At 33.1% G+C, this 475,065-nt stretch overlaps 36 protein-coding genes and 1 pseudogene across 63 annotated transcripts; 18 read left to right on the top strand and 19 right to left on the bottom strand.

The window, feature by feature from the left end:
- Positions 1 to 3,903: 3,903 nt before the first annotated feature.
- LOC144852517 (DNA replication complex GINS protein PSF1-like) lies at positions 3,904 to 9,413 on the bottom strand. The gene is made up of 8 exons (XM_078710366.1): positions 9,283 to 9,413; positions 8,493 to 8,557; positions 6,922 to 7,017; positions 5,594 to 5,684; positions 5,236 to 5,316; positions 4,837 to 4,869; positions 4,574 to 4,648; positions 3,904 to 4,275 (listed from the first exon to the last, which is right to left on the bottom strand). The coding sequence occupies exons 1-8, from the start codon at positions 9,355 to 9,357 to the stop codon at positions 4,207 to 4,209; spliced, it is 585 nt and encodes a 194-aa protein (XP_078566492.1). The 5' UTR covers positions 9,358 to 9,413; the 3' UTR covers positions 3,904 to 4,206.
- Positions 9,414 to 16,027: 6,614 nt separating this feature from the next.
- On the top strand, positions 16,028 to 29,020 carry LOC144852877 (centrosomal protein CCDC61-like). Its single transcript, XM_078710915.1, has 16 exons — positions 16,028 to 16,142; positions 16,784 to 16,950; positions 17,521 to 17,603; positions 17,975 to 18,135; positions 20,199 to 20,304; positions 23,587 to 23,633; positions 24,315 to 24,531; positions 24,967 to 25,049; positions 25,135 to 25,358; positions 25,991 to 26,069; positions 26,225 to 26,301; positions 26,955 to 27,063; positions 27,340 to 27,397; positions 27,501 to 27,545; positions 28,032 to 28,119; positions 28,596 to 29,020. The coding sequence occupies exons 2-16, from the start codon at positions 16,809 to 16,811 to the stop codon at positions 28,682 to 28,684; spliced, it is 1,608 nt and encodes a 535-aa protein (XP_078567041.1). The 5' UTR covers positions 16,028 to 16,142; positions 16,784 to 16,808; the 3' UTR covers positions 28,685 to 29,020.
- A 1,675-nt stretch (positions 29,021 to 30,695) lies between these two features.
- On the bottom strand, positions 30,696 to 32,331 carry LOC144851821 (optic atrophy 3 protein homolog). Its single transcript, XM_078709451.1, has 2 exons — positions 32,173 to 32,331; positions 30,696 to 31,774 (listed from the first exon to the last, which is right to left on the bottom strand). Exons 1-2 carry the CDS (start codon positions 32,306 to 32,308, stop codon positions 31,440 to 31,442), a joined length of 471 nt encoding a protein of 156 aa, XP_078565577.1. The 5' UTR covers positions 32,309 to 32,331; the 3' UTR covers positions 30,696 to 31,439.
- Positions 32,332 to 32,591: 260 nt separating this feature from the next.
- On the top strand, positions 32,592 to 61,181 carry LOC144851500 (synaptotagmin-14-like). Of its 7 annotated transcripts, none has more exons than XM_078708998.1 (8): positions 32,592 to 32,765; positions 37,321 to 37,488; positions 37,863 to 38,027; positions 38,502 to 38,558; positions 55,364 to 55,485; positions 56,710 to 57,123; positions 58,086 to 58,281; positions 58,916 to 61,181. In XM_078708998.1, the coding sequence occupies exons 1-8, from the start codon at positions 32,726 to 32,728 to the stop codon at positions 59,227 to 59,229; spliced, it is 1,476 nt and encodes a 491-aa protein (XP_078565124.1). In that variant the 5' UTR covers positions 32,592 to 32,725; the 3' UTR covers positions 59,230 to 61,181. The 7 variants fall into 7 exon arrangements, with proteins under 7 accessions (XP_078565124.1, XP_078565127.1, XP_078565125.1 ...); XM_078708999.1 differs by lacking the exon at positions 32,592 to 32,765 and adding an exon at positions 34,339 to 34,483; XM_078709000.1 differs by lacking the exon at positions 32,592 to 32,765 and adding an exon at positions 35,302 to 35,348.
- A 3,692-nt stretch (positions 61,182 to 64,873) lies between these two features.
- On the bottom strand, positions 64,874 to 68,289 carry LOC144852081 (uncharacterized). Its single transcript, XM_078709776.1, has 4 exons — positions 67,907 to 68,289; positions 66,210 to 66,295; positions 65,695 to 66,093; positions 64,874 to 65,348 (listed from the first exon to the last, which is right to left on the bottom strand). The coding sequence occupies exons 1-4, from the start codon at positions 68,217 to 68,219 to the stop codon at positions 65,160 to 65,162; spliced, it is 987 nt and encodes a 328-aa protein (XP_078565902.1). The 5' UTR covers positions 68,220 to 68,289; the 3' UTR covers positions 64,874 to 65,159.
- Positions 68,290 to 69,974: 1,685 nt separating this feature from the next.
- On the top strand, positions 69,975 to 93,502 carry LOC144852873 (E3 ubiquitin-protein ligase synoviolin A-like). 2 transcript variants are annotated; one of them, XM_078710909.1, is made up of 14 exons: positions 69,975 to 70,102; positions 86,735 to 86,827; positions 86,951 to 87,103; positions 87,248 to 87,296; positions 87,471 to 87,574; positions 88,068 to 88,194; positions 88,943 to 89,042; positions 89,812 to 89,877; positions 90,139 to 90,386; positions 90,701 to 90,862; positions 91,260 to 91,373; positions 91,595 to 91,778; positions 92,069 to 92,235; positions 92,712 to 93,502. In XM_078710909.1, exons 1-14 carry the CDS (start codon positions 69,989 to 69,991, stop codon positions 92,906 to 92,908), a joined length of 1,878 nt encoding a protein of 625 aa, XP_078567035.1. In that variant the 5' UTR covers positions 69,975 to 69,988; the 3' UTR covers positions 92,909 to 93,502. The 2 variants fall into 2 exon arrangements, with proteins under 2 accessions (XP_078567035.1, XP_078567034.1); XM_078710908.1 differs by lacking the exon at positions 69,975 to 70,102 and adding an exon at positions 86,155 to 86,344.
- LOC144851799 (uncharacterized) lies at positions 70,791 to 74,158 on the top strand. Its single transcript, XM_078709422.1, has 3 exons — positions 70,791 to 71,096; positions 71,880 to 73,045; positions 73,242 to 74,158. Exons 1-3 carry the CDS (start codon positions 70,925 to 70,927, stop codon positions 73,629 to 73,631), a joined length of 1,728 nt encoding a protein of 575 aa, XP_078565548.1. The 5' UTR covers positions 70,791 to 70,924; the 3' UTR covers positions 73,632 to 74,158.
- Positions 74,225 to 79,114, bottom strand: LOC144851800 (transmembrane protein 26-like). Its single transcript, XM_078709423.1, has 3 exons — positions 78,480 to 79,114; positions 77,220 to 77,376; positions 74,225 to 76,807 (listed from the first exon to the last, which is right to left on the bottom strand). The coding sequence occupies exons 1-3, from the start codon at positions 78,728 to 78,730 to the stop codon at positions 76,157 to 76,159; spliced, it is 1,059 nt and encodes a 352-aa protein (XP_078565549.1). The 5' UTR covers positions 78,731 to 79,114; the 3' UTR covers positions 74,225 to 76,156.
- LOC144852883 (speedy protein A-like) lies at positions 82,557 to 160,814 on the bottom strand. Its single transcript, XM_078710921.1, has 7 exons — positions 160,803 to 160,814; positions 85,103 to 85,454; positions 84,941 to 84,999; positions 84,687 to 84,772; positions 84,280 to 84,451; positions 83,658 to 83,934; positions 82,557 to 83,172 (listed from the first exon to the last, which is right to left on the bottom strand). The coding sequence occupies exons 2-7, from the start codon at positions 85,371 to 85,373 to the stop codon at positions 83,105 to 83,107; spliced, it is 933 nt and encodes a 310-aa protein (XP_078567047.1). The 5' UTR covers positions 85,374 to 85,454; positions 160,803 to 160,814; the 3' UTR covers positions 82,557 to 83,104.
- LOC144852885 (GPI ethanolamine phosphate transferase, stabilizing subunit-like) lies at positions 93,642 to 95,753 on the top strand. 2 transcript variants are annotated; one of them, XM_078710924.1, is made up of 6 exons: positions 93,650 to 93,708; positions 93,836 to 93,942; positions 94,467 to 94,582; positions 94,889 to 95,002; positions 95,377 to 95,485; positions 95,613 to 95,753. In XM_078710924.1, exons 2-6 carry the CDS (start codon positions 93,859 to 93,861, stop codon positions 95,736 to 95,738), a joined length of 549 nt encoding a protein of 182 aa, XP_078567050.1. In that variant the 5' UTR covers positions 93,650 to 93,708; positions 93,836 to 93,858; the 3' UTR covers positions 95,739 to 95,753. The 2 variants fall into 2 exon arrangements, with proteins under 2 accessions (XP_078567049.1, XP_078567050.1); XM_078710923.1 differs by having other exon boundaries at positions 93,642 to 93,942.
- LOC144852880 (seipin-like) lies at positions 95,521 to 99,045 on the bottom strand. Its single transcript, XM_078710918.1, has 8 exons — positions 98,668 to 99,045; positions 98,335 to 98,416; positions 98,154 to 98,229; positions 97,979 to 98,046; positions 97,710 to 97,844; positions 97,387 to 97,484; positions 97,049 to 97,278; positions 95,521 to 96,736 (listed from the first exon to the last, which is right to left on the bottom strand). The coding sequence occupies exons 1-8, from the start codon at positions 98,886 to 98,888 to the stop codon at positions 96,354 to 96,356; spliced, it is 1,293 nt and encodes a 430-aa protein (XP_078567044.1). The 5' UTR covers positions 98,889 to 99,045; the 3' UTR covers positions 95,521 to 96,353.
- LOC144852869 (poly(A) polymerase beta-like) lies at positions 99,225 to 113,982 on the top strand. Its single transcript, XM_078710900.1, has 23 exons — positions 99,225 to 99,407; positions 100,035 to 100,175; positions 100,484 to 100,632; positions 101,156 to 101,265; positions 101,963 to 102,016; positions 102,451 to 102,562; positions 102,688 to 102,777; positions 103,317 to 103,455; positions 103,898 to 103,973; positions 104,556 to 104,676; positions 105,078 to 105,162; positions 105,486 to 105,539; positions 106,013 to 106,129; positions 106,627 to 106,803; positions 107,015 to 107,300; positions 107,489 to 107,554; positions 108,058 to 108,159; positions 108,832 to 108,936; positions 109,088 to 109,186; positions 109,267 to 109,386; positions 110,380 to 110,442; positions 110,766 to 110,807; positions 111,330 to 113,982. The coding sequence occupies exons 1-23, from the start codon at positions 99,400 to 99,402 to the stop codon at positions 111,423 to 111,425; spliced, it is 2,412 nt and encodes an 803-aa protein (XP_078567026.1). The 5' UTR covers positions 99,225 to 99,399; the 3' UTR covers positions 111,426 to 113,982.
- On the top strand, positions 114,759 to 116,797 carry LOC144851940 (uncharacterized). The gene is made up of 2 exons (XM_078709608.1): positions 114,759 to 114,871; positions 115,485 to 116,797. The coding sequence occupies exon 2, from the start codon at positions 115,517 to 115,519 to the stop codon at positions 116,111 to 116,113; it is 597 nt and encodes a 198-aa protein (XP_078565734.1). The 5' UTR covers positions 114,759 to 114,871; positions 115,485 to 115,516; the 3' UTR covers positions 116,114 to 116,797.
- LOC144851572 (legumain-like) lies at positions 119,289 to 128,451 on the bottom strand. The gene is made up of 12 exons (XM_078709097.1): positions 128,193 to 128,451; positions 126,184 to 126,281; positions 125,972 to 126,053; positions 124,566 to 124,651; positions 123,428 to 123,503; positions 122,797 to 122,859; positions 122,385 to 122,570; positions 121,750 to 121,914; positions 121,187 to 121,303; positions 120,483 to 120,650; positions 119,960 to 120,027; positions 119,289 to 119,455 (listed from the first exon to the last, which is right to left on the bottom strand). The coding sequence occupies exons 1-12, from the start codon at positions 128,331 to 128,333 to the stop codon at positions 119,404 to 119,406; spliced, it is 1,302 nt and encodes a 433-aa protein (XP_078565223.1). The 5' UTR covers positions 128,334 to 128,451; the 3' UTR covers positions 119,289 to 119,403.
- LOC144851478 (legumain-like) lies at positions 130,296 to 136,051 on the bottom strand. The gene is made up of 11 exons (XM_078708971.1): positions 135,911 to 136,051; positions 134,503 to 134,600; positions 134,327 to 134,408; positions 133,561 to 133,646; positions 133,234 to 133,309; positions 132,795 to 132,857; positions 132,193 to 132,378; positions 131,632 to 131,796; positions 131,134 to 131,250; positions 130,559 to 130,726; positions 130,296 to 130,367 (listed from the first exon to the last, which is right to left on the bottom strand). The coding sequence occupies exons 1-11, from the start codon at positions 136,049 to 136,051 to the stop codon at positions 130,296 to 130,298; spliced, it is 1,254 nt and encodes a 417-aa protein (XP_078565097.1).
- LOC144852864 (zinc finger FYVE domain-containing protein 26-like) lies at positions 136,559 to 164,685 on the top strand. Its single transcript, XM_078710892.1, has 40 exons — positions 136,559 to 137,116; positions 137,318 to 137,402; positions 137,950 to 138,033; positions 138,543 to 139,163; positions 139,668 to 139,832; positions 140,014 to 140,096; positions 140,341 to 140,489; positions 140,812 to 141,636; positions 142,025 to 142,194; positions 142,572 to 143,499; positions 143,909 to 144,008; positions 144,451 to 144,668; positions 144,841 to 145,064; positions 145,547 to 145,719; positions 145,995 to 146,080; positions 146,592 to 146,692; positions 147,405 to 147,497; positions 147,804 to 147,999; positions 148,321 to 149,219; positions 149,537 to 149,764; positions 149,968 to 150,033; positions 150,460 to 150,639; positions 151,043 to 151,138; positions 151,795 to 151,942; positions 152,194 to 152,384; positions 152,922 to 153,064; positions 153,204 to 153,244; positions 153,500 to 153,666; positions 153,916 to 154,076; positions 154,761 to 154,937; positions 157,623 to 157,788; positions 158,135 to 158,227; positions 158,505 to 158,567; positions 158,807 to 158,953; positions 159,484 to 159,681; positions 160,589 to 160,770; positions 161,113 to 161,266; positions 161,574 to 161,633; positions 162,952 to 163,185; positions 163,747 to 164,685. Exons 1-40 carry the CDS (start codon positions 136,719 to 136,721, stop codon positions 163,912 to 163,914), a joined length of 8,661 nt encoding a protein of 2,886 aa, XP_078567018.1. The 5' UTR covers positions 136,559 to 136,718; the 3' UTR covers positions 163,915 to 164,685.
- Positions 164,686 to 166,688: 2,003 nt separating this feature from the next.
- LOC144852970 (photoreceptor outer segment membrane glycoprotein 2-like) lies at positions 166,689 to 169,891 on the bottom strand. The gene is made up of 5 exons (XM_078711025.1): positions 169,748 to 169,891; positions 169,235 to 169,516; positions 168,880 to 169,019; positions 167,783 to 168,017; positions 166,689 to 167,507 (listed from the first exon to the last, which is right to left on the bottom strand). The coding sequence occupies exons 1-5, from the start codon at positions 169,889 to 169,891 to the stop codon at positions 166,689 to 166,691; spliced, it is 1,620 nt and encodes a 539-aa protein (XP_078567151.1).
- Positions 169,892 to 172,530: 2,639 nt separating this feature from the next.
- Positions 172,531 to 178,910, bottom strand: LOC144851712 (UPF0764 protein C16orf89-like). Of its 3 annotated transcripts, none has more exons than XM_078709305.1 (7): positions 178,874 to 178,910; positions 178,139 to 178,393; positions 177,377 to 177,543; positions 175,893 to 176,055; positions 174,716 to 174,959; positions 174,388 to 174,467; positions 172,531 to 174,167 (listed from the first exon to the last, which is right to left on the bottom strand). In XM_078709305.1, the coding sequence occupies exons 2-7, from the start codon at positions 178,326 to 178,328 to the stop codon at positions 173,815 to 173,817; spliced, it is 1,197 nt and encodes a 398-aa protein (XP_078565431.1). In that variant the 5' UTR covers positions 178,329 to 178,393; positions 178,874 to 178,910; the 3' UTR covers positions 172,531 to 173,814. The 3 variants fall into 3 exon arrangements, with proteins under 3 accessions (XP_078565431.1, XP_078565429.1, XP_078565430.1); XM_078709303.1 differs by having other exon boundaries at positions 178,695 to 178,904; XM_078709304.1 differs by having other exon boundaries at positions 177,377 to 177,540; positions 178,695 to 178,904.
- A 1,023-nt stretch (positions 178,911 to 179,933) lies between these two features.
- Positions 179,934 to 209,497, top strand: LOC144852814 (N-alpha-acetyltransferase 80-like). 2 transcript variants are annotated; one of them, XM_078710794.1, is made up of 6 exons: positions 179,934 to 180,375; positions 183,859 to 183,913; positions 186,382 to 186,827; positions 187,934 to 187,996; positions 194,693 to 194,824; positions 207,424 to 207,513. In XM_078710794.1, exons 1-5 carry the CDS (start codon positions 180,301 to 180,303, stop codon positions 194,822 to 194,824), a joined length of 771 nt encoding a protein of 256 aa, XP_078566920.1. In that variant the 5' UTR covers positions 179,934 to 180,300; the 3' UTR covers positions 207,424 to 207,513. The 2 variants fall into 2 exon arrangements, with proteins under 2 accessions (XP_078566920.1, XP_078566921.1); XM_078710795.1 differs by lacking the exons at positions 179,934 to 180,375; positions 183,859 to 183,913; positions 186,382 to 186,827; positions 187,934 to 187,996; positions 194,693 to 194,824 and adding exons at positions 206,832 to 207,087; positions 207,760 to 207,941; positions 208,337 to 209,497 and having other exon boundaries at positions 207,424 to 207,572.
- Positions 198,919 to 206,518, bottom strand: LOC144851889 (uncharacterized). The gene is made up of 12 exons (XM_078709540.1): positions 206,386 to 206,518; positions 206,001 to 206,279; positions 205,530 to 205,591; positions 205,090 to 205,241; positions 204,855 to 204,928; positions 204,538 to 204,646; positions 204,047 to 204,171; positions 203,325 to 203,486; positions 201,513 to 201,545; positions 200,739 to 201,313; positions 199,835 to 200,008; positions 198,919 to 199,131 (listed from the first exon to the last, which is right to left on the bottom strand). Exons 1-12 carry the CDS (start codon positions 206,419 to 206,421, stop codon positions 198,924 to 198,926), a joined length of 1,989 nt encoding a protein of 662 aa, XP_078565666.1. The 5' UTR covers positions 206,422 to 206,518; the 3' UTR covers positions 198,919 to 198,923.
- Positions 209,498 to 209,634: 137 nt separating the features above from the next.
- Positions 209,635 to 212,075, bottom strand: LOC144852815 (uncharacterized). The gene is made up of 4 exons (XM_078710796.1): positions 212,011 to 212,075; positions 211,486 to 211,579; positions 210,428 to 210,543; positions 209,635 to 210,053 (listed from the first exon to the last, which is right to left on the bottom strand). Exons 1-4 carry the CDS (start codon positions 212,069 to 212,071, stop codon positions 209,668 to 209,670), a joined length of 657 nt encoding a protein of 218 aa, XP_078566922.1. The 5' UTR covers positions 212,072 to 212,075; the 3' UTR covers positions 209,635 to 209,667.
- Positions 212,076 to 212,709: 634 nt separating this feature from the next.
- Positions 212,710 to 215,116, top strand: LOC144852888 (N-alpha-acetyltransferase 80-like). 2 transcript variants are annotated; one of them, XM_078710930.1, is made up of 4 exons: positions 212,710 to 212,932; positions 213,159 to 213,307; positions 214,140 to 214,321; positions 214,924 to 215,115. In XM_078710930.1, exons 1-4 carry the CDS (start codon positions 212,778 to 212,780, stop codon positions 215,080 to 215,082), a joined length of 645 nt encoding a protein of 214 aa, XP_078567056.1. In that variant the 5' UTR covers positions 212,710 to 212,777; the 3' UTR covers positions 215,083 to 215,115. The 2 variants fall into 2 exon arrangements, with proteins under 2 accessions (XP_078567056.1, XP_078567057.1); XM_078710931.1 differs by having other exon boundaries at positions 212,721 to 212,845; positions 214,924 to 215,116.
- Positions 215,117 to 215,935: 819 nt separating this feature from the next.
- On the top strand, positions 215,936 to 223,451 carry LOC144852884 (3-hydroxyanthranilate 3,4-dioxygenase-like). The gene is made up of 9 exons (XM_078710922.1): positions 215,936 to 216,444; positions 216,859 to 216,940; positions 217,840 to 217,923; positions 218,293 to 218,399; positions 218,859 to 218,992; positions 219,105 to 219,253; positions 221,151 to 221,219; positions 221,567 to 221,658; positions 222,111 to 223,451. The coding sequence occupies exons 1-9, from the start codon at positions 216,365 to 216,367 to the stop codon at positions 222,190 to 222,192; spliced, it is 879 nt and encodes a 292-aa protein (XP_078567048.1). The 5' UTR covers positions 215,936 to 216,364; the 3' UTR covers positions 222,193 to 223,451.
- A 1,204-nt stretch (positions 223,452 to 224,655) lies between these two features.
- LOC144852889 (homeobox protein Nkx-2.2a-like) lies at positions 224,656 to 255,139 on the top strand. 3 transcript variants are annotated; one of them, XM_078710933.1, is made up of 4 exons: positions 224,656 to 224,952; positions 239,774 to 239,884; positions 253,754 to 253,891; positions 254,182 to 255,139. In XM_078710933.1, the coding sequence occupies exons 3-4, from the start codon at positions 253,798 to 253,800 to the stop codon at positions 254,661 to 254,663; spliced, it is 576 nt and encodes a 191-aa protein (XP_078567059.1). In that variant the 5' UTR covers positions 224,656 to 224,952; positions 239,774 to 239,884; positions 253,754 to 253,797; the 3' UTR covers positions 254,664 to 255,139. The 3 variants fall into 3 exon arrangements, with proteins under 3 accessions (XP_078567059.1, XP_078567058.1, XP_078567060.1); XM_078710932.1 differs by lacking the exon at positions 239,774 to 239,884; XM_078710934.1 differs by lacking the exons at positions 224,656 to 224,952; positions 239,774 to 239,884 and adding an exon at positions 226,229 to 226,244.
- On the bottom strand, positions 228,270 to 237,221 carry LOC144852871 (LON peptidase N-terminal domain and RING finger protein 1-like). Its single transcript, XM_078710905.1, has 11 exons — positions 236,297 to 237,221; positions 235,764 to 235,882; positions 235,280 to 235,402; positions 232,647 to 232,880; positions 231,953 to 232,031; positions 230,478 to 230,573; positions 229,825 to 230,021; positions 229,614 to 229,735; positions 229,213 to 229,386; positions 228,855 to 229,024; positions 228,270 to 228,637 (listed from the first exon to the last, which is right to left on the bottom strand). The coding sequence occupies exons 1-11, from the start codon at positions 236,892 to 236,894 to the stop codon at positions 228,342 to 228,344; spliced, it is 2,208 nt and encodes a 735-aa protein (XP_078567031.1). The 5' UTR covers positions 236,895 to 237,221; the 3' UTR covers positions 228,270 to 228,341.
- A 573-nt stretch (positions 255,140 to 255,712) lies between the features above and the next one.
- Positions 255,713 to 259,354, top strand: LOC144852969 (uncharacterized). The gene is made up of 5 exons (XM_078711024.1): positions 255,713 to 255,782; positions 256,232 to 256,372; positions 256,465 to 256,664; positions 258,095 to 258,106; positions 259,202 to 259,354. Exons 2-5 carry the CDS (start codon positions 256,276 to 256,278, stop codon positions 259,352 to 259,354), a joined length of 462 nt encoding a protein of 153 aa, XP_078567150.1. The 5' UTR covers positions 255,713 to 255,782; positions 256,232 to 256,275.
- Positions 259,185 to 267,466, top strand: LOC144852879 (fibroblast growth factor receptor-like). Its single transcript, XM_078710917.1, has 11 exons — positions 259,185 to 259,318; positions 259,753 to 259,885; positions 260,122 to 260,342; positions 260,612 to 260,715; positions 261,528 to 261,679; positions 263,016 to 263,126; positions 263,584 to 263,771; positions 263,886 to 264,008; positions 265,549 to 265,757; positions 266,306 to 266,411; positions 266,707 to 267,466. Exons 2-11 carry the CDS (start codon positions 259,828 to 259,830, stop codon positions 266,833 to 266,835), a joined length of 1,401 nt encoding a protein of 466 aa, XP_078567043.1. The 5' UTR covers positions 259,185 to 259,318; positions 259,753 to 259,827; the 3' UTR covers positions 266,836 to 267,466.
- An 85-nt stretch (positions 267,467 to 267,551) lies between these two features.
- Positions 267,552 to 302,154, top strand: LOC144852887 (dnaJ homolog subfamily C member 4-like). Of its 3 annotated transcripts, none has more exons than XM_078710929.1 (8): positions 267,552 to 267,570; positions 268,806 to 268,903; positions 269,557 to 269,656; positions 269,783 to 269,973; positions 270,682 to 270,840; positions 271,329 to 271,415; positions 275,696 to 275,796; positions 301,807 to 302,154. In XM_078710929.1, the coding sequence occupies exons 2-7, from the start codon at positions 268,818 to 268,820 to the stop codon at positions 275,787 to 275,789; spliced, it is 717 nt and encodes a 238-aa protein (XP_078567055.1). In that variant the 5' UTR covers positions 267,552 to 267,570; positions 268,806 to 268,817; the 3' UTR covers positions 275,790 to 275,796; positions 301,807 to 302,154. The 3 variants fall into 3 exon arrangements, with proteins under 3 accessions (XP_078567055.1, XP_078567053.1, XP_078567054.1); XM_078710927.1 differs by lacking the exon at positions 267,552 to 267,570 and adding an exon at positions 267,588 to 267,744; XM_078710928.1 differs by lacking the exons at positions 267,552 to 267,570; positions 301,807 to 302,154 and adding exons at positions 267,588 to 267,744; positions 277,641 to 277,982.
- On the bottom strand, positions 278,180 to 310,340 carry LOC144852875 (SPARC-related modular calcium-binding protein 2-like). 2 transcript variants are annotated; one of them, XM_078710910.1, is made up of 13 exons: positions 310,010 to 310,340; positions 304,140 to 304,308; positions 302,108 to 302,335; positions 297,275 to 297,319; positions 293,302 to 293,625; positions 292,212 to 292,292; positions 291,060 to 291,113; positions 287,398 to 287,445; positions 284,805 to 285,095; positions 282,947 to 283,049; positions 282,404 to 282,639; positions 281,318 to 281,368; positions 278,180 to 279,011 (listed from the first exon to the last, which is right to left on the bottom strand). In XM_078710910.1, exons 1-13 carry the CDS (start codon positions 310,100 to 310,102, stop codon positions 278,998 to 279,000), a joined length of 1,737 nt encoding a protein of 578 aa, XP_078567036.1. In that variant the 5' UTR covers positions 310,103 to 310,340; the 3' UTR covers positions 278,180 to 278,997. The 2 variants fall into 2 exon arrangements, with proteins under 2 accessions (XP_078567036.1, XP_078567037.1); XM_078710911.1 differs by lacking the exon at positions 297,275 to 297,319 and having other exon boundaries at positions 278,184 to 279,011.
- LOC144852872 (L-asparaginase-like) lies at positions 309,825 to 321,304 on the top strand. 2 transcript variants are annotated; one of them, XM_078710906.1, is made up of 13 exons: positions 309,825 to 309,920; positions 313,021 to 313,205; positions 313,999 to 314,122; positions 314,414 to 314,735; positions 314,989 to 315,115; positions 315,421 to 315,533; positions 316,572 to 316,757; positions 317,170 to 317,409; positions 317,893 to 317,988; positions 319,409 to 319,572; positions 319,812 to 319,898; positions 320,268 to 320,367; positions 320,525 to 321,304. In XM_078710906.1, exons 1-13 carry the CDS (start codon positions 309,850 to 309,852, stop codon positions 320,675 to 320,677), a joined length of 1,968 nt encoding a protein of 655 aa, XP_078567032.1. In that variant the 5' UTR covers positions 309,825 to 309,849; the 3' UTR covers positions 320,678 to 321,304. The 2 variants fall into 2 exon arrangements, with proteins under 2 accessions (XP_078567032.1, XP_078567033.1); XM_078710907.1 differs by lacking the exon at positions 317,893 to 317,988 and having other exon boundaries at positions 320,525 to 321,303.
- Positions 321,305 to 332,420: 11,116 nt separating this feature from the next.
- On the bottom strand, positions 332,421 to 342,415 carry LOC144851558 (asparagine synthetase [glutamine-hydrolyzing]-like; annotated as a pseudogene). Its single transcript, XR_013614194.1, has 11 exons — positions 342,352 to 342,415; positions 341,953 to 342,088; positions 341,298 to 341,349; positions 339,505 to 339,762; positions 338,512 to 338,658; positions 336,642 to 336,912; positions 335,876 to 335,968; positions 334,874 to 335,213; positions 334,068 to 334,156; positions 333,316 to 333,553; positions 332,421 to 332,655 (listed from the first exon to the last, which is right to left on the bottom strand). The product of XR_013614194.1 is annotated as an asparagine synthetase [glutamine-hydrolyzing]-like (transcript).
- Positions 342,416 to 344,786: 2,371 nt separating this feature from the next.
- On the bottom strand, positions 344,787 to 372,863 carry LOC144852876 (asparagine--tRNA ligase, cytoplasmic-like). Of its 2 annotated transcripts, XM_078710912.1 has the most exons (21): positions 372,797 to 372,858; positions 354,375 to 354,461; positions 351,713 to 351,801; positions 351,525 to 351,587; positions 351,234 to 351,326; positions 350,818 to 350,907; positions 350,398 to 350,476; positions 349,957 to 350,027; positions 349,290 to 349,376; positions 349,112 to 349,198; positions 348,929 to 348,985; positions 348,740 to 348,780; positions 348,472 to 348,508; positions 348,074 to 348,151; positions 347,773 to 347,894; positions 347,403 to 347,538; positions 347,189 to 347,302; positions 346,833 to 346,880; positions 346,585 to 346,668; positions 345,920 to 346,051; positions 344,787 to 345,763 (listed from the first exon to the last, which is right to left on the bottom strand). In XM_078710912.1, exons 2-21 carry the CDS (start codon positions 354,382 to 354,384, stop codon positions 345,632 to 345,634), a joined length of 1,650 nt encoding a protein of 549 aa, XP_078567038.1. In that variant the 5' UTR covers positions 354,385 to 354,461; positions 372,797 to 372,858; the 3' UTR covers positions 344,787 to 345,631. The 2 variants fall into 2 exon arrangements, with proteins under 2 accessions (XP_078567038.1, XP_078567040.1); XM_078710914.1 differs by lacking the exon at positions 354,375 to 354,461 and having other exon boundaries at positions 372,797 to 372,863.
- LOC144852968 (L-asparaginase-like) lies at positions 364,398 to 367,622 on the top strand (the record flags this gene model as incomplete). Its single annotated transcript, XM_078711023.1, has 6 exons — positions 364,398 to 364,540; positions 364,798 to 365,116; positions 365,500 to 365,626; positions 366,427 to 366,536; positions 366,964 to 367,149; positions 367,452 to 367,622. Coding segments are annotated over exons 1-6 (1,056 nt in total), but the record flags the coding sequence as incomplete, so codon positions are not given.
- Positions 372,864 to 378,108: 5,245 nt separating the features above from the next.
- LOC144852865 (methionine synthase-like) lies at positions 378,109 to 396,234 on the bottom strand. Of its 2 annotated transcripts, XM_078710893.1 has the most exons (26): positions 396,101 to 396,234; positions 395,723 to 395,793; positions 395,119 to 395,349; positions 394,319 to 394,408; positions 393,754 to 393,916; positions 392,683 to 392,849; positions 390,591 to 390,786; positions 389,332 to 389,541; positions 389,066 to 389,178; positions 388,678 to 388,818; positions 388,022 to 388,207; positions 387,643 to 387,822; positions 387,060 to 387,176; positions 386,352 to 386,492; positions 385,811 to 385,900; positions 385,315 to 385,413; positions 384,567 to 384,737; positions 384,128 to 384,296; positions 383,583 to 383,785; positions 383,062 to 383,239; positions 382,393 to 382,548; positions 381,851 to 382,047; positions 381,272 to 381,466; positions 380,595 to 380,696; positions 379,867 to 380,070; positions 378,109 to 379,117 (listed from the first exon to the last, which is right to left on the bottom strand). In XM_078710893.1, exons 3-26 carry the CDS (start codon positions 395,320 to 395,322, stop codon positions 379,034 to 379,036), a joined length of 3,756 nt encoding a protein of 1,251 aa, XP_078567019.1. In that variant the 5' UTR covers positions 395,323 to 395,349; positions 395,723 to 395,793; positions 396,101 to 396,234; the 3' UTR covers positions 378,109 to 379,033. The 2 variants fall into 2 exon arrangements, with proteins under 2 accessions (XP_078567019.1, XP_078567020.1); XM_078710894.1 differs by lacking the exon at positions 395,723 to 395,793 and having other exon boundaries at positions 396,101 to 396,221.
- Positions 396,235 to 398,398: 2,164 nt separating this feature from the next.
- LOC144852870 (striatin-3-like) lies at positions 398,399 to 423,034 on the bottom strand. Of its 4 annotated transcripts, none has more exons than XM_078710901.1 (17): positions 422,687 to 423,034; positions 419,287 to 419,390; positions 417,163 to 417,233; positions 416,410 to 416,488; positions 415,557 to 415,751; positions 411,778 to 411,967; positions 409,485 to 409,632; positions 407,685 to 407,798; positions 404,467 to 404,583; positions 404,213 to 404,349; positions 403,941 to 404,122; positions 403,609 to 403,656; positions 402,837 to 402,958; positions 402,520 to 402,687; positions 400,717 to 400,965; positions 400,310 to 400,396; positions 398,399 to 399,898 (listed from the first exon to the last, which is right to left on the bottom strand). In XM_078710901.1, the coding sequence occupies exons 1-17, from the start codon at positions 422,903 to 422,905 to the stop codon at positions 399,729 to 399,731; spliced, it is 2,400 nt and encodes a 799-aa protein (XP_078567027.1). In that variant the 5' UTR covers positions 422,906 to 423,034; the 3' UTR covers positions 398,399 to 399,728. The 4 variants fall into 4 exon arrangements, with proteins under 4 accessions (XP_078567027.1, XP_078567028.1, XP_078567029.1 ...); XM_078710902.1 differs by having other exon boundaries at positions 409,500 to 409,632; XM_078710903.1 differs by lacking the exon at positions 407,685 to 407,798 and having other exon boundaries at positions 422,687 to 423,030.
- A 1,273-nt stretch (positions 423,035 to 424,307) lies between these two features.
- On the top strand, positions 424,308 to 426,699 carry LOC144852886 (tubulin-folding cofactor B-like). The gene is made up of 6 exons (XM_078710926.1): positions 424,308 to 424,457; positions 424,656 to 424,799; positions 424,933 to 425,032; positions 425,454 to 425,657; positions 426,025 to 426,097; positions 426,378 to 426,699. Exons 1-6 carry the CDS (start codon positions 424,344 to 424,346, stop codon positions 426,484 to 426,486), a joined length of 744 nt encoding a protein of 247 aa, XP_078567052.1. The 5' UTR covers positions 424,308 to 424,343; the 3' UTR covers positions 426,487 to 426,699.
- A 1,448-nt stretch (positions 426,700 to 428,147) lies between these two features.
- On the bottom strand, positions 428,148 to 470,181 carry LOC144852703 (protein PALS1-like). Of its 4 annotated transcripts, XM_078710653.1 has the most exons (18): positions 470,051 to 470,181; positions 465,613 to 465,778; positions 465,080 to 465,197; positions 460,729 to 460,838; positions 458,417 to 458,477; positions 451,945 to 452,573; positions 451,470 to 451,593; positions 449,819 to 450,102; positions 448,408 to 448,551; positions 447,105 to 447,266; positions 445,823 to 445,897; positions 443,395 to 443,594; positions 441,662 to 441,786; positions 439,913 to 440,077; positions 439,305 to 439,507; positions 437,324 to 437,371; positions 433,918 to 434,028; positions 428,148 to 433,148 (listed from the first exon to the last, which is right to left on the bottom strand). In XM_078710653.1, exons 2-18 carry the CDS (start codon positions 465,742 to 465,744, stop codon positions 432,972 to 432,974), a joined length of 2,868 nt encoding a protein of 955 aa, XP_078566779.1. In that variant the 5' UTR covers positions 465,745 to 465,778; positions 470,051 to 470,181; the 3' UTR covers positions 428,148 to 432,971. The 4 variants fall into 4 exon arrangements, with proteins under 4 accessions (XP_078566779.1, XP_078566780.1, XP_078566781.1 ...); XM_078710654.1 differs by lacking the exon at positions 437,324 to 437,371; XM_078710655.1 differs by lacking the exons at positions 458,417 to 458,477; positions 460,729 to 460,838; positions 465,080 to 465,197; positions 465,613 to 465,778; positions 470,051 to 470,181 and adding an exon at positions 455,426 to 455,895.
- Positions 470,182 to 475,065: the final 4,884 nt, after the last annotated feature.

Here is a 475,065-nt window from a genome sequence, read left to right as displayed (position 1 = left end):
CTCAACGCAAAAACTATTCTCAACGTTATATATAAAAATGATTTTTAAAAATAACTTCATCGGCAGATTTTGACAGTATGCATACTTGCCCACAGTCTGCCAAAACTAGGGTAATTTGTGGTGATGTAATACAGCTAGAAATGGCACAGACAGAATTAGTTATTTGGTGTTCGAACACCAAAACTTTTGGTTTTGAATGTCTTAAATAATACAATTAAACAGGGTCAGTGGCCTGGTTATTTGGCTTTTTGGTCTTTACAAAATGATTTTTTAAAGACCTACTACAATGATTTCAGACACATGGTATATGTTAAGCCCTAGAGTACATGGGCCCACAAGTCGAGCGACTGAGAATCATCTAACCATAACCAGCATACCACATTTATTTTAAATCTGTGAACCAACAGCAGAATGGCTCATCTAAAGGATGAGTCAAACATTAAAGCACTGGAAATCATAGTCAACACAGTCTTTTATAAAAGGAAAACTGGTATCCAATTTAAAGCATTTCATTTTTTTAATGCTATTAGTAAATTTAAATGTATATATAAATTACACACAGACATTTATACAAAACGTATTCATGGCATATTGCAATGAAACTAGTGCTCTTTCTTGAGTAATATAGTTATTATTATGCATTGATTTTGCAAATTAATATTTCAAAAAGAAAGTTGAAATACTAAACTGAGAAACCATTTTCATTAAAACAGTTTCTCTTCCATTTATTACAAAATTTTACATGTATAATCTGGGAGCGAAAATAATTAAAATTTTGTACATCTCCTTTGGTTAAATACCATGCCTGAAAGCCCAGGTTCAGACACTGAACATAGAAATGGTGACCCTGGACTGTTCTAGCTCTACGCCACTGGAGTGATGATTGTTGGTAAACCACATAGGATTATTAGTTAAAATGCATTAATATTTTGTGTGTGATATTATTTACAATAGTGTTAATATAACACTATCAAGTTTTGTTACAGGTTCAAGTCATAGGGTGCATTTTTGTGACATGACCTACAGAGGACCAAGGACTCTTCCACGAGGAAATGTGCTATATTTAGAAACATTACATTAACTAGGAGCAGCAGCAGTAGTAGTACTTAACCAAAATGACAGAGTGTGTAATATGTTTAATAGGATGTTAATAAAAACAATAATAGTGTGAACATACAGTAGCTTATTATTTATATCGGGTACTAAATATTTAGTAAATAGTCGGGACTACTGAATATTGTATTTGAAATGGACGATACTGACGATAAGTCGGAAAAAAATATATGAATACTATTATGGTATTTGAATATTCATGTGTGGTAATGAATATTCATTAAATTACTGTTCTAAAGAATATTGATGTATGATAATGAATATTCATTACATTTACTGTTTTATTTTGAATATTCATATATTATAATGATAATGATTATTCATTGAATTATTTTTATCTTATTTGAATATTCATTTTTAATTTCTTAAAACATTTTTGTGTATTATCTGGATGATTTAAATATTTGAGCATGTGTTTTTATTTTAATACTTTCTCAAATTGTAGATCATCAATATGATAAATTTATTCAGCAATTTTTAGAATAATGAATATGAATTGTGAGCATTGCATTAGGGCAAAGACCAAGCCATTATATTTACTCGATATAGATGACCCATTTCAGTAATGGCGGCGGAGGTGCTCAGAGTAAAAAAAAGGTGTGTTAAATGAATTATTGCAGGCAATCAGACTTAAGGCCAATTTGCACAGACCAGAGGTAACAAAAAATATAGAATGTATGTTATTCTGTATGACAACGCGGAGTGAACGGGTGGTTTCCGCTCAAGATAGATACAGATTCTATGTGGGACAAGCTACACGGTTTTATGCTTACCGTTACCACTCGTCTGTGTAAATTGGCTTTAAGGATAAAATGGTAAAGGTTTTAAAGATCATTATGAAAGGTCATTTTTGATCGTAAAATAGCATTTGATTTTTTTTTTTCTGGACAATTACATCTACGATACCTGTTTTTTTTCTCAAGTGGTCCCCAATTATTACCGCCATTGCAAGGTAGAAATTCTAGGCTTCAGCCAAATCAAACATTGTTTAATTATATATATTTGTGGATTTTAGATACTAGTTTAAAGTGTAATAATATGATATTCAAATTATATTGAAATGATATTGGTCAGTAGAAAACAGAGCACTGTATTAAAATTATGTAAAATAAGATAGCCATAAATGAATTGAAAATTATCTAGGGTACAATTTGTATTAGCAATTGTTTTACTGCGTAGTTTGTTGACCTAAGAAAATAATACTGTTGTATGTACAGTCAGCTGCCTTCAATGATTTTGAGCAAAAAAAAAATTGTAAAGTATTGTTGATTTTAGATAGGTGAACTTAAAGTCTTTCAAGCGATGTTAAACACAGAGTGTCCAAATAGTGAAGTAGAATACAGTATTTGCATTCATTGTATCATAGCCGATTGTAAGGTATACATACTTTTTTATGATTATTATATAACCAGTGAATTTTTAGATTCTACAAAAATACTTCAATTTCTGGTGCTTCTTCTGCCTTTTATATTTATCAGAAAACTTTGTTTTTAACTACAATTTTAAAAAGATTCATTCCAGAAATTGGACCCTAATTCTTGTTTCGGGAATAATTTCTATAAATTTCAACTGCTTTTAAAAAGATTTTCTATATGTTTTGTTTTGCAAAATATGTACTAGTTTCCTTTTTTTAATGCTTTACCAGTTGTTAAAAGATATATGTGAATTAGTTGTACTAGATTAAACGTTCATAAAATAGAAAGTACAATTTAAATATTGTTTAACATGTTTGCTGAAGACACAGAATATATTCAAGGGGTTTGAGAGATCTATGTGAAATTATCATGTGAAAATTATTCTACTGCAATTACTGCAGTAACTACATTTTTTACTTCAATAATGTATGATTTTTTAAAGTTTATGAGGCAGTCACTGCAATAAACTGTGTAAAGAGTAAACAAAATACAGTGACTGCGGTACCAGCAGTAGAACAATTTTTACTCTGTTCCTAAACATGGTTCCCACTAGTAATGCAACGCAAGGACGTAAGCGTAAGGAATTTGACAGATCAGGACGCGATAGATCATCAAGCGCTTTGTGTGATTGATCAAATTACTTGCATTGCGCTTAGGTCCTTGCATTGCGTACTAGTAGGAACCAAACTTAACATTAGTTTCATCTATTACAATGTGGTGCTCAGATTAGATAAAGTCCACACATCTTTTAAATTTTTTTTATTGTATGACAACAAACAGGATTAGTTTAACCTTTGAACCCCTTTATGTGGATATAGCATTGATATTTATATTTTACTTTCTATTTAGAAATTAAATGGTGGTTGTGTCTCCCACATCAACAGAGGAAGAAGTTGATTATTCAGCAAACATGATATGTATTGTAATTTTTTATGAAAACATTTCATGAAATGTATTTAAAACATGCCTTGCTTTTTAGCATTCATTTAATATCTAGCACAATTATAGAATAAGGTTGCTATATTTCAATGTACGTCATCTATTTTAATCTAGTCTTGGCAATATATGCTATTTTCGTATTTATGTTTTACCCTTTCCTTGTATCTTGCCATCTTTGATAGTTCACTTTCTTTAAATTAATTGTTTATAAACATGTTCTTTTAAAAACACCATGTGTTGTCCTCCCATGTGTACATTTTTAAATAGTAAAGTTAGAATTTGCAAATAGAGACGAAAAAGAAAAAACTTTCAATTGTAGTATATACCTCAAGAACGTTACTTCTCGGACGCGTAATCAGTAGACGCATTTTTAGACTGTGATAAAATGACGTTTGGTTGTTGCGTTGCATTTTAAGAATGTGGGTCGTTAGTCGTATCTGGATGTTGTTACACCCTCCCCTCTCCCACCATTTTTTACAAGTAAAAAGAAAAATAATGGTACTGTAGTTGAGGATTCATAATTTGTGTAGAGGCTTTTAGTCAGACCTTGAGTGGTATTGTTCAATTATGGTGGTGACATTTATATCACTATGGTGATAATAAACAAAAACAAAACAATTCAGTTGCACATATTTTTATTACTAGATAATTTTTGTTACCATTTTTTTTTATGTGATTTGTTTATGTTTTTTGGTGTTGCATCAGGCAGATGCAAGGCCTTAGATATTCCATACCAGTTTCATGAAAGAATATGTTCCAGAATTCCTTGTCTCACAAGATGCTCGCACTGTGAACGTAATAGGAAATGCTGTGAAGTAAAAAAAAATTACGGTTATAAATAAACTTTCACTTAAGCTCTATAAAAAAAAATGTGATGTGCCTAAATATGGTAGTAATGACATCATCATGTCCATGGGCACAACACATTTTTTTTGTCGCATAAAGTTTGGTAGTGTAAACAGATCTTTATACTTGCTTAAAATCATGGAGGAAGCTTAAATAAAGCATTGTAATTTTTACATAAATATGTAACACCTTCAAATAAATACCTGTCTCATCCACTAATAGTTTACATATGCACCTGTTCAAATCAAATAAAAACCCACCTGACAATTTTTCTTTAAAACAATGATTGTCCCATCTTCTGTTTCAAATTCGCCATGGTCTACTAAGCACCGTACCTGCAGTATACAATATACTCAGTAGTCAATACAGACATGATTTTTCAACAATTGACATGTCAAGTTATTACTGTGGGTCATATAGTCCCAAAGAAAAGGTTTAAATCATTGCACACACACCTATTCTTGTTTAAAATTACAATTGTTCTATGCCATTAACCAGTCACTACTATTATCATTTTACTTACTTCAATATATAAACTTTTTGGCGGCTTCATGTCCTGAAATTAATTAACAAAATGCTGATTAGTACTTCGTCATTTATATTGCTTTATGGTCATTATAGTAATCTACATCTACAGTCAGCAATCTAACAACAGGACACTGAGCTCGCCTTGCCAAGACTTTGATCTTATGTCTGGCTGCTACAAATACCAACAGTAATGTACTATGTACATATTCTCAATGGAGCGTGGTGTCTGTTAAGGGGTGCGGAACTGATATGTGTCGCAGCCACAGATAAACCTTTTGATCTCCAAAGCTCAACATCCTGTTGTTAGATTGCCTTGGTCATACCATGTTGAAATATGAATTTATAGTAGAATTGTAGATTGTACCCCATGGGTTTGCCTCCCTGTTTCACATACCTGTGTTAAATCTAATCCATCACTACCCAAGGATCTCATGTATTTAGCTAAAGACTTGTTGTAACGACCAAACCAGTGCATCTAAAAGATAAATGTAATGTAATGCAAGTTGTCATAATAAGATTTGATTTACATTTTTTATCTTAAAAATTAAATATTGCCATACATTAATGTGTTTAGTTCATTCAAGGAATTTAAAGCTTTGTCTACACTATTAAACTTTATGTGACAACAAAATGTGATGTGCCATATATGGACATAATGATGTCATATCACTACCATATTTAATCGGGCACATCACACTAGTTTGATAGTGTAGACAGAGCTTTAATGTATTAAATTATAAACATAGGCCTACCTCATTTTCGGATAGATTTTGTTTTACATCAACTGGTAAAACACTACCAAATTCCCAGCGCATTTGTCTGATAACTTGTAAGCGGTTGTATCTAAAATAAAAAAATATATTAAGTTGTTTATTTCTGCATACATCCAAGTGATACAGTATTATTCTAGTATAATTGAAATGATGACTGAATCTCACATAACAACCTGGAATGTTACAACCATTGGCAGCGCATAATCTACTTTATTTTGTGTCCGTTGCTTCTAATCTTTCAATATAATATACAGTATGTGGCTGTGGAATTGAAACTGTTATAGCACCCTCTATTTTGTGTGGCAAAATAACCTTTCCTTTAAACCGACACACCTTAATTTTGAAAGTAAAATGAATACTAAATGTTATACTGTAGTACAGTATTATCTATCATGTTAGCCTGGGAGTATATTCCTTATCCTCTGTCTACACTATAAACCTTTATGTGACAAAAAAATTTGATGTGCCCATATATGGACATGATGATGTCATACCACTACCATATTTGGGCACATCACACTTTTTTTTATCAAACTAGTTTGATTGTGTAGACAGAGTTCTTTCTTAAAATTATATATAAACACTATTTAAATTTCCTTGTATTATTTTATATTTATTTTAATATAAAGGTGGCAGGTAAAACTTAATAGGGCATCTTATCTTTATTTATATGGGCGTTTTCTGTCATCTTGTTGGTACTGAGGTTAGCTTGTTTTTTAAATGCACTTGATATAATTGTGTACATTACACCAATCATGCATATAGTTTGTAGCCCTTGGTGGTTATGCTGCTTGGCTACCAATCCAAGGGTCCTGGGTTCAAGTCCTGTCATGTCAGTATTTTTTCTAAAATGACAAATTACAACTCCACTCCCAAAAACAATAAGACTTTGTTTATGTAGATCATCTTGTGTGTGTATATGTTTGTTTGTGAACAGGATTGCCACCTTTAAGAAGGATAGGGAATGAATTCGCTTATGTAATGGTTATCCTTGGCAATTTGCCTAAATATATAAACAAAACAAACCCTACCCCACCCTCAATATTCTCTCCTTTACTACAACATAGAGATAATATTATAGTGAATGACTGGGCTCACTTTGTTGGTACTAATGCACTTGATAGAATTATATACATTGCATCAATCATGCATACAGTTTTTAGACGTACATGCACCACACCACACCACACCACCCCCCTCCCCTCCTCCTTTAAATGTTGAAAATACTCAATATCCTCTCCTTTCTCATTAGAGATAATTTTATACAGTTGTGAACTCTCTATGACTGGATAATATAGTATACTCACAAGTATGCAAGGAGTAATCTTTTGTTCCGGTTGAGGCAAGCATGTCGGAATTGAACTCCTGCTAGCATCCCAGTTTCACCTGCTGCTGTAGACGATCTAAAAGAATCAATACATAATACAATAAATTCTCTCATTCAAAATATTATGGTACTCACTTGTTCTGTCGTTTCTTGTTGAACTTATTTTTATCTGCCTGGATATTGCACTGATGAGGGCTAGTGTTGCCTGAAAGCTCTGCTAATTTTTCTGGCTGTTTTACTTTATCGTTTTGATTTAGCTTTTTGCTTATTTTATTTTGTATCTCCATTGAGATCCAGCCACTGATACCCACAGCATTGTCATTATTTTCAGTAATTTGCCTTTGGATTTATATATATATATAGCATATAAATTTCCTTTATTTTTTTAATCTTCTTCAGTACTTTTTTGACTCTTATTGTTTTGATGCTGTGTTCTAGGTAATTTCAATTTGAGTCTCATGCTGTTTACTTCATTCAATGTCATTTAACTAAGTGAGCTGATTACAAATTATAAATGGTTCAATTTGAAAACATTAATTATGTCCTTACGCTGCTAATTAGCTTTTAAACTTAGTAAGTCTGTATTTTACAATATTGTTTTTAAAGGCTTGCATGGCGAATAAACACTAGTAAAGTTAGGTTTGCAGTACACAATGTATAACAAATATTTCTTTTTGTAAAAACCAAAAAATACACAATGTGTTTACAAAAGGATATAAAGTATGGTTTTGAGAATGTCTCAACTGGCTTCTGGAGAATAGAAACGTACGGTGTACCACAGACTTTTCTATTATCATTTTTTTTCACTATTATTTACTTTTAACCAGAAGCTCCATTTATATATATATATATGATAATGCACTTGTCAATAAGCGACTTCGATAACTCCAGAGGGCGCCCTATTTACAAGGTCAATCGGGACAAAAATTTCCATCTAGGCCCTAGTGCGGTGATGTAAATTGACATCATCGTGCTAGCCTCGCACCCATGGAACTTTTTTTGTCCCGATTTACATGATTTACACTATACGACCCCCGGGAGAGGTGGGTCATGGATGCATCATTTACAAATAATTACTGACGCAGGAGTGCATCAAGAAACCTAAATGGTACGTCACTTTACCACCCACCTTATTATGAACAACATGGTCACAATGCATCACTGTTCTTCAAAATGGGTGTGTCATGGTTACCTAAAGATAAGTCACTTTTTTTGACGCAGGGGTGTGTCATGGTATTCAATAAGGTATGACGCACATGGGACAAATGGCGCACCTCTCCCGGAGGTCGTATAGTAGTGTGTCATACAATTGACAAGTGCATAATATTTAACAAACTTTGTTATAGGCCTAAAGCTCTGTCTAGACTATCAAACTTTATGTGACAAAAAAATGTGATTTGCCCATATATAGACATGATGATGTCATATCACTACCATGTTTGGGCATATCACTACCATATTTGGGCACATCACACTTTTTGAAAGTGTAGACAGAGCTTAAAGTTTATATTCTTTGGATTTGTTAGTTGTGATACAAAATGGTCGACATACACATCTGCTTGGTTTTGATCATAAAGCGTCCTCATTTCTTCCAGAACCTGTCGTATACTGTCATCCTGTAGGTGAAAAAAAAGTTTCAAAATATATTTGTTGTTTTTTAAAATTTATCTGCATAAATTAGCCCTATAATCTACTATCTATATCATCAATATTATGCTTTTTGTTGTCATTAGACACTAATAAGTTGAAAATTATATCAGTAAAAATATCTACATATTATAGTAGAAAATGGGAATTATTAATTTATAATTAATTACAGTAATCTATTTGAATTAGGCACTCACTAAGTATGAGATCCCAACTGTAGTAATAATTATATATATATATATAGAATATTTGACAGGAATTTAAGAAAATCTAAAGTTAAATGCTAAAAATTAATACATTTTTAAACGTTAAAGAAGATTTATGAGATTGATAAAAAGTGGCCCAATAAAATTACTGGAGAGCAGAACCAGAACCTTTGACTTACTGTTTATGTCATGTCATGTGCATACGTCCAACCATTTAATTAGACCACTCACTGGGCTAATACAGTTGCATTTATTGTATACTAATATCAATATTTAATAATATTCTAATGAGACAAAATAATCAGACCGAGATCTAGGCCTAGCTAGCTAGTAAACCGGCAAGCGTAGTAGTAGACTCTCTTCCGCTGGCATGTTTAGAATCTTCATTGTTTTGGTTTTTCCGGTCGGCCTAGAGATACCACCCACTATCATTAACTAACCCTGATCCCGTTATCGATTTAGCTTATTTATTGAATTCACAAACTTACATTAAATGGTAGGAGGGAACCATCAAGTGATCGTTGGAGATCTCTAATTAATTCGAGAGCTATTTCACCATACATTTCAAAATATGTCTTGCTTATCGATCGATAATATTTTTGGACAGTTCGCGCGTAAAAAATCAAAACATTGACAAGTTACGCATGCGCACATACATTTCCGGCTTGTTATGTAATAATTCGCGAGAGAAGATCGGAAGGAAAAGAAATGGAATGATAATGAATGATGTTGTTGATGGATATTTAAAAAAATGATGAAAACAGTTAATTCTTGGTCTCTGCTTTTTTCTGCGTCTCTGTTATTTAGTTTACTATAAACTAATAATATCACATCAGGCTTTTTAAAAATATATTTGTTGAACATTCTCTGTTTCACCATGGTTTCAGTAAATAACATATATAGTCCTACAAATCTTACACGCGGTTTTCCCTTAAAAATATTGTTTTCAATTTTTTTTTTTTTATGACCTACCACACACTGAGGCCCTATCTTTATTATGCATTTATTATTCATATAGGCCGCAGTGTGTGTGATAAACAAATACAACAAACATGCAAGTCAAGATGTTATGATCAAAATGATATGTTTTGTTGTTGTTTTGTTTTGTTGTTGTTGTGCCAGTGTTGGATGCAATGATGGATGAAAATGATCATGAAGATGGTCACGAGGACGAAGGAGCATGACGATTACGAATCATTATTAATGTCATCTATTCAAAAATGATTGATGATTTAAAAAAAGGAAGGAAAAGATGCTTATCGGCAAACATTACAATGACTGAAAATTAAACCGATCCATTAGAAGAATGTTGGATTAAATTCGTAGGCACGGTGGCGAGAAGAGCTTTGTAATACACGCGCATGCATATTGCTGTAGATTGCGGTATATCGATCACAGAAAAATAATAATGCCTGTTAATAGTATAATGAGCATGTTACCATGGTGATAGGTATCATTTCGAAAAATGCTTGATAATTTAGTATGTTAGTGCATACATTTTATGCGTCATGGGCATGCATCGTCGTGTTCTTTTAACTAATGCGTGTCCACGATTAACTTATACTATTGAAATATTTACACGCCGAGCTATTATTGGCACGAGGGAAATGCTATATCTTAAGATAATGATATTAATGAAATATACGGTTATATTGTAATTATTAGACATATTCATTTCCTGTGTTTAATATCGTTCGTCTAAAAACTCATTTCCAAAGACTTGTATAATTAGACTTTTCTTTTTATAGAACACCTTGGTGTAGGCCTATGTTTGTCTACATGTACAAGATTGAACTTTGATTGGGCACATCGAATGAAATCATATATTTATTACGGATTTTCTTGGAAATATAGGCCTACCTAATAAATAAATTGAGATTAACAATATTTTAAAAGCTCAGTTTTCACTCCTCCCCTTACTTTTCACTGTCGCTATAGTATCCTCTTATTTTCCGCATCAACATTACTGGGCATGTTCTCCTCAGTTGTTCTCTCTTCTCCATATTCGGCTTTCTCCTTCACCACTTCCTTCTTCATTATATCCTGGTCCTCCTTTATCAGCTTTACCACTGTGGCATCATCATCATCATGTCATCCGTCATGAAATCATCATCATCATCATGTCATCCGTCATGGCATCATCATCATCATATGGCATCATCATCATCATGTCATCCGTCATGGATCATCATCATCATCATGATGTCATCCGTCATGGCATCATCATCATATGGCATCATCATCATGTCATCCGTCATGAAATCATCATCATCATGTCATCCGTCATGGCATCATCAATATATGGCATCATCATCATCATCATCATGACATCATCATCATGGCATCATCATTATCATCATCATGATGGCATTATTATCACCATGGCATCATCATCATCATCATCATGGTATCATCGTCATCATCATGGCATTATCATTATAATCATCATATGGCATCACCATCATCATCATGGCATCATCATCATCATGGCATCGTCATCATCATCATCATCATCACCACCATCCAAAGCATCTGTGTTTTTAATCATTTGTTGTATTCTTTCTGCCGTCTATAATGCATGCATACTAAAGAAATAATAGTGTATTGTTCGTTTCATTTTGTTACCATTATTAATATCGTTATTATATCCAAGCTGTATTTCATTTCTCCTGCCTATGCACGTGACTCGCATAAAAAGACAAATAATATTTTATAATTTCCGATATTTTTTATTATAATTGCCTTTAGCCATTTTATATTAATTTATCAAATTTATGTTTTATGTTTTATAACCTTGGCAACCGAATATACAAGCTTTTAAAAAATCGTCTATAATTTATAAAACGAATTGTATTTATTATCATTTTTATTCATATATCTAATTGGCTACTTATGAATCAGTATACGAAATGTAAATTCTGCTATAGGTATATACAGTTAATAATTAAAACAATACAATATAAATATAACAATTAATAATTAATAAAAAAAAGATATTTATAGTTTAATAATTAAAAGGTTAATATAATTCACCCGATCATGTTATAGCTGTCACTAGACTCTATCTGACAGACTATTGCAAGTCATCTAGAAAAGAGTCTATCTGAAGTACTTTTAATACACAATATCTATATGTCATTGGTTCATATCTACAAACAATGTATAAACAATGTATACAATACTAAGCCATCATGCTAATGAAAATATATGGTTTTATGGAAACTTTTTGAAAAATAATATTTCTATTATTATAAAAAATTAACATTGATTTAACTTAATTTATTATAATTTAATTCAAAACATTAAACATATTATTATAATGATATGAAATGATACGTCATCTCGGTTGTTCAATAATGCTAATAAAATGAATTTTGTAATAAATGTGTGTGTTTATCTAAAACTAATGTCTAGTACTGGATTTTATACCACCATTTTGGCTTAATTAGACAGATAAGATAGAAAGTTTAAACATTGAAAAACATTTACGTTATTTAAGATGCTCTAATAAACTATTATCTGCATGGTCTCGCGTACAACACGAAACCCTAACCTATCTTTTGCATTGTAATTTCCAAATTTAGTGTGCCATTTGGATCAGCCTGGCGAATTAGCCTATGTAATATATACCCACACACAATAAGTTTTAAGTTTCAAGTCTATAATAAAGTCACTATGATATCTATGATTTGATTTCATATAATGTATATCTTGCTTTGCGAACTACATCATCATTATAAGCTGACCGATTTCCCGAGTTTTTTTGTCTTTATATGTTTTCTCATAACACGAACATCATGCACTTCTAAATTTATTTTCGGCAACTTAGCGGTTCTTCTGCCGATCGTCTTTTTAGTAGCCGATTGTATGACAGAATTCTCCATTACAACGGTGATATTTTTGGACTCTTTTTTGTGAATTTTGGTTTCACGAGTGGCGTTAGTGTCTTTGTCTTTGTTTGTCGCATCTTTATTGTCAGTTGATTGACCTGGTGGTGAGGAGGCAGGTGATGACGGCGGTGAATCCTTAAGAGGTGCAGTCACATCCAACGGAACGTTGTCAAAATCACCGTACGGAGATACAACATTGTCATTGTCTTCTTTTTCTAATTTATCAATTTCGTCAGGAAACGAGACAACATATGGTGACTTTCTGGCACTTGATGGAGACCTACTAGGGAAAACCATGTAGTTAGTTTTATGCACAAATGGCGAATCACAATCGTTGGACGTGTTGTCTTCGAATTGTCCCTCATACGGCACCGTCTTTTCTTCACCGTCAGTTGAAGGTGTTTTATCTGAAAATGGCGTCGTTAAATTGGAAATCATTGTTGCATTGCCGGTTCGACGTTTAAAATGTAGATTATTCCTTTTTCGTAAGATTGCAGATTTTGAAAAGTACACTGATGATGCTTTTCCGTTTTCGATCTCGCCGTCCGGTGAGTATCGTCCGAAATGATTACTAATTTCAAGATCTAAGAACGATTCTCCGAGATAGTCCGAAAGCTTACCGAACAGTTTGGCAACACAAGAATCGTGGAACTTGGAGACGTACTTCATCGAAGATAAATAGCACGTTTTAACAACGTCAGCTAGCAGACAACATTCCGAACGATTTGGCTCACCAGATTCTGAATATTTGGTTTGGCTACAAGCCGAATGGAACCCGCTAGATCTCGATGACGTTAGTCTATGTTCTCGTGATTCGTTCCTTACGTTAAGACCCAAGCTTAAATTGTGATCTGTAAGAATTTCTGTTTGGTAGAAAGACTGTGGTAAACAATCCGACAGTTCAAAACTTGAATCCCTAATTGTAATGATAGGTATGTTGTGCGTCACTGCTCCTGCTAGTCGGTATAAAGAAAACCAACAGTTTAACGTATCGTCGTTCAGTAATAATATAAAAACTTCCGAAGATTTTATCTCTTCCAATGCGTCTTGAACGTTCTCCTCTTGTGGTGGGGGATCCGGGTGGGTTTGTACCCGGCAGTAACAAGAAAGTGAAGCTATGATTCTGTCCTTGGCAGTAACACCCTCACCAACATATTCTGAACGTCCACAGACATACACAACTTTACGTAGGCCTGCTAGTGGTGCAACCTCCTCTTCGATCTCAGACGGCTGAGTTTGATTTAGAAGGGGCTTGATGAGTTTCGAGAGTGAGTTTGCAATATCCGATCGTATCAATTTCGGGTAAATGTGAAGCAACTGTAACGCTGTAATAATATCCGAATTATGAGATTGCATCCATTCAAAAGCGTGGTTGTACGAGGACGGCAATTGTTGTACCGTTTCACAAGACTGCTCATCGCCTAAATCGATAGAAATTGCACCAAAGTGACGAAGAATGTTACTCGATTGCTGTCTGTCTTTTCTAAACACGTTCTTTGGCGCTTCTTCTTCTGTGCTTTCCTTACTTTGTCCAGTTGTCATAACGACTCTACAGCTCGGTCATTAAAGGCTCAATATATACAATATTAACGTGCGTTTACGAACAACATTTGAATTATGTCATTCTAAAGTCCTATTTCTTTATCGATGTTGCTCGAAGATTGCTGAATAACAAAATGATTAAATCAATATAACATGCTAAGTCATTTACATGACAGAAGTTAATAACCGGAGATCGCTTTTACATTTTTAGATAGACGATAGTCTCGCTTTCTTTCACCACCTGCCTATACTTCAGTACTATAATAAGATAACACGTGAATGTATATTTAATATGCTAATACACACATCCAGGATCCTTTATGAATTATTATCAAACAACAAAAAAGGCCTACTTGTTTCAGCGTGCTTCAGAGTATTATTGTGAAGTACTCAACTCTATAGTGTAAATGCTAGGATAAGCGTCTTCACAATCACGTCACGCGATCGAGTAAGTCGTATATGTATGGTTAGCGAGCGTATTATTCTAGCCTTCTCCTCCTCTTCTCCTTCAAATTATCATCACCGTTAGATAGCCTGAATGAGAGAATCGTGAAATAGCAATTAATATGCAAGATGAATAGATACATCGATACCAACCTAGCAACACTAACGAAACACTCACGTGACCTATTGATACGCACGAAACGAATCATATGTATCCGTTATATTATGGCGGACCGCGGTCCATGGTTATTAACTCGGTAGTATTATTCATAACACAGCCGTAGTAAACTAAATGCTTACATTACATAAATACAAAACAATAAACAATACATACAAATACCCAACAAAAAATAAATGTAATAGGCATAAATATAAAATTAATTAAATTTCAGTATAGAATTAGAATATAATTAATGTTCTATGCCTAATGTGTTTATAATAAATATAAATATTTAGAAAATGAAATACTTTGAAAATTATACAGAAAATGCTACTGTAAAGTTTAAATGAGATAGATATCATCTCCTAATTTTGAACCGTGGTTTTAGAGGCGTTCGACATACTATTACTCGGAATTTTCAGAATAATTATATATTATTCTATACAAAATTGCACATATCAGCCAAAAGCATGCTGAATTAAGACAATTGTACAGTTCATAAAAATAAGTAAAAAACCATCATCCTAAATTCATACAAGAAAACAAAATATAGCTAAAAATTTGAAGTGGGATTTGCTTTTATGTAATTAGTCAGGCCTATAGATTTTTGTTATTATCAATAATACTACTTTCTATGGACCAGAGTTTTCGAATTATAATGTTGTCAATTTGAGTATAAGCCTTTATAGATGCATGAATACACACAGGAGAGACGGTGTAAAATGTATGTGAAAGTTTGTGGGAAGAATTTAAAGAAAGTGGGCATGATTTAAAAAGACATTTGAGTACACACAGAGAGACATTGTGGGAAAACATTTTAAGATACCGGTAGTAAGCATTCGAAATGTCAATTGAGAATTTACACGACAGGAGAGAAACATTTAAAAATGTGTATAAATTGGTCCCTTTTATTCAAAATCTTTGATACCACACTACGCTAATATGACAATAATTAAGTGGCTATTTAAGGCCTTCCTGGTTAATATGTTACAAATGTTACATATCAGTGAGTAAAATGAAACAAAAATTGGTGCTTTATTTTGACCTGCCTAAAATTGTGAATATATTCTAATCTATAAAAAATAAATGTTTTGATATCGGAATAGGTTAAAACATGAAAACGGTGAAATTATTTTTTATCACCAAAAAATAAGTACGGGTTATGTGATGCGTTGAGGGCGCCTTTAGGCGGCAGTTCAAAAATAGAAGTTATGAAAGAAGCTGACAAAATTAAAATTGACGTGCATTTAATAATGAATACTTTACCTAGGCCTAGTCTAATTAAACAAGTATTTTAATCATTTAATTTTATGTAAGTGTGTGTATATATTATGTCGGTTGCTAGCCTACTTAATTAGCTAGGCATAGATAGAGGGCCGGGGCTAGGCCTGAGCGAGAGGTTAGGCCGGGGCCCGCGTGTACGGGGTGTAGCCTGTTATGTAGGCAGGCACCTATCTATTCATCTAGGCCGCGTAGGGCAGGGAGGGTCAGGACAGGGGCAGCCAAGTCCTACCTAGGCTAGGCTTAGGTCATAACAAGCCTAGACTGAGTGGTATACCTAGTCTATAGTCTAGCTTTGTACTAAGCCTACTGTGTAGTAGATAATAGGCCTATAATACTTAATAGTAGTATGTTATATTCAAAATACCTTTGATGTTGTCATAATATAGACCTACCTAGGCCTATAAAGTATATATTTCTCAGTTCACTGCTGATATTAGGCTAGGTAAGCTGTGTTATATTTTGGCCGACGGGGGATATTTTTACCATGTAGGCCTAGTGTAAGTTCTATTTATTTGTTGTTAGCCAAAACCGTTCAATTCATTTCAATGTAAATGTTTTTTATATATTTACAAATGTCATGAAAATAAATTGACTTACTTATCATCCATGACATTTGTTTGTGTTTAAAATTCACTTTAATAAATCTCTTATTTATTTCATATACTGTAGACACGCAATAGTACTGTAAGTAAAGATGGACAACAATAGTTGTGTGTTTATGTTCCGTGGCATGGAGTATGTTGTCACAGCAACTGTGCAAAATGATGACCAGCTCATGGTAGAGGTCGAGGATCGTCTTTCAGCGGACCAATGGCGTAATACCTTTGATGCAACTTGTAAGTGAAGTCTGAGCCTATCTTGGAGTGTGGGAGAAGCGTTGAGTTGCTTGTTGAATGTATTTACTAGGCCTACTACTGTAAATAAGGAGATAAGAATAACTCCTTCTTTCAAGAAATCTCATACAGTAATATCTTTTGTATAGTATAGTCAAATTGATTATTCACTTTATTTAATCTATCACACTCTTGAATGTTGGGGTCCTCCTGAAGACCAAGTCCTATCAATAGTAATCAAGCCCTACCAGTATAAAGTGTAAATTATACAAAATAGGATATATTTATTATATTTATATTTTCATTATTTTAAAATCATACTTTTTGGGTGATTTTGGAGTACAAAATCTTAAATAATCGATCAGTCTAAAAATGTACAATGCATCAATAATGTCTGTATTGTGTCACCTTGTAAGTTTGTGTCAAGACATATACAATTTTGACGCAATTATTAATACATAGATTTTGAGCATTTTCTTATGACAAAATCGCTCTCATCGAGTAAATTAATCACAAATTTGATAACAATCATTTTATTCTAGCATAACTTTTTGGAAACATATTTATTTTTAGATATAGAAGATTTGACCCACAAAACAGGAAATTTTAAACAGTTTTCAATTTTTGTCAATATGTTAAAATCAGCAATTTCCAAGGTAGGTAAGATATGTCAGCTGTTGACCAAGTCCGACTGACCAAAACCAAAAGTATCATACCAACCGACCCATGTTTTTCAATTTAAATGCAGCAACAACATTTTTTTTTTTGGATAATTGAATTTTTTAGTTAATATAATATTGTATTCCTATATATCCTGTACGGTATATAAAATATTTGTTTAAAGATATATTGTCCCCCTAAAAAATATATTTATTTTTCAATTTTTTTTTAATATGCCATTTTTATTTTTCACCTAATAGTTATTCGCTTTGACCAAAACTGGATTGAAAAAAAAAAATTTACCTAAAAGAGTGTAATTTAAAGCAAAAAAATAACTTAAATTATGTTTCTTTTGTCCTTTTATAAGACTAGTGAATCTGTCAACCTCGACCTGCTAACGTATGCTGATCTTGAATCGTTACGGAATTCAAAAGCAGGTGTCGCCAGTCGAACTATTCCAAGTTCACAAAAGGTTGCACTCAACTCAAAACGTTATTTGATCGTTACTTACACTGTTGAGTTTGATAGGTATGCATATTTGTTCATGAAAATGTCATAACCCAAAGGCTACTGACTTTGTAATCATTTAAAACTTAGCTACAGGCATGAATTTTCAGATATATTTTGTTAAATGTATAAAATATATATAATTTATGGTATAATAATAATATAACTTTATTGAACAGACGCTTTTAGAACAGCGGCACACGTTTTATGACGGTGCGTTCATAAGTTTAAAGAAAAAAGAAAAGGAAATGAATTATACAATAGTGAAAAAGTACAACACTTAACTTTGATGGAGTATAGGCCTACTGTATATAAGTATATTTATTCATTATTATTATTATTTATGTTCTTGTTAATACTGTATTATTATGAACGTTAATTGTAATTTATTTACAGTGGTACTATTTTTATTATTATTTATGTTTTCCTAATTATTTTTATACTTTAGTCTTATTTTTAGTATTTTATTAACATTTTTATCTTAGAAAAATCATGATTTATGTTTTGAGAGTTAAAATGAATATAAATTTTTAAGAAGAAACCTCCATGTAACAGTTAAGTGTTGTTTACAGTGATAAAATAATTAATAATATGAAAGGCCTAAAATAAACCAAACTTAGCATTTGTAAAAATTAACAAATTAAAGTATGAAGTTAAACATAAGAAAATAAACATTTAAAATCAACGACTACAGTAAACACAAATAGTAATTTTAAAAAGAGATTTACAGAGATGTACACCAGTCTTTCTCTGTAACATTAAATACAATAATAGCGAAAATTAATAAACAAAATTATAAAGCAACAATGCAAATTAGCTATTTTTTAACTCGGATCTTTTTTTCCAGGCAACTTTAAGAAAATTCTTACAGTACTTGTCAAATGCTGTCAAGACAGCTTTACTAGGATCCAAGTTAATATCCCCCCCTAAAACTATAGTAGTTTTTCCATTAACATCAGCATTTATAAAATGTTCCCATGTTGCAGACTCATCCAAATTTTCAAGGTCATTATTTAGCTTCACTAATTGGATCTCCCTTATAGCATTAAAAGCTTGGCAATTAAATAAAAAGTGTTGTACATTTTCTATTTCACCACTCTGACATAAAGTGCAGTGGCCAGATATTTCTTTAGACCATTTACAGGTTCGTCCATCTAGAGGTAAAGTGTTGGATCTTAATTTAAATTTTAAGCTTGCACCTGTGAAATTCGTTTTATCAAGAAGATAACTCTCAAGGCTAGGACTTTCTTTTAGTTTAGAGTAATCTTCAAGGGATGACTTTTGGTTTATATTATTTAACCAATCCAAAGTGTATGCATCTGCAACATGATCATCTATGGTTTTAACAGAGAATGAATTAAAAGTATAATTTTCAGTATCAAAAACTTGTTCAAACATATTTAAGTCCTGGCATTTATCTAAAGTTTCTTTACATAAAGCTAAAAAGTTGTATTTTAAAGAATCAAAATCACTGTTAAGTTGAAACATGCAATGGAGTGAAATATTAGGCCATCTATTTACATTCATATTTATAACACGTTTGAGGTATTTGATTTTAGTAATTTCATGTGTTTTTGATAATGGACTCCATCCTAAATCACCATATAGTGCTTGTTGCGGTGTGCATCTCGGAGCTTTTAGCAGGAATCTGGCCATTTGTAGCTGTAATTTTTCTAAATTGTAAATATCGCTTTTTGGTATCATCATTTGAATCATCCAGGCTCCATAACAAAATGATGGAGATCCTGAAATGATCTGATTTTTGTGTCTGCCTTTTTCATTTAAACTTATTTATACAATTGATTTTGTCCGTTTCCGAAATTAAAGTAAAATGAATGAATGATAATCCAAAAAAAAACGCAAACATTTCTCTTAAAATGGCAACATTCAGATTTTTGTTAATAGTTTAAGCTGAAGATCATGTCATACTGTATTATATCTGGTGACTCCTACCAAACACAAATTTCAAGTTACACTGTACAAACATTTACTGACATTTAAATTCAATACCCCGTATATAAATAATAAAAAAGAATGTACTTGGTACAGTTTCAATTGGTAAATTGATCTTTTTTGTGCTTTAGAATCCACTACCCGCTCCCGTTAACATACCAAGGAAAACCAGATCCTGTGCTTTTACAGAACACAGTACGTGACTTAAAATTGGAGATTAAGCATTTGAAGAAACAGGTAATGTATTATCACAAATTATTAAATAACATTCTGTAATCAAAATCATGTTATGTTTGGGCCAGTAAACAATTTTGTTACTGGCCCGAATTCAAAAGTAATAACATTTTGTAAATAGAATCATGTTTATGTTATATTTGGGCCAGTAAACAATTTTGTTACTGGCCCAAATTCAATTTTGCAAGCCATCAATAAACTTTAACACAAAGCAAAGCACTGACATTTGTTTTATCTTATCTAATAATCTTTCTTTCTTTCTCTAAATTAAAAAAATGGGTTCAAGTCCTGTCATATCTCAGGATTTTGACCACTCCACTCCCAAAGACTTGTAATAAGTCTTTGTTTATGTAGAGCATCTTGTGTATATGTTTGTCTTGTGAACAGGATTGCCACCTTTGAGAAGGATAATGAATGAATTCACTTGTGGTTATTCTTGGCAATTTGCATAAAATGAGAATTAAAAAAAAAAAATTGATATACAGTATATATATATATAAACTAAAAATCCAACAATAATATTATTACTTAACCGAGCCAAATGTTATGACCATCCAGGCTAAAGAAAAGTGGTGTATAATTGGAGGCAACTTTAAATAAAGTGGTCCTCAATTGAATGAAAGACCTTACATTGCAGTAGTTATTATTTTAGACTCAATATCAAATTAGTCGTACGTGACTAACTTTAATTTAAATTAAGACATTTTTTTTTATTGAGATTATAAAAGTGAATGTGTTTGATGCTCATTCATATTTATTATATATAATTGCTGTTTATATTACAATAGAAAACAGCCACTAATTGAGGTCTTATTGTAATTCATCCTTGAATACAAGAATTATACTGACATTCATAATTATCCCCATGGTCGCTCAATTGTTCTTTTACAAGTCAATTTTTATTCATGATATTGAAACCTATTGTTGAAAAATGAATTATCATATAAAGACTAGCAATTATAACTCAGTGAGGTTGCACTTAGTTCTCAGTGTTTATGTACTATAACTGCTAGTGTACTTATTCAATTTGTGAAAATTATATTGTTTTAAAGATGTATTGTCCCCCAAAAACATGAAAAATGAAGATTAATTAAATCAGACTTTGAATAGGTTATTTTGTAGTTAATTGCACTTCCGTAGAAAAAAAAACGGGGAAAAAATGTTTTCACTTATAAAATAACATAATAAATAGTTAAATTCAACCAAAATTCCATTGGCTGGCAGCCAATTTGACCCTTTTTTGCTTTAAATCACAGTTTTTAAGGTAAATAAATTTTGTTTAGATCCAATTTTTGGTCAAAGTGGATAACTATTATGTGGGATTAAAATGGCATATTCAACAACAAAAAATGTGAAAAATTATTTTTCAAGGGGACAATTTTTTTATTTGAGATGCTTCACATTTGGGATAGTAGCATACCATCTATGAGCGCTCACAAGAGGCCCCAGAGCATGAGCAGCTCAGTGTTGGAGGGTCCCTTTGGAATAGTGGTATTGGTACCTAATACCAAATGTGCTAAGCTGCCAAGAAACATGAGTAGAGTATAAGTAAAAAGCGACTATACAATGTTACAATACAATAATAAAAAAAGCAACTTAAACAACTATTAAAATATATAGAAAAAAATACATAAATTAACTTAATTACCCTGACCTCCCTTTTTTTCTTCAGAAAGAATATTTAAATTAGGATTAGATTTTATTAAAATTATTTATTAATAAATGTACAGTAGAAAATTCAGTAATTTAAAAAAATTTACCATATGAGTAAAATGTATCTACACTTAATTTCCCTCTCTGCTATTATGTTCTCTACTTCCTAGAAGGAGCAACATTTTTAGAACATTTTCTTTTGATTGAAAAAAAATAAATTTCTGAATTTCAGAGACGAATTTGCATAAGTTAATTATAAGTAAAACCATCACACTTCACAATTTATTCATTACATTATTGTAATTAAAGATGTTTTGCTCTTGTTTAATGAAATAATATTCATTAGATTTTGTTGACAATGACTTATTAAATTTAAATTGTAAAGAGAGAGTTTACCAGGACTGGGGATGATTTTTAACTACATTAAATTTGAACCCCGTCCTAGGACAGGTATCTTTGCTAGTACAGTATGGTATATGATTTAAAGATGTATTGTCCCCCAAAAACATGAAAAATGAAGATTAATTAAATCAGACTTTGAATAGGTTAATTTGTAGTTTTAATAAAGTTAATCACTTCCGTAGAAAACAAAACGAAAAAATAATGTTTTCACTTATAAAATAACATAATAAATGGTTAAATTCAACCAAAAATCCATTGGCTGGCAGCCAATTTGACCATTTTTTTGCTTTAATTTCCAGTTTTTTTCAGGTAAATAAATTTTTTTTTTATCCAATTTTTGGTCAAAGTCAATAACTATTATGTGACATTAAAATGGCATATTCAAAAAAAAAAATTTTTTTAATTATTTTTCAGGGGGACAATACATCTTTAAGCAAAATTTGGACACAATTAATTATTGAAAATCTTTATCAATGCAGTCTCAGTTTAATCTCACCACCTAATTTTTGCGAAATTTCGTACCCAGGCCATCCTTCCTGGACTATACTCATAGGTAAATCTTGCTGGCTTAACCTGCTTCGGGTGAACACTGGTCACTACCATACATCAAGCATGCAATGGTCTTCAATTGCAGTAGTTAGAACGCTTAAAGTTATATTTGGTTCATTTTTAGTTTTTCAATCTCTTTTAGTTTTTTCTTTGATTTATTTTTAATTTAACAAATTGAATCAAGATTTTGGTATAATGCGCTATATTAAATGTAACTACAATAACTTACTTTGAAAATAATTACGAGATTGAGATTTCTGCCCCCTCAAGGAATCAGCAAAGATTGGCTAATTATTTTAATCTGTTGTTTGTTAGATGTAGCATTTATACTGGTCTAATCCATGTAAGTTTTTCATTAACTAAAGTGGATTTTTAATCAGCCGTGTATACATTAAATCATCATCTCGTTAGCAAACATGTCAACGAGACTAAATTAATTAATAATTTAATAATGAAAGCACTGACAATATTAAAGAAAGTAGCAATTAATTTTGAACGTTTGATTAAATTATAGAAAAGAAAATATATCCTATTTTGGGACTTCTAATTTTTAGAAAGGTTTCTAATTAATTTTTAAAAATCAACTTACAACATACCGTACTTATATTTTATACTAGTTAGTAGTTATCTTTATTAAACAAAAATTCTGGATAAAAAAACACATTTTGTTTTCATTTTTAGCTCCAGCCAGAATTCAGGAATGTGGAGCTTCACAGATTACAAAAGGAGTAAGTACTCTTCCCTACTTTACAATATATTAATATGTGTTCAAGACCTGTCATTGCCATCCTTCAGATGGGACATTACGCTGTTGGCTTATTATGATAGATACTGCTCTATGTGGCTACTATGGACCTAATGCTGTGTCTTCATTTGCCGACAGTCATTTGTTTATATAATTCTATTCATATTTTTAGTTCGTAAGATCTCTTTAGATTCATTGGTTAAACGCTTTTTTTGTATTCATTCTGTAAATTGTATGTAAACCAACCAACCAAATTTCATTTGTACTCCATTGTTAAAATGACAATAAATAATATCGTATCAGTATATTTATTGGGAATAAATGATATTGGAGCTTACTAAAGTATTCACTTACTAATTGTCTATTGTATTCACCACTTACAGTAGAACTTCTGAATTGAGGTTGGCCAATAGAAGGGGTTTTACTGTGTATTGAACACTTTCAATGTGCTGTGACGAATTCATTTATGAAGTTTAAGAAAGAAAACAGTTGGTTGATGAGAATTGCATAATGACATCCAGTCACAGTCATACAGTTACTACTTTTCACTCGTTCTATAAATTGTTATTGAATAAAATGTATTGCGCAGTGAGCTATAATTCCAACCAATCATCATCCTTCTACTGGCTTGTTATGTCATTATAATGAGTTATTTATTCTCTAGTTATGAAATCCTTTTACGAGAGAAGCAAGAAATAGAAGCGTCATTTCTCCAGTTTAGGCGAGAATTGAAAACAACAACAAAAGGATCATCGGTAAAAGAAATACGCTTTCTCAAAAATGCTATAAAAAATTCAGAAGAAGAATTAATGAATGAGAGACGAAAGTTTCAACGATCAACTGCCAAAAGAAATCAAGAGTTTAAAGATTTAGTCGAAGAGGTAAAGAAACTTAAAGGAAAATATATGTAGTGATACCTTCTGCAACTACCCCAATTTCACAGATAATGTGTTGTAGTACTGCATCATGCAATAACATACCTAGACTATTATACTTTATATTTTAGTAGTTATTTTAAAAATTTATTTGATATTATGTTGATGAGGTGTATTTTATACAAAACTTGTGGCCAACATAAGATACTAAAATAAATTGTGAAACCTTACCAACCAACAATATTATAGAGGGCGCTGGACCTTTTTAAATTCTTTCCTGTCTATATTGAACCAATTAAAAAATTCATATGGTTGTCACTTTAATTGTAAATTACTTAATTACCCTTGCTTACTTATGAAGGGACTTTAATTTCCTTAAGTATGTACTTATTGCCTATTTATATGGAGTTTAAAAACTAACGTTTATTTTTTATATCCTAGGTAGAGGAACTTCGGGCCAGCGAAAGAAATTTAAGAGTCCGAGTAAAAAGCCTTACAAATGAACTAGCTGTCTATAAACGAAGGTAGTACAATTTTATTTATTCTTTTCAAGTACCCCTTTGTACTACCTTCCAAACATATTTACATTCCTATCTCTGTCTATCTTAGAAATGGAAGAGCTACCAGATCGCCTATTCTACCTCCCTCTCGGTCATCTCATCGCAAACCAGCACGTCAGCCGTTAAGCACGCAAGATAGGGCGCGTGAAGCTTCCAGACAAAGGTCATTATCCCGTGAAAGAGCTTTCACACGAGAACCAAGGCGTAGATCTACCTCACGAGGACGTACTCCATCCGTGTCTTCTATAGGTAGTCGGTCTCCTTCACCAGCAGGTAAAATTGATTGCATGTCATAGGTGGATCCATGGTGTGCCTGTGCCATGCCCTCCCCCTCTAAATTGTAAAAAATAAAATAGGTGCAGTACTACATTTTTAGTCTATATACTTTACAGCAGAGCCTTACTAAGGGGACACCTTCAGGACCCAACAAAGTGTCCCCTTAATAGTCAAAGTCAGCAAAAATAATCACTAAAAAAAGAAAGTATAATTCGGCTACAGAGACACTTGAAGAACTCAAATGGAATCATTTTGAATGTAAACTTACCTACAATGAAAAAGTCTTAAAAGATTGTTGTGATAATATATTTGTATTTCTTTCATATGGCCTCGTGGAAAAACACATTTTGTAAACGAGCCTCCGTTTTAAAATAAAGATTTTATTATTATTATTATTATATAAGAATGAGTTCTTCTGTTACCTCTTTATTGATATGTAAGTATCTTGTGTCAGGCCACAAAGTTAATTGTTTTGCTCTACTCAGTACATTGAGAATGCTTCTCGAAAAATTAAGCAAATAATTTTTGGATGAGCTCCTGGCATTTATATCTCAAGACAATACTATACAGTAATATAATTCAAAACAAAATTACAGTTTTTTCTTCCTTAAATGTTGTTTTTACTGCAGGTGCTCGTGTTCCTCGCTTTAATCCAACAGCTTACATTGAGGACAAAAAGAAACGGCAACAAGAAGCCAAGTCTAAAGTGTAAGTACTTATAACTTATACATTTTGTTAAAGATATCCTGAATTTGTCATCCGTACCAATTGATATGAAAAAAAATGAAAAAAAAAATAAACCAGAACACTCAATAAATAACATATATTCATTGTATTAAAATCCATTTTGTTTTCTTGTTTAGAGAAAGACACAAAAGGTTTAATATGTCTGGTATAGGTTCACAGGAAAGAGGAAGGTCAAGGTCACGGACAAAGTCAGGTAATATGTCAAAAGTTGAAGCTAGACCGTGCCAAAAGATAGAAATTGAGGTTTCACTAGTAAGGGCGTGTGGCGCAGTGTGTTGGATCTTCGACTACTGATCGTGAGATCGAGGTTCGAATCCAACTCCCGCCGCATTGCTTGTATCCTTAGGCAAGATACTTTACCTACATTTGCCTCTCTCCATCCAGGTGTATAAATGGGAACCTGGTTAGATGAAGACACAACTTTGCGCTGATTACTAGCTGCATTATGGGAGTATGTTTCCATACGTGTTTGATAAAAAAAAAATGACTGGGGTAATAATGTTCAGCGCTTAGAGGTTTCACAACATTAGGCGCTATATAAATCCAGGATATTATTATTATTATTATTAACCCAACCTCATTTTCATTTTATCGGCACCATTTAATGGCCCAAAAGTTGCAACCATCTCCCAAACACCTGGAAGAAGAAAAATACAATTATTTGCAAAAAAAGTTTGATTGTATTTTGCACACTAAAGAATGCATGCGTAGGTTACAGCAGTATCTTTATGAAATTAAAATGTTGTATTAATGACAAATTAAAATTATTTGTATAATAAATTTAGAAAACATTTAAGTATTTAAACATTATGGAATGAAATGAATATTGTCGTATTTATCCAACAGGTAGCAGGAATTACAGACCGTCTTCAATTGAGAGTCGAGGTAGTCGTCGGTCTTCTGCTGGTTTAAGTGATATCGACTACTTTTCAGATGCATCTCAGGGTAAGAATAGGTATGTATGATTTGGACATGTGTTTTTAGGCTTTCATGTCACAACTGTAAAGGCCAATTTACACAGACAAGCGGAAACGGTAATAAAAATATAGGATCTATGTCATTCCTTATGACCATTTACACACAACGCGGAGTGGACAATGATTTCCACTTGGGATAGATACAGATTCTACTTAGGACAAGCTACATGATTTTCCGCTTACCGTTATCGCTCATCTGTGTAACACCACTTGTTTCAGTACTTTCTAATTATCAATCTTTCTTATTATGATAGGAAAAGGCCTGGTGTTTCAAAACCTAGTAGGACATCGTATTGGGACAGCCCAAACATGGTATGTAAAATATGCATTTTAGGTAATTAAATATTTTGTTGTAATAAAAATGTATTGTTACAATACAGTACTTTAAAAACAATGTATTTTCTTTTATTTTAAGGTATACCAAAGGAAGAAAAATAACAGTGTTTCGAAGCCAAGGAGATATCCTTTAATACTTTATAAAAGCACATTTAAAATGTGTTGAGTTAGGGGGTGCTTCAAATAGGGTGATTTCACCAGGTATAGTATACCTGCAATATTTTATGCAAAAAATATTGAACTTTGAACTTCAGGTTTTATTTTTTAAGTACAAAAAAATTGAAGAAAATATTTAGATCACATTCTATGGAGAGCAAAGCTCTTTTTCTTTGAAACAAAAACATGATACCTGACAAATATAGAAATATATTTATAATAGCGCTAACCCGCATTTAAAAAAACAGTTTAACTCCCTTTTTGATAGATCACTGCCATTTTTTCTATGTCACAATCAAGTCACAGAGAGTTCATGACCCCAAGCATGGTATGTACTGTGCTACCATATTTAACTTATAGTTATCATAAATTTGCTAGATAGTGCCCATCCATTAGATGGGTAACGATTACGTACAACAGTATACATATGGAAGAAGCTTAACATAGTAATACAGTAATGAGTACACCAAACCCAGAGAGTGATCACGTAAGGTTACGTAAGCCACTTGCTGATACAAGCAATACTCGCAAAAGTTATCATGGTAAGTCTACACTTTTACGCTTTTAAGACAGATACTAAAGAATAATATTTCTGTCTTTTTTAGGTTATTTTGTTCTGTTTAAGATGATTTGTTAGGTTTAAAGTTGTGATTCCGCATCTGGTTGTAATTGTAATATTTATTGCCATCCATATAAAAAAAAGTAGACAGATCAAACAATTAGGTTTACAGCTCTGTGTACACTATCAAACTAGTTTGACAAAAATAAGTGTGATGTGCCCAAATATGGTAGTGATATGCCCAAATATGGTAGTGATATAACATCATCATGTCCATATATGTTCACATTACATTTTTTTGTCACATAAAATTTGATAGTGTAGAGAGAGGTTAATATATATATATATTTCCCTTTGTTGATGTTCTTGTCTCGTATTTCTATATGTAGTCCATTCTTTAAGTGGTTGTAAAGTGTGAATTGAAATAAAAATGAGAAAAATAAATAAATTTATTTACAGATGACTATTACGACAGAACGGCTGAGATGTCTGACATTGATGCAAGGTTGGTAGCTCTGCAAGAATTCATGAAAACCAACATTGATTGACAAACCGAAACATAGTCAAGTCTCTCTGATTGAAGACCACGCAAAACAAACACTACGTTTCTCATACAGCTATTGGCGCAGAGTGGAAAGTGCATGGACATGCTTCGCAACTTTTCATTCTTTCAAGTTGGCAAATAATTCTGGAAACTTTGTACAGTATTTCATATATGAAACCATAATGCAAGACTTGTACATAATTTCTTCTGTCACAACTGTAAACTATTTTGAATTTTATCAGTTTGTAGAAATTGTAAATATATTTTTCTGACATTTGACAAAGTTGTAATACAATGTAGTGCGGTAACAATGTGTAAATATATTTTTAATTAACAGGTATTTTTTTGCAGATATATTTCTTACCATTTTATGTGTTATCAGAGACTATTAATGTTTGTGGTGTGCAGTTTCACCAAAACTAAAGTATTATTTTCCAACCTAATATATATCTGGATTTCATTTCTTGGGTTGCATGAAACCTTTTTTTTATTCCCCATCTTTTAAAACATTTTTTATAACTTATGCTAATTTTTTATTTTATTTTTTTTATTTATTCAACTTCTCACTAACACTGTTAGTGAGGGATCGGGACCAACAGGTGGTAAACACCTCTAAAAACGGTCCAGTCTCAATTGCACAGTGGCTGTGTGTGACAGTGGCTGTGTTTTAATAACCTCCATCCATGCATAAAGCCCTGTCTACACTATCAAACTAGTTTGACAAAAAAGTGTGATGTGCCCAAATATGGTATTGATATGATCAAATATGGTAGTGATATGACATCTCCATGTCCATATATGGGCACATCACATTTTTTTGTCACATAAAGATTGATAGTAACATTCATATATCTTTTCTTTTTGTACTTCGTAAAATGTATTTTTTCACTTGGTCTCATGTGGAATCTTCTGTTTAAAGATCTTGACATCTGCCCCTTTTTTCTAGCTCCACCTAATTTGACCTCAAATGAGGTCATATTTTTTTAGACTTTTTTTTCTGCAGCTCTTTACACCAAGTAGAAATAAAAAATGTTTAAACCTTATGTTCCATCTACTACTTTGCATACCCACATGTAAGCTATCTTAAAGACCCATTCCCTATGTTTTTTTAATTTAAGATCACAAACTACATTTAATGTAAAAATACATACTATATGGTCCTATTGAGATAACTTTTTCGTCTTTAAATGGTTAAAATTGTGAAAAATAAGTCGATTTGAATATTTTTAGTGGCTCGCTATAAATCCCAACATGCATTGCGCGCGGATTGATAAGACAAGGAATGACCTGGTTTAATGTTTTTAAAGTAATATATATGCATTATTTTAACAAAACGTTATTTTATTTTAACAAATTGTAGGGAATGGGTCTTTAAGAATACTTTGCTTTTAGATGACCTTAAAGTTACTTTTTGAATGTAAATGCAACCACATTTGCATATTATGTCTGTATACAATAAATGTCAAATGGGCCTTGCAATAGATTCTGGTTTATTAGCTTGAATTGACTTAAGGCCAATGCCCTCTACATAAACCACCATATACTACTGTATATCCAATAAATAGCTCCCTCAATTAGTGAGACATTGATTTTGGGTAAAATCAATAAAATTCCAATGAATTCAAACGTAACTAATAGTTGTGTGGGAAAATGACAGAACTTGTTGAAGCTATTGTCTGCATATATATTTATTACTTAGTGTCAATGTGGAGCCCTTGATTGGGTTTTATAGTTTTACTCATATCATTAGATAGGTTTAGGGCGGTGGTCAGTACATGTTTCAAAGGTACTCTCACTATTTCCATGTTTTCAGAGCAAGCCCTATCCTATACACATCCCCAAATGTTGAAAGAAACATTTTTAATATTGTAATTTTAAGTATTATTTAGTGTAACAATAATAGTAATTTATGGGGAAAATATTATTTTATCAAGGATCAAAATGAAATTTTGTAATGTCATACTTCCAAACATACCATTATTTATTAGTTTAAACAAACCATTGACAAGGCTGCAGTATATCCCAAAAAATTGTCACTTTGACACCTCTGTCACGTAATGCTGACCTGGATATTGCACACACAAAGCTGCATTAAACACTGACCTGGTCAATATTACCTGATGGATTATTATAGTGAAATCGGTCATGCACGAATCATAAAATCAGTATAAAAAAGCATGGTTATTTAATAATTTTCTATAAATAGATGAAAGTCTAAACTTTTTATTAAATACAGATACAAAGTAGGAATAAAAATAAATTTTAAGTGACATGGTAGAAATGTAAAACACATGATGTATGCAGACAACATTTACAAAATTGTATATTATAAATATTTTATTACTTAAAATAGTCCCTATACAGCACATCAACAATTCTGTATTGCAATTGTTAAATATTATTGCCAACTGCACTACTGTATATTGTCTGCAATATACTGTACCCACCATCTAAACGTTTTCAGTAACTTTAATTTCCCTATTTCATGGTTGTTCCTTTTGTTATAAATTTATATTTTATTATCCTATTTTTAAATTAAAACTTATATTTCTATGATTCATTTTCATATTTGAGATTTACATTTTCTAACTGTTTAGAATGAGATGTTAATATGTTTTTGTGTTTCTTCCAAATTGCTCAGTTTTGTAATCAATGCTACAGTATATATAACATTATCTGTCAATTGGTGCAAACACGTCACGCATACGATTTATACGCTAGTCTGAACACAGCCTTAGGTTTTGTTTAAATCTTTCACTTCACTTTTTGGATGATGAGGACGGTAACGTAACAACTATTCTGTTCATTTCTCGTAACCTCGCATCTTGTTGTTCTAATAATATTTCCAATTCTGAAACTCGTTCATTTAATGATCTAATTCCTTCTGTTTGCACGTCCTCTTTTTGCTCCTCTTTCCTCGACTGCCGCCAATATTCAAAGACAATTGTTCCAACAGCCACGGAAAAGACGATGCCCTCACCGAGCATCTCGGCTCCAAGTTCTACAGCAGCTTCTTCTGGTAAAGGCTTTACATTCTTTGGGTTTCCAAGGCCTAGAGATCTCATCTTTAAGTTTACTTCTAACCAATGGTGTACTAGAAAAAGAAACAGCTCAAAAATGACAGTACTGTACTTTCTAAATACAGTATAAAAACACAAAATCACTGTAAACATTTCGACTTTTCATGACAAGGTTGGACCCGGTTGGAATCAATAGTCATATATAAAATGCTATTATTTTTAATTAAAAATGTAAAAACTTTGTCCTAAAATTAATTTTTTTCAATGATCTTAAAAGAGGGCAAACCCTCTAAATAAACTTTAAACCAATGGAAAGGAATCGGCCTACATGAAATTGAAAACAAATAAGGTGGTACGAATTGACTTTGATTCGCTGATAAAACCTGCCGATGGTCTTGGATGGTGTAACAATAGAAAACAAACATGATATTAAGCCTAGGTCGCGATAGCCTGACAACATGAAATGGCTTACATTGAGCTGGTGGCATACATATATATCGTCTTAAAAAACTATTGTTCTTTGCTGAAATCTGAATACGTTTAGCAAGAGGTTTACTAATTTGTTTCATAGCCAAAGAGACTAATTTTATCATCGGAAATGCAACCATTTTTAAAAAACCAGTGGGTCCGTTTTTGTTGTTTTTTTGTGTGATGAGGTCGAGGATGATGAAATTGTTTTTAATATTAATGCATTATTCGTTACGTTCATAAATAATATGTTTAATATATAACAATAACTAACAATAAGGAAAAACACATATTTTAATAATAATTCCATATTTTATTTGTATTAAATATTTTATTTAATGCAAAAAAAATTATACTTTTGATGACCTTGCCATGTCTCTGTCATGAAAAGAAACAACGTGCGAGGGAAATTTGCATGACAGGAGAAAATCGTGTGAAGATGTTCGATCGTTTTAAAATTCGATTTTGTGGGTATTCAGTAGTACCTGTTTTTGGTTTGGGTACCATAAGCATTGTATATCGTAGTAGAAAAGTGGGATTGAAAAGAGAAAAACAAAATGGCTGATGTAGCACCAACAACAGGAGACGTAGCAAACGGTAAGTGACTGGATAGTTAATAGTAGGGGCCTAGGCCTACCTAGAAAATTGTCGTCTGCTAGTTGGAAGTGAGTGAAGGGGTATCGAGTGAAGCCTAGGGTAGTGCAATACGATTAGGTCCACCCACCCAGTAGGACCTACAAGGCCTAGCAGTATTGCAAACGATTTTAAAATGAATGAATGTAGCATAGACTGTCTGTGAAAAGGCCTACTAGTACTAGGCCTACTTAGAAAAAGTGATATTTTAACAGTTTAGCTTTAGGCCTAGGCCTAGCTAAACATATTTGAATTTTATTATTTATGAATTTTGTTGATAATTTTAATATTAATAATTAATTAAAAAATTTTGTTTCAATATATTTTTTTCAGCAGCATACATAATTAAATTTATAAATAAAAAAAAACAAACATCAAATTACATCCAACACAGAAAGGTAAAACTGTAAATTTGACATAACATAACAACTTAGCCTATATATTGTGCCTTTTTATTTGGATTGTAGGCCCCTAACTGTAAGTCAGTACGTAATAAATGAAAATTAGTGAAGTACCCCAACAATTTTATGGGTATAATTTGTTTTCCAAAAAAAAATCAGGGGTTACTATTAGTATTAAAGTCACAAAAACTATTGACAAAATGACATTATGAAGACTGGTCATTTATGATGCAGCCGTATTTTGAAAATAAGGAGATAATCAATTGTCGAGTGGACCGTTGAGTAGTTTTTCCGTTGAGTACTTTTTAACGGACTATTTTGAGCGTTGAGATTGTTCTTAACGAAAAAGCTTTCGTTGTCAACGTTTTCTATTCGAATGACTTTCTGTTGAGCACAAATTTACAATTCGAATACAAAAAGTACTCAACGAATCTTTACGTTGACAATGAAAGTTCCCAATCGAATACGACAATTATCTCCTTATGCATTATGCATGTTGATCTCTGGAGTGGGGAAGGATTGAGTGTTTTTGAGTTTATAAAATAAAGTACTGTACTGTTTTATTATTTTGCTATGAGTTGCTGACTGGAAAGTTGAGGTGGGTTACTATTTTAAGGTAATAGTAACCCACTACTCTAATAGTAACCCCCCTTCTAATAGTAACCCACCCTAAACAACAATCAAAGAATAATAACCGAGGGTTACAAATTAGAAGATTTATGGTACTATTATACAGATGCCCATCTATCCACATGCCAACCATCACTCAAGTGCCAATAACCAACTTACCATCCATCCATCTTGTCTACACTTTTTACTCACATATATATTAAACTATACTCACCTCTTATCTTATCCATGCTTGTATTATATATTCAACTGTCCATGTTAAAAATTTTTAAAAATGTACATATAGAATCCTAGGTCGCATTCAGCTTACACTGAGCATTGCATGGAACATAAAAATATGGCGATGAACAAGACTTAAAAACAATTGAAATACAGAAAAAGTACCTTCTACAGTATTACCTTTATTTTTATATTATTTTATCCCATTTACAATTTCTTTATGAACACCTATTATAAAATGGAAGATTCCTATGTTTGCCTTTCACTTGTTGAATTCAAAAGAATGAACAAAATAATAACACAGTGTTATGTTTATGTTTATTGAACCACCAAAAACTAATGGTGGTATTCAATATTATTACATAGTACTTTATGAAATACCTTCATAGGGATTTTTTTTAGGAATTATGGTAACCATAGAAAATAGTGATTGTGAGTACTCTAGATATTATTTAATATTAGTTTTTAAATGTTAAATGGGATTATGTGAAGGAGTGCCAACCATATGGTAGTGCAACCGTACCTCTGCTAGGATTGCATGCACTAAAGTGGTTCCTTTGTGGTCATTGATAGTATAGGCAGGGAGTTATAGGCCTATGCATTCAGCATTTAGTTACTGAAAAGTAGAATATACTTTTCAGCAACTAAATGCTCTACGATTTTTTTCCTAGTTCTTTCTAATGCTTTTTTATTTTCTATTATTTTTTTTTATATTGTGACAATTATATTTTTTTTGTGAAGATCAGAGCACTTTTTAGATTAATTTTAAATAAAATCTAGACTCTGAATTCTTTGAATGTAATAATAATAATTGAAGTTAATTTCAACCCAGTCTTGTACAATATGCCATTAGTATTATTATTAGAATACCATAGACAGAAAAGGGCCTTTTGCCATCCATCCCAGATTCTTTTTCCCAGAGTTTTTGTGAACCCATTAGAGAAATGTTTTATTGCTGATTGATAATAGCAAGAACTTTATTCACAAACTACATTTTTTTAAAGTTAATTTTAATGAATAAACACAGCTAAACATTATGATTTTACAATTAAATTAAACTTTACAGCCTATAAATTTCCTTTGTTTATATTGTGTACAAGCATAGTATTGTACAAGTATCTGTAGGAATAATTGCATATTTATTACTACTACTTATAATATGATGGGCCTGTAATGAGAGTAAAAGTATAAGTCCATCTAGATAATATGCATCACTGGTGTCTAATAATAAAAATGTCCCGTGTATCGTTTAAAATTACACTATAGCAAGCATATGCTAGTCAAATGTATCAAAAAGGTAGGATGTTTTCACTGTTTTTGTATCAAACAAATCTCTTTTTTAAAATAATTTTTAGTATGCAGTATTTGCTTGGTTACTGTAGTTCAATATTGTTGGTTTGAGGGGTAAAATATAAGTCTAAAACTAGAAGATACCTTACTACTGTATCACCATTCATAAAAAATCCATCAATTAATACTATTTATTATAACCTAGTGGTGTATTTCCAATTCTAAATTTATTTATTATATTTCAGGCCTTTTCTTTTGAGGTGAGCGAGTGCGATCACTCACCTAACACACTCCTAAACTGCCCTAGAGGAGTGTGATTTACAACAAATTACATTTAAATTTGGTAAACTTCTACACACCAAAATACAAACAGTACACCTACAGCACCACTGAATGTATTGAGGAGTGCAATTTGTAGCACACCTACAATTTTATTTTTTTTAAAAGGCCTTATTTTTACTTTAAATTTTAGAAATAAACATGCATACAATACTGAAACCAATTTATTTTTGCCATCTGTTTGATTGTAAAAAAAATATTTAATGCTACACACTGTACATCAGATGTTAAAATCAAAGTAATTATCAACATTAGTAAATTGCTAGGCTTTTTGCAGTGTTGAATGATGAATAAAGTATACTGTATGTAATTATGGAGGATGGCTGACACAGCCAGACTTTCTTCCATTCTGACAGACTATAAAATATTCAATGCCTGCTCTGCTTAAATTTAGTAACAGGTCAGTCCTTTTTCCAATTTGTCTAATATTCAAACGTGTAACCACTCCTGTATTATACTGAAAGAAAGAATATAAAAATTTGTTTTTTCATTTCCGCATTCAAAAATATAGATTTTTCACGTAAGTATTTTAGAATGGATTTTCTTGATATTTTACTACATGTACAGTACTTTTCAGTGTTGTTATCCAATTTTTATTTTTTGACATAATTTTTTTCTTGGTGTTTTTTGTTCTTGTTATGCTACAGAGATTCTGCATCATTTAAGTGAAATAAATAAATACATGTTGTGATTATAAATATAACTAACAGTATTGTTTTTTTGACCAAATGTTAAGATTCATTGTTTAGTTCAGTCATTTCCTAATACTGTAGAACACTATTTATTATTAATGTGCTGTAATGTACAACTTAGTCATTTGATATTCATATTTCTTTTATAATGTAAGCTATCCTGTACGTAGTTAATGTTGGTGGTATGTAGTTAGGAAATATGTATACTGTTTTGTTGTTCAATGTCTTTACCTAGTTGGTCCATTTTATTTTTTGTATAATATCAATCCCTTTTTCCCTTTGAAATTATATCGGTATGTTATATATTTTCTGATAGAGAAGGCCTACCAAACAGAGAAATTCTGCCCCATTTCATAACCCATGTTATACTGTACCCCTAAAAACATGTACTGTAGTACTAGTAGTAATTTAAACAGTCATTGTAGGGGAATTACAGTAAATCTGTAATTTTAATTATCAAATTCATGTCAATGAGGTTATTACTACCTTCCCACTTTTATCCCTCCTCTCTCCCTCCCCCTCCTCTCTTCCTCCTCCTTCTCTCTTCTTCCTCCTCCTCTTTTCCTCCTCTCTTCCTCCTCTCTCCCTCCCTTCCCCACCTCTCTCCTTCCCTTCCCCACCTCTCTCCTTCCCTTCCCCACCTCTCTCCTTCCCTTCCCCACCTCTCTCCTTCCCTTCCCCACCTCTCTCCCTCCCTTCCCCACCTCTCTCCCTCCCTTCCCCACCTCTCTCCCTCCCTTCCCCACCTCTCTCCCTCCCTTCCCCACCTCTCTCCCTCCCTTCCCCACCTCTCTCCCTCCCTTCCCCACCTCTCTCCCTCCCTTCCCCACCTCTCTCCCTCCCCTCACCTTCATGTTACATTCAAAGGTACATTCTTGTCAATAGCTTTGATCTACTGCAATGAAACCTCTATTTTCCTCAATTAAAAAAATTCTTATTTATTTTCAGTTCCTGACCAGGCTATTGTGTTCCTCACTGTAGTGGTCGTCCTTCTATTCATGGTCATCTTGTTCTTCTTGTACCTAAGTAAGTCACTATGTTTTGCCAATTGCGGAGGATGTCCATGCATGGAGGAAGGGAAAAAGGAGAAAGAGAAAAAACAAAAACAAGGCTTAGGTATGATAATTATAGTAACTTTATTTTCAATTTTCAATCATACACAACTGTTTATTGCAGTGATTGACCGATAAACCTCTAACTACATAATATTAATTAATAAAGCAAATTAAATCATACAGTATTGCTATTTAATAAGTTTAGTACTGCAGTAACTAAAATAGAATGCTTAGTAGAACTGTTTTTTGGAGCTGTGAAGAATCTCAAGATTTGGACCCAGCACACTAAAACAAAAAGCACAAACAGTTGCATACTATGTACACTAGATTCCAAGGACATTTATCGTTTATCTTCTCATTTAATTCTTCATTTAATGCTTTATTTAATTCTTCATTCATTTTGTTCTTCATTTAATTCTTCATTTTATTTTTTAGAAGGAAGCTATGGCTATGATGAAGATGAATCATCATCAGATAGTGATGATGAGATGTTACTGAAGTACCAGCAGTCTCTCAGCTTTGGTCGCCTTTCTCGTCAGCCTAGCATAAGTGGTTATAAGAAAAAGTCTGTAGCAGCTGCATCAAGAGCGCCCTTAGAAAGTAAGTCCATAGCATACGGATATTCTTATTGATTCAATAAGACATTCCCATTTTTGTTGATTTTATTGGGATAAGTACAAACATTGACTCGCTGCTTTTCATAAAGTTGGCGTGTTATATTTACTTACATTACATCTGGATCATTTAATTCGCCATACTGTATCTAAATTTGTCCCATATCATTTTCATCATTTTTTTTTTTGGAAAGTTGTCCTCATTAATAATTTATTTGTACATTCAAATGGTAAAGTTTGCCGCCTTGGCTCATGGACTATACCACTGTGTTACAGAGGTGTTCAAAGTTGTTGGTACTTTTCGGGAAGTTATGTTCTCCCTTTTGTGAGGAAACGGCATATGTTGGTTTATCCAGATAAACAGCAGGTATAGACCGCCCAGCACCAGCACCACTCTGGTTTGTGTTGTCTATCCATTATGTTTATTGTTTATACCATTATAAAAATGCAATCATTTCAGGATCAAGTTTTTATAACCTTCTTAAAAAAACCACTGAGTCCAAAGTTTACACTGCAGGTAACATCAAAATAATTAATATTATAAGAGGTTTAAAGGAATACTAATCAAAATGAAAGCTTGCAGTGATAACAACTAGAACCATACTAACTAAATTATAGGGTCATGCTCCACGACCTCTACGATACCAATTATCGGGGTCAAGTTTGGTTTATGATGAAGGGGGATGTGGCTCATGGTAACCTTATAGTTGAATCAGTATGGTAATGCACAAAATATCTAAAATACTAATAATATTATTAGGAGTCGCATTGGATAGTAGTACTGTATTTTTTTTAAATTGTTCAAAATAATAGTGTATTGGACGATAATAAAACATAATAATAATAAATGGGCTTATATAGCGCACAATGCAAAGCATTGCACTTAACAAAATAAATTAAAATCGAAAAAATAAGAGAAAGGGTGAGTTTTCAGAGCAGGTTTAAACTAAGCAATTGAGGTAACCTGACGAATAAAGATGGGTAAACCGTTCCAAAGGATGACAGAGGCCTAAGAAAATCGATAGCATCAACGAGTTGTAGTACAGTAGCATCAACTGACCCATTGGAAGCCCAAGTTGTAGATGACTCTAGTGGTGAAACAAGTCTTATGGTTGAGGCCTGCTATTATTAGTACTACTGTATATAAAACTTGTGATTTGTAGGTTTATATTATGTTACAGGTACTGTGTATACTGTAAAAAGTCTCCCTGTGTACCTGTTTCAGCCCTTCAGACCTTTCTTTGACACCGACATAGTATTCAATGCAATATGCACTGGGTACAAGGCTCATCATTTTAGAGAAAGTGAAAATACAGTGATACAAAAACAAGTCATTAAAATAATAGTATCGAAATAAAAGCTTCATATTAATATTTATGTTTGCTTTTATTATATTAATGTCATGTGACATTATCTTCATCTTTTGCACAAATACTATATACTTGCATTGCTGTGTGTTATTATTTATATGTCATATTAACCACTTATCACACCCTTTGACTTTAAGTAAATTCAGGCTTATTGTAGGCCTACTTTAGTTATTTGTACCAGAGTAAGTTGGTTTCTACCTACCAAAATCAGCTACACAGTAACTGTGCATATGAAACCAACTTACCTGGGTAAATAACTTAAGTCTGAACAGGCCCTTATTTGCTCTGATAAATGCACGGATACTTTATTATACAGTATATCAAATACTAATTTTTTCTATATTTCTAATCCAACTTAAACTATTCTTTTTTTCAAATATTCTTTATATATAACAGATGTATTTACATGTGAGTTTTTCTTTATATTAAATAATCAAATTACTTCTTTTTATTCAAATAGGTGATTTTTATAACCTTTCTCAAATTCATTTTGTCAATTTGAACAAAACTGTATACTTTGTGAAATGTACAAATGAATGTAAAATGGTATTATCCGCTATAATTTATATAGTGGATCATTTCATAAAATTTTTTTCAAACTCTAAATAGTTTTTAAAAGACATCAAGATTATAAACAAATTTAGTTGTTTAAAATACAAACATTTTACTCTCTTTTGCATCTTTTTCCGCACATTGTGATACCGCGTGGATTGCATGCATGCGTTTTTTTGGATGAAGATTTTACAACTTTTTTGTAGCATTTTGTAGAGCACCACCATCCATCATCACTATCATAATGCATATCAACCTTTTTTGCATGCCAATTTGTGTAAGTATCCATTTGCTTGGTTCTTTTTTTTTTTTTTTTGCTTTTTGCACCTTTTTACGATTGGTTGTTTAGAATTTGTGAAATAGCATTTATTTTATAACATATGTTAGCATTTTAATGGTCTCTACTATGGCTCATAATAACAACCAACTGCATAATTTTTACATATATTAATATTTTTATACATATTCAAAAAAAGTCATTAGAAAGGGGATTTTTTTTATTTTTCTTTACTGCATATTTTACTTGTTGAGTTTTTTGACAATGTACGTTTAGTTAATAATATTAAATTGCATATTAAATTAATACTACAATAGTTATTATCCTTTATTGAGGAAAGAATATTCATGTAATGTTAGGTATGGCATTAATTATATATACAGTATATACAATTATATTATTACTCAAAATGTATCAATAAAGTAATTTGAATATGTACAGTTATGTACAGTTATATTACAGTTATGTACAGTTATATTACAGTTATGTACAGTTATATTACAGTTATGTACAGTTATATTACAGTTATGTACAGTTATATTACAGTTATGTACAGTTATATTACAGTTATGTACAGTTATATTACAGTTATGTACAGTTATATTAATTACATCTGTAGTAAATGGTTAAAGATACTTATACAGTATATTTTATATTATTATATTACCTTAAGTAGAAATTAATTTTATCATATACAGTGTTATAAATGTTTTTTGTTTTTTTGCAGATTAATTGAAACAAAAAATCAAGTACCTGTAATCCTGTTGGAGAAAAAATTGAGAAGAATACAAGAAAAAAGAAAGTGTTTATACAGTAAATTTAACAAACTATAAAGTCTCCTACCTATTAAGAAAAAAAACTAATTCTGAATAGTTTATTTAAAAAGATCTGTTGTTATATTATTATTACTATTATTAAGCTTTTATATGACGCCTTTCCAAGAACATAACGATAAAAAAAAGTCTTAAAGATGATGTATAAAAGGTGCCGAATTTTCAAATTACTAAAATCGTGTATTACCAATCATTCCATCTTTAGGCTAAGTAGGGGATCAGTAGTAACAATTTGTTATACAAATTATTTGTGTCAATTCATATTAATAGATATTAATCATATAAAAAAGTAATTTTTTGAATGACACGGGTAAACACAAAATTATATTATAAATTATAGTGCAATTCTTTTTATTTGACTATGCATAAACTGTAAACTGTTAATTCCACTTATTTATCATAATTATGTATACTTAAGGTATTAGTTTAATATTAAATATTAAATCTTTTGTTAAATATTATGGTACTTATTTATTATAAAATATAATTTCATTTTTAGAGATTTTTTTTATTTGATTTAATATTTAAAAACCAAAACAAGAATGTACATAGTTAATAAGTTATTTCTTAATATATATTGTTACAAGGATTTTAGATATTATATAATACATTTTTGTTTTAAATTTTGCTTTCAACTTATCCTGAATAAGTAAATTTAAGTTTTGCAACTCCTTTTAATCACTTTCATCAATGTTGATTGCCGTTGTAAGAATCAGTCGCTATATTGAATGTGAGCTCAAATAGTTTGAAAATATAGCTCAAGCTCGTAACCAGTTGCCTTTTTGCCTGAAATGCCCTTTTCAAACAAAAGACCAGTAGCAAAAGTGATGGAAAATAGGTCTTTAGCATGGCTTGCCACGATTTTTGCCACTTTTGCGGAGAAAAACCTCCTGCCTACAGGATTTTGCTGAAAATAGTTGAGCGACAGCTTTTAGATTAACTACACTGTCAATTATTTTATTAATCTTTCTTAAATTCTACAAGTTGAAAAATGTATCGATAAAACATTGAAAATAAAAGACAAAAATTTGGTTAACATTTTGTTTCGGTGTGTTTACGGCATTGTATCATTTGTGATATACTAGATTGCAAATCAATATGTATATTGATTGTGACGCTTTGTAATTGTTAAACTTAAAATGTATACAATAATAGGTACATGTAGTGGATATTAGGGAGGGAGGGAAAATCAATCAAGTCAATAAATGATTTTATAAGCCAATTGTGAATTGCGTTAAATATGAAATATGGTACTCCCACCATTAGGCCTCTTGAGGCCCTTTCGTTTCAATACATAAGTAAATTTATTTTAAGTTATCCTGTTGGTGCAGTACCTGCTGCTTCCTTGGGCTTGAATCTATCAGCGAAAGATTGGTGGTCTAGGTAGGAACACCAGGCTAGTGAACGTCATGGGTTTATGTTATGCCCGTGAATTACCTGACATTTTTTTATACTGTAGTAAAATTATATCGGAGTACAGCAAATTAAATGACTTTTTTAACATGACCAATTGCCATCTTCTTTGAATTAAAGTTCTCCACTCTTTATTATATATATATATATATATATATATGCATACTTTACACCAGCCGATCCAACTTAGATCACGTCACACGGCTCAACAACCAACACAAACACCCCTTCAATGATTCACACATTATGTAAACTTACAACTTGTTTTGCTTTCAAGTTCAGCAAAGAACTATATAAACGGTTTGTTTTCCAAACTAATATTGATTCTCTGTCCTTATTTATTTGTTGTGTTTTATGCTTTATCATTGATTGGCTGTTTTGTTCTCTGCACGCCTTTCGAGAACAAACATGAATACACGTTGTCTCGGTTTCTAATCTACATGTGATATATAATTTCAAGAAGTTGGTGTTAATAAGTACTGAACCATCAACCATATTTTACAGTTCTATCTTTGTTTGAATGTTACATTTATTACAAACCTTTATTGGGAGTATAATTTTCAAAAATTGAAGACATTCTGTGAATTTATGAAACTTGCAAATATCCTCAATTGGAACCATTGCACCTTGGATTATGCGATTCTAGTTTATTTGTTTAAAAAACAGTATACTATCTACAAACATTCTGAAAAAGCTTTTGATTCCAACTGGAATTGTTACTTGTGTACTGGTGAAATTGCATCTTTAAAACATTTTGTGCCAACTTGTTCCAGTACAGTTTGGTGTTTAACACTTCATCTTGTGACTCATTCCAGTACTGTGTTTTATCACTCCTTTTATTTAACTTGTTCCAGTACACTTTGGTGTTTTCCATGCTTGAGTTTTCTGATACATTGACTGATCACTATAAGGATAATTTAAAGAAAAACAATTGAAGGAACTTTTGAGTATTTGAAAATTAGTTTTCTGTTTAGTATAGTTTAAATCATACATTTTAAAGTTAGGAAAAATAGAATAACACTACCTGACCTAATTTTTATTTTTATTCAAAATATCTGATAATTTAAATTATTGTATATGCATTTTATGACATTCAAAAATCTGATAATTTAAATTATTGTATATGCATTTTATGACATCCAAAAATCTAATAATGTAAATTATTGTATGTGCATTTTATGAAATTCAAAAAAAATTTGATAATTGAAATTATTGTATATGCATTTTATGACATTCAAAAGATCTGATAATTTAAATAATTGCATATACAGTATATTCATTGATCCGTCATATCTGAATAATTTGACATTTTTGATGTATCATTAATCATTCACCTTTTAAATTTCCATTTTTCTGTAACCTGAAACAATACATTTTATTTATATCTAAATGCTTCAACAAACTAAAAACGTTAAAAAAATAATACATTTTAAAATTATATATTCTTTTTTTTTATGTGATGGTACTACCCCCAATGTTTTTTTTATCATTATCTAACTATTTATTTATCCATGATTACGTCATGGTCCATGGTCATATTAATATTCTAGTTAATTGATTGCAGGTATTATATGCATGTAGATAGGAGAGCTTCAGGTATTATTGTCTGTAGTCTTCTTGGGAATGAACATCTGTTGGAGAAAAGTGCAGAACCTGTATTTACCTTTTGGAACAGATTCAGTTAAACTTTATAGATTTTTCACACCTCTGTCGATGTTAAATTTCTGTTCATATGGAATTTTGTTGCCGATTTGTTGGAAGCATACTGACGCATCATTATCTGTTGGAACTATGATAGTCTTAGTTATTGTTTTGAGTAGAACAGTTGTGTTTTATTAAATGTTTTTAACTTTGTGATCATCATTATGCCGCTGGATGATCTTTTTTCTACTGTTGGTGGAAAGTTTAGTTCCATTGGCGACAGTGTTTCTTCAACGGTCACTTCAATAGGAGATTCTGTCGGAGATTCTTTCACATCTGTGACAACATTCTTTGGTTTGGAAAAGAAAGAGCAAAAACCAGAAGAAAATGGAGAGAATAATAACAACAATGATGAACAAGATGGATTAGTAGAAATAAAGAATGATCCAAATAATGAGGGAGAATACCTTATTGACGATGAGCTTGTTATCAGGGGAGCAACCAGTGAGTTTGCACAACCTGGGGATTTAGATTATCGGAAAGGGTCATTAGCTGACTTTCCTTACGATGCACAAGACATTCCAGATGAAGAGATCCGACGTTCAAGATCTCCAAGCGTGAGAGACTATGAGCATTCTAGAAGGCCCTCATCAGTTAAAAGTGCAGGTACAGAGGAGTTCTACCCAACAAATCTGAAAGGTGAACAAAACGTTGAACCAGAAAGAGCAGGTAAAACATTCTCTACAAATTTAATCTATTTTAGGTCTAAAATGTTAATCAACTTCAACATTTAATAAAACATAACAAAATTACATCTTCCTTATTTCACCAACAGTTACCTGTACTATAATCTAGAATAAAGAGATTAATGTTATCTACTACTGAATGGATGTCATTAAACTAAGTTTTTATTATGTTGTAATGCATTTAGAATAATAGAGATTATTTGCACACATATTCCTATAAAATATCTATTTGCACTCGTATTCCTATAAATAAAATATATATTTGTACACATATTCCTATAAATCTATTTCTATTTGCTATAGACCTTTGTTCCGTTGAAAAAACTAATACGGTAGAATATCACATTTTGATCCATGATATATTTAGAATATATGCACTTATTTTCTCTACAGTAGTTTAAAAAGAAGCCTTTTTCAGTGAGTTTATAATTGAACATAGTGGCTTTTATTTTAGCAATTATGCCTAGCAATATCTGATTGTTTTAAAGCGAATACATCTCGGCTTGTATTTAACACTATTTTTAGAAGAACAATGAATAAGATTATCTGAATGATCACAGCTCTTTTGAAGTACACAAGTAAGACCATACTGTATACTTTTTGGCATTTGTGTGTACATTTTTTTATGGGGTATGTATGGTTTTCTATGTGCTTGTGAGGAACCAAACTTATCCAGTATTCTAGAAGGACAGTTTTAATTGTATATTTCTGTCCTGTAATACATTTTCACTATTAGATGCTAAAAGTAGTAAAGTGCATCAATAACTTTTTTATTGTATCTTGGTGCAATATACCAAAGGTAAATTGATACCAGCGTTGTTAGGAGTTGATTTCTAAATGGACAGTTTAAAGATTTTATGATCCTTCCAGATGTTCATAATATCGTTGCAGCTACCAGTATAATCTCTGTGATTTTGCTTGTAACATTGGACTCTTAGATGTTTGTATATGGTACTGTGGTAGTACAGTACTTTCCTCCTATGGAATATACTGTATAAAAGATTTGTTTCCAATTTGGACTTTAAAGATATATTGACTGTATAAGTCAAGATTATACTACAGATGTTTTGCTGCAAGTTTGGACTTTATTTAAATATACTCTTTTTAAGTCAAGATTATAAATTTCAATATTGAGGCTTTGTGCGTTGTTATCAGATATATAATAACATTAATTTTTGATTATTTACCATTGAGATTGGTATAATTAAATTGTCATCAAACACAATTATGGTGTGTTATGTGCTAAAATGTTGTTGTTCAGAACAGTTGGATTCTGAAGATGAATGCTTGGAAAATAGCCAGTTACTACTAAAAGCAAAAGAACAAAAATCATCAAAGTTAAATTCTTCAGAATGTTCATCAACATCAACGAGTTACTCCAATGGATCTACTTGCACTCCGGCTAAAAAGATTCCAAGTTTTACTTATACAGTTGACAGTAGTTATTGCTCTGGTGGTAAGTCTTTAAAGTGTTGTTCAGTTCAGTACTTACACATTTTTAAGTGGAAGTTAAGTAGTTGCCTTTTCTCTCCTTCCCTTTTGTCCATATTTCATTCTAATATATTGATGTGTTATTTGCTTTTTACTACTGTAACTTTATTACATGTTTATTGCAGTTTAGGCTAGCCACAACTCACTAGCAATGGATATTTGAAACTCTCCTACCAACTCCCTAGAAAGATCATGGCCACACCCATCGGTAGCAAAAGTTATAGGCTCATACCACATTAAACAACTTATCAGAATAAATAGATAATAATTTGATTTCTATGTGAATGATTCTTTTTATCATATTTTGATTATTCATTAGTTGCATCATTCTCCAGAAGATGATTTTTGTAGCCCAACATTCTCAACCTTACACTATTTCGATTTTTTGAATCACATGGTGTAACCCAATCTTAACTTTACTAGTGTTCATTTCTCATTCGAACTTGTCTTCTTACATAATAGAATTTGTCTGTAGTAATTCTACTAAACCAGACTTGAGATTATGGTCACCAACTGGCTGCTTACAAATAATAAGCCAACTTGAACTAATGACCTTTCTTCTTCTGCACCATCATACAATTCATTGTACAATTTGTATAAACTAATACTAAAAATAATAGTGTTGATATGATTGTACATTTTTAAACTATTGATGCATTTAAAATTGGTCCAATTCAAGGTTGTTATTATGAACTCATTGTAAGGTGGAAAAAATTCCATTTGTGGTTCACTTTTTAGAGATTCCATTAAAACTGCAAGAACAATTGACACCTGCTGTTTTCAGTATTATTTCACTAGAATTTGTGTTTTAGTCGGATTGATTATTGTCTAAACTATAAGTATTACTGCTTATTATTCTAATTATATGCAGTATTGTTGTTCTAGCAAACTGTTTTGATTAAAAGTTATTTTATTTGGAAACATCTGAAGTTTATGCAGTCACCAAATGGACTTGGAAAATGTCTACAACTTGATGCAGTAGCTATAGTTTTTATTTTGCTATTCTATTCTTCATTATAGTATACTACACATATGCTTCTAAATTGTTTTTCTAAAGTTGAAATGTATTTTTGAAAATATTCTATAAAGAAATAATTGCTCACTTCAACAATTTGGAAGTTTTTACTTTTGTAATAGTCAATCTGGAAACTTCTGACATTTTAAGAGATTAAAATTCAGGTTTCACAAATCATTCTGGAATATCTGTTTCAGGAAGGAACCTTGCCATTGACTTTTAGGATGTGAATTTAAAACTAGAATATTACCTGATAACAATTTTTAGCTACGAGAGTTGCCTCATGGTATTGGTGACTGCATTGAATTGCTGTTTACTTAATCAGTACTTTGACCGAAGAAACTTTTTCTTTAAAGTCTTCCATTGGATTCTGTCTTGAAGTCGTACTCCCAAGTACTTTTTACTTTTTTTTAAGCAAGAAGAGTTTCCTCATGGTAATGTTGGTGACTGAATTTGAATTGCTCCTTTTATATACAGTACTTTGACCAATTACATCCAAGAAACTGTTTTTCCCAAGTATTATCAATGGAGTGGTTGTTCCATTTTTGTTGTAAATGTACACCAAAATATGATGAAGAATCAGTGGAAATCAATAAATTGATAAACAGCAATAGCAGCAAGTCTTTAGCAAAAAGCTATGAAAGTACACATTCTTTAAGCAGTAGTTCAGAAGAATCCACTTCACCACCACCTACCAAACAAGCACCAAAAAGCTTCTTCAATGCATTTTCTCCTGTGTCTTTTTTTGTTAATGATTCAGAATCTGGTATGTATTATTGATAAATGAATTATTAGTTTAATCATAGAGGTATTCACTATATAATATTTCTATGGTTAAATGTTTTCAAATCTAAAAGAGATGATGATAATTTGTTTAAATTGTTATTTTGTCACCATACACGATGGTGTGTTATGTGCTAAAGTGTTTGTAATTGTTTGTCAAATTTACTTTACCGCAGCAGTACTAGAAAGCAATGTAACAATGTTACTTTTAGTCTAGCAAATGTACTTTATATGTGATCTGCCAATATCTGAGCTATAGATTCCAACCTCTGCTCTTAAAGAGGTCTTCAGGAAAATTAGTCTATCCTGTAATTTTCGGTATTAGTTAAATCAATCAATCAAAATAACATTTATTTCCAAATAATGGTGGCTTGATCAAGAAAGTAAATGCTTGGTCAGGGATGCCAAAATAAAACAGACTAAAGCAAAAATAACAATAAAAACAATCCTAAAGATGTCAAGCGGTACATTCCAATTGCAGTATAAATCATATTAATACATTCTATTGGTAAAGGTAAATATATATGGCCACTAATTCAGAATTTTACCATTATTTTTGGGTGTATACTAATAATAAGATCTCATCCGTAACCACACCAAAGCAGCCCAGGCGGAGTGGTCAGAAGACTACTCAGTGTAAAGGCATTAAACTAAACAATTCACAATCAGAAATAGAAAAATTCTAATTTTAAATACTTAGATTAATTAAAATAGCAAAGGTTAAAAAATGGGCTATTCCAAAGGGAAGTGTCAATGGTAAAGGGAAGTGTCAATGGTAATACAAAGCCTATTATATTAAACTAAGTTTAGATACACTCTTAATACAAATGTAGATTAGTATAGTTTTGTTAATATGAACTTGGTCTACTGATCCGAGACCTAAAATTTGTCAAACAAAGTTAACTATTTAGCCATACAGTTAGTGTATTTGTCGATGTTCTTCAGTTTGTAGACATAGAATTATTTTTTAAGAAGTTTTTATACAATGTAGGGCCATACACATTGTTGTAACATTTTATTGCCAACATTGTGTTGTTTGTATACCTGGAGACATTCCATATTCTCAATTATTTTGCTGTTTTTTATACTACTTTGTCTTTTATTTCATGGTGACATTAAGTTTACAAGGTACAGTATATGTTGGAGTTGTTGGTAAAAGTACCAGTAACAAAAATGATTTATTGGATTTTAAGATGCTGCGGTTTTTTGCATCACGTACCAGAAGATGACAAAATGGAAATGAGCAATTTAGTAACTGATTCAAAAAAGAAGAAAAATAAGTGGAAAAGTCTAGAAAAATCGGCATTACATAGGTTAAAAGGCAACAAAGACTCTTCAGCTGAGTTTAATGATGGCACGGAAGCTGCTCCAGATTTTTCGCATCATAACCCGGAAGATAACAAAATGGAAACAAGCAACTTGGTAACTGATTCAAAAATGAAGGAAAATATGTGGAAAAGTTTAGCAAAATCTGCATTACTTAGCCCAAAAGTAGACAAGGATTCTTCAGCTGAATTGAATGGTGGTGCAGTACCCACTTTTGGATTTTTGCACAGAATTGTAAACTTTCAAACAAGTTCTGAAGATAGTAAGTAGTTATTGGTGAAGCATATGTTAAACATTTAAGAAATGTTCTAAAAAAAATTCATCTGGTTTCAAATGATTTATGTTTGTATTTTTTTCTTTGGTAAACCAAATAGACTATTATTCTATGTAGCAAATGCTGCTTAGGTGCATAAAAATGGGAGCTTTCACTCGCTTTTTTTTATATTCTCGTTCTTTTATTACCCATGACAAAAACATTGAATATACAAACAAAAAACAGAATTAGATGATAGTCAGCGGACACAAAACTGAAACAAATCCGTAACATAAAATATGTGAACCTTAACTCAAATTATATAAACTATTTATAGTAAAAAAAGAAATCAAAATTAGCAGTGTAAAAGGTAGAATTTAAGATTGTTAATAAGTCTGTTAACATAGTCTTTGAAAGAAGTTTAGGAAAGTTTCACAAAGTTGCAGGAATTCATAGATAGCAGATAGATGAAGACAGTTTGTTCTAGCTTTTAGGTGTTGGTGCTTTATGCTGTTCACTGGCCCATATCACTTGCTGTTGTAGTGTAGTTCTATTCAGCGGTCTCTTATATGTCTCCGTATATAAGTCTCTTTAATCCATTGTACATGTACAAATAAAGAGGTTTAAACTTGTGCACATGCATTTGTTATCAGTGGGCATTCTATGCATACAGTTGTGACAATGGTTTTTAAGACCTTGCATTGCCTTGATTTTTAAAAATCGCGTAATTCTTAAATAAAAGAAGTTATTTTTTACGGAAAAATTAGATAATGGTTGGTTTTGAACTTTGAAAGTAGAAGGTCAAAGTTGCTTGCATCATTTGGATAATTCTTCAATGTTAATACATTAGCAATGACTTGAGTACAATTGCCTTACCTTGAACAGGCAGGCTTACAATTGGGTTTAGGATGTAGAATTTGAGTTGACATATAATTATAGTAAATCATAGGGTGAAATATCAGAGGGTAGGATGGAGATTCAGTGTACACATGTGGCCATCATATCGCGCCGGATTCGTTCCGGCGCCCTGAGAAAAATATCGCGAGCGTTGAGCGTGCTTTTACATTAAGCACAAATTTGGTTATTTGTTGTCAAGCAAGGTCATTCATGCTCACTGCTAATTGGACAAAAGAAAAAAAATGTATGATTTCAGAAGACAAAGCTTCTTGATCCATTGCTATGAATTTGATTCTATGATTCAAATCATACAAATTTGGTGAGAATGATCTTATGCTTCACCACTTCATGAACCCATTTTCCACGATATTTTATGATTTTTTTTTTCCAATCCGGGCACGGTGTGAAAGCAGCTTTACCCCAGTGAACTAACATGGTACATCTGAGCTGTGTCAAAAAGATAGCTGAATGATTGGTGATTCATTACAACCAATGACAAGATAATGAGATCCTCTTGGATAAATCCAGTTGATAATGTAATGATTATGCCATACAATATACATTAGAATATTAACATTGTGTGCTTGATTGTGTTCACATGATAAACATATAAATTGCCTTTTCAACTAATTAGGTGTTCATAATTCTCAATTAATATTCATGGTTTGTGAACCATTTCTCTATTATTTTTCTGGTCTTTATAAGCATATAATTATCATATATTATATTATAGTCAAAGGTTTTTAGAAAATCTTTTGTTTGTCATTTTATTTAATTTAAACACATGCACAGTAGGCCTTATACAGTTTTTGGTTTTATACATATGGATATGTAGTCTGAAATAAAAACAATTAAAGAGAAATGAAATGAATAGTATAAACTGTATTTGGACAAAACAAATTTGATATTTTGAAGAAAATTTAAATGCAATTCAACCTTATATTTACTTTTTAATTGTTTTTTAATGAACAAATGAAATGTTTTAGAATGTTTTCCAAATGAAATCATTTCAATTTCTAAAAATGTTTTATCAAATATTAATGTTAAAAGAAATGGAAAACAGTGTCATGGTTAGATTTTTTTTAACCCTACAACCATGCCAAACATATTTCTACTTTGGTCCTTATGAAACACCTTAAAAATAATTAACAGAATAATATATTTGATTAAGAAAAGAAAGATTTTTATATAATTAAAAAACACCAGATTTGTTTAAATCATAGACCTCATTTGTCAATAATTTTCAGTTCATATTTATAATGGTTGAAATGAAGAGATTGAAATGTTAAATCATGACTTCCTTCTTATGAGTTTTATTATTATTTATATTGATATCAATAAATGAGTCTGTTATGTATACAGACATTATCAGATAGTGTTTATGAATTGAGTTTCTAGGCTTAGAAAATCTAGTTTTATGTTAATTGGAACATAATCTCAAATTTAAGCTCGTTTCTGTACATTTGATAAACCCATATTCTCTCAGTTAAAAGCGATATATACTACAGGCTTTTAGTTTTCTCAACTTTACAATGGTTGAAATCATTCAAGGTCAATTTATGTGACCTGCTATTATTTGCATAGTGACTTTAACTCGATTCACTGATTCTTTCATTTGTGTGTGAATAGTTAGCTTAAAAGCATGGGTTGCTTGAGTTGTTGTGCAAATTTTAGTTTTGGACAGCCTGGTTTTGGAATTTTCACCTTTTGGAAATCAAATGAAACGAAGGCAAATGGTTCTGTTAACGTGAATACCGCAGAAGAGGTAAATAACATTTTGGACGAGCAACAGGACGAGTATATAATTGCCAGTAGTAAGAAAGGACTACAAAAGAATCCGTCATTTGTTCAAAATCACGCAGGACTAGCTGGCTTTGCTTTTAATTATTCTGATGATTCGTCAGTTTGTAGTAGTACGTGGACAAGTTCGGAGAGGTCAGGATATGTATACAGAGGTAAAATAAACCTACCCAATATATCTGGATTGTTTATTGATTTATTACATAATTTTTAGTATAAATGATGTTCTATAAAAAAATTGGCCGTCAGTTTGTTGCTGAGTAAAGTATATTCAGATTGAAGTTTCTCTTTTGTATCGTCAACCAGTTCACGTATTAGTATCGTAACCGAAAAGTGTTCGACTTGAGTAATATTTATTTTTACAAAACTGTTGTGTCGCAGATCAGTAGTTGCGGGAGGGGGGGTGAGGTGATTAAAATCGTTGGTGCATGACTTTCATATCGTAAGCAATATACATTAATTTTGTACCCATAGATTTTGTAACAAACGAAAAGTCAGTGTCGTAAATGGTGGCTTCCACTAATATGTTCCTAGTTCAGTTGTATGTTGTGTAGGATACAAAACCTTAACTCGGTAGGCCTGAACTTTGCGTGGGAATACAGAATGAACAAAATCTATTGATGTATGTCATTTTCAATATGTTTTTGTTATGTGATTATGAGTCACTCATCATTGAGGGTTTTAATGTGTTATACTTGTTTTAGCATATTGGCTTAGCCTACCAGTACACTTAGTATTCATTAACGCTAGTACAGCATGGTCATCGCTGTCAATCACCTTTATTATTACCATATTTGAAATATAAATATATGATTGTTTATTATGCATATTGACATAACAAAAAATACAGTAAACTAGCCTAAAGGGTAAAACTACTTCTTAACTTTTTACATTCTACATGAACCAAGATTAGCATCTCATTCTTTGTTGTGGCTGAATCAAGTTCTTTTTATTTATTCAAAATATACAAAGTTAATACCAAGGTTTCATGAACTACTACAGGTCACTTTCGTGACGTAAGCTTGTATCGTAGCCACAATTTATAACTTTATATAACGTTATGCTGCTGGCATCTAGTTTGAAAAGGAGGGATTCTTTTGAAGTTTCAATGATTGGACAGCGACTGGTATTAGTATTGATGGATTAAATGATTGTGTCTGGCAAGATTACCAACTGTCGACTTTTATGGGGAAAAATCAGACTTTGACACCATACACGGCTTGTGGTTCCTTCCAGTTCATGGCCAGCAGCCTATTTAAGTGGTAAAATTAATACCACAATCTTTATATACTTTTCAAATCATACTTTTATCTAGTTTTTCTGGATAATTATGCCATTGTTAATTTGACCCTGTCAAATATGAAGTGGTTTATTTTATTAAATTGTTGATTATTTCTTTAGATAGTCATTCTTTCTAATCAGCAAATAGACTCGGCTTTTATTATATCTCCATCTTCAACTAAAGTAGATCAGCAATAAAAAAAACATGGTGTTTTTCATGGTGACCACTAAGAATAATTGCTTTGTATCTATCATAATTTTAAAGTTCCCAGATAATATGTGTATTCAAAAAGAACCTAGTACATCTTTCAAGACAAGTAAAGAGTTACCTCGGGGTGTAGTTCACACAGCCACTGTCTTGGACAAGGAAGAAGCATGTAGTTGAAATGTGCTGTAAAATCTAAATCCATTGCATTGATTGTTGTAATGGAAATTATTATTTTCATATTATTTTGTAGTTTGTTTTTTTTCAAATGATGTATTGGATTGTTTTACGATGGTTTCTAAGTTTTTTTAGGAAGGAAAATGATTATTTTATTTTGTAAATTGTTTTGTAAGGCCTATGGTTTCGTGGTTAGGAACATGTCAGCAACCCCATTTGAGATGCACTATTTAATATCTGAACTATAAATGGCAATTATATACTAACAACAACAATAATAATGTTTAATTAACAGTATTGTTATTCTCTGAAATAGGTTATTTATACACAATGCATACTATTATTATATTGCCTTGTTATACCATATGCATATAATTACAATTAGCATAATTTACTGTTGCTGGTATAAACAAATATTTCGTTGATACATGTGCTTTTAAAGTAAATTTGAGTTCGGGAAAAGATCAATTCAACACTTACAGGTAGATTGAACAAATATTTCAGTGAATAAATTGTTTTCCTCCACAGCATTTTCAACAAATAATGAATGATTCTGAGTTAAATAGGAGGAACGTTTTTTTTCTTTATAACACACCAAATCCTGTTCTAAGCCTTATTTACACTATCATCAAACTTTATATGATGTGATGTGCCCATATATGGACATGATGATGTTATATCACTACCATATTTGAGCATATCACTACCATATTTGGGCACATCACACTTTTTTCTCAAACTAGTTTGATAGTGTAGACCGAGCTTTAAAGTAAACTTATATTCAGTTAATCTGCTCCTTCTATCTTAAATTATAGTGGAGTATGTCGGGGGATATTCTCCGTTTTTTCAGCCCTAACAGACTCCACTATCAATATCAAATGCTTATACCATTCAAAAGGTAGTGTTCATATTGTGTACACAGAATAGAACAGTAGTAGTTCTCACAAAATTCTCAAAATCATCATACAATAGTACCATTAAATATCATCATTGAACATCACTTTTCCGTATAATAGTAGTACTGTACTGAATGGCAAGGATGCACTCGGGTCTGTTATACTTTTGCGCCGATCAGTTTGAATAAATATTTCAAAAACTTATTCTTCTGGTGCGGAGAACGAGGAGGAGAGAGATGGATTTCTGTTAAATATTGTTCAGCTGAATTTTTAAATGGAAATTTTATTTACTTGTTTTTTTTTAAATCTTCATTGTTGTGTTGTGTCCTTTATTTTAAATGTTTTATTTTTTAATATTTTTCATAGTACACACTGAAGATCTTGGTGATGTAGAACAAGGCACTGTAGGCAGTGGAAGTTTTGGTTCTTCTGGTGGACTCTTTGACCAGGACGATGAAAACGATACAATTGGTTTAGAGGGAGGAGAGGTAAATTTTTCAAAGATTGAGAGAGATACATACATGTATGGAACCATCAACTTTTAAGTTGTTTTAAAGGGTAACTAGATGGTGATAAAGTGAGGGGGAAAGTTAAGTGTAATACAGTGGCGTAACAGCTACTGTATGAGCACTCACTTGCTAAACCCAGGGGCCCCGGAGCAAGCCCAGATATATGTTGAAAAGGGCTAAAATGCCAAAGGCCTCCAGCAATGGAAGACCACTTGTGTCTCTGCGTTACACCACTGGTGTTATACCATTTACATAGCTGTATATGAGACCATCAACTTTCAAAGTTGTTACTATGGTTATGTAGATTGTAGCGAGGACGAGTGTATGCATATTTTAAAACTGGAAATATAGTATTCGAAGTATAGATACATAATGGAAAGGCAAAGTACTATGGAAAAGGCATTTGATCTTACCCTAAAAACCATAGTACTATAGAATACATATTCAAACCGTGGCCACAAGTATTGTTATATTTAATAGCTAGGATTATCTATACAAAAAGAACTTCTTTTTGGCATGTTTACACTGATACAATATTTAATGAACCTTACAGTTAGTAGTAGTATTATGACCTTTATGAATATGAAGGTATCTCTATCATTTAATCTGAGGTATTTGTGGTGTATCTACGATAATATCAAGAAGTATAATTAATATAATAACTGCCTGGTATTGTGGTAATGAATAAAAACTGTCAATGCTAATTATAGCTATAACATTAAAGAACATGATAAATGCTATTTTTAAACCTTGATTTGGGGAAAACCCAACAGGATCCCTGTAGAGTACAATAGAGTAGATTCCAGTACAATATTATATTTGGGAAATCCTTTTCAGGTAACACCCCTAAGGAAATACATTCCTGTGAAAGAAGTGAAGGCTATATATTTTGTTAACACTACTATTTAAGGGGACACTTTGTAGGGTCCTCAGGGAGTTTTTCATGAGGACCAAAGATCAATAGAGCACAAAAAACACTCCAGATCCATATAAAGGTGTTTGTATCTCAAAATGAGTTTATACCAATATCATTATGGTTAAGGACTAAAGCTTAACCCAATTTAAAGCAACCACCAAAATATGGCATGATACTGTATGATAATTATGATTATAACATACAAAAATGAGAGTGAGTTTCACTTTTTTGCTATTAGGAGATGTAAAACATGGAATAATTAATGACTTGTATATAATTTTTGACAGGTAAAACCTCGAGAACCCCCACCAACAGTCGGCAAATTGGAAGTTGCATTCTCATACAGCGGAGAGGCACGCAGGATGAATATCACAGTCGTTAAAGTTTCTGACGTACCCTCCAAAGATCGAGGAGGCCCGGGAAGCTGTCGTGTTCGTTTGGCACTCATGCCCAGTAAGAGACAAAGGGCAAAGACAAGGATTCGCGAGGGTGAGAATCCAGAATTTAAAGAACTATTTCGCTTCACACGGCTCTTCCCGCACGAATTAGCAAGCACATCAATGAGGTTTCGTTTATTCGGGACCGAGAAAATGCGAAAGGAACAGTTAATTGGCGAATGTGTGACAAAGTTCTCGTCTCTGAATACAAATACAACAACGACGCAGACAATTACGATACCAATCCTGGCCAGGAGTGATACTGTAAGTAAAAACAAGGCGAACATTATAGCAGTTAGTTAATACAGTGTATACCAAATTCACATACAAAATTCTTTTATTTTACAAACCTTGGTACAAATGTGTGAAAGCTTTTCTGCGTTACCTCTATGTAAAATCTCGGAACAAGCTATTCGAGGTAGCTCAGTCACATCTGCGCATATGTACATATTGTTCTAATGTACGTTTTTTAACAGTGTTTACATTTTACTGAATTGTGTATATGTTGTAACTTGATAAGATTAGGAAAAATCTATGTAACAGTTACATTTTTTGTTGTGTGTGTTAATCTATATATAAATTATGGTTAATTCTGACATAGGCGAGCACAATGCAAAAACTTCGGTACAAATCTCCGCCATGGATACCTACCTTATCTATCTCAGATGTACCGCGAAACGTAGATTTGATAACATTAGTTTTCACATCGACGCTATTGTTCCATATTTCTATCTTAGGAAGATATTATAAAGGGTTTTATAAGAAATTTTCTGATTTCAATCGGTAAATTTTAACTCTACACGCGGTAGAAGTTATTTCCGGGTTCAGGGTAAGGTGTGTCAATCACCTTGCAAGTTCCCTGCATTGTTGGTTTCAACCAGGGAGTTGTAAAACAACTCCCTGTTTCAACTAAGTTGGCCGTTGGTGTTTGGTGGCGATAGCCATTTTGGTTTTTTGTTTGTTTTCGGACCGCGCGTGTGAAGGTATAGTAATTACATAAAGATCAAATTAAATATATTCATAAAACATATGAGTAAATTGTGGGAAATAATTATATAAAATGACATCGCGAGAATTGATGTCTTTTGTTTGAAATCGAACCATCGTCTACACGTCCTAGAGGGGGAGCGAGCGAAGCGAGCTCACCCTCTAGTCAAGTATAATTGACTTTGTTATTTCATATTCTATTTTCCTTCTGTAAAATTTAACATTTTCTTCTTATACAGAGCGGTTCATCATCACCATATTCTAGTTCATCAGATCTATCGCACAGTGAAAGCAACTCGTCATTGCAGTCGTTGCAACATGGCGGTATGCCAGAACTTCTAGTCGGACTTTCTTATAACTCAACGACTGGCCGTTTATCCGTTGAAATTCTCAAAGGCAGCCATTTCAAGAATTTGGCTGCAGGCCGTGCACCAGGTAAATATTTTTTAAATTTTGGCAACAATGTTTTTAATTTTTGTATGTTTTTTGTTTTTTTATTTTAATTATTTAGTTTTTATTTCATACTCATCCAACAGCGAGCACAAATTCGCCAATTAAAGGATGGATAAACTATTTTATAGTTTATCGTGGTTATAAACCAAGTCTAATTTTGAGGCTTAGGAGTGGAGTTGAAAGAGCGCTAGGTCAGGATTGAACCCTGGACCTTGGGATTGGAAGGCAAGCATGTTAACCACAAAGCTACCTCTACACTACTTTTATGCATAAATGCCTGATTCATATTGTCAGTTAATTTGTGTAACTATTATTGCCATCTCATAATGCTATTAAATAACTGCATTATTTACTTCTCGTCGTCTGACTTCCTTTATCGTCATCGAACAATGTTTGATGGTTTAATAATCTTCAATAACTAAAATAGTATGACATATTTAATTTAAGTATGTGTTGTACTTTTGTACTTGAAGTTTGGTAGTGAGATATAGGCGTTTTAAGTCACAATGTGATATTTTAAGTGATTATTAAATGAAATATGCTGGGCAGAAGGGTAGAAGTTCCAATCCAACCAATTTTATATACAATTAAACTGTAAACTGTTTATTATATTAAGATTCGTATGTGCGTGTGTCACTGATGTCGTCGAGTGGGTTTGAGATGACCAAGAGCAAGACGTCGATACGACGAGGCCAGCCTAACCCGACGTTCAAAGAGACGTTCATCTTTCAAGTGGCTCAATTTCAGCTTCCTGACGTCACGTTACTCTACACAGTCTTCAACAAACGTGCAATGAAGCGTAAAGAGACTTTAGGCTGGTTCTCAATGGGTCTGCAGAATAGCAGCGAGGAAGAGTTGGCACATTGGAATGAGATGAGAGACTCTAAAGGTCATCAAGTATGCAGATGGCATGCCCTTCTTGAACCATAAGGTCAAAGGTCATAAAGTATGCAGTTGACATGTCCTTGAACCATAAGTTCAAAGGCCATGTGCTACAACCAAAAAAGTGCTTTAAAATATCCATAACATACTTTACCCTTTGATGGTGAAGGTCATAGTTCATACCCAATAACTGTTACTTAACACTTGAGGTCAAAGGTGAAAGTTTATAAAATCAATGTCCTATTCCCACCCTTCTTCATATAGACAGTATTTTGTTTTTGTTTTGTAGTATAAGAATTGGGTAATGTTGGTATTTGTTTGTGTACCAATATTTTAACAAATTTGAGATGGAGTAATTGAGGAATAAGTTGAGAACTCTACTGCTACATGCACAGCAAGTAGTAAGTTTATGAGAACACACAACATAACATAATAAACATAGCCAGGTTGTGCATGTCGGTTCAATAATGTTATGATATATTTTTTCAAATCTTCAATCGTATAAATTGACGAATACGTAAACGCGCACATTGCCAGCGTTCTGAAAAAATCAAAAATTGTCATCGTGTCAAATTGTACATGCAAAGGATCGGTCGGATCGAATAATTTTGTGTCCATTTTCTCTGACACGTTAAAATCGCGGTCAATTGTTAATGCGGAAATTTTCGACAATCCGAAACTAGTCAACTGTCATCGTTGTGTTATAGCAACTGCAGCTTTACAGTAGGTTTGTTTTGAGGACATCTAGCTCATCGGACTCTTCGCTGTTTCTATACGAGCAGTGCGAGTAGGTATATCTTTAACGAGCGGTTTGAAGAGCTTGTAAGCAACTAATCATATACGTCTATTACCATCATGCGAAGATGTGTGTTTAGTTGTTGCAGACACATTTTGTGTATTCACAGAATTCAGTGGAGTAATTACGTTTGGTTAATACCATGGATAAAGGAATTTTTAAAAATGTATTTATAAATGTGTACAAATATATTTATTGATTAATATAATAAAGTAGAAAGATATAATGGTTTTAAAATATTTTACCCGGAACTTATAGAATTATTGTTTTCTAAATACCTCGTAGAAATTTATTTACATATTTAAACTTATTTTTATTACTTGTATTTATGTTTATTCTATACCAAAAATTGTTTTATACATATTCATTATATTTTACATTCATTTAGTTTTGTAAAAATGTTATCATAGTTCGAGTTTTATCAGTCAATTCAAAGTCAATATTTGGGTTAGATAATATTTTGGTTAAAAAGATTTTAAGGTATAGATTTTAAAATTAGAATTTGTTTTTTTGTTTACATAAATTCAACGAGTTACAATCAAAACTTTTAATATTTATTTACCTATTTTTTACTCACTATCCTATTAAAGGTGGCAAATTACAAGATGAAAGGAAATCTTAAATAGGTCTTTGGAGGTGAAGTTGGACAAACAGTTCTGACGTCTGACAAGAGTTGGACCCAGGACTTTGTGTTTGGTAGCCGAGCATCTCAACCACCAAGCATAGACAGGCTTCTATCAAACTAGTTAAGAAATATTCAAGTCAATTTGGCTTAGGGAATTTTGTAATATTCTATTGATAACTATTTTAAGGGTGAACCTTCCAGTTACTGTACTTCCTATAACGCTCTGTCTACACTATCAAACTAGTTTGACAAAAAAAAGTGTGATGTGCCCAAATATGGTAGTGATATACCCAAATATGGTAGTGATATACCCAAATATGGTAGTAATATGACATCATCATGTCTATGTATGGGCACATCACATAAAGTTTTGATAGTGTAGACATTACAATAGGGTAGTTAATTCAAAGCCCACAATTCCTTTTTATTCTGGTGCCCCATACATACAGCTTCACCGTGTACAGTAAGATATTATGTATCATTAATGACTGTATTAATAATAATATAATACACTGAATATGTATATGCAGTTTCTAACTTGTAATATGTGGCGATTGATTAAATTATTATAACTACATACGTACGGTATTATGGATTCTTATGAGGATGCGATGTTTGATCTGAAATTACGGCGGAGTAAATTTTTAATTTTTTTTTTCATTTCATAACATTTATTTACAAACTCTGACAAAAAAGGTTCGGAAAAATTTAACAAAAATAAAGTGAAGATAAAGTCTAAATTATCATCGCGTCGTGATTGGTCAAATTACTAGGGAATCAAGCTTAAAACTAAATTCCCAAAATTGGACACGACGTAAGCGCGCCGACCAATCACGACGCGTGGGTCATCCGAACTGTTGCTTGTGATTGGTCAACTCACTTGCGTTGCATCTAAGTGGAAACCAAGCTTTACGTAGCCTAAACGGTCGTCTATACTGAATGCACATTCAAATCATGTCACGAATCGTCATTTCGAACGTACTACGTTTATTTCCATTCAATTTGATAATCATAATTACCATAACCCGTATTCATATTTGAATGTCTACTGAGTATGTTAATCTTCAAAAATAAATATTATTTGTCGATAATAATCTCAAACGGTTGCCATTGCTATCAAATTACATTGTTTTTCTTCAATATATACATTAATAATTGTCTGCGGTTGTATCGATTGATGATAATGATGTTTATATTTCAGATCATCATACTAATGAATACAGTACATAGTATTAAATACATACGTCAATATGGTTGAGAATGTTCGAAATTGTATACTGTATTGCGCAAATGGTGTATGATGGAAAAACCCGCGTTCGAATCCCGGGTTTCGTTTTTTTTACCTACACGTACATCATAAAATATTAGCATTGCTACCTCTGTTCTGCAAGTAAGTGCGGTTACTGTTTTACTTGTATTTACATTATCAAAAAATACAGTATATATACAATAGTAAATTGCAATACATTTATAGGTGATTCATCTCATCTTTTATTTCATTTGGAGTGTAATGAGCACCAACTAATCTTAACAGTGTTACCGGAATAATCTTAAAACAGTAATACTGTTGCTTTCCTTTTTTTCAACCGGCGATGTGCATTTCCAGCAGTCGCCGTGGTTCTTATGCCAAGGGTAGGTCTATACTACGTCACTAGGGTAGGTCTATACTACGTCACTTGGTCATTCGGTCTTTTGGTTAAGTTATGTATGTCATTTTGTCAACAAATAAGCATTGATTTTGATGGTTACATGTAGGCCTACTGTGCCCATGTACTAATGGAAGTTCGATTTCCGATGATGGTATAAAAATTGGAGGTATGCGGCCTAGTTCCATGCACCAAGGAAGAAAATCTGTCGGTTTCCATTGAATTTAGACTCTCCAGGAATATGAATGTCACAAATGATTGAAAAGTTATTAATTAGATGAGATCACTATATAGTATCGTCATCCACTAAACATGGATTCGATCTCCGCAAGTGGTGGTGTCGTGGCGGACATGATTCTAAAACTCTGTCTACACTATCACACTTATGTGACAAACAAATGTGATGTGCCCATATATGGACATGATGATGGCACATCACTCTTTTTTTGTCAAACTAGTTTGATAGTGTAGACAGAGCTTTAGAGTCTTGAGAAAGGGACAGACTGACGCGCTCGAATACCATCATTTTGTTCATAACTTTTATTGTGTAATATAACTGTCTTTGTTTGCATTATGTGTATTTTAATTGTTAATGTGAATAAATGTTTGAACCGATATAGTTTCTACGTTGGGAACGAGCTTTGTATCCCTTTTATTCAAATTCAATTGCGGTCATTATTTTGATCCTCCTCTAAACGGAGCGCGGTTTTCCATACAATGTCCCTTTAGGCACCGAATTCAAATTGCTAACAACAAGCTTAATATGGGTGTAGTTCTTCAATTATCGATTGGCCAGCCGACAACAAGCTAAAACCTAACTAAAATAAAGTCGAATAAATACATTGATTTTTAACACAGTTTAAAGGGATTATCGGTAACGCATTGATTGTGTAAATCGTTCGAATCATACTGGAGGCCTACTTCCCATTTTCTCGATGTGTGAATGAATCACGTAGCAAAAGCAAAGATGTTTGCTATAATATAGTACATATTGGAGGAATGCGATGTTAATTTCGTCATTATATACTCTAATGCTCGGTTGAAAAAAAATAGTTCCCTAAAGGCTTCAACGCCGCAGCCGTGTTTTATCGATATAGCAAAGCCGAGAAAAAGTTGTGACGCGTAAGTTGTTGGTGTGAGGGCGTTTATCACTATATCAGTGATCGGAGTGAGATTTCACTCTTCATTGATTATATTGAAGAGTGAAGTTAATCATTTAATGTAATAATATTATAATTGTCAAGATTAATAAATTAATTTAACAATTTCTTCAAGAAAAACATTCATATATCAATGTAACTTTTACCATCCGGGTTTTTATTTTATTCCGATTGGTTTGTTAACAAATTTGCAAATTCAACCTTGTTATGTACAATATATATTTCTGCATATATTCGACTTATCAAAAGTAAAATACAAAATAAATTGAAACTTTATCATTATCATTTAATTGATATCACAACCAAATAGTATAACCAGAATTTATCGATACAAGTTTCCTTCCAATTAAATACCATCTTTGAAATCGTGGTTTTTAATTTGGTGGGACACCGTATAACATAATAAATACAATACGTTTATACTATTTTAAAATGTTAAATACTGTTATGTCGCCCCTCCTTTTAGTATATTTTAAAAATCTTGTTATTTTTGTGTTCCTGTCGAATTACCAGCTACGGTAAATTATATGAACATATTTATAATCTAATAATTCTATAAACATTTATAAGATAATGCCATAATGTAAAGTACATAACACATAACAAAAACAGGGCAAGTTTGAGAATAATGTCTGGATAATATAAATAAAAATATTTCCGCTATAATTCGCAATTTAGATATTTCCTTTTCTTATAATAATATATACAATTTATAATTTTATTCTAGCTCGCCATTATAAAATCACACTTAGATCATGAAATAGCTATACTATGACAAATTTGAAGATCATATCAGTTATTATATACATATCAAAGATGTCAATCTCCAACTCCACTCCTCTCCCCCATCCCCCCTCACCCACCATTAACACCAGATCGGTAAACAATTCAAGATCGTTCGCGCGCTATCTCTGAATTTAGCCATCTTGATCATCATATGATCTGGCAACCCCCCACCCCCTACTCAAATACTTAAATTATAGCTCTACCTCTTTCATTCACCAACCCCTCAGAGTTTTATAGGCCAACTGTTTTGCTGCAAAAAATTGAAAAAGAACAGTTTTCTTCGAAACCGTTTTCATAAAAAGATCGCGTTGCAGTTTAACATTGTGAGGTTTTAAATCCTTATTTAAAATCGGTTGTTTTTATGTAGACCCGTTTCTGCTGGCTTATAAAAACGACTACATGTGTGTGACGTATCCGTTTTCGTATTCGTAGCGTTGCGAAACCTCCCCATTTAAAAAATTTTTTTTTTATATATATTTTTTAAAATACGGTATCTTAAATCCGTATTCTCTTGCTAATTTGTTGTACTATTAAATTGATGCACTTTGATTGTCTTTTGAATATTCGACATTGCCATTCCTGGTCATGTACTTAAATAATATCATTCATATAATTTTTATATTGAATTATTAACGTTGATAGGGTGCATACTAATAACCAATACATTATTGTATTTGATAGCGAACTATGTACAGTAGGTCTATATTCAATAGTTAGTACACAATAATAAGTTTTCTACCGTTCAATATGCAGGTATGGCAATCTCACCATGAGAAAAACAACTGATTTCTCCATGATCTGACAAATTAAAACTCATTAGTAAGATATCATCCAAGATTATGATTCACCGTATTGTTTATAATTTGCCTATTGGTATATAATATCATATATATTCTATATAACCAGTATAGTATGATGTGGTGATACAGTTGCATGCTCCACATTACGTCATCGGAATGCTGTTCTTATAACACACCCTTTCCGAAATTATTGCCCACCAAACTTGCTACTTGACCGGTTGTTTTAATCGTCTCTGTACTCAACTTGCGCGCCTTTCGTGGATCTTTATTGATCTTCAACGATGAGTTATCGTGATCTAACGAACCTGTTCTCTTCTTAAAGAAGGATCTTCTCGATGGATGAACTGGTTCAGACTGTAAAAGAGAAAATAAGGACGACAATGACGTAGACGCAACGCAAGAGAGTTGACCAATGACGAGTGACTCTTCGAATAATCCATCGCTTGTGATTGGTCAAATCACTTACGTTGCGTTGCTTCTCTAGTGGGAACCAAGCTTTAAACGTATAATAGCATAAGGGATTACGCGCAAGAAGTGAGTTCACCAATAACAAGCGACAGTCCAGATGATCCATCGTGTCGTGATTGGTAAAATCAAGTCAAATGTCTTGCGTTGCGCTTACGTTGCTTGTACCATGGGAACCAAGCTTATACAATTGATTTATAAGATAAAGATGCGGCAGACTGAAATATATACTTACAATAGCACTCTTTGCATTTAATTTCAAACACATTAGCTGTGAGGCCAAATCTTTGTCTATGCAAGATAAATTAAAAACCTTCTCTCCAATGACCCTAAGCTGCTGACGGGATTTGTCTTTTCCGAACAACCTAAACCGTAACGCGTACGTCTGCAACATCGCCGGCGTCAAGTTAGTGAAGCGGAACACTTCGTTGAATAACACGTCTTGTCCCAGGCGTATCCTTGTCTTTCCTCGCTGTAGTTTATCTGGTAGGAGAGCTATCTGGATCCTCACACCCAGTGCACCTCCATGTTCTTTTGCTGGCAAACCAGTGGCCTTTATTATTGCAACACTTAAGCGTTTCTTCTTCTCTTTATACGCCAGTTTGATTTCCAAGTCTCCAACAATTTCTGGTTCCTGTATTAAAAGGTGAAACTTCATTAGAGGATGCAAAGTTCATTATCAGTTTTATGAACGAATGACTTGTAAAAAAAAGTACATTTTAGTGTCAAATGGCGATTAGAGGTCCTTACCGGTGGCGTATGGGTAATTTCAGAACTGGGCGTACTGGTGCTAATGGTTTCACTTCGAGGTCTTGGTTGTGGTTCTATTTCAGTCGCTGTGGTACAAACAAAAACAAAATTACCAACAAGATTGTATGAGAAAAAAGACACAGTATAATTTGTATTGATGACATATAGTAGATTGGTGAAATTTACAAATTTGTGACATTTAAAGTTTGGTGATATAGTTTGGTGACATTTAGAGTTTGGTGATATAGTTTGGTGACATTTAGAGTTTGGTGATATAGTTTGGTGACATTTAGAGTTTGGTGATATAGTTTGGTGACATTTAGAGTTTGGTGACATTTACAGTTTGGTGATATAGTTTGGTGACATTTATAGTTTGGTGACATTTAGAGTTTGGTGATATAGTTTGGTGACATTTACAGTTTGGTGATATAGTTTGGTGACATTTACAGTTTAGTGACATTTACAGTTTGGTGACATTTACAGTTTGGTGATATAGTTTGGTGACATTTACAGTTTGGTGATATAGTTTGGTGACATTTACAGTTTGGTGATATAGTTTGGTGACATTTACCGTTTGGTGATATATTTTGGTGACATTTACAGTTTAGTGATATAGTTTAGTGACATTTACCGTTTGGTGATATAGTTTGGTGACATTTACAGTTTGGTGATATTTACGCGAAAGGTGGTCGTTTATTTGCTTTGATATGCTTAATGTTTTTTTAACGATTCCTAAAACTGATAAATCGAACGAAAATATTGTTGTTTTTATTTATAAGTAAACGTCTTTTCATTTATTCACGTTAGTATAGTTAATTAGACAATTCTGCGCCAACTCAGCATGTATTACTTAAGTTTGGTTATTGTGTTCAAAGTGACTTTTGGATTTGAAATAGTAACAACAATGCGGGATATGAACCGCAGAAGCTCTGGAATTTACGGTTATTATTTCAACTCTTATTGAGCCGAACCGTCTTCCAACTAGACAAATAGTTTTTATTTAATAGAAAGTGCCATGGCCTTGCAAATGAATTCAGTTCAAATATTTCTTTTTGTAGATACAATAATGCGAACTGTTTATCCATTAATAGTTCAATATAATATACTTAATACCATATTTAAGGATATTACTATAGATATTTTTATAGGATTAATGAAAACAGATCTCTATAGGTATAATACAGTATTGGAAAGATGCCTTCGCTGTCACTGACAAGTTTTGTTGAGAACAAACAAAATATAACTTTCTCTTAAATATTTAGTACGAATGCCTATCGTGTCTCATCGCACGTGATTGTTGTTCATTTCTAGGACTGCAAAACGTACTATTGTCTTAAAGATTTATTGAAAAGTTAGGCCTAAGAAGGTGGTTTTGTTTTTATAAGAAACAATAGACTCAGCACAATGTGGTTAAAACTATTTTAGCCTTAAGTTGAAAGTATTGTAGCCCCGTGCGTAATACACGGGGCGGATCCAGGGTTTTTAAACGGGAGCTCTACAATTTAATATTGATAGTCAGACAAAGATAGGTTTATATCTATATCTAACATACTAATTTTATTTTAGCTGTCAAAAGGGGTTGTACGCGCGCCCCTAGCCTAAGGTATAGGCCGTCTTTCTTTCTGAATAAAACGAAAGTATTATTTGTACCGTCTAAAATATCAAATGTCTTTAAAAAAGTTAAAAATTACGATTACCTGTCGCGTCCTCTGCAAAGGATGTGGTAGCCTCTGTAACCGGGTCTACCGTGCCTTCAAAATGACCTGAGTCTTTACTGGTAGCGATTGATACCTTCTCCTCCTCGTCTTCATCTTTTAACAATGCCGGATTATCAAGCTCAAACGGTGGTTCCACTATCCAACTTTCCAAGTTAATTTCGCTGCCATCTGAGTCAGAATCATCAGATCTAGGCCTAGCAGCTCGTTTACGCACCGTTGTTGATTTCTTACCAAATATAGACAGGCCATCGAAACCTAGTGGGAAGTGCTTACAACAAGTGAGACATGCCATGCTGTAGGCCTACGAATGTTCTGCTGAATAAAAGTTGTATCGAATCTCAACAACCACTACTTATACGAAACTATTTAAGTAAATCTCAATTCATATGTCTCATTGACCCCGTCATCGAACGTTGTGCGATTGTTAAATCTCTTTATTCTTTACGACATGGTTTCTACTGCCTAATACTTTCTTTACAATTTAAACAATGGCTCATGCAAATTTCTCTACAAAATTACCGAAGCACTGCACAATCGTGATTATGGTTCGGTTACTGGGTTTTTATTCATAGTTGCATTCTCAACTTGTCACTATTTAAAAGTCAAGGACTACTTTTTAAGTCATAACCCCTGACATTAACTTGAAGTTGACTATAATCTCTTTCCTTTTTTTTATGCCAAAGTACAAACATTCTGGTATTTATATATTTCAATTCACATTCAATAGCGAGGAGCCAGCTACTAACAAAATAAAAAAAAACGACCAAAGCAAGATAAATCTTTAATCTACTATTAAACGAAAAAAAAAACATTCAAGATCAATTTAATACACTAACTTTGCTCCAAACATGTCTTGATATTAGATTTAGATACGGACAATTATTAAATTTATTAATAAATTAGGACATAAATTAATTAATTCCATAACATTTAACTTCCAGTTTTATGTTTTGTTGCTATTATTATTAATTGTAATTGTATAAGTATTTCAATTTGTATCCGTTTTTGTCGACAGGACCACAATGCAAAACAAGTATATCTCTACTTGATTGTGTATAATCCTGTATAAATAATTATGTTGTTAAATAAATAAATAAAAAAAACTAGAAGGGCACTCGGAGCGCGCAAACTTCCGCCTATGAACATTTAATAACTTGTTCCCATTAAACCATCCTTTAAAATCTTTAAAAATCGGGCAAATAACTCTTTGAGCAACCCTGCTATTAACAGATATAGAAAGAAACACTCGAGATCGACCACATAATCTCTCGCCATTCTGGCGGAAGTATCTGCAAATTAATTTGTGTTCTTTTTTCCTCTTGTGGTAAACAACCTAACAACATTAACAGCATTAACTTCTGTATTTAACATTTAAAAAAAAGATATATTTTGCAATCAATATGATGTAAAAAAGTAATTACAGTACCGTACATTGCATTCCATTAAAAGATGCTTTCCATTTATTACTTGCTTTATTATAGCCATTTAAAGTTTCAATGATAACATTAATTAACACGTATGGAAAAAAAGTGATATTTAAACAGTAAAAACGTTTGTACACATATACATATTGTGTTTGAAGGATATAATGTGTTACAGTGTGCTTATAAAATTATATTGTCATGATATCAATTGTATCCGAGTTGAAACACATCGTTTTGTAGACATAGTCATAGTGTCACGGTTGATCGAACAAGCACAAATGCGTTTATATGGTAAGAAGTTAACTCTGTAACTTAACTTTCAAACCAACTTGGTGGCGCAAGTCCACATTTTACTTTTAAAAAATCATTTGTTATTGTATTGATCGAAAATAAAAAATATATGGAATACACATAAACTCACAGGTCACGTTCTGCTTACACTGAATATTTCAGAAACACATAATACATGAAGATGAACAAGAAGACATACAAATGTAGAAAAGCGATTAAAAATACAAACTTCTAATATAAAAGTACACGCAACAATCGCAGGAATCTATTATTTCTCGAGTAAACACCGGGCCGACTTTAAAATTCAAAACACGAATACTTCACGTGCAAATTGCCACGTTAGAATATGCCAGTAAGCCTATGTACTACAGATGAAAGCTGGTTGTATTCCGTCCCAAATAAAGTAAAACGGGCAGAATTGGGATTCTCTCCGTCAATATACATCATTCAGAATCAGTTGGTAAGATATAGGCAACCTAACAACAGGACACTGAGCCCGCCTTGGCAAGATAGGAACTCGTAATAGGCCTATAGGATCTTGTATGGCTGCGACAAATACCAACAGTACTGTACCATGTACATATTCTCTGCGGTGCGCGGTGTCTGTTAAGGGTTGTGGAACTGTCGCAGTCACAGATAAACCCTTTGATCTCCGGCCCTCAACATCCTGTTGTTAGATTGCCTTGGTAAGATATACATATACGATCATATGCCATTAATAACGGATTCGTCAACGACGGGATAATATCATACTTGATGTATAATGTCCCTGCATAAAAAATAATTGATCAGTGACGTGTGTTGCTGTCCGGCAAGACCGAACATCATTCTCTCTGTTCAATATTCTAGGCTAGAAGTGTCGTATTGGTTTATTTCTTTGATGCTCTATATAGCCTAAAACACAAGTGTCATTTCAATCCACGCGCGGTGTGAAAACATTTAGGGCATGCACAATGATTTCGAACCGAGCATTATAGTATACATCAGGTCAAATAATGTCAAATTTAAAGTATGCGCGCGATTGGGATAGGTATTAATACGAAATACAGATTAAATTAATAGAATCAATTGTCACTATAATATTGTTGAAGTAGGCTTAGATATAAAGGACCAAAAGACTAGACAATAGTCGTCAAACGTGATGAGCTTTCGTCCGTGTCCAACCTCGCCTCGAAAACACAATTGCATTCCAAATTTATTATAGTCGCGCTACCAAATAATACAAGTGACAAGATCATGGTTTAGTTTATTGGAATAATTTCGACAGGTAGTTGGTGTAAATATGAGCCTCGTCTGTTTTAAAAATTGTCGAGAGTCGGCGATGCTCCTCGATATACCGGCCGATCAACTTCTACAGAAGAAGGTCTTTGACGAAAAGAAGCAGACGACAAAAGACAAACCGCTAAAAGACAACTCAGAAAATGAAGAAGATCCACCATATTTACCTTGGAATGGTAAGTATAGTCAATGAACTGTTTGTTTGTTAGCAAAAACCAATTATTTTTTATACAAAAGAGGCATGGCCCGACAGAAACGGAAGGCATATACTATAATACTGTAGTATCAGAATTGTTTCCGATGAAAAATAGACATTGAATACTATTAGTATATATAGTAGACAACTTGTGGTGTAAAAGCCTATGGTATTAATAATAATATTAATAAATAATGTCTTTATACAATTAGAATGGAACCTTAAACAAATCAATTTGTCGGCAGCTCTAGGCTGCTATTTTACAGCACATAAGCAGTAAATTAAAACTTGTTATGATAATTAGATACGTGTAAAAATAGTCGTCACGACTTTTAAGTAACTACAGTATAGAGATCAGTTAATAATAGCTATGAGATATCTCTTTTGTTATCTCTGCTAACTTGTGTTTAAGAAAAGCGTACTGTACAAAGGAACAGCAATAGACCATAATACGTTGTTTAGTATGCCTTTTAAAACTAATCCAACAGTCTAAAATAGAGTAGTGAATATAATATCATGTACAGTCTGTTATTGCAAAAATAACTTCCGTCATAAAAACATGGTTATGAGATTTTATAGACAAATTAGATATATCAACATTTAATTTTTTTTAACATAACTCAATTCTGAAAGGGTAATAATGACTGAAGTATCTAAATTAAACGAAATGTAATGTAGTACTAAAATACAGGTTACATGTAGTGTGAAGAAAAATAAAATAAAATATAAACTTTAATGTTAACTTTACTATTCTTTCATTAAGGTGTAGAGGACCACAGATCACATGGTACAAAGAGTGACGCAGTAGCAAGATCACAGGTATCAAAAGAAAACATTCAACCAACTAGTAGTTGGGGGCGAGTAGAAAGGTCGAATGATGGCACCAGGCCTATTTCTCAGACGTCTTACGATTCTGATGAATTTTTACACGTTAATTTATACTCTAAGAAGGTTATACCTGTAGTCAAGAAAGACGAAGAAGTTAAAGCGTTTAAAAGTAAAGATGGAACGGTTAAAAAGGAGGAGAAGAAGAATGAAAAGGGACTACTTACGAAGTTTGGAAAGAGCTTATCACGGCTATTTAAACTAAGTGATTCAAAGGAGTCTAAGGATCCGATACCCGAAAATGGTTACGAAGCAGGAGAATCGGCATCAGAGAGTAATTTCAGTATTTTAAGCGAGTCAAAACTATGGTCATTGCCTTACGATAGAAGATCGTACGAAGAACGTAGTCAGTCACAAACACCAACGTTCCAATCACATCAAGATTTCAGTAGTCTTAACAGCTTTGATTCTGGTGTCGTGGATTACAGGGGAACATCCTTGGACGGACGACGGCTCAGTAGCATAAGTTACCAAAGCGGTGTTCCAATATATCCGTGGACTGGAACACCGATCGAGTATGCCACAGGCGGATCATATGACGGAAACAGCAAGAAGACTGGCGGACTGTACTCATATGGCGGAGAAGATTCTGCCATCGATACTCCTGCCAGAATGACCAGGAATGGCGGCAGTCGAGCTGATACAGAACGTACGCACTGGTCTATTCCGTCAGATGGAAGTCTAGAGAGGTCTTCAATGAGGCACTGGAGTACGAGAGAACCAAGGTCATCAACAAGACCACGAGGATTATCTGGTGCCGATCGGAATGGAAGGAAGTACGCAAGTACAGGGAACTTGTCAAGTTATTCGTCATCGGCAGAGTCCAATAGAGGATCGGGGTCTTTTACAAGGTACAGGTCGTCACAAGCCGTCAACAGATCCAGTACACTTGGATCGTCAACAAGCTCACTAAATTCAATGTCAAATTTACCCAGTAGAATGGAATCTTCCAGAAGTTTATCGAGAAGAAACTGGCCTACTATAACAAGCAACGAAAAAACGCACGAGTCTGAAACGATGGAATTTGGCAATGGGAGTTATAACGTGAGTATTTGTACTTATTACCATACACTTTCACTTCAAGCAACATTAATAATCTGTATATCAATATGAATTTTGTTTTGTATAAAGGAATATACATATTAATTTGAAATCTCCCAAAATGATGCGATTGAAGGATTTCAGAGGATTTTGTGTTGAATATGTCTGTCTAATTATTTTACATATTTGTCTGTTTCAGGATAACATGTCAAGCGTTAAGTTAAATTTAGACTTCGATTATAAGTCTGAATCTTCAAGGCTATACGTGATTTTAAAATCGATGCACGGATTGACGACAAGAGATAGGAGAACAGGGGGGAAATCTAACGTACGTGTTCATCTTGTGGTGATGCCAGAAAGGAACCAGCGGGCCTACACCCGACGAAAGATCGAGGGATGGACTGTGCGATTTATGGAGAAGTTTCGTTTTTCTGATATTAATACGTTGAACTCGATTGCGTTTAAGGTGGTTTTAAATGATGGTTCGGCGAAGGAGAGACTTATAGGATCGAAGGCTATTAACCTGAAAGACCTAATTCTTTCAAAAGAAAAACAAAGTTTAACACTGGAAATAAATCAATATAATTAGATTTGAAAAATGAGACGAAGTGCTGTACAACAAATCATGTTTTATTACAATGGGTTTATTATATAAGTTATAATATTACATTATTAAAAACATAATGTTGCTTATTGTAAAAAGGTAATAGGCCTAGCTAGCTCGTTCTATATATTACAAATAGGGTATATGCCTAAGAGACTTTCTCTTTTCAGGAGACCAAAGGCTAGGCCTACTAATCAACATCGTAACGACCAAACTGCGCATGCAGTTTTCTTCAAAACATATCACTTGCACCAAAAGCGAAAAATACTTACACTTAATATAATATTTCCATTCTATTTCCATATTAAATTGAATATGGAAGAAAACTTGGCATTATATGTATATAAATAGTTTGTCGAAAAATGTAATCACCTTACGGGTAGACCTACATTTGGTATTGGTACCGTAATATTCCATAAATATGCACTAGGCCCATATTATTTAAAATTGTCACAATATTGAAATTAGTACACTGTTGGCAAGTATTAAAAACATTTTATCATGCCTAATAATTATTATGATTGTTTTGTGAGTTTGGTGTTTGCAACTACAGTACCCCCTTTGGTCACCCCCATTCAGGGGACACACAATAAGGCACATGTTCCCATCATACACTTAACACAAGCCCATGTCCATGGGACACCCTTATTAAACAGAAACTTGCTCATTGTACAAAATGAAGGGATATGTTTTAAAACTATACCAACTCCTGTTCAGTTGGGGAAACCCCTATTAAAGGGCACTTACTTTATACAGATGAGGGGTATACAATAAAGAAACAAAGCGTCTAAACATGTAAACAAAATCTGTACAATTATCTAATAAAAAACATATTACAAGCTGTTAAAAATACAAGTATAAATATATAATATACAACTGGGAAGACTCTTCCTTGATATGTGTTGTCAATAAGTTGTATTAATAATTGATTTAATCAATTAAAGTTGTAGTATCTATTACAAAACGATCATTACCTCCGCCAAGGAGGTTATATTTTCACCCCTGTATGTTTGTGTGTCTGTCTGTCTGTCTGTGAACAGTCTGGAGGCCACAGTTTTTATCCGATTCTCACCAAATTTGGTCACAATGATCTATGCCCCAAAAGCTCGGACGAGTTCGACTTTGAGGGAAAAAAGTTAATAGGTCAAGATCACAACTAACAAAAAACTATTTTACTGCCTAGAGACCACAGTTTTTATCCGATTCTCAGCAAACTTAGCCACAATGATCAATGACTCATCATATAATTGTGGTTAAATTTTGAAGGGTCAGGGTCAAAGATCAAGGTCCACAAAAAAAAAAAAATTAAAAAAAAAAAAAAAAAACTCAGCAGGACTTGAACCAGCGATCTCAACTGTGAGAGGCTGGATACATAACCATTACACCAAACTCTCATCCACAACTTTGTAGTGTGCATTTAGCCTATTTACACTTAGAAATAATTTAAAAAAATGTAAAAAAAATATATTTATTTTCCGGGGACATTTTATGTTGGGGAATTTTACAGTAGGCAGAGGTTTGTACTCTCGGATTACCCTCTAGTTATTATTATTATTATTAGGAACACTAAATTAATATTTGTTTTAAATTAGGGTAGTTGTCCTATATACAAAAGTATATCTCTGAGCAGAGTTGAACTTGACCTTGAAAAAATGTGAAAAATCGTAATAGCGATTTTAAAATCCAAATTTAATGTTAAATTTCCTGTTACTCTACTACAGTATTACTGTATTATGAAAGGTATTTCCTTGTTCCTTGCTACGAATAAATAGATCAAAAGCAATATTACAAAAGGATTTTACAAAAATGATTGTCGAATTGATCAATTGATTCATTAAAAAAGAGAACAATACATTTCCTCTTTCATTTTTGATGTGTTCTAATGTTAGTATCTAATCCATGTATTGCTGGATTCGTTATAGTATATCATAATTTATTTTGTCCTGTTCTGGTGTTATAAAACAACACACAAAAGTTAAAGATTTAGCAAGTAAGATATAACAATAGCAGACTTTAATCAAAATTAAGCAATATATCTATTATATGTAGGTAATAAAATTAATTAGAATTTAATATTATTTATTATTTCCCGCAGTTAAATTCAATTTATTTTCCACAATTTAATCATTTCTCCCAATTCAGTTAATTTCTCAAAATTCAGTAATATAATTTATATGGCCAAACACCGGTCAGCTTTTATTCATTTCAAAAACTTTATTTAATTATTTTATTTATGTTATTGATATTGTATCAATTTGTGTGCTTTTTATTAGAGCGTACTACTGATTTAAGGTGAAGTTTCAATAAATTATTATATTACAATCCAAATAATTCCCACATTTCAAATTATTTCCCAAAATTCAAATAATTTCCCACAGTTCACATGATCTCACACAATTTAAATAATTTCCCACAATTCAAATGATTTCCCACAATTCAAATGATTTCCCACAATTCAAATGATTTCCCACAATTCAAATAATTTACCACAATTTAAATAGTCGCATAGATTATACTTTTGTATCCATAAAGCCAGGTTGCAGCGTTCCCATTCTTGAATCTAAAGTACCAACATCGCCCGCCTCATGTCTAACTTTCACCAGCTTCACAGCAATACGCTGAGAACGCCTCATGTTTAGCCTCCTATTCAACAACACCCATAATCTATAGCACTGCAGGAGTAGCACAAGTATATTTTTCAACATAAAAAAGATTAGAAGTTGGTTTTGAGTTTCTTGAATCGAGATGAGATAGATGCGGACTAGTAAAAATGGGCCGTCTTGAAGACTAGAAGTCACAATGATACTCCAGACTTCTGTCGCACAGCACATACCAGCAAAGGATTTAAACTTTTGAAAACCCTTATCATTTGCCCGTGGTTTTCGTCTCTTACGAACTGTCAAACACAACGTGAACTGGAATAAGCTGGCAGTCCACACCGCAAGAATAACGTACACAACGCTACTTTGGGCCTCTACTTCTGGCAGTCGTAACCCCTCAGTTGAGAACTCGAGGATGTCAGCTCCTATGCCGATCTGGATTAGAAGCAGTTGCGATATTTGGTCACTTGTGACTGGTCCTCGCGGTAGGATCCATCGTCCAATTATTAGCACGAAAAGAAGAATTTGTTGAAGGGTCACAGACCACTCTTGGTGCGTCATCTTAAAAAAAAAAGTTTACATTTGTATGCAAGTCCATTAAAGGATTGCATATTTACAGTTGTAAGAATCTGTTACAGTTACCTAACTTGCAACAGTTTATTTGGAAGCAGTCTAACCCACTCCGACAAAAATTACTGTAAAAATAACAATGCTGTGGGTATCAATGACTGGATCTCAATGGCGATACAAAATAAAATAAGCAAAAAGCTAAATCAAAACGATAAAGTAAAACAGCCAGAAATATTTGTAGAGCTTTAGGGCAACACTATCACTTCATCAGTGTATATACAAATCCAAAGGCAAATTACTGAAAATAATGACAATGCTCTGGGTATCAGTGGCTGGATCTCAATGGAGATACAACATAAAAAAAGCATATAAATTATAAATATACATATATCAAAATATATACCTGCAATCCCAAAATGGTTGAGTTTTCGGTAGAGGTCTTGCTATCATCGCCACAAGTGTTATTCATACCATCCACCAAAATTTTGAGTGAACGAATTTCCAATATCCACAGTGTTGGAACTACAGCCAGTAGATAACACAGAATCGAGAGCAAAAACCTACAAAATATGAAACATAATTAGTTTATATATCATAAAGAATTCTCACTTTAATATAAATTATTAAAGATGTATTGTCCCCCAAACAACATAACAAATAAAGATGAATAAAAAGGCCATTTTGAATAAAATTATTCACTTATGTCAAAAAAACAACAAAAAAACAAACCCCAAAACAACAATAGATAATGATAATTTTTCTTATAAAAAAACCCAACAAAATAAAAATACAGTGGGACGAATCCACACGTCAAGACAGTTGAAATTGCTCATAGAAAAAAAAATCAACTTTTAAATCAGTTTTAATATTTACTAGTGTTATAATTTTCTGGCCAGGTGTTGGTTTGATTGCAAAAAATGCAAAAGAATCTTAACATGCTGGTTGGTGAGCATATCGAATGCATGAAACAATATCCCATGGAGTCATCATATCAACATTGCATTGCAATTTAAAGCAACCAGTTTTGTCAGGCTTTATAATGCAACCACTCTATGTTATAATGATATGTCTGCTTCCATAGTTAATATTTCTGGTGGTGGTTTAAGTGTAAATAGAGTAGTCATGGCGTATCAGTCGGTAGTCAATCAATCCATTGATCACTGATATATTAAATGTATATTCTTTCCGACCATTATTTTAATTTAAAATTCCTGAATTGTTGAATATAATTAAGGCCAAAAGATATGTCATAAATTAAAGATGTATTGTCCCCCAAAAACATGAAAAATAAAGATTAATTAAATCAGACTTTGAATATGTTATTTTGTAGTTTTAATAAAGTTTTTAAAAAAATGAAAAAAAAAATGTTTTCACTTATAAAATGACAAAATAAATGGTTAAATTCAACCAAAAACTCATTGGCTGGCAGCCAATTTGACCATTTTGTTGCTTTGAATTACAGTTTTTTCAGGTAAATACATTTTTTTTCGATCTAATTTTTGGTCAAAGTGGATAACTATTATGTTACATTAAAATGGCATATTCAACAACAATTTTGTTAAGAATTATTTTTTCAGGGGAACAATACACCTTTAAAGAAATGTTATTTCCTCTACCCAGTGGTATAGACGTGACCCATTTACCTCTCCTCATACCAACTTACCATTTCCATTCCTTTCCCCGACGAAGAACAATAAGAAGTATAAACTCAGCGTATATAACAGCTAACAAAATCAACATAAACCAGGCTTTGGTATCACAAATAACTTGAGAATATTGCTTTGCACAGATAACAACATGCCCCGTAAACAACAGTCTTGCTACCAGGCCTCTTAACATGTTTACCCAGTCATGTTTCCGCATAGGACGGCCCGTCCCAAACAAGGCAAGCACCTCCTCCTGGTCAGGAATCATATTTAAGCCTCCAGTTACACGTCTGTACTTTCAGTCTCAGACCAGACTATTGTACTCAAAAGTCTTGCTTTTCCACAGTGTACCGCACAGGGGGTGGTGGTCTTTAGCACAGGTGTATGAACTGTCTGTACAGCTATTACACGTATTCAGAAAAAAGTCACCCCAAAAACCGGGCTGACAAATCAATCATATACCACCAGTCTTACATCTAATCTCCCAATATTATGGAGACCCGATAATTGTTTTCCGTGCTCTTAATAACAGCTCAAACGACTGTCATCATATCCGGTATCATTCCCAAACATATAAAACGGAAATGTATTAGGACTATATTCCTTGAAGAATAGAAATGATAGACTGACTGTTAAATTGAGATATCCGGAACAGGCCTACGACACATACTAAGATGAAAGGGGAATCTCCGAAATAGAAATTGTAGTCAAAGGTGTGCACGTGACCACTAGACAGAAGGTCCCTGGAAACTGCGGTTTCCATGAGTTGATATCGATGATTACCTTTAAACAGAACAGAAGAATCACTATTGTAATAAGACTGGCTGGTTGTATGAACAGAACTCTAATTATTATAAATAAGAATGGGAAAAACAAAAATTTTGAACACGTTCATCAACCACACAGTTTCGACACCCATTCAATCCACAATCCCGTCCACAACAGATGAACTTATCGACAACATTAAAGCATCTTTAACCAATAGTAACTGTATTCAATTTGACCAAAATTGAATTTAAACAATTACCGTATACTACCGGTACTTTTTGTTAAATTGAACTGTAATTGTCTTTTCTTTATACTAGGTATATATAAGCGAAATCATCATTTGTTATCCCATTTATGGTAATTTTAAATTACTTTCGCAGAAATAAAAAGACAAAATAAACGGTTAAAATACCCAAACCCTTCATAAATTATTATTTTGTTTTGCACGTTTTTCGATTCAGTTTTTTTTGTCAAAGTCACAGGTCCTAGTTATGACAAAAATAGTATTTTAACAAAATTGTTTCAAGAGGGCATATATCGTTTAAGGCAAAATTCTGGCGATTAAATGGGGAATTAATTAAATTGAATCTCAATCTTTTCTACTCTTAAGAAAAAGATAACTGCTAAAAGAAGGGTATCATTGATGCGGTGTTGACAGTGACATCAACCGCTACTTCCGTTATTTCGTCATGATAATTTCGTTGATCACAACTTTTCTAAGAAAGGGTTTACTTCCACGAAAACAACCTAAAAACGGTATGAAAAACTTCCTTTTGCGGTTTATTGGTTACCCTATCCCCTATGTCCAAAATGTTGGCCCAAATGTTTCAATTATGTTGTACTCTCAACCATATGGCATTTTGCGCCGCGCCTTTAGGCAGTTATATTCAAGAGGACGAAAGCTTGGAACTGTATTACATGCGGGAGCTTATTACAATACTACGACTGAAAAGATGGATATTTGGAAACTCGGACTGAGCATGCTCAAACCTGGGGAAAGATAGTCTATGCGATCAGACAGGTAATCTGGCTGTTAACGTAGGCATTTATCATTGAATAACGCCGGGTCAAATCCTTCCTCTATGGTAAATAGTTTTGTATATATCAGGGAAGCTTCCCTGGTGTGTGCCGCTAGATGAATTGTTTGATTTGATTTGATTTGAATTTATTAGGAAAATCATCATAAAAAATACATATACAAAGTGATAACATAAATTACGGACATTACAAATAATACATTTATAAAAGATTTTCCAGGATAGCCCAAAAAGCTTATTAGCTTATTTCCATTGGGATCCTTAATTGATTGGAATGTTGGAGGTATGTGGGTCATTCGACCTTTGGGAGTAACGTCCCTACGCCGGAATATGAACAGTACTACTATAGTTAGTTTTATATTTTTGTTCTCAGTACATCGATAGGCCACGGACTTTATTCTGCAATAAAAATTGATTGTCCGATTGCGAATTTAATTAATTGATTGATAAGCTAAATCCAATTATAATAATACATCCTAAAAAAAGTTAGGTATTTAATACCCGATATGTGCTTTATGATTAAATAGAGCATTTCAGATAATAAATCATTATTTCTTAAATTATTAAATAGAATATAAATTTTTGAAAAAAGCATCATTTGATGAAGAAAAAACAATTAAACTGTTACGTCAAAAAGTCGAGCGGTGGTTTTTTGTAAGAAATATTTCTTGTTCTGATCTGATCTTAACTTTTTTAGTATGAGCGCCCTCTATAATAAAGATAGTTTTGCTTAAACGCTACACGTGCGTTTGTTTTGAAAACATGCAGCCGAGTAAATAAATCTCAGTACAGTAGTAGTAGTGAGGTTTGTTTGTTTTTGCTTCAAAAAGTGATATGTATTGCTGTTCAAATATTGTTTATGTATAAATAAACACATTCATGTATTAAGACCAGACTCAGATTTCTGAGCTTTGTCAACACATCAGGAGGATCAATTTTCATTACACGATTGGAATCCATGGTTGAATTAAGAATTATTTGTCACATAATTAAGCAATAGATTGGCCCTAGGCCTAGCCTAGAGATATTTAAAAGCTGATAAATGCAAACGATCAGAGATTGAGTTGAGATATAAAAACATCTTTTTGGCAACTGATTTGGCTTTCAAAAGATTCTTTAAAAAAATAGTGTTTTCCAATTGGCCCAATTGCGGTTTTTCTAGACGGTGTTTCAATCAACGTCATCATGAATAAGGTGTTGTTGTTTGTTTAAATTGATAATACTTAATAGCTAAGCAGCCTTAGAATCTTCAAAGAAGAGAAACACACCAATCATTCATCAACAAAAGACTTTGATTTTGAAGGCAATTTCAGATTTTGGAGAATGATTAAGATGATACTAACTAGTAACCTCTGTCTACACTATCAAACTTTATGTGACAAAAAATGATGTCATATCACTACCATATTTGGGCACATCACACTTTTTTTTGTCAAACTAGCTTGATAGTGTAGGCAAAAATTCTAAATTGGACCCCATCAACATATACCGTTTTGTAAATAAATGTTTAAACCTGCAAAATAAATAACAACTATAACTTTATTGTCTTTTTTTATACAATCACATAAATATGATTCAATCACATTAAAGTATAACCATGTAATATTTACCATACAAACAAATCATTTACTGATATTTATTATTATGGTACATCTACTATGATAAATAGAATACATTAACTTGTCTATGTACTTTTTTTCTATAAGAAAAAAAGGTTAATAAATATGGTCAGCACGTCACTAATTAAAAACATTTTAAAGGTCATCTAGTCAACAGAACATCGGTCTCTGATTGAACAGATATATTTTGTTATATAAAATATCAGTTTTATCAACCCATTGCTCCTTGCACACAATAGGCCTATCAGGGAGTTATAAATACCTCCCTGATAGGGACAGGCCTATAGGTACAGTACATCTTTTTAAAAATATTTTCCATACCAGGGAAGAGTAAAATTACAATTTCACTCTTCCGTGGTTATACTACAGTAATAGTACAATAAATAAATAAATAGGTTTTTTATATATAATCTGTACTTCTTCTAAAGTAAAAATCTTTTCTATTTATGTATAATTTATTAAGTTCTAAACATTAAAAATAAGTTTTAATTTTATTTATTTCTATTTTGCCTAAACATAAAAGAAGTCATCACTTTGAATTATTAGAAAGTAAACAAATATTTTGACTAAATAAACTCTATTCTTTACTCTTTTAAACAAAAACTATTGTTTAATGTATGAAGACGTGTTCATTTTACTATTTGTTAAGAAACCTAAATACTGCACTCCCCCATTTGAAAAGGTCATGGTCATATTTGCACCCCAGTCCTCTACCCACAAAGAGGGACAAAAAGAGCTGGACCTTTTTTGCTTGGTATTTTTTTTTTACATGTACTATACATTCTACATGTATACCTCTAAACATAATACAATACTATTTTAGCAGAAAAAAAATATTGTTTTAAATATTATTATATAAATCCCCACTCTTCTTTAAAAAGTTAACTGTTAACTTATTCAACAAAATTGTAACTTAATTTTTTTCGTAATTGAAAGATTCGTATTCCTCTTCCATATGTTATTTATTGCTGTATTACAGTAGATTCCAGTCATTTCTTAGTATTAAATTTGTCCAGTATCAAGGCAAATTCTGTGATGTGATTCATAAGTGATGCCTGTATCATACACCCTAGCCTAACCCTTTACCTAACCTTCCATGATAGAGGCACCACATGTGATGCTTTATTGTGGAAGTTGCTTATGATACTAAACACATTGCTGTATGTGGAGATACAGCAACAAGAATTGGTGAAGAATGCACCACTTTATTATAATATATTACTCATCTTTATCAGCCCAAAAGTAGGAGTAGGAGTCATCACTGGTTTGTAATGTGTTCTGAAGACCTGTAAAAATACAACAAATATTGGTAAACAGGCAAAGTGTGGTAACTGGTTTGCTGGTGAAAGAATAACTTAAATGTGGGCGCATTCAACACTTAGTTTACCCAAGTAAGTTGGTGAACTACCTACTTGAAAGTTAACAATAATTGGTCTGAAGAGCCAACTTAGCCTGGTAAAGAATTAAGTCTGAACAAGCCCTTTAAGAACCTGACAATTCTATAACTAAATGACTTGTAAAAGTGTATTAAAAAAAGAGCCAAAAGGTAGATAGTTCAATGTCCTTCACAATTTGAATAAAGCCCTGTCTACACTATCAAACTAGTGTGACAAAAAAAGTGTGTGCCTAAATATGGTAGTGATATGCCCAAATATGGTAGTGATATGATATCATCGTGTCTATATATGGGCACATCACATTTTTTGTCACATAAAATTTGATAGTGTAGACAGAGCTTTAGATAATTGGAAAATGTTAAAAAAAACATTACCTCTCATATCAAAACTCTTTGGTACTGCTTGGTCAGTCTCCTCATCTGAGGTATCAGTGCAAGAATACAGAAGTAAGCAGCCATCATCTGTCTCTTCAGAACTTGATGGTGTATATACGCAAGTTCCTTTCTTGGCACAAGCCTCACAGAGGACCGGTGAAGCACCAGGCCCACGGGGCAGAAATTCGTCGTCTGTGTCATAGTTCCTGTAAGCTCCACCATGGTGGTCGGCTCTATTGCGTTGCCAAATCCCATGATATGGGGCAATTGCCATTATCTGAAAACAAGTAGTATTATATAGAATATCAAGCATAAATGTGCAATGTTATCATTAGGGTAACCTTTACCAGTTTATAGTAATAGATATTTGTAATGTTCTTTTGTGCCATCAATATGGCAACCTTTACAAAAGTTAATACTTAGCAGTTAGGGCATATTATGTTATTGAAATTAGCTGTGAAAATCATTGGCACATTCTTAGTGTCACATATATAACAACATAATACAGGCATCACATGTGATACAAATGTGGTGATGCAGTACAGAGAATCAAGGGTTTTTTTTGTACTGAATACACATTTTGTGTGTCCTAAATAATGGCTGTAATATATTAAAAGCCTACCTCTTCACAACATCGTCTACTAACTGCAGCTCTGAAGTTAATCGACTTCCAGAAAAGGTCCTTTTTGCGTAAAAACCTAGTATATTTATGTCTCCAATCTCTGCCAAGAGCCCATGGAAAGATCTCATATTTAAAATCCTCTTCATCCTCTTCCATATCATTTGCAAGGTACCTAATAATTATAATAATACAATTCAGAACTTGTAAGTAAAATCTTATTAACATATTCATATCGTTATTACATTTAACTTTCAAGGTACAAAATACACACTCTACAATTTATATAAATAAAAAACAAAATCTAAACACAATTTTTTATTTAACATTTGTTTAAAGCAAGGATTTTTTTTTAAACTTACAATGCAATAAACATTTATTTAAAGCAATAATAGGATTTTTAAACTTACAATGCAATAAAGAAATTCATTTTGGTGAACTGTTTGATCTTAAATTCTGCTCTCTTAAAATAAGCAAAGACCATTGCTAAAAGGTACTGGAAGAAAGAAAAACATTAAACACTAACTTATTGTTGAAAAACTTAATTATCACTTTATTTACTTTTCTTCTTACTATAATTACAATTTAAACATAAAAATAAAAATGTTTTAATACATACTCCAAGTAGTTGAAAAAGTTGAAAGGGATTGGTAATATACCGTACCTTGTCGGCTATTTTTGCACATTTGTCCATCCATAGAAAATCCTGAATTATTTCATTTTCTGTTGAAATAATAATACTTTATAACACATATTCAAAAATTTGAAAGACTGATCAATACAATAGCAAGATCTGTGTAATCATTAATAATTTAAAATATCATACCAAAAAGTTTAAAATAAGCATTCATCTCTTTGCTTTTTACTGTCATTGATGAGTTCTTTAATCTTTTAATGGGTGCTAGAGAACCAATCATGTCCGAATCGATCCCTTGCCAGTCGTGTCTTCTCTTCCATCCATTAGCATCTGGTACACTAGTTACTAAGACACGTTCTACAATCTTTTGATGACCACTTTCGATGCCATCATTTGATGATGGTGGGGTTACAATAAATGTTTTCAATGGCTCAAAGATGCGTTCGTCGTTATCCTCCATTTTTCAAGTCTGGTGCTTAAATCGTATTTAGGTCACATAGACAGATGGTTATGATTGTTCCTTGTTGTATATGGGCCTAGGCTAGACTACTTTTTTGACAGACAGTGAGTAGGCCCTATTAAACTTTTTAAACAAAGAAATACATTAAAATATATCAAACTTTAAACAGAAATACTCAATTCTGTAAACGTATGTGGAATAAGTATACGATATTTATACAACGACTAAAATAAAATTGTATTTCAATTGCAAACAAAAAACATAATACAAAGTAAAAGAATAACGATGTCATTTCTAGGCGCTATAGTATTATGTTTATACATATCGGCTGCTTTTTTACGCGCATATGAACCGCAGCATGTCCAGCCTAGCACGTACGTCTGCTCTCGCACGTCTGCTCTCGCCCGCCCGAGTCAGCAGCAGATATATAAAAGAGATAAAAAATAGGCTAGCATGCATTCAACTTTGCAATGCTTCATATATAACAGTAATGACTGTCGGGTGTCGAATTTAATAACATAAATAGTAATAACTTACATAATGTTGAAATGATTTCCCAACTTTTTGGGCTGTGCTGCTGTTTTTTTTCAGCTGGTTCTCTGCTGCTGCGTAACTACTCATCCGGAACAAGTGTGTACTTTTCAACCAATCATAAACGCAATAGACTTTATTGTTTATAAAAGGCAAATGAATCACCATATAAGGCATATGTAAATTAGAAAGTTAAACGACGTGTAATAAATATGAACTTTGAACTTTCTCAAATAAACCGTGTCAACTCGATGTTTTTCGCTAGAAGAATTTACACGACGACGAGCCTAGCCTAAACTGCCTACAAGAAAATGAGAGGTGCAATTGTTACATCTTTAAGCTTTGTGCTTACTTTTGCAGTCGTTGGACATGCATATTTTCAAAAGAAACAATTTTACCCGTCAATGGTGTATATTACAAAATCAAATGCAAGCATGGCGGTAAGTTTGTGAAGATGAAAAGGGATGATGATAATACAGTATAAATAAGCCTAGCCTAGGCCTAGCTAGAGTAAAGCACTATTCTTCCTTGTCCGCCTTCCTCCTGGCTGCCTCGCGAAGTTGTCTCGGGTTGTAAGAGCAGGCCTAGAATAGTCGAGTAGGCTAGAGAAATAAATGTATGAATATATTATGTTATCAGTCAGTCAGATTGCTTGTCTTTTTTCTATATTATGGTTAATATTAATATTTTATTATTATTGTTTATTTGATTTATCATACTCTACCATCTATCTAGTGCTAGGTAGGCTAGGCTAATACTTGTACATCACATCTTGTTTTTCTACATACTACTGTACTATTATTAAATAAATGTTTTATTTTATGTTATAGGTACTATACTCGCAAGCCTTGGTGTTTGTTGTCCTAATGGGAAAACTTTTCAAGAAAGTGTTTTTCGGTCAATTACGGGATGCAGAAATGGAAGTACGTAATCGAGAAGCGTAATGAAATATTCAACCATATACGCCAGTCACTAAATGCCAATCATTTCAAATATAGTGTTCTATATGTACCTTAAATTATATACTGTATTTGTTTTTTTTAAAGCACATGATAGAGCGGTCTTGGTATGCAGTGACAGAAACCTGCCTTGCTTTCACCGTGTTTCGTGATGATTTCAGTCCGCGATTTGTTGCCATGTTTACTCTTCTTTTGTTCCTCAAGTGTTTCCATTGGCTGGCAGAAGACAGAGTAGATTATGTAATTACCATTTTAAATTAAAAAAAATTTAATATGATAAATTTATTTCTAATTGAATGATTAAACATTTGTTTTGTTTTTGTTTTGTGTAACAAATTTATAAAATAACATTTAAATAATGCAATTTTCAAAAAAAATTTTTAGATGGAAAGAAGCCCAATAATATCGTGGATATTCCATCTTCGAGCCATTAGTAAGTATTCTCATTTTTACCAAGTACATCATTCATTTAATTTTAATTAAATCATTCAATGTTTATTATAATCATATCAATGTTTACATGGATGCAGTGAGTCTATTGAATTTTCAGTTGTTGCTAGGTACTAGTATAAAGTATTCAATGTGTGATTATTTGGTTTTTTTTCAGTGATAATGGTTGTTTTGTGTTGTCTTGATATGTTGTTTATTCACAATGCTTACCACTATACGCTGACTAAGGGCGCCTCAGTTCAGCTTGTTTTTGGCTTTGAGGTAAGGCTTTATTTTTAACATCTGACGTAAGTGTTTGAGTGATCATTTGACTCTCTTATACCTCTAGATAAAAATGTTCCTCTGATATAAATGAAACTAATAAAATAAATGAAACGTGTGGATGGAACACAGATTTTAAGAATTTAGGTAGAAGCTTGGCTGCATAATGTGACCAACAGACATGCACTACTACTATGCTCTTATGAGTTTGCACATTAAAGGACTCTAATATGTTTGCACATTAAAGAAAGAAGAAGGGGGTGGGTGGACATCATCCTATCTTTCTTATTGTAATTCCCAAAATGTGTGTGAGAATAGGGGGTGAGGTGGGATTTGGGGTTAGATGGTGTTTGACTGCAGGAATCCTGAGTCCGCCTATGCCACACACAGGAGTTAAACCAACTAACTGTATGTAACTCAGCCTTAGATACCATTTATTTGTTTGTATTTTTTAATTTTTAATAATATAATAATAAATTTTTCTTTGGTACAGTATGCTATTTTATTGAGTGTTGTAGTTAATGTCTTCTTGAAGTACGGCTTGCATTCAATTGACTTACAAAGTGAGAATCCATGGGAGAATAAGGCTGTTTATCTACTCTATACAGAGCTTGTCATGGGTAAGTTTCAGATTCAGATTTATTTGGTCCTTGTGGAAATTCATGACAGCCACAATCACTCACATAACATTACAATAACATACAAAATATATATAAGTAAAATAAATATAACAAGTAAAGAGAAAGATATACACTATACAAAATAAACTACAAGGTGATTCAACAGTATTTGTCATTGAAAGCACGGATGGAAAAAGGTACGAGTGAATTAAGATATCTGTTAGTTCTATATAGTGTGCTACGTAGTCGCTTTCGTGACCTTAACCATACATAATCTTGGTGTAATGGATGTTTATCATTTAGTATTCATATTGATATTTAAGAATACAGAGGCTCCTTGCAAATCACAGTTTTAGTAATGATAGCAAAGAGTGTATTATCAGGAAAACGAAAATACTAAAACACTGAAAATGCCCAGTATCGAATGTACGGTTGAATAAGCTGTTTTTAAAATCATAAAATCAAACACTGTTTTTGTCAACCACAGGTTTTAGTGGTTTCTTAATTACATATGATAATAGCAGATCTAATTTTATTTTTATCTTACAAGTATAGTGTTAGTAAAACCATGCTATATATATGTATAATAATCATGTGATGTGCCCAAATATGGTAGTGTTATGCCCAAATATTTGAGTCAAAAGATAATTCTTTAGTTTGCCACCACGTTAATTTTCATTTGATAGTTTAGCTTTATACAAATATTTATATATTTAACAATAATTTTTGTATGGAACTTTTTTGTCAGGCTTCATAAAGGTGATATTATACACAGCGTTTATGGCTATTATGATTAAAGTGCACACTTTCCCATTGTTTGCGATCAGGCCAATGTATCTTGCAATGAGGTTAGTACAATACATTCTTTTTATAATTTCACATCAAAATTTAACAAGGCAATATGAAATTGGTTGATTTGTAAAACTTGATACAATAAATAATATCAACTTTTATCTATATAATGAAACAAAATGTAAATAATATACGGACCTGTCATTATTAGATAAATGAACATTGAAAGGGAACATTATGATGTAATGTAATAATATATTATCATATTTTGTAGAAATTAAGTAAGTGCGAAAATAAATAGGTTCCAATATTATTATATATATTATTACAATATACTCATCTTTACTATGTTTCAATGTGTAACAAACCCGGAAATTTAATTTCATAAAATGTTAGGGTGGGGAAAAATAAATGACTTACTATTAATGGTAGTTTTATTTATTATGCTCATTTTTAATTAGGTTCCAATGTATAACAAAACCGGACCAGATTTATTTCTGTAAAATTTAAGGGAGTGCGAAAATAAATTATTGACTATGTTAGTGTGATTAATTGCTTCCGTAGACTTATTTTTTTACAATTTTACAAACGGGAAGTAAATATATATCATGTTAATTTTTCGTCTTTCGTTATAAGTAATAAGTTAAGTAAAAGGGTTTTGCATATTGATTTAAACATAAAATTGTAGATTATTAATATGGTATTGATAATAAATTGAACAGTCACTTTAATTAGAAATTACTTAGCAGTGTATCCTTGAGTATATGAAACATTTAATAAATTATGATTTTATTTTTATTAATATGCATATTGCTTTTATACTAGGTCATTTAAAAAAGCACTCAATGATGTTGTTTTGTCTAGAAGAGCTATCAGAAATATGAATACACTGTAAGTAGAACATTTGTATCCATTGGATATTGGAGAAATTATAGTAGAACCTCTATTAAAGAGACACTTTTGGGACCCAACAAAATGTCCCTTTAAGGGGTGTCCTCTGTATAGCTGTAGTTTTCAAATTTATATTGCCCCTGTGTCCCCTTAATAGAGGTGTCACTGAATATCAATGTCCAAAGGGAGAGTTCTACTACAATAATGTGTGATTGGTTTTCAGCTCTTTAATGGCTCATGTCATTATGTTTTCCTCTGTAGTTATCCAGATGCCACGCCAGAAGAGCTGGCAGCTGGGGATAACGTCTGCATCATCTGCCGTGAAGAGATGGTCACCAACTGTAAGAAGCTACCATGCAACCACATCTTTCACACCAGCTGCCTTCGATCATGGTTCCAAAGACAACAGTCTTGTCCAACATGCCGTATGGATGTATTGCGCATGCCCACAACACCAACACAGCAGCAAGCACAGGCACCGCAGCAACAGCAAAATGCTAATCAAAATGGTAAGACAAGGCCTGACCTCGTGACCTTGTGTGCAATCATGTGTGCAAAAATTCACATGAGTCTCTGTACTGTACCTCCACATATGACATTATACATATGTCCAATATCATATGCAAATTTTGTAATACAATGTCACATATATATTACATTATCACATGTGGCACTTGTACCAATAAGGTTTGTATAATAAGTATGAAAATGTGTCACATATGATACCTATGTGACTCTGTATCAAAGAATTTGCCTGTGATACTGTACAAATTATAGATACAGAGCAAAGAATCAGCTAAAATTCTGTTTATTTTCTTTGCAGTTCCTGGCATGATGCCACCATTTCCTGGCTTCCCGTTTTTTCCAATGCAGCCTGGCCAATTCCCACAGTTTCCGCAGCCTGGTCAATTCCCACAGCCTGGAATGGCTTTTCCACAACCACCTCAGCCTGCACAAACTCAAGCTAATGCAGATGCCACACAAGGTAACTGGAACTTTCAAATAAATTTGCTTCCTAAACTATATGAATTTGCTGTATCCGAATATTGATTATACATAAGACATTATTTTGCATACTCAGGGCCGTAGCCACCAGTACGGTTGGTAAGGTTTCAACCTGACCACAGAGGCCTTTGGCAACCCAGTGGCTTGAACAGAGATTGTTCCCTTTTCTTGCAAAAACACTTTATTTCTTGTAGGTAATCTCTGATACTTTAATTTCCATAACGCAAACTTGCAATTCAATCTTCGCCTTTTGAAATAAAATAGTTTACCTTTTGTTTCCTACCGCCCAAAAAGTAATAACACTGACTGACTTCATTAAATTTACTGTAGTTGATCACCAGTTTTTACCTTTGTTTAAATGTTTTATTTATATTTAGGCACTACCAGTACATCAGAAGCAGATAGTACAACAACTGCACCACCCCCACTGTTCCAGGGAATGATGCCCCCTCCATTTATGATGCCTCCACCTTTTATGATTCCACCATTTAGTAAGTAATGGCACTTTCTGCTTTTATTTTCCACATTTTTGTAGTAGATAGGTCAGACTTAATTATTCATTTCATTTATTTTGTCTCCATAAAAATACAATATTAAAAAACGTGGACAAAGAACAAGAAAAACATCACACAAAACCATTCATTATAATATGTAGCTATCCACGGTTTTTCGATTAAAAAAAAATGTGTTTGTGTTTGATTTCTCTTGTCAGGTATTCCACCACCTAGACCTCCTCCAGATTTCCAAGGCTTGAATGATGAAGAATTACGAGCTATGGAGGGTACGGAAAGATCTCATATGGAGGCGAGGATCGAATGCCTTCGTAGTATACACACATTCCTAGATGCAGCTATGATACAAATACAACAGTATACAACAGTAATGCAAAACCTGGGGTACGTATTCATACACTTGCTTCAAATAATCTTTAGACTGCCTTGTTTGTAGTACAGTAACACCTCTATTAAGGGGACACCTTCAGGACCTAATAAAGTTGAGGAATTTTACTCTATTAGACTTGAGCGCTCTCTGGCTAAACCCCTGAGCAGTGCCAAGAAGAAATTCATTAAAATTTGTTGAAAAGGGCTAAAAATGCCTGAGGCCTCCAGTATTGGAGTGACCAGGGCCCTAGTTCTCTGCATTACGCCACTATGTGCATCACTGAATTTCTTTGTATTTTTGATAGAATAAATGTACCAGCTAGTAGCAGTACGGCTTCTACTGTTACGGTATCCGCCACTAGTACAGTGACAACACCAGTAGCCTCGGCAACTTCAGATTTAGATTCTCAACCAAGTACAAGTAAAACTACAGCAGCTGCAGATAGTTCCACCGAAGGAACTGAAATTGATTGTATGTATTATTCTTTTGTATAGGTTAATTAATTATAAACAATACGATAATATGCACATTCCATTTGCCAACTATAGGAAATACCCTATTATTCAGCTGGCCAGTAGAACCCATATCCCTTGAGACTCACCTAATTGTCCACCTAATAAGGGTGTCCCCAAATTAGAGGCGTTCCTTGAATATTGATTGGCTGGGGTGTTAAAACATATATTTCTCTTTGTTCTTTTCACAGGAAAGTGTCCTCTTAAATGTCCCTTGATTAGGGGTTGGCCATAGTGCTAAATCTATATTTCCCCTTGTTCTTTTCACAGGAAAGTGTCCTCTTAATTGTTTTTCCCTTGATTAGGGGTATCCCAAAGGAGGGGTAGATGTACTGTAATTCTTTTTTATAAAAATCTGGCTTTGGTAGACTGTCAAAATTCGAAAAGGTCCAGATTTGACTGTTCACAAACTTTACTTTGTAATTCTATTTTCAGCAACAGTATTAGGAGCAACTGGCGGACAAGATGAGCCGGTGCCAGAGATTATTTCCGATGATTATGAACCCGAATTTGAAATGACTCCTGGGGAGCATGATCACCAAGAAATTAGACGACGTAGAATACAAAGGTTATCTAGTGAACAATTAGAAAAAAGTGAAAACAATCAAGAGGAGGATTCATCGTTACAATGATCAGTTTTTAGATCATAGATTATATTAAATTATCTTTTATCTTCGTTTTCTTTTATTCATAATCATAAATTAAAATTCATAAAATAAATATTATATGTTGTAAAGTTTAGAGTACACCCTGCCCAACACTCGTGAGGAGGGATTTTTTCGTTTGTAAATTTTTAGTAATTAAATCACATATTTTCCACCCCTTTTTTAAGTTTTAAGGATAATTCTTTTTTTGACTTGATATGTGCAATTATTTTTTTATTGTAAAGTTATGCATATCTTATTAGGCTTGTTTCTACAGTACTGATACTGACTACTGATTTTCTTTATCCGACAAGGTGAAAAACAATTTATTTTACTGTACTGTATAAATGTATGCTTATGTAGGCCTAGTGGCCTAGTATTATTATGATTTATTTATGAAGTATATATGTATGTGCAAATTATTGGAGGTTGGGGAGGTTTTAAAAATAACAAACTGGTAAACATTTTTAACATAGACCTGTCTTTGAAACTAAATTTTGAATTATTTTCTCTCTGCCTTTTTAAATAACTTATTGATTAACCTATTAATGGAAAAATAAATTTTATTTTTCCGTTGTCAAATTTTGTCTTTTTCCTTTCCTTTCTTTATTATGCAAATTTTCTTTGTCTGTTCAAACACAAATATAATATAAAAATTGTCGCATGCAACCAATGAGTACGCCAAAACTTTTTTTAACGTAAGAGGGCGCTCGCTCGTAAACAAGATGGCAGCCACCAGTGGAAGTGTTGAGGGCAGAATTAATGATGGAAAAACCGGCTCATATTCCGTAACTAATACTTTTGCTTTACTCGCTGCAATCACATCTGTATTTTGTATCATTGTTGCATTAGTTTCCCTACAAATTCAGGATATTGGGGAAGTATATACTCCTATTTTTCTTCTAAAAACCCTAGCATGTTCGTGGGCCGTGTTTCAGATGTTGCTGTTTGTTTTGGTCAAGTTGGCAGGCGTGGGCAAGGCAGCTAGCCATCGCAGTAGTACGGGTGTATTGATTTACAAGGTTTGTGTTTTTTGGGCCTACAAATGGCAATGTGCGACACCTTACCTCTAGTCTTATTTTTTAATCAATTACATTTACAAATATTTTCTCCGCTGTAACAGTATGTTTGTCATACTTTACAGTAATTATTAAATTATAAATATGAATAATTCATTTTTTAAATAAATATATATTTATTAATAATAATATTATTAATAAATATATATTTATTAATAATAATATTATTATTAGGCTTCTATTGTTTTTAAAATATTGAATGAGAGTCATTTATTTCTACCCATAGAGATATTATAATAGTGAACCTTTTATGATCTACCGTAGTAAAACACCATACCTATGCAGTATGGTTTAACTACAGTACGCATATTTGAGTTTTTTGCCAAAAAAATGTTCACATATATTGGGAATTTTTCACATTAATTTAAATCAGTTAAATATTACATATAAAGCAAAAGTATATTTTAATGTACCTTACGTGACTCCTTGTAAAATAAAGCATTATTAATTAATTTATATTTTATCAGACGAGAAGCTCTTATTGGATCAAGTTTAGAAATGTAGTTTTATTATTCTTCTTGTACGTTGCCAGTTGTATTGCTTTCCATGTCATTTCAGTGCTGTATGGTGCTTATATATTTGAGTAAGTATTAACAAAAATTAAATGTTAAAAATGTACCATTGTTTTCTTACTTACTAGTTTGTCTGCTCAATCACTCACCAAAGAATATTGTATTACAAAATCTTTATTCAACAGAATCACCTAAACCTAATATGATATGAGTATCTGGAGTGCTCAGAAGTTGACCATGATACACACTGCGCACCCCTGAGCACTTCGGAGGTAACAATACCCGACTGGCACATATTTCACACAACCACATGTTATGCAAATTTTTCATAACCTTCAACAAATGTATAACAAACCATGGATTGTTTATTCTTGCAGAAATATAGAAGAGACATTTGTTTTCTCTGTGTTAATGTCAACATTAGTTTCTTTACCATGTTTATTAATTAATGAACTTAATCAAGATGCCTGGAATAGACTAATTGTGGGAAGGTGAGTACAGTGTATTAAAGATACATGATTCATTATTTGCCTTTTAAAAAACTCTGTTTGCTGCCACCTATATTTTTAATAAAGATACAGTACACATTCTATTTGCCTTTAAAAAAACCTGTTTGCTGCCACCTATAATTTTCCAAAGATAACACTTTTCCAAACCAACCTGTTTAATGAAATTTAAACCATGTAAAGAATAAAAGGTTATGCAAATTTATTTAGTAAAGTATAAGGCTTTAAAAAGAAAAATGAAAGCTGTCCATGTAAGTGACTTTTAAATAAAGTATTACTGTATTTCAATGTTTAACTTAAAAATTACCTTTATCATCTAACATGTCAGGTGACCGCCTAATTGTGTGCTTTATTTGCAGTACTTTACCAGGAGTGGAAAGCTATGTATTAACAGTTGCCTGTTGTAGCCTGTTAGGGGCGTGGCTAGGAGCTTTACCGATACCACTGGACTGGGATAGGCCTTGGCAGGTAAATCCTAATCACAATTTTATTCCGAATAATAGTTTCTTTATTTGCTTGAATTCCAACCCTTGTCATGAGAAATGAGAACTTTCTAATGGTTTTATGTATGTTATGTGTTTTTTTGGTAATGTAGGTGTGGCCCATATCGTGTTCAATTGGTGTTGTGATTGGCCACGGGGCAGGACTACTTCTCTGTACTGCACATGCTGGATTAAGGCAGCTTCGACAATACCAAAGAGGAAAGACAAAACTTTTCTAACATCTTAAATCTCTCTTCTGCTGAACATTCACTCTTGATCTATATTCTTTCCACATAACAAGCTAGTATTTTGGGGTGACCCTGGTCTTGGAACTGACTTGTTTTAGCACTATCTAGTTAGTTAGTAGATGAACAAGATATCAACGGAGTCTTGTATTCTACCAGTTCATACTTCGATACTCAAATAATAAAAACATACTTTTATTATTTTTTTAAAGCTTAATTATTGATTCAGCTGCTTTCATCATTTTTATCACCAATAACAAATGTATTAGCCATGTTAACTTATTTTTTCATTATTTAGTTTTGTTTTGCATATTACAATAAAATGAAGACTTCCTTTAAGATTTAAGTAAAAGTGTTGGAAACTTAAATAATATCAGTAATATAATTTTCCTAATAACATATTTAACAAATAAATATTGCCTACCATAACAAATTAACTTCATCAATAGTTACAGTTTTAGTTAAACATAAAAATGTATAAAACAATAATTGATACAATTACTTATATATGATTTAATATTGCAAATTCATTTTACTGCAAAAATATAAAACTTATATGCACACTTAGATTTTCTAGAATACAATAATGGCAAAAAATGAATGTGTGGTTTATTGGTCAAAAGGTTTTCGACGTCTGACTGTTACTTCTTCGTCTTCTTCTGGTTCGATCAGATGTTCATTATTTATACCATTGACATCCGCCATAACCTCTTCCCCCATTCTTACGAGACTGTCACTACTACCACTGCTATCACTTGCTGAGAGATGAACTGGTGTGTCTTCTGAAACATCTGGTCGTCTTGATCCTTGATGGAGTGTTTGCACATTACTTTTAGGTCTGATAGAAGCAGCTAAAGTGCCATCTTCCTCTCCGTCTTCCATGTGAGTCTGTCTTGATGCCTTTGGTTGTCCAGACACTCTACCAACTGGTGGTGCAACGCTTGATGCGGTGTCCAGAACAGTGACATGAGCTGGTCTAGTTCGTATCTCGGCTGTATTGAAAATAAGAAATACTTGTCTTGTACCAAATGGAAAACAAAGAAGAGGAACGTAGCTTACATAGTTAAGTTGAGTGGTTAATGCGAGGAGCATGGTTCAGGTGGTAGTACATATAGACTTAAAAATGGAGGTCCGGTGTACACATATGGCTTGTTTTGTATGTGTCTTTCACACCTGTGTGCAATTCAGCCCAGTTAGGCTGCAAGACACGAGTTATTCCCACACATTTATACACATTGATTCTATTTTGCACTGAAACTAATTCCACCATGCTATTCATATATCACATCTATAATGTCACTTACCTAATCTTTCCTGTTCCACCATCCTCTGTACCTGCTGCAGCCTTTCACCATACCTATTCTGTACTGGGCCACCACCACCATGCCCGGAGGCCTGAATCAGTGATTGTGTATGCTTTGATATCAACCCTATGCATCTGTACCAGGACAATGCTGTGACAAAACAAAGTAGGGTGAAGAACCCCACAATGCCAAAGAACGCAGAGCTCACTGGCCAGAAGAACATGAAATACCTGAGGACAAAGATAGTTTTTACAAATTTACACAATATCAGACCACATGGTATAAATGGACGCTCAAAAATGGCGTCCAAATACGTTGAGTAAAACACTGAATGTTACCTGAGACCACTGAAGCGAGCGTAAACTTCCAATGAAGAAGAGTACATTTCAATCCGACGCGCTTGTACCATTAGATTTGCTCCAATAATTGGGTGATACTACAATAACAAAGAAAATTGATATAAATTACCGATTTACAGTATGTGTTACACTGACATCACACAGGACAAAACCATATGTATTTACAATTTCTGTCTGCTTATATTATAATATAAACTTTGACTGTACATATGGCTGACCAGAACACTGTTGGCTAACTAGTCTCAATACTTTCTGCAGGTCCCAGCCCCAATGGGACCAAAACTTCATTTTTCAATACTTACCACATTGTCTATAAAATTATCGTAAAGTTCAACCGTTAAACTCTCTTTTTCATGTTTGTAGCCCGTCATCAAGAACGGCGAAAAAATCATAACCTCCAAGTACTTCAGTAATGCAGACCTATACTTGATTAAAGCCTGAAAAATAAATTGTTCAATTGAAACGATTCAATTGTAACATGCAATTGGATATCAAAATACAGGAAGCTAGGGATGTACTGTAAATAGTCAGGAAGCTAGGGATGTAAATGGTGAGGACATAGATCACTTACAGGTCGAGATGATTTGTCAACAATTTTTCCACCCTTGGCAAACAATTCCAGGTTAATCATAAACATGCCTACAAGAAAGGAAAAATGAAATGGTATTAAAAAGCGAGATAATATTCAATGAAGTATAATAATAAAGATTTTTCAATATTTTTGCTTTTGATTTAACAATACTTACCAAGATTTTCATTAGTTGGGGACTGGGGGACGTCCATTTGTAAAAAGATGTTGTAACTTTGGCCTCGCATTAGAAACTAGAAAAGAAATTTAAAATTAAGAAAGCCATTGAATTGAATGATTGAATAAATAAATTAAAAATATCAATGAAGTGGATGATTGATGTTTTGAAGTAGGCCTACCTGTGTTTTTGATTGTGTTACAAATGTAAGGTTTGCATATGGAAAATGACATTTTTTGGATCCAGAATAGACTTCACAAGGGCTGAAAATAAAAACAATTCAAAAGAAATTATTATTTTAATGAACATTTTTTTATTTCCTTTAGAATAATGCCTACGGTAGATAAAATGATTTTAAAATAAAACATATTTTTCATTGTACAATGAATATTTAGTCGACATCTTTGAACAATGTACTGTAAAGTGTACTACTGTACTACTAACTAAGTCTTTAAACAAATATTCTGACTCTTTTCATCAAGAAACTGCAAATCAGGGAGTGTTTCCTTATTACCTGAAAGTCAAATATACAGGCCTTGAATGTATTGCAGTAGGCATGTAGGCATAATAAAAACTACCATACAAAAATGTTGAAATCCAAAACAATAATGCTAAAATTGAGACAACAAATGTTATTTTCACAACTGTGTCACGAAGCCAGAAATACCACAGGTATGTTTCATCCAACATCCACTGTGTGGTTAAATTTACGGATTGTTTAAGAGAATCCAACATGTTTCTTATCTCGTTTAATAACTATACAAAACGACAGAAACGTGTAGAATTGCTGATTTTGTTGTAGAACATGAAAGTTAGTTAGGCTAGTCCAAAATCAGAGACAACTTTTCTGCAATACACCACGGGTCGAAACTGTGTGATAAAAAAACAAACCAGGAGGTTTGGAGATTGGGTCAAAGTTCAATGCTTATGATAGCTTTTATGTAATTTGAATTGTTTGATCTGTAGAAACAAGTGTGGTTTAATTTTCCAATACTATAAAAGCTTATAATATTTAGACTAATGTCGCCCTCAATTGTCCGTTTTTAACCATCTAAAATTCTCGCTCGCGGACCACACAACCTGTGAACCAAAAATTGGACAAAGGATTTGGATCCGAAAGACATGAATTTTCGTTTTGATTTTATGTTACGAGGATAAGATCCTCATATATGCACATTTTACAAAGCTTTTCTTTAGAAAAATGTAGAGATTTAGATTGTTTTTGCCTAGAAAAAGAAGCATAAACATGTCTAGGTAAGTAGGGTAATGGCGACTGCTTAGTTAGTGCTATGGTAGGCCTAAAAATCTGTGTCAGACAGGCATCAGAGGCCAGTTTTAGTGGGCAGGCGGCTGTTGTGGAGGAAAGACTTGATTGATGTAGTCGGGCTAGACATCGGCCTAGTTCATTGTGGCATGTTTACAGTGCACTTAAACCAGAGTGATATGGTAGTCTGTGTGTCAAATGTTATGTTAAATAAAATAAGTAAATAATACAAAAATATAAACGAAAATGTTTTCCAAATAATAATACAAAATAAATAAGTTCCTGTAATTTGTATTTTTAATTCCTCGATTTATTAATTAAATTTAATTAATATTTAAATTGGTATTATTATTTTGTAAATTTGAAGTAGTGAGTCAATTTAACTACAATATAGGCCTATATATTATTTTTACTGCATGAATGAGTAGAGATAGGTACCATGTCACAGAAATGTCAACACATATAAAAACCCAAGAAGGCTAACAGAAAATTAACCATTCAAGCTGTTCAGAAATGGTGTCCAATAATGTAATGAAAATAAACTTGACATTACAAAAAAGGGAAATTCATCTGAAAAATTATTTTTTTTTACTTAACCACATTTGTTTTTTTTATAGTCAAGAGACAAAAGTATATGGGATAACATCCCCGATAAGCTTGGCCGAGCCAAGACCAGAGGATCTAAAACTGACCTCGGACTTGGTGGAGGCCATGAAACCTCATGGGGTCTTTGAAGACGATACAGAGTTGGCACACAGGTAAAGAATAGTGATGTGATGTACTCTTGGGCTGTAAATAGTCCCATTATCGCAGGGATACGCACCGCTGCATTTGCAGTAAAGTAATGTAGATGCGGAATGTGATACTACCTACCTACCTTGTGATACTGTAGAACTTAATTGTTGAGACATCACTGTTTTAAAGCACCGAAAACTTATCCAGTTTTAATTTAGGTGTCTCTGGACCACTCAGTGTGGTGGAAATATTGCTTTAGAGTGTTTTTAATAGCAATATTAAATACTGTATGTACAGTATATTAACTGTTATCATCAAAAATCTTTTATAGGGTGGATGTACTACTAAAATTGGATACAATGGTTAAGCAGTGGATTAAAGATATAAGTCTGAAAAAGAATATGCCTCCCAGTTTAGCTGAACATGTTGGTGGAAAAATCTACACTTTTGGATCTTACCGGCTTGGTGTTCACACTAAAGGTACATTCTAAATAAATTGGTTTTTATTCAGAATCTGATTTTCTTCTATGTTTAATAATTACAGTAATAATATTTATTTAGAAAAAAATTGCAGAATTGAACTTTTAAATAACCAAGTTCATGTTGAAAGTTGCAATTGTTTTAATACTTCTATTTTATAATTTACATTTAATAATTTCTATAAAAAAAACTTAATTTACAAATTTATGTTTCACATATGTACATCTTTATGAACACAAAGAAAATGCATAGTGACTGTAGACAGTCACTATCAAAAATGTGATGTGCCCATATATGGACATGATGATGTCATACCAATACCATATCTGGGTGTATCACTACCATATTTAGGTACATCACACTTTTTTTGTCAAAATTGTTTGATAGTGTAGACAGAGCTTTAAAGTTAAATTATGTGATTGTATGATCCTGATAAAATTGAATCATTACTTCCTTTTATTTATAGATTTGCATATCTTGTTTATTATTATTTTGATAATTATAATTTTTTTTTTAATTTCAGGTGGTGATATTGATGCCCTCTGTGTTTCACCTCGACATATAGATAGAGAAGATTTCTTTAATTCATTCCTTGAAATCATCAAGAATAGTCCTGAGGCTAAGGATATAAGGGTTCGTTTGCATTAATAATATTTTTGTTTTTAAGCTTGCTCAAGATTACTACTTTCAATGTAAATGTAAATCATTCACAAAACTGTAAGAGTGTCATTTAATTAACCTATACGTTTCGTTAATTTTCACATTCAATTCAACATCACTGGTTATAGTATATTTTATTACCTCTGCTTGTCTTATGGCGAGAGGTTATGAGGTCAATCGTGTGTATCAATTGTGTTTCCAGGGCTGTAAAAAGTAGAAAAAAATGTGCTAGACCATGGTCTAGTTGGGCTAAAATATTTACTAGCCTGGACTCAATTCTTTACTACACATATTATTTTTATATAGTAAAAAAATAGCTCAGGTTTTTAAAGAATAGGCCTACATTTCGTAATGTTGACAAATGATAGTAAAAAAAAACTAAAACAACCTTTGTTTATAGGAAGTTGCAATACAAATACAGTTTTTACAGCCCTCGTTTCTTTCTATATTTGCAGGATTACTCAAAAAGTTAATTGCTCAATTTTCATAAGATTTTAAAGGATGGTTCCATAGCTGTATGGGAACATTTGCCCTTCTAGTTTGTTTTTTACGTTGATATTTCACTCCCTGGCTGCTAGCTTATAACTTTCGAATACATTTCTTAATGTTCTGCAATCAGCAAATTCTCTAGATATTAAAATAATAAATTATACTCATTTCATTTGTTTAGGCTGTCGAAGAAGCTTTTGTACCTGTAATAAAATTGATATTTGATGGTATTGAGGTCTGTATTTTAATACTAACTATATTTTTATACAAAATTAAACAATTTAGAATTTACTGTTTTTTTTATACTACATTTTATTTATATACTGATAATAATAGTAAGTCAACTTTTATTCGTACATTATACCCTATTTATTGAGATGGATATCTAAATTACAAATTTTGCTTTTCCAATAATCCCCGATTATCTGATGTGGATTAAGATCAATGAATCAGTATTATTAATACTATTTATACATGCCGTGGATACAGATATCTTGTTTGCAATCCCAGATTATCTTGATCTGATGTGGATTAAGATCAATATGAATATTATTAATCATACTATTTATACATGCCATTGATGGATATCTTGTATGCAATCCCAGATTATATTGATCTGATGGGGATTATGATCAATCAATTAACATGAATTTTAATATTATTATATAGATGGATATCTTGTTTGCAAGGCTTGCTCTGCCAGTAATCCCAGATGATCTGGATTTGACTGATGATAATCTCCTAAAGAATCTGGATCAAAGATGTGTACGCAGTCTCAATGGTAGGTTTATCCTGACCTTTGTGTTTTTTTTTGTCATTTAAAAAATCCATTCTAGTTATCTAGTTAAAAAAATAACATAATACCCAAAATTATATTATAAAACATTTTTTTAACATTTTTTCTAGGTTCTCGTGTCACAGATGAAATACTAAATTTGGTTCCAAACAAGAACAGTTTTAAAATAGCACTAAGAGCTATCAAGCTTTGGGCAAAACGTAAGATTCTTAGTAATTATTTTATAGATTAGACTGTTTGTCTGTAAAATTTTAAAATTGTGAACTGAAGACTAGTTATGTAATGTTAATTCATTGTGGACACATGCAGGGACATTGGGATGTGTTTCGCCACTTGATTCCTTACCTTACCCTCTTACCTCGGCTCCATCATCCCCTGTCGAATCCCCTCCTCAAGCATTTGCCATTCCTTGCTGTTCTGTGCTGTCCATGCCCATGTTGTTCCTGTATAAGTTATGATGTCGTCACTCCATCTGCGTTATCGTCTCCCTGTCTTTTTTTGCCAATTCTCGGCTGCCATTCTGTTAATTTTTTTTCCATCTGTTGTCTTCTGTTCTTGTTATGTGATGACCTCCCATTGCCATTTTACTTGTTTTACTTTGTCCCTTATCTCTTTGACGTTGGTGAACTTTCTTATCACAGTGTTTTAAATTTGTTCTCTTGTAATTGAAAACTCAAAATACCTAATGATAGATATGTTACGCCATTATATCAACAACACTTTTTGTGTTAATCTATAGGTCATGGAGTATACTCAAACGCTCTAGGCTTTTTAGGAGGTGTCTCATGGGCTATGTTGGTAGCCAGGACGTGTCAACTATACCCCAATGCTGCTGCGGCAACAATTGTACATAAATTTTTTCTTGTGTTTACAAAATGGTACGTAGATTTACTATTGAATTCATTGATGATAGTTCTTAAAATTATGTTTCTTCTTTTGTACTTAATTTATTTCTAGTAAAAAGCCCACAGTGCTAAAATTGGTTTTTAATTTATTAAGTATAATCAAATTTCCATTGATAATAAATGAAACATTTTCAAATTAATATATATCTTTTTATTAGATTATAACGATTCATTTTGAGTGTTATTAAAGCTCTGTCTACACTATCAATCTTTATGTGTCAAAAAAATGTGATGTGCCTAAATATGGTGGTGATATGCTTAAATATGGTAGTAATATGACATGTCCATACATGGGCACATTACATTTTGTTGTCACATAAAGTTTGATAGCTTAAGTGTGAACTAAACAAATTTTCTGTTACTCAGCCCAATCATATATTTATTATTTTGATCGGAAAATTTAATCTTTTTGTAGGAAGTGGCCTCAACCAGTTTTTTTAAAACAACCATCACAGGAGAATGAACTCGCTTTTCAAGTTTGGGATCCTAGGGTGAGTATAGGCTGATAACACTATTATTATTTGTATTGCCTACTTTTCGCATGTTGTACCATGGAATACTTGTCTTGTGGACAAAGTAATATGAATGAATTATCTCAATCGGGAGCTTGATTTGCAACGACCAAACTATGTCATGTTATTTCTGTGTGTGCATGCGGAAATATTGAGACATGTTTCCTCGCTCCCCACTTGGACACAGTTTTGATGATTTCTAGGTCCAGCCAATGACCGATGACACATCAATTGACCTGAGGTTGGTTGTTGTTCGTTTCAGATCGAAAACTTCCTAATATTGACAGTGAAAGACATTAATAAATCATGGTCACGTAATAGAGGGTGCTGTATCTTCTTAAAATGCATCTATAGAGGATGCTATCTTAAAGTGTTTTCATATTAAACAATAGGTATTCCAGATGACTTCCAGGTGCTGCAAAAGCAGTAGACCCAAAATAACATATGTATGCATTAGCGAGATGTTAGTAATTCTCCATATTCTAAAGAATTTGCCGAAAAGGCATTTTACAAATAGCTGTTTTGCCACCATCATTATTAATGTGTTGTGCTCTTCAACAGATAAATGTAACCGATCGGTTTCACCTGATGCCCATCATAACACCAGCTTACCCACAACAGAATTCCACTTATAACGTCACTCAGTCTACCAAGACTGTCATGGAACAGGAACTTAAAAAAAGTAAGTACTGAAATAATGTAGATCCATCGTTTGATTTGGGCTTTCAATATGTTTTTATTGTAATACATTCGATACATATATACCTATATATACATCAAAACCAAATCTTTTAAAACATTACATTCATTTAAATGTCAATTGCTGGTTTAAAATTTTGTTGGATGGAGGTTTGTAGATTCGACTACTACTTCCTAATCTTATACAATACTAAAGATCTGTCTACACTATCTAACTAATTTGACAAAAAAAGTGTGATGTGCCCAAATATGGTAGTGATATGCCCAAATTTGGTAGTGATATGCCCAAATTTGGTAGTGATATGACATCATGTCCATATAATGGGCACATCACATGTTTTTGTCACATAGTTTGATAGAGCTTTATGTTATGATATTTTTCAGGCTTAGAGATAACAGAGGAGATTGTGAAGAACAAAATACCCTGGGAAAAATTATTTGAGCCAACTAATTTTTTTCATCAGTACAAGTAAGTGTTCATTTTTGAAATATTTTAATATATATTTTGGTATAATTATAGTATAATAATAATTATATTATGATAATAATTTTATTATATAAAATTTAAATTTTTATTTCTAAGCACACAGTAGAACGGGGAAACCTCCAGGATCCAAAAGTCTCCCATTTTAAGGAGAGTCCCTTGAATAGGGATTGACTGTTAACTGTTAAAACAGTTTGTTTCATGGGAAAATGTCCCCTTTTTAATGTCACCTGTGTCACGAAAGAGGGGTTTTACTGTTTCAATATAATTGTTAGTAATAATTAATGCTGTATTTGCTTTTTATGCAGGCATTACATTGTATTGAGTGCTAGTGCAGGCTCAGAGAAGGATCACTTAAAGTGGTAAGTATGATTTAGATTGACAAATAAAAAGACCATTTTTCGAATTGTATGCTAAGCTCAAAGTTCTGTACACTGAGCAGAGATCTGAGATGTACTTAAACTGCTAATTCCGCTGACAAATTTAGCAATTACTGCATAGTTAAAGCTCTGTCTACACTATCAAACTAGTTTGACAAAACAAGTGTGATGTGCCCAAATATGGTAGTGATGTGCTCAAATAAGGTAGTGATATGACATCATGATGTTCATTTATAGACATCACATTTTGTTGTCACATAAAGTTTAATAGTGTAGACAGAGCTTTAGGCTACTGTATGAACATGAGAAACATAATGAACTTGTGAAAAAATACATATTTAGGCCTAAAGAATATTGAAGAACACAAATAAAAAACATTTTATTTGTCTTGTAGAATAAACATTTTGTGCTTATTTTTCATGTTTCTGATTTAATTTAATTTATCGTTATTGTAGGGTTGGCCTTGTTGAGTCAAAGATCAGGATATTGATTGGTAACCTAGAGAGAAATCCAGTAATAAAACTTGCCCATGTTAACCCTAAATCATACGTACCTCAAAACACAGATGAAAAGTAAGTTAAAAGTTGTTTATTAAACCGCTGCTAATTTTGCTGAAGTGAGTGAGTGGCCGAAGGTTAAGACAGTGGAACCGTAATTACGTAGCCATAACATCGGCAATGGTTCGAGGCTCACTTGCTCCATGGTTCTGGTGGTAGTCTTCTCGGATAAGGACTAAAAACCATAGGTCCAGTGTACACTTCTGGCTCATGTGCACTTTAAAGAACCTAGTACATCTTTCAAGACGAGTAGGGGGTGACCCGGGTGTACTAGTACATCACATCCACTGATCATAACTGGGCCCTCAGGGAGACCAGTCTTTGACTGAAGACGTCACCCAGTATGAATAAATAATAACAAATAACTCGACCTAGAATTTGTTGCAGAAAGGGATTAGGAAGATCGAAATGTGCATGGGCATAAACTAATGCTATTTTGCCTAGTGGAAAACAGTTTTTAAAGTGACCAATCACTTCTCTCTCTCACTCCATTTCTACTTCTCCTTTCACAGATCTGACCTTTTTGTGTCCATGTGGTTCATTGGGCTAGAGTTTGCCCAGATTGACCCAAGCACTAATGTCAACTTGACCTTTGACATTCAAAACTTTGTTGACACGGTTCATAGGCAAGCGCTTAACATTAAGTTATTTGAGGAAGGAATGAAGATCGAAGCAAAACATGTTAAAAGGTTGGTGTGGCTTGTAGTTTGTGTAAGTCAATTAGGATAGCTTTTGGGACCCAAATAATTGTCCCTTTAAAAGTGTCCCCCGAGTAGGGGTTAGCCGTAGTGTTAAAACATACGCTTGGTCACGTTTCTTTCATAAGAAAGTGTCCCTTTAATAGAAAAGGGGTTCCACTTTGTGTGACTTCAAATTCTTAAACTTGTTTATTCTTTTCAGAAAACAATTAAGCCAGTATTTACCTCCAGAACTAGTGAGAAGTAAAAAGAAATTGTCCCAAGGCAATGACAATATTAAACCGATTTTAATACTGGAATCTAAAGATGCTCCCAAAATTCCTGATGCGGCTAAGAAACCTCCAAACATGTCCGATGAAGAGTTTTTGTACGGAAAAGAACCTGAGAAGAACCAGAGTACGGATGCTGTATCGAGTAGCTCATCGCTGGAGGTTGAAGGTGAAGACAAAGTCTCTGATGCGAAGATTCCAAATCACGACCAAAATGAGGTAAGTTTTATTTATTATCTTAAATTTTTTTTTAAATTTCATTGCTCATAATGAAGGGTTTACATAAAACTATAGTTTAGGTTCCAGTATACATAAGATACTACTATTTGTATTACTTAGTTGTATGATAATTGAACTGAATATTTGAGATGATATTAATTTAAATGTTTACAAATTTATGTTTGTAGCAACCCTCATCTGAAATCTCAAGTACTACAACTGATGAAGTGTCCAACACTGCAGAAAATACACAGGTAGAGCATTAGATCTTTATTTAAATATAAGTTTAAACATCCAAAGGCAATTTATTGAAAAGATGATAATGCTATGGGTATCAGTGGCTGAATCTCAATGGAGATACAACTAAAATATACAAACAGTTAAATCAAAATGAGAAAGTAAAACAGGCACTACTCTATATAAAAAAAGAAACTGAAGAGATGTTATACGGCTGGTCACTCTGTATATCCTTTTGTATAATGCCACTTTGGGTCTAATCCCACCCACTACTTTAAACAGGCATATCAACGAGTGTAGTCTCAGTATTGACGTTTGGTCTGGATGCAAGTCTCTCTAGCCAGTTCAGTTTTTACCAGAAATGCTAGTAAAACATTTTTTTCCTGAACCAGGATTTCCCTGGGTATAATCCCACCAGTTTCGTGCTCTAGGAGGTGAGATTATACCAGAGGATATACGGTCCATGAGTTTGAGTGTATTTGTGCAACAGTTTCAACAATTACAAAAATTGTCTTTTTAGAGTGCATCTAAACGATCTTCTTCTGAATCGCCAACTCCCTCCGATCCCAAGAAATCCAAACGAGATGATAAAACAGAAAACTCGGAAGAGAACAATTCAAAGGTATTTTTATTTTAAAATGATTTCAGTGTTGTAGAGACATCGCTATCTTTCAACCATGATTGCCATTTGCCTTATGCAGACCATGGTGGAGCTTTAGCCTGGTGCTTGCATTCCAATTTCGAGGTCCGGGATTAAATCCTGTTATCAAGAGCAGAATGCGGGCTTAGCAGCCTATAATTCGTGACGTAGCAAGTAGTCTTTATTATAGAACATTGCTATACCGCACTCTAACCTGTAAACGGTCTTTAAAATTAAAGCCTACTCGAAGGAGTCTTAAAACAGTCTTAAAACTCTCTTATACATATTATTTATCATAAAAGACAGCCAATTGAACGAGTTGATCTTATTCTTATATTGAAATGTACTTACTGTAACAATTGTGAATTGAGCAAGCATGATGAACATTACCTTATTTGGTATTCTACTTGTAAAGTACACTCTCAACTTGTTACTGTACACAGTCTTAGCTAAGAAGTCTTTCTAGGAATGGTCTAAAAGGGGTGGCTTTAGTAAGACCGTCTATCTGATTCAGCTTTGATCGGGGAGTTAAGACCATCAGCTAAGACTGTTTTATAACAATCTGCCCCAAGGTTGTAACTCAATAGACAATATTAAAAATAAATAATTGTTAGTTAATTGGAAACTATTATGCTATATGAATTGTCTTTTTAGAGTGCATCTAAACGATCTTCTTCTGAATCTCCGACTCCCTCCGATCTCAAGAAAAAAAAGTTGGAAGATAATATACCAGAAAATTCACAAGAGAATGATTTAAAGGTGTGTTTAGTTTTTTGGAATTTGCCCTGAATGTTTCAGATTTTGTAAACTGTGAGCTGCATCTATAACAATAAAGTTTATTATAAATTATTTAATGTTATTCGTAAACAATTCTATATAGTTTTATTTATTTAATATTCATTTTTTAAAGAGTGCATCTAAGCGAACGTCTTCTGATTCAACAACTCCATCAGATCCAAAGAAATCGAAACTAGACGACAATAATCCAGGGAGCTCACAAGATTCAAATGTATGTAATAATGCATCTATACTTTATAGTTAATTTTTTTAAATTGCAGAGCATTTTTAATGAATTGTATTTGAATGTAGGTTGCTACTAAACGTACTGCCACAGCTTCACCGAGTCTTTTACCTACCAAGAAATCTAAAACACACCAAGATCTAGCAGGAAGCTCACAGGATAGTGTAACAAATTCAACAGAAAGTCAGGTAGGTTGTATATACAAATATCAAGACATATTTCCATGCTATAATGTTATGGTATTCCATTTTTTTACATTTTTTAAATTTAATATGGTATATAAATGTACAAAACGATAGCACACAGCTAAAAATGTTGCATTACATTAAAACTATATGTTACAATACTTAACTTGTATCAGTATAGCCATTATAATGTTATTTCACTCCAGTTGAAAACCGACGGTTTTCCGACGGCATTATTATGTGCGACATGTGGTATAGATTTTTTACTTACACACATTTATTTATTAGAATATTGTTATGTGTTATGATATGGACTTTGTTCTGAAATAAAAGTGAATTGAAATTGAAATTGAATACAAATTTGGAAAATACAATTACAATGTTACATTACATAAGTTACGTTAATATTTAGTTTAGACAGAAATTAATCTTTCTAAATCTAGAGAAACATTTAAAAAAAATGTAATATAATATTCCTTAAAGCTTTGTCTACACTATCAAACTAGTTTGACAAAAAAAGTGTGATGTGCCCAAATATCGTAGTGATCTTTCCAAATATGGTAGTGACATGATGCCATCATGTTGATATATGGGCACATCACATTTTTTGTCACATAAAGTTCGATAGTGGAGACAGAGCTTTAGTTAACTTTCAGTCATTGAAACAAGACAATAGACTCACCAAAGCCATGTAATACAATGTCATAATATTTCAGTCTTACTACAGTATTAAAGTACCTGACAGGACTGTGTTACTGAATACTAAAGAGATGCATTTTTTTTTTGTATTTTTTGCTTTAAATTACATTTTTTTCAGGTACATAATTGTTTGGTTAACGTGAATAACTATTATGTGACAATAAAATGACACATTAAAAAACAAATTTGAAATAAAAAATATTTTTCTGTTATGACTGTTATGTCAACAAGCGAGCAGCGTTTTTTGTAAGAAATATTTCTTGTTTTATGTTAAGATAGTGATTTTTTTAATTTCAGAATGGTGAAAATCACAATGCAGATGAAACGGAAAAGAATGGTTCTCAGTCTCTTGAACAAGTGGTTAGATGATCTTTTTCATTTTTCCGTTCTACTTGTAATTCAACAAAAACTGCAAACCAATTGATAATCAATACTAATGTGTACTATTATTATTGGAAAATTAATGATTAATTATTGCGATCAAAAACTGATACTAGTTTGATTGGAATATTAATAGATAATTAATACTTATTTTTTACTTCTGTGAACAGAAAATGATATTTTTTTGGTCAAATTTAATAGATTATTGATACCTAACAATTGCAAAAATTAATAAAACAATTTTTTGACACTAGATGGATAATATTTCTAAGAAATACTAAACATGTTGTGTTGCATTTCAGCCTACCTCTACTCCAGAAAAACCCAAAGTTGATATTTCCAAGGTAAGATTGAGAAATCATTAATGTGCCCAAATATGGTAGTGATATGCCCAAATATGGTAGTAATATGACATCATCAGGTCCATATATGCTCACATCACTTTTTTGTTGTCACATAAAGTTTGATAGTGTAGACAAAGCTTTAGTCTGACCCCTACAGGTCAATGATAAGCTGCATCACCAACAGATAAAATTAAAAAATACGCATAGACATGTATTACCATTTAAATTTTAAAAAGCGTGAATAATTGCCAAATAAGTACATATTAAGTGTGAAAGGCACAGGCATTGCTAGTTCACGTAGGCTAGCCAGTCGAGCATGGTCTGAGCTTTGATGCGCGTATTTGGGAACCGGATTGATTGACACTAGTAAATGTGCCTCAGCTTTAAGTACCCAATGGAAGCTCATACATGTTGTGGCCCAAGCCATTTTGTCTGTCCGAGAACATCACTACAATACTGTAAAAATGTCAAATTAACTGGTTTATACCAAATGCCTGCTTTTGCTTTGTTTGTGTTTTGCAGAGAGTTCCTAGCAATGAACTGAGTGATATTATGTCTCCAGTACCTCAAGCTATTCCTGTTGTGAAGAACTCGATACGACTTAAACTCTCAAAATGAGGGCAAATAACCAATTCAAAAATTGTACATCTTTGTAAGTAGAAAAATTTTTCATGGAAGAGTTCGACAGAGGGATAGATATATTAGGGATATTTATGTAGTGTGTTTTTTTAAGGAGGATGAGAGGGGAATTTAAAAACAATAAACTTTGTTTTTTTAGTAGTGTTATTGCAACAGTAATCTATCAAATAAATGTATTTTTAAACAGTTACTGTTAGTTAAACTACAGTAAATGGACTAGTCAGTGGCGTAACAAGCAGATTACTTAGTTGTTCGGCTTTATAAAGCATGGAAGAGTTTTGGAAAGTGGGGTGGGGGAATAAAAATGGTTTTATGTCATCCATAATGTTACAGTAAATTTCATACCACTGAAATATAAATATGCATATTACAATTTTATTTTCTAAGCCTAGGTGTACTCCTATCTGTAAAAGTAAATTAAAATGTATGCAACACGATTTTGTGGATTGGATATAAGGTAATTAAAAGCAATAACTTTGTCTTGTTTGCCTATAAGTGAAGTGGCACCTGTAGTTTGGTGGTTTATTTCCAAGGTCATGGGTTGAAAACACTGCCTATTTCGTAAAATAGGGATCTTACGATTTGTGACGACCAACAACAACCTAGTACCTAGGTCAGGTCAGTATTTGTCAGTCATTCGGACATAGAAATCGTCAAACTGTGTCCAAGTGGAGATTGAGGATACATGTCCTAATATCTCTGCATGCCTACAATGAATTGACATGACATGACTTTGGTTGTCGGTTGTTGTAAATCGAAAAAATAAAACTCCCTAATCAGAAAGCATAGCATGGCGATTTAATTTACAGTTGGCTGCATACTGACATACCAAAATCAGTATGAGTGAGCTTCATGAAAGAAATTAGAAAACATATGGGCATGTGTCTATATGAAATTAATAAATTATACATAATATTTGTAATAAACAGGTATGCGCATATATAAACCCTCTTGTAGGATATTTAATTATACAGTCAACTCTCCCAATACCTCTGGGCTGACCAAATATGTTTTTTTTTTCGGAAAGTCTGGTATTCAGAATGTGTTTTTAATGGTAAAAATGAATTTGGGACCTTTTGAACCTTGAGAAAAGTCAGGTATTGGGTTTCTGGTTTTCAGAGAGACCAGTATTGGGAGAGTCGACTGGCCTGTTTAAAAGTCAGCTATTTGTCTTGTATACAGCTTGGTTTCCACTAGGATGCAACGCAATCGCGTAAACGCACTGCAAGTAATTTGACCAATCACGACGCATTGGATCATCCAAATTGTCGCTTGTGATTGGTCAACTCATTTGCGTTGTGCCAAGTTGTTGTATAGCATCCAAGAGCAAGCTTAAAGGAAAGTCGTCAGTTTCACTGCGATCCAATTTTAGGGTCTTCACCTTTAACCTCAATTCACCCAAATGTTACGCCATTGCAACTAGTTACAAGATTTAACAATTATAAAAAAAAATATTTTTCATTAAGATCTTTGTATACATTATTGTAAAACTCATTTTTAAAAAAATGATTTATAAAAAAAAAATAATTTTGCTTTGTAACTCTGATAAAAGGAAGTATGACATGTGTACTATATTTGATTAGCACAGAATTTGTTAATAAAGATAACTGAAATAGTTTTGGTTTTTGACTTTATGTTGTCAAATGAGTCATAATATTCAAACATTCTGAAAATGAATAGAAAACATTTAACATGACACTTGAAGAAGGAAATTGTAGAGGAGCAAGCTTGTAGAATAATGAAGGAAAAATGTAAAATAAAAAATGTTTACAATTTTCAGGACAGGTTCAATTTGCATCAAAGGTAAAATAAAACTGTGTAACCATACAAAAAGTTGTCATCTTTTAGGTTTAGTATAAAAAATAGTACAAATATTAAAGATAGAATTTTAGAAATTTATAGATTTAAACATTAAGTAAAGGCAATTTTTACATATTTAATCATTTTTGTTGTTAATCTTTTAAAAATTGTAATTGCGTTATTCAAATGTTACCTACTCAATATAATTCTACACCTGTCCGGCATGATGCTACATCATGAGTAAGTTGATCATGACCATGTGTGAACGGCTAAAGACTCATCATTTTTAACTTAATGTTTTACATAGAACATTGATCCTGGTGGCTTAATCGTAAACTATTTATTTTGTTTCATACATTTATTTGTATCTTATTAATAAATTGTACAATGGATTGGTTGGTGATACTTTTGGGGTATATGGAAATAAATGTTTATATAATTATATATATAGGAAATAAATAATAATACAGATGAGTTTTCTTCCGTGATATAGCCTACAGTTACATTATTTATTCTTCAATCTTTTCTACAAATAACCCACCTTCAGCTTTGCCAAGGAAAGATTAATTAATTAAAATAGACACTAAAATCGTTTTATTTTTTTCCATCCTACAGATAATTTCATATTCCTAAAATTAAAAAACAATGGTGTTTTGTTATGTTGCCTAAATGTTTAAACTGTATGTTGTAGATAATTGTTTTTAGTAGTGTAGATTGGCTTTAAAACAACTTGTACCTTGTAGATCATTTTGTTTGCATACTAAAGAAATAAAGGTTATTGCATTATAATTGTATTGTCTTGTGTCCTCATTGTTTTATAAATTGCTTTAAAGATATGTTGCCCCCCCCCCCCCCCCACCTGAAAAAAATATTTGTAGGTGTTTGAATATGCCATTTTAATCACATTTGATCACATTATTCATTTTGATAAAAATTAAAAAATATACTAAATATAGTATTAATAATTATTTACCTAAAAACCATAAAAGAGAAAAAGTCAATGGTTTTTATTTCGTGTTTTTTTTCCTGTGGAATTGAGTAACAAAATGGCCTATTCAAAGTTTAATTTCATTTTTCTTTTTAATAAGTTTATCTTAATGTTTTTATCTAAAAAAATAATGGATGATGATAAAGGATATGATTATATTATTATGATAAGTTATATAAATTATGATGAGTGCATCAAAGATGATGATGATAATAGTGATATCATAATCAATGACAATACACAAAAAATAACTTCAAACAATTTGATTACATGTTTAAAAATCAGATACTTTTGTTCATCAATACTTTTGGTGTTTATCATAGTCTTTTCATTCCTATGCAACAAGATAAAGATATTGGATAGAAAAATAGTGCGAAACAAAGTATTGTATTGTGCGGTGCAGTCAGCTGCTTATTATCAGTATATGAAGAATTATCAACAATTTGATTGGTTAAAAGTATAAATATCTTGCTCCACGCGCGGCGGATGACTTCACAAATTTGCATATTATGTAAATAAGGCGCGGCAGATTCAGAAAGACGACGACGAGACGAGGCAAAACCTAGGCCTTTCAACATACTTTACATTGTGTACTGTGTTTTCTTCGAGGTTGAGGCATCGGACAGTTAATTTGGATGTAAGTTTATCACCTTATAATACATAATTTAAGTGTTCTCTTGGTTTTATATTGTCATATACTAGGCTATAAAACAATATGTAAATACTAAACTGACTTGGTGTCGACGTTGGCGCGGCCGCCGATCACGGACGGCGTTTTTTTCCAAAGTGCAAATGCCTGTTCATCATACTAGGCCTAGGCCCCCTCTAGGCCAAAGTCTACAGCCTCTGGAGGTAGGCCTAGTCCAATAAACAGGCTAGGCCTCTCATTACTTGAAAGAAAGATCGACACTAATTTAAATTTTGCATGGGATGGTTTACGTTTTTCTACTTTTTATTATTATTATTATTAATATTATTAATACTTTCGCATCGGCATGCAACACACTTCGAGTTGTCGCCTACACACTTTAAAAAATGACCTACCTACTGTACTACTACTACCACCTACTAAGGCCTAGATTATAATAATCCTAGGCCTAGGTATACCCACCCTTTATTCAAAGCATTGTAACGTAGTGTACCTGGCTGCATTCATTTGATGACAACACTCGATACTTTGTAACACATTTTTGTTCATTCAATAAGTAGTTCACTTCCCGTTTTGCCAAAAGTCATGGTTTTTTTTATAGTTTTTTCTGGGCATTTGTGAGGCAGATCAAGTATGTTTGCTTTTGTACCAGCAGTATCTCAATCTGTTGACCTCACCTGCTTTGAGTCTTTACTACCAGATGATGATGATGAAAGAATTGCCAACCAAAAGACAGGAAGATACTATGTTGAGGAATACATAAATGATGATTGTTTGGTTCCAAATCTGCAAGTAACCCATGAATCCATACCGGTGGTCACTTCTATCTATGATGGTTCGTTACAAGATCTGTTTAACGATGAAAGTGAGGAAGAGTTGGAGACGCTTCAGAAATGCAATAAATCATCTAGTATGGTAGTGAAATCCCCACCACGAAGCCCACAGCTACGACATCAACTTAATGCTGCAACAACAACCATTCACACAAACCACCAATCTGGTTGTTATAAGGATTTGGATGACCCCACCAGTGAACATTCATTTTTTAGAACAAACTATGCCACAAGTTCAAATGCTCTTTTATTGGATAATCTTAGAGGAAATTTTGCAGCTGTCAATGTTAGTGATGATGAAAGGGAAGTCCCTGGAATGGAGGTTGAACGTCGTAGATGTACAGCAAGAGAGGAGGAGGAACAGTTAGTGCCAAACTGGTATCAAAGCGAAGAGTGAACTATGCAATAATTGTCACACTGTGATAATATAATGAAATTAAAAGTATTTTGTACCTGCAGTGCAATTGTTTTGAAATATTTGTGCTAAATATGTATTATTAATACTATAACAATTCTTTCAGGTCTAAGATTTACATACAGCATTTGTGAAAACTGTTAAAAATTAAATATAAAAGGATATAAATTAAATAATCGGTATCAAGGAGATCTCCCTGAATAAATGATGTATGTTGGTGGTTACTTTGCTGCACCAAAAAGCAAAACTTTGCCTATACACACAAATTTGGACATTTTGATTTCAATAACTCTTAAAGCTATCGCAATTTAGACAAGTTTGTGAGCATTTAAAGTCTATCGTGAACCTATTCCTTCCGTTGTCTTGGTGCTATGTATACAATGGAATAACATTTTTGGGATTGGTGGAATTTCATATTTGTTGCAAAAGGCACATGTCCATTTTTCAAACCCAACTCACTGTACTGAAAATAATGTTGTTTCCAAGTTTAGTATTTAAAGTAAGTTGATGTTAGATATTTATTGTCAATATGAAGTATATATTTATAGAAGTTTGGAAAAGAAATTATTGCTAAAAACAAAAAAAAAGTTATATTTATTAAAGTTCTCTATGTAAAACATTTCAAACATTGTGGTTGGTTAATAAAATTATAAATTTGCAATTGAATTGTTATTACAGTTACATTTTTATTTTATTTATGAACGCAGTTTAAAATATTTCTATAGTAGGCCTACTATTTTACAACATTTGCTTGGAAATAAAAACAGTTGTACTGATGATGATCAACTGAGCTAGTTAGAAGTGTTTATTCACCTGTTGATGTTAGCTTCCCTTCCCTTAGCCTCTGTTTTTTTTCTTGTATGTATAAATTGTGCTTATTTCTGGAATAGGTAGACACAATGTAAACGCTTGTCACCAACTCTGTTGGTTACTCACCCAAGCTTCTCTGTGTGTACCGCGATAGGTATTCTACAACAGTTTAGCAGATGTTGTTCAAACGATACTTTAGTGGCCATATTTACCTCTACCAATTGAAAATGTATTAATATGATTTATACTGCAACTGAAATGTACCGCTTTACGTCTTTAGTTTAGTTTTGTTTTTGTCCCTGACACAAGCATTTGCTTTCTTGGTGACGCCACCATTTTTGGAAATAAATGTTATTTTGATTAATTGATGTATTTATCACTAACCTTAGCAGAGTTTTTCATCTAACTGACGCCGTACAGACTAACCAAGTTCGTTTTTAAATTTGTATCTAATTAAAATAAACTAATAATAACATGATATTGAAATCTATAACTATTTATTTTACTAATTAATATCATTCAAAAAGTTATAAATATAAAAAATACCAAGTATTATTAGTATTACTATTATTTATATTATATTATTTTTTATATAATTAATTAAAAATTACAGTGCTAGGCATTTTGTGATGAAGTGAGGAACAAAGACTGTAAACTTACTTTTCATGATTTGCTATTATCATACATCATCACAACAATCTGTTCATCGGGATCCCATTACGATGTAGTATCTGGTAGGCATGGCAGATGTTGGCCTAATAATTAAATTTGTTAAAAAGTACCATTTCTTTCTTTAAAGACACTAGGCTAGAAATACAATTTTTGACGTTTTGTAAAAATAATGCATATATTACTTTAAAAACATTAAACCAAGTCATTCCTTGTCTTATGGTAAATTAGGATAAAAATGCACGGTTTGAGTAAGCCCTACTGTTAGATATACTGTATAAACGCACAATATACAAATAAACTTTATTACTAACAGTTGCTTCTCAACGTTTGTATTAATTAATAATTACAAAAATATAAACGTTGTAGTGGTGTATCGTTACATGTACTATGCTACAAACAGATTTGGTTTCCCGCTGTATATAGTAAGCATGGTTCTCACTGATGCAACATAAATGCAGCACAAGGGCGCAACGTAAGCAATTTGATTCACAAGCAATTATTTGAACTGTCGCTTGTCATTGGTCAACTTGCTTGCGTTGCGTCTACATCTTTGCGTTGCTTCTCTTGTGGGAACCAAGTTAATTGTGTTTGTCCTCGCCTCTGCGTATGTGAAATCAAACCTGCCTGGTTTGCTCGTCAATGTTAGTTGCCGTAGATTCTTGCTTTGCATTGTTGCATGAAATCAAACTGCCCGTGTAACAAAGTTTGCAGCACTGTTGCGTCGTCGCTTTCCACTTGTGATCACGCAATACAACACTTTGCGTCGAGACGTTGTTGGTTTAAATTTCTAAGTTGATAAAATTGCGATTTGGCCGTTCATTGCGCCCCTGAAAACTGTATTTAGGTAATCCATCTCTTTGCCAAGCCAAGTAAGCTGTTAACACTAGTGTATGAGTGAAATACAGATTATTCCCCATAACCACCAAGCCACAACTCCACTTCACTTCAGATTCTAATAAACTGATTGAAAAACTCATGTGACCAGCAACTGTGACCTAATTTGTGAATACGTAGCCAGCTATTTCGGCCAATGTGTCCAATAAGGACAATTAATTAGCATACTACACAGGGTTAGTGAACGTAGATCTTGTGGACGAAGGTTGCGACTCATTTTTATCATTACCAAACACAATATGAAAATAATATATAATATTCTACAACCTATTGCTATTGGAATATTAAATATTTAATAATATACGAAAACAGTACTTAACATAAAAACAGGCAATTTAATAGATGACATTATTTTATTGCTATAAAATTTATAAACACTGAGTAAAATTTACATTATCGCATTTACATATATTAAAATAATTTAATAATGATGCTATAATATTATAATTATATACTAATTTTATGCTTATTAACACTGTGATTGCAGGTTATTTGTCTGGAAAAAACTGAATTATTTTTTCAAAATGATTGATAATTAAAAATCACTACTTTCCATTTTTAGAAGCACATATTTTGGCATAACAAAAAACTTATAAAAATTCTATAAACAATTAATAATACAGCAAGTATTAAATTTCATTAAAATATGTTTTAATTACAAATATTTGGCTGATTTAAGGTACTAATTGCCCCAGTGTATGTTTTTGATAATTAAAAAATGTTTTATGAAAATTTTTTCAGTAACAAAACCAAAAAAAGTACTGTTGAATTATTTCATTAAAATAAAGTTTTAAAATGAATGTCTGTGTATAAATATCTTTAAAACCTTCAATATAAAATGCTATGTTTATAATAGTCATCGTAATTTCTTGTCCAGAAAACATTGAATGTCCAGTTTAAACTTTGTTTGTCTCAAGTTTACAAACGTTGTCAATTGTCTGTAGAACACTAGAAATAAAACAAGGAAAAGCAATAATAATATTAATACAGTACGGTATTTATTATTTTAAAAATCTATACTAAAAGTGTTATTATAGTTGATTTTTTGTTGTTTTTTTTTTATTTGTGGGTTTCTCCCTACTTTTAATATCTCTTAAAAAGTATTTTTAAAACATGTACAGTATATTATACAAATAATGAATGTTTATGAGTGTAATGGTGCAAATAATGGCACGAGGTGAAGCCGTGTTGATATATAACCTTTCATCATTCACCAAATGCCATTATTTGTACCATTACACGAATATAAAACATTCATTATTTGTTTTTATAACATCTAAATAGATTCCTGTCATTTGAATCAAATAGTGCATACAATTGCACGCCATGTGACCCACAATCGTCCAATCAAATGACAGGAATTTATTTAGGTGTTATATAATAAATAGATAGTGAATGGTAATTTGAATTTTAAAAAATCAGTTGTATAAAACAGTTGTATAAAGTACTTACATGCTGGTTTCGATTGGCTCTTCACACAAATTAACCAACACGCCCATCAGTGTCATGGCATAGTCATGCTAAAGAATAAAACAAATTTTACATTTATGTTTTTTTTCAGGTCTACATGTACAGTATCATTGTCATCAGTGGCCTGTTTTCCAGTCTTTTTTATAAGAAAAGGGGTACAAATAAATGCATCATTATCATTATTTATTTTCAAATATAACGATTTGAAAAAAGCATTATGTCGACTGGAAAACAGGCTTAACATCTCGCTACAAATTAATTTATAGGTATTTTGATTTTTACTAGTAATATATTTAAATTAATATTTTGAATGTACTGTATATTACACTACTATAATATTAATACAGATAAATAATATCAATTTTATCAATTACTTTACTTATTTGAGCTAGATGTTTTCAGGGATGGAAGAAATTATGAGAGATCAAAGAAAGAGTGGAAACATAACGTAGGAGAAACAAGGAGAGGAAAGAATTAGTAATTAAGGTCCTTGATTAACAATTACCTGTCCCAGTGTATAACACTGTTTAGAGAATTTGGTAGTAGCCTGCTTGTAACAGTTCCAATCAGTTATATCTTTAGTGTCCGCTTTCATAATTCTGTCTGCATCCTCCTCACTCTTAACAGACTGACTTACAATTGTCTCAATCGTTTCATGGATATTGCTGTATAGCTACAGTAGCAAGAGAAAAGGTAATTGTAAATGCAGTGTACTAGAAGTATAGCATGACCTGGTTGACAGTTAGTACAATTTAACTGCTTAAAGGGTCTTTCACACCTGTTTCTGGCACGGTTCTGGTGCGGCGGCGGAAAATCCAATCGAACGTCAATGTCTCATTGTTACACAGCTACACGCATATTGATTTGCACATAGCTGCGTCGAGCGTCGTGAAAACGAAACATTGATGTTCGATTCACCGGACCGGAACCGTGCCGGAACAGGTGTGAAAGACCCTTTAGTACAGTGCAGTATTGTAGTACAGTATATTATAACATCATTTTAAGATACTGTGTCTTTTATCAGTGGGCAAATCAAGGATCTGTTGGGGTTACATGCACACAGGCTCATAGTAATAACCAATTCAGTGATTATACTGTATTAAACTCTTTGGGTTTATAGATTTTGATGGCACAGGCTGGTGCCATGAGGATGAGTGCCTTTTTGCCAGACGTTGAATCTCCTACAGTAGTCATATTGTTTTTTCGTACCCGTTTCATGTCTTCAATCTTGTGCCTGATTTTCTGCATTTCCTCCACAGAGCTTGCTTTTTCCAACTTGTGATAGAGGATTGCCATAGGTACTTCAGGAGATGGTATGGCATTCAGCTGAAAGAGAACAAAAAAAACCCCATTAAACAATCTTCATTGCTTTTTCAGTTTTCTATATCTTTAACTATAGATTCAGTATTATACCACATACCACAACTAGTTTATGCTGTTAATAATAAATAATTCCAGGGGTCAACGCTGAAAAAATAAAGGGGGGTGGGGTGGGGCAGGTGGAATGTCAAGGTCAGGTGGTTAAGATCCGGCCTGTGGGACATGTTTGGTTGAACACCTATTCCATCCCCTCTAAATAAAATTTGCTATTATTGGTATTCTATAGAATGATATTCATGTTTGATATTTTCATAATTAATTTGTGATTGGAAGATTATTCAGGTTGAAATCTGAACAACCGTACTGGTAGCTGTACGGGTTATAAATGGAGTCTATGACATTCAAGATTGTCTTTAAAGAAGAACTTTAGAAGAGTGGTTAGTTTCACTTACAGGAGCAAAAGGTAACGGATTTAGTGGCTTAGCCTCGTCTCCTTGGAAATCTCCAACTTTACACTTGCTCATGCTCATATCACCAAACTCTTGTACATGGCTAAGGTTCGTTTCTGTTCGCACGATCTTATACTGTTTGTGTAAAGATTCTTTGCCAAGGTTTTCCTACAAAAAGGATAACAGCATAAATAATTAGAACACTTAGAACATTAACTCATTCATATGTTTTCTAATAATGTCTTGAACTGTGAACTATTCATTGTTTGCATACCCCTTTCAGTTTCAGAAAAACCCTGGAGCCAATACTGGCGTTTTGTTTGCTGTAAATTAAAAAACAGTTCAATACATTCAAACTTGCACCAAGAACATACCAGGGATGCAATGTGAAAGGTACTGACTCTAAACGCCGGTGTTGTTACATGGTCAGATGTTCACTCTCTCAGCTAAACATTTATTTATTTGTATTTAATTTAAATAACAAATACAATTCTGGTATTCCATTGATTTGAATGAGGTATTTCTGGAGTTTCTACTAGGCAATGTGAATGGTACTGGACTCTGAGTACATGAGTGTACCTCCAAAGTTTATTCACAGTTTTTAATGTGAAAAGGCTATTATTCATTCATTTGCTAACCGTATCTGAATCTTCCATCCACTTGACGCTGTACAGATCACCCAAGTACACCTCCAGGGTTTTGTCAAAGTAACAGGCATATGAAGACTCCTTGCCGTTGGCAGCAGAAGTGGCATAGATGTTGATTGTAGATGAAAGGTCTTTAAACATTGAACCAGATTCGCACGCTTCCAGATAAAATACCAGCTGAAGGAACAACAAATAATAATTATAGTATAATCGTTAAGGAAAAAATGTTGTTTTGTTAATTTCTTATAATTCTTCATACCAACAAGTCGTGTTTTTTTTAAAACATTTTTAGAATTATATAATAATATATCATTTTCCATTTGAATAATAATAAGTTTTGTTGTACTGAGGGTCTTTGAATGGTAGCTTCTGTGTTACTGAAAATAATATAATGTTGTTGTACCTTTGCATACTGCTTCGCATTGTACATAGAATTCAATGCTGTGATTAGGTCTTTTGCATGTAGCTAAAAAGAAAAACACAAAAAACAATATTAACTGTCCTTGCAGTTGCAATTGCAGTATATCTAAAGCCTTGTCTACACTATCAAACTTTATGTGACAAAAAAATGTGATGTACCCATATATGGACATGATGATATCACTACCATATTTGAAATATCACTACCATATTTGGGCACATCACACTAGTTTGATAGTGTGGACAAAGCTTAAAAAACATTTTCTATACAGACATATATGGATACCCTGCATGCCCTTCTATAAATGTGACTTTTGGTTTTACCATCAAATCTGATTTTATTATTGTATGAACCCCTATTAAGGGTATACTTTGTTGGGTACCATGGTGTCCCCTTAATACTAAAAGAGATGTTCCCAGAATAGATGTGCCCATAGTGTTAAAACATGTATTGCCCTTCATTCAGGAAAGTGCCCCTTTAATAGGGGTGTCTCAACAAAGAAGGGGTTCTACTGTATTACACCATCCTCCTCTCCGCCCCCAGAAAAATAGTGTCTACTTTTATACATAAACTATTATATAACGTATAATTTATTTTACTTGTCATGACTCACCTCTTCAGATGGAAAGGCAATGAGGCCAGGTGCGCCATGGTCCGTAAAATACACAAACACATTATCATTGGGTCCACTAAACAGAATAATAAAAACTCACATAAATAAAAACATTAATTTAAATTAATTTGAAACTGAAACGTGCCTGATTAATTTACATTATGTGGGAATTCTTGCACAATGTTCAGTAGTTTTTCGCATAAACTGAAGTTTAGGAATGGTAGTGTGATTACAAAAAAAACCACAAAAAGAAAATGCACTTGAGCCTAACCAATAGACCAAAATGTTAATTTTCTTGTGCGTTGGCCAAAGGTCATTTATCCAACATTCATTTCAATAGTTTTTCGCATAAACTGAAGTTTCGTTATGTTAATATATTTACCACAAAAAACTACAAAAAGAAAATGCACTTGTTATTAAATTATTGTAATATATAATTCCTCAATTATTATGCATGTCCGCATTGAGCCCAACCAATAGACCAAAATGTTAATTTTTTTGTGCGTTGACCAAGGTTATTTAATATCCAACATTCATTTCAATTATATAATGTCATGGTGAGACAAGTTTTTTACTTCTAATCATGACCCCAATGATGGCATTCCTTTCTCGTATTTACCTTTTCTTGTTTTTGTATTGTATTACTGTTTCTTTTGTTTATTATTCTTGTATTATTTGTCTTACCATTATTGAATAAATGTTATTGAATTGAATTGAATTTAAAAAGATAAACGTATATGTCAATTAATTTTAATATATCATCATAATTAATTTCTTTTGACTTTTTTTTCCAAAACCATTTTAAAATAATAATACAGTAGCACAATTATTCTGCAACAATCATAATTACTAACTTTTTGCATTTACTACCTTTTACTGATGTAATTTTTAGAGGATACTAAAACATGTGATGTGCCCATATATGGACATGATGTCATATCACTACCATATTTGTGCATATCACTTCCATATTTGGGCACATCACATGTTTTTGTCATATAAATTTTGATAGTGCAGACAGAGATTAATGCCTGAGGAGTTTATGTTTCCTGCTTTATTCTGAAAAATCAAATGCTTCCTAAATTGTTTTAATTCCCTTTGTTCTTCACAACAATCTCAATTTAAAAATTGTGTTCACCTTTCTATAACTTTGCCACTCCCTATACCAGCCATTGCTGATTTTTTCCCTTGAAGAATATTCAGAAAATTTTTTGGAGTCACGTCCTAAACAAAAAAAAAGAAACCACAAATGTATATTACTATTTAAACACTACAGAAAGTTTTTATATAATCAAGACCTGATAAGTTGGCATATAATTATTGCTTTGTATCTTTAAAACAAGATGCATTCATTGCCTCATCCTTTGGATGTAATGTAAAGCTGTGTACATTGCACGAAAAGTACACTATAAAGAAACCATACATGCAACATCTGAAGCAGGAGAAGCAAAAACAGGAGGTGCTCCTTTTTTCGGTCAACAGCGCCCTCTATATATTATCGAGGGGTGTGTGACGTCACAAGTGGAGATGAGTTTAAAATATGGCCAAAATGGGAGTGTTGGCATGTATGAAAAATTGGTACAGGGCTAGCGTGGATTCAGAATTTTGAAATTGGGGGTGGCGGGTGGGAGAGACACTAACTATTTGAGCCACAGGCCCCCATGGTGGGACCTGTGGTAAAGCAAATTTAGGTGGTGACAGGTGACACCTGATTAAAGCTGAAGAGCCCCTTCTCTCACCCTGATTTTCACACATTTTCTTTCAAATCGAAAGCTTATAATTATTTTTTTGTCAACCAGCACTATAGGATAGTCTGTTTACAGCAATATTTTTATTGCTTTTTGACTATCTGCCAGAATGGTGTCCTGGGTTTTTGTATTGTTATCCATCATGTATACTTTTGGTGTTAATTATGTTTTCTGGAAAACAAATGAATATGAAAGGCTTTATTTTTTATGCAGGATGGTTTAAAACGTAATCTTTTTTATAAAGATATCTTGTTCAGACACAAAGCAATATCCAACAGTAATCTTCAAACAATATCAAAGAATTGTCTTTTAGTAGACACTTGTGTGTTCAGTCATGTGAACTTTACTGATCTATATCATAGGTCTTTGTTTACTTGCTGGAACACACAATAGATTTTATACTACTGTATAACTTCAAAAATTATGAGACTTTCAATTTCTAGTGGCAGTTATTTCCTTCTGGTTTAGGAATTATTTTTATTTTAAAGACAAGGAAACAACCTTCTATAACTTATGTTGCCCACGCACATCAGTAAATAAAAAACAGATAACTTTATTTGATTTTTTGTCATGACATCATTATGAATTTTTGCCAAAACAAATTGAAAAAAATATAAAATAAATATAGAGGGTGCAGTGCTTACATTAAAAAAAAAACTTCACAATACCGTATATCCTCTGGTATAATCCCACCCTCCTAGATTATACCAGAGGATATACGGTAATAATTATATTTAATAAATCATATTTGGTAGTGTAGACAGAGCTTAAGTAAATTATGGAAATGTAATTATACCTCTCCATTGTAATCTTTAGGAACACCATGGTAAACGTCATCACCAGCTGGATGATTGATGATCACGCCCGGCCTTTTATTTCTTTAAAAAAAAACAATACACGATTATACATTACAATATTTTAAAATGGTAATAAAATTTAAAATTAACGTAAATGAATAACTTATAATAATCTGCTTTAGCGTGGCTAAACAAAAGACTGTAAACCTACTCTTCATTATTTGCTATATCATCATACATCATCACAACAATTTGTTCATCAGGGATTCCGTTACGATGCAGTATCTGGTAGGCATGGCAAACGTCGGCCTATTTAGAAAATAAAAACACGATTTAATAAATAAAAATAAAACTTATAATTCATTCATTGATTATTGTGGATAGTGACAGACTTTTTATTGAATATTTAATCATATATAATAATACAGTTATAATTTAGGTTGCCAAAACGTACACCTGAAATAAAAAATGCCAGACTTAGAATAAAAATACCAGGAAACAAGGCCGTACTAAACCTAAATTTGTCTGCAAAATTTATCCAAAACTAAAAATAACTACTGAAAAGATAAATGTATGAGTCATCATAGGTCTTAATTGCATCATAAAACTAACTGAATGTCACATGGTTTTAAATAAAGACCAATATTTAGGATCTTGTGACATGGTTTTATTTCTATACACAAAAACTAATTTATTTTGTATGTGGAAATCAGATGTATGTCTTTACTTAAGGTAATCCCGGACTCAACTGCACACAAAATTTGAAGTCGGAAAACTTAAAAAGTCAGAAAAGCACCAAAATAAACAAAATGGTGAAATGTGGATACCATATGTCATGTGGTATACTTATTGTTTGAGCCTGCCTTTGTATACCAAAGTCACGAGTATAAGGTCAGAAATAAGCAAACATATTTGCTGCTTGAACTGAACAAATGTAGCGATTCATTTCATAATAACAATGAAAGTACACTATTACTCATTCCTGGTACTATAAAATGCCAGTTAGTATAGTTTAATAAACTGATAAAAAATGCATTCGGTTATCTTATGTTACCTTATGTACATACTTTATGGTTTTATAATGCTTAACTATCTATTTACACAAGATATAATAGGATACTTAACAATCTAATCGAGTCAAATACATGTGATTTCTATTAGTGACAATTAATGGCGATGACTGAGCAAAATTGATGATTTTAATACCATGGAGCTTATATGTTATTTAGGCTCTATCTATACTATAAAAGTTTATGTGACAAAAAAATGTGATGTGCCCATATATTCATTCATTTTATTGTTCCACATAAAATAAAAGATATGACAAAGACAAGACAAAGAAAAATAAAAAACCTGGTTAATTATTTGTTTATGTGTGGAAACTCAAATAATGATGATGTCATACCACTACCATATTTGGGTACACCACTACCATATTTGGGTACATCACACTTTTTTTTGTCAAACTGGTTTGATAGTGTAGACAGAGCTTAAGATCCATGATTTTACCAAGGTATACTTTAAGTATACTTGCTAATATATTTTTGGCCTCAATGCTAAAATCTGATGTGTTTTTATACAATACAATCTAAATACTATAACATTAACAGGGCCATTATTAATTTTGGAGAAGGTCCGCTGAAAAAAAACACATCGTTTTGTTGGTAATATATTTTTTTTTTAATGACTTATGCTCGTGTTTGGTACAGTATGTAAAATGAATCTCAAAACAGTTTAAAATAAATGTTTAAAAAAAACCAGTAATATAAAAATGTTTACAAAAACATAAACTCAAGCGTAATGTCTGTGACGTAAAAATTAGGATCGAGTCATTGCATTGCAAATTTATATAGGCCTAGGCCTATATATTGTATTTTGTAACCAAAATAAGAATTTTAAGAGTCCAGTCAACTTTTACATGCATCTGAATGCTTGCGACAACTGCATTTTGATCTTACTGATTCTGACAAAAAAAAATAGCAAACATTAAAAAAAGTCTTTGTGATGGGGAGGATGGATCATGAAAATATAATTTGTATCCATTTCGAATTTAAAATGACATTGACACAAATTATAAACGAATTGTTCCACCACAAAGCATGGGTCACGTTAATTAACATTTAAAACTGACCATTAGTATTTCTACTGTATCTAGCCTTGAACTATAATTAGGCTAATTGTGCCTGAGGCCGGCTAATTCGGTTACAAGGTTCATCGTACCTGATGCCGATAGTTGTCCCATCCGTTCGATCCTGCTACGATGAGAGCCCAATTCTTGCCTTCAAAATCGTCCTGGATTTCTGGAAATATTCGGCAGTTTACTGACGCTAAAGAAACAAGCAGGAGAGAAACAAACAGCATCTTTGTTTGAGTGATTTGTTTTATTACAATATAATAATTTACACACTTTCAGAGCAGTGGAGCGAGTGGTCAGTGTGTGGTCAGGTCAAGATCATGCACCAACAATATATTATTAATATTATCAGCAGCGACTCGATTTGTTTGTAAACAATGATTTACACGTGACCCGGATATGCGGAATTTAATAACGGCGGCGCTATTCATATTCAATATGAAAAAAAAATGCTTTTATCCTCGCGGAAAGTTTTTAAAGTACAGAGGGCTCACTACAAAAAACAAATATTATTACCAAAGATAGTGTACACTATCTTTGATACGGCACGTGCGGCCACTTGCCATCATACTCGCAATTATGCAGACTGAGAAATTAGGAAGAAAAAAGACCTAAAATTATCATTATGTAAATATGAGCATATATCGATCAATGAAGCTGATATCTCTCGGAAAATGAGCTTACACGATCCCAGGGTTGTCGCACACTTTTATTTTCTAGATCCGTTTTCTCTTTACCCCTGGCGCTCTGATTGCTAGTTATTGTTTGTCATGGCTATATGATGAAAGTGGTTTCACTTTCAAATTCACTAAAGCTTGGTTCGCACTAGGACGCAACGCAAGGACGTAAACGCAACGCAAGCGTGTGGAACAATGACAACCGACAGTTCAAATAATCAATCGCTTGTAAAGCGTGGTTCCCACTAGCGACGCAACACAAAGACGTAACGCAACGTAAGGTAGTTGACCAATCACAAGCGATGAATTATTCGAACTGTCGATTGTCATTGGTTACCACGCTTGCGTTACGTTTACGTCCTTGCGTTGCGTCGTAGTGGGAACCAAGCTTTATTGGTCAACTCACTTACGTTTCGTTACGTCCTTGTGTTGCGTCTCTAGTGAGAACCAAACATTACAGTAGAAACAAAACAGCTGTATCGGTACACAACATAAAACGGAGGCTATGTAATGGATGAGATTATTTTATTGATTTATAATCCATATAAAATTAACAGTAAAATCTATACATTGTCACTGTATCACATTTACATATATTAAAATAATTTTAATAATGATATATATTATTTAATTATAATTAATATTATAATCATTTTATTTGCACACCATGACTCAGTTTGTCGGAAAAAATAATTTTTACAAAATAATTATAAATCACGACTTTCACAAAGAATTTATAATATCATAAGCAGCTGCTAATTAAAATTAAAAATTATTTGGCTGATTTAAAACACTAATAATGCCCAAATGTATATTTTGAAAATTTAAAATGTTTCAATGAAACTGTTTCAGTAAGAAAAAACCAAATTAATTAAATCCAATAATATAAGTATCGTAGTATAATTTCTTTAGTAAATAACGTTTTAATCATGTGTAAAAAATCCTGTTTTTATAATAGTCATCGTGATTTCTTTCCCGGAAAACATTTACAGTATATTGTCCAATTTAAACTTTGTTTGTATCAAGTTTACAAACGTTGTCAATTGTCTGTAGAATGCTGAAAATAAACAAGACGAACTATAATTACAGATACGGTATTAAAATATTCAAATATGCATGCTAAAAGTAACTGTTTATTTACATTTGCAGAAATACAACAGTAAATAGAAATATCGGTAGAAGGAAGTTTACTCTAAACGTAGAGTGCATTTTACTGTACTTTGTTTCCTCGCCTTTTTTAAAACCAAAAATAACTGTATGCCTTGTTTACTATTACTGAGTTTAAAGTCTTTCAAAGAAAGAAATCTCTAGGTTGTAGACAATGGCGTAACGCAGAGGCCTGATGCCCCTGGTTTAGGAAACCTAAGTGGCCCTTGCGCCCTTTCCGACGTATTTTAATGCCTGTTTTTTCCTGTGGAAACTTCCCATAAGTTCCGGGGCCCGTGGGTTTAGCCAGTGAGCGCTCATAGCCCGTTACGCCACTGGCTGTAGGCCTATTATAGAACAATGTACTTACATTTTGGTTTCGATTGGCTCTTCGCACAAATTAACCAACACGCCCATCAGGGTCAAAGCATAATCATGCTAAATAATAAGACACATGCATTAATGGCTACAAGATTTGCCAACAGTATAAATACCGATAAAATACTTTTATCAGTTGAGCTAGAGAGGTAGACGTTTTCAGAGAAAAAAGAAAGAAAGATTATGGCGCAGAGGAAAGAATAGAAACTCATTGTGAAAAAAAAAACAAAGGAAAGGAAATCAATTATTACCTGTCCCAGTGTATAACACTGTTTAGAGAATTTGGAAGTAGCCTGCTTGTAACAGTTCCAATCAGTTATATCTTTAGTGTCCGCTTTCATAATTCTATCTGCATCCTCCTCACTCTTAACAGACTGACTTACAATCGTCTCAATCGTTTTGTGGATATTACTGTTTAACTACACAAGAGAAAAACAATGTATGATGACAAATATAGTTTGTTGTGGGAGGGGGAGGGGGAGGGATGTCTGAGACAGCACGTCTGAGACAGCACCTGGAAATTGTAAATTCGAAATGTTTAACATTATTGCAAACAAAGTAGTTAATGGTTGGGCCTCTTTGGATCTATCTATGTATACAGTATTTTGCGTATGGTTGTAGTATACGCTGCAATTTAATTGAAATACTATGTAATAGTACATCATGCATTAGACCCAATAATAACAAGTTCAACTTTGAGGTTTAATTGTGGTTATAATTCTTTGAGTTTATACGGGCGGGAGAAGAAGTACCAGTGGCCTTTATGATGCCTGATGTTGAATCTGATCCTGGCTATTTCCTGTCCTATTGGTGTATGATGACGTACCCGTTCCATGTCTTCAATCTTGTGCCTGATTTTCTGCATTTCCTCCAGAGAGCTTGCTTTTTCCAACTTGTGATAGAGGATTGCCATAGGTACTTCAGGAGACGGTATGGCATTCAGCTGAAAGAGAAAAATTGAACATTCATGGCAAAATAATATTCTTTACAAGAAATAGTATTAATATGTAGCATACAATAACCAATGCCACTACTGTATGCTTTTGACATTAATGTATACTGTCAGAGCTCTGCTTAAAAAAATATTATCACAGGGACATAAGAGAGGAACGGGCCCGGCCCACAACATAATCAATACGAATCCATCAACTTTAACAACTTGCTATTATTATCTAATGATAATCTTCTTAGATATAAGTGGGTGTGTCCTATTCAGTTACGGGTGTGTTATGATAATAATTTGAGACTAGTAGGCCTAACAATGATAGCTACGAGCATTTTGAGGAAACTTTAAAACTTTAGAAGAGTGGTTAGTTTCACTTACAGGAGCAAAAGGTAACGGATCTAGTGGCATAGCCTCGTCTCCTTGGAAATCTCCAACTTTACAGCTGCTCATGTTCATATCACCAAACTCTTGTACGTGGCTAAGGTTCGTCTCTGTTCGCACAATCTCAAACTGTTTTTGTAAAGATTCTTGGCTAAGAATCTCCTACAAAAAAAGATAACAGCAATAATTAAAACAGTTAAACATTGTTTTTTTATTAATTTATTAATTAAAACCGAAGCTTGTTTGTGAGCATGTTGCCCATCTCCATTTAATTTAGCGGTAGTATTTCCAGACTTCACTGAATTCCTTTCTTACAGGCGAGTTTTGGAGGACTCAACAACACTGCGGTGACCGGACCAGAATCCCACAACCTGAGATTGCGAGTACAATGCTGCTCTAACCATTGTACCATGCTTACTCATCTTTCGCATTGCCTAGCAAAATGTTTGCACACACCCGCAGTGTTTTTAGAGCGAAAGAAATTACGGTATTGCATGATTGGAGTTTTTCCGAAGTTTTTAATATGAAAAGGAGGCTATTATTCATTTATTTGCTAACCTTATCAGAGTCTTCCATCCATTTGACGCTGTACACATCACCCAGGTACGTGTTCAGGGTAAAGTCGTGGTAACAAGCATATGAAGGCTCTTTGCCATTGGCAGCAGAAGTGGCATAGATGTTGATTGTAGATGAAAGGTCTTTGAACATTGAACCAGACTCGCACGCTTCCATATAAAATACCAGCTGAAGGAGGAGCAATTACAAGTGGCCGGGTTTATTATAGTATTATTGTTGAACTCTGTAAAGATTTAAATTTATTTTCCCAAATTGCATAAGATGTTGTAACATGCGTTACAGGAACATGTATGATCTTTTCTTTTCAGAATTAGAAATTTTATTTAAAAGTAATAGCACTACCACTAAGTTACATTCATACTTGTCAAGTTTCACGGAACGGAAGACGGCGCCGTTCAATTGAATAAAATATGATTAATCAATAACACGGCGTCGTCTTCCGTTCCTTGAAACGGAGCAATAATGTTTGAAAGGTAGCTCTAATATAGAACATTTCCGTTTAAATTATTTTTTGCCATAGTTGTGTCGGTGTCTTGATGGTTGTTGCTATACGTTACTGAACATGTAAATGGTATACACTGTACCTTTGCATACTTCTTCGCCTCGTACATAGCATTCAATGCTTTGATTAGGTCACGTGCATGTAGCTAAAAAGGAAAACACAAAAAAAAACCAATATTTAAAATTAAAACTGTAATAATTGGTTTGATAAATCAATTCATTTAATCTAAGAACAATTTCTTTTCGGATAAGGACTTAGGAGGTCCAGTGTAAACACGGCTCGTGTGTACCTTAAAGAACCCAGTGTATCTTTCGGAAGAGGAGGGTTACCCCGTACTGGCCCATCATCTCAGCCCCGTTGTTTATGATAGGTGCTGCACTATGGCTGACGTTGGTCAAATTGAGAAAGATATAGCCGGACAAGATACAAATCTGGGAAACAAATGTTCTCCCCATCCCACTAACTCCCTACAATTTTGTTATTTTTTTCGTCTGACAATAAAATAGGATATGAATACTCACCTCTCCATATGGAAAGGAAACGAATCCACGTCCGCCATGGTCTGCAAAATACACAAACACGTTATCGTTGGGCCCACTAAAGAGAATAAAAACAATTTATCAAACTCGCATAAATACAACAATGATTTTAATTAACTCGAAAGGTGTACGATTTACCAGTGCTTACTCGCTTTCACGTTCTCACTCCTGAACAAAGTATCGAGAAATTTAACATTTCTTTTCAGAACTAGGCCTAGCCTATGTGTACCACAAACTTTATATCAACATATTTATTTCTTCGCCATGCAAACCTTTGAACAATAATTTTTATGTAAACATTGTGTTCACCTTTCTATAACTTTGCCACTCCCTTTCCCTGCCATTGCTGATTTTTCCCCTTGAAGAATTTTCAGAAAATTTCTTGGATTCACGTGCTGAAAAAGAAGCAAACCTGTAACTCAACAGTTTGTTAAGCTCTGTCTACACTATTAAACTATAGTTTGACAAAAGTGTGATGTGCCCAAAAACGGCAGTGATATGCTTAAATATGGTAGTGATGACATTATCATGTCCATATATGGGCACATTTTTTTCACATCAAGTTTGAGAGTGTAGACAGAGCTTTACATTTCTGTTGTGTAATGTACCTTATCGTTTGCTTTTATCTTATTTTAAAGACAAGGAAATATCCTTCCTTAAAACTATAACTTGTAAGTAAGACCAAATAAAAAAAGTCTAATCCCTCATCAACATATTGGAGCCGCTTATTACTTTGAACTTTTTGCTATTTATTATCTGTTTATTTATCCCTCTTTGTCTCTGTCCATGAACATTGATCCATTGATTATACTTTTTTCCTGGTGGAACCTGCTCCCTGAGCTTATTTGATTTCTCCAGATACAACGCATTAACTGTTTGATTCATATTATGTTATCACATTTTTTAATGTTGCCTTGTGTAAATGGATATTTAAGGATATTGTAGCTTATTCTGTAAACAAAATTTAAAAATTTCATTTTTAAAAATACAATTGCATGATCGCAATCATTATATAAATGATAATTATAAAAAAAAATCTTCAATAAATCAATTATGGAAAATAACTAAATTGTACCAAGCCATTGTAATCTTTAGGAACACCTTTGTAAACGTCATCACCAGCTGGATGGTTGATAATCACGCCCGGTCTTTTATTTCTAAAAAAGCCCAAAAACAAAAAATACATTATGATTACCAATATAAAAAAAATAAGTAAAATAGGCCTAACGTAACAAAATAGTGTAAACTTACTGTTTATTATTTGCTATATCATCATACATCATCACAACAATTTGTTCATCAGGGATGCCATTACGATGTAGTATCTGGTAGGCATGGCAGACGTCGGCCTAAAAACATGAAAATACAAATTGTATTAAATGTAGGCCTATACACAATGTTTCCTTAAGATTCATTGTAATACTAATTCCAAATGGTAATTCTACACTAATTTTCCCAGCGACATAGTTTTCTGCAAAATTGTAAACGTTTAGGAGTTTTCCCAAAATAATAAATCATAATTGTATAATAATAAACAGAAAAATGGTCTTTATTGCATCCTGATTGAATTAATGAATGAAACTGAATGTCACATGGTTTGAAAAGACCAATTAGCAATTATTTCTGTCCACAAAAGCTTGTGGATGTACATGTATTAAAGAACCTAGTACATCTTTCGAGACGAGTAGGGGGTTACCCCAGTGTACTAGTTAACACACACACTGTCGTGGACAGACGTAATGGCGCCGTAGTTAGCTGCCGATGACACGATGTGACCCTTAAGGGAGAAGAATGTTGTTGGAAAGGTGTAACATCTAAGTCCACAGCGCTCTGATCTTCATGAAATAGCGCTATATAAATGTCGCATTACATTACATATTATATGCTTTACGTAACTGGTGTAATCCCGGATTTACATCAAAGTCATGAGTATATAAAGGTCAAGAGTAAACAAATGAAACAACTATGAACTAACGTATGTGGAAACCATTATGTCACGTGGTATACACTCGTGGACATAACTTATAAGAGTGATCCTGACTTTGTATATCAAAGTACCTGACGAGTATAAAAGGTCAGAAATAAGCAAACAAAATTCTCTGCTTGATCAGTACACAAGCGATCCATTTCCTGAACAATGAAGTTATAGGTACTAGCATAATATGTTATATTTATGTTTACCTTTATATACTCTACCTACTTATGGTTATGGTTTGATATTTCAATCTATTAAATTGAGATACTATATTTTATATTTTTTTGCTACTCGGTAAAGGGGAACAAAATGGATGTTAGCTATAAGTATGTAGTTCCTTTTTGTGTTTCCTATATTTTTGTGTGTTTTTATTGTTATGAATTATATAATGTTTCATGGCAAAGATAATATGTCTGCTTGCGCGCAAAAAATATGATAGGTAAAATATAATAAACAATCTAAAGATTTTTTTTCATATTATAAGACATTACAAAGGAAAACATAATAACATTAAAATAAAAAACAACATAGATATCTATCCATCAATCTAAAGATGTTTAGTTTTTATCAAAGGTACGTCATCGTACTTGCTAATATCGGACATTTGCTTTTAATGCATTTCTATGCAATTAAAATGTATTAACTACCTAACTCACTCAACAATGTTACACGGAAGTACAGTACCTGATGCCGATAGTTGTCCCATCCGTTCGATCCTGCTACGATGAGAGCCCAATTCTTGCCTTCAAAATCGTTCTGAATTTCTGGAAAGATTAGGCAGTTTACTGACGCTAAAGAAACAAGCAGGAGAGAAACAAACAGCATCTTTGTGATTTGTTTTATTACTGTATTACTGTATGGTGCTGTCGGTATCTTGAACTTACACTGAGCAGTAGTGAATAGACAATATAAACAAAATATTATCAGTTCGATTTTGTTTGACAAAGCTCGAGCAAAGTCTATCGAATACATTGATGTTAGGAACCAATTTTTATCAATTGAAAAATAGGTCAAAAATTAATGTTCTTGCTTCAACCGTGTTTATATACTTATTCTTACAGATTATTGCATTTTGATTTGAGAGAAACGAAAATATGAAAATTATTAGTTATATAATCCTGTATTACTTTTTGTATTACTTTTACATTTCTTGTAAATAGCCTATTGTTAAATTTAATTTTTTATTTTGATTACTAATTCTACTGATTCAAAAGTGTAGCTTCCAATAACGATTTTACGCGTGACCCATAAATGTAGAATCTTGCTAGAATTTAATAACGGCGGCGCTATTCATATTCAATATAAAAAATCTTTTTTTTAATCCAATATCCGCGAAAAGTTTTTCGACTACAGAGGGCGCACTATAAAAACATGCATCAGCTGAGAAATTGTCATCAGAAATGCGGCAGACTGAGGAATTAGGAACGAAAAAAAGACCCAAAATTATCATGATAATATAATAATTGGAAATCGGAGCATATAGAGGTCAATAATGACTACTGTACTATCAGAATCAACCTCAAGAGAAGCTAATCTTATCGCAGAAAATGAGCTGACGCCATATAATGCTAGGCCTAGGCCAGCATCCATTTGTCGCAGTAGTCGCAGCGTTTTACTTAGGGACTCAATGCTGTCGTTCAGGAAGTATTTTCAACTTGGGCAGTGGGAGCTAGCTAGGGCATGCGCTTTGAATTTTTGGAATCTAGGAGGTGGAGAAGAGAATTCCTGCTGTGGTAAAGTCGAATTTCAAGAGGGTGACGTGCATGAAAATCCAAATCTAGGGCTTGATGAATTAGTTGATGGCTATGCATTTGAGAATTTTGATAACGAAGAGAGGTTGATGATTGAAAAAATGATGTTTTGGGCAATACAAAATCCAGAAAAATACAGGTATGTCTAAGTACTAAGCTAACTTTTATTGGCTAGAAAAAATAATTACCTTTTAGTTGTTCACAAACTATCACTCACTATACTTTTTTATTCTTTGTTGATAAAATATAACAAATTATACAGCGTTAACTATTTGTGCTTTTTGTTTCGTATTTAAAGAATTAAATATTAACATATTTATTTATATTTATTTCTTTACAGTTTTGGTTCACAGAGCGTTATGTCACCAGAGCATCTTTCCTTACTATGTTGCCAATTTCTACAGGACAAAAGTGTTCGCACTCAAGTAAGCGTTTGACATATACCCTTTTTACACTGCCGAGCTTATAACAAACATGTGGCGTGTCCGGATAAATTTTCTTTTCACACCTGATTCATTAACCTGGGAATTTACACTGCAATATACCAACCATGTAAATGTTATAGATCAATCGAAATATCACCCTCTCATGCATAAAGAGACACCCTAGTAACGGTCTGCTCATTATAGCTCCTACAATTTTGTTTTATGGCAATACACACAAAAATTGAGTCTACTCGTGAAGAATAATATCTTGAAATAAAAATGAATAACAAATAACCTCAAGTTTTATTTATTAAATAAGCGAATAAACAAAATCAATCTTATCTTAATTGTATGTAAATTAAATACTATAGTGAGGGAGGATAGTAAACAAACAGGTAAAGATACGCTGAGCGTTTTACACCGCAAACACGGGTTCATCCCGGGTGCGTCCCGGGTTGACTTGACGCTGAATACATTCCGCATCACTTACCCGGGTGGTTCGCCACACACTGTTCAATTAAATATAAACTTTTTTTTTCTTTTCTAGACATCCAGCTTTTCATATCACCTTCAATTTAGCATACTTCTGTTAATGTGCAAGAATATCGGTTTTAACAAATCCACCTTAAAGGTAATTACAATAAGCCTCGTAGTCATATTATTTAAACAGTGGTCAATCAGGCATATCATTTTCTAACACAAACTACTGTAGGATTACAAAACTTCATGATTTTTACTACCTAGCCCTACCGTACATATTGTCTTCTAGTGAGCTTGGTTCTAGGGGCCAAGAATAATTTAGCCCACTGGACACACAACAAAGCAATGGTCATACAGTAGAACCTCTATTAAGGGGACACCTTCATAACTCAACAAAGCAGGCCTGGTCTTTAAAAAATTATAGGTGTGCTACAAATTGCACTCAATACATTCAGGGATGCTGTAGGTGCTGTGTGTATTTTGGTGTGTAGAAGTTTACCAAAATTAAGCGTGTTGTAAATCGCACTCCTCAAGGGCAGTTTAGGAGTGTGTTAGGTGAGTGATCGCAATCGCTCACTTTAAAAGACAAGGCCTGACAAAGTGTCCCTTAAGTAGGGTGTCCTGAATATGAATTGAATTTTTATTTGATTAATTCTTCAGGAACTCTATCAGTACTTCTACTCCTTGGAGAAAAAGGAAGAATCATCAACAAAGAGTCAAAATTCACAGATGTCTAAAAGTTGTCAACGACTCCTTCAGGATATTCTTATAAAAGATCCCATTCTAGGATGTACAATCATCAACTTTCTGAATAGCTTTTCGTCCAAGACTATCTCTAAAACCATTGTCCTTTCAACAATAACCACACTTATAAATATGGTAAAGAGTTCTAAAGCTATCGATAAGTCACTGTGCCTTAAGATATACGATCTAATCGCAAAAACTCAGTGGCCGCTAGATGATGCAACAGAGAGCGTGAAGAACATGGGTAGAGAACTTTTAAATATCGCAGTTAGCCAGCCTTGTCTTGAGCTACACACACTGTATTCATGTATCGTGTACAAGGAGGACAAGTTTGTAGAACTATGCTCCAGAATTAACAATGACTTCATGATGGAATACAGAAGAAGATTGATACCAAAAGACAAGTTGGAATCTGGAGAGGATATTGCCAATGGGTACGCCATGTTGGGAATGAACAGTATGAATCGTGAATCCGTTTGGAAACGACTTTACTTCCAGTCATGGAATAACAAGCAGCATGTGCTTGAACAAATTGTGGTAAGATGCATTGATGTATTAATATATAACTAGAGAGTCAACTAGGAGACATCAAGGACTCCTCAAAATGGCCACAGCCATATTATAGTCCCATCCAATGGGTTAGGGTTAACGCTTTCTGAGCTAAGATTTGATTTAGTTTAGTACCCTCTAGTGGTAATTACTGTATAATAACTCTTGGTATATTAACTTTTAAATTTGCTCTTGTTTTTAGGTTCTCTCTTTTAATAACACTTTGCTTTCTCGAAATGTTGCCACCAAAGACTTTAATTAAGGCATTAAGACACTCTTCTGAAAAAGGTGCCAATGGCGGAAGTCAATGTTAAGAAGTCATTTATTAAAAGCTCTGGCTACACTATCAAACTTTGTGTGACAAAATATGTGATGTGCCCATATATGGACATGATAAAGTCATCGCTACAGTACTGTACCATATTTGGGCACATCACACTTTTGTCAAACTAGTTTGATAGGGTAGACAGCTTTATATGTATTCCTCCTCAGCTATCAAGTTTATCATTTATCAAAGAAGAAATGTTTGGGGAATTAGCTGATCTGCTAGCCCCACAAGAGCTGTCAAATCTCAGGGTATTGGTTGTCTTGCTTGGTCTGGGTATTGTCACAACATCTTCATCTGCTAGCAGTCTTCTACAAGCTGTTGATTTTAAGGTAAAAGTGCCACTGTACCTTGGTTCTTTCTTACAAATCACAGGGTGATGGTTCAAATCTGCGACTTGGTTTAGAAAGAATTTATTTTAGTTAATTTAATTACCAATTATACTGACTGTTGAATGCCTTCCACGATAACTGATTTTCCATTAAATTTACTGTACTGTTTTTTTGTTGACAGAGCAACGATTCTCTAATGAGTGGAGCATGTCAAAGGTTATCACAGAGCATTGAACTAATCAAGTGGTGTATGGATAAAACAAGGTATAGGAATGTTACAATCACTGTTACAGCTCTGTCTACACTATCAAACTTTATGTGCTGGTTTGATAGTTTAGAGAGAGCTTTTTACTTGTAAAAACCAACTTCTTAACATTCCATCTAAAGGTTATACAATGAGACTGATGAATCTTGTTTATAAGACTATGATTCCAAAAAGTATGCCAAATAGTTCAATGTTTGTAATTGAGAGGATTGTACATAATCATGGTCTTTATGTTACTTCTAGTACTGTAGATGAAGATGGTGATAGGAGAGATGTTGAGGTTAACCTTCTAAGTGGCCAGTCAGCATTGAGTGTCATTCATCACTGTGGCTGCTGCTTCAGTCTAGAGCCTGCAGATGTGATTGATGCACTTAGTGGAATTTTTACAAAAGGTTAGCCAGTCTATACATTATACACCATTCCAAACTCTGTCATAGCAGAATTATATTAAGCTCTTTCTACACTATCAAACTTGTTTGCCAAAAAAAGTAATATGACATCATGTCCATATATGGGCACATCACATTTTTTTGTCACATAAAGTTTGATAATATAGACGGAGCTTTAGACTCTTGCCAAAATACTACCATTCAAACAAATACTAAATCCTGGTACAAGACTTGTTTTCATTGGCAAAAAAGTGCCAGTACCATTGCCTCACATAACAAGGCTTAATTGAAGATTGTATGGTTTAAGTTAGTTTTTTTTTCTCAGATGAAATGATATCAATTGCGAAGAATAAACAAACTGCAGATAAAGTACTGTCCATTGAACAAGCAAGGGACTTGTCAGTGTACATGAGTTTTATTGCAACGATGGAATTCGCTAAAGCAGTTGCTAGACCGAATATAACACCCACCTTTACTCAACAAACTACTGTGTTCCAGAGATCTTTGATATATGCAAAAGAAAACCTCCGCAAGATTTACCCTCTGACCTTTCGTGTGGAAACCCTGGAGAACATTTTCTCGCTCTTGTTTGTAAGGTTTGACGATCAGAGGTCTTCAAGATCTGGAAGTGATTGCGACGAATCTTTAGGAGAGAGCAGCTTTGGGTTTGTGCGACAAGGACGTAAGAATACCAGTAGCTCTGATCTGTACAATTCAGAAAAGCTTGAATCTGGTGGTTCCAGCAGCAGCCTATCGGGTCTGTCAAACCAGATGACCTCTCATGGATTTTTAGCGTCACCAGCGGTCATTGATATCTTTCTGAAGGTTTTTAAAGAATGTCTTAATGACTTGAGTGACACATGTCTTCAGAAGTCAGATGGAAGCAGCCTTGGAGAAAGCAAAGAGCTTCACAAACATCTGAAGTGTTCAATCTCTCCATCTGAATTAAAACAAAGAATTGCCAGACTTGAGAAATGCACAAATGAAGCTCTCTGGCGTTTCCAATTAGTATCTGAAAAGGTCAAAGGGCAGGAGAGTTACAGCAGTCATGTAGATGATGAACTTGGAAGGCTAATTGATGAGGAGGTACAGAAAGAAAAGGAAGAACTGAACAGGCAGAAGAAGAATGTTCAACCTGGCAGTCCATATAGTAGGATTTTTAAATTAGTTTTTTCAACAAGTTTTCAAAATTAATTATATATATATTTGTCTTGACTTCTTAGTACAAGACTACTGTACTTCAAAGATCAAATTCCCCTATTCTTTTGTGTAGAGTGCCAAGTTCTTTATTGTGAACATGTGCTGTGAACATGTGCAGTGGGACTAACAGCTTTACGTCTACTCTCAACCCAAGAATACAAGAAAGATGTCACAGATCTAACATGCTAGTCTAACACACTTACCATTATTATGTCATTCCACTTTCTTATTATTTAGAGTGACCTATTTTTTATTTTATACCAATGTACTACTGTAGATCCTCTGCTACTTCTACTAGTTACTGTAAACTAACATATGATTTCACAAACTCTCTTAAGGTTTATCAACCAGCAGTGATAGACGTAAAAGAAAGATTAGCCACTATGCAAAATCATCTGCTGTATCCAAACCAGCTACTTCTGATGGAATAATTTCATACATGCTTTCAACTCAGGAGATGTTAGTTAGAATTTGCATGGTAAACGGAAAGTTTCGAAAAGCCAAACAGGTATGGAATTTTATGATTATTATTTTTAACATATGGTTTCAAAATGAGCAGACATTATGTATTATCTTTACGATAAGAACAATGAATGGAAAATGTGTCTGAAGCGGTTGTCAATGCCTAGTCCATAAATGACACATTTTTGGTCATCAGAACAATCTGGTGTCCTGTAAATTCTCATTAAAATAGTTTTGAAATTTTCCCATCCAGGTAAGCATCGGGTGAAAAATATAGAGAGCTCCAACTCGACTTTCCAGTACTGTGTTGCTTGTCAGAGAGGTTAACAGGCAAAAATGACATTCAACTGAAACTTTCTATAAATGTGTAAAAATGGGTAGAAACTATGTTCTTTGGATTAACAAATTGTTACATTTTTTTAGGTGATTGACATGTTTGGAATGGACAACGGTTGCGAAGTTTCAGAAGTGCATTTTTCACAACACTGGAATTCCGCAATCGAACAAGTTCAAAGTTTAGATGTCACTGCAATAAAGAGGTCATCGGCACCCACGTCGCAATCTTCCCGGTTAGGGGTCATTGCCAACATCGCAAACTCTGCCGTCTCAGCAATGTCTGCAGGCAATGTCGTTGACGAAACTCTTGCAAGACTGCCGTCAAATTTATATAAACCACTGGAACTTAATCCATACGTGAGAGATAAACTAGGTCTTGTTGAACTGTACAATCATTTACAGGGTAGAAATATTTCATGTATGGTTGCACTAGACTTGGCATGTACGGCTAGTAAATTCTACGAAACATCACTAAGTTTATTAGATAGAGCTGAGAGTTCTACCGTCTCTAACACTGCCATTGCAAAAGGAAGTGATTTGAGTATGCTCGGTGTTGGTGAATTTGTCCAACTTTTGTACGGAGCCTTGAGAGTTCAAAAAGATGCTATGCATTCTGACTTCTTAAAACAAAGTGTTCAGGAACTCCTTCTGTGTGGCAGCAGACCTCTCCAATCTACAAATCTTGATAGGAATGTCAGATGGCACAGAGAACTTTTTAATTCAGTTATGGATTTTAAGCAATCCCTGTCGCCAGAAAAGTCTTCTAAATCGCCCAAGAAATCTCCTTTGAAACGAATGCACCAAAAGGACGGAGTAACTACAGCCTCCGTCCAAAAGTGCTCCAGTAAACTCATGCAAGTATTGGATGATGATGTCACTAAAGAGCTCAAGGTATCAAAGTACTACAGTCACGGAGAGGAACACTCGCAGAAGCAGGTGAATTATTTGAAGACAATTTGCGACCATGTAAACACCTTGGCAAGTGTGCTTCTAGAATCTCCAGATTGTCAATCTGGTAAGAAATATATTCAGTATTAGTCAAAGATGCACTTTGAATCTGGTAAATAATTAGTGTTATTTACAAACGAAAATATTTTATACTACTTATATTAAAAATAAACTTCAGTTACCAAAACTTTGAAAAAAAAGAAAAAAAGATTTGTTTATTTTAAAAACCAATACTACCACTGCTGCTTGCCATTTCAAGAATACAGTCATGAAAAAAATTAAAATAATATAAAATTTACAAGTAAACCAATAAAACCTCTTACAGGGACACCTTCAAGACTAAACAAAGAGATGTCCCCTGTGTTGGTGTTGTTATTCCTTTCTGCACATTTTTCGATTCATAGGAAAGTGTCCCCTAAATGTCCTCTGGATAGGAGTGTCCTGAAGTTTTGAACTGTATTTTTATTTATTTTTAGGTACACAACCCAAGCCATCAAACCCATTTTCAGTGCTCAGCAAAGGCCCTCATTTTGAACTTGGTAAACTTATGTTCCATGATAACATTTCACCATCCAGGTAATTTATTTTATTTTTCAGTATCCAACAACAATGAACTGACAAACAATGAATGTTTATAAGTGGAATGGTACAAATAATGATATGAGGTGAATGATGAAAGGTTATATTTCACTGAATAGCATTATTTGTACCATTCCATAAACATTCATTTCACGTTCAGAATCACAGTATGGTCTTGCAAATTTTTTTTCGAAAAAAACACTATTGAACGATCGTTAAATAGTGCGTACTATTGCACATCATACAGCAATGGTGTTATAGATGTTATATAATATTTAATACTATCATCAAATAAAGTAATAAATACTATATCAATACTATACATAATTGAGCTAAGTATTGATACTTTAGAATTGGATTCTTTTCTATAGCAAAAATTAATTGTTCTCACAAAGCATACATTTTCAAAACATCAAAATACCTGAATTTCTTGATATAGATTGGAAACTATTGCGAAAAGCTTGAAACTTGATCTTGTGGACGTAATGGTAAAAAGTTGCTGTCCAACTATTTCGCTATATTTGCCACCAGTGATCAAATCACAAATGCCTGATGGGCAGTTGGTATTAAATGGTGGAGAGGAGTGGATAGAAAAAGCTCGACATCCAGCTACTGTCGTTAAGGATCTACTATCTCGATTGATCCGGCTGATGAAAAGTAAGAGATTTGTTTTAAAAACAATTTTTTGCTTAAATCAAGGTAGATGTGCTTAAGTAGAAAAATAGTTTATGCCAGCACCAGGAACTTTTTCCTGGGCTTTCTTGTGTAATCTCGTAAATCACATTTCCAATTAAAAGAAATGAACATGATTTTTTCTTACTTATTGTAGATCACATTGGAAGCTCCAATGCTGAGGGCATCTTTGACATGGGTGGCGCATTTCTTGCAAGTGGTATGCCAGAGTGGTTTGACATTATCACAGCAACTTGTGAACTCCAGTCCATTGACCTTGATCTTTTGATTACTAATGAGGAGAAGATCTGTTTCTTTACAAATCTTTTGAATCTTTTACTAGCCCACGCTGCTATTGGTTATATACATGGACAAATCAAGGTATCACAGCCTACACCATTAAATATATGTCACTTGTCAGTCCAAATTATTGGTATAACATTAATTTAATTAATTGCTTAATATGTATTCGATTTGACTTTTGATTGACTTGATTTGGTAACATTTATTTAACTAATAGAACATGATAAAAACAATTTGAATAAAATATGTGATCTACATTTGAAGATGATATATAAAGGAAATAAGAATATTTGATAATAAAAATTCTTTTCCCCCGCGCTCCATATCGACGACCTCTAAGGAGAGCAATTAGTCGCGCTTCTTAAATCAGCAATCAGTTTCGCCAAAAAGAGGATTCCCCTGTCTGCTTTGAAGTGCGAATTTACTTCCATTACCTCACAGCATAATCATTTTTTAAAAGAGCAAAATGCTCTTCTCGGAAACACAAAGAGAGCAATTTAGTGCTCTCCTGCCTTTTCCTTACATAATGGACTGTAAATGTGTATGTTATATATCTATAGGTAAACATGGAACAGAATCCACTGAGCCACACACGGCATGGTTCGTTAGGTTGTAAGTCGGGTCTTCGAGATTGGAACGTCAAAGAACCAGCATGTTGCTCATCGTCAACATTAGATCGCCTTTTGTACTACTCAAACATTTCGTACAAAGTCGGACAGCTTGGAGTTATTAGGTAACTTTTACTATCATATTTTATATTTTATTTACATTGCTGAAGAATTCTGACCTTTGTAGGTGAGGGAGTGTTTGTTGGTTACACAGATTACCAAAGGACATTAATTAAGTATGTGGACATTATGGGATCCTAATCTATACTAATCTATACAAGATACTTTTTTTAAAAAGCAGCTGTACTTTTCCAAATTCATGGTGCTCAGTGATGTTTTTAAAAAAGAATATTTGTTTGTATCGTTGAGAGTACAATATTATTTTTCTGGTTGTTTACAGTGCATTTCATTTACGATTTTCAATTCTCCACAATGAGCTTCCAGCGCCAGCTTCGCTTGGACCAATACTAAAGAAACTGGATGCCGGTTAGTTCTTTCATTATATTTCTACTGACGGATACGAAAGTGTTTGAAAAACAAACAAAAAACCATTATATATATATTGTTCCTTAAAAAAATAATTTTTTTGTTGAATATGCCATTTTAATGTTACATAATAGTTATTCACTTTGACCAAAAACTGGACCGAAAAAAAATGTCCTGAAAAATTGTAATTTAAAGCAAATAAAGCAAAAAATACCTAAATTGTCTGTCAGACACTGGTTTTTGGTTAACATTAACCGTTTCTGTCTTTTTATAAGTGTAATAATTATATTTGTTGATTTTTTTTTTCTACAGAAGTGATTAACTATATTAAAACTGCAATCTGATTTTATTCCTTATTTTTCATGTTTTTGATGGACAGTACATCTTTAAATCCTCCATTCTTTATAGCCAGTGAAAATAGATATTGAAAAAAATAAAAATTGATAGAAATACATCTTTTTAACTAAATTCTATTCACTTTTAATACACAATATTTTTATATATATTTAAGGCCTCGAAAGATCATCAAAGTGGAAGAAATATTTACCTGGATCTGAAAGCAGATTGTTGTTTGTGGTTGCCGATAGCTGTATCTCATCGCCTATTTTACAGGTTTGTTTAAGGGAATCTTCTTTTATAGTCCATCGAGTCTGATGATGACTAGGTGAGTAACTGTAGGTGTTTCAGCCGTACATGCAGATCCCTTTCTGTTGTGGAAGAATCTTTTGCAATGAGTATAGCGATGACAAAAATTGTCTTTAAGGGGAAGGGCCCAATGGAAACCTAAAAGATGCCAGAAACGCATGTTTTCACCAGCTTTCCATTCTTCAGGAATAACCATCTTCTAAAGACATTTTGTGGACACGATCTGTACTAATTTTGTATTTCGTTGAGTGTTAATAAATACATACTGTATCATATATATATGATAACAAACACTTAAAAAATTTAAAAAACAAATTTTCCGTATATGTATGTGATGCGTTTATATTTTTATATTAGTTTTTATGTATTAAATAAATGATATTTAAAACCAATTTTACACCCAGAATCCCCCTTTAAATTATTAATGACTATAATAACTTATGTTACATGCTTATATTTGTATTTATTTATTTAATCACACACTTGTTTACAGACCAGCTAATTCTGGCTTAGGAGTGAACAAATATATAAAATAGCAATTAAAATAAACAAAGATAAAACATCAAACAAAATAACTTTAAACAGTCTTAAACACCGAAAAAAATAAAAAAGAACGATAAAGTAAGCAAAGGACTAAACATTCTTTTTTTAAATATATATATATGTTGACTGTCTACAGGTTTTAGAGGAAGACCAATTACATGTACAGTTGTCAGATGCCATGAGATCATATCTTGATAGCCATGTCTTAGTGAACAAAGAGTTGATGCAGGTAAAAGGCATTATTGTTTGTCAATCCATATGCCACGAAAGTTTCACTGAAAACTCTGTAAAAAGGTTCTGGTGGAACTCCAACTTCTTGTCTAAATGTCACTGAATTTACAATAATAAAGATCAGACTTTATTACCTATATTTCCAAACATTGATTGATATTAGCTCGATCTACGCTATCAAACTAGTTTAACAAAAAAAGTGTTATGTGCCCAAATATGGTAGTGATAAGACATCACATCAAGTTTGATAGTGTAGACAGAGCTGTTGTTTACTAAAAGTTGATCAAACTCTATGCTTCCATAGGTAACAATTCCCCAACAAGTTGCCTGGTTCCGCAAGGACTTCACAGGCAAGAACCTGCAAGAGAACATTGAATCTGGTAGAATCTTTGAAGGATTGATTCACTTTTTGATAGCGCATGTGTCAGAAGAACTTGGAACCAGTTTAGATTCACTCATCTTAAGTTGCTCCCCCAAAAGAATTGAGGCCTTTACAAGAGGTATTTGTTGATACTTTACTGATTACCGCATGTTTTTTTCTATTTCTTATTGTACCTGTTAATATGATTATGTCAGAAATATTGGATAACTTGTTTATAAGCTTTGGCAGAAAGAACTAGCACAGCCATCATCATTTTTAGATTTTCTATCTCATTCAATGCTACAGCTACAGTATCTGCTTTCTTTCTTGCTTTATCATTTGATCCAATTTGATTACTTAAACATATCTTGTCATGTTGTCTTCATTTGACATTGTTGACATAATTTTTCACTCTTCATAAGCACATTGGTCTCTACCATTTATGATTTATGTTTTTTAGAAGATTTTCCAGATGAACCAACTAGCAAGATCAACGGATTAAAGATTAAGATAAATACGATGGACTTCAATTTCGGTTACACCTTCAGTTATGCATCTGGACATGGCCAACGGATGCAAAGACGATCTTCTGCACCTGATCTCAGCCAACTTGCTGAATACGAGCATGAACAAGTCCATCAAAAACCAGTGTTCTCACCAAACAAGGAAACTCTACAGTACATGGAAGCAAGGAATCGTTTCATATGGACAATATCAAAGGTGGTTGGTGTCTTTGATGGTGGGTGTGGTTGGAAGTTGTATGTATCACCAGAAGCCATCAATGATGTCACCGAAGCTCTGATAAGTGGTGATACATCTTCTGAAGAATTGGAAGATTTTCCAGTTTTGCAGAAATATCTACAATATTTTGCAGGAGTTTTTCTTAGTTTTCATAATGAGAATCATAAAACTGGTGAAGCAAAATCTTTATTGGATGCTTGTGGTAACAGTTACTCTTACATCTTTGGAAGAGTAGACAGTGACACTTTTCAGGAGACTGTTAAAGAAGATCTGAACAAAGTATTAGAGAATGGAAAATGGCAGCAAACTCTGGATATACTAGACCTTCTGATACACTTTCAAAACATTGACTCTAGTGATTTGGTGACATTACGCGACTATGTCTTAATAGGTCTTCATGTCGACTCTCGCAGCTTGGATGTTACGGCATCAAAGAGGTACTTGATGCAGGTTCAGAATCATGATCTTCTAGTGAACTCGGTGCTTACTTCTCTTTCATACTATTCCTCTGGTGACTGTCTGGAGTTGCTAGAACACTGCTTTTTTCAGTTGTCTCCAGACTCTCCACATGTGCAATTAGTTCAGCAGAAATATAAAGAGATGCAATTGTATAGTAAGGTATGAAACATCTTCCTCTGTCTACACTATCAAACTTTATGTTAATAAAAAATGTGATGTGCCTATATATGGACATGATGATGTCATATCACTACCGTATTTGGCCACATCACACTTTTTTTTGTCAAACTAGTTTGATAGTGTAGACAGAGCTTAACTAATTATTAATTTGAATGATAGGCAGCATATATGTTGTGATAGCTTAATAGCAACTATGCACATTTTCAAAATATTCATAGTTTCATTTTAGTTGTGTGGATTTTATCGGTAAAGTTCAAGCATGCTCACATGTCTGAATATTTTCTACTCTGTTTCAGATTTCAGAATATGCAAAGTCCTTCAATCCACGGTCATGTGACATAGTCACAAAAGAAGAAAGCGAAGATTTATGGAATGATTTGGTTAGCTACAAGCGATGGCAGTATATAGCGGAGCAATCATATGCAAAGCCAAAACAAGTCTTGGCAGTTATTTTGTCATGTCACGAATATGAAACTGCTCTCACTTGGGCTGATCTTCACAACTCAAGTGTAATATTAAAACAGGTTGGAATAGAATAATATTTTGTTTAAAAGGAGATATTAAAAATAATAATATTAATTTCCTATGAACTTATTTAGAATTTGAGGTTATTTAACAAGACAGAATGAAAAGATTCCAAGGCGTGAATAAAAGTCACAGATGCCTGCTTTAAATCCTGATTACATAAGTGGTTTACATTTATCGTAAATTATTATTTCTTTTATAGTTGATTGAGAAGAAATACTTAGTATCACTGCTTAAGGAAAGTCATCCAAATATCAAAATATACCAGGTAAATGATGTTATCATTGTATATAAATAATATGATAATACAGTATTATCCTAATATTTAGTAATTCAATAATATTGGATCCATGGTGAAAAGCTTTTTTGCAACATTTCATGTTTGTAAACCATTGTAAAATAGACACCACTGTGATCTAATTTCTTTGTGATTTTTTTTTTTATAAATATGATATTTATAAATTCTATTTTATATTGGCTCCATGGCTTTTATGCAACATTTTCATGTTAATTGTTTGAAGGTTTGCATGGCGATATCAAATGTTGATATAAGATATAAAGTTCTGAAAAGAACTGTTGAGTTTCTTGACGTTTCGATCAATATGCTTTGATCGTCCATTTCATGTTTTTACAAATTTTAAAATAGACACACTGGAATCTAATTTCTTTGTAATTTATTTTATCACTTGACCAGATTCTTGAGAGCACCAATGACAAACAGTACTGCTTTTCTCTGTGCAAATCTCTTCTGGAGACATCTGGTGTTAGCTTACATGGAATCCTATCTATTGTACAGTTTGTTACAACACACCTTGCAGACCACATTCCATCCAAACAGCTTCAAGAATTCAACGCAACAACGATTGGTGTTAATGTAAGAGAAAGATCTATAAAATCTTCCCTAATCTATAATTTCTTATAATTAAATGTATCCTACAAAAAAATCAAGGTTTAATGCACAATTCTCAACAACTTCACAAAAGACTCGGAAACCACAATATATGATTCAAATGACACTTTACAAATCTGTACAGTAAACTATGTGGAATTAGCATTAAATTTCTCTTTCTTTGGTTTGCCAAATCATTGTAGACAATATTATAATTTAATATCTTTGCTATACACTTAGTTGAAAGCTTAGGGTCAAAGGTCACAAAATTCATTTGATTTGATGTTCTTTGGAACATGGAAATTTAGTTAATTAATTGTGACACTATTTTTGCAATGGCTCAGCTGCAGTGAGTCTATTACTTATGCATTTGTCTTTTGTACTGTAGATGTTACTTTGTATGCCATCCGTAACACAGGCTGGATATGAACATCTGATGAGCAAGCCACTGTTAATACTGGAGCAGTTGATTATGAATTCCAATGTAAGACTGCACCTGACAGGTCGTGGGCGACCCATATTGATTTTTATTATTTTTTCATTATGTACATATTTTATTTCAATTTGTTTTTGTTCATGAATGTTGTCTGGTGTGCGTGTTCATATGTATATGGTATTCAAACTTTGGTACTATTAAACATTGTAATTGTGAATGAATAAAGATGTTGTGCTGTTCCAACCGATTTACCATTGGTTATTTCAAAAGTCCCAACATGGAAAGGGGATTCTTTCCAAACCATTGAGAAAACTATGCGACTATTTTGCCTATAGTTTGCAGAACCTATTTTTTAATTTTTCAATTATTATTTATTTATACTGGGTGATTTCTTCAGTTGATGAATGAGCTCCCAGAGGGCCCAGTTATGATGAGTGGCTGTGATGTACTAGTACACCGGGGTAACCCCCTACTCTTCTCGAAAGATGTACTATGAAGTGGATGTGTACACTGGACCTACGGTTTATAGTCCTTATCCGAGATGACTCGTTCCACTCTCTTAACCGCTCGGCCACTCATTAAATAGAAAGTGAAGCACGGTTGCAAGGGTTTTTTTGTGTACTCAAAACATTAGAAACTCACACGATTATTCAAAGAGATGGCGAGTAATTTTTTTTTTTTTTTATGTGCATTCATCTTTATAGCTTGTAGTTGCTAGCAATGTAATGTCTGTTTTGACTGGACATCTTGATAGTCAACCAGATATGACCTGTTGGAAGAACGAGATTGATCAGCTAGTCTCAAAATATGCCAGAGAGGCACTTGTTATCAATACAATTGCACAAACATGGGGTAATTAAAAATTTATTTTACCCAATTCTCACTGTTCCCCTAAATTTGTTCAGTAGTGTGTAAGCTGTTTGTTTTTTCCACAAAAGAGGCAAATACAATGAGATAAGAAGGCTCATTTACCATCATTGCCATTGCTGGCTTTAGTTTGAAAAGGGCACCCATACTGCAGCTACGCGCTAGTGACCAGTGCTATACAAATTACAACATTGACTACATTATGAGAATCAGCTTATTTATATATATTTCTATAGATGACTGCTATATGGAAGATGAACCTGTACAATGTACAATACCCGATGATCCAGAGACAAGCTCTATGATGGATGAAATGAAAGACGACTTGATTCACCAACTACCCTCTTCACCACCAAAGAAAGAAGACTGGGTTAAAGACATGGATGTAACGTTTTGCATGGTTTGCAAAACTGAGAAATTTAGTATGGTAAGTTTTAACTCTAAAAGTCTTGATAGGATAATTAATTTTTTTCTACGCACGAACAATGAGTAGAGAAGGCAAACTGTAATGCTTGTTTCCCACTGGGGTGCAACGTAAGAACGTAATTGTAGCACAAGTGATTTTACCAATCACAAGTGATGGATTATTCAAACTCGCTTTACATCCTTAGTGGGAACCGAGCTTTAGTATGAATCCTCATGATTATAAATTGTGAGCATTGTGTTCTTGTAGGAAGAATGGAAGTTTTTTTATGACCATAATATATAATATGGAATTTGTATATCCACATAGTTATAGCAAGGCAATCAGACATCAGGACACTGAGCTTGCCTTGCCAATATAGGACTCGTAACAGTCCTTTGATCTTATGTCTGGCTGCGACAAATACCAACAGTTAGTGTACTGTGTACATATTCTCTGCAGTGCATGGTGTCTGTTAAGTGGTAGATAAACTGTTTGAACGCCAGATCAGCATCGTGATTGCCTTGGTTATAGCCCATTAAATTATGTATTATCTTATAGTTCAATAGAAGACATCATTGTCGCCGTTGTGGACGAGTAGTCTGCTGGCGCTGTTCACAGCTTCAAGCAATTGTCAAAGGTTACGGTGAAGTTCCTGTGCGAATATGCGACGATTGTTATCGTCATTTCATTATGCCAAGAAGGTAATATTTGGACCATAGACTTAGCAGTTGGTTAATACTATTATGTAAAATGTGCTTTGAAAACCCCTTCAGCTCAATTCAATCTATTTGTTCATAATTGTGATTTTAGAATTGATATTTTAAATAAATGTTTTTTTAGAATCTCTGTCAGACCAGACATGTCTCCACGAAGGATGTCAGGTATAGTATATTTTATTACAAATATTGTACAGATATTTTTGTTAGATTATTATTAAAGTTTCTAAGATATTTTATCAGGTGACCTCTACTGTGACCTGTGAACTTTTTGTAGACCCTGGATGTTATCTAATATCCTCAAACATTAGTTAAATGTTAATTAAGGATTTTTACTGACCATCAATATATCAATATTAGTAATTTATTTTAGAGCCTACATTTTATTTTTTAAATCTCCATTTTAACATCTATTCGTAGGTTCCAGTTTAAGGCCAGGTAGTGATCGCAGAACAAGTCGTACACCATCCCCTAGTCCTAGAAGCACTACCCCACTGCTGTTACCTCGTGCTGGAGCAACGCATTTCAAGCTAAAGCACGATTCAGCTTATAACAAGACAGTCCGCGACGAGTTCTGCTACGACCAGGTTAATAATTAGTGATTTATATTGGATTTTTTTATTTATTTTTTTTTTGCCATTATTGCTATGTTATTTTACCATTGTTATTATTTAAGTATAAGATGCTTGTTTTTTTTCTGTCTTTGGATATAAAAATGAAAAAAGGTTAATACTTAGATGTTGAAATAGATCACTTTTATACTGTATATATCTCTTTGATATTATCGATTTACAGTGTTTGAGCAAAATACATAAATATTTGATTTCCTATTTCAGGCACCAAGTACATCACTTTGTATTTCCATACTTGACCTACATACTGACCCCAGTGAATGCGGAGTCTTGGTTCTTGAACTATGTCAAAGTTTGTCCGAGAATTTACGACCGTTGAAACCTGGCGTACCAAACCCAGAGATTGACTACAACTTACTAATAAGGTAATAAATCTACAAATAATTGATTATGATGTTTCAAATAGTAAGATTTAAAGCTCTGTCTACACTATCAAATGCACAAATATGGTAGTGATATCCAATCATCATGTCCATATATGGGCACATCACATTTTTTTGATAGTGTAGACAGAGCTTTACACCTAAATGCTATATTTCTAAATTGTTGCCATACAGTGTAAAACATGTTAAAAGTTCTCCATATGATCAGATGCCTATGGCTAACACTGTTTACATGTTTTATACCTTATTTGAAAAATACCTTACATGCTTCATTCCTTATATGGTTCATTCCTTGTATGGTTCATACCATATATGGTGCACTCCTTATATGGTTCATACCATATATGGTTCATGCATTGGTTCATACCATATATGATTCATACCTTATATGGTTCATACCATATATGGTTCATACCTTATATGGTTCATCTTAGTTCATACCTTATATGGTTCATACCTTATATGGTTCATACCTTAGTTCATACCATATATGGTTCATACCTTATATGGTTCATACCTTAGTTCATACCTTATATGGTTCATACCTTGTATGGTTCATACCTTATATGGTTCATACCTTTATGGTTCATACCTTAGTTCATACCTTGTATGGTTCTAAATACCACACTTAGTATGCATGTTTAAAATCTTTCATTTTTATTGCAGCATGATTAAAACCCTTTTATTTGATGCCAAGTTAAAGTTCATGAAGGCAGAAGCTATCCACAAGATCGAGCAGTGTGATACATATATCAGTCTGGTTGATCTGCTGTCCAACTTTGTCACTGCCAACTGTCTAGACATTCCAAGTATTCAACAGTTAACAAAGCCTGATACTGCAAGGTTAGGCACAGAAATGTGATATATAATGATCTATAAATTCTATAAATGCAGGTTCAAATTTTTGTAAACATTTTGAGAATTTTTCCCATACAAAGTTTCCCATTCGAAAATCAAACTGTAGTGCATGCCGTTTATAACTGTTCTAGCTACTCCATGTTCAAATTTTAAAACATTTTTTGAATGGCCTAGCTTCCAGGCCTTCAGCTTCATTCGCCAATGATTTTGGGTATATAAATTTAAAAAATATTTATTTGAGAACAGTAAATGTATTATAAACATAATGAATGAATTTGTTGCATATAGGGAATATTTTGTTTGATTTACTGCTCTATTTAACTTACCTTGTAGTCCAGGAGTATTAGACTTTGAGGTAGAAATAAATATGCTAAAGCTGAATTTTTCAGGATAGGTCCCTAATGTTGTCTGAAACAACATACTAAAAGTCCCCGGGTTTCCCCGTTGTGCTTCTACCCGATTGGGCCATTTTTCAAAATGGCGGCCATCTTAAAATTATTTACCATATGTTGACAACCAGTAGGTGTAAGTAAACAATCTTGGTGTCAAAATACTCAGAAGACCCATATTTATATTCACTGTAATGGAAAAGTTTAACAAAAAATGGTCAGAAATGCCTGTTTTGACCTTTGACCCTAAATTTGGATTATCTCAATATCTCATCAACGACTGGCCGTAGAGACGTCAAAGTTGTCCCAAATTATTCAGAATGCCCAACTTTCTATTCACTTTAATGAAAGAAAAATACCAAATTCCTTTAGAAACCTTCTATTTTGACCTTTGAACTATTGACCTAGACATATTTTAATTTTATAGACATCTTGGTGATCGATAGGAGTACACAAGCGAAATTGGTGTCAAAATACTCAGAAGACCCACATTTATATTCACTGTAATGGAAAAGTTTAACAAAAAATGGTCGGAAATGCCTGTTTTGACCTTTGACCATAAATTTGGATTATCTCAATATCTCATCAACGACTGGCCGTAGGGACTTCAAAGTTGTCCCAAATTATTCAGAATGCCCAACTTTCTATTCACTTTAATGAAAGAAAAATACCAAATTCCTTTAGAAACCTTCTATTTTGACCTTTGAACCATTGATCTGGTCATATTTTATACCAAAATTGTATAGAAATCTTGGTGATCGATAGGAATAGGAATTTGGTGTCAAAATACTCCAAAACACCCATGTTTCTGTTTACTCTTATAGAAATAATGTACTGAATGCGATTGAAAGTGTTTTGACATTTGACCCTAATAATTACATTTTAATGAGAATTAGTCTATTTCGTGCCTAGCTTACCTGTATAAACCGACAATAGCCCGTGCTCTCCAGAGGGAGGGCTTAGATGCAAAAAGTTAAATTTAAGTTGACATAAAGATAGACAGAATCTAACAATTCATCAGTATGGCCATTGCCATGAGAGGTAAAATTCATTCCAAATTGCTCAGATGCTAAACAGACAAACCAAGCCCCAATTTTAAACTATATATATATGATACATTTTACTGTCTGTTTGGGCTTTAGCCTGTTTTCACTTCTTTTATTCATTAGTAACCAAACAAATTTTATTATTTATTTATTATTTAAGGTTAGAAATTAGTCCTCCAAAAAATGCCACGCCTTCTCTATATGGCTAATGTCCATGTTTAAACTTTGGAGCTACACCAATTCTGAAATGTTTCCTCTTCGGCAGTGTCATTTAATATATAGCAGAGACCACTACTGGTTGATTTTACACACACTTATTGGTAAAATTGGTTTTTTTTTTCAATTGAGCTGCACTATTACATTTCTTTGTGTATATAGGTCTGGAGTACATAATTCATCTTATAACATTTTTTAAATTGTCTAAAACTGCACACTGTACATAGTCACCCACCCAACCATTTAAGTTGGGCATTCTGAATAATTTGGGACAACTTTGAAGTCTCTACGGCCAGTCGTTGATGAGATATTGAGATAATCCAAATTTAGGGTCAAAGTTCAAAACATGCATTTCCGGTCATTTTTTAAAAAACTTTTCCATTATAGTGAATATAAATATGGGTCTTCTGAGTATTTTGACACCAATTTCGCTTATGCAGTCCTATCGATCACCAAGATGTCTATAAAATTAAAATATGCTTAGGTCAATAGTTCAAAGGTCAGAATAGAAGGTTTTTAAAGGAATTTAGTGTTTTTCTTTCATTAGAGTGAATAGAAAGTTGGGCATTCTGAATAATTTGGGACAATTTTGAACTCTCTACGGCCAGTCGTTGATAAGATATTGAGATAATCCAAATTGATGGTCAAAGGTCAAAACAGGCATTTCCGGTCATTTTTTTAAAAACTTCTCCATTACAGTGAATATAAATATTGGTCTTCTGAGTATTTTGACACCAAAATTGTTTACTTACACCTACTGGTTGTCAAAATATGGTAAATAATTGTTAAGATGGCCGCCATTTTGAAAAATGGCCCAATCAGGTTGAAGCACAACAGGGAAACCCGGGGACTTTTGGTATGTTGTTCCAGACAACATTGGGGACCTATCCTGAAAAATTCAGCTTTAGCATATTTATTTCTACCTTTGGCCCTTTTTTTGTCTAATACTCCTGGACTATTGCTCTAACTTTTATATGTAGTGACTGACAATAAATATTTTTAAACATTTAAATTTTCAGGCTGATCCGTGACAGATTGTTAGAGAGTGAGAGGTTGAATCTTGCCATGGAAGTGTCAACAAAGTGCAGGCTAGACACTGGGGCTGTGTGGGCCTCTTGGGGCATGAGCTGTCTGAGGTCTGGCGATTATGAAGGAGCTAAAGAGAAGTTTAAAAGAGTTTTAAAAGTAACAAAAATGAGATTAAACCTACCTATGTTAGAGCTATAATGATAATATATAATAGTTCATTCTTATATGGAGCATAATATAATGAAATCTCTCAATGCACTGCACATTATTACCACGGTTATTTTTTGGGTCAAACACGTATGGAAACATACTCCCATAATAATGCAGCTAGTAATCAGCGCAAAGTTGTGTCTTGATCTAACCAGTTTATACTGTACAATGTGTGTAGATTTGTTTTCCATTCTGTTGTTTCTACCGAGATAGGTATCTTTCCAAACTACTGCCATTATGGTTGGTTCTTTTTGTCTAGCAAATAGGTTTGAGAGTTACGTTTTCATTTCAGACCATCGATGACAAGAATAGCCTCCATCCTCCGTCTAAACTGCTTTCAGATATTCTTCAATTCCTGCAGTCTGTCAACACTGAGGCTGTTTCGGTGAGTTTGATCTATTATGTCTTTGAAATTTACTATCTACTGTTGTCACATGCAGGAGGAATACTGTATACCGATATTTGATAGCTCCATATGTAACTACATACACATGCCTATATATGGACAATGATGTCATCACTACCATATTTGAGCACATCACACTTGTTTTGTCAAATTTATTTGATAGTGCAGACAGAGCTTTACTCATTTGATATTTGACCCATTTATCTGCCGTACCCCGGTATTGTGAAAATAAAATCTTTCTTTCTTATTCATTCAGGTTCAGGAAATCAGCAAGTCATCTCCAAGCTATATTAGAGAGTATTTTGCTGATCCGAAACAGGTAAATACAATATGTTATATAAAAATAAAAAAATAAAATATATTACATTAGGGCTTGGTCATAGTGTTGCATCTATATTTCGCCTTGTTCGTTTCATAACGTTTCACTTTAATAGGGGTGTCCCAAAGGAGGGTTCTACCGTATATGAATAGCACATTACATGCTTACAATGTCATGATTAAGGATCTTATTCTTATTGTGTAACAAAAATGGTGTTCTTTTTCGATTTGTTTTTCTAGATAACATCTATTGTTGAGCAGATGTACCGTGCACCAACTGAGCAGTGCAAATGGTATATAGAGACTTTTGGTACACATCTACTGATGGTGGAGTTCTATATGAAGCATGATTACCTACCCAAAGCACTACTTTATATCATTGCTAAAGTAAGGTCATAAGGATGTATCTGGGTTCATGCAGTCATTGAAAACCGGGAGTTAAAATATTTCCCAAGCCGGGAAAGTTATTGAAAATTTGGACCTACGGTTTAAAGTCCTTATCCGTGAAGACTCGTTCTAACACAAGAACCATGGAGCAAGTGAGACTTGAACCCTTGCCGATGTTATGGCTACGTAATTACGGTTCCACTGTCTTAACGGCTAGGCCACTCACTCAAATTAACTCTTGAGAAACTGTATGCACCCTGTGTATTCCATTTTGGTTCTTTTACTTGTTCATCTATTTTTTTTTTCCAATTTTGGATAAACAGAAAATTTAAAGTATTTCAAACATAAAACATATTTGAATAGTATCATAATGAAATAGATGATAAACATTTAAAAGAACATGAAATTAATATTAATTTAATTATGTTAAAGAAAAGTTAAAAGTTCAGTGTTATTACTTAAAGGGCAAACTTAATCATATGACAGATAAGACAACAATTTTATGAAGTTTAATATACTATAATTTACAGAAATGTGATCCATCCGTATTCATAGAGGGTATCATCATTACATGCGTTAAAGAGGGCGGTATTTATAAACTCCACGAGCAGATGATGTTGGTTGACTCGAGTCTTAATATGTGGTCCAAGTACCTGACAGCAACATGCCGATATTTGTCCAGCAAACGATATATGCATGTACTGTATCAATTCCAGGTTTTTATGAAGGTAAAGTGAATGCCTCTGAATCTGGTTAATGCATTGAAATGATACTTTTACACAGATCCTTCTGAGTAATACACGTTTTGTTGTATTTGCCATCAAATGTATCAATTCACTGTTCCCCAAAGCTTCACTACCAGAGCATCTGAATCTGCTTAATGCATTGAAATAATACTTTTACACAGATCCTTCTGAGTAATACACATTTTGTTGTATTCGCCATCAAATGTATATCAATTCACTGTTCCTTAAAGCTCCACTACCAGAGCCTCTAAATCTGCTTAAGTACATTGAAATTATACTTTCACACAGATCCTTCTGAGTAATACACGTTTTGTTGTATTTTCCGTCAAATGTATATCAATTCATTGTTCCCCAATGCTCCACTACCAGAGCATCTGAATCCGCTTAAGTACATTGAAATGATACTTTTTTACAGATCCTTCTGAGTAATACACGTTTTTTTGTATTCGCCATCAAATGTGTATCAATTCACTGTTCCCCAAAGCTCCACTACCAGAGCCTCTAAATCTCCTTATAAAGTACATTGAAATGATACTTTTACGCAGATCCTTCTGAGTAATACACGTTTTGTTGTATTCGCCATCAAATGTATATCAATTCAATTTGGGCATGACCACCATATTTGCGCACATTACACTAATTCGATAGTGTAGACAGAGCTTTACATTTGCACAGTGCATTGAAATGATCCTTTGGAGTAAAATCTTTTTTTCCCCGTATATATCATGACCACCATACAATTTGCAAGAGCTATATACTTTAGACTTAATAAGCATGTCGTCAAAATTTTGTTGTTAGATGTGGGCAAATGGGGTAGTAAAATAGAAAATAAAATCAACAAATAACTACTAGCCCGAATGAATAATGACAGAAATAACTTGCACTTCAGGATTATGTTCGGGCATCGATGACTTGTATTCGGTTTTTCCAAGACCATGTGAAATCATATGCTGATTTATTTGAACGACTACACTATCTGGACACAGCAAAACACCATTTGAAGATGGTCAGTGATTCAAGAGGGTCATCACCTGGACATCAGATGTCCCTGTCAGCGTCAGATGTTGCAAAGTAAGTCAGTGGTGTGTAGATGAATGACACACCTACTTTTATTCAAATAGTAAATCATGGACGGATGCTAGGCCGGGAAGCTAGGCTATTAAAAAAGCAGTGCTCCAACTTTAGATGTGGAGTAGAACAGTTATAGATGCCTCGCATAACAAGTTGATTTCCGAACACTACAAGTCAACAACATTGTATGGCAGAAATTCAGAGAGAAAGCTGAACGTGCATTAGAGCGTGTTTTTTGTTAGATAGAGCTAATTCCAAATGACACGTGATGTGTAATTGACCAATCAAATTACAAGAATACAATCGGGTGCATTATAATAGTTCATATAATTTTTTTTCCAGGCACATAAAAACAATTGAGATGCAACTAGAAGTCACGAAGTGTCTCCATCAAGTGGAACAATCTGAAATCTCAAATATGCTCTCAAATGCCTCTAAACAAACCGTTGCTACACTGTTTGGAGGCAAGAAGGAAAAAGAACAAGTAGCATATATGGTGTGTATCTTAAGGGGTAGATAGCATTTTTGGGGTGGAAAAAAGGAGCCATTTAGGGGTTGGTGATTTGCCTAGGGTGTCATTAGGAGCTATACAGTAGATATATAAGGAATGTTGTAAATTATTTAAAATGTATTAATTGAAAATGTTCCAGTAGTTTGTCATGAGAGAAGATATCAGGCAAAAATTCTAGACCCAGATAACCATAAATAATGGTGACCCTTTCAAACACTATTTCTCTCTTGCTGGAAACAATGGTCGGTGATGATAGTAATAATGATGATATTCATTTCTTATTCCAACACAGATGTTAATGATAGGACTTGATATGGATCGAAGCTTTAACCTTGGCTACAAGATTATTCAGGTAATAGTTGTAGTAGTTGCCAAAGACCGCTTTTGGTATGATTCTAGGAGTTTATTATACGTATTATTTTAATATCACTTCTTACAAAATACAAATTTAACAGCACGATATCATGATCGCAAACTTTGACGTAATGAATTCATATTGTAAATCATTTGAAGTTCTATAACTGATACAGTACTGATCAGCCATGACTGTCCCTCAGTTGATTTTATGATAAACCTAAAAATCAGAATAGTGACATAAAAAGGTTAGTTAGCTATATTACTATTTACCTTGAATTTCGGTAGTTAGAGTAGTTAGTTACAGTAGTTAAAGTAGGTACAGTAGTTAGCTACAATTAGTTAGTTAAAGTAGGTAGTTACAGTAGGTAGTTACAGTATTAGTTAGAGTAGTTAGTTACAGTTAGTTAGTTTACAGTTAGTTACAGTAGGTAGTTAGTTACAGTTAAAGTAGGTAGTTTTAGAGTAGTTAGTTAGTTACAAAGGTAGGTAGTTAGTTGCAGTTAAATTAGGTAGTTTTAGAGTAGGTAGTTAGTTACAGTAGTTAAGGTAGTTAGTTAGTTACAGTTAAAGTAGGTAGTTTTAGAGTAGTTAGTTACAGTAGTTAAAGTAGGTAGTTAGAGTAGTTGTTACAGTTAGTTGTTACAACTTACAACAGTTAAAGTAAGGAGTTAGTTACAGAAGCTAAAGTAGGTAGAGTTAGTTTTAGAGTAGTAGTAACTACAGTAGTTAGATAGTCAGATATATTAGTTAGGTAGTTACAGTAGTTACAGTAGTTAGTTAGGTAGTTACAGTAGTTAGTTAGATAGTTACAGTAGTTAGTCAGACAGATTAGTTAGATAGTTACAGTAGTTAGATAGTTAGTTAGTTAGGTAGTTACAGTAGTTAGATAGTTACAGTAGTTAGATAGTCAAATAGATTAGTTAGGTAGTTACAGTAGTTAGATAGTAAGTTAGGTAGTTACAGTAGTTAAATAGTTACAGTAGTTAGATAGTCAAATAGATTAGTTAGGTAGTTACAGTAGTTAGATAGTTAGTTAGGTAGTTACAGTAGCTAGATAGTTAGTTAGATAGTTACAGTAGTTAGATAGTCAGATAGATTAGTTGGGTAGTTACAGTAGTTAGTTAGGTAGTTACAGTAGTTAGTTAGGTAGTTACAATAGTTAGTTAGATAGTTACAGTAGTTAGATAGTCAGATAGATTAGTTAGATAGTTACAGTAGTTAGATAGTTACTTAGATAGTTACAGTAGTTAGTTCAGACATTGTGTTACCATTCCTACTGCTAATTGATTTTCTATACAATGTAAATCCCATAGATTTATCGTCTCTCCGCCTTACTCGTGTTCACCCGTGTTGGTCAAGCTCTGTCAGAGAAGCGCAAGGTGAAAGAGACAGGGGCATTTATGGAGAAGCTTCGTAACAATAAATACTGTGATGCAGACACTGGCGATAGTGTTCTCAGTGCTTGCGTCAAGATTGTTGTATCTGATCCACAGTTTGTTAAGGAAACGGAATACCTTGTAAAACTGATGAAGAAGTATACAAACCAGGTATGTGGTGGTTGTGAATAGAATGAAATTTAACTTTATTTGTACTGTAGCTTCCTATCCTATCATTCAGGTCTATTGATTGCCAAGTGTCCACTCAATCAAAACAGATCATTGATCCTATACACAAAGGATTTTTTTTCACACCTGCTCCAATCCGGCTCTAGTCCGGCTCCAGTTTGTTTGCATGAAGCGGGTATGTGCATATCAAGTACAAAGATTGAAGCATTGCCACATGGAGCATTGTGCCACAGTGGAAATAATTTTGACCATTGGTCTTGTCTTGGTCTTGCTACCCTGAATGCATTCCATACGGTTTTTTAATGTTATTTTGTTTTGAATTCGAATAAAATGAAATGAAACGAACAATCTTATTTGCCTGATCAGTGTAGGTGTGAATTATGCTTAATACCATATTTATGAGTATGTCCTATCCAGTTTTAATGAAGGCCATTTATTTACGATCCTATGGAATCTTACCTTGTTCCCTTACATAACATTAAACTGATACCTGATCTATTATAAATTTTTATTTATAATTTTTATTTTTATTGCTCTCTATAGATAAGTGCTTATATATTATGTGGCAAACTCAAGTCAGCGTATTTAATAGCTGTAAAGTCGGAAAGTGTGGATGACGTCAAACGCATTGCAGCTGCAGCACATGAAACGAATCAGGCCGCTGTTAAATCTATTTGCGATAAGTGGCTCGCATCAAAGGGAATAAAATGATAAATATAAATCATAATACATATGACAGTACTACTTTTTTTACTATTATTATAATTGTGTTCATAAATTTGATTTAATTTTTTTATTGTAGCTTGAATGAGCTTTGAACTTACAAAATCAGAATGTCACTTACAAAATCAAAATGTCACTTACAAAATTAGAATGTCACTTGCAAAATTAGAATGTCATTTGCAAAATCAAAATGTCACTTACAACATTAGAATGTCACTTGCAAAATCAGAATGTCACTTGCAAAATCAGAATGTCACTTGCAAAATCAGAATGTCACTTGCAAAATCAGAATGTCACTTACAACATTAGAATGTCACTTACAACATTAGAATGTCACTTACAAAATCAGAATGTCATTTACAACATTAGAATGTTACTTGCAAAATCAGAATGTCACTTTCAAAATCAGAATGTCACTTACAAAATCAGAATTTCACTTACAACATTAGAATGTCATTTGCAAAATCAGAATGTCACTTGCAAAATCAAAATGTAACTTGCAAAATCAGAATGTCACTTACAAAATCAGAATGTCACTTACAACATTAGAATGTCACTTGCAAAATCAGAATGTCACTGGCAAAATCAGAATGTCACTTACAAAATCAGAATGTCACTTACAACATTAGAATGTCACTTGCGTAATCAGAATGTCACTTGCAAAATCAGAATGTAACTTATAAAATTAGAATGTCACTTACAAAATCAGAATGTCACTTGCGTAATCAGAATGTCACTTGCGTAATCAGAATGTCACTTGCGTAATCAGAATGTCACTTGCGTAATCAGAATGTCACTTGCGTAATCAGAATGTCACTTGCGTAATCAGAATGTCACTTACGTAATCAGAATGTCACTTACAACATTAGAATGTCACTTGCGTAATCAGAATGTCACTTGCGTAATCAGAATATCACTTGCGTAATCATAATGTCACTTACGTAAGCATAATGTCACTTGCAAAATCACAATGTCACTTGCGTAATCATAATGGCATGAAATCATAATGGCACGAAATCATAATGGCACTTAGGAATTCACAATATGCTACTTACAAAATCAGAATATCACGAAATCAGAATTTCACTTCAAAACCGAATTTAATATATAAAACGGAATTTCACTACAGTACAAAACATATTCATGTTATCTTTCAAACTAAAGCCACACAATAGGTTGAAATGACATTTAAACAATGAACTAATTAAGATGATGTACTAAACAACTGTTAAATTAGTATATTGAATATTGCCAAGATTATTTTGTATTATATATAATAAATAAATTAATATATATTATTCACCAAAAGTGTTTTTGAAACAAATCTATGAAATATACATTGTCATACATGTCATCTCTGGATATGAGGTGCTTTCGATTTCACGACGACCTAGTACTTATGACATCATATGGCGGTAGTATTCCCATACGTTTGTTTTATTCGGTACAACCAACATACCAAGGATTACCCATAAAGCTAAAAAAAGTTTATTTCTAGTGGTAGGCCTACGTTGAGTTTGGTTTGGCAATTTGGTCGATTTTGTATACTTTTTTTGGATTACGGTCATCGCTAAAAAGAACCCAAATCGATTATTTGGACAAATTCGGACCTAATGTGTAATTTACATGAGTCTTAGGTCGTAGAAAATCGAAAGCGAAGTCGAAATATTGATTCCTCGGGTGAATCGGAGAATTGGAATTTGGTATAAAGTGTTGAGTTGACTTCGAATTCGGCAAACTGGATCGATGGGCACCGACTTGGTTGAGTCTAATTGTAGTGTCTCGCGCTATTATAAAAACAAACAAACAATATCATCATCATAAAATTCTTTCTATGATGTTAACCCAGTTTGTTCGTCGCCACAACCAGCTACCGAATTCGTCGCCACAACCAGCTACCGAATTCGTCGCCACCGCCAGCTACCGAATTCGTCGTCACAACCAGCTACAAGCAAAAAATACCCGCATGCTGGTAGCCGGATAGAACATCGTGATATTTGAGAAATTGGTGTAGTATTTAAAACTCTGTCTAGTACAATATCAAACAAGTGTGATGTGCCGAAATATGGTAGTAATATGACATCATCGTGGACACGATTTTTTGTTACATAAAGTTTGATAATGAAACGTACACTATAAAAGTAGTTTGAAAAAAAATGTGATATGCCCAAATCATGGAGGTCCCCAAATATTGTAGTGATATGACGTCATCATGTCCATATGGACACGTCACACTTTTGTTGTCAATACTGTAGGCAGAGCTTAAATCTAAAACCCGTCAACACTAACTCCGGATTCAGTACAAAACGTATTCATTTGCAATTTGGGTTTCCATCATAAATGGAGTCAAAATTCCATTTAGCTTTTTTTTTATTGTATTAGTAGTGACCGCATAACCTCTATTCAAATTGTATGCAAATAACACATAGCATATGTATGTTAATTTGTCTGCTTGCTGGTCGTAAACAATACAAGCTCGACACTTCATGGATAGAATGGGAATTATATAAACGGATTCTAAAATGTATTTCAAGAAAAAATAGTAAATTCTGACGATGAACTGTTGCATTCGTTTGAAGAATTCGGAATATTTGTATTCGTAATGGAAATTATCTTATCGAAACTCGACAGATTTCTAGCCAATGGCTCAGCCCTATGGATATACCTGAAAGAATGTGGATTTTATCGAGAGACCATCGAGTATCGAGGAACCAAATAAGATCAAGTAAGTAGGCCTAATACATATTTTTGTTTAGATTTACTCAAAAGGTTTCGTTAATGTAATATACGCCTGGTTCAAATTCGTCATCGCTTGTATAACAGCTACTACTCGTTGTCCACGAGAGGTAACCGCAATTATTGTGTCGGTTTTTGTTCATTTTTTTACCTTTACCCATTTTCTTTCCAGGCATTTTTCCCTTTCCTTTACCACCAACCTTCTTTGACCCTGTTTTACCAGAAGAGGGTTTTTTCATTGACTTATTTTTCGTACTAGACATTGGAGACTTAGGGGACTTTTTTGTAGAAGACGGTGACTTATTTTTCTTTGACCCTGAATGTTGATCTTTCTTCGATGGTGAGGACTTATTTTTTTTCGAAGACGGTGACTTGTTTTTGGAACTTTCCGTTTTGTTTTTCTTTGGAGACGATGGTTCCTTTTTCTTCGTCTTTTGCGACTCTTTCTGCTTTTTTGATGATTTATCTTTTTTTGACTTTTGTTTATCTTGCTGGGGCATGTCGCCACCAAGCAAAGGTAAATTCTCATATATAGGGTCAAATCCTCCGCCTCCTCCTCTGCCGCCGCCAACGATGTCGCCGACGATACCGCCAACACCACCACCACCACCAAAGTCGTCATCATCAGATGAAAATTGATCGCTAGTAAAATCGTCGCTATACGACGAGTCTTGCTGCTGTTGATGTTGGGCTTGTAGAAGTGCCGCGTCGTCTCCGGTTGTGTCGTCGTTTTTACCAGCGTCTTTGTCGAATAGAAAACCCCATGCGTCTGCTTTCGGATTACCCGTCTTGCTAGCATTGGCTATTGATGTTTGTAAATACCGCAAACAGAAGACAATAATAAACTATAAAATAATTAATTACAGTAATATTTTAAAATGTTACGAATGTTATAATACACTAGGCCTAAAAAAGCTCAGTTACTACGTTATCGACAGAAAACTTTTATGGAACTGGATTGGGCTAATTTAAAATTGCAAGAGGTTAAAGAAAAGCAATGATTTAAATGTAACAGTTAACGGTAAGAGAGTGTAAAGAATGTGCATATATGACTTAATTTGCTTAGGTAAACGTCTGGGGTTTTGCTGTGTCCTAACTACGTCAGTTGTACGTTCCTTACCTGCAGTCCAAAAACAGATAATCCCACTGTTCCGATATTCTTCAATTTTATGCTGAAATAGTCAATCAATTTATCTCTGCAACCTACTGGATAAATTGTAATATCTGCGGGAAATCGATAATTGAAGTGCAAGTCGCTTTTCGTCACGTGATGATGTATACATGCGCGTGTCATCTTCGCTACGCAGCAGCTAAATGGCACGTCATCATTTAGGTAGTATCCCGTTGTCATTTTGCTATTCAATTTGACAGAAAAGTAGAAACCAAAAGATTAAGTGATATCACGATATTCAAATGGTATTTGTTTGCAAACTGTGAATTTAGCATGAAAAGTTTTCCAAACTGCAGAAAACATAGTCATTTACAGAAGTTAGGCCATGCACCAGTCTTGACAAACTAGATTGCAGAAGTTAGGCCATGCACCAGTCTTGACAAACTAGTTTACAAGAGACCATGTACCAGTCTTGACAAACTATAGTTTGTAGAAGTTAGACCATGTACCAGTCTTGACAAACTAGTTTGCAGAAGTTAGGCCATGTACCAGTCTTGACAAACTAGTTTGCAGAAGTTAAGCCATGTACTGTACCAGTCTTGACAAACTAGTTTGCAGAAGTTAGGCCATGTACCAGTCTTGACAAACTAGATTGCAGAAGTTAGGCCATGCACCAGTCTTGACAAACTAGTTTGCAGAAGTTAGGCCATGCACCAGTCATGACAAACTAGATTGTAGAAGTTAGGTCATGTACCAGTCTTGACAAACTAGTTTGCATAAGTTAGGCCATCACCAGTCTTGACAAACTAGTTTGCAGAAGTTAGGCCATCGCCAGTCTTGGCAAACTAGTTTGCATAAGTTAGGCCATCACCAGTCTTGACAAACTAGTTTCCAAGAGACTATGTACCAGTCTTGACAAACTATAGTTTGTAGAAGTTAGACCATGTATCGGTTTTGAAAAACTGGTTTGCTGAGGTTTTGGAACAACATTACAGTCACGAAAGTTGGATAGCATTATTAGGTTAAAATTTGTATTTTAATTTAAGGAGTAAGTAAAGTAGATAAAGTTAAAACTTGTATTAGTCACCACCGGTGCTGATCTTTACCTTTGTATCTCCTTGTCATCTATATCTAAAAACTGCGTACTAATCCATTGCGTACTAAACCAATCTTCATATCCATTATTTCCACAACATTCAAACTCCATTTGTAAACCATCGATTTCATATTTGAAAGTGATGTTGTCCTAAAACGTAAACACATGATTAATCAACATACATAGTATTTGTACCGTTTACTAATCCTAAAGTTTCGGTTCAATCATCAATGTTAAATTGGCATCTGCGTATAGTGATTATTATTGTTATCAGTGGATCGTCATCATCCTTATCGATTCATTGACAATCAAAATAGCTATTCATATTAATTTTCAGTTAGTTCTAGGCCTAGGCTAGTTCTTACCTTGTATTTCATCATACCGTTCCACAATCCATCGTTAATCGAGTGCGAGAGTTTGGCCCGGTGTGAGAAACACATACACCCGGCTGTTAACACGCAAATATCAAGTACAAACAATATTATCACCAGAGGAAATAGCAACATTTCGTATCTGTGCAGTCGCCGATGATCTGAGATATCTTGACAAATCTTACCGCACACCAGATCAAGTAGTACAACGAGAGAACCGACGATTATTAGAACTTTGGGAAGCATGGAGCTGTCGTATCCTTCTATTAGATTTATCTGTTGTAGTAACAATAGCATTTGATATTACGTTATGTAGGCCTAGGCATATATTTAAATAACAAAAATAAATGGGTCTAGGCCTAGGCCTAATGGAATGGAATTAAATAAAAGCGAGGAAAAAGCGTACTTTACAAACGTGTCATGCACTGCTTTTGTCAAATTAATGCTCACGGCACCTTAGGAAAATAGCCTAAAATCTATTTTGATTAGCTTTATAATCCGACTTACCTTTGCTTGAACGTGCAAGCTAATAAATGTACCGAGAGAAACTAAAACAATACCACATATGACACAAGCCCACGATACAAACTGAAGAATTGTTGCGAGTTTTTGACGACGATCTACACTAAAATATATAGCCAAAAATGCCATTTTAAAAAGTATTTATTAATGTTTAATAACATAAATGAAATTTTTCTAGCCTAGCCGCGCTTAGGCCTATTGCAAACATCGTGTGTGCTACTTCATTTGAATTTAGCGCGTAAATTTCGAACGCGTTTTATTAAAGCGCGTGCGATTAAAAACATGCGCAATTCCTTCCTATATAAGGCCGTGTTTCCGCAGGCAAAATAAAATTATCGGTTAATTTTTTAACCAATAAAGTGCGCATGATCAGTTATTACCAAACAAGCTGATGCCCAATGACAACCTTCAGTTCAGGTCAAATGTTAAAAGTTATCGCATTTATCCGATAATTATCTGATTTGAATGAGGGAATTATCGGTTAATTTTTCTCGAGTGGAATCGGTTAAACCCCGTTTACACGGGAAGTTTATTGGTTAGTTTTCATCGGTTAATTAGACACGGCCTAAGATAATGTCATCTGAAATTGTTTTCACACAATGATGTTAAACCGTTTGCCTCTGATGTTCTTTATACAAAACATTTATATGATTAATACATAAAGAAGAAAAACGTATTGATTTTGAATGTAACCGTTTAATATTATCGAAATATTTGACTATATTGTATTATACGAAAAATTACGGTATTATGGAAATTGTAAAATAGTCTACATCTTCTCATACATAATAACAATAGACTTTTAATAATTATATTTATTTAAAATGTTTTCGGTGGTGTATTCAGCAGTATAAAATATATCATAGCCTAACAATCTACATTGCACAATCATATAATTATTTAACAGTATCTTTAAGTTTGATGCTCAACATTTAACATTGTATCGTTTGACTGGGGTTAGAACTATCTTCTTCGTATTTAATTGCGGATAAAATGATTGCCAAAAAGAGTATTTTCCTCCTTTCATCAACCACAAGAAAATGGATGGAAATGGACTACCTTTCAAACTTGTCCCGAAAAATATCCCTTTATCCGATTAATTTTCTTGCCCAAGCAACTATAGGCCTAAAGGCAATTCTACAGCATAAATTGGTGTTTGAACCTATTTCTATAACTAGAATCATATAAATATATTTGTATTAGTACAAAACATGATCTTTTGCCAAGTTAATAAATCTCGAAATCGTCATGGCCTTTTCGCTATAATTGGTAAAAAGTCCTTTTGTGAAAACGACACACTTTTACTAGGCCTATTCTTATGGCCTAAATTATTCGACGTTTTACCCCTAATCATTGGAAACCGTATACTGCCGTTTGGAACCATCTCTGGCATACGAGTAGTTGAATTTCTTTTAGAACCCAATAAAGGCATTCCTGAGGTATTTGTACGCCTAGCGAATGCTTGCTTATTTGGTAAAGTTCTTTCTCTTATAACTCCAAGGTTCGTAGCTTCAATTACTCTGTTCTCTTCTGCTACCTTATCTATGGCGGCATCGGCTGGTTCACGATTTTTGATGGCAACTCCGTTAGCTAACATAAGTTTATGATGTTTTTTGTTCTTCTTATTTTTGTCATTCGCTCCCGTTATATTTCCTAAAAAGCTACGTAATTCCAAGATATCCAATCTATGTTTCCTCATCAAGTTAGTGTACGAACGATTTAGTTGGCAAACTTTGTGTTTTAACTCCGTTTGTTGCGTCACTTTGTTGCAATTCACAAGAACTTCGGCCTCCTTCGACGATTTCTTGTTCCGTTTACGTAATTGTTGTCTATACGGTAACATCCATGAATCGTCTGCCATTTTGATGACTCGTTGGTGTAGCCGCTCTTTTTGGGCCGAACTTCTATTTATAAATGTGTGTAGCCATAGTCTTTTCTCCACTTCCATGCTGTTATTTCAACCATGTTAGTTTCTTTCACGGTCAGTTTACGGAAGATTATTCATTTTCTAAGTAATGGCTAATCATTGCAGCCCCTATTTCCAAAGGGCTAATAAATACTAAATAATTCAACAAACTTCAACCTTGATTTAAAGCTATTGTTTTGCAAGTTTCTGTGAGCAGTGTAATTACTGGTTTTCTTTCACATAATGGGTATAATGTATGTATTCGGCTGCATTTTAAACTAAGTTATTGTAAACTTTAGTTGTTTAAAGACACAGGTCGATTAGAAGTACAACTAATACAGTGGAAAATCGATAGACAAAAAAACAATAGGTCTTTGAAAGGGGATTTAATGTGTCGCTTCACCTATAACCAAGCAACGGATAAAGATCGATTAGGTTGTTACGTAGGCCTACAACACGACGGAAGTCGGACGATAGAGAATTACGGAGATGTTGATGAAAATACGTCTAAACGATGTTGCTAGCTGTTACTTTTAGCTTTGAAAGCGTGCAGCTAAATAGATATGAAATACTGTATAAAACTGAGACAACAATATTGTAATAGTTGTCTCATTATATACACACGACAATGGTTTTTAGATCATGAATTCTGACCATTTTTTTTGTTCGCCGCGATAGCCATATCCAGGATTGGCTTCACTGTGTTCTTTTACCTACACATTATTTATTACACGGCTGCGGTGGTCTATTATTCAAGTAGAATCATAACCCGTCGCCGGCGATCATCAAGTGATGGATTCTGCTCTTGTTTGGTGTGATGCGTTTCTACGATTTTACAGAGACACCCATTGACAACTTGTAATAACATAAAACATTTTTATTGCTTTTCTACGTAAAACAATTAAAATAACATAAAAACGTCCAATATAAACATCCAAATATACTAATCGGTGATCAAATCAATATGTACATACTCATTTTGTTTTAAAAAATTATTCTTTCTGAACATAACTTTCATGGTAGTCCTATACGTAAATAACATTAACATACTTAGAATACAGAATAAAAGGCCTCTTTGTTAACCTAGTCAACTATAGGTTGACTGGGTTAACCGTTACTATATGTAGTAACGTTGTGGGCGGACATGATAAGCAAGTAGCAGATAGTTTGGCATTTATCTATACTGGCACAGCTATAGCACACACTTGGCAGTAACCATTGTGGATATTCCTATTTCAATGAATACTGTAAAATAATTACAGTGGTATTGTACAGAGTTTTGTAGAATCTGTAATTTTCTGTGTTTTTGGCTTTTGGTGTCTTGATTTCAACTGATTGTATTTAATAATATAGCTGTAATTGACATACATTTTACAACATGGTCCAATTAAGGAGTTGAAAGACAATAGGCTTTGGATTCACACACTGTCAGCACACTGTCAGGTTATTGTTTTCTCTCAACCAATCAAATTATACAATATACCTTGATCAAGAAATAGTATTTATAAATGAAAGAAATAGCATGTTAGGGCTGTTTTAACTCTAAATTTAACCTTGAAAATCAGTTTTAACCGCACTTTTTGGCCCAATAGTGGTGAATTGTTTAGTAAAAGTTAGTAAGTAGTATTATTAAGTATTTATTTATCAACAATTTGGCAAATAGTCCCAGTAGTATTATTAGTTAGTATCATCTGAGTTTATACTTATACCATTTGATTGGTTAATTACTGTTACACATGCCGTTCAATATTAGTTCCACTCAATTTAAAAGTGATATGTAATGGTGATATACAATGGTACTATTGCACGTTTAGCATTTTGTAAACATTTTGAGAAGTCTGTGCACAACTCAAGGCTGTGACTGATTTGGTTTAAAATACCAACAGGTAATAATGTGTGCCAATTACAGTATAACTGTTTTACTAAGCGGCCAAAAGCTGAGCACTGCATTTTTTAATCAGCGGATTAAATGAATAAAAGTTGACTTTAGAACAGTAGGTTTTTCTATTTGCTAAATGGTGAGAATATTTCATGAGTTGAAAAGTTTACTATTCTGCATTTAATAGAACAGTCAATCTTTCAAGTCATGCAATATTCTCACCATTCAACTCTTAAACAATCGTTATTTGTATACTATCGTCTCTCTTCAGAAACGCCTCTTTATCCAAGTTCTAATATTCCCCCTTCTCATACTTTTCACGAAGCATATCATCAAACAGACGCAGATGAAAATCATGATCATACCCTGCACGGATACATTGTCAATTATTGATACAGATCGATCTTTGGCATGGAAAACTTGATCTAACGTAATGTCTTTAAAGTGATCAATGTTTTCTAGATCATTTGCGTGCACACGAATAACCCTTCCTTCTAAATCTACTCCGATATTTCCATCCCTCGACAAAAATTCCATGTATTTATCCACCGACAAGAAGTAACGGAAAAACATGGTAAGGCAAGCGGCTGCTATTCCAGACATGTGAGATAAACAACCACCTGTAAATTTAAATATTTATATGAGTTATGAATATTTATGTAAACTTATGTATATGTTGAATATGCAATAGCCAATATAACATTCTGTAATTCTTGCCCATTTTCAGGCCATCTCCATCAATGTAAAAGCAAATTCATTATTAGGTAAACATCTAGTATAGGATGGGCAAATAATATTTTTCTTGAATGCATATCAGTAGATCTAATTTCAGAAATTTACCTGTATTTGGTAGAACTATTTCTTTCAATAATTTTCTTCCTGTGAATTTTGAAGTAATTTCAGCTGGTTTAACCCCTCTTCTGTAAAAAAAACAAAAATGTAATAGTCATAGCCATTTATATTTAGAAACCTAGGATATTCATTCTTATTAAGACTATCAAATCAAATAATTGAATAAGCATCGCTAGAAATTACTAGCAGAGTTCTCAACTTGATATAATTAATATTAGTAGTCTTAATAAAAAATTGAAGAAGTTTGTTGTGTGTCACTTGGTGGTTCATGAAAGTCTGACCTGTTCTGTAGTATTTGTGAACCTTGTACACTTACCTAATATCTCCATTGTCAAATTCTTGTACAATGATATCCTGATGTTCATTTTGGATGCTCTGTTCTTTATTGTCACCTCCAAACATCTCGCGTTGAACATGCTCATCCTTATCACTGTCTTCTTCATCTTCTTCACTTTCATCATTTATCTTATAGCAACCGCTTTCAGATTGCCATGATAAAACTAGCTGTAGCCATTTTGGGTTCAGAAACTGATAAAATCCTGCATGGCCACATATGGCAACTGAAACATATACATAATGGTAATATGAAAATGGAATGAAACAGGAGGTTGCACTATTAAGTGGCTCATCACAATCGCACCATTTATCCATTGGAGCACCTGTCAGTAAAGCCAACCACACAAGCTCCAGTCAACAGTATAATCTGCAGCCACCCAAGCCCCAGCCAACCACATAAGCTGCAGCCACCCACCGCTGTAGACACCTATCCAAGCCTCTAGCCAACCACATAAGCTACAGCCAAACAACCGAAGGTGCAACCACCCAAGCCAACCACACAAGCTCCAGTCAACAGTATCATCTGCAGCCACCCAAGCCCCAGCCAACCACATAAGCTGCAGACACCCACCGCTGCAGACACCCATCCAAGCCTCTAGCCAACCACATAAGCTACAGCCAAACAACCGAAGGTGCAACCACCCAAGCCAACCACACAAGCTCCAGTCAACAGTATCATCTGCAGCCACCCAAGCCCCAGCCAACCACATAAGCTGCAGCCACCCACCGCTGCAGACACCCATCCAAGCCTCTAGCCAACCACATAAGCTACAGCCAAACAACTGAAGGTGCAACCACCCAAGCCAACCACATAAGCTCCAGTCAACAATATAATCTGCAGCCACCCAAGCCCCAGCCAACCACATAAGCTGCAGCCACCCACCGCTGCAGACACCCATCCAAGCCTCTAGCCAACCACATAAGCTACAGCCAAACAACTGAAGGTGCAACCACCGAAGCCAACCACATAAGCTGCAGCCAAACAACTGAGGGTGCAACTACCCAAGCCAACCACATAAGCTGCAGCCACACCACCCAAGCCCCAGCCAACCACCCAAGGCACAGCTAAACACCTTTTTACTCCTGTGTTTTATGTGATAAAGCTTTCCTACAAACACTCCCAAAAACCCTTTTGTCAAACTATGCGAATATCTTACTTTGTTCCATGAATAAATCTTTGTCATCGTCCGGAAATGTATCCATTTCTGCTAGTTGCTTAGCTTCGTGGTATATTAATGTACATATTCTTTCATAAAGCCTGTCAATACTATACAACCCAACTTCTGCTGCTTTATCTGCTATTTTATACATACAGTTGGCCTGTAAACAAATGTAATCACACTCTAATGCACAGTTCTCAACTATGTGCCCAAAAGCTTTAAAAATATTGGATATGGATTGAAATAACATTGCAAAATGCACTTATGCATATTACCCTTTCCCATTCAATCTTTGTCCCAAGGGATACAACCACCGACATAATTGTTAAGAAATAAATTGTAAATTGCTGGAAATCACAATATTTTTAATTGTCAATGGCTGACTTCTGTCGTAAACGACAATGTCAATTAGTCTTACATTTATCTGAATGATGACTAAAGCACCTTTGGCTGATCCCAACATTGACCAAGGGCTTCTCTCGTCCAGTGCCCACCTTAACCAGAGGAGAGGCATAATCCAATATGTCTGAGGCAGATACTAGATGCAGGGGCTGCCATAAGAGTCAGCAGTGCTGATTTCAAATGCCTAATGGGACCCCAGCTCCATATACAGCACCCTGTATTCCCAGATGGTCTCCCATCCAAGCTCTAACCTGGCCCAACGTTGCTTAACTTTGGTGATCTGACAAGAACTGGTGTTTCAACGTGGTAAGGCCACGTTTTAATAGTATTAAAAGTATATTAATCATTTTCATTATGGATTGCTGGAAGGTTTCATTAGCGAGGCAAAGATTATTTACCTCCGCCAAAGAGGTATATGTAATCGATCGCGTGTGTCTGTTTGCAGGATTACTCAAAAAGTTATTCTTGTCTGAAAAATAAATAAATCTGAAAATACAGATAGATATGTGGTCAAGGACCACTCCATTAAATTTTGGAGGCAATCCTGACCACGGTCCCAATTCTGAACCCCTTTTTAGTATTATTTTCAGACATGCTAGTTAAAAGATAGGAAAGAATTTCCAAAAGCCGGAGAGCAGTCTTGAAGTAACAAGTAAACTGAAATTGCATTTTCTCAAACTACTTAAAAAAAACTTCATTTTTGTACAAGAGGCAAGAGTTATAATTTGTGATTTGTAATTTGAAAACATAATTTGATTTAATGTACAGGTTTTTTGATATGAGTAGTTTCAAAAAACCTATTTAGTTTGTTTTTGGCGTTCCTGTTCTATTGTTAGTCAACTGGTTACATAACCTTTACACCAAACTCTCATACACATGCTTGTAGTGAAATTAGCCTACATCACACACATCATTAAGACACACGAATATATATATATACACTTTTCCGGAGAAATCTTATATAGGAGAATTATACATTAGGTGGAGGTATGCACTCTCGGAGTTATTTATTTATGTGTTTGTAAAATTCATTACATTTTATGTAGTCATTATATAACGAGTAACTGAACAGAAATTACCTTTTCTGCAATCAGTAAAAACAGGGCTTGGTGAGTAGTAGTATAGCCTGATGTATCTGGCATTGTGAGAAAGTGCCAACACTCATTAGTGAAAGTACAAGGTTCAAACATTTCTGATCCAAGGAGATTTGATACACATTTATCACTTAGTTCTTCTGTAAAATCTGCTGGGAATTCAAATTATTTAATACTTGAAAATTATTACCCATTATTAGTAAACAAATTATTTATTTACAGGTGTGCAGATCAATTTCTGAATGGCTAAGCCTAGATTTGTGTGCTTAAAAATGTAAGATTGTTCTGAGTTAAATTATGAAGAATTTTTTATATAAAATACCTGTATACTGTAAGACAAAAATTGTAATAAAATTCATGTTCTTTTAAATTTAAAGATGTATTGTCTCCAAAAACATTAACAAAATTAATTTTAAATAAGCTTGTTTTAATAAAGTTAATCACTTCTGCACAAAAAATATGTTTTCACTTATAAAAAGACAAAACAAACAGTTCAATTCAACCAAAAACCGATTCTAATTTGACGATTTCTTGCTTTAAATTATAAATTTTTCAGGTAAATATATATTTTTTTTCAATCCAATTTTTGGGTATAATAATCAACTATTATAGAACATCCAAATGGCATACAGTATTCAACAAAACAATTATTTTTTAAGGGGGACAATATATTTTTAAAATGATCCTTCATATCCAATATAAATGCTGCATGCAGATGATGTTACTGTTATACTGTATGATACCTACCATCAATACCTCTTTCCTTTTTTGGTGAAAAACCAGGCTGAATTTCTCTAAACATATACTTGATTTGAAATGGTGTATCGATCACACGTAGAAACGATTTTGTATAAGCTGGATCTCGGCCCAACGTGTATCCCAGAGCCTTTCTGTTGATGAGGCCAGTCTTCTTTCGTAAATTGTTGAGGGAGTTCATAATTGTATTATGTACGTGTGGTAGATTTCCTTCTGCGTATGAATCTTGTACCGATGCAAGCTGACCTTTAAAAGTAAAAAATAAAATGTATGTTTATAAAATATAACTGTACTCCTCTCTGCTGGGATTAATATTTTAACACAGGTTTTTCCAAAACTCTTGTTGTCATTTTTAGTTAGTGATTTTGCTGTAAGTGCCTATCACTTTTTTCAGTTATTTGTTTGACACAAGCGGTCAATTAGTAGAACTTTTAAAAGCATATCATTGTTCATGCGCATGTATGTAAACATGTTAGCTAGGCCCAGACAAGGCGTAATTGAGGCTGCCCTGGCAGGCAGCCAAGCTGCAGTTTGTGAGGCGCTCTACCTTCAACCATCCTGAGGCTAAAAATACAGTCTACGTTTATCATCCGATGCTGATCGTCAAGGAAGTATAAAAGCCGTGTTAGAGCAGCATTAACATCTTGAATACCAGCAGAATTATCTGCAGCATTGAATTTGGTCAAGAATGATAAAATAATCGCCATAAAATGAAGTAAAAAATACCGCGACATCTTTTTCATGATGCGTCGTGCTGCTCGCTGCCACAAAAACGATCGTAAAATCATTGGAGCGAAACCATCATCAAAACAAGGTCAAGAAGTGTCATGTTTTTGAAGCACCCATGCGTAACGATCAAAACAAAAGTTTCTTGACACTGCCTATCGCTGGCTGGACGGTACTCAGCATGTATTTTGCTACTAGTACTACTGTAATACTATATACTAGTTGTATAATAAATTCCAAAATAATGATATTTCATTACTGTATAAATAGTTCGATGTCCTAAAAAATTTGTAAGAACTCTTAATTAAATTTCGTCTGGCTGCATTTACAAAAGAAAAAAATACAGTGTAAAATTAAATATGCAGTGATATTTTATATATACGCAAACCTACTGCAATTATAATATTTATTATTATTAATGATTAATTAATATTTAAATATTAATTAAAATTTTCGCTTCATTTCATTATCTTGATTCAAATAATTGAGTAGGCATTTTTGTATAATATAACAATATAACATATAAATTATAATAATGACATTACTCAGATCGGTTGCATAAATAAAATTTTAAAAGGACGTTTTAGAAGATAAATGTATACAACGATATTGTATTATTATTGCTATTATTAGTATTGGAAGGAAGTCAGTTTTATTTAATACAAATTGACTAGAAGAAAGCATGATTATGTTGATGATATAAGATAAGATATTAATAATGATTGTTAATAAAACATTTTTCCCTCTTCCCGTATTCCTCAAAATGAGTATTACACTTTATATTTATACCTCCATCATTACAGTATTGTAAAATGTGACATTTTTTAACAATGTAAAGTCTTACGAGTACCCACGTGATTACTTCTCTTTCTTGTAGTAGTAACTATTTCACAAAACCTGCTGTGGTTGACAATCACTCTAGTAGATGTTAATGCAATGCAGAAAGTCTATGTTCAGCACAAAGCAAAATATTTTTTTATTAGATCCTTTAAAGAGGTCAAAAATTGTCCAATCAGGAAGCGTATATCATGACTGACCCCTATAAAACTGTACGCTTTGCACGGAATCGCACGTAGTGTCAACCTACTCCAAGAGAAGGCGTACGTTAGTGACAAAATACTATTGTTGTAGAATGTCTTTTGTTGGCAAAATTGTCTAGAAATCTGTTGTTTGTAAGCCAAATGGCTGTATGACTTGTTCATTAAGTATTTTCGACTTTACAGATGTCGTGACCCGTTTGTTTTAGGCGGTGTAGTTCATTGACAGTGAAGGTTTTGTTTGTGAGTATTTTCTGTCGACGACGATGGTACAAGTGAACAAGGGCAGAGGAGAGATACAGAAAGGCCAGATCCAACTCCAAGAATTGGCCAATTATTTTCACAAAAACAAAGACAATTTCAGTGGTTTAACCTTCAACATTCACTGAAATGTTGAAATTTATTACACAGAGACTTCGTGCTCAATCTCTAAATGAAATACAGCCATTTGTCTTAAATGTGAAGGTAAGATTTGGCAAAAGTCAAATAGTTTACTGTACTACCAAATAAATAGGCCTATCAGTATTTTACTATAAATAAAATATTGAATTCAACACCTTCAATATTTTATAGTAATATGTATGATCCATGCTTTAATAATATTATATAAATATTATAATAATGGGCCTAGGCCCTGGCTGGCCTAGATTGACTAGAATGATAGGCATTAACATTCAATTAAAAAAAGGTGATTATTTCATTAAATCCTTAAAATGTATAGCCTTACTAACTCCGTGCTGCAACTACTTATTTCACTCCATCATATCACATAATAATATTTAATATGACAGTTTCCTGAAAGTTCGGTATTTACATATTATATTAATACAGAAAAATATTTTTCTTTTTTCATGTTGCATCATCTCAAATACATTACATATTATTAACGACACATATATTCACCAACCAGTAACCCGTACACCAACACACTAAAAAAACAAGGTATGCTATCCAATTATAGAGCTGCACGGCTAACTGCGTGCCAAGTTTACCTAGATAAACCGACATACACCTTTACTCTCTGTTAAAGAGAATTACAACTTTAGTATTTGGATCGAAACACCCCTGCAACCCTGGTGAAGTGTTATATTTTGTAGGTCTCCTTGGCATTAATTTTATTCAGCAATCTGTTTCTTTTCTAGCAATTCTCTAGAAACTAGATTGGAAGTGTTGACATACGGTAACAAACGGATGACATTCACCTCTTAAAAATATTGTGTGTTCCCCTCAAAATTATATTATTTAACAGAACAATATGTGGTTATATACTAATTCGCATGGGATGAGTAAGTATAATAAAAGCGCACTCTTCCCTGATAAAAGTTATCAAATTACTTTAAAAAAAAACAGAATTGTAAAGAATAAAATTTGGAACTATTTACACCCATACACAAAGTATTCCTCCCTTTTTTTGTGTTTATCCTTAAAATTCTTGAAAGTGTTTTGCTTATCGTGTGCCAAATGTGAGCATGTATCATTCAGGGGTTTCGGATGAGATACGTAAAATTATGGTATCAATTTAGTAGCATTAATAACTGTATAGATAGTGTCTATTCCATGTTGCAATCCAAAGATTATTTATGTAATTCTATACCTACTGTGCCAACGGATAGGCCTGATCAAACTTTGGGGTTATTCAGAACAAAAGTGTTTGTTGTGTATTTAAATATAATGAACTTTACATTTATCTCTTTGTTAATCAAATAGACAGGTATAGACTTGTCTTTGAACTTGTTTTCTTCGTTTAGTAGATTTCCGATTCCATGTATATACACTAATGTACATAGTACCAATTAACTTAGCACATTTTAATGACCATATTTTGTATATTGGATTATTGTAATAGGAAAAAAAATAAGAATTTTAGACCTGTTTGGCAAGTTGTTTACCTACTATAAGGGGGCGTAGGAGGCAGCGAGGGTTGGTTGTTTCGACGTTACAATCAATCATGCATTCCTGGAGCCTTGATGCACGCCTCAAGTTGTTACTTGAAATTCTCCAAATCAAGACGACTTCTGGTGGCAAAACTGATATCTTATTATCTATTTAAGTAGAAGGCTTTGGGCACCATACTACTAAATTTAGTTTAAATACTACTAACTAACGTGTTATCAGGCTACAGTAATTTTAAAGTTTTTCCGGAATCCATTATTGATTATCAGATAAGGGTGTTTTGTTTTCAAAAATGGAATTAGTGATTGGACAGTAACAGCTGAATGGTCCTAAAATTGGACAAAGAAGGCAATTATAAATATTTATATCTATTTAAATTAAAATTAAGGTAGTTGCTAATTTAGAGTAGTTTGACAAATTTAAAAAAAAAAGAAAAAATGACCTGAAATAAGCTTTGATTATGATTACAATCAAAGCTGTTATAAATTATAACAGCTTTGGTGCCATATCCTTAAAACTTTGATGTATAAATTCATGGTTCAAAAAAGAGACATTTAATTTAAACCACTGCAGCAGTACAGGAAAATGCTGCATTTATAATGATAGTATCTTATTCTTTGATTGAGTAACAGAAGAAATCTTCTTTGTCCAAAATTAATTCCATTGTGTTTCATGATAGCAGAACCAGTGTATTTAAGAAATGATGTGTTTTCAGTTCTAGTCTAATTTGATACATTATACCACCAGTGAGCCTTTCTCCAAGCTGACTATGCAATGCATTCAGGCAGCAAATTAAATATTGAATGTAAGGTCATGGTAAATTTAGATTTTTGATATATAATTGATTACATAAGGTCACAGAGTTTACAGTAGGCCTACTGTACTTTCTGCTACTTTCCACTATTCTAACCGGCACAATATTCCACTGTTATTAGGGCATTATATTCCACTGTTAATAGGGCATTATATTCCACTGTTTATTAAGATCACGATTATCCACTGTTTATATTAGGTCCTCACGATATTTTCTTTTGTTAACAGTAGATCATGATATTTCACTATTAGGTCATATTCCACTGTTTATGATATTCCACTGTTAGAGGTCATTATATTTCACTTTATCAAATTAAATCTTTATTCGTTCCATATATAAAAAGTGTACATGGAAAAATTGTTTCCTCGACAGAAAATATGGTACAACATTCACAATTACATCATACTTGAACAAAATTACAATTAAAAGATAAATTAACTGTAAGTCATTATATTGCAGTCTTTAATTGGTCATGATATTCCACTATTATTAGAACCGTCGTTATATTCCACTGTTTATTAGGTCAATATATTCTATTGTTTATTAGGTCATTATATTCCACTGTTTACTATAGGTCATTATATTCCACTGTTTACTATAGGTCATTATATTCCAATGTTTATTACAGTAGATCATTATATAATATTCCACTCTGTGATTCTGTTGTTTATTAGGCCATTATTATATTCCATTGTTTATTGGGTCCTTATATATATTCCACTGTTTATTAGGCCACAGTATTCCACTGTTTATTACTGTGGGTCATAATTTTACACTATTCAACAGCCCATGACTATTTAATAGGCCACAATATTCCAAATATAACGGGCTACAATATTCCAACTATTTAACACTAACAGGCCGTGCAATATTCCAACTATTTAACAGCAACAGACTAACAGCTCAACAGATACCATTATTACCAATTTAATATTGTAGCAAAACTGCTCAATACAGTAACGGTTATGGTCAATAAATTAGATTAAATGAATCAATCACAAAAGCCCCGCCCATCCCGATTTAAATTCTGGATCAACCAGTAAACAAAATGAAGCATACTTAAAATAATTATATATTTAACCTTAAAATAAAGCAAGGCTCATGTTATATTTTTATGAAATAATACAGTAACTTTATGTATATCATTTTTAACTGGTATTGTTTACACATTAATTTGATGTATTTTCAAAATATGGAAAGCTGATACTATAGTGCGAAAATAATTTTACATTCTCTTTCAGGAAGTGAATTCTGATTCTGAAGATGAGAATAAAGAAGTTGAGTTACTATTCAAAGGTAATGTTACTTAGTTTGATCATCGATTATCTACACATTTTTCCAATCATCTTCACATTTTTAAATATTACTGATAGTAATAGTATTGATTATTTTAAAGTAATACATCAGTTATTTTTAGCCTGTCTTAATAAAAAAAAAAAGAATTAAAAATTGTTACTACAGTAAATTGATGATAAATTCTGATATAAAAAAAATGTAAAAGAATTCTAAATTAAATTGATAAACTAACGACATTACCGCCAGTAAATAAATGTAATATTTTTTCTTTCTTCTTTCTTTATTTGGCCCATATTACATAATAACATGAATCCATATTTGGGCGGTCGTTTCTTAAACTAAAGCATTTTCTAAAACATTATAATAAAAATATTTCTCTTGATTTGGATATTCCTTAAGTTAAAACTTTTTGAATGTAAAAATTGATACTCTCACTACATTTCAAAGTAGCAGTACAGTATATTTGTTTAGTCATTTCTTTTTGGGTTTTTCCTACTTTACAGTAGATTGCATCACTTGGTATTTTCCAGCTGTACTGAGAAATAATAAATTTAAAACCAGTTGGAGAATATCTACAGAACAAGCTTTTTAGTTTTAAAGGAATAAATAAATTATGTGCGAGATTAGTGTTCGTGTAGAATGACAAAAATGCAAGGAAGAAGGACCTTGAATCACGAATGACTTCACATATATCACAGAGACGAATCTCAGCACTGCTTGCTTGCAGACAGTTATCTGTGCTTTATAATTTAAATTTATATTGACTATCTGTATGTTGAAACTTAAGGTCTTTTTAATGAAGAAATTCACTTTTAAAATAAAATAGCAGTAAGAAGTCACTGCATAATGCATGAATACTCATGTAAACCGCCACTACTCCCCCCCCCCCCACCCCCCAATCTCTTATTAGATTGATTTCATCTCAGATAGCTTTTTATTTATTTCACCTTATTTATAGAGGGTGATCCTAAACAACATATTATGCTGACAATCAAGAGGCCCTCTTGATTAGTTATGATAAGTGTCTGTGTGTGACAGTGGCTGTGTGTATTAGTATACTAGTACACCGGGTAACCCCCTACTCGTCTAGAAAGATGTACTAGTGCACATGAGCTAGATGTGTACACTTGACCTACGGTTTATAGTCCTTATCCGAGAAGACTCATTCTACCACTAGAACCATGGAGCGAGTGAGGCTTGAACCCTTGCCAATGTTATTATGGCAAGCTGTTACGGTTCCACTTTCTTAACCGCTTGGCCACTCACTCGCTCACTATACTATAGGTGCTATAGGTGCATTCAAACTGTTTACAAACAGTGACACAAAAGTTGTGTTACACTAAAATGTCATTATTTTTTTTAATTTAATATTGTGCCAATTATCCTTAAGCTTGGTTCCCACTAGAACGCAATGCATGGACGTATTAAAGCCACAATGCAAGCGAATTGTCCAATCAAAAGTAATGGATTATTCCAACCGTCGCTTGTGATTGGTTAATTTGCTTTCCCTGCGGTGTACATCCTTGTGTTGTGTCCTAGCGGGAACCAAGCTTTTACACAGAGCTGCCTCCATTTTAGAGTATCAATTGAGTACTATTTTAAACTAAATGGATTCAAGATTACAAAAGTATTCTGTATTTGATCTCTATTTTCTTTACTGTCAATGCAAATACATGTTAAATTTTATAGTCTATCAATTTGCCATTTTCCACAATGACCTCATATTCTTTGAATGATTTTGTTTGATTTTCATACAATATGTTGAGCATACATAAATTACTTTAGATTCAGATTTTTAAATATATTGACATTTACGAGCTCTTTTGAATATTTTTTTTATTTTGTTGTTCGGTTTACTGAATATATTGAATGTTCGAGAGTTTCATCACTATTTTGTTAGTATAAATAGAGTAGTTTAGTAATTGTGGAAAGTACCAGATTAAAAAAATGAATTAAACGTAATACTGGTTTTCCCCACTTGTACTGTACTGTATTAACTGTACATTTCTTAATTTTTATTTATTTTAGTGTAGTAGTACAGTAGTTAATTTTTAAGTTCTCTATGCTTGACATGAGAATTTAACAATAATTAAACATTTATTAAGTGCTGCAATTTTTTTCCCAACGCAAATTATTACTACGTGCACCTTATTAATATTTGAGAATTATTGATTATTCCTGGTAAAAATAGAATTTTGAAAATACCGTAATAGTTACAGTATGGTGAATCATTGCTATTAATAATTACTACTGCTCTACACTATATATGTGTCTATTTTCCAAACGTTTTTGTTATTTTAAAGATCTGCATAATGGGTATGTATATATAATGTTGAATTTAATTATTGATTTTAAAAATATATAATAATAATATTTTACCTTTGACCTATCTTTTTTTTTTATTCACATGAGTAGAGGATGATTATTAAGAAACAAACAAGCATTTGATGTATTGCCTTTTCTTACAGATCGGAAAGTAACATCAAATAGTAACTGGCCTAGTGGAGCTGCGTTGCAGGCCAAGCAGCAGCTTCGTGTAGAAAATAGGTCGACGGAGAACATTCAAAATGAACTAGAATGCAATAGCTCTGAAGAAGAACTCTTAAACATTGAGAAATTACAAACAAACACTCACATAAATGCAAAACGAAAATGGTCACGGGTCAGCCGATGGAGCGCGAGTGGCGATAGCAGTTCAGGAGAGGAAGAGATTAAAGACTTGATAATGCCAGTTCCGCTTAAATTCAGCTCGTTGCCTCCTCAACAGATTCAGAGGATAAGATTACCCGAAAATAAAACAGCTATTTTTCTTGCAAATGTTGGACCTGCGATTGATTCTGTGTCGCCTAGGAAACGGTATAGGTCAGATGGATGCAAGCAGCGACCTAGTTTAGATTTCGAAAAGATGCAGCAGGTATTGTATGAGTAGAGTCATCTTTGATTACAACAATCATTCTTAAATAGATAATTAGTATTTCAAATGACAGTACAGTTAAAGACACACATTTTTACAGGGTACCAGGTCAAAAGCTATGTACATAAAACATGAGATCCGTATAACCTAGAATGACCTTAAATTGACCTCTAGTAGATCCTATAGCTAATGTTGCAGGATGTTTTGTTTTCCTTAATACAGCTACAGTAGCCTTTAGAAAACATTGAATGAATTCTCAATATACAGTATAAACAACATACTAATATGTAACACAAAAAATGACGATCAATTTAAGAGTAGGCCTACATAAAAATCCAGTCCTAAATCTATTACCATTTTGTGTTTACTACTACAAGTGGTTTTATGATTAACTTTCTGTTTGTGTTTGCACTGAAATGATAAATTATTGGGATGTAGCCAAAACAAATTATCAATCAATATAGTTTTTTTCCGACAAACAACCATAATTTTTACAATGCTACACATTTTTCGTTACAGTAAACAATGCCATTGTGTGGTTTTTGGGTTTAACCACCGCATTAGTATATGAATGCTATGTTTAAAGTACATACAGTTGGACCCCTCCTTTAGAACACCCCTATTAAGGGGACACTTTCTTATGAAACAAACCAGTGGCATTGTTTACATTACAGCCTACCCTATTAAAGGGTCACTTTGTTTAGGTCTGGAAGACATTCTCTTAGTAATAATAATAGTTCATTCTTATATAGCGCATATAAAAAAAACTCTCAATGCGCTGCACATTATTACTCTGGTCATCTTTTGTTGTTGATCAAACAAATGGAAATAAACTCCCATAATGTAGCTAGTAATCGGCGCAAAGTTGTGTCTTGATCTAAGAATACAAACAACGTAGAGAGAGTTTGATTTGAACCAAAATCTTACGATCAGTAATCCAACATCCAACACACTGCGCCACACGCTCTTAATAGCAGTTCTACTGTTATTAAGTCTCCATGCTTTTATTGAAATATGGTAATCCATTTGGCTCCAGATTATTTTTGCATATGAATATTATTATCTTTATTGATTATTATTTTAATTTCATTTTATTACTTCAATAGAAAACCATTGTAAGGAAGAAATGTCCTTACGGCATCAGGGCGGCAAAGACTGTACGGATTAGGGTAAGTTTATTCAGTAATATTTTAAAGATTGTGCTGTATTGATTTTACTGTGAATAACAATACTATAGTTGTTGCTTTTATATAGCAATACCAAATCTGGATATTCCTTTGTATACACTATTAAACACTACTTTACAGGGCCCCTCTCCTTTCCCATAAGTTTTACAATGGAATATGAAAGGTTTTGTTCAGCACTTCATTGGATACCATTTGTAGGCCCATCCTCCCTTCAGGCCTTGTCTTTTAAGGCGAGTGAGTGCTCACCTAACACACTCTTAAACTGCCCTTGAGGAGTGCGATTTACAACACGCCTAAATTTGGTAAACTTCTACACACGAAAATACAAACAGCACACCTACAGCACCCCTGAATGTATTGAGGAGTGCAATTTGTAGCACACCTATGATTTTCAAAAGACAAGGCCTGTCCCTTATTTCAAAATCCTGTGACATCATTTCAACCAGTATAATACTCTTCTGCTGGTGAAATATGTTTATTTTAATGATATTGTTTTCATTAAAAACTTTGTTTACAAGCTACGTGCATTTTAATCACCAAGTTTATGAGTATCGCATGGTAATAATAAGAAACTCTATATGGCTATTGTTATACACAAATTATATCCTGTACACTTTAGTTGTAACATGCCTTTAAATCAATTTAAATTCAAGGGCACATCACAACCATTCTTAAATTTCCAAAATGTATTACTGTACTACAGTAAGTCTACTAGTCCATGGATAAAATGGATTTTAATTTACGATACAGACTGGTATATCTATTGTATTCATGTTATTTGCTGTTAAATATTTGTTGTTCTTACTGGCCATTGTTCAAGTTCCATTGACAATTACAAGCGCACTTACTGTACTGAAAGAACGAAAGCATGGATTTTCTCTGAAGCGTATAACTAATTCATTTGCATTCATAAAAAGATAGCGATACAAATTTACATACAATGTTATATCGCTGGCAACTAATGGATTTACAATTTAATATGTAAATAAAGCTAGCTATAGAAAGAACTTAGTCAACGATGAGGCATAGATAGGAGGTGCCATTGTCTCGCAGATTAGCGGAAAACTTCAAATAGCGCAAGTGTGCATGAATGTTGTCAATTATACGGAAAGTAAAGATAACTAGGGTCATAGATAAAAATGATTATTGTCATTAGACTATGTAAACAATTACTATCTATCTCAAGTGTTTCTAGCACGCAACAGTACTATAGTTACGATACCATGTCAAAAGTGATTAGTATAGTAAAATCAGTAATTACCATAATATATGGTATTACAGTATATGACTTATTGAGTATAATCCCCATGTGCTACTGTAGTTTAAAATTGGGACACACACAAGAATAAATTCAACTGTTAATGCAATATAAGTATAGTCCCACCCCCTAATTTTTCCCATACCCAACATGCCCCTTCGGTTACACAATACTCAAAGCGTCAAATGTAGTAAAACAATCACAATTTTATTTTAAACTTTGTTTGCAATTCTCTTTAGGACTTTATGAAAAAAGGGTGTTTATTCAAACCTTAACAAACCTCCCCAGCTAAATAAAGCACATTAATCAGTCTCTTCAGTATTACGCCCAAGGTAAGATACTGGGCAAAGGAACTAATCTCAAATTACCCGATAGCAACTTTGAACCAGAATTGTCATATTACTGACCTTATTTTATAAAACTAAATAGATTGTTTAATTTGACTGAGAAAAGAGATGTGCTTGGGTAAATATTTAACTTTCTAGTGCTCACGGAGTGTATACATTGAATTAGTATACTACTACACAGTGTAATTGCATTCGTTTGTTGATGCATGGAGGTTATACAGTACTTCAATGGTTGATGTATGCACCTGATGTTAAAGCAATCTAAATTTGAATCCTGGCAAATGTAACTAAATTATTCCCAGGTCAATAGTGTACTTTACTAGGATCCAAGCATACAGTATTGTAGTATAGTATTACATTTTAATACGCTTACTGTATGTGCTAATGTACTGAAACTGTACTAAAATTCCTATTACATTACCATACCAATTACCAACCAAATTAAAAATGCTATATTTTAGTACAGTACTGTACGTTGAGTTTTTTCCCCATAAAAAAAAATGGGACTATAAAAGCCTAGATAGGATTAGCTAAATAGACTGGAGTTAAGCATATTTTCTAGAACTTTTGCCGCTTTGAACCATTCAACTCTTCTCTCAGGCTTGGTAATGTTACTTTATTCATTGATGTTAGCAAATACAGTAGACAGAATTATTACACTTTCTGCAATCATTTAATACAGTTTAGAGTATCCATTGAGAAATAGGTAACTGTATTTTCAAGGCATTATTCCTTTGGACTACATGAACATTAGATCAATTCCTATACTGTACTGAGGTGTGAACAGCATGAGAAGTGAGACAGATATATGCAAGGAAAATAAGTTGTCTAGCCCTGTAAAACTGTTTTGACATACATTAATACACAGTGATAAATCCTGCCATTTGAATTTAACCAAAACTTTACGTAACAATAAACAGGTAAACAAGCCTCACTATGGTAACATTTCATTCATAGAATGGCGATCAAAAGTCATACTGTACAAATTGTTATAAAGGAACTGTAGCTACAAATCCCATATGATCTACATCTGATAACATTTGCAGCCCCTGGATGAATATGCTTATGTATTATCAAACATTTAGTTTTAGTTTGTGTTAAATTGGGTCAATATATGCAGTTTGATGTTAGTTTTCTTGTAGGCCATGTGTTTGATAATGTAATGCCATTTGTATCACCAACGAACGGCATAGGATTAAACTTTGTCTATACATACCTATTCGGTATGTTTGTTAATGATATTTGTTTTAATCTGCACATCGTACAGTAATACCCACAGCCAAGGTTTTTGGAAAGAGATATACTGTAATTTGACAATATTTCTGTTATTTTACACACTTTACTGCCATTATCACCCTCAACCTAGGCCTATTTTTTTTAAACAATTTTTTTTTACTGTGCACACTGTGTGGGTAATATCATTCAACGGCCTCAGTCAAATTTTTTTAGGAAGGTATATTAGGCCTAAACCTGTATGTTAATGATATTTGTTTTACCCTGCACATTGTACGGTAATATACTGTACCATTATCACCCACAGCCAAGGTTTTTGGAAAGATATAATTTGACCAGACTTCCGTATGTTAAAGGCCAGATGCGGGCAAAAAATTTCTATTGATCATACATTCCAATAATTATCGATCTATAGTTTCCCCTATGTTTCATAATTTTTGGGATTTTATTTGTGTTACATGAGTTTGTTGAAAATAAGCACTTTCTTATCAGTGGGGGGATACAGTAGTTCAAATTACACAGTAAAATCTCTATTCTTTTGTACACACATTTTGTAAATAGAGAGGCATTTAAAAAAGCTATGAAAAATAAATCGTGTGGTAAACAATGTTATCAGATGACTAAATATAGGTAATATAACTTGAATTTTACATTTCTGGTATTTTTATTCAACTTCAGATTTTTATTTTCATGCTATAGCAAAAATTATCCACCGTATATCCACCATCTTTTTTCACCTTCTAGGGAGTCACCAGACATGTTATTACATTAGGTTAAACTACCTAACTACTGAAAAAAAGTCTTCCTGGTTTTTATGGCAGAATTTTGCCAAATGTTGTATTTGACCATATTAAGGGAAATTCATGTTTTTTCGTCTTGATTTCTGTTACAAATATTTGATTTATGTACAATTAACCAGATATTATATTTAAAATTCATGCCTGTACCTGAGCTTTAACAATATTTGTGTTACTCTACACACAATAACTGCCATTTTCACCCTGAACCTAGGCCTTTTATTTTTACTCTGCACAATGTACAGGTAATATCATTCAATGGCCAAAGTCAAATTTTTTTAGGAAGGTAGTTTACTAGGCCTAAACGTGTATGTTAATGATATTTGTTTTACCCTGCACATTGTACGATACTAATATACTGTACCATTATCACCCACAGCCAAGGTTTTTGGAAAGATATAATTAACACCCACAGACTACGTGTAGGCCTATTTTTGTTTTTCTGTGCACACTGTTTTTTTAGGAAGGTATTTTACTAACGTGTATGTTAATTATATTGGTTTTTTTACTCTGCATTATGGTATGTTGTTAACAAGATCAATGGAAACAAGCAAGACTTGGCATAAATCAATAGCTTTTATTCACATGCTATCAATTTGAAAGGCGTTAAACTTTTAACTAAAGGGATCTCATCGGCTGCAAATCCCATGCTAATCTTGAATAAATTTGCAGCCTACTGGATTGAATAGATTTTCATTTAAAATTCAGATATGTTGTAATGTTAATTCTCTTATCTGTGGAGATCAAATCGTCATCATATGGATATTAAGCATAGTATTTTAAATGCATGAAACATTAACTAAAGGGATTTTGGCTACTTGCTAGTACTAACTACTAACTTGATACATTTCAAGTCCCTAGATACAATTTGATTGAGTTCCATTGTTATCATGTATTGCATGATATTTTTTCTAAAATTCAGGACAGGTTTTGCAGTTTGTTATTCTCCACTGTTTTCTCGTTATTTAGTAATAATTTTTGGCATACCATATACAGTATTACAGTACTGTACTGTAAGATACATCCATACAGTATTTTAACCACTTACCATACAGTATGGACCATTATACAGTACAGTACATGGGACAATACATACTGTATAGAGTAGGGACCATTTACCATTAGGTATCCCAATGTAATATGGCCCTTCAAAATTGGTATTAGGGATTTTGCGAGCGTCTAAAAAATGCCCAAAAAGTTCCCGTCTTTAAATGATTCGTAACTTTTGAAATCCGCTTCATTGGGATACGTATTACCATACAGTATATAGGGACGATTTACCATACAGTATATAGAGTATAGAAACCAATTACCAGAGACTATATACAATACAGTGTATAGTATAGGGACCATTTACCATACAGTTTACAGATAGGGACCATACCATACTGTATAGAGTAGAGACCATACCATACTGTATAGAGTAGGGACCATTTACCATAAAGTACACTACAGTGCATAGGGACAATTTACCATACAGTATATAGGGACATTTTACCATACAGTATGGACCATTTACTGTACCATACAGTACATGTACTGTAGGAACCGTTTACCATGTGCAGTATGGACCATTTACCATACAAATTTGCCATACACAGTTGGGACCATTTACCATACAGTACAGTATATAGGGACCGTTTGCCATACAGAAGGAACATTTATCATACAGTACATTAAACGATGGCCTTAAATAAATTGACATTGGTTATATTTACCATTTATTTTCTTTTTTACCTATCTTTTTGTATGTCTACTTTGCCACCCTTAAACTGGAATTCATTCGCTGGATTCTTTATGCCTTGACTACAAATAAAGTTGACTGTTATGATTTACAATGAATTGTTGTGTGAATAAATAATAACAATTTAAAGCCAAGCATACAGTATACTATCCTCGAATAACAGGAATTAACTTTTTCCAACATTGTTTTTAAAAAAAATTAATTTTTAGGTGTGTTACTGTATGTGGGTGTTATTTCTCTATAGATCTATTATACACAGTCTCATTTATTATCTTTCTTATAAGATTTCAGTAAGATAGTTTCAGATCATGTAATTTCATTAAGTGAGTGTGGTTTTACTTGTTTCTCCATGATGCATTATGAGCGTGGGTTATATTTGATAGAACATTATTAACATAGGTCCCTGGATGAAAATCTTAACCATCAAGGCACCTAATCTCAATTAACTTGCCTGGATGGCATATCATGCTGTTACGGTAGACCTTATGCTTGCTTGCTTTCTATCTATCAAGCCTTGATATTTATTAAAGACTATTCTATTCTAAAACTGCAGTCTTAGCATCTTCTACATTGATTTTAATTGCTCTGTTTATGACCTCCAAACAAAATATATCTGTGTTAATATTATAAAAGATGATGCTATATTTGTATTTCACCTGTGTCGGGCAATGATGACCCTATTAGTTAATTAGTGTAATAGGTAATTAGTACTTTTACTAATTGATAATTAATTTGCTAATGACAGCCATGAGTCATAAATATTACTATTAATAGATTTTTTCCAATATTTATAATTAACATGAATTTGAAAGGTGCATTTTTTTTAAATAGATTTCTTCAATATTTGTGATTAATATTAATTTGAAAGTTGCATTTACATTAAAAATGTACAGCTATTCTCTGACACCCGACCAGGGTGCATTATTTTTTCTCCTATGAGGCTAAGGCAGAAATCATGAATAATTCATGACCTTTATAAATGTTGAAAGATAGAATAGTTATTTCAGTACATTTTTAGTCGCGTGCAAACATGACTCTACAGCTAACTATGTCGATCGGTTGGTCGGTAAACACTAACTAAAATTTGAGCATGCGACTGCAGCCATGTATATGGCCTTGTTACAATTGTTAGGCCCCACCCAATTTCAACGTGTATCTGGCACTGTAATATGTACATGATAGTGGGTATACCAGGTGTTTATGTAAACTGGGTATAGTGAGAATGTTCAGGAAAATTCAAACTCAAATAAAAAGTAAATTTCTTGTCTTCTAAATTTCTTTCTCTTTTTTTCCCCTCAGAGTGTGTCGAACTGCAACAGTCGCATTCCTCCAAGACTTCTGTGTGATCCAGCTATCTTCTCATTCAGACCTCTGAACACCATCAACTCCATGACACCAGTTGAGGACTCCACTTCACTCACCGCCTGTTAGGTATACCATCTGGCCCCCCGACAAATAAATTAGTAATGACACAAAGAAATTAGTGTGTCATGAATATATAAATTAATAGTATACAAAATGAATTAGGTGTCGCAATAATACGTTGTACTACCACAGTATATATAATTTTGTTTGTTTTTTTTGTCACAAATATATTGATGCTTCGAAAATATAGATTCACAGTAAATATTTGTGTACCACAAATTTAAAAATGTTTACTCTACATGAATTTTTGTGTTGCAGTATAATATGTGGTCTTGATAAATAGGTGCGCCACACACGTATATTTGACAACATTTTCTGTAGTACAATGATGTATTTGTCAAGGTTCCAAAGTGAGATATCTTTTTGGTTTAATATTTTGGAAAGAATGTGTGTGACTTTAATCATATGGGATGGAGATGATAGCCGCTGTGTAAAGAGTGTGTGAAATTTGCTAAAGATCTATATAAATTTTTACGAATGAAATGCCTGAATTTTTTTATTTGAGATGTGATGACATAAATCTACCTCTTTTTGAGATTGTAATAGTGAAAAGTTGTATTCCTAGATATATTTTTTATGTTCTATAAACTTGGTATAAACGTCACATTCCGGTACTACTATTTCCATAATGAACACTAATAGGCCAACAGTATTTGATAGTCATGTCACAAGTACCATCAATCCTCGCATATAAGGTGACTGTTTGAATCACTAACTTTGATTGTGAATTACATGTCATCTATATGACCTACATTTACCATTCTAAATTTGTGAAATAATATAATTAGGTTTCTGATATTTCAGAATGCCCTCGACAGCCATTCAACTAAAACTAAACTGTGAATATTAAAATATATGAATTTTTCTTTTAATGGAAATAGCTTAAAGTACCTTAACATTTTTTAGTAATGATTAAAACCCATCAAAAGTTATTATATACTGTACATTAATTGATGGTAAACAATCTTTATATTCCTGAACATCAACTTAATTATAAATTTCTCCTGGATAAAAATGTTATCTTATTTGCCTTATATGAGAATTTACTGTATTTCTTTTACAGTTTGTTTTGTATGACATTCATTGATTTGGCGTCTGCATTATTAAGGCTCTTGTTTTTACTTTTTGGTTGATAATAGTATTAACAGTTTCTGTCCCTAGAATTCCATTAGTATGTACAATTGGTACTAATCCTCCATAGATATTAACATGTTCTTTAACTAGAGGGATTCTATATAGAAGACTTCATTTAAACAAGATACAGTATAATTTGTCTTCTATTTAAACAGTATAATTTGACGTATTGGTGTCGCCGGTAAGAATAGGGATTTCAGCACCAACGACTCCAAAGCAAAAGAGCATAATAAACACTTGAATGTGCTTGCTAACCAATCAGCAGTGAGATAGGTTCTGTTTGGTGGAGTAGTCGTGTTAAGCTATCTTGCTACTGGTGATTGGTAAAGCTCCCTATGTTAACCTATGGAAATTGCTATGAAATGGTTTTTACGCACAGTCTTAATCCCTTGAATAAAACTGGCTTAATCAGATTGACAGTGTAAACCTAGTTCAATGTGAAAAAATGTTGTCAAAATTCGAAAAGGAGCACTTTTCATGTAATGATTAAAAGATATGCATTGTCTGACAATATTGCTACTCTATTTCCATTGGAAATTGTAATGTCATAGCACCGTCCCAGTTCTTGCTTTGTAGTCTTGGTTCTATGTCACAACATCAAAAGGCCCTATTCCTTTGTTATACTTGGCGCTACCAATGATTTTAGATACTGTGCACAAATCCATAGTTATCCTCTTTTTAACGTACTCCCTCACAATAGAATTGTTATTTTGTACATTAACTATTACAAAAATGTCCTATTACATGTTATAGGCATTTGCTTAATATGAGATAACCAGGGATGTATATGAAAACTGTACCCATAATACAATTTGTAAACTTTTTATTCAAGCGTGCATGAAAAAAAAAATGAAAAAGAAAAAATCTTTCTGTATAGAAAGTCTAGATTAAAAGTAGTCTGAATTTAAGGGGTAGATTGAATGACATGTTAGAAATTTATATAACAAGATTTAATTGATTTGAAATGAAGACTGTAGTCCTGTCTTCAGTGTACCCATCTCCCTCAAGTTTAAATAAAATCTAAACACATTATGTACAGTATGCATTGATTCTTTCAATCATATTGAGTCAATCAGATTGATTCATTCAATCAAATTGATTGATTCAATCAGATTGAATGATTGATTCAATCATATTGAATGATTGATTCAATCATATTGAATGATTGATTCAATCATATTGAATGATTCAATCAGATTGAATGATTCAATCAGATTGAATGATTGATTCAATCAGATTGAATGATTGATTCAATCAGATTGAATGATTGATTCAATCAGATTGAATGATTGATTCAATCAGATTGAATGATTGATTCAATCAGATTGAATGATTCAATCAATCAGATTGGTTTATTCATTCAATCAGATTGATTCATTCAATCAGATTGATTCAATCAGATTGATTCAATGTATCAATAAGATTGATTAAAATATCTTGTTTGGGTACAGATTCTTTGGTACCATCATTGTGTGCGCGGGGCTTTAACTTTTACAAATGTATTCTTGTCTACCCTTTATGAAAAAATGACCTAAATACAGTATTCAGTATTGATGTATTATAACTAGTAAAATAAAATTGCAGTAAAATATTTTAATAATACTAAATAATGAAAGAGATCAGTACAGAACAAAGGCATTTTTGGTCGATAAGAAACACTCAATCTTTGTTGTTGGCTCTTTTACGAGTTTTGTATATTATACTATAGTCTTCTATATATATTATTGTATAATTTAGTGAATAAAAATGAAATATTCAGGTAATTTTTTTTGCAAAATCATTGATTGCACAGAGCTATACATTTAAATATTAAATAGCTTTCTAAACTAAGAACAAGTGGTTTTTTGACTGTTGTGTTTTAGCTGATTTTGTAGAAACTCCTGGCTCCGGAAAGAGGGACTGGATTTTGTAGAAACCTAGCCCAATAGTTTGGGAGAAGATGTGTAGAAACATTAATCGGGATGGCAGGGAGAAGATTTGTAGTAACCCTGAATCAGGATGCGGAGAGAAGATTAGTAGAAACCTGAATCAGGAGGCAGAGAGAAGATTTGTAGAAACCTGACCGAGGAGGCAGAGAGAAGATTTGTAGAAACATTGCAGACAGAGAGAAAATTTGTAGAAACCTGACTGAGGAGGAAGAGGGACGATTTGTAAGAAAACCTGGCCGAGGAGATAGAGAGAAGATTTGTAGAAACTTGACCGAGGAGGCAGAGAGAAGATTTGTGGAGACCCTGACTCAGGAGGTAGAGAGAAGATTTTTAGAAACCTGACCGAGGAGGAAGATAGACGATTTGTAGAAACTTGACAGAGGAGGAAGAGAGAAAATTTGTAGAAACTTGACCGAGGATGCAGAGAGAAGATTTGTAGAAACTTGACCAAGGAGGAAGAGGAACGATTTGTAGAAACCTGACCGAGGAGGAAGAGGAATGATTTGTAGAAACTTGACCGAGGAGGAAGAGGAAGGATTTGTAGAAACTTGACCGAGGAGGAAGAGGAAGGATTTGTAGAAACTTGACCGAGGAGGAGGAGGAAGAGGAAGGATTTGTAGAAACGTGACCGAGGAGGAAGAGGAACGATTTGTAGAAAATTAACTGAGGATGCAGAGAGAAGATTTGTAAAAACCTTGCAGACAGGGAGAAAATGTGTAGAATCCTTTCAGGTAGGCAGAAGATGCCCTATCTACTCTCTTCCAATAGTTACCGAATCAATTTTTCCTGTTCGAAGGACGAAACAAATGATCTTACCTTACCTAGAAATAAATGTCCAATTCGTTGACATCTCGCCCTTGAGTAATTGACTGAAAATTGGTCAATCATTTATAAAGAACAAAAGGAATTAATCATGTCATTTTTAAAATTAATTTATTCTTTCTCAAAATATATCATTTTAAAGATATATTGAAGGCATACATTATATGTTGTAAATTTGTGAGTTTACTAAAAAATACAACTATCTTCCACAATATATGTTATTAAATTTTTGCCAGAGCGGAAATTCCACCCCGGATGAATTGATGCAGTCTGTCGACCTTGCCCGGTGAGCCTGACTGCGGTTGGAGGAGATTAGAGCCTTCTGGTAGGAATCTCTTTCCCTTCGAAGCACTGTCCATGCTGCAGATCCAGAACATCATCTCTCGGCCGTCTTGGGCTTGAAACAAATACTGGATTCCATTTGCAAACCTGAAATGAAAGCAATATATGATCAACAGCTCTAAGAAAGCAACGCTGTTGAAACGACATCAATGAAAAGCAGTACTGGTGAAAAGGAGGCTTTTACCAATTCACACTACAGAAATACAAAATGTAACAACAGGGTTCCTAGCCTGTGTTCCAAAATCCAATCAGGTCGAACATCCAGGTCTGTAAAGATTACATCGATGTACATAATAACAATAGTATTTCTAACGAGTTCTTACACGGCACTTGCATACATTACACCGTGACAAAATAACGTGTGAAAGCGTTGTAACTCGGAAAATTATCCTGGGAGATATGCATGTTACATTAGCACGTCTGAAACTGGTATTATCTTTGTAGTTAATTACGTTTATTGTTACAATTATATAAACGCAGAAGCAAGTGAAACAAAATACAGCAAATTAACGTTCATATTTTAATGGAAATATGCTTGATGAGGAAAGAAACAAAATCTTCATCCATTGGTTTTGATTCAATTTTTAATCGATTTAAAAGCTTCTTAATGATAGAGTTTTCCCAAAGATATAAATCATCGTGCATTATCGCGCCTTACAGGAGACTAGAACAAACGACGTGCGTAGCAAATGACGTCATTGGTTGACGCGTTCGATATCACTGAATGTCATCGGTATATAATCAATTATCAATGTTACTAATAGCTACAAATAACACTGAGGCTTCTTACCTAACTCTGAATACGTGTTTTCTCTTTGAATAATCCACAGCTTGGGTCACAATCGCATTTCGAAGGTCCTGCACTGCGCAGGCGTCTTTCACAATTTCTTTCTGCTCTTGTTTCTTATTCTCATAAAATGTTAAGCACCCGTCTCGTTGGACCACGTAAACATATTGCCAGGACCTTTCACAATGCAAACAATAAACACGATGACAATTCAGCAGAAATGTTATTTTAATCCCCACTCCCCCGATATTTTGGCTTACTTTTGAGTATTGTGTTTCTTTGCAATAGCCCTGCCAACTAGGTTATCTAGTGAACTCTCTGTGAATCGGCCATTCAACGCAAACTACTTATTTTTATATTTATTATTATTTATGTATTTAAACATCATGAAATTATATGTAATTACGTAAACAATTATTTATTATATTTTAAATATTTTTTGGCTTAAATAACCTAATGATGTATGATAATTTTAGAAATTTATTTATGTACAGTATCTAGTAATTTAACCGTGTACGTTATGTAATTCAATGCGTAAGATGCATTATTCAATTTTATTGGGTTTCCGTAACTTTATATTTACCTGTGTAAATATACAAATACTCGAAACACTATATCTATAATGGTGAGTAAAACGATGGGAATTAACTGCGAAATAATTAGGTCAGTAGCTGCATGTATGTTACGTCAAGTATGTAATTAAACGGTAATGAAATTTGATATAATTGGAATCGGTTCCGTGACTTTCTAATTACGGGCTCGTGTGCCGGCTTAAGTATTCAAGGAATACGCAAGTATTAGGCGTTGCGCGCTACAGCGGCACTACAACGATAGCCAGACTGTCGCCTAGAATTACTTGCAAATAATTAAGTTATTTGCAAACGGTGTTGATGCCACGCTCACTTACCTATCTCTTGCTTTCATGAAATGGTTATCTAATTCTTGCTTTCGTAACAATAGACCCTCTGCTAAATCATTTGTACCATTCGGTGACCCACTTAAATCATAGGAGACAAGTTCCTTAAACAAGGACGACGCCTCTACTGCATCTGATTGTAAAAAAGTTAAAGGCCCACTAAGAAGACTGCTATGCTCACTGAAAATTCCCTGTTGTTCCGGATTTTCATCTATAGACAGGTGATCTTGTTTGATGTTCTCGTCACGGAATAACTTTTCTTTGTTTTCTAAACTGTTATCTAAACTGTCTTCAGTTACTTGTTTTCGTTGACGACTACCACTAGATCTGCTTCGTGTGTGTGACTTTCGTCTTTCTGTTGGAGTGTTGCTTTTAGATTTGTGAAGACTACTATTCTGCCCATCTCGACTGCCTTGAATTGAATGTCTTCTGGAGTAGTTTTGTTCAGGTGTGCGCTCCTCACTGACCACTGCGTGCTCGTGCAACGCAGATCCAGATTGGTCAGTCACATCACATGGTTCTGGCGATACCACATGTTTCAACGTATCAAGAAGAATTTTGTGAGCCTAGAAACATCCAACGGAATTATTGAAAATGATTAACAATACATAAATGGTCGACGTGTGACGATAATGGCTCCTTAATTTGGGGTTTCATTTTTCATTTCATTTTAACCAGTTTTCAGATCATCGCGTTTACATTTCGTTTTGCCCACACTAGAAAATAATGTAATATTTTAAACTAAACTGATAAATGGTTACTTACGAGTAGTTTGTTTTCCGTGTAATTTATTCGATTCTTCGGTAAAAAATATTCGAAGAAAATGAAAAATAAAATAGAAAAACAATTTTTTTATATATTTTAATAGTAATGTTTATCCATACATAGGACTACAAAGGAAAAAAATGTGTTGTTTCATACGTAGAAAATAGAGGAAAAACCACATCAATTTGTCTACAAATTGGAAAAAAGTAATTTCCACTGTTGAAACACGGGTACAAAATGATACGAGTTATAGTTGCAAGAGATTCGACAAATTTCAAACTTACAATGTTTAATGGAATTGTATAGGCTGACAATTATTTGTTGTTTATTTTAATTGTTTATCATTACAATTTGTTTTGTTTTTTTGGCCTATTTAATTTTAGTGCATTGGGTTCTTATTAGTTGATCTCTATCTGCTCCCTAATACAGTGGTGGTTAATGAACCATGTTGGGTCGTCCCACTTTGCTAGGAGGTAACTTTCAGACAGTTAACACAAGTTTTTAATACAAGAAAACAAAGCAATACAATAGGTACAAAAGAACAATGTTAGAGTGTTAAGAACTATTTATTAGGAGACTATTCCCCTTAAAATAACTATGGTACATTAACAATAAGTATTGTATAGAAAAAAATCCCAAAAGGGCGGAGGCTGATACAGAAGGTAATAATAGAACATCAGATGTGTCATACTGAACTACGCCCAATAGGCAATCTGTTCCATAGGCATAGTGCGTACACTTAATCTGTTAAATATATTATATTTAAATTATTTCTATTTTTATAGCAATCTTCAAATATTGCACAAACAAATAAAAGTAATAATAATTTTAGTAGAACTAAGGGTATACCAACTCCCTGTGTTGAAAAATCATCAAAACAAAGTGCAGTATAACAGTATGTAGATGCTAACTAGTACAATATGAATATATAATATATTACATAGAGATACTAATAATATAATATTAATTTTACATTAGAAAACAGAAATGGAAACCACATAGGTCAAATTCAACGTTTTATATGTGCTACAATCCTTGTCCTATTAGTAAAATGGACGAGTCCGCCAATACGGCAAAACCACGCTGGTGGTTTTCAAATAAACCAAGTGTTTTAAAACTATTTATGTAAAAAATCCTGTACCCTAATCTTAAATATATTTACATATTACAAATAAGGGATAATAACTCTTAACTTTCGTGAAAAAATTAAGCGTTTTGGATAAGTAGTTTTTCAGCAACTGTAATTTTAGTTTTAACGTTACGTTCTGATTGTTAAGGAAAGCTTTGTCGACTTCGAAAATTTTCGCATATCCTTTAACACTAGCCGGTCACTGACAAACTAAAACACTGCTTCAAAAAGGGGCTGTGCCGACGAAGTATCTGAACCAATCAAATTTTACTTTAGGTTATTAGAAAGCTTGATTAATTAGCTTTTGCATGGTGGAACAGCCAATATCATTGGATAAATAGGTCAAACGTTATGAACGTTTTTGTAAAGATCTCAACAAATTTGCAAAACAAGCCTATTCTTTAACACAGGGCAATTTTCAAATCGTCTAACTTTAAAAATCAATGCCGACGACGTTTTAAGTTTTTTTAAATTAAAAAAAAAATGACATTGTAGGTACTTAATTAGGCATTACAATGTCGAAACAGCCATAAAAATCGGTCAATTAATAACAAAGTTACATTGAAAAAACTTTCAAAAAATAGCTGTTTTTCGGTGATTTCGTGCCGTTTAGCGGAAATCGCCCGGATTTTTGGGTACATAAAACAAATTGTAATGTATCTTTTCTGTTGTTCTAAACTAACCTCTTTTCCTTTAAGCAAATCTTTTAATTTATTTATCTTCTGACGAAGTTTTTTTCGGTCTTCCTTCATATTGTTTATTTTGTCATGTAACGGTGCCACGCTGCTTTCGACCAGTTTGTTCTGCGTTGCACACAGCTCTTGGTAGTCCTTCTTCAGCTTATCCTAATACCATACAAAATGTTTATATCTACTTATTTTACTTATCATGCCTCCTTTTAAGATCAAGCATTTATTTGGTAAGCGGTAAACTCCAGGACATTTGATCGCGCAAGCGCATTCAATAGAGGTGTATGCTATACTTTTTTGAAAAGAGTTTATAGCAGCTTATGAAGGCGCGGTTATAGAATAACGTAGATGGGAATTTGGTCCAATTTGCATAATATACATGCAAGACTCGGATCTTTTATTAATCACTGGTGAAACTTTAGGACATAAGGCCGGCTCTAAAGCTCTGTGTACACTATCAAACTAATTTGACGAAAAAAAGTGGGACGTGCCCAAATATGGTAGTGATATATCTATATATGGGCATATCGCATTTTGTTGTCATAAAGTGTGATAGTGTAGACACATTTATTGAGGCAATGAGTTACAACGAATGAAGCTTTAGGAGGTAAACTAATCCATGAAAACTATAGAAATGGATGAGATACAATGTATTAGCAATTGAATGTAATAGCGGGAACAGGGTTTGGTGGAAATGACCTGAAGGAAAACATTACTCTTTTTCTTGTTATTTCATACAGATCTTTCTGCGTCATCCTCAGGTTCTTTTCAGTCGCTATAAGTCTTCGTTCTTTTTCATGCTGATCACTGGAAAGTCTCTCTACAGTTGATTGCATTATTGCTTCAAATGATAAACACAATTATTAATTTTTAAAGCTTTTTAAAGGTGAAATAAACGTGTTTTAAGAAAACAAAAATGTTAAGGAAATAATAGAAAGAGAGATGAATCACAAAAGATTCACTGAATGAATAATTTCAAACTGTAAACAATCCCGTCGTCGAATCTAGAATCGATAAAATTGATCATGATGTTTGTAAGGCAGAAAAGAAAGATACATCAACTAAAAAGGAGAAATTGAATCAGTGCAGAGTTTTAGAAATGTTTTGTCAAATGTAATCAGAAAGAACAACGTACTAGGCCTATTGACTGATATCCAACCCCTACCCCATAAGACGTAGCCCCATGACCTTTCTTAATCATTCTTACTTCTTTCATGTTCTAGTTTCGTATTTCTGACCATACTCTTGCATAGTTGTTCCGTCATCTTTTTCATATGGAATTCCTTTTCCTGGCATTGCTGCTGAAGTTCGCGTAACTGGAACAGCAACAAAGAAATCAATCAACCGTTAAAAAGACGTGAAAACTGGATTCACACAAGATCCAAAAGTCTTTGGAATCTTTAGATTGATAATTAGATCCGGTGCGCTCACACGGGCCTATAATTTAATTCACTGGGGCAATACCTCGCTTGTATTGGTTAGGGTTAAATAAAAAATAAATTTATATTTACAGTTTATACTTACTTGCTCCTGTAGTGTCGTTTGATTTTTCTGGTAATCATCAATAAGCAGCATTATCTCTTCTTTTTCTAAAATACCTATCCAAAAAAAAATTAAATTCATTGTCTCAAGTTATTATTACATTATTGTCGTTACTGCAACCAAGAGTGCCTTTCTGCAACTGAATACCATTGAAATCTATGCGTTACTTTTTTTTAAACTTCTGTTACGATTTACCGAGTCTTGTTGTTGGACCTACCACGATATTTCACAGGACGACTGTACATTTTCGGCCGAGTTGCAAAGGTACTGATATCAGGAGGCACTAGTGTAGGTGTTGTTGTTTGAGTTGAGCTGCTATCAGACTCTCTACGTTCTTGATCCACACGAGGCATTCGTAAATCTCCAAAACTAAATTGGAACAAGAAATAATCATTACGCATGCAAAGCAGTAATGTATGTTGGTGAACTTTGGTGTTCAGCAACTCTTCCCACATCGAACTTACATTGATAACATAGTGAGAAATAATGATAATGATGGTAGGAATGATCATAATAATGATAATGATGGTAGGAATGATGATAAATAATGATAATGATGGTAGGAATGATCATAATAATGATAATGATGGTAGGAATGATGAGAAATAATGATAATGGTGGTAGGAATGATCATAATAGTGAAGGTAACATTCTTACTTTTTATTGCAATTATCGGCAGCTTTTACCTGTTCCAATTTTGGACAACTTGATTCTTTTAACTAAAATTGTAAAAGAATATAAAATAAATTGTATAAAAGCTGTTGGTCACATTTTGTTGAACTTGATTTTCTTAATGCAAGACCTGGGTTTAAATCTCCCGAACACTAATACAGGACCACTTTTTGCAATTACACATTACGTAATAGTGTAGTAAGACTGATGTGTATGTTGTGGAAAAGTTTCTTCGCATTTCAATTAAAATTCAAGTAATGATTTACTTCAAATGATTGTTTAATTATCAAATTAACACGCATTTATTACGTGAGAGAGCTTGATGTGTTGCTGTTCATCGCATATTATAACTAGCCTAGGCATAGCATATTTAATATGCATGTCCTATTTAATTTCCCTTATAACAATCTAAGTAGCCTTATAGCTTATAGATAGAAATAATATTGTAAGACATACTACTATGAAATCACGGAGCTGGCCGTTTGATTTGCGTTTGAGTAACCCATTTACTTCTGGCAGGCTTCCAGTTCGTGTGACTGCAGATGGGTTGCCCTTGACAGGTGCGTCGCCATCATCGCTTTGATCTTCGTCTTTGATGTTTACCGACGAAGTGCTTTTTGAACGTCGTCGACGGTGTGTAAGGAAAGTTCGTATAGTCCTAGAGTCTGATCCTCCACCTTCATCGTGATATTTAAAAGCCGATTCGTTTACCGCTGATAATTTGATTTGGTTACCCTAAAAGTAAGAATGATCAATAATTCTAAATTATTGAAGCTAACCCTAGCCTAGACCCTAGGTCCATTAAAATAAGGCCAAATTACTCATTCTTTGGCTGTCTCACCTGAGGAAGCTCTTGATCACCACCTGCTGCTGTCATTTTAAAGACAAAATAGGTTTAAAAGTTGTATGCGTAACCTGTTCAATATTATTTTGGTCTGGTAGTGTTTGTTTTTGTTTCTCAATTAAATCGGATGGGCGTAACAATAAATAATTCCTTTTTTATTCGAATGCCGCTGCTAACGTGACGCTTACGCGACGCCGCGGCCGCATGGACCGGACACAACGAGACGTCAAACACAGCCGACGTTCAAACATATTATACGTACGTGTACTATTACAGTATACGCATAATAAATAATGTTCTGCAAAAGTTCACATTCACTTTTTTTTCTGAAGATTTAATTTTTATTTTGTTTACAAATATTCATTACGTAATATTTTAAAGGGCGCACTCTATACTGTTGCGACCCTGGATGATTCGTCGTGTGACCTTGTAAATATTTGCTGTTGACATGTGCGATATGCTGCTGTGTTTACAAAGTTAACCTTAGTGTTTATTTGTTTTATGACATGATTTTAGCACGAAAATATTTATTTATAAACAGTATTTGATAGTTAAGACGATGATTAAAAAATGCAGTTATGTAAAAATAGCAAATAATCGGCGGTATGATCTTGTTGCTCTCCATGATGCAGGCCTAAGCCTAGTTGAATCGTGTGTAGAACTACTGAATAGTGAGTGGCCGCGCAGTCACTCCGCAAGGTGAGAATTTTGTTTAGAAACGCCTAGGGCCTAGGCCTAAACTTTTGTCGGACAGTAATTTGTATAAACTATATTATAATTGCATATATTATGGCCATTCCTTTAAATTAGCCCTATTTTAGTGGACTTCCACTGAGATGGATGACATTAATAAAACCGCAAATTAATAATAAATTAATATAATTATAATACCGTACCTACCATGCTTTTTCATAATATTAATATTTTGTGCCCTGTATTTTTAGTGTAAATAATGTCAAGGACATCTAATTTACGGTTCCTGTTTATGGAGAATGTATTATTGCCATATTACTAAACAAATTAACCTTTTTTCAGATTACATTCATTAAAAAAGTCCAACGACTCCCTACCAGTATGTTTCGCATTGGTTGAAGTAGATGTCTGTACCCAGTCCTCGAGCACAGTTGGACATAGCCGAATAATAAAGGTCGTGGGTCAGCCAGATAGTGTTCTTATTGAATCTGGTAGGTAAGCCTAGGCCTATAATCATTGAGATATCATAGTGAACAATATAATCTCTTTAATTTATACTAACAATTACAAGATTATATAGGTGTAATAGTTCATGATCAAGAACTAATGTATATTTTTTAGATATTGCTTATAGATTTTCATAGATAATTATTTATGGTTTCAAATTATTCTGTATAGTTGTCGTGCCAAAGTGTAGACGAGGTGAAGGCATTGGAAGGATCCTAATGGAATTGACTGAAACTTGTTGTAAGAAGTTAGGATTTACTACAATATATCTATCAACAAAAGACAAGGAGAGGTTCTATAGTCACCTTGGTTACAGTGTCTGTAACCCAGTAGTTAATACTATTGGAGCACAGGTAATTCATAAAATTAACTCACTAACATTTGAAGGGGGTACTGAATCAGCCAATGCCAAAATTGTATGATCATGGAGGATGTAACTGTAAACACATTGTCTTTTTGTTGGGGCTTTAGCTGTAATTTCCCAGCAGTGTCAGATAGATCCAGACTTTTGAGAAAAGAAGGCCAACCTCCCCTCCCAAGCACCACTTTAAGTCAGTGCTTTGTATTTTGTTTTCAAAATTCTGGATCTGACTACTACAGAATACCAATAGCACAGTAGTGGGTTGGGGTAGGCAATTCTGTCTTTAGGGAAGAGGTGTGGATCTTTGGATCCACTTATCCCAGGAAAAGATGTTACATCATGAACTACACAAGTACCTTTTCATAATTGTTTATATTTTCTTATCAGATGCAAAGCAACTTAGGCACAGATGATAATGGTGTATCTTATCAAAACTCACTGATTTCAAATTCCATAACAAATTGTGAAAATTCTGAAGTTCAAAAACCACTACCAACATCTGTACCAACACCACCACCTTCGGCACCAACACCACCAGTGCCTCCACCGCCACCACCAACGATAAACCAATCACCAATAACTTTTCAGGTTTGGATGAAAAAGGATGTTTGAAATTTTCTATAAAACTTGCCAAAGAAATGCAATAATTTACTAAGCAAACAACATATTTAATTTATATCAACAGATTTTATTATTAGTACATTTTGATAAGATTTTATAGTAGTTTGTGGTGTTTATACAGACACTCAAAGAAGAATGTAGTGTAGATTTTGCAAAGTACCTTATACTAGAAAATATAACCATCATTTTGCAGGCCCAGGACCTTTAATAAGATCATAAGATTTATAAAGCGCACATATCCACAAAGTGCTGAAGGCGCTTGTGAAAACCATAAAAAATATAACAAAAATAAACCTTTATAGCCCAATGTACACTAGAAAACAGTACAAAACTTTGTTTCCACTAGTCAGAGAAGCTCTTAAAACTATACAGTAGTCTCTGATATCACTTGGTAAATTATTCCATATTATTGGTGCCTTGACAATTGAGGAATGAGATGAAGTATTGGGTTTAATGGGTCTGGTGTTTTTAGGGTGCTGGTTAGTCTGGGTTCCAGACAGAGTTTTGACTTAATATTGGTAAAAAGATTAGTATTTTGGCACATATGGCGTTTCATACGTATACTACTTGAGCTTGTAAACTTTCAGACAAAATCGAAACGTCGACTGGTGGACTAACAATAACATAAAAAAGATAATAAATAGAGACTTGAGGCAAGTCTAGGTGCTGGTGTGGTTATTAATATAAAGTTTATGATGTGGTAATCTACAGATTCTAATCAACAATAACAAATACTTTTATTTTTTGTATAGAAAATTTTAAGTACATTTTACAGATCTATTTACATTTCTTAAAATACTAATTTTACCTAAACTTGAGCTAAGTTCAAATGAAATAAAAGTGGGTTGCCTCCAGAAAAGAAAAAAATTAGAAAGACCTTAAACATATTTTAAGACATAATATTAGTATAACTCTGATATTATAAACATCTTAAATAGCTTAAGCGAAGGCACAGAGAGTGACTCTGAATCCAGAAAACGTAACAACGAATACAAGAAATAGGTTTGCTATTGGCTAAAAAATCGTCCTTCTGCAAGGATTAAGATTACCATTGTCTTGTTGGTTCTGTGAATGTCCTCTTTATTTTGTAAAGAGCCCTAAGTCGACACTGCCGGTGGACCAGGACCATTAGGTGTGTTTGAACTTGGTTGAGGAGATGGTGAACAAGAGAAAACTGGCGATGGGGAGCCGTAAGACGGGGTTGCAGGTTGTCCATTCGATGGTGGTACAAGTAGTCCATAGGAAGGCTGTAGTTGACCATAAGAAGGCTGTACAGGCTGACCATAGCATTGGTAGCCTGGTGACATCGGTCCAAGTGAAAGCGAGTTGTATGCTGGTGGGGAAAGATGTAATGTCATCGCCGCGTGGTTGTGTTGGTATGGCAGATGTGATGAAACTGTCGAAATCGGGTGACCATGTGTCGAAAAGGTGTGACCATGTGGTGCTGGATGGATGACAGATAGTCCGATGTGAGTTTGTGTACCTGAAGAACCAAATACAAATATTATGTATCATGAAATGTCACCGTATGTTAAAATTGTCTCAAAATGTGTTATTTTGTCACATGATCGACCGGTATCTTGTCTAATGACAATAAACATCATGCAGTATCGTGTCTTCTGATTGTTTAAAGTTTCAACTTTCCATTTCGGTATAGACTTCGGTTCGAACCACAGCAACCACATTGCAAAGGTCTGCATTAGAGGAATACTTTCCATTATTCCATATTTTTTTTCTTCGTAGTGATATTATTTAGAGGTTTATATTACATGTAGGTTAGGTTAATCTGATATTGTCACGCTGCTGCAGTACAAGAAAATAACTGCAGTAATATGCTTAACGGTTACTTATACTCACTGCTATGTGGTGCTTGATGATTCTGCTTGTAGCATACACAACAAACCACAATTAAAATAACTACAACGGTTGTAAAGGCGAAGGCACCAATTAGTAGGCTGACGAAAAGTCCAAACCTATGTCAGATAAAAGTTGTAAAGCTATGAATTCAAAAACAAGAAATACAGTACCTACGTTAAAAAGGTAGTTGATAAAAAATAAAATTAGTGACAGTTTCGAATAATCAATCGCTTGTGATTTGTGAAATCACAATTACAAATTGTTGAGTAAAGTTTTAATGCGAGTACTGTACCATTCTTCTGTCATTTGTATCAGTTCGGTAGGTCAGAGAAGAGTGAAATTAAGCAATTTACACTCTTTCCTGGGGAATTTATACTCTTTCCCGGGGTAAAAACACTGTATAAAGATAAGATTGCTAATCGACAAACCGGTAACTCGGACTTTGAAGCGGTTAAAAAAAATAAAACTGTTGGTCGGATGTTGGATTTTTTTACGATGGAAATAAGTATTGTAAGTATTTTATGGTGGAACAAATAATGATATACAAAAATTGACTAAGCGCACACAATAAGTCGATTTACAGACGCACTGACGAAGATTCAGACATACGGTAGTGGTGAGACAATCATCGAAATAAATACATGTGTCAAGTTGATTACAATTGTGGTATGGTAGGATCCGCTAATGAGAGATAATTCTTGGTGGTTCCCACTAGTGACGGAACGTAAGAGATTTGACCAATCACAAGCGATGGATTATTCTGTCACTTGGCATTGGTCATGCGTTGCGTCTATAGTGGGAACCAAGCTTAACATAAACACGCCAAACTATCTCAAGACGACTCACGTCGGGATTCAACTCAGACAGCACCGACGAGTCAACGCGTTTCGTCGGGTCTCGTCGAACGATGCTGTCTGAGTTGGCCTTTCGTAACTTGACCAATGACAAGCGATGGATTGTTCGAACTATCGCTTGTCATTGGTCAATTTCTCTTGCGTTGCGCCTACGTCCTAGTGGGAGCCAAGCTTACGAATGGTATTCATACAAGGTAAACATACCCTCTGTCAACTTCTGTGTCCCAATCATTCCAACAGTCATCGTAATCGCCATCAGATATACTTGGAAACGACTCATCACAAGAAGCAGTCGTATCTGAAATATTAATTAGTTTTAGTCACGCTTTCTTCCTTATCGCTTAAAGATAGTTTCACACATAGCCCGGATTCCGGTCCTGTGGCCGGATAAATAATCGTAATAAGTGGCTGTAGTCAGCCTGCTGTAGTGTTTAAAAATAGAACCGTTCACTAACTATCGGATTCAGTATTACCTGTACACAAAAAAAATGTGTGAATGTATAACGTAGCCCGCAGTGTAGTCTGGACACAACTGTAGGCTACCTGATCGAATCCGTGTGAACGTTCTTTTCCTATCCTTACTTACTGTTGTTGTCTACATAATATGGCGTACCACTTTTTCGTCGTCGTTTTCAAATACGTCTCTACTTTGTCTTGACCTATACTGAACATAATTGAAAATACATATAAACATACAAACTTACAAACTTACTAAAATTAAAAACTTACAATCTAAGTAAATGTTAAAAATTAACGCAATATATCCAACAAAATTTCTTGTCAAACTCATATTGTGTTGTTGTGTATGTTGAATGGTGTTTGCCTTTGGATTCTGTTTTCCAATAATTACGCATAATTTAATTGTATAACGCATCGATAATGAATCAATTATCTTATTTATTACGCGTTACCGTGGCTAAGCAACTATAATGAGTGTTTATTATGTCACACCTCCCAAATCTATAATCGCTGGAGGTTCCCGATATTTCGAATTTTCGGCGTCTAAGTCGTAGCAACTGATAATTTGTTTTCAATATGGGTACTATGGGCCTACTACAGGCTCTAGTTTATAATGTGTTTCTCACGACATATTTTCCGGAAAAATAAAAATATTGTCTGGAAATTGTTTACTATAATATTATTATTGTATCTTGTAAAAATTGGTTTTAATAGCTCCCTCTATAGGTTGGTGTGTTTTTATGTTTTTTTGTAGCGCCCTTTCTTGTTCGGTTATGCTTTCATAAATTCTGAACCTTTATATATATTTGATGAGGATATTTATCAGTGAAGGTTGAGGAAGAGACACATAATAATAATGGAGCTTCCCTACCCGTTTCACTAGGGCACCATACGTTAGGCCTATTAGTCTTTATATACACGCCTAAACATTTGGGAAAATGACGTCATACAAGGAACGTTCATTATGACGTCATTTCCCTGATCTGTCTGCGAAGAACTCGCCCATTGAAAATAAACACACTCGATTAAGACTAAAAATGCCCATCGAAAAGTGTACGTATGAAGAAAATCCGTACCACTGGTTCAATCTTGAAGCATTGCAAAGGTCTGCATTAGAGGAATACTTTCCATTATTCCATAAAGATTGTGTATCGCTATTGCAGAGCGAATGGCCTGACTGCGATATTACAAGGTAAAGTACAGATGCTTTTATTATGCAATACCGGATTGAGTTCAGGTTTGAGGTCACACTAAGTTTCGAACGATGTAAACGAACTATTTTGTGGAGACTTTGAGTTTCGAAAGAGTTTTACCATGATAACAGGGTGTGGCTTAAGTAGGGGGTGGAGGAATATCGAGATATTATTATATTAATAATATTAATACAACATTAAAAGTCCCTGATAACTAATTTTTAGGCTGTGTCCACACGATGATGATTCAGAAGACTTACCAGTTTCTCTGATTCTGAATGAGTTAAGTTCATGTAGGCAATCGTGCTATACCATTGGTCACAGTCGGTTAGTGAAGGTTAACGATTTATCGGATAGTATTCTGGTTGAATCGGGTGAGTATAATGTATAGGCAGGTGTTAGTGTTTTGAGCGGTAAGGGGACACTAATTCTCCTGCTTAATGCTAAGTTGGTTTCCATAGAGAAGCAACACACGAACGTGACGTAGGCCTAACGCAACGTAAATGTTGACCAATCACAAGCGATGGATTATTCGAACTGTTGCTTGTCATTGGTCAACACGCTTGCGTTGCGTTTACGGCCTAGCGTCGCGTCCTATAGTGGGAACCAAGCTTTAAGCGTGGTTCCCACTAGCGACGCAACACAAGGACGTAACGCAACGCAATCGAATTGACCAATCACAAGCGATGGCTTATTCGCTTGTGATATTGCTAACTGTCTATAACTTCGCTTGTCATTGGTTAAAACGCTTGCGTTGCGTTTACGTCCTTGCGTTACGTTCTAGTGGGAACCAAGCTTTATATGCAATATACGTCCTTGCGTTGCCTCCTAGTGGTAACAAAGTTTTATATGCGATATACGTCCTTGCGTTACGTCCTAGTGGGAACCAAGCTTTACGTTGCGCTTACGTCGTTGCGTTACGTCCTAGTGGGAACCAAGCTTTTTATACGTCCTTGCGTTGCGCCCAAGTGGCATACTCACACTCACTCCACTGCTGTTCTTGACGACGTTATCACCACTTCTTTAACCATTGTTTCCTCTCACGTCTGACGTCATCACCATGCTCCCTCACATTGTCGTCCGTCAAATCAATCACATTTTATTAAAAAATCAATATAAGTATTTTTGTCTGCTTTTTTGGACTATGCAATTTAAAAAAATAAATTTGTATTTTCCTAATTTTCATGTGAAACACATATAATATAGTGTTAGTGAGAGAAGACTATAGAGGCTGTGGAATTGGGAAACTATTGATGGATCTAACTGAGCAATGTTGCAAGAAATTGGGGTACAAGACAGTGTATGTAGTGGCAACGAATAACGCCGAAGAGTTCTATAAGCACATTGGATATACTGGGTGTAGTTCTGTACCGACCACAGGAGCACAGGTATACCTAAAATACGTGTTACCGTTAAGTTTGAATAATGAAAATTGAGTGGTGGTTCGGGTACAGAAACGTGCTAAAATGCAACAAATCATCGAATAGTTGAATAATGTAAAACCATTACAGTTAAGTTACGTTCACAAACACTGATCCCAGATTCCGGTCTAGATGTAACTGGCAGCTGGCAGGCTATAAAAAATAATCTCTGTGTAACTCTCCTATACTAAAAAAGGTTGTGGAATATTATGACACGTTAGCTGAATCATGGTTTAATCCATGGCTGAAGTCAGACATCGTCACTTTTTCTTTTGCACAGAGTCTTACAATAATTATCACTCTACCGTATGGCGTGCGCTTCTTCAACTGTAAATTATTCTGCTGCCTTTCCTTGTATAAAATCATGCTTTAAAATATTATGATTAATAAAATATTTTTCTCAGGACACCGGACCGAATATGGGGCGCGATGAAAAAGCAGCTTGAGTATGCATTTTATATTAATTTAATTCGTGCGCCGCCCGTACCTTTTTTGTGTAGGCCTACAATAATTTACGCGAAATTTATTCACATAAGAGTCTTTTAACGATGATTATTTCGGTTTTTCAGATGCTATGTACTTGTAAAATGAAGATGGACGGTGGATCGTGTTCAGACACCTCGAATTGTGCTGGTCCAACAGAATGTAAAAAAGCAAAACAAGAATTAACGAATGATATGCCTCAGAATGAAACCACATGTGCAATATGGATGAAAAAGGACATCTGAAGATGAACTCAAAAACAAATTGGGGGAGGGGGGGGGGGGGTGTGAAAAAGAGAGCACATGTAGAACCCCACTCGAGACACCCCTATTCAGAGAGGGGACGGTCCTATTAAAGGGACACTTTTCCTGTTTTACAAGCGAGAGGCAATTGATGGGAAACAACTTTAACGTACGTACGTATGACGGCCCAGGAATGATGGTACCCACCCACTCCGAAACACAGCACTAGACATTTCTGTAGTAATGAAAATATAATATAATATAATAATATATAATATGATATAAAATAATAACAATACATGCTCGTAGCTAGCTAGCCAGGATTTTTCGGACCGTAGGTCTACTCCAGGCCGTAGATTTTTATGAAGGGTTTGAATTTGGAAGCCTTTTATGGACGGGGGACCAACTAAAGTGAAAAGATTAAACGATTAATGTAAAATACACCGGGGAGTATTTATAGCTACAAAATAAAAAAAATAACATGAGACACTAGACATCGGAAACCCCCATCTGGCCACTCAAGTTTATGAATTCATTCATTGACAGTACGCCCCTCCATTCACAATATAAAACAATACTGTAGGCCTACTATATGTGTGTTACAGTTTATTAAAGTCTATATTTTAGCCTATTATTTGAAAAAGGTAGGCATACGATAAATGGTACACTCCAGTACATGGAGGTTTTATACCTCCATGCTCCAAGTACAGGCCCGCCAGAATGCATCAGAGTGGGGTTTTCTTGACACCAATTATTTGGCGAGCGCAGCAAGCAACTGTAGGCTGGTGGGGCCGCCAGGAATCGAGGGAAGCTTTTTGGCTCTCAGAGCAATTTCGGTTGTTTTAATCAGCTTACAGAGACATTTTTTATCTACTAAAATCTGAGTTATGCAGAGAAATTATATAGTACACTACAGTATTCTATAATTGATAATTAATTGCACGATTTTGGAAGTGGGGCCTTTGTTTTTCAAGGGGGATTCGCTGGTAAAAGGGGGTTTGCGCAAAAACGGGGGAGTGGGAGGGGGGTTTCACCCGAACCCCAAAAACCCCCCTGGCTACGGGCCTGCAGTACCTAAAATACACTCCGGCGTTTTTTGGGTTTTTTTTCATGGAGGGAATTCCTCTACAGTTTTTGTACACATGCGGGATGTTTAATCAAGCGTGAAGTCTTGACACGCTTGAATTATTCACGTGTCAACAGACTTTCATTTCATAGAAATGCAGCGGTAATAAAAGTTGTTGGTAGGCCTATTTAGTATATTACACGTACGTGGGTGTTAAATATGGCAACAGTAATTAATATCTCATCATGGATTGAGGAAAATAAACAATTCTTTTTGCCTCCTGTGTGTAACAAAATGATGTGAGTATAACTAAACATTACTAACTAGGCCTATATAATATGATGACTGGACTAGGCCTATCATGTTTACTGCAATGTTGCACCAGACCATGCATACTCCTAATTTCCCTGACCTTGGCCCACTTGCTTGGCCAGTGCATTTGGCTTTGCGTACATGTAGTTTGTACTTATAGGCCTGGTAGTAGGCCTAGATAGACCTATTTAATAAACACATTTCTTTGTTGCTGTATGCACCATCTGTAAACAATTTTCACCGATTACGAGTTTTTATATATATGATTTGCCATAATTGATATTTTGCCAAAACTAGCTAGTCTGCTCATAATAAATTTATATGTTAACTCTATTACTTAGAATAGACACTAGGTTGCAATTAAAGTAAAATGTCCATGTTAACCTTTTAAATTTTCTCAGGCATCAGAAGGGACAACTGAAATTGTTCTTTGTTGGTGGGCCTAACCAACGTAAAGATTACCACATTGAAGAAGGCGAGGAGGTACAATTTATAATTGTTATGAATGATTTTAAAAATTTAAATGGTCAGATGCTTTTGCTGTCTGGCAAAAATTGTACTTAAGAACAAATTTACAAGTAAGTAATATAATTGGTTGTGACTAGAACCCACGACCTTCAAATCATTGTCAATAACTGTCATCCATACCTCTAGATCACCTAGCTTGTATTGCTAAGCCAGACATCGGAAACCCCCATCTGGCCACTCAAGTTTATGAATTCATTCATTGACAGTGCGCCCCTCCATTCACAATATAAAACAATACTGTAGGCCTACTACTGATGTGTGTTACAGTTTATTAAAGTGTCTATATTTTAGCCTATTATTATTTGAAAAAGGTAGGCATACGATAAATGGTACACTCCAGTACATGGAGGTTTTATACCTCCATGCTCCAAGTACAGGCCCGTAGCCAGAATGCATCAGAGTGAGGTTTTCTTGACACTCAATTATTTGGCGAGCGCAGCAACTTCCAAGCAAAAGGGGGATTCGCTGGTAAAAGGGGGTTGCGCAAAACCGGGGGGGGGGGGGTGTTTCGCCCGAACCCCAAAAAAAACCATGCAGTACCTAAAATACACTCCGGCGTTTTTTGTTTTTTGTCATGGAGGGAATTCCTCTACAGTTTTTGTACACATGCGGGATGTTTAATCAAGCGTGAAGTCTTGACACGCTTGAATTATTCACGTGTCAACAGACTTTCATTCATTCAGAACCCACGACCTCCAAATCATTGTCAATAACTGTCATCCATACCTCTAGATCACCTAGCTTGTATTGATAAGCCAGCTGGTTAAATTTAAATCCAATAATTTAAATATAATATATATTTTTTGTAGAGCATAAACTTTTTACATTATTTAATTTGGTGTTTTTATATACAGTTTTTCTATATGAGAAAAGGTGATATGTGTCTGAAGGTGGTGGAAAAGAACCAGCACAGGGACATACACATAAAAGAGGGAGAGGTAGGTGTAAATTGCTTAGAAAAAAACATTTTTGTTTTGCTTGCATTGAGGTTGATAAATGTACTGTATATCATAATAAGCATTAATGTGAAATAATTTAACCAACTTGAGGCAAAAATAAGCCTGTAGAAAAGCCTCTATAAAATACAAAAATTATTTACCTTAATAATAATAATACATTCATTCATTCATATTCATATATATTTTCCATACTTTTTTTCTGAAAAATAATAAAAATATACACAAATTAAAGATCAAAAGGTTCCACAGAAATCCGCAAGGGCTTGTAATGTGGAAACCTTGTCATATGGCATAAAATATTGAAATATATGAAAATTAATGAAATATTATTAATTACCTTTCACACAGGTGTTCTTGTTACCAGCATTTATTCCTCATTCACCTCAGCGTGAAAAAGACACAGTAGGTCTGGTAGTGGAACGAGAGAGAGCAGACGACGAAAAAGATGGTTTGAGGTCAGGTCATGGTTTAATAAATAGCATACAATTTATGTTAATGATTTGTTTATATTATACTGTATTGTAATAATTTTTGTATGGATGTTTAGTGAAGTATGGCACATTCTAATCTAATAATGTTGACTCAATAGATATTTATTTATTTTGGTATATATAAAAAACATACAAAACACTTTTTTAAAGGCTGAAAACGTTTGTTAAAAAAACATATATAAGAAACACATACAATATTGCAAGTTATTACAGTAGAACCTTAGTGTCACCTCTATTCAGGAACACCCATATGTAAGGTACACCTCTAATAAGGGGACACTTTCCTGTGAATGGAACAAGTGGCAATAATATGGTCAACCCATTTTCAGAGAACACCCTTATTAAGGGGAAACCTTGTGAGGTTGTGAAGGTCCCCTAATGGAGGTTCAATTGTTATTAGATCAATCAATTGTAATTTAACAGATATTTTGTGGATGGCACAACCGAGTCTTTATATGAGGAGTGGTTCCATTGCGCTGATCTTGGAAGTCAGATAGCGCCAGTAATCAAACGCTTTTTCGCATCTGAGCAGTTTAAGACTGGGAAGCCAATACCAGGTTTGTATACAATATACGAATACAGTAGAAACCCCTATTAAGGGGTCACCTTAAATAACCATCAAAGCATTTCATTTCATCTACCACGTCCACTTACTGTTGTCTTTTTCAGGCACTATTCCTGAAAACCCACCTGTGAAAATAGACACAAAACGTGAACTGCCGTCACCATTTAACTTAAAAGAATGGATTGCGGAAAATTTGACAGAGATCAAAAAATGGGGTTACAAGTCTTTGTGGGATGAAGAAAATCAAGTCAGTGTAAGTGAAATAAGCTGACTATGAGCCCGTTAGGACGGAACAAATTTACACGTGCAATGGTCGCGTGTGGTGTAAATTTTGAGATAAGCTTGCTGTTTCAAAAATCTGCCTCATGAGGTGGATTTTTCAATTACACCTTAAACCGCAAGCTGATTAACCGCAAGATAAGGAGCAATTTGACCTTAATAGTGTAAAGAGATGCATGAAATATGACCCTGCTGGGTATTTTTTTGTTAGTTTACACGTGTAAATTGTTCATCGTCCGAACGATCACTGATTACACATGTGAAGTTACTCATGTAACTGATTTTACGTCCGAACACAGCCATAGAGGCGTACTCCTTTATAAGTGGATCCAAGGGCCCCACTTCAGTTTTGAAGAAATAAAAATGGAACATTAGTTCGGCACTTAATTTTACAACTTTTAAGCCTACTGTAATCAGAGGATCAACTTTGCTGCAATACTTCCAATTTGTAATTACCATAAGAGAGAGTATTATATCGTGTTTCTTTTTATTGTTTAATGGTTACGTTACCTTTATCTATTAATTGGTTATCCGCACTTGGCGGATAACCCCTTGTTATTGTCAGGATCTTTTTTTTTCTTTTTTTTTTTTTTTTTCTATATTCTTCTTTCTTTCCCAGAATTTTGTTGGCAGCATATCTCTAATTCTTGCTAACATAAGATTATATAACTTTGTCAGAAGATTGACCTCTAACTGTAGATGTGCAAGACACTTTGTTTTATGATTTTAGAGTTGCGCAACGTGACTTACGCGCGATTTTATGAATTTCAATGATTGATCATAGATTAAAAACCAAAAGTCATTTTGTATTGACACTAGGTGAAAATTTAAGTCATGTCAAGGGCAAACTTTCTATGGATTAAAAATGGCATGTTTTATAGAAAGTTACGTGCGCACGCGCGTTTAAAATTTCAAAATGCGAAAAATCAATTTCTAATCAACTTTCTACGCGTTTCATGTCATTTTAAGCATGTCAAATATTCCCACGTGCGCGCAAAAATTACGCGCGCGGTGCGCACGTAGCGTTAACAACAGATTTTTTTGCGTGATTTTTGTTTTTACAGCCTTTTCTAGTAATTTTACCAACTTTTAAACAATTCCGACATAATTTAACGTCATACGAGCACGTCGAATTGGACAATTTGCGCGCGTTTTTGATGAAAATGTTCAAAAATTCGTCAAAATTATGCCTTTTTTTAAACAGTCATAGATTTTAAACTACTTGGTGAACTTTTTTTTAAATTACATATTCTGGAAGTAGATGAGTTGTAAATATCGAATCATGCATCCATTTGGCTAACCGGACATTGTGACGTCATCGTATGGCCACTCCAATATCAAATATAGGATTTTTGTCTCTTTCGTCATAGCTCATCACATTTAAAAGAGCGCATCTCTACTTATCCATATTCCATTTTTCTCAATTTTGTAATATTGTCTAGGTCAATCAATTATCTTTTACATGATTTACCATTTTTAAAAGTGTGATGACGTCATCATGTTCAAAAGCGTCAATAACTTTGGTCACTTATTTTCACCTATTCTGCACTGTATGTAGTACGTATACAGTATATAGTGTATACCGTATATACTTAGACGTGAAGCAAAATAGAGGGCGCACTAACACTTTTTCAATGGCATAATCGTTTTTCTGTGCGCAATATTCTAACTTATGTCGTGCGCGTTGCTTTTGCGCTGCGGATAACCTAACTCGTCCGTAGTGACGAGTTCAAATCTAGTTTTGTATTATGTATGTGTTAAAATGAAAAGAAAAAAGAATGATGAATGGATGAATAAATGATATCGGTTAGTGGGTAATCTTTAAAAAAATAAAAATTACCATAAATTACTTTTTATTAATTATATTTTAGGTTAGAGTTTATGGTGCAGGAGAAGCGTTAATCACATCCGAAGTTGCTGAAACATGGTGTTGGCAATTGGTAATTTATAGTTCAAATTTTCAAATATGTTTTCATCTGATTTTTATATTAACTATCTGTATATAATTCTTTACGTTAAAACATTCATGAATAGACCTTATTCTGCGATTTGCCGAATAGGTGGTGCTGCTCTACAACTAGGAAAGCTAAAGTAGTCCTAGCAACCACTGTAATGTGCCCAAATATGCTAGTGATATGCCCAAATTTGGAAGTTATATGACATCATCATGTCCATATATGGGCACATCACACATTTTGTTGTCATGAAGTTTGATAGTGTAGACAGAGCTTTCAAGATGCATTATACTTGGAAATTAAGGGTAAATTTACATTTGTTCAAATTGCAGGAAGGAAAATGTGATGCCTCTGTCGGAAAGGAAAAACTAAAGAAACTTGAGCTGAACAAAGACGATAGTGTACTGGTACCAGTTGGCGAAAAGTAAGATAATGTTTGAGAATGTCTTGTTTTCATTTTCTAAAAACTTGGCAAAAACTTTCGTTTCATACATTAATATATAAGTGCAATTTCCGGTGACCTAGCAGCTCTATTTTTCAACATTTTCTTGGCTCAGACCCAAGGATGATGGGGCAGAGGTACTGGAGACAATTGTTTCATATTTGAAAATATAAGAGCTATTCCCAGGAATCTAATAGCAGCTTAAGGGTGGGAGGGTGGGTGTGAGTAGTTCCGCATTTACAATTTTCATCATTTTCCTTTATTGTGCATAAACCTCATTTGAGTATAGTGTCTCATGATCATTCTGATCCATGCTCTGATTGCCATTGAAATTGTTTAAGGATTTGAGCCCATGACCTTGATGGCCATTTTTAACAACCAACTCCACTCGTACGACTGTATGGTGATATGCCATATTTATCTTGTATTTACAGATGTACTTTGAAACTGGAAGAGGATTCTCTGTGTCTTGTTTGTGTCCAGGATCCAACAAAGAAAAAGAAACCAGAGAACTAGAAAATGGCTCCTGCCGTTCTTAAAGCTCTGTCTACACTATTTGACAAAGAAAAGTGTACCCAAATTGGTAGTGATATGACATCATCGTGTCTACATATATATTTTTTGTCACATAAAGTTTGATAGTGTAGACAGAACTTTATTCTCAAAACCAAGATGATTTTCATGTCCAAGTGTAATAGAAAACCTCACCACAAGCTGAGAGAGAATCTTTTTTGTTTTCCACAACCTTATGCGACAACCTAGTTTAAACCAGTGCAGGTTATCCATAGATTTCTTCTTTTTTTTGTTATTATTATTTCATTTCCAAAAACAAACAAAAAATGGTTCTCAACAAGAAACTAAAAAAAAACAAAAAAAACATAACATTTCTATTGGTTCACAGCCCGCTAGATCCCTGATTCTTTATCATCTTCCATTATCTCATTTGAGTATAGTCGCACATGGGTTGATTACACTTATGTAGCTGAGCTTCGTAATTCTTTCTTAAATTGTTGTGTTCTTGGTGTTAAAACAAGTATTCTACTAGGAATAAAGAATGTATTCCCAGTGTACATAATTCGGTCGTGTACAATTGGAAACCATTAAGTATATCTTTTAATTTTGTATCGTTTTTTTAAATGTAATTAGGGTATTACAGCACTGTTGTCATTTGAAGAGCACACATAGAGGCTGTATGGACATGACAGATAGGAACTGTAATTTGAACGTGCAAAATCTAGTTTAGTCTACTGAAATACTTTTTTAACAAAAGAAAATTACCCAGACATACTAAAGAAGTAAGAATTGAAAATTTGTATTATTTCTGGCGCCTTACGACAATAATATGATTGTGTAAGTAAAAACTACAGATTGCTGTACTGTACGGAGCTAAAAAGTTAACATTTATACACTGTATGTTTTTTAAACAAACTGTAGATAGACTGAAATACCATTTCTATTAAAAGGCTAACGTTTATATATGCGTTACAATATATTTTGTAATCGGAATAATCAATGTTGTAAACATTTTAATATATTTGAATAACATTGTATATTTAAAATTTACAATTTTAATAAGATTGCGGTAAACCGTTATTTGAAGCAGTTTTAATATAATAATAATGATGTTTGGTATGTATCGATTATCGATTGGTATCGATCATTGGTACTAGTTAATGTTGATAGGACATATAGAAAATCTTGATTGTGAAGACTGTCGCCGTGACAATAGCCAATTCTTAACTTATGTTTTAACTACAGTAATAAAGGTACGTCAGTTATAACGTATGCTGTGTCTGTGTTGTTGATGTTCTATTTTTAGAATTGACTAATGGTGGCTAATGTACTAACATAGAAATTTATTTTTATGTTTTAAAATATTTGGTATATAAAAAAACATTACAACAATCCTATGATTTACAATACAAAAAACAACGATGAAAAAGCAAGTAAACTTAAGTAAATAAAATTACAGGACCCATTGCTTTTCACAACATCTTTTGAGTACAGTAGTAATTACTTAATATTATTTAAAAAATACATTTATGTAACAGACATTAAACATTAAAATGTAAATAAATAGTTTATAACATTCTAAATGTAAGGCTTGTGTGACGCAGTGTGTTGGACGTTGGATTACTGATCTTGAGATCGCGGTTCGAATCCAACTCTGCCGCATTGCTTGTATGCTTGCCTCTCTCCACCCAGGTGTATAAATTGGTACCCGGTTAGATCAAGACACAACTTTGCGCTGATTACTATTATGGGAGTATGTTTCCATACGTGTTTGATGCAAAAAATGATTGGGGTAATAATGTTCAGCGCTTAGAGATATCACAAGAATTAGGCGCCATATAAATCCAGGATATTATTATTAAATTTTGAATATTGTATTTTTTTACGTACACGTACAGTACCTGATACAATCTAAACGCACATATTATATTTGTATGTCATATTGATTGCCATATTCTGACCCTGAAGATTTAATTGTTTGGTGAAAAGTGAATAACCTATTCAATAAACATTTTGTTTATATACAGTACTAGCCTATATACTCTCTCACTCTTTTGGTCAAAGTGAATAACCTATTCAATAAATATTATTTATATAGTAGCCTATCCTTTAATCAGTGTACCTTATTTATTCGAAATAACGTCCCGCTTTGAATAAACGCCTCGAACACCCCACCCCACCAACACACCCCGACACATGCATATATACACAATATTGTATTACAACACATTTCTATTTGTAGTTGAATTCATTGATGATCTACAAATTTTACTGTATTTTATCCCTTCTTTATATAATTTATACATGTTACCATATTACGTCGAAAAAATAAACGCCTCCCCCTAATAACTCCCTCAAATAAACTCCCTCAAATAAACTCCCCCTGAAAAATAAACAACTGGGGAGTTCGCGTAGGGATACACTTGTAAATTTAGGTGGTGGGTGACGTAATTTCCAGGTGTATTATTACGTACAAATAAACTAATTGGCGTAGGGATACACTTGTACATTTAGGTGGTGTGTGACGTAATTTCCAGGTGTATTATTACGTAATCAACATTTTTTCGATCTTACCAGTCGTGAAGGAATCATTGTTGTTACCAGTGCTCTGAACTTACGAATTTACTCTTCCTACTAAATCGTACCATTCATGCGTTTTTTGTCGATTCTATTTGGATATGAGGAAATATATATATTGGAATGTTTTGCAATGAAGAAGAGTTTTTCTTGGGAAGTCGGACATACGCTCAGAACACAAGAATGGTAAGTCATGTCTTTTCAAAATATTTAAAATGACCGCGGTGCTATTCGACTCGGTGTTCAATCAGTGATACATTAGTGAAGGCATGGGCTTAAAATGTAAATGTAGGCCCCCCTATATGCCTCAAAATTACAATAAAATAGGCGCGTATGTTTCTCTCTGTCCGTATCTAAAAGTTCATATTGTAATTATTTGTTAATTAAACTTAGATTATTACTATAATTTGAAAGAAATTAAGAAACACAACATACAAAAATAATGTTTATCTAGTAGGTCTATAATGAGGGAGTTAGGATAATACAATAGATTAGTCCCCCACATCGCAATTCGATCAGTTACTTGATTGATTACTTGCTTAATGATGTTGTCGTTGAAAAGCTTCACATATCATTTGCAATTTCTGCTGACTGACGTTTGGCGGGAAGTTGGCTTGTCTGCCTCTGCCAAAAACATAAGTGTATTCACATTATTTGCTGCAGGCCTACTATATTATACTTTATTAACCCAGTGTCGTAGGCCTATTATAGGCCCTTTGAGGTAAAAAAAATGTCTCCCTTCAATCAAGCAACATTTAGATTAGTTTGAATTTTTGTCTTTCCATTTCTTTAACGCATAATTTACTTCAATTTATATGATAAATTTAGGCTTACTATGCAACCGAAATGAAAACGGTACCACCTTATTAATATTGAATCATGTAGAACTATGTTTCTGTTTATGCAATTCGAACGTATCTATTTACGTATACTTTTAACAGTAACAATTACAAATATCATGGAAACCCAGTGGCGTATCATAGGCCTCCCGATGTGAAAAGAAAAGTCCCCCTCCAAGCCAGTATCGATTAGTTGCCTGTCTGTCTGTCCCGGGACTTACCTGGTCTGTTATACAGTAGGTATATATGACATCACTGTGTTTCAATGTTTTAACCTTACAATACATAGGGATAATTAAGAAAAAATCCGCCCTATCGAGGTAAGTCCCTCAAGCAAGTTTGGATTAGTTTAATTTCAGTCCATTTCGCATACGGGGAACAATTTGAATGTGGTTAGACTCAGTAGTATACACTATCAAACTTTATTTGACAAAAAATGTGATGTGCCCATAATAGGGATAATTTTGCATATCACTACCATATTTATACATCACACTTATTTTGTCAAACTAGTTTATAGTGTAGACAGAGCGCAAGTCTTTATCACAAACGAGAGTTATCCATCGCTTGTGATTGGTCAAATCTTCCGTGCGTCTCTAGTAGTTGCAACCAAACTTACCGAACAGAAATCACGTTGACGTAAGTAGGGTTACGCTATAAATCACGCTCATGAAAATATGATTTAGGTTTTATATTTATCTTATTTAAGTTAAACAGATGAAGAATATAGATTTTTTAACTTGTTGATTTATTTATCAGAATACTAAAACCATAAATATAAAATTAAGAAAACATTAATCTGTTACCATATACATTATGTATATACAGATAAGCATTAAGCTCTATTAAACTAGTTCAACAAAATTTTCACCAATCAAAATAATTAGACCGAAATATACCTCCAAACAAGCTTTGTCTACTGCGATATCAAACAAATTGTGATGTGCCCAAATATGATATCGATAAGCCCAAATATGGCAGTGAAATGACATGTCTTCATGTCCATATATGGGCACATCACATTTTGTTTGATATCGCAGTAGACAAAGCTTGTTTGGAGGTATATTTCGGTCTAATTATTTTGATTGGTGAAAATGTCTATAGGACTAAATTATTCAATACACATTTTGTCCATAATCATCAAACTATCATTTAAATTGAGGCGACACTTGGAAAATGAAAAACTATTAAGTATTTAAAAAGTACTATATATTTATTGAAAAAAAACAATATTTTACACACTATAATTATCTATTCTCTTATGCCTTTCCGCCTATGGTAGTCATCTAATAAATAATAAAATATATTAATCTTTATATTACGTGGAAGATTGATTGACCGTACCAACTATGTGACGTAACATTAATATAACTTACGTATTCACGTATTTAATGTTTATTTTTGGAAAAAAAGAAATAATTGTACCTAATACACATGTATTGTACTTATTATAATTATTATTATTATTTATAAATTATGTCTAGGTTGGTGCCTTAATATTGATTGTTTGTTAGACAATGCTCGTCCTGTAAGTCAGAGGTAGTGGGTTCGAATCTAACCAACGAATATGTTATCAAACGGCTTAATAAATATAACTTTTTCAGAAATATCTAAAGTGAAATTGAATCTGCTAAAATTTATACAGCATTATTATTTTCAATATTGATTATTGATTATCCATTATTGAATAATTAGTAATAAACACGACCAAGGATTAAATTATTAATTAATGTATTATAAATAATAATCTGTATTGATTGATTATAATAATAAATAATATTAGTATCAATTATATTAATAAAGAGGAATAAATAGTACCTTTGTTTTCTAACTAAAGTACATGCTATTTTGTATTCTAATTCTAAAACATACTGTATAGTTATTTCTATCTTTGGTTTGTTAAAAAAAAATCTCTCAATATTATTTACATAAAGACAATAATATTAAAAATGCATTGATATTGACAATAATATAAAATTATAAAGTATGGATACCTATAGGAAAGTCTTGTAAGATACCTATATGAAAGTCTTGTAGGATACCTATGTCATAGGAAAGTCTTGTAGGATACCTATATTCTAGGAAAGTCTTGTAGGATACCTATATCTTTGGAAAGTCTTGTAGGATACATATATCCTTGGAAAGTATTGTAGCATACATATATTCTAGGAAAGTTTTGTAGGATACATATAGCCTAGGAAAATCTTGTAGGATACCTATATCCTAGAAAAGTCCTATGATAAATATATACAGTAATACAGTATATTTCTACTAGCTATATCCTAAAGTCATATGACACCCACATCCTGTAGGAAAGTACTATTTTAATGTCATGAATGATTAAATCTACTTTCACATCGCGCCTGGATTCGGTCCGAAATCGCAAGAGTTGAACATGCTTTCAAATCACAAACTTGGTTATCTATTGTCATGCTCACTGCTGATTGGATGAAAGAAAAAAATCATATAATTTCAGAAAACAAATATCTTCTTGATCCATCGCTACGGATTAAAATCTTACGAATTTGGTGTGAATGATCGTATGCTTTACCACTGAAACCATTTTCCATATTTTTCTCAGGGCACCGGACCAAATCCGAGCGCGATGTGAAAGCAGCTTAAATATGGGCACCATGGACATCGTTATAGTCTGATTTCCAACTATCAGTTTCAATGTTATTATTAATGTTAAACAAGGCAAACCATAAATGAAAACCCATAACTAATCTCGCTACCTTAAGAAATCGTATACGCGCCATGTAAACATGTTTGTAAAAACAGTAGTCTTTCTTTAATCGTTGTTAACGCCATACAATGTAACTGCGCTCGTTGCGAGACCGGCAAGATAACCAAGATCCACCAAATCCAATCTGGTCCATTAGCCGATTCCTGTAGGTCTTCCGGTAACGCCGGCATAGCTCCGTAATATTGGATAACCTTTAAATGGAATCCTTCGTCTTGTGCGTTAAACCAAGCAAATGCTTCTGCATATACGGACCCATGTAATTCTTTTATTCTTTTAAAATCGCTGTCTATTATAGAAAAAAAAACAACCATTAACAATATATATATATAAACTTTATTTATTCACAAGACTGATGTACAGTACAACTCGTTCAATCAACATTGATTGTTTTTACACAAGTTTGTGATATTACAAAATAATCCAACACCATATATTATATATGAAAAAAAAGAAAGAAAAACATTTTGAAATTGAAAAGAAAAATATAATTGTAAAGAACTCACCTTGGATTGGCTCATCCTTCAGAAACCTGACATACGCTGTATTGTAACCATCGCGCATATTTCTGCTTATCACCTTAAATCTTCGTGACCCGACCGTCTTTATTGCTGATCGCCCGTTCGGTAATGTTTCCACCTCTAGAACCTTCAACATGCAGCCAATATCGGAAAACCTAGCCAAGAAAAATTCAATATTGGAGATTAAGCCCATTGTGCTGGTCGTCTTTCCCAAAAAAGTTTAAGAGATAGAGGGCGGAGACAAGAAAGAATCTCTGCCTCAATATACTTGCAATTATATCCCAAAATTCCATTGTAATGTTTTGGTTGAGCATTTAATAAAAAAATAAACTTTTATACTTACGCATTTTCTTCAGATGGGACGCACATACCAAACTGTTTTGTCCCGCATTCCATGCACTGACGAATCATTAATTTGTAGCGTGGTTCAAATATGTACAGCGGACAAAACACTGAGGGAAATGCCATCGTACAGATAAACACTGGTATCACTGCACAATTGGGGTCATCACTACATCTGCAGAAAATGTAAATCAATAGTGTTTAATAAAATAAAGGGACACCCCTGTTACGAGGACACCATCAAGGGGTATGTTTTATCACAGCCACCAACTCCTTTTCAGGGGACAATTGGGTCCTTTTATCCTCTTATTAATAGAGGTTCTATGTACTCTATATATGACCACTCATATAATTATACAGTATTACTGTATTTTTGTGAAAAACTAGCTATATCTTTCTTACCCCCTTAATTCTTGCATTTCTTTCGCATGTACTTCTGATCTTTCTTGAAAATCCCTTTCAAAGTATTCCATTAAAATGTTTTTTACCAAGATATTCACCTTAAGTTTCTTGTTGGCTAAAAACTGCAAAAACAAAAGGAATATCAGTAGAACAATGTATAGCCAATGAATTTTATATTTTACTTTAAACAGATGAGAAGACAAATATTTACCTCCATTAAAGGGTCCTTACACAACGGGCATTCAGGCTTGTGATCTAAGCATCTATTCAGACAGCCAGCACAGAATGTGTGTCCACATGGTGTTGTTGTTGGTTCGTAAAAGAATCGTAAACAAAGGCAACACTCATAGTCACTGCGATCCAGTAGGTCTTCCGGAATGATTCTTAGTGCTTGTTCGATATCTGTATCTGGTGGCAAAAGTTTGAATTTATGAGTTTTTGATGAACCTTGAAGTGGTGGGTTATCCAATTAATGGAATGTAGCAAAAGACAGTAAGCTTGGGTGTTACAAAGCGAGAGTGGGTGTTAATAGCATCAAAAACAGTACTTTTAGGCAACCAGAGCTTTCATGGGTGGGGGGTAGGTGCCGGGTGCCATAGCCACCATGAGGCAGACAAGGTTTTCACCAACCACCCCTAATTATATTAATAATTGTATTTAAAGCATCTTTGCCTCGTCTGTTTTCAACCTCTCGCTTTTGGTACTGAATTACAATTAGACTGGGTGAAAGACCTTAAAATTAGTTTGAGAATTAGTTTTGGGTCGACCACCTTTGCTCAGTGAAATTATATTCGCACGATACAATGTTCTCTGCCTGGATTTGAACCCAAGAGCTTAACCACTTAGACAAGAGTAGATACTTACGCATGTATTTATTGTCAGGCGATGGTGGAGGTGACTCATTTTGCTGATAATGTTTACGTTTCTTTTGTCCATAAGAACTGTCAACTGACTTTTCGTCTAAAAACAAATAATTTTATCAATTTTTTTATTCTGTCAGAATTGATGTGCTTATGCACATGTTTACATGCACTAGAATTAACTTTGTACATTCTAAGTATGCACATATAGTTTCTGGCCAGTTCACATTTCACAATTGTGTCTAGACACATGATCTCTGTTTGGCCAGTCTACACCCAGCTTCGAGACAATGCTATTGTTTTTTTGCTTTTCACACCTACTGTATCTGAAACAATTCTCTTCTATAGCTAGTTTCCATTCACTATTGTTCATGAGAAACAATGCTCTTCTATAGCTAGTCTCAATCCCTCCCACTGTGTGAACTTGCTATTGTTTCTAGCTTTCACAACAGTTCCACCCTATTCTACTTATATTCCCAGTTTCCTGGACTTTCTGCATTCTCACTCCTGAGGACGATCAAAGCATATTGATCTAAACGTCTAGAAACTCAACAGTTCTAATATACGTGGTGTACCGCAAACTTTATACCAACATATTACTTATTGCTGATTTGAATTAGTGTAGAGTCAACCAGGGTATTGTAACTAATTGTGTTATCAGTTGACTCTTTATAACATTGTGATTTTAAAATTGTAATATTAATAGTCTAGGTTCCAGGTGCCAATTCAACCTAATATCGCTAAAAAGATAAATATTTTGGCACACATGGTGTTTCATACGTAGAGTACTAATAACTAGAGCATAACTTGGTGCAAGTCTAACATCGATATAATAACTTAAATACAGTAAAATTCATTCAGAGATTATCTAATGAATAGAGTACACACCAAACCGCAATATAATTCTGATAGACCTAGATAAACTTTTATTACATGTTGTGTATTGTGTATTATATAAATAGATAATCTAAAAATAAACCACTGAAAACCAGACGGTAATAAAAACAATAGTGTAACCATACTGTACAAGCATTAATAACCAAATAGAATTGGCAGACATGAAACAAGTCTACAGTATGTATTATTTATGAGAATACCAAACAAACGAACCTCAAAATTTGAACTTTTCTCGTGTTACTTTTTATCGATATAAGAAGAATTTTATTTTGTTGTGTCTAATGCTCTGTCTACACTATCAAACTTTATGTGACAACAAATGTGATGTGCCCATATATGGACATGATGATGTCATATCACTACTATAGTTGGGCATATCTCTACCATGATTGGCCACATCACACTAGTTTGATAGTGTAGACAGAGCTTTTAAGACACATAAAACTAATGCAAAATTATCTCTACAGTTCTTTCACATGAATATGATTCTACATCTTACTGTATAAATGAATGGACACAATTTTAAACAATAATTAGCCAATGGATGAACAATGGTGTTTGTCAAGAAAATTATCTTCAAACCTTGTAAGGAGGTAGAACCGACTTCTTCAAATTTTTTTGTTTCAATTCTTAGTACTGGTGATTGCTTACTAGAAATTGTCTATAAAGAAGAAAAAAAGATTAAAATGTGTAAACATTGGCTCTGTGGCAAGTTGGCTAACATGCTTGCCTTCAATTCACAAAGTACTGTACTCAGTTCAATTCATGGCTGTACCAATGTTACATTATTTTTTATGAGTAATTAAATTACTGCAAAAGTACTGTAGTTACTAAAGATACACAGTACATTCACACATTTTTCATTGTTAAATAAAGGAAAATCATCACAAAGGATTGAATGGTACACCCTTTTTTCACAAGTGTGAATGCATCTTTAGTTGCATACAGTACGCGGTCACTGAATAAATTAGAATTAGATTAAATTAGATTTAGAATAAACTGGAAAATGGCCTGACAAAACTTATAATATACTGCAGAATGTTTAGTTTATATCATTCCATTTTTGGAGAGGGGTGTTCAATGAATTTTCTACTTTTTGTGTAAATATATTGCTCTTCAAGAAGAACAGGCTATTGTCGGTTTATCCGGGTAAGCGGCACTCATAGACTACAAAGATCAATGTTGGTATTTCAATCCATTGTATATTTTAAGAGCCTTTAGGGCATAAAGTAGTTTGCATTATAGTAGAATAAAGTGAAATTTTGATTGAAGTTACCTTTGATGCGATGTCATTGGAAGAACCAGATGTCTTACTGCTTTTGGTCTTTTTACCAATACGCCTTTTGTCTTGAAATTTGTCAAACCCCCTTGATATAGCCGAGGCCAAGTTGTCCCAGCCCGTCGAGAAGATGCTTATTGGATTCGCTATTTTGGTGGTTCCACCAAGACTTCGTATTTCTGTATGTTTCAAATTTTCTGTAGCTAGAGGCGATAGCATTTTCTGCAGTACCTGAAAGTATAATAAGAATATCATGATTTTCAATATGAATGCTAATGTGCACAGTTTGCTGCCTATTTTCATTTAATTTTTTTCATTTATTTATTCGATTATTTAAGCGATCAATGCGCCATAACATGTGAGTGTCCACAACCCCTAAAATACAGATAAGTTTTTTTGTTTTTGTCTTATTGTATCATTATAATATTAGTAGTATATAAATTCTTTTAATTATTGTATTTTATATTATGCTCGTACTCTCCATAAGGTTTAGTACATTTTTATTGAATAACAACAAATCACAAACTAATAGGCTATACAATGGCCATATTCACTATTTACAATTAGGATAAGAAAATACTTTACAATTATGTAACTGCTTTCATTCACAAACTAATATGCTACAGTGGCCATATTCACTACTCACAATTAGTCTAAGAAAATACTTTACAATTATGTAATTGCTTTCATTCACAAACTATAGGCTATACAGTGGCCATATTCACTATTTACAATTAGGATAAGAAAATACTTTACAATTAAAACATCTTTTAAGTGAATAATAGTATTTAAGGGCGAATTCCTAAAATATTATTGACTTTTAAGTGTATTTAATGGCAATAACTCCCAATTGATTGATAAATAACTGCCACTCACTGGCTGCTCCCATTCAAGGTATGGATGACTCACAGTACTCTTATCTACTGCTAGCCAATCACAGTTTCCAAAAATTATATTATATAAGCTCTAATATCTAAATTACATAACTGAACTATACAATTCCCTGAACACCCATTTTAAAACCATTGTCAATCATTCAATAATTAGTTTATACATAGATATTATAATATCTATTATGGTTTATAGGGGATTAATAAGTAAAAATGATGATTTACAAATGTATTACATAGAATATACATGTGTTAGGCATGAGGGAAAGGGTCCATATTGAAGATTATGTAATCCTACTGCCTTTTAAATTATGTAAATATTCAGGCTACGTTGTATTATGATGAATTTTGCAATAAAAAAGGACAATATACAGGTATATTAAAATTCTACAGATTTGATTAATTTTCTAATTGATTTCTCGAACAAACTACGACTGAACATGGAGGAAATATATATCTATATATTTCCTCCATGAACTGAACAATTCAAGCACAGACCCTACCCAGCATTTTATGTTTTTTATTGTTGTATTGCAATTATGCTGGTCGAATAAATAAACAAAATAAAGTACTACTACTACAGTACTATTTGTGTATGTTAAAGCTCAGGTACAGGCATGAATTTTAAATATAATATCTGGTTAATTGTACATAAATCAAATATTTGTAACAGAAATGAATTTCCCTTAATATGGTCAAATGTGAACTCTGTCTCTCTTTTTAAGAAACTGTTAACTGCTAATTTCATGTAGCTTTATTTAAATGTAGTGTATTATTTAATTTTATAGTTAGTAAGTGTATCCTTGTTTTATTTTATTGTAATTGTTTTATTATCTGCTTTTGTTTTTTTGCTTCTGTAATTGTTTTATTATTTGATTTGATATTTGCTTTTTACATTTATTTTTGTTGGTGTTTTCCTTTGAGCACGGTCTTACTGAAAAACAACTTTTAGTTGAGTTAAGTATCCGTGATTAAATAAAGCTTATTATTATTATTATTATAAATACAAAATTTGGCAATATTCTGCCATAAAAACCAGGAAGTAAGACTTTTTTCAGTAGTTAGGTAGTTAACCTAAAATAATAACATGTCTGGTGACTCCCTAGAAGTGAAAAAAGATGGTGGATATACGGTGGATAATCTTTGCTATAGCATGAAAATAAAAATCTGAAGTTGAATAAAAATACCAGAAATGTAAAATTCAAATTATATCACCTAAAATGATAACATTTTTTACCAAACAGTTTAGTTTTCATAGATTTTTAAAATGCCTCTCTATTTACAAAATTTGTGTACAAAAGAATAGAGATTTTACTGTGTAACTTGAACTATCTAACTACTACTGATAAGAAAGTGCTTATTTTCAACAAGCTCGTGTAACAGAAATAAAATCCCAAAAATTATGAAACATAGAGGAAACTATAGATCGATAATTATTGGATTGTATTATCAATAGAAATTTTTTGCCCATACCTTGCCTTTAAAAGATTCAGATTCTTATATAACAGCAATTTAGTTATCAGCAATTGAAAGATTAATATAAGATAGGCCACACTGAAAAGGCATGTGATTGTATGTATGCGTAATACTTATATAACTATTATATAAATTAATTATATAACATTACATAACCTACAGTATTTTTGCTACTTGTCAATTATTGAAAATGAAGAAATACAATTATATTATACTATTTTGTGTTGGTCTTTTCATTAAAAAGTGTGTACCACTTTTTCTTACCTTAGCTAATGTAACTCTAGCAGATGTGGCTGTGGAGTCTAGGGATAGGCACTGAAGCAAACACGTCAAAGCTTCTTCGTATCGCCTTGCAGCCATCAAGGCAGAGCCCTTCCTGAAATATCCCTTTATAGAAACAAAGAATAGTATTTGAAGTAGTTACAGTGTGAACATACCACTTATAGGGTCACAAGGGGAAATACTACTACTAATTGCTGAGGCAGGCCTGGGCCTCCCTAAATTTCCAATGCAAAATATGGGATACAATAGTAGATTTTGTTTCCTTTATTTTACTATTTTTAAGACCCTGCCCCTGTCACAAGTGAATTCTTGAATTTTTATTCTTTTGTAGTTGTGAGGGAGTCATTAATGCGTGGCTGCCTCTGATTGGACAGCAGGTTGGCTTATAAAGTATGTGCGGGGACAGCGCGAGGTTGAAACCAACTCCTCGTCACCTTAAGAAGAGTTTTAATATATTATAATATACCATTGGCCAATGAGGTTGTAGGTCGCATGTCCGATTTGCTTCACTTATGCCTTCTGAAACTTTTTCCTGAGCTAAGAAAACAAGCGACTTGTTGCTTGCTATAAGATGATCAGATGGTGCTAAAAAAGAAACAAATAAATGACATTAATAAAATAGAAAAGATAAAGTATAGAAGGTTGGTTAAAATGTTGAAATGAATACAATCCTAAACTCATACACATATGGCACACTAACAGACCAAAACATTACAAAGTTATCAAACCCTATATGAAAGAGACGTGCATAGTAGATTCAAGAATGTGTTCACGGTCAGAAAAAGGGGACTCAATAATAGTGAACTCAACCAACATCAATGAGATACTATACTTTTAAGTTATAAGATCGGGGGAGGATCCAAAGGGTAGCTTAGGGGCATGCTCCTCCTTTTGAAACTAATGACAGTTAACATGAAATTTAGCGATTCCCTGTTGAAAAAAAAACATGAAGATTGGACAGTGATCCTGAATTTCGGGTAAACATGCCAATTGTCTTACCAAATTCGGCTGCTTCTGTATATAATTTCATGGCTTCTGCATATTTTCCCTCATTGTACATCAAAAACCCTTCAGTTCTTAATTTAGCAGCTTTATAAGTAGCAGCAAAATATTTCTTAAATTGTCCACTTAACAGAACATCCGATTTTACTTGTTCTTGGCTTTCATTACAAAGTTTACATTTTTTAGTAGAATCTTGCTCAACACAAACTCTACAAAACGTATGACCACAACTCAAAGTTGCAGGCTCGTAAATGATTCCATAACAAAATGTGCAAGTAAACATATCCAACGGTTCATGTAAATGTTCTTGTACGACGGCAGAAGAAGAGCCATCTTTGGTACACAGTTTGTCAACTAAAGAATCAACTAAAGATTTCAAATCTTCAGGCCTAACTTCTCCCAAACGACAGGCTTGAGCGTAGGCATCCAACGCCTCCGACAGCCTGCCAGCTTTAGCAAAACATTCACCTTTACCGACCAGAATTGCAATCGTCGGCCTAGATTCTTTCAACAATCTATCGTAAATTTCGTTTGCTAAGTCATAATTACTGTTGTCCACCGCTTCACGTGCAAGTTGTAATGTACTAAAAGACATGATAAAGACATAATAATATATGAAAAACAGCTTCCTATGCCTATAAAACGTTGGCCTTTTTGTCGAGTGTAGGCTCTAGGCTATGATGTTGTTTATCATCACATGATGTCCGACCCAGTCTCTATCCCACGAGAAACCGTGCAGTCCACACTCCGCGATCCGTTTCACAGACACAATAGGCCTAGGTCGATTGACTAATTTTACCGAAAAATCAATTGTCTACAAATAATTAACTTTTGTTATCATAACTGAAAATATTTGGTATTTGATTGATACTTCTTACGCACTACCCAATGCCTAATAGGCCTATATTTTAATCAAAAACACCATCAAATGCGGTCGATCGTTTTGACTCCGTGTAAACTTATGTAATAAACTGATCAACAATTATGTAATGTTTACTGTATGGAGAGCCGAAAGTGCCTTCCACTTCTTCCATTAGATATAATATTATTATGCGCAAATTAATTTGTCTTAGGAGCTTCAACTACAGTATTGAAGTGGAACAGATTTTCGGCATTTCTTGCAAATCTTAGGCCTACACCAATAGAGCTTAGAAAAAAAGAAAAAATCTAACGTCTGTATTACTGAGTAGTTGGTATTAATGTGTTTTCTTTTTATTGTCATTATTGTGTCTGTTTATTGTAGGCATATGTGTATTAGAGTAGGCCTATACATGTAATTAAGTATATTTCTGTACATATATGTTCTTGAGTCCCACCGATTTAAAGAAATAGTGAAGCACAGGAAAAAGCAAGGCAAATCAATTTGAACCTTCCGTAAGCGGCCACCCTCGATACTGGGAAAAGTGCACGATATGTTTCGCAACGGGCCTCCAGATTCTCCAGCTAATTGTCTATTATTGTTTATCATTAGGTGCTTCAGTATTTATGATTTTCAGACAAATTTTAAAAGCTTGTATGCATGCAAATGGTCTGTGTAGTTTTCTCATCTTATCTAAAAAACACCGGAATGTTCTTCACAGAAATGTTTTTAAACCCGCGGCCAATCTATCAATAAATGACAAAATCATTACAGAAGGAAGTCGCAACAATTTTTTCTATTTGAAGAGTCTGAACCCTGCCGTTATTGTGAACCCCTTAAACAGTACAATAATACTAGGCCTACTCGTATATTTATCTATTTATTTACTTTCAAGTAATGGATATGTGCAAGCACGATCAAATAATCATATAATTAATTCAATCAAACGCCTAATAAATCAAATAAAAGATTTTTCACACAAGCTTCGAAATAAAGCTAAAGTAACAATAATTATCAAAATTGTATATACGTCCCAAATTTTTCGGGTGGCCACTTACGAGAGGTAAATTTACCATACAAACAATATAATTTTTAGTAAAAAAGGTGGCCGCGGCCGCTCACGAGAGGTGACCGCTCACGAGGAGGTTCAATTGTAAATTTAATATTAATTGAAAGGTGTTCAATTTAATGTCTGGTGCGCAATATTGATAACTACACTCTTCGCCGTACACCACGCCAAGAGGCCGTCAATGAAAGCCCCAGTGGTCTAATGGTTAGGACATGTTCATAGCAGAAGGTTCCGGGTTCGAATCTCGGTTGCGGCTTTTCCACATTCTCATAGATTTCTTCATCTTTTATCGTTTCAAAATTAATTTTTTTCAGTATATCACCAGGCGGTTTCGAATTTATTTTGTGCCTGTTTGCTGATTTGATATATTTATAGATACATATCATTATGTTTTTATTTATAAAGTCTATCTATATGAAGTAGGCTACTTTTATGATTGGTTGCAATGACTGATTTATTAAGCTCTCCGTGGATCCTTGTGCGGGTGGGTAGTAATCGATTTTCTTCCGTAATAAAATAATAATGACAACTTTTAAGCTTGTCATTAGGCCTAAAATAGAGTTCAGAAATAATTACCCAAATCGAATGATCCACCTTAAAGGGCCTTTCACTGTGTCGGCACGGTTCCGCGTGAAAACGAAACATTGACGTTCGATTGGATTTGCCGGCGCCGGACCGAACCGTGCCGTAACAGGTGTGAAAGACCCTTAAGCTCTGTCCACACTATCAAACTAATTTGAAAAAAAAGTGTGATGTGCCCAAATATGGTAGTGATATGCCCAATAGTAGTGATGACATAATCATGTCCATGGGCACATCACATGTTTTTGTCACGTAGAGTTTAGTAGTGTAGCTCTATGTAATTCTATTTTCTATAGACAGACTGAATTGAACGTCCATGTTTCGTTTTCACGACGCTCCACGTGGCTATGCACCAATCGATCGAGTGAAAACGAAACATTGGCGTTCGATTTACCGGCGTCGGATCGGAACCGTGCCGAAAGACGTGTGTGACACCTAAAACAGACCCAAATGTTGACTCGCCGGGATGTTCAATCAAAATGTTCTCAATGTTTACGTTGTTAACTTAATGCTCTGTCTACCAAACTTTATGTGACAAAAAATGTGATATATTTAGGCATATCGCTACCATATTTGGGCACATCACACTTTTTTTGTCGAACTAGTTTGATAGTGTGGACAGAGCTTAATATAGGCTTCGAATTCCTTGCGTATAGGCTACTACTATATTTATGGCCGCGGAAGTTGATTTTGATAAGGTAAAGAAACAACAGAAACATCGGATCTCTTTTTTTTACTTTAGTAGGTAAACAAGACATCTCATATTAAGTTTTCAGTTAATTGAAATAATGTATTCAGATCATTTTTTTGGATCTCATTGGCGCCTAAGAATAAATAATGATTAGTTAGGCCTATAAAATTGTTACGAGTCAAGCTATAGCTTGATAAGTTTATGAGGTCTATAAATCATCGATTTTCTGTATGTTTTTATATAAATTGTATAACTAAAATCATGTTTTAATAGATATAATGGTACGTTAAAATAACATAAAGACTGCTAACTTACTTACATTCCGAAGTTCATTGAGAGCAGTACTATTTATTTTCCTTGGTTTTGGTTGAATGATAATATCAGGTAGGTTAGGTGTTATTTTTGTAGTAAGTACGTCTTTACGTCTTGTATTCAGTTGTTATAAAGGTGTTTTTGTTTACCCTATAGAAAACAGAAATTATTTTGTTTAGAAACAACCCCATATTAATAATAATGCTTTACCTTACGCGCTTTGTTAATGAGAAATACTAGTAAAATTTATGCACAAATAAATCAATGATAACATTGTTTAAACGTTTTTTGTTTATAATTCAGTGGTTTAGATGATCAATCTAAGTTATTATTTGTATCATGTATGCATAATTTGGACTTTGGCTGCAGTTTTATTACTGAATAAAATGACATGAAATTGATAGAATATATATAACCACACATTCAGTGGCTAGCTCAGATCTTTGTTTATTTACCTCCGCCAAGGAGGTATATGTAATTTCGATATGCACACTAATACTTTCTGTTTTCATTTATAAAGAAAAAAAGTGTGATGTGCCCAAATATGGTAGTGATTTTCCCAAATATGGTAGTGATATGACATCATCATGTCCATATATAGGCACATTTTTTTGTCACATAAATGTGATAGTAGGGAGGTTTCGCAACCTTACGAATACGATAACGAAAACGGATACGTCATACATTTGTGAAACTTTTGAGCTGATCCCCATTTCATATTCGTAAAGCGTATTCGTGTTGACGAATATCGCCAGTCATATTCGTAACTACAAAACGAGTATAGTTTTTGATCTATTTTGCACATTTTGCATTTGAATTAGGAATGATTCATGATTATAATATAATTATAGATTTATTGAAAGTAATTTACTAAAGTAATTTACTAAAATGCCAGGTCAATTTTGATAAATAGCAGTTTTTAAAGTCCTCACTCGCTTTGATGTTACTCTAGGCCTAGGCAGCCACCCAGCAAACAATTTTACGTTTTGGTAACGTTATAATTACGTTATTTTTTGGTTATAAAAACGTTTTCTAATAACGTTGCACGAACGCAAAAATGTCGACCTTTTTATACGACTTTTTAACGTTCAAAATAACGTTCAAAATAACGCGTTTATAACGTTTTTTGAACGTCCTCAATAATGTTCAGAAATAACGTGTTAAATACGTATTTATAACTTCTACAATAACGTTGCACGAACGAGAAAATGTCGACCTTTTTATACGACTTTATAACGTCCAAAATAACATTCAAAATAACGTGTTTATAACGTCTTTTGAACGTCCTCAATAATGTTCATAAATAACGTATTCAAAACGTATTTACAACTTTTGCAATAACGTTGATAAAAAACGTGTCCGAGACGTTTTTTTAACGTTTTATGTAATGTTTGTAAATGACGTATTCGCAACATGTTTTTAACGTCCAAAATAACATTCAAACATAACGTATGCAACGCGTTTTTATAACGTCCTAAAAAATGTTCACAAATAACGTGTTAGGAACGTGCCTTCTACGTTAACAGCAACGTTTGTAAATGACGTATTTGCCACGTGTTTTTAACGTTCTCAATGATGTTTTTAAATAACGTATGTAAAGCGTAATTATGACTTTCGCACATACGAATTAGTAACGTTCATTATAACGTACCAGATACATTTTCAAATCGTAGTTTGATAATGTTACATCATAAACTTTTTACCACTGACGAATTTATAACGTCCATATTTGACGTCTTGAAAAGTTAATACTTAGTTACATACAACGATTTGGGTAACGTTACCACATATTATATGTGTTCTGCAGATATACGCGTTACATAGCTCATTATTCGTTAAAACATGTAGTTAGTATAAGACATATAAAAACAAGCAATTTAAAATGAAATATTGTTTTTGATTTATTCTATTATCTGATTAAAAAAAGACATACACTATTGCAATTAGCTTAAGAGGAAAGAACTTGATTATTATTAGAGAGCTTTCGCTATTTTGATCAGGAACGAGAACCAGCAGTAATTACCCATTCTTGATAATACGGAGATCGATAATGAGAAACATTGTTCTTTTAAACGAGAATGAGCAAATTTGCCTATAAGTCGTCCTCATCTCTGCTGTCTGGCACATCCCGTTCCTGAAAAGAGAAAAAAAATGTAAAACTAGGTAAAAAAAATGATCTCTTAGCAGTAAATCTTAAATAAATTTTTTTAAGTGTTATTAGTTTACAAAATTAAATTATTGTCATTTTAATCGGATTTTTTTTTCTACATGATTTTGGCTATTGACTATTTGGTGTTTTTTATGTGGTTGCCCATTCCCTATTAAATTTACATTACAGTATGTAGTTGTTATGTTTATTTCGTATTGGATAGTGTTGTTGGGTCTAAATACTAAGCCCTATCAGTACCAGACGTTAGTTGTAATTTACTTTATTCCAACATTTGTATCCCGTAACTTTACATTAATTATTCGTTTGAGTGCGATTGTACGAATGTGTTTTATTGCTTTATTTACCACTTGGTGAAACTGTACAACAATGACTAGTATCTTTTAGTGTGTAAACTATTTAGTCTTAAACTGATGCGGACTATAGTAAACTTCATCATTACAATATGAGTGATACGTAAAAGCATGGATGATTAAGTTATTTCGCCATGGTAAAAAATAAATGATAAATCAAATTTAATTTATTCTTACCTTGTATCTTGAGCCACCTAGTCTGTTGGGAGCGTGCTTCAGTGTTTCAGCAATATCTATCTCCACAACACATTGCTTCGTTTTTGGGTGAGCTCGCATACACGATTCTAAAGATGAACAATTTGAATGAGAGTTTTTAGTCACAATGTACACATTTAAAACTTCAAAATCCTGTATTAGCAGTAAACATTAATGCCATTATGTTTTTTTTTTGTTTTTAGTAAATAAACGACTTAGGCCTATAATTTAGAAAGTTCAGTACTTTACATTATGCGCGCGCCAAACACATAAGTACTAATGTGCATGAGCACATTTGGTTTTAAGCCTCTAGTAACATTTAGTACAACCATAAAAACTGCTATGAAATTTCAACAAGACTAGTAATCAACATGTAGCCAATGACTAAGCCTATTAGGCTAATACTAGACTTACTTATTATTACACTGCACAGCTGCGTCTTGCAAAATGCAGCTTTGCCTTTTCGGCCCTTATAACTGTAAGTGACAGCACCTTGTTGGTGGCCACCTTCCTCATAATACGACGAACAGTATCACCTGCCCTGTGTCCCGTCAAGGCGCTTAAATAGTTTACCTTTTTGGAGTATAAATAATAAATAATGATTATTAATATGTATATAACACACATTGTAAAGGAATACTAAAGAACATAGTACAAAAAAGTCTCAAGTACATCACATAATAATAGATGAATTATGTAACACGAAATATTAAGCCTAATTAGATTTGGTTTTGTAAAAAGGTAGTACAGTATAAATGTAACATCGCAACATTTTATTATTATACACAATTATAATACGTACAGTACAATAATATTAATACATTTATTTGTATTAAATGAAACTAAATTCAAACTTGATAATGTATTCCAAACAATAAATAAACCATGTTATGTTAAATAAATATTCACGGCTTTTTTTAATATCTAGTAACAATTACTGTACTAATTACATAAGCAACCTACATTGCATTGTTTTCTGTAGGAAAAGATACAAAGCATCGATTAACAAAAAATTAAAAAACTTCAATATATAAGGATTAATGAAACAATAACTCACCGCAAATATATTGGCTTGATAGAAGTTGTTGTTGATAATAATTAGGATACTTTACTTGACTTTTTGAACGAGCTTCTCTTTTTCCGCAGCAGAACGCAAGTGACACTATATATGTATTTAAATCCCGCGCCGTGTCGAATTTATTATTCTGAGCTCCGCCTGTGATTGGTTGCCGATGACTCAAGCAAGCTTTTTAAATGGCGACCGTTTCACCTCCACGAATACAATTATTTATTTTGAACGAATAATGTTTGCAGCTCTAAAACAAATTTCATAGTTTGATCATAAACCTATAGGCCTACTTTATAGATCCATGGTTTGATCAACCCAGTATTATTGTAGACTATTATTGTAGCCCTATTTAGCATGATTCCCTATATAGCATTATTGCGCTTCATTTATGACTATCATATACAACCCTTTGTTAGTAGATTTTATATGTGAAACTTTAGTCTATACTCTATATGTAGCTCTTCACAAAATAATAACAATAATAACTTAAACCCAGGTTCTCAATTTCAGCTACAAAATCGATGAAACACAGAATTCCAATAGAAAATGCTTTTATTAATTATAACACAGAACTGCTTACTTTTAAAACTCAATACTAACTACACAGATCTGACTCATCTATCCAATTTCACAATATTCCTAGATAACACCACGGATGAATTTTTCCTCCATGATAACACAGGCTATAAAACTTTCTTATTCCCCACCACAAAACCCACAAAATGGACCAGTTGTTATGGAAACCTAGATAAAGGAGGTACAGTCTTAATTAATTCAGAGTGTGGAATGTGTAAAATCAAACTAAGATATGATCATTGAGGATATACAAGCTACTAGTAAATATGAACTTAAATACAACTAGAATTTAATTCGTCACTTTGACGAATTATAGGTGATCATTTTTATCATTTTACTGAAATTAATTTTTTTTTAAACATGCACGTACGTTAACATACGATCGGAAAATGTTGATGTATGCCATCCTATTATATGCTTATAGTGCTGAGATGTGCCTATATGCCATATACAATATGTACAGTATATACTGTATATCTATATACAGTGTAGCATAGGTGAAATTGCGGGACACATGTTCTAATTTTTTGGCATGATGACGTTATCAAACTAAACTTTAAGATGACAATTTCGAAAGATAATTAATTGAGCAAAAAAATATAAGATTTGGAAAAAAATTTGGCACGTAGAAGCGCTGTGCGCGCTCTTTGAATTGTGTATAACTTTGACGAAAAATATGAAAAAACTACTTTTTCACTTCAACTGGCCATATGTTAACGTCACAACATCCGATAGGCTTAATTTTTATATGAATTAATATCTACATTTCATCAGCTTTCATAATAAATTATAATCATCAAGGTAACCTTCAATTCTGAAGAGCTGTAAGATATTCAAATTTACTGCGAAGGTGAAATTACACGGCCTACATTATTCAAGTTTTTACGCGTGATGACGTCATTAAAATGAAGATAGTGTCAACTCATGATAAAGATAATTAATTAAGCAAGCACATACTGAAAGTTGTGCGAAATTCGAGCACACATAACCAAGATGCGCTCTGTTGAATGTGATAATCTACACAAAAAGATAACAAATCCTAATTTTTAAATTCAAGTGGCCATTTGATGACGTCAAGACATTTTGTACGTAAAATGTGTACATGAATTCATATCTACAACTCAATGGCTTCCAGAATAAGTTAAAAAAATCGGGGGTCATCTGGCATTCTGAAGAATTATTTTCATTTTAAAAAAGACCTATTTTTCACCATTTTCAGAACTTTTGTAAAATAAATGTGCGCATTTTGTCATTTTTAACGTGCTCGTATAGCGTTATTTTAAGTCGGAACTGACTCAAATTTGGTGAATGTACTAAGGATGGTGAGTAGAATGAGATTTGTAAAAAAAATTCATATTTTTTACGCTTTTTAAGTATCGCGCACGCAAAAACGCATTTTTGCGCAGTAATTTTTTGAAACACGCAAATGGCCTAATTCATGCTCTAAATTGATCAAAACTTAATTTTGAGCGTTTTAAATTTTTAACGCGCGATATCACGCGCATGAACCTACGTGCGCGTGCGTTTTTATTTGCTAATATTTTTACCCTTGATCTGAAGTTTACGTGTAGTGAATTTCATTAATATGTGATAATGAATTATGGAGATATGATTGATAATGTGATTTCGCAAAATGGCGTATAAATGTCGTCACGGATGAGTGATCACGCTGGAAAGCTTATTAGGATTAAGTTGTATTATTTGAAAGATATTCTGAAATTTGTGTAATCATTGACATTAAACTTTTTGAGATAATTGTTACACAAAATAGTGTACAGAAACAATAAAAAGAAAAAAAATAATAAAAAAAACTAGAATTTAATTCGTCACTTTGACGAATTATAGGTGATCATTTTTATCATTTTACTGAAATTAATTTTTTTTAAACATGCACGTACGTTAACATACGATCGGAAAATGTTGATGTATGCCATCCTATTATATGCTTATAGTGCTGAGTTGTGCCTATATGCCATATACAATATGTACAGTATATACTGTATATCTATATACAGTGTAGCATAGGTGAAATTACGGGACACACATGTTCTAATTTTTTGGCATGATGACGTTATCAAACTAAACTTTAAGATGACAATTTCGAAAGATAATTAATTGAGCAAAAAAATATAAGATTTGGAAAAAAATTTGGCACGTAGAAGCGCTGTGCGCGCTCTTTGAATTGTGTATAACTTTGACGAAAAATATGAAAAAACTACTTTTTCACTTCAACTGGCCATATGTTAACGTCACAACATCCGATAGGCTTAACTTTTATATGAATTAATATCTACATTTCATCAGCTTTCATAATAAATTATAATCATGAAGGTAACCTTCAATTCTGAAGAGCTGTAAGATATTCAAATTTACTGCGAAGGTGAAATTACACGGCCTACGTTATTCAAGTTTTTACGCGTGATGACGTCATTAAAATGAAGATAGTGTCAACTCATGATAAAGCTAATTAATTAAGCAAGCACATACTGAAAGTTGTGCGAAATTCGAGCACACATAACCAAGATGCGCTCTGTTGAATGTGATAATCTACACAAAAAGATAACAAATCCTAATTTTTAAATTCAAGTGGCCATTTGATGACGTCAAAACATTTTGTACGTAAAATGTGTACATGAATTCATATCTACAACTCAATGGCTTCCAGAATAAGTTAAAAAAATCGGGGGTCATCTTGCATTCTGAAGAATTATTTTCATTTTAAAAAAGACCTATTTTTCACCATTTTCAGAACTTTTGTAAAATTAATGTGCGCATTTTGTCATTTTTAACGTGCTCGTATAGCGTTATTTTAAGTCAGAACTGACTCAAATTTGGTGAATGTACTAAGGATGGTGAGTAGAATGAGATTTGTAAAAAAAATTCATATTTTTTACGCTTTTTAAGTATCGCGCGCGCAAAAACGCATTTTTGCGCAGTAATTTTTTGAAACACGCAAATGGCCTAATTCATGCTCTAAATTGATCAAAACTTAATTTTGAGCGTTTTAAATTTTTAACGCGCGATATCACGCGCATGAACCTACGTGCGCGTGCGTTTTTATTTGCTAATATTTTTACCCTTGATCTGAAGTTTACGTGTAGTGAATTTCATTAATATGTGATAATGAATTATGGAGATATGATTGATAATGTGATTTCGCAAAATGGCGTATAAATGTCGTCACGGATAAGTGATCACGCTGGAAAGCTTATTAGGATTAAGTTATATTATTTGAAAGATATTCTGAAATTTTTGTAATCATTGACATTAAACTTTTTGAGATAATTGTTACACAAAATAGTGTACAGAAACAATAAAAAGAAAAAAAATAAAGATTTCATACAATAACAATAGGTGATCATTTAGAATTCTAAATGATCACCTAAAAATAATAATAAAGATTTTATACAATAACAATAGGTGATCATTTTATTCTAAATGATCACCTAATAAGATAATAATACTGCTTTGAGATTCCTAAAGCCTAATAATTGAATTTCTTTTTATTCGTAAATTTAAATTTATTTATTTATTGGATAGAACATCACATAAAGAGATTTTACCTTTAGATTTACTTGTACAAGTTAATAACGTTGACCATATACTTTATTCTGTAATTGTTGGTTTTAGACCAGTTACCCTGGAAATTAACGACCTTACATTCTTGTAATGTATGATCAAGTTACAGACATTAGCAATAAGCTAATCAACAGGTTAACTATACATTATTCAACAGTATGTAAGGGCACTCATGGCCCAAGTACAAAAATAGAAAATAATAGGCCTACATAAAATTAAATTTAAGTAGCAGTAAAAGCATAATAATTAGTTCTCTTTTTATATGCGAAAAAGGCAAATTATACCAGGTTATTGATTACTTTTTTATTTTTGTTATTCATTAATAAAAATATAAACTTTTTTCATTTTTCAAAAAGGAGTGACTAATTTCTTTGTAGTTTGGACATACTCAAACAAAGTGATATTCATTTCAACCTCGTTACATTTGCAAACTTTTTATCTAAAGAACGGAATTAAATTTGATATGTGACATATGTGTCATACAAGTCACATTATAAGGTGAAATACAAAATATGAATGAATAAATGTAGCTATATTATAAAAACACAGTTAAGCAGAAAAGTATGATAGTTGGTGAATAAAAATGTAATCAGAAAGAAAAAAAACAAACATATATATCGGTCAATACTGTTTTAAATGGTATTTTAAGATCTGTTCGCCAATGCGTTAATGTTGACCTATATCTTAAACTCCATTCTACAACAAGGTTGATTTATATAAGTTACCATGGTAATTAACGACGTACCCTCTTGTAATAGGATATAGTACAAGTTTCAGAGTAGAACTCGGGTTAAATATTATAATGACAATGTACTTCGGCCGTATACTTTTTAAATGTTAACATTCAAATTTTTAAATACAATACAATCGTTTGTGTTTAATAACGCTCTTTAATGAGTGTATGACTATGACTATGTTTTATTTTATAATTATACTTATTTTGAATACACAATTTAATGAAAAAGTAAAAATACACTGTAAGAACCAACGTTGGTTAAAGGAAATGAGCTACACTGATGACAAATTATGTAATTGTATTTATCCTAATTTAGATAAACAATTTTGCTTTATAGAATCCGATTGTTTATTGAGTGTAGATTTAAATACTTTGATCAATATTATTTCCTTCATTAGACATTAGATAAGATTTTAAAGTAAATATCCAATGATATGTTGTTTCCTGTTGTTGTATTCATTAATGCGAATTGCCAAAGGCATGGGGGAATTACAATTAATTCCTTTAATCTTTGATCTGCTTTGATCTCACTCTCCCCTAATATACCAAAATGAACAATAATTGATCTCTTGATTAAGAGAATTTAATTAGCAGCCAACGTTTCTCCAATGAAAATTACTGTCAAACCCAAGAAAATATCATAGGCGCGCCTACTTTTTTTAATTTGTATTTACTACACAAATGTTATAATGTAAAAGAAAAATACTAGTGTCAAGTTTTTTTTTAAATTTATTTAGGCGCACTTTTAGTAAAAAAGTGTTGTAATTGTATTCTAGAACCATAGGCATCATATTTTGAAAAATTAAAAATGTCCAAATCATCTAAAATTCTAGTAAATTACCCAATTTTTATACTAAAGATAAATAAATACATATACAATTATTGTACCAAATTTGAACAAAATTGAAGTTGGTTAAGTATTTTTCCGCGATGGTTTTTGAATGATGTTTTTACAGTTTTATTTTATCCAAATCATACTAAATTTCTATTACTAACTTTCCGATATACTGTATTACAATTTTGGAATTAAATACTTTTTTATGAGTGGAACACACTTACGATATTAAATATTAAATGTAATGTAATTATTAGTCATAAATTAGATATTATTTGACTTTTTTCCCCGTTATTTGAAACCTACGCGAAATAATATGAGAGGACGCTGTTTTACTGGTAATAGATATGGTTATTGTGTGTTCTATTCTTCCGCTCGAGTATTCTTTAACCTTACAGACTACATCGCCCAGATAGCGAGATCCTAAATATTTTTGTATTCTTATACTATAGGAAAGGTGATTCCATTTTGCTAAAGAAACCTTTAGAAATACAATAGCTTTATTTATTTGCAGTTTATTCAACAAGAAACGGAAATTAAATATCTAAATAAATAAAGTATAGACATCATGAATTAAATTAATAAGTACTTTTAGTACGAGAAAATGTATTATCAATGGGCAAAATATGTAGCATTGATGCCATAAAAAATAAATTGACGAGTCTCGGTAAATATGTAGGCTAACTCGTGGTTCAGTGTAGCGGAGGAAATTCACTTTAGCTGCGTATCTTTATTACCACTCCGCGAGAGAAGTTGGCCTAACGGGTAGGCCTAGGACTTGTAGTGTGGGGGGCCTAGCAAGTCAAGCAGAGTGCCTCGGCCAACCTATGTTCCCTAGTAGGTAGAAGGTTAAGTTAGACCAGTCCATTTAGGCCTACTATACCGGAAAAAGTTCTGGTGGTTCTACTTTTTTTATTTGTATTAAATGATTTATCAAATGGATATAGTATGTACATTATTCTATGGATTATGATGCGGATTATCGGGTAGCACATTCTTTCAAATGGATAGCATGGATTGGGTAGCACAATCAAATGGATAGCACATTGGGTAGCACATTATTTCCGGTAGCACATTATTTGAAATGGATAGCACATTGGGTAGCACAATCAAATGGATAGTAACTGTACATTATTCTATATGGATTATGATGCGGATTATCGGATAGCACATTCTTTCAAATGAATCGCACATTATTTCAAATGGATAGCATGGATATTGTCAGCACAATCAAATTGAGCACATTGGGTAACACATTGCATTAAATGGGAGCCTTGTGCAGTTATTCTATGCGGATCATTATCGGGTATAGCACATTAAAATTGGGAGGACATAACAATAATTTAGTATTAATTATCCGACTAACTTCATGATCTTTCAATAAATATATGCGTGTTATCTGAAAAAGGACATATCTTGCCAGATACAGAACAGCCGTTTCTTGTTGTTAGACATGAACCGTACAAGAGAATCGGGTGGAATTACCGTGTACCGTATCGGATTTTCCATGGACAGTTGCCCCTACTACATTCCGGCCAACGACCACAATAATATTGTCATATATACATTATAATTAGACAGAATGATAATTTGTGTTTATATGTTAATAATCAGTGATCAAAATAATGAATATAATTCACTTTTTTAACTGCGATAACATTGAGCTACAGTACTGTACGTTGAAAATATAAAATAATTGTGACTGTATGTAATGAACCATTATTTTAAAACGACACCAGCCTTTAAATATTTTCATTATTTTTGAACGTTTTTAAATGTTACGTACGTCATCAAAACATAATATGTTACGTTACTAAATAACATAAACACTATGTGATAATAATATTATACATTTGCATTAGGCTACATCTAAAATTATCTGAACGTTTGTCTTGAACGTTTTATAAATGTTACATTGGTACGTTATCAAGACGTTAAAATGTTACATTAATAAATAACATAAAAACTAAGTTATTAAAAAACGTTTCTATAACATTATTATTACATCTTAAATTAACGTTAGTTTATAGTTTGTATTTTACGTTTGTATAACGTATTTCTGAACGTTTGTCTTGAACGTTGTATAAATGTTATATTGGTACGTTATCAAGACGTCAAAATGTTACATTAATGAATCACATATAAAATACGTTATTATAATACGTTTTTATAACATTATTATTACATCTTAAATTAACGTTAGTTTATAGTTTGTATTTTACGTTTGTATAACGTATTTCTGAAAGATTGTCTTGAACGTTGTATAAATGTTATATTGGTACGTTATCAAGACGTCAAAATGTTACATTAATGAATAACACATAAACTACGTTATTATAATACGTTTTTATAACATTGTTATTACATCTTAAATTAACGTTAGTTTATAGTTTGTATTTTGCGTTTGTATAACGTATTTCTGAACGTTTGTCTTGAACGTTGTATAAATGTTATATTGGTACGTTATCAAGACGTCAAAATATTACGTTAATGAATAACATATAAACTACATTATTATAATACGTTTTTATAACATTATTATTACATCTTAAATTAACGTTAGTTTATAGTTTGTATTTTACGTTTGTATAAAGTATTTCTGAACGTTTGTCTTGAACGTTGTATAAATGTTATATTGGTACGTTATCAGACGTCAAAATGTTACTTTAATGAATAACATATAAACTACGTTATTATAATACGTTTTTATAACATTATCATTACATCTTAAATTAACGTTAGTTTATAGTTTGTATTTTACGTTTGTATAACGTATTTCTGAACGTTTGTCTTGAACGTTGTATAAATGTTATATTGGTACGTTGTCAAGACGTCAGAATGTTACGTAAATGAATAACATAAAAACTACGTTATTATAATACGTTTTTATAACATTATTATTACATCTTAAATTAACGTTATTTTATAGTTTGTATTTTACGTTTGTATAACGTATTTCTGAACGTTTGTCTTGAACGTTGTATAAATGTTATATTGGTACGTTGTCAAGACGTCAGAATGTTATGTAAATGAATAACATAAAAACTACGTTATTATAATACGTTTTTATAACATTATTATTACATCTTAAATTAACGTTATTTTATAGTTTGTATTTTACGTTTTTATAACGTATTTTTCAAACGTTAGGTCTGAACGTAATATAATTGTCACATGTAAACGTTATTAAAACGTTAATATGTTACGTTACTATACAACAATAATCAAACGTTTCTCAATTACGTAAATAAAACGTTGTGAAAACGTTTTTGTATTAACGTAATTTTATTCACATTATGTAACGTTTTAATGACGTTGTGACAATGTACTTTTGTAACGTTATTATCGGAAACCAAACTATAACGTTCGCGAATGTTGTCATAACGTTATGTGTTTGCTGGGCAAGCACCAAGCAACATGTACCTGCGCTTCGCTCAAATTTACCGCAGTCCTATTTTGGACGCGCCTCAATATTTCGTTGCCATGCGAAACAGATTTTTTTATGGCTTACGAAAACGAATACGTGTGCGTGACGTATCCGTTTTCGTTATCGTATTCGTAAGATTGCGAAACCTCTCTATTGTAGACAGAGCTTTACACAACTATCGGAATCCTCCTGCTAAGTATCTCGTAATACGTGTTAGAATATAACAAAGTTTCATTTCGTAATTTATTTACAGTAATAAACATAAACACAATACTATTCAAGTTCAAAGTTATTTTGATATTTATTTGGACCTTTCAACTAACAGTATTATTTTATGCCACATTGTATTGTACTTGATTTTGTATTTGAACAGATACAAATTATAAATTTAAACATCACTGTTAAAAAGTCCAATAACATTTAAAAATAGTCTAAATGTTGTGCATAAATATTTATAGTTTTTTTACGGCTAATAATAATACATATTGATAATTTTACTAATATTAATTCGAAACACAGTCTTATTCCTAGACTACAGATGAATTTATATTGAATTATTTAGGGCCTAACAAAGAAATCGCATGCATGAAACTTGGTGTAAGATTTGAATTAAAAAAAAAACACAGTATGGTTTCTTTTTTTTGTTTTAAGCTTATGATTTCTTTTTCTTCTGATCCGTTAATTATTGAGGTGAAATTATCGAATAATTTGTGAACACTTAGTAGGCGTGAAAAAACTACGAATGACAATATAATATTCGTACAACTCTATTAGGACCAAATTTACCAAATGTTTACTTGCAAACTCGACTAAGTGTAGGCAAACTTGTTTTCTGCAGTTTGCCGAAGTTTGGCAACTAGTGACACAAACATTAGAACACCGAGTTTGCTCGAGTTTGAAAACAAAAGAATGTCAGTGTAGGCCTAGACTGGTGCCAATATGTGAACATTTTGACAGATTCTGTTTTTGTTTTTAAGTTGAGCAAATAATCATGTTATTTATAGGCTTATACACGTTCGTTTCTGGATAATTTTAATCTGAGAAGAGTATGACCAAACACATTACCTTTTCTATGAGTGATATATTAAAACCTGAGAAGAATAGGAGTGTTGTTATTGAAGATTACGGTCAGGTGATCAAAGGTAAGTTACCGAATGCCAAAATGATTGGACAGTTACTATCACGTGAAATAAAGCACTTTAAAAACGTATGAATTTATAAGATTACCCTATACAATCTCTACTAGAATAATGTATACAAATTATGGAAGCGAGATAATATAGCACGCTCTATACAGTAAATATTTCAAATATTAGATTGCAAATGATCTTTAAAAAGAATACGTCTCCTAATTCCTCTGTACATGCTTAAGTCTACTTGTCTACATGTTTAAGATGTACAGCATGTCTAGAAATTTACTTGTGTTTTTCAGAAAAAGAAGAATTGAAAACTCACGCACCTGATATCGAGTCTGCGTGTAGCAGTAGTTCTTTGGCAAGTCCTACTAAAAGTAGGCCTAAATTAGTAACTAAACGTAAACTACGAATAGTTTTTACAAAAGCACAGACTGACGAACTGGAGAGGCGATTTTATCAGCAAAAATATCTGTCGACACGTGAGCGTTACTGTCTGGCAAATCTCATCAAATTGACTCCAACACAAGTCAAAATCTGGTTTCAGAATCATCGCTACAAGTTAAAGAAATCTAGAGGAGAAGACGGCCTGAAATCAATCGCACCCCGACGGGTCGCAGTGTCTGTGCTGGTTCGAGATGGTATACCATGTGGCCCTACAAATGCAGCAGCAAGAATGATAGATTCTCAGGCAAATGCGATTTTTGCGCCACCACCACCAACAATGTGTTATATCGGTAATCCTTCATATTTCAATCTGTATTACTATAGGAAGAAATAATTCATCGTGAGATATTAATATTAATAATTCTACAATGTTTATGTATTAATATTAAGTAATATAATAACTTCTTTCAATCGTTCTTGCATTGTTTGTAATTGTTTCTGTAGGCCTATACTTTGAATATTAATTTATATTTTTCCATGCTGTTGGTAATAAAAAGTCAATTGCTTCTTCCCATATAAATGAGCCGAATGATGAATATGAACGCACGATAAATTTATATTGCTTCCTATTGGACGGCGATCTAACGTAAGCCTAATCTTCTATATTACAAGGACACCATTCTTCAAAGAATATGTTTGCTTCATATTAATGATTATAAATTAGATGATTGATAATAATGAAGTGAATTTGATTCAATTCTATATCGTTATAAAATTACTAATGTTATAACATTTTCAATAACTAATTATTTTCATATTATTTCTATAGGCCTATCAATAGGCCTATTATTGGAATGTTATTAAACGATACTCCAGGTATCAGCAGACTTCGGTGTTTTTTTTCGTAAGATAATTTACAATTCAAATACTTTCTTTAACAACAATAATTAAACACCATCTATTTGAGTGTTTCTGGTAAAAAAAATGGTTATTATTATTTTCTGTTTAGGCCTACCCACAGAAAAACTAGTTACCAAAACGCGTCCGCTAATACATTGGATATGCCTACATTTTCTCCCCATGTTTGCCTTTAGCACAACAAAAATTGCAAGCATGCGCATTGATTGTTTATACATTTTTTTTTAATGTCTATGTTCAAGCACCATTATTTTCTAATTCGTTGAGTAGAGTCATCATTTTGTTTCTATTTTTTTCTTACACTCGTGTGTGTAGTGAGCAAAGTAATGTCAACCACCCGCTAAATTGTTCTTGATTGATGCTTAACTCGGGTCGTTATTCAATCATGTATTGCATGGTCACGCATGCGCACTAAACATATATAACTGGCTGGCTAATAGTATGCTATGCCACCTTATTCGACGGGTCGGTTTCATAAAAGTTTTAGAAAGTATGACAGACAGAGAGTGCGCTGTCGTGCAGAAACACGCCATCTAACCGGTAAGTCGTCACTCGGAAGATTCCACACTTCAAACGAGCTTTGCAACATAGTCAGGTCAGTAGAAGTTTTTCTTTTTCAATATTTTTTAATCAATTAATTAATTATTAATTATGTAATTAATTTTTCATCATGTCTATATTATTATTCATGGAATCATCAATAAAGGTTTCAAGTTTAGTTTAATTAATAGAAATTGAAGAAGTATCGCCATTATCTGAAACGATCCAGTATAGGCTTGCTTCCTACTTGGACGCAACTTACATTGCGTAGGCGCAACGCAAATGAGTTGACCAATCACAAGTGAAAGTTCGGATGGTCCATGCCATCGCGTTGTGGTTACTTGCGTTGTGGTTACGTCATTGTGTTGCGTGCAAAAGTGGAAACTTTCAATTATGAAAGTGAGTGAAGTAGGCCTATAGTGCGCTAATGTAGATATAGGCCTACGTTTAATATAATACAGCATACAAAGTGACGCATATTCAAAAGTAAGATTTCTTTTACAGTTAGAGAATGGTCAAATAAGTCATAAAGCAGTTTGCCATTTGAAATGAAGATGCAGGAATTGAAACAGTTTACCGTGGCATTGCTCTGCATTACAGGAATACATTTGTACGCCTTGGCAGACGATCTACGTCTTCCTGCAGGTGAGCATGACTGAGAATGAAATAAATAGTTGTTTTTTTATTCTTTACGATAAATATGTTTACACATTTTTTTAAAACTATTATTTACGAAGATTTGGGCACGAGTAACCTACCACACATAAGGCACATTAAACCTAAGATGAATCAGACGGTTTTCAAGGGCAGCTCAGTAACCTTTCAATGTTCTGTAGTTATTGACCTGTATCCGTACGTAGTCTGGCTTAAGTGGAAAGAAGGAAATTCAAGCGAAATTACAGAATCTGAACGCAATGAAACTCTCGAAAAATTTGGAGTAAGTCTATTGAAAATCTTTATTTTTCTTAAATTTCAATTTTAAAAACTTCTCTTTGAACAATTTGACATAATTAAATTAGTTAGTCTATTATTCTTCTTTCCAAATTATTATTCTCGGACAGTTTTTCTTTTTTTCATAAAATTTGGCTATAATATGGATTTTAAAGAGAAAAAAGACATCTTTATCTTGCATATATTTAGATCTAGGCATGCATCAAGTCATATGGAAAGAATTTCTATATAACGGATTCAACCAGCACATTAGCAGGCATTTTATAAGAAAATGATAATAAATGTCTGTAAACCTAGAAAATTGTTTCTCAATTTGGATAACTTATGTTGTTTGCTTAAAACAACAAAAGCATCATAAATGATATTGCGCAGTTTAACGTATTCAACTGTGAATTTTCCAGAATTAATAATGTTGGGACCACTGTAGACTAAAAATAATGAAGTAACAACGTCATTCTTTGTAAAACTGTGTTTCTGAGCATGCGCAAAGGTGACCTTTTTTTCTCAATATCTACTTGGCCGAGCGTAACATCTAAATCTCTAGTAATAAGATTGCGTTTAAGCTTTTTGTACTTTTCTTTCTTATTCTTAAATCATTTCTACTTTTATACCAGAAACAATCAATAAAATATGTTCATGCGGCAGACAGCTTTTTGAACAAATTACAATATCCACATGGAATTTTTATAGCAAAATGAAAATGCAAACGACTGTATTTTATCATTAAAAGCGGTATCATAAATTTTCATTACCGCATCCAAACATTTTTTTAACCTCTATTATATTTTACTTTCAACTTGTGTCAATGTATACGACTCAAATTTTGCCTTTCCATTTCGAAAAATATTTTATTCTTAATTTACATATATTAATTAAAAATAAATATTTTTTTGTAGTAAATATGCCATTTCAATGTCACATAATAATTATTTACTTTGACCAAAAAGCAAAAAATACCTAAATTGTTGTCTGTCAAGACAATGTTTTTTTGGTCAAAATTTTGTCTTTTTATAAGTGAAATAGGCCTAATTATTTTTTTTTCTACAGAATTAAACAATTAAAACTGCAAAATGGCCTGATTTTATTAATCTTTATTTTTCAGTTTTTTTTTGGGAGGACAATACATATCTAACGATAACCATGAGATTATTTTATTGGCTATCACAAACCATTGACTTTGTATTTTGTTTGTTGTCGTCATAAGCGGCTCTGTTATGTACGCATGCGATTTTCAATGAGACAGTCTTATCCGGTTCAAGGAAACATCATAAGAAGGAAATATATATAAAGGAAACATATAAAAAGAAAACATATAAAAAGAAACATATAAAAGTGTTATTTGTATTTAATCATGTTACTGAATGTTTTCTAATTCTTAATTACACATGTTTACACGGATACTACTGTTTGTCTTAGGAATTTTACCAGGTAAGATTAAGGAATAATTTGCATGTGGTGCTTATTATTATTTGGTGAATAAATTTAAAAAAACATGCGCACAGTCAAGAAAAAACTCTTGTGACATTAGCGTCACTCATTTGTATTTAATATGCCGGAAGCGACGCAACGTAACGCAATCTACGCAACGTAACAAAATGCCCTTCCAATAATTGTCTTTGCCCCCGCCCGCGTGAAATCAAACCTGTTTGCTATTGCGTCGTCGGTTCCCACTTGGGATTACGCAATACATTACTTTGCGTCAATACGTCTCTGCGTTGCGTTCTAGTGGGAACCACGCTTAACTTATTATCACGACATGGTTTGGATATTTAATTACATTGTTATTTATTCCATTTAATTAACGATTTATTTACAAAATAAAAAACAAAAATCAATTCAAAATCAGATACAATTTACACAAATTATAAGGACATAAGAATACATGTGTTATATAGTTAATTGCATGGTTATTAGTTAACATTTTAAATCAATTGCTTATACAATAGGCCTACGATTATATACAAGTATATAATACGATAACTTGCATATAAGATGACAACTGCATCTTGCATCCAAATAAACCGGCTAGTACACATTTAATCAGTTGTGTTTTGGTGGTATAGTGGTGCATCAGAAACAATGGGTGTCCTTCATATCTGACCCTATATCTCATGGGAATGTTGAAGGATATTCACTGACAATCTATTTATATCAATGGAAATGTTGAAGAGTACCCATTTAGATGATTTTATACCATATAACGTCTCTTACACATCCCTTTAACTTAACTGTAAGCATTTTTAGCGAATTTATTTATAAAAAGAAGAAAAAGAAAAAACTGTAAATGTAAAATTAACTGTAACATAGCGAGAGCCTGAAACACAATGAACAAAAGACCCGCTCTGCTTTTCCGACGCCCAATTGTTCCAAATATATTGTTTTACATTTTATTAGATTTTTTGTAGATGTAGAAGATATGCTCTCTTCTCAGTTAAAGTCTACAATTTCCATTAACCAATCACTCACTAATGGTTGAAGATGTTTCTTTTTGCATAAATTAAAACATTCTTATTATTTCATTAGCAACATTGGCTTCTGAATCCACATTGGAACTGCACTTATGCTGCAAGTGTGGTCTTCAAAGCGCGAGAAGATGTGCCGTTTACGTGCCTTTTTAGCAAAACCAGATACGAAGAAGAGGTAAAATATCTTATTGCTGTGGTTATAACTAAATAACTTCTTCTACGTGCACATTCTTGGAAAGTGAAGTAGAAACACTGTCCAGTATAAGGAAGTCCGGATTTGTCAAAAACGTGGAAATTTTGTTTAAGAATATTTTACGAGGCTTAATGCAAAATATATAATTATGTGGTTGTTCGCGTAAACCACAGTAATCTGGCTCTTATTTTAAAAACCATATCGGCCAAAAAGAGGCCAACAATATGAGAGACCTAACCTGTTTTCAATTAGATTTCCCGAAAAAGCGCAAAGATTTCCGTTGATGAAAGTAGAACACAAATCAAAAATGTATTATTAGGCCTATATAAACAAAATTAATTAACAAAGAGTGCGGATAACTAAAAACAAATTTAAATGTTGTGTTTGCTAATGATGAAGGTATCTTATCAATTTAGGACAAGTATAGTCTTTCGGTGAATGATCTTCAGATACAAAACGCCCAGTTTAACGACAGTGGTCATTTTACTTGTATGGCTACCAATACATTTGGTGTATCACACGAACATGCCTATTTGAACGTCATACCAGGTAAGCTCCACAGCATTTACTTGCTGGTATTCTTCTTGCCTAGCCCCTGTACCCGATGAGAAGCCTATGCCTAGCGATGCTGTGTGCCAACCAACGGTTTCAATAGTCATAATCACAGTTTTGGCATCCATGTCATCCTTTTGCAGCCTTCCTCAATCTTTTGGAATCCACACCAAAATGGCTGAAATGCTAGTATAGCCCTCGTTGCTATCCATACATATTGTAATACCTTTTAGTTCCAGAGTCGACCACGAAAATGAATAATTCGTCCGAAGAAGTGACGTCATTACAGGAAGCGAAGTCTGACACGAAACAGATTGGTGCCATCGTAGTGTCTGTTGTATTATTCTTCGTTATTTTGTCTTGTATTGCGGTAAAGATGTTCTGTCGACTTACAAAACGATGTTACCAAAGGAACCTCCACCGCGTACATCACAATATGATTTCCAATGGTCAGGTAAATGTACACTCTTGTGCGAGCATGCGTGGTTCCTACTAGGACGTAACGCAAGAACATAGGTCGCAACGCAAGCGAAGACCAATCACAAGCGATGGATTATTCTAACTGTCACTTGTCATTGGTCAATTTGATTTTGCGGCTTACGTCATTACGTTGCGTCCTAGTGGGGAAAGCATAAATTAAGAACCTCGACCCCCGCAAAGATCTGGTTAACTTATATACCTAAATTAACAAAACTCATAATATTATAATTTTTTCGTATCTAGTATTCATCTGATCCATCGTCAAATCTGATTACATCCATGCACAGATACCCAGTATCTTCGTCGTCGACAACCGCCGACTCTGAATTTGAATTTCCACGTGAACGGTAAGAGTCTGTAATGAAACTATTTAAGCAAAGAACACGAACCAGTTTAATATGGGTTTATTCATAAATAATAATTTATTTAGCACTTAAAAAGATTCCAGATTTTCTTTACTATGCTATAGTGTGATTTTATTATTATTATTCAATAGTTACTATTTAAGTTTACAGGCGACGAAAAAGTACTTGAATAGAATAATGTCGATGTAGGCGAACTACCGTTATTTTAAAAACAATGGAGCATACTTTATTTAAAAAAAAAAGAATTGAAGAGACTTGCGTGCGAACGTTTAATTTTTATTATTCTTACTAAGCGTCACCGATTATTATGACCGAAGTTACATTAAATAATTTATTTCTAAACTAGTTACAATGGTTTTTTTTTCAACAAGATATACAAGTCTGTCTATTATACAGAAACGTCAATAAACAATATCGAATATGTCTAATATGAATGTCATTCACACAAATTCACACTCTGCACGAATGAGACACATTGGTACAACATAATAATTGTGTCGTTTAGGCTGGTTTCCACTTGAAACGCGAGTTGACCAATCACAAGCGACAGTTAGGATGATTTACCGCGTCGTAATTGGTCAATTTACTTACGCGTACGTCATTTCGTAGCATCGAAAGTGGAAATTTTAAGCTAGGTTATGAGCAGGCTCACAGAACTCTCTGGTTTTCTTCAAACTTAGGTATTACCCGCTTCGCTGGGTTGGTAAGTTCGCTCGGTTAGTAGGTCACCCGGGAAAATAAATTAAGCCTGAAGAGTTACATTTTCTTTTCTGTTTAAAATTGGTTTGTCGTAGCTTAATATTAAGTGGTAGTATTCTTGGTGAAGGAGCGTTCGGGCAAGTAGTGCTTGGTGTTGCGTCGGGGCTAAACAGTTCCAACAGTTGCGAGGCTTCTGGGCGTATTACAAGTAATGGACAACATACGGTTGCTGTCAAGATGTTAAAGGGTACGTTGTAACGTTTTATTATATATTATACAAAGAATGATTTTATTTAATGATATATTTCATGAGTCATGGAAAGGTTAACTGTTCTATATAATAATATAGAACAGTAAATCATTTTTGTTGTCTTTTGTTTTAGATTCACTCACCTTCTTATTTTTCATTTGAGTATATTATTGTTGCATATCGTTTGAATAAAAAACCTTTTCTTTGAAACTGAAATTGCTGCTTTTTTTAAATAATAATAACTGTCATTTGTTTGAACATTTTAGAACAGATTTTACAATTATTATGTTTTTTTTCATTAAGATGTGGAAACAAAATCAAAAAACAATATCATGCAAATATTAGCAAACTAAAATATGTCTTAAACATGCTGGTATTATAAATTACATATTCACATTGCCGAATGTCACAGAAGAAATACTTATTGAAGCATAAATTCTTATGGTTTTGAAAGAATGAATGTTGAAGAGAGGAGCCAACACACGGTTGAGACATTCAACTCTAGGCCTACTTAGAACAGCCACAGTTAGAACAACCAACCATGATGCGAAACCACTCCCGCACCATGGTTTGTAAAGCTTGGTTCCCACTATGCTATGGCGTAACGCAACGCAACCTACACAACGTAAGAAAATGCCCTTCCAATAATTGTGTTTTCCCCCGTCTGCGTGAAATCAAACCTGCGATGTTTGCAGCACTGTTGCGTCGTCGGTTCCCGCTTGTGATCACGCAATACAACACTTTGCGTCAAAACGTCGTTGCGTTACGTTGCTAGCAACGCAAAACACGTAACGCAACGTAAGTGATTTGACCAATCACAAGCCATGAATTATTCGAACAGTGGCTTGTCATTAAGCGTGGTTCCCACTAGCGACGCAACGCAAGGACGTAACGCAACACAAGTGAATTGACCAATCACAAGCGATGGCTTATTCGCTTGTGATTGCTAACTGTCTATAACTTCGCTTGTCATTGGTTAAAACGCTTGCGTTGCGTTTACGTCCTTGCGTTACGTTCTAGTGGGAACCAAGCTTTAGTCAACTCGCTTGCGTTGCGTCCTAGTGTGAACCACGCTTTAGAACCACATACTGTTCGCACAAAGCCCTAAAACAGAAAAGATTTCTGTGCTCTATTTTCACATATGGTATGTTTGTCCAGTATCATAGCCAATTACGTAATACAGCATCTTATGTGTATCATGGAAAGCTACGTTAAAGGTTAGCACATGTGATGCTAATGTGATGCTGTATCACGGAATTTGCCTATGAAGAATACACAATACAAATACAGTAACACGAAAATCGACTAAATAAAGTGCCTTTACCCTCCTCAGTCAATTCAACTGATTATGAGCGAAATGCTTTATTATCCGAGATAAGAATGATGAAGAATATTGGGAAGCATGAGAATATTATCAACATGCTAGGTTGCTGTACACAAGATGGTGAGTGCACATACAGTATCACATTTCTGCATAATATAAATTATTCTTTTCCCTCGCCGTAAAAGTAATAGGCCTACATTTTACCTCTACTGTGCGATTTCTACAGTATATAAGCCTAAGTATACTACTTCAAAGCAAAAATGAATTACTTTCAAGTGTGGGTTTCAAATATGATTCCATTTGTACACTTTTACAAGATTCAAGATTACCTTATTGTCAAAAATATATATAATTTGAAATGTTGTCTTCCTCAAGGCAACAAACAGCATAAACATTTAGAATAAGTTAAAAAGGTTACCTCATACCGAAATCTCACCTCGTACCTAAAGCTTGAGAGTCCAAACCTAGAAACATTTTATAAAATTGGTTTGAAGTATACAGTATGAACTAACATTGTGCGTGGCCTACAACTATATCCTTGCGTTTACAGAGACAACTTGTTTATTTGAATTCACAGGACCGTTGTTTGTTTTAGTTGAATACGCCCAAAACGGAAATTTACGTGAATTCTTGCGCAGTCGCAGGCCACCTGATACATCACAACAGGTTGCGTTATTGGCAGACTTTCCAAACCTAACCAATAGAGATATCATTACCATGGCTTACCAGGTCGCAAAAGGAATGGAATTTTTGTGTTCTAAAAAGGTAATATTAAGCCATTGATTTCAAGCGAACGTTTTGTTTTATTAGAAATAAAAAAATCTTTCCACTGCTTTGTCTTGTTGTTGTTTTTAATTTCAATTTTTAATATTCTTTAAGTGTATTCATCGAGATTTAGCTGCAAGAAATGTATTGGTGACTGAAGATTTAGTAATGAAAATAGCTGATTTTGGATTAGCAAGAGATATCCATTACGCAGACTACTACAAGAAAGCAACAAATGTAAGTCGGTTTTGAAACGTATCTAAGTCACATTACAATTTGTTTTGTTTTTTGGGCCTATTTAATTTTAGTGCGTCGGGCTCTTATCAGTTGATCTCAATCTGCTCCCTAACACAGTGGTGTTTAATGAACCATGTTGGGTCGTTCCACTTTACTAGGAGGTAACTTTCAGACAGTTAACAAAAGCTTTTAATAAAAGAAAACAAAACAATACAATAGGTACAAAAGAACAATGTTAGAGTGCTAAGAACTATTTATTAGGAGACTACTCCCCTTAAATCATTAACAATAAGTATTGTGTAGAAAAAAAGCCCAAAAGGGCGGAGGCTGATACAGAAGGTAATAATAGAATATCATACTGAACTACGCCCGATAGGTAATCTGTTCCATAGGCATAGTGCGTACACTTAATCTGTTAAATATATTATATTTAAATTATTTCTATTTTTGTAGCAATCTTCAAATATTGCACAAACAAATAAAAGTAATAATGATTTTAGTAGAACCAATGGTATACCAACCACCTGTGTATACAATTCATTGAAAAATCACCAAAACAAATTTAAAGTGCAGTATAACGGTATGTAGATGCTAACTAGTACAATATGAATATATTATATATTACATAGAGATACTAATAATATAATATTAATTTGACATTAGAAAACAGAAATGGAAACCATATAGGTCAAATTCAACGTTTTGTGCTATAATCCTTTTCCTATTAGTAAAATGGACGAGTCCGCCAATACGGCAAAACCACGCTGGTGGTTTTCAAATAAACCAAGTGTTTTAAAACTACTTATATAAAAAATCCTGTTCCCTTATCTTAAATACATTTACATATTACAAATAAGGGATAATAACTCTTAACTTTCGTGAAAAAATAAAGCGTTTTGGATAAGTAGTTTTTCAGCAACTGTAATTTTAGTTTTAACGTTACGTTCTGACTGCTCAGGACGACTTCGAAAATGTTCGCCTATCCTTTACCACTAGCCGGTCACTGACAAACCAAAACACTGCTTCAAAAAAGGGGCTGTGCCGACGAAGTATCTGAACCAATCACATTTTAATTTAGGTCATTAGAAAGCTTGATTGATTAGCTTTTACATGGTGGAACAGCCAATATCATTGGATAACTAGGTCAAACGTTATGAACGTTTTTGTAAAGATCTCAACAAATTGGCAAAACAAGCCTATTCTTTAACACAGGGCAATTTTCAAATCGTCTAACTTTAAAAATCAATGCCGACGACGTTTTAAGTTTTTTTAAATTAAAAATAACATGACATCGTAGGTACTTAATTAGGCATTACAATGTCGAAACAGCCATAAAAATCGGTCAATTAATAACAAAGTTACATTGAAAAAACCTAAAAAAAATAGCTGTTTTTCGGTGATTTCGTGCCGTTTAGCGGAAATCGCCCGGATTTTTGGGTACATAAAACAAATTGTAATGAGTTATACAACTTAAGCAATCCGGTTTGGTGACTGATCTATCACTACTCGCGATCCCCGATATGTTTCTATTTTATCTCAGGCACCTTTACCTGTAAAGTGGATGGCTCCCGAAGCTTTATTTGACCGTTTCTTTACCACGAAGAGTGACGTCTGGTCTTACGGTGTTCTTTTGTGGGAGATTATGACGCTTGGAGGGACACCTTATCCCAGTGTTCCGGTAGAAAATATATTTGAACACCTAAAAAAGGGCAAAAGAATGGAAAAGCCACACAATTGTTTATTAGAAGTGTAAGTATGTTTTACAATCATTTAATTCTGTTTGATTGAATGGTCATTACTGATAGTAGAGTTTCCAAAACTGAGAGCAGAATTTTCAGAACTCTGACACCAGTTTTTCTAAAACTGTGGTAGGAAGATTTTCCAGAACCGTAGAAAGAGATTTTCCAAAACTGTGATAGCAGATTTGTTTAAACTGTAAAAGTAGATATTCTAAAACTGTGACAGAGGATTTTTCAAAATTGAAACAACACATTTTCCAAAAATTCTTATCTATTTTGGCCGCACACTCATTAATAATATAAGTGCATTGCGTAATAATAGTGTCTGGTTCTCGTGGTTTTATACTTTAATAGGGCCTATATAAATATTATTTCTGAATTAGTAACTAAAATGTAAGTTACTATTGAATAAAGTAAAAAATTTAAATGACTTATCCCGATTTATTTATCCTTTTTATTTTGGATCGTCCCGATCTATCCTCACGTTACCAGATACTTATATTTTAATTGATCCGTTTAATATTATCTTATTATAAAAATCTGTCTTTTCTAAATTAGATATGAGATCATGAAGGAAACCTGGCAAACAAATCCAGCAACCCGTCCAAACTTTACAGAATTAACGGAAAGTTTTACACAAATCACAGAAATGCCAAAAAACCAGGTACGCAACATGGAGCTACAAATAACATTATTGTTATTCTCTTGAGGCACTTTGTACTAAAAAAAACTAACTTTATTGATCTCTTAAAAGAGAAATGTATTTGCTTGAACAAACATTAAAATTAACATTAAGAACTGCGTAAAAATACACGCATCGGTGAAAACATACCATATCTAAAAAGTGTAAAACGTACACAATATTACACTATTCTAGCAATACTACTTAAGCTCAGTTAATTTTGTGTTTCTATTTTTTTGTATCTGTATCAAAACATTTTTTTCTTCGTTCATTTCAGGTTTATTTGGATATGAACGCATTGGGAGATCACCCACTTGCCACCTTTCATGATAGAAAAGTATTTTACAATCAACTGCGAACTTCTCATTCAAATCTAAAAGACAGTTTTGATGAATCCGTTAATTAAATTAAGCGATCAGATTTGACTGAATGAACCACTAAAAAGTATTGTTGAAATGGAAAAAATAATAGTAATAATAGTGAAATACTTTGAAAACAGTTTAGCGACAGGGCGCGCTATTTACTATTTTTGGCCATATTAGAGATATCGGCTGCTGTATCTGTACAATAACAACTGGGCGTTATCGATCGTTTAAACAAAATAATATGCATAGCAATTAATACATCAGTTAGCATTTTGTCAAGTAAAAATTATGTCTATACGATATTGCAGATTGAACTGTAAATTGTAAAAGAGCGTGATTCATTGAACCATGCTGCAACAGACAGAATGGTGTGAGTTTCGGAGCAGAATAATACTCACCTTGGCATATACAGTAGAAGAACAATAGTATACATTTTTGTAGTAGCATTTTGGAACTTTTTTTTTATCATGTGTAGGCCTATATAGGTCGTATATTGTATTTCGGGCAATAACAAAAACGGGAACGGAAATCACATATTATTTATTTTTTTTCTTTGTTTTGAGTCGAGTAAGAAAGAGAGAGAAGTGGATATCAGGTTCTCTTCTCCCATCATGGGAAAGGTTGCTCCAGTCAATTTGGCTCATTTAATATTCGCATTGTCACTTCGAAAATGGTCCCGTCTTCCAGTTAAAGTCCCTTTTAGCGTTCCATAATGTTTTTAGAAAAGATTGACGATAGAGGGCAGGTTGGAAAAACGGCGATAAAAACAATTACACGTACGTCCGTCCGTTGCCGTTCGCGGTGTGTTAAGTTAATAGCTAGAAAAGAGGCTAGCCTAGGCTTAGGCCTACCTGAAATTATAATAATGTCAGAAAAGAGTAGTAATAAATAAAACAGCTGACTAAAACAGCAATAAGTGTGAGCGTGTTAAAAAGGGTCTTGTGCCTGAGGTAACAAATATTCTGACGTTAAACTAGCTAGGCCTAACTAACTAGGGCCTAGGCCCTAGCTAGGCCTAGCTAGCCTAACTAAAGTCTTGTGAACGTGAGTAGTACTACTAGCCTAGGCCTAGTAGTAGGGGCCTAATGATTTATTTATACTAGGCTGCGGCTTACCCTACTCTAGGTAGGCATAAAGGACTAGCCTAAGTAATGGGGGCGAGTAGGTGGCCTATCCTGCCGGGTCCTCCTAAATACCAAGAACTACCAAGACCTGTCAATTTAAAGTGATAATTTAACGAAATATGATATATATAGACTTCTAATAGCATTTCCAACAATAAAACCTCAATTTTGCGCGATATAGACACCAAAAATGTTAAATAAACGACAAGCTTCGCGTTCGCGAAACGAACTGAGTTGATGCATACATTGCGTCACAAATGTCCGTATTGCGTCAACTAGATGATCTACCAAGAACTACCAAGACCTACCACTTGGAAATGCTAATAGAAGTCTATATATATCATATTTCGTTAAATTAACACTTTAAATTGACAGGTCTAAGTGGTAGGTCTACGACACAGTAGGCCTATACTACGACTAGCTGCGTCGAGTGTCAGTGAGCCATACTAGTTGACGCAATACGGACATTTGTGACGCAATGTATGCATCAACTCGAAGCGAAGCTTGTCGATTATTTAACATTGCCTGCCTCATGACCAGCCGAGCGTTAAAAAAACAAAAAAATCAGCATTTTCACATCTCAGGACACCATGTTAATTAAAAAATCGTTAAAAAAAATTATGTAAATGTGAGATTGGCCTACATAACTGTCTGATTATAAAATTTTTTCACCGCTTAAAATCTCTGCAAGATGGCTTCAGTAGCACGAAAACCGTCTATTCTTATTGGCACAGTAAACTGTGTCAGTGACAATGTGTGCAAATAAGTACTTATTCATAGGCCCATATTTTTAATATTTGATGCGGAGGCTCACATTTTTTATAATATATAATAGAAATTAATGTAGAAGCCTACAATACAACATTGTATTTTTCTTCTCAATCAAGCAATGTTTTAGGATGGAAGGACTAACAGTAATGTGTGCTCGATGTACAAAATACTATAACTACTACACGATTTGCAGTAGGACATTTTCAGTTTCAAGGTACAGTAGTGTATTTAGGATATTTTTCTTACAATAGAGTATCACGGTGCTGACGTCACAACGGTAGGTGGCGCTGCATGGTTGCTAGCCAACCAAAAAATGCGTTCAACCTGCCTGAGTGATTCTCAGGTCACCAATGGTTTGGAATAGGCTTATTGAAGTAGTCATTTTAAAACTTAATAATTTTTAATAAAAACAAACTAAAATTTCAAAAGATCACTAAGTATTTGTTTTTAATAATCTATTTATTCTTCAACTACAGTTTAAGTTAAAAAAAATCAAGTTAAGATACATAATTTGATAGAAATACAGATCTATACAGTTTATCAACATAGTAGCGTTGAACGCATTTTTAGTTGCGCTAGCAACCATGCAGCGCCCTCTCTCGTTGTGACGTCACACCGTGATACTCTATACAAGTAACTGTAATATTTAATGTATTTTTACTTTTCTGTTACCATTTTAAGGCCACTCCAGTAAAGTTAAAATGTGTGTAGCCAATGAATGAAGCCCCTAAGCAGGTACCTCTCTCCTACTCCAGTACAACTTCCGGTTATTACTCCCATCCCCTCCATGCCAGTTTTTAAATGTAGTTTAAAACCTCCCACTAGTACAATTCTGGTCATGTTGATATTTTCTTTTTGTTCATGCAGCTTATATCTTGGCTCATCTAGTTTGTATGATGTTTTGAATGTTACAAAAACGGCCAGTACTAAGGAGATTAAGGATGCTTACTTTTCACTATCAAAAGAGGTAAGGATACAAGATGTATCAAATGTTTGCCCTACTCTGACATAATTTATGCATTTGAGAATACTTACAGTAACTCCGGTCTGACATAAAGTTAACTAGTTGTATTTTATCACATTCTTATTTCAGCTTCATCCAGATCGAAATCCTTTAGATCCTAAAAAGCATAGAAAGTTTGTTGAACTAAACGATGCTTATAGCATACTTAGCAAACCACTCACCAGACGTCAGTATGATGAACGATTTAATACAATGCAACAGAGAAATAATAGATCTACAGGCAGTGCATACAACAGTCAATATTCCAACCACTATAATTGGTAAGTTTGGAAGGAGGGTTCATCATTACAGTAGATTTAGTCCAAATCTTCCTCTTCCCCCTCCCCCAACACACCACCCTACTGTACCAAATATGCTTAGAATTTTGTTTCTTGATCAATATACATCCTCTATAATATATTTTGCGGTTTCATGGCATATATTGATTTAAATCCTGGTTGTTTTCTTGACATTAGCAATCTTGCAATAAACACAGTATGTACTGTATGTTAGATTTGACCCTCTAGACCACCAAGCATGCAGAAATGTAGCTAAAGCATTGTTAGGGTGGGTGGTAAAAAAACATGAAAAATGGTACTCACAATACTACCCATGTTTCTTCTTCGGTGAGTGCTGTGTTGTAATTATACTGGTTGAAAGGTTTTAAAATAAATGTTAGGGTGGAAGACTTTTGGTGTAAGTCCACCCTTATCCTCCTAGCAAGATTCCATTCATGCCCTTGACGTGCGTAAGGTTCAAGCCCATTCAACTTTATTTCTTCATTACATATTTTAACATTTGATGTATGTACTGCATGTCATTTCCTTAAACTCTGTCTACACTATCAAACTTTATGTGGGAAAAAAATGTGATGTACCCATATAATATACAGTATGGTGGTGATATGCCCAAATATGGTAGTGATATGACATCAGCATGTCCATATATGGGCACATATATATATACATATGAGCTTTATATTTCGTCAGGTATCAAGAAGTGGACTACTCAAAGTATTCAAAAGAAAGAGATGCCTCTAGGAACTACTACGGCATAAGAGGAATAAGCAGACTGAGTAATAATGCTATATTATACGGTGTCCTCATCTACCTTGCATTTGGCGTTTTTTTCCATTTCGTTATTTATCAGTAAGTTTTTACTTATTATTTTATATCGACACAGCGAGTCAAATGTCCTAGCGGTTAAGGCAGGGGTGACGTTTACCGTAAATAACCAGCAATATCAGCAAGGGTTCGAGGCCAAATCGCTTCAATATTCTACACATTTTTTTTACAATTTTCGTATCATGTGAGATATTTACAATATGAAATATTTTATTAGCTGATTTATAGCTTAAAATGGTATATTATTACATGTATTTATTCGTCTTTATCATTTGACAATTAGAATAGATAATGATAAATTCAAGGAATTTAAACTAGTAAAGTATGGGAGGCTGAATAATGACATGAATACTTCTATTGGGGGGGGGGGGGGGGCACTTGATTGTCAGCATATGCTATTTAGGGTCCCCATCACTAAATAAGGTTTAATAAAAATAAATTAAATAAAAAAAATGGTACGAGGGTGCCATACAACTTTTTTTTTTTCATTAAATCACATTTTTTTTTTCAAGACAAAGCAGTGAATATGCACAACAGCAAATGAATGAAAAAGACAAGAAAATAGCTGCATTATATAATACAGCTAAAGAAAAGGCATTGTAAGTATAAATAATTTCTTTTTTACTCATTGGTCATTGCAAGAAAAAGTTATAGCGCCCTCATTTGCTCATAATAGTAACACCTACAATAACGAATACTATTACACAACAGTATAGGGTGTTCTTTCTCCTACTTCATAATAATTCACATAAAACTGGGGTACTTACACACTGATCCCCAGTTGATGGTGTATCCCCATACTCCGATTTGGGTGCTAGCTTGGTGTTTTTGTCTTTTTGTTCTCTTCCTTTTGTTTTGCACTCTTTCTCTTTATTGTCGAGTACATAGAGACATCGTTTATTTGCACTATATAAATCTATCTATTATTATAGAAATGAAAACAAAATATGAATATATCAGCTTAAAATTAAACATGACATCACTTTAGAAGATAGATCTGTACAGACTATTAATCAGTAACTGATTAAAATCACAAATAAAATATGTATAAAGTTATAGTATAACTCTATAATATTTGACAATAAACATTAATGACAAAATATAGAGGAATTTTAACTTTGTGACGCCGGGGAAATATTATTTAACAATAAGGTACTATTTGTAACAAATCTTATGTTTTTGTCATTAAATTTTGTTGTGTATTTAACGTTATATATAGTATTGTATCTTACATAAATAAGTGTGGAGTTATGGTTGTTTTTTTAGCAATTATGCTACCGCCCACGTTTTGAAGACTGTCAGAATGAATGATATTAGTGATACTAATATATGGCATTACAGAGTATTAAATTTACTGTTTAATTTATATATTGATTAAATAGCAATCAAACAGAGATTATATTCAAAATAAACAATTTAAAGCTCTGTCTACACTATCAAACTAGTTTGACAAAAAATGTTTTATGTGCCTAAATATGGTAGTGATATGACATCATGTCCATATATGGGCTTTAGAGTTTGTAAACGACAACAGCATTTCTTGGAACTTTGAATTTAGAATTAAATTAAGTATAATTTGTTCTGGGAAGTATTGTGTATAATGGAAAGTTTAGACATTTGTTGTAACCGTAGGCGTGTTTGGCGACAGACAGGCGGGCTCTAGAAGTAGGACTACAATTTTGCATATCTCTAATGAATGGCGAATAATCATTAGCTTTGTGGTTATGCTCTTGGCTACTGAGTCCACAGTACAGGGTCGTGGGTGCACATCCTACTCACTCTGTCATGAAAGCACACAACATACACAGCAGATTCTTAGTACTGTATCTATTTCCAAAGTATCATAGGAATATATGGTATTACAACATAACATGTGTTTCACATGTATCTAATAGTAACATAATTCTTAACCTAACCTTACTTGATACAGGCACCACATGTGATGCTGTATTACCAAATATTTCTATGATACCTCTGAAATAGATAGTACAGTATGTGGAGATACTGCACTGGGAATTGGGTGACATTCGGCTGTTTTAGGCACAAGGAATGTAAATTGGAAATTTCCACTATATGATAATAAGGTGGCAATCCATTCACTAATGCTCTGTATAATAAATGGTATAGAAAGAAAAAAAAAATTGTTTTGTCAATAAAGTAAAATTCCTGACGTGTGACATATTTGAACCAAGGATTTGAAGCCTACTCATCAATTATACCCCTTTCACACCAAAACTCCAGAGTGATCTCCGGAGACACCCCTGTGTTTATGACCATTCAAAACATCGAGAAACTCCACAGATACCCCTTTCACACCAACCTAGCAACACCGAGGTTTATAAAATAAAATTGTAAATGTCACCCTCTATTTTGTTTGTTTACATACCGACGATCATTAGAATCATTTTAATTGAAAATATTTTTTAATTATTATTTTCAAAAGTCTCAGAAGTCATATAATGTTTTATTGATGCTACTTATTATTTTTTAGACCCGCTATATATTTTGTACAAATATTTAAATAAAGTATTTTGAAATAAAACAAAAGCAATGAGTGATCGTGTGAGGGTGACCTTTTGACCTAAAAACGCTGGAGTTTGTTGTTGGTACCTTTCACACCAAAACACCAGTGTGTCCCCGCAGTTCGCCCTCCGGAGAATGTTCAGCTGTTCAACCCTGCTGTTTTGAACTCCAGAGTTGTTTGATTTTACCTTTCACATGAAAACGGCGGGGCGTCAACTCCCGAGTGTCTCCGGAGTTTTGCTTCTCCCACTCTCCTGAATACGCCACTGTTGGACTGTGTCTTGTCTACTAGCATATCGAGGCAACTTCAAGGTGGAGGTGAGGGAGTAGTAGCCGCCCCTCCACGAATCCTCTCCCAACCCACCTTTCTATTTCAAAATCACTCTCGGATACTTCTTAGCCCCAACCCTGTGGGTGTGGTTTCAATCATTAATATACCTCCAAGCCTTTCACAAATCTTAAATATAATATCGAGGCAGATCCAAGGTAGGGGAGGGGTAGCTGCCACTGGTAGGTCACTCTCTGATGCTTCTTAGCCCCAACCTTGTTGGTGTTGCTTCAATCATTAATATACCCCGAAGCCTTTCACAAATCTTAAATATAATATCGAGGCAGATCCAAGGTAGGGGAGTGGGAGCTGCTATTGGTACGTCAATCTCTGATGCTTCTTAGCCCTAAACTTGTTCAATCATTAATATACCCCAAAGCCTTTCACAAATCCTAAATATGTCACTGTTGTACTGTAACTTTTGCACAAGCATACTTATCGATTACATTCCTATTACCTGTGCATGACTCACAGTAATAATATTTGATTTATATTTTTTGAAAATTAAACTTCACATTGACATTTAAAACCCTAGACAAAACCAACACTTGCCCAGACTTGTCAATAATATTCTATCGCATTAGGTTCAATAGTGTAATTACCAGGTTTTATATAGGATAGATTAGCACCGCACTTGCTTGTCAAATTTCATACACGCTTTTAATATTAATACAATTTTTTTATTTGACGATTTTTAAAAATAGTATTAATGTGCGTGCTCACTGGTGAATTATTGATTAATTTTAATCTATTTGATCTTGTCAATAAGTTATTAATAAGAAAGTTTTTAATGTATAATTTGAGACGGTGAAGTATTTTGGCTGTGGCTTTAAACGCCCACGGGCAGTGCGTGGGCTGTGATTAATTACCCAGAGAAATATGAAAAATTCTAATGTCAGTTGTTAAATAATTTTAATACGAGCGATTGACGTTAACCATATTTAATTTTATCGCATTGCCTCATTGTAAAGAAAGTTAACATATTAAAATTTGAACGTGAGAAATTAATTATTTTCAGCTTAATTGCTCTCAAAATTAAAAGAAATTTGATATCATCCGAATATTCCATATTAAAGCATTATTAAAATTCCAAAAATATCATAATATATTATCATTTTTTTTCAAATCACAATAATTTTGTTTTAAAACTTTAATCCGAAACATTGAATACAAATCGATGAAAAGGTCAAATATATGGTACATTTCATTTCAAACCTGAGCTGCACATTTGCCATAGAACATAAATTCTAAACCGCCCTGTGATATACTGAAATTTTAATTAATTAATTTGAAATGATAAGATGAGGAAATCTGTGAGAATGAGAAAAAGTCACCCCAATCGAGATTCGAACCCGGACCTTCTGCAACATTTATATAGCGCTATTTCATGATCAGAGCGCTGTGGACTCCCATCGTGTCACCGGCAGCCAATTACGGCTCTATTACATCTGTCCATGAAGTGGCTCAATGCGTCAACTAGTCCACTGGGGTTAACCCGTACTCATCTCGTCTTTACCACCATTGTCAATGTGAAAATTGTCACAATTTGGGGATGTCCAATGTCACTCAACTATGGGATATTTCATGTTATGAAAATCTTTATTGTCGACTTGACTAATGTCTAATCTCGATTGTGACGCTTGTATCAATTAAGAGTGGCTCACGATCCAGGACCAAAAGTACAGCAATGCATGTAGAATGTGGAATTGAAAACTAGTGGAGCTGTAGCTTAGTGGTTAACTAGCTTACCTTCCAATCCCAGGGTTCAATCTTTTCCTTGTGTCAGCGAGGTTGTAACTCTCTACTCCACTCAAAGAGACTAGATATATAAGCACGATAAATTAGTTTTATCCATTCTGTAATTGGCAAGTTTCTTGTTTTTGGATGCGTATGAAATTAAACAAAATATTAAACATACTTTTGGATGTCCATGAAATTAAAATTAAATATTAAATACTTCTGCCAAATACCAATGAAAATTTGTGTCTGTTAAATGTACGATGACTGTGAATTTTTGTTTTATTCCAGGAAAAATGGAAATAAAAGACAGATGCAGATAATACGCAAGAAACATGAAGATTCTCAAGCCAAACGGTTACAGTACGTAAAGGATGATGACTAATTGACAGGTAATTGATTGACATGTTTTCAGTTATCAACGTTGTCGCAATATGAATGATGTGGGTAGGTCGTCTTTATTGTAAATCCCAATGTGCATCAATGCCATAAAAATTGTGATGACATAAATTTCTTGATTGAATTGTTGGAAGCGTGCCACTATAGAGTTAATATTGAATTTTCCGCAATTTGTAGATAAAATATAAATATATTTTTATGAGACTAATACCGGTTTTTATTGCGGATATCATCTGATGATAAACTATTTTAATTAGCTACGTTTGGAAGTAGAAATGAACAATTCAAAGATGAATGAACAGTTTTGGGTTCAACTCAAAACATATTTATTATTAATATTTCAATTAATATTTTAATTCATCATTAAAATTCTGCTGTGTATTTGTGCCAATGGCATTAACTAGTTGCGGAGGTGGAGTAACCAATAGCGAAAACAAATGTACTTTGTTCATTATACTAACTCGCTTTACGTTTCTGATAGAAGAATAAGTCCAAAACTTGGATAATCGATTGCATCATTTAGTAAGTTGTTTGTATGGATTTTGAAAAGAACTAGTAATATACAGTACATCTAGTTGAGACGAGTGTTATTTTTTTGTGATTGGAATTGAAACTCTGATTTGATAAATCTCCACTATGTGTCGAAAATACTTCTTTTGTTATAGAATTGAAAATTCTATAAAAAAGAGTAACAGCAGCAGACGAAACAATTGGCCAGATTAGCTTCATGTTTCTCAGTGTGTACGTCGTTTGTGTGGATTTTAAAAACCAGTAATGTATATCAACAAGCATTACGTTATGAGAACTGAGACTGCAAACATCAATCACTTGGAAAACAGGTCTTTTGGTATAGATTTGAATCAAAACTATTAAATATCAGTATTCTACCTCAAAAGAACTCTTGTATCCTGTGTACAAAACAGTGATAAAACATTTAGTTTGTTGAAAACTATGACTCCAAACATTGATCTTACTCCAAATGGAAAAGCATGTCTTTTGCTATAGACTTCAATAAAAAGTATTAAATATGTATTATACAAACATATTTTGGTATAGTTTCTGAACGAAATTATATCTATTTTTTTTTTCTGATTAGACCCCAGACCTTGGATACTTCAATGATAACAATGTTATCACAAACTTCACTTGAAGTTGAAAAAAAAAAATATAATTTCTGACATTTGACTGTAAAATATTGATTATGTCAATGTCAGTGACGATGATTTATTTATTATTAAAAGCAAGGGCATTAAGTGCAAACATAGAAGTCACGATTCCACCCATTTCAGTGTCTCCTGATGTCTTTAACATCAAAATCCTTGTCGCATAAAACTTGACAGTCCAAAAAAAAATTTATATTAGTAATGCTTAATGTAACACGTATAACTTTATTAATGAATAATATTGAGATAAGTTTTATGTATAGTAGTTGTGTATACACAAATAAGCACGAGAAGCAAATATTTTATTTTCGGATTAAAGGATTTGATTTTGAAGGCATGTAGTGACGACGTCTGTAATATGCATTAGTAATGCTATATCTATTTTAAATATTAAAAAGAAAATTATTGTAAAGCGAAAAAAAGTCTTTCATTATACATTTTTAGTGTACCCACCACTAATCCTCACCCCCACTCCATGCATGATACAGTCCAAGTTAAAATGAATGAATTGTAAAAGCAGTGATAGACTGGTACACTTGTGTTTACATAATTTGGTCATGAACCACGTATTTTGACGAAGACATCTGTTGCTCTTCAAATGTGGAATTCACAATGCATGAGGTAAACTACTTTGGGATGCATTGGTGAATTTTTTATATTTTTTTTTTATTCAGTTCACAACCAACAGCGATGAAACCGCCACTAACGGGTTGAGATTGACCAATGAATAGGCACAACCGTGATCACAACCATTGATGAAAGAACTTTAGGCATCATTTAGAAAATTAACAGATCTTGCTTTAGATAAGAAACCATGACACTTCTAGTCTGAACATGTGCATCAGTAACACTAACACTTTACATTGATTTTCTGTAAATCCATTTGTTCAGTGTTTTTTTCATGGTGAAAAATAATTTATTTACTGTTCTGGCCAATTCCTTACATTTCGTAAAGATAAGAAAAAGGATCCCCTAGAGGTAGATTTTCTATCCTTTCCAGACTATAGCATTCTATTATTTTGATCCATTGATCAGTTTACAAGCATTTATGGCAAAAATGTTTTGAACACCAAGCTTTATAATATGATACAGTAGTTATAACAAAAAGTGGACAACAAGACTGTATTTTCATTTGCATTTTATATATCTGTTTGTTTCATTTACAATTGACAACTGACCTTTGATCCAATTATTTTTTAAATGAGTGTTTGATTATAAATATACCATTGTAAAGATTCTTGTACAGTAATGTATCCTTTTAAAGGCTAGCAATGTATTGTTCCATAATCTCAACAAGAAAACAAGAACCAGTAATATTTTAAATATATTTTTATAATAATTAAAAAAGCACAGCATCCAATTTATGCTAGGCCTATTATGTTAATCTTTTAAGCAGATCCTGTGGTACAATTAGCACACCCCACATAGGAGTAATGTAATATGATTGTAAAGTTGTAAAATGATCATATAATTTGCTCCCCCACCCCATTATGTTATGTTTAACGCCAAATCCATTTTCTCCTTTTCTCCTTATGAGTTTGACTATAGTTAAAAAAACATATATTGCCCATCATTTGTTCACAGAAAGGTGTCCCCAAAGAATAGGTTACCATTCATAGACTACCAAACACTATCAATAAATTTGATTTTAATTCAGTGGTATTGCTTTTCCTAATTAAATAGTCAATTATCGTCATTTTTTTACATGGAAACTAAATTTCTATAATAAGCATTCATTTTTAAAATTATTTATTCACAATTATTAACATTTTTTCTGTGCTCATCCCTCACAAATTTTCACTTTCAACGCAACAATTACATTGATTTACATTACATTGATTCTCAAGTAAAGCATACCAAAGCCATATAAAATTAATAATTATGGAATGCCTATAGTAAATGACTTTGTCCCTTTCGAGGCTCAACATTTCATTTTATATACTTTAAAAGCGATAGTTGACATTTTACACATTATTTTAAATGTCTTTTATTCTGGAGCCTACGTCGATCCTGCAACAGCTCGTTCGTTCGTTATGACAAGATGCCTGTAAAATATTTAATAAAGACGTTATCTAATACAGTTTATGATAGTGGAATATAGCAACACAACATATAGTACAGTGTTACATGTATTACATGGTTCAGTGCATATTTATTATACAGGTGTTTCATATGCAAATTAGCCATTATCTAAATACTACAGTATGACAACACAACACATTGTTTATACGACGTTCATTATACTCATTAATTAGTGTGATTGTAATATATTGTGAATATAATAGTGCAATTATTTTATAACAAGTGCAGTATAATACTAATAGTGTTTAGTGCATATTTCAATATATACAGGTGGTTCCTCACTATATGCAAATAAAGCCAATAATTGACAGAATCGTGCAATTGTTCCATCATTTCTAACCACAAATAACTATTTATGTAAATTTGTGTGATATAATCATTGCTACTAGAATATACCATGCAAAAGTACTAATAATGTAGTTTACAAAAAGACATGACAAAGCGCATTTACAATAAATAATGTAAATTCCATTTCATGGTCCAGTTAGGTCAGTTTTTAATTTGATTTCCATTTTCATGTACTGTGATTAACAATTCAACAGGTGGCTTTTATGGTTTTCTAAGAAATAGTAAATTGTTTTCAGTGAATTTTGCTCAAAGACCTCTTTAACCCCTCCTAGATTAATACAGTTTAATAAGTTTTGTAGGTCCTGGAGGTGGACTAGCCCAGAAATGATATAATTAATTTTATCTTGAAGATGAAAAACATTATGCAATGCCTTTTTGTAATCATTCGATAACATACCATAATGTCCCCGTACAGAGTAAGACTTATTCCAAATAATAGGCAGCTTTTGATTTGCAACGACAGTCAACCAACCTATAGTAGGTGAGGTCTATCGATGTGTCGTCGGTCATTGCCTGGATGTAGAAACCACCAAACCTGTGTCGAGGTGGGGAGCGAGAACACATGTCTCAATATTCCCGCATGCGCACAATGAACTAACATGACTTTTCGTGGGTCATCGCAATTCAAAAGCTCCCTAGTGATGGGAGAGGGAGGTGGTGGAGACTTATATAATCACTTTGTCAGAGAAATAGAAACTAAACTACATAATAAATAATGTTAAACATCGCAAACATAAAAAACCATTAATACATTTATTGACCAAGTATATTAACTGTAATACACTGTAAAAGACTTTGGTTAAATATTGTGAAAACAGGGGTTCAATTCTCACACTCCATTATTATGTTCTTAAACTCTGTCCACTTTTATCTTTCTAAATTTAGTCCAGAATTCTTGAGTTTCCGAATCGGTTATAAATCAATTAAATTTCAATTTCATGTTCTTATAAGATTCTTCCACATTGCAATGAAATTGTAATATTTAGGTCACTTATATTGATTTGATTTTTTTTAGGACTTGATTTTAATATCATCTGGTTCCATGCGTGGCGTGGTCCGTTTAGGTCAGACTTACATAATTTGATTTCCATTTTGTATGTGGAACAAGTACACACAGATGTTTTTTTATGGATTTCTAAGAAGCTTTATTTTATTTTCAATTAATTTTGTTATTGAATTTGTATTTATATAATTTGTAAAGGTTATGTTTTATAGCAGTTATATCAGGGAGTTGTTATTTTACAACTCCCTGGTTATACATCCTCATGATTTTAGTTGGTTTTAGAGTTTTTGAACATTTTTTATTAATTTTTGTTTTCAATAATGTAAATGTTGTTCATAATGTTCTAAAGAAATTATAATTTTTATTGCTGCAAATTTAAAATTTGTTATACAGTCAATACAAGCTTTGAAATTTCCAGTGTTATTTATTATTTTACTCACAAGCAAACTTCTTTTATATAGCTATACTACAAAACATGGCAAAGCATAACATAAAATACCCCAGCAGCTACAGTTATTAGGTTTAATAGCAGTTTTTATATTACCATAATATAACATTGATTATGAAACTAAATATTTTGATAATATAACTTGATTCAAAGAATGGATGTTTAGTCTACCTTAAAATATCATCAATAATAAATAAATTAATAAATAACTTAATAAATTATTCTATACTTGATATTTAATAATAATATATTAATTTGATTAGAATGTTGTTTATGTGATATTTTTTTTGGTGCATCTTTAGTTTCATATTCAAGCTATTGCATCTGTAATACCAACAAGCATGTGTTATGCTATGAACCAATAAATAATATCCATGAATGCTGGTTATAGTGTTATGTGCAAGATTCGGAGAGGTAGGCAACAGATGGCTGGGTGCAGTGTCATAGAAAAAACGGAGGTACAGACTCACTGAAAGGATTCTTGCCCCGTCGAGTCACCGAAGTTGGTGTTGGAGTTAAAGCTGAAAAGAAAAAAAAAGTTCTTAATTTAAATAGATTGAAAAATAAAGAATAACAATTCATTTCAACTGAGTTGTTAACACGTTTATTCAAGAAAAAAATTTGTTGAAATTTTTTTTCACAATTCGGTATGGATAGCTTCACATATGTTGAACCATTTTTTTACCTATCATCTTAGACAGTAGACTGCATGACTTTATATCCTTTACTTGCTAGCATTATGATTAATCTAATCTGAATTTGTGAACCTATCTAACACAAGGGGTTCATAGGGCTCTAAAGAACCCCACTTTTTCCTGTCCCTTTTCAAACTAGAGACCTAAACAGTGAAAGTGCTGGTTAGATCTAACTTATGACAATGTTATTCTACCTAGCCAGCAAGAAACTTATTTTCATCTTCTAGGTAGGCCTAAATCTATCTTTTCTTCAGTTGCTTAGGCTCGCACTTGCCCCCTTTATGGGCAATACGACCTAGCCAGCAGTCAAATTATTTTCATCTACTAGGTAGGCCTAAATCTATCTTTTCTTCAGTTGCTTAGACTTGCACTTGCCCCCTTTATGGCCATTTCTATCTAGTCAGTAGACAAATTACTTTCATCTACTGTACTAGGTAGCCCTAAATCTATCTTTTCTTCAGTTGCTTAGGCTCGCACTTGCCCCCTTTATGGGAAATTCGACCTAGCCAGCAGTCAAATTATTTTCATCTACTAGGTAGGCCTAAATCTATCTTTTCTTCAGTTGCTTAGGCTCGCACTTGCCCCCTTTATGGGAAATTCGACCTAGCCAGCAGTCAAATTATTTTCATCTACTAGGTAGGCCTAAATCTATCTTTTCTTCAGCTGCTTAGGCTTGCACTTGCCCCCTTTATGGCCACTTCTACCTAGCCAGCAGTCAAATTATTTTCATCTACTAGGTAGGCCTAAATCTATCTTTCCTTTAGTTGCTTGAAAAAACGAACCCCCTGTAAAATCCTGGCTACGGGTCTGATATTGTAAATTTAAAAAAAAGAAAATGAAGTTTAAAGTGAAAATGCTTACTGTTTTTGATTCCCAAACAGCTCAACCATTCATCCATTGTTAATCGAGAGTCATTGTTATTGTCACAGTAGGGGATGAAGTTCTTCTTGCACTTTTTTCTGGCACTCAGATCATCCAATTGAGATTTAAAATCTTTTTGTTCTCGCTTATCAATGGCATTATTACTATTTGCATCCATATGTAGAAACTTCCATCTAGCTACTCGTTCAGTAACTGATTTACTCGCATCTGTGAAGCTATACAACAAATAGTTTTTCAAATTTAATAAATAATAATAATTTTAATAATTTATAATTATCATACCTATTTGCTATTTACAAAAAGTTAAAGCTTGGTTGCCACAACGTAGGAGCAACACAAGTGAGTTGACCAATCACAAGCCACAGTTCAGATGATCCACCTCTTTGTATATTGTGATTTTATAAATAGAGCCCTCGAAAGCGACCAATGGTAATACCACAATTTTAACTTCTGTATTGGTATTTTTTAATGTAAATTTGTGTTTTCTTGTTGTTTTGTTTGTTGCTGTATTTTTCAACTTACCTATCTTTTTGAGTCACTGATGAAGCTGGTTCACCCATCATCTCAGTTATTAACATGTCCATGACACTATTCAAAAACTTTGCTTGCTTGTTCCCTGTGCACCCTATCAGATACAAATTTGTGATAAATTATTCATAATACAGTTTATATTCATAAATTTTCTTTCTGTCAGGGAATTGAGGGTAATTAATTGACCCTTACTTTGTCATTCTGTTGATGAGAGAACTAAAAATAGCAAACGATTTGAATTGTTTAAGCTCATCAAAATTGACAATAATTTTGATTTTGTCATTTGTATTCATATATTAAAATTATATTAGTGGACATTCAGTTAGTCACGGTAGTCAATCCATAATGTCATCCAATCTTTAGTCCAAGTCTGTTAGTGAAGATTCTAATAATTAGTAAAGATAGTATCAATTGTCAATCTAAAAGTCAGTTCATTTAGTCAATCCACAATGTCATTCAATCTATTATAGTTTTTTAGTCAATCAAGTCTGTTTAGTGGAAATTCTGTTGATTAGATCAATTGTCAATCTAAAAGTCAGTCCATAGACAATCCATAATGTCATTCAATCTATTATAGTTTTTTAGTCAATCAAGTCTGTTTAGTGGAAATTCATAATTAGTAAAGATAGTATCAATTGTCAATCTAAAAGTCAGTTCATTTAGTCAATCCACAATGTCATTCAATCTATTATATTTTTTAGTCCAAGTCTGTTTAGTGGAAATTCTGTTGATTAGATCAATTGTCAATCTAAAAGTCAGTCCATAGTCAATCCATAATGTCATTCAATCTATTATAGTTTTTTTAGTCCATCAAATTCTGTTAGTGGAAATTCATAATTAGTAAAGATAGTATCAATTGTCATTCTAAAAGTCAGTCCATTCAGTCAATCCATAATGTCATTTAATCTATTAGTTTTTAGTCCATCAAGTCTGTAAGGGGAAATTCAGTTAATTAGTAATGGTAATGGTGTATCAATATTGTCAATCTAAAAATCAGTCCAAAGTCAATCCATAAATTCGTTCAATCTAGTATTAGTCAACAATCATTCAGAATTCAGTCAGTATGGTCAGTCAATGCTACAAACAAGTCAATATTTCAGACAGTATATATGGGAAATCTGTCGGTAATCTGTTAGAATGATCAACGCTTTAAAGTCTATCAGTTAGTCAGCAAGATGCTTTATCATTTTCAGACGGATTAAACATAGATTTCACAGTCTACTATTACTATACAGTATTTCTTTTTATGTTTACTTAATTTGTATTTATTTTATTCCTTTCATCATTGACAGAATACTATAAAAATATATGGCTATGACTTAAAAGTATTCAACCTGTATTTATTATCGACGATGGGAATGGAATCTGAATGTGAATCTATTTAACAGGCCATTTAGAATGCATTTTCGCACACATCTTAAGTGAAATCTAATTCCATAACTTATCGATGACCTTTTAAAATAACCATTATCCAAAATGCCATGACCATTATATAAGTAATTAATATATTATTTTTCAGATCTATATATAAATCTGTTAAACATGTTATGAAGTCTGCTTTACCAAATTTCCAAAGTTCAGTAAAATGTTAAAAAGTTCTAGTATGGGAGATATAGTACAGTAGCTTTGTGTTTAAAATAGTATTTGCTATTATTTACCATCACCCTTCGGGGAGCAAGATAACCATTCTGACGTTTAAATTTCCCGCTAAATAGTGTAATTGAAAGACCACTTCTAGTGGCGTTCTTTAGTTAGAGGGATTCTAGAGACCAAAGCTACTAAAGATCAATAAAACCTGGGTCACATAAATAATCTTTAATTACAGAAAGAGTGTATTAACAAGCTTTACCTTTAAAAACAGCAGGCGCTGGTGTAGAATCAACTTTGTTTGTACTCGTTTCAACATTTTGGTTACAGTTCAGTGTAGACTCAAAACCAGGAATAGATACGTCAACTTTCAGAGACGTTCCACTGATAGGGCGTCCAGTTGTAACATTAACACACCAGCAGTATTTAGCTTCTTTGTGGCATTGTACCGGATCGTAGTTGATGCCTATACACCGTGGAATGAACACGCCTCTCTCGGGTGCTTGCTTTTCCTTCGCTAAAGCCTCATCACGTTCTACATTACATGGGTAGTCTAATAATAAATTGATAATTGTCAGTAGAAAACGTATACAATAATATTACTGTTTCAATCTTAAGAACAGAAAGTTCCAATCGAAAGTCTGTGGAATCAAAGCAAGGACCTCTTATACACAGAAGCTTCTAAACTAGGTCACATATGTTGTGATGATGTAACAGACAGACAAATATATACCTATTATGTAGTGTAGATATAGATACTTTTCTTGACAACCCCTGTGTTATACCTACAGCAACTTTTTAATTTACCTTTTTTATTCTGGTTGTACTGTCTAAGATTGATAAGCAAGTCTGACACAGACAGCGATGTTAATTCTTTTTGTCTCTTTAGATTTCTTTAGATTATCTACTTTGCCAGTTTTGTATAATATGTATTTTGTAAGACTAAATTAATTTAAAGGCTACAGCATACTGCATGTAGGCTATTTATCCATTGATGCCTAGATCAACACATTGTTGTTCTGCCCCAGGGCTGTATTTACAATGGGTTTTAATTAATACATGGACAACTCTAAGATTCAAATTTCTCCAGCACTTTTCGTCTCTGTCAACAATTTAATGTTGATACATTATATCCCTTTGGTGCACTTGTCCTTTTGAGGCATATTATGAAGTGGGATATATTTTGAGGCACCTTTATGTCTCGATTCAGCAGCCAGAATAACTTAAAGGCGCTCGATAAAGTTTCAGATTTTCTAATAAATGAAATGTGAACTTGTTTAGCAAGATATAGAATTTAATTATTTGAAATTTAAGTAAAATTTTTCAGTAACAGTTCACTGAATAATTGGTTACAGTTTTAGGTACTTAATTGTTTATGTCTGTTTTGATAGTAAAACAATAGTCACATTCATAGAAGAAATATTATCTGGCTAATGGTGTTTGAACGTTAAAATTACCAAAATTTTCAATTTAATACAGTTAAAAATATGTGTGTTGAAACACAATTTAACATGTTTTTTTATTAGCTAATTTTAATCTATTTTTAAAGTCCTGTCAGAAAATCTTGTTTTAGTAAAATTCTGAAAAAAAAGCTTAAACAAAATTGAAATTAGTTTTTTTTCTTTTTGTTACCGTTTTAGAAATGTCTAATCTAAGAATCTGAGTACAGGATTTTGTAAAAAAAAACAGGACAAAAAAGGTCTATATTTTGAATGCTTCTCCTTTAATTTTTAAGGTCTACACTTTTTTCATGTTAATGGTTAAAAAATGGGCATCATTCAACCAAAACATTTTTTTTGCTACTGTTTTAGAAAAGTTTAGTCTTAGGAAATCTCCTTTAATTGGATCACCTTAAGTCCTACACTTTTGCATGTCACAGAAGGGTAAAAAAATCGAAACATAGTTTTTAGAAATGTCTAATCTGACAAGATCTAGTGTTTTAGTAAGATTTTAAATGGTTCTACTACTTCAACAGGATTTACTTAAAGGCCTACATTTCTGCATGTCACGAAAAGGTTAAAAAGTTAAAATGCATGTAAAAGAATCGCAAATAACTCAATTACTGAAATGAAATGTTTCATTCATTCAATCTAAATTCGAGAGAGTAAAATTTACAGTTCCATCAAAAGTATGGAATGGAAGCCACTCAGAGGTGAGGTAATTTTGACAGCTGATAGCTGTCAGATGCCATTAGAACATTATCAGGATTATATGAAAATGAAATGTTGAGGGAAACTTTCTATTTCATATCCTTGTATGCACTTTAAAATTGGTTTGTTTTGTATACTCACTTAATGTGTGTTAGTAACCGGATGAATGTGCAGAAGTACTTTTGCATTTTAGCTAACAGTGACATGGAGCAATATGTTTTTAAAATAAGGCCAACTCATATTCAGCGGACATCATTAACGTTTGTTTAAAGGGCTTTGAAGGTGTTCCTTTAATTTAGGGTGCTGAAGGTGTCCATTTAATTGAGAGACCTGAAGGTGTCCCTTTAATTAAAGGTGCTGAAGGTGTCCCTTTAATTTAAGGTGCTGAAGGTGTCCATTTAATTTAGGGTGCTGAAGGTGTCCATTTAATTTAGGGTGCTGAAGGTGTCCATTTAATTTAGGGTGCTGAAGGTATCCATTTAATTTAGGGTGCTGAAGGTGTCCCTTTAATTTAGGGTACTAAAGGTGTTCATTTAATTTAGGGTGCTGAAGGTGTCCCTTTAATTTAGGGTGCTAGAGTGTCCCTTTAATTAAGAGACCTGAAGCTGTCCCTTTAATTTAAGGTTCTGAAGTGGTCCCTTCAATTTAAGCTGCTGAAGTGGTCCCTTTCATTTAAGGTGCTGAATTACAATCTTACTGACTTACCATCAGGAGGAGATGTAGTCTTTTCAGGTTTTTCAGGCAGTGTATCATCTATAGAAAAAAAAATGTGATTTAAAACAACATTCTGATATACTTTGTTATATTTCATCTTTTAGGTAACTTTAAAGTTATTTACTTTTGCCAAATTTAACCAAACACTCATTAACTTCCAGACAATGGCCTTCCAGTTGACATTTCTTAAATAATTGTACATTATAGTTCTATCCGGTAAAAAATTGTTCAGAAGAAATTAAAATGGCTTATTCAACAACAAAATATTGAAATTATTTTTATTTGGAACAATATGCTATATGTATATATTTATCTTACATCATTAACTGTATGTTTATTGTTTGTTTGAGATACCCACAACTGAAGTAAATATGTTTTATTACAATATTTCAATTTTATTTGACAGCACAATATGGTCTATGTTTAAATAAAGTTTTATATTGCATCAGGCTTAGCTAATAATAATTTAGGTCTTTATTGTGATAAGATCTGGTATGATAAAACTTGCAAGAATCTATTTTATAAAATTGTTCCCAAAACCAAATTTTCTAAAATTCTCAGATAAATTCAATTTTTAACAAAATAGCAAAGAAATAAGTCAATTTTCAAAACAACCTAAATCCAAATATTTGTACATACTTTTTTTTCCTAAAATTATTTTTAGTCCATTCAGAAGATAACCAATTATCAGATTTTACTTCTAAACTTAAGTAAAAAGAATGATAAATGCCAACATAAAACCAGATTTTTTTTTTTTTTTAAATTCAAAATACATTTAGACTTGGCTAAGGGAAACACTTAACCATAAAGTAACAAATCTTAAGTGAACACAATTTAAGGGAAATATTTATTGAGTTAAATTAAATATTTAATAATGTTTGCATTGACTAAATACACAAGAAGCAATACAATATTAATAGAATATCATAAACTTGCTATGTTTCACTTTAATAGGACATGCATCTGAAATTCTATCATGCAAGTTAGTTGATAATTAATGAATATGATAATCAATTGTTATGCTATATTAGTATTATTTACTTGATATTGCAAACATTTGTTTAATATCCCTTATTCTTCAAAATGCAAACTTTTAGATTTAAAATATATGACAATTTTACCACAAATATTATGTATATTTCCTGTGTAGGAAACAGTTAAACATTCTGGTGATGAAGATGACGTTATGACCTCTATGACCCTTTTAGACAAAATAACATTTTTAATTTAGTATAATAAAGTTTTTAAAAAAAATTCTGGAAAAAAAATGTAATCCAGTTGAAATTTAGGAAGCATTTAATATTGACACATAATCTAAATCACAAGAGTGTTACCCAATCGTTACTCAAGTTTAATACAACAATTGCAAATCTTTTATTCGTCCTCGTTGAAGGAAACCACTGTTTGATCAGTCGATACAACCCACTGAGTCGTAAAAGTGAATATGTAAAAGAGGTAGGTGGCAAGTGAAATTGATACGAAGAAAACCAGGCCAGAAAAAGACGTTGTGCTCGCCATGAAGTCAGGTTAAGTGAAGTCAATAACTATTTATTCAGGCTCGATTTAGTCTGTTAATTTCTTTATTCAGCTGATCGATGTCAAGTCTTATTAAAACTTTCTGATTTGTTGCTATTTAAGGTTTTATATCGACGCATTTCATTAAAAAAAAATATTATTATATTATTATATTTTATTAATCATAAGACTGTTAGACCACCTATGAGATGGATAACCTGTAATCCTTTTTTTAATTTTTGCTTTTGTTCACCTTTCTTGCATGTTGTTGTTTTCTGACTAGGCTACAGTAGTAGTAGTGTCTTTTTGTTCTCTTCTTTTTGGTTTCCACTCTTTCTCTTTATTGTCAAGCACATAGAGACATCGTTTATTTGCGCTATATGAATCTATCTATTATTATTATTATAATACTGTGATCAATAGCTATTTAGGTTTTGAGTAATTTTGATATGAAATTGTTCTAATTACAGACGCTTAATATTTCATATTCCAAATTCACAATAACTAAATTAAATAGGATTAAACACTATTGGTAATGTATTTTATTATTAGTAAAAACTGCTAGACCACCTATCTATAGATCATTTGCATAATAGTGTGACCTGTAGATAGTTACTTAAGATGTCAACTGTCTGAACTGCATGGGCTACCAACGGATCCTCTATATCATACTGTGCACTGTATACTTCCATCTATTGTTTCTTTACATACATAATACTGTAATGATGAGAATTTTCAGAATTATGGATGCCACCCTGCCTTTTATATTCAATATAAATATTTATTCATAATTTACATACAACCATGGTAGGTACAGCATAACATTGTTTTAGGCCTACACAAGACCAACGGACTGTAACTGCTGTATTATACATCAAGCGCACAACTAAGTTTTAGCAAAGTTTCTTGTTTTTGCCCGACTAATTATTTTCACTAGAATCAAATGATTGCAAAAGTATGATTATCTTATTTATTTTATGATAAAAAGAAATTTTGTTATGTGAAACTGAAAGGACCTATTGCCACAGCTCCTCAACAGGATCTGTATGCAAGTGTCATTTTAATCCATTGTATGGTATCAGAGCCATTTGTAAAAGCAATGCTTCTGAAGTGCAAAAGCAGCTGTAAAATTGCATGCAATATGAGAAAGATTTTGTGTCTATTGCAATACATCACCATTGGTTTAATAGCCAACTATATGATGCCAATCAAAATACCTTGTAGCACATAGCCGCAATCCTTAAGTGAAATGTATAGTATGTGTAGTATGACCGACTTTTGATTTACATGAAATCCAAACCAGGTGTACCCAACAGCATTTGTATACATGTGTGATTTCAATCCATTATGGTTTATTAAAGGCTAAGAGAAACAAAGATTTTGAGTGGTCTTCGTATGACAGCGATTTTGTGTCGATCTCAATATGTCATCAGCAGTTTAATAACTGGTTATATGACCCCAATCAAAATACCTTGTTGCACCTAACATCTCAATATGAAATGTTTCCGTAGTGTCGAATTACGAAATCTTATCCAATGTAAATTCTATATAGGATACGGGTTTAGACCCAGACAAGAAATTTATCTTCTGTGTGGCCAGAGTGTAATATATCTTTTATGATTATTAAAGTCCACAAGATTTATTGATATAACCTGGGAACAAACTTCTTCTGTTTCTGTACATGCATTTAGCAGTTCTTTTTGAGAAAAAATGTTAATATTTTGAATTTATTTTTTAAGTTGGGGTGGGTCATCATGAAAGATTTTTTGATATTGAAACTAAATAAATTGAAACAACATTTTAATGATGATTTGGACAATTGCCGTTAAAAATAGAATATTTGAAATGGCTTAGCGATAAATTTGATTTTTAAAATCTACCAACTACAGTAACATTAAAAGAAGAAAAAAGAAAAAAAAAAAAGAACACAACTAGAGTACTCTGTACTATATTCTAAACAAACAAATCAAACTACAAAATATTAATAACTCAATTATTTAATATCTATATACAACTACAACTACAGTCAAATACAACAAATGAATGCTTTGCAATATTACTAAATCTCTAGACTACTGTCTAATACTACAACAAGAAAGTGAAAACAGAAAACAAAAATCAAAGAATGAAAAACGTACCGGCCCGTGAATTTACTTCTTCCAAAAGAGGGCGCTTGCAACACTCCTCCTCATCTGGGTTCGGATTAAATGAATAACGAAAACAAACATAAATAAATTTGATATAAAAGGTTTGTTATAAATATATAAAAAATATATAATTTTAACAGAAGAATAAAATTTAAGGGAAAGTTTAAGAGGAACTTCACTAGGATTTGGACCCATGACCTCTTGCATATTAGGCAAGTGCCATACCATTAAACCCACAAAAGCTCTCATTCATATACAATTCCAGGTGTTTAATAACTTTCTAACATCTATAATTTGTTTAATTGGAATAACTTTAAATCTCAACCAAGTTCAGAAAATGGGTAGTCCTTATTTTGCTATTAAAAATTGACCTTATTTTGGTAGACCACACATACAAAGCAAGGCCTTTAATAATTTTTAATCTTAAGTTCTCTGGAAGAAATGTTTTCGGTAATGTGCAACTTGTGTAAAAATAATGTGTTCTTGGCATAAAACGTGATTTGCGAAATCTGTCTCACAGTCTGTGCTAAAAGGTTATGTGGAGATAATGTTAGAGCACATATCCATTAAGTCAACTTAACCCAACCAAAGAATGAAGGACACTTTTAAGAGCTTAAAGATGTAGTTACAGATTAAGGTATATTTTAAGAATTTAGGGTGCAGTGATGAAATATTATAATGGGGAACAAAAAAAAAAAAACGGTTTCTATTAACCTAGTTTTTTTTTCCTTATAACAGCAACATATGTAATATGTTACAATTGAGGATGAATCCGTCTAAAATACAGATATCTCTTTTAGTCTTCTATAATTTGTTTTTCTTGGCGTTCCATACAGTAGTATCCCTATTAAGGGGAGAGGGGGTCGGGGGCGTACCTTCAGGATCCAACAAAGTGACCTCGTAAATGGGGAGTACCCTGAGAAGGGGTTGGCTGTGTTAAAATGTATATTTCCCCTTGTTTGTTCAACAGGAATGTGTTCCCTACTATAGGGATGCCCCAAAGGAAGGCAGAACCCAAAGAAAAGTTACTAATGTATGATTGTGTGGTAAACATGTTCTTAGAAGCTAGGGAGGACATCCCAACACCCGATATGTATCTATATTTGGACTTGTTTCCACAATAAAAGAAAGAAACTTTGATACCTGATGTATCTTTTGGCTCGGCTACAGCTTTTGACCCTGATGGGGAGGGAGAAAGCATCCAAAAGGCCTTTTCAATCATACCTAGGAGTGAACTGAAAATTATTAATGAAACATCCAACTGGTATTGCCAAAAATAGTACATAGCAAAAAAAAAATACAAACTAGTAATTCAAAATTGAAAAATGTTACTTTCGGATGCAAGGGCTAGTGGTCAAGATTATTCTACTGCAGTAAACTTCCTTTTTAGTTTCTACATATGATTTAGTATTGAATAAACAAACAGTTACTGCAGTACCTGCGGTAGAATAAATTTGACACTATCCCTAAATGTAAAATTAACTTAAGGTTTTTGAAATGGCTACAAATATTCCATACTTCACTAATGATTATCTTTTGTTTGTAATTAGTTTTCAAATTTGTAGTTGTAATTTTAAGTTATTAAATTTTCCCCGTTGTGGAGTGTTAATGTTATTTCTCCGCACAGAACCATATCAACAAATGTTCTTTGACGTGCTTGTCATCATTTCACAAACCAATCAACCTCACAGCGTGAGAACCACACTTTTAATCAAACTGTAGTTGCCTCTATAAACACTTTAGAAATTGAGAATCGCAAATGCTGTTTTTAAATTGTTGGCGTGACTGCAAAGCTCGGAAACGAGAGTCCAGTCAACTTAAATGAGTTTTTGCAGCGAGAATGATTAATTAGTCGAAATTTTGATTTTGAAGTTAGTTTTCATCTTGTGGGTGACTGGATTGATAATGATGAGTTTCAATTCCAACATGCATTACAATACAGTGCTCTAAAGTGCAATTATTCTCATCAATATAATGTGTTTGTGCTCTAACCCTTTGACATTGATTAAGACGACCAAAGGTTGTTAATTTTCCAATTATGTGAAAATCAAAAAAAAAAATAACCATTAATTAGAAAGAAAATTAAAATTTAGGGAATTCCCTACCAAATTGTTTCAAATTGTAGTACTTATGATTGTGCGTTGACCATTTTTTAGATATTGTATGCAGTGCAAATAATCTTGCTATATAACCTCACATTCTCATGCATTTCTACTCTAAATAAAGGACTTACTCGTCGCCAGGCCTAAGCACTGTGACCACGCCTTCCTTGTAATCTGGCCGTTATGCGCAGAAGAGCAATGCACAAAAAACGTTTTTGCACATTTTTTTGGCTTCACAAACTTTTTTAACATCCTCTGAAGTGATTTGATCTCGCTTAGTTTGATCTCATCGTTTTTGTCCAAATCAAGCTGATTGAATTTCCACTGAATGACGCGCATTTCAACGTCACCGATGTGGTTGGACGTCTCCAACGCTGGCAGACGATTGTATTCTTCTTGGAATTTAGCTCGTAGATTCGTGTTGAATTCGGCACGATCAGTTTGGCTACAAGAACCTTCAATGGAAGAAATTATACTATACTGCCTATACAGACAAATTTACACGTTAAAATTATGCTAATAGATATTTTATTATGGTATACATTTAGGCATGATCATGACAGACTGGCGTTAAAGTAGAACCCCTATATTAAGGGGACACTATAAAAGTGTCCTCTTAATAGGGGTGTCCCTCACAGGAGTTAACCATAGGCCCTTGAAACATTCAGTGTTCCCCTTAGAATAGTTGTTCCCAATTATAGGTTAACTTATACCGTAATATACTATATAGATATACTAATATAGATATGCTAGATATACTCTATTACATACACTATATAGATCGTTGGTAATCCACCTTTAAGAAATCATAATTTTGACATGAAAATTCTCTTCATATTATTCTTTAAATCGGAAGGAAATAAAACATACCAATTTTACATTCCAATTATCATTAAATTAATTTATTTACTGATTCGTGAATGTGATCACCTTTTAGTATCTATGGCAAACATACGCATACCATCTGCTGGTGTGTGTAACTAGCAACGAATGGTTTACATCATATAACTGACATAAGGTGTGGAAAGCCCATATAAAAATATCATTTTTGTAATACTATTACATGCAAAAAAAAAAACACTAATATAAATCCCCTAGCAATACATAGGAAATGTCCAATATCAACACTGTGTATAATACTTAAACAATATTAATATATACTATACATATCTATATATTGATTTAAAACAATTTTGAAGGTGTGTGGGTTGTGTGTCTATTTTATTTAATTTAATGTATTTAATTTGCTTCTTTTCCATTTATTCTTACTTATTAATTCTGTCATTTGCATCAGCGACAGAGCATAGAGTCATTTTAGTTAAACTAGGCTTGGACAGAAAATAGTATCTGTCAATACCGTTAAGCATGTATACTAATTTAAGAAATTTCTTTAATCAAGTATGGTAATCTAAAACAAAAAAATTAGTGGATTGTAGAACGTACTACATTAATAAAAACAGTCCCATGATTTTTTGCTTTGATTTGCTTGTAGTCTAATTTTATGTGGACATAAATTAATGCCATCCCAATTTTTAGCTACTCAATTTTCTTGGTTGCTGTCTCAAAACATTTTTTTCTTAATTTCAAATGTACAAACTATATCTGCCATTTCAGACATTTTTTTAAATGTTCACTTTTTTTCCCCTGCATTTTTTCAAGCTATAAAATTTGATGAAAACATGAATACACATATGCATTAGTTCAACCAGCAATAAATTTGCCTAGTGGTAAACCGTTTTCAGGAAGACTTTGACAAAAGCTATGAACCAGACCTAGGATGTGGTTTTGTGGACATTTAACTTCCAAAAACAGCAAATGTAATTAGCGTTCCATACTTTCTAAATTAGTCACATGAACAGTTAGCACTGAATGTTCTGAACATTGTCATCTTCTTGCCTCTTTTGGTCATGATAGATGTTTTGTATAAAACATTGCCAAAAGTAAAGCAATACTATAAAATAATGTATAAAAATGTGAAAGAAGTGATTACTTTTTTTCTCCCATTTCCCATCGTCTGGAATCATATACAACTGTCTGTCCAAATATATTCTCAAAATTATCAGAATATATATGTAAAATAGAGGGTTCAACTTTCTAAATACATTTTAAATATCATCGATGTTTCTAGTTTAGTTTTAGTGTTTTTTTTTTACTTTTCCTTGCTACATAATTTATATCATACCTTTTGTTTCATTATCATTTTTTAATTTTAAGATTTAGATTCTTTATTTGTTTTTTTTTTATCCCTTATAAAGTAATTTCCTTTGACTCTGTAAGTTCACCTGTTTTGTAACATTTCCTTTATTATACTAATATCTAATAAGCTATATCATTGATACTTCCACCTGCTTGTATACATTTCTCTATGATAAATTATTTTCTTAAATGTATCTATACATTTATTATAAAAACTATGCCCAGGTACAGAAAATTAAGAGTGGGTAAGTATTATCATGAAGGTGTTTTAATATCAGTAGAGTGGAAAGCCTTGCAATTATTAAGTGAACTATTTTACTTTGTGGTGACCCAAGCCTAGCTCCCAAATGCATGATAAAGCTGAGTGTAGGTGTACGGAGAGCATTTAGCTGGCCCATGGGAGCCACTGACAACAGGGCCTTCCATGATCCCCCATTGTTTTTTTTTATGTGTGTACAAAGGTCATTTTGTACCTTTTTGAAACAAGTGATGCAGAACATATTAACATTCAAAAGAACTTCAACAGTTTCTAACAATAACAATTATTCTAACGAATTATATTGAATAATTTCTTATGAGAGACACTTTTAAGCAACTCGTAGTAATTTCATCTGAGAAGGGATAGAATTAGTGTTTGTTTTCAGACACCTGGGTACATTTTCAGGGACTTTTTAACACCTGACGGGTATTTGCAAACCACTTAGGTTCTACTAAAAGGCTTATCTTAACAATTGTTTTTGGATTGAGCTGTTTAGCTAGGAATTACACAATTATATACAGTATGTACATAATGTTGTTTATGGAACAACAAGGTATAATCAAGCACTTTCTGCAGCTTTTATGATTTTCACAGTTGCAACCATTAATTCCATGAAAAGTTTGATTTATTTACCATTCTATTTATTTTCAAATCTAAAATTGTATGACAAAAATTTCTCAGTATATTGTTTTCCAACCCTTTTTTGAAGCAAAAACAAAACATCCTAAATTCACTGTATGTAGGTACTAGGCCAGATAGGTTTTACTATTCAGCCAGGTGTTTTCTGCAACTTTATAATGTTAATATTAATAGCAATTTAGTAAATCCAAAGATAATTACTGAAAAACTGACAATGCTGTGGGTACCAGTTGCTGGATCTTAATTGACATAGCCCTTCATCAGTGCAAGAGATATTATACAGTAGTTTATTATGTCTTTAGACAACAAAAAGTGGAAAATATTTCTTGAGAAAAAATTCCCTATATTGTATAATATACGTTCTGTTATAGGTATCATAAAACACTAGTAGTAGTAGTAACAAGAAATATTTGTTGTGAAAAAAATTATATCAAATTTCAAAGGCAAAACAAGTATGTCAAATGAAACCAGACAATTACCAATCTGATGTTCTCAATATGAGGACGGTTAACAAAACAAGTAACAAGCAAGAAAGAACATTTTATTTATTGAATTCAACTGAAAAAAAAAATCTCATCTTAAAAAAAAGAGTTTCATCTTAACCTCATCATAGCCTTTTGACCCTAATTTAAAACTTGAACCATTATACTGTGATTTAATGGAAACAATTAATTCAATATTCAGCCAATTTAATTCCATCAGTCAAAGTGTAAAATACAAAATGTGCTTTTTAACTTGGACATTTATCCTTGTAATTGAGATTTATGGATAAAAATAACCGCAGCTGAAAATGAATCTTTTCAGGTTTATTGAAAGGTCTAATTCCGTCAAATGTTATATTAGTGAACCGAGCTTGTGATAAAGTGAAAAACAACGAAACATTGTGTAAAAAAATATTAAACAAATAGTTTAAATAAATCACAAATAAATATAAACAAAATATATAAATTCAACAAAATTACTACAAATATTTAAAAGAATTTTATAAAGGAATAAAGAAGGAACTTTACCTGGACTTTGTTGTACTGGTAGAGGTGTTATTAAAATAGGCACATCTGTGTATATAGGTAGGAATCAAAATACAAAAAAAACAACAAATTAACTACAAATGGTTGGCCCAAAATTATAAATTGAAATACAAACATTGTTTACGATAATAACTATAACATAATGTTTGTAGTAACAAAAATAAAAATAATATGTAAAAATGATAAATTTGAGTTAGAAACTTGTTATTTTTCCAGTAATTGAGTCTTTCTGTAAACTATTTATCTGTTTATTATTGATCTGGTTTGGCCAATAAATGTATACACTGTATGTTTGTTATGAATTTCTATCCAATACATCATCATTATGAGAGAAAAGTCAACAATGGCACAAAAGTTTGCACGTCATTGGACGTATAGAGTACAGTAGTACATCACTAAAAATTAATTCAAGATTTTACAACACAAAATTACAAGTTGCTTGTACAAATTTAACGTTAGTAAATTTTCCACATAGTATGGATTTCAAGCCATGACCACCTCGAATCTAATTGGAAAGGTTTTTCTGTTGCGGTATGGACGTTGAGGGCGCATGACTTACAAAACGGAAATTTTGTACTGCGTCATCAACATTTTATATCTAAATTGTGGTTTTTAACAGATGAAAAGGAAATAGATGAAAGAATTTGCAGAAACATTTAAACATTCATGTCAAGGTTATTTGTGTTACGTTTTGCCAAAAAAATAATAAATCAAATTGAAGAAGAAATTTCTTGAATATAAAATGAGTTAAATATTAACAGAGATCCTTAATAATACTAATAGCAGCAATGAAAACCAAAAACATCATCTATACAATGAAAAAAAAAACATCTTTCAAGATGATCTTACAGTAAAACCTTCAGGATCAAACAAATTGTCCCATAGTGTGTCAAGCTCATACTAGGATGTCCCCTGAATAGGGGTATTGCGCCTTGTTCGTTTTTAATAATAGTCCTATGACCGTACAGGGGTTTTTACATGAATTGGCCGTAGTGTTAAAATATTATTATATTTTACACCTTTCACATAAAAGTTTCTTTAAACATGGTTTTCCCACATGAGAGGTTCTACTGTTAAAATAATAAATGCAGCAGATAGGCCCAACATTTTAAAGGTTTAATAGGACATTTACATCTAGACAGATATTCTTATCCATAGATAAGAACTAAGTCATTAATTGACAACTAATACATGCACTACAGAAGCTTAGCTTCTCAAAAGTCAGGTATTTTACCATCTAAACTTTATAAAGTAAATCAAAATCTTTGAAATTTGTAGAATTTCCCAGTTATTGTGTAATATTCACTGCTCGAGAACGCGGATTTAACGGTACAAAAATGAGAGCGCCCTCATTGGCTTACAAACTGATGTTTGTGTAAAGTTTCGAAAGACACATTTTGTACATATAGCCATATATAGTACAAACCATGATAAAAAAAAATGTTGAAACCAAAAATTTCAATGTCAAATTGTACATTGTTTTCCATAATATTTATAATTCAATTATGGTTGAAAGTATGTGTTAAATTTCAAATTTTATTGATCTTTCTATTAATATACATAAAATTAAATTCAAAACATACATATTTCCTTGAAAATTACTGTTCAGTTATGTCCATTCAAGTATAAGGTTGATAAATATGGTTTAAAGTTTTTCTATGACAATTAATCAATTACTCTAAAATATAGATATTAAAACCCGCACAGAACATTAATTCTAAACTGCCCAGTGATATACTGGAAATGAATTAATTTGAAGAATGAAGATGAGAAATGTATCATGTCAGGGTGTAGGGATTTACTACCTGATTGAGTTTGAACTAGGAAAAGCCTAAAGCTCTGTCTACACTATCAAACTTTATGTGACAACAAAATGTGATGTGCCCATATATGGACACGATGATGTCATATCACTACCATGTTTGGTCACATCACAACACTTTTTTTGTCAAACTAGTTTGATAGTGTAGGCAGAGCTTAATGGTAGGATACATTATCTGCATCTGAAGCTGACGATTCTTGGTTTGAATCACGGTTGAGGCAGCATTTTCTCACTTTCACATATTTCCTCATTTTCAATTAATTCATTTCCAGTACATCACTGGGCTGTTTATAGTTTCTCTATACTTTTATATATTATATTGAAGGATTAAATAAAAAGATTAAATCTATTTCTTCAAAAATTTAAAAGGTTAGACATTTTGGCATTTATATTTCAGGTAATTTTCACTGAGACTACTTGACAATTATTGGTTTTTTACCTTACCATGTTATGAGTCACAGGTTTAATGACTACGAACTTTACTAAATGACGTAAATCACAACCGCACTTATTTTGTGTATATGCTACGAAACTACATACTCGATATCCAATCAGGCTTACAAACTTTAATGTAATGCTAGTCATTTCCATCTGTCTATTATTAATTTAGTTGGAAAGAACGATTTTACTGTGGGTCTGTTTCTGCTGCGTAACGTCGAATAAACCGTTAAATAAAAAAAGATTTAAATATAATGTTTATATTATATTAAAAATAGATTTAAATATAATGTTTATATCAACTGCATTTCTGCTCAAGTTTTGCTCATAAATAACCGTTTAAAGCATTACCCAAAATGCAATGGGCTCTGGCGGTAAATTCAAACGTTTACTGGACTAGGTGACTCAAGGTCAGCAGCTGTCAATCATCATCACTACTATAATCATCATTTTTTAATATATCTTTATTTCTTTCTTTCCTCTTTTTTTGCCTATTATATCATAGGTCTTGTTCTCATTAATTTTACAATAAAAAAAAATATTACTCTTTTTATAATCTGAGTCTCTCTGTAAACAGTTTTGCTTATTTTGAGTTCCCTGTCAATTACATATGGTGGTATTGTATAAATAATAAATGGATATAGTTGACTTGATCTGCCATCCCTAGTGTAGATAAATTTGTAAAATTGTTTATTTTATTAGGATTTCTTCTTGTTATAACCGGGCCATTTTGGCCTTACTAGAAATAGTTAACAGAAATAATAAATATATAAATATATATGTGTTTATATGTATTTATATATAAACGATAATGTACAGTAGGAGAGTGCAATAAAGAACTTTGAAATGTAGACGTCATTTCGGTAGTAGAAATAGAAACTTTTGATTTATTTTATAATTTAAAACCGTAGAGTTTAAATTGAAAAAGTATGTCATGTCAATATGGACAGGCAACTACACAAAATCGATAAAAATAATTTATTTTTAATTTTTTAACATTAAAATTATGATAGCTTTCAAATGATTTCAGAATATACATCATTTAGGAAACTTCCTACAAAAGTCATAACAAAAATAATTATAGTAAAATAAATAACTTCAGATAAATAAGGTATTTTGGTAGGTATACACTGTGTGGTTCCTAAAAAGAGGTTTAAAAAATGTGTTAAAAAACAAATATACAACCATGTTAAATTTAGGGTCTTTTTTTCATATTCACATTCTTTTATTTAATTAACATAGACTGAACTAATTATTAAAGTTTGCATGTTGAAGAAAAACTAGGTATTTTGGTAGGCATACTGTCTTGTTCCTAAAAAAAGGTTTAAAAAGTCAGGAAAATCTCAATGTTTTTTGGAACCGTGTTCTAAAATGATATTTTTTTGTTAACTTACATATTGAAGACTTTAGTTAAGTTTATATAACATAGACTGAACTTATAAATCATTATCCAATGTGAGTCACAAAACTAAACTTTTACTTTAAAATAATTTGGAAGGTCAATGCGGCTATTTTTAGGGCAAATTGATTAATGAGTGGGTGTAGATGGTTAGGATTGAAAATTATGAATAATTATAAGGTAAAATTACGAGAGCAACATTGCTCAAAAACATGTTGACCTGCTTTATTAACATTATTAAAATTTTATTATATCACAAAATGTTTTATTATTGTTTAGTATCCTTTTTTATTGTATATAATATCAATAATTACTAATAAATGTTTTAAATTGCTTGTAGGCTGCAGAGAAATTACTTAATGTGGTTTGACACCTGTTTACTGCGTTTTAATTTGGTTTATAGAATATATAATTGTAACAGCATGGATTTCACTTTTAATGAATTGCCCCCATATTAGAGGTGTCTTTCGAATCAAACATAAATGTTTCATCTTTACGACGCTCCACACGGCTATGGGCCAATCGATATGCACGTAGCCGTGTTAAAACAAAATATTGACATTTGATTGTATTTGTCCCAAGTCTGTAGTTATTTCGAGGCTTTTCGATGTTTGTCTGAAATACAAGCTCAAGTAGTATACATATGAAACGCCATATGTGCCAAAATATTTATATTTTGACTAATCAGTCTCCATAATAGGGGTGTCCCACAACAAGGGTTCTACTATTACAGATGTGGTATTGACATAGTATCAAGTAGTATTGATTACAATTGAATATTGTCATTGTCATACTGTGGTTCCAATAATTGAAATAAAAACTATAATACTATTAACATTAATAATATTTTCACAGATATGGTAGTATGTTTGACCAAAATGCACTAAATGCATATGTGTGTAAACAACATGTGTGTGAAAATGTGGTTCTCAGAGATGGATTGAACACAGAACACAGATTTAAAGGATGTTGATCATGCTCTAGTAAATATAATAGGTTGATTTATTTTTGAAAAATCAAGCAATATAAAAATATAATAATAAAACAGTAATAATAATATATAGGAAATATGATTAGATTATGCATGATCATGAAAGTGAGCGAGCCCCACAACTGACAACAAAAATATGTACAGTACTGTAAATAAAGTCCATACCTGGAGAAGATTCGCCGTCGCAAGTTGGACGTCTATATTGTACCGATGTACCAGGAATCGGTTTACCCAGGTCATCCACGCACCAACAGTAATTGAATGAACTATGACATTGCGTTGATGAGTATGTTCCATCTAGATTGCATTGTGGGATGAACACACCATTAGTCGATGAACTGCCAGCCGCAACACTAATAGAAGATTCTCTCTCAGCTTGACATTTTGTTTTTTCTGTGAGATTTGAGAATGACAGTTGCAATCAATTATTCGATTCAATTAAACCAAATCAATCAAACTAAATCAATATTCCAATCAATCAATAATCTATCAATTTAGTCAATTAATTAAGCCATACCAATATTCTAATAAATTATTCAATGCAATTAATAAAACCAAATCAATTATCAAACCAAATAGATATTCCAATACTTTTTTCAATCTAGTAATCAAACCAAATCAATATTCAAATGGATTATTTAATACAAAAGTCAAACCACATCAATTTATTATGCCAAATCCATATTCCAATCAATCAATCCAGTTAATCAATTAATCAAACCATATCAATATTCTAATCAATTATTCAATGCAATTAATCAATATTCCAATCAATTCATCATTATAGTAATCAAACCAAATCAATTTATCAAACCAAATCAATTTATCAAGCCAAATCGAAATTCCCATAAATTATTCAATGCAATTTATCAATACAAATCAATTTATCAAACTAAATCAATATCCCAATTAATCAATCTAGTAATTAAACCAAATCGATTTTATCTAGCCAAATCAATATCCCAATCGATCAATCTAGTTATAAAACCAAATCGATTTTATCTAGCCAAATCAATATCCCAATCAATTAATCAATCTAGTAATTAAACCAAATCGATTTTATCTACCAAATCAATATCCCAAGCAATCAATCTAGTAATTAAACCAAATCGATTTTATTTAGCTAAATCAATATCCCAATCAATCAATCTAGTAATTAAACCAAATCGATTTTATCTAGCCAAATCAATATCCCAATAAATCAATCTAGTAATTAAACCAAATCAATTTTATTTAGCCAAATCAATATCCCAATCAATCAGTCTAGTAATTAAACCAAATCGATTTTATTTAGCCAATTCAATATCCCAATCAATCAATCTAGTAATTAAACCAAATCGATTTTACTTAGCCAAATCGATTTTATTTAGCCAAATCAATATCCCAATCAATCAATCTAGTAATTAAACCAAATCGATTTTATCTAGCCAAATCAATATCCCAATCAATCTAGTAATTAAACCAAATCGATTTTATTTAGCCAAATCAATATCCCAATTAATCAATCTAGCAATTAAACCAAATCGATTATATCTAGCCAAATCAATATTCCAATTAATCAATCTATCAATTAAACCAAATCGATTTTATCTAGCCAAATCAATATTCCAATTATTCAATACAATTTATCAATACAAATCAGTATTCAAATCAAATATCCCAAATGCAATTAATCAATACAAATCGATTTACCAAATCAATATCCCAACCAACTATTTAATGCAATTAATCAATACAAATCAATAAAACCAAGTAAATATTCCAAGAAATCATTTAATGCAATTAATCATTCCAAATCGATTTATCAAACCAAATCAATTTTCAACCAACGATTCAATCCAATTAAACAAATCAATCTATTAATCTATTGAATTAATCATTACTTAAATCAATGAGTGGAGTTGTGGCTTGGTGGTTATGATGCTTGGCTACCACTCCAAGGGTCCTGGGTTCAAGTCCCGTCACATGTCAGGAGTTGTTCTAAGGACAAAAATTACAACTCCACTCCCAAAGACTTGTAATAGACTTTGTTTATGTAGAGCATCTTCTGTATATGTTTGCCTTGTGAACCTCTGAGGGTCCCTAATGATCAGCAATTGCTGGATGGATCACCCTCATTAAATATGGTAAAAAAAATGACTACATTTATCAAACAAATATGAAATGGTCAATCGAACAACTCAACAGATGACCTTACCTACACATTTTCCTTTTTTGATGATTGCAATTTGCTTTCCTATACACTTAGCGTACTGTAGTTCACACCGCGAGTTGTAGGTCAACCCATCACTGCCGCATAATAACTTTTTTGGTGCATCTGTACAATCTGAATTACAACTTGGGTTTGTTACTCTGTCAATTGGAAACTGCAAAAACAAACAGTGCACTACTATATTATAAATATTGATTTACTTGTTGTTGCAAATATGCGTATAATAATTTACTGACGTTAAAGTTTATTTTTTGACATACAGTATATGTATTATAAGTTGTACTTTTATAATTTCCTAAACATCATAGAAGTGTGTAGATATTGAACATTCAGCCAATTCAGGTACGGTATCACGTCTAGCGACGTTAAACATACAGTGGTATCGCGTCACTAGACGTGATAGTCTTGTGTATCGGGTAGAACATCCCCACCCCACTTTTATTTCATAGTATATATTATTTAAAGGGTAGGTCCGGGAAAAATATTGTTACAACATATTGCCCTGCGTTCGATTTAAGGGGAAAGTGTAAGGGTGGCGAAAAGGAGGAGTAGGGGCCTACTAACTTTGCTCTATAATTTAGAAGGGGAAGGGGAAGAAAACTCCTTAATAAATATATTATTCAGTTTTATATATCCTGATATATAAAGTACTGTATATAATATAGCCTAACGTTGCATTAACAATTAGTTAAATTTAATGTACAGTGAAAGAAAAATCCTATCGGAGGCCTTGAAAAAATGATGAATGTACTGTATAATTATGCTGCTTATGCACCAGTGTGCAATCTGCTTTAAAAAGTAAGTTATCCGTCAATGTCACGTGCGGAACCAGTCGGCTTTTAAATGACCTCTACCGACGATGATAAATAACGCAAATGTATCATAAGCAACAAATCAATATTAAATACCAAGACTAGATAACTAGAACATTTGGTAAGAATGCGAATATTATTGTTACCTATTGGATAATGTTGAATTTAGTATGTGAATTGAGAATTAGTAATAGAAGTCATCGCAGTCGATTCTAGAAGTATCTGATGGCGCTAGTTACAATCCGTTATGCTTGATTAATTTTTGTTTTCATACTCACGCATTAAGTACGAATGAATTTAGCTTGTTATTACCTCTTTAATAATGAACCCCGAAGATGTTCCTTTCAAATTAATAGGGGTTCTACTGTATTGTGTGATCGCCTATAGTTTTTCTTTAGAAACACGCAAGCGATTACATCAGCGCTCTTAATATATTTAGGATCCCAGTGGTAGCAGGCCTGCTGTTCCAATCGAACTCATAAACTTTACTTGTTATGTAAACATCCGATTTATTCTAAATATAACCAAAAATTGTTAAAAACAGGATTCTTAAATTGGGCTAATCTATATGAGATGATGGGCCCGGTAACCTATTAGCCTATAATTTAAACATATAGTTTCTTAAACCGTGGAGGAATGTTTACCAACGTAAACCAACAAGGTTCTATGGAAATATTAACGTCACCGCCTAAAGGTCAATTTACAACGGTAACGGTAATAAAAATATAGAATCTTGTTCCCTATGACCATTTACACACAACGCGGAGCGGACGGGCTGTTTCCGCTCAGGTAGATACAGATACAGATACAGATTCTACGTTATGCTACGCGGTTTCCGCTTACCGTTACCGCTCGTCTGTGTAAATTGGCCTTAATCACTTATACGGTAATCGTCAATGTAAAGACATTATCGAGTGTTTTCCTTGGCAAGAAAATATACTTCTATATACTCCCAAAATCAAACATTAAAATTGTATAGGCCTATGCATTTACATTATATTACATTATGTTAGACAGGAGCCATTTAATTGTGTGTACAGTTGATTGTCTACAGACTTTTACGTTATGTATCGCGGATCATCTAACTTGTCTTGGCGACGAGTTCAGATCTAGTTTATTAATATTATCATTTAATTTTAACATTCCTTTTCGAACCGAAACTAATTTTGAAAGAAGAACCTTCAATGGCTAAATGACTTATTACGGTAGGCCTACTCGGCATTTTGGGTAAACAAATTCACCTGGTTTTTAGTTTTGACAGCAGCAGGCGAGAATTGTTTCACAGGCGCCTGAACGAATGAAATATTACGAGAGAAATAAACGTGAACCGAAAGACTATGTACCATTAAAGTCAATGAAATAGCAAATAATCAGTTAATCTGGATTGTAAAAGTTCAATCGGGTCATGATAAGTCGGACCAGGAATTAAACTCGGCTAAAGGTAGAGATCTCTTTGAGTGAACACGTAAATTACGATTGAGCTCATGTACTTATCCATCAATTCCGAACAATGTTATTGAAAATAAACCCAAACCACGTGTGATGTAGTTTATTTATTGTTTCCAGACGTGTAGAATACTACGTAATACAATTGGCAAAAAAAATGTGGTCAAATTATTTCTAAAACAAGTAAAATTGCAATACGATAAAATTGGAACGCTAATTGAATGGCGAAACGAATTTGTCATGTTGAGTGGTTTTAAACAACACAAGAATGCGAACATATGTTATTTTCAAATCGGAATATTTCTACTGTAAATTATGTTTACAAACCGCGAAGAAATGTGTAGACCCACAAGTGGCGTTTAGTGGGGTAAAAGTTGTGTACTCAAGTGCAATACGCTAATAGGCCTACTTTAATTTTTGGAGGATAAACTTCCGACCACACAGTACATTTTTACTGCATGATGTTTCCTGATCTGCATACCATGGATCATACCATTTTATACCTCCATGATCATACTTTACGTACGCACTGTTTGTTTCAGAAGCTCTGGCCACAAATGCTTTCGTGATGTTAAATTGACAGTGTATCGGTATTCCGTTCTGTGAACTTCCGTTTCTAGTCAAATTCGGTAACGGTTAATTGTTATATACTAACAGTAACTGATTTCTATCAGTCGACGCCGAATGCGATCGCCGCCGTCATATATACACCACACAAGGAATTTCCCACCTTATTTATTTTCAATAATGTCTTTTAGTCTATTTAATAAATCATACAAATCTAGGTCAATAAATAGAATGTTTATATGAAAATAGAAAAAGATGGATCTTCTTTCTTGGAAGATCCCAGAAACATTTACAGTATTATAATAATATGTCCTTTGGTCCAAATAATATACAATGCACCGTAATCGTTAAATAAATAACATTAGAGTGCGATTAAAAATTCGGTTTTAATTTGATTTGAAAAAAAACCCACAAATATTTTCCAAGCTTAGTTTAATTGTATGTACAACACTGTAAAATAAGCTTTTACACGTAGTTACATGTTTAGCGTGTTTGTAGCTACATGTTGTTTTCCTCCACTCGTTTAGCAGTCAACGTGTCACTATTATGTTTAATTTCTCCGCATGTTTAGCAGTCAACATGTTTAGGTACGTTAGCGTTGCGTGCATACGGTTTTACTGTGGCGGAAAGAAGCTCCACACATGGCAAATTAAACACGTTTAAAATCTATATATTGCTCGACATGTTTAACAATCAACACGTCCTGATGTGTTTAGTTGAGTACAGACTAAATGTTTAGAATGTGTGTAGAACCTAAACATGTTTCATATCTAAACATGTTTAAGGCTACATGTGTGGGAAAGTGTGTACAAAATACATGTTTAAGATCTAAACACTATTTTAACAGTGTATATTGCAGAAAATAATAAACTCACTGGATCGATCACATGGTCCAGATACTCCGTTTTTAGTTGGAACTACTTGACTTTCTATGTTCGATAACACATGTTGACCAACATATCAGTTGAGATAAGATATTAAAAATTATTTTAACCGCAATAAACATCTTGTAACTACTTAAACTATAAAGATTACTTAATGAAAAATCGTGTTGATGTACCGATAACCTAGTTAGAAACTCTCAGACAAAACTAAATTTAGAAATTATGTAGTCGGGTGATGGGATTTGACCGATGGATTATACTGTTATTATGACGTAAAGCACAGACTGGGACGATATTGAATATGAAATCGTATATAATCCATTGTATTAAATTTTAGTTGAATTTCATAAACACATTTTTAAACGCATATTTAATCCAAAAAAATAAATAAATCCCCTTCTTGGTTTGCAAGAGTAAAATCAATCTAAAAACGACCCATTTTCAACATAATTTCATGGTTTGATGATAAAAAAAATGTAAAAGAAGCTCATCTCTAAAAGAAGCCATTCAAAGTGCTCTTAGTTAATAAAGAATCCCATGTGCTTCTTTTTGAGGTTTGACAATTCACTTTGCCAATTGTTGTTATAGTTCTATTTACGTGATGTGGCTAATGTCCCCCATCAACATGCCTGCTTGTCATTAAAAATAGTTTGGTGTTCGTTAACACGCAATCATGAAGTCCTATATAGGCCTACTTATAGTGTTATTTACACCATGGAAAAAATATAGTTATAAAAAAAGCTTTGGGAAACTATCTAGCAAATCGAAAAAAAGGGAATCAATAATTCTAGTTCTTTTTTTAAATGGATTTTAGAAAAGGCCTCAAAAGAACGGTTTTCTCATACAATATTGGCACTTGTATACACAAAGCAACCGGATGTAATGTGATAATTGATTTATTGGCCACATTATAACACTATTAATAGTGATCCTGTAAAGTTATTGTCTAGTCGATCGATGTGTGACCAAAACAGTGTGGCCTACAAAACGTAACGTCACATGCTTAGTGGCGTATTGTGTATTAATTGGCATTGATTGTGGTAACTGTAATAAAGCACATTATTTTACTTCACTTCAAAGAGTTGGGTCACACAGAGAGACATGGGTTCAATTCCCGACAACTCCCAGTCTACTCAGCTGTAAATGAAAACACTATAGGGAGGATAAGGCGGCGTGGAAAGGAACTGGCCACCCTACCACATAATACCGAGGTTTGTCAAATGAGCTCCTAACAGCTCATACCCTATGTTTAGAATTGAATATGGGACCGTTACCTTTTTTTTTTGCGTCAAAAGCAAAACTTATTGTCTGATCACGCCCAACACTCACACTATTAAAGTATCCTACTCATTTGTAGTCTTTTAAAAACAGGGCCGTGTGGAGAAGTTTTCCTAATGTTCAGACCGACCCGTCGACGGGCCCGTCGATGATACTGGGTTTTAGTAGAAGATATACTTTCTGTTGTTATTTCGCTGGTTATACACTAACGGTAGGAATGTAGCTTTTAAATAACCCGTAAACGGTAAAACAATAATAGCACCACCCTTCCCATTGGCGACAGGAAAATCTAGCCCTCTTGCGTAGACCGTCTTGGCGCCATGGTTTCAGTCCATGAAACCGGTCTCACGTATTTTATGAAAATGTAGGCCTAAAAGGACGCCGATGGGCCTATATCATTTGAACCGATATTAATCAATTCATTATTATTTATTTGGAATCGACAAGTATCATAACTCACGTCTATTATTAGATATTTTGATGCTACTTCTGATTTATATTAAGGGCATTTAGGTTACTTTACCAAGAAGAAACTGTACTTCAAGGGGGAAATTATTCGTTATCAAATTTCATTGTATGTTTGAGTGGCAGATGATCAGAAAATGGACTTATCGATGAACAAATATCATACGACTTACTTTATACAAATACCGACAGGAGGCTCGTTTCATACGGCCGAGGGATTCAGAAAATCTATGCTGGTGAAATATGCTTGAAGAGAGGACATGCAGCAGTAGTCACTTTTGCCAGGGAAAGACGGACATCCCCCTTTACACAAGGTATATACAGACCTGCTTTTTGTCGCACGCCTGATTTTAAATTCAATCGGATACCGTACTTAAATGACTTGTAATTATAATTATCTTACCTTAGCAAGCCTCGCCTCGCAAGCATGTTCCATATATAATATGCTAAAGATGATTGCCGTCAGAGGCAGACAGTGGCGAAATAAAATGTCCATATCTGAAGTTTATGAAGTCAAAACAATTTAATATAACCCTAAATAAGTCCTTCAAATTAAGTGTGATTTAAACCCCGGTGTGTTCTGCACAAACAATTCCCGCGTCGTGTTACCTGGCCGACGGTCGAAAAATATTTTGACAATTTTGCGATACCTGAGGCGGTAAAATAAAAACATAAATGTGATGTTGATATCTTCGGCGGCGGCACACGCAAGAAGATCTTGAAGCTCACCACTCGCGAGGCAACGACAGATAAGTACCTTTCAAAATATTCTCGTTTCAAATCAAACACACTTGTGAAACGAGGAGGCGGGGCTTTTCGGGTGATAATTTCTATTGGATTAAACTTGTTACAAGTTAAATACCTCTTTAGGTAAGAATGGGTGGTACTATACGAGATGATGGATCTGACCATTTGCTAAACCAGAAAACAGTTGATTGATAATGATTGATAATGTGCTTTTTATATTGAATGACGTCACACTGCTTTAATTTTATCTCGACTACTGTTTTCGTTATTGACCGTAATTTCCAGATCTTATAGCGTTATTAACTGTGTACGAATAACGCTGAGGTCGATCTATTCATTTAAATACATGTTTTCCATTCCCCCAATGATAGGATCCGATTGAGAAATTCCAATATAGGATGCTAGCAGGGAATATGTCTTCCACAGGGAATATGTCTTCCACAGGGAATATGTCTTCCACAGGGAATATGTCTTCCACATGGAATATGTCTTCCACATGGAATATGTCTTCCACAGGGAATATGTCTTCCACAGGGAATATGTCTTCCACAGGGAATATGTCTTCCACAGGGAATATGTCTTCCACATGGAATATGTCTTCCACAGGGAATATGTCTTCCACATGGAATATGTCTTCCACATGGAATATATCTTCCACAGGGAATATGTCTTCCACAGGGAATATGTCTTCCACATGGAATATGTCTTCCACAGGGAATAATATGTCTTCCACAGGGAATATGTCTTCCACATGGAATATGTCTTCCACAGGGAATAATATGTCTTCTATAGTTTATATGCATATTTTTTTTTTCTCTTTCGTGGGTTTAGCCCACTTGTATTCATTATTCTATTCATGACAAAAATATACAAAGATTACATATTTAAAAAATGTGTTTATAACATGTATGTATGTACAGTTATAAGGTTAAAAAGATATCGGATATCTTTTTTAAAACATAACATAATTGGATATCTTTTAAAACCTAACATAATTGGTTATATTGGCACATACCCTCTTATAAAATTTGGCTAACGTATTGAAGCGTTGTTTTTCTTTCTATATTTCTTTCCTTCCTTTTCATCTTTCTGTTTTATAGTAAAATACAATAAGTGTATTAAAAAAAAGTTACTTTTGTATTTTTGTAATCATAGTTTTCTTCTACAGGTGACCCGACATCCCTGAGGCTCTCATTGGTTCGCGATTTTTCGCTTCGCAAAAAAAAAAAAGAAGTTAAAATATTAATACGCATGCGCATAAGAACGCTAGTAGATTCGAGCGAATAAATTGGAAAAAAAAATGCTTTAGACATCGAAGTTAAAATGCAGCACATTATTTTCGTAGTGTCTGTTTCTCGTAAGGTTAAAGATCTTTTACTAAACAAAATAACGTTTTGGTTCTGATATTTTCGTTTCGTTTTAATTTAGAACCATTGTTTGTTGTTCCTTTTAAATAAAAATAACAATAGACCACCTGTATAGACAATTAACGATCGAGATAATACGATTATAAATGCCTAAAGAATTTTAAAGGCTGGTATGATTATAGACAACGGTATATAATTAGAATTGTTGAAAACCACTGCATCCAAAGAGCAGTAAAGGAATAGTTACATGTTCTACAAATAGTAATATCCTTTTACATTTTGCTTGCCAATCAAAATAAACGATGGTAACATTTTTTTATGTTTTGTTTTGGGGAAAGCCGATATCGGGTTAAATCTTGGTTCCACTCTAGGAAGTTGGAACAATCATACGCACTTTTTAGGCACTGGTCATGATGCGCCACTGGTTATTCACGCAAAATCTATCGATGTCGATAGAAGTCATTTCAACAATTTATTGATTTTGCTGTTGAAAAGTGAAGGAGACAATGCCCCCCACCCCTCCCGTACCCCTAGATCATCCGATGCCGCTTGTCGTCATTGGTCAACTCGCTTGCGTTGCGCTTACATCGTCCTTGCGGAAACAAAACTTTATTCGTGGTTATCGCTAGATGAAAAACTTTTTTAGCGTTTAATTGTTGTTTTTCACACTCGTAATTCAGCAGCCAAGATCCGATTAAAGTTCGCACTTAAATCAATATACCACTTCACGCCTCTTTATCTTAAATACTTTGCTTAATTCTTTAATGGGAGAATCAAGCGAAAATGGCGGCTTTTAACACTGACGTAGCAAATACAGCATCAGCATTATCAACTTATTTCTCCATTATTATGTTTTAACATTAAAATAAACGTACCCTATACATTGTAGCCCAAAACATTTTTAGTTTTTCGTACGGTAACTTATGTACTAGAATACATATCATCATTTTTAATTTGTTAAAAAAAATAACTATTTCTTATTTTTCCCATTTCTGAGTTTTATTATATTTTTAAATAAAAGTATTCAAATTACTATTTAGTATTATGAGAGAATTCTATGAAATAGTTTAACGCCCTCTCTCGGGATCAAACTGGAGGTGTGTTGGAGGTGTGTCATTATACTGAATTTCCATTCGTCAAACAATCAAGGAGCTTTTTATAATCAATGCATACGTCATGACACGTGAGCAAACAAATCGTAGCCATTCCCACGCACCAGATTGAAGATGTTTAATCGTACCGACCGCTTCCATGTTGTTACTACGTATTAATTGATAAAAAAAACAATCATGTCTTGTAGGCCTATTCGACGGTGTAGTGCAGATATATCAATGAAGTTGAATCCAAGTTTACAACCCTTATTGGATCCGAAGCTAAGTGATAAGCTGAGAAAAATCAGTTCGCAGGATAGCATCGAATCATCTGAATCCAGAATACTTGTCATGTTTACCGGTGGTACACTAGGGATGGCCAGGGTTGATGGAGGTAAGCTTGTTTCGTCTAGGCCTAGAGTTGTATAGATAGTAGGCCTAATATTAATAATAGCATGTCATGTTTCTCACACTGTTGGGTTTCATGAGTTTATGTTCAGTTGCATCACCACTGTTAAGTGGAAAGGACTTACTTAAGCCTAATCACTAGGATGAAAAGGATTTATTTTTGTCAAAATAAAATTAGCTTCTTGCATTTTGTATGGAAGGCCACTATTTGCTTTTGATCATAATTGAAATTTACAACAAAAATGTACCTAGTGCGCCATTTTAAATTCTACCGATGTAATGCACTAGTCAATTGTATGACCCACCATACAACATATGTCATTTTTCTGATGTGCGTCATACCTTACAATATGAATACTAGTCTATGACTCACTGAATTACCTTTAGGTGACCATGACGCACCCATTTTGATGCACTGTGACCATGGTGGGTGGTAAATTGACGGACATTGACACACTATTGTTCATCGATGTGACATACCATCTATGTTTTTTGACGCACCATCTAGGTTACCGTTTGTAAATGACGCACCTTACCAGGGAGTCATATAGTTGGTCATACAATTGACAAGTGCATAAATTAACCATACAAGCATATTAACACTTCATACAAAATACCAGAAGTTCATTTCATCACGACCTACTGTAAGTAAAAAGCAACCGATTTCAAATGCTTCACTTTCAAATCCATTGTAAACCGACAAAATGTCTTCTTAAGTAAACAATTTTATAGCTGGAAACATGAGTTGATTTTAACAATGAGGTTAATTCTTTTTTCAGTATACAAACCACAGAAAGACTATTTCAGCCAGGCAGTGCGAAGAAACCCTAATTTGCATGATGCGGAATACGCCAATAAACTCAAAGAATACGACGAGGCCCTGGGAGAAACTTTTGTTCTGCCGTATGTTATACAATATTGTTCTCTGTGTATTTGAAATATATAACAAAAATTGTTTTGAAATTTAAGTATCTTAATCTTTTTCAATTGTTTAATAAAATAATATTCAACAACAGTAAATAGTCAATAATTTAGAGAATACTGCAAAACCAGAGACATAATTTCACTGCAGTTATCTGCCAGCAGGTATAGCCAGCAGATTTAGCCATACGCCAGTTGTATTAATATTGTTTTATTGATTTCCTAATACCACCTGCCCTTGAAGCTGTTTAGCAATTCAAATCTCTATTTCAGATTGTGTAGCCATAATAGACGTATATTGTACTGTATATTTGAATATCCGGAACCTAAAGATTCGTGCAACATCAGTATTGAGGATTGGAGAACTTTGGCCGAGGACATAAAAGAGAATTACGAGAAATTTGATGGCTTTGTGATCATTCACGGTACTGACACGATGGCATACACATCTTCTGCTCTGTCATTCATGTGTGAGAATCTTGGCAAACCAGTCATCTTTACTGGTTCCCAAGTGCCATTGGAAGAAATCCGTAGTGACGGAAGGGAGAACTTGCTTGGGGCGCTGTATCTTGCTGGACATTATGTGATTCCAGAAGTTAGTGTGAATTTGAAATCTCAGATAATATGAGATAAATTGTTTTGCATTGAGGAGGTTGCCTTCCTGCAGATATATGGGCTTGGAAAATACAATGTCAAACCAAGAAGTACCTTCAACACTTTTTTGTTAGACCAAGGGCTTCCTCCTCCTCATCCCTCCTAGATACACTATTGTTTATTGTAATCCAACTCTATGCATTATCAAAGTAATGTATTGCAGTTATTATTTATTATATTTTTGTATTTTTTAGGTGTCATTATTTTTTGACAAGAAATTGTTTAGAGGGAATCGAGTAACGAAGCTAGTCAACAACCAATTTGATGCATTTGATTCGCCGAACCTTGACCCCCTTGCCAGGATGGAAGTTGACGTAATAGGTAGGTGTTCTGAATGTTTCTTGTCTTGTTTCTTGAATGTATAATAGCGTACCGTGAGATTTGTGTGTTGCTTAGAAGAAGTTTTATGGAGAGTCTACACGTTTATTTCGCAAACTAGAGCAAGTTTGTTGAAAAAGGTTTGCTAAGTTTTCTGGCTACTACCCTGTAAGGTCAGAGTTCACATGGACTTTATATTTTATAACCACACACACATTTTAGAGGTGCGCATTAACAGGTGCCTTCTATACATTTTGAGACATTTGTGTGATCTGGAGAGGTAAAATTCTTTTATGTTTTCTTTTCAGTTGACTGGGATAGTATATTTCGCAGTAAGTCTACAGAGAAATTTACCGTTCATACCCACTTAAACTGTAATGTTGGCCTCCTCAGGCTGTTTCCAGGTATAACAATACAAACAGTGAGTTACACACTAATTAATATTTAATCTATTATTTATTATTATTATATTCATAAAACCATCTGTTTTGAATAAATTATTGTGTATAATTCAAAACTGAAAACCAAGAGTCGAACTTAGGTCTTGTACTTTATCTGATGTCGCCCTATCATTGGACCACTTTTATATCATCCAATTAAATTACATTGAAAGAATGACTTAACAGAGATGATATGTTAAGGGCCTTGTATCTAGGTTCCATATAATTTATGTATTTATTATAATTTTTTCCAACAGACAAATTTAACTTAAACTTAAACACTAGTTTTGTTACCCTTCAATTTTTATAATAACCTAGATAATATTCATAATATGTTGGTTTGCATGTTAATAAAATGTAACTATTAGGTATAAATCCTTAAAGTCATAGCATTAATTTTAATATACAAATAGCCCTGTTTACAGTATAGCAGTCTTGAAATGACTTGTTGAAAGGGAAAATAATATATATTGTACAAATACAAATTTGTAACTATAATAAAGAACTGTAATTTCAAGGTTTCATAAAGTATAATATAATTTATTTTTAGACTTTGTTTCAAAAGACATTCCAACAACTTCATCTCAAACAGTAATCCAATAATCCACTAACATATGAAGACAAAGGGGTTCCTTTCAAAAGTGAAATAAAAAAACAGGTCAATATTGAAAAGACTTCATTCATCAGTTAAAATGGGTCAAAATATTTAAAATGGGTATTCTAGTATTTTTACAGTAAAAGCCTATATTAAGGGGAAACTTTCAAAACCCAACCCTTTAATAGTGATGCTCAGTAGTGTAATGGCTATGAGCTCTCACTGGCTAACCCCCTGAGCAGTGCCTAGGGGAAAAAACAGGCATTAGAACATGTCAAAAAGGGCTAAAAACATCCGAGGGGGTGGGGCCTTTGCGCTACGCCACTGGTGATGCCTCCTAATTAGCAGTTGCCAGTAGTGTTAAACATATATTAGTATCTAATATTCTTTTCATATAAATTTAAATATTGTATTCACACTACAGGTCAGATCATTCCTACAGCATCCGATGCAGGGCGTGGTTCTGCAAACCTACGGAGCCGGTAATGGACCTAGTGATCGAAAGGACCTCATGACAGAATTCAAAGAGGCAGCAGACAGAGGCGTGTTGATTTTGAATTGCACGCAGTGTATAAAAGGAGTTGTTTCCAATTCATATGAAACTGGAAAGGTATGTTTTATTAGAATATAGTAGAACACCTTAGGGACTCTGTATAGGGTTCTACTGTATAATTACTTAAGCTCTGTTTACACTATCAAACTTTTTTGACAAAAAAGGGGTGATGTGCCCAAACATGGTAGTGATATGCCTAAATATGGTATTGATATGACATCATCGTATCCATATATGGGCAGATCACATTTTTTTGTGAAGGGGAAATATATTCAATAACACTACAGCCAACCCTATTCTATTCAGTGAACACCTCTATTAAGGGGACACTTTTTTTTTTATTCCTGAAAGTGTGACCATATATAATGGTTCTATGAAACTGTAGTATCTGGAAGCACAATTTATTTGATAAAGCTCTATCGAAAGTACTCATATTTCTGTGTCTTGTGTCTTCCTTTACAATCTTTAGGCTCTGATGGATGCTGGAGTTATACCAGGCGCTGACATCAACCCTGAAGCAGCCCTGGCTAAGCTTGGCTACGTTTTAGGGAAGCCTGATTTGACACGGCGGCAGCAGTTGCAGATGCTACAAAGCAACTTACGAGGTGAGATTCGAGTGTTTGCCGAGGAAGAGGTAAAGAAATTCTCCCTTGAAGACTCCAAGTTCATCCAAGCCATTGTTCAAACTCTCAACATTTCAAACAGTCAGGTAAATTTATAAATTTAAAGATATATTATCTCCTTGAAAAATTATTTAAAAAAAAATCTTGTTGAATATGCCATTTTAATAAAAACTTTGATAAAATAAATAAAATATTTACCTAAAAAATCATTTAAATCAAAGAATAATTAAATTGTCTGTCAAACAATGAGTTTTCGATAAATTCAGCTGTTTTTATCATCTTATTATAATTGAAGTTTGTTTTCTATGGAAGTAAGTAACTTTATTAAAACTACAAAATTGCCTATTCAAAGTCTGATTTTATTAATATTCATTTATCATGTTTTTGAGAGAGAACAATACATCTTTATGACCATAGTTTAAAATTGAAGAAAAATAAACTATTTTTATTATTATGATATTATAAAACAAATTTAATTATCATAGATTCTGTTTTATTATACAGTAATTTCTAGTTTGCACTTTTTTTGTACAGTATTTCTAATTTCTTATTTTATTTTTTTCACTCAGGAAGTAAAGTCTGTTAGCACTACCTTGTTGCCATTGTTGATGTGTGCCTCTGCTAAGAATGGTGATCTTAACTCTCTGAAATATTATAAATCAATGGTGTGTATGAGGAATATTTCTATTAAACAATATGATAGAACCCCCTATTAAGGTGACACCTTCAATAAGGTATCCCCTTTAATAAGGGTGTTTCTCTGAATAGAGGATGGATGTAGTGGTAAAAATTGTCCCCTTAAAGCTAACATAACCTATGCAAAGTAAGGACATGCCCTTCCAATAATTGTGTTTGCCCCCGCCTGCATGAAATCAAAACGATGTTTGCAGCACGGTTGCGTTGTCTGTTCCTACTTGTGATATGCAATACAGCACTTTGTGTTGTTGCGTTGAGGGTGCTGCTGTACTGTATTACTGTTATTGTTCAGTATAAAGCAAATACCATTTGTAAGATTTAAATTTTCTGTTTCAAAATTATGTGACAAAATAAAAATGAGAATGAAAGTTTGTGGGTGTTTGTTAATAAACATTTTCAGTAACTGATTAATCTTGTCTGACAAAACAGAGATTGAGCTTCTCATATAAAGAACTTAATTTTCTACAATTATCCATGTTTTCATTTTGACGTCACAGACTGCTAGCCAAATGATGTTTGGAATAATAATTAATATGGAATTCCCAACTCGTACTAAGATATTGATCAAAGCTCAGCTGATAGACGCAATTCAATCTTCAAATCCTAAAGCATAATATATTAATTTACATTTAATGGAATTACAGAAGTTGAGCACTTTAGAACTCAATGATCTGTAAAGCTCTGTCTACACTATCAAAGACAAAAAAATGTGATGTGCCCATATATGGACACGACGATGTCATATCACTACCATATTTGGGCTTTTTGTCAAACTAGTTTGATAGTGTAGACAGAGCTTTTTTTTATTTGGTGACGAATGAATGAATAATATACCAAAGTCTGTTAATAGCGAAGAATACTATTATACTATTGCAGTCATGAAAAATAAATGTATTTCCATAATCAGTATTATATAGTAAAAAAGAATTATATAATAGAACCAGTAGAACACTATTAAGGGACACCTTTGGTACTAAACAGGGATGTCCTTGGCTTTAAAACATATATTTTCATTCACTATCCTTCTCAAAGGTGGCAATCTTGTTCACAAGACAAACATATACACAAGATCTTTTGGAGTGGAGAAAAAATACTCACATATGACAGAACTTGAACCCAGGACCCTTGGATTGGTAGCCAAACATCATAACCACCAAGCCACAACTCCACTCCGTATATAGCTTGTTTGTTTCACCCCTTACAGAAGGTGTTGTCTTTGAAGAGGGGTGTCACAAACGAGGGGTTACTGTAGTCATACATTAAATATCATCATTACTTTACACACTAAAACATGGAAGGTGTATTCAAACACCTCAAAAGATGTGCGTCCTCAATCCACTTTGATCAAGTGTATGTATGAAAAGTCTTCATAATCATTGCTTCTTTTAGGGTGGCAATTTAAGTCTCTGTGATTATGACCAGAGGTCACCATTACACCTAGCAGCGGCTGAAGGTCACTTAGATGTTGTGAGATATCTGTTGGAAAATGGAACGTCAATTTATGATAGAGATCGTTATGGTAACACACCATTTATGGAAAGCATTAGATGCAGGTAAAGAAATGATAAAGTAATACATGGAATTGGAGAAGATCTCCTTTTTTGAGATATCATATATACATTTGTTATTTTTGTTCATACTGTATCTAACCTAACCCTAACCTAACAAAATAAAGGCTCCTCTTGTTATATACAGTATATGTGACACTGTATTACACAGTTTGCCTATAATACTGCACAGATCTATATGTGGAGATATATTAATTAATAATAATAATTATGTTTTTTTACAGACATTTCGAAGTCATTAAACTAATCAAAAAGACAGGAGGTCACTTCATACGAGAAACAACTAAGGAACTTGCATCTTTATTGTGCAGGTAAAGTTTCTTTCACACTAATAGAAATTGCCACAGTGACAATTTTGATCACAGATATTTTATATTATAACACACCTGAATAGATTCTGGGCCGTTTGATTGGATGATTGTTGGCAACAACCATGCGCAACAAGAGGTTAGTCTGCTGACTGATTGTAGTGTGCACATCACAAATTGGAACATTGCCTTTACAAACGGTTTAGGCCTCTCGTTTAAAGTAGGTGTGTTAAAACAAATAATGAATGTTTTATAATTGTGCAATGGAACAAATAATTTCATTTTATGATATTTTCATGTTATGAATTTATTTTTACCATTGCATTCATATAAATATATGTATGATAATGTAATTTCTATTTTACTCTCTAGTGCTGTAGAACTTGGAGATGTTGCTGGCCTAGAGGCGTTTGCTCTGGCTGAAGTGGACTTCAAATGTAGTGATTACACCGGGAGGACTGCCCTTCACGTGGTATGAATATTTTTCATTTACTTAGGAACAATTCCCAATTGAATGCATTTGTTTTGCATAAATCAAGAGAGTTATATAGAATAATTATATTTGAATAAATACGATAATTAGTTTTCAATGTTAGGGTATCTTGACGTAAAATCTTTCCTTTTTGCAGGCGGTCACATTAAAGAAAATGAAATGTATTGAGTACTTGTTAGAACGGGGTGCTGACATTAAGGCTAAAGACCGAAATGGACACTCGCCTTTATCTCTTGCTGTAGCTGCTGACAACAAGCAGATTTTAGAGCTCTTTGAAGCATATCAATGAAAAAGATTGTGATGTTTGATGAATTCAACTAACCAGACCAGTAGGCCCTCTATAGCTTATTGATATCAAGTAAGGATGAACTATTATTCTTATAGCTATACTATGTTTAAACACTATTTAAATAGTGGTTTATCGGAGTTTTAGTCTTCATTGTACGTTGGGAGTTATAATTATTAGGAGTTTAGAAGTTATATTGGAAAGTCACATCATGTGATGTCAGATGTACTACTTGGATAACTGAGGTATTCTTTGGATCAGCTTAACTTTGTTCTATGAACGCTCAGCTCTAGTTCTTGGAAACACAGCTTGGCGATCATTCAAAAAAATCTTTAAAATTTCATTAACAAATGTTATGAAATGAATTGACGGATTCCTGTGAGAGATGGTCATTCATTTACAGCAATATATGCACTTATCAAAATTCAATATTATGAGATAATTTTTCCATATTTGTACGTTGTTCCTCTTATAGTGCAATAGTAATGAGTTATATGTCAAAAAATAAAAGAAATTTTAAAATATTTTCTTATAATAATATATTGTTTTACCGTATGTAGATTCTTCCATTGTTCTTATTTTGTTGTTGTGAAGGAGAAATCGTATATATTATATAACACCTAAATATATTCCTGTCATTTGATTGGACAATTGTGGCTCACATGATAAAAAAATAAAAAATAAATAAGTGCCCTATCAGTACTATTCTTCTCATAGCGTGGTGAATTCCTACTTTTATCGTCAGAACCCTTTAAAAATAAACAGCATAACAATGAGGTGAAAGATGCATCCAGTGGTGCGAAACTAATAAAATGATCAGTAATACTTGGTTCCGACAACACCCAAGAAGAGTATGGACATGGCGCAGCCCAGATTACAAAACGAAGAATTCCATAACGCTTTAACCAGCTGCAGAAAAAAATTGTACCTTAAGATGTGAAGAGAGAATTTAAGCAACGATGGATGACTAAAGATATCTTAAAACTCAGGAAATAGAAGAAAAGTTTAAAAACAACAGATAGACGGTTGCACGTAAAGCTAAAAACAATTGCATTAAAGTAGCCATTATGAACTAATGTAGCATTAAAAGTAAAACAGCAGAACTTGAAGTATTTATCGAAACCGAAAAACCAGATCAGAAAGTTAACTTCGCGACTAGGAAAGACCCAACTAGTGGAACGAAGAACATTTTGGACCTTCTTTTTACAACTCGATCAAATTTGATTCAAAAAGTCCAAGCATGCTCTGGAATTAGTGACCACTCCACGGTCCTGGCTGAGATTAGAAATAGAACATCGCGCTCTATTATTAAAGAACCTAGAACTATTCTCCGAGTTCATCGAATCTGTTGGAAAATTAAATCACGAGGTCATGCGTTCCTCACCCTCATCCAGATCTGTGGAACCATTTTAAAGAAGGACTGACTAAAATAATTTAAAGTGCTATACCTAAAAAAGTTATTAGAAGACATCCGAGACCACCGTGGCTATCTACGGACCTCATTAGACGCTGCCGGAAACTTAGGAGAGAAGCTATGTTAAAGCGAAGAAAAGTGACTTTCCATCCGATTGAGAAAAGTTTAAAGAAGACAGTGAAAAATGAAGTTCGTCGGGCCAAACGTGTTCAAATGACGAAAACCGAAAACCTAAACTATTTTGGCGATTTTTTAATTCAAACCGAAAGGATAGTACCGGAATACAAGTACCGGAATACAAGTATTATAAGTAGATGATAAAAACATAACTTCAGATCAAGAAAAACCCAGATATTAGCAGATAAATTTAGTAGTGTTTTGCCATGGATAACCCAACAGATAGCAGACCAAGACTCCCTCCTAAGCCTATAATTCTAGTATGCCTAACATCACGGTGACTGTGGATGGCATTGCCAAGCTTTTGCAAAACCTGAACGTCAACAAAGCGATGGAGCCTGATTACATACCAAACAAGGCACTAAAATTAGCGGCTGAGGCCATTGCCCCAATACTGAAAATAATTTTTCACCAATCTATAGTCACAGGGACTCTACCATCCGATTGGAAGAAAGCTAACGTGACACCGCTTTTCAAGAAGGGAACACGATCGGACCCAGCCAATTACAGACCTGTCTCATTAACATCAGTTAGTTGCAAATTATTAGAGCATATCGTGGATAGTCAACTTATGCACCATCTCGATAATCATCATATCCTGAATGAAAACCAGCACGCCTTCCGTAAAGGTCTGTCGTGCGAAACCCAACTAGTTATGACGATAATCAGATTACAACAGACATAGCTGTGCTTGATTTCTCAAAAGCCTTCTACCTAGTATCGCACCAAAAGTTAATCCAGAAGCTTGAATACTATGGAGTCAGAGGAAATGTCCAAAGCTGGATCAAGTCATTCTTGACAGGTAGACTCCAAATGGTAGTAATTAACGGTAAACAATCTGTTTGGCACAACGTTGAAAGCGGAGCACCACATGGCACTGTCCTTGGACCACATTCCTTTTATTTATCAACGATATTAACCAAGCAGTTGGCGGAACAACGCGCCTTTTCGCTGATGATTGCCTACTCTGTACAGGAAAATCCAGTCATAGGTAGATGAACAGTTACTCCAAAAGGACCTAGACACCCTTGCAAGTTGGGCTAAAACTTGGGGAATGAAATTTAACCCTGCCAAGTGCACCACTATGCGCGTTTCTAGAAAAAGAAACCCTGGTAAAATAAATGACACCATGTTAGGTGTCAACCTCGAAGAGAAGACTGAAATCACCTACCTCGGCATTGATGTTGCCAATGCGAAAGGACGAAGGAAAGAAATCTGTAGTATAATCTGGTTATATCACGTATAAAACCTATTACTACTTCTGATATTATAGTTGATGGAACGAGTATGAGATACCTTGGAAACATTATCACAGAAGACGGAAAGTGAGTAGAAATTACGGCCTGAATTGCGATTGCAAAGAACACATTATGTGCGTCTGCGCATGCCAACCAGTTATGAAATATAAAAGTGTCGATATCTGGCGATTTTTTTTTTGAAAAATGGTCAAATATCGACATGTATATGATATTGAGGCAACATGCGCAGAACATGTTATTCGAATCTGCGCATGTTAATTATGATATATTAAAGATGTATTGTCCCTTTGACTAATTCCAAAAAAATAAAAAAATAAAGATTTCGATTTCATTTTGAAGTATCATAATAGTTATTAACTTTCACCAAAAATTAGTCGAAAAAAAAAAATTACATGCGTTTTATTGTTAAAAAAAATAACTTTGACTTCCAGTCAAAGTTTTCGATCAAAACATATCTCATAATGCAATGCCCTTGTTTGGCTACTCTGTATGCATAATCATAAAACTTCCTCGCGATCTGTGTTAAAACACCTTCTCAACCGTGACGAGTTGTAACAATCCTAATTAGCATAACTAAATTGGCCAATTTTTGAACTTTTTATTTTTCGATGAAACTGGTTACTATAGAACAATTGACATGCGCAAAACCCACTATTCGACTCTGCGCATGTTTATTATGCTATAGTAACCATTTATGTCAAAAATTGAAATGGTCGAAAATTGGCCATTTTTCGAAAATTTTCCTGTACTACAATAGTACAGGGATTTTTTCCAAAAATGGCCAATTTTTGACCTTTATATTTTCGATAAAACTGGTTACTATAGCACAATTGACATGCGCAGAACCCATTATTCGACTTTGCGCATGTTTATTATGCTATAGTAACCATTTATGTCAAAAATAAAAGGGTCGAAAATTGGCCATTTTTTGAAAATTTCCCTGTACTATATTACAGGGATTTTTCCAAAAATGGCCAATTTTCGACCTTTTTATTTTTCGATAAAACTGGTTACTATACCACAATTGACATGCGCAGAACCCATTATTCGGCTCTGCGCATGTTTATTATGCTATAGCAACTATTTATGTCAGAAAATAAAAAGGTCGAAAATTGGCCATTTTTCAAAAATTTCCCTGTACTATAGTACAGGGATTTTTTCCAAAAATGGCCAGATTTTGACCTTTATATTTTCGATAAAACTGGTTACTATAGCACAATTGACATGCGCAGAACCCATTATTAGACTCTGCGCATGTTTATTATGCTATAGCAACTATTTATGTCAGAAAATAAAAAGGTCGAAAATGGGCCATTTTTCGAAAATTTCCCTGTACTATAGTACAGAGATTTTTCCAAAAATGGCCAATTTTCGACCTTTTTATTTTTCGATAAAACTGGTTACTATAGCACAATTGACATGCGCAGAACCCATTATTAGACTCTGCGCATGTTTATTATGCTATAGCAACTATTTATGTCAGAAAATAAAAGGGTCGAAAATTGGCCATTTTTCGAAAATTTTCCTGTACTATAGTACAGGGATTTTTCCAAAAATGGCCAATTTTCGACCTTTTTATTTTTCGATAAAACTGGTTACTATAGCACAATTGACATGCGCAGAACCCATTATTAGACTCTGCGCATGTTTATTATGCTATAGCAACTATTTATGTCAGAAAATAAAAAGGTCGAAAATGGGCCATTTTTCGAAAATTTCCCTGTACTATAGTACAGGGATTTTTTCCAAAAATGGCCAATTTTTTACCTTTATATTTTCGATAAAACTGGTTACTATAGCACAATTGACATGCGCAGAACCCATTATTCGACTCTGCGCATGTTTATTATGCTATAGTAACCATTTATGTCAAAAAATAAAAGGGTCGAAAATTGGCCATTTTTCGAAAATTTCCCTGTACTATAGTACAGGGATTTTTCCAAAAATGGCCAATTTGCGACCTTTTTATTTTTCGATAAAACTGGTTACTATAGCACAATTGACATGCGCAGAACCCATTATTCGACTCTGCGCATGTTTATTATGCTATAGTAACCATTTATGTCAGAAACTAAAAAGGTGGAAAATTGGCCATTTTTCGTAAATTTCCCTGTACTATAGTACATGGATTTTTCCAAAAATGGCCAATTTTTTACCCTTTTATTTTTCGATAAAACTGGTTACTATAGCACAATTGACATGCGCAGAACCCATTATTCGACTTTGCGCATGTTTATTATGCTATAGTAACCATTTATGTCAAAAATAAAAGGGTCGAAAATTGGCCATTTTTCGAAAATTTCCCTGTACTATAGTACAGGGATTTTTTCCAAAAATGGCCAATTTTTTACCTTTATATTTTCGATAAAACTGGTTACTATAGCACAATTGACATGCGCAGAACCCATTATTCGACTTTGCGCATGTTTATTATGCTATAGTAACCATTTATGTCAAAAACTAAAAAGGTGGAAAATTGGCCATTTTTCGTAAATTTCCCTGTACTATAGTACAGGGATTTTTCCAAAAATGGCCAATTTGCGACCTTTTTATTTTTCGATAAAACTGGTTACTATAGCACAATTGACATGCGCAGAACCCATTATTCGACTCTGCGCATGTTTATTATGCTATAGTAACCATTTATGTCAGAAACTAAAAAGGTGGAAAATTGGCCATTTTTCGTAAATTTCCCTGTACTATAGTACATGGATTTTTCCAAAAATGGCCAATTTTCGACCTTTATATTTTCGATAACACTGGTTACTATGGCACAATTTACATGCGCAGAACCCATTATTCGACTCTGCGCATGTTTATTATGCTATAGTAACCATTTATGTCATAAAATAAAAGGGTCGAAAATTGGCCATTTTTCTAAAATTTCCCTGTACTATAGTACAGGGATTTTTCCAAAAATGGCCAATTTTTTACCCTTTTATTTTTCGATAAAACTGGTTACTATAGCACAATTGACATGCGCAGAACCCATTATTCGACTTTGCGCATGTTTATTATGCTATAGTAACCATTTATGTCAAAAATAAAAGGGTCGAAAATTGGCCATTTTTCGAAAATTTCCCTGTACTATAGTACAGGGATTTTTTCCAAAAATGGCCAATTTTTTACCTTTATATTTTCGATAAAACTGGTTACTAAAGCACAATTGACATGCGCAGAACCCATTATTCGACTTTGCGCATGTTTATTATGCTATAGTAACCATTTATGTCAAAAATAAAAGGGTCGAAAATTGGCCATTTTTCGAAAATTTTCCTGTACTATAGTACAGGGATTTTTCCAAAAATGGCCAATTTTCGACCTTTTTATTTTTCGATAAAACTGGTTACTATAGCACAATTGACATGCGCAGAACCCATTATTAGACTCTGCGCATGTTTATTATGCTATAGCAACTATTTATGTCAGAAAATAAAAAGGTCGAAAATGGGCCATTTTTCGAAAATTTCCCTGTACTATAGTACAGGGATTTTTTCCAAAAATGGCCAATTTTTTACCTTTATATTTTCGATAAAACTGGTTACTATAGCACAATTGACATGCGCAGAACCCATTATTCGACTCTGCGCATGTTTATTATGCTATAGTAACCATTTATGTCAAAAAATAAAAGGGTCGAAAATTGGCCATTTTTCGAAAATTTCCCTGTACTATAGTACAGGGATTTTTCCAAAAATGGCCAATTTGCGACCTTTTTATTTTTCGATAAAACTGGTTACTATAGCACAATTGACATGCGCAGAACCCATTATTCGACTCTGCGCATGTTTATTATGCTATAGTAACCATTTATGTCAGAAACTAAAAAGGTGGAAAATTGGCCATTTTTCGTAAATTTCCCTGTACTATAGTACATGGATTTTTCCAAAAATGGCCAATTTTTTACCCTTTTATTTTTCGATAAAACTGGTTACTATAGCACAATTGACATGCGCAGAACCCATTATTCGACTTTGCGCATGTTTATTATGCTATAGTAACCATTTATGTCAAAAATAAAAGGGTCGAAAATTGGCCATTTTTCGAAAATTTCCCTGTACTATAGTACAGGGATTTTTTCCAAAAATGGCCAATTTTTTACCTTTATATTTTCGATAAAACTGGTTACTATAGCACAATTGACATGCGCAGAACCCATTATTCGACTTTGCGCATGTTTATTATGCTATAGTAACCATTTATGTCAAAAACTAAAAAGGTGGAAAATTGGCCATTTTTCGTAAATTTCCCTGTACTATAGTACAGGGATTTTTCCAAAAATGGCCAATTTGCGACCTTTTTATTTTTCGATAAAACTGGTTACTATAGCACAATTGACATGCGCAGAACCCATTATTCGACTCTGCGCATGTTTATTATGCTATAGTAACCATTTATGTCAGAAACTAAAAAGGTGGAAAATTGGCCATTTTTCGTAAATTTCCCTGTACTATAGTACATGGATTTTTCCAAAAATGGCCAATTTTCGACCTTTTTATTTTTCGATAAAACTGGTTACTATAGCACAATTGACATGCACAGAACCCATTATTCGACTTTGCGCATGTGTATTATGCTATAGCAACTATTTTTGTCAGAAAATAAAAAGGTCGAAAATTGGCCATTTTTCGAAAATTTCCCTGTACTATAGTACAGGGATTTTTTCCAAAAATGGCCAATTTTTTACCTTTATATTTTCGATAAAACTGGTTACTATAGCACAATTGACATGCGCAGAACCCATTATTCGACTTTGCGCATGTTTATTATGCTATAGTAACCATTTATGTCAAAAATAAAAGGGTCGAAAATTGGCCATTTTTCGAAAATTTCCCTGTACTATAGTACAAGGATTTTTCCAAAAATTGCCAATTTTTTACCTTTATATTTTCGATAAAACTGGTTACTATAGCACAATTGACATGCGCAGAACCAATTATTCGACTTTGCGCATGTTTATTATGCTATAGTAACCATTTATGTCAAAAATAAAAGGGTCGAAAATTGGCAATTTTTAGACGCTTTTATTTTTCGATAAAACTGGTTACTATAGCACAATTGACATGCACAGAACCCATTATTCGACTCTGCGTATGTTTATTATGCTATAGTAACCATTTATGTCAAAAAATGAAAGGGTCGAAAATTTGCTATTTTTCGAAAATTTCCAAAAATGGCCAAATTTCGACCGTTTATTTTTCGATATAGCTGGTTATTATAGCATAATTGATATGCGCAGAACCTATTATTCGACTCTGCGCATGCTTTTTATGCTATAGTAACCATTTATGTCAAAAAATAAAAGAGACCTTTTTATTTTTCGATAAAACTGGTTACTATAGCATAATTTCAACGTGGTATTGCTGTATTACGGTGGCCTGTAAGTGTCATTGCAACTTTAAAAAAATATCACTGCAACTTAAAAAAAATATCACTGCAACTTTAAAAAAATATCACGGCAATTTTTTCAAAAAAAGCCACGGCAATTTTTTCAAAAAAAGCCACGGCAATTTTTTCAAAAAAAGCCACGGCAATTTGAAAAAAGCCACGGCAATTTGAAAAAAGCCACGGCAATTTTTTCAAAAAAAGCCACGGCAATTTGAAAAAAGCCACGGCAATTTGAAAAAAGCCACGGCAATTTGAAAAAAGCCACGGCAATTTGAAAAAAGCCACGGCAATTTGAAAAAAAGCCACGGCAATTTGAAAAAAAGCCACGGCAATTTGAAAAAAAGCCACGGCAATTTGAAAAAAAGCCACGGCAAATTAAAAATAAAACATCACGGCAAATTAAAAATAAAACATCACAGCAATTTAACAAAAATACCACGGCAACTTAAAAATGAAACACCACGACAAAATAGAATTGAATCACCACGGCAAATTAGTAATGAAACACCACGGCAAATTACAGAATGCCACGGCGGAAAGTTGCCGTGATATTATTTGAAAGTTGCCGTGACACTTATAGGCCACCGTACTGTATAATATACAAGTTCACACATAGTTTAAAGATGTATTGTCCCCCTGAAAAAAATAATTTTTGTTGAAAATTCCATTTTAATGTAACATAATAGTTATCCACTTTGACCAAAATTTGGATCGAAAAAAAATGTAATTTAAAGCAAAAAATGGTCAAATTGGCTGCCAGCCAATGGATTTTTGGTTGAATTTAACCATTTATTTTGTCATTTTATAAGTTAAAACATTACTTTTTTTTCTATGAAAGTGATTAACTTTATCAAAACTACAAAATAACATATTCAAAGTCTGATTTAAATAATCTTCATTTTTCATGTTTTTGGGGGACAATACATCGTTAATGTTATATACGCTGGGCCAACCTATACAGGACCCGGTATTCCCAGACGGTCTCCCATCCAAATTTAATTCCACAGCCAACGTTTTTTACCTTCGTTGATTTCACGATAATCGGTGTTTCAACGTAGTATTGTCGTAGTCCACACATAGTTGTAATGTTATATGCGCTGGACTATACAGGACTAGTATTCCCACAACCAATGTTGTCTAATTTCCGTGATTTAACAACAACCGGTGTTTCAACGTGGTATTTCCGTATATACAAGTCCACACATAGTTTTATTGTTATATGCACTGGACCATGCCTATAGATAATAATGTAACTTTCTTTAAAAATATGTTTTACTCCTTGTTTTGCTTTGTTTGTTTGTTTATGAGATGAATAAATAAAAATTATGTTATGTAGGACCCGGTGTACCAGATGGTCTCTCATCCGGGTTTAATTCCACAACCAACATTGTTTAATTTCGGTGATCTGACGAAAACCGGTGTTTCAACGTGGTATTGTCGTATGTACAAGTATACAAGTCCACACATAGTTTTAATGTTATATGCGCTGGACCAACCTATACAGGACCCGGTATTCTCAGACTGTCTCATTCAATATTATTTAACTTCGTGGATCGGACGAGAACCGGTGTTACAACGTGATATTTCCGTATATAGGCCTACAAATCCAAACAGTTTTAAATGCGCTGGATGGACTAACCTATACTGGACCCGGCTCACAATGTCACACGATTCATATGACTGGGTTTATGTTCTATTGAACACAGTGTTTCTAGTTCATTATGTTCTTATGTTGTTTTTGTTTGGACCACACCACTATCGATTCAAATGCGAATGATCAATGAATAAATAAATAAATGTATCATTCAATCATTATAATCATTTTACTACACTGTTACAAATGAATGAAAAAGAAAAAATGATGAATGAATGAAACCACAGAATAGGAGAAAGTATGAAAGCTGAATTTAATATTCATAAAGCAAGGGTATGTGCTCTCACCAATTTTATTCTCAATCTTCCTATTTTTTGTAAAACTTCTTCGTGATAGTAACTTTACTTTGGTGTTCAAATGAATGGTATTTGGATGGGTGGCCTTTTCTGAATCATTATAATGATGAAAAGGAAATAAATGTTAGAAATTGCAGATACATTTGGTAATGAACAGAGATTAGATTTTAATCACGACAAATCCAATGTTGCCAACGGCTGCTGGTAAACGCATAAATAAAAATAAAATTTGAAAATTGGGGAAAAGACAAAAAGAGGTAAATAGCTACAAGTACTTGGGCGTTTAAATCACATCAAATTTAAGAGATCACACACATTATGAATATTTCAAACAGAAGGGGAACCGAAAAATAGCTTATATCAAGGGTATTATATCTAATCTTTATCATGTCAACAGAGTATATTATGGTAATATACGTTGGCAGTCAATTGCATATATAAATCAGAGTGGTCAAATAATCTATTACACAAAACGTACATAAACGTTTATTCCAAATTAAAACCTGAACCAAAATTAGAAAAATATATTCTTGAGAAAAAAAACAAATTGTTATGGTGCCATTTTAAAGTTTAAGGCTAAATCAAACACAATAAAACTTTATTGTAAAATAATTCCTCACAGGTTCACATAATTTATAAGACTGGGTTTGTGTTCATAGTGACTCATAGGGAACACACCACCATCGATTCAAAGGCGAATGATCAATGAATAAATAAATCAATTCATGCAATCATTATAATCACTACACTGTTATCTAACACAGTTACATCTACAAATAAATTCGAGAAAGAAATGGAAAAGTACAACTCATGAACTCTGAACTTCTGCTTCTCATTGCATTGTTATGCATGATTAATTGAACGATTAATTGAAACAGTGCAAGGTATTTTTTTTAAATTATGTAAATGAAGTAATTAAATTATGATAAATATATGTAAATGAAGTAATAAAGTAAAAGAACTTTATAATATTATGGAGGAAATAAATAGATTTCCTCATTGACAATACAAAGGATACAACAATGTATGTTTTAGTCAGAGCGACAAGAAATTGGATGGCAAAAGCTAAAAACCTGTTGCATTTGCATGTCTTTGTAAATATTGCTTCTTTCATTTTTAAATTGATTGAATAACAGTATTTGAAGAAAAAAATAGAAAGAAAGAACGAAGAAAAAGAAAGTTCTAGCTAGAGGTTGGTTTACGTTGAGCCTGAAATACAGTATTCAACTAAGAAATGAATACGTTAAGAAATGAATGTGTTCAGAAGGTGTTAATGAATGTGTTAAGAAATGAATGTGTTCAGAAGGTGTTAATGAATGTGTTAAGAAATGAATGTGTTCAGAAGGTGTTAATGAATGTGTTAAGAAATGAATGTGTTAAGAAATGAATGTGTTAAGAAATGAATGTGTTAAGAAATGAATATGTTAAGAAATTAGTAAATAAAATATTTTGTTTAAAATTGACTAAAGTTTTGACCAAGCTTTCCCTGTAACGAACTACTCCATCTTTTATTGCGCTAAAACAACAAATATACCGAGTATACTATGTATGTATCGATAAGTCTAAGAATTAATCTTGCGACTACTTTCTACATCCGATTCCTTGTAGTGCTTTAACGTCCTGGCGGATGGATCGTCTGTGTTAACCCACTTTGGCATCCAGAAGTATGGAATCCAAGATGAACGGTTTGGATAGAACCGTTCAAATATCTGACGATAATAATATGCTTCTTTAGACTTTGGCGAATTGAATGAATATATTTTAGGAGCATCTTCAAACATACTATCGGTCACCTGAAATTGTTAAAAAATATATGGATTATAGAATACAAAAATAGAGTAGTAACAAATTTATAATTGTGAAAAAGGTGGTCTAGGCAGAGGTTACATCACCATCGACTGGGGAGGGTAGGGGTTCTTGTGGGAAAAGTCTTGGGGGAATTAATGGTTTGAACAGGTTAAGAATTTCAAACAAAATATGAAAAAAAATAAAAAGAAAGTTCTAACTAGAGGTTGGTTTACGTTGATCCTGAAATACAGTATTCAACTAAGAAATGAATACGTTAAGAAATGAATGTGTTCAGAAGGTGTTAATGAATGTGTTAAGAAATGAATGTGTTCAGAAATGAATATGTTAAGAAATGAATGTGTTCAGAAGGTGTTAATGAATGTGTTAAGAAATGAATGTGGTAAGAAATGAATGTGTTAAGAAATGAATGTGTTAAGAAATGAATGTGTTAAGAAATGAATGTGTTAAGAAATGAATGTGTTAATGAAAAAACTTGAACCATGTCCCTATGTTACAGCTGTTAACATTTGCTTAGTAGAGAGCTTCATGGCGGCAGTAGCAAGCTACAGATGCAGATCTTGATGTTATAACACCTACAGTGTATTCTGACATGCAACATCTATAAAAAAAAAGACATAACACTAAAATAATCACATGTTACCTACTTTAGTTTCAATATACTCTTGTAGAACTTGGTACCAAGATTTCTCTGTAGATGACACTCCATCACTAAAGGCTTTTTTCGGTCTCCATAAGATCTCATCTGGTAACAGACCTGATTCTTCAAATGCTTTTCGCACAATATACTTCTCTATTCCATGCCTTGGCGTGCGTAGTACGGGTGGTATAGATAAGAAATTAGATACAAATTGGTGATCTAAAAATGGGACTCGAATTTCTAATCTGAAAACAAGAAAAAAAGAATGTTAAATTTCTTTAAGAGGTATGATATTGGTAGCTCTGCATTGCATACTATGTAGAAGCTTGCAGGGCCAACTAATTCAAATAATGGATATAATTAGTTATAATGTTCTTAGTCTTCATAAAGTTATCTACTTTTATTAGTAAATTAAAATAAATGAAGGAATAATATACAACTTAATAAAAATAAATGTATTCTAATACAAAGTCTGGTTAGCATGTAATAATCAAAACATGCAATGCAGGTGAATGTACAGATGATTAACTCTGAGCAATTAGCAATTTAAGTGACTTTCTATTTTCTAGCACACAACCATACACGGCACACAAACATAATATTAGTTGATGGTTATCTGTCTGTATTAAAATCTTTCAGTCTGATATGCTAATGTAAATTTATTTTAGGCCAACCTAAACCTGTTTGAATACGATAATTAAACTATCCTATAGTAACCATGTTATGTGTAGCATCAATCGCAATATATATTTTTTTTACCCAAATGCAGATGTTGTCCTGTCCCCTCTAAGGACATCAAACAGGTAAAGATCATCCAATAGTCGTCGGCTTTCATTATCTGCGTCCTGCTAATGTTTACTAATGATATGATGGTATATGGTTAAAATTATGCTATTAATGAAGGAAAAACAGAAAATAATGAAAAAAGGTAGAAAATGTTTAGAAATGAATAAAGGTGCTGGTGAACCACAAAAAAACTTCATTATTTATTTATTTGTTTTGAATGACACATTTGTAACAGTGGCACTTGCACTTGAAATAAACAGAATAAAGTACAGAAAAATATATTAAGAAAAAAGGAATAAAAATTACAAGATTGAACTCTATAAAAGAGGTATTCCAGAAGGAAAGTTAAACACATTATGTACAAGACAAAACAATCCCACAACACCCGATCCTCTCTAACACCCAAAAGCATTTCGCAGTACCAGTCCTTACTATGATGCACCCCATGCTTAAATTAATATACTTTAATACAATGTTTTAATGTTAAGGAAATTAAGGAGATGAAATAACCAGAAACCCCATAAAATGATAAGCATAAATAAATCATAAGATAATAATTAGCAATGCAGACAGCGAAAATAGGACGTTGAATTGATAATTTCATTTTTACATGAATGGAGCAATTTGCCGGAATTAACCCTTTGTAAAACAAGAGTGCTACTAATAATAAAATCAACTACCATAGTTGGGGTTACGGTGTGCTTTTATATTGTAAACAAGAACCACAGAAACGGTACTCGGAAGCTAAAATTTTCCTTCAAAAGATTTAATCTTTAAACAATTGTTTGGTATTCCATGTTTTTAATGTAGTGCATTTCCAATTTTCCAAAAATGATCATGGAAGAAGTCTTCTTTGCGACTTACCAACAGAAGCACGTACAGTTGTGATATCATAACTCTCCAACGATTTGATAACATCTTCCACTGCCTCAATACCTTCTTCTGGTGTGAATCTGATCTCATGGTGTTCACTACCAATGTGTGCCGCTACTTTACGAGCAGCAGTCACATCCGGACTTCCTTCCATGCCGATGGAAAATGTCTGTATAGGGTAACTTACACCTTTTTCTTTTGCTAACTTAGCAACCAGAGCGGAGACTAGACTAGAATCTAAACCACCTAGAAAGAGGATACTGTATGTTTTTATCAAGTCATTATTCCCCATTTGTCTGAAATGGTTGGTTCTATTCACTCTATATTTAGCGTATAATATGTAGTTGATCGCGTGTGTCTGTTTCTTTGTTAGCAGGATTACTCAAAAAGTGATTGCACGATCTTTACCAAAAAGAAAATACAGATAGAGGACCACTCCGTTCAATTTTTGAGGCAATCAAGACCAGGGTCCCAATTCTGGACCACTTTTTTGTATTATTTTCAGACCTGCTAATGTTAACAGATAGGAGACAATTTTCAAACGCCGGCGAGCAGTCTTAAAGTAACAAGTAAACTGAAATTGCATTGTCCAAACAACTTTAACAAATAAATAAATATATTTTTCCCGATAAATCTTATGTAGGAGAATTTTTACAGTAGGCGGATGTATGCACTCTCAGAGTGCCGTTTTAGTTTGTTAATGTGTTTATACTTCATTCCACGATCTTTTTGGCTCTTCCAGAAGATAATAAAATAAAGTAATAATCTACTGTAGTAATGATAAGGATGTTTTCTTTCTTTACATGGTATAATAAAAAATTGGTTTTTCCATTAGTGACTTTGCTTGTTAATTCTCCATAATTATTGGATGCCGTTTCTGTAAGATTCCGTTTTAACATTTAGGTTACCTGATAAAAAGCAGCCAATTCTTCTGTTGGCCATGAATCTTTTTCTTACAGCTTCAGTCAACAAGAGACGGATATTAGCAAGATGCTCATTCACTGAAATGTAGATTAGCTGCAATTACTGTAAAACCCAAAATGTTTGCACAGCCTTACTTCAAAACGATCACGAAAATTAAAAGAGCGCGAAATTCAAGACGATGTTATTTTAGATATGGAGTTGTTTACAGAACCTGAGCTTGGCCATAGTTGGCCAATTACTGTCTAGTCCCTATTACATATGGACGAAAATATGAATAAAATAGTTACGAGCAATATTGTGTATTCTTTGAAATATTTAGGCTCACCAATTATTTATATTGTTTTGTTTTAATTAAAATATAAAAATACATAACCTACTAGGCCCTACTCAGTCTACGCCTCACTCAAAACAATGCCGTGGAGGATTGATCACTAAAAAATAGTTTGAATTGGAAAATAAAAGAGTTTACGACATTTTTTAGGTAGATTTGTATTCAATGTACACTGTATTTTTTGACGAATACTTTGTTCATCAAATCTAAGTGTGTAGTCTAACCCTTCTCAGTACAATTGTAATCATTTTGGTACTCCATATATAAGGATGTGTGCAGTACGAACAAACAAACACTTTTACAAATTCTCAAACTCTTAAAATATAGATAGCTTAAGAGTATATTTTCAAGATTTGTGTGAATAAATTTCATGAACAGCCGGTTCAGTATAGCTCAAAGAACGTATTCAAGAAAACTACCTGTTGGTTTTGGTGTTTTGGTTTCTAATGCCCATTTTGGTGTCTCATCATATGAATGAAATTTGTGTCGACTAACAAACATAGCTTTCCCATTCATTAACAAGTCATACTTCTCGTAGTGAGCAGGCGGGAACGGCTCAATTTTGTCACAGTCATGTGTATTCTCAAGTCCAACAATGCCCTTGGCTTCAGAGCAGATTACAAGCATGCCATCTTCCAAGTACAGACGAAACATTGGACGAACACCAATGGTATCACGTCCGATAAATACCTGAAAAACATTATACAGGATATAACAAAGATGATTTTCATGATACAGCGTCACATATCAATTCTGTATCAATGAAATGATTTTAATGTCAATGCCATATACCGCACCTACTACAGTAGTGGTAGGTACCTACTATAGTAGCAGTAGGTGTCTACTACAGTAGTCTGTAGGTGTCTACTACAGTAGCTGTAAGTGTCTACTACAGTAGCTGTAAGTGTCTACTACAGTAGCTGTAAGTGTCTACTACAGTAGCTGTAAGTGTCTACTACAGTAGCTGTAAGTGTCTACTACAGTAGCTGTAAGTGTCTACTACAGTAGCTGTAAGTGTCTACTACAGTAGCTGTAAGTGTCTACTACAGTAGCTGTAAGTGTCTACTACAGTAGCTGTAAGTGTCTACTACAGTAGCTGTAAGTGTCTACTACAGTAGCTGTAAGTGTCTACTACAGTAGCTGTAAGTGTCTACTACAGTAGCTGTAAGTGTCTACTACAGTAGCTGTAAGTGTCTACTACAGTAGCTGTAAGTGTCTACTACAGTAGCTGTAAGTGTCTACTACAGTAGCTGTAAGTGTCTACTACAGTAGCTGTAAGTGTCTACTACAGTAGCTGTAAGTGTCTACTACAGTAGCTGTAAGTGTCTACTACAGTAGCTGTAAGTGTCTACTACAGTAGCTGTAGGTGTCTACTACAGTAGCTGTAGGTGTCTACTACAGTAGCTGTAGGTGTCTACTACAGTAGCTGTAGGTGTCTACTACAGTAGCTGTAGGTGTCTACTACAGTAGCTGTAGGTGTCTACTACAGTAGCTGTAGGTGTCTACTACAGTAGCTGTAGGTGTCTACTACAGTAGCTGTAGGTGTCTACTACAGTAGCTGTAGGTGTCTACTACAGTAGCTGTAGGTGTCTACTACAGTAACTGTAGGTGTCTACTACAGTAACTGTAGGTGTCTACTACAGTAACTGTAGGTGTCTACTACAGTAACTGCAGGTGTCTACTACAGTAACTGCAGGTGTCTACTACAGTAACTGCAGGTGTCTACTACAGTAACTGCAGGTGTCTACTACAGTAACTGCAGGTGTCTACTAGCTGTAGTTGTCTACTAGCTGTAGTTGTCTACTAGCTGTAGTTGTCTACTAGCTGTAGTTGTCTACTAGCTGTAGTTGTCTACTAGCTGTAGTTGTCTACTAGCTGTAGTTGTCTACTAGCTGTAGTTGTCTACTAGCTGTAGTTGTCTACTAGCTGTAGTTGTCTACTAGCTGTAGTTGTCTACTAGCTGTAGTTGTCTACTAGCTGTAGTTGTCTACTAGCTGTAGTTGTCTACTAGCTGTAGTTGTCTACAAGCTGTAGTTGTCTACAAGCTGTAGTTGTCTACAAGCTGTAGTTGTCTACAAGCTGTAGTTGTCTACAAGCTGTAGTTGTCTACAAGCTGTAGTTGTCTACAAGCTGTAGTTGTCTACAAGCTGTAGCTGTCTACAAGCTGTAGCTGTCTACTAGATGTAGGTGTCTACTAGTGAAAGTGCCTATTGTAGCTGTAGGTATTCACGTAACTAGCTGTAGGTGACTACGTAACTAGCTGAAGAGCATCAGCTATTAACAAATTACCTTTTTGGCTTGTGTATCCAGCAGGCAGAATGCAAAGACACCATCCAGCATCTTAGCCATAAAATCAATGCCACCATGTGCATACAAGTGGATGAGAACTTCTCCATCACAGTTACTTGTAAAATCAAACTTGTATTGTTCACGCAACTAGGAAAACAAACAAAAAGTGTATAGCATTCCCTCTGATGGTATGGATAAAAAATATAATGTGAAAATAATTGTTTTTGGTCGACATTATGTGCTTTTGTAATTGGCAAGAATGATGAGAAAATAACCATAAATATTATTTTAATGTTAGAGTTTGTCTTGCCAATTGTGAACTATTAATATAAAATAATAAAGAGAAAGAAAGATTCTTGGAAAATATTTAGTAATAAATGTATTCTGATCAGATTCAGTCCTGCGACCTCTTGGTTAGTTTTAAAGATGTATTGTCCCCCCAAAACATGAAAAATGAACATTAAATCAACCAGACTTTGAATGTGTTATTGTGTAGAGATTTAATGAAGTACAAAAAAAAAAAAAAATGTTTTCACTTATAAAATGACAAAACAAATCGTTAAATTCAACCAAAAACTGGCAGCCGATTTGACTATTTTTTACATTAAATTACAGTTTTTTTCAGGTAAATACATTTTCGGTCAAAGTGGATAACTATTATGTTACATTCTTCCATTTGTTTTGGCTTCACAGTCGATCGAAAGTGGGTGAATCGCAGAAGAAAAACGAAAATATCAATTCGCGCGCAATGCATGTTGGGATTTATAGCGGGCCGTTTAAATTATTAGAATCGTGTTACTTTTTTCACATTTTAACAGCTTAAAGACAAAAAGATCTTCGCAATAGGACCATATAGTATTTATTTTTACGTTAAATGTAGCTGGTGACCGTAAATTACGATCTAAAAAACGTAGGGAATGGGACTTTAAAATGCTATTACACAGTATTTAAATTAAAGTTTATTTTTTTTAAATGTTGACTATATTCCATCACCTTTACGAAGTTGTATATTTCTCCATTGTACATCATCCATATGTGAGGATACGCCTTTAATCTCATTGGCTGCGTACAAAAATCATCCATAATAGAACCCAAACAAGCAGTTGGCTAGATGATAGACATTTTTAAGACAGAAGGCATCCGGGCCCCGATGCTTAATCTTGCCAGCACTCTCAATGTACTTGTGTACATCTTCATTGCTACCAAATATTGCCCAAATTCCGCACATAGTTTCTGTTACAATTTTAATTTCTGAAAATAAAGAAACATGAAATGTGTGCGATATTTTTTTATTATATCTGTTAGCATTTTTTTCCAACCACATTGTTTAAATGTGTCAAAGGTGAATAGCTGCATTGGATCAGGGCTTCTAGGAAATAATTCTATGATTTATCAAGTTTGTTATTATATTATTTGTATATATATTATATTATTTAATACTGCATTACTGTAGCACCCCAGGTGTGGAATATTGCTGGTTTCCATAAATAAGTATAAGATGTATATAAACACTCAATAGATATAAGTATTCAACAATTCAGTATTCAACAAAGTATAGTTTCCAATAAGGTATAGAGTCCAATAAGGTATAGCAAGCATTTCAACAAGGTAAAAAGGTAAAGTCAAAACCTAAGCTAATGCTAACGGCCGTGGTGCCCATCTCCATTTCCAGACTTCACTGAGTGTGTATGTCTGTGGGGGGTACGCCACTCCTCCCGCACAAACGAGTCTGATTTACCTTCCCAGTACTTTTTACATACCGGTACCCATTTCTATCACCTGAGTGGGGAGGAACAATGTGGATAAAGAATCTTGCTCAAGGACTCAACACTGCAGTGACCGAGCCGGGGCTTGAACCAACAACCTCTTGATTGCAAGTCCAATGCTCTAACCACTGCGCCACAGTGCTCCACTCAACAAAAGTAACAACAAGCTGAGCTCTTTCCTTGCTTACTTATACTTAAACCTACTTAATTGTTTTCAAAATATTTTGGTATGGATCGATGACCCTTGACCTACTTTACCATTTGCCAACCTGGTTATGCAATAACTACTCAATTAAACAGTTATTACAGATTAAAATCTGTTTTGTAAATATTTGTGACTTGTCCCTTTAGTTGAATTTGAATGAGGAACTAGGAACTAGAAACTATATAATCCAACTCCACAGAAATGTGTTTTCCCAACTTATTTTCTTTTGTACCTCATTTTTAACTCGCGTTTTCTATTAAAATATTTAATAAATTTAAATCATAAATATATATAAATAAACCCTTAAAAAGCTCTTTCCAGACATATCATTTTTATTCATTTGGGTGCATAAGAAATAGTATATTTTTAACTTCAAAGATACGTCACTTTTTGAAATTTGCCGTAACGTTTTTCATTGTATTCGCTAATTATAAACGGATAAATTCATGTTCATTCAAGTGTTTCTGATCAGTAAATTTTTCTAAAAATATAAATTAAGTTGCAATACATTATAGTTGCATATTTTATATATTTATTCGTAGTTAGTTTGTTATGTCAGATGAACAAGGTGACTATAAAAAGCAAGTTTTTGTATAGTAGTATTTAATTTTTTTTTATAACATCAGTATTGTTTTAATGTTTTTTTAAATTAAACAAGTACCAGCCAATTTAGCCTAGGCTACTCCTAGGCCCTAGCCTATATATGGTTTTACTTACAACATCCTGGCCTTCTTCAAAAATCTGATTGTTAAAAAACCAAATTAACACACCCTAGGCCTAGGATATTCAATAAAATAGATTAGAAGCATGCTTACCTACTTCTGGTAAACCAGCATCTGCTGCTGCTGTTGCATCATCCGCGCTTTGCTGAAAAAAACATACAATTAATTACAATATTACATTCCAAAGATCGGGTGTGAGACTTCCTCATATGAGATCAAACGATTGGTTGCATGCTCCGTTTTCATGGATTAATGATTTTAGAAAGTCACGTGATTAAATACATTACTAATTGTTAAGCACTATCTTTTCTAATATACTGGCCATCTATATGACCGTCATAGGCCTATTGTAGTATTTGTTTTAAAATAGCCGTAACTATCGAATTTAATATCAAAACACTCCATAAATAACGAAATTATCAAGTTACTGAACATGACTGTTCAGATTATTAGAGTTTTGTTCTACTGTGGTCACTGAATGACTTTCAACAGAGTATAGTAATGTACTAATCGATGAATAGAAAAAATGTTAATGTCTACGCGGAATAAGTTGTATCGCAGCGCCATCACTCCAAGTGAACTATGCGACAGTTATGGTTCCCGGCTTGATAACTCGTTTACTATATCTAGCCTTCAATGAAACTACTATAAATGAAGACTTAAAAATAAATACATTTATAGGATTAACTGACGTTTGGCGTATTGAGAACATAGAGTTAGATGGATATAATCAATTTGGAATATAGACCTAGTTGTCGTGAAGTCGGTAGAAGCGGTGGCGTTGCAGCGTATATAAATCAATCGTTGGAGTACAGGCGGCTGGAATTTTCGGTGTGTAATTCTGAATCATTCACTGCAAGCCAGAGTCCAACCAATTTTTAAAACTGAGAAGATAAAGAAAGAACGGTAAATTACCGTCCTATCTCAGTTTTACAAATGCTTAGTAAACTTATTGAAAGATTATTTTAAGAAATATAACCTATTTTATTTTCATCAATATGGATTTCGTAAAGATTATAGTATAGTAATCAGTGTTTCATAACAATGTCATTGAACAATAAAAACAATCACAAGATTACTATAATATTCTATAATATATACTCTAATTATTAGTATTACTGTGATATAAAAATCAACGAGCTTATACCTGGATCCAATAACCAAATCCATTCCTACTAATCACGTAACTTCAACATGGTATGTTATCCAACTATCTTCAACATGGTATGTTATCCAACTAACTTCAACATACGTATGTTATCCAACTAACTTCAACATGGTATGTTATCCAACTAACTTCAACATTGTATGTTATCCAACTAACTTCAACATGGTATGTTATCCAACTAACTTCAACATGGTATGTTATCCAACTAACTTCAACATGATATGTTATCCAACTAACTTCAACATGGTATGTTATCCAACTAACTTCAACATGGTATGTTATCCAACTAACTCCAACATGGTATGCTACCTAATAAGACAAAGCTGTGTATCAAAGAGAAATAATTACGTTGAATTCATTTTTGTTGTTACAAATAATGTACTATAACAACTTAACTAGGTAATGTATTCATAGTAACACTGTAATATATTATTGTTGTATAGAAAATATCTACTCACAGTATTGGCGAAAATCCACAATTTAAAGAAATACGGTATATAACATGTCTTAACTAAAACAACTTCTGCAGAACCAACGCTCATGCAGCCTATTCAATATAATCCTTCACCTGATATGATAATGCGCACGAATACCAGTGTGAACAAACAATGCAATGGGACGCCAATAATGCCTTATAAAGAAACTTCGGAAACTTTCCGATCCATTACAGTATCCGTGGAGAGCCTCTTCTTTTTGTTAAAAAACTATTTAAGCGACATATCTCAATATGTTTTCTATAATAATATTTGTTCAGAATCCAGAAAATTGGGTTTTTTTATTTCCTGTGCATTTTCTTTCTATTCACATATCAAACGATTTAATAAGCTTGTTTTACTTACTGATTTTGTGTTCATAAACACCGTAAAACACGAGGGTGATTGCGCTGATGACCACCAACAAATTCATCAGCGCGTCGGATCTCATTTAACGCACACGACACACTTCATGAATGTGTCGCGTCACACTCAGTTCACACACGATATTTTACATTACATCGAAACTTACCATATTTCAAAAACTAATACAATAGTCAATCAGGGAGAGAATTTTTATGAAAAATGACCGGAAGTACGACATTTGACCCTCGTCCCTATTTCTCAATTGCATATAATTCATTCATTCATCAGTGGAAAATTATTTTTTGATACACTTGGTTTGGTTATGTAGGCCTAATCATGCCATTTTAGATCGCTGGTAATCACCACACCAAGAAACATAAATGCGACTGAATGTCTGTATTATACTTTTTTTTGGCGTCAAAGGACTCAATACAGATTTCTAATAGCCAGCATAGGACCGTTTTGTAATTCCCAAAATACAGTAGATGCTATATCTGTATGTTGACTATTGGAAACCTACAGACATTTTAGTCGCATATATATGCAAACATTGAGGGGTCGAGGGTCAAATGTCTTTCGATCATATGTGACCATTTAAAAAAGAAAAACCTCTGTTTGCAATTGTTTTACTTTGGGCTGTTTTTAACTAGATTGCCGCTAGCATAATGTTTATGCTTAAGTGTGGCGGCAGCGTATATCTGACGTTTCTATGGCCTCAAATTATTTGAATTCTTTATCTTTTACTAATTTTAAATATTTTATTAATTATTTTAACTAATAAGTATTTATGGAGGCCTAACATATGTTTATTAAAAAAAACTTCAAACAAATACTGTAATTCGTTCCAAATTGTTGGAAATTGTAATTGTCAGCTTTTGCACCTGATCGCGGCAAGCGGATACTTACTGATCTACGCATGCGCCATGCGCGAATTTCGTAACCACGTATTACAAGTGAAATTTAAAAATTGAAAATATGCGGACGATTCCGGGCCTTCCGGGCGCTCCTCTGAGCTTGTCGGGCGCTCTTCTGGCCTTCCCGACGCTCCGTGCATTCTTAGTAGGACCCGACCGATTGTCCGTGGTCCAGATCGTCTGACAACCCCCGATAATTTGAATGACATCGAACAGGTAACCAACTTCACACAATAAATTGAATAAAGGAACAAGTAACCAACGGACGGTAAACCGCAGCCATATAAAAAAAAACCAATGAAATGTCGCTGCTGCTGGCCTACTGCTGACAGTGTGGTTCTCTTAACTGCATTCTGGTTGGTCAGGGTTTCTTCAACCTCGATAAAAAAAAAACCATGAAGAGATCCAGAGATGAAAATCCTCACATCACAATTATGGAATGTTTTGCATTCTTATAATTATAAAAATCATCCTATTTTAACTCAACGGATACTTATCAAGATACCCATGCTCACGCATTTCTATTATAAATAGGAGAGTATAATGTAAATTGATACAATGACCGAACATTATTCTTTAAGTTTTGAAAGAACACAATTTTTGTTAATGCCTTTAAAAATAAATGTAACCATGTAACAATATATTGCTATTTTGCATCTTTATTTATCATCACATTTATCACTTTCTTAAAATTTTTTAAGCAACAATTTATCAAATGTATAGTTATAAATGTTGGTTAAAGTTCTATTATTATGATGAAAACAGCTTATAAGTGTTCCTACATAATTATAAGTTTTAATTTAAAATATAATGGTAACATCTCACTGATACATCAACATTTGCAACTTTGTGCTCAACATTGTACTTAATGTGTATATAGTAAATTTTGCAGCAACTAAATTTTGGCATAATTGTAATCACAGGATCTTATTCATTTTTATGAATATATTTAATGATATACAAAATATTTAAAAAAACATTAGATAAATAAACATGTAATTAGGTATATTACACTACACTATATCCAATATTATTAAACCAAAATTGGTGCAGATATACTAATTATAACATTCAGCAAGACACACAAATCTGTCTAAAAAGTGACAATAATTTTTTCGGAGTATGAATAAAAAGCAAGCAAAAATATATGACACATCAGTTTATAACTTATTACTATCATGACTACAAACTATTTTTCTGTCTGATGTTACTGTATTTTCTGTCATGACCTTTGTCAAGAAATTATACTATTCACCTGTGCTTTTAAATTGGTTATAGATAATCCTCAGGTTAAAAATTAATAGAACTACTTCCCTTGAAACCCAATTACTACGGTAAGCATGTTTAAATGAGATACAAAACAAGACATATCTGCACAATTTTTGATTGTTTTCATAGAGAGAAAACAATTTTTTTTTTAAAGTGCACCAATGAAATGGAATGAAACAAATCTTTAATTTGACGGATGAAAATTAGCTCAGTACACTTGCTAGAGTTGTTTGTAGTTTATGGTTTGCACCGTTCAGTAAATCTTGGGTAGAAACAGACGTCACGAATATGATAGCGGTTGAGCAGCCACGTTAGGAAACGCTCAAGGCCTAAGCCATACCCTCCATGGGGGCAAGTTCCATATTTTCTCTGTAATTTAAACACACAATATCAACAATGTATGGAAATTATAATACCTCCAAATGTTATCATAGGATATGATATGTTAAAATTAGTATTTCATCAAATAAAAACACACAAAAAGTCATGACATGACAGAAGAGATTATGAATGTTCTGTACGTACTTGGTCTGTGTACCAATAGTAAGGGGTAGGGTCAATACCCTCTCTTTTGTAAGCTTCTAGTAGTTCATCACTGTCCCACATCCTCATTGAACCTCCAACAATTTCACCTACGTTTGGCATGAGTAGATCAACCTGCAACATGCATTAATGTTAATAATTACAATCAACATATTTCTGAATAGACTAACAATAACATAATAAGAAATAAACAAAATTGTCAGAAACAAATATTCAATTCAATTCATCTTTACTGGCCTAATTCATATAGATCAGAAAATCTTTGTCAATACACTGCAGCAGATAAAACAGTCTAAAATACGTAAAAAAAGGTTAAAAATAGAAAAGTACAGTACAGTTTTTAAAAGTTATAAAATATAATTCATAATATACAATATAAAAAGTATATTGGAAAATAGAAAACAGCCTGCCTTGCATGCTATTTTTCATGCCAAATTTATTATTTCTGTTTTCTATATATGAGTAATTTTTATTTTGATGGATACCAAAGAAGATATTAAAACAAATTGGAAAAGCTAGTATAGAGAAATTTGATAAAATCTGTTAAAAATGTCTTTCTATAATAATTGACCATCGCAAACAGCGGCTACCATGGCTTTGGTGACTGTCTGGTCGATATGACTTTCTGTATGTGCATATTTACTCACCGATTCAGTTACTCGTTTGTCGTCTGCACACTTTTCCATGTAGAAGGATTTAATGGCAGCAGGAAAGCGACACAAAAGTATTGGCTGAAAAACAAAAAATGTATCAATAAATTAACAGAAGAAACGATATACAAAATATTGACAAAACAATAAATTAATACAGAAAAAGTGAAGTACCTTTTGTTTTATCTGTAATCCTTTTTGTAAATAACATATATTATAAATTGTAATTATTGAATAATACATACCTCATTGATTTTATCTGTCATCTTCCTTTCAGGCATCTCCGGAATATCCTAAAAATTAATGTTTTTAAATTTGGTGTAATCAAAAAGTGAGTAAAGAAAGAAAACACTGTGGTGTTTGAGTTCAAATGTTTAACGTACGCATTTTATGTTCTAATTTAGGCTGGGAATAAAATTGGCAAATATTCAGTTGCTTCATGACTCCCAAGATTTACGTCTCTAAAGAACAGGGGAAAGCGAATATATTTGTCCAAAAACTGTTGAAACCTTTACAATATGTAATATTATATTACATAACTGTATACAAATCATACATTAAATATATCGCTCACTTTGACAAAAACAGAACAGAATCTTACCTCTCCAAATTCATAATATGTTCCATCTTCCTTCTTGATGTCATTCTCTTTAAGATATTTGATTGCATCCGCATAGTCCATTCTCTTAAATGGACGTTTTGGAACTTTAAAGTTCTGACAAAAAAAAATAATATTATATATATTTATATATATATATATATCAATATAAATTCAATAACAAAATTAATCTTGCTTATTAAACAATGATTATTACCGGATGTAATTCTTTGATATATTCAGCTTCTGGGGTTTTCATAACACGTTCAGCTACATCACATACAAGGTCTTCAATACGATCAAGAAGATCATCGAACGTAAGGAATGCACATTCTGCTTCAACATGAGTGTACCTACAAAACAAACAATTATTTATATAATAATGGTTGGTTGTGGTACTGAAAGCAGCAGATGTATTAGCAGTACAGTATAGTTGTAAATCAGCAAACATTTACATACATTAAATGGTTGTGGCACTGGTAGCAGCAGGTGCCTTATTACCGTTTTAATATAGTTGTAAATCTTCAGTGGTCAGAGATTAATAGTGACTGTAGTACTTGTGCTCACAAGATTGTAAGAAAACTTACTCAGACAAGTGACGCCTTGTACGAGACTGTTCTGCACGGTAAGACTGTGCCAAACAGAAAACGTCTCCTAATGATGGTATGGCTGTCTCAAGGTACAGCTGGGATGACTGTGTCAAGAACGCCTAGAGAGAGGAACAAAAATGTAGGATCATGATCTCAAAGGAGCCTCACTACATTAAATTATAGGAGAACATTAAATAAACTTTCTGTTTTGTGAATATATGGTTATTATTTAAAAGTGGGCATACATTTTCACAGTAAAAATAATGTCATGAATATTTATTTAAACTATATATTATACCTCTTCTCCAAAATAGTTCAGTTTAAACAGTGTTGAACCTCCTTCGACTTGTGTTTGTACAAGAGTTGGTGGCCAGACCTTCAAACGAAAACAATGAAATATTATGCTCAAAATAAATATTGTAAATATCTTAGACTAACACATATAGTGATATATGTGATATAGTTTGAAACAAGTATGACAATTTTCTGGTTTCCTCATAATAATCAGGGGACAGTCCTATTAAGGGGACACCATTCCGTAAAACGAATGAGAGGAAATATATGTTGGCTCAGTCATGAAAATACAGAAATAGTATGAATACAATAAATACTTCAGAAAAGTTTGTATCATTTTAATTATTGGAGAAATTGTGATTGAAGGGCAGTAATAATATTTAAAAAAGAACTATAACTTACCTCACAATATCCCCTGTCAAAGAAGTGCTGTCTAAAACTGAAACATAATGAAAACAAGTTTGAATACGCTTCTTTGAATTTCTATCCAATCCAATTATTTGCTTTGTTTCTACTTTCATATATTGCATATGAATGTGCGGTAAAATGTATGAATTAATAGTTGTATTTTCACTAATTGTTTCATAACCGGCGCACTAAGATTTCATTATTATTGTTTAAGATGTCGTGTAAGTGAATCAATAAATATAAAGCAAGAAATAATACTCACCAGTATGTTAAACTGGACCTCACTTTCATAATTTTAGAAAGCTAAAAATCAGGATAACACTATTATTTAATACTGTATTACTTAATAATTACATTTCAGTTTCCGCAATTCAATTTATTAGAAGTTTAAATTTATAATCTAAAAAAATAATATAATGAATATAAAAATGAAATAAATAAATAAACTTACAGTTTCTCCTCGAAGCATCATGTGGCGGTTATCGAGTTGAACATCAATATGCGATTCCTAAAAACATTAAAAACCAATGGCTTCAATTGTATTAAATTGACAATTTGAGAAAATAAACATAACAATTATCCTTATACTGAAGGGAGTCTTATCTGTGTTTTAGCCAAAAAGATGATTTCTTACTTCGTTAACTAGATTATCAACCCCACCGGCTGGTGATGCACCCACAAGCTCCCAATAATCACATGTTAGCTCATGTCCACCCGGTGCCTGGCAAGAGAAAAACGAAACTTTGTCATTACCATGCTAAATGAAATGTGTTCTATAAATCCATAATCTAATAAATGACAATAGTACTAACCTGTTTGCCCTCTGGTACAGGTTTGATGACTCCATAAAGACTTACAGTACTTTCAGTGGCAAGTATCAAGGCATTGTAAGTCTGACACTGAAAATATAAATAAACAGAGAGTTGCAAGTTGCCAGGAGTAAAAATAGAAAAGGATCAAGACTCGTGATGAAGATCTGCCTTGTAGTTTTGACGTACGGTCTAAAATTAGTACTTAAAATAATAAAATGTGGTCCAGAATTGGGATCCCGATTGTCTCCAAATTTTAATGGAATCGTCCGTGACCACATATCTATCTGTGGTTTGAATGTGGTAAAGATCCGTATTTCACAAAAATTTGTAGAAAATTAAGGAAAGTTGGATCAGACCATCCATGGTAAAAGTACAATACCCTGGTCATCTAGAATATTGCAATGTATATCATCATAATCATTTATACACACACAGGGTCAATGGCATTATGTCCTATTCAAAGGATGATCACTATAGCATCATGTCTAAAGCTCTGTCTACACTATCAAACTAAAAAAAGTGCGATGTGCCCAAATATGGTAGTTATATGCCCAAATATGGTAGTGATATGACATCATCATGTCCATATATTGTCACATAAAGTTTGATAGTGTAGACAGGGCTTAAGGAACAGTGTTCACTACCTAAAAACTACCCCTATACATACCATTTTATCATTGAGCACACACTGTAGAAATCCTGTACCATCTCGTAACACAATGAACATCAGAGATTTTCCTAAAACAATTAAATCAAGGCATTACGATGTATATTTAGCATTAAAAAATCCAGCAAAGTGATTAGAGTCTAGGTAAAAATCAAATTTATACTAATTTACCTAAATCATGTAAGACTCATTTCATCCATTCTCTGCATTATCTTAAAATATATCGGGAAGGGTTTGACTAAAACAACATATCCACAAATCATTTCAGATATTTATTTAGCACTAAAACATTTCAAAAGATAATTATATGTTTTACTTGGAAACTTTACTATCACATATTGATTCTATGCTTTAAAAAAATTATCTCAAAATTGTTTTACAAAATGGTTTAATAGTAATTTTATTTTATAGAAATAGTACCGTAATACAACTTCACTATACCTTGTCTGCGAAGTCTGTGCACCCAACCTTGTACTTTGATGCGTACATCTCTCTTTTTTGTTGAATCTCGAATCTTGATCTATAACATTTTTAAATTAATATCTAAAATTGTGTACAAATGTTTATCATTTACGGTAACATTGTACCTAGAATATGTACTAGATGTTCAAAATATAGAATCTATATTTAATATAATGTCTTGCCACACTTTTTTTCAGATTTGTTATAATATCGAATTTGTGAACCCTCTGGTTTTATCATTTGCAGACGTATTAAAAAATAATGAATATTATACAATATTGCATGTATAGTATTTATGTATACAGTATTAAAAAAAGTACAGAAAAATCTATTTTACCCAACAAGATTTTACACTTTCTCTAATTCTACATACACCTTGAAGTAGCTATTATCACTTACCAACTCAGCCTTGGGCAAACTAGAATCTTCTTCAATTGTAACTTTTTTAGCTTCTTCTAAATTACGTTCTCTTGGTTCAGCCTTCTCTGCCTAAATAAAACAATACTTTAATACATATCATCATTTCACAAATACTGGTTTTCACTGACTGTAACCATTTTTTTAGCCAAAAAATCAATAAATGTAACATGTAATATTTTAAACCAATACTTTTAACCAATTTAATCTATAAAGGAGGGAAATAAGGAAAATAAAGGGTTACAATGCATTTTATTTTTTATACAATTTGTACTTCATTTCCTATATTTAGACAAACTATTAAGTCATACTTTTTATGACAATGGTTTATGATTGTGACATCTGACAAAGTGAAAACATTACAATTGTTACTTGTAGCAATCATTGGGTTGACTTACTTCTTTCTTTTCTCTGTCAGCTGGTTTGCGTTGCTCTGCAGAATAAAGCTTTGCAATCTTTTTTCGTTGGGCTTGAGAAACCTCTTCCCATCTCTTATAAATAAACAAAACATCTATTATTAATATCACCTTCTAAACTACGGCAAATAATCATGTTGTTCACACTTGACAACTTCTATTTTCCCCAAGTGTTCATGTTATGTTAGAATTGCAATTTTGCAGAGAGAGCTTTTGCGGTTTTAGATTTAATGAAGTATCAAACATAGTATGTTTATAATACAATGATCTTACCTCTCCGTCTTTCTTGGAATCGACCATAAATTTTGGAAATGGTTCACCAGATGCTTTCATAGCCTGTCACAAAAGTAAAATAGGCCTATTTTATTTACAGAGAATTGCATTATTTATTAAACTACGCTATTAATGTACATTGATTAATATGTCCATGTTTTAACTATCAAATTATAGCAATTAGCTACCTGTAGTAATGTTTTAAAAGGCTTTTTTTCTGAACCATCTCCTCTATCGTTTCCTTTTTTCTCGGAGACATACATCGGTGGTTTTTCATCTTGAAACATAAATAGAATTGTATCATAAAACTGTTTAATATTTTCAAATCATTGTTTGAAAAGATTGTTGCTAGGAACGGTAAGGTAGGTTAAATGATATACTACGAATGTAATCCCGGAATGTAATACATAAATGCTTTGCTATTTTAACTGCAATGTGCTAATGACAGCACTTTCCTCCGAGCAAATTGTACTAATAAGTATAGTAGTGAAATATCTAATCAATCAAAAAGAAAGGTGACTGAAAATTAAGAATTCTTGTTTAATAAAATAAATACAAAATAAAGATCTTAGATCTTAGCCAGAATTTCTAACAAATGTCACTTGGCTTTCTCTCTTATATCGAAATATCTTCTTATATCTTCGCCACAGGCCCCACCATAGAGCGGGGGAGGAGAGGGGGGCTGTGGCACATATTCTGTGTGATGTTGCGCCCTACCCCCCTCTCCCCCATTATTCCAAAGCTGGATCGGACCCTGGGCAGAGCGGTCCTTTTTTATATATTTCATTTCAACACATACATAATACAAAATTAATAGATAAAGGTAACGTAACTATTAAACAAATAAAAGAAACACGATATAATATTCTCTAAAAAATAAGAGAGTAATGAAATAAAAGAAAAAATAATGTATCGCAAAAATATACACCTTATAATAATCATTTTGTAAATAATAATATGGTTGCCTTGTATTTTTGGTAAATGTGCATTAAGTGATTATAATTAAGTAATTGTTCTTTGATTTTGCAACTAAATATGTACCACTTTGTATTAAAATTAGAGTGTTCGCATCACTGTATGTTTTTCCAAAACCAAAACATATACTTTCTTTGGTGATAATTAAGTTATTGTTGATATTTCGATACATATATTGTTTTACATTTTCCCATATTTTCTTTACTAGATCACATTCATAGAACATATGTAGCAGTGTTTCCTGCCTTTCCTTGCAAAAACTATATATATATATAAACAAATCAGGCAAAGAACAGTAATTCTAAACCGCCCGGTGATATACTGAAATTTAATTAATTAATTTGAAACGATAAAGATGAGGAAATCTGTGAGAATGAGAAAAAGTCGCCCCAACCGAGACTCGAACTCGGACCGTCTGCTTGATATATATATATTTGTGTGTGTCTTAATGCTATGTGTGATTTGGGCTAATTTCACTACAAGCAGGTGTATGCGAATTTGGTGTAATGGTTATGTAACTAGCCTTTCAACTAACAATAGATTCTGTTGACTAACAATAGAACAGCAACGCCAAAAACAAACAGTTGAATTTGAAAAGAAATAAGTTTTTAAAAACTACTCGTATCAAAAAACCTGTAAATTAAATCAATTTATGTTTTAAAATTACAAATCACAAATTATAACTCTTTCTCGAGAAAATGCAATTTCAGTTTACTTGTTACTTTAAGACTGCTCGCCGGCTTTTGAAAAATTCTGTCCTATCTTTTAACACTAGCAGGTCTTATATAAAAAGTGGTCCAGAATTGGGACCGTGGTCCCAAAATTTAATGTAGTGGTCCTTGACCACATCTATATGTATATTCATTTTGGTAGATATCTTGTAATTACTTTTTGAGTAATCCTGCTAACAAACAAACAAACACGATCGATTACATATACCTCCTTGGCGGAGGTAAATTAAGGAGATTCATGTAAAGATGTAAAACTGCTTGCCATGTATTAAAAACACGTTTATTGCACTGCACACGGTAACGACATACATAGTCAAATGCATAATTTAATATTCTATAGATTAACGCAATTTGTCATTTCAGGAGGTTTCTTGGACAATGTGATAATTCAAATATAAAAATTGCATATTTTATTAATTACCAACTACTTCAAATTACGGGCGTAAGAAAGTGAACTTTTCGTAGTCCGATTTCGATGAAATTAAAATAATTGTTCAGCAATTTCTTGTGTTGTTGTCAATTAATCTTCGACACAGACATGTCAATAGAACAATCCAACTGCGCATACGATTTCTACATGGGTACGTTTTGTTGTTGATCATGATCATAAAATGTAACAGTTGATTCGCAGCGTTCTATAGAGGGCCGCGGTTAGAGACATGGAGTTCAAAGAACGTGTTTGTTTGATTGGCAGCAGTGCTTTAGTATAGGCTAGAATGTTCATCCATGTAGAGAGAGCGACCCAAGCTGGTTTGTAGCTAAATTTATCGTTTTTACATAAATTCGCACGATTTTTGCTATAAAAGTTGGGTTTTGATCCTTAATAAACAATTGTATCTATTCTCGTTTGGTAGGTAGGCCTATTTGCAACATTCCGAGTCTCGTTTGTTTCCATTTGGTTTCGTTTGGTAAGTAAGACCCGGGAAGAGGGATATCTTCTTAATAAACTGTATCTAAATACAAATCTTGTATTATAGCGCCTGTATTTACGTTTAGAACACTTGTTTTATTCTAGGCCTGAGACCCAACACCGGACATTAAAGTGCGTGCTGGACACACATGAATAGGTTCGGGAATCCGCAATACGCAGCACCTCGATCAGGCCTAACTCAACAAGCTAATATAGTTAAATACTTTTACTCACCTAAACTCATTTTAGCTGTTGCATCAGTTACTTCAGACGTATCACAAGTAGCTTGTACGCAATTGACTATAATGGTCAACTGTTTCCCTTTTTATAGGTAGAATTAAGATAAGATTAACATACAATATGCTAAAAATAAGTTTCAAGTTTCATATGTACCGGATGATGTCGAGTTATGAGTTAATAAATGACATAGTAACGTAATGGAATGTTTGATTAGATCGAATGTCACTGATTAAAACCAGAGCAACAACTAATGAGTTGTCATTTTCGGTGACAAATTTGTAGAAATGTTGATTGTATTGTTTGTATACATTTTGATATTTTCAAAAATATAACATAGCGTGACTTGATGTTTGTTTTGATTCTAATTATTCTGATTAAAACCAGTGTAATTAGGTAATTAGTTATCATTTTCGGTGAAAAGTTTGTAAAGATGTATACATATACATTTTGATATTTTCAAAATTATAACATAGCGTGACTTGATGTTTGCTTTGATTCTAATTATTCTGATTAAAACCAGTGTAATTAGGTAATTAGTTTTCGGTGAAAAGTTTGTAAAGATGTTGATTGTATATTTTGTACAAAGTTTAAAGTTTAAAACTATACATGCGTGGCATGTGTTTGCTTTGATGATTAGAACCAGGGCAACGAACTGATACGAAGTATATTTTTCTTATGTTGGTTCCTTGTTTGTCCGATATACAGTGGTCACCCAAAATTCTGACGATCTATTAATTTTAAAATTTTTCATATTTCATAACATTTGTCACTTAATGCAAGTTGCTCGTCAATTAAATAGGATGAAATTGCTAAAGAAAGGTTGTAAATCGAACTCGTGCAAAGAGAGTGCGCACTAACGTTTTATGGGCGGGCAAAAATCTGCGCACTTGTTGCCTCAATAATTTAATCGAAAATGAATTTTGACAATTTTAAAAATTGAAAGCGTACGCGTGCGTTATAGGCGCTACGCAAGTAATTTTATTGTCATATGATGAAATATGACCTGAAATTTATGAGCACCAAATCTAGTTTAGTTATGACAACTGGTTTTGAAGATACTTCTTAAGATGCCTGATACTACTTCAGATGCCAAATGCCAATGGTTTTTTTGTAATATCACTAACTTGTGTAAAAACAATCAATATTGATTGAACGAGTTGTACTGCACATCAGTCTCGTGAATAAATAAAGTTTATATATATATGCCTGATACTACTTCAGATGACAACTTCTGTATGCATTGTAACATTTTTGTTATGTTGGCTTTTTGTTTGTCCGATGTAAGGCCAATTTAAACAGACGTGGAAACTTGCTTAAACCGAGTACCGCTTACCGTTTCCGCTCGTCTGTGTAAATTGGCCTTAAATTGGCCTGTACACGATATAAACAATTCAGCAAATACATTACACGTCATTCAAGTAACAGAAATTGAGTGTGATTGTGTTTGCTGAAGCAATCCATGGTATAAACCTTCAGGTAATGTTATTTTAACCAAATCATTTACTGCGAACAAAACTATTTTGCGTCACTTAATCGTCGTTCGGATCCGCGCAAACGCAACATGCACACAGAACTTGTATATATTATACAGTATATAGAGGAAATTACAGTACGCACTTATATTTAAATTTTTGACACGATAACGTCATCAAAATGAATATGAAGATAGCAATTTCAAAGAAAAATAGGGAGCTTTCGCACGAGCACGTAAACTTTAACGGATGACGTCAACAGTAAATATCAGTATAGGAATTGTTTACATTTCTGCCATGTACTAAGGCCTACTCAAGAAAGTTGTACCTTAAAGATGTATTGTCCCCCAAAACCATAAAAAATGAAGATTAATTAAATCAGATTTTGAATATGTTATTTTGTAGTTTTCATAAAGTTAATCACTTACGTAGAAAAAAAAAACGAAAAAAATAATGAATGACAAAATAAATGGTTAAATTCAACCAAAAACCCATTGGCTGGCAGCAATGTGACCATTTTTTGCTTTAAATTACATTTTTTCAGTTAAATACAGTTTTTTTATCCAATTTTTTGTTCAAAGTGGATGACTATTATGTTACATTAAAATGGAACATTCAATAAAAAAAGTTGTTAACAAATATTTTTCAGGGGGACAATACATCTTTAATTGTCCTGATCTTGAAAATTGAAAATATATTTAACGTTTAGCTAATTCGCTGTTGTAAGCCAGGGTACAGGTATGCAGGTACAGGTATAATTGTGATCGTGTCTTTTCATTGGTCGGTGTTTGACTGAATTAAAATCATTGATACATTACTGGATTAGCGTTAGACGGTTGTTAATAAAGCTAGCAGCACAGGGCAGATATAATAACGCAAATTCGTGATTAATCAATGATTTTAACCTTAAGTCAAACACCGACCAATTGAAAAGACACGACCGACCACGATGAGCAGGCCAACATCATACATGTACCCTAGGCTTACAACAGCAAATTAGCTAAACGCCACATTTTCAGGGTTTTACATGTTTTTCATAAATTAAACAAATTAATCAGATCATTTTCCGTGTAATAATTATGTTTGAAATTACTATATTCTGCAAGTAGTAAGAAAATCAGTATATTTGAACATCATTATATAAATTAAAAACCAACTTTACGATGTAATCATTCATCTGCTTATACCGTCCTGATGATAAAGGAATTGGAATGTTGACTGATGCAGTTTCAGGAGGCATTTCTTTTTCAGAGATAGGTGGTAAACAATTAGGGGGGAAATTGCAAAATCATGCACTGTGGTCATGTTACAAGAGTTTTCAAACAATATAGATTATCTGATAAAACTTCTAGAAAGTAGGAAGCCTTTTGCCAATTTTCCCCTGACTGTAATGGTAATTGGATAATACTATTCGGGAAAGACTACCAGCAAGTTAGAGTAAAAATGCATTCCCTAGGAATTATGCGCACTCTCAGCACAGTGTCCAAGAAAGTAAAAAGCAAAAGTTTGATATCATTTTTAGACATCAAGTTTCATTAATACACGTATTGCTTTTCGTTTTTTTAAATGTACATAATTAATCAAAAGATATTGTGATTAAAAATGTGCTAAATGTTTCTGCGTGTAATGCGTAGATAGGCATATATAGGTTAAAACTACTTATATTATATATACTTATAAACAATAATCGTATAAACCATAGACAAATTCCAAAAGGTCCATCTTTTTTTACAGACAGACCGCGGACCGCCCACAATGTTACAAAATAAACAAATGCTTCTTAGCGACGCATGCGCCGTTAAGCTGACATGCATGTCAAAATATGGCAGGGGTCTACTTTCAAAACGGATTAGTGACGTATCGCAACTAGCCAGCTAATCCCAGATCGGGGACCACGGTTTGGATTCGAATATGCCCCGGTGATTAGTTGTGACATAACCACTAGCTAATCACCAGGCACTACAATAGATAAATTAAGGGGATTCATAAAAAAAACCGCTGCCTTTTAAAGTAGGCCCTATTAAAACAATATTATTGCACTGTACATGGTAAAGACCTAGTGCTTAAACGTATTTATAGTCTATAGATAGATTAACGTACATTGTTGTTTCTGAACAATATTCATATATTTTAGTATTCAATTCAATTCAATTTCTTTTTTATTTTGGAAATATCATCCATATTAATAAACTTATAAACAGAAAAAGAAAAATCGTAGTATATAGAATGCTTCTCCATCTACAATACATTTTGGAGTTACGGAGCATATGTTTGCAAACACAAGCAACAAGGATGTTACCACTATTCAACATACGTTGCATGAAACCATAGGTAGATTTTCGCATGTACTCATTAAAGGAAGGGACACCATGTTCAATAAACATTGCACTGGCACTACTACTTCTAGAGACATTAAGTATACGGCGCAGAGCATTATTGTAGCATACATTAAGAGATCTAATAGTCTTCATACGATAGTTACACCAAAGGGCTGCACAATACATATTAATACAGTAAGATCTAAAGAGACAACATTTAACATTGGTAGAGCATTTCATAAAGTTGCGATTGAGTGAGTTGCTTCTAATACACAAAGATCTGTACTGACTTTGAATTAGGCCTACCTAAATTGTTCAGCAACGTATTGTGAAATAGAGCAATCAGACTGCGTATAGGCCTACCGTTTGGTATGTTGTTGAGCCTTATTTAACATATTAACAGTTGATTTGACAGAGCGTGTTGATTGTTTGATTAATTGACAGAAGTGCTTAAATTTTAGCATAGGCAAGCTCGTTGTTTAATCGTTTGATCTCACCGCCGATGCCTTGTGTTCATTTGTCCACGTATAAACTATGGATAAATAAGTTAGAATTCTCCATGTACAGTATAAACCATGGATTAATGAATAGATCTATCATTAATCCATGTATAAACCAGGGAAGAGTTAAATTACATAACTCTTCCCTGTATAAACTAAGTAAAATTGTTTGGTGATTTGGTTTGAAAAATATATTGTGCTTTTAGAATTAGGTTTGTTTGTGTGCTTTATTGTGTTTGTATGCCAGCAGTACACTACTCTAGCAGTAAGGAGTGAGTAGACCAAAAAGCCATTGAGAGAATTTAATAAAATAAAATGCAGTCACTGTAACATGACGATAGAGAATGCTAAAGAAGTAAACAATGTTGTGAGGGAAGGTGGTTGGGGTGTGCTACACTGTGGATTCAGCATCTCTATGAAAGATTAAAAAGGAATGGATAGGAAAGAAAACCAGAGCAAAAGGAATGTAAACAATGGGCCTTTTGAGTTTCATAAGAGTAAAAGTGTTGGAGAAGAACTTCTTACGGTATCTCCCACTTTGTTAATTCATCATACCGTAGCACGATGGGAAAGGACAGGTTATTAAATCAGTTTGTGGTAGTTATGTATATCCATATTATGTTTTCTATATCAAGGATCTCAAATTTTTATTTTATATAATTTTCTTTCTCATGACTAAGCAGACTTGAATAACCAGCAAAATGATAACTCATCTGTTTGTTGCTGGTTCTAATCAACCAACATCATAACATTATACAAAACATCCAAAAGTTGCCAAAAACAAATTCATATCACTCTTTATAGTTTATTATACCATGCAAGTGTTTGAGAATGCCATCTTTGTACTTTTAATCACTTAACTAATTAGTTTGTTACTGGCTTTAATCAGAAAAGTTGGATCAAAGCAAATATTCAGTCACCCTCATGCTATAGTTTTGAATCCTTTAAAATGTGTGACACACACACTAATCAACCAACATCATTACATTATACAAAACATCCAAAAGTTGCCAAAAACAAATTCATATCAGTCTTTATAATTTATTATACCATGCAAGTGTTTGAGAATGCCATCTTTGTACTTTTAATCACTTAACTAATTAGTTTGTTACTGGCTTTAATCAGAAAAGTTGGATCAAAGCAAATATTCAGTCACGCTATGCTATAATTTTGAACCCTTTAAAATGTGTACACACAATACAATCAATATCTTTACAAACGTTTCACAAAATAAAGATAACTAATTAGTTTGTTACTGGCTTTAATCAGAAAAGTTGGATCAAAGTAAATATTCAGTCACGCTATGCTATAATTTTGAACCCTTTAAAATGTGTACACACAATACAATCAACATCTTTACAAACTTTTCACCAAAAAATAACTACAGTAATTACCTTGTTTGTTGCACTGATTTAATCAGAAAATTGTAATCAAAACAAACATGAAGTCACGCTATGTTATAATTTTTAACCTTTCAAAATGTGAACAAACAACTCATTAGTTGACGAGTAAACATCCATCACAATTTATACATATATATAAGTGGGCAGTCACAGATTTTACCAGTCCAATAAGTTGGATCCAACTTCTCTAAGATGGCTACGACGAATGAGACTACAAATGGTAAGTATTACTATTATTATTGCAGTTATTTTTGTTTAGAAAAGATGTTTCTTGAAATTAAGACTAACAAATTAACAAATCTTAAGATGTATTGTTATAACAGGGTTACTATAGACCCAGGCTTGTAACTACAATAATTATTATTAAATATCATATTATTTTTCAGGCACTAGTTCCTCACCTGTCTTGCATTTTGTTACAAATTTTTTAACTAATTTTATCGTGAATACCACACCTTAGATTTAGATCTAGATATAGCATATGGCTTGCATCTACTCCTAGGCGTAGCCACTGCATATTTTTATTAAGGACAATAACATAAAATGCAACAAAAAAGTTTAAAGAAAATATAAATTGATTCTTGATAGTGTATTTCACCAATAAATGCTTTAAAATTTGTTTGCATCCAAACAACATAATTTTGATTTATTTTAATTGATACAGTATTTCCAAAAGATTTCGAAATAGCAAAATGTTGTAGCTTCCATGATTCGAAAGAAAATGTCACTCATGTCACTATTTGATGGCTATCGTACAGGTGTCTAGAAAACTCACATCTCAGATATTAATCTGAGTTTTCTAGATCTAGTAAACTTAGTTTCATTCTTCAATTAGAAAACTCAGATCATCAAATGGATCGTTCCATTATTAATCAGAGGGTAGGTTATTTGAAATACTACAGTACTGTATTATTATAAGTTTTCTTACTATTATTGTTACTTGTAACTTGTAGTAAAAAAAGTACACATTACTGTTAAAATTTAGGCTTAGCATTTAGGCTTGGGCCTCACAAAGTAGACCTATATGCCTATAGGCCCATGGAGTAGTAAGGCTTAGCCATACCCCAAACAACTCCCTGGCCATACACTAAACAGTAGCGCGAGTAGGCCTAGTCTAGCTAGGCCTAGCATTTTTTTACAAATCCGTCGAAATTCGCACTCTAACTTGTTATGCCATGCAACTCCGCCTAAACTAAGGCGAATCTAATGGGACTGGCATAAAAAGTAAAAAATTAGGCATGTACGAGTTGGTGGGGTTACGAATTGGTTGAAGTACGAGTTCGCCAAGTTGGATACGAGTTGGCATGGGTACAAGTTGACCAGCACCCCTCTATCTAGCCTAGGCCTACTTTGCAATACATTTCCGTCATAGCGGCCCACACACTGAGCCTTAAATTGAATTTGCTAGGCCTAGGCTAGTGTACTTTTTTTATGATTTAAGAATAGTAAGAAAATTTATAATACAGTACAGTAGTTTTTCAAATAACATACAGTACCCTTTGATTAATAATAGATTTTCTAGGTCTGAGTTTTCTAACACCCATATCGAAGAGGTGTATTCAGAGCGTCATTCTGACGACTGGAGCATTCTCTACTTCTCTACGGAGCGCAATTTATGCCTTTATTAACTTCAGCAATAGAAATAGTTTTACTTTACAATAAAATTTAATGACAAAAAACAAGAAGATCGACGTTTCGGAACCATCATGGAACTATTTTCAAGATCAAGTGATCGAATTATACAAAAACAATCACTTGATCTTGAATATGGTTCCATGATGGTTCCGAAACGTCGATCTTCTTGTTTTTTTTGTCATTAAATTTTATTGTAAAGTTATATAGTAAAAAGCGTCTATTAATTCTTAATAGAAACAGTACTACGGGAACTGCTCAAGTGGACCCAATTTAGCACCAGGGGAGCAAAGTGATAAAATAGAAATAAAGTCACTACATTTTAATATCTCTTCGTATGCTAATACACTGTGCTCAAGATACGGACGGAAAGATATTACAATTTAGTGACTTATTTCTATTTTATATCACTGTTGTGCTCCACAGGTGCCAAATTGGGTCCACTTGAGCACATTGTATTAACATACAGAAAGATATTACAATTTAGTGACTTTATTTCTATTTTATATCACTGTGCTCCACTGGCACCAATATTGAGTCCACTTGAGCACAGTGTATTAACATACGAAAAGATATTGAAACCGTATAAGTGACTTAATTTCTATTTTATATCACTGTGCTGACACTGGCGCCAAATTGGGTCCACTTGAGCATAGTGTATTTAACATACGAAACGATATTAAAATTAGTGACTTATTTCTATTTTATGTCACTGTGCTCCACCGGTGCCCAATTTGGTCCACTGGACCGGTTACCGTTGTACTATTTCTATTAGGAAGTTAATAAAGGCCTAAATGGCGCTCCGTAGAGAATGCTCCAGTCGTCAGAATGACGCTCTGAATATACCCAGTGAGCTGTAAGCCGAAGGCTAGAGGGCGTACTCCTGACTGAAAAGTGATTCCAACAGGAGGGGGAACCAACAAGATGGCGGCCGTAAATGTGTTCAAAAACATTATTTAATAATAAAATTATTTGACATAGTAAATTTTGTGTGAACAAAATTAATTTGTGATGACAAAATAAATTTTGTGTCGACAAAATTGAGTTTGTGTCAACAAAATTCATTTTGTGTCGACAAAATTCATTCATTTCGTGTCGACAAAATTCATTCATTTCGTGTCGACAAAATTCATTCATTTCGTGTCGACAAAATTCATTTCGTGTCGACAAAATTCATTTCGTGTCGACAAAATTCATTTCGTGTCGACAAAATCCATTTTGTTTGCTGAGCTTACTCAAGCGTGGTACAGAACGTTTCAACATACAAATTAGAAGGCGGAGCTTAAAAGTGAAAAGGTCATGACAGCGCGCGAATTCTTTGACATCTTCCAGCAGTGCAGTCCTATTGATACATGCGTCTGTATTATTACTATATTAATATTAATTCATGTTATAATCTATGTTATAATATAGGATATGATCAGTAGTCATAATTTGACAACTGAGCACGAATTAAATTAAATTTTGGTTGGTATTAGGCCTAATTTATCTATTGAAATATTATTTATTAATTTTATAAATAAATGAAAATTGTCTATATTTACAATTTTTTGTTTCAGACAGAAAATTTTCTATATGAATTGTTTGTTAAAATTTGGTAAACGCGAGTATGTACTAGTGTTCTCAATACATTTTGTGTTTCAATATCCTGTAAACGCAATTTAATTTCATTTATAATGTTGTTATCAATTTTTATTGCAACCAAACATTTCCAAAAAACCAATTGAAAATAATAGATGTTTAATTTGTGTAACCCAACATTCTTCATCTCTTTCCGCCTTTCTTAGTTGAAACAAAGAAGATACTTATAATTTATACCGGTGGTACAATAGGAATGACTAGAAACGAGGAAGGAAGTAAGTCTAGCTAGGTAGAGCTTAGATTTCTTGTACCATCATCTACATTATTATTTGTGATCACTTGTACTGTTGTTGTACACAATTACATCAGTCGGATGACACAGAATTTAAACATTAAAATACAACTTTATTATCAACTATAACTTTGTAAACCTCATGCGAGGGGAGCAGCATGCGACAACCCCTCGGTAGAGGGCGACATACTGGATAACGTTACAAACATACATATGTCGCGATTTTAACACTGTTGTTATTCTCAAAAAATTTCATCTGGTTTCAAATATATATTAAATAAATCAATGTTAACTTTTTGGTTAAACCAGTTGTTATTATATTGTGGGTTTCGTGGACTTCAATTATTCACATACATTATGACGTAAACATTACCCTTATATATTCATCCCCGCTTAATTATTTGTTTTCTCTTGAAACATTTTATGATTAGGCCAGTATGTTCCTGTTTCTCATTTACACAAGAACAGGAACAAATTTCCATATATTCATCCCCGCTTAATTATTTGTTTTCTCTTTAAAAAAAAATGTAATGATTAGGCCAGTATGTTCCTGTTTCTCATTTACACAAGAACAGGAACAAATTTCCCACGTACAGGCAATAATAAAATATAAATGTGTCTATATACAAAATATTGAATTGAAATCGGTCGCATTTTATTTTTTTGTCACAATCAAATAAACTTTTGAAATTGTGTATTGAGCGCCATGCTTATGATTTGCATCAAAAGCTTATCTAGCAGCACTTATAAATACCGAAAGTTGATTATATCACAACCAATATAAAATGCGACAGAAAATGTGGAGAGTAGATTTTTACAATGAGTTTTTCAGAATTAGTACCACAGGAACTAATTGACTTCAGTCAAGCAGTGCGCAGAAACCCAAATTTGCATGATCAAAAATACGACAGCAGACAATTCGAAGAATATGTCCGGGCCTTTGGAGAAACTTTTGCTTTGCCGTATGTTATTTTATGCTAGTTTTATAGCTAATACAATTTTGTGTTTTAAAAATAAAAATTGTTGTTTTTAATTAAAATAAATAATAATTAAGAAAATAAAATATAGCTTGCTTCAATTCTGAATATTAGATTGACAAATTAACAACACTCCATGACCTATTTATACCGATGTACGCAATATGTATACTGCATATTTAGAAAGATGCTTTGTCCAACACTTGACATAAATTCAATATTTCAAATCTTTTTTTGTGTAGCAAAAAAACAAACCGTATATTATACTGGATAAAAGGAGTATATGAAAAGGCTAAAGATTCTTGCAATATCAATATTGATGATTGGAAAAAATTGGCTGGAGAAATAGACAAAAATTACAAGAAATTTGATGGCTTTGTGATCATACTCGGTACTGACACGATGGCCTACACGTCTTCTGCTCTGTCATTCATGTGTGAGAACCTTGGTAAACCTGTCATCTGTACTGGTTCGCAAGTGCCGTTGGAAGAAATCCGCAGTGACGGACAGGATAACTTGTTTGGGGCACTGTATCTTGCTGGCCATTATGTCATTCCAGAGGTTAGAGTTAAATTCTAATTTCACATATTTTTATATTCCGTATTTCAGTGATAACAATATACAGTCTTAGAATTGAAGAGTTTACTGTCGGTCTAAATCCTGCACATATTTTTATAAGCTTTGTTGTCCATGTACTTGTCATTGCCATAGGCTACTCCTTCTGTGGTCCCTACACCATTCATATTGGAAAATATAATGCATAATCATTAAGGTCACAACTTCAGCATTTTATTTTACAATTTATAGGCCCTGGGCTGAAGCTCCTCTCCCACTTCCTGTATCCAGCACTGTTTGTTATATGCATTATCAAATACTAGTAATGTATTTTTATTCTGTAATGTAATATTATTGGTTTTTTAAGAAAACGCAATTCTTATTTTTAGGTAGCATTATTTTTTGATAAGAAATTGTTTAGAGGTAATCGGGTAATGAAGATTGCGAACAATCAATACAATGCTTTTGATTCGCCGAACTATGGTCTTCTTGCCAAAATGGAAGTTGATGTCATCGGTATGTGTTGTGAATGTCATGTCTTTTAAAGATGTATTGTCCCTTCGAAACATGAAAAATGAAGGTTAATAAAATAATACTTTGAATAGCCCATTTTGTAGTTTTAATCACTTCCGTAGAAAAAAAACCCCGAAAAAATGACGTTTTCACTTATAAAATGACAAAATAAACGGTAAAATTCAACCAAAAACCCATTGGCTGGCAGCCAATTTGACTATTTTTGGCTTTAAATTACAGTTTTTTCAGGTAAATAATTTTTTTTCAAATCCAATTTTTGGTCAAAGTAAATAACTGCTACGTTACAATAAAATGGCATATTCAACAAAAAAATGTTAAAAATTATTTTTTCAGGGGGACAATACATCTTTAAGTTTTTGTGTTTTTTGTGGCCATGGTTGATAGGGTAAAGCAATGAAAACGTTAAATAGGTATATGAAAGTTGAAATCACAATTTGGAATCTTAACTCTAGTCTACACTACTAGTAGTTTCAGAAGGCCATGTACCGACAAACTAGCTTGCTGAGGTTTGCGAACCTAGCAAATAAAGTCTTGCAGTCATGAGATCCTGCAGATGGACAACATGCCAGCCTCCAATAACTTATATTGGCATTGACCATTGCTAGTGTAGAATAGGCTTAAACGACACATTCAATAATTCATGTCTCTGATAATAAAAAAACCTCAAAATCAGGTCAGAGTTCACATTGACTGACATTTTTGTGACAGAACATGTTTAGGGGTGTGCATTACCAAGTGAAAACATGAAAATGTACAATTCTTAATGTATTTTTTTTCATCAGTGAACTGCGATAATATCCGCGAAATTCCTGTTGATTCGTTTACAATTGACACCGACTTAAACTGTAATGTTGGCATACTCAAGCTGTATCCAGGTATTACAGTAGAAACAGTGAGTCACAAACTAGTTAATATTTAATTTATTTCTCGACAGAGATGAGATGTATAATTTGTGTATTATGGATTTTCCCTACATACAGATTTAACTTGAAAGTGTTTTCATTGGGTTGCTCCCTAAAGATGAGAATTCTGCTGTAATTTACTTACACTTTACACTTACGGATTGACTTTTGGAAAACCATTATTACACAGTAAATTATAACTCAAAGCTTGCCTTTCTCTCTGGTCATTTAAATCAAATAAATTTTCCACAACATTTCTGTAGATGTATGTTTTTTTTCAAAATTTAAGAAAAACATCATAGAAGCTAGGAACATTACGTTGCCTGCAATGTTTATAAAGACACAAATATGTGTTATATTGTAGTAGTATATTATTCTTTATCTAAATCTAAATGAAATATTGTATTCACACTACAGGTCAGATCATTCCTACAGCCTCCGATGCAGGGTGTGGTTCTGGAAACCTACGGAGCTGGTAATGGTCCTAGTGATCGAAAGGACCTCATGACAGAATTCAAAGAGGCAGCAGACAGAGGCGTGTTGATCTTGAATTGCACGCAGTGTATAAAAGGAGTTGTTTCCAATTCATATAAAACTGGAAGTGTATGTTTTTATCAATAATATAAATATTATCAGATAATATTAGTTTTCTAATAAAATATAGAAACCCTCCTCTGGGACACCCATATTCAGGGGACACATACTCCTAATAAAGGGACACTTTCCCGTTAAACGACCAACGGAAAATATATTCAACACCACTACTATACAATGAATCCCTAGTCAGGGGACACTTCTATTAACAGGAAATGATGTTAGGCCCTGAAGATGCCCCCTTAATAGGGGTTTCAGGGAGGAAAATTTGTAATTATTTTTGTGTTTTTCTTCCAATTTTATCATCTTAGGCTTTAAAAAAGGTCGGTGTGATACCTGGCGCTGATATGACCTCAGAAGCAGCCTTAGCTAAGCTCCACTACGTCCTTGGAAAATCTTCGCCAAAAAAGAAGTTGAAAAAAAACTTAAAAGGTGAACTTACTGAGAAAAAAGAAGAAGAGAAAAAGAAAAAAGAAGAGAAAAAGAAAGAAGAAGAAGAAGAGAAAGAAGAAGAAGAAGAGAAAGAAGAAGAAATGAAAAAAGAATGAAAATAATACTGAATCCCATATCACTTCATCCAAAATGTATTGCCATGGTAAAATGTATTGCGATGGTAAAATGAATAGTGATACTGATACTCTTTATTGTTCATACAAAACTATACAAATTAAAAAAAGTAAATACAACTATTATACACAAGTATTAATTTAAGAACTTTATATTTTGACATTTTAATATTAATATGGTAAACGTTAGCATGTTTATTATTTTTCTTATGTTTTTTTTTATAATAATTTGATGGATAAAGTATTGTACAGTATTATTTTGATTTTAATATTTTGAATAGTCCCATTTCTATTCCGTACGTGTTTTGACGTTTCGTAAAAATTTAAATATGTGCTCTCTATGATAAGTGAAAGTTCCTGTTCTAAAAAATAGACCACAAAGCAGTCCATCATTGTAAAGATAGATAACATTCTTCTTCCATATTTATAAGTTTACAATAAAGTTATTATAGTTCTAGATAGAACATTTGTATTTGAGTCAATCATTGTGATATGTGCCTCCGATCGCGGTATACACTGTCTAATTGATGTCCATCTTGAACAAGGCCATATACATGGCTGCAGTCGCGTGCTCAAGTTAGTGTTTACCGACCGACCAACCAACCAACCGACCAACCGACCGAAATTGCTGAACATGTTTAAAAATGTTGAAAATGTTTTAAAACATTGATATTTTAATTGATAATTTACACGTGCGTAGCCTGTCACTTTTGACGTGCTCGTATAACGAAATTTCGAGTTGGAAAGTGAATCAAATATGATGACATTATTAAAGGTTGTAAAACAGAAATCGGGCTAAAAGAGTGCGTATTAACGTTTAACGTGCAGTGCGCGTGCAAAAATCTGCGCACTCATTGCCTGAAACGTACTCTAATTTTATCGACAATAAATTTGACAATTTTGAACATTTTAAGCGCGCGTACGCATGCGTTATATGCGCTACGTACATAATTGTATTGCCATTTGATGAAATATGACCTGAAATGAGTACCAAATTTCATTTAATTGTGATTCATGCTTGTAAAGATATGATTACAAACGTGATTTCATTAAATCGTGCGTAGACCGCGTAATTTTTGGTTGCGCACCGTGAAAAACATAACCACATCGAGTCCTGGCCATAAGGAATATACTCTGAAAAATTGACATAGCTAGATGAAACTGATATCAAGACAAGGCCATATACAAGTTAGTGTTTACCGACCGACCGACCGACCGACCGACCGGCCAACCGACTAAAAATACTCGCACACAATAATACGAGGATGCTTCGCATTTACATATCTCCTTCTACGATAATTGTTTTTAATAGCTGAAAACCGGTTGAACAGCTTGAGCATCGTAATGTTGAAGACAACCAACAATAAGCTATTATTTCAGCAACACTACCAATATAAAATTTCGAGGAAGACCGAGAACCACCCTACCAATAACTCTCAGCAACAACCTACTCACCCTTTATAAGCATAATACAGACATTAAAATCAAGCGGAAATGTCGGCAGACTTTTCAGCGGAAAGGCAGTAATAATATATATAATAAATAGGCCGATTTTCTTAGAAAAATACTATTTTGATAGAAGGTGGTAATTGCTAATTTAACCAAACTGTATTAAACCATATTTTATTTTAACTTCATACTATATCCACACAAGTAACATACAGTAACATATGCATTTTCATTAAAGCAAAAATATTAACTAGCTAATTTGCATAATTAATTAGCGTTGATTGCATAATTTTAAAAATAATGTAGCGCTTTAACCAACTATCATACATAGTTGATTGAGATGTCAAATTAAAGCTCTTCCCAAGATCTATCCAATGGCCTACATTACATATTATTTAGGTGGGTATGTGATAAACTATGGACAAATATCTCATATTGTGAAAACCAAAATCTCAAGAAATGTCATGTGAAAAGTCTGGTACTAGCTATATTATTTATTTTGAGGCCATTAAATAGAGCACACTCTATAAGGAGCATTTCTGCCAATTTTCAAGTCTGTAGGGGGTGTAGTTTTGGGCCGGGTTATGGGTTAGGCGTGATAGCGACATAATTTTTACTGGAAACGTCTTAAACACATCACCCAGTATCTGCAGGGGTGTGTTGTTGGGAGGGAGGAGGAGGGGCGGAAATACTGGCGTAATGAAGTAAAACATAATTGGAATTGTACTAGGAAGAAGACTGGGGGACCGTAGTATCAAAATTAGATATTTTAATTACCCGCCAATATGACACCTATTCATTTACACAGTTCTTAACGTACTTAAACCATAGGCTTATCATAGCTATGTATGCTCCTCTCATTTTGAAGCTAAAACTTGTCCTGGGAAGAATTTGTTTTTAAAAAAGAGTGTGGGGTATCGTGTTATTAAAGAGGGATGAGGTTGGTGCGAGATACTGGCGTCGGGTGTTATGTATTGAGAAGGCTTTAAACTAATTTTGAAACCCGCCCTGGGGCGGGTATAATTGATAGTGTATATATAAGTATACTGTATGTACTGTTAAAAATCATGTGTATTGTGTCAAGTTTTGTCAAACTGGGTTACAGTACTATATAATCATATATCTATCCACAAGCTCAGTCTGTGAATGTTTGCCTAATTACGGACAACTGATATGCCTTTCGAATTCTATATAAAACATTATACAAAAATCGCAACACAGAAGATTCAGGATGTGTGAATACACCCAGAGTGTGCTATAACATTGCGTTTAGGACATTATTACGCCCGGCTAGGTATTGTAGCGTGAGCACGCTTTGTTAATATTAATCTTCTGTCACAATTAAAGAATCCATGAACAAAACAAAACAAAAAAACTGTCTATAAGCTTCATATAAAGAATCAAGTTATGCTTAAACACGCTATAGCGACAATTTTCTTGCTGAATCAAAAATTTGAATGAGCATTTGACCTAAATGAAAACTTTTATAACTTCTGTTATTTACAATTATTGTTTAGGCCTATTCGGTGGATATGAACGCCAAAAATAAAGAGAAGGATGAATAAATAAAAATAAAAATAGCTGGCGTGTTAAAGGATGAGTACGCTAATCCTCCATTAAGGGGACTTTGCAAGAAGCAACCTAAAACCTCTACTATAAATAAATCGTCACCGATCCCATCATACCGTTTTAATTAAGCGTGTTCCGTCACCAGAACCACAAAACGATGCCTTAAAGTCCCATTCCCTACGGTTTTTAGGCTAGATCTAATTTAAGGTCACAAACTACATTTAATGTAAAAATAAATACTACATGGTGCTATTGCGATAACTTTTTTTGTCTTTAAATGGTTAAAAATGTGAAAAATAATAATTTAAGCGGTCCGCTATAAATCCCAACATGCATTGTTGAGTGTTGATTCCACAATCACTAAACTATATCCGGGACTCTTTACAATGTATTTAATGTGAGTACACGTATACTATCTTTATCAGATATATTATACACCGTAGTAAATATTATATTTTGATTAATTCCATTCTTCGGTAGATTTTTAAAATTGATTGAAGATTGAACCCTACTAACCATTATAAGTATAAATGTATATTTATAAGTATGCCTATTGTAGGGCGCTGTAAGTAGGCCTATCACATTTAGACTAATTTATTTTTAATGAACGACAAATTGTAATTCAAGTACTGTAATATTAAAATTGTAAAGTGCCAACAGACAATATTTAGCGTAAATAATCTTCGTGTTGCCATATTTTGGCAAAACAACAGAATACAACTCCATTGTTAGTATTGTACGTAAAGTATCGAATCACCAGAATCTGACAACCAAAATTGTATAACCACTCCTAATTATCTAGTAGCATGCGATATTAAACACTAAATGCTGAATTCTGGACTATTTATCTTTATTCTTGTTGCCTGTAGCACAATGCGAAACTATCCAACATATATACATACAGCCACATTGGTGTATCATTTCGTTTATACGCATGGCCATATAGGCCTATGCCGCTATTGAAACTAAGAGCATAGCTAGGCAATGGTCAATCCCTATGCTGATTGACTGAACGGAAGCTTGAAAGCAACAACGGTTGAGAAATTCTATTTACCAAAAATTAAAAAATTAGCGAATGTCAACTGGCCAGTCGCCACGTATTTTAAAATAATCGTATTTCTTTATAGATACTTCGATAAAACATACGATATATCGAGATACACTTGATGATAAATATAAAGTTTGGTATCGTTGTAAAGGATGTTGAATGTCCTACCAGATAGAACACGCATCTAAAAAAAAGGCTTAAATCTTCACTTTGCCAGAGTAGGTCACATATAAAGGCAGGCCTAATTGCCTGTATCATTCAAAGGCCGTCATATTGACGTGCCCAGTATCCGCCTCATCTTTTAAGAGAAGAAACAAATGTTTATACACAATATGACAGGTTTACTACGCACATTGTGCCGACAAACCCGTACTCTCCAACTTGAACTCTTACTACTTGACAATACCATAGTAAAATCATAACTATATTCCCCCCAGGCCAAGCCGACTGTTTGGTATTACATTAGGGAAACAAACACCTTAATTTCCCTTTATAATTAGCAATTAATCAAAGAAATAATTAACAACAAAATAAGCCATGGTTGAAGCACACACCTGGAAAGTTATAGAATGCATCAATATCATCATCATTGAGCGCTGTCCTAATTCTATAATAATTGCCAATATGTAATCATTATAAATATGATTGAAAATGTATGGAGACAAACATCTTACTTTCCCTAAACATATGCGGCAGATAGCCTGCATGGTCTTTATACAAAACACTGTCTATTCAAGAAACAACAGCTTACTTTTCCTTAAATGCGGCAGATAGCCTGCATCGTCTTATACCAACAATATCTATTTGGGAAACAAAAAGCTTACTTTCCCTTACCATATGCGGCAGATAGCCTGCATAGTCTTTTACCTCCGTCACGTGTACACGACACGGAAAACAGCTATTGTGCCATACTTATATCACGATAAGACGAAAAATACTAACCTCCTACAGCACTTAAAACCGCATACATAACGTTGTACTTCTATCACTATCCTAAGGGAAATCAATAAATACAAATGCATACCTTATAAGCCCTATTCTATGTCGGAAAAGCATCTTGCTTTGAAACACACATCTGATCTTCGCGGTTCTAGAAGTACACTGATTTGGCCGTGCCTCTCATGGGAACCCGGAAGTTGCGTCACTGCTGATATCGTCATAGTAACGAATTAAATCTATTTAATGTTATATGCGCTGGGCCAACCTATACAGGAACCGGTATTACCAGACGGTCTCCCATCCAGGTTCTATTCTACAATCAACATTGTCTAAATTCGGTGATCTGACGAAAACCGGTGTTTCAACGTGGTAATGTCGTATGTACAAGTAGTCCATGGGATTTAGCTAAAAAATGACCCTTTTCTCACACAAATTGCAAGAAAAGGTTTTTTTGATGAAATGTGTTCTTTAGACCCTACTAAACACATTTATCAACGTTAGGACATTTTTCGACAACGGGAAGTAGCCTAATTTGCATAATTAAAAATGGCGGCAATGTTGATTTTTAATAACGTACTCTGTATCTTGGAAACCGCTAGTCACAGATACTTAAGAGCCATTGTCTGTAAAAATCAAAGATTTGGTGGCAGATGTAAAAAAATGGATTTCTCTCAAATTTTTACCATGAATAGACATTTCAATAAAAAGCATATCTACAACATTCATTTTAATTTTTAGCCTCCGTTGCCATGACAACGGTCAATTATCCAAATTTTGATGTTTTTGCCATTTTTCACAGATTTTCTATAGTGAAAAAGTACAAACTTGTATACTTATTTTAACCAAAAATACTTACAGTATACAGTTTTTGTTTATAGCAGTGTAAACAACATGTATTGAGTTCCATTTAATGTAGAAAAAAAAAATTTACAAAATGGAGTTTGGTCGATACCATTATTTTAAAAAGGGGTGTTTTTAAAAAATATTTTTTTTATAAAAGTATACCTCATAAACGTACCTATAACTTCCAAAGTGGTGTTTTTATATCAATGAGGTTTTGTAATTTGATAGTCAATAGGTTTGTCAACAATAATCACGAAAAAAACACTGGGGTAAATTTCGTACATAGGTTTTGTGTTGCCAGGAAAATACGAAAAATACAAAAAAATACAAACAAAATATCAACAAACAAAACACATGAAACACAATTTAAATATGGCTAATCCAATAATAAAATGTATATGTGGCTTGTCATAATGCTACTTGAGTCATACGAATAGTTTAGATAAAATAGGAGAATGTGTTGCCAGGTTTATTTCAATTAATTGCCAGAAAAACAGTATTTTGCATTGAAATATTTAGTTGATGGAAAATAATGTTAAACTAAAATAATTGCGTCAATGGTTTTTATAAATTTTTACATCTATTTTGTGTAAAGAAATACAGAAAGACCTCCCAAAATATCTGACCTTGTAAATAGGTCATTTAAAGTCAAAAGGGGTCAGAATGCAAAACAGGACAGGTCCCCACTTTACTACAACTATTAATGTTTGATCAAAATTTACAAGATAGTTCATAAAAATTCTCAACAATTTTCATTTTTTACCTATAGTGTTACCTTAGCAACCATTTCTATGTGTAACTAATGAAAGTAATTTAAAAAAAAAAACGTAAAAAATGGCGTTTTTATGAATACAAAGAATTTATTGCATTTGTAATTTTTCTCAATTTTACTTCTACTGCATTCTAATAATCTTAAAGTGATAACAAACTTGACCTTGTAAATTCATTAATTTTGAGGTCAAATGAGGTCAACATATTACCATAGTAACTGTTTCTATGCAAAATTATTATTTTTAAAAATAAGGGGTTTTTCATAAATACAAAACATTTTTTCTACATAGTTTTACATTTCTACTTTTTGCCAAATTTACTTTAAAACTTTCTGAAAGTCTTGACAAATCTGAATAAAGGTAAAAAATTGACCTTTAGTGTTATCTTAAACCTGTTTATGTAACTAAGGATAATTTTTTTTAAATAAAATATAGAGTTTTCATGAAAAAAAAATTATATTTTACATATTGAGGTCAAATGACATCAGCATTTTACCTATAGTGTATTGTAGCAACTGTTTCTATACGTAACTAAGTACAATATTTTTAATATGGGGTTTCATGACTATAAACAATTGATTACATAGCTTTACTACTTTTTCCCAAATTTACTTATCTACTGAATCCCAGAAAATGTCTGACCTTGTGAAAGGGTCATTTGTTGGGTCAAATTATGTCAAAATGTATTATTTATGTTATCTTAGAACCTGTTTCTATGCGTAACTAAGGATAATTGTTTTTTTAAATACAGTTGAACCTCTCGTAAGTGGCCACCCTCGGGACCTGGAAAAGTGGCCGCTTACGGGTGGTGACCCCTTACGAGAGGTTCTGCCGATAAAGGGCCAAAATCACGTATTATGGCTATACACGATATTCTTAACGAAACGAGCCTCTCAATTTTGTATTATTTTGTAATAATTGTATTACTATTTATAATCAGGTGGGTAGTGTTTTTTAGCATTTTCAGACAAATTTTAAAAGCTTTTATATGAAAAATGGTCGGTCAAAATCTGTGTAGTTTTCTCATCTCTTCACAGTAATGTTTTTAAAACCGCTTCGAAATAGAGCTAATATATAAAGAAACATGGACCTCTAATTCATAGGTCCATGCAATAAGTATCACATTTTTTGGGTGGCCGCTTACGGGAGGTCATTTATCATACAAAAAATCTCATTTTTAGTATAAAAAGGTGCCCGTAGCTGCTTACGGGAGGCCGCTTACGGTAGGTACCAAATGCACTAATTAGATAGGAAGAACAAACAGGCTTTTCAAATTGCGTCCGTTTAAGGGAGGTGTAAATAAAATATGGGGTTTTCATGAATAAAAATAATCACAGAAGAAAGTCCTTACGAATATGACCTTGTGAAACGGTAATTTGAAAATGCAAATAAGGCATGAAAGTAAGTATGAAAAATCTAAAGAATATCTCAATTTTAGTTACCATAGTAACTGTTGCTATGCATAACTAAGGGAAATTAAATAATTATAAGATAATTATTAATTAATAATTAATACTGAATCCAACCATCACAGTAAAAAAAATATAGAATTTCAATTTAAAACCAATATTTAATATAAAGTGTGATATGTTACATGCTGACCTTAAATTAAATGAAATTTCACATCAGGGCTTCAGTATTTGTTATGTAGCATTAACATATCTAAGTATATCATTGACTTTTGATTGGTTCAATTTTGGGGAGGGGAAAGTGGTGGATCCAGGAGTTTGAAATAGTTAGGGGGTTGGAGGTGAGGGTCTAAAAACTTAACTTTATGTCTTATCTTTTACATTGCAATTTTTAACTTGGGGTGGGTGGGGGCTTGGAGAAAGGGGGAGGGATGGGATGGAGGAGTATGAATCCGTCTATTGGTTGGGGCGATGGTAGCGGCAGTGTGGGTGGTGCTTGAATGCATGCATTTGACACTCTATAGTGGATGATCGACCAAAGTGTTGCAGTTTATCTTGTTGTGGTTATTGTCGGGGTAGGAGGGGCGGGGGGGGGGGGGGGGGCGGCGGTATGTTATAGTCGAAAGTGATGGTGGATGGGCATGTGGGATCTGCTTAGGTTAGCAGATAAAAGAAGTAAAAAATGAAAGAGGAGCTTCAAAATAAGAGAGGAGTAATCTGTTGCAAAGATTAAAATTCACAACGATCTGATAATTTATTCAAATTTCCAGAGGATATAACCTATAAAATGCCATTAAAACTGGGAATTACTGAATCTATGATTAAAAATATCGGGTTTTTTTCTCACAACACAACTAGAACTATATAAAACATTAAGAATTTTTCTGACCAATGAGTTTCAAATCAGATAATCAAAGAAAATAAAATGTTTTTACTAATATACCATGTTTTTTTTTTATAAAAATGCCTATGTTTCTCGCAACACTGCTTGTAGATTTTTAAATTACCCCAGTATTTTATTTTAGAAATCAATTATTAAACATTAGAACTACCTATTTCTAATAAATCAGCTAAAAAAATACACCACTTTGGGCGTTATGGTGAAGTAAAGTTTAGTTGCATTTAACAATTTAAAAAAAGTGAAAAACACCCCTTTTTAAATAAATGGTATCTCCCAAAGTATGAAATCAAAAATTTAAAAAAAATATGAAACAGGTACACAATGCATTGTTATTATGCATACACTAATTATTTTTTATAATTAAATGAACAAAACAAAAATATCGTTCATCAAAGTAGTACCAATATCCATTTTAAAAAACCTTAAAAAAGGACAAAATTTGTCAAAAACACAAATTTGGCCGTTGCCATGGAAATATATGTGTGAAATAAAAAATACTTCATATTTGATTTCTCTCAACACATATATAGCCATGTGCAAAATTTGAAAGAAATCCATTTTTTTGAGTCTGCCACTATTTTTGATATTTCTTTGATTCTTACAGACAATGGCTCTTAATTATGGTGTTAAAATCGTTAGAATATATGTTTTTATATTCACTTTAATGAAAAAGTTTGTCCAAAAATGAATGGAAGTGCCATTTCTAACATTATTGACCTTTGACCTTGATTTATCATATCTCAGCAACCACTAATCGGAGATATACAAATTAGGGCTTAAATTGTTCAGAAACTACACATTTATATCCAGTCTAATGGCATGTTTTTACAAAAAATGGCGGATTCTAACATTATTAACCTTTGACCTTGATTTATCATATCTTAGCAACCACTAATCTGAGAGACACACAATATGGCTCAAACTGTTCAGAAACTACATATTTATATTTAGTCTAATTTACAAAAAATGGCCTATTCTAACATTATTGACCTTTGAACTTCATAAAATCGCATAACTTTGAAAATATTGTACATATGAAATTATGTTATATACGCTGGACTAACCTCTTCAAGGTCCTGGTATTCCCATCCAGGTTCTAGTCCACAACCATGACCGTTGTTTAACTTCAGTGATCTGATGAGAACCGGTGTTTCAACGTGGTATTACCGTATATACGGCAAGTCCACATACATAGTTTTGGCAAATTTGACTGTGGATATTAGGGCAGACTTGACGCAAGGACGTAATGACAAGCAACAGACAGTTCGGATAATTCATCGATTTTGATTGGGTAAATCAGTTGCGTTCCGCTTACGTCCTAAGCTTCAGCAGTGTATACGTATATACGGCAATAGCACCGGTTCTTTAAACCAGTAAAAAACATATATCGATATTTACAAAATAAAAATAACAGAGTTTATTAGAATGTTTATGAGTGCAATGGTGCAAATAATTTTATGAGGTGAAAATAGAACAAATTTTCATTTTTTTATTGAATTAAATTATTTAATATAAATAAAAAAAATGAATACAAAAAACCGAAATTACTTAGCACTTTCGATGACGTTCAATAGAACATTTATTTAATATCATGTGACCTACAATCTTTCAACCGATTTAATAATGTATACATTTAATTTATCATCGTCTATGTCGGATCAATATTTTAAGTTTTCTTCCATAGTCTAAAATATTTATTTCTTTAGTTAGAATAATTTCATGTTTTAACTGTTTTTACTTTTTTGGCTAATTGTCATTGTTAATATTTATTTTTTGTGTTATCTTTTTCAGTTGAAAGAACCTTGTAGATATAAAGTTTAATATATAAACAATATATGAAAGAACCTTGTTTTAACATTTAAAACTTTATATTTCCTCGTCCATCTTATATCACCCAACTTGTTCCTTGATACGTTCCATTTCGTCACCTTCGCTCATCTGACATTGCTATCTGTTCCTTATTTTTAACTAAGACTTACGGTGGATGCGCCTTTTCTTTTGTTGCTTTCTCTGTTTGAAACAAACGCCCACCTTTTATCAAACTTTCACCACCTTTGACTCATTTTAAATTAATCTAAAAACTCATTTATTTCATAAAATTTAGGATACAATGTGTCTTTCATCAACTTTTTGGAATTGGTGCGATATAAATGATTTATATTATTATTATTAAATGTTAAGTTAAATTGAATGGTGTTATGGTAACAAGTTTTAAAATTAGTACAGTGATTTGTTTTCCCTTGATTAACATGGAATAAACTTACTAACATAATTAGTGTATTAAATAAAACCATAAATAATTAATCTTGCAATTACTAACCATATCTTTACACTACCTTTATGTTTTAAAATATTGTTCTTTAAAATGGTGAGAATTGGAATATCACTCGGTCCTGAGGTTATGTATCGTACGACAGAATCGGCCGAAGCCATTTCTCTACTTCGCTGGTATTCATCTTCTTCCGGGTAGAATAATCTATAACCTAATAAACAAGTAATTATATAATATTGTTATTTTTATATGGTGTTGTAAAAAAAACCCCCAATTCAGTTAAAGATGTATTGTCCACCTAAAAAATTAATTCTTAAACAATTTTTTGTTGAATATGACATTTTATTATCACCTAGGCTAATAATCCAAAAATTGGATCGAAAAAAAAAAAATGTAATTTAAAGCAAATGGGGTTTTGGTTGAATTTAACCATTTATTTTGTCATTTTATAAGTGAAAACATTCATTTTTTCTGGTTTTTTTTTCTACGCAAGTGATTAACTTTATTAAAATTACAAAATAATATATTCAAAGTATGATTTTATTAATCTTTATTTTTCATGTTTTTGGGGGACAATACATTTTTAAGAAAATAAACTCCAATATAATCCACACAATATATAAGATTCACCAGTTCACAAACCAACCACACAATATTCAGTATATATTAACGTATATAATATACAGTACTGAATAACAAGGTTGAGAAGTCCACAAAAAAGTTGTAAACCAACTTTTTCTGAACCAAAGCGGTCAACTGTACACGTCAGCAAGAATAAATGTAACAAATATTGCTTGGTTCACACTCTAGCTTAAGTGATTTGACCAATCACAAGCGATGGATTATTTGAACTGTTGCATGTCATTGGTCAACTCACTTGTGTTGTGTCTACATCCTTGCATTGCATTTCTATTGGGAACAAAGTGTAATTGGCTGACAATTTAAGTCAGTTTCCCTTACCTGGTCTTTAGCAATCTTGCCAACTGAGAAATAATGAGAGTGCGGGTGAGAGAAGTACAAGCCAGACACGGATGCCGCTGGATCCATTGCTAAAGATTCGGTGAGCTTAATACCAGTGTTCTTCTCAATGTTCATTAGTTTCCACATTGTCAATTTCTCTGTGTGGTCTGGTTGGCTTGGGTACCCTGGAGCTGGTCGTATACCCTAAAACAAATGAATAAAGTGTCACAAACATTCTAGGTACAAATATGAGGTCATTAATTTTAAACATTAACTAACATTTGGTTAAAGATGTATTGTCCACCAAAAACATGATTAATTAAATGAGACTTTGATTAGGTTATTTTTAATTAGTTTTAATAAAGTTAATCACTTCTATAGAAAAAAAACTAATGTTTTCACTTATAAAAAAATAAATTGTTTAATTCTACGAAAATCCATTGCAGCCAATTTGATCATTTTTCTGCTTTAAATTACAATTTTTTCAGGTAAATAAATTTTGTTTAGATCCAATTTTTTGTTAAAGTGGATAACTATTATGTGACATTAAAATGGCATATTCAACAAAAAAAATTGTAAAAATTATTTTTCAGGGGGACTATACATCTTTAAAATGTCACCGGAAATACTATTACTAATTTTCTCTGGCTTTCTATTTACAAATATGTGGTCTTGCAATTCTGCAATAGCACAATGGAAAAGTACAGTATATTGAATGGTATACTTACAGCATATTTAATACTGTGCAAGTCTTTAGAATCAAGGGATTCATCTGAACTGTAACCCCAAAACTCTTTCCGAACTCTTTCATGTAATTCTTCTGCAAACGCCTATAAATTAAATAGAATTATATTTATAATTTTAAATTTCTGTTTAAAGCAGTTATAGTCCAGGGGAATTAAAATAAACATGGGTGAAATATTCACAATTCTATTCACGTGTAAGGAACTGTCTGGGCTGTCATTGTACAACTGAATTCTTCTGACAGAGCATGGTTCAAACTGTCTACATCGTATATAATATCTTGTATTGAATGTAGGTGGGCGTTCATTATGTTTAGCGAATCTAATTTTAGGGTTTTTGTAGTAGTTATAAAAATTCTCGATGCGCAGCACCAATGATAAAAGGTTGTAATGTTCTTATTCTCAATTTAGCATATGGCCAAAGATAACCGTAGCGAATTCATTCACTATCCTTCTTAAAGATGGCAATCCTGTTCAAAACATACACACAAGATGCTCTACATAAACAAAGCCTCATTACAAGATTTTGGGAGTGGAGCTGTTTTTTGTAATGTTTGCTGTGGTGCCTAAAAATGTTGGCTCTGATACACTCCAAAGTATAGGCCTTAATTAATGACAAGAGTTTCCAAAAATCACAAGCTCGATTCCTGCTAAATCCTCACCTCTGCCAAACGGTCTGCTAAAGATTTGGCCATGATAATGCTATAGTCATCAAAATCCTGTTCGTACTGTTGACACAGTTCATCTGTACCGAATCCAACGGACACAGCAAACGCTCCGATGTAATCTGCAACGCCAGTCTCAGCAGGTGCAATGAAATCGGACAGGCATGTATATGGCCCAGAATCTTTCTCAGCCTACAATAAAAATTTGTTCCTATTTAATAATATTTTCAATTATATAACGCCATTCCAAAGATCATTGCTGATGGAGCTGTGGGCTTAGATGTTACACTTTTCAACTCAATGTCATGTCAGTGCTGCCAATTCTAGCTCTCATTCGTCTGTCCACAACAGTGGTTGTGTGAGCTAGCACACCGAGGTAACCCCTACTAGGTTTTGTGTACACTAGACCTACAGTTTATAGTCCTTATCCGTGAAGGCTTATTCTACCACTAGAACGTGTTAATTTTTCATACAATATGGAATTTTTCCCACAATATAAGAATTTTACAAGCCACTCTGTTTAACAAAAATGTTTCACTTATTTTGAGAACTAGCTGTAATCTCTCCTTGTCTCACCTGCTGTCGAAGACCATAAAAAACAGCTTTGGGATCTTCTTGTCGTGGCATCTCATCATCTGTGAACACTTGTATATCGTCGCCAACACTATGAGCTGGGTAGAAACCTACAATGCCAGTAGCCTTCAACAGTTTTTCCCTAATGATGCGCTTTAACATTGTCTGTGCATCATTGAATACCCTTTGTGCCTCTTCACCTTAATAAATACATTTTTTGGTTATCTTTTGAGCAACAGAAATAAACTCTGTTTTTAGCTATACGGAAAATCTTATAAATTTATGCAAAGACAAATATTGTATAGGAGAAATATACAAATAGTAAATGTTTATGAATGAAATAGGTAGAATATTTTCATGATTCAAAAGATTGACTGTTTCATTCAATGAAGTGAATTGAATATAAAATGATCATTTGCCTTATGACACACCCACTATTTTTACTTACTGTATAGGATTATTATTAATGTATTAATAAATTAAAATTATAAATGAATGAAATAGGCAGAATATTTTCATGAGTTAAAAGATTGATTCTTACTTACCCACAGTTTTGTCTTTGAATATTTTGGGGTAATTACGGTTTGGATACTTTCCTCGTAACTGCCAGACGTCAAAGAAAGGCTTCCAATCAATGTATGATACCAAGCGACTGATGTCATAGTCTGCAAACACTTTTACTCCAATAAACATGGGCTTCACTAAAATAAATAAAGTACCATCTTGTTGATATAAAATTTGGGGTACACCACGTATATATAGTGAAATGAAAGAAAAGAAATGAAAAGAACTGTCAAGTTTCTTGACAATTCAATATACTTTGATCATCCTCAGGAGTGAGAAAAGTATATTGATCAAAACGTTGAGAAACTCAACAACTCATTGGTGTCACATGTTTTTCTATTTATAGTGCGAGTGATTACTTAGAGCGTTAAGTATAAAGCCTTGTCTAAACTATCAAACTTTATGTGAAAAAATGTGATTTGCCCATATAATGACATGACATATTTGGGGCTATCACTACCATATTTGGATACATCACACTTTTTTGTCAAACTAGTTTGATAGTGTAGACAGAGCTTTTGTTAGTATTTAGGAAAGTTATCTAGAATGTTCTTTATCAAAGAAAATAATTAACTTTTTATTTTCAAATTAAGCATTTTTCATGATTTTTGCCTTAACATGTTGGGAAAAAATATTCATACAAAACTTACTGGGTTTGGTGTCTGGATTTTTCCAGTCAATTGGGAACTTCTTTTTCCGTGCCTCATCCATCGTGAAGAAGTGTCGGTCTTTCAAGGAGTCGTAGTGATCTTCACGTATCTCTTCATATTCTTCTTGTATCTCTTCAAAGAATTCCTGTTTATCAAGCTCTTTTAATAATGACGAAACCTAGACAAGAGAAAGAATTATATCTGAGTGTATCTTTGTCATTTTATGTGTCATATGTTGATTTTGTATAATATGCCATTGAGTATTCAAGTTCTATTGCACTGTAAAAGTTCTATTTAATGGTTCTATTTAATGATTCTATTGTATGGTTCTATTTAATGGTTCTATTACATGGCAGCAAATGTTTACAATATTGTGTAATCGAAGGCTGGTGAGTGTAGCCTGTACTGTTACAGGCCATATAATAAATGCTGCCTTTTGGAATGACCTAGTTTTTATTTGTGCCAATTGGGGAAAAACATTATCCTTTATCCATACACACAAAATTACAGACATTACTTACGACTACAACACTTTTTGAAGCATCTAAAACATGTATTGCTGGGTTAGAATAACAAGGTGCGATCTTCACAGCTGTGTGGGTTTTAGACGTTGTAGCGCCACCTATAAGTAGTGGTAACTTCATTCCCAGTCTTTCCATCTCCTTGGCAACATGAATCATTTCATCTAGTGACGGCGTAATAAGTCCAGACAACCCCACAATATCTGAAGTTTATAAACATTATTTTCTGTTTGTTCTGCCACACATCATTCAGTTCAAAATTTGGTATTGTATACATATAAGTGCATTGTATTGTGGGATACATATAAGTGCATTGTATTGTGGGATACATATAGGTGCATTGTATTGTGGGATACATATAAGTGCATTGTATTTTGGGATACATATAAGTGCATTGTATTGTGGGATACATATAATTGCATTGTATTGTGGGATACATAAGTGCATTGCATTTTCATGGATTCTGTACCACTCAAATCTTTTCAGTTCAAGTATTCAGTACTGGCAAATGTACACATCTACATATTACAGTACTTATTACCTACCTGCTTTCATCTCTACTGCAGTCTTCAGGATCTTATCACAAGGGGTCATGACCCCTAGGTCAATGACCTTGTAATTATTACATCCTAAGACCACACCAACAATATTCTTTCCTATGTCATGTACATCGCCTTTTACAGTGGCAATAACAATGGTCCCATTGTTTAAATCCTGCAAGAAAATAAATACTAACAAATTTATTGGCTGGGTCGTCTTTTTAAAATTTGTATCTAGTATTTGGTACAAAGTATGTCAAAGTTTTGTGACAAACAATAGAATGATTAACTTAATGAGTATGCAAATTAGCTGAGAGTAAATAATGACAACTATTTCTAATGAATCTACTGTCTATGTATATAGTTATTGGCTCCAACATTCAAATAAACATAATTCTAAATGTAAATTTTTATAAATCACATCATCAAATTATTGAACAAATACCTCTAGTGATTTTTCTTCACCGCCTTCTTGGTTTTTTAACATCTCTTGCTTTTCTTTCTCCATATATGGTATAAGATAACCAACAGCCTTTTTCATTACTCTTGCAGACTTGATGACTTGCGGTAAAAACATCTTACCTGCCCCAAATAAATCTCCTACTATACTCATCCCCTAAACAATTGTGAAAATATTGATTACATTGAGAACAAAAATTAGTTAATAAGATGAGGATGGACGATGACCATGTTATATGAAGTATATTGATCGAAATGTCAAGAAACTCAACAGTTCTTTTCAGAGCTATATACATGTGGTGTACCGCAAACTCATATTGATTTCTCCATGCAAACCTTCATAAATAGACCATGTTATGGTTATACACATATTCACATCAAAAGCTTGGGTCTCACTAGAATGCAAGTACAGTAGGTACAAAATAATTTGACCAATAAATAATGAAAAAAGTATGATCGTTCACTTTGATTGGTCAATGTATTACATTACGTATTTGCTTCCTAGTGGAAGCCTAGTTTTTTAGGATAGGCATTTTGATAAAATAGATTATTATTATTACAGTAGTACCCCTATTAAGTGGACACCCAATAAAGTGTCTCATTCATATGGATTGGTCATAGTGTTAAACTTATATTTCTAGTTCAGGTAAGTGTCCCTTTAATACAGGTTTTCTCAATAAGGGTGTCCCAAAGAAGGAGCTGAAAAAGTAACGTAATAAAAATTTATGCTCGACCTTCATCAGTGGACCCTCGATGACATTTAGTGGTCGTGGATATTTGGTCTTATCATAACGAGCTTCTTCAGTGTCCTCAACCACATATTTGTCAATACCCTGCAAGATAAAAAAGAACCAAGTTAAACCAACAGTTTAATATAATGGTACAAATAATTTCATTAAAGATGTGTACTGTAGGCATAAATAATGGTTTGTTTAAAAGTTCATGTTAACAAGATGGCAATACTAAGGGTATGTTCAGATCCACAGAGTGGTTGGTTAGAGGTCAAAATCATTGATGCACGACTTTCGTATCGTAAGCGTCATTCACTAATCTTGTACCTTGAGCTGTTGTAACGAACGAATGATTAGTGTTGTAAGAGGTGGCTTCCACTAATCTTTTCCTGGTTCAGACCTATGGTGTTGTACTTAATATGATATGAAAGCATAACTCCATAGGTCTGAACAGGCCCTTAATGATATAAGGCTAAAATGAGTAGGTGTGGATAATTACCTTGACTAATGCATGTTCTAATCTATTCTCTACTGGCATATTTCTCCATTCATTGTCTTCAACCACTTTTTTGGCCCCCCTTCCTAAAGTCTGAAATAATAATGTTTGTTATCTTACTATAATTCTATATTTTAAACACATATCTTTATCAAAGCACTGAATGATTTGACCCAGTTAAACTATCAAAAAAAGGCCTTTCTTATCTGTATTATAATATATTAAGCTCTGTCTACACTATCAAACTTTATGAAGAAAAACATGACATGATGATGTTATATCACTACCATATTTGGGCATCCACTATCATATTTGAGCACATGACACTAGTTTGATAATGTACCCAGAGCTTTACAATAGAACTCCTATTAAGTGAACAATTTGTTGGGTACTAAAGGTGTCCTCTTCTACTATATTGCATATATTATAACACTGATTAGTTTTACTTTATTACTTCACCTTTGTACTAATGTACATAAATGAAAATTACACTGTATTAAGCCAAGCCATTGAGCAGTAAAGTAAAACATGCATTTGAACTTACTTGTGCGTAAGCTAGTAGTTTCTCTGTGCCATCTGGGTCCTTGTTCCATATAAGGCTTTCACAGAGTTGGAGTAAAGTTGGATTGATATCATCATACACTGGTAAATTACCTGCATTGACAATGCCCATATCCATACCAGCCTAAAGATAGTATCAACAGTACATTTTAACATACTAGAAAAGGTGGTTATATATTTATATCTTTTTTTTAAATAGTAAATTGTACATATTTTATTGTATATTAGCAGAAACACAAGGAAATGAATACTGTTGATAGGAAGAATTGAATTTTATATATTTATAATGTAAAGCCCAACATTTTCACACACAAATAAAAATTGATGTTATTTTAGATATTCCATTGTTTTAAGTAATTTAGATAATCCATTGTTTAATTAGTAATTATCTGTATGTTATTCTTCCCATGGTAAGGTGAATGCAACGCCTAACTAGGCAGGCTTATTACAAAGGAGGCCTAGCTACACCCGACCCAGCAGTAGATATTCAACTTGTTGTTGGCTACGTAATATAACAGATATCGCCTTTAATATAAAATTTGATAACCCCTTGAGAATGAAATTTTGTTGGAGGAAATATATTTCCCTCAGCGCTTCGCTTCGGGGATGTAAAATCTTATATTTAACCTCTAAACAGGCAATATCTGTATAATAGTCACTGGCAATTAGAGTTATAATTGCCACAATGTACCTTAATAGCATGGAATAGGAACACACTATGCATGGCTTCACGAACAACTTCCATTCCACGGAATGAAAATGACAAGTTAGACAGTCCACCACTGATGCGAGCTCCTGGTAACGTTCTCTATAAAAGATTAACAGGCATGGTTATGAGAATGAGAAATAAATGTCACATTACCATAATATAACATAATATTCAATTTCCATTATTGATCAATTTGCATTATGATGTATATGCATTTCAGCTGCCAAATGGAATGTCAAATTCGGAAAAAGTACAATTACAAACACACAACGTACTAATACAAACACACAACGTACAAAGACAAGGTGAGAGCAACCAAAAATACAAATGCACGCATACAACATACTATTACAAACTAAAAACACACATAAAAACGTATTTGCAGAATAAACATCCACAAAAACGTAGTCGCGAAAAAAAAGATGCGCAGAAAATGTCAATAAAATTGTCCATTTTAATAGTGGGTAATGGGTATGAAAATAATATGTATGTATTATGTATTTTTTGGCGGATTTGGCTTTCCATATGTCTTGTGTGTATTTACCTTAAATAATGTTAATCTTACCTTAATCTCTTTCAATGCATTTATAAAGTCTATAGCATATGTATTGTGCTCCTCTATACCAGTTGCTATCGTCAGAATGTTGGGGTCAAATATGATGTCATTCTGGTTAAATCCGACCTCGTTCACCAGTATGTTGTATGAACGTGTACATATTTCAATCTTTCTTTGGCTGTCAGCCGCCTGCCAAAAAAAGTAAATTAAATAACTTATGACTAAAACACTATTTTTGTCTGTATTACTGTTTACAGGTTATAAACTTGGAAGGGATATCCATTCTGGAATAATGGCATTAAGTTTAATTTTAAAGGTTTTGTACACATCTGTATAAATAATCTATCATCATTAATCAGCTAAAAAGTGATTTTAATGAGATTGTTACCTGTCCAACTTCGTCAAATGCCATTACAACTACAGCAGCCCCATGTCGTTTTATAATTCTAGCCTTTTCAATAAAATCAGCCTTTCCTTCTTTTAAACTTATACTATTTACAATACATTTTCCTTGTGTGCATTTCAACCCTGCTTCTACAACTTGGAACTTTGACGAATCCACACAAAGAGGGACCTGTAAAAGTAGGTAAAAAGTTATGTATGCTTAGATTTTGGTTGTGGACAGAATGACAGGGGCCGTTTGGTGGCAGCACTCGACACGGAGGGATCCTTAGGGGAGAAGAAAGATGTGGTATGTGTCAACCACACCTGTGCGCAATTCAGTCCAGTAGGCTGCAAGTTGCAGGTTATTCCTCATTTACATTTACAAGTAGAACAGTTATAGACAATGTTGGTTTTCAAACATGCAATAATCAGCAGCCTTGCATTGCACATTATCAAAATGTTTACATGAACATACAATAGAACCATTAAATAGAATTTTTACCATGCAATAGAACTAAATACTGAATGGCTTGTGATACTATACTCAGACGTCACTGTTACTGGATACTATTGGAAAATAATTCCCTTCAGGAAGATATTAATGCTTCAAAATTATTCCAAGGGAACTATCATTGAAATAATAATGTCCAAGCGACTTACCCTGCTGATATCAGGCTCTGATGCTATTAAATTGATAAACTTATTCATTGCTTTCAAACCATCCAACATACCCTCATCCATATTAATATCAAGAATTTGAGCTCCTAACTCAACCTGAGATTTAGCCACACTCAGCGCATCCTATGAAAAATGCAATTCAAATTTTCAATTTGAAGAAATATACAGTGCAAAGATTTAACATTTCCAATGTTTGGGCAAAAACAATGTTAGGATGTTTCTGGCCTTTTGGAACTAACATATTTTGCATAATAAAAAATGGCAGCCATTTTTCAATATATTTTTTTGGAAACTGCTGTAGATAGTCTAATCCAGACATGAGCATTGTGTTGACAAACACCAGTGCATTTAATTTTGAAAAACTCAGTACCTCATATTTATTGTTTGCAATTAGTTTAGCAAACCGTCTTGAACCAGCTACGTTGCACCTCTCACCAATGTTCACAAATAAAAAGTCTTTTTCCATTATCATTGGTTCAAGTCCTGAAATAAAGAAATAAAATAAAGGTTCTCAGTGGATCTATTCAAATACCAGCAAAACAAGCTAAAACTAAACTCATACAGATAATATTATTAAGTGCTCTATATTTGACCTTTGCCTTTGTAAAGATTCAAGTGAAGCTTGAATATATTTACCAGATGTCATCAGAGCATCTGGATGAACTGATTTAGGAGGAACTCTTGGTTTATAGACGCTAACTGCTTCTTTGATGGCTTTGATGTGTTTTGGTGTGGTGCCACAGCATCCTCCGACAATGTTCAACAGGCCATCTTTAGCAAATTCAGCAAGCTGCGAGGACATCATCTCTGGAGTCTCATCATAGTCTCCAAAAGTATTTGGCAAACCTGAAGAAGGAATACAATTATTAGAAAATGGCTACAGCTTGTACAATTACACTCTAGTTTCAATAGGGTATGGGTAAAAGCTTGGTATGAATATACTGCATGATATACTGAATGGCATACTATATGGTATATTGCATGATATACTGCACGATATATTGCATGATACAGTACATGGTTTATTGCATGATATACTGTATCATATACTACATGGTTTACTGCATGATATATTGCATGAGATATGTATAATATACTGCACAATATACTGTGTGATACAGTACCTGGTTCATTGAATGATATACTACATGGTTTACTGCATGATATATTGCATGAGATATGTATAATATACTGCACAATATACTGTGTGATACAGTAACTGGTTCATTGAATGATATACTACATGGTTTACTGCATGATATATTGCATGAGATATGTATAATATACTGCACAATATACTGCGTGATACAGTACCTGGTTCATTGAATGATATACTGCATGATATATTGCATGAGATTATGGTATAATATACTACATGATACATTGCATTGCACGGTATATTGCATGATTTACTGCACAATAAACTACACAATATATTGCATGATGTACTTCACAATATATGGCATGATATACTGCAAAATATATTGCATGATATATTGCATGATATACTGCACAATATATTTCATGATATACTGCACAATATATTGCATGATATACTGCACAATATATTGCATGATATAATGCACAATATATTGCATGATATACTGCAAAATAGATGGCATGATATAATGCACAATATACTGTACTCCATGATGGTATACTGATGATTACTGCATGATATAATGCATGATATACTGCATGACATAGAAAATTGTGTTGACCTGTAATCAAGATACTTTATAGTCTACAAGTGGTAAAGATCCATATCCTGTCAAAAAATGGAATTCAGATCATGTTCCATTGTTGTTTGAGTATTAATTTACAAAGTGTAAACATTACATCATATTTGAAACAGGTGTACAATATTGTTTAATGTAAATCAATAAAAGATATACCTGCGTTGGGATAGCATATAACATATGAGGGAGTGAATAGTCCAATGGCTTCTATAAATGGTCTCATTTCAGTGGCCCCTAATGCACAGTTCAGACCAAGACACATTGGTTTCACATGGGACACACTGATAACAAAGGCCTCGCCTGTCTGGCCTGACAGAGTTCTTCCACTTTTGTCAACGATGGTCCCAGAAATCTGAATTTGGAAATATTAATCAGTTAGTTTGGAAAATTACAACTTGACACATACATATACAGTGGCATTTCAATATCTATCAAAGAAAATATGTGTATATAAGAAAACAAAAACAATAATAAAAACATTAAAAATAATAACCTTTTTATAGCTTTTTTTATAAATACAGTTCCAAGAATTTAAGGGACACCTCTATTAAGGGACACCTCTATTAAGGGGATACTTTCCCATGAAACAACCAAGGGGAACTATATCATTTAATAATACGGCCAACCCGAATCTGAGGACACCAAATAGTAAAAGCAAATGTTGTGTCCCAAAGTTGTCCCCCTGTATTTCTGTATTGACATTTGCAAATATAAGTTCATATCATTTTATTAAAATGACAATAAGCAATGATGAAGACTTAATTGCATGTGATGTACAGACATGTTTAAAACTGAAAGTTAAACATCAAAAGCTATTAGTATTAAACATTAAAAAAAAAAGAATATACAGTATAAAAATGTAACAACAGTATTTGTCAAAAAAAAAAAACTTGTGAAAAAACGCATAAAAAAAAGCTGTCTACACTATCAAATTAGTTCGACAAATAAAAGTGCCTAAATATGGTAGTGATATGCCCAAATATTGTAGTGATATGACATCATCATGCCCATATATGTTCACATCAATTTTTTTTTTCACATAAAGTTGATAGTGTAGACAGAGCTTAAGAACAGCTTCAAATTCATCAACTTTATTATTCAGGGACCTTGCGGTGGTGGTAAGGAAAAAATGTGGCATTATTATTAAAGTAACCTGGCTAAAATATTTAAGATATTTCGAACACAGTTCAACATTGAACAGCATAGCCCTAGTTCTGTTGCCAATGATCGTATGTATATTAAAACACCCGGCAGCACAGACACTACTTAGGGGATGAAAATGTAGAGCTCTTTTATTCTATCAAAACAGCTATGCTGCTAGTTTTGTCCTAATTACTACAGTAAATTTCAAATGCCTATTTATGAAAGTTTACAGTAGAAGATTATGGAATCTTTCAAGCAGAAAGGGTGTAACATGGTGCTATGTTCAACTCTATACAAAGTTTTTGAATTGAAAGTGGCAAGAAAATCAGCCGTGTGTATTATGATTTGTTCTTACTTATTCATCTTGTGACCTTGTAACGCATGACTACATCACAAAGGTTATAAATTGTAACACAACAAATCCTCCCTGTGTTTTGACATTTATTGTTTGGATACCACCATGTTTTAAGTTACTGTACAATTTAGTCTACTGTACTTTATTCAAATATCTATAAACTAAATGTATAGGTCCATGCTTTAATATCAAATTAAATTTCTTTGTAGTTTTTAAACTAGTGATTTGATTTGCCTACATATATACTAATATTTAATGACAAACGATTCCTACAAAATGAAACTAATCACTATCTAGTAAGTGTATCCTTTGCACTGATTGCAGATAAAACATTTAGAATATAAAATGTGCATATACTGAAAATTTAGTAAAAACACAAATTTAGAATATCCGAGATTTTACCCTTGTGGGTGACTCTTATCTTTATATAACTGCAGCATTATCATATCCATTTTTACTAGATAAATAATACCAATACCACACAGCTGTAATAATGCCTATAAGATAATAGTTTGTGAAGGTCAATACTATAAATAATCATTTTATTGAACAACGCAGTTTATAAGTAATTCTTATACAAAATGTATAAGAATACACAAAATAACAACAAATATAAATGTATAAAAACTACTAGGTTTTGACTGCCCTTTGATGAGACATATAAATTATTTAAACTTAAAAATTTAGTGTAGTTGAGCTGAAAGAAATTGTATAGGTTGTATTAAAGTAGATTTATTATACTATACTTACAAAGAGTGGAACTGGTTCGTATTCACTCTCAAAAAGCAACTGGATAGCATACAGGGCGGCTTTTGCATTAAGTGTGTCAAATATAGTCTCTACGAGTAAGACATCTGAACCGCCATCTAGTAGTCCTTTTGCTTGCTCTGTGTATGCCTTGACTAGTTCATCAAAAGCTAATAAACAAACAAACATTACACAGTAATATATTAAAACTATTATACATTATCAAATTTCATATTATTTTCTGAATATAGTGTTCAAAACCTCACAATAACACTTTTTTCATTATTATTATTATTTTTATCATCAAATTTCCCAATTTCATTAGTTCAAAAATATTTTTAAAAAAACATCTTTCATAATTTGTTTGAATACTAAATATGGGTTTGATTTAATACCAGCTTTGCATAAAAATTGTTAATAAAATCACATTTGCTGGTCAAAAATCTGTGCTAAATGGCCTAGTAAAAAATTACCACCAGATTCTAGAATAATAAATATGCTGTAAATTGCTTATAATGCTTTACATAATAAAGTGCAGTGGACTTTTATCTCCCCTAAAACTCTGTTTACACTATAAAACTTTATGTGACCAAAAAAAACGTGATGTGCCCATATACGGACATGATGATGACTACCATATTTGGGCACATCACTACCATATTTGGGCACATCATACTTTTTTTGTCAAACTAGTTTGATAGTGTAGACAGAACTTAAAGCCACCCCTTAGTGTAGAACTACCACTAAATGGGCTTAGTTGAATTTGGACCAGTACACCAGGATAACCTCAATTCAAGTCTTCTTTATCGAGAGACTCGTCGAGGAAAGACTTGAACCTCGAATATTGACATGGTGTGCGGAGCGCCCATGCTTTCACAACTCGACTCGACAAAATAAAGGTTTATCAGCATTTAATGTTAGCTAGAAATATAGTAAGTCTAAAGCCTACACTATCAAACTTTATGTGACAAACAAATGTGATGCAGCCAAATATGGTAGTTACATGCCCAAATATAGTAGTGATATGACATCATCATGTCCATATATGGACTAGAATCCAATAAATAAACATACTTATGTTTCTATACTCTGGTTGTTCAACAGATGGTGAGATGGATAGTGTACGATTAGTCGGTCCCAAAGCCCCTGCAACATAGCGTGGGACACCTGTTTCTTTAGTCACTTCCTCTGCAGCCTTTTTAGCTATTTGTGCTGATTCTTTATTTAATCGGTAAACCTGTGAGTGAAATAATATAATAAAACAAAATCTTTAAAAACAGTTCCCTCATTCTAGATGTTTTAGTTCTAGTTGCCCCATGCGTAGCAGATGAGATACAGTAGTTGTACGAGCATCATGATATATGATACACAGGCATAAGCCATATCTCCCAGTGGTGCCTATCTCCAGATGTACAGTTCTAGTCTTAGTTGTCCCATGACCTAGAGGATCGTAGGGGCGTAGCAGATGAGACACAGTGGACTAAGTCCTTCCATAGGGGAATTAGTAGTTGTACGAGCATCATGATACGATACACATGCATAAACCATATCTCCAAGTGGTGCCTATCTCCTCTCCAGGCTGGCAGGGTTTTGCTGGGTAGACATGTAGGCCTATACTCAAATAAAATAAATAACTTACAATGTGTTCTAGTCCATAGTCAGCTTGTGCCACACTGGTTCCACTAAATGTATTTGTTTCAACAAAGTCGGAACCTGCTAGTAGGTAATCCTGAAATATGATAAAATGAAAATAGACTTACAAGACATTAGCTGTCGATACTAAGGATACCCCCACTACAAGTGAGGAGAAGAACCTACACAAACTGTAGAAGTTGTTGCTGCTGACACAGGTTAGAGTTCTTGACAAAATCAGACATACAGTAGGCAATATATCATGATTTCCAATGTTTTTTTAGACCTTTTATATCAAAAGATAGTCTAGATATTGTAATTTGTAGTATTTACGTTGTTGGGTTGACCAATTACCATACATGTATTTTAAATAGCACACTGTTACAATTTGGTCTTTCCTTGCCTTTCATATATATATATATTTTTTTAATTTTAAAAAGGAAAGAAATTGTTATCCGTACACAAAATTGTCAAAACCATTTTTCCGGATGTCAAAGCACTATGCACAAATTAGTTTTATTTTTTTTAAATGTTGCATTAATAAAATTAACAAATGCCACATTATGGAATCAACAAAATCAAATAATTTATTATATTATTTTTTTAACAAACTGGTTGCATCTACGCTTAGTCGTAGATAAAATCTCCAGACTACAGTATATACATGGCGTTAGATAAAAGACTAATGTTGTGTAGCGTTAGACTATGGTTCGAAACTCATACATATCTTCTTTTTTTTTAGGCGTAGGTATAGCATGGGGATTACATCTACGACTAGACACTGCATTTTTTAATGTTCAATCATACCTTATGTATCTTTAAGATAGCATCTGCTTGTGTAAGAGACAACAGGTCATTGTTACCCTTCAATGATTTGGGATGATTTTTAAACTCCTCACCACGGAACTCATTTTCATCAAATTTTAATGCCTGAATCATCGTACCCATTCCACCATCGAAGATCATAATCCGCTCCTGCAGTGTCTTGGCAATCTCAATTTCGACCCCCATTTTAATATATATTTATTCTCAACGACTCTAGAAGAGAGACAAGTAGGTATAGTACTGATATTATAAAATAAAGGATCCTTAATATGAGTGGAATATATTCATTTGTTTAAAGACTAGTGTAGTAGTATTTTTCATATTTTTGCTGTATGTGTGCATCATGGTTGTCATAAGGTATGACGCACATCAGACAAAATAACACACCTCTCCCAGGGGGTTGTAGTGTGTCATACAATTTACAAGTGCATTCTCTAGGCTACTGAAGACAGACGACAGAGACACAGATGACAGAGACACATATTACAATTGACATCGTCCTATTTCATAAGGCTATATAGCAATATATTAATATTAATTACATGACAACATATTATTGGTGTAACTTACTACATTTAGAACTTACCCTGTTTTGAAGAATTGCTGAATTATTAGAGACTTGCCTTTGTGTTTTCACCAGATATAAATCTTAATTAACTGAAATTTAAAAAAATTGGACGATGAATGGGGCACTTGTAAATAAAAGATTGTTTTCTTTTTATAACCAGTGTAGGCCTAGGCTAGGCCCTAGTTAGTTTGTGGTAGCATGTAGTAATAGAACTGGCTAAGCCAAGCATAGGCCTAGTTAATCCCTAGCCGGTCAAGCAGCTAGCCCTTGTGGTATACCGGGCGGGTGTAAGCTGCATGAACTAGCCTAGCCTACCTCTCCTCCCTGACTAGCCTAGGCCTAGCATATATTTAATTATGGTTGTCAAATCTTCATTAAATTACAGTACAAACTCACCTGGACAGTTCATGTTTCTGTGAGTTCACCATACAAAAATATTTAGGCCCACAGAAGCTTCTATGTCTAGCCTAGCACCTCTTGAACTTCTTATCAAAAATCGTGTGTTGATGCACGGAAAAAAGAAACACGTATGAAAAGCATGGATGAAATCGGCGGTATAAACAATAAACCAAATTGGTAGGTCAAGGTCAAAGCATGATCTAATTTATAAACCACTGCTGAACGGCTGTACGTACATATAAAAGAGGTATTATTTGGTGTTCATAAATGCACCACACAAGAAATTATGAATTTTACAGATTAACGTCTGGAAAGACATATACAGGAGGTATTATTTGGAGTACGTAAATACTGTATACCATTTATGGAGCTTAGCATAAATGTCAACAACTTATTTTCCACTTTATAGTAACAAAACAAATAGACATAAACGTCATAAATTTTCATTCTTACCTAGCGCTATTACACTACACAACAATGAGTTTCAAAGATAGGTCATTAATTAGGTATGTTGTTTTTATATTGCTTGATCAGTTGTTGTTGTTAGTTCCATGTTGATATTATGTGAGTGTGTATTGTTTTGTTTGTGTTTTTCTGCCAAGAAAACAATTATCATTGTACTATGTATGAATGACTTAATAAATCCAATCTGAATCTAGTAGTATCATTCTAAAAAAGAACTAGACATGAAACTCGTCACTTTGACGAGTTAGTTATCCGCACAACGACAAACGCCACGTGCACGTCATACGTTGGAATATTGCACACAGATAAAGATTATGGCATTATGACAAGAACTGAAGAATATGATATGCTGTTAGTGCTGAATTCTGTCAATTTGTGTCATATAGTATATACATGCAAACAGTATAATCTGTATACATATTACATACAGTGTAGAATAGGTGAAATTACGGGACCCGCCATTTATTCCAATTTTTAACATGGCGACGGTATCAAAATGAAACACTTAAATAGCAATTTCTGGAGGAAATTATCTCAGGAACAACATATTAACGTGTAGAAGAAATTTGAATACGTAAAATATAGATGCGCACCCTTTTAAATGTGATGAACTATTACGCAAAATATGAAAATACGACTTTTTTTATTCAACTGGCCATATGATGACGTCACAACATCCGATTGGCAAAATGTTTACATGAATTCGTATCTACAATCCAATAGCTTCCAGAAAACGTTTTAATCGTGATTATCACATTTTATTCTTACGAGCTATTACAGATTAAAATTTACTGTAAAGATGAAATTAATGACCCACGTAATTAAAATTTTTAGGCATGATGACGTCATAAAAATTAAAATATTTTTATCTCATGCTAAAGAAAGTTGATTGACCTACACAATATATAAATTTAGGAGAAAAAGGAATACAGATAAGCGTGATGCGCTCCATTGAATGTGATGAGCAATAACGAAAGAGACAAAAATCCTATATTTTACATTCGTGTGGCCATACGATGACGTCACAATGTTTTTTTAGCCCTATCGATGCATGATCCGATATCTACAACTCATCAACTTCTAGATTTTGTAATAAAAATAAACGGTTCACGGTTTACTTTAGAAACTATGACTGTTTAAAAAAAGACATAATTTTGACAATTTTTTAAGCTTTTTCATAAAAAACGCGCACGAATTGTCTTATTCAACGTGTTCGTATGGCGTTATTTAAACTGGAAAAGGTCTAAATTGTTTTCAAAATTACTAGGAAAGACTTGAAAAATATAATTCAAGAGAAAAAAATATGTTTTTAACGCTACGTGCGCACCGCGTGCGTAAAAAATTGCGCGCCCGTGGGAATTTTTGACATGCTCAAAATGACAAGAAACGCATAAAAAGTTGATTAGAAATTAATTTTGCGCATTTTGAAATTTTAAATGCGCGTGCGCGCGTAACTTCTTGTGAAACATGCCATTTTTAATCCGTAGAAAGTTTGCCCCTGATATGACTTAAATTTTGTCAAAGTGTCAATACTAAATGACTTTTGGTTTTTAATCTATAATCAATCATTGAAATTCATAAAATTGCGCGTAAGTCACGTTGCGCAACTATGACGTCATTCAAAAATAGGAGGTGCACAACTTCACGTAAATGCCCATATGTTGTCAAAGTTATGAAATGTTATGTTTACACATTTTAGAGAAACGCGACTCACAAAAAGGAAGGAAGGATCCAAGAATAATACAGAAAAAAAATATTGATCCCATACAGTAACAAGGAGTTATCCGCTCTACCAAGCGGATAACTAAAAAATCAAATATGACTAGAATACATGTCAGCTGTTGCGTCTTTAATTCTTTAATTGGTTGCCATATTACATTCATGGATATTTGTCACTATTCATTTTATTACACTAATAATGTAATGTTTACTATGTAAAAGTCTGAACAGTTTAATGATTTCTGCATGATCATATAAATGTATCTGCTGCCACCTATAGTTTAGAAAGACTGTAAATTACAACACAGAAATCTGTGGAGGAAATAATTGACGGTTTAATGAATGTTCTATTATTTATCTGGGTTTACGCAACGGCTTATCAAAGTACAGACTAAATTCTAAGTTTTTATTTTTTTTTCACGACTTATTATGTCTATGCAAAATCAATCGGACGTCACCAGCTACACATTTTAAATGAAATTATTATATTATTTTAAGTTACAATAATCTATTAGTTTAAAAAAAATATCAAAACATTTTTATAACAAAAGAATAAAACAATATTACAGACAATAAATGAAAAAATAATAGTATTCTTATGTTATATTATAATCATAAATATGACAAATAAATATTAGCAATAAGTAGAATAAATCATAAACGATAATTGTACAGGATATGAATTATTGATTTGTTATGAAAATCCATGGTTGTATGAAATTGAGCAACCGTCGACTTCCAGTCCATTAAAAACTCCAAAAAGCAAAGGTAAAAATGCGATTGCCAAAACTATACAGCTAGATCGTTAAATAAATATTCAAGCATACACGATAATATATTTGCTACAATTACAACATTATGGTTAACTATTGATCAACCTGACCTGACCCGACATGACCTTAATACACCTCATTCATTCTTCATTCTATATCAAACAATTACATCAGTTATTATACAACAAATATTTCATCTTTGAAATTAATTTAAAAATAAGACAAACCTCAAGTCTTAATTGGCGTTAATTACATTAATCATTTTAATTCGAAAGTCATCAGTTTTGTGCGCCCTTGGTTTAAAACCGCAGAGCTTGGTACGATCCCCTTCCAATCTGCTCCATGGAGTAATATTATGACTGTAATATAATACCGAAGTAACTTCTTGTAAAGTTTTTTTTATAGTGTAAGTTTATACACGTTTTATACATGTATTATTTAAAACAATGCACATTGGACGCTGTACACATACACACAAAAACAGACCCTGACATATTGAATTTTCGATAAAATCCATAGATTATAATTCCATCAAGGTTCCGTTTTGAAGCTTTTTTGTCTGGATTGGTTACTTCAAATCGTGCGTATGTGTATGCAACAATATGTTGAACTGAACGGTTTCCAGTTAAGTTCCTGCACTATAATAGTTCAATTTACATCACACTACATCATACAAAGACTTTGGCCAGAGCGTCAGCACCCCCACTTGCAATGTAGGGTTTGCTAGGGTGAAAGGCTACCGAGTATATCGCTTCATCAAACTTCTTTCGATGTGACGTTATCTCTTGGACACACGTTTTACTTTCTAGGTTCCACAGTCTAATCGAGCAATCATGGCCTGGAAGCAAAGACAATAATATCAATTATTAATATAGAATCATGGCCTGGAAGCAAAGACAATAATATCAATTATTAATATAGAATCATGGCCTGGAAGCAAAGACAATAATATCAATTATTAATATAGAAAACAACTGGGGAATTTTTTTTATTATGCACAAAGGACCAATGACGTCATATCCCATCCAAAGGACGAGGCAATGAGAGTAAAGAATCTTGTCAAATACGACAAGACAGAAAAAGATGGGTCCAAAGTATTGCAGTTAGTATATTGGTCTAAGGCTCTGTCTACACTACAAAAAAATGTGATGCGCCCAAACATGGACATGATGATGTGTATATCACAACCATATTTGAGCACATAGTTTGATAGTGTAGACAGAATTTAACACATTATTCAAGTACTCACTTCCAGATAGGAGATATAATCCATTTGGATCGATGGCCAGGCTAGTTACAGCATCCAAATGGGCCACCATACTGTGTTCCATTTTACCTAAAACATAAATATACAGTAAATATGCATGACAATTTACATTTTCTAGTTTATTTAGACCACTATAAAGCCAGTTTCTTATTCATATCACTGTCGCAGCCGAAGCTGAATTACTGTGTATTTACATTAAAATGTATAAAACGATAAAAGTATTTAAAAACGTTAACAATTATACATCTAGGAAACAAACAGAAAAAACAAAAACGATTAAAATTACAAATACAAAGATAAAACAGAATTTTAAAACATTTTATGTATGTTATTTGTGGTCATCTCTGACATAGAAAATGGTCTTCAAAATGGAGACATAAATGGTTTACCTGTATTATTATCAAAGAAGCGTATGTGTCTGTCCTCGTGTGCAGTAATGGTTATAGGTAGAGTTGGGTGGCTAATTGCACAATTAATCTGTGTGGTTCCATCAGTGTCGGACAATAACTTGCTATCTAGCGTTATCACTGGTTTCGCTGTCTCCAGGTCATAGATGACGGCATCTGAGGATTTGTAGCCCACGATAATTTGACACGGGTCACAGCGTACAAAATCAACAGTGGTTGGAACTCCATAGGCTAAAGAAAGACAGACAACGATAAAATATGATGATAAATTTGTACATAATTAACTTAAAAATATGATTATGGTGCAAAGATTCTAAATGCAAGAACATCCTGTATTTTATTATTACGATCCCATTCAGGGAACACCCCCATTCAGGGAACACCCCCATTCAGGGAACATCCCCATTCAGGGAACACCCCCATTCAGGGAACACCCCCATTCAGGGAACATCCCCATTCAGGGAACACCCCCATTCAGGGAACACCCCCATTCAGGGAACATCCCCATTCAGGGAACATCCCCATTCAGGGAACATCCCCATTCAGAGGACACCCCCATTCAGGGAACACCCCCATTCAGGGAACACTCTTGTGTGTATTTTCTTGTTTTTTCATTTTTACTGAGTCATACTTAACGATAATTGTACTAGGCCCAACCACTCACTTTTCAGTCATTACGGATTGGACCCCATTGGAAATAAGTTTACTTTTTTGTCGACTTAATGGGTTATCCAGGTATTCTTTTTATACATTGTATATTTTAACTTTTATGTATGAATATCAAATAAAATCAATCAATCAATCAATCAATCACTCCCATTCAGGGAACACTCCCATTCAGGGAACACTCCCATTCAGGGAACACTCCCATTCAGGGAACATCCCCATTCAGGGGAACACCCCCATTCAGGGAACACCCCCATTCAGGGAACATCCCCATTCAGGGAACACCCCCATTCAGGGAACACCCCCATTCAGGGAACATCCCCATTCAGGGAACACTCCCATTCAGGGAACACCCCCATTCAGGGAACATCCCCATTCAGAGGACACCCCCATTCAGGGAACATCCCCATTCAGGGAACATCCCCATTCAGAGGACACCCCCATTCAGGGAACACCCCCATTCAGGGAACACTCCCATTCAGGGAACATCCCCATTCAGGGGAACACCCCCATTCAGGGAACACTCCCATTCAGGGAACACCCCCATTCAGGGAACACTCCCATTCAGGGAACATCCCCATTCAGGGAACACTGCCATTCAGGGAACATCCCCATTCAGGGAACACCCCCATTCAGGGAACACCCCTATTCAGGGAAAACCCCCATTCAAGGAACATCCCTATTCAGGTAACATCCCTATTCAGGGAACACCCCCATTCAGGGGAACACCCCCATTCAGGGGAACACCCCCATTCAGGGGAACACCCCCATTCAGGGGAACACCCCCATTCAGGGGAACACCCCCATTCAGGGGAACACCCCCATTCAGGGGACACCCCATTAATTGAACAACCCCATTAATTGAACAACCCCATTAATTAAACACCCCCATTCAGAGGACACCCCCATTCAGGGAACATCCCCGATTCAGGAGACATCCCCGATTCAGGGAACACTTTGTTGGGAACAGGGAGAAATATATGTTTTAATACTACAGCCAATCCCTATTTAGGGGACATCTTATTAAGGATACAAGTTGTTATGTGTGTCCCTTAAATAGAGGTTCTACTGTTTTGTTATTAATGACATACGAATGATAGATAAACCATTACATCTTACATTTTTCTCCAATGTACTTATTTAGAAGTGGAGACTTTTGTTGAGGGTTCCATAACCTTACAGTACCATCAGCCGAGGCCGATACAAGGTGGTTTTTGGTGGCGTCGAATGCGATATCCCACACTGCATTGGTGTGGCCAATCAATGGTTCTTTCAATATACTGCAATCTGGGAAATAAAGATAATAACAATAATATAATAATAATAAAAATTTGTAAATCCATAAACGCAATTTAGGTAAACAACAATTTTTTTAATTCATAAATGTAATTTCGGCAGATTAATTTTTCGTATACATTTACCGAAATTGTACATACCATAGGAATCATATGGATCCATATTTATATCTGGCATACCCCAACAACAAATGGTAGAATCCATACTACCGCTGAAACACTTGGACCCGTCTGCACTGATAGATAGACAGAGTACAGCCGCCCTATAATGATAATTTATATGACAGTTACACATACACGATTTCCTTAATGAAATTCAATTTTTATTTTCACATACTACTACTACAACCATGTACATTTGTGAGGGAGTGTAGCGCAATGTGTTGGACGTTCGACTACTGATTGTGAGATCGAGGTTCGAACCCAACTCTCGCCGCATTGCTTGGCAAAATACTTTACTTACGTTTGCCTCTCTCCACCCAGGTGTATAAATGGGTACCCGGTTAGATCAAGACACAACTTTGCGCTGATTACTAGCTTCATTATGGGAGTATGTTTCCATACGTGTTTGATCCAAAAAAATTACTGGGGTAATAATGTTCAGCACATTGAGAGCTTGCTTATATGCGCTATATAAGAATGAATTATTATTATTTACATGGAGGATGCATATTTTTCTAGTATTTAGGTAAGAAGCACCCTTGAAAAATAATAAATATTGGCAATAAAAATAAAAGCAATGAATAAATAAATAAATAAGCCAGTATACAAAATGATTCAATATATTAAACCTCAAACACTTTGTTTTATTTAGTGAGTGCTTATATAATTATTAGTAACAGGGGATCATTTTTACACAAAACAATATGTATTAAAAGTTTTTCCAGTTAAACTGTAAAACATGTCTACTTACGAATGACCTCGGAAGGTGTAGATTGGTTCTACATCCAACGATGCAGTTCTGGAAGAAAAAAAGAACAAATAAAATGGTGATTATTGGAAGTAAAGTATTAGTATTTTACTTTTTTTCTCTATGCAAAGAAACATTTTAAGAACAAAGTATTAACTTGGCGAGTGGAGTTGTAGCTTGGTGGAGAAGATGCTTGCCTATCAATTCCAGAGTTCAAATCCCATCTTGTGTCATTGTTTTATATACTAACAATAAAACAAATACTACTGTTACCTAAATATTGGCACAAAATAAATAACTAAATAAAACAGATATCAAAATTCCACATTATTTACTTTTTGGCTGGCACTGTTTTGTCTAGATTCCATAATTTGAGTGAATGGTCCTCTGATCCGGTGATAAGTACCGGTTCTATGGGGTGGAAGGCCAGTGTACGAACGGCATCAAAGTGATTTCGTAATGTATACTTGGGGTTCCATGTTTTTCTGAATGTGTCTTTAGTGGCAGCGGCATTCACCTAAAATTAAAATGAATTAGGTTTATCTATGAATACTTAGAATAGATATTTTTTATAAACACTTAGTAAATAGAAGCAGAAAACACTTACATCATAACTGGAAAGGGCGTCCGCCTCATTTGAAACTGTTAATTTGGCAAGATCTCCTAACCCGAGCGCCGTCTCTATTGCCTCATCTTCACCGATGCCTACCATTGGTCTACGCCCTGCTGGAAACGCCCCTTGAGCTGTCAATCACAATTAAGAGCATACAATCAATTGTATCAATCATCAATTTAGCATACATATACCATACAGAATAAAAAGGATTTTGATGTTTGAAACTTGGATTGAAGTTTGTTTACCTGCAGATTCAGGGATATCAACTTCCTGTTGTATTGGTTTTCCTCGAGGGGGAGGGGGAATTCCTTCATCACGACCCAGATTTTCCAACATCGCCTGTAACGCTGAACGTTTAGGACCTGTAAGACATTAAAACCTATTTGCAAGTCAACTGTGAAGTACTAAATGACTATTTGCAAGGCAAGAATATTGCAGAGTGCATATATCTAATATATACATTTCTAGTTTCAAGGCAATATTTTCTCTAAAGCTAAATGTTCATTATTACGGTTAATTTTCCGTTAATCCATACCACGGTTTAATGCGACTCAATTGTGTGTTGCATTTTGGATTTGAGGGTAATTAAACTTGTCATTTTTATGCCTCGAATTACAAATGTTAAGCTTTTTATGTAAAGCCGCAGGACAGAATTTACATTCATTACAAAAGAAAAATGCTTAACAGAATGGATGTCGAATTTAACGCACATTAAGCAATAAAGCAGAAAAAAATATTCATTGTGGAGCATAAGCCTGTTTGAAATATGGCCGACAAACACATTGTCGATAGAGGGCGGGCTTTGTTGTTGGCAGAGTTGGTATGGCATGGATTACTAAATGATAGAATTGGACAACAATTGCACATCAATTTAATGTCAAATGTGAACTTTCTAATATTTTGGGATTTAAAATTTAAGAAGAGCTAAATATAATTGCAAAATAAAATGTAAATGTAAAAAAAATGTTCACAGACACTGTACTGATTGTGTGGCATGAAATCAATTGAGAAAAAAATGAAATTGTGCTATACATAAAGTGTGTACAATTCTAAAAAAAAGATGAAAGCACTCAGAAGTGAAGTACTTGGCTAAATATTGCCACAGAGGGGTAAATATAAAAAGAAAGGGGTTATTTTTCTGAAATTTTTATAAATTACACAGGATGGCATTATAGGAATATCTTTGGGTAATACTATGGATGTTAAAAAATGCCTAAATATTTTTGTCAGTAGGAAGAGTAATTAATAAATAATATTTTATACAAAAGTTAATTAAGCAATGATTAATATTTTTATTCATTTAAAATTAATTATTTTTTACTGCATATATTTTCAAAATTAATAAAGCAATTATTAATATTATTTACTAGAATACTATATTTAAATTCCAATAAAAATGTATTATTTAATAGTATTTTGAGAAAGGATATATGTATATAAAGTTAGTTTAATTCAATATTTTATATTGAATTTTGTAAAACATTAATATATTTAATATACTAATATAACTATTGTGATAATAGGCATGTATACTGTATCTAAAAGTTTTTTTTTTTTTTTATTGTATGTACAGTATATGTATATTCATTTTGTATAATATCAATAGTTAAACAAATGTTCTACAAACAATAAAAGCATATGATTGTTAAATAAACAATTCATTCCAGCATTTCTCATAGTAGGCAAAAATATGCAATATAAAAGCACTTAATATATTTGTAAATTAATATTATAATCAAATTGCATATAGATGATTATCATCATTAAACAATAACATATAGTGCTCGCAAATCGTGGTGCAAAACGCAATCCAAGCTACATAAAAAAGATAAAACCACAGCAGACGTGATCCCTAGTAATAACATGTACAGCTATGATGTCTAACAATTATTTAGTCCCTGTAAATGTTAGGTCAACAACTCTACGAAATTTCCCAGACCACAAGTAGTAATGTTACAAAGCTTAATTAAAATATCAGTTAGCGTATCACAGATGAAGGCAGAACATTAATTTGCCCGAGTTAAAGTAAGAACGCAGCTTGGACTGAAAAGAAACACTTTACACCACCAGAAGCCATACCACATTGTGTAGAGTTGATGTTCAAAATTAAGGCTTACATCCTGGGTGATGGAACGTTTCTCCTTCATTCATTTATTATTAAAGAGGATCTAACTATTATGCTCTATGAATCGCCACAAAAGACTACAACCACAGACAAATATTTCCTCCATGCTACAACTATGGGTATTCATTCCATATGTACTCCACTAACTGATCAACATCTACCTCCCATAAACACTTGCATATTCCTGTATTTTACTCTCCCAATACCGGACACCTTTGGGCTGGCCAAATAAGTCTGGTGTGTTTATAATGGGAAAAAGCAATTGAGGACCTTTTGGTCCTCAAGGAAAGTCTGGTATTGGGAGAGTTTCTGGTTTTCAGAGAGTCTGGTATTAGGATAGTTGACTGTATTACATTTAAAAGCATAAAACAACTCCTTAGTATTTAATTTCATACACTATGGAATTAATCTATTGAGAATAAAAGTTGATCACTCGATTTAGTAGAAAACCCTAAAAAATTGTTTTCATTAAAACTTGGTACATCATGGTGTAGTAGCTAGTTGATGCAACTGAAACATGCAAACGAAAATGCTAAATATACAAAAAATGTGAACAAATGAAAATAAAATAAGGCATGCAAATGATGAAAGACGTCATGTTGGATTGAAGCAGGCAGGAATGAACAGTATGTCAAGTTACAAATCAAAGGCATTCGATACTTTTAAAAAAATCAGGGGGTTCTAAAATTTTTTTTGATTTTACTTTTGAGAGGAGAGTGAAAGGATATCTAGAGGCCAAAGTCAATCCGTGGGATAGGCCTAGGATATTCTGGATTTTTTATTTAAACGCATCTGAAAACTGCGGCGTTTATTTTAACTGCCTATGGAATATTAAAATATCATGTACTTCGTCGTGTATCCCTTGGGGATTACCGATAAATTTATAATATTGTTTATATTAGGTAGCGATGATAAGTCGTTTGTAATTAGCCAGTAATTGTAATTATACCCTATACAATCAGATAATATAAACAGAATGTAGTATTCTTTTGTAGCAATAGCGGTCGTAATACAAGATAATTTTACTGTACTAATAAATAAAATTTGATTATAATAATAGCTATTTTTAAAATTACAATTATTGATACTCTTGAAATTCAAGTTTTAAAAAAAATGTTAAAAAATAAATTGAATTTTTTTAATAGCAAATTATTTAAATTTATAAATAAAAAGCTTTGTTAGCAGTAAGAATAATATAGAGCGTAAAAAATTAATAAAAGCACAGCGCCTTAGCCGTGTGTAATGAATGCGTATAGTGCAAAATGAACAAGCGTTAAAGCGATGTTAAACGAGGTGCAATCATGCAACCCATGCTGATGAACAGCGCCCTCAACTTACGAACGACAGGCTTCTTGCCTTTCCGTGCCTTTTTATAGTCTTCTTTTAGCTTACTGATCATTCCCTCATCAACCCCCCAGTCCTCACTCGTAGGAGAGAGGTCCAATTTCGTGTCTGCAAGCAGAACAGATATGGGTTAGGCTAAAAGGCCACCAAGATGGTGTTTTTTCTTTTTTTTTTCCTTTGCGTGGACCCAAATATTAGGTTAGTATACAGTACAGGCAAATAAAACATTCCACAGCATGCAAAATGAGTTTATATTGGCAAGAACTGATAAAAAAAAATTATTATTTACTGGAAATAAAAATATGTTAATTTAAATATTCCTGACATTTTAAATAATTCTATATTAACAATATGTATACCTATCAATCATATAAAACCCTACAAAAGTTAGAGGTAATTAAATTAAAATTATATAGTTAATTGGAAATATATAAAAACTCTTAAAGAGACACCTTCAGGACCCAAAAGTTGCTCCGGACCCAAAAGTTGCTCCGGACCCAACAGTATCCATTTAATAGAGGTTTGTAGGGTTAAAAAAACATTTGTCCCCTTAAAGAGTTCAGATGTCAAATTACAATACAAAATATCATGAAGATGTACAGTTGATGTCAATATCAAACCAGCAAAAATATGTCTTAGATTTAAGGATGTGTTTTTTATGGGTAATATTTGGCAAACAAATTTAAAAAGGAAGTGTGAATTAGAAGTGTTTTCTATACAAATGAGGCACTCAATTACATTGACACCTTCTATGTCTGGCTTGTATCTGACAAAAGATAACCAATTATATTCCTACAGAACAGACTAACTTAAACGAACATCTACTTTATTGATGCTAACAAGATTTGGCGTACTACTACAGATGCTAAGAAGACTTGACTCATTTTATTACGGTATACTAGCTGGGACATTTTCGATAGCTCCAAAAACGCTACAGTATATTATTACTACACCACTATTTTGGCCTAATGCTTTGTCATGAGTTTGAGTCATTGCTATCAATCAATACAGTAGAACCCCTCCATTGGGGTACCCCTCCTTTGGGACACCCCTATTCAGGGCACACCCTATTATTACGGGGACCGAAGGACAGGTGTTCGACTGTATGTGATTCGTAACTAAAGCTTTGTTTACACTATCAAACTTTATGCGAGAAGAAAATGTGATGTGCCCATTATATAGACATGATGATGTCATATTACTACCATATTTGGACACACTTTTTTTTGTCAAACTAGCTTGATAGTGTAGACAGAGCTTAAAGCATCGTGCAATCTGATTGGTGCTGTATATACAGTGGCATACAGTATGGTGCATTCCCCTTTCCCAGGAAAATCTTGTCTAAGTTTCAAACATGTATGATGGGAATATCGTTTCAATTTAAGTGCATGGGGCCACCAAAGCATTTGACCTGCCACAGTTTCTACATAGATGCTCTGGGACCTTTAAATAAATCCTCTCCTATTATTGAGTGATTTTCTACTCTAAATTTTCTACGCTTTTAAAAAGATATAAAAATTAGTTTCTTAAATACTGTTTTTTGTTAGTCAAAGTTAAACAATCTTTTATCAAATACTTTTCTACGGACTGTAGGAAATACTGATATACAGATAACATGTCAAGATGCTAGAAAAATAGAAAATGAAGGGATAAAGGAGGGAGGGCAAGCAGAAGATTGAACACCCAACACAGACATTACGTCAATTGGTCATACAATTACACGACTGTCAATGAGGACGCTACTGTAGCTCTTACACGACGACCACGGTGTTAGTTTGTTTGTTAATTTACTACCTAGCCATTCAGTACCGTCGCCAGTGGTGCGTGCTTCTCCAGCTCCCTCGCCGCCCTCTGCCACAAGGAAGTCAAACTCTGCCAGGGCCTCTTCCGTGTCTGGATCTGCGACAACATCTTCCACCATGCTTTCGTTTCCAAGAATAGGCTGCAAAAAAAAAAGGGGAGAAAAATATATACAATCTGATTTTTTAACATACCAAGATAGGACTGTGGTGATAACAATCACACTTTATTAAATAAATATTTATGGATATCTTTTGATATTTAAATTTTAAAAGTGTTTTTGAGCCATAGTAGTTCAATAATCAGTGCATATATAAAGAAAGTTAAGCAAATTTTTTTTCACTTTGGCAGATAATTCAATTGTTTTTTTCTCATGATTTAGATTAGAATCGTCTTTTTTTGTCTTTAAACAATTTATATGACAAATATAAACAAACAAATAACAAATTCAAATTTAATTCTACTAAAACTTCTGAACAATTATTGAGACAAAAGGTACTTATGTTCGGAAGAAAAATTCAACAATGAATTTTTCCAGTAAGACTAAGAGTCTAATGTAGAGAATGATATATTTCCATCTAAAAATAAATATACAAATTAAGTTCCAAATAATTTATATATATAGTTTTTATTACTACTAGGAGTATAAAAGCACAGTCAACTTTTGAAGACAACACAGAGGTACTTTAGCCAGCTCTTATCAAAATACTGAAAATTGAATTAGAGTTAGTTCCTGTAACAGGGGTGAAACCTGTGCCTATCAGGGGTGTACAGAAGGGCCTGATCAACTTTCATTAGCTTACAGACAGGATTAAATGTTTAATGTATCATTTTCATCATGCTTTTTTTAACCCAACAATAACAAAATATCACTATTTAACATTGATTTAATGCAACAAAATAAACAAAAATGTGATTTCTTTATCAAAATAAAAAGTATATTTTATAGAATTTTACTGCATTATTTAATATTTAGTATTAACATCCATAACGGAACATTAAATAGATTAATGTAAAATATTATTTGGACTACTCAGTACCAATTCTGTATTTTATAATAATGAATACTATTAAATATTTCTACTTTAAATTATATTTTTTTTTAAACCCATCAAATTAACAATTTAGATTAACATGCTGATTTTATAAATAAAATAAATTTAACATGATTTAATAATAATAATAATTAATAATACGTCGATCTTTATATAGAGCTTAATGCACAAAGCCTCTAAGCTCTTCACATTATTACCCCTGGTAATGTTTTGGATCAAACACGTCTGGGAACAACAGCCTCCCATAATGTTGCAGCCGTAATCAGCACCGTTGTGTTTTGACAAAAGCAACTAATTGCTAACATATTTAATTATATCACCATAATGTAGATGACATAAACTGAAAATAGTTACTTATATACTACCCAATAACTTACCTTATATTTTTGCTCTAGTAACATTTCTCTAAACACTCTTTGTACAGTTTCTTACAAAATAAACAATCATCACCCACTGTTTTTAAAGGTACAAGTACAACAAGTCCAGAAAAAATCAAGTGAAAAACTAAAGTTTGAAACTAGGTACTGTACTAATGGTTTCTAATTATAAAACAAATGCGCGTCATTTCCACTCGTTCCTGATAAGAAAGTGTAAGATCGGCACTTGTCAGGGCCATCTCGTTTCGCTTAAGGTCCCTGTTAAATGTTTGGCTGCCTCCTCAAACTTATCTAAGGAACAATCTAGTTTCTAAGTTTTGCTGTCAAAGGAAGTGGATTAAAGTGACCAAAAGCAGTTAATAATGCTACACATTATAATCACAATGTTTTTGTGAATGAATATTGATTGTTCTTTTTAAAAAAAAATTGTAAATTGTGAACGAATACAGTATGTTAGTCATTAGCCTACTTTTTGTATTGCACTGTAATGTTACGCATTAACCTAAGGTACAGTCCAAGCCTATTCACTGCTAGGACTAGAGCTTAATCTAGAGTTTTGACTTAATATTAGTAAAAAGATAAATATTTTGGCACAAATGGCGTTTCATACGTATAATACTTGAATTTGTAACTTGTTTTGTAGTTATCAGACAAAAAAGCCGACTGATGGCCTAACACAAAAAAGACAATAACTACAGACTTGGGCAAGGTCTATACCATGAGCAATGATCGTTGGAATGGCACTATACAAATCAAAAAGATTATTTATTATTATTAAAGGAACAAACATACAAACGCACTCTCTTGTAATATGTATATTATGTAAACAATTATTTTTAACAAAAATTAAATTACCTTTTTCCTTTTGATTATAGTTGCCATATTCTTGTTCATACTATCATCAGCCTCGTCATCTGCTGTACCGCCATCTTCTAGGTCACCATTTTCGGTTTCTTCAACGTTTTCACTTCCAAGTAATTCAAACGACGAAAGAACATTATCTAATACACCCTCGGGTAACTGATTAGGTATTCTTTTATCTTGCCTAATTAACATAATATAAACAAATCTGTCAACAACCACTGGATTCTATTAATTGTATTCATTTATTTGTTTTATAAATATGATCAAATAAGCGTGAGTCTTAAGCCTAATTTTAAACATTCAGACTGAAGCCGGAATCTGGTAGCAAGAAAATTGTAATTAGTTATCCGCTTGGTATACCAAGCGGATAACTCCTTGTAATTGTATGAGATCAATATTTTTTTTCTGTATTATTCTTCTTTCCTTCCTTCCTTTTTGTGAGTCGTGTTCCTCTAAAATGTGTAAACATAACATTTCATAACTTTGACAACATATGGGCATTTACGTGAAGTTGTGCACCTCCTATTTTTGAATGACGTCATAGTTGCGCAACGTGACTTATGCGCAATTTTATGAATTTCAATGATTGATCATAGATTAAAAACCAAAAGTCATTTAGTATTGACACTTTGACAAAATTTAAGTCATATCAGGGGCAAACTTTCTACGGATTAAAAATGGCATGTTTCACAAGAAGTTACGCGCGCACGCGCATTCAAAATTTCAAAATGCGCAAAATTAATTTCTAATCAACTTTTTACGCGTTTCTTGTCATTTTGAGCATGTCAAAAATTCCCACGGGCGCGCAATTTTTTATGCGCGCGGTGCGCACATAGCGTTAAAAACATATTTTTTTCTCTTGAATTATATTTTTCAAGCCTTTCCCAGTGATTTTGAAAACAATTTAGACCTTTTCCAGTTTAAATAACGCCATACGAACACGTTGAATTAGACAATTCGTGCGCGTTTTTTATGAAAAAGCTTAAAAAATCGTCAAAATTATGTCTTTTTTTAAACAGTCATAGTTTCTAAAGTAAACCGTTAACCGTTTATTTTTATTACAAAATCTAGAAGTTGATGAGTTGTAGATATCGGATCATGCATCAATAAGGCTAAAAAAACATTGTGACGTCATCGTATGGCCACACGAATGTAAAATATAGGATTTTTGTCTCTTTCGTTATTGCTCATCACATTCAATGGAGCGCATCGCGCTTATCTGTATTCCTTTTTCTCCTACATTTATATATTGTGTAGGTCAATCAACTTTCTTTAGCATGAGATAAAAATATTTTAATTTTTATGACGTCATCATGCCTAAAAATTTTAATTACGTGGGTCATTAATTTCATCTTTACAGTAAATTTTAATCTGTAATAGCTCGTAAGAATAAAATGTGATAATCACGATTAAAACGTTTTCTGGAAGCTATTGGATTGTAGATACGAATTCATGTAAACATTTTGCCAATCGGATGTTGTGACGTCATCATATGGCCAGTTGAATAAAAAAAGTCGTATTTTGATATTTTGCGTAATAGTTCATCACATTTAAAAGGGTGCGCATCTATATTTTACGTATTCAAATTTCTTCTACACGTTAATATGTTGTTCCTGAGATAATTTCTTTCTGAAATTGCTATCTAAGTGTTTCATTTTGATACCGTCGCCATGTTAAAAATTGGAATAAATGGCGGGTCCCGTAATTTCACCTATTCTACACTGTATGTAATATGTATACAGCTTATACTGTTTGCATGTATATACTATATGACACAAAATTCAGCACTAACAGCATGTCATATTCTTCAGTTCTTGTCATAATGCCATAATCTTTATCTGTGTGCAATATTCCAACGTATGACGTGCACGTGGCGTTTGTCGTGGTGCGGATAACTAACTCGTCAAAGTGACGAGTTTCATGTCTAGTTTAACTTTAATTTAGATTCCGTACAAAACATGTTATAAATTAATATATTAAAAATGATGAAAAAGATGAATAAAACATCAAACCAAATATTAATCAATATACTAAAATTGTGTATATATTTTTCATCGCATCATCTTCCCTACTAAGTGATTAGTATCGTAATTAAACAGAATGAACGTGAGCTCAGGAATTAAAAGTAGTTTACCAATCCGTGCAAAATAAATTATTAATTTAAATTAAGGGAGAAACTGACAGCAACATAAAATTAAATGTAAACACAAGCAAGATACCAGTTTCTATACAAAAGGAAGTTCTGCTTGTATTTAATCTCATAATTAAACTAAATATGCATTTATTTTTGTGAGATTCACTCACCTTTTTATGCATTTATTTTGTAATAAATAATATTTTAGCAACTAATGGAGTCCGTACAAAATTGTGTTCTTGAAAAAATGTTTCAGTCTAAAGCGTTGTTCCACTAGAACGCAACGAAGTATCAACGGAGAGTGCTATATTGCGTAATCACAAGTGGGAACCGAAGACGCAACAGTGCTGCAAACATCGCTACGAGAAATCAAATCAGTTTGATTTCATGTAACAATGCAAGGCAAAAGAACACTGGAAAACATAGTACAGCGCGTACTCAAAAGTATGCGGGGTGAACCAGGTTAAAGTCTATGGCAACGTTGAAGTGCAACAATCAGGTTTGATTTTAAGCAGGCGGGGCAAACACAATTATTGAAAGGGCATTGCGTCTGCTACTCTGCGTTGCGTGCTAGTTGGAACCACGCTTAATACCCATTTCACACTGTCTATGGAACTGTGTGCTCCTCTGTGTGTGTAAAATTCAGAGTTTTGCTGGTGATGTGAAGAAAGGGTAATTACTGTAGCCCTAAACCAGTATGGAAGATTTTGCATCAAAACTTGGGTTAGCTTACATTTTTATTTACAGGTTATCAAAGGGGTGTCACGGTTACATTGAATAAGTTGCCAAAATATTAGAAGTACCAACAAGTACTTTCTGTTTTACACAAGTGAAATTTCACTGTTCAGCGTTAAAAATAGCTTTCATGATAAGATGGCACGTTTGATTGTATGAAGGCGATTTATATCAATTTGTATTTTTGACTTTTTAAGGATTTTATCTCAACTTATGCCCTTGCCAAGTGAAAATAATATTATTGTGATAAAATGTTTATAAAAAAACACATAAAAAAGGGGGCTGATCTTTTGATACAAAAACAGAAACTAAATTGAGAAAACTATTAAGAGTAATTCTTTTTTTAATTTTTAAAAGTCTATTTCATTTCCATTGTTATAGTATATGAGTTGAATGAGGATATTTTTATGGGTTGAAAGATTGTTCTATTCAACGAATCGGCACTTCCATTTTTAATAAAAAAAAATTTTTTATATATTTAGGCCAATTGCCAAGGATAACCATAAGCGAATTTATTCTCATCCTTCTTATAGGTAGCAATCCTGTTCAAAAGACAAACATATACACAAGATGCTCTATATAAACAAAGTATTAATTACAAATCTTTGGGAGTGGAGTTAAAAACTGTCAGGCTAGGCCCATTAAAAATACCGCGCTCAGAAATTGGCTGCAGGGTAGGGCAGTTACAGATGGCAAATACTGCACACTATTTTCCACCATGCGTCATTCTGAATCCTAGCTCAACTTTTTTTTTTATTTGATAAAAACCTGTTCAAATGGGAAAAAATAATGGACAGGATGTGATACGAAATTAATAAATGAAATGGATATAAAGGTATGTTATAGACATTGATAACCAATTTATACAGTATATTAATGGAATAATTATATATTATAATACCTTTTAATTGCATTTGGGTCTGATCGGTTTGGTTTTGCTGGGCTCTCTCCGTTCACTAGTGGCTCTACAGGTGAAGTACCATCACCTTCTACATTATTTAAATTCTGTTCACCGGACTGTAGGCCAAGTAAAGACCGCACTCGGTTTGATCGTACATCTAGGATTGTGTCGGTATAACCAATCTCTTGTAAATATCTGAAACAAGTTTAAACAGAGGTATATGACGTATTATGGCGAGGTCATCGTTTAAGTTGGTATAAATCTTGGTTTAATACCTTTTAGTAGATCTTTCTTCTTTGATTTACGTATCATACACACATGTAATTCATTACCTTATTACATGTTTTCAAGCCCAACACTAAACACTTTTAAACGAACATATGACTCGCACATAACAACTATGAGAAGAGGCAACCTATACGAGGAATACTCTTTGCATCCTTATTTCACTTAAGGTAAGCATCACTTAAGGCAAGCATTATATTTTTGGCATCACATGCGATCAGTGGAATCAGTTTTAAGGTTAGAATTCATACAGGGTCTCTTCTCTACTAGTTTGAAAAAAAAAAGTGGAATATACATATATGGGCACTAATCACATTATTTTGTCACATAAAGTTTGCTAGTGTACTAGTGTACACAGATTTTTCCATTGTTCCTATGATACAGGTAGCATGTATGACACTGTATCACAACCACTTGTGTATAACAACTGTATTGCTATGTCAGTCATAAAGAAAGGTGAAATTATAATTTATGTTTTATTTACAATTTGTAATACAATAACCATCCCCGCTCCCACTGTATTTGTTTACACAATATCCGTCATGTGACACACATAACGATTACTTACTGCCTAAGTAACTGCCTTCCCTGTTTGAAATTGACTTGTGCATTTGGAGAGATAACAGAGTCATCTTCACTTATATCATCTGCAAATAAAAAAAAAAGGAAATCAGATCAAACAAATGACTGCTTTCATAAATAATGTGAATCACATAAGTAAGAGATAATGGGAAATACCACTCTCTGTATGGTAATCTTTGTATAGTTCTGTTTATGACATCTACAGTACATTAATATGTACACCTAGACTTTCTTAACGTCCAATCCGAAGGACAGGGCAACGAAATAAAAGTATCATTGTTGTTTATTATCAATGTATTATCAAATTTAACAACTACAAATAAGAGATTATTTTTTTTAATCAATTAAGCTAAAGCTTGGTGGTCTAGAGGTATGAACATTGGGTAGTGATCTGGACATCGTGGGTTCGAGTCCCACTTGAGAGGTACAAATTTTGTCAGAAGTAAAAACTTGTCTCTGATTTTTTATCTTACAATTTACACTAACATTGCTTTGGCTTTTATTTTTTGGCTTGCTTTTTTTATTTGATTTCCAGTCAATTTGACTATTCTTTGCTTTAAATTATAGTTTTTTAGGTAAATAATTTTTTTAAGATCCAATTTTGGTCAAAGTGAATAACTATATGTGAAATTAAAATGGCCTATTCAAGAACAAAAATGTATACAATTATTTTTTCAGGGGGGACAATAGATCTTTAAGAATTTATACTTAATCCAAATATCAAAGTATAAATACATACCTCCTTCAAACGTTGGTGGTTTTAATTCCCCAGAAGGATCCGTTCCGAATTTTAATTTATGAAACTTTGATCTGAAGAAGAAAAAAACAAAACAAATAAGATATGAAATATTATTATTAAATCAAAAAAAATGATAAAGAATTTTTAAAAAATAAATAGCTAATGAATTAAAAAAAAATCAATTCTTGAATTTACCATAGGATTATAAATAGGATTGATTATTATGTACCTTGATGATTCATACACCTACAATAACATACATGTTCAGGGCACATAAAATCAACCAATAGCAGAATAGTACACAACCCAAATGTCAACAGCAGATAGGTATCTGTGAGATAATTACTGTAACAATGGGAACATCTATAGCCTGAGGCTATGCTAAGTGCTCTATAACAAATTGATTGCTATGTTAGCTTTTTGTACAGTACTGTATACTGTAATCTAGGTTTTTATGCTATTGCTCAGTACTGTATGTAGTTTTCATTGCCAAGTACTCCATAAAAAAGTTTATAGGTTTACGATAGGATACTGATACTATCATTGAGAAGTACTGATGTTAGTAACAGCAATTGGTTTAAAAGAAAAAAGATAAGAAACAATTTTTAATAATTTTAATTAAAACAAATCTGTACATAATTTTGTAATTCTGAAGTGAATTGAAATACAGTAAATGCCAATAACAACAATAAATTAAAATACTAGAGTTAAATTTCAGTAGAACCCCTATTAAACGGACAACTTTTGGGACAAAATGTCCCCTCTGAATAGAGGTTGGTTTAGTACAGTAGTGTTAAAACATACTAGGGATGTCTTTTGTGAGGTGTGCTCTCAAAGAGGTTCTACTACAGAATTTCATGAAAATTACATATGTGTCATTCGTACAGAAAACAAAATCTGTTTAAAGTATATAGTGTAGTATTAACAAATTGCAATTAACTTATTAATTACGAATTTTCACTTTCTACCGAGAACACATTTTGACAATCAGATGTTTAAATTCAACTTTCTGTAAAGGTTTATGAAAAAAGAAATGAATTACTAATACCGGCTTCCTAGCTTGTATTATAAATCTATTATTTGTATAATAATAAAATATAATAATATTATCAGCATAATATCTATGACATCATTCAAGTGTATTTTAAAAACCAAAAGATAAACAGATGGTACATTTGCATAACCTTATTTTTTGATTAATCATTGGTACTTTCTGAACAGTGAAATTATACTATTATTCCTGTTAATGAACAGATATAGTGCGATTTATACATTATTCACCAAATTAATGTCCATAATAAAATCTATTGTGTTTCATTTACATGTCCTATAGGGAATAAATAAACTTTACTTTAGTACAGCCGACACATGACAGGCCGGTATTCTAAGGGTATGTTCAGACCTACAAATAGTTTATATCTGAAAGGAAGGTAACAGACATAATTAGCGCCACAATTAGCAAAATGTTTATATCATAAGCATCTCAAGTTTTCATATCGAATAGTCACCATCATAAAAGGTGGCTTAGACTAATCTTTTCCTATGCAGTGTAGAATACAAAACCATAACTTTGTAGGTCTGAACAGGACCTAACACTCAGAACTTACAAGTTAGTAATCCGATTTAAGTGAGCTGAAAACCAGGATGTTTTAGACTATAACATTAACAAACTGTAAGGACATACTGTACTGCACCTGAGCCATTGTTAATGTTAGTGAAAATACAATTTTTTTCTCCAGATAAGTAGCTTGGAAAAACACCCACACCTGATCATCCTTGATGCACATTAAAAGTTGTAATATAGGCCTAGACTTACTAATACAATGAACAAGTTTCTATAATTTAGAATTACAAGGTATAAATTTGACTTCTAAAAATGTCTGCTGTCAATTTGAATTCAATTAATTTAAATATATCAAAGCTAAATAAAATTTTAAATTATAAGTTACAGTTAGCCTTCTTAAAAATACAATTTGAGCTACTAATTAGATCATCAATCGGTCTCAAATGCCCAGATGTCCAAATGTCCAGGATATGATAAACACAAACTGTCCATTGGTTGTAGCTAGTGATCTTGGTTTAAGATGATGATGAGGTTCTAATGTATTACAATGAGTCACTCACCTCTCCTGTTTTAACGCATATTCTAACATCTTTATTCGCCGAACCAAGTCGTGTTTCAGATTTTCCTGACCTTTTCGTTCACCTTGAAGGAATGCTATTCTTGCCTGTAAAATTAAAAACATAAATCATTGTATGTTAATTATCACATGAAAAACACAAATGCGGATGGAGAGATAATACTAATAATAAAATGGTTTATGAAAAACATCAAACACATTTAGCCTTGATTTTTGTTAATGTTATTTGCTGATAATTATCACAGTATATGAACAATTTTCTTTTTAACTAATTATGTAAAAATTACAAATTTGTATCCATTCTAACTAGAGCCCATTGACATTGCATGTATAAATGTTATTGTTATCTAAATAAATACTTGGAAGAAAAAAATTGTAATATTAACACACAGTTTAGAAACCCAAGAGTATACACATAGAAATGTCCCCTAATTTAAGACCAATTTACAGACGAATGGTAACAGTAAATAAAAATATAGAATCTATGTTATTCCTTATGACCATTTACACACAAGGCAGAGCGGATAGGAGGGTTTCAGGATAGAGACAGATTCTGCATGGGACAAGCTATGCAGTTTTCGCTTACCGTTACCGCTCGTCTCTGTAAATTGGCCTTTATTTTAGGGGTGTCCCCGTTCCAGATTACAGGTTGGACATACTGATAGTGATACTGTATACATATTGCACTCATCCGTTTAACAGGAAAGTGTCCCTTAATCAATAATAGGAGTGTACTTTATTTGTACCCTAAATAAATGTTCCAAATGAACGGTTTCTACTCCAGAATTGTAAAAAAAAGACCCAATTTGACTGACTAAATTACAGCTAGAGAGAAGATGCATAATAACAAATCACGGCTCCAGAGAGGGCGCATAATAACAAATGTATAGTAAATAATTGTCCTATACAACCTTGTTCATTCATTTAACAAACTCATCAATGACCAACATAATACAGTGCCTACTGTACTGTGTATAATAAATAATAGCATTAATACAGCTGTTTTGTATCATATATCATAGATACAGTGTCAAAAAAAATTGTACAATATGAATTGTGTTTATGCATGAATAATAAACTTGGGTCAACAGAATAAAATAATGCAATTGAATTCACGGAAAGCTAATGCATTCAATGGCCTTTATTGAATGAAAACAAAATTCTTTGACGTTGGGATTTTTGGGGGTTACTACAGTAGTGATGTACAGTAAAGTTTTCTTTCAATAATGTGAAAACTTCATTCAGCAATAATATACAGTAGCTTCCTGGTGTCCATTCCATTTTTAAATACAGAATAGAAGTCATGAAATAAATAATTAAATAATAGGAAAAAGCATTTAATATGATTTATTAAGAACTTTTTGTCTCTAGTCTAGACCCAAAAATTGCTGGGTAAAAGTCTGTAATAATAAAAACATTTTATTGGTAGTCTATATATAGGGGTTTTCTTAAAGATTTTTTCAGCCTACAGTAATCCTTTAAGCATTTAATATGATGATTTATTAAGAACTTTGCCTCTAGCCTAGATCTAAAAAATACCCAACATCAAAACCAAAATTGGTAAAAGTCTGTAATTAATAAAAACCTGTATTTATTGGTAGTCTATATATAGGGGTTTTCTTAAAGATTTTTTCAGCCTACAGTAATCCTTTAAGCATTTAATATGATGATTTATTAAGAACTTTGCCTCTAGCCTAGATCTAAAAAATACCCAACATCAAAACCAAAATTGGTAAAAGTCTGTAATTAATAAAAACCTGTATTTATTGGTAGTCTATATAGAGGGGTTTTCTTAAAGATTTTTTTAGCTTACAGTAATCCTTTAAGCATTTAATATGATGATTTATTAAGAACTTTGCCTCTAGTCTAGACCTAAAAAATATCCCATCAAAACCAAAATTGCTACTAGGTAAAAGTCTGTATAAAACCTTTATTTATTGGTAGTCTCTATAGAGGGGGTTTCTTAAAGATTTTTTTAGCCTGCAGTAAGCCTTCCTCAAATCCTTCATATCAAAATGGTCCCTTTATATTTAGGCCTCTCTAAAAAGAAGAGGGAGACCTAAATATAGAAGAAACATTTGGTATGCAGGATTTAAGGAAGCCTCCAAGTCTAATAGCATAGACCAATTTTAACCAAAATAGCTTTGGAAAAGACTCCTTACAAAAACCCTGGATACTGTACACAACAGAATGCAAAAAAGTAAATTATACACACATAAAAAGGGTTCTAGTTATGTTTCATCAGTGCAATATATTTCGACACACAAATATACAGAAATGTTGGTCTACTACAGTAACTGTTGTGGTTTTTCGAAGAATACTAATGTAGGTAGCTTTCCAATGAATCACATCTATTGTCGGTGTCAGTAGCCTATTAGTGGTCTTTTCTCAAGGTCAAAGCTTCATAATTTTTTCCAATGTACCTAAAGTAATTTTGGAAGTAATCTGAACAATACTTCCTGGCTAGTTTAAACGTAGAGGTTGTAACTATAAAAAATGTCTACCATGCTGTCAAAATGATTAATTAAAGGTTTGGATAAAATGGTAACTTTTAAATCTGTACTCTTGGACTTTCAAAATGACAAATTTAGCGAATTTATGCAAAAATGGTATTCCCTTTATTTGTTGTGATACTGTATCATTCAAAAAATTAACGAAAATGAAGACATTTTATTGAAATAATGTACAGTATAGCGGTAGGCTACTTTAAAAATAGAAAGAACTGCATAATATAGTATCTACGAAAATTCAACTAAAATACAGTTGAAATGTAAAAAAAAAAATGTCAGTTTACTGTAAGTTAGATCAAAGAACAAAAGTTGGACCCTAAATTCAATAAAAAAGAAGATGAATGAAATCCAATTCCAAAATTGCAGTTCTAAGAACTTATCGAAAAACAAACCTGTTGAAAAAAGTTAATAGCAAAACAAATAATTGCCAATTAATGTACCGGTATAGTACTTCCTGAAAATTCACTGTAAAATGGTTTGGCATTAGAATTTTGTAAACAATTTCATGTGCCTAGGCTAGGCCTTCCTCTCCTGGGTAGTAGTCTAGAGAAGGCTACGGCTGTAAAAAAAGGTGACACAACCTAGGCCTACACATACAGTATAGAATATGATACAACCAAAATAGAAGTATTTTAATTTTAAATTAAAATTCTAGCCTATAAGTATCATTTAATAATTGCTTTTTTGCAAATGATTCTGAAGAATGAACACACAAGAAACTCTCTGAATTTCCTTCAGCTTATTTATTACGGTTTCATGTATATTAGGGCGCATAGTAATCGTTTATTGACAGTATAAATCACATATTTGGTTAGCTGGTTTTTTAGGCCAACATTATACACTCAGGACAGGCCTTCACTCCCATAGCTTTACCTGTAACTCGGCTCGTTCAACCTCCCACTGAGCCCTTTCCATCTCAAATCTCGCCCACTCATGTTGAATAAAATGCAATATTCCGGGTATTGTATACTTCGATCGTGAATTGTCATCTTCTAATTTATTTCCTAAAACATTTAAGTTAGCATTTGTGCCAGCATTTAACTGGTTTAAATGCTGCGGAGATGATCCAGCCCCGTTTTCCATTCTAATCATCTTTGCTGTTATGATGACAAACCATCCGCCATACTTGCAATTGAAACAAGGGTGGTCTAGCAAAGTATTGTGGGTAAAATTCCAATTACTCTCTCACACAAAAATACTGTACATGGATTGAGATTATGTTTTAATAAATTTCCAGTGGGCTATATTTATGTTTTAGTCTACCTTCTGGTAGTGGAGACTATTTTGTAGTGTCGTTTAAAAACAGAATATATTATTGCAATGATTGAAAAGTAACAAAGGTTAACAATACATTATCAAATCGATATTTTAATCGTAGACTTTTTCGAAGGGGATGATGATAAATCTTCTTATAATTCATTTTGCTCCGTTGGTGGCGCTATAATAATATGGGTGTGTAGAAAGCGACGACCTCGAATTGGACGACCCCAACGACCCGGGCGACCTCGAATTGAACGACCTAGAATTGGACGACCCATAACACGAAACCGACGACCCCTATAGCCTAGCCTAGGCCTAAGCGTGGTATAACATCCCGAAGCCGAAAATAGCCAAAGATCTTTAAACCATACCTTATTTAATACTCGCAAGCAAGCAATTGATTGAAAAAATACAGAAATATCGCCATTTGATACTGAATGTGTCGACACGAACAAACGAACAGATATGGAACGCCAAGAGTGCATCATTAAAACTGCATTCGACTCGATTAGCACACGAAATATCATAAACATGGCAACCCAGGTCAAAACGGCCCCTTTTCAGCGGCGGGTAAGGTTTGACCGTATACAATGCATATGTGAAATGTAAAGCTTTCTTATGGCCCTCCCCATGCACATGTTCGCAACACGCTGCTTGGTAGGCCTATAGTGTTCGTTATATGAAGAAGATGTAATTATACGTCCATGGTTTAACCATGTAATGTATAATATTTATTTCCTTTGAATTTCTTTTTAATATGTTTGTCGAAATACCAATGACCAACCAATGACCAATCCACTGAGCAAACCTTACCCGCCGCTGAAAAAGGGCCCGTTTTGACCTGGTTTGCCATGTTTATGATATTTCGTGTGCTAATCGAGTCGAATGCAGTTTTAATGATGCACTCTTGGCGTTCCATATCTGTTCGTTTGTTCGTTTCGACACATTCAGTATCAAATGGCGATATTTCTGTATTTTTTCAATCAATTGCTTGTTTGCGAGTATTATATAAGGTATAGTTTAAAGATCTTTGGCTATGTTCGGCTTCGGGATGTTATACCACACTTAGGCCTAACGCCTAGGCTAGGCTATAGGGGTCGTCGGTTTCGTGTTATGGGTCGTCCAATTCTAGGTCGTCCAATTCGAGGTCGCCCGGGTCGTTGGGGTCGTCCAATTCGAGGTCGTCGCTTTCTACACACCCATAATAATATAGACCTAAACAAATTAAGAGAAACGGGAAAAAACCAATCCAAAAAAGAAGTTAGAAAACATGTCTTATTCCGTCGTAACTCAGGATATTGTGAATGTTGCTATTTCTAGTTCATTAAATTCATTTGGAAGTCAACGTAGATTTCCAAAAGATATAACCATTTCTGAATTAAAGGTAAAAACGTGGTAACCTAGCCTAGGCCTAGCTGTTTGAGTGGGTCCAATTTGATGTCTGCTTTTGCTAGCCTTAGATATTAACTTTATCCCCCGGTCCATCACCCAGACAGCAGTCATTGGCAAAGTATGTCAGGCCTAGAGGTATCAGACATTTTACCTATAATATTGTAATATATATCACTTCTTTTTTTCAAAGTCTAAATTAGAGATGATTGTTGGATCTTCAGCATCATATATGGAGCTGCAGTTATTTGATGCCAATGGTAAACTGATGGTGTCGATGTCAGATGACGCTGCGCTGCTAGGATCATTTCCAATTGAAGATAATATGAGAATACATGTAAGTGGTGTAATGATGTTGGGAAAACCCTGATGTTCAGTTGGGAAAATCCCGATGATTGTTTGGTAATTGATTGTTCACTGTGAAGATTTGAATTTACATAATATATCGATCACATTTTTTATCTTGATAGGTTATTGATAAAGATGCTACAAGAACTGTTGGTGAATATGAAGATGTTTCAAAAGTAGACAAATTTGAGATTTCTGCTGAGGAGTATAGCGCTAGAACTGGTAAACAGAAGGAGTCTCAAACTATCTTCTTATATGCTCTTAATATGTACCTTTTTTACTTTGTGTTTTCTTTTGACAAACTTTATTTACAGTAGTAGAACCTTTCATTCGGGGCAACTATTTATATTCAGGAGACACTGCTATTAAGGGGACATTTTTTCATGAAACGAACAAGGGCAATATATTCCTTTATAAACTAGGCCCAACCCCTATTATTAAGTGGACACTTTGTTGGGTCCTGGAGGTGTTCCTTTAATAAGGAATTCTACTTCAATGGACAAAAAAATCAGTGAAAAGGTGATGCAATAATGTTGCCTATTCTCATGATGTCCACTGTACAAACACAACACTTCAATTTCATTACACACATATATTAATGGAATAGTCCTTAAAATTTCTGTAAAATATTATTCATTTTCAGATTCAGTTCGTGCTTTTAAAATGAAGAATAAAATTGGAAAATATGCTGATAAGGATCCGGAAGAGGAGAAAAAGAGAGAGGAAGAGAAGTTAAGGAAAGCAGCAGAAGAAGAAGCATTAGCAAAAGCTATTACTATAGGGTCAAGGTGTGAGGTCAATAATCCAAAAGTACCCCCTGTAAAAAGAGGAACCGTCATGTTTGTAGGTGAGGATGTATGAATTGTTTTGTCAAGCTGATCAAAGCTCTTAATACATTTTATTCTGCAAAAATCGCTTTGTAAATCATTTTTTAGGAGGTTTTGTGCTGATTTTCCCTAAGTAGCATTGTCACATAGTCACACAGCAAATGTCATTTCATTTTGACACTCATTTCTCTGTCGACTGGGACCAGCTCACCGAGGTAACTTCCTACTCGTCTGAACGATGCACTGATTTCTTTAAAGTGCACACAAACCACATGTGTACACTGGACCTCCAGTTTTAGGTACTTAAGTTGAGGAGAGTCTTAAATGTGCTAGAATATGGAATGATATTTACACTGTGAATATAATGTGTTTTGTTTTTATTTATAGGTAAAACAGACTTTAAACCAGGTTGGTGGGTTGGTATACAGTATGATGAACCTCATGGAAAGAATGACGGCAGGTGAGATTATCAGCATAGCTTTGTTCCCACCTGGACGCAATGCAATGACATAGGTGCAACCCAAGAAAGTTGACCAATCACAAGTGACAGTCAGCATGATCCTTCGCGTCGTGATTGGTCAAATTACTTACAGCGTGCTTACGACCCAGTATTGCATCTAAGCTTTAGCCTACACAGTTGCTTAGATTGCAGACAGGGGTATTAGTTGTTGAATCCAAATCCACAACCAGTTCAATATCACTATTATAAATTGTGTTGTAATACTTTTCTATATTCACAGTGTTGGTGGCAAGAAGTATTTTGAATGTCCAGATAAATACGGAGGCTTTACCAAACCAAACTTTGTGACTGTCGGAGATTTCCCAGAGGAAGATCTTGATGAGATGTAACTGTTCAAAGTTCATCGATCGTACCCTGACGTCAGCTGGTTGAAGAGGCAAATGATTGTGTGCAATGAAAACTTCTGTATTTTGTTAATATGAGATCAGCAGACTCACTATCTTGGCCAATTTACAGATGTTTTGCTATTAAAGGCTTGCATACATTTTGTATGATTTGTTAAAGCAATTGTGGCAGGCTTGAATAAAATCTAAGCAAACAAATTGTGTTTTCTTGTTTTACAAATACTAGAACAATTGTGGGTAATGCTAGGGTATTTTTATGTAGGCCCTGTGCTGACTGATAACAGTTTTAGGTCTTGGTAATGCTAGTGTAATCTTATGTGGGTCCTGGGCTAACAATAATTGAACAGTTAGATGATGTGGCATGTTGATGTGGATGTTGAAGAACACTTAGGTCTGCTAAGGTATTCTTTTGCAGGCTCTAGGCTACTGCAAGCGCATTATTTGGTACTGTACTAGGGTATATATGCATAAACACTTAAGGTCTGGGTCACTCTAGGAGGGTGTCATTATTAAGGTCCAGATTAAACCATTGCTATTGTGTGTGCATATGAAAACTTTAACTCTTACCTTATGAAAATCTAACAGTTTAAAAGAACAATTGTGAGTTGAATACCTGGGTTGAAATGCATTGTCTGTAGGTGTAAAACGAAATACAATTGATTATATGAATAAACATAAAGTTTGTTCATTATGGGCTGACTAGGTTAGCATATTAATTGCTTTGACTATTAAGACCAGCAATATTCAATAAACATTATCAATTAAGAGGAAGTGGGCCTAAACCAAGAAAATTTAAATCTTTCTTTGTACATACTAGTGTGAACATGTTATCGTTTATCCCATCTTAAGCTCTGTCTACGTTATCAAACTAATTTGACAAAATAAGTGTGATGTACCCAAATATGGTAGTGATATGCTTAAATATGGTAGGGATATGACATCATGTCCATATATGGGCACATCACATTTTTTTGTCACAAAGTTTGATAGTGTAGACAGAGCTTTATATTTTAATGTGAATGCATCAAGACACAATATACAGTAGGCCTAAGCTTAATTTAAGTTGCTGCAAAATGTTCTGTTCCTCATAACGAGGAAAGCTGTCATAAAGAAAAGTTGCTACCAAAAATTGAAATAAAATAGTGTATACAAATAAAAAGAATTGTTCCTTACTTTTTTTGGTACAAAAATTATAAGCAGTTCAATCGGATATTTACGCAAATAAAAGCAAGACCACGAACCAGTTCTACTGATAACTCCTTTCATGATCTTGGTAGAATTGATTTTTTTTCAAATCTGGCTTTGAAAGTATTTTCGTACACATTCTCTGAGAAGAATTGAGCTTTTCTACACTTCCAACTCATGAAAATATTCTATACATTCCATAAATACAAACATTATTTTGTTTTTATAACACAACTACTGAATGTACAACCAGCCTTGAGTTGCACAACATTTTAACAAGAATTTGAATGTGCAATGTACCACCAGCTATCATGAGGATGGATACATGGCATGTGATACATAATCAGCCAATCAAATAGCAGGGATACACTTACAATAGGTGTGTTATAATACTGTATCTTACATGATAACATGTAACTATAATACTGTATCTTACATGATAACATGTAACACCACTCAAGTAACACAAATGAATACTCCTTTATTTTTACAAGTGTACATTATTTGCTGTATTTTGACAATTCATACAAAATGTGAGCTTAATTAGTAAATAGTACATTATTTTACAATAAAAATATATAATAGACAACAATCAGTTTGGGGTAGGACTGACCCTTGGTATCAAATCTTAGGAATACATTCAGACAAGGTATAATATTGAGTTGCTGTATAGTCAATGGAATGTCAACACCTATTTAAAATAATTAAAGCATATTTTTGTTTTATCAAGTGAACATCCTACCCACAAGTTGCAATATACAAATTTTGCTTATGTAAATTCAGAAAATTTTATTCAACTCTTTTAACATATGTTTCATTAAATCATTTCATTTTAATTTTGGTAAACATTACTCAAAATAATATCATTTACTATCGGGCAAATCAATTTAGTAGTAAACATATATCATTTGCTTTCACTTTGTAATTAAAACATATAAAATTGTACATTGTATTTTTAAGTAAATATTCTCAATTATATATTTACGGAAACAAATATTATGCTTCGATTCTGAAAACTGAAAAATTCATCACTTAAAATATATGCATATCTACAAAATGTAACTAAAATTAATTTGATATTTGACATAACGGTAAAAAGCACATGAATTAATATTGCGCTGTTGTTCTACACTGCGTTAGCTATATATACGGTACAGAGGAAAACATAGCATCAAGGAGAACGTAGGGTCAAGGAAAACGTAGAATAAAGTAAAAACTGTATAATAAAATCATAGCAACACGACAAACATGGAATTAATTGCTTGTAAACTAGTCTCTGGTAATTGTTTTTTTTTTGCCGCCGTTACATTCTTTACAACCGCCACTTGAAAATAGTTTGGTTTTTGTTTCACCTCAAGTATAGGTATGGCATGCCACATGTGCCAAAATGTATGTTTATGTCTAGAACATAGAATAGGCTGCATGTACACAAACATGATGGTGTTCCAGCATAGTAGTGTTTAACCAAACACAATTTATTCAACAGTATTGTACTGTAATAAAGTGCTTTTACTAGGCTATATCATTTATACCAGTAAACTTAAGGTTCTTAATTACAATCCTATAAAATTGTGTTGACTTAACATGTAATTAACTGTTACAATTTAAGCAACTAATCAAACAGGTGAAAGGAAAAATTAATTTAAATTAGTAACTAAGCAACACGACAACACTAGACTGTGAATTCATTGCTTACATACATAGTACTACTGTACCACAAAATACACTGAATCTGGCACTCAGTGGCGCACCAGACTTGATTTAGTTGTGTTGGTTTGACTGTACAACAAATTAACAATTTGTTACTGCAGCTAACAGCTAAATTGATGCAGTACAACTAAAAGCAACACGACAACACTACATATGTGAATTCATTGCTTGCGTACAAACATTTTGACCAGACACAGTAGTGTTAACAAAACATATTACTGTAGTACACATTGCCAAATTACAAAAAAACACTTGATGCAGGACTCTACACTTCATTTAATCAGGAGCGACGACTAACAACCGACAAATGTCACCCGATGACCTAACCAGGTCAGGTCAACCAATGTATCTTTGGTCGTCAGAAGTCGCAAATGGAAAGCAACAAACTTGTGAGTTAATCAAGAGAAATGAAAAATGATTTGATGCAGTACAGTGTATAACCATGGAGGTATAAAAATAGAAGGAGAGAGCTCGAATGTATTGTAGCGCGTTAACAGGATGTCGCCATGGTATTTTCAAAGCCAAAGCCTTGTGCCGACAGCGCGCTGCGCGGACTTTGTTACCAACGTCAGCCGCCGCGTCTAGATAGCCCTCTATCGTAGAGGAGGTGAGACCTCAAATATACACAAACAAACACATATACTTTTGGCATGCGCAGTGCTATTGTTTGTGTTATAATTGTTGCGCAATCAAATGTTTGCTTCCCGCTTAAAAAATCTCTAAATATTGATACCAAACACGTTTACATATGACATTTTAAGCGAATTTTATCAGGCTCCCATTATAGTTGTTATTGTAATTTACATGCTGTTCATGCAATTATATGTATTTCGATAAAATATTAATAAACGTCGTCATACAGCTGTAGTTTTGTGTGAAGAACACATGGTTATTACTTTGCATTCTTACGTTAGTCGTTGGGCTGCCGATGATTGCCGGCCAAAGATATTGACGAAATACATTAGGCATATTTCGCGGGTTTGTTGACAATGAATGGGGGGAGGTATTCGATTACGAAACCATGACTAGGCCTATAGTTTTAGGCTAAGGATGGAGTAGTCCTTGCACAATTATTATAATCTAGGCTAAAAAATAATCATTGCTGTAAGCAGCCATTTTATCTCCTCTGCATGCAGAGTAAACAAACATGTGACGTCACGTCGGCGATATCAGGAGGCATGCGCAGTTACTCGGAACGCGACTAGGAAGCGACCACGCCGAGGCACACTGCGCGTAAGTCGCAGTTAACATTTGTGTAACATGCTGCGCTATATGGGGAGGCGGCGGACTACGTAATTACAAAGGCTTGTTTTCCGAGCTCTCTCCTTCTATTTTTATACCTCCATGGTATAACACTAAAGCAACTCGACAACACTACAATGACTGTGAATTCATTGCTTTCATACACACATAATAGTTTTAACCAAATAAACATTGTGTTAACACTTTTTGGTATTCTAGTATTACACTTGATGCAGTAGACTCAATCGTAGTACAGTACATGTTTTACTTAATACTACCGTGTTACAAGGACTAGACTGCTGCCAACAACCTGAGGCATGAATGAGGGCGCTACGATAATGATGCTATCCTGGTGTATTGCGTAAGGTTATAACACTTTTGCAGATAAAACATAAGCACAATTGGGAATGCTTTGATATTGTAATAATATACACACGACTACATCTAAATATTATAATGCACTCGGGTCAAAGGTTAATAATATTCACATGCAAAATATAAAGCATTGCAATTGGTCAAATATCATCTACATATTAATATCATAATAATGAATAAATTGCTATATAAATGATAATATTAAAAAATAGTGAAACATTAACAATATTAGTAATATAATTATAAAGTCAATAATGAATGGATGATAAAAGCTAGTTTTTTACACTTTCTGTGGAAGACGATTATTTTTTTTTTAATATTCAAAGGCACTACAAGCTTGCAAGTGCTTCTATTAGTGTAATAAAGGTATTTATAAGCTATAGCAATTATCTATAAACAAGGTAATAATGTACAAGACTCATTTAAATATACCAAATAAACCTGTTCCTCTCTTCTCCACTACTTCATCAAACAACACCACTATAATATTCCAGGGAAAATTATTACTTTTTACAAATTTTAATGTACAATTTATTATTAATTTCCATCCTGGTATTATGTACTAAAAATGAAATAAATTTGTGTACAATTTAGCATTTTAATACAATTTATATAAAGGTAGATTTTTTTAAGGTAATTAAATCAAGGATTGACTGTGGATCTTACATATAACCTACGCACCACAGAATATAAAATAATAAAATTTACACTTTTTAATTATTCAACAATATAACTTCTAACTTAAAATTTTACTAGCGCCATTCAAAAATTGCAAAAAAATAAACTTATGGCTAAAAAAACTGACGCTACACAGGAAATATAATAAAGGATGCCATATTTAGAAGTGCAATTAAAATAACAATATTCTATTGTAAACTACACCTTTAGTGAAAGGTTTAATGTATTGTTCATACTCCCTCTGCTAGATGTAATACAGTACCCATACAAATAATGCATCTTGTGGTTTAAATTCAACTACTAACATGGGCAGGCTCATGTTAATGCTGAAAAATTCATGACTCACACTCTGCATTTGGTCCTCGGATATAACCCCAAGTTCAAGGGATGGGCTTATACCTCAGTAGGTAGTTTATATGATTTTAATTGTTGTATTTAATTAACCATTTCTTCCCCCTCTGTTATATCCAGATTACTGAAACATCAGTAATTAATAAAAGATCTAACTTAATATACTTCAGCATTAAAAATATAATTTGGAAAAATCTACACCAAGGTGGTTTTATGTTAATTCTATTTAAATTATCGGATTCAAGGTATACATAAGGAGAGTAGATAAAAAAAAACATCTGCCTGATATATTGAAGACAACAAAGAATTGGATTATAATATAGAATAAAGGAAATATATTTTAGGCAGACAATTAATATCTTTGTATGACATTAATAATCAAATATATATGGAATGCAAAACACTATACAAATTGGAATCTTCAATTTTCTTAACCAGTTGATTGATTGATTACGTTGTATTCTTCTTATTCTTTCAAGTGAACAATCATGAAAAGTAGTACTAGGTGTAATCGACTGGTCACTCACAACCACCTCGCAGTGAGCTGCTACTTCCACTGCTCGCATTTAAACAATGAGGAGTTTGTTGGCCTAGATCTGCTGACTATCTGCTCAAAACAAAGCCAGTCAAATATGGCTCAGTATTATCAGATACAATGTTATAAATGTATAAACATGGTGGCAAAACATCATCATGTCCATATATGGGCACATCATATTTTTTTTTGTCACATAAAGTTTGATAGTGTAGAAATAGCTACATTTTTTAACCATTATTACCTGTCTTCTCTCGACTACCAAGCCTATATAATTCTAGACACTGAAGCATATGTGATTTCAAGACGCTTTCTGGTAATAAAATAAATATTCCATTGTATAGTGCTTTTATTAAAAAATATTATTGCTACATGTAAAGATCGATAGATCCGTTTAACCTAACCAGGAGACTGGTACCCATTGTGGCTCTCTCTCAATGCGTTCAATCTCCGTGATTAGGTCGTGCAGCGCCCTCTCGTGATGATGGTGAATTAAGATGAAGTCAAAGTAATGACCGTACAGATCTTCCATCGTCCTGCCAGTCTCAATGATGTCACGTAATGCTTCTTCCTACAAATTGGATAAAATAAAATTTATCATTATTTAACTTGCATTCACACTGATGCCGAAATCTGGTTCGGTATCCAGGAAATTAATTGTGAGAAATGGGTGTAGTGTTTAAGAATAGAACCGTTCACACTAACACATTCCGGATTTTTTTACAAAATGTGCATAGGTTTGATTGAAAATGATAACATAGCCAGAGTTTTCTCCAGCCACCAGTCAGAATCAAGCTCAAGAAGATGATTAAGAACAATCACTGGAGTGTATGTCTCTAGTGGTTGCAAAGTCAAAGCAAAACTTTAATTTAAGATATATACATATTAAAATACAATAAAATATGAAAATACAAAAGTAGTACATTTTCAACGTTTAAAATTTGAATGTTTTGTGCCTGATGGTACAAATGAGCAGGAATAACGACTGGTGAGAGCAGTCGGGGACCTAAGTCTGCTGAACGGATGATGTATCGGTGGAGCGGATGACTCGCATCTTTGCAATGCCAATTGGTTAAGATGGAAGGCACCCAGATGCTAACCATATCATTAGTGGCATTAGTGGTAGTGGAATCAAAATACAGCTCCAAAGAGTAAACAAACAAACTGTGCTAACTGTAGTCCCACTCTAGTGATATCTGTCACTGAATATAACACAGATGTTTTTGTTTCTAAATTAGCCTAAGCTTTTAGGGTCCACCGACTTCTGACCCCACAGCCATACATGTTTCAATCTTTCACCCACCCCTTTGCTGATAGCCAAACTGCATAGTGACACTTACCTTTAAAGTTTCACCAGCCTCAGCTCGTTGTTGTCTTAACCGGTCAATGTTGGGTGGATACACAAACACAAAGTATGGTTTTAAATCAGAGTTCTTCAGAATCTTCAAAGACTAAAAAAACAAATAAATAACATAAAATAAAATGTTCTTACATGGCTGAGAAACGGACACTTAATAGCACATGTGTTAGTACTGTATATTGTCTAACATCTTCACTTGACTTGTAATGATGATTATATTAGGAAAAACAATGTTAAATGTTTTGAACACACAAAATACACAATTTGATCATGTAAATAGTAATAAAATAACCAGTGCATAAACACAGTTACCATATTTGTATAATCATATGGGTGGGGCCTAGGATATTTGGCCTATGATATTGGGCCTCGTGATAATGAGCCTATGATATTGGGCATGGGTTACTGTACCCAAGATATTGAGTCTGGGATATTTGGCTTGAGAAATTGGGCCTGGAATATTGGGCATGGGGTACTGTACCCAAGATATTGAGTCTGGGATATTTGGCTTGAGAAATTGGGCCTGGAATATTGGGCCCTCCGAGACATTGGACCTGGAATATTGGGCCTGGAATATTGGGTCTGGTATATTGGGTCTGGTATTTTGGGCTGGAGATATTGACATTGGCATTGAGATACTGGGCCTGGTATATAAATTTCGACCCAAGTTAAATCAACTCTGGAACTATACTCGAAGAAACTGAACTAGGATGTAGGATTATATTCGACCATGGGACTATTAATCAGATTAAGTGCATCAAGGATAAATTAAGGTATGGGATTATATTTGGGCATGTGATTATGCTCAGTAATACAAACATGGTACATGTTAAACATTTGATAATATTAATAATTCTTTTTATCAAACATATTGGTTTGTTTAGTGTCAATTACATACAGTCATCTACATTTTGCCATGCATAAATGAAACACACTGTTTAATTAATACTGTCCATAGCATGCAATATAGACTGAGAAAACCCCTGTGTAAGTTAATTCTGTTGATGCAATAGAAGGTGTACTTGAATATTATAACTACAGGCAGTGTCAGATCCAGTATTGTGTATAAGGGCCTGTTCAGACCTACAGCATTATGCTTTTGTGTCATACGTGGCGTACAACACCATGGGTCTTAACCAGGAAAAGATTAGTGGAAGCCACCTCTTACGACACTGATCTTTCGTTCGTTATGACAGCTCAAGGTACACGAAAGTCAATGATTTTTGACCTCCAACCAATCAAATTTACTCCTGCATACCAGATGTTTTCGAATGTGTTAGTTCAGCGAGTATGAACAATTTGCCCCTTCTCTAAATCCGCTTCTACAAGCATATCCTAAATATTTAAATTTAGTACTTCTGTCTTTTGCTTTGCACTGTGGTGTAGTTTCAGAGCAACACAATTTTCTATATATTTTATGCAAATGATATAATAAATATTAAATTTGATATAAAATTTTAATTGACTTTTGTATACAACATATTCTTTCATTTTAAACTTTTTAGGCCCTGCCGCCCTCACCCCATATTTCAAAATCCTGTATCCAACACTGCTAACCTTAAATTATATATATTAACACAAACAAAAATCCAAATATGTAGTTTCAATTCAATTATGTGTAATAAATGGTATGTCTGATAAGAGCTTACTCAAAATATTTATACTGAAAACAATTACTAGTCTGAACAAAACCCACAACAATGAAAGTGAAATAAATTCAAACTTGGAATTTCACAATATTTAAATGACAATGTGACAGCTATATAAATGAAAATACTGAAAAATCACAATTAACACCAAACAAAGAAATACAAGTATGCAGTAAAATTGAACAAAAAATCATGAACGGGAAAATATTCAATATACAAAAAAGTACAAATGTCTTTTTAATAAGGTAATCAATAGCAGAATGGTCTATATTTAGAATTTCTAGCTATAATTTCATGTGAACTTTGACCACAGAAAGTGATTCTAATTGCAGGTACCGTACGGTCTTTGATTGGGAGGTAAAATTATAATAATATAAAAAGTAATATTTATCTATTTTCATAAAAACATAAATTTGACAAATTTAAATTTTACTGGTTATTGGAATGTGTGTCAATTATTTTATCCTTTTCACGACTCTTAGCTTGAGTATCAGGGACTAAACAATTTCTTAAAATTTCTTGATATTCATAAAGTTCAATAACTACAATATAATCATAGATAAATAGTGTAATTTATGATATAAACTATTCTATTAAAATTAATGTGAAACTTATCTTGTGTGTACTGTAAGTGCATTACTTTGACAGCTTATATTAATTAGTCTTAATTCTTTCACAGTCACATTGTTACAAAAAACAGTGCATACTACTATATCAACAATTAGACGTGCATTCGCATTTCAAACTGTGGTCAGACGAAATGGTATCAAGTTTACAGAATCATTATACTTAAGTGCGAACACAAGTGATAGAATAGTACAAATTGAGTACAGTGACTAATAGGTAAATAATCAATTGATTAAATGTAGTATTGTGAGGAGACTATGGGACAAATACAGTAGTTGAATAACAAAAAAGCATTCATATAAATAGGACACTTCTTAAAGTTGTGTGTCATTTTACAAAAACAACTTTGTAAAACTTTCTAAAGTCAAGAAAATTTCCCAATAAACATAACTTTTTAGATAACCAGCACACTTTCTTAAGTTGTATTTTAATTTTTTTTAATGGATAAAAAACAATAAACATGCAAAACTCTGTTTAAAGTCAAGAAAAATTGTATATAGCATGAATTTTTAAATAAAAAGTGTATTACTATTATCAATAAACAAAAACAAATGTGCAAAAGTAGAGTAAAGTAAAACAAAATTACATAATAGAAACTGCCATTGCTGCATTGAAAACTAGTTGTTTTATTGGACATACTCTAAATTTATGGTCCTTCATCCAATTAAGAAAAGTATTTGTAAAGCACCGCTGATTATGAGCATAAATTATCATAGTCTGTGCGCTATGTAATGTTAATATTAGTGATGGTGGAGTATGTCGTTTTTATGACACAATTCCATTAAATAAAGTGACAAGGGAAAAATAGGGATTGATATTACAATAGCGCTTCCCGTGGGGAAAAGGGTACACAAGCAGTTCTCCATGGTTAATCTTGGTACTGGTGACTGCTAAATATTAAGTATACTTCATTGGGTTAAAATGAAAGATTATTATTAATGTTTAGCATAGGAAATGGCAAGTCAATACAAAACAGTAAAACAGATATATACGTACTATACATAAAAAATAGCAACAAGCAAACATATGTTTTATTTTAAAAGAGCAAGCACTACAAACAAAAAACACATCAAACAACAAGATGCAGAATGAAAATTAATTAACACACACCATTAACCATGAAGAATTCCATTGCATTGGCATCTCCTCTACTAGAGTCTGCTTGGGAAAGAAAACGAGTTAGGTGAAACAAACAATATACGGCGGGAAAAAGCATCAGGGTAACGTACTTGCTTGAACAACTATACGCACAAATTAAACTGTTAGGGTTTGCTGAGAGGCGCTTAATTTGATACAGCATCAACCTGAATGGTGTGATGATAGGGAATACTGGATTTTACTCCTCACCATTAACGTATGTGCTCTAAAGCGTGGTTCTCACTAGGATGCAATGTATCAACGTAAAGTGCCTTATTGCGTAATCACAAGCAGCAAAACAGACGACAAAACAGTGCTGCAAACATCGCTACTGGAAATCAAATCTATATATCACGCAAGAACGCCGGAGAAACATAGTACATAGCTCGTCGTGTGAACCAGATCAAAGTTTATGGCAACTGATGTGTGGGAAAACATAGTTATTGGAAGGCCAATTTCTTACATTGCATTGCATCGCTAGTGGGAACCACGCTTAATAGTTTAAGAACATCTAGCCCAGCTCTTGTAGGCCTAGGAATAGAATGGTCCACTACCATAGTGATGAGGGTAAAGGTTTCTTAGCACAATGCTTTTAAGTACATATGAGAAACAAGTCATTTAATCAACTTGTTTCCAATTTGTGCGGAATATTTTAACGGGACACTTGTTCAAGCGAGTACGGTATTGTTAGAATTGGATATACCCCTTAGTTGTTTAGTCGCCAAGATTCGGTAACATTGAAACGATAGACAAAAATACTGTTATGTAAAAATGTTATGTAACCTTTCAAAATGTTATCTCTTTAAAACAGTTTTAATTTAGGAAGTAATATAACCATTTGTCATTAATTGTTTTATTTTAGTTCCATAATAAAATCTAAATAAAGAGTTCTTTTGCATTATATTAATTATTAATCTATAACATTTTTTGTAATAATTTCAATCTAATTTAGCTTTGACAAAGACACTATTTTTAATATTCTATTTTTGTTACAATGTTACCATCTTATTAATTAGTTATTAATTAGTCTAAATGATATGATTGGGTTAGATCTCCAAAACCAAATAAAAAATATTAGTATGAACACAATTATCAACATTATTAACTTTATGATAAAAATAAATGAATGAAAGGGACAATAAAACTAGGCACTTTTTATGGGTGTCTATAAATAACCCATTAGAAATCAAATTGCAACTTTATAAGACTTAGTGCTAGTGGTATCAGAGATGTAACATATTTAAACATAGATCTCAAGTACACCAGCAGTGAAGTCAACTGATACTAAGTATACGTCTGTAACATGCTTTTAAAATGTACAGTGTTCCACTGTTGTCTTCTTTTCTTACGGTATTTGATTACACCCTTTCCAAGAATTGTAACAATAATAGTCATTATAATGTTGATAATTGTGAACAGAAAATATGACATCATAATGTATTGAACATAAATATGATTCTGTACATGACAAAACAAAATGAGAGATAACACTCTCTCACTTCAACATAAGGTTAAATTAACAGCATAGAAAAGAGATATGGTGGACAGTGAAATTACTTCAGATTTGGTCAAAAAGTATGGACATAGGTTTACACCGTAAATATTTCCCCTAGTCTCAACAAACAAATAAATTTCCCTGGTCTCAACAGAGAAAAACAAAATTCCCCCTGTTTTGTTTGAAAGGAAAGTGTCCCATAATACGAGTTTCTCCTAAATAAGGTTTAGCGCAAATAGCGTGCGCGATGGATGATGGGAATGGTTTGGGAGCAAACATCATGACGCGTACGTACATGATAAGTTGTTTGCATGTACGCATCATGCAGTTTGCTCCCAAACCCTTCCCATTTTGCAATGTGCAATGACATTTTTGCGAATCAAGCGATAAGCCATATAGGGGTGTCTCAAATGAGGGGATAAGTACAGCATTAAATCTACTATGGTAGTATATATTTACCTGAGGCTGTAGGTTTAAAACACACGACTTGCCAGAGTTGATAACAAGCCGTATAGCATCAAGACTTGTTCCATATAAGTTCTTCAGATATTCTCCGTGTTCCACAAACTTGCTCGCCAAGATGTCTTGTTCAAATCGTTGCCGTGGCACAAAGTAATAATCAACGCCATCTACTTCAATGTCTTTCTTTGTTCGACTTGTGTCTGAGAACAAATAGTGAATGCTTATGAGTTGAAAGGTTCTATTTAATGACGGGGAGCAATAATTATTTGTTTTATAACAAACCTACTGTTCTATGGTTATTAATCTGTTTCAAAAATCAATGTTAAAAGCTAGATGGGGCACTAGGCCATTTAAAAAGGGTAAGGCTTTGAATTTATCTGTAGGGTAGAATTATTTTAGACAGTGCACACTACAGGTTAGTTACGTACCAAGCCTTGCAGAAAATTCTCAAAAAGTTAAACATGCAATAGAACCATTCAATAGAATGGTTACCGTGCAGTAGAGCAAATACTGAATGGCATGTGATACAAAACTAATCAATCAAATGGCAAGAATACACTTACGTAGCATATAATAATTTCATAACACAAATTATCGACACTTACGAGGCACCGCTGAAGCAAATTTATCCGAATCTTCTAACAGCTTTTGTCTTAATTCTTGTCTACCCACACTGTGTGGCCCTACAAGCACTATAGGTCGCTTCCGCTGGACATTAGGTTGGTACAATCCAACTTCTTCGTATGTTAAAATTTCTTCACTTTCATATTCTAAGTAAAATAAAAATATTATAAATAAAATAATATATTTGTAATTCTGAAAAAGAGTATTTGTGAAAATGATTAATATCAGTACAGTGCAGTGTTCCTTTCAGGTCAACACCAAAAAAGGCTCTTGTAGCTGTTGGCTTAAAAGCACACACTGTAGTGTGGGGTATGGATCGTTCAAATAAGCACTGACTATGTATAGTACAGACAGTATAGACAATTTTAATTAATTTAATCATGTCTGAGACTATTACTCCAATCAAACATAATCTCTGAATCTGATATAAGGATAACTGTATTCATTGTATGTTATCGCTACGGTATGGTGTCCCCTGAAAAGGGGATGTCCAAAGGAAGGGTTTCTGCTGTAATTTTCTTTTCAATGTCGGTTGAACGAATTGTGCTGTATACACCAGTTTTGTGAATAAATAAAGTTTATATATATTTCATAGTATTCTTTCCCATATTCCTACAACTTTAATTGTTATTGTTAATTTTGAGGCAGCTTTAAAATCTTGCCTTTTTAACTTGTATTTTTCTTAATTTCCAATCATTTTATTTTTACTGAAAAGCGCATTGCTTTTAGCATAATGCGCTAAAGCCTCAATTATATATATATTATCGTTTTGATTTAGCTTTTCGCTTTTTTTTTTTTGTATCTCCATTGAGATCCAGCCACTGATACCCACAGCATTGTCATTTTTTCAGTAATTTGCCTTTGGATTTATATATATATATATAAATCCAAAGGCAAATTACCGAAAAAATGACAATGCTGTGGGTATCAGTGGCTGGATCTCAATGGAGATACAAAAAAAAAGCGAAAAGCTAAATCAAAACGTTAAGTAAAAAGCCAGAAAAGTTAGCAGAGCTTTCAGGCAACACTAGCCCTTCATATCCAATCTGCAGACAGTACTGTTTCGATCTTATTAGATCTCGTCAGTGCAGCTCAGGTTTCGAAATGAAATGTACCGCAGAACTGGCACAATATATATAGGCTGAGCCAGGTATGTGGGACATGGTACACTGATTATTACCACAAAGAGTGCACAAGCTCAACGAGCGTGCTTTGCAAATATATATTACATGAATGTGATTATAAATAATTAAGCTTAAAATTATCCATTCTCATATAAAATACAGCTTTAAAAACTTACCTTTTTAACTTGTACACTTAATTTTGTGGCATTTTATTTACTGTTAATCTCATTGAGGATTTTACTAACACGCGCTAAATCCTCAAATATTATTTAATTTATCGTTTTTATTTTCATCACATGAAAATTGATTATAAGTAAGCCCAGAATTTTCCATATCCATATATAATATAATTATTTTCCAGATTCCAATTTCCAAAATTTTTTTAATGTACATGTTTAAAAAGGTGAACTTTTTAAACATGTACATTTTAAAAATTTTCTGGCATTTGTTACTGAAGCTTTAATCATAACACGTTATAAGCCTGAATTAATTTTAAATTAAAAATTTATTTATTTATTTTAATCGCACGAAACTGATTATAATTAAGTTAAGTACCCTTTTCTCATATATAATATAATTATATTCCGTCTTAATCAAAAACGTTACCATTTTCATTTGCATTATAGAGCACTTTTTTCTTCTTCTTTTTCTTCTTTTTTGATTTGCAGCCGCACATTAACTTTTTCTGAGGTTCTGGATCATCCTGTAACGTTTGTTTCATTGCCTCTCGTCTGTAAACACAACATTTTAAAAATCACAGCTCTGATATTTACAGAAAATGTCCACAATAATGTTTCAATTTGTATAGCGCCATTTTAACAACCATTTCTCATAGGGCTGTGAACGTGGATGTTATACTTTTCAATAACATGCTTCTCCCTGTCTACACTATCAAACTAGTTGGACAAGGACAAAAAAGTGTGATGCGTCCAAATATGGTAGTGATATGCCTAAATATGTTAGGTAAGGTGGTTCGGTGCCTCTGTGTAATATATTCAATAAAAAAAATATATATATGTTAGTGATATGACATCATCATGTCCATATATTTTTTTGTCACATACAGTTTGATAGTGTAGATAGAGCTTTAGGGTCACATTATGTCAGTCCTGCCTGCGCTCCCCCTCTGTCTACAACAGTGGCTGTATTTAAACTAGCACACCATGGTAAACCCTTACTCTTCTCGAAAGATACACTAGATTCCTTATGGTGCACACAAATATTTTGTGTACACGGGACCTACAGTTTACAGTCCTTCAATTCGGAAAGACTTGGATTCTACAACCAGAACCTTGAAGCAAGTGAGTCTTGAACCCTTGTTTACGGTTCCACATAACATAATTTGTCCATTATACACAGTAAATCATAATTAATAATAAGTATATTATACAAATGTACAAACAATTTCATCTGGTTTCAGTTTAGAATAAAATAGCTGTTCATTATTAATAAAAATCAATAAAACTACTGTACCTCGATAGTAAGATTTATTGAATTAACTATTTTATATTATAAAAAAATCGAATCATTTACCTATCAATTAGTAAGTAGCAATTAACAATGAATTTGTATTAATTAAAGTTGTTTATCATTGCAGAAGTTCAATGCTACATAACTACAATGACGTCAAAGACCTTATAATGATGACAAAGTAATGGAAAAAAGTAATTGTTGCGATTATTGTAATGTTAATAAATCCAAAATAATCATTCATTACGCACGTATTATAGTAATTTGTCGATTTCTTCCAGACATTATAGGTTAATATATATCAAAGTGAGGCTTTTAATTTAAAGCATTGCCAATTACAGAGAAGTTTTCATGCTAAAAGATTCATGTCCTTGGATGGTAGAGCTCAATCGTTGTTTTCCATTCTGCAAAACTGAACAGGAACCAGTAACCTAACATTTCAATCTTCAAACTTAACAGCAAAAGAAATATTTGTAGGCCTTTACATTGGGAAGCAATTCAATATAGTAAAACCCTATTAAGCAAAGTGTCCATTGAATGGGGTTTGCCAGTGTTAAACAAATTTCTTCCCCTTTGTTTCACAGGAAAGTGTCTATTTAAAAGGGGTGACTCCTTAATAGGGGTTGGCCGTAGTGTTCAAACATATATTTCTACTCCTTTCTTTCACATGAAAGTGTCCCCTTTAGAGGGATATCTCAAAAGAGGGGTTCTACACTATATAATACAGTATGATAAATGATTAGTATTGTAAAGCTCTGTCTACACTATCAATCTTTATGTGACAAAAAAATGTGATTGGGCACATCACACTTTTTTTGTCAAACTAGTTTGATAGTGTAGACAGACATTAAAGACAGATAACTACTTACTGCTGTGTAAATGATCTGCTGGGTATAAGGCCAGCTAATATTTGATCTTCTTCACCGTCCCTGTAAGCCTGCCACCAGCTATTATCATCCTGGTTGATAACATGTAAAATATCTCCCTTTTGAAATGACAGGCCTAGCTCTCGACAAGGAATGTACTCATCATCCTCAGGATCATAATTAAAATGGGCTCTTACATGTACCTTTAAATAAAAAAATAAAACATAGACAATCAGCTATAACATATGAAAATTTAGGGATTTCCAAATTTAGTACTCCATGCAAATTTTTTAAATACCAAATAATGACCGATTATAATCCCATGTTCAAGAATAATTCCACCCCTAATTTAGACTAAATTCGGACACAAGAATTATATTGTTAATGCAATCTTATTATAAAATAATCCTGCCTCTACTTTCCTCCAAAATTTATACCCAGGCCACTTGGGACTATAATCGTTCATATGTTCTACAGATTGTATTTTATTTTTATATTGATTGCAAGTGCTTGTAATTTCTTTGGATTGTTGGAGTTACTGTAATAAAAGGTGCCTTATGTCTTAAGCTCTGTCTACACTATCAAACTTTATGTGACATATGTATATATTATGCGAAATATGGTGGTGATATGCCCAAATATGGTGGTGATATGACATCACCATGTCTATTATATGGGCACATCACATTTTTTGTCACGTAAAGTTTGATACTGATAGTGTAGACAGAGCTTCAGAAACTGTTGGGTTGATTTTCAAGAAAATTGAAAGTCTGGATTTTATACAGAAAATAATGTGGATTTTGAAGGAAATTTTGGGTTAAGAGAATTGAGAATTATATAATGGTCAGTATTCATATCTTATAGATTTATCTTGTCTGGATTTTATACAGAAAATAATGTGGATTTTTAAGGAATTCTGGGTTAAGAGAATTGAGAGTTATATAATGGTCAGTATTCATATCTTATAGATTTATCTTGTGTGAATTATTCAATTTTAAAATATGTACTCTACTGTATTCCTGAAAAGGCATAGTATTAACACAAACCAAGACAATAATGAAAATCACTCAGGCATAACAACAACAATTAATATAAAATACAATCTTTGTCAAATGGTAGATGATGTCATTACTGTACTCTCTATGACACTAGCAATAACAATAGAATCTAGAATACGAGTGCATAAATAAAGACATAAATAACAACACCCAAAATACATTCTAATAATTAATCACAAGTCGAACAACTATAGTATTCACAAAATCTGTTTACACACTAACAGTTTAAACAATGATTTATGGTCAATCTGCCTAAACAAACAGATTAATCATTATGAATTATTGATTGAATGAGTAATACTATAGTTTATGGTATGAAGAAAATTGTGTCAAATATAATTTATAAGTTCTACTACAAAACTACCTAAATCAAATCGTTTAAGATTATTGATATTAAAGATGTATTTTCCCCCTGAAAAATAATTTTTGTTGTTGAATATGTCATTTTAATGTTGCATAATAGTTATCCACTTTGACTAAAAATTGGATCTAAGCAAAATTTATTTACCTGAAAAAACTGTAATTTAAAGCAAAAAAAGGTCAAATTTGCTGCCAGCCAATGTATTTTTGGTTGAATTTAACCATATTATGTTATTTTACAAGTGAAAACAATTTTTTTCCTTTTTTTTTATTTTATGGAAGTGATTAACTTTATTAAAACTATAAATAACCTATTCAAAGTCTGATTTAATTAATTTTCATTTTTAAAAAATTGGTAAACAGGAGTTAATGGGTTTTTGGTTAAATTTAAAAATCATTGTTTTTTTATTTTTTATTTGTTGTGCTTAGAGTTATATTACTATTAGTTGCTTTTATAGTTGGATACTGCACAATATATCTTTAAGAATCAAGTATTTTGTATACTTTAGATATTGTAATAATGTAAACACTGTAATAGTACAATTATTAATACTGTGTAATATGAATCATATATCATAATTAATGAAACAAAACAAACTTAGAACTAGAAAACAAATTGACATTTGGATCATACCATTTTAGACAAAGGGGTGTAAACACCATTTTCAGAGATAGAGAATTATATACATATTAAATGTTTACAAAAAAGCCTTTATATAGCATAGAAAAAAAAATTCCATCTTTATTGATGCGTAAATGTTCTATTATGAGTTACGACCTAAATTCTGAAATAAGTCAAATTTAGAAAATGCAAAACCTGTAAATAGGTTCACACGGATCTAGTTTTTCTAGCCGAACTTCAACGTCAAAAGTTTATCTTCATCCATCATAATTTAAACCTATTATATTACTCTCTGTAATGGTTACCCTTTTGGAACCCATCCTAATATTGATTTATTTTCTCTTTTTATTGGTCTGCCCTGATTGAAATGAAATGAAATTATTATACTTACAACGTTTTCTCCAACTTGTGGTTTTGAATCTCTCGATGGAATTAGTAAGAAAGTTAACGTTCCAGATAACGAACCCTAGAAAATCAATTACATAATAAAGATAAAGAATATAGATAAAATACAAATTAATCAAAACAGGACTGGAAACTCCTTCCTAATTTGTCGCAGTCACCCAGCCTACAAGTCTTTTGCAAAACAATAACAAATTCTGACTACATTAAAGATGTATTGTCCCTTGAAACACAAAAAAATGAAGGTCAAAATATTCTAAATTTAAATTAGCCATATCAAAGTAATATTAAAGTTATTCACTTTAAGTCAAAAATTCACTCAAAAACAACAAGTATACGTAATTAACAGGTAAATTAGTTTGATTACATTTCGTCTGGAAAATCGTCGCGAGCGAAAGTAAACAAAGATTTCAAACCACGAGTACGCATTATGCATATGCTAATTAGGATTGTTTACAACTCATCACAGTTGAGAAGGTATTTTCACACAGATCGTGAGGAAGTTTTATGATTATGCATACAGAGTAGCCAAACAAGCGCGTTTCATTATGGGATATGTTTTGATCGAAAACTTTGACTGGAAGTCAAAGTTATTTTTTAAACAAAAAATCGTCTGTATTTCAGTTAAATGATTTTTTTTTTCGACAAATTTTTGGTGATAGTTAATAACTATTATGATACTTCAAAATGACCCACCTTTTTTCGAAATCTGTTATTTTTTATTTTTTTTGAATTAGTCAAAGGGACAATACATCTTTAACATATTTTAATTGAATAAAGATAAACAAAAAAGTCAATAAATAAAAGCTATACGCATTGCAACCAAAAAAATGTAACAGAAAAAAAGAAATATTACATAGCCTATGTAAATACGTGAACGTGATTGGTTGAAACTGCATCACATGACTACCGCTGCGAGGATCGTAAATCATATATATTCTCGAGTACGATGATATTGACTGAGTAATTTTCGAGTAATTATCATGTCACTGTCATTAATAATATAAAATCCAGCAAATTGTCGAGTACGATGATATTGACTGTGTAATTTTCGCCTTTAGATATTGCCTTTTATATCAGTAAAATTTAAGATTTGACAACCCCTTGGGAATGATATTATGTTCTCGAGAAATATATTTCTTGAGAACATAATATCATTCTTTCGGGGATGTCAAATCTTATATTTAACCTCTAAGCAGTCAATATCTGTATATTATTTCATGAGTTTTTTTAGCATAAACAAGATTTACATACAGAACAAATAAACTCACCATATATTCACAAATTTCATTGACTGATTTCCCCTTGATGTCTTGACCATTTATTTCCAATATTTCATCACCTTCATGGAGCAGTCCACTTTTATCTGCAGCACCTCCTTTAACTATGCGCCCTATGTACACACACTCCCCCTGGTTTAAAATGGTTGCGCCCTATAAAAATAATTAAGTATTTGTATGCATTACTGTTGCATTATATTTACAAATGATTTCTCATACTATTACTTTATAATAAACGATTTTTTCTTGTTCCTATTTGCATATTTAAAGATGTATTGTCCCCTGAAAAATAATTTGTTACATTTTTTTGTGGAATATGCCATTTTAATGTCACATATAGTTATCCACTTTGACCAAAAATTGGATATAAGCAAAATTTATTTACCTGAAAAACTGTAATTTAAGCCAAAAATTCCCAGCCAATGGATTTTTGGTTGCATTTAACCATTTATTATGTTATTTTATAAGTGAAAACATTATTTTTTTTGGTTTTTTTTCTACGGAAGTGATTAATTTTATTAAAACTACAAAATACCCTATTCAAAGACTGATTTAATTTTCATTTTTCATGTTTTTGGAGGACAATACATCTTTAAACATGTTTTATTAAAAAGATCTACCGGTTTGAATCATATCATGACCTATTATCAGTTTGAATTAATCATAATCATAATAGTGATGAATGCACATTAAACGTTGACATAATCATCATGACATTTCCATAATTTCAGCTGCCTCTTTTCATTCAATATCACTTAAGTCAAAAGGTTAATTGTTGTTTATTTTTTAATTGTGCATCCTGTTCACCTTTACCATGTCATCTAGGTAGGCGTACATATTAGTAGTGGAGGTTAACTCTGTATAAATTGTGTTTATTATTCCATGTCGGGTACTTTGGTTATGTATTTATCACTATTCAAAATTATAAAAAAAAACTTAATATCCTATAAAAACCATGTAAGCATTATAATAAACGAGTGAGTTGCCAAGACAGTGGAACCATAATTACGTAGCCATAACATCGGCAAGGGTTCGAGGCTCACTTGCTCCATGGTTCTAGTTGTAGAATGAGTCTTCTTGGATAAGGACTATAAACCGTAGGTCCAGTGTACACATCTAGCTCGAATGTGCACTTTAAAAGAACCTAGTACATCTTTCGAGACAAAAGGGGGTTACCCCGGTGTACTGGTACATCTCAGCCAGCGATCATAACTGGGCACTCTGGGAGACCAGTCTTTGACTGAAGAGGTTACGCAATATAAATAAATAAATAATAATCATATAGCATCATTACCAATGGCTCTTCACTTTTATCAATGCGGACAATTTTGACAGAATCTTCCGTGACCATCGATTGTCTTTCTAGATCATCTTCCTCGGCCAACATCTGGTTCATGAGTTCTTCTTCCGCAATGTCATCATGAGCTTTGAGAACGCACTGAAACAAAATTATTTATACAAAGAGGAAAATTTAGAATATAGATTTTTATAAAACTTTTATTAGCATATGAAACGGTGGTATTTTGGCTAGTCAAATAAGTTAGGCATTAAGTGGAATTTGGACTACATGCACAGTAGTAAGGTGGCATATGGACTAGTTAATCATACATGTGGGGCTAGTAAAATCAGTTGGATAGACTATCTGGAGAAAGAAAGAATTCAAACCCCATAGTTTTTTTTTAATGAGTAATTGTTTATCTGTACAATGTTAATAATAACTCAACAATGAACATAACAATTATGGAAACCAAAGTAAAACACTTTCTTTGCAGGTGGTACAGTGTATTAAATACAGAATACTGACAAAATAAAGCATGATGATGTCATCTGATACCACACACAGTAGATGAAAGCACAATAAATTCCCAGGGTTATGATGCATTAGATGCATGTGATTGTTAAGCCTCTGATAGGTCAAGCATAAATGTCAAACAACTTGGTATTGGTATACATACAGTATACAGTATTTCCAGCACAAATTTCTTCATGGCTATGGCTTATACTTTAGCGTGTGCTTTATGTGTTTTTAATACAAGGATCAAAGTGGCGTCTGTACAAATTCCACTCATCTTAGTCAATCCAAGCTACTACTACTACCAACATTAGGAGAAAACCAGGCCTACTATTTTACAATTTTGCTACTTAATTTGGGTGTGTTACTGATTAGGCTAGAAAACTGAAAATCATTTTAAAGTAAGATATTGTTAGTCCTCATAATTTAGAATGGTCTTAATGAGTAAATATACAGTCGACTCTCCCAATACTGGACTCTATGAAAACTGGAAACTCTTCCAAAACCAGACTTTTCTTGAGGAGCAAAAGGTCCCAAATTATTTTTTTACCATTAGAAATACATTCCGAATATCAGACTTTACGGAAAACCAGACATATTAGGCCAGCCCAAAGGTGTCCGGTATTGGGAGCGTTAGGCCTTGATCGCACTGGACTTAATTTGATGAAATTAACCAAGTTGTCGGGCAAATTGACCAAAAAAATCTAATTCGATTGTTGATGTTGGCTACATATTCCCTCACGGGTTAAATTGACCAAGCACAATGTTAATTTTAACGACCACTGCCTGTCCGGTAGAACTTATCATGGTAAATTGAATATTAACATTAACCCAAGTGCAAATAATGGTCAATTATGATTAAATTTATCCAGTGTGAACAAGGCTTTAAAAAAAAACATGAAAGAACTCTTACCTTCATGTTCACACTATCAAATAACCACCTCAGTTCATCTGCTTCCTTGCTGTCGTTCGTCTGTAGAACTTCGCGAACATCTTCCAACAAAACCATTGAATGGTCAACCAACGGGTCACGATTGCCTGACCTTACAACCTCCATCATCTTGTTATGAGTCGTGACAGAATCTTGTACATGTTTGGTTGTGAAGAGGTCTTGCAGAAAGCTGACATGCTTCTGGTCTTCAATGCTGGTTAGCTTCTTTTGAACTTTCTCTAACGTTTGCATCAAATCTTCTAAACCTATTATTATAAGACATAGTTGGGAAAAGATATGAATCAATGGCTGATCTAGGATTTTGAAATAGGGGGAAAGGGGGGGGGGGGGTGGTTGGGCTAAAACCAATGTCCTATCTTTTATTCATTTTTTTATTTCATTATTGTTAAATTAATTTATTAACTTTATTTGTATTTATATTTTTCATAATTTTATATTTTCAAATAATTTGTAAAGGCAATCCCGCCACAAAATTCACATCATTCTGGGATCTGCCTTCGTCCATTCTCTTTATTATCTCTTGCCATTGTTGTTTTTTTTGTTACTCTTTGTCTTTTGGACGTTAATAAATGTTCTTTGAATTGAATTGAAATGCCATTTTTAAAGATTATGTTGGTGTGGGAGTAAAACCAGCTATGAGAATTACAGTACAACATCGGTTTTTCATTTTTTTTATGGTGGGTTGCAGAAAAATAAAAACTGAACAGAAATAGAAAAAATTTAGATTGGGTAACCCATACGCCTCCATAGACTATACAATGCACGCCTCTGTTTAGTAGATGTGTGAATATTATTTACAATGTGATAACATCTTGTTAACATGATTGTATACATTGTAGTTTATTAAGTTGCCCTTTTAGTGACTCACAACATACCTTGTGAATCTAATTGCAATCAAAAGTCTTCACAAGTAATTTACAACCATAAAGTCAAAGGTCAAGTACATGTAAACTAATTCCTTTAGTTCAAATCCCACTATTAAATTGCTTTATATTATTGTTTCATGTTAATGAAAACTGTACAAAAGCTCACATACTAGAATTGGTAATAACTGATAAATAGTTTTTTAGTAAATTTGCTTGGTGGTCTTCAGGTATCAGTGCTAGGCTAGTAATCTGGTGGACATTGTTTTGACTTAACATGCACATTTTGTGTTTTTAATGTACTGAGGTACACAGTACAACTTTAACATTTTTGTATGGTAAAATATTAACAAATTAATACTATTTACACTAATAAACAGTTGATTTCCTTGCTCCAAAACTGTACCCACTAAATTAAATTTGAGAATGTGATTGGCCGAAATGACATCAGATGACTACTGCTTTGAAGTTTTAAAAAGGTTTCTCTTGAGAAAAATATAATTCACTAAAAAAAACCTAATCTTATACACCACAGGAAATAACTGTGTAATTACTGTAATAGATGAGTTTGTTTAAAAAAAAATTCTACATTAAAAACTTTTTTTTAAAAATCAGATGGCAAAATTAACATATAGAATATGGTTGGTAGCAATTTTGATATTAAAACTACATGCTCTTTAAAAGCAATTTTGATTTTGTAATTCATTATTTTTCATTTTTAAAATACACAATCAATATTGTTTACTTACCAATTGTCTTTGGTGGCTCAGGGGGCGTTTCTTCAACTTGGTATTTCATACTTGGATTCTGTTGTGGTTGTGCTTGTGTTTTATCTGTGACCGATGGGTTTATTTTGCTACTGTTGTTCGTGTTCTAAAAATAATATTTCACATACAATATTTTTTTGAACTGAGGAAGGGCTAGTGTTGCTCGAAAGCTCTGCACATTTATAGCTGTTTTGCTTTATCGTTTTGACTGTATATTATTTTGCATAGCCTCCATTGAGATTTAGCCACTGATACTTAGTAATTTGCTATTTGATTAAAAAAATGTATACATAAAAGTTACTTCTAAATTGCTAAAAAATATGGCTGATTCTGGAGTAACACTGACCAGAAGAGAAACGGGCAATTAACATTTATGAATTGAGCCGTCTGGAAATTAAGTAAATAATTTAAAGATGAAGAAACGGCATTAATTGTAGTGCACTTATTATTCTCCTACCTTATATTTTGTTGATACATCATGTCCATTCTGTGGTAAAGCCCCATTTGGAACTTGTGTTGCTGATTCCGGTGGGTTTTTCATACCACTCGCAGCAACAAAATCCGCCGGGCAGTCTACTGCCATCTCCCTGAACGCTCCCTTTGGGATAGTATCCGCAGAATGGTAATCCTTCTGTTGCGTGTTATCATTTTTCTGTTGCGTTTTTTGTGTCTTTGTGCGCATTGTCACCACAACCGGTTCATCGTGTCCGTTTAATAGCTCATCTTCGAATGCAGCATTGACAAAGCCAAAATTATTGTCCGATTTATTTGAATGATGGCCATTTAACGTGTGTAGTTCAACATTATCTGTTGTACCTTGAGAGTTTTTACTTAGTAATGGTGCATTTGCACCTTTGTCTGAGATTGAGACATTTGCTCTTGCTGTAGAGTCTGGGGAGTTGGAAGAACTGTAGCTAGTCTGTTCATTTAAACCATTCTCTTTGGCTGGCTGTAAAGGTGGCATGGTGGCCATATCTATGGTCGTCACATTCTTTTGTGCAGTAAGTTTAGCTAGCTTCTCTTTTGCATTAGTGTCTACTGCAATGACGTAGGCTTCGTGAACGTTATTCTGCCCAAGCGAACCCCCTGTAATAAAAAAAAAAACAATTGTTGAATACAGATTGACATTTAATTTTATGAATAACATTTGGGACATTACAGTTAAGTCTGGTTCAGCTTATGTCCCCTCAGAGTGTTCACACAGATACAGTAGAGTTGGTGTATTAAATTTTATGTCTGTACAGTCAGTGTTTCTGAAAAATGCGCCCTCACGAGGTGTTGTACGACGTTGCCTAATACACGAGGTGTAGTGTGTCGGAAAATTAAGCTTATTTATAGTTTGTGTAATTTATCGAAGAATATCTTATTTTAAACATCAATTGAACAAGAATTTATCAATCAGAAAAGCAAGTATACAATGTTCGTTAGATAGAAATATACCAAAGAAATTTAATAAGCTTGTTTATGGCAGCCGATACCAAATAGGGGTTTTCCGTTTTGGCGACTTGTGATTCGAGAGTCGTGTGTGAAGCGATCTTCGACCGCGATGGAGTGTAAACAAAACAGGACCGCTAGGCCTCATATGGCCTAGCATATATTATTAGCCTAGCTTGGTTATGATCAAAAGTAGGTGTATGCATTGTATGGACATCGCCAAATGCAAAATATTGTATTACGGCAGACACTGTAGATCTTTGAATTAATGGGTGGGCTTATATCCGAGTGCCTCATTTTTAATGAAAATTAGTCAAAAAGTCGGGGGTGGTCAGTACGGTATCGGTTACTTTTTGTCGGTTAATTATTTGCTACTGGAACCATGGCCTAACACTAACAGGAAGTGTCTTGAAAGATGAAATGAAATTTCCATGATAATACGATAAGCTTCTGTGTCTGAAGAAACTGGTTTTTTTCTGTGGTTCTTTTCTCTGTGGTTTGACCAGGCTATCAGCATCATTAACTAATACGTCATAACTCTCTGAAAATGGTGTGAAGTTAGCCTAGAGAGTTTTGGGAGTTGACTATACATTGAACCATTAAGATATTATCTCTATGAGTAAACAGACCGGAAATAATTGGTATTACAATAGCTTTCTGATTCAGGAAGTATTTGATTTATATAATCAATCACTAAAATTTATTATCATCCATAAAAATCAGTGAGTTTATTCAAAAGAATGTTCATATTTCAGGTAAAAACCACATCTGTTTAAAAACAATTGTAAACTCAAACAAAAATATTGTGCAATACTAATAAAATGTTTCAATTCAAAACAAGTTAAACACTACAGTAGATTTTATAAACATAATACTGTACATAAAAATGTTGTGGTTTGAAAATTGTTGGGAAATCCATAATGTAATTAATATGAATATTTGGCATAAAATTACTGTACCACAAACTACTGTACAGTATAAGTATAACCAATTGACCATGGGGAAGAATACTGTGTGATACTATCTTATTTATAAAAAAAAACTGTGTGCAAATATACTGTGCCTTCTTAATGTTTCAAGTCAAAACAAGTTATTAAACATAAAAATAATTTTGAGGTTTAAAAAGTTTAAAGACAATCTCCCCAAATAATATGATTATTTGGCATACTGTAATATTATTGTACCACTTAGTGTAATAACCATACTGACCCTGGGAAGAATGTACTGCATACTTTTAATATTGGTTTGAAAATAAATCTGTTATTAAAATGTCTATAACTTTCTCTTTCCAGGAAGTATAAACAATAAATTATTAAAATAAACTCAACAACAGTTCCAGGTTTGTGACCCTGCCCAGGTGTGTACAGTAGGCCTACTGTTGACAGTAAAACTTGTGTTCTTGACAATTTAGGTACAAACAGTAATATCAGTCCAAGGGCAAGACAACCCAACATAGATCAAGGTTATTATAAGATTCCTGTAGCTGACAGCTGACCATAAACAAAATTCCTCCATAGTTGACCTAAACATGGCTGACAAGGTCAAACCAGGGAGTTGCAAAACTAGACATTCTGTAATTCTGTTTGTTCATTAAAAAAAATTCAATTAAATTTATCCCAGCTTCAATTTTGATGTTTGTTGGTATGTGTTTTAAGTATTTATCCAGAGTCAATTATAAAAGAAATGAAATCTAGTTAATACTGTAGTATAGATAAATAATGGCAGCACTGTTAAAAAAATATCATGATATAGATTAACCTTGATAAAAATCCTAGAAAGTAGGTCTTTTGCCATTTTTCCCCTGACGGTTAACCCAGTATATTATAATCTTCTGTAGTTTTATCTTCTCTATTTAATATAGCAGATAGACATAATTTGAAGTATTGTAACAGTAGTTTGAAGTATTGTACAAAGGTGGAGGAAGTGAGGGTGCAAACTTGAGTGTTTTACGTCTTGTTTTAAGTCGATATAAAAAAAAATTGTAAAAAGTTTCACAAAGTGCACAAAACAAAGAACATTTTTAGATTTAGTTAGAATTGGAAAATATAATTTATACAATAGAATTATATTTGACAAACAGTGTACAGTACCATAATGTAAAATTATTAATTAACTTTAAACTTTGGTTATTATAAAACATGATAAATATTATATTTAAAGTCATTTTGTGATGCAACAAAAAAAAAACAAAAGACATGGTAACTTTTGTAGTTAAACAAAAACTAAATTCGACAATTAAGATAATATTAATATTTACTAAAATTAAATAGCTATTTTAAAGATAAAATTAGATTTTAGAAAGCAACAGACATTTTTAAATTTTCTATATAAATAATACTGGTAATTAAAAAAAAAATAAAGGTCTGTACAGATAGTAAAGTAGTTAACAATAGCCACATAGCAGCAATGCTAAATGAAATGTACATAACAATATATTTTTTTTATGAAATTGAAAGAAATCAAGGTTTTAAGAATTAAATATAGCAATTATAAAAAAGAAATACCTCCACTCCACTGTGTATCAACAGACAACATGGACGAACGAATTTATAGCTCGGTCGTTCCAGCTTATATTACAAGTGAATAGGAATCCCACTGTTATTAAATCCATAGCACTTGGCTAAGCAAGCCAACATGTCACACCCAAGTATTTAAAGTTAAATCCAACAAATAACTAACAAGTTTAAAAAAGTATTAATTCCCAGTGTAACCAGCTTTATTCCTTGATACCTTTAGTTCTTAGCAATAAACTATTATCCACTTGTAACAATCCATAGAAATGTATAATGTTCTAACTACTTCCGTTCCGATCCGATTGTTTTTTGTAAGACAGCCCACCACCACATCATTTTTTAGGGAAGGTAGAAGTTGGACAGCAGCCACTGACTCAACAAACCACTGACCTTGCTAATCTGGAATACCTTACATTCCAGAGGCTTTCTGCCAAATGGAAGATTCCATTGCTATTGTAGGGGTATTTATTGACGATGGGAATTTAATTTTGGAATACTTTTCTAAATCAACACAAAGAATATGACAAATATATAATCTAATTCTTAATAATAGATAACAGTTAGTATTGTTTTTATCAAACATGGCGATAAATCGTTGCCTCGAAATATGAACTAAAAACATTTGAAAAATATTGTTGAGAACAATGTTGTTTGCTGTTGTACAGTATTTGTAAACAATAATAAACGTATTAAAATTACTGTAAAAAAAATTGAATACAATTTGACATCATTAAAAAGAGATTCATCAAGAATTGTTAAGAAAGGGACATGATAAAATACAAAATTGATCATGTTATTTTCCACCCTTACATTCCTCTATATTAATTGGTGTTGTGTGGTTCTTATCTATTTCCATTATGTAATCAAATAAGTGCTTGTAATGTATAATAAAATTATGTTCTATTTATTACTATCTAGCTTCCTGATAGCGTTAAGAAAATAAAGCTTTATATTGTGAGGCATTTAAGCATAGAAGTGATAAAACCCCCATTGGCAGAGCTTTATAAGTGACTTATGTACTTTATTGTTTGTGAGGTACAAAGAAGGGGATCAACCAAACAAAATAGTAACTAAACTATATTTCCTAATTGTGAGTCATATTATTTACCAAATTCTTTACAAACAATCCTCATATTATTCTTTTTATTTCACAGTTTGATTGGTTTTATATCACCTTCAATAATCGTACGATTTATTACTACAGTAACTATTATTAAGCTGATATGCAAGACTAATCATTTTTTTGTAATGTATGTTTTTAAGGCCAATTTACACAATCGGAAACGGTATAGGTAAAATCATGTATGTCTCGTATAGAATCTGTAGGCCTATCTATCCTGGGCGAGCTTCCTGTTTAATATCCTTACGCTCCACGTTTTGTGTAAATGGTCATTAGAAATAACATTCTACTGTATATTTTTGTTTTCTGTTTACCAATAATCACTTGGAATATGATGTAAATTGGCCTTTAAACTTGGTTCTTATTAGGACGCTACTAAGAACGAACGCACATTGCAATTAAGTTGACCAATCAAACGCAACAGTTCGAATGATCCATCGTTTTTTTATCAAACAACTTGCGTTGCGTGTACGCCATTGCATGCCACTATTGGGGACCAAAACTTAATCACCATATTTATAGGGTCTCTTCAGTATGTAGCACATAAAAATAAAGATGCTTTAGTTAGATTTAAATACACCTGTACTATTTGATAAAAATGTTTTTTTGCCGATTACATACAAATGTTTAAATGACTCAAAACAGCATGGTTACAATAATTGCATAATATAACCATATAAATATAGATTTTCTTCTGTATACGTTGTAGCAACTAAGAATAAAGATGTTTATTTAGTTAGATGTAATATACAGAGGTACTATTTGATAAATCCTTGTTTTTTGTTGAATACATACATGTTAAAATGACTCATAACAACATGGTTACAATAATTGCATAATATTCTGTCAAAATGACCATATCCTCAATTACAAAATTATATTTGTTTTAGTAATGGATTTTACATTTGTTTAAAATAGTTTTAACATGTGTTGTTATAAGGTGGTTACTCATTTACACTGATACAGTTTACTGTAGTAGACTGCAAGTTTAATATTATGATAATATTAACAGATGGCATCATCCTTGTATGTCTATGACCATTAAAATCACTCTTCAAAAATACATAAACTTTGTCATTTTGACAAAGTTAAAATATATCAAAGACAAACTGGTTAAAACCATAATAAACTAAGTATTTATAAATAACTATTTAAGTAGTTGATATAGGTCTATTTTTATTATTACCAGTGCACACTCTTACTGGTGTACATACTGTACAATATAAATTAACTTTATACTGTCATATATTTTTTCCTACTTGTTTCACACAGCAAATATTGTTATAAATTACACTAACTGTATAACCGCGTAACATAGAATGTATCTATCCTCAGCGGAAACTGTCCGTCCACTCCACATTGTGTGTAAATGGTCATAATGAATAATAGATTCTATATTCATATTCTATAAAAACCCATACCACATTTATTTCTTCAACATTGAATTTTGAATGCAATTAAAACCTCTGTATTTAAAAAAACAGTGAATGTTGCATCCACCAAATTGGTTTCAACCTGACCACTTTTTGAAAGAAGCATTTGACAACCCTGTGGTAATTTCTTGCGACCACCGAACCAATTTAATTATAATGGCTAAGGTATAGAAAGACAATGTAGAAGAAACCCAACTTGAATAAGGGCCCGTTTACACAACACGCTAAAGCAACACGGTTCTGTTCATAACACTGCAGTTAACATTCATGTATGAACTGCTAAGTTTAGGGGATTGACCTCCGTCTGTGAAAACATGCATAGTAGGCGTGTAAGTAAGAAGGGTGTTGTATAAATACAGCTTAAGTGACTGAACACAAAAAAATAAATAAATAGCATAGAAAAACCATCATCATCATCGTTTTTCTTACCTTCTAGTTCTAATCCAACTTGTCGTCGAACTCTCAGGCAAATATTCCTTGTCTTTACACACTACAGAAAGAAATAATATTATAAGGTTAGCAAGATGGAGAAAACATGTATTGCATGGTATCCTTTGAGTAGCTACTGTACAGTAAGCTTAGAAGCAGAGAAAACGTTGCATGCAGTTTACTGAAACCTGCAGTAGTTGAATGACCTTTGACATCTAGGTTTTTCAATGACAGTTGAAATATGGCTTTTCTTCCTGATTTAATGTATTGTTATTAAGGCAAAGGTTTCCCTATCAATATTACACAGTGTAATCAGATATTTTTATGAAGTATAATTACTCAAACCTACTGTACTTTAACAATGCAATTTCAACAAGTGAAAATAAAGTATCAAATTAAAAAAAAAAATCACTCTACTGTGTTTACAGTCTACTAGTACATTAGTTAAACCTAAATAACGTCAGACAGTTAATCACAAACATTGTAAGTTAAAGGCACTGTTTAACATTAAGCTCTGTACACACTATTAAACTAGTTTGACCAACAAAAGTGTGATGTGCCCAAATATGGTGAAGATGTGCCCAAATATGGTAATGATATGACATCATCATGTCCATATATGGGCACATCACATTTTTTTGTCACATAAAGTTGGATCAGTGTACACAGAGCTCTCTTTCATCACTATTGATTTGATTTGAATTTGTTAGGAAAATCATAAAAAAAAATACATACTAAGTGATAACATAAATTACTGACATTACAAATAAATACATTTATAAAAGATTTCCAGGATAGCCCAAAAAGTTTATTGGCTTATTTCCATTGGGATAAAAAAATATAAACGTTACAAAGTATTACTACTACAGTAGAGTACTTGTTTCTGGTTTATATAACTCAGACAATAGCCTATCATCATTCACCGGAGTATGGGTCAGTTCCATCATCATTGATTGGGTGATAATAGTGGCGATTATTGATTGCACTGTATGACTTTACAATCATTATTATCATTCTGTAGTTTAATTAGGCATCATTAATTATAACGCATCTCTCGCTCTTCTTACTTGAACAAACATCCAATTAGCAATCAAGATAAAGTCAATGCAACTTGCTAATTAGCTCATTTGAAGTTGTTAAATAGAATAACACTTGGCACTACAACAAGGCAGTGAAGTTTACTACCATAATAACTGGGTTCAAATCATGTATGAGTCATATTAAGAAACATCCTCAACAAAACATTGTTTTTCATTTCAACATTTTAAATGCATTTTTAATGCAATAGAAGGTTAGCAACATTATTTACAAACAGCTAGATTTTTTTAGGGAAAAAACAAAATGTAAAATAATTTGTTATGCAGCTTCGAAAAAAATATTTTGTACATAAATCAGTACTGTAAATATTGCATTATTAAAATACCGTACATAATAATTTGTTTGTAGTTGGATGTAAAAATAAATAACAAAATTACTGTACTGGAACACATCAGATGCAATAATTGGTTGAACCTACTTAATAGTGCACTTTAACCACACAATATAGTTTAGTATTACTGTATTCAAAGTATTAATGATTGTATTTTAAACCATTCAGTTCAGTTTTTAATGGCTTGTTTTCACTGAATACAGTATAACGGTGAAAAAACCATTATAACAGAACTCATTTCTTGCAACTATACATTTAATCAACTCTGAGGCTTTTATTTTTAAAGTAAACAACTCCATGATAATAGAACTACTTTACAACCACCACCAATTATTGGATAAGCATTTTTAATAACAAATACATCTTTATTTAAAGATATATTGATTACATACAGGTATTTGTTTACATTTTTTTATTGATTATGGAATTTTGATGTTCCATAAAAATTGAATAAAAATTGGAGCGAAAAAAAATAAATAATTGACCTAAAAAACTGTAATTTAAAGCAAAAAATAGTCAAATTTAGTGTCAGCCAATGGGTTTTTGAATTTAACAGTTTGTTTTGTCTTTTTATAAGTAAAAACATTATTTTTTCACCATTTTTTTTCTGCGGAAGTGATTAACTTTATTAAAACTTCAAAATGGCCTATTCAAAATGTGATTTTATTAATCTTCATTTTTCATGTTTTTGGAGGACAATACATGTTTAATGTGTTTGTTATTGATACAATTTGATGTTCCCTAAAGAACCTTACTAACTGTATCAACAAAATCTATAGTCTACTTCCTCAGCATCATTGGAATAGAAGTATTAGTACTACAATATGTAAATGAGTTTGAATATTCCCTAAATAATAAATAACCAAAACTATTAATTTTTTACCTTATGAATGAAATCGATAACCTGATGATGGGTAGCATTTTCCAGAGATTCTCCATTAACAGTGATTATTTCATCACCAAGCTCCAATCCAGCTCGCTCTGCTGGGGAACCTGCAAAAATGAAAGTGATCAGCTGTATGAAATAATATGGAGGTGATGCAAGTACAGTAACACTAAGGTCTTCTGAAAAGTAATATTCATACAAAATTATAAAGAAAGATTGAATTTAGTTGGTATTGTCAATTAGGGCCCGTAACTTACAGCAGGCAGTACACTATGAGACGAGAAGACTACACTCTGTAATTTTAACATGTACATGAGCCGTATTGCATGCATTGGACCACTCCATGATTGGACAGATAGTTCACTAATTTGGTATTATCTTTCAGTTCTATCCAATGAGATAGGGCTGGTGGCCCGTATATACTGAATAAATATCTCATTGGAGAGAACTGAAAGCCAATAGTATTATGTATTCTAATCCTGTCAGTTGGAACATGAGGGTGATGGGATTTGAACCGAGAACCATAGGAAACGGTTTGGTGCACAATACATTGACTGCCAGTGCCATTTTCGATTTACCTGACCTAATGTCAGTGTCGACACAATACAGTTGAGTATGCTCACTCACAGTGGTGGTACAATAAGATTAGATTACTTTAACATCTTAATCAAACTAACTACTGTAGTAAAAGTATTAAGATAACATCATCATTTTGTTTCCTTTTTTTTATTATAAATTGTAGTCTAAACTGTTTGTTTTGCTGTTACCGTTATTTTAATTTAGCCTAGTGCTAGTCTAATTTCTTACACAGTTATATTATTACAGTAAGTATCAATTTACTATACTTTAGTTGGCTAGAATGTTGATGGTACTACTGTAGATCTTGTACGCTGGGAGTACAGTAGAACTCAATTTTTTTATTAAATCCACCGGAACCTACAGTACTGTACTGTAAGCATGTCTGACAATCGACAGGAGCATTTCAAGAGAACAAAACCAAAGCTGTCAGAGACTTACAGTAGCCCTGTTAAAGTGTCACAACTTACCAAACAACTTCATCTTTTTATCTGGAGTCTCCGTAACCAAAATCAGGTAGCCATTTAAGTCGACCATGATTGTAATAAATTAATTTTAAACAAAAGCAATGTTTGTTCACTAAACAAGTTAAACCTGAACTACAGTGTGTAGAACAGAATAAACTGTGCCAACTGCGTTTCTAATGAACTCTCAAGCATTAAATGTATTCGTTTCTCACTAATTACTTTTTCAGATCTATAATAATTTCTTATTTAATAATATCAATTTACATTATTTATGATTTGAACAGTACTAAACGTTACATTATTCTGTTGCTAATGCTAGAAGAGCAGTTTATGTTAAATAGTATCGCAAGAAAATAATTGCGAGATTACCATATTTATTTGAATAAAATGCCCCGGGGCGTTTATTGTTCAGGTGGGTTTTTAGGGAAGAGTTTTTATTCGAGGGAGGCATTTATTCAGAGGAGGTATTTATTTTTGTGGGTGTAATAAGGTAACATGTATTTAATCAAATAAATAACCCCTAGATATGAAAAAAATACAACAAAATTAATATCGAGACGTGATAAAATACACTAAAAATTGTAATGTGTTGTGTATATATTATAAGCATGTTTATTCGAGGAAATAAATAAAGGCCCCGGGACGTTTATTTGAGGGGGGTGTTTATTCAAAATGATGTTCTACATGGGGGGGTGTTCATTCGAGGAAGGCGTTTATTCAAAGGGTTGCGTTTATTTGAATAAATAAGTGTTTGTGTAAAATTGAAGTAAGCAAAACTAAATATTATTTATTAGTTATTTAACACTTTGGGCCGATTTTCATTCTATTAAAAAAATCTTAAAAGAACGTTTTTCCTCGAAACCGGTTTTGGTTGCAGCTATTTATTAAATATTAGATATTGTTACATAACAGCCAGGTCATTTGCAGAAGTACAGTAACATAACAGTTCATTTGCGGAAGTACAGTATGACTGTTATTTTCATGCTGTTTTCAGCTCAACAATCTTTAGGGGTCGTGATTTTTTGGACTCATTTCTGCTGGCAAGGAAAAACGTGCTTGAAAATAATAGTATTATTTAAAGCTATATTCTCCTAAACAGGCTCTTTATTAATTAACTTATTCTTGATCTTGGTTTAGCAAGACTTAATTAAATTGACAATGAATTTGAGAGTAGAATTTAATTAATTTAAAACAACCTTGAAATTAACATTGAATTTTTATGAAGTGCATTTATTAGTGATTGTTGAAACAGAGACAATAGAGGGCCTCCTTTATGTTACATCATCCAACACAGAGAAAAAAAACCTGAACCACCTACAGTACAACAGTACAGTACTGTAGTAATACTGAAAACAAGAGTGAGCATGGAGTCTTTTTATTCAAGTTTACAAAAATAATAATTGAAGTGACTTTTTTTAACACCATCCAACCAGTTAAGATTAGAATCCCTACAGTATATATGGGGAACCTTCAGGCTGAAATAGGGTGTGTGGCTCCTGAATAGGGGTTGGTCATAGCCGACTCATTTGAGTTAAAGAGATGTATTTTGCTTGAAAGCTGCCCCTGCCCAGCATTTTTCATCTTTTTTTTTTATAATATTTATATTGTGTAGATTTTATGCTGGTCGAATAAATAAACGAAACAAAATTAGACCATATATTTATAGGTCCATAGGTTGAACATTACCATTTTTCATTTCACGGAAAATTGACCTTTTTAGCAGCAGGGGTTCTACTGCATTACTGTATTGGTTCTACTGTATTTCTACTGCCAAAAAAATGGAGGTTATCGACAAACTATGTAAGCATCTACAGTACATCATCATCATCATCATCATCATCATCATCATCAGAAACCAGTCTAGATATCAAAGATCCATTATAGATCTGGATTACAAAGAACCAATTTACAAGATCTTGTATAATAATAGACAGTCGTAAATAACTTTAACAGCAGAGTGGAAACCTGTTAGAATTAATTAAGCCCATGTAACACTGTCATCACATTCTTGTGATTGTTATTATGCTTCAGCTGGCATTCTAAATCATTCTGCGATTTGAACAAAACAGTAAACCAACTGGAAGAAATTCACAGCATTATCACCAAATTATTCATTTGATTTGGAGTAGAGAAATGACATGCGCTGACAGTGAAAACTGTTTCATTGAGACGCTTATTTATTCATAGACATTATTTATATGGTCTTATTATTGAATGATCTTAATACCAATGATATGGGCAGGATTATAATATTCTGCTTCATTCTAAATTGTTTGCCAATTACTGTATAACACTCGCAACAGTCCAAGTATTACTGTATCATCATACATTATACTACAGTATAATATGTATGTTTAGTAGTAACTGTATGTGCTTGAAACTATTGTTTTAATTCATAGTCTACAGTATGTAGTTTGCTGGGAGGATATCAGTGGGGTCAGAGATCTTTTTACGTTGCAGCCCAAAGTGTATGTTTACCAGCAACAGTTAAATGCTCCACTAGTCTGAACACTTTCAAAACCAACCTGAAGATGTCGCTATTCGCCGGCTGATGTACTCGCACGTTGCTAATGCACAATGCGCCATAAGCCACCAGTTCTATACAAGTTTTCATTTATTATTATATTGTAAGCAGTGCCACACAACGGAAGAACCTTTTTATTACCTCCACCAAGAAGGTTACTACAGTATGCGATTACCTTGCGAGTCTGTGTGTTTATTTGTTTGTTTGTTTGTCTGTCTGTTAGCAATTGAACACATTTTGACCAAATGTTTACCATGGTCATAGATAGGCTAGTCCACAGATGACTCCATTACATTTTAGAGGTACAGTAGTAATGGGATCTACTGTACTGTATGTGCAATTTTCTAAAATCACGTTTTTACTTTACACAACCGGAAATCATAAATACAGTACACTGTTTAGGGCTCATAAACTTCACATCATCTCATAATCATACAAAAATTGAAAAAAATATATGTACTACTGTAGCATGCACATACAATACGCGTCCTATGATTTTACTGTAGAGCATGTTTCAGACTATTTTTAGCAGATTTTTTATGCACTGCTTAGTGAATGAAAACGTAGGTTCCATTGGATGCATTTTAACAGAATTCGCAAATCTTTGATTGATCTTGTTTGCGTACATGAAGGAAGTAGTTAGTTAAACCGTGTATGAAAACAAATGTGAAATGTATGTCGAAAGTTCAAAAAGATTACATCTCTTCCAGCAAATGACATAATTTCCAATTGATTTACGAGTACTATTGTACTAAAATGAAATGATTGACTAGACTCATACCTTTTGAAACAGCGTCTACCCTCGGAATGAACCCTTCGTCTACGCCGCCCATTATAGAAAATCCAAAACGATCTTCACTCTTGTACATGCCAATTGATATCTCATACTCTTCCTCATCCTACAACAAAAGAGACAAAATCAAAAACAAAATTTAGCCATGACTTGTAACAATACTACAGTGTACATACTATAAAGTCAGCATTATCCAGACAGATATTACTGATAAATCATAAAAAAAAATATTTTGATAATGTAATTTGTAATCCAAATTTACCTGTATGGTGCCATTTAGAATGAATTATATTTTACACAAAATAAATGCATAACAAATCAATTTAAACTCATTAGGCACTCTGCCAAGCTAATTTATGTTCATTTAAAGTCACTGAAAATAGACTACAGTATTTAATACACTATTAGTATTAAATTATTAAATATATAATAACATTGCACTGAAAATAGATTATAAATGTAATGTAGGCCACATCATAATATTGTGTACTGTAAAGTAAGTGTAAAATAATGCATTCTACCTGGCTGTCATCAAAACCATTGTGGTGATGCACATCTCCATTTGATGGGTACGGTATCTGTCCGTTGACGATTTTTTTCTGCCCCATCCTACTGGGATACTCCGTGTATAAATTTCCACTTACAGCTGCCATCTTATAATCGTTTTAACGCATTATCAAGCAAATTCTGAAGAAAAAAATATAATAATTAGATACATACAGTAAAGTTAAATCTTTAAATCAAGACCAGTTATAATTTATAAAGTTACAATCTTGTTTTCGTCAATTCTCCTTTAAATTGTACTGTACTGTACATTTACTGTAGTTTTGGCACATTTTGGCTCTAACACTTCACCTGCACTCAATCACAGTATAGCTTCGTTAAAAACATCAGTACAGTTTTAATGTTACACTCTTGTTGTCAATTCTCCTTTAAATTGTACATTAGTTTTTGTACATTTTGGCTCAATGCAGGCTTCACCTGCACCCAATCACATTAATAGCTTTGTTTGGCTTTAAAGAAATCAACGCACGAAGTATAAAGTAGTATGGCAAATTCTATTGATGTGCACTGTTAACATTATACAAGAATCGAGATGAATCAAATGTATACTACAATATAATATGTACCCTTAAATAAAATATCTATCGTCAATCTATTCAGTTGGGGTATTGAAAACAAAAAAGAACAGTAAAACCTTACTAACAATAACACCATTTTCAGAGAGTAATGGTGCTACTGTATTTCAAGATCCAATAATATTATGAATCGTTTTGCCATCACAGTAAATCTTTACAATTTATTAGCAATGACTTGGCATTCATAGTACGTTCTTTCTACTGTAATATTAATATTTCTTCCACTCGATCAATCATCATACAGCTGTAGCTTGATTAATAACAGGCATCAAATGGATGCAGTAAGTTAACCCATTGTGGACTGTTGTTCACTGCCCTTGGATTAATATATCCAAATAAGTATACCACACAAACCTTGTGTTTATCAAAGTGTTAATAATGTTACTTTTTTCTAATGTTTGTTTTACTGTATGAGGAAAAGTACAAAGTTAAACCATAGTACTTGAAAGTTGTTAATACTGTACAGTACTGTATGTACTGTGTAGTATCACAGTAGGATTCTAAAATAGACAGTACTGTACAGTACATTACCGTGACTACTGTAGAATACAGTACTGTACTTAACAGAGTTACTGACACTGACAGTACTGTAGTAACCAGACCAAACAACTCCCACACAGACTTTTCTTAAGGTCCCAATTGTGTTCTACTTTTTAAAAAATAGATACTATAGGACGACCTGGAAATCATGTACTGTTATTAATCCATTTCATTGGTATTAAATTACAGTATACTTGAAAAGGAGGTTATTTTCTAAAATGGTGACTTTGTTTACAGTATACAACTGCATTGTCAATGTCAATCATGTATAGAATTCTGTGCAAAATTTCATTTCATATTATCCTATAGGGATGCATGCATTGTAGGACAGCAATAACAAATAAAGTTAAATGTGGGACATTCACAAAAAATGTGGGACTCCTGTACTAACTGTAGGCTTAAGAAGTTCATTAGGTATTTAACTCTGTAATTGTACGAGAGTGCTACAGTAACTGTAAAGATACTGTAACTTACGAGTACTGTATTGCTACAACACATACTGTACCTGTAAGAATACCTATCATACAGTTACAGTAGGTATTCTTACAGGTATAGTGTAGATTAACTATTGGCTTATTGGCCGTAACATAAAAAAAAAAAAATTGCGAATTGCGATTCAGTCTGACCTATTTCTTTATGAAGTTCACAGAACAGTTGTTCTTATTAGTAGACTATAGTTTACAAACTATAGCAAGTGACACTGGTAATGTATAGCTGTAATGTCAAGGTGATGACTGACTGTTTACCACTCCATTCAATGTTATTTGTAGGTTCAAACATTCATCACTTACAACAGTGCAAATTTTGTTCGGAAACATTTCGTCAATGTGACAAATTACAACTGTAAGAACATTTGATCTCCTATCTGCACACTACTTACTAATGTACTACATACTGTACTGTATAGGATAGGAAGTTTACAGTAGCAGATAATATTCTTTAAAAAAGATGCACATGTACAATAGTATTTGTTTTGTTTTATATGTAAGAATTCAATACCTGTACTGTAGATTGTACAAAACAAGTAAATTAATTTTTTTTTTAAATAATTAATTTTTTTTTAATATATAAGTATTGCATTGATTTACAGTAAACAGTTAAGAGCAAAAATTGAGGAGAAATGCAGTCGATATAAAAAATATTTATTTTGAAAATTAAATAAATTGTTTATTTGGCAATATGCAGCAGAAACAGACCCTACTGTAAGTGTACTGTAGGAAGGCATGAAATAGACTATAATAACAGTTAATAAAAGGTGTTTTAGAAGACACAAATCCCCAAACAATGTACAGTATTACAAAATTACTATACTACTGTACAAGGAAATAATGAGATATTGGAAATTATTTCTACTCAATGTTTTTTCATCAATTATAATAACTAACCCACTGTTGATAAAGCATTGTTAAAATGACCACCATATTCACACGCTTTTGTTATTATTATAGATCAATACTTAATATGAAATGAAAATATGAGGAACTCACAGCTTATGTCAATATGAAGTATACTACAGTCAGAACTATAATACTGTACACTGATTATGCTTGTGTAGCAAAACAATGTGGTGACCTAGTCTATACTGAGACTGCTGTACAGTGTGTTTACAAATTACTATGGCTTCTGTAAAGTTCACATACAATTTTGGAATTGATTTTCTTATGCATACAGTAGAAAAGTTACTTATACCTACACAGGCTGCAATACTAAAACCTGTACTCATTTGAATGCAGATTTTAGGATAATGAATGAAAGATTTTAAGACTGTGATGAAATCAAGGAGATCTTAATGACTAAAATTACTAAATTTAATTTATTTACAGTTAACATTCATCAAAACACCTCAAGAAAGTCATAAAAAAAAAACATAGAACATAAAATTTACACTACACTACAGGTACAGTATCTTTCTCAAGACAAGCGTACTGTAAAGCTTTGTCTACACTATCAAATTTTACAGTATGTGACAAAAAATGTGATGTGCCATATAATTATTATGAACATGATGATGACACTTTTTTGTCTTTTAGTTTGATAGTGTAGACAGAGCTTTAGTCTTTTAAAACCTGAAAACAGTGGAACTTTAAACAATAAAACTCTACTGTTATTACTATCATTCATATTTTGTACTAAATCAAATTATTTTTTTGCTATCCAGGATGTCAGTAATTTCTTATTTTCCCCAAAAAACAATGAATTAAATTCTTTACAGAACAAAAGTATAACAATACGCATACCAACAGCACTTACAAGAACAAAGCCTTCTCATTGTCCTAATTGTGTACAGTTCAACAGTTTTATATTACAACAATCTATATAAAACACTTGAAACAATGATTTACTGTATAGTACAGTACTTGCTGTGTCCTAATTTTACTACAGTTAAGTACATTAAAATAGGTTTTAACTTCCTGTAGTTTTATTTGTTGTTTATGAAATATTATAGTTGTGTTCTGTATTCAAGTACATACAATATATTCATGTACAAAACTGTATGGGAACATTTTCATTAAAATAATATTGTACCCCAATAAAATCAGATTTTGAATAGGTTTGGAGTGTCGCTAGCTAAAAATGCTGTTGATAATTACTGGTCACCATCACTCAAAAAAAAACCCTCTAGGTCAAGGCTAAATATAGTAGTAGAGGGGCCTAGCATAATATATCCTAGATAACAAAAATGGCAACAAAAATAAAAAGTGAACATGAACATACTCTGTGTAGGCCTAGGACTCGGAGGTCCAAATTCTCAAATATAATATAGGCCTAAGTCAATTCTTTTTACCCCACTAATAATGTCAATGATATACTTAACCCGAGTGCTGGCCTACTAGGTAGTAGTACTACTACTAGACTAGTAGTTTAGTAGGCCTAGTACTAGTAGTAGTAGAGGCTACCACCACCACTCTACAACTCTCTGTACTCCTCAAGGCTCATTCATTTGATATTTGAAGGAAAAAATACATTAACATTTATCAAGTAGTATTTTTGGTTGCCAAGTTAAATACAACCTACTACTACTCTAGACATAAGTAATGACATGGCAAAACACTTATGTCATAGGCGCGCCCCCTACTCCTTCCCAATACTAAGCCGGCCTAGCCTAAATCAACAGGAGAGTATAATATTTTGCATCACGTCACATCACCACAGGTGTACTGAGAGATGGGAGAGAGGAAACCAGACTGTTGGGCTAGGAACAAAATTCAAACGGACCTGAATTGACGTTAGTGTATGATGATAGATAACAAGTAAATGTAATAATTCACTATAAACATACCTATAATTGCGTTCTGGGATTTATTCCACAGGTATAATCCTTCAATTATTAGAAAAGGTAGATTTAAAAATAGGTTTTATTAACGTATTATTACCAGTTTTATCATGTCAATAATCTAAAAACCACCAAGCTATCGCATCCTGAATTATAGCCCTCTCTCGACGAGACGAATTCTCTTATTATGGCTTTTATAATTACCGTCATTACTCCCACTGGTATAATGCGTCACCTGCTGCTGGAGTACAATACAGTACAAAACAACTAAAACATGCGTGATTAATAATATCAATAATAAATATTAATACATGTAAATAGATGAAGTAGATAGCAATGAATACATTATTGTTTATGGTTGGAACATTGAAATTTCCAGATTCCCAGTTTTCGTTGTGCTTTCAGGGGCGGACGCAGGGGTGTTGCCCCAGTTGCCCGGTAATTTCATACTAAATGTTTTTTCTGTCACTAAATCAAAATTTAGATCCCATTTCATCATAATAATAACCAATAACGTTATAGAAGTCCAAGGTTGGAAGAGCCATTGTAAATTGGCAGCGTAAAATTAAACAGCGTCAACAATTATGCCGCGCACAATTTACCGGCGGTTTTAATAGCGGGGTTTTTTTTTGTAAATATGTTTCTGAACATGCTCAGAATGAATTTCTGACGACTGTTTGGATTGCTTGTGTGGGGGTCATGAGAAGGTACGAAAGACCACTACATTGTGTTTGTGGAAAGCCCCGTCATATGAGTCTTTGATTTGTCCACAATTTATTGCATTATCCGCCGGGGTTCCCCATCATTTAGACCTAAGTATTTCCGTAGTACCCTATTTATCATTTCCTTACGTCCGTCCCGTATATATTGGGCCAAATTTCCGTAATAGCCTAATTACGGACTTTCCGAACTGAAATAATTCAGTGTTCAATTGCTTCTGAAAATTTCGATAATATTTTCCTTTCTCTGGAGTGTGGTTTAAGCAACACTGTGTTGTATAGAATGGATAAATGAAAATGCTTATTTAGCATTTATTTCAAAATAATACAATTTAACGTTTTGCTCAATAGCAGCAGCTTCATATTTTTGTCTAACTTGTTTTAGGCTTAATTATTAATTAATAGGCCTAATGATATGATAATTTCTATTAATTGATTATAATTGCTAGAATTTATTACCATAGGCCTACCGACTTCCTCTGACGTTCGCATTTAACGCAAGATGTTATGTTATTAGTCGCCTGTGTTTTACCGGCGGAAAAAACGGCGGGATACGCCGTGATATTGTTGTTTGCTACTAGAACTGTAGCCCGGTATTTCCGGCGAACTAGAGTTGTATTTCCGGTCATATAGGGTGTCATTTTACAAAATTCGCTTCCCCACAGGCCCCACATGGGTCGGACCTGTGACGCAAATACTCGATAACTACGGCATTGGACTATTGGGCAACCACCTTAAAATAGTCCTGCGGTCCGCCCCTGAGTATGATCAAGACAGCCAGCCGTTTACTAATAGTACCTACTTCTAATGTTCCGTTTATGTTTTAAAACTACAGGCATGATATTCGATTTATAGGTATTTTGCACCTGTTTGGCCCTTCCTTGCCTTTTATATTTTCGTTTTGTCTTTTTGTTTGTATTGTATATGGCAGAAATTGAATAAATAATATAAAATAAATTACGCCATATTTCAGACAATAATTTAAATAGGGCAAAAATAATTAAAAGAACAGAAGCGTGTGAAGCGTGTTAGAACTTATACAATACACTAGCTTTATAAAATAATGATTGCAATACTTTAGACACTTAGTACTTTAAGACACACACATTCACAGATTCATACGGACAGTGTTTCTCTATTCATTGTCGTTGTTTATTAAAAGTTTCACATTTTTTTAGGCAAAAAATAATTATGACTTTTTAAAGTAGGCATTATTGATTAAAACTAGGCTAGGTCCAGTCCTAGACTAGGTCCGGGACTAGGCCTACTTACTTTTATTAAAGAAAGCGGGACCGAGAGTGATTTTTTATTTTCAATCGGAAGAAGATTCACCGAGAAAAAGGGTCAACCTTCCTCAAATTGAGATCCGGCCGTTTCCTTTCTCCTGGTGCAATGCTGCCATATTTATTTAATATTAGGCCTATGTGTTCCACTGTTATTTAGCAGGTAACATGTTAGAAAATTTTGATAGACCTTCCGTAAGCCTTTTATTAAACAGTGCTTTGGGTTTTTTTGCAATAGGAGGCCTACTGAAAATGGAAATCGATGGAATTTCGAATACTGTATCCTGGCAACCATAGAACGTTTCGACCGTTAGAACCGCGCGTAGAACAAAAAGATGCATTTCGAACAAGTGAACGCACACGCGCTCAAAATTATCTATATAAGCAGCGCACCGACCAGCTAAAAATCGACAACAACCTGAGATTTCTCTCTACCAGTTGTTTTTAACGTGCTACTGTATAGTCTACACATAACGTGTTGCTAAGCAAAATTCGAATTCGAAAATTCTAAGTAGAGTTAGACCACAAGCATGGCCAACAAATCGATTGAGCTTCAACAAGAAGGAATCATGATGGACCAGTCACAAGAAGAAGAAGGGTAGGCTAGGCTTTTCTAATGTTAGGAATTTCTCAAAAAACTTTGAAGAGTTTGTTTTACCAATATTATTAGGGCCTAGGCCTAGGCTTAGGCCTATATGCCTAGGCCCGGGCCTAACTAGCTAGGCCTAGCCTAGTTAGTGTAGTAACTAGTAGGCCCTAGCTAGGCATAGGCCTACCTAGCCTAGGCCTAGATAGGCGCGCCTAGCTAGGCCCTAGTTAGGCCTAGGCCTCCTATTATGCCTACCTAACTAACTATATAGGATAGGCCCCTCTAGCCTAGGTAGTAGCCTAGTAGTAGCCTAAATCTAGGTTTAGGGCTAGATAGTAGTCTAGAGGCTTAGGCCTATGCCTACTACTAGGCCTAGTCTAGGCCTGGCCCTTGTTGTACTCTACGTAGGCTAGTAAAGTAAGCCTCTAGCTAGTAGGGCCTAGGCCTAGCAGTAGCGTATACTAGGCCCTAGGCCTATAAAATAGGCCTACCTAAAATATAGATAGGGTAGACTTCTACTAGAGGGCCTAGCTAGAGGTGAGCCTACTAGCTATGCTAACTTCTTATTAGTATATAGGCCTAGGCCTAGGAGGTAGGCCTGGCTATGCTTTAGTTAGGCCTCCTAAGCTTAGGTTAGGACCTATCTATCAGGCCTAGAGGTTAGCTAGCTAGCTAGGGACTACTACTAGTCTAGGCCTAGTACTAGCATAACCATAGAATAGGCCTACTTATTATTAGTATTAGGCCTAGCTAGTACACCAGGTCTAGTCTACAAATCACATAGCCTAACTAACTAACTAGCCTAGCTAGTAATACTAATATAATAATAGACCCATGCATAAGTACCACACACAAGACTAGCTCTCGTAGTAGTTTGCATGATAACATACCGTAGTCTAAGGCCTGCCAAGCTAGCTGAGGGAGCATATTCTTAATCTTATTATACAGATCTTATTAAAATATTATTATTGAATAAATATATTGTGAATTTGTTTTCCAATTAAGTAGATCTCAACCAGATGCATCCCAGCAAGTAAGAAGAAAGTCAGTATTTGGAAGGATTTGGGCAGCAGTGCTCCATCTTTTGTGTATCAAAAGTGACGAATCATCGGATAGCAACTCATCATCGTCATTATCATCATCATCGCCATCTCTATCAGCGGGCACAGTGTCGGCATCACTGTCAGGGGTACACGTATCAGTACGACAGTCATCATCAAAGTCTCTATCAAAGTCATCAAGATCACAGTGGTCTCTGTGGCCAATGTCATCCACATCGTCATCTTCAAAATTCGCGCTTTCTCCTGGCCAGATACTTACCACACCAGGTCTATCACCAGGGGAGGTGATTCTCCCAAAGCAACGTGTTTATAGCTCGTCGTCGTCATCGTCGTCATCGTCTACCGCTCCGGTCCAGCGCATTTTCAGACAACCAACATCAGAGTTATCACCCGGTGAGATACCAGAAAGGAAACGTCTTTGTAGTGTGTCATCATCGTTGTCATCGCAATGGCCCATGTCACCTGCCAGTAGCTTCAATGGTTCTTCGAAAAGTAACTCCACCACTTCAACACCTAAACCCGTCCTTAACGATATAGATGCTACAATAAAACTTGCTGAAATTCTGCCGCCTGCTCGGTTATTAGTTAGTTCAAGTGTTTCACACCTTAGTAATCCTGTACATCTTGGACAGGGAAGTTTTGGCCGCGTTGACCTGATGACATCCGATCTTTTTCCAGGCCACTATCACCTCGTCGCAGTCAAGACGGCTTTTTTGAACAGTTTCAGCAATCCTGACTATGCATGGGGCAAGATGCTGGTAGAAGCGCGTGTGATGAAGTTTCTAGACGATCTGCCTTCTGTTCCTCGCGTCTTTGGCGTCTTCCGCCAAGGTGACGTATGCTGTATGGTGCAGGAGTTTATCGGAAATACCGTCACCCTTTCCAGTACCACATTCCTGCATGTATTGCGAACCGGACAACCGTCATTGAGCGCGCTTCAATGGATCTCTATGACATCAGAGGTTGTCATTGCGCTCAACGAAATGCACAAACGCGGGATTCTCCACAACGATGTAGCTGCGAGAAACATCCTGATCCACCACGATGGAACCAGCTACAGAGCGAAGCTGACAGACTTCGGGATGGCATGCAGAGTACAATATCCAAGAGGACACAGAGAGTTAACCTTTTCATCGGTGGACGAAGTAATGCAATACATGGATAATCATCCAGAAGTAGCACCAGAAAAATACATTGACGGTGCTTCCGATTCTGTTAGCGGTGACGTGTATTCCATCGGTTATGGTATACGTATTTTAGGAGAGGCAATTAGACACAGCGAGATGTTTGAACTTGGAAAGGCTTGTGCCTGTTTCGACGCAGAAGATCGACCATCTTTAGATTGGGTAATCAACATCTTGGACATCTA

This window comes from Antedon bifida, chromosome 9 (assembly GCF_963402885.1).
Source record: "Antedon bifida chromosome 9, ecAntBifi1.1, whole genome shotgun sequence".
Taxonomy (NCBI): domain Eukaryota; kingdom Metazoa; phylum Echinodermata; class Crinoidea; order Comatulida; family Antedonidae; genus Antedon; species Antedon bifida.
Note: the sequence above shows the minus strand (reverse complement) of the source record. Positions and strands in the feature narration are given on the sequence as shown.

Excerpts from the sequence above, each read along its gene's own strand:
- LOC144852517 (XM_078710366.1), bottom strand. The coding sequence starts at position 9,357 with ATGTATGGTGAAATAGCTCTCGAATTAATTAGAGATCTCCAACGATCA. Across the intron at positions 5,685-6,921 it reads AGATTACTCCTTGCATACTT|ATACAACCGCTTACAAGTTA; the intron begins GTGAGTATACTA and ends TTTTTATTTTAG. Across the intron at positions 4,870-5,235 it reads ATGGATTAGATTTAACACAG|GACATGAAGCCGCCAAAAAG; the intron begins GTATGTGAAACA and ends AATTAATTTCAG.
- LOC144852877 (XM_078710915.1), top strand. The coding sequence starts at position 16,809 with ATGGACAACAATAGTTGTGTGTTTATGTTCCGTGGCATGGAGTATGTT. Across the intron at positions 25,050-25,134 it reads CTAGCTGTCTATAAACGAAG|AAATGGAAGAGCTACCAGAT; the intron begins GTAGTACAATTT and ends TGTCTATCTTAG. Across the intron at positions 26,070-26,224 it reads CAAGAAGCCAAGTCTAAAGT|AGAAAGACACAAAAGGTTTA; the intron begins GTAAGTACTTAT and ends TTTCTTGTTTAG.
- LOC144851821 (XM_078709451.1), bottom strand. The coding sequence starts at position 32,308 with ATGGTTGCATTTCCGATGATAAAATTAGTCTCTTTGGCTATGAAACAA. Across the intron at positions 31,775-32,172 it reads ATGTATGCCACCAGCTCAAT|TACACCATTGGTTAGAAGTA; the intron begins GTAAGCCATTTC and ends TTCTTTTTCTAG.
- LOC144851500 (XM_078708997.1), top strand. The coding sequence starts at position 44,352 with ATGCCGCTGGATGATCTTTTTTCTACTGTTGGTGGAAAGTTTAGTTCC. Across the intron at positions 44,857-55,363 it reads CGTTGAACCAGAAAGAGCAG|TACACACTGAAGATCTTGGT; the intron begins GTAAAACATTCT and ends TATTTTTCATAG. Across the intron at positions 57,124-58,085 it reads TCCTGGCCAGGAGTGATACT|AGCGGTTCATCATCACCATA; the intron begins GTAAGTAAAAAC and ends CTTCTTATACAG.
- LOC144852081 (XM_078709776.1), bottom strand. The coding sequence starts at position 68,219 with ATGGCATGTCTCACTTGTTGTAAGCACTTCCCACTAGGTTTCGATGGC. Across the intron at positions 66,296-67,906 it reads CTTTGCAGAGGACGCGACAG|CGACTGAAATAGAACCACAA; the intron begins GTAATCGTAATT and ends TTTGTACCACAG. Across the intron at positions 65,349-65,694 it reads TAAATGCAAAGAGTGCTATT|TCTGAACCAGTTCATCCATC; the intron begins GTAAGTATATAT and ends TCTCTTTTACAG.
- LOC144851799 (XM_078709422.1), top strand. The coding sequence starts at position 70,925 with ATGAGCCTCGTCTGTTTTAAAAATTGTCGAGAGTCGGCGATGCTCCTC. Across the intron at positions 71,097-71,879 it reads ACCATATTTACCTTGGAATG|GTGTAGAGGACCACAGATCA; the intron begins GTAAGTATAGTC and ends TCTTTCATTAAG. Across the intron at positions 73,046-73,241 it reads TTGGCAATGGGAGTTATAAC|GATAACATGTCAAGCGTTAA; the intron begins GTGAGTATTTGT and ends TGTCTGTTTCAG.
- LOC144851800 (XM_078709423.1), bottom strand. The coding sequence starts at position 78,730 with ATGATTCCTGACCAGGAGGAGGTGCTTGCCTTGTTTGGGACGGGCCGT. Across the intron at positions 77,377-78,479 it reads CGGGGAAAGGAATGGAAATG|GTTTTTGCTCTCGATTCTGT; the intron begins GTAAGTTGGTAT and ends CATATTTTGTAG. Across the intron at positions 76,808-77,219 it reads CAACCATTTTGGGATTGCAG|ATGACGCACCAAGAGTGGTC; the intron begins GTATATATTTTG and ends TTTTTTTTTAAG.
- LOC144852883 (XM_078710921.1), bottom strand. The coding sequence starts at position 85,373 with ATGGAGGATAACGACGAACGCATCTTTGAGCCATTGAAAACATTTATT. Across the intron at positions 85,000-85,102 it reads TGCTTATTTTAAACTTTTTG|AAAATGAAATAATTCAGGAT; the intron begins GTATGATATTTT and ends TTATTTCAACAG. Across the intron at positions 84,773-84,940 it reads GTGCAAAAATAGCCGACAAG|TACCTTTTAGCAATGGTCTT; the intron begins GTACGGTATATT and ends TCTTTCTTCCAG.
- LOC144852873 (XM_078710908.1), top strand. The coding sequence starts at position 86,216 with ATGAGAGGTGCAATTGTTACATCTTTAAGCTTTGTGCTTACTTTTGCA. Across the intron at positions 86,345-86,734 it reads AATCAAATGCAAGCATGGCG|GTACTATACTCGCAAGCCTT; the intron begins GTAAGTTTGTGA and ends TTTATGTTATAG. Across the intron at positions 86,828-86,950 it reads TACGGGATGCAGAAATGGAA|CACATGATAGAGCGGTCTTG; the intron begins GTACGTAATCGA and ends TTTTTTTTAAAG.
- LOC144852885 (XM_078710923.1), top strand. The coding sequence starts at position 93,646 with ATGGCAGCCACCAGTGGAAGTGTTGAGGGCAGAATTAATGATGGAAAA. Across the intron at positions 94,583-94,888 it reads TATGGTGCTTATATATTTGA|AAATATAGAAGAGACATTTG; the intron begins GTAAGTATTAAC and ends TTATTCTTGCAG. Across the intron at positions 95,486-95,612 it reads ACTGGGATAGGCCTTGGCAG|GTGTGGCCCATATCGTGTTC; the intron begins GTAAATCCTAAT and ends TTGGTAATGTAG.
- LOC144852880 (XM_078710918.1), bottom strand. The coding sequence starts at position 98,888 with ATGTTGGATTCTCTTAAACAATCCGTAAATTTAACCACACAGTGGATG. Across the intron at positions 98,417-98,667 it reads CCTGTATATTTGACTTTCAG|CCCTTGTGAAGTCTATTCTG; the intron begins GTAATAAGGAAA and ends TTTTATTTTCAG. Across the intron at positions 98,047-98,153 it reads CCCAACTAATGAAAATCTTG|GCATGTTTATGATTAACCTG; the intron begins GTAAGTATTGTT and ends CCTTTCTTGTAG.
- LOC144852869 (XM_078710900.1), top strand. Across the intron at positions 100,633-101,155 it reads GCTTGGTGTTCACACTAAAG|GTGGTGATATTGATGCCCTC; the intron begins GTACATTCTAAA and ends TTTTAATTTCAG. Across the intron at positions 108,937-109,087 it reads CACAAGAGAATGATTTAAAG|AGTGCATCTAAGCGAACGTC; the intron begins GTGTGTTTAGTT and ends CATTTTTTAAAG.
- LOC144851940 (XM_078709608.1), top strand. The coding sequence starts at position 115,517 with ATGTTTGCTTTTGTACCAGCAGTATCTCAATCTGTTGACCTCACCTGC.
- LOC144851572 (XM_078709097.1), bottom strand. The coding sequence starts at position 128,333 with ATGCTGTTTGTTTCTCTCCTGCTTGTTTCTTTAGCGTCAGTAAACTGC. Across the intron at positions 123,504-124,565 it reads AGTGGCAAAGTTATAGAAAG|TGGACCCAATGATAATGTGT; the intron begins GTGAACACAATT and ends TATTCTGTTTAG. Across the intron at positions 121,915-122,384 it reads GGATGGAAGATTCAGATACG|GAAAACCTTGGCAAAGAATC; the intron begins GTTAGCAAATGA and ends TCCTTTTTGTAG.
- LOC144851478 (XM_078708971.1), bottom strand. The coding sequence starts at position 136,051 with ATGCTGTTTGTTTCTCTCCTGCTTGTTTCTTTAGCGTCAGTAAACTGC. Across the intron at positions 132,858-133,233 it reads TTTCCTTTCCATATGGAGAG|CTACATGCACGTGACCTAAT; the intron begins GTGAGTATTCAT and ends TTTCCTTTTTAG. Across the intron at positions 132,379-132,794 it reads AGGCGAAGAAGTATGCAAAG|CTGGTATTTTATATGGAAGC; the intron begins GTACAGTGTATA and ends CTCCTCCTTCAG.
- LOC144852864 (XM_078710892.1), top strand. The coding sequence starts at position 136,719 with ATGACTACTGTACTATCAGAATCAACCTCAAGAGAAGCTAATCTTATC. Across the intron at positions 142,195-142,571 it reads AGTTTCGAAAAGCCAAACAG|GTGATTGACATGTTTGGAAT; the intron begins GTATGGAATTTT and ends ACATTTTTTTAG. Across the intron at positions 144,669-144,840 it reads ATTGATCCGGCTGATGAAAA|ATCACATTGGAAGCTCCAAT; the intron begins GTAAGAGATTTG and ends TACTTATTGTAG.
- LOC144852970 (XM_078711025.1), bottom strand. The coding sequence starts at position 169,891 with ATGGCATTTTTGGCTATATATTTTAGTGTAGATCGTCGTCAAAAACTC. Across the intron at positions 169,517-169,747 it reads GCTTGCACGTTCAAGCAAAG|ATAAATCTAATAGAAGGATA; the intron begins GTAAGTCGGATT and ends TTACTACAACAG. Across the intron at positions 169,020-169,234 it reads ACGGTATGATGAAATACAAG|GACAACATCACTTTCAAATA; the intron begins GTAAGAACTAGC and ends TTTACGTTTTAG.
- LOC144851712 (XM_078709303.1), bottom strand. The coding sequence starts at position 178,890 with ATGAAAAAGATGTCGCGGTATTTTTTACTTCATTTTATGGCGATTATT. Across the intron at positions 174,468-174,715 it reads TTTGACAATGGAGATATTAG|AAGAGGGGTTAAACCAGCTG; the intron begins GTAAGTGTACAA and ends TTTTTTTTACAG. Across the intron at positions 174,168-174,387 it reads AATAGTTCTACCAAATACAG|GTGGTTGTTTATCTCACATG; the intron begins GTAAATTTCTGA and ends TTAAATTTACAG.
- LOC144852814 (XM_078710794.1), top strand. The coding sequence starts at position 180,301 with ATGTTGAAATTTATTACACAGAGACTTCGTGCTCAATCTCTAAATGAA. Across the intron at positions 186,828-187,933 it reads ATTTCGAAAAGATGCAGCAG|AAAACCATTGTAAGGAAGAA; the intron begins GTATTGTATGAG and ends TTACTTCAATAG. Across the intron at positions 187,997-194,692 it reads CAAAGACTGTACGGATTAGG|AGTGTGTCGAACTGCAACAG; the intron begins GTAAGTTTATTC and ends TTTTCCCCTCAG.
- LOC144851889 (XM_078709540.1), bottom strand. The coding sequence starts at position 206,421 with ATGACAGCAGCAGGTGGTGATCAAGAGCTTCCTCAG. Across the intron at positions 204,929-205,089 it reads TCGTCCTGTGAAATATCGTG|GTATTTTAGAAAAAGAAGAG; the intron begins GTAGGTCCAACA and ends TTTTTTGGATAG. Across the intron at positions 201,314-201,512 it reads ACACGGAAAACAAACTACTC|GCTCACAAAATTCTTCTTGA; the intron begins GTAAGTAACCAT and ends GGATGTTTCTAG.
- LOC144852815 (XM_078710796.1), bottom strand. The coding sequence starts at position 212,071 with ATGAGTTTGACAAGAAATTTTGTTGGATATATTGCGTTAATTTTTAAC. Across the intron at positions 211,580-212,010 it reads TTTTAACATTTACTTAGATT|ATACGACTGCTTCTTGTGAT; the intron begins GTAAGTTTTTAA and ends TTAATATTTCAG. Across the intron at positions 210,544-211,485 it reads GACACAGAAGTTGACAGAGG|GTTTGGACTTTTCGTCAGCC; the intron begins GTATGTTTACCT and ends TATCTGACATAG.
- LOC144852888 (XM_078710930.1), top strand. The coding sequence starts at position 212,778 with ATGCCCATCGAAAAGTGTACGTATGAAGAAAATCCGTACCACTGGTTC. Across the intron at positions 213,308-214,139 it reads TAGTATTCTGGTTGAATCGG|TGTTAGTGAGAGAAGACTAT; the intron begins GTGAGTATAATG and ends CATATAATATAG. Across the intron at positions 214,322-214,923 it reads TACCGACCACAGGAGCACAG|ATGCTATGTACTTGTAAAAT; the intron begins GTATACCTAAAA and ends TCGGTTTTTCAG.
- LOC144852884 (XM_078710922.1), top strand. The coding sequence starts at position 216,365 with ATGGCAACAGTAATTAATATCTCATCATGGATTGAGGAAAATAAACAA. Across the intron at positions 218,400-218,858 it reads GACGAAAAAGATGGTTTGAG|ATATTTTGTGGATGGCACAA; the intron begins GTCAGGTCATGG and ends GTAATTTAACAG. Across the intron at positions 219,254-221,150 it reads ATGAAGAAAATCAAGTCAGT|GTTAGAGTTTATGGTGCAGG; the intron begins GTAAGTGAAATA and ends ATTATATTTTAG.
- LOC144852871 (XM_078710905.1), bottom strand. The coding sequence starts at position 236,894 with ATGTCTTTTAGTACATTACAACTTGCACGTGAAGCGGTGGACAACAGT. Across the intron at positions 230,574-231,952 it reads CGGTTCTACCTCCTTACAAG|ACGAAAAGTCAGTTGACAGT; the intron begins GTTTGAAGATAA and ends ATTTGTTTTTAG. Across the intron at positions 228,638-228,854 it reads GAAGGATGAGCCAATCCAAG|ACAGCGATTTTAAAAGAATA; the intron begins GTGAGTTCTTTA and ends TTTCTATAATAG.
- LOC144852889 (XM_078710932.1), top strand. The coding sequence starts at position 253,798 with ATGACCAAACACATTACCTTTTCTATGAGTGATATATTAAAACCTGAG. Across the intron at positions 253,892-254,181 it reads TTACGGTCAGGTGATCAAAG|AAAAAGAAGAATTGAAAACT; the intron begins GTAAGTTACCGA and ends TGTGTTTTTCAG.
- LOC144852969 (XM_078711024.1), top strand. The coding sequence starts at position 256,276 with ATGAAGATGCAGGAATTGAAACAGTTTACCGTGGCATTGCTCTGCATT. Across the intron at positions 256,373-256,464 it reads CGATCTACGTCTTCCTGCAG|ATTTGGGCACGAGTAACCTA; the intron begins GTGAGCATGACT and ends TTATTTACGAAG.
- LOC144852879 (XM_078710917.1), top strand. The coding sequence starts at position 259,828 with ATGGCTACCAATACATTTGGTGTATCACACGAACATGCCTATTTGAAC. Across the intron at positions 263,772-263,885 it reads AATTTTTGTGTTCTAAAAAG|TGTATTCATCGAGATTTAGC; the intron begins GTAATATTAAGC and ends ATATTCTTTAAG. Across the intron at positions 266,412-266,706 it reads CAGAAATGCCAAAAAACCAG|GTTTATTTGGATATGAACGC; the intron begins GTACGCAACATG and ends CGTTCATTTCAG.
- LOC144852887 (XM_078710929.1), top strand. The coding sequence starts at position 268,818 with ATGGAAGGACTAACAGTAATGTGTGCTCGATGTACAAAATACTATAAC. Across the intron at positions 270,841-271,328 it reads TTCCATTTCGTTATTTATCA|ACAAAGCAGTGAATATGCAC; the intron begins GTAAGTTTTTAC and ends TTTTTTTTCAAG. Across the intron at positions 271,416-275,695 it reads ACAGCTAAAGAAAAGGCATT|GAAAAATGGAAATAAAAGAC; the intron begins GTAAGTATAAAT and ends GTTTTATTCCAG.
- LOC144852872 (XM_078710906.1), top strand. The coding sequence starts at position 309,850 with ATGCTTGAAGAGAGGACATGCAGCAGTAGTCACTTTTGCCAGGGAAAG. Across the intron at positions 309,921-313,020 it reads GACATCCCCCTTTACACAAG|GCCTATTCGACGGTGTAGTG; the intron begins GTATATACAGAC and ends CATGTCTTGTAG. Across the intron at positions 314,736-314,988 it reads GACATTATGTGATTCCAGAA|GTGTCATTATTTTTTGACAA; the intron begins GTTAGTGTGAAT and ends TGTATTTTTTAG.
- LOC144852875 (XM_078710910.1), bottom strand. The coding sequence starts at position 310,102 with ATGGACATTTTATTTCGCCACTGTCTGCCTCTGACGGCAATCATCTTT. Across the intron at positions 297,320-302,107 it reads CGACGGCGAATCTTCTCCAG|ATGTGCCTATTTTAATAACA; the intron begins GTATGGACTTTA and ends CTATATACACAG. Across the intron at positions 287,446-291,059 it reads AGAAGTAAATTCACGGGCCG|ATGATACACTGCCTGAAAAA; the intron begins GTACGTTTTTCA and ends TTTTTTCTATAG.
- LOC144852876 (XM_078710912.1), bottom strand. Across the intron at positions 349,377-349,956 it reads GTGTGCTCAATGATAAAATG|TGTCAGACTTACAATGCCTT; the intron begins GTATGTATAGGG and ends TTATATTTTCAG. Across the intron at positions 348,509-348,739 it reads AGGTCCAGTTTAACATACTG|TTTTAGACAGCACTTCTTTG; the intron begins GTGAGTATTATT and ends ATTATGTTTCAG.
- LOC144852865 (XM_078710893.1), bottom strand. The coding sequence starts at position 395,322 with ATGGGGGTCGAAATTGAGATTGCCAAGACACTGCAGGAGCGGATTATG. Across the intron at positions 389,542-390,590 it reads TATATGCTATCCCAACGCAG|GTTTGCCAAATACTTTTGGA; the intron begins GTATATCTTTTA and ends TTCCTTCTTCAG. Across the intron at positions 385,901-386,351 it reads AACTACTAGCTTACGCACAA|ACTTTAGGAAGGGGGGCCAA; the intron begins GTAAGTTCAAAT and ends TTATTATTTCAG.
- LOC144852870 (XM_078710901.1), bottom strand. The coding sequence starts at position 422,905 with ATGATTAGAATGGAAAACGGGGCTGGATCATCTCCGCAGCATTTAAAC. Across the intron at positions 407,799-409,484 it reads CGACGGTACTGAATGGCTAG|ACACGAAATTGGACCTCTCT; the intron begins GTAGTAAATTAA and ends TTCTGCTTGCAG. Across the intron at positions 402,688-402,836 it reads GGATCCATATGATTCCTATG|ATTGCAGTATATTGAAAGAA; the intron begins GTATGTACAATT and ends TTTATTTCCCAG.
- LOC144852886 (XM_078710926.1), top strand. The coding sequence starts at position 424,344 with ATGTCTTATTCCGTCGTAACTCAGGATATTGTGAATGTTGCTATTTCT. Across the intron at positions 424,458-424,655 it reads TAACCATTTCTGAATTAAAG|TCTAAATTAGAGATGATTGT; the intron begins GTAAAAACGTGG and ends TTTTTTTCAAAG. Across the intron at positions 425,033-425,453 it reads GGAGTATAGCGCTAGAACTG|ATTCAGTTCGTGCTTTTAAA; the intron begins GTAAACAGAAGG and ends ATTCATTTTCAG.
- LOC144852703 (XM_078710653.1), bottom strand. The coding sequence starts at position 465,744 with ATGGCAGCTGTAAGTGGAAATTTATACACGGAGTATCCCAGTAGGATG. Across the intron at positions 452,574-458,416 it reads AGTTGGATTAGAACTAGAAG|GGGGTTCGCTTGGGCAGAAT; the intron begins GTAAGAAAAACG and ends TTTTTATTACAG. Across the intron at positions 448,552-449,818 it reads TTGATAGTGTGAACATGAAG|TGCGTTCTCAAAGCTCATGA; the intron begins GTAAGAGTTCTT and ends ATTTTGTTTCAG.